General features: G+C 45.5%; 16 protein-coding genes across 49 annotated transcripts; 9 read left to right on the top strand and 7 right to left on the bottom strand.

Annotated features, from left to right (window-relative positions):
• Positions 1-42,074: 42,074 nt before the first annotated feature.
• CPLX2 (complexin 2) lies at positions 42,075-165,553 on the top strand. 4 transcript variants are annotated; one of them, XM_081185000.1, is made up of 5 exons: positions 42,075-42,422; positions 51,728-51,821; positions 149,409-149,519; positions 156,301-156,476; positions 160,372-165,553. In XM_081185000.1, the coding sequence occupies exons 3-5, from the start codon at positions 149,489-149,491 to the stop codon at positions 160,567-160,569; spliced, it is 405 nt and encodes a 134-aa protein (XP_081041126.1). In that variant the 5' UTR covers positions 42,075-42,422; positions 51,728-51,821; positions 149,409-149,488; the 3' UTR covers positions 160,570-165,553. The 4 variants fall into 4 exon arrangements, with proteins under 4 accessions (XP_081041126.1, XP_081041125.1, XP_081041127.1 ...); XM_081184999.1 differs by lacking the exon at positions 51,728-51,821 and having other exon boundaries at positions 149,405-149,519; XM_081185001.1 differs by lacking the exons at positions 42,075-42,422; positions 51,728-51,821 and adding an exon at positions 129,704-129,804 and having other exon boundaries at positions 149,405-149,519.
• Positions 165,554-172,442: 6,889 nt separating this feature from the next.
• On the bottom strand, positions 172,443-178,937 carry THOC3 (THO complex subunit 3). The gene is made up of 6 exons (XM_081184971.1): positions 178,704-178,937; positions 177,759-177,915; positions 176,513-176,717; positions 175,731-175,892; positions 174,220-174,320; positions 172,443-173,237 (listed from the first exon to the last, which is right to left on the bottom strand). The coding sequence occupies exons 1-6, from the start codon at positions 178,884-178,886 to the stop codon at positions 173,074-173,076; spliced, it is 972 nt and encodes a 323-aa protein (XP_081041097.1). The 5' UTR covers positions 178,887-178,937; the 3' UTR covers positions 172,443-173,073.
• Positions 178,938-182,096: 3,159 nt separating this feature from the next.
• On the top strand, positions 182,097-204,346 carry SIMC1 (SUMO interacting motifs containing 1). Of its 9 annotated transcripts, none has more exons than XM_081184933.1 (10): positions 182,097-182,748; positions 191,817-192,563; positions 193,419-193,645; positions 195,937-196,006; positions 197,728-197,876; positions 198,173-198,358; positions 199,777-199,905; positions 202,661-202,820; positions 203,036-203,120; positions 203,910-204,346. In XM_081184933.1, the coding sequence occupies exons 1-10, from the start codon at positions 182,596-182,598 to the stop codon at positions 204,125-204,127; spliced, it is 2,124 nt and encodes a 707-aa protein (XP_081041059.1). In that variant the 5' UTR covers positions 182,097-182,595; the 3' UTR covers positions 204,128-204,346. The 9 variants fall into 9 exon arrangements, with proteins under 9 accessions (XP_081041059.1, XP_081041060.1, XP_081041062.1 ...); XM_081184934.1 differs by lacking the exon at positions 182,097-182,748 and adding an exon at positions 182,787-183,134; XM_081184936.1 differs by lacking the exon at positions 182,097-182,748 and adding an exon at positions 183,194-183,469.
• A 149-nt stretch (positions 204,347-204,495) lies between these two features.
• On the bottom strand, positions 204,496-487,226 carry KIAA1191. 4 transcript variants are annotated; one of them, XM_081184970.1, is made up of 9 exons: positions 487,214-487,226; positions 213,747-213,842; positions 213,402-213,484; positions 211,829-212,019; positions 210,221-210,347; positions 208,500-208,624; positions 207,805-207,911; positions 207,345-207,490; positions 204,496-206,137 (listed from the first exon to the last, which is right to left on the bottom strand). In XM_081184970.1, the coding sequence occupies exons 3-9, from the start codon at positions 213,427-213,429 to the stop codon at positions 205,929-205,931; spliced, it is 933 nt and encodes a 310-aa protein (XP_081041096.1). In that variant the 5' UTR covers positions 213,430-213,484; positions 213,747-213,842; positions 487,214-487,226; the 3' UTR covers positions 204,496-205,928. The 4 variants fall into 4 exon arrangements, with proteins under 4 accessions (XP_081041096.1, XP_081041094.1, XP_081041095.1 ...); XM_081184968.1 differs by lacking the exon at positions 487,214-487,226 and adding an exon at positions 216,376-216,605; XM_081184969.1 differs by lacking the exon at positions 487,214-487,226 and adding an exon at positions 214,584-215,336.
• On the top strand, positions 220,048-226,716 carry ARL10 (ARF like GTPase 10). The gene is made up of 4 exons (XM_081184987.1): positions 220,048-222,403; positions 223,423-223,591; positions 223,872-224,047; positions 225,059-226,716. The coding sequence occupies exons 1-4, from the start codon at positions 222,212-222,214 to the stop codon at positions 225,233-225,235; spliced, it is 714 nt and encodes a 237-aa protein (XP_081041113.1). The 5' UTR covers positions 220,048-222,211; the 3' UTR covers positions 225,236-226,716.
• Positions 227,061-231,761, bottom strand: NOP16 (NOP16 nucleolar protein). The gene is made up of 5 exons (XM_081184997.1): positions 231,555-231,761; positions 230,317-230,431; positions 228,646-228,715; positions 228,086-228,192; positions 227,061-227,738 (listed from the first exon to the last, which is right to left on the bottom strand). The coding sequence occupies exons 1-5, from the start codon at positions 231,659-231,661 to the stop codon at positions 227,595-227,597; spliced, it is 543 nt and encodes a 180-aa protein (XP_081041123.1). The 5' UTR covers positions 231,662-231,761; the 3' UTR covers positions 227,061-227,594.
• On the top strand, positions 231,938-235,028 carry HIGD2A (HIG1 hypoxia inducible domain family member 2A). Its single transcript, XM_081185005.1, has 2 exons — positions 231,938-232,185; positions 234,003-235,028. The coding sequence occupies exons 1-2, from the start codon at positions 232,044-232,046 to the stop codon at positions 234,167-234,169; spliced, it is 309 nt and encodes a 102-aa protein (XP_081041131.1). The 5' UTR covers positions 231,938-232,043; the 3' UTR covers positions 234,170-235,028.
• CLTB (clathrin light chain B) lies at positions 239,102-253,200 on the bottom strand. Of its 2 annotated transcripts, XM_081184988.1 has the most exons (6): positions 252,831-253,200; positions 250,466-250,512; positions 244,683-244,800; positions 243,853-243,964; positions 243,131-243,184; positions 239,102-242,322 (listed from the first exon to the last, which is right to left on the bottom strand). In XM_081184988.1, exons 1-6 carry the CDS (start codon positions 253,012-253,014, stop codon positions 242,151-242,153), a joined length of 687 nt encoding a protein of 228 aa, XP_081041114.1. In that variant the 5' UTR covers positions 253,015-253,200; the 3' UTR covers positions 239,102-242,150. The 2 variants fall into 2 exon arrangements, with proteins under 2 accessions (XP_081041114.1, XP_081041115.1); XM_081184989.1 differs by lacking the exon at positions 243,131-243,184 and having other exon boundaries at positions 252,831-253,195.
• FAF2 (Fas associated factor family member 2) lies at positions 247,011-279,024 on the top strand. 2 transcript variants are annotated; one of them, XM_081184957.1, is made up of 12 exons: positions 247,011-247,123; positions 251,648-251,841; positions 268,832-268,900; positions 269,513-269,647; positions 270,289-270,365; positions 270,886-271,024; positions 271,564-271,649; positions 271,741-271,832; positions 274,082-274,259; positions 275,784-275,955; positions 277,335-277,478; positions 278,241-279,024. In XM_081184957.1, exons 2-12 carry the CDS (start codon positions 251,839-251,841, stop codon positions 278,421-278,423), a joined length of 1,278 nt encoding a protein of 425 aa, XP_081041083.1. In that variant the 5' UTR covers positions 247,011-247,123; positions 251,648-251,838; the 3' UTR covers positions 278,424-279,024. The 2 variants fall into 2 exon arrangements, with proteins under 2 accessions (XP_081041083.1, XP_081041082.1); XM_081184956.1 differs by lacking the exons at positions 247,011-247,123; positions 251,648-251,841 and adding an exon at positions 260,890-261,011.
• Positions 284,544-347,143, bottom strand: RNF44 (ring finger protein 44). Of its 4 annotated transcripts, XR_014005490.1 has the most exons (12): positions 346,006-347,143; positions 303,086-303,267; positions 301,766-301,982; positions 299,234-299,401; positions 298,713-298,886; positions 294,655-294,822; positions 293,962-294,080; positions 293,639-293,726; positions 293,242-293,363; positions 289,673-289,772; positions 287,194-287,363; positions 284,544-285,959 (listed from the first exon to the last, which is right to left on the bottom strand). XR_014005490.1 is itself a non-coding variant. In XM_081184959.1 (11 exons), exons 2-11 carry the CDS (start codon positions 303,190-303,192, stop codon positions 287,301-287,303), a joined length of 1,326 nt encoding a protein of 441 aa, XP_081041085.1. In that variant the 5' UTR covers positions 303,193-303,267; positions 346,006-347,143; the 3' UTR covers positions 284,544-287,300. The 4 variants fall into 4 exon arrangements, 3 of the variants coding, with proteins under 3 accessions (XP_081041085.1, XP_081041086.1, XP_081041087.1); XM_081184959.1 differs by having other exon boundaries at positions 284,544-287,363; XM_081184960.1 differs by lacking the exon at positions 346,006-347,143 and adding an exon at positions 325,842-326,201 and having other exon boundaries at positions 284,544-287,363.
• On the top strand, positions 356,913-389,277 carry CDHR2 (cadherin related family member 2). 5 transcript variants are annotated; one of them, XM_081184924.1, is made up of 32 exons: positions 356,913-356,995; positions 362,548-362,612; positions 363,155-363,223; positions 364,317-364,456; positions 366,888-366,941; positions 367,464-367,553; positions 368,334-368,423; positions 369,152-369,277; positions 372,644-372,787; positions 374,759-374,834; positions 375,681-375,787; positions 375,894-376,127; positions 376,828-376,983; positions 377,485-377,652; positions 377,857-377,918; positions 378,047-378,287; positions 378,560-378,799; positions 379,266-379,335; positions 380,075-380,689; positions 381,740-381,811; positions 382,248-382,297; positions 382,788-382,939; positions 383,424-383,526; positions 383,621-383,709; positions 384,027-384,110; positions 384,552-384,629; positions 385,435-385,495; positions 385,900-386,024; positions 386,715-386,828; positions 387,422-387,496; positions 387,826-387,901; positions 388,763-389,277. In XM_081184924.1, exons 2-32 carry the CDS (start codon positions 362,567-362,569, stop codon positions 388,916-388,918), a joined length of 3,963 nt encoding a protein of 1,320 aa, XP_081041050.1. In that variant the 5' UTR covers positions 356,913-356,995; positions 362,548-362,566; the 3' UTR covers positions 388,919-389,277. The 5 variants fall into 5 exon arrangements, with proteins under 5 accessions (XP_081041050.1, XP_081041048.1, XP_081041047.1 ...); XM_081184922.1 differs by lacking the exon at positions 356,913-356,995 and adding an exon at positions 358,682-358,806 and having other exon boundaries at positions 388,766-389,277; XM_081184921.1 differs by lacking the exon at positions 356,913-356,995 and adding an exon at positions 358,682-358,806.
• Positions 394,384-421,213, bottom strand: GPRIN1 (G protein regulated inducer of neurite outgrowth 1). Its single transcript, XM_081184954.1, has 2 exons — positions 421,078-421,213; positions 394,384-400,209 (listed from the first exon to the last, which is right to left on the bottom strand). Exon 2 carries the CDS (start codon positions 400,156-400,158, stop codon positions 398,395-398,397), a length of 1,764 nt encoding a protein of 587 aa, XP_081041080.1. The 5' UTR covers positions 400,159-400,209; positions 421,078-421,213; the 3' UTR covers positions 394,384-398,394.
• LOC308582126 (uncharacterized protein) lies at positions 450,770-465,896 on the top strand. Of its 7 annotated transcripts, XR_014005499.1 has the most exons (6): positions 450,909-451,101; positions 452,472-452,552; positions 453,872-453,937; positions 456,832-456,894; positions 457,129-457,215; positions 463,378-465,896. XR_014005499.1 is itself a non-coding variant. In XM_081185003.1 (5 exons), exons 1-5 carry the CDS (start codon positions 451,020-451,022, stop codon positions 457,155-457,157), a joined length of 321 nt encoding a protein of 106 aa, XP_081041129.1. In that variant the 5' UTR covers positions 450,909-451,019; the 3' UTR covers positions 457,158-457,516. The 7 variants fall into 7 exon arrangements, 2 of the variants coding, with proteins under 2 accessions (XP_081041129.1, XP_081041130.1); XR_014005501.1 differs by lacking the exons at positions 450,909-451,101; positions 463,378-465,896 and adding an exon at positions 450,770-450,799 and having other exon boundaries at positions 457,129-457,516; XR_014005503.1 differs by lacking the exon at positions 463,378-465,896 and having other exon boundaries at positions 450,909-451,464; positions 457,129-457,516.
• SNCB (synuclein beta) lies at positions 465,330-505,048 on the bottom strand. 3 transcript variants are annotated; one of them, XM_081184992.1, is made up of 6 exons: positions 504,994-505,048; positions 490,158-490,292; positions 471,041-471,079; positions 470,328-470,446; positions 466,839-466,928; positions 465,330-466,118 (listed from the first exon to the last, which is right to left on the bottom strand). In XM_081184992.1, the coding sequence occupies exons 1-6, from the start codon at positions 505,043-505,045 to the stop codon at positions 466,086-466,088; spliced, it is 468 nt and encodes a 155-aa protein (XP_081041118.1). In that variant the 5' UTR covers positions 505,046-505,048; the 3' UTR covers positions 465,330-466,085. The 3 variants fall into 3 exon arrangements, with proteins under 3 accessions (XP_081041118.1, XP_081041119.1, XP_081041120.1); XM_081184993.1 differs by lacking the exon at positions 504,994-505,048 and adding an exon at positions 491,354-491,587; XM_081184994.1 differs by lacking the exon at positions 504,994-505,048 and adding an exon at positions 490,780-490,981.
• On the top strand, positions 491,762-499,542 carry EIF4E1B (eukaryotic translation initiation factor 4E family member 1B). 2 transcript variants are annotated; one of them, XM_081184991.1, is made up of 7 exons: positions 491,762-493,943; positions 495,488-495,576; positions 496,573-496,668; positions 497,160-497,223; positions 497,475-497,588; positions 498,866-499,005; positions 499,366-499,542. In XM_081184991.1, exons 1-7 carry the CDS (start codon positions 493,938-493,940, stop codon positions 499,478-499,480), a joined length of 624 nt encoding a protein of 207 aa, XP_081041117.1. In that variant the 5' UTR covers positions 491,762-493,937; the 3' UTR covers positions 499,481-499,542. The 2 variants fall into 2 exon arrangements, with proteins under 2 accessions (XP_081041117.1, XP_081041116.1); XM_081184990.1 differs by lacking the exons at positions 491,762-493,943; positions 495,488-495,576 and having other exon boundaries at positions 496,310-496,668.
• A 1,556-nt stretch (positions 505,049-506,604) lies between the features above and the next one.
• Positions 506,605-531,547, top strand: TSPAN17 (tetraspanin 17). Of its 2 annotated transcripts, none has more exons than XM_081184985.1 (8): positions 506,605-506,769; positions 518,966-519,016; positions 525,684-525,830; positions 526,955-527,125; positions 528,268-528,393; positions 528,913-528,960; positions 529,318-529,434; positions 529,980-531,547. In XM_081184985.1, exons 1-8 carry the CDS (start codon positions 506,683-506,685, stop codon positions 530,043-530,045), a joined length of 813 nt encoding a protein of 270 aa, XP_081041111.1. In that variant the 5' UTR covers positions 506,605-506,682; the 3' UTR covers positions 530,046-531,547. The 2 variants fall into 2 exon arrangements, with proteins under 2 accessions (XP_081041111.1, XP_081041112.1); XM_081184986.1 differs by having other exon boundaries at positions 506,607-506,718.
• The last annotated feature ends 42,817 nt before the right edge of the window (positions 531,548-574,364 follow it).

The following is a 574,364-nucleotide window of genomic DNA, read 5'->3' as shown; positions in this document are numbered from 1 at the left end:
AGTTCTTCCTCTAGGTCAGCCTTCCACAATCTGATGCCCTCCAGGTGCTTCCATCAGCCCCAGTTGACAAGGCCAATGGCCAGGGATTATGGGTGCTGTAGTCCAAAAAACAAAAGGTTGCGGAAGGCTGCAGGAGCCTGGAATGGTTGTGGGTGGGCAATCATGTTTCACTTTCCCTCTCCCTTTGAAACTTGATTGACTGCTTGGCAGATTTCCTCCCTTTACAGCACCCTGGCTCAGCCTCTGTGGAGACACCCATGAAGGTTTGTAAAAAAGCCAACACAAAATGCTAGCCTGAAGAAAAAAATCTACCAGCCTGCTGGGAGCTGGAGGGGGACTGAATCTTTTTTTGCACGTGCTTTACCCTGACCCTTTGATACTTGAGATATTTTAGGACCCACTGTATTCTTTTGAGCATAATATTTTTAAATGGTTTTTTATATTGTTGCTACCTTCCCTGATGATGGTGGTGATTCTCCCCCAAGTGCTTCTCCCCCGACCCCAACCCACTGAGTTCCAGATATGTGGGGTGGGGAGGGGAAGAAGCCATATGCATCGAGAAGATTGGGGTTGCCATTAAAACGAATGTGCCTGTTGGCAGATGGAAAGAAACAAAGAAGTGCCTCTGTGCTTCAGATCTGGGATGCCGTGTCTCTCTCCTCCTCAACATATTCAGCTATTTTCCCATCCTGTCAGGCTTCTCAGTCAAGCTGTGAATTGTCTAATTTGGAGTACACAATTTGTCCCTAATGTGCAGTTTAACAGCCAGATTTTGTTTTCAGGTGTGTAATTAATTTCTTAACGTGATTACTCTCCTAGGAAACTGTGAACAAACAACTTCTATATTCCTAGCTTAGAGAAAAATACTACAGATGCAGGCCAACAAATAAAAAAATAGAGGAATCCACAAGGACTAGGTGGGGGGAAAGAGGACAATCAACTGCTGAACTGCTCTGATTTTCAACACTTCAGCAAAGGGATCGCCTGAGCCCCAGAGATGCAAAGGTTAAATAGAGCAAAGCCTATAATATGCTACAAATGATACAAATGACTGCAATGCAGGATGAATCACAGAAAAGAAGTTCCATAAGCAGTCTCATATGCAATTATATATATAACACAATGGACTGAATTCCAGCTAAGATCCATTTAGTTCTCATAGAAATTAATGGTGCATGTTATAACTTTCTCATTGATTGCACTGGGACCTAAATTCAGTGAATGGGCGGAGCAACTTGCATCAGGCTGGGGGAGTAGATTGGATGGAGGTATCCCACCATCCAGCACTCCTCGTTAAACCAGCTTCTCCCCCTCTATCAAGCATCATTCAGGCAGTTTGGTCCTCATCCTCCCCCTTCTGCCAACTGAATGAACAGGTGGTCGATGGGCAGTGTGCCTGCTGGCTGTAGCCAATGGAAATCCCTGAAATGGGTCTGTCTAGAGGTGGGGAACGGGCAGGACAGAGCTGGCCCAGGATCCATTGGGTCCTAAAGCAGTCTCATTGGTGTCACATGGTTACATCAGGTCTGGTCCAGGTCCAGTCGCTCCAGGCTATTTCAGCAATCTTGCTGCCCCTCCATCTTCCTCTCTGGTCCCCACATGTGGGAAGGATGTGCATGCAGCAATGGTTCCACTGCTCCTTAAAGTCTAGCCAGTGGGAGGGAGAAGACTTGGACTGCAGCCTTGGGAGTAAGTCTCATTCAGCTCAGTGGGATTTACTTTTGTGTAGACAAGGAGAGGATTGTGCTGTTTAGATTCTGCCTGGTATGTAAAAGAATTGATGGGATTCAGTCTTGTGCTTTTTATTATCTTTCCATGCTAACAAGCATTATAGCTCGCCAGAGGGAATGATCCCCCTTTTCTCTACCATATGCTGTTTAGGGGGGTTTGCACACACACACACCCCAAAAAAAATAAACCCAGAGAGCCAGTTGTGGGAGGTGCAAGGGGAGGTGGAATGCCATTGTGGAGGTCCTTGCCCATGGCTTCCACTGACATAACTCAGTAGTTGTATCCTGCCCAATATAACAACACTGTAGTGACATAAAAAACATCACTTGCTATGAATTTTTAAAAACCCAATCTATTAAGGATTGCAATAGTGTCCAGTTCAAAATACGCTTTGGTCAATTACAATTGACTTGCAATTCAGTTTTCTTGCTTCAGTACCACTTCCAGTATACAGTCAACTGTTTGGCTCTGTGCACTGAAAAGAGATGGAATACCAAGCCACATTTGAAGTTAAATTGCTTATTGTATTGAAGGTGCAGATTTTTAAAATACAGTGGTACCTCGGGTTACATATGCTTCAGGTTACATACACCAGGTTACAGACTCCACTAACCTAGAAATATTACCTCGGGTTAAGAACTTTGCTTCAGGATGAGAACAGAAATCGTGCTCCGGCGGCACGGCGGCAGCGGGAGGCCCCATTAGCTAAAGTGGTACCTCATGTTAAGAACAGTTTCAGGTTAAGAACAGACCTCCAGAACTAATTAAGTTCTCAACCCAAGGTACCACTCCGTGTGTGTGTGTGTGTGTGTGTGTGTGTGTGTGTGTGTGTGTGTGTGTGTGTTTCACAAACACTTAAAGAAAATGAGCATAAAATTTAAGGCACACTGTAATATTTCCACTAATCTGAAATGTGTTGCATCTACCCATATTTCATTCCTTTTATTACTGTATCTGTTGACTTGGAATGCTTCCAGACCAGACGGGGGCGGATTCCCTAATATTATACCAATGCTGTATCTATTCAATAGTAATAGCACATTTTCCAGTCCCCTTGCAAATGGCGCATTTTAAGCTACTGCACACATATTTTCTCTTTCCATCCACAAGTTTCCATCCTCTGTTTCCTCCCCACTCCTGTATACTCACAGTCCAGATGATTCAACAATTAAGGCTCTGTGCATGGATACTTTTGCAAAGTTAAAATTATGCTGATCATCTGTTTGGAAACAGAAGGAAAGGGGTGGATTTAGTCTTACTCCCTTGTCAAGCAGCTGATTTCAAGGCCTTTTTAAATGGCCCTGCACATTGTACAATGATGTTGCTGGACCATTATTGTTGCTCCAGCTGCTCTGAGGGTTATGGAGTGTTTGTATTGCATTTTGTTCAAAGGGCCATTTGTACTTCCCCATGCAGGAACAAACAGAAATAGATCCAGGAAAGAAAACAGACAAGTAGAGTGAAACAGACAAGAACAAAAGGCACTATAGATTGAAGTTGGCAAGGGATGTAAAAGCAGGTAAGCAGGTGGCTAAAACAGAAGAGCAGGATGATGCACTGTCAACAAACACATCAACAATCTCAACTCCACATCAGATGAGGCAGTCACCACCAGAAAAGCCTCTTACTTGCATCTGAACAGATTCCAATGTGACTGCGGCGGAAGTCATAAATATAATGATGATAAATCAGCATTTGGGGGGAAATGGGGAGATTGTGTGTGATGGGGTGGGACATAAAAGCAACAGTTTGGGATGAAGTTCACCTGCATTCTCAGGAACAAATAAGTGAATGAATGGTGTAAGTACTGGCAAAAAGGGACTGGTCTATAAGCATTCAGTGTTGACCAGCTTCATGCTGGAGCCAATTTGGTTGATAATCAAGTTTTCTAAGCTATGCACATTGTATCTGGAACATTTTTGTATATTATTCCAAACTGCCTCCTTCCCAAAGATGCTATTGGGTATTAAGCAGAGGAGACCCTTTTGGTAGTTCTGCCACCCTCAAACATTAGGAGGTGACAGCCCATGAGAAGACATTCTCTTCACCCTGACCTTTGACTATACAGTGGTACCTTGGCTTACTGACGCTTCAGGTTACAGACTCTGCTAACCCAGAAATAGTACCTTGGGTTAAGAACTTTGCTTCAGGATGAGAATGGAAATCATGCTCCGGTGGCAAGGCAGTAGCAGGAGGCCCCATTAGCTAAAGTGGTACCTCATGTTAAGAACAGTTTCAGGTTAAGAACGGACCTCCAGAACTAATTAAGTTCTCAACCCAAGGTACCACTCCGTGTGTGTGTGTGTGTGTGTGTGTGTGTGTGTGTGTGTGTGTGTGTGTGTTAAATTGTTGGGACCCACACAGAGACCTTATGGGGATGGGTGGGTAAGAAATCAAATTCCTTGTCATCATCCCATGAAGGTTGGTGTTAATGAGTGAATTTTCCAAGCTCTATGAACAGAGCAAATGTAGCAGCCTATTGATAGGGTCAATACAAGTTCAAATGGACATTTTGAAGAGTGCTGTAAATTAAGGCACAGTGGGCACTTGCTGCTGTTCAGCACTGCTGATAAATGTGCTCAGACTCAGCTACCAAACCTGCCAAATGAAACACAGAGAGAGTTGGCACTGATTCTGATTCTGTTCCACTTCTTTATTTTCACATCCAGTCCTGTAAGCCCAACACTTGGCAACCAATATGTAAATGACGTTTACTGTGGGGAGGGGGGAGAGAAATGGAAGGGAAACTTGCCACACTCAAAGTGATCTTTCCAGGGCTGATGAGATGAAGCTGTATGGGAAGCAAGATAGAACAGATGACACATGGAGAGTTGATTTGATTTGCGTCCTGGACCAGGATAACATTTTGCCTCTCGTCTGGTCAGCAGATAGTACTAGAGACAATCAGCTCTCCATGGTGCTGTGCAGGCCAATAACAGAGCAAGACATTAAGTAGCCTATCTCTTGTTTCATCCCATTACAGCATTTGCAAAACCAGACCGATTGAAAAGGATTATCTTGGATTCATTGGGGCTTTACTAGATTCCTTTGAAGCCAGCCGATGTGCTCCACTCCCTTTCCAGCTGTCCTAAGAAGACAGCTGTGCTTGGGGAGCAGGGAGCTTATGATCCAGTTATTAAAATACCCAGTCCTAAGCTTTGTGTGGCACCATGCTCCTTTTAAGTGGTGTGTGCGCAACATATGCACTCATTTTACATAATGGCCTAGAATAATATATTTGCGAGGTCGTCTACCCTGCCTTCCCGTGTATCATGCACATATGAGATTCCCTCGCTCAGCATCCCTTTAGCAGCATCTGCTTTAGAATAAAAATATATGTTTAAAAGGGAATTTGGTCTGCATCAAAAAACTAATCATGGCATCAAGTCAAATTTTCCATTTAATTGCTTTCTTTGTTTTCATCAATAAAGTTACTTTGCTAAGTCTTTGGCAGAATTTTTTACAAACCGGCGTTCCAATACCTAATCAATTTGCCTTTTCATTATTCTGATTTTGTCTAAGTAAAGTGAATAAGGTCAGTTCGTAACTCACCATCGTTAAGTCTCCTTTGCAGCCACCTGATCCTCCAGGAAACTCTGCAACCACCTCTGCAACCACGACATCATTCAATCTCTCCCATTGGTAAGCCCTATGTGACTATTTCTCATATCACTCTCTTTTTTTCACATGCTACTTCTTTTCTCAGCCTCCTGTTTTGTCCAGAAGCTGAGCCACTTCCTGTCAGAGACTTCCCCACCAGTACAAAAACTCTTACTGCATGCTTTTTTCTCTCTGTTATTGCCTGTAAAAGATCCCAAATTAATGCAGACAATGCCTGTTATAATCAAAGAAGAGTTGGCTTCAATATACCACAACACTTTTGAAGCTACTTGCATCATGCTCTACTTCAATAACCCTTCATTTCCATTGTGTTTAGGGTTAAATCTTAACATTCACCTTTTGGGGCACCAAGGGCTGCAATACTTTGAGGGTGAATGTCAAAGTGAACATGGCCAAAATGCAGAAGTAGGAATGATGTATATTAAATGACACATGGAGGATCTTAGAGACTCACAATAACCTTTTGGCATCACTGTGCCAAATGACCTATGAGAGCAGTCAGTTTTTTAATTTAAAAAACTGGGGAAATGTTGGGAGCCACCAAAAAAACCTTCTGACATCATGCCATCACAACAGGGGACCCAGCAGAAAATAAATAAATAAATAAAAATGTAGTGACTAGAATTGGACTGGCATGCAAAAAACTTGGGGGGGGGGCCTCCATAAGTCTAGTGGTGGCCTTTCTTCTCTGTTTCCAATGACAGATGAGATATTTGGATAGTGTTCAGAAAATCAGTAGGCTGAAAGGTCACCTTGCATTTGCATACATTGTATGCACCCAACAGTCCAGAGAGTTTTGCTTGCATCAGGTGAGGATGTGACTGTTTTATGTGACTATGCATTGGATATACAGTGGTACCTCGGGTTACAAATTTAATTCATTCCATTCTTAACCCAAAATCGTTCTTAGCCTGAGGCGCGCTTTCGCTAATGGGGCCTCCTGCTGCCGCTGTGCCGCTGACACACGATTTTCGTTCTCATCCTGGGGCAAAGTTCGCAACCCAAGGTACTACTTCCGGGTTGGCGGAGTTTGTAACCCAAAGTGTTTGTAACCCGAAGCGTTTGTTAACCCGAGGTACCACTGTACTGGTGAACCTTCTAGCTAGTCGAATTTTCTGTGCACATTGCTTCATTAACGCAAGGTGTCATTTCAATCTTGTGGTGATGGATTGGATTCTGACTACCTTAGCCATCTCTCTATCCCTCTCCCACTATACCCTTTTCTCTGCCACCATTTGACTTCTTGCCATACAACTAGTGTAGCTGTGCAACATTTCTTTTTAAAAAAAAAAATATTATCATCATCATATTTATTGAGTTTTATTAAAGATACATATCAGAAGAAAGAGTTAACGTAAGGAGTGGTGGACAATGGACTAAACAAAATAGAATAAAAAACAAGATGCATATAGCTAAGGTGGAAAATTCAGGATATAGATGCAAGGATATAGATGTAGAGAAATCTTCCTCAGTGCAACAGGATACAATGTGTAAAAGATCAGTAAAACATTAATCCAGCTCAGCCAATAACCCCTGCCTCCCTCTGCTTTATTATTTATCCATTTTTATTATTTTAATTTATATCCTGCCCTTCACCAAGTTTGTGATCCCAGGGAGAGTTACACGCGCGCGTGCACACACACATACACCTGGATTTGATTAAAACAATAAAACCATGAATCTAAAACAGTTGCACAAACCTGACTTTATTGAAAAAGGCACACACAATTTTGTTGCCTTGGTGTATTTTCTTTTTCATCAAGAGACTTACAAGGGGTGGGGGCAGGGGCAAAAAAAGGAGGAACGTATATTGGTAAAGCATTTTTTTATGATAGGCTGTCCATGTAGCTGGACCAATGGTCTGAATTTCCTATGTTCCAGTGGGAACCTTTGAGACAAATTAGCGTTTGGCTGCTCTTTAAGCAGAAGGGTCATAGCTCAGTCACAGAACAGATGTTTTGCATGGAAAAGGTCCCAGGTTCAATAGCCAGCATTTCCAGATTGGGATGGAAGAGTCTTCTGCCCCAAATCTTCCAGAGCCACTGCTAGTTGGTGTTGATAATAGTGGTCTAGATGGAACAACTAGATGGGACATTGGTAGCGCTGTGGTCTAAACCACTGAGCCTCTTGGGCTTGCCAATCAGAATGTTGGCAGTTTGAATCCCTGTGACAGGGTGAGTTCCTGTTGCTCTCTCCCAGCTCCTGCCAACCTAGCAGTTTGAAAGCATACCAGCGTGAGTAGATAAATAGGTACTGTTGTGGTGGGAAGGTAAACCGTGTTTCCGTGCGCTCTGGCTTCCATCACAGTGTCCCATTGTGCCAGAAGCTGTTTAGCCATGCTGGCTACATGACCTGGAAAGCTGTCTGTGGACAAATGCAGGCTCCCTTGGCCTGAAAGCAAGCAGAGCGCCACAAACCCATTGTTACCTTTGACTGGACTTAGCCATCCAGGGGTCCTTTACCCTTTACCTTTTCCTACTTAGATGGATCAGCTGTGAGTTCTTATGAATAGGGGCAGGAAGGGACACCAAAATCAAAGATGAGGAAACATTTAAACAACAGGGAGGCTTTCTTTTAGTGCTGGAACATGGCATTGCCCTCTGACTTCACTATTAACCACAACTCCTTTGGCTGAGTCATCTTCATTCCCCCTAGGCATGGGAGTAATAAATGCCTATTTATATATGTATACAAGAGTCCTGCATCGGTAACAGTCGAAACCTGACTTCTCACTTATTGCCATATTAATCTTGGGGGTTCCAATGCAAGTTCATAAGGAAAGGCTGAGAATGTCCTCAAGTTGCTGGATCAATCTGTTGGGAATTACCATTTTTATTAAGACTTACCCGTGTCTCTGCCTGCTAGGAATTTGATTAGCTCCCAGAATGAGATTAGGTTAGGGAGCTGGTGGTGTCGACTCCGGAGTAAACATTGGCAGAGTCTGTTTATCTCTCTTTGCAGCCCTCTTGGTTTTGCTTTCACTCCATTCGTTCGCCCCTGCACCACACACACACACACATACACACACACCGTAGTCTGAGGAAGCCCTTCATGGCTTGTTCCTGCTAGCAAGTCTGAAAGTAACATTTTTGCCTGTATCAGCACTTGCTTAACATCACCAGTGGTGCTTGGGGACATAGTGGCAGCTGAAAAGATAGCAAACATAAAAGGAGACCTAAAGCTGTGGTGGGAATGATTTTCTACTTGGATAAACCATGCATACCTTGTCACATGCAATGAGTGTAAGTGCCTATTTTATTGTGCAAACACGGGGAACCCATGCATGGCAGGGCAGATTCTTATGCCATTCTGAAAACTAAGTAAGCAATATGGCTGGGGCACGGCAGAGGGAAACCAATTAAATGGTATATTATGACAGTAGGCAGATAGGGAGAATACATTTTTGTGGCACAGTAGTATCGGCCATGATGTGTCATACACTAGGTGTTGTTAAATTCACAATGGAATAGGCAAATCTTAATGTAAACTGTAATAAAGAAAATTCATAAGATTCTTAAGGCAGCAAATCAAACAAAAGTAAGACAGAGAAAGTGGTGCGTCTTTTTTTAAAATGAGAGATTTAAAGGTCAAAATAGAGAAAACGCTCTAAGTTTGCAGGCTGGGGATTAGAGCAAACGGTGGCTGCCATTGGGACTTGTGGGCCTGGCTTTTTGCATTACAGTGGCTTAAGTTCACCAGACAAATAGGTTACATTTCTTGCAGAATTTCTTTGAGTTCTAGCCCTTTCTTGTCTCTTGGGGAAGCCCTTCCTACAGGCATAGCAGATTTTCTTGGCACAGCAAAGCAAGAAGAGGAAGAGAGCCATTCATCCAATATGCAGCTAATCAGTGTCACTGTTTTCAATCAGCTGTGGGAAATGTAAAAATGAAAATTAAGTATCACTTGTGAAAATGGCTCGTGTGCAACCCTTTTTGGGATCCTACCAAAAAAAAAAAATATGGAACTCTGATTTGCACTTGATGCAAGTTTCATCCCCACCCCACACAAATAGCCAGATCAGGACTCTGGGGAGGGGTAGGAGACTTTAACCCTTTACCTCCCACTATAGTTCCAGTCTGGATCGGTGATCTTGCACCTTCTATTTGCATGGAGGGGGCTCCCTTTGTCTGGCTATGTGGGCTCCTTTGAGACTCACCGGGCAAGCAGAGTGTATCCAGTAAAGACAAATTGATTAGTCAGCAGACAAAAACAGGACCTTGGACAGCTCCAAGGGGGCCCAGCTCTCTGGAGCTCCCAAAACAGTTATAGGAATATTTGCCTCATCAGGGAGCTATAGTAGAGCTCACTGAAGGTCACTGACAAGACCAGGAATGTAGCAGGATTTGACTCCCTGGTGGAACTGGCTGGGTGGTTAAAAGGCTCTCATCCTATTTTGTGGTCAAGTGAATTCCACAATAGTTCAGATCCTGCAAGAGTCTTACCCTCCGAGTCAGAGGGTGGCAATAGGGATGTGTCCTCTGAACTGGAGGGTCCAGAATACAATTGTGATTACTCTTGCCCAGGGAAACAAGCTGCTTATCACATTTGTCTATCAAGAACTTCAAGGTCCCCATTCACTCCAATGACTATTGAACTTTCATGTTTGTCCCTGGGTTGTGTACCTCCAAGTCTGCAAGTGGGAGATGTCTTTATGTGTCCCACTCAATACTCAACCCCTCTTTGCTGCATCAAAACAAAGGAACCTAAACTGAGTCAATTGGTGGTACAGTAAAAGAGGGTTTTATGCGCTACCTTTTTCCTCAGGCTGATGTTGGCTTACAGTATCTTAAAACAGTAAAAAATAACTATGAGACATTGATAAATGACTAAGATAATACCATGCTGACTTCCAGAGGTCTGCAACATCAGCAACACCAGGTCTTTTATAATCAAAACAAAGACATTCAAGCCTGCTTCTCATTTTAGATTTTTATTTTTTTTTAAATCTGGGTACACTATTAACTGGCTACAAAATACACATGCCTCAAATATGTTGGAAACGGTTTGAGCTCATTGAAGTCAATTTCTGCTTCCTGCAGCAAATATGCAATGCCCTTTTCTGATTGCTGTTTTCAGTTACTGGCTGAGAAAATAAATGCTAATGTTTATATTTCAACCAATGATTTTTGCACATATATTTTGTATTCAGGTATCCATTTCCCCAGTTCCAAATCCATGGGAAGCATTGATTCTCTGCAAGACTTCAGTGGTAAGGAGATTCCAGAGTTGGAGAAGAGGGGAAGGGGGTGATAGAGGTGGATGGCAGAGGCTGTTAGCTGCAACTTCTTTGGCGCTATCTGAAAATCTACTCATTTTGACCAAGGCACAGTTGCCTGCAGATCAACGTAAAAGTTAGATGAGAATATTGCGCTCCAGCAGTAAGAAATAGTCTATGGCACACAAGGACTAAAGAGTTTCACAGATGGAGCAAAGACTACCAAGTAATTTCCAGAGACCACAATGCCTCTCCGCCCATCTCTTTTATCATTTTATGCCAAACTAGCTGTCTAAGCTCCAAGGCTGGGCGAGGTGGTGAACTCTCTCACAATTGCAGGAGAAATGGAGCAATTTATCTCTGAAGAGTTGGAAAGAGTTTCACCTGTTGGGAATGCACAATTCATGTCTTTTCACCTCTCCCTCTGCCAGGGAAGATGCAAGATTATTTGCTGGTGTTTTCCAGATGAAAGGAAGTGAAAATCGTTTCCATTAGCTGGGCAGAGTCATGCGAGAGAATCTGCTGAGAGCAAGCTTTGAAATGGAATGCATAACTCAGCTCAGCCAGTCCTCCAGCTCTGCCTCCAAGGAAGTGTCCTCTCTCACACACACACACAGGCAAAAGGAGATCCCGTGAGCAATGATGGGAAAGAATAAAATGGTGAACAGGGAACCACCACAGTCATCAATCCAGGGTTGACACAACAACCATAATAAACAGCATCTGCTCATTTTCTGTCTGTGGTTGTTTTGGATTTTCAGTTTTGAAAAACAAATCACACACACAGACGTACCTTAGATTGCAGTGAAGGTCAGCGCAATTCAGTTGCCTCCTCATATATGCTCACAGACCAAAGTTAGTGCTTTGTTGTGTACAGAAGCTTTGTGGGGGTGAACATGTTGTGCTTTCATGCTAGTGTGGTGTAGTGGTTAAGAGCGGTGGACTAGTAATCTGGGGAACCGGGTTCGCGTCTCCGCTCCTCCACATGCAGCTGCTGGGTGACCTTGGGCTAGTCACACTTCCTTGAAGTCTCTCAGCCTCACTCACCTCACAGAGTGTTTGTTGTGGGAGAGGAAGGAAAAGGAGATTGTTACCGCTTTGAGACTCTTTAGGGTAGTGATAAAGCAGGATATCAAATCCAAACTCTTTCGCTTCTGCATCTTCTTCTTCTTCTTCTAGCAAAGTTAAAATGAAAACCCCAGAAATGTGTGTGTGTTGTCAACAACTTTGCAACTTTTAGAGGAATAGCTATGTTAGTCTGTTGTAGCAAAAACAGCAGTGTCTTGTGTCCCTCCAAAGACCTATTCCCTTCAAAGGTTGTTTGGCCTAGAAGCTTCCATGGACTAGAGCCCACTTTATTGGAAGCGTGATATGCTATCCTCAGTTGATATATTTGTATGCATACCTAGGCATATATAGAGAAAAAGTGTTAACTGTGGGGCCAAACAGCCAAACACAGGGGTTATTCATAATCAGTAGACACCATCATTAATTTATTATTCATTTCAACAGTTTGTATAATATTTAACACAGTAGTTTCCAAGCAGTGCAGAAGATAAATCAGTTAAAATTAACCATAATTTTGAAAGAAAGAAAGAAAGAAAAAACCTTCACATGCTTGCTGAAATAAAAAGGTCTTCACCTAATGCTGGGCACTCAAATTGGAGGGGGCATGTCTGATCTCAGCCAGAAGGAAGTGCCACAGCATTGGGCCCACAATACTGAATGCATGGCCTCTGGTAGATACAAGTTTGCATCCATAGAACCATATACGTTCAGAGTTGGAAGGGACCACAAGGGTCATCAAGTCCTGCAATGCAGGAATCTTTCACCCAACATGAGGATCAAACCCACAACAAAGCCATGGAAGACCACTAACAGTGACTCCCGGAAGATTTCAGTGGCTGAGCAGACAGTAAGGAATATAAGGAAATAAGAAACTTGTAAATGAACACCAAATGAATCTGTCCCAGCCACATATAGGCAATCAATTGGTCACTGTTGTGCTCTCTCGGAGTCTCAGCATTCCCAGCATCTCCTGAGACAAGGAAAACATTCCAGCCACATAGGAGCAGTAGGGCAGAGGACTTGTTCCATGCCAAGCTTTCCTTTCAAGCGTTGTGTAGAGGCTGCAATGCTCATTGTGCCTTAACTACCCAGCTGCTATTACAGCCGCCACAAGCTTTGCCTAATATAAAACACAGTAACACGGCAGCATGGGCATTCACAGTATATCACAAAATAAGCAAGGGGTTGTGCAGAGGGCGGGGGGGGGGTGGAATCTGCTTAGCCACACTGTGAAATATAATGGTTTCTCATATACAAGAACACTTCCCAAATGAATAGACAGCTGTTTCGGTAGCTGCAGGGAAATGCACAGGGAGTTGGTGATTATGGATGTTGCCCTCCGCTTGCCAGTCAGCAGGACCAAGACGATCCTTTATAGCTCCTGCAGCACCCTACAGCTTTTTACATCCATCCCAGGGAAGTTGCCCTGGAGCTGACCTGCCTCGGCTCTGCCTCTGGGTGCTGGCAGCCCATCTGCTCAGCCTCTCCCTCCTTCCCCAGAGAGATGACAGGCAGGCCTGACTGGAGGCAATTACCAGCCAGAGACAGGATGTCACATTTTGGATCTTAGCATCACGGCCCTGCCTCAGGTTATATCTAAAGGAGCTGTGGCCTTGCTCCCAGGGAGACACTTATCTGCTCCTAGACCTGCTCCTCAAGCTTTCAAGGGAATATTTAGTATTCACCAGGCAGTTTTAAGGCTCAAATTTGTGTCTTGTTAAGAAATAATAATAATACATTTCATGAAGCCTAGTATGAAGAGACAGAATTTCTGTGACTAGCTTCCAAATGCCAGCGAAAACCCATTTCTCAGAAGTCTCTCAACCCCCTCACACCTCCCATTTCCCTCACCTCTTTTTAAAAGCCAGACATAGCTGGAAATTATTAGCCAATGCCCTAAACGGACAGAGCAGTCTTCATAAACAATATTTCCCAGAATTCATTGCTCCGTTCCCTTTGCAGTTCCACGCCACAGCCAGGCCTAATTATTTTTCTCATGACTATTGCCAAATATTTAATTCCTGATAGATTAGCTTTTCGCAAATTGGGCAGTGGGTGAAATATCTACATATCCTTCCCGATTCTTGCTGCACTGTGGTGGGAGGGCAGGTTTGGAACCACAAGTTGCAACCCTCCGATTTCCTCAAAGTTGCTGTGGGTTGGAAGGGTGATTCAATACAAACCAAGATATGGATCCTTAATAGCCTAGTTGGCAAATCATTGTGCTATGTCTCCTTTGAGAAAAGAGTGCTGGGTGGCAGACAAAGGGCAATGGACGCGCACGAACCCTCTGGCCATGGGGGTTGCCCTTCTACATGTTTTCATTATTGTTTTCCCTTTTTGCCTCTGGTTTGGGACTTGTGGGCTATGACATTGCCTGGAAAGCTGCTAGCTGTCAAGCCTTACTTTGGTAGTTGTGCAGAAGTTGAGCATTTAAGCAGGTGCAGCTTTCAACCTATTCCTGCATGAGAAGTTACCTGTCTCAAACATCTTGCTCCTTAACAAACAAATATTAAAAGAACAGGAGCCCAGCAGATCTTGTGGAAATAATCCTTGAGGGACATCTTCAGGAGAAGAAAAGCCTAAGGATCAAACCCTACACAAATCTGGAGTGGAGTCCATAAGGCAGTTGGATGGCACCTTGCATTCCTCCTTCCAGCAGCTCCTGCAACCAAGCTGGTGCCAAACATATTGCTCTGCTTTCCTGCACATTCCTGCATTGCAAGGGGTTGGTCTAGATGATCCTCGGGGTTCCTCCCAATTCTATGATCAGGTTTACCAGAATGATGTGGGAAGAAATGAGCTCCAAAATGTGTCCAACATATACTTTTCATGTTTTTCAGCTTCACCCCTAAATGAGAGGAGTTGGAGTGCATGTACAGCAGCCATACAGTTTAAAATGAAGGGTTTCAGAAAGCTTTTTAGTTTCATTTTGCAAGTACAAACCCTCAGGATAGAATTTCTCCATTTTACACCAGAATGTGGAATGCCTTCTTGAATGCCATCTGTTCAGAAGCACCTAGATTAATTGCCTTTAACATACTTTAATCCTTGTTTTATGCTCACCTTCAGGCTGGTTAAGGGTAAAAAAAAGTGTGATCTTTCCCCACAGTCCTTCAAGATATGCATGCTTATTGATCAAGTGATGATTCTTGTAATTGTCACTATGAAATAGAGGGCAAGGGAGTAGTTTTTCACAGATGAATAAATTCAAAGCAAAAAATAAAAAAGGTTCCATCCCAAGTATGTGTCTTGATTTATATGGAGCAGAAATGTTAAAGGTAAAACATAGTAGCCTGAAGTTCTAGTTGCTACTTTGCAGCTAAAACTATTAAGATTTCATTCCTTTCATGTTATGTGGAGCATCTTGTGCCATGGTTTGCTGTCCTTCATCTCCTTCATTTTAAAAATAAAATAAAAAAGCCTTCCTCTTGCAATATTTCCCATGTCTTTAAATGCTAACAAAAATTTTAAAAGGGAAGTGTACCACCCTCATTCTTTTGATTTGCATTTCACCCGCTTTGCAGAGAAGTTAAACTCCACAGGTAACTAACTGCAGCTATGGCATGCTCCAATCTGTAGAATAAATGAAGGTCCTTAGGCTGTCTGTTGTAACTTCCTTATTATCAGGCTCACACAGCTGAAATGGAAATAGGATGATAGCAGGGAGAGGAGAAGCTATCCAGGACTGCAGAAGTAGCTGAAGCTGGCAGCCTGAATACCGCAATGAGGTCTGCAGGCTGGTCTGAGGACTGCAATGAAGCAGGCAGTTATTCCATCACTGTTGTCACCTTGAACCTTGTGGCACACAGCAGTGTCATAGGTGTTATTTGGCATATGAGAAAGGGAAAGTGGGAATAGACTAGGTTATTACATGGCATGACATAAGGCTGCATTGGGGAAAGCATATTGCATGATATGGAATAAGGAAATGGCTTCCATCAAGCAAAATGACGAAAAAACAACAACCATAGAGCTTGGAAAAATAGGAAGGGGACACCAGAGCTTTGCACCCCAACCCTTACAGCCCATCTACATTTTTTAAACATTGGACACACTCAACAGAGTCAGCTGAGCAAATGATATGTCTCTCCAGTAACAGATGCAGAGAATCTAGAAAGCTAGCACTGATGCCAAGCCTTCATCTCTGGGCTTACCAACACACCCTTACAAAGCACTGAAGGGGTGGAAACCAATGAAGTCATCCTGTTAGTGCAAAGACTTCCACCTTCACCGCCTTCCTCTCCTTTTCCTCTCCCTGCACCACCAATCCAAATCTGCTTGTGGCTCCCCAAATGTTGTTGGATTCCATATCTCATCAGCTCAGCCAATGAAGATGGAACAAACTTGTTTTCTCCAGCTCTGGAGGGTAGGACTCAAACCAATGGCTTCAGGTTACACAAGAGGAGATTCTGACTAAACATCAGGAAGAACTTTCTGACAGTAAGAGATGTTAGACAGTGGAACAGACTCCCTTGGGAGGTTGTGGGGTCTCCTTCCTTGGAGGTTTTTAAGCAGAGGATGGATGACCATCTGTCATGGATGCATCAGCTGTGATTCCTGCATTGCAGAGGTTTGGACTAGATGACGCTTGTTGTCCCTTCCAACTCTAAAATTCTTTGATTAGAGGCATCAGACACTGTGGTCCAATAACACCTGGAGGACCACAGGTTCCCCATCCCTGATTTAGAAGATGCTTTTTCAGCTGAGGAGGAGGGGACTGTCTACTAGGCTTGCGGTATAAATAAAAAAAGTAACCGTTTCATGAGTCTCTTTGCCCTGTCTAGCTTTTCTGGGCATTCAGTGATCCTGTCACATCTGTCAGAGGTAATAATGTTTTTAAATTCCCATATAGAGAAGGTTACACTTCACCACAAACCATAGCTGACTCTGGATAATGCTATTAGAGGAGAATTGACATAGAATACATTAGAGTGCCACTTGGCCTATTGTCATTCCCTGCCATGCTCAGGGCTGTTAACCCAAGAAATCAGCAACCAGGTCAGGTGCTTTGTGCTGATTTCTTTCACAATCAACAAAAAGAAAAGTGATATTGGCCTGTTTGTGTACCCCCCCTTTCTTCCTCACTGCCTTTTATTTATGTAATCGCAAAATATCCATCACTGTAATGGGCATGATGTGATTGGAGGAAGGGGCTGGTGGGTGTAAATTATTGGTGTATGTTGTGCTCATAGAAATGCACTGTAAGTGCACCTGGGCCCCCAGCGTCAGGGGAGATGAGGAGGTTTTGCTATCTATAATGTCCCTAATTGCACCCTTTGCCATTTCTTTCCCCTGTTGGAATGAATTGTTACAGTTATTGGAAGAACGTCCTTTGTTAAGGGGGCTATTTGTTCACAGCCCAGGGTGGTTAGCTGGTGTTTTCTCAGTTAAAGGGGTGGGGGGGGGGGAGAGAGAGAGAGAATGTGAGCCACCCCAGCAGCTGCAGAAGATTTCGGCAAAATCATTGAAGAAAGGATAATCTAATAGCACATCCCTCACCTTTCAAGATAGGCACCCCCTTTCTCGAACATTAAATGGTGCATTGCAGAATTCCTGTGGGCTGCTTGACAAATTCCTTCCTTCCTTTGCATGTGGTCAAATAGACTATAGGAGAGAGAGGGTTTTCTTGAAGTTCTGAGCAAGCTGATAAAGACACCTTCCCAAAGAATCCTTTTATCATTCTTCCAACACCCATCCACCTACCATCTTCCTGATATCTCCATGGCCCTGCTTTCCTTTTTCAGGTGCTTCATCTCAATTTTCCATTGACACAACCTTTAATTTGGAAAGAGGTTTTTTTTCTTTTTTGCACACCTCCTGTCAGGGCCTGTGATTATTATAAGCTCATCAGCCTAAAGGGACTGGCTGATTTATCTGCTTTTTCTCTCCTGATAAAGGCCCATAGCAAAAGCTCCCAGCTGCCAAGATAATATTTAAATAGCTTCTTTCATTCACACGGTGTGCTTTTGGAATTTGATGTGTGCGCTCTTCACTCTCTCACCCTGTGTCTCATATATTTCCCTCTAGATGTACAGGGAAAATCCACACATTTCATGTGGTCCTGGCAGCCATCAGAGTAGACATCAGCTTCCTGCTGGGCTCCGCATTCCACTACTAAGAAAAATCCTGTTTTGTATGAGAGGAGAAACGTTCCACACAAATCAATGCGTTTTGGGGTGTTTTGAAGGTGTTCTCCTACCCAGAGGTCATTTTGTGTATCTCCTATTTAAAGATGTTCAACAATTATTAGACAAGTTGCTTAGGGCATCGCATTGTAATGCTCAGCATGCTATGCCTTTTGGCGCAATCTTCTGCATGTTTACTTGGACGTAAGCCTTACTTTCTTCCTTGGGACTTACTCTTGTCCTGGTAAGTAGAATTGTGGCCTCAAGCTGCCAGCAAGTAAAGGAGAAAGAAAAGGGAATGGTTTATGCAGATGGCTGTGTGGCACTACTGCGTATGTGGTGTGGGAGGTGAAGCAGGCCCATCAATATCAGATTCCTGCAATCTTTGCATGAGAAAAAAAGGTTACATACAGAGATGTGCATATGTGCCCCGCACCACATGCCCTGGCAAATGCATGGGAGATGCTTGCTAAGGATCCTACCATTTGAACAGTAGTTCCACAGCAAAGTCTGTGCACAAAGTGTATAAACTTTATAGAATGATGCTTGGCATGGAGACATTGGATAGAGAAAAGTTCTTCTCCCTCTCTTATAGCACTTGAATTCATGGGCATGCAATGAAGCTGAATGTTGGAAGATTCAGGACAGCTAAAAGAAAGTACTTCTTCATGCAGAATTTCTGACTCCCAATAGTTTCTCTCTCTACCCTGAACTATAATGTTTAAATAAAGAAGGGGGAATGATGAGAGGGCAGGGTGGGGAGTTGTATAGAAAGACCATAAAATCCTAGTACTGTACTCAAAACAAATTCCTGGACTCAACTGTATGTTACTTGGTGTGTATAGCTCAGTTGGCTAGAGCTTGGTGCTGATAACACCAAGGTTGCTTGCTCAATCCCCCTATGGCAGTGTTTCCCAACCTTTTTTGGGCAAAGGCACACTTGTTTCATGAAAAAAATCTCGAGGCACACCACCATTACAGCCCCGTGACGTCAGCGCGCAGCGTCACGCCGGGAGGGATGCACGAAAGTGTAAGTTTCAATTTTTTCCCCTCCCCCTTGCCTTCCTTCTGTGCCAACCGCCAAAAAGCCAAAAATCGTGGGACCGCCGGCGGAGGGGGGGAGGGTGAGCGGAGGCAGCGGCGAGCCCGTTCCTCCCCATCCGCCCCATTCCGTGCAAGGAGCGTGAACAGGTGTGAGAAGGGGGTCAAACCTGCGGGTCGGCGCCGGGGAACCTCCAAGCTTTGGGGGTGGGGGGGGCAGTGGCGCAGCATGGGTTGTCAGCACCCGGGGCAAGGCAAGTAATTTGCGCCCCCTAACCCGTGGATTTTAGCACCCGAGTGCGAGCGCGCCCCCCCCATGTTGCACCCGGTGCGGCCGGCACCCTTGGCACCCCCCACGCTACGCCACTGTTCCAACGTTCAGCTTCACTGGATGCCCACGAGTTATATTGTACAGAGAGAGGGATAAAAACTTTCCTCTCTGTCCACTCTCTCCTTGCCATGCCTTAGTTTTGTAGGCTTCTCTCCTGTCGCCTCTTGCTTGCCTTTTCTCTAAACTAAAATAAACCCAATGCTGCCGCCTTTCCTCAGGGCACCGGCTCCATCCCCTTGCTTAGATTCCCTCTACCAAAGCTGAAAGCAGCCTGAAGTTCCTCCTGATCGTGAATGGGAAACAGCTGGCGAAGCCGGCGGCCTGCCAGGGAAGGGATCTCTTCCTAACCTGCTCCACGGAGCCCGTTCCTTGCAAGCGCTCCGTGTCCCTCGGATGGCGAGCGCCTTTGGAAACGCGGAGCAGGCGCTTGCCGGCGAGCAGCCCCCCCCCCCGCCCCTTCCCAAGCTAATCCTTTTAAAACCAAAAGCCCCTTAACCCGCTGGCGAGAGGCTTAGCCGGGCCTCGCCCGCCCACCGGCTTCCTCTCGGAGCTTTTTGGGGAGCGCAGTGCGCGGCGAGGCCCGGCGGCGCGTCGGGGTGTGGAGGCTGCCCGTGCCGGCCAGGCGTCGGTGGCGGCGTCGGCGCTGCTGCAGCGGCTGCTCCTCCTGCAAGCAGTGAGTGGAGCGCAGCCGCAGCGGTGGCGGGGGGCGCGCGCGCGCTAGGGCACAAGGCTGGCGGTGGCTGCGGGGAGCCCGGCGGGGGAAGGAACTTGTCCCTTCCCTCTGGACTCGCGCCCCCCCAGATGTTGCGCCCGGTGCGGCCGGCACCCTTGGCACCCCCCACGCTACGCCACTGTGGGGGGGGAGGAGGCAGCAAAGCGAGGCAGGAAGGAGAGCGCGGCTTGGCTGGGTGAGCTTTGGCAGGGGCAGGGAATGAGAGCCGCGAGGCGGGCGCTGCGGATGGAGGCGCTGCCCGCCGAGCTCGCAGGCAGCCAGGCAGGCAGACGGCAAGAGCCCCGCGCTGGGCGGCCTCTCCTCGCCGTCGCCGCCCCGCCTCTCGCCGCCCAACTCGCCCGCCTCCCTCCAGGCAACATCTCGCGGCACACCAGGCAACATCTCGCGGCACACTAGTGTGCCGCAGAACAGTGGTTGAAAAACACTGCCCTATGGGACAAGTTTCACATTCCAGCATTGCAGGCGGCTGGACTAGATGATCCCCTGGGTCCCTTCCAACTCTACAGTGCTATGAGTCTTTGTCTTTTGCACCTGATTGGTGGACTTCAGATTCTAGTGAAAAACAAAGTTGAACCTGCAAGGCCAACCAGAGTTAGAACTTTTGTTTGGGACTTGAGTGAAGGCTTCTTGTGTGGATCTCGACATGACACTTGCAGTAAACAAGATCCAAGCCAGCCCATTTTTAACTTCTCAATCAGCATAATCCTGGGCATGTCTCCTCAGAAGTACCTCCCATTCTGTTTCATGGGACTTACTCCCAGAGGGCTGGGTACATTTTTGCAACCTAAGAAATGCACCTCCTTCTTTACTTAATGAGGACAAAGTACCTTGGTCCATGTAATCTGCATAAGGTGATTCATGCCACCTCAGTCTGCTAAAAGCATGTGTGCCTGAATCCATTTGTAAAGATTGCAATGAGATCTTAAAGGTAAAGGTAAACGGGACCCCTGACCATTAGGTCCAGTTGTGGCCGACTCTGGGGTTGCAGCGCTCATCTCACTTTACTGGCCGAGGGAGCCGGTGTACAGCTTCCGGGTCATGTAGCCAGCATGACTAAGCCGATTCTGGTGAACCAGAGCAGCACACAGAAACACTGTTTACCTTCCCACCGGAGCGGTACCTATTTATCAACTTGCACTTTGATGTGCTTTCGGACTGCTAGGTTGGCAGGAGCAGGGACCGAGCAACAGGAGCTCACCCCGTTGCGGGGATTCGAACTGCCAACCTTCCAATCGGCAAGCCCTAGGCTCAGTGGTTTAGACCACAGCGCCACCCATATCCCCAGGAGCAAATGCACTGGCAGGCTGCTCAGCTGCTTGCAATTTCTCTTCTAAAGGCTAATGATTCCCATTACGACTCACAATTAGATCAAATCTAAGTGTCTAGACAAGCAAACAACATCTCCATGCTGCTTGACTGATCAGAAATGAGGAGGTAGCACTTGGAATGATCCAGGAAAGCACTCGCCAAACATCTAGCAGGACTTCATCAAAACATAGCTGCTTCCTCTACCCCTGAAACAAGCTGACATAAAAAAGTGCTATGAAATCAAGCTCCAAATATGATTGATCCTCAAGGGTCATTAGTCTGTGGACATCCAGCAGCGAAGACATGCTGATTATCAGAGCAATAATCCTAATTAAAATGGAAATCTTGCATAACTGCTGGTTTTTATTTGCCTGTTAGAATAAAGAGAGCGGAACATTTAATGTTCATAGTCATATACAGACACTAATGAACATTTAAGGTAAGCTAAATGTAAGTTCATATAAGCAGTCCTTTCCAGGGTACTTTACTGTCTCTTGCTGAAATCAGTTGGACTAAAAATCATTTAACTGTGGTTGGATCGTGCCCTTAAGTTTAAGGCAAAGTGGAAAAACGTATTTGCTTATCCACCGTGGCCTTGTACCCATTTCAAAGCATTCTAGGGCCTTGTTGGAAACAGTTCATTAAGTTAATCAGAATAAGGCAGATATGTCTTTGATGCATGATGCTTTTTGTCACTCATGGTGGATATGTTGGTTGCATAAAAGTGGTGGTCTAATATCAGAAGTGCAACCTCTAGAATAACTAACTTTTATGGGCAGAGCAATTCTAAACCACCACCCCAGCCTTCAACTGGGAGTGGGCAAGGAGTTGGGGTATGATTGCACTCTTAGATCCTGTTGCATTCCTTTGACTTTATCCCAAAAATTACCTATGGAGATATACAAGATATTGTGACACATTATCACATCAGCTAGAATCTTGTTTGTAAAATACCAGAGGTTGGCAGAAAACCTAAACATGTCTGAATAGGAAAGCAAAGTCCATGAATGTGCTGTTTTGTCAACATTAATTCGCCGCGCAAAACCAGAGAAGGAAGACTGCGCTGCAGTGTTTTTTAACAGAACTGGCAACTCTCTATTGTTAACTGGAGAGCAAATGTATAATTATCTGTAAATTCTGAACATCTATTTGATTTATTATGACAGTTCAAATGAAATTCCCTGATATATTAGTATTTACGTTCCTAAGATGTGGATTCACTGTTTGGGTGGAACCCAGTGTTGCACCACGTTGAATGTTCCATCTGCACAAACAAATCAGCTTGTCAGACACACACACACACACACTTCTGGGGGTTCTCCTAACCTTCCAAGCCAATTTTGGAGGGTGTGGGGGGCACAGGAGGAGGACGGAGGAAAGCCCTGTTGTGCATGTGGAACCCCTTGCCCAGGGCTTTCATTGGTGGGGTTTGTTAGGCAAATCCTGCCCTTTATGCTTTAGTGTTTTGCATATTTGTAAGACAGAATCATAGAACAGCAGAATCGTAGAGTTGGAAGGGACCCAGAAGGTCATCCAGTCCAACCCCCAGCAATGCAGGAATCTCAACTAAAGCGTCCATGATAAATAAAGTAACACACTATAAATAAAATCCAATGAAATGATTAACTTTGTGAACCTGTATAGAGGAAAAAAAAACAAACATCTTTTAAGAACCGAACAGGTATTAGTGCTCTTGAGATTTGGAGGTGCTGATTATGTAGCCTAATCGCCCCCCCCCCCCCGAGTGAGCCTGAATGACTGCTCCTGCTCATTTCCCTCCACAAAGAAAAATGAAAGGGCCAGTCGCTCCCATTAACAAGGTAAAGACTATGAAGAATGATGATTATGGATTGCCTCTCACAGTTTGTCTGCAACTTACACACACCCCATTGCCAGGACCAATAGAGGTAGAATTTACTGCATGTAAATTCAAAGGACAAAAATCCTCACTGCCCCACCTGAGAGGTCAGCATTAACTCAGCCCTATGGGATGTTGGGTCCTCTGAACCAGGGACATATTTCAGCACTACTTTAAGTTCCATACATTGAAGCCTGTTTGCTAGGGCTGCTGTCTAACCATGAATGGATTTGGAGCTGAGCAGGAAGAGGTGGTTCTACCATCCTGCCTTATCCGCTCCAGTAGCTCCTTCTCCCCCTGCCAATGCGCATCACAAAACCTTTTCCATAATAAATGTACAAAAAGTGCTAACCATTTAGGACAGCATCTTGTCAGCCAGCCAGACACCTCTGGGACTGTTGTTGGCATCTGTCTGCGTCGGGAGACAATGGAGGAGTGCAACTTTGCGGGTGAAGACAAACTGTTGGACGGTTACATCGCCAGCTGTGGCTGTAGAGACTGATATGGGAGAGACGTGTTCTGTTGCAGCTGGGGCAGATGAAGGTGTCTGGTTGTGCTGCTGCAGGTGCACCATGCCATTTCTTTTCTCTGTGCTCCTCCCAGTGGTCATTCCTCCTCTGGTCACTGCTGTGTATACACAGCCTGACTGTCTCCAGGCACTGCGGTCATCTGCAAGGGATTCCCACACAGCGGGGTTGATGTTGCCAGCCTTCTTGTCATGTTTACAGACAAGGCAGAGTTGGTCTGCCAACAATCCTGGTGTCTGAAGCCAGCTCCCTGTAAAGCACATCCTCAGGGGATGCTGTCATCTTCCATTTTATGGACATGGCCAAGCCAGCATAGATGTTGCTGAGAAAGAAGCAAAGGTACAGCCCTTCCTTTGTTATTTATCCCTAGGCATCATATGGTATTCAAGGCACAGTGTCTCTGAAGATAGGGCAGGAATAGGGGGACCTGGTTCTCTCCCAATGGTGTTGGACTACAATGACTATCATCTCTGTCCATTGGCCATAGGGGCTGGGGCTGGAGGGAACTGGAGTCCAGCAACATTTGGAGGGCCCCAGCTTCCCTATCTATCTCTTGACATAGAGGTTTAATTTAACTGTCTTCCATGAATATGTCTAATCTCTCTCTCGTTCTCTCTCTGTCTTTCTCTCTGTGTGCGTCTCACACACACACTGATATTCATACATAACTATGGAAGGAAGTTTCTGCTCCTAGCAATCCAGCCATTCACAGTCATAGGTGCCAACTTGAACAAAATATTGCCCCTCCTCACTTACCTTCTTATACTTCTCCGGTGGTCCCTGCACTTCTGTGAAGCACACCTCTGCTGCATACAACTGGATGCAAGTGTCAGGAGTGCGTGCAGGAGCTGGGCCCTGTGACCTGTAGGGCTTCGCAGAACTGGGGCTTTCCTAAGTTCGTTCTGAAGAGGCAAGGCGCGGCCACACAGGTGAGGCCGGTTGGTAACTCACAGCACCTGGTGGCAAGAGCCGGGAAGGGACATAAGGTCAGCATTTCCCTTTGGCTCTTTGCCACAGCAACACACTTCCTGCCTTGCTGCGTTTGGCTTCTTGACTCCTTGCTTCCTGATCCTCGGACCCTTGGCTCCTGACCCTTGGCTTCCTGATTCCTGGTTTCTGGACTCCCGTTCCTGCTCCCACCCCGCCATCTTGCCCCCGGTCCTGACATCTGCCGCCAGGACTTCAACCGCCCATAAACCAGACCGTGACAGCAAGCCTCCCCTCTGTGGCCCCCATCAGCTTACCTCTCACACCTACCCACCTGCATGCAATATATTTCTGCCTGCTTGCCCGCTCACTTCTCCTACCAGCCTGCCCGAATGCCTCTCCCCACATGCTCAGAAAATTTAGGGTTGCCATATGTCCTCTTTTTCCAGGACATGTCCTCTTTCCCATGGGTAAGTAAAATGAGAGTCGTCGTAGCGATCCATAGTTAAAAGTAAAAGTTGACAAATGTGTCATCTTTTTTGCTCTTCAAAATATGTAAACAGAACTCCAACAGCCCAAACTCCTGTTGCATAAATGTTGGTGCTTGCCTTGTGCAGCAGTGTGCTTATTTGTTTGTTTATTCAATTTATACCCTAGCCTTCTTCCTTAATGAGCCCAAGGCAGCCCACACATTGCTATTATCATTATCACTATTATAATTTTAAATCATTCTAAAAGCAGTTATTCTAAAAACGGTGATCTCAAAGTCGCCAGGAACAATGTATTTCGGCCATCAAATGCCCGGGTAAACAGGAATGGTCCCCCCCAAAAAAAATTCCTGTCCTAAGTTTTATCTGTTAGGCTTTTATAACAATAAAAAGGCCCATTTGGCGAACCATTCCAGTAATCAGAGGATGGGGCAGGAGGAGCTTAACTACTCCAAGGTACAATTCATCCTTCCGATTTAAAGAGAGACAGAGAGAGAAAGAGATGCATATATCTTCAGCTCAGACTTTTCTTCATCACAATAGTGCCTTGGGCTAGGTTTCTACCAAATCTCACTTTTCTAGCCAGTATGGGGATAGTTTAACCATCCTTGAAATTGTTACTCCTGGCTTTGAAGTAGAAATAAGATTTCCCTTTTCCCATTTCCCTTCTGCATAGTTTCCCAGCAAGTCTTTCTTTCTTGTCCACCCAATTTATTCCAGGCAGGCAGCAGCTGACCACAGGAGGTCCAAGATTACAGAAAAACTGGGATCATTAATCAGCTGAGATGCCTGAGCTAAACATGCATCTTAAAGTGCAATATTTCAGGGTAGGAAACTAGCAGTGGGAACTAGCAGGCATTTAGAAGACAGCTGGGACCCCAAAGCTGTAAACGGATGTGGATGAAACCCAACAGTGACCACTCAGGTAATGAGTGGAATTGGCTGGCATGTAGGTTAGAGGCTGGTGTCAGGTGTTGTGCCTCTTCAGTCCTTAGAAACTGTTGAGTACAGTTGAGTTCAGTATTCCCTTACGTGCAAAGTATCCCTGTAATCAATTTAATTAATACTTTGTTCCATCTTCAGTGTTGGTATCAATTTCATACCAAAGCCTGCTATACCAAGCTACTAGAAGGTTTTGAAAGAATTCAGAGGGAACAGATGGCAGCAGGAAAGAGTTACATGGAAGAACTCTGAGCTGTAGTAGCAGGTGGTTCCCTGGACCTTGAAATATTTTAAAAATTGGAAGCTTGTGTCTGTACAGCTTGAGACTGTGGGAACTGTTTTTCTATAGTTGGTCACGGCAGAGGGAACCATTTTTTCTATAGCAGGGTGGTCCAATGCATGGCCCCAGGTCCACATGCGGCCCTCAAGGCCTTTTTTGCAGCCCTTGGCAACATTTGATGCCCCCCACCTACCCCCGCACTTCCTTTCCAAAGGCAGGTAAGTAAGGCACTGGGCTTTGGGAAGGCGATATGAGGCCTCCTTCCCAGATCCTAGTTAGCACTTTCCCAGCTTTGGGGAGGACGTGGGAGGGGTCTGGGACCCTGCCAGAGTCTTGTGCCTTCCCAAAGCCCAGCACCACCCTTAACCAGCTTTGGGAAGGCAGCTCAAGAGCTGGTGGGGTGTCAAATTTTGGCCTCGCTCTCCCCCGCAACTGCACAAGGCCATGTGTGGCCTGCAGGTTCCATGTCAATGTCCTCTTGCAGCCCACTTGGCATGAATAGTCAGACTGCCATACTCTATAGCAGTGGTTCTTAACCTGTGGGTCCCCAGATGTTGTTGGACTACAACTCCCATCATCCCTGAGCTCTGACCTTGCTAGCTAGGGGTGATGGGAGTTGTAGTCCAACAACATCTGGGGACCCACAGGTTGAGAAAGGCTACTCTATAGTATCTTCAAGAGATGAAGCTCTTTTGGATCTCTCTCTTTGATTTAGGGCTTTATTTGTGCACCCTGCACATATCCACACCCACAGCAATTCTTCAATTGGGCTGCTTGGTTTTTCTATCCTTTCCCCCATTGGTTTACTGCTAGAATTGCTGGACATGTTCATGCTGGACCATTGGAGGCTTGGGAGCAGTTCACACATTTGTGACCATTTGATAACTTGCTTGGAGGCTTCAACCCTGGCACTTTACTGCTAGACTTGTTGCTGGACACAGAGAGCCATATCGCTGCAGGGGTCTCGCTCACCCACAGGCGTTTGCTGTTCAATTACTGACGAAGCAACCAGGGCTAGACATCTGTTTTCCTGTGATGTTTGAAAAGTAGAGCACACAGCTCTGAAGCACATCCAGCCAACTGTGCAAACGTGATTGGGTCGAGTGTCCTTTACGTGCCCATATATTCCATTACTCACTGCAAAGGGATGTGGAGCAGCTATTGCTTTGCTTCTCAGCAAGTGGCCAAAGCAAGCAGAAATTATTTAACGTGAAACGGGCTGGAGGGAAGTACACTGTTGATGTGGGAGGACACAAAATGCTAACACGGCCATTCTCTGCTCCCTGGAGTCTGAAGGGAGGGGTTGTAGCTCAGCACTAGATCACACATTTTGCAGGCAGAAGGTCCCTGGTTCAATCCCTGGTACAGTATCTCCTAATATGAACCTAAATGGACTAATGGTCTGCCTCAGTATCATAGAATCATAGAATTGCATAGCTGGAAAGGACCACAAAGGTCATCTAGTCTAACCCTCTGCGATACAGGAATCTTTTGCCCAAGGTGGGACTTGAACTCCCAACCTTGAGATTAAGAATCTCATGCTCTACCAACTGAACTCTGTTTCTAAGTCTGGGCTGGAGTTCCTGCTGCCATTCCTAGGAAGGTGTGATGTGAAGGGCACACACAAACTCATCAGCCCAGAGAGAATCATTCTATGTCAGAATGATGCGAAGGGGCCCTTGGAGAGCCTGAAGTGTTTTTAAAATGCCGGCTTTAATGCGATATGCAAAATAAAAGTCTGTTTATTATAGCCCAGCTATGAGATATTGAAGGCATTGCGTGAGTTATGAAACGGCCAAGCAACATCTCTAAACCCCTGGCGAGCATCATCATTTGTAGTCACAGTGGTGCTATTTAGTGAAGTACTCTTCTGCATTGGTTAATAGCATTATATAAATACATTGTATTTATGTTTTTAATTATGGTAATGAAAACTCTGTTTCATAACAGCAATGGAGGCAAGAATGTGCTCCCTTAAAATTGCAGTCTCTGCACGCTGCCATTTTAGAATGGGTTCTCGTTCTGTTATTTCCACAAAGCACTCAGGGCTTACACCCAATTTGTGTGATACGTGGAAAGGAAGGACTGCAATTAAAATGGACGCCATGATTTTCCAAGCGGGGTGGGCAGGCTCCACCTGGCTTCTTCAACACATAGAACCAGTGAACCACATGCATCCACCCCCCTGCAATGCAGGAATCTCAGCTATGACACCCCAGTCCTCAGTATCAGCAGTTAAGAACTTATATCACACTTTCCATTTAAAAAAAAGTATTGTAGAGGTTCATGTGCAGCAAAATACAACCAAAATATAAGATTAAAACAATAATAAATTACACGAATATAAGCAGGCTCAAAGCAGCAGCTGAAACCGCAAAGGTAGAGGGTCTTAAGCATTCATTAAAAGCACAAGAGAATAGGAAGGAGGATGCTGGGCACCTAGGATATAGCAGAGGATGAGCCAAACTAACCCATCTAGGGGGAAGGTTTCACCATTTGGGCAGAGGTGGAGCTAGCTGCTCCAGCACTCAGACTGGCGCACATGCTGTGCACCCGGGGGCGGGGCAGCGATGTCACACACACCCCTCAGGGATGGCACCTGGTGAGGACCGCACCCACTGCACCCCCCTTCCTCTGCCAGTGCATTTGGGTACTGCCAAAGAAGGGTCCTCTCCCAGTGGTCACTGAGGCATTACCAAAAAAAAAGAGGACACCAACCTGCATAGAGTTTGCAAGTGCTAACTTATATGTATAGAGGTTACTTTTGAAACAATTGCTTTAATTTAAATGGAAGCCTTCTCACTATAGCAGGGAAGATTGTGACCAATTGATCTATGTGCCTGCTCAGTCGGCTGCCCAAGCGCTACTGGTTGTTCTCACTGGACATGGGCAGGACAGCCCTTCAAAAAGAGGACCCCTTCAAACAGAAGATTGTCCTCTGGCAACTCTTGAAATAGAGGACTGTTCTCTGCAAAGTTGGACATGCGGCCACTCTCCCCAGCCTGCCCTCCCACTTAACCTCTAGAGGCAGGAGAAGGACCTCTTAATAAGACCTTGACTGGCAGGAAATTCTGCATGAGGAAAAAGTGGTCCACCAGACTGAGGCCTGAAAGGTCAGATGGAGGAATATAGTGATGGGAGACATTTCTACAAGCAAAGGTAAGAGAACAATAACTTTATTGTTATTTACCTGTGAACTGCAGAGAAGTTACTCCTTCCCATTACCTCCTATAGAGTGTTGTGTTGTGTTGTGTTGTGTTGTGTTGTGTTGTGTTGTGTTGTGTTGTTGTTGCTGCTGTTGTGGTTGTGGTTGTTTAGTCGTGTCCGACTCTTCGTGACCCCATGGACCAGAGCACGCCAGGCACTCCTGTCTTCCATTGCCTCCCGCAGCTTGATCAAACTCATGCTGGTAGCTTTGAGAACACTGTCCAACCATCTCATCCTCTGTCGTCCCCTTCTCCTTGTGCCCTCCATCTTTCCCAGCATCAGGGTCTTTTCCAGAGAGTCTTCTCTTCTCATGAGGTGGCCAAAGTATTGGAGCCTCAGCTTCAGGATCTGTCCTTCCAGTGGAAAGAAAGAAGTCTCCCACTCCTTGAAAGATCCCATCAACAGTGTCCCAGAAAATTTTTATATATCACTTGGAAAGACAGGCAAACTAATGCCAGTGTACTGGAAGAAGCAAAGATCACCAGCGTCAAAGCAATGATTCTTCAACATCAACTTCGTTTCACTGGTCATGTTGTTCGGACCCCTGATTACCGTCTTCCAAAGCAACTACTCTATTCCAAACTTAAAAATGGAAAGTGTAATGCTGGTGGTCAACAAAAGAGGTTTAAAGTCTCTCTTAAGGCAAATCTTTAAAAATGTAGTATAAACACTGACAATTGGGAAACACTGGCCTGCGATCGATCCAATTGGAGAACAGCCTTTACCAAAGGCGTCACGGGCTTTGAAGATGCTCAAAATCAGGACGAAAGGGAGAAACATGCTAAGAGGAAAGCATGCTTGGCAAACCTTCACCATGATCAACTCCCGGAAACCTATGTCCCCATTGTGGAAGGCCGTGTGGATCCAGAACTGGCCTCCACAGTCGCTTATTGACTCACTGTTAAGACCATGTTCATGGAAGACAATCCTACTCAGTTACGAGTGATCGCCAAAGAAGAAGAAGAAAGGAGGAGGAGGAGGGAAGAAGAAGAAGAAATTGCTAAATAATAACTGAAAAGGAAGCACAGTTGTTCTATCTTGCCATGCTAGAAGAGCCGGTCTCCCATTTCTGCACAGCTGTGGTGGAGGGAAGCCGTTTGCAAGAAACTACATTTGCTTTGGGTTCCATATTTATTTATTTAGACTGTTCTCTGGTTCATTCACAGCATGCACGCAGTAATTTATTATTATTATTTAATTGCTGGAATGTTTCATTTTCACAGCAGGGCTGAGCAGAAAGTGGTGAAAGACAACAACAACAGCAACAACAGCAGATGCATTGCAATTCTTTGCAGCATGCCACTGCAGACCCTGAGCATCCAACTGATTTCGCAAGCATTTGAGGGCCAAAACTGGTAGGAGTGGCAAGCAGCGAAGCAGAAGATCAGATACCGCAGTGCCAGTAAGGAATAAGAAGGAAGGAGTGAGTGTTTGGGCTTTGAAGACAGACAGACAAAGACAGATGGACACACATACTTTTTTTATTGCCATATGGAAAGGGACATAAACTCTTTTATCACTATCTGCAGTACAATCAGCTTTTCCTTTCCAATGACTGTGAAAGGATGGGAAATAGTTTCCAAATATACAGCCCTTGCAAGCATCAAGGTTATTTATTTGTATACAAAATCCATATTGCATAGTGCATTATTAGATCACGCTACTGATTTCATTCGGCTGCATTCAGCTGAGGCAACAGGGACCGTAGCAGAACAACCTGCAGTGAAATCAACCTGGGCTTTCTCAGGGCATTTGTCAGAGTAATTGTTCCCCTCGCTGGCAGGTAAATCAGTAACACAACCAGGAAGCAGTGACATTTCATTTGCACACTGAGACTTTTAATAAACAAAACCTGTAGCATTAAAGAAATCAGCATTGCCCAAATCTGTTCCTGATTCAAACACCACGTCTACACCCGGGAAATTTATAAGCAACATTTCTGTTGAATCCTAATATGAAGTCTAGGGCAAAGCTGACTTGGATGGCTTCTAGGATTATGCACTTGTATTCCAGTCTTTGTTGATTTAGCATCAATGAGGGTTGTGTAATGCAAGCACCTGAACTTTCAGCAGTATCACAGCAGATCTGGACAGGCCAACTGTCCCTAATGTATCTCAATTCCTCATTCTGAGTCTACAAATTTCAGCACAGCTCAGGAAAAGAGAATATACTGTACTATACTACAGACCCTCTGGTATTTCCCTCCACCTGCCACATTTGACATCTCCAACTGCCTGAGACTTGAGCTGTCTCATCATCACCATGTCAAACACACTTAAGACTTGTGCTCTGGCCATTTGCTGTAACCATGACAGCAGCTCTCTCTTTTTTTGCCATTGGCCCTCTCTTGTCATACTTGTCCTTGCTCCCAAACTCACTACCAAACCCACTCACCCCGCCTCCCTCTCTCTCATTCCCTAATCCAGCCTTCCCCAATCAAGTACATTTGGACTACAATGCTCATCAGCTGCAGCCACTGCAATGCCAGGCAAAACATCTAGAGGGAGGGCTGCCTCAGATCTGTATGATGCCCCATCTCAAATCCCTCCATAGACTTGGATCTTAAGGTGAGCCAACTTAATGAGGTCTATGGCAGGAAAAATTCCCACCCAAAAAATTCTCTTCCCCCTGAAGCAAAACGTTTCCCCCAAAGAGCCCCTCTGTGTGTGGGGGGGGTGCATTGAATGGTGTGCGATGGGGGTTGCTGCTGGGGCAAAAGGAAATCTTTAGGATCTCAAGAAAAATTAAGGCAGTTCATGGAAGGAAAATTTCCACCTCCTCCTTCTTGATCTCCCCCTGTGCCCATCCCACATTTTTCAGGCAGGCCCCACAACCTTCCAACCTCCAAGAAAGGCCTTTCATGGGGTACAGGTTCAAGCCCCAGGTATGGCCTCCCACTAGATGGGCAACCCCCCCCCCCCAGATGTTGCTGTATTCCAACTCCCATCAGCTTCAGTCAGAATAGGCAGTGGTCAGGAATGGTGGGATCTGTGGTCCAGCAACACCTGCAGGGCACCATGTTGGAAGCTGCATATGTCATAGTATCAGATGTTCACCCCCTTGCTGGGCACCCCCAAGTTGGACATGGCTTCACCTGTTATATGGCTGTGTGTCTAGCTGCTTGCAAAGGCACCAGAACCAGCTGGAACAAGAAAGCTGGCAACTCTGTGGAAGAAGACCTGGAATCACACTGCTGGCTGCTGGTCTCACAATGGACCTTGTTTGTGGTCTGCATGGTGTTGGGAGTGGGGTAACACCATACACCTAGAGCGGAAGTGCTTGTAGACAGCCAGGAGAAAGACAGAGTACAAGGAATAGTCAGAAGCTGTTTAACACATTGCCTCTGGAACCAGAAGCACAATAAATGTTGGGAAGTGAGTGATTGAATGAGACCATATTTAAGATAATCTACAGCAGCCATTAAAATCCAAAGTACCAAATCAAATTAGATACATGCAAGAAAATTGCGCACAAATTCAGTTGTATAATTCTAATTTTCATAAATTGCACAATTTATTCCAATCAAGGACATTGCGGTTGCAATCGCTGTGTGTTTAGTACAAGTTTCTACTACGAAATTATGAGAAGCTGTGCTGGAGGTGCGGGGAACCTTTGGCCCTCCAGATGTTGCTGAGCTCCCATCAGCCCCTACAAGCATGGCCCAGGATGATGGGAGCTGTGATTTAGCAACATCTGGAGGACCAAAGGTTCCCCACACTTGCTATAGGCTAATAGAAATAATCTTTAATGGGCCATTATGTACTCTCTCTATACCGATAGGCTTGCACTGAGCATCACCCAGCAAGTAGCACTGTCTGTTTAATTTTCAAATATATTTTCATGTATTCATATCCCACCCTTTTTCCATCATGGAACTCAAGGCAGGACACATGCAGTTCTCAGAAAGTTTCTCTCCAGACACTAGACAGACTCAGACTTGCTTTGCCATGGGTGTCGCCAGGATTTATTTTAGAGGGGGGCATGCTTTATGTTGGGGCACAGAACTGAGATATCTGTGATGCAATTGGTCAGTTAGTTAAGTATTTCTATTTATTTACTTGATTGGGGAGGGCAGCCTACCCCCAGCTCCTGGCTATGCCCATGTGCTTAGCTTTACCAAGGTGATGGCATGTGATTTTAGACTACACCTAGCTAACAGGTCTAGGGACGCGGGTGGCGCTGTGGGTTAAACCACAGAGCCTAGGACTTGCCGATCAGAAGGTCGGTGGTTCGAATCCCTGCGACGGGGTGAGCTCCCATTGCTCGGTCCCTGCTCCTGCCAACCTAGCAGTTCAAAAGCACGTTAAAGTGCAAGTAGATAAATAGGTACCACTCCAGCGGGAAGGTAAACGGCGTTTCCGTGCGCTGCTCTGGTTCGCCAGAAGCGGCTTAGTGATGCTGGCCACATGACCCAGAAGCTGTACGCCGGCTCCCTCAGCCAATAAAGTGAGATGAGCGCCACAACCCCAGAGTCGGCCACGACTGGACCTAATGGTCAGGGGTCCCTTTACCTTTACTTTAGCTAACAGGTCTAAATAGTCTAATTTCAGAGACTCAGTCATAATACTGAGCTTGACTAGCACAATTATTGCTTTAAAGTACAGAGCAAGAGCAGTGTGCCCTAGTCAGCATTGATATTCTTTCTATGTAAGAGACACTATTCCTCGTGTGAAATAGCCAACAAGTAAGAGAGAGGAGGAGGGAATCCATGAATAATGTTGTGGACAGTCTCGGAAGTTGATAGCAAGTCCAGCAGCATTATGCTCTGGAGACTTTAACTCTGACCAATTTTTTTAAAAAGCAAAAACCAGAGCACCTTGTTGGATGTCTCAAGCCCCTTCACAAAACTACAAGGATCAGACTCAATAAGCAGTGAAATGGGATTAACAGTTAAACCAGTTCAGGGGTACCAACTTGAATAAGATATTGGGTGGCCCAGGTAAGTCCTGCCCTGCATAACTGATCACATGGCCCAATGCCCATCTATGATTGCAGCCACACTCTTCCTAGACACCACAATTATTTACTATATGAGTTTACTTATAAAGCATATTCTGTAGGCAGCATACAAATCACAGTAGACAATAAAAGTAAAATCAAGCAAGCAAAATCCAGCACAACAGAGCCATAATCATACTATATCACAATATGAGTGCAATCTCAGAGAGCTATATAACACACTTCCCAGCTGTTTTATAAACAGATTGAAATTTTTTAAAAATATGAATAATTCAATGCTATTAAAAATGTAACAAACATTAAAAAGCCAGGGAGAATTTTTAAAAAGTATTTGCAAGGCACCAAAAAGAAAGTAAAAGAGGTGCCATAGCTGTTGTGGATGGAAGTGTGAAGCCTATGTCCTTGAAGAGCAGGGTTCAAATTCTCACTTAGCTATGAAGTTAACTGAGTGAACTTAGAGCTGTCACTCTCGCTCAGACTCACCTATCCCACAGGTTTGTTGTGAAGATAAAATGGGGAAGAGGACAATAAAGAACATTACTTTGCAAACTAGCATTTTCATTGAGAAAATAGTGTGGTGCCTTAGAAAATCATAGATTAGCATTGGATTAATAATACGTATTATTTATTTCATTGTACTGATGAATCACTTTCTATTAAACCTCAACAGCAATAAAGATACCAACAATAAAAACATAAATAAAACCAATTTCGATTTTGATACAGACACAGACCGGGAGAGAAGAGAAAATCTCCACTTGAAAGGCTCATTGAAACAGGGATATTGAAACTCAATATGGAGGCCAAATGGCCGAAATATTGGGAAATTCTGAAACAAGATGGAGAGAGAATAAAATTGCAGAGCTTTGAAAAATTGAAAAACAAAGTGCGAGATTGGCTGCATTACTATCAAATAATGGAGGCATACAAATTGGACAAAAAAGTTGGTTTCCAGGTGGAAAAATCAAAATTGGAAACAGAATTGTTAGATCCAAAAACTAAGAATTTGTCAAGAATGTATAACTTGCTGTTGAAATGGAACACTCAGGATGAAACGGTGAAATCAGCTATGATTAAATGGGCACAAGATGTTGGACATAACATAATGATGGCTGACTGGGAACGGTTATGGATCACAGGTATGAAATTTACGGCATGTAATGCCTTAAGAGAAAATTTAATGAAAATGATTTATAGGTGGTACATGACACCAGTTAAGCTTCAAAAAATCTACCATTTGCCCGATAATAAATGTTGGAAATGTAATGAGGCTGAAGGTACATTCTTTCACCTTTGGTGGACGTGCCCAAGGATTAAGGCATTCTGGGAGATGATTTATAATGAAATGAAAAAGGTATTTAAATATACCTTCCTTAAGAAACCAGAGGCCTTTCTCCTGGGCATGGTCGGCCAATTGGTGTTAAAGAAGGATAGAACTTTTTTTATGTATGCAACAACAGCAGCAAGAATACTCATCGCAAAATATTGGAAGACACAAGATTTACCCACCAGGGAAGAATGGCAGATGAAGTTGATGGACTACATGGAATTGGCGGAAATGACTGGCAGAATCCGAGTCCAGGCAGAAGAGTCGGTGGAAGAAGACTGGAAAAAGTTTAAAGACTATTTACAGAAATACTGTAAAATTAATGAATGTTAGAAAAATGATGGAACGAAGTTATATGGCTTTAGTAGAAATGTCATAAGGAATTAAGTATAAATAGATTAATAGAGCATTAAAGGGAAAAATAAGGTTAGAATGTGTTAAGACAATTATAGGATAGAAAACAGAGGATGATGGAAAGGAATTGCTGAAACAATTAATAGAAGTGGAATACAAAAAGGGAGGTGCGAGGAGGTCATGGAAATTAGTGAAAGAAAGATAAGATATTGAAATTGGACTGTGTTTTAAATAGTTTTTGTTTTGTTTTGTTAGTTGTATGTTAGCGTTTTGCAGGGGATTTTTTTTTATTATTATTATTGTATTGTATTATTGTATGCCTTTTCTTTTTTGGTTTTTTGTAGTGTTGTGTTCAATTTGTTGGAAAACTAATAAATATTATTATTAAAAAAAAAGAAGAAACAGGGATGTTCTTCAATAGGCACCAGAAAGATAATAGAGATGGGGTCTGTCTGATATACAACAGGAGGGAGTTCCAAAGGGAATATGCCATCATATGCAGCATGGCCAGATTCTTGCTTTCCATGTTTATAACATCGTCTGCTCCCAGTGTAGGTTCCCATTTTGTTTGTTCAATTTTGACAGCCAACAAATGCTCATTTTTCTTCTGAATTTGTAGTCTTTCTTGATCCCTTGGCAACAAATAACCCTGACAGAACATAGCAGCAGCAGATATTATGTGTAATCTACCAACATGAAATGTCATTGTCCTTCCTAATATCTCTCGGGCAAAGGAAAAAAGCTGTTTTGGTTCCCCGAGTTCAAGTTCACAATGAAATTTGTTACAGGTTTCTTGGCATCTAAAATTGCCCAGGGAGAAGTACTAATGTACTACAGTACTTACATTAGTAAGAAGAAGCAGAAAAGGGCGTGAGGGCTGAGATTCCTAAGCTCAGAATGGATTTTTGCACATCTTGCTTTTGAATATATTGTGTATAGAGAAGTTGTCGTCAGCATATATTCTGTTAGGGACAGATTCTTACCTTGATCTGTGCTTTCCTTTTGGAGTAACCCCACTGATCTCATTGAGTTGACTGAGTGACTAAGGTGTTATCCATCACACAGATATAGGTGAAGGAACATAGCCTTTAATGATCTGAGTTCTGAAACATTTCCTCTTTTTAGGAAAGACTTTCAACTCGAGCCTGCAGAAAGCTACAAAATTTCTAATAAATGTTTTAGGTCACATTTCATTTTCTCTCCTCCCCCACTCCCACCCGCGCAATTTAGAGGCAGCACTCTTTGAAATGAAGGGAAGAGAGCCCTGCCTGCTTGCTGGTAAGCTTTCTAATCATGTTTTAGAGCTGTTTGCAGATATGAAATCTGTTAAGGGGGTGCTCTGCATTAGTTCCAAGTTGGCACATATACCAACCACATCATACATTACTAAAGTAAAGCTTAGATCAATCACAGATTTTACTTTATGGATCAGAAACTGGTCAAACAGGAAGAAGTGCGCTGATGGTGTTTCCTGCTTGGCAGGGGGTTGGACTCGATGGCCCTTGTGGTCTATTCCAACTCTGTGGTTCTAAGTGAAAATGAATAAATGGACAGTTCAATGTCTCACAGTAGATGAAAGTAAGAAGTAAGTCCTTGAGTATCCACACTGGGACCAATGTTATTTAACGTGTTCCTACATTAACCAGGCTCAAGGGTGAGCAGTCAGGTAGCCAAGCTTCAGATCACACAAAACCATTCAACATGGTGAAAACCCCAAACAATGGTGAATTTCTCCAAAGCAGAAGAATGTGCAATAAAACAAAAGACGAAGTTCAGTGTAAGTAAGTGGAACACTATGGACATTAGAGCAAAAATAGTAATACAGTACTACTAAAGATCACAGAGAGCCAGTGTGGTGTGAGAGCCAGTGTGGTGTAGTGGTTAAGAACAGTAGACTCGTAATCTGGTGAACCAGGTTCGCGTCCCTGCTCCTCCACATGCAGCTGCTGGGTGACCTTGGGCTAGTCACACTTCTTTGAAGTCTCTCAGCCCCACTCACCTCACAGAGTGTTTGTTGTGGGAGAGGAGGGGAAAGGAGAATGTTAGCCACTTTGAGACTCCTTCGGGTAGTGATAAAGCGGGATATCAAATCCAAACTCTTCTTCTCCTCTTCTTCTTCTTCATCATAATCCAGGAAGAGATTTTGAGGTTGGAGTGGATATTTCAATGAAAATGTCTACTTATTGTGTGGTGCACTCATAGCTGGAACACTGTGTGCAGGCATGGTCATCACAGGACATCACAGGACAGGAAAAGGTGTAGAAAACAGCAGTCAAAATGATCAAGGTGCTGGAGCAATTCCTTATGAAAAAGTCATTGGTGCCTGTGTAGTTTGGAGGGGAAGATAACTATGGCTGTCCTAGAGCCTTATAAATTTATGCACAGTGTTGAGAAGGTGGAAAAAAAACTGTCCCCCTTCTCCCATAATACCAGAATTTAGGCTCATCCAGTGAAACTGACTAGGAGAAAATTCAAGGCAGACAAAAGTATATATACTTCTTCCCACATTATTTCATTAACATGGAATTTGTTGCCCCAGGATGCAATGGATTACACGGCTTAAAAAGGAGCTTAGATAAATTCTGGGAAGAATGTCAATCAATAGCTAATGCTATGAGCAGTGATAAATAAATGAGATTCACCCAGGTTCAGAGGCAGTACGCTCTCAAATCCCAGTTGCTGGGGTCAACAGCAGCTAAGGGCTTTTGCCTTCATGTCGTGCCTGAGGGCTTCCCAAAGGCACTTGGTTGGCCACTGCAGGAAGCAGAATCCTGGACTTACTTGATAGGCAGAGGGCCTTCTCGGTGGTGGCGCCCGTCCTGTGGAATGCCCTCCCATCAGATGTCAAGGAAATAAACAACTATCTAACTGTTAGAAGACATCTGAAGGCAGCCCCGTTTAGGGAAGTTTTTAATGTTTGAAGTTTTATTTTGTTTTTAGTGTTCTGTTGGGGATATGCCCAGAGTGGCTGGGGAAACCCAGCCAGATGGGCGGGGTATAAATAATAAAATTATTATTAGGCTTTTGGTCTGCTCCTACAGTCTAGTTCTTATACTCTATGGGACCTCCACACAAGCAGTTTACTTTGCATCTGCAGTGCCCCAGGCACTCATTTTCAGCTGCATGACATCGTACTGGCACTGAAGATGTCCTGATCCCCCCCCTCCCACAACATGGATTGTGTAGGTTTCCCCTAAATGTGGGGGGACGCAAGTAAATGGTATAGTCATGAAAACTGGCTGTTTCAAATCCAGCTGGAAGCATAACTATTCAGTGCTTGGAGGTGGTGATTTTCTGAGACCTTATTTGATACTTTTTGGGGTACAGCATACCATCACGGTCCTTCTGCTCCATTTTGGTTCATCACAGCACACCTGGGCCAATCCGTTTCTGGGAGCAGCCACAGCAAGTTGCCTAATTCTTTTCACTTTGAAGCAGCAGCTGCTGAGAGTGGTGCTGCACAGCAGCAACAAGACACATTCGGTCTCCTTGAGAGGGTGAGCATGAAAATTTCAGGAGCAGCTCCACAACAGCCACAGAAATATTGTTTTGAGTGTATTTCTGAAGGCATAACTGCATGGGGGCTCCATCCAGTGTTACCTGTAGCTTTAAAAAAAAATAAAAATCTTAGTAGTGGAGCTGGTCTTCTTCACCACTGTAAAGCCAACCCCACCCATTTCCAATGCTACTGTTTTTAATTATTTTTTATCTGCTCTACTATGGAAAAGAAAAGGCAATTGCAGTTGTTACACACAGTATAGGTGCTGTAGGAGTTATTGTACTGCTCCACTATGCAGCTTCACACATACGCCATAAGCGCTGTGGGAGCTAGAAGTATGAAGGCAGCAGCAACTGTACAATGGTACACTTTCTGTGGGCGTACAATTGCTAATTCCAGCTTTGTTATTAGTGCACATGCTTAGTGAAGTGAAGCAGGTAGTGCATGGGAAACAACAAGAAAAAGAAAGGTGTGAGCCAGGCATAGGGAACAGAGGTGGTTTAGGGTGATGTGACCAGTGGGCACTGCGCTGCAGGGGGCACTGCAACAATGATGTAGAAAAGAGTGTGAGAGGTGGGGGGGGCGCCCTCCCAGGCCAATCCTGGCCCATCAGGCCTCCCCACTTGGCCCATGAAGCTGTTTTTCTCCTGAAATTACACCCACCTGCCCTATACATGGCATCACACCCGACCTTAGGTGTGATGCAGGTGGAGAGGCAGATGCAAAAAGCAGGATTGAACTCCCTACACAGCAGCGGATGCACAAGAAGTTCAATCCTGCCCTTAGTTATATCTTCCCCGCATAAGGGAGGCCACCTATCACCAGATGTCAATGGCAGCTGATTGATAGGCAGGTGGTCCCAACCACCTGTCAAATTTGGCAGGCCAGGTACACTGAGCTAAAAGGTTTCCCCACCCTTGGTCTATGCATAGACAAAATATGCACATTCAGTCATGTAGTGACCACTGATGTGAATGACAGAGGGTCATCCATCTAAGTTCTACTGAAAGTAGACCCACTAAAATTAATGAATGTAAGTTAGTAATGCCTATTCACTTCAGTGGGTCTACTCCAAGGAGGCCTGCCATCTGATATAATCTAGTCCCATCCACAATGTGGGGCTCAAAGCCACGACCCTGAGATTAAGAGTCTCATGAGCTTCGTATGTCTTGTCATGGAAACCCCACTCAAACTGATCATTAACACAGCAAGGAGATACAATTTAGTCATGTGTGAGATCTACCAGAGATCTACTCTGAACACATTTCAGTAATTCAGTTCTGAATGCGCTTTTACAAACCATGAACCTCTGGAATAGGGATACACATCTCAATTGGCTAGGGGAAACCCTGGGCCCTCCAGATGTTGTAAGTACATCTCTCATCAAGCCCAGAAAACATTGGGGCTAATGGGAGCTGTAGGCCAACAACATCAGGAGGGTAAAACCTAAATAAATATCCTCCTTTAATGCTCTCCCCCCCCCCTTTTCAATTTTCTAATCTACTATTCTTCAGGAGGAAGCAGAAACCCATTACAACCAGCCAGAGAAAAACAAAAGCTGGCAGCCTAAGATTTGTCTTGGTTTTTGCTCAAATCCAGCTCCTAATACCTTAGGGCTTGACTTCCCATTTTAACTAATGACCTCATCAAAATTCTGTGAAAAACTTATTTATTATTTATTGTCTCATTTCGCTCCTTAGTCAACCCGACTTTCCCCTCAAGTGACGAGAACCTAGAAGCCGATGACAAACGTCCTCCCCGGACGTGCAAATGAATGGTTGGGGGGGCGGGCTTTGATGTACACGCCCCCCAAAGGCTCGAACAACCTTCATACAGAGAGAAATAAAAGCCAGCCTTTTCGCACGGTCAAAAGCTGTAGGTTTGTTGCAAGAGAAGATGGGGAGTCCCGGTTTAAGATTTTGAGCTCTTCTTGCAAAGAAAACCAAGCGCGGCTGTCGCGTTTTAACTGGAGCATAGAATTGTAGCCAAGGAGCCAACTTCTAGAAGCCGAGGTCCCTTCGCCTCCCCCCCCTAAAATATTTGAGGCTCCCCCCCAAAAGGACATTGCCATTCAAATAGCGTGCGTCGTGTGAACGATTATGCGGGGCGGGGCTTTCCTGCCCCCCACCCAATATTTCATTCAAGTTGGCACCCCTGAATTGTGGAGTTGGAAAGGGTCCCACGGGTCATCTAGTCCAACCCCCTGCAATGCAGGAATCTCCACATAGTATCACAGGATAGCCAAATCACGCGGTCGATTCTCAGGAGGGACAAATAAGTGCCTCTTCCCCACTCCGCCCGCAAATGGGTGGCTCCGCTCTTCTCTCCCCACCGCCTTAAACGTGCTTATCCCCCCCCCAACCCAGCGTTTCCCAATCCTGTCGCTCAACCCCGAGCTTTCCCGGCCCCGAAACGGCTTGTGCGGTGCAGAAGCGCGCCTGTCGCTCTGCCCCGCGCCCTCCCCTTCTATCTGCCTGACACGTCCGCTCGCTCTCCAGGAACGACGTGAGGGAGAGAAAAAGAGAGAAAAGCGCGCCTTCTTCGCCGCCTCGCGGCTCTCCCCCTGCGGCTGCAAGGAAACAATGGACTGGAGCCCGCCGCCGCCGCTACGACCAATGTATAGATAATGTGCGATCCTCCCTGCCGGGCTCGAGGCGGCTATTTTTAGCAACGCCCGCAAGATCCCCCCACCCGGCGCGCTCTTCCCTCCCCTCGCCCAAGCCGGGAGTGGAAGCGCCGCCGTGCAGGGCAAAGGGAGCCGACGAGGCACCGGCTGCTGCTGCTGCTGCGACTCCGCTCCCCGCCCCCTTCCGCGGAGCGACCCGGGCGGCCGGCGCCGCAGGAGCCCTTCCTTCCACACGCTGCGCCAGGCGCCCAGGTGGGTTATGGCTGTTTGTGGTGTTGTCGTCTCGCTCGCCGCCGCCGCTTCTCCCTCAGCCGCCCCGCCGGCGAGGCCCAGCGCCTCTTGCCCAGCAAAGAGCGAGCGAGCGAGGGAAGCGTGCCTCTTTAACCCCCTCGGGGCTGGGCGTGTCCGCGCCGCCGCTGCTGCTTCCCGCTCGCCGGCTCCGAAATGGTGGACGCGCCGAGGCGGGGGAGGAAGGATTGGGACGCAGGTGGAAAGGGCGACTCTCCCAGCCAGGCGGACGCCCACCTCCCCGAGTCCCCCCGGCGGCTTTTCCTGGCTCTGCTTTCCGGCAGTGGCAGGAAAGGGCCTAGCTAGTGTCGCTGAGAGGAGCCACCTCTCTATCTCTCGCTCCCTTCCTTCCCAAACGAGCCAAGCAGCCCCATCTATTCGCGCCTGCGGTGTGTGCACGGGGGAAAGAGCTCCGGGCTGCTTTGCCTTTTATTTCGGCTTCACCAGACACTCCAGCCTCCAGTCATGGAGGCTTCTGCAAAAGCCTCCCATTTCCTCTCGCTTCCCCTCCCAGCTCCTATTAATAGCAGGGGTGCTTTTGTCTTCCCTTTCGCATCCGTTAATTATTCTCATTACTGGGACGGGGTAGGGAGCGGGCAAGGAGAGCTGAAGAAGGGGAAAAGAACAAGAGCGGGCGCGGGGTGGGGAGAGGAGGCAGCCGCTCAATCTCTTCTTATATAGACAGGGTAATAAAGGAGCTTTCTTCAGCCTGGCGGGTGGGTGTGGGGGGAGCGATGTGTGGGGTGCTGTGGGATTCCCCCACGTACAGACACGCACAAGCCCCTCCCTCAGCCCGTGCTACGTTATAGGCGCAGGCCGCGAAGTGGGCCTGCTCTGGTAGAGCCGAGGTCAACAGATAATGCAACTGGGGGGGCCTCTCACCAAAATCTGAATCGATGCCTTCTGCACTCTCACACCCCCAGAATCAAATAGGAAAAAATCTGTAAGGGGGAAATGGGGATTTGAACACAAATAAAGGCCTCTTGAATTTAATGTATAAGCAGATCTGCCCCCAGTCCCTGGAAGGATTTTAAAAAATGTACCAGCTTTGAGGTCTCTACAGAGGCTGGAGTCCTAAAAGGCTTTACCGCATAGATAATGCAACTATATTGTGTCTTGCAGAAGGAATGGCAATTCTGTTTTATTTAGTTTTGGTTATCAGATCTCTGCATTGGCTATCTAAACATGCACTGCAACAGATGGCTCGTAGCTGAACAGGACTGGTGCAGCACCATGCATGGTACCGTGGTGCTTTGTGCTCCAAACCTGGTTGTGTCACACAATGCATCCCTGTGTGGTGTACCTTAATAAATAAATAAAATTATTTTCAGTGTATCTGAAGAAGTGTGCATGCACACGAAAGCTTATACCCAGAACAAATTTAGTTGGTCTCTAAGGCGCTACTGGGACGCAGGTGGTGCTGTGGGTTAAACAGAGCCTAGGACTTGCCGATCAGAAGGTCACAGTTCGAACCCCCGCAACGGGGTGAACTCCCGTTGTTCGGTCTCAGCTCCTGCCAACCTAGCAGTTTGAAAGCACAAATTGCAAGTAGATAAATAGGTATCGCTCCAGCAGGAAGGTAAACGCCGTTTTTGTGTGCTGCTCTGGTTTGCCAGAAGCAGCTTAGTCATGCTGGCCACATGACCCAGAAGCTCTCTGTGGACAAACGCCGGCTCCCTCAGCCAATAAAGCGAGATGAGCGCAGCAACCCCAGAGTTGGTCACGACTGGACCTAATGGTCAGGGGTCCCTTTACCTTTAAGGTGCTACTGGACAATTTTTTAATTTTTTTATTTATTTCGGCTGCGTCAGACTAACAAGGCTACCTACCTGAATCTGGTGTACCTTAAGAGGCACACAGGGCCTGAGCAAAACCACAACCTCAAAAACGTCCCTAGATGTCTCAGATCTCAATAGTGAAATAGCAACTCGTGTGTGTGTGTTTAGTTATATATTTTAAATGTTTTATTCTAAAGCTGTATCTTGGTGTTTTTTGTTATGTGTATGACCTGCTTTATTTATTTATTTATTTTTCTTATGTACATTGTTTTGAGAGATATATTATTATGTTACTAAAAATGTGGGATTTTGTTGTTGTTATTATTAGCAGTAGCAGTTGCCCTGAATGTGAAATCTGTATTTTAAAAATATGTATAGTAGTTTTTGTTGAGAAATGCAAATTGTTTTGATTTCTTGAAATTGCAAGATTGCAATTTGGAGTTTGCACCAACATCATCTTTTGACCATACCCGTATCAAACCATTATTTACAATGGTGTATTTATAAATCAAAGATTAAAATCCTGTTCTTTCTTTGATCAATGACAATAATATGTCATCCAGAGTAATATGGATTACTTTCCCCTTAACCATTCTTCCACCTTCATTAAGGGAAACAGAAGAACAGCAGCAATTTTCTCTTTTCCCCAAAAAATGGTTTGGAAGGTAGGGGTGGTTGGTTCAATCTGTACAGTGATTGCAATAGTTCTCTCTTTGTTTATTCATAACAAATTAAGATGGTTTATTTAGGATTACATAAATCTACTTCATAAAATGCACTAAAAGGTAGGGGGGATGTCTTCTTTTCCCTGATACTTGAACAAAGGCACCTTTAGCCAGGTCAGATGTGGCACTGCTGAGCACTGGGTATCAGATTTGATCTTATGGCAAAGGTCTGAACACCTTTTTCATTTTCAGAGTGTGACAAAGTGCTTACTCCTGGTAGCTGTTGAGGTAGTGGTAACGTGGTATTGTTTAATTGTGGTTTTCATCATGTCACTACGTCTGTTAATGCATTCAGCATTTTCTATATAGGATTGGAGGGAGGGGGAAATCCTATAGTAAGTAGGGGTACAAGAGTGCTAGAATTCTTCCAAGTAGTCTGGATCACTCTATTCTCTGCTATTGTTCAGAAGGATAAAAGCCCCCCATCTCGACCTGGCTTTCTTTACTTGCTTTTTCCAACACTGTGGGCAACACCTGCTTATCCAATGGGATAAGAAGAGAACAACAGAGGGAAGGGGAAGGAAGGGAAAGCCAAGGTTGATGAAGTGAGTAGGGCAAGCACATATTTATGTGGAACAAAAATATTTGGACAGCTGGTAATATTTGGAGTCTTGCCTTATTGTGTCATTTTCCCCAAACCATGTTCCTAAGCTGGCCGTGAACCAGAAATACAGACAAATACAGACATGTGGCAAAAATCTGTGGATATTTTATGGAGCGCATAAATTATGGTGGCAACATGTTGATGCTTTCAGCAGACAACATGATAACTGAATGCACCTGTGGCAGTGAACAAGATGATAAGAGTAGTGAGTTGTCTGTTGTACAGATTATGTGGAGAGCAACCTATTTCAAATACATAAAAGTGTATATGCTCTGTATTAGTGATCTTCAAACTGTGTACCTTCAGTTTATCATTTCATCCTCATTGACTTGACTGCCAAGGATTTGCTGTAAGATGCTTCTACTTTGATTTAGACCAAGATTTAATGTACACAGTCAGTTCTCACAGAGCACCAGCCAAATGCAGTGAACCTCATTTTTGTCCTCTCAGGACTACAACACTTAACACATCTAGTATTCTTCTCTGGCTGTGAGAACTGCAGCTTAAGGTTGGTATCAGAGTCATGTTGCAATTTAGGGAAGCTTTTCCATCTTTACTGATCTTCTCAACTATGATAGGGTGCAATGTTTAATCTATCTGTTAAGATTAATGGATGGAAAACCATTTTAATTAATTAAATCAGTGTCCTCCAATAAACCAGGCAGCATATTTTTAAAATAAAAAAGTTGTTACGGATACAACCAAAGCTTATTAAAACTACAGGTGGCAAGTTATGTCTTGAAGGAGGCATTCCTTTCTTTCACACAAGAGACAATGTTTCTCCTAAAAAGGCTACCTGCTAGAACACATACATCATTAAAACAAAGTATGTGTCTTGTTTCAGAGCTATTGTTTTACCTACTTTCAAATATCTGGGCTAAGATTTCTTTAATCGTGTGCCAGCCCCACTTGCTGAGCTTCCAAAGAACCCCAGCATTTCCTGGAACAAAGTTTTAAAAGCCGGTGTTCCATAGTGAACAACGAAAACCAGCCATGGTTTGTAAGATGGCTCAAAGCTTCTGCTTGGGGAATAAGATTTATGCCTGGAGATGGGGAAGCACACAAAAATTCTGCCAGAAGTCACTCTCCACTAATCGGGTGTTAGGGCAGGGCAGGGCACCTTGTAACCCTCCAAATGTTATTGAATGCCAGCTCACATCAGCTCCAACCAACATGGCCAGTTATGGTCCAACAGCACCTGGGGGCTACATCCCTGTGTTAGAAAGCTTGCATCATCACCCTTGTACCATTTCTGGGATACTGGTAGCACCATTATTTCCTGTTCAGAAGAATCCAGAAGCATCACAAAAGAGAAAACTCTACATATAAAGATGGAGCTTTGAAACTCCTTTGAATGCAGCTGGGGGTTTCTTTCTTCCAACTGCTGTGTGCACCAGCATTAGTATTGAAATCATCCCAGCTAGACATAGCTATTAACACCTTGGAGAGGTAGATGAGAAATTGAGTTCACACCTTAACCCTTCCTAGTGTTTTATTTGGAGCAGTTTGTACTCGAGATAGCTAAACAGGCCCAACAGGATTTTCATAGATTTATTTTTTTTACATGAGAAAAGGAGATCATTATTGCATTGGTTGTGTTACAGTAGCACCTAGAATCCCCTGTGAGATGAGCAGTAAACACACATAGTAAGAAAGAGCCACACATCTTGCCCTGGACAGTCCTGAGAGCAGAATATAAGCAAGGCCAAGATCATTGTTTGGAGAGACACAGCCAGATCAGTGATGGGGGGGGGGGGAATCCAGATTTCTTGGTTCTCCTATCATTACTTTCTGCACTCACTAGCCCATATGTTGTTTGCTTGTTTTAAAAAATATTGACCCATATACAATAAAATCTTCGGACACAATCCAACAGAAAATAAGCATTTTTGCGTAGAGTTGTCTCCGTGAGAAATAAATATGTGTATGCTTACCTTCCTCTGTTGCCTTCAGTGTTACTTGGGCTTTCCTGGGAACAAATCTTACTGAACTCAATAAGACTTGCTTCCGAGTCAATGTGTATAAAATGTCACTATTAACTGCTTCAGATTGGCTGGATCTGTTGTGGGCAGAAGGTAGATTGGGATCTACTCTGGAATATTCAAGCTTTGTGTGTGGAAGAAGGTTGCTATAGGTAGCAGAGAAGGGCTGTACCTGATACTGTGGTTTCTGCTGATTCTTCTTACCTTTTAGTGCAGTGATGGCCAAACTTGGCCCTCTAGCTGTTTTGGGACTACAATTCCCATCATCCCTGACCACTGGTCCTGTTAGCTAGGGATGACGGGAGTTGTAGTCCCAAAACAGCTGGAGGGCCAAGTTTGGCCATCACTGTTTTAGTGCAAGTGAAGTTGTTTGTGGAGAAGCAGATAAGCCTCTTTATCCTGTTTCTCCCTTGAGCTGTCTGTCTACAGGTTCCTGAACCCTCCATGCATCACCTTTCAGAAAAGATGGCTTGTTTGGGGGTGAAAAATGAACTTGCATGAGGAAACCCTGTTAAACCTTATCATAGCACCAGACTAATGTGGTTGCAGAGAAGATCCGGCTTCCTTCTGGCAAGGGTGATTTATATAAACTCCAGTTTTATACTTCGAGTGGTTTAGGTTGTGAAACGCAGTAATCGAATACATAAAATAAGAAGGATCTGGTTCCAGATTAGTCCCACAGTTCACTTTCATTAGGCTTGGAGCTGATTCACACATGCATATGTTGCTGACTTGAGAACTGCAAGATATATGAAGTTATGAGTTGCCAGGTGTGAATGAGGCTTCACATATCATACTCCACAGATGCCGCCATCCAGCACAGTGGTTTTCAGTGGAGCCAGATCAAACATTCAACTGTGAGCTACTTCCATGCATGTGCAGGGTCTTCTGCATGCTCACAACCTGGCCAGAATCAGATAGACATTCCAATTTTAAGAACTGGTGACTCTACATGGGGATCCAGGCATGCATACATTGTAACTAGTGCAATTGCAGCAATTATTCTTTTTTCCTTAGAAGATTCTGTGTTTGACCAGCAGATTTAAATCCCACAATGGATTGTGAAGTTTAGTTGGATTTGGAGTCCCTGCCTGTTTGTGTTTCCATGTAGTTGGTTTGCTGAATCCAGTGCTTGGCATCTGGATAAAATAGCCTCCAAAAATTGTCTTTCAAGGTCAAAACAAAGTACAGGTAGCCAAAATAGTTTCTGACAGTGGCTAAAACTAGGTGCATGAGGGGAAACGTAAAAGGCACTGGGGTCGTTATTGAATGATCCATTTTCTGTCATTTACTCACAGCTTCTGCCAAGGAGAGGAACATCTTGATAATGAGATTGTATTCCCTGACCAACTTGGCTTGACGCCATTACTGGATTGACTCTGTCTATTAAAAAAAATAAATCTAATACACTGTTAAAGCCAGTTTTATTCTTTACTTCCACAACATTCCTAGCAAATAATTCCACAGATTAAACTGTGTGGAAAACTATGATCCTAAAAGATGTAGCAATAAAAAAGATAGTATAGGTACCTTCAGTTCCATAGTCTTGTAGAATCATAAGGCTGAATAGCATGTTAAAGTCTGCTCAACTGAGGCAGGGTGTGATACACATAAATCTTGTCCTTTGGGAACGCATTGTTTTGTTGTTGATGTTTGTAATCTGATGGAGGTGACTTTGGTTTGTGAAAGGTTAGCCAGAATAATTGTGTTAGTGTCTAGGGTCCCACTAAAGTCTCTTTTTTGTATACAACTAACTGATATATAACTAACTAACATGGGTTGCGCTGTGGTCTAAACTACAGAGCCTAGGCCTTGCCAATCAGAAGGTCAGCGGTTCGAATCCCCATGACGGGGTGAGCTCCTTTTGTTCAGTCCCAGCTCCTGCCCACCTAACAGTTCAAAAGCACGTCAAAGTGCATGTAGATCAATAGGTACCGCTCCGGCGGGAAGGTAAAAGGTGTTTCTGTGCGCTGCTCTGGTTCGCCAGAAGCGGCTTTGTCATGCTGGAAACATGACCCAGAAGCTGTCTGCGGACAAACGCCGGCTCCCTCAGCCTATAGAGCAAGATGAGCACTGCAACCCCAGAGTCGTCTGTGACTGGACCTAACAGACAGGGGTACCTTTACCTTTTTAACTGATAATTATAGGACTTACACCAGAGATCAGCAGTTTTGTAACTTCTTCAGTCTGTATGAAATTATTCTCATTTGCCGTATCACCCAGCGAACTTCATGATTGAACCGGTATTTGAACCTCAGTCTTCCGTGTCTAAGCCTACTAACCCACCCTGACTTCCCTGCTGACTTCCTAACCATTACCATATTCCCATAGACAGGCAATTGGCTCATTCTAGGGGCAGAGTTCATCAGTGGGACCAGAAGAGCACACAGGAATTCAGGCAAGAAACAGGACCTTGGAGAGCTCCAAGTGGAGCCTGACAAAGTTTAAGCTGGATACAAACCACCAAGTTCGACAAAGATCTGGAGCTCACTGAAGCCTGATAAATATGAGCACCCAGTTCAGGTGGTGAACTCTCCAGGATCTCAGGCATGGATCTTTCAGTGATCCTTTTAACTGGAGGTACCAAGGATTGCTCCTGGGAGCTTCCATGAGCAAAGCATGTTGTCCACTCCTCCATGAAAACATGGGCTGTGTTTCCCACTGAGGGTTCATAAAACAGGTGCTTGGTCAAGTCTTCTATAAGTTTCAGAGCATTTGTATTATAATGTCCAAATCAGAATGAATATATATATATAGTCTCAAAGCTCCTAAGTTTGTAGCTAAAATAAATTAGAGAAAGTTAATACATTCATGCAAAGGAATAGACTGTAATGGTCAAGAGACACAAGAGCCTCACACTCATACACATTCACAGGGTTCTGCCAGCTTCATCTGTGCTGATCTCTTTCTGGCTAATGGGACCAGTTCTGGTCATCCTAATGGGACTAATTCTGGTCATTCTCTGTCCCTTTTTCTTCCCTGATTTGTGTGCTGTCAGTGCAGACAACACTGATCATCAATTCAGAGGTGGGGGAGATCCTTGCCAGCAACATTATGGGAACAGTCCAGTGTACAACATTTGTCATATGTGAGAACTTAGCAGGACTCTCAGCAGAGATGGAATCTTGCCAGCCAGAATGTTTGTGGGAAAGGAATGGAACCAATGTGAAGTAGCCACTGCTGTCATGAAATACTGGGACAGCCCAGTGTTCACATTGAAGGCAGAATCAATACACATCTGAAAATTCTGAAGATTAAAAAGGGAAATGTGTTTTTTAAAAAACTGATATCTAAAACAAATGTGGAAATGACCATGGAAACTAATTTGGAATCAACTTAGTTTATCTTTCCCTTACCACATAGCACACCTATCTCTGTGACTAATCTGTCAGAGTGGCTAGGACAGGAGTCTAGGGATGATCTACGTGGCAGAAGGAAAGTGGAATGAAGCCCATTTGCAATGGAGGTTGAGTAACTCTTAGGGGGGAAGCATGGAAACCAGAAATAAAAGGCAGAGACAAACACTGGATTGTTACGAGGGGGGCGGGGAGATGGTTTGAGAGAATAAGATACACATGCCTGGAATTTCTGGATTTTTTTCCTGTTAAAACAGGATGGGAGTAGTTTGTATTGGATCAGAGCAGTTGTGCCTGTCCTCCTGGAGGACAAAGAAGCAGCTGATGGGGTGGGGAGCATGTAAACCAGGAAAACAACATGAGGGGAAAGGTCCCAAATATCACCCCCCCCCCTTTCCAGCAACACTGCTCCAGTCAAATTGAAGTTCACCACGACTGCTTTAGAGTCATAATAAATATGTCAGGAGATTAATCATGGATCTCTCACGTGATGTCTCATTTGGCGCTGAATAGATGGCTGAACCAGAGATTCTGGAGAGGGAACCGCATTTGGAGAATAATGAGATGGTGTCCTAAGGGAGTCATTGCTAAGCAGAAGTGCATGTGATGTGCTTTCTAGTCTTCTGTTGTGGCTGTTGCCTCTTATAATGGAAGTTCCGGCTCATCGTGTAAGTTATAAACTGTTGCTGCTGCTATAGTACAGGTGATGGTTCTGCTAGCTAAGATCCACTGAGCTAGGCCAGGAGTAGCACCAAAAGGAAGAGCAGGAGTGCAAGACCAAGCTCTCCTTATCTTGTCCTCTCTTCATCTACATGCCTTTCTAGGGTCTGTGCTGCCTTTGACATGCACTGCCTGACTGAGGAGCCCTGGTTTTAGTTACCTGAAGGAGCACTTGCCTGCAGAACAACATCAAGGTAGGTGCATTTCTCTTCTGGTTCCAAGTTGCTGCTTATATATTTATTTGTTGTATGAATCACCTTTTGCATACATCTCAATGTGATTTACAGGTATACAATAAAAACTCAAAATAGTTTTTTTTAAAAGAGTGCATAAACAACTAAATAAGTGTTTTAAAATTGATACAAAAAGGCCATGTTAATCCTCTGCAATTATGGTTTTTGGTATGGGAGTGAGAGCATTTTCACAGGCTGACTCCATTATAATGTTTCAGTTATTGTCCTTTTTTCACTTTGTAACTTAACTTGTTTTCAAGTTGTTGCCTTGATACTATTCTACTGAATATTAGCACCGTTCAATGAAGATGTCAACCCAGTGTATGGCAGTTGTGGAAAAGATTTCATGTTAGGGGGATCATTGGGAACAGGACTGAAAATGCGACTGCCTATATCATGTGACTGTTATACAAATATGTCCTTGTAAAAATATCAAAACGTAGAGAAATTAAGACGGTGCCTTTTATCAGTTATTCACTTTCTTAGGATAGTGTGTGTAAGTTAGTTGGTTTTCTTCGAAGCCTGATACTGGTGCTTTTTGTGCTGATTTCTAGATAGCTACAGGGAAAATCACTGTCTTTAGTTTGGGGTCTCATAAGTGCTTCCTTTGTCTGACAGGGGAAGAGGAAACTTAAGTGACACCTGGCATTCTTCACACAGCTCCTTTTACCCAACTCCTCCACATAGTGCATTGCATTTCCTTTGCCATAAATATTTATGGGCTGGAGTCACTGTACATGTGCATTTATATATGATATTAAGGATGTGGATAAAGACCAGCTGTGTAAGGATAGGCCAAAGGGACCTATGGTGCTCGTGATAGCATTGAGGCCAAATGCATTACAGATCTCTAGCGGAGAATGGAATTTGGACCCATTTGCAGGAACTGCAAGATGAATAGGGAGAAAAAGGCTCAAACGTTTGAAAAGAAGCTCCCCTTCAGGCTGAGGCCTTCAGGTAGTTCAGAAACTCCCATCTCTGGTGCAGCAAACTACTCAGCTGGGAAGGGTGGTTGTATGGGTATTTAATAATGCATGACACAGAGACTTAGGGCTTTGTTCAGTCTGTACAAATTATAAGAATAATAAGAATAGTAAGAATAGTAAGAATAAGAATAGTCTGCCCTTTAGGGTAGCTAGAACTAGCGAGCAGCATTCCATTCTGTTTCCTTGGAATTATTCACATCTAGTGACCTGTCTGACTAAAACTGGTTTCAGTTTTAAGTAGTTTCCAAGGATGCCAGTTGTCAGAGATGCTGGGAAATGTTGTCCAGTAACACCTAGAGGGCCACATACTCCACATCCCTGATCAATGCTCTCACTTAAGTAGTTGTCTTATTCCAGGCCCATGAGGGATTTCCCCATGGAGTCCAATATTTGTTTTAATGTGACACACATCCCTATGGTAATGCACACTGTGATTTGGGAACCTGCTTTTAGAGCTGTGGTGCCAGTTCTCTAGAATTCTCTTCCATTAGAAATGAAACAAGACCCAACCCTGTTATACTTTCAACATCCACTGAAATCTTTTTTCCCAAGCCCAATTTGTCTACTTTGTTTCTTTGGTTTTAATTATTGCACATTTGTTTCTTCAGCTTTAATACTGTTATATGGTCTGTGTTATGCATCATTTATTTTAGCTTCTATGTACTTTTTATACTGATTTATTTAGTTGTATTATAGTTCTTTTTTCTGTTTTATTGTCAAGTGGAGTTGGGTTGTAGAGGAATAAAATAAACAGCAGCAACTCTCCAGAGCCTTTGGCAGGGGACTTTCTCAGCACAGGCTGCTTCACGTCCTTTTAACTGGAGATGCATTTTTGCATGGCATGCTTTTGTCAGATTTATTTATTTACTTACTTACTTATAATAAGAGTTATATGCCCCTCTGCACGTAGCATACCAAAGTGGCACGTAGCATATGGTGTGAATATTTGTTCCTTCAAAAACTGTATGCAAGACTTAATTGCCATGGCATAGCACATGGGCCCACTTCAATTTATTCTTCCTAGTGAGAGTAGTGAAACCTTAAGATACTGGCCGTTATTTGAAGGTTTCTGCTCAATTGGTTGTCTTAAGTTTGACTATGAGACCAACTAATGTTGCAGTTTTGAACCTGCTTAATACAAACTAATCTTCATACAGTGGTACCTCGGAAGTCGAACAGAAACTGTTCTGGAAGTCTGTTCAACTTCTGAAACATTTGGAAACCAAGGCACGGTTTCTGATTGGCTGCAGGAAGCTCCTGCAGCCAATTGGAAGCTTCGGAAGCCGTGTCGGATGTTGGGGTCCCAAAGAACGTTTGCAAACCAGAACACTCACTTCTGGGTTTGTGGCGTTTGGCAGCCAAAACATTCAAGTTGCAAGGCATTCATCAACCAAGGTACGTTACTTCTGAGTAAATCTGCACTGAGTACAAGTTTGCCCTGTGAGTAGACAGTTAAAATGCTAGATGTACATCTACTAAAGGTAGAATGTTATTTTGACTAAGTTACACAGCCAGATAGCGTATTATTTGCAATATGATCGTAACCATATGGCCTTTGTGGATGGGAAAGTCCTTATAGACAAAGGAACTAGAGCCTGCAGGATCAGGCCTATGGCCCATCCAGCACAGCAGCCTGTTCACACAGTTGCCAATCAGATACCTGTGGGAAACCTGTAAGCAGGATTCAGACAAAGAAGGGTACTCTCCCCTCTTGTGGTTTCTAGAAACTGGTCCTCAGAAGCACCACTGCCTCTAACCATGAAGGCAGAGCAATCACAGCTGGTAGCTGTTGATAGCCCCCACCCCCATGAATTTAATCTAACCCTATATATCAATCAGATTATTTATGGCAGAGCCACTCACATACACATAGACCACCTTTCTTTCAGAAGACAGCTCCAAATTCAATTCCACATTTTAAAAAAAAACCTGACTGAAACAACTCATTTTATTGTATTGATCCTAAGACGTTTGTCAGAGCTGGAGATAATACATGCATCTCATAATGCACGTTCTGTTATTGTGGTATCTCTATATGCCCCAAGTGCATTGTTGATCCTGCACAATACTCCCACAAGGCCCTCATAATACAATATGGTAGGATGTACAATGTACAGTTCTGCTACTTTACATCCCTGTACAGCCTTAAAAGACAGAGATATTTATTTATTTTTGACAGCAAAATTGTTTAAGCTTTCTGAAGTGGAGAGAAAGAAAAGGGAAAGGAACTCTGAGTCACTTCTGATGAGATAACAGTGACAACTGAAGCAAGACACCAGCACAACCCCTGCTCAGTGCAACTTGCCATTTTTCTTTGCACAGAAGAGATGGGATCTTGCATTAGTTTACAGCTCCGACATTACATTACTCAGGCTAAGCAATGTGTGTGCGTGTGCGTGTGCACCGCGTGTTGTGCAGTGGCTCTTATAGCACAGTCCTCAGACATCAGTTGCACTGTATTTGATGAGGCCTATGCATAGGTCAGTTTTCATAGAATTGCTGCAAGCTTATTCACACTCAGTAGGAGTCAGCTCCATGGAACTCTTTAGGTCTTAAAGGTAAAGGGACCGCTGACCATTAGGTCCAGTCGCGGACAACTTTGGGATTGTGGCGCTCATCTCACTTTACTGGCCGAGGGAGCCAGCATACAGCTTCCAGGTCATGTGGCCAGCATGACTAAGCTGCTTCAGGCGAACCAGAGCAGCACACAGAAATGCCATTTACCTTCCCACCGGAGCGGTGCCTATTTATCTACTTGCACTTTGACATGCTTTCAAACTGCTAGGTTGGCAAGAGCAGGGACCAAGCAGCGGGAGCTCACCCCGTCGCGGGGATTCGAACCGCCAACCTTCTGATCGGCAAGCCCTGGGCTCTGTGGTTTAGACCACAGTGCCATCAGTGTCCCACTCTTTAGGTCTTAGGATTGTGCTTTTAATTGTTAAAGTAATAAGGAAGTACTTCTTCTCACCTCACATAGCCAAAATATATGGTGGCCATCAACAGCTTGAGGACAGCTTTAAAGTGACAGTAGACAGATTGGGGGGGGGGGGCTAAAGCTTTCCATAGCTATTTTTTATTATTTCAAATGTATAGCTTTCCCTTCCTCCAGCTCACAATAATAAAATTACATTTTTAAACAACAACAACAAAGCTCTTAACATGTTGCAGACAGCAGTTTAAACCAGAGTGTGAAAACTTTGTAAAAGCCCCAAACCCTGGAAAAATAAAATATTGCTACATTTCCTGAATGCCACTGACTGCCTGGTTTCCCTTGAAAGGGAGGGTCATATCTCAGGTACCGCCACTGAGATGGCATTCTGGTATTTTGAGGTATACCGTATCTGATGTTAGGGGTAATATACAGTCATCATGGTTAGTATTTCTGGCCTGAAATTGGAAACCTGGGATGGGGGGGGGGACTTGTCTCAAGTCGTTGTTCTTCATGCTACCTTCTACTGATAGGGACCACGAGCAAGACCTTCACCCTCAGATACCTCTGCTCTGCTGTGCTTATCTTATTTGTTGAGTTTCTTTCTGAATGGTGGCACTTTGTCTTGGCCCATCTCTACTCTACTGTACTGCTTCTAACTAAAGAGGAACCAATTTCCCATCATGTCCCCAATGCCTAAGTATAGTTTCTCTGGTTCGAACAAGCCTGTGATCTTTTGGAGAGTCACTGGGTGATGAGGATCCCATTGCTGACCATCAGTATCTTAAAAAAGAAGAAAGATTAGACGTACACTCACCTGCTGGAGCTGTAATACAAGAAAACACATAACTGTCAGATACTTTTAAAAAAAATAGAGGATCAAAAATATGGTCATAACGGGGATAGTTGTGGAGCTTCTCACTAGTCAAGTTGAAAGCCATATTCATTAGGGGGCTGTGACAGTTTCACAACCACATGCTGTATGGCAGCTCTAAGGGAAATGGATGTATGCTATCTGTGTGAAGAAGAAACTCATTTTTCCCAGTGACAAAATATTGTTTTGAGTGCTGGGAAAACATATTTGCTCCACAATAAAAAAGCATAGCCTCAAGGGAAGACAAGCGGACAGTATGCTACAAATGAGGAAAAAACCGTTGTTATTTATTTATGTAATGAATGTGCATGGCAGCCCTTGACAGAGCAACAGAAGCGCAATTGACAGATCTCTGCCCTGAGGAGCTTACATTGTAAATTTAGACATGACGGGCAAAGGAGAAGTAGGATGAAGCATGGGTGAGAGAGATGGATATGTACAAATACATCTCAATGTATTTTAGGAATCATTTCAATTGCACACTGGCAAAGTAGCTACTGATTTATTTGCCTAAAATGATAAGGAGCTTGATCATGCTGAGAGACCTATAGAGTGCTAAGGGTTTCTTAGAATGAAATTTCTGTTCTTGAGGGGGGAAAGTGCCTATGGGCAGAAGATTGTTTAGTTAGCATTGTTCAGACCTTCAGAGGAATGCTGAAGTGAAAACCCAAGTAGGAGTGGTTGGTTGAAGAAAGAGCACGCATGTAGTACAGGCAATAGATTGGGAATGGGGAAGCCTCTGATCCTCTAGATGCGTTGAACTACAGCTCCCATCAGTGCAGCCATTACAATCAATAGAAAGGAATTACAGCAGTTGCAGTCCAACAACACTGGAAGGACCAAAGTTTTCCCAACTTAGTGCAGAAAACTGACACCCTCCTTTTTTTTCATTCTTTGCCTGTGAGCAGCTTTTGGAGAAGTCAAAGAAATTTAAATTACTACAGCACCTTAAGGCCATCTTAGGATGCTTCCAAATAACCTGTTTATTGAGCATTCGTTCTGATTTGTTTGTGTGGAGGTTTGGTGACAGTTGCAACAACCAAGTATTATTACCACACTTTCCATTGCCTTTCCCATCACTTTCCTTACCACAAAAAGTCAGTTTTTGGGGGTGGGGGAGAAGGTTTGTTGTGCAAGACCTCACCATCAGCTGTAATTGCACAACCTGAATTTGCCAATATTTGATTTAACCCTACCTGAGAAAAGAAGCAGCCTGGAAGTGTTCCTACTATTGGAAGAGGGACTCATTTGTTTTTAATCTACTGAATAGACTTACCCCATCTTTATTCCCTCACATATGACACTCCCAGGCTGTTCCTGCACGGGGGGGGGGTGGATTCTGCACCTACTCAGCCCCTGTCAGTTGTGCACCAACACAAAATTCACCAAGTTTAAAAATTAAAGAACAGAGACAAATGACTGTGCTTTGCTGGTTTAATATTTAAACATGAAGGCAGTGAGCTTGATTCTGATCTCAGTTGCCTTTGGCACCACCAGCAGCAGCCTTTTGGAAGTGGCACCAGGATCCATCCCCACCCCTAATGTGCCACGCCTGCACAGCTTGCCCTGAGGTTATACTGCAAAAACAGCCCAATACAATTCCTCTTCTGCTGTGTTTCCCAACAGCCTCCATCACTAGCTGGGCCTTGCCCTCGAGGTCTTTAAAAGCACCATTTCACTAAGTGATCTTCCAGAGGTTATTGTTACTTTACACCACTTCTTTTTCTTCTTCCTGTTTTTTTTTTAAAGCAAACTAGAGAATTAGAACAGCAAGATTGAAACCTTTTAGAACTGCAGCCATTATAATGTTCCCACCACATGAGCAATTCATCAGAGAACCAACTTAGCAACGGAGGCCGTGGATTTCCTACCAGTGGAAGTTTTTAATAATAGATCACAGACATTTTTTTAAAAACACACACACACACACACATTGGATATAATTAATCCCATCTTAATGTTCAAGGGGGCTGCCCACTGAGTGACCTTGTAGGATCCTTGCCATCTTATTTATATGTATATTTATGAGTTTTCTGCACATTTAGTAAAGCAGTTTAAAAAAAGAAATAAGGACATGGGAAGCTACTATATACAAGTAAGACTTTTTATCCATTTGGCTCAGCATCGTCTACTCTGCCTGGCAGGTGCTGTCCAGCATCTCAGGTGGAGAAGGGCTTTTCCATTGCCTGTCCCTGCAGACACCAAGGTTGAACCCATAACCCAGTTCTGCCATTGGGCTTTGATTCCTCACTAAAGTTCTTCTTCTTTGAGCATTAAAAAGGGGAATATGGGAGGGAAAGTTTGCACCCAAACATTTTTTGAGGTTCGTTTGTTCCAATCTGGAAATTATTTGCAGGCATGGAAACTACAGTGTGAACATGGGCTGCCCAGCCCTGCCAGGGTTCCACCATTCTTAGTTTCATAAGAGTTGGGAAAGAACTCCAAAGGTCATCCAGTCCAACCCCTGCCAATGCGCAAAGCCCACTTCTGTAGCATTTGCGATAGGTGGCCATCCAGCCTCTCCTTAACAGCTTCCAATGGGGAGCCATCCTATCTAGTCACTTCAGATCAGTGCACGCAAGGGTTTATGATCCAGATGCATAGGTTTTTAAGAGTATGATGAAACACTGCCATCCTTAGGCTGCAGTCCTATGCACACTTACTAGGGAATGTGTCATGAAACACAGTAGGACTGACTACTGAGCACACATGCATTGGTTCAGGATGCCTCTGAACTGCATGAGGTTTTCAGTTTCTGGCAAACCCCATGGTTTTGACAGTTGCCTACTGTGGACAGGACGGATGATAACGGGGAAGGTTTGCCCAAAGAAAGTAGGGTAGCACACAGCACAGGATCTTCACAGGTATCAATGTATGTAGTGCAGATCTTCCTGTGAGTGTGGGTTTGTGGCTTTGCAGCATTGTTCACATATAATGTCTTCTATTTGGCTGCTTTAGACATATTGTTACATTTCATTCTCTTGTTTTGTACTCCTTGGTTTAGGATTATATGCATTTACATTTAATCTAGGATCAAAACAACCCCTTCAAGTTAAGGCGCTTGCAGATTCACCCATGCACCATAAAGCACAGGCACTGAAAATGAGGTGTTTGCCTTGATTTCTGCATCTTGTAAGCAGCAAGCACATTCTGCTGTCTCAAAGAATGTGCTCTCTTTTTTTACTATTTGCATATTTTGCCCAGTAATTCAAATAGTGCAGTAGGCAGCCTCATACAAGGCATGCAGCTGTTGTTTTACCTCTCAGGGATTTGGGGAGGTGGGTGACTAAAGCTGTGACAGAGGGCTCAGCCCTCTTGGCCTGCTGCTTCCCTCCAGGGAAACCCACTCTTTGCTGCTGAATTGGAACAAACATCAATCAAGTTTTCCATGGACTGACATTTGCTCCAATTCCATACTAGTGAGTGGGATTTCCTGGGGGAAGTGGCAGGGCAAATGGAAAAACTCTCAGACCCATGCTTTGTAGGCACAGGACTGCACAAGTGTGGATGAACCCAGAGTACCGTACAACAACCCCGAGGTGCGGGTCATCCTGCTTTGTTAACTCGGGAACCCTGTGGTTATGTGGAAGAGTTGCTGATGCAGTTTTGATGCCGTCCAAAGCAGTCCAAGTGCAGGCATCTTTGCTGCAAAGGTATGATTAAAAAAAACCCCTCCCGGCCACTTCAGATGAAATTAGATGAACACCCACAGACAGTTTTCCATTGTAAGAGATATTGGGGTCACTGATTTTGTCTGTGTGACATGTCTTGGAAGCTGAAGAGACCCCCCCAACATGTATTATATTTACTGCTGCTCAGACCTTTTGACTGATCCTCTCTCCCTAGTTACTTCTGCACATAAACTTGCCCTTCAGGAAGAGGCCGTTCTGGTCCCATCCTTCCTGCTTTCTAGCCCAGTCCAGCATTTAAATGCCAGTAGTAGCAGCTGGAAGAAGGTGTTTGCCCAAGAAAAATGGCCCATGTGCCTCACAGCTGCCACACAGCTTCCAAAGCATCCAGGGACAGGCAGCTATGACTAATGGGCTCCACAGGCATCTGACAGAAACGGTGCCTTCTCCAAACATACCTCAGGCCAGGCTCAAGCTGTGATGTCACTCCAGAAAATCTCTATTAGAGTCAATTATGTTGCTGCCGCTGCTTCCCTTACTCTGCTTCTCTCAGTGTGCCTCTGATGAATCACCTGCTAAGACTGAAACATAGCTGCTGGAAGAATCTTGATCAATGCTCTAATCTGGAATCAAGCTAGCACTTTTGCCAAACCTTCCAGTCTTGAGTGTGTGGCCTCTGTCCACCTGCTTTCTTGGCAACTGGTGAACATCCTCTTTCCCCAGCTTCCCTTTCCTGAGCAAGAATCAGACAAAACAATGTCAAGATTTTGTCAAAAGCAACAGTTTACAAACCACTGTCCGGATGTGAATGGCACTTTGGGAATATGTGCATCAATACTAGGATCCTGGCGTTGAAAGCCAGCTCAGGATGCTGCCATCTGCTGCTGCTCTTTTCCAAAAAAAGAAGTGCTTTGTCCATGCCACACAGGCCTGTTAACAATTTAACAGACAATAAATTACTCTTATTCTTAATAGCAATTGAGAATATTATGTGCCTTCAGTCACATCCACACTAAAAGCTTTCCCCAAAGTATACTGGGAACTTTAGTTTGTTAAGAATGCTGGGAATTGTAGTTCTGTGGTGGGTAAACTGCAATTCCCAGGATTCTTTGCGAGAAGCCGTGTGGTATAAATATGTGCTTTAAACATATCATGTGGATGTGGCTACAAGGGTGGGAATCCAGTGTAGCGCTAAGGCAATCATTCCATCAGTGCAACGATTTCTGCTTGCATAAGGGGATGTTCTCCCCCTCTCCTACCCCTGCAAGCCCCCTAAATCTGTCCTAGGGGTTCCCCCAATCCTCTGGAGCAAAAAGGATACAGGTGGGAGGGGGGAATTCATATTGTTCAAGTGGAAATCCTTGCGCTCATTTGTAGAATACACACCCCAAGTCAAGAAGTTGCAGCCAGCTTTGCATTCTGAGACCCAGTTCACACTTTATCCCAATGAGTTGAAAGAGAAAGTATAAGTGACTTAAAGGTAAAGGGACCCCCTGACCGTTAGGTCCAGTCTCGGACAACTCTGGGGTTGCGGCGCTCATCTCGCTCTACTGGCCGAGGGAGCCGGCGTACAGCTTCCGGGTCATGTGGCCAGCATGACTAAGCCGCTTCTGGTGAACCAGAGCAGCACATGGAAACACCATTTATCTTCCTGCTGAAGCAGCACCTATTTATCTACTTGCACTTTGACGTGCTTTCGAACTGCTAGGTTGGCAGGAGCTGGGACCGAGCGACGGGAGCTCACCCCGTCGTGGGGTTTCAAACCGCCGACCTTCTGATCGACAAGCCCTAGGCTCTCTGGTTTAACCCACCGCGCCACCCACGTCCCCATAAGTGACTTAGGCATCCTCTATACACTCTTCTGAGTTTCTTGTGACTCGTGCGTATTCCCCCTGATTAAACGTTTTACCTCTGACAAACCAGTCATAATGAAATTTTCCCTCCACTGTCTCCCAACTCTGGTGCTTGTTCTACCTTACCCCATCACTCCACCCTATCATTATTCCTTTTATGGCAAGTTTAGAGACTTCTGCTTTTAGTGGGCCCTTGTCTGCAGCATTTTATGATGCCTGGATTGCCAAGACACTAAGAAGGGCTTCAAAGGGTCCTTGCTTCAGCTCATAACATCTTGTACAGATCCCATTTTGCCTTGGACACATCCCAAATCCCTCTGAGACACCTCATTTCATCTTGGGATTTAGGAGTCTTTCAAATCTTGACACACACACATGTCTTTTTCTTTTTTTAGACAGCCATAGCATGAAGTGCACTGCCACAACCTGCAGCGGCAACTTCGTTCTCAAGACTAGCCACTTAAGAGCAGTGGTGTTAAGAAGCTGAAAGGGTACTTTGCCAGGAATACAGTAAACTGCTTATTAACCTGTGCTTGTGGAGCTACACTCTTCCTGCCTAAGATTCTCTTCTCATGGATTTTGTAGAATGGATTGTTTTGCTCTGGGCAGTGCACACTTTAGCAGCTGTCTGTGCTGAACTAGGTATGTTCGCCTGAGCAAACAGGAGCACTGTGAGCAGGTGGTTAAACATTTCTTTGCCACTTTGTAGAATACATTGTTCTTCTTTCTTTGACCAGTTTTACCACATAAACAGACACTATCCATTTCTTTCATTATATATTTTTAAAAGCCTACTTAAAATCAGTTTAAGCAAGAAAATAAGTCCATGAGCAATCAAAGCCCTAGGGTCCAATTGTGCCCATCCGCTAGTGAAACAGACTCATGTAATGGGACTTAGTCTTGCTTTCCTTTCCCCTGCAGCCTCCCACACACACCCCAAATGACTTTAGAAGTTTGACAGGTCCTCTGGAGCAGATTTGGGAGGCAAATGGGGCTGCAGGAGAGACGAGGAAGGGAAAATCTGCTTGCACAATCCTGGAGGTCACCCAGACCATGCTGCATTATGCTACCAAAATGCATGAGATCTGTTTGTTTGTCCCAAGCATGTTGTGCTTTTTTGTGTATTTGCTGCATTTTGAAAACTGCAGTGTTTAAAATAAATTTGCGAAGTTGAGCCCACCTAGTAGATGAAATGCAGATACTTTTCAAAACAAAAGAAAGTACTTTGCATGCAATATGTAATTAGTCCTTGAACTTCATTGCCCTGGTGGCCAGTTCCCAGAGGAATGATCCCATCAAGAGTTGCTTATTTATTGCTTGATATACAGCAACTGTTGCTAATCACCACTAGAAGCACTGATCTCGTTCTACCATAGTAGCTCTTAGATTTTGCTGATGCCTGTCTTCCTCATACTGTATGTCAATGGGATGTGGGTGAGGAAATTCAGTGACATGACATTTCTGTCTTGTCCAAAATAGGAAGGGCATATTGATGCCTAGTGACTGATGGGCAAAAGGCTTGCACACACTTTATGTTTCTTTTTCAGAGAAAGAACTTTACCATATTGTTGAATGTATATGTTATTCTAGAGCAAGGATAGCTGGTTTATTCATTTTTAAGGGTTTTCTCCAAACAGAGGATGAGGGCCCAGATGTGTACCTTCTCCAGCTCATGGCAAGTTGTATTTTGTAGTAAAGTTGATGCCACCTGATAATAGATTCATGGAACAGATGCATTCAAGAATACTATTAAATGCCCATAAATATATATACATATAGCATACATATTTCATAGTCTGTTTCCTTCAACCTTCAAACAATATTCTTTCCCTTCTGTGTAAAAGTATGGGCTCACTTTTCACCATACTTTGATTAAAATTTGGTGGAGCTGTCCCAGTCCAGATGATGATAATAGTAGTAGTAGTAGTAGTAGTAGTAGTAATTTTATTATTTATACCCCACCCAACTTGCTGGGTTTCCCCAGCCACTCTGGGTGGCTCACAGCATATATCAGAACATACTAAAATATCAAACATTAAAAACTTCCTGATACAGGGCTGCCTTCAGATGTCTTCTAAAATTCAGATTGTTTCTAAAATTCAGATTGTTTCTAAAATTCAGATTGCAGAAACCGGGCTCCCTGGTTTACCGAGGAGCTTCGGAAAATGAAGCGGGACCTCAGACGGCTAGAGCGAGTATGGCGGGGTGCCCGTGACGGAGCCTCAAGAACATCTTATAGGGTTTTTATGAAAACCTATGAGATGGCAGTGAAGGCTGCTAAGAAGTCTTACTTCTCGGCCTCCATTGCATCCGCTAGCTCTCGCCCGGCGCAATTATTTAGTATAATTCGGTCTTTAACGTCCCTTGAAGGACAGCCAAATTTAAATAACAATCTGACACACAGCTGTGAGGCATTTGCGAGCTTTTTTGCGGAGAAGGTCCTGTTGCTCCGCCATGACCTCCCTGCCAATTTGGATACAATAAAGGAACTGGAGGCCCCTCGACTGTCCTCGGGTCCAGTATTGGACCACTTTGACCGGATATCTCCAGCCGATGTGGACAGATTCCTCCAAGCTGGAAAGCCCACCACCTGTCCTCTTGACCCGTGCCCGTCATGGCTGATTAGAGCGTGTCCAGACGAGGTGCGGGGCCCCCTGGGGGATATCATCAATTTGTCCCTTGGCACCGGGATATTCCCAGGGGAACTGAAGGAGGCGGTGGTGCGTCCGCTCTTAAAGAAAACATCATTAGATCCCTCAGATCTATCCAATTACCGCCCGGTCTCGAATCTTCCATTCCTGGGTAAGGTGATTGAGAGAGCGGTTGCTGAACAGCTTGGTAGGTTTCTGGATGAAACATCTGCTCTGGACCCATTCCAGTCCGGCTTCCGCGCTGGTCATGGGACCGAGACGGCTCTGGTCGCCCTAACAGATGATCTCCGCAGGCAGCTGGATCGAGGCGGGTCAGGGCTGCTGATTCTTCTAGATCTGTCAGCAGCCTTTGACATGGTCGATCACGAACTCCTGGACCACCGCCTTGCCGACGTGGGGATCCAGGGCACAGTCCTTCAATGGCTGCGCTCGTTTCTCTCTGGTCGGGGACAGAGGGTGGCACTTGGGGGGGAATTGTCATCACGCCACTCCTTGGTGTGTGGAGTGCCTCAGGGTGCAATTCTCTCCCCGATGCTTTTTAACATCTTTATGCGCCCCCTCGCCCAGCTTGTCCGGAGTTTTGGGCTGGGTTGCCATCAGTATGCTGATGACACCCAACTCTATCTGTTGATGGATGGCCATCCTGACTCGGCCCCAGACACACTGACCAGATGTCTGGAAGCTGTGGCTGGATGGTTACGTGGGAGCCGGTTGAAGTTAAATCCTTCGAAGACAGAGGTCCTCTGGCTGGGGCGGGACGATATGGGATCGAGGGGGCAACTCCCATCTCTTGCGGGGGTGCAATTAGTGCCAGCACCGGCCGTTAAGAGTTTGGGTGTAATCTTCGATACCTCCCTTTCTATGGAGTCGCAGATTACAGCTATAACAAAGGCGGCATTTTTTCATCTCCGCCAAGCTAAGCAGTTGGCCCCTTATCTCTCTCGTCCTGACCTAGCCACTGTGATCCATGCGACGGTCACCTCCAGACTGGATTATTGTAACTCGCTCTACGTGGGGCTGCCCTTGAGACTGACCCAGAAACTCCAGCGGGTGCAGAATGCCGCGGCGAGACTCCTTATGGGGTCTTCGCTGCGAGACCACATTCATCCGGTATTATACCAGCTGCACTGGCTCCCGGTGGAGTACAGGATCAGGTTTAAGGTGCTGGTTTTAACCTTTAAAGCCCTATACGGCCTAGGACCCTCGTACCTACGGGACCGCCTCTCCTGGTATGCCCCACAGAGAAACCTACGGTCTGCAAATAATAACATCCTCAAGGTCCCAGGCCTCAGAGAGGTTAGGCTGGCCTCAACTAGAGCCAGGGCCTTCTCGGCTGCAGCTCCAAACTGGTGGAATGCTCTGTCAAAAGAGACTAGGGCCCTGCGGGACCTGACATCTTTCCGCAGGGCCTGCAAGACAGAGTTGTTCCGCCAGGCCTTTGGTCAGGGCGCAGCCTGACTCCCTCCTCTGGCAACCTGCACATAATTCTGCTTAATTGGTTGCCATCAATTTGATTTAATTAATTTTTATAATGAAATATTTTTAGATTGTGTGATTATTTGACTGATTATTTGATTGTTGTTAGCCGCCCTGAGCCCGGCTGTGGCTGGGGAGGGCGGGATATAAATAAAATTTATTATTATTATTATTATTATTATTATTTCCTTGACATCTAATGGGATTGTGTTCCATAGGGAGGGCACTACTACCGAGAAGGCCCTCTGCCTGGTTCCCTGTAACCTCGCTTCTCACAGTGAGGGAACCAGCAGAAGACCCTCAGGGAGGACCTCAGTGTCCGGGCTGAACAATGGGGGAGGAGACGCTCCATCAGGTATACTGGGCCGAGGCTGTTTAGGGCTTTAAAAGTCAGCACCAACAGTGAATTGTGAAACACCATGGGAGGCAGGCTGGAATGAGCGCACAGGCTTCTAGTTGGCCATCCCTGTTGAAAAGTAGGCTGAGATGTTTGTGTTCCAAAATACGTTTTTAGACACAATTCTGAGCATAGACTATGTCAGAATCCTAGCATAGCATTTTAAGCAGAGATTTAGAGGGAGGGATTCTTGCTTCTGCAACTTCTGCTCCAAAGTAACATTGAATTTTGTCATCAATTACACATGATGGGCCAATACTACCCACTCTTTTCTGTAAAACACTCTGAGCTATGCTTAAGGTCATTACAGGATTTCATCTCTGCTATACCATTCTACTAATGCAATTGTTCTTGGGTTCCCACCCACCCCCAGATTGATATCTGATGCAACTCCAATTTGGGAGCAGAAATAGAAGCAATTGAATTTCTTTGTCCCTTATGTCTGTCTCCTCTTATTGTATTGGTTGATCTCAAATATTATAGCTTTGCAGAAGGCAGTTTTCTGTTTGTGCTATTAACAGACAATAAAACGTTAATGAAAAATAGTGAGCAAGGGGAATTTAAGGAACACAATTGCTGGCTCAGCTTTTCTCTTCCTTCAGTGGAAGGCAAGATTGGAGAATGAGGCTGCACTGGTGGGGTTCTAAGGGGGCTACTATTTGCTCAAGTGAAGGTGGGAACTGGAGCTAATTGATTGCTTGTGCCTCCATTAAGCCTTCTGCAGCCCTTGTGAAACACTTGTTTTGAAAAGCATATGAAAAGGCTGGAGTGATCCTTATTACGAATGGAAGTTAATCCAGAATATACAGATTAGTAGAAATGGGGCAGTTTCTATGTTATTCCGTTCCCCCAACTTGACCAATTGTGACTTCTCAAATTCTGTTGAGAGCAAAACTGCTTCCCGTTCACTTCACTTGCCAATAAATTGCTGCTGTTTTGTGGTCCTTTTGCTTCAATCGTCCTGGAAGAATGATGAGATCATATCCAAACAATCTCTCCATGCTATCCTCACAATGGAGGAGCTTGCTTTAGATGACAGCCCAGTAATTAGCATCAGAAAAGCGCCTGTCTTCTTGAGGGTTCTCACCAGGGGAGTTGCTTCCCTCCTGGGGCTCTCTGCCTAGTGGAGTGCTTTGTTGTTCCAAAATAAGTCTCACTATTGATGTGTCATCCATGCGAGTGAGTGCCAGGTGTAAGGCAGGGCATATGCAAATGTTTATTTAAAGATTTGCACACCTGCGCAGGATCTCTCTGGGCCTTTGTGTGGTGTCAGAAAGTGGGGAGGACGGGAGGGGAGTTTGAGCAGTTGTGTATCGCCACAAACATACACTTTGGAAGAAGACTGCCTTTTCTCTGCTTGGGCCATCAGGTGAATGGATGGATCTGCATTGTGCTCAGTTTTTCAGCACAGGTGATATACAGGAGTAGACACATTGTGCTAAACCAAAGCATGAAGGATGTAGCTTCCCCCTCAAACCTTGCTGAAAGGCCCAGGAGACAACCCACACAGACATTTCCATTTGCTACCATATTGGCCCGAATATAAGCCGCACCTTTAAAATTCAAGGGGAAGTGAGACAATACCTGAATATAAGCTGCTCCCTTAAAATCCCGCAGGCACTCACACCCATTCTGTTTTACCATATGTCTGTTTCAGCAGCAATATCATAAAAGCCAGTTTTTGTAAGGTCACGAATTTAAGCCACACTTTAACTTTTCACGGTTGGAATTTGGGGGGAAAGTGAGGCTTATATTCAGGCCAATATGGTATTTATACACAGGTTTGAGGGAGCAGCTCCTTCTCTCTTTCCTGTACTTATTTTGAGCCTATCTCTACCAACTGCATCAATAAACCACTGTACTGTACTATAAAACGACATTATGAAACAGCTATGCTAATGTATTTCAGAGCATGGTTTCAACCTGATATTGCTATGTTACTGGAATAACTGAATGTTCCAACAAATATTTTTAAAAATACACTTGGTACCAGACTAATTTTGATAAGGATATAACAAAGTTGAATCCATGTACTAGAAATTTATTTAATAATTAGTATAAATTTAGGAGATAACTGAGCCCAGTGCTGTCGCCATTAACTGCAATTAATTATAATGAATAAATAAAAGATAAAACATTGTTGGGCACTTTGTCATTATGGAAACATAAATATAACAACTAATACTCACCAAAGACCTGCATTTTCAGATTCCAACAAGAGTTTGGAACTGGAAATGGCAGTATATCTGACAACAAACAATTAGTTTAAATGTGAAATAGAATGTTTATATTTTATTTTTTTATGGTATTTGACAACCGTAAGGCTTATGTATCTTATGTATAACGATACTGATAATACATGTTGGAGATGTAAAACAGCAAATGCAGATATGGCTCACATCTTTTGGTTTTGTCCCAAGATAAGGAACTTTTGGAAAGAGATAGTGAAAAATTGAAATAATCACAGGTCATAGGTTATCATTAGACCCTTTAATTGTACTTTTTGGCTTTGTAAAAGGCTCAGTGCTGCCTCTAGATACAGAAATTGTGGTGCATCTATTAACAGCTGCTCGGATTCGGAAGAAAACAAGAATTCCAACTATAGAGGATTGGATTGAAACTCTGACATGTAGCATATATTGTAAAACTAACTAATACAGTGAGGGTTAGAGAGGGTAGAAGACAGAATAATTTGTTTATAGATAATTGGGAATGTTTCTTACGTACTTCAGCAGCAATATTTAAGAGAAGAAAGCAACCTTTAATGTTATTGGGCTTACTCTAATATGTATTTCAGATTTGTGGGTAGGAGTCCCCTAACAAGTTCCCTCAATGGAAGCCTAGCGCAAGGACTTTTGCTTGTGCAACAGTGCTTTCCCCCCTCCCACTCTTGCACCCCTCAAAATTGGCTTGGAGTGGGTTGGGATAACCCCCAGAACAGTGTGCAGAGGATCATTCCATCTGGCAAGCTATCATCTTAGCTTGATCTTGAATTCCTCCATATGTAATTTTATCATTTTAGAACTTTTATGATGCGTATGGTGTTCAAATAATGAAATTCTATTATTTAAAAAGTGACTTGAAAGACAGCTTGCTCACCTGCTTTCCCACCCACTAAGCATCGCTGCCAGTTCCTGAGATGGTGAGGGGCAGGGGGCTTAGTGCAGTGCAGGCACAGCAACAGAGGAGTTCACTCCTAAAAGAGCTTCCTGTTGAGCCTTGCTTGAGCAAGAGGGTTTTCCTGGTCGTTCTGCAACCCTGACATTTGGCTGCCTCCTTCACCCTGCTTCCTAGTTTGTTCTTCAGTCCTGGTTTTCCTTCATAGTCTCCTGGCTTGTTGTTTGGTTCCCTGTCATTCTTTAGTCCTGACTACCAACATGCCCTATCAACTACCAATTCCGGATTCCCAGCTCCTTGCTCACTTCAGACGGCTGATCACAGCCCAGATCTGACAGAGGGGGAAAGACTAGGACTGAGTTATACTTTGCAGGGGTCCCTCTGCATGTGGCTGCTGTGGCTCTGACAAACTCTGTGAAGCCTCTGGTGTGTGACTTCCCAACCCAAAATGCATGGAACTCAATAAGCTGCTGATGTGGAAAGCAACAGATTCCCTCATAATAAAAATTCTGGTACTGCTTCCATATGATGCTGTGGGGCTGTCAGTCAATTAAAGCTTTCTTAGTCAATTAATTTTCCTGCTTCTAATCACTTAATCATTAAAATTAAGCAACTAAAGATCAGCCTTACTGTGGCTCAGTGCCCGTGACATTTTGGGGATGCTTAATTCAGATAGCATTGCTCCCTCTTCGCTAGTAGAAAAATGGAAAAATACTGGTTCTTTCTCAGAAAATCTTCTTAAATTGCATAAGACACAATCCGCTTCTCTTTTGCATGCCCCAGTAGAAATTACTTAAAAGCAGAGGACCAGAAATATGACTGCCCTTGACAGCTGAGCCAAAATGTTTTGATACCAAGGCGCTCTCTCCCCCATTGGATACAATCCTATGCATGTCTACTCAGAAGTAAGTCCTGTAGTGTTCAGTGAGCCCTACTCCCAGATAACTACACATATCTTGGAGCACCTCTACCAAACCACCACTGAAACAACCAGCTGCGTGTTCCTCTGCAGCTTGTAGTTGGAGAAGTAGGCATGGACCTTTCCCACAGCTCAGTACGACTGAGGGAGGAATTATCTAACCCCCTCTCTAACTCCCTGGTTGGGAAAGAGTGTGGGCTCCCTTATTTATTAGCCTCAGTACGGTGACAATGAAACAACATGGCTTGGTGGGGCATACTGTTATTTTGCATACCCATTGCCTTTAGATGCACAAGAATATAGGAAGCCACCTTATACCGAGGCAGACCATTGGTCCATTAACCTTAGCATTGCCTACACTGACAGGCAGCAGCTCCCCAGGGTTTCTTAAAAGGAACATTTGCAGCTCTACCTTGAGATGCTAGTAATTTATTTATTTAAAAATAACAATACAGGAAGACTGTGAACAACATAAAACCATCAATAAAATCACATCAATAAAAACTAATTGGAATAACAAACCAGCAAATCAAATTAATCATCAACTTAATTGGATTACCCCTTAGGGAAAACCGGGCTGAACAAATGTGTTTTAAGCAGCCACCTAAACACCAGTGCTGTAGGCACCTGCCTGGCATTTACTTGAACAGACCTGGAACCTTCTGCATGGAAATCGGATGCTCTACCACTTCCTTGTGTAGCAAGCATAATTGTGGAAGACACCTCAAGAGTGCAATATAGCTATGCACAGCTTCCATGCTCTTTTCTCATTCCTATTCCAATGCAGTATGCTTAATGTGCTGGATTGGCAGATGCATTTAGACTGTTGGATGCAACTGTCAAAGGAAGCAGGTTCAATTAAAAATCCACATGTTCAATATACGATGGGAACTGCCATGCAAAACCAACTTCTATGGGGGCGACCATTGAATGCAGCACAAATTCCTGCTATGGAAAACCTGCATTGGAATGTACTGTAAAATAACTGGTAGGCTACTCCATTCAATAATATGTCTCGAACCTACTTTGAAATGACCAGTTAGATTATTTTAACCTGTTTATGTGTTTAACATAGATGAGACCCAGTATACTCTAGAAAGGTACAAGTAAACATCAGAGAATCAATACTGGATTTTCTCTATAGTATTGCTTTACTGATTAACAAGTAATTCACATGTCAAGACAAGGAATATGCACTCAACAATACATACATCCATTCATACATCACCCATACTCACCACTCTTTACTCTTCACTGAAGTGATCAGTTTCAGTAAGAGCCATGGGTGGCAGACAACAGCGCTGTCAATGTCTGGCACACAACTTAGGCTGGAGGGCTTTGCCATATATACGCCTTGTTGTTCATCTGTTTTTTGGCATTACACAACTCCTTACTCCTTTTTTTTTTTTTTTTTTTTTGCATCTCACATCCTTGTCCTTGGCATCATCTCACAACTATTATCTCGAAGGTAAAGTGTAGCCCATCTCCATGCCTCCTTGTATGTGCTGTTCTGTACCGTTCCTAGAACACACTGTTTTTGCCCAAACATCATGATGTTTTCCACATTCCATTAGCGCTTATACAGCACAGTTCACTGACAGTTCACTGACAGTCCAAAGACATCGCATCCATTTTGTGGTGTTCTTCAGCCATCTTTAGGCCCATATAAACCATGCCATTCGTTACAACTTTTAAGGCACTTGAAAGCAAGAACAAACAAAAACAGGTGCCTTGCACCTTCGAGTGAAAGCTGGTGTAAAATTCTGAACATCCATCACTGCAGGTTCTTCACAGCGGTGTGAATCCAGCTTAAGGACTTGCTTTGCACATGTACATGCCTTGTGCTTCAGATGAGCTGTCTTTTAAAAAAAATAAGGTGACATCTGTTGATGCACATGTATATAGCCTTCTTCATATTACCAATAAATAAATAAATCACAAACACGCACAAAAAGGCTGCAAATCTGCTTTGGGAGCATCCCGTTCCCACAGTTTCCAGCAAATGATACTCAGAAGGATACTGCCTCTGACCATGGAGGCAGAGCATTATTAAATTATCATTTTTTAAGTGTGTCATTCTCTGCTCCAAGTTTAGTTTTTCCCATATATTTCTCTCTATGTGTCATACACACACACACACACACACCCCATTCGCACAGCTCTTGCCTACATACACTTGAAAGTGTGTACCCATTTGCCCTAAACACCATCAGAAACAATGTCATCCACCAGCTTCCAACTGGCCAAGTGTGTAGGCGTTTTCTGTAGGAGATATATTGATTTCTTGCCAGTCTCAGGACTGAAACAGCAGGCAACACTCACATATAGCCTCTAGGGCTACTTTTTCAAAAATCAGCATCACAGCATTCCCACCATTGCATGCTGCAACCAAACAACATCCAAGGAACTTTTTCCTCTACTTAGCTGTTGCTTTCTCTGCACCGTTCACCTTGTTCTTTGTAACACCCTTCCCAACAGAGCAAGGCAAAGGAGATATTGGGGCTTTCAGCTATTAATGAAGAAGACTTAACTGAGTGCCATTTATCATGAGTGCAGATGTTCAGTCTCTTAGAACATCTGTGATTCATATGAAGAGAGACAGCAACTGGTAACACATTTAGCAGTAGTTGACAAACAGCTCAAGAATAAACAAGAGTAAAGAAATGATGACTGTTCTCAGTTGTTTTTTAATAGAAAGGGTGCATTTAAGCTGATCTAAACGTTAAGGAAGAATTTACAGTATAGAGTCCTTCTGCAACTGTTGTCATTTCAGATTGTAGGTAAAGATAGATCACATTTTTTGAATGCACCCTTCTGTTACATCTCCTCTGGGCCCCATCTGTATTCCACCATGCTCTCTTTACTCCTGTTCCTCTGCTCTGCAAAGCCCTGCATCCCCCACCCCCAATACTGTCATCTCCAGGTTTCTTTATACATGAGAAGCAACTGAAGACCCAGCTCTTCACCCCCACCCCTTTTATGTTACATACTGTTGGGAATTTTAATGCTTCTATGGATACTTTCCTGGAATACATTAACCCACCCCCTGAAGGAAAAGGAAAAGATATATTGGAGGAGACCTTCATTCAGCTTGGCAAGTATAGCTGCTTCTCCCCCAACCATGGTGGTTACTGACCCCAAGGGGGAAAAAGATGTTGCCTGATAGTACTCTTAAAAAATATTCATTTGGCTGTAAGCCTGTCACTCCAAGCACATGCCTTATATCTGCTTTGTCAATATAGGATCTCATCTGTATGCTCAAAGCTACAAACCCCAGACAGCCTTATCAAACAATGCCTTAATTGCCTGCACAAATTCTCAATAGGGAGAACGGGAGGAAGCAAATCAACCACACATGATGACGGATGTTAGTCACAATGCTTAATGCACTGTTGAAAAGCACTCCAAAGATGCAGGGGCGTGGTGAGAATGGTGGCAAGCACAGAACAGAGCTCCCATCAGCTAAAGATCACCTTACTGCGAGGGGGCCACTAGCGGCGCATTGGAAAATGGCCGACAATACCATCTCTCCAGCTCACACGAGGTAATTAAGAGGCTGATATGGGAGTATGCAGCCTCCCTTGTTACCCCCAAGGGAATGGGGAACACTGCCTCGCCTGCGGTTGCCATAAATCACCCCGAGTTTGAAAGAAGGGGGTGAAGGCACAAGGTGCACAGCACTCATGTGGGACGGCTCTCCCAGACGCTGTCTCTGATCGCGCGGCCTGGTTGCAGGAGCTCAAAATAAACAATTAGAGAGAAGCAAATGCACATACTTTGAGTGAAGAACGGGAGTTAAGACTGCTAATTGAAGTGACCTCTGTGAAGTGGAGCGACGGGCTGGATTCAACAATATATTAAGAAGAAGACACATCAAAGGATCGGTATGTCGGAACGGGATGGAATGGGGGGGGCTTTTCTTTTTTTTACCTTATGTGATTACCTAACAATCCTCCCCCCAAGAAGAATCGTTGCAATTACTGATTATAAGCGGGATGATTAAGAACTGTGTGGAAATGAACTACTATTCAAAGACATGGCTTGCGGAATATCTGGAAAGGAATGAAAGGCCTTTGGAATGATGCAGTTATAAAAAGAGACTCGTTAGGGAAGCAGGCCTGGCTGCAAGATTTATGATCGAGGGGGAGGAGACCTTGGTTTGCTATTATATCGGACTGTGAGTTTGACCGGGCAGAACCCCCGAAAAAGATTGATGAGAGAGGGACAGGCCTGCGAGGATTAACGGACAGACTTTAAGAATGTTTTGTACTGAAGTGTTGAAATGCCGTCTGTCTGTCTGAATATGGCTCTTGGAGGAATGGAAAATCCACACAGGACATAATAACATTTGTTTTTAACCCGTTTGTGGAGACTATCAGAGGTCACAAAGAAAGGAATATATGATAACAACAAGAAGATGAGGAAAACAATAAAGAAGATTGGACAGAACTGTGAATATTATTTGGACAGAACTGTGAACATCAAAGCAGCAGCAAGAGAGATGTTTGGATCCCTTTCTGAGCTCGAAGCATGGGTACCCCCAACAAAAATGTAAAAATTTGGCTTTGTAATTTGGAACTAATGTGATTTGATTGGTTTGTTAATAAAAATTATATTTTAAAAAAATCACCTTACTGCAGTCCATTCAGCATCCCATCCGGGGGTTAGGCCTTGTGTTGGTGTCAAGGAAAAATAGGTATATAAAAAGGAGAATTCCCTGGATACCAAGATCCAGGTTTGGGGCAAGTATTCTTTGGGGAGAGAACCCCAGCAGAGATCATGAAACATGCAGCAAAGTAAATATAGGCTGTTAGGCCTTTCAAATATGCCCTTCTAGGTTCCTTCCAAAGCCCCCTTCTTCCCTTAGCTTAGGAAAAGACCACACATGAGCTTCGTGTGCTTTTCCATACAGCAGTCAGAAAACACAAGCAGCGAAATTTGGCTTAGTTACAGTGATGAAAGTTCCCAAATTATTGGCGTAGGAACAAAAGAAAGACTTGTTAGAGCCATGTAGCTAAGCTTCAGCGACCAACATAGCTTCTTCAGTTGAGCTTCTCAGGTAGACTTAAAATGAACAAAGGTCTTGATTATCTTCCTCCTAAGGTGAGGGGGGATGACCCAGCTAGGTCTGGCAGGACAGCTTAGTCTATTGGTGTTAACTCCTTCATGCATTAGACTTAAGCATATTGGTTTTATGAAGCTGGTTATCCCATAAATAGGAACAATATTTGATCAAGGAAAGTCCAGATTAGGGCTGCTCAGTCACAACCCAAAGAGCTCTTTGCTCTCCTTAATTTGCAGCGAAGAGCAGGAATGCAGCTGCAGTTTCTCCCACTGCACTCTTCCTCCAGTCCCATTCCACATGCACATGACCATCCATAGAAATAGCTTTTGCATTGCCTGCTGCTGTGACAATGGGAGATATCAAATGCTGCCGTTTTGCTTGCACGGCAGGCTTCTGTTTGCGCAGTGAAACTTCCCTCTTCTCTCTCAAACAGCTCCCTCTCAAACAGCTCCCTCTCTGTGCACCCTCAAAATCTGGTCCCAGAGATTTGGAGTCCCTCTGGAGCAGATTTTGGTGGTGCACAGAGGAGGAAAGGTAGGGGAAGTCCCATTGTACAAGCAAAACTCCAACTGCAGAGGGTTGAATACAACCCAAGCATTGTAAAACTTCACATGAAAAAGGACAGAAGGCTGTATTTATTAAGCTGCAATAAAAATAAACAATTCTACTAGCTTCAGTTTCTTTTAAGAAAACACACACACAATTTCCTAGATGTTCCTAAACAAGAGTGCTTGGAAATAGCCTTCATGAGAAGGTTTTTGACAGTTTTGGAGCCCGCTACCTCATTCCCCACTGTACAGTGAATACAGAACCTGCAGAATTTCTGCCTCTAAACAAACTAGGAAAATGGCAATTGAAAAAGCACATGGTGTCTGTTCACTGAGCCAAAAATCAATTTTAGGGTGCGATCAGTGGAGTGCCAGTGGCAGATGATCCAGCTCTCAATGACTCATTCCTATCAGCTCAGTGATGCTATTTAGCAGCATTTGCTATATCACACTTTTCAGGCAGCAGAGTGAATGTGCCCACTGAGTGTAAAGGAGGGAATTAACACATGGATGCAACCAGTGGTTTAGTGGAGCATGGACTGGCAGGGACTAAGCACTGCCACTTATTTCACAGCAGGGACAATGATTGGCATTTCCTGGGGTACTATTTGCCCAAGCTCTGCATGCCAAATAAACATTTTTTTATCAGAAGAGTTAAACCTACTAAGCAGGACAGAGGTAGCCTGCATGGCTAAGGGTTAAATTTCTACTTTTGTTTAGAAAAATCCCAAGGTTATTTTCTTAGGACCAACCAAAATGGCTTTTGAGGCTTGGAATTGACCTAAGGGGATGTTGTTAGGAGATGATGCATATGAAGGACCGCAGTGCATTTTCCTGGGGGTCAAACTGCCAGTGGTGCAGTGCTCTTTGGGGCTAGGTTTGGACCTATAATATGTCCATGTGAATCTTTGAAGGCAGCCAGGTTGCTGGTACATCCGTATCTTGGCTCCCCTTGCCTGGGCAAGTTCCACTCTTCTTTCTCTTCTTGTCTCTTGGAGTGACGCTGGATGTTATTCTGGTAGGTTGTGGAAGCCGAGGTCTTTCCCCTCAAGCTCTCCCAGCTCCTGCTGGTCTGATGGTCTTTATTGATTTGCTTGTCCATTCCTATATTATGCATTTGAGATCTTCTGCTAGTCAGACAGCTGCCTATGTTGTTTTGCCAGCCTTTTAGCTCAAAGAGCAGCTCTCTGTTTGCGAATAGGTAAAGCAAGGACCAGAATTTGTCCCAAGCCAGAGGGTCTTGAACATTAAATACAATAGTGGTTTATGTGTATCCACCCATTTGCAGCAGACCAACCAAAATGTCATAAAATATGGAGCAAGCTTTTGAGTCCACCATCACACCAGATGCTAAGCAAAGCAGGAGGGGGGGAGAGAAAAAAGCTGGCTTGATACTGAAGTCATAACATCTGAAATGGTCCAAAATGCATTTTTTGCATCTTAGTATTAAAAGGGGTGTAGCTATGGGAATTGCATTTTACCATTGCACCAGTTAATGTAACTTGAATCAGGAATAATTTAACCAAAAATGCGTGCTAAGTCAACTCAGCACCTGATGCAATTCAATTCATTTGGAGCAACTGGGATCACATCAGGAATATTTTTCGTCCACTAGCAACTTTCCCTTGGCTATGGTCAAAGTTCCACAACCTTTATCTGAGATGGTTTTGTTTTATTAAATACATTTTCATCAAAGAACATGATTGTCTTCTTCCATCAACTCATGAAGCTTTATAATATCCCTCAGTGATATTATAAGTTGACAGAGTTAATGCTTTTCCTTCTCCTTATGCTTGGCTAGCTGATTACTTCTGTGATGGTTCCCTGATTGCTTAACATAGTGTTGGAATCATAGAATTTTAGAGTTGGAAGGGATCCAGAGGGTAATCTAGTCCAACCCCCTGCAATGCAGGAATAGTCCCAGCCCTAACTGGAGAAGCTGGGGATTGAACCTGGGACCTTCTGCATGCAAGGCAGATGTTCTACCACAGAGCTATGGCCCCTTCAGTGAAAGGTTGCTTGTGTGTAATGGATTGCACATTTGTGGAATGTTTTCTGTTGTTTACTCATTTTGCTGTTATGTCTGTCTGGTTACACCAAGCATAAGAGCAAAATAAGACATATGAGCAAATGCTCTGCATTTTTATTGCTTCTTTGCTTTCCCCCCCTTGGTATGGAAACAGAGAATAAACAAGAGAGAAAATCACAAACTCCTTAATAGTAGATTTCCAAAGAGCTGCATATAACAGCATGTTAGCTTCTCATCACTGATGAATACAAATAAATAGGCTAATGGTCAGAGCAATCCTATCGTCTTGCCATACTGGTAGCCAGCTCCTGCCAGTGTATCATCAGAGTAAGGATGCCCTGTGCTCCTTGGGGAAAGGTTGAGAAGAGAATGAAAGCAAAGCAAAAAAAAAACCATTGCCCCCTGGCACAGATGGTTAAGAGTTTCAAGACTTCAATTTGCAATGAGGTTGGCAGAGCTTTGAACACTGCAGGAATACCAACATCCACGGAACAGATCATGTTGTGAAGGGTAGAGCCTGAATCGGATAGACCCTCACCATTGTTTGAGTAAAGGACAGAGAGTAGACTCCACTGTAGCCTGCTTTTGTGATGGAGATTAGGTAAACAAAAGACAGCAAAAGATGAAAGTCAATGATTACTTCACAAGAGAGAGGAGAGGAGGAGAGAGCACATGCATGACTAGGTACTGAGATTAGCTTGCTGTAATGACTCCCTCCTACAGTAAGCAATGTGTGCATACAGAGCACAGAGGTCATTTGAAGAGCAAGGGGGCTGTCACACATTTCATTTTTTAAGCAGCCGAACAAGCCGCAAGGGATCAAGTGGCACAGGCTTCCATTTACTAGTCTTTAGCAACCAAAACAATACTCCATGAAAGGAGCTCAGGATGGCTGTAGGGGAGCAAACAGGAAATGGTTTGCCCCCTAGCTAAATGAACCCTCTTCTCCAGAGTATTGCTTTTCTAAAAAAAAACATGCAATGGGTATTTTAAAAGAAACAACAACCCTGAATATACTTTGCCATTTCTAGTGCCACCTCTAAGAGTAGCATTCAGAAAAATTGCCAGGCTGGGAAGGTAGGCAAGGAGCACAAGTGCCTTGCAAGTCATGTTTCTGTGGCTTGCTTGGAAGTGAAATTGTAATGCTGCACCCTTTATATGGTGGGCAGCATAAGCTTCCTGTTATGGAGATACCCCAGTGACCATATGCTCTTCAGACATATAGTGAAGGTATAAGAAGAGCTACTTCACTTCATAATATACAAAGCTGACTGGAGTCTTAACCCTTTTTGTAGATTTTTAAAATCTGGCAGTGGTTCAGATTCTGAATTTGGGTTTCAGAATTTCAAGCATGATCACATTTCACTTTTGAAATTCCAAGTTGTTGGGGTTTATTTTTTAAAAAAATCTTGCATCTTAACTCTTTTGGATGAGTTTTAAGGGAATGATATTAAGTGGCTACTTGCCAAGTGCAGCATTTTTACACAATTGAAAGAAAGAAGCCTCAAATCCCAAAGTACAAGCAATTGGAAATGTTGGGAGGAGGAATCAAATTATAATATACATTAAAACATTAGCAAGCAATTGTGAATTAGAAGAAGTGGCTTGAGGTGCTGTTCTTCAAATTGGTTTTGACTCTACTTTATGCGCCAGTTAAAAGGAAGGCAATTAATGAAAACTGTTAATGAACTGACAGGCCTTCTCTCTTCTTTGTGAGCATGCTTTTTATCATTCTGTCCCATTGTTCCTCAACTTTTGACACCCCCAATTCCCAGCAGAACAGATGAGACACTGAACTGACATTGCATTGTAGGCTGTGTAAACACCATGGGGAAATGTAAAGAGATTTCCCCACTACCTCCAGCAACTTAAAATAATAATGAATCCTAGTTCTTCTCTAAGTGTCTTTGCCTCTTTGCCATTGGGTTTTGTGCTACAGAGATGCTTTCAAAACCAGTGGTAAATTCCGAAGTGCAGGCATGCCACATGATAGCCTATTGTAGCCTTCTAAGACTATACAGTGGTGCCCCGCAAGACGAATGCCTCGCAAGACGGAAAACTCGCTAGACGAAAGAGTTTTCCGTTTTGGAGGTGCTTTGCAAAACGAATCTCCTATGGGCTTGCTTCGCAAGACAAAAATGTCTTGCGAGTTCCTGCGGGGTTTTTTTCCTTTCCCCCCCTTTTTCTAAGCCGCTTATCCGCTAAGCCGCTAATAGCGCTAATCCGCTAATCCGTCAATGGGCTTGCTTCGCAAGACGAAAAAACCGCTAGACAAAGAGACTCACAGAACAGATTCTTTTCGTCTTGGAGGCACCACTGTACAACAAAAGATGAAGTTTTGACCAATACAGACACTTTGGCTTCAATTGCAAACCAGCCTTTATTCCTTGCTCCCCATCCCCTACTTTACTTAACATCCAGTCCGATGGTGATGATTTATTAAATTTGTATACCGGCCTTTCAAAGATCACAGGGCAGTTCACAACATCAAAATACAAAATGAGGACACAAAATACATAATAAAACAAAAAAGCACAGTGCCTGATGAAGAGTTCCAGCAAACTCAAAACCTTGGTCACTATCTTGTGATATTACCCCCACATAAAACTGCAAGTCCAAAAGACAATTGTCTTGCATATTTTCAAGGAGTTTCCTAAAGTACTCCACATATTCCTTTCTTCAATGTATCCCTGGACACATTTTGAGGGGTAGTACTCAGTTAACATTAGTGCTGGAATATCACTTAACCAATTAAGGTGAGAAAGAGTTGTAATAATAAAAAACATATTTATAAGCTGCACTTTCATATAAAAGACCATAAGTGTTTTTCCTACCTAAGAACAATCTAGGTTCTTACAACCTAAAAACACAGTATCTACAGTGCAAACAATTTTAAAATCTCAAACATATTGGTAAACTGGTTGGCAAAGAATCTCAGGTTTGAAAGGCCTGTCTGAATAATACTGTTCTTAGAAGGAGTCTAAAAAGGAGCAGGGATGGCTCCTGCCAAACCTCTGTTGGCAAAGAGTTTCACAAGTCAGAGCCTGCCATAGTAAAGGTTCATCTCCTGATAAGAGCCAGCTGCACCTCAGAGGCATGTGAGTCCACCAAAAGTGCCCTATCAGAAGACCTTGGTGAATGCGGTGGAGCATAAAGAATAAATGAAGGTACTTTAGGCCCAACTTGTTTGGGGCTTTGTGAATTAACACAAGACTCTTGGACCTGGCCCAATAGCAAACATTTGCTACTGGGCCTGGGTAATTTGCTACACACCTGGTTCCCAGTTAAGAGATTTTACACCTGCCTCAGCCCTAACCATCCACATGTCCAATCTGATGCACAATGAGATAATATGAAAAATGACCCAGCTATTTGCAGAGTAAAAACTTAAGTTGAAAAGACACTGCAGTTTTCTTTAACTTAATTTTCTTCTCTACCATTCTAACTTGCATTAGGCTAACTGGTTGACAAGTCGCCCTCCACTTACAGAAATTGCCTCCCAGGAGAAAGTTGAAAGAGACTTGGACTGCAGCTTGCACTGCATGCAGGGAACCTTTATTGTACATTCCCTGCTCTATCATTTCTGGAAAATGCAAAGATCTGGGCTTGATGTAGCATCCCGAGCTTGTTTGTGCCACTGGAGGCTTCCTTTCCAAATAGCAGCTTCAGGGCTGGGGCTGGCCACATAAGCACCACCAAAAAAGAGGAAATTCATCAGTCAAAAAGGGGGCACGGATTTGCGTAAAATTGGCACATGCTGATTTATATGCATGGAAGCAATTACTATAATTCCAACAGAAATGCAACATAGTGGGGAAGGTGGCCTGTGTGCCTCCTCAGTCTGCTCCCCAGCTACTACCTGTTGATGGGCAACGCCAGGGTCCCCCTCCTGCTATCCCATCTTATAGTTCTCTATCTTCAAACCAGACCTGGAGCTGACAGCCCTTCAAAGAGAGGACTTCTCTACTCACAACCCTTCAAACAGAGAGCTCTTTCAACAGAGCTCTGTTCTGATATCCCTTCAAAGTGAGGACCATGCTCTGTAAAGTAGGACGCACAGGCACTCTTATTCACAGCAGGAATTTTCATTGGGGCTATGGCTGTGAGACACATACTTTCTGCCTACCCATTGCCTGCAGTCCAGACCCACAACTTCTTGCTTACATTTAAAAAAACCAACAACGATGCAGGTCACGTCTAGTTTGACCCTGAGAGCAACAGCTTACATGCCTGCAAAAAGGAGCCACTCCAAAGCCAGTGAGTCTTTCCTGAGCTACCTCCCTCTATGCTCCCTAATCAGTGGCATAAAGGTTTCGCTTAGACGACAGCCCCCCAGAGGCAGGCTGAGGAGATCATCTAGCCGCTGACAGCAGAGATTGTGTTTATTCCGCACTGCCTTTTGCCTGTTTGTTTTGTTTAAGAGGCTGAGTTACGCATTTTAAGCAGGCGTCTCCTCGAAACCCAATTACCTCCAGAAGCCAACCTGATAAAAAGCAGCATAAGTGGCTGTGTGAAAATCTCCTTGTGTAGCAGCCTAGGGGAAACCGACACAACAAAAGCCTCTGAAAATTGAGTTAACCGGCTTTAATCCTTCTGAAAGATGAGGAGCTTTGATAATTATTTTCTGCAGAGGTCGCCAAGGGAGGGAAAGGAGAGGCATAAATAAATACATGCCCTACACTAATGGTTTTGGACTGACCTATAAGGTTGCGAAATCCTCAGGCTTTAATTATTTTCTGCTGTGCACCACCTCCTGCTTCACCCATCTACCCCAGAGGGAAACTGGCTGGAGAGGTTGGCTGTGCTCCCAAAAGACTACATAGTCATGAAGAACACCTGGGGTTTGAGAAGGGGGGGAAAACCCAACCCAGTTGATGAAACCAAGATAGAAGCTGCTGTAAACCAACAGGTCATGAAAGCTATAGAAAAGAGCACAGGAGGATACTGGCACTTTTATCTGAATGCCACAGTGGGCAAGTAGCATCATTTAGTGTTTTATCCAATGGTTCCTTCAAAGATTTGTTTTGCTTTTTAAAAAAAGATGCTGGAAAGCATTTTTTCTGCAATATTTAATTCTCCCATTCAATTTAGTTTGTCATTCTTGAGGGTCTCTTTTTTATTAGCAGTTACCTTTGTGGTACTGTCAGGGCAAGACTCTGGGGAAGATGTCCAGGCCCCGATGAGCAGGAAGAGACCCAAATGCAGTAGGGTTGGCTGACTGACCACATTTTAAAGCAGGTGTAGGTAATGCATATTGCCATTTAAAAGAAGGGAATGTATGACAACCCTGCAGTGTGGTCCAGTGTTATCTAGTCTCTTGATACACTGGGGACTTCTTTTTTAAGAGAAATGATTGTAAGAGGTTTTTAAAGAGGTTGATTGTAGCAGCAACCGGGGGTGGAGTGGTAAGACTAACTGCTTTCCCACCCATGAGGGAGGGAATGGGAGGATGCTTGGGGGTAGGTTGTTGTTGCTGTATAAACTCTTAAACGGGCATAGTCATATCAAAGACTTAAATCCTTTCTGCTCAAAAGAAGAAAGAAAAGGATGGCTGTTTGATCTTGGCTGATCACTTTGCTGTAGCTATTATGAGGCATAAATAAATTACTGCAACAAATGCTCTTAGAATACACTGCTTCCTTTTTAACAATTCAATATTGAAATTACCCAAACATTGGCAACTGAACCTTGGCTGCTTTAAATCTCTTTCTCTCTCTTATCTCACACACATTGCAAACTGAAATACCACACTGGGTTTGCACTGAAGGTAGTACAGGTGACAACCGACGATCACGCACATAGCGCCGAACCCAGAAATGACCCAAACCATCACAAAATATGTCACTAAAAGGGTGGAACAGGGATGGGGCAGGGGCGCTTATACTTGTTCTGTTGATGCCCTCAGGTGCCGGGAACGGAACCCCCAGGCAAAATGGTCGTTGACTGTATTGCCAGTCCAAGATCAATTGCTGAAAGACTTCTAATAGCATAACTAGTTTACAACTCATGAAACTTTAGTTCCTTCCGTGGTTCATAGCTAGTCCCGGGGGAGAGCAAGACTTTTGTGACTTTAATAACTGTGTGGCAGGCAGGAATTCAGCAAGCTAAGCTTTGTCTAGTATGGAAATACAATTATGGGGAAGCTTCACGTGTTGACCTTCTGTCAGCCATAATATCACTTGTGTGTGCCCCTGATTTATTTTCGGGGCCATAAAAGAGACTACAAACTTGCATATGACAGGGGATTCTGAGCACTTTAGAAAAATCTTCAGATCCAGCAGGTCCTCTTCAGTTTAGCTGTGTTGTTTCACTGGGTTTCCAAGGCCCTTGCAATCTCAGTGTAATTGTGGGGACATTTTCCACCCCAGCTTGAGCCCTAGATCTGAAGGGGGGGGCAGTGATATTTGACACTCTTCACACTTCATTTTGGAAGCCTAGTGGGAGGAGGGGGAACAAGACCACCTTCCTTGAGGGCTCTAGCAACCACCAATGTTTAATTGGCCGACCAAAATGTGTTGACTGCTGCTCATTCAGCCACCTCTCTGAATTTTGAAATCTCAGCAGGAATTACCCATATATTTTCAAGAATATCTTCACTCCATAAGGGCTAGAAGCTCACTTTCAAAATAATAAAACTCTGCATCCAATAGCACATTCCATTCTCCCATACATATACACATACCTGACTATTGACTCAATACTGGGGTAAAGGTGAGATCTGCATACCCATATTCCACAATGCAACACAGCTGACAGAGAGTGATGACAAGGCTTTCTGCAAAGAGATGACAAGAAGGTGGAAGAAACTTTAGCGCGGGGCATCCACACGACAGAAAAGGAAAAAGGAGGAGGAGGAGAGGTGAAAGGGCCAACAGCACAGATCTTCTGCTTAGGAAGAGCAAAGGATGAGTGACTCACCCTCCAGATGGCAAGAAACAAAAAAGGGGAAAGCTAAGGTTGGCATGGTGGTTAATTAAACCCAGAGCATGGCAGAGTCAGGTCTGGATTATGACTGCAAGCAGAGCCTCCAGGCTGTAGGAGCAGAGACTAAAGCAGTATACAGCCAAGCAGCATACAAGTCATGCATTCATATTGGATGAAACTATCGAGGCAGCTGAGCCAGAAGGAGTTCAAAGTCAGGATAGCATTGTTGATAATGTTTGCAATTATCTTGGGCAGCTTTGAACTGGCTGCCATATATCAGTGGTAACGTTCCTTGTGAGGGGCTCCCCTCATTTTATTTTATTTTTTAAAAAGTTTTCCTTCCCCTTGACACACTTGCCCCCACCCCCCACCCCAATTTCAACCAATGGCAAACCCTTCCCTTCCTTTTTCACACAACTTGGCTATCTCCCTCAGCTAACCTGTTGCCCTGTAGATGTTGCTGGACTGCTGCTCCCACTCTCCCTGCCCATTGGCTGTGCTGGCTGGGCCTTATGGGAGCAGCATCTGGAGTTGCCGCATGCCCTACCTCACCCCTGCCCTCCCAACACATGCACACACCATTGTGGTGACCTACTATATGGATAGGTTATGATCTGCCTCAACTAGGTGGCACAGACCCAGACTGGTAGTGAGAAAATACAATGTTTGCTAAACTGGACAGTTTCAGAAGAAGTGTGGGAATTGTCTGTGAAAGAAAGCTTTCTAGTTTGTTCCGAAGCCATCCTGGGAAGAAACTATCCAGTTACCAGCAGGCCAAAACAGCCAAATGCAGTAAATGGAGCTTAGAGTAAGGAGGAAGAACTTGGCAATACCTAAGATTTTCTCCCATAGCTGGCAGAGTTCCTTGTCTGCCCCAGCTTTGAACAAGCAGTCCTTTTATCATTAAATCAATTGTGTATTTGTTCCAGGAACACACAGGGCTGTGCTCTAGTATACCTCTGTGTGAAGGGCCAGAGGATGGAGAGATGTCTAATTAGCCATCCTGCAAACATCAATGTGTTCCCCTCAGATTAGGGGGAAGATGATCTATTGTTGCTGGCTCCCCACCCTGGCACAGGGCCTGGGAGTTGTGTAGCCTTTGCCATTAATATCAATTGGATATTTTCACGAAGGCAGAATATAGCACTGGAGTTCCTGTACTATAGATTTTCCCATGTATCCAAAGGCAGATATGTTGCAGTTCAAGCGCTGCCTAAGTTCTGTTAACGGGAATATCCAAAATATGCATCTGGAATCAATTATGCAAGTCAGTCAAGTTAGCTTCAACTCATTTATTCCAACCTTAATGATTCATGGTTTATTGAAGACCTCTGCTTACACTAGAGTAAAGACAGTTTCATGAGCAGAGACTAAACACAAGACGACCTCACTGGTGAGTTTGAGAAAGTCTTTAATATATATATATTGCCTAAACACCAGCTTCTCGTGAGATATCTGTATAATGTGTGTTGAAAAAAAATTTAAAAAAACTCTTTCTACACTCTCCCCTGCAAGCAAATATTTTTGTCTTTGTAATGTTGCCTGTAGTGGGGCATGAATCTGAAATGGATGTCAAAGAGATGGGGCACCAAATATCTAAGACTCCCTTCTAACTGTCTCTACCCTGTCTTGAATTACACTTGGGATACCTATTGGTTCAGTTGAATGGAAGTGGTGTTGCAGGATGTTCATAAACATTCAGACTACTGAGGGAATGAAGCTGTCAACAACAGAAGGTTTACAGTCCACCTGTGATTAGGGGCAGCTGCTGGTTTCTCTGTTTAAAACTTCACACGGCGGAGCTGTGCAAGGGCAGGCTAAAATCTGAAAAGCCTTCTGGGAGAAGGCCTTCTAATGAGAGAAGGGGGACCAAGCTCTGAAGCAGTGTGTCCAAGGGGAAAGGACATAGGAGCAAAGCCAACCTGAGAGCTAAAGGTAAGGGTAGAACAGGGACCTGAGGAAAACGGTTTGAGGCTGAGGGCTAGAGATCTTCCAGATGTAGACTCTGAGAGCGCTCCTGTGCCCTTTAAGAACTGGGCAACTGAGAAATGCTGACACCTCTAGTGTTTTTTGCTCTGTAGCACTGTGATCTGGCAATTGTAAGGGTCAAGAAGCAGTGCAGTAGGGAGCAAAATGTCACATATTGATTTGAACTAACCTGCCAGTTCGTGTGCTTCAGGCTTCTAATATTACAAACCAGCATCTTCCATCCCAAACTACAGCTTAATTGACATTTTGGTATTCTGTAGCTGCTTGGTCTTACTGTAGCACCCAAAGGGCTACACTTATTTGCAACACTTCTAAAATACTCAGCCCAGGGAAATAACAGAGCTAGTTATTTTGGATTTGTGAGCTTGATCCACTTCTAAGAATGTAAGAAGAGACCCGCTGAATCAGACCAAGGGCTCATCTAAGTCCATCAGTTGGTCCTCAAAAGTGGCCAACCAGATGTCCATAGAAAGCCTGCAAGCAAGTCATGAGTGCAATTGCCCTCTCTTGCTCATGATCCCCAGAAACTGGTATTAAAAGGCGTACTGCTTCTGATGCTGGAGACTGTACATAACCATCATGACTAATAGCCATTGATTTTCATCCTCCATGAATTTATCCAATACCTTTTTTCAGCCATTCAAGTTGGTGACCACTACTATATGTAATAAATGCAATGTAATTAAAATGGCATGGGGATTATGATGTCTTTTCCTGCATCTAGTGCATCTGTTGTATGGAAAGTGCATTTTCACAGTAATAAACTGCAGTATGTTGGCACATGGCTATGATACCAGTGATTACCCATGACACATTTGTCTTCACACCATATCCATACCGTTCTGAGATCCTTTGTAAAGCGTGCACACTTTTAAAATGATATAATATTATTATCATCCTCTGTATTTAAAGGTGAGGGCTCCCTGTTGTCTGATTCCTCAAGCAGCTTGATTCCTTAGCGCACACACCTGTAAAAAATAAATACCGTATTTTTTGCACCATAACACTCACTTTTTTCCTCCTAGAAAGTAAGGGGAAATGTCTGTGCGTGTTATGGAGGAAATGCCTACGGGTGGCATGCCTACGGATTTTCCTCCTCTAAAAAGTACGTGCGTGTTATGGTCGGGTGCGTGTTATAGAGCGAAAAATACGGTAAATGCCAGCATAGTTATCCCCTCCCATTTAACATGGCCCATCGTTTTATAATGTAACCTTTTTAATTCCGTTTTGAGCCATGCACTCCCCCTTTCTATCTCTAGAGTACTCGTCTGCTCTGCTTAATTGAGAAAACAGAGCTGTGAGTAAGTGATCCTTCAGCCTCCACATTGCTATTCCCTGTCTGGCAAAATCGTTCCTGCTTCCACCACCCCTCACTCAAGTGACAAGGAGTTGTTTTACAAGGACATGAAGCTAGGCACTTCTGGGTCTGCTCAGTACCTGGGTGGGTGACCAACTGGGAACCACCTGTAAGCTATTTTGGGTACCATAACCAAATAAAGGCGGATGGAAATATAATAAAATAAAAGAACAATATACTGGAATTGGGCTTTTTCTAGTTACTGCTTAGAAATCACTCCCAGTTTATTGGAAAGTCCTTTATTCTCAATCTATCAGGCTACTGCATATCCGGACTTCAACCAGAAATTTACTAAGAGAAGGGTAAATGGGAGGTGTACAGCATTTCTTCTTAACGTATTTTCACAGAAGAAAGCATGCTGGGCTTCAAAAGAAACAATATCCCATCTTGTGACATTCTGCCGAACCTAATTAGAAAATTTGGACAGGGAAATTATTCCATACTGGAGGGCTCTTTGCACACACCATCTGCCATTCAGCTTTCCCTTTGGGAAAGAGAGAGTGTGTGTGTGTGTGTGTGTGTGTGTGTGTGTGTGTGTGTGTGTGTGTGGAGTGGGGGAAGAAGAAGTGTTTCTCAGCAAGCTACTCTGGCTTGGACAAGATCGGTTAATAGGGATGTGAGAGAAAAGTGCGGTGGAAAAGTAGCTGGGACTTTTATGTTGATTCAGTGGCTGCTCACCGCCACCCATCACTGAGCAAAAGGGCTCCCACTGCCCTTGCTAGAGCACAGCAGTGGAAGTGTAGTGTGGTATAGTGGTCAGACTATCAGGCTAGGACTTGGGAGACCGGGCTTCAAATTTCCACTTGGCCATGAAGCACATTGGGTGACCTCGGGCCAGGCACTGCCTTTCAGCCTTAGCTGAAACTTACAGGGTTATTGTGCAGAGTAAATGAGGACAGGGGACAACCATGTTCTCCACCTTGAGCTCCTTTGAGGAAAAAGAGGGGCTATGAATGCCATAAACTATGAGCAAGGACCACTGCTTCATTCAGCACCAAGCAGGAACACAGTGCTTGATATGAACCACTGATGTTGTAACCTGTGCCCATGCTGGGCCTTTCTACCTAGTCAGAAGATGAATAAAAGCCTCATACTGCTTTCCAGTAGGACCATTGCAGTAGCACTCACTCCACTTGTGAGATCCAGCAAGTGGTATTCAGAGGCTGACTGCCTCCAACATTTGAGATAGAGCAAAGCCACCATGCTGCCTGAAACCAATGCATCTTAACCACAACTGTCCAACGAGTTAGAAATGGAAACCGCTTGGGGTAAACCTTGATTTGACATCATCTGCAGCAACCTTTCTCAGGTGAGTATAAGAAATGTCTTTTTGGAGCCTCTTAACAAGGAAGGAACCTGCAGCTTCCTATGTTTGCAGCACTTCCTTGCAAGCAAATCGGCTGGCAGTCAGAGTAGGGAGACCTATTAAGGACTTAATAAAGAACATAATAAGACCCTTAACTGATCTAAGACAAAGAATCCATTTCAGATATGGTGGGGGCCCAGTCACATTTACAGAGCACTTTTTATCCAGTTAGGATTGCAGAGTGGTTTGCAGTACACTAATAAAGCAATAAAAATACTGTCCATAGAACCACTAGCCAATTATCTTTAGCTAAAACCAGGAGCTTAAGGCTCCTCATGCCAACACAGCAAAAACGATACAGATGGCCCAACCAAGCTATCAATATCACCCCAAGGCCTAGGTGAATAGATACACCTTCAGTTGGTGACAAAAATTCAATAACGAAGCTCAATTATGCAGTGCCAGAGCAGCCTTCCCTAGTGTTCTACAGGGTGCTTCAAAGCATCCTCCCACAGAGGATATGCCTCCCCTTTTTAGCCTTAAAGTCATTGCTTCTCAATGTTTCTGCCAAGATAACCTTCTTGTGTGGGAATTCTCCTGCAAAATTGTGTAGCTCTTCAGCCTGTTCTGTGCTACTAAATCCCACACACTCAAAACTTTAAAAATGTATGTATGTAGCCCACCTGTCTTCATGACACTATGTTAATTGGTGTGAAGGACCAGGCATTGGCTGGTGCTAGAACATAAGAACAGGCCTGCTAGATCAGGCAGCTTCTTGTTTCTCAAGGTGGCCAACCTTATGGCTGTAGGAAAGCCACAAGCAAGACGTGAGGGCAGTTGCCCTCCCTACTGTGGTTTCCCAGAGGCTAGTGGTATTCAGAAGCATGCTTTCTGTAATCTGAGATGTTGCAAATAGACACTAGCAGAGATCTGACCTGGCTGTATCGGTACTGCTACTAATAGTGGCACCATCATATGACAGACATAGGGTGACAAATCACCTAATGAGCTGAGGCAATTCCGAGAATGAAAGACTTAAGAAACCAGCTCGGAACAAAAGAGGCATGTGTCAGGCGATGATCGATGGGCTCTTTAATTCCACCCGGCTGTCATACTTATCTGTAATGAATTTCTACTCAGCTGTATTATTTTTAATACAATAGGAAGTGAATACTCCCCTCCCTCCTTGATGATGCTTGGGGAGCTGGGACTTAAAGTGCTTTCAGCTCCACCACAGCCATGTTGGAGAGAAGGTCCCTTGCCCATGTTACCCAGCTACTCAGAAGGAGCATTCAGCTGCTTGACTTTTTCTAACATGTGTCACCTTCTGCCTTTTGCTAAAAAAAGAAAAGAAAAGGCAACCAAAAACATATTGCTGGCCTTTTTTTGAGGGTGTCAGGTACCAACCAAGAATATTAGGTCCATAATTCTCCAACAGCAGAACAAAACTTGCCACAGCTTGAGTGGTAGATCATTAGAACCCATGCACAGTATACATTTTGCAGTGGTGAACATAATAACATAAAAAGAGCCTACTGGATTGGGCCCACCTATCCAGCATCTTGGGCTCACAGGGGCCAATCGGCTGCAAGCAGGACCCAAACATTATAGCACTCACCCCACTAGCAATTTCTAGCAACTGCTATTCAGCGGTGTGCTGATAAGCTCAGGTTTTATACTATCACTTGCCACCCCAGTCTCTGCTGAGTGGTGCAAGATTCTAGGACTCTTGTCATTTAACCAGTTTGTGTCTCCCTTGGGGAATATGAGGCACAGTGGAGGCTGTTGTGTCTTAATGAAATGTGGTTTATTTACACATATTTACACCTGAGTTTGGATGGAGAGAGGGTTCCGATCATCTCAAGAGGGGCTTGCTCCCCACAACAGTGCAGCATTGAATTGAAAGGCTGCCAAAACGCCATTTCTGTGTCTTCTGCAGACAGCATATCTGCCCATAAGCCTATATGGCATCTGGCCCCACCCTTCTTCCCCCAAACCCTTGCTAAAACAGCAACCCAAGCATTGTGCAAAAAAGGGCTCTTTTTCTGTGGTGCTGTCATGCCTCCTGTCACGCTGGCAATCTCCCCTTCCCCACTCTGCTATTGTCTTTTGCTAACTCACACACAGCTGGGGATGGGGCTCTACCCCATTTCTTGTCTGACACTGAATGTCAGGGTAATGACTGCCATCACCTGTTTTGTTCTTTGATGGCACCCCTCTCAGCCAGTCTCCTGAGGAAGTTGGCTTGACTTATTTTTGGGCCTTGCTAAATCAATTGATCAAACTGCACATTTGCAAATTTCAGAAATTATGGGGAGAGCCTGGCACCCAGGAATTTTAGGGGATCCTTGCACCTTGCAAACCCACTTTGCAAACACTACATCAAAATAAAGCTGGTTTCTAGTCCTCGTGGATATCTTGGGGGGGGGGGTTACCTTCTGCTACTGTAGTTAATTGCTATGAAAAAATCATTGTTGTTTTTTAACTGACTAAAGTATAAATATTGAATGCATACAGTCTGCCAACATGCATACTTTAAAGAACATATAATTTTTAGTTACCTTGCTGAGTTACCTTTAGAATTTTGCCAGTGTGGTGGGCCATCTGTTGGTATATGGTTATGCTCTAATGTTGTGTGCAAACTTGATAAAGCAGTCTGAATTTGACCATCTGGAGATTTGGGGCCAGATGGTGCCATGAGAATCTCAATCTTGACATAGCCAGACAAACCTGCAAACTAGGGGTGGGGAACCTCAGACCCAGAGGACCAAATACAGCCCTCCAGTCTTCACTGTCTGGCCCTTGGACCTCTCCCCAGACCACACGCATCAACAGCCCTACTCTGCACACTCCTTGTTTCTGGCTGGCTTGAATGCACCCTTGAATTCTGATCATACCTGCTTCTTGCCTTGATGGAGGACAAAAGGGGTGTGTGAGTATGTGCGAAACTATCCTACTTGTAAAATTTAAGATACTAACTGATGCAAAAGATAGAGGGGGGTTTGCCCTGCCGGACTTAAAACTGTATTATGAATCGGCAGTTTTTTGCTGGCTGAAAGATTGGCTACTTCTTGAGAACATGGATATTTTAGATTTGGAAGGGTTTGACAACAGATTTGGTTGGCATGCATATATATGGTATGACAAGGTAAAAATGCATAAAGGTTTTAAAAACCATATTGTTAGGAAAGCATTGTATAATGTGTGGATGCGTTATAAAGATCTATTGGAAAGTAAAACTCCCAGGTGGTTGTCACCAATGGAAGCCAAGGAAGTGAAAAAAATTAATATGGAGCCTAATAGGCCAAAGTACTGTGATATTTTAGAGCAAGATGGTGAAAAAGTCAAGTTACAGAGCTATGAGAAACTTAAATTTAAAGTACGAGACTGGTTTCACTATCTTCAGATAAACGATGTATTTAAGCAGGACAGGAAAATAGGCTTCCAGATGGAGAGGTCAAAACTAGAAACAGAACTGCTAGAACCCAATACTAAGAATTTGTCGAGAATGTACAACTTGCTGTTGAAATGGAATACACAGGATGAAACGGTGAAATCAGCTATGATTAAATGGGCACAAGACATTGGTCATGAAATTATGTTTGCTGACTGGGAACAGTTATGGACCACCGGTACTAAATTTACGGCATGTAATGCCTTAAGAGAAAACATTATGAAAATGATGTACAGGTGGTACATGACCCCAGTCAAGCTTGCAAAAAATTATCATTTGCCCAATAATAAATGCTGGAAATGTAATGAGACTGAAGGTACCTTTTACCACCTCTGGTGGACCTGCCCGAGGATAAAAGCTTTCTGGGAAATGATCTATAATGAAATTAAGAAGGTCCTTAAATGGACTTTCCCTAAAAAACCTGAGGCTTTTCTCCTGGGCATCGTCGGCCAATTGGTGAGAAGGAAGGATAGGACGTTTTTTATGTATGCTACCACAGCAGCAAGGATTCTTTTAGCAAAGTATTGGAAGACACAAGAACTACCCACGCTGGAAGAATGGCAGATGAAGGTGATTGACTACATGGGACTGGCGGAGATGACCAGCAGAATCCGTGACCAGGGGAAAGAGACAGCGGAAGAAGACTGGAAGAAATTTAAAATATATCTTAGAACTTGTTGTAAAATTCAGGAGTGTTAAAATGTCAAGGAGTAGGGAAATAGAGAACTGCAGCTGTAATTAATAAGTTAAAGAAGAATCTAAAAGAAATTGAATTGAATAATTAGTTAATTGAGGAGTTGCTGAAGAAATATAAAATAAGGATGCAGAAAAGGGGAGGTATGGGGAAGTCCGAGAAGTAAGGTGTATGAAAGGACGGTTATGAAATTATATATGTTTATATGTGTGTATGTCTATGTATTGTATATTGTTTGTGTTTATTTTGTGTTTGGAAAACCAATAAAAATTTATTTAAAAAAAGAAAAGAAACTATCCTACTTGATAACCATGAAATGTGCACCTGTTGCCCTGCCCATTTTTGCTTCTGGTGCCCCCCCCGGCATGTGGCCCCACTGGAGGTTGTGCAGGAGGGAATGTGGCCCTCAGTCCGTAAAAACTGTCATATAGAATAGCCCTCTCTTGACTTGGATGGCAATCTGTTCTTTTGACCGGAGTTGTCATTCTTTCTATTTTGTCAGTGTTTATTATAAACAAATATAAACACCATCCATGTTGAGAACAGTAGAGACTGTTTCCTCAAGAGAAACATCTTCCCATGAACCCAGACTCAGAGTCGAAAGCTTGGACTGTTCCTTCGTCAGTAATCCAATCCAGAGTACATTGGCCCTGCTATCACAACCTTCTCTTTGAAAGCCTGCCCTGGGCCCCTCTGTTCCTACATCTTGACTTGGCTCGCCGGATAATCATGGCTAATGAACATCTTGCAGCTTCTTTCTGCCCTCCTTTTCCCCTCTTGCCCATTTGCCAATCTGTGGCATGGTGGCGCACTTATCTCTCACGCTTCCAAGAGCGGACCTCGTTGCCTTGGCACATGGATCTGGGTACTCTATCCCACTGTGCTGGGTCTCATTCCCAAGCCCTCTGGAAACCATTGGGAATTCATTAACCTGCCTGTACTGCATTTAAAACAGGTAATCCATAAGTAATGATCACAGGAGAAGGTGGGGGAGGCAACCGCAAACTGTGTTTCTTAATCGCAGGATTAAAAACTCCAGCAAATGTTGTGGGGGAGGGGAAGGATGGCTCAGAGAACAGGCTGTGCCCAACTCCCAGCCCTGAACCAGTGAAAGGTTTACCTTTTTTTTTACTTGGCCACATTAAATGTGCATTCCATAGTTGATCCCTTTGTAATGTTTTGTTTTGAAAACTTTTAAGGTGGTATTTTAGTTCCCTGTTAATTATGCTGCTTTGAACCTATGTTTTATATTTGATGTTTGATTCTGGATTGTTTTATTTGATGTTTTAATTTGTTGTAAACTTCTTTGAGGATTTTTTCCTTAAAAATATAAAGTGATAAAGAAATGACATGAAATAATAAGTAGTAGTAGTAGTAGTAAAGAATGCAACTTTCACATTCTTTGTGAGAACTGAGGCTGCTTCCAGTGGGAAAGGACCAGCAGTGGATTTTATTTCAGCATGTGCCTGGATAAAAAAGGATAGCCCAGTGATGTTGCCTGGGGGTATCTCATTCAATGTTTGCAGCTCTGCCATAGCTTCTGTGTTTGATCAAGGGCAGTGCCAAGAGATTTATTAAGCCTGCAGACAGAGTAGGATTCAAAACTTGCCTAGAAGCTCCTATCACAAGACCTCGCACTGCCAAATATGCCAGGTTGGGGGGGGGGGTGCACTGCATACACACACACACACGGTTCATCCTCAATGTTGGCTGGTGTGTAACCTGACATTTGCAAGTAAACAGTGACTGATTTTGTTGCATTCCTGGCAACCCTCAATAAATCTGGACAGGCAAGAAATGTGAACCTAACCTGGTAGCTTGCAGCGGAGTTGTGTTTTTTAAAAGACCGAATCTTTGGCAAGCCACCCTCTTTTGCAAGCCAAAAGAAGGGAGGCACTGGAAAGCAGTCTTTGCCTTTGAAAACAGACCTGCCAGTTCCTCGGCTTTCCATCCTCAGCTTTCCATCTGTAAACCAAAGATAATGGTTCTGCTCTACCTTGCAGCTTCATCTGTAAGCAGATACATTAAAGGGCATGCATTTTTTCAGGCCAATAGTGGAATTTAACTGTCTAACAGCTCAGATGCTTTTAAAAACTCAGTTTGAGACAGAAAATGGTGAACTCCTTGGCCTCAAATCTTGTTTAGCTTTGTTCCTGTCTCCAATGCCGCTACATTTTCCAAGGCAGCTTAGGGAGAAGGCTAAGGGCCAGCTCAGAGGGAAATGCACCCAGCTGTTCTCCAGTCATTTTGTCTTGCTCCCATCCTTGAAGCAGCAGCTGAAAGTTCCATGGGAAGCTGAGCTGATATCTCTCTGATCCTGTCCTGTTTGTAAGGCGTCCCTTGCAGATAAAATACCCTCCATGCAGAACTTACAAGCAAACCTTAATGATTCTTTTCTTCCCAGTCATGTTCGTCTGCTTTCACTGGCATCCCATAATCCATCATTTGGACACTAAAGGCCCGATAGTTCTTGTACACCTCAAGGTCGCATGCCCAACTTTTGGAAGTACAGTGTCACTCTCCACGGCTGCATAATTTCCCCTTTTTCATCCATCCATCCATCCAGCTGTCAGTGCTGCTTGATGGCTGCCTTTTCCTCTTCATTAGTCTTTGGAGGCAGGGACAGTTGGAGATAAGAGATAAGACTGCAGAGATAAGGCATGTGGAGGGCACTGTTCTCTGAGTGCTCCAAGCTTGATATTCCTGTGTGTCCCTCACCTTAACTGCCCCTATCTTAACACCTGAGTCTAGCTTCCCATGCCTTGAGTTTATTATTTGCCTTTCAAGCAAGGAACGGCTAAGGGAGCTGGGCATGTTTAGCCTGGAGAAGAGGAGGTTAAGGGGTGATATGATAGCCGTGTTCAAATATATAAAAGGATGTCACATAGAGGAGGGAGAAAGCTTGTTTTCTGCTGCTCCAGAGAAGCGGACATGGAGCAATGGATCCAAACTACAAGAAAGAAGATTCCACCTAAAGATTAGGAAGAACTTCCTGACAGTAAGAGCTGTTTGACAGTGGAATTTGCTGCCAAGGAGTGTGGTGGAGTCTCCTTCTTTGGAGGTCTTTAAGCAGAGGCTTGACAACCATATGTCAGGAGTGCTCTGATGGTGTTTCCTGCTTGGCAGGGGGTTGGACTCGATAGCCCTTGTGGTCTCTTCCAACTCTATGATTCTATGATTCTAAGCCTGAACCTGACAATGAGCCCTAGTACAACACTGCCAGGGTTCAAACCTCTGCTGTTCTCCCAATGACACCTGGAGATTGGGGGGGGGGGGGACTAGCTGCCAAGAAGACACTGACAAGCAGATGATGATGATGGTTTGTTAAATAAGTATATACCGCCCTGCACCTGAAGATCTCTGGGTGGTTCACAGCAGAATAGATGGCAAATTATCCTGGCAGGAAGAGATTCCTCACTTGCTGCCCTTTTGCTTTCATAGAAACATAGGAAACTGCTTCAGTCAAGGCCATTGGTCCATCTGTTTCAGTCTTGTCTACACTCACTGGCAGCAGCTCTCCAGTCTTTCAGGTAGGAATCTCGCCCAGCCTTACCTGGAGATGCCAGGGATCGAACCAGGGACCTTCTGCATGCAAAGCAGATGCTTTGCCATGGAGCTATGGCCCTTTCCCATTCACAGTCTGCTTATGAAGTCCACTAGGTCCTTTCTCCCCAACCCCCTCCCAGCTGTGTTAAAGCTAAAGCATGAAATTAAAGAGCATTGGGTGCATTTCCTCTTAGCTGACACTGCTCGCTCGCCCTTTCTTTCTTTCTTTCTTTCTTTCTTTCTTTCTTTCTTTCAAAATCCATAAACATCAGCAAGGGACACCACTCACGAAAATGCATGCAAGACGCATAAGGCAGGCCAAATGGAAGCTCTGGGCACCCAGGTGGTGGGCCCCATGATGCTGGTGCACAGTACTTGCACACAGCTTGTGGATTAACCTGCCTGTGTTTAAAGTGGTTGCAGAGAGCTCCCATCCCTTGCTGCCTTTCGCTGTGGGCCCCGGTTCCATGAAGCATCATCTCAGTTTACTCACCAACAGGCTAATCCTCTTACTGACTGGAGGCCAAGCATTTTCAAACAGAGTAGCAAATATACTTGGAGTGTTCCCAACAGCAAACCCCATGGGCTCTTCCTTGGTCAGTCTCTCTCGTTTTTCCTCCCTTCTTGGTACCTTCACAGGCACATCAGAAAATATGTTTCCACAGCTCTCTGCTGCAAACCACCTTTTCAGAGTTATGGAAAACTCTGGACAAGGGAAAGCAAATGTACATTTTCATGTAGAAAGGTGCTGTCTTCAGACATAAGTAAACAATAATAGTTGCCTTTGGGATCTTTCAGAAAGGAAGCGTTATTTCATTCCCACCTCCTCACCAAACCTGTTCATTTTCACTTACAAAAGACAAAAAACAAGGGGGGGTGTGACATTGTCTGCACTAGAAATACATTTTATTTTATTTTTTGTACTTTCTGGTTAGGGGAAACCCAGAAGTTTTTTTATGAATATTCTAACAAGGGGGGGGGGGACTACTTTTTTTTAAAAAGGAGTAACTATATCAAGAGTCATACATGCAACCACCACCCCCAAATTGCATATTGTTTTCAGGCTAGGAACAGGATGCTGTGTGGTGAACAGAAGACTTCACATTGAAATTTACATTTTGTCCTAGTGACCAACCCTACTGCTGAGACAAGGGCTTTTTACTTAATTATTTCACAGCCACCCTGCTAAACGCAGGCTTCTTTGTTGACTCCCACACATAAACGTTTCACTCTCATTCGCACGTATGCACACCCCTCATGAGCATGCAGTTAACTGCTCTTTGCTTATGAGACCTCAACACTTCACTCTTTCACTGCTCTGAAAGCAGCATCACCCATTGGGGAGGTGGTGGAGGGGGAAGAGACTTCAGGCCATATTCAGCTAAAGTTTTGTGTTAGCGGAAGACAACACAAGGATCTCCAAGAAATTCTGTGATAGGAATTTCCCCCATCTCCTACCCTGCCCTAGGCATGCCTCACCCCACCCTCAAATCTGTTCTGGATGGTTGGGGAAAACCCCAGAGCAGATTTAGGAGGTCACAGGGATAGGAGATGGGGGGAGGCTCTGTCATGCAAGGAAAATCCTGTGCTGATGGAGCCTTAGCCTTAGCGCTGAGCTGAACACAACCTTTCACGTGTACAGTTCCATAACTGTATAAATTGCTGGGTATGCACAAAATCGTCAAGGGCTATAAGCTACATGGCAATTCTATGTATACCCAGCAATACATGTTGCATGTTGATTGCAGTAAAAAATACATTCCATGTATGGGTTTTGCAGCATATTAAGCCACACTCACAAGAACCAATTCCTGCCTTTCTGTCGGGCTGCACTTCCCTGCTTGCACACTAGAGGCACTTTCCTGCCGCATCAAACAGAGGCAGCAGCTTTTATTTGAAATAATTAAAGTAGCATTTGTGCCTTTTGTTCTGACAATATTCCATATTTTTAGCCTGTCAGATGTAACCCTCCCGGTTCCCTCAGAGCTTCTCATCCTTTTACACTTTACTCCTGAGTTCTCTCCATCACCTAGTCATGATTCGGTGTGGTATAGTGGCTTGAGTATTAAACTACAGACCAGCAGGTTGTTAGTTTGAGTCTGTAAGGTGTCTGGTACAGGGCTGGTCTTAAAAGAGTGCCCTTGTAAGGATTACGACAAATGCATGGGAGACGATCTGAATGCTCTCATATGCTAAGCATAATGATGGTGATGAAAGTTTTCCCTGACCATTTCTTCTTTGCAAAATTTGGATGAGAACACCTGTCTGTTGCACCTGCCTGCCAGAAATTGTGATTGGAGTGAGAAAAGGAAATCTATAGGACAATCACATCTCATCAGGGATCTAGGCTGACCTTTGGATTTACTGGAATATGACCCTTTTACCTCAATTTTTATTTCTGCACACTGAAGGTAATAATATTGCACGTACTTCACAAAAGGTTGTGGGTGGCTGTGATCTGGTGAGAAGAAAATGACTGGGCTGGTTTACCTTGAATGAATGATAACCATATGCTACTACAAGGAACCACCTTCTGGTTCCTTGGTCCCAGCACAAATGGGAAAAGTAATAGGAGAGTATAGAGTGCCTTCATTGTCCACCTTCCTGTGATGAATTTTGGGGTAGGCAAGAAAAGCTGGAATTCCTTGAATGTTTGACTAGGTTGCCTACTCCCTCCCTCTGCACTTCTACAAATCCCAGACCTTCTGAGCTTCTGTGGTGCCTACTCATTTCCCTGCTGCCAGATCAGTCTCTGAAATTAGCTCAGTACAATTTCCCATTTGCACTTAATGAAGCCAGTGAAAGATGTTTTCCCCCTTGTAAGCCCGGGGCTCCAATAACCAGAATATTAAATAATAAATATTTGCCACTGGCCTTCCCTGAGCAGCCTTAATCTGATTTGAGAGGGTTTCTTTTTTTTAATATCCTGGAGTTAGATTAATTAGGAGGCACTAACCATGTTCCTCTTCTGGGCACTTATTAGATTGGCCATGACCCTTTTTCATTACATCAATGGCTGCACTTCTTTGCTTTAATTTAAGTCAAAGGGAACCAAAGTCATTGATTTCCTATTTACCCTCATATGCCATAATACAATTTTGATAGAATCAGAGACCTTGACTGGGATTTTCTACTGGGGCATCAGCCTCATAAGAGTGATATGGCTTTGGTATCTATTTGAAAAGCTGTCTTTTCCAACAGATAGCTTTTGCAGCATGTCTTAAGAAGCAATATGTAGCCCTTTTGACATGTTACCTAGGTGTACGGGAAGGAGTAGGGGTGTCCTTTTAGCTCTGCTCCAATGTCGGTGCTTTTTAACTATGTGTTGCATGCAGTTTTGTGAGCAGGAAGCCAAGTTTGTGAGCTCCTGCTCACAAGGAGCAGCTCCAAACAATTAGGACACACCCAAATAATCAGTTGCCCTGATAGAGCAAAGTCGTACTGACAAGCAGGAGCTCATGCATTCAGCTTTCTACCCACACAATGGTGCACAAAAATTATTACTACTATTATTGTTATTAAAGTCTCTATCCCACCTTTCCTCCTAAAGAAGACCAGGGTGGCAAATAACAAAAACATGGTTATTAGGGTGGTGGGATGATGTGACAGTGGGGGAGGGATGAAAAGCACAGCCCCGTTCCTTGCTCTGTGCCACAGGTGGGAAATCACTTTGGTCCAGCTGACCAGATACTAAAGTTGCCATTCTTCCCCTCTGCAAGGTCACTTTTGTCTGATAGGCCGGCCCACCCAGCTCTCAGTCTCTAGGTGTAATAGACCAGTGAATCCATGCCCACTGGAGAGCAGTGGAGCTTGTCTATGCTGCATATATGAATAGCATGTCTTTTTGTTATAATATTCCTCCTGGCCACCTGTGGTTGTGCTACCTGAATGGCTTGTGACCATTCATCTGTTCATGGCAGTGATGGGTCTTTCCTGCTCCCCATCTGGAGCATTGGGATAGGTTACAGGGCTGCCTTCCAAGGGGTTTTGCTGCCTGAGGTGGGAAATCCAAAGAGCCATGCCCTCCCAGTCACTAATGAATATGGAGCACCGTCCCCAAGGAGTTCTCCTGTACAGGCTTCATGGAATGGGACCCACACAAGAGTACTTCTTATAACTCATATCAGTGAGGCTTGTGCAATGGAGTTTCCTGGTGGATCTCCATGGGTCAGATATCTCCCTGCACCTGCCACTCTTTATTCTCACCCAACATCTCCCTGAGAGAGCTGCCACACCTTACAGGACCTTACTACCTTATAGTAGGGCCACCTCTGTGATTATCCCCTGGTTCCACATCACGTTTGTGGCAAAGCCAGGAAGTGACCTGGTGGGGAAGACAGGAAAGCCCACAAATTGCATTGCCAAAGCTGTGTGCCCAAAATTCCGTTTTGGGGTGCACAGCGCCTTCCCCAATACCCTCTCAACGATCAAGCTTTCCCAGAAGTTAAAGCTCTCATTCCGTCTCCATTAGCGGCCACCCCGGAAGTCCACTAGAATATATCTCAGAGTTCTAGTTGCTGGGGAGTGACAGCAGGAGATGAGTTGTTGCCTTCAAGCCCTGATTTTTGGTTCCCAGAGACAATTGCTCAGCCACTGTAGAAAGCAGGGCTCATCCTTTATGTTCTTAACCAATCCCCATGTGCAGTCCTTTCAGTGATGATTAGCCTTTTGCCCTCCAGATGTTGTTGGACTATACCTCCCATCATTCTTGACTATTGGCCATGTGGGCCGGGGCTGGAGTGAGTTAGAAGCCAGAAACATCTGGAGAGACACAGGTTAGCCACCCCTGTTTTGCATGTACGGACAAAGACCCCCTATTTTCATTAATGAGTAAGCCTGCCCCATTCAAGAGAACTGTGTGGCATTCTTGCCTTCATCAAGAGTATTGTACTGATTTTCTAAAAAGATTTGCACTATGGAGAACTGGGCATATAATATTTCTGAAGCTGTTTTCCTTAGAGTTGGTAGCCTCATAGAAAATCTGCACAATAACCCTGATTTAAAAACAAAACCTTCAACTTGTCTTTATAGTTAATTATGTGATGTTGGTTGCTAAATAGCTTTTTTACAGAAGCAGATTTTGTGGACCTTGAATCCAAGTCTTCTGGTTCCCAAAAACCTTATCACTCCAGCAGATTCAGGCAGGGCTGGAAGCAAAATAGTCACTCCTTCTCTTCTCGAATTCTTTGTACAAAAAAAAGCCCCATTTCTGAGATGACCACCCTAAAATAAAGTGGTTTTCAAACTATATCATAAAAAGCCATTAGCTGCGTTATTAGGAGATCCATAGACCAGAAATGAGAAATTGAAAGACTGAATCAGCCACTGTAGCTCATCTAGCTCAATCTTTTGTGACAGTCATCAACACTTAAAGAAGCTCTAAAGAAAGTGGGAGGAATATTTCATCTGTGGGGAGGAAATCTCTAAATGTTATTTAAATCAGAAGAAATGAATAATATTGTACTGTTTTCAGGTCAGTTCCATTTTGTTTCCACATTCACCATGGGCTGAATTGGGGAGCTGTGTAAGGAGAAAGCACATGTCCATAATATCTTGATTTTTTAATCCTACCCCAGAGCCCCCACCATTATGCACTGCATCGGAAGCAATGTTTTAAAATTCATAGGGTTAACTAGCCCTCTTGCAAAGCACATTAAGCAGAGGGAAGAGGGAAAGGTGCAGGTCATGCAAACCAGAGAGAAGCTTTAGTGTTTTCAAGGAGTATTTTCAAGGAGTTATAGAAGACCTTCAAATCTGAATTGGCTTTTTAAATGGCGGAATATAAGCAGATGTTTGGTCTTTTTTCCCCTGTATTTTTACTGCATGTACTGCCAGTGTTATGATTTACTATTACAAACCATGAATGAATGAGCAAATGAATAAAACTGTCACACCTTTGTCTATTATAATAATAGATGGTCTTGTCATTCCCCTTATTTGCAAATGCTGTCTTTAGTAGCATCAAAAGGCAGTGAGTTCCACCAGCAATGCCATATCTCAAAAAACTTTTACTTTTGCCAGGCTAGAACTGAGAGCTGTCGGTCCTATTAATCTCTTTGTTGTTGCTCAACATCAGTTTTACTGAATTTATTTATCCACTCATCAATAAATACTCCCTGAATCTCTTACAAACAAAACAGTGCTTGAAAAATGCAATATATCATGATTATTGTGAGATTGTGAGAACAATGCCTCTCCGCCTCCTGCCTCTTCTGCACCATTCATTAGTTTCTTGACTTGTATCATAGTAGCCCATCTTATTTATTTCCTCTGTAAGGGAAGCAATCTCTCTTTTTTCAGCTCCTCTTTATATAAGACTTTCTCTAGGCCCTTAATCATTTTCATCACTTTGCTCTGAGACCCCTCCAGTTTTTCAATATCCGTTTTGAGGTGGCTTACACTGAAAGATATATATGTCCATCTTCACTTACAGTGATGTTCTGATGCACTTGCCTGGTTAAATTTGTGGTTCTTGCACACACAAATAATACACCCCACCTCAAGGGCCCCTGCAATGCAATTTCATTCCAATATGGGGGGAGGGGGGCTGTTGTTAATCCATCTCACTGCTGTTCTTTCAAAGTAGTTTAACCAAGTATATCTCTCCTTTTCTGCTATCTGTGGATTTCTTCTAATAGTCAAGAAAACATCGTTTTCTACTATGTACTTTAACTACAGATACACTTCAACCAGCAAACAGATTGTTCCACTTCTCCTTGTAAGGTTTGTAAATGCTGCAAGACAGCATTTTTAGGGAAGGGGAGGGAGGTGGTAGTGTGTGTGTTTTCAGGTACTGCATGGATTATTTATACTGTATTTACAAGAAGAGGTTTTTCATAAAGGCTGAGGGGTGTGTGTTTTTTTTACTTTTGAAAACACCAATCACTTATTCAGCACCCTGGACAGCACTAGACAGCATTCTCATTGACTTGTAGCTTCTCTCTCTAAACTGCAAGACAGCAGATCTGATGTGATGATAACTTTGATTGAACCATAGGACAGATGTGGGGAAAGTGGGGGGGGGATAGATTTATGTTTCCCTTGCCTCCTGGTTGCCATTCCATTTTCTTACAGATTGTAAAGCAATTGCATCTAACTGCAGGTACCTGCCTGAGCCTGATGAACACTTCAGAAATGTTCTGTCTTTCAAGGCAGCAGTTTGCATTGATTTTTAATTCATTCATATATATATATATATATATATATATATATATATATATATATATGGCATCATTTTTATATAGCTGCCTAATGGCTACAGGCATGTTTGTGATCCAAGCTGTGGTCAGTTGCTATAAACTAGTTGAGGGAGTGTGGCTGTTAATCTTCATGCAGATTGCCCAGTTTGCAGTACCTTCCAAGGCTTGTTGTGCTCGGAACCCCAAATAAAGCAGGTACATTCCAAGGCAAGGCACGATGTGCATTCCAGCAGCATCACACAGACACACAGCAAAGACCTGTAAGTGGTTTTTGTAATGCCCATTTGTTCAAGAGCAGTTTTTCTACTACATGGAGGGGGTGAGGTTTGCCTTTGATTCTCTTAGGATTGCTCCCAAGCCCTCCGTGAATTGCTTTCTAATATTACCTATTCTGCACCCCTCACTTTGTCAGAACCATCTAAGTCTATCAAACAGAGAAGGTTGGGGGCCAGTTCTTGGAACCAGCAGTCTGAAAAACAAATCAGCTTCCAAGGGAGTCTGCCAAAGACAACTCTGGTCTGCAATGGCCCAGCTGGGCTCTGGACTTGTTAAAATTCTGCTATACGAAGAAATCTCCTTGATGCCTTGCTAAGAAAATTGCTAGAGTGTAGCCCTTTGTTTACAGATTGACTGGTATGCCTTACCCTGAGTCAGACCAATACTCTGTCCAGACCAATGACCATGACTGGCAGCAGCTTGCTGGAACTCCAATTATGCCAGATTCTACAGGTTGCCAAGCATATACACTACCAGTGAGTTACAGCTCACCCAACCCTCCTTACTGTCTTCTTTATACAAGGGCCCTGATTCCTTCTCAGGCTTACTTCGTATTAGATCTGTCAAACTCTTACACTGTCAAACTATCCGGAAATCGACAAAGTGTCAAACATTTTTAATAACCCGAAAGCAATCTCAGAAATACTGTGCAAGCTGGCATTTGCAGATCACTCTGGGATTTTAGGCTGCAGCTGCTAATATCTAGGAAAGGTTCTTTCAGCCTTAAATAATGGTTGTGTGTTTCCTCTACCTTTTTTCCCATATTAAATTGGTCAGTGATCCAAAGACAAAAATACAGGTTTTCTCTCACAGATATGCACAAGAATCTCTTCAAGGTTCTACCATCAGCACCAGCATAGTTGGGATCTATGTGCAACTAGAAGAACACCAGAACAGCCTGCTGGATCAGGCCAGTTACCCCAGGATCCTGGGCTAGATGAGTCATTGTGACCAACAAGCAGGATCAGAGCACAACAGCACTCTCCCCTCCAGCAACTGGTATTAGGAACACTGCTGCTTCCGGCTGTGGCTGCTGAGCAGAGCTATCACAGTTAGTATCATTTTTTGAGTTCTGGTGACCAGAACTGTACACAGGAGGTACCAACTTCTGAAGAAGGACCAGTAGGTGATACTCACACCCCTTCATGCTTCCCATGCTGCTATGAACCCCTTAAGAACTCCTTTTGAGACTGATCTGGGTGTGGTTCATCACAAACAATGGAGCTTGCTGGTACAGTCTATGAAGATGCAACTTGGGTGAACAAGCATTATGGTGTGACCAGATTAAAAACTGTCATAAAGCAATTGCTAGGAAGTATTTATAGAGAGGTAGACTGCTCAATTTATCAGTGTGCCTGCTGCAGCTAAGGTAGTCTGGCACTGTGAGCTACCTGCATAGGAGTCTTGCCTGTTATCCCAATGTCAGTCCCTCTGAGACCATTGCCAAATATTACATGTATAAATTTCCCTTTCAGCCTTTTGATCTGACAGTATGATGGGGCTGACTACTGAGATTAACTCTTGCATTGAATTTCACCCCCTCTCTTCTTGCCTATTAGTACAAACACAGCACCATTTTCCTCTATGCTGAGTACTAAAAACTTGGATAAAGGGACGCGGGTGGCACGTCCACAGAGCCTAGGGTTGCCAATCAGAAGGTTAACGGTTTGAATCCCCACGACGGGGTGAGCTCCTGTTGCTCGGTCCCAGCTCCTGCCAACCTAGCAGTTTGAAAGCACGTCAAAGTGCAAGTAGATAAATAGCTACCGCTCTGGCGGGAAGGTAAACGGTGTTTCCATGCGCTGCTCTGGTTCACCAGAAGCGGCTTAGTCATGCTGGCCACATGACCCGGAAGCTGCCTGAGGACAAACGCCGGCTCCCTCGGCCAATAAAGCGAGATGAGCACCACTACCCCAGAGTTGTCCATCACTGGACCTAATGGTCAGGGGTCCCTTTACCTTTTTAAAAACTTGGAATGAAGAGTTTTCAAGAATAGTGCTCTATCAACCAGCCACCTCCTTTCAGCTCATCAGTGTAGTTTGTTCTGCACTATTAACATTTCCTCTCCCACTCACTTCAAGCCTCTTGAGCTGCCTGAGGATGAGACTGTTCCACAGGGAAGTCCAACAGAATCTTAATTGTGTATGTTGTTGTTGTTTATAAAATATACTAAAGCAATCCCTTTAATACCAAAGTTTCCTAAGTCTATTAGAAACTTTAGAATGCTCCAGCAGGCTTAAATATGAACAGGTAGAAGCCCCCAAGGACTCCTTAAGAACTCAGAGCTTAATTTGAAGCCAACAGGCTGTTTGCATTGTGTGGTTGATCCTTCCTGCATCCCTCTAATCTCCTGTGTGACAAGTGCAAATATTTGCCACAGAGAGGTCACAAGCACTTGTGCTGAGTTCAATGTGAGGTTATCCATCCCAAACATTACAAGCCTGATTACATTTCCAAGAGCTATTTGCCGGCACTCAACAACAAAAAAATACCTTGGTATAGCGAAAAGAGTCTAAGAGGGCCTGTGATTGCATTCTAAAAAGGCATAAATAGGAGGAGAAAAGAAATTTTGGTTGAAGATGGTTGTAGAAGGAGTACAAAAAAAGTGGTTGAAGATTAGAAGAAACTTTCCCTGTACATTTTCATTTGGTTTGGTTTGGGGGACACCTTGCTCATCAGTAGCACATGCGAAAAGGATCTAGGAGTCTTAGTAGACCTCAAGCTTAACTGAGTCAGCAGTGTGATGCAGCAGCAAAAAAGGCTAATGCCATTCTAGGCTGCATCAACAGAAGCATATTGTCCAGATCAAGGGAAATAATAGTTCCGCTCTATTATGCCTTGGTCAGACCACACCTGGAATACTGTGTCCAGTTCTGGATACCACAATTTAAGAAGGATATTGACAAGCTGTAACATGTGCAGAGGAGGACAACCAAGATGATCAAGGGTCTGGAAACTAAGCCTTATGAGAAATTGTTGAGGGAATAGGGTATGTTTAGTATTTATAAATTGAGTATTTACAGTATAAATGCATTTGTCCACCAGTCATTTTACTGGAGCGCAAAAAAAGGTGTCAGCTTATTTTCAGTAGCACCTTAGAGACCAACTAAGTTTGTTCTTGGTATAAGCTTTTGTGTGCATGCACACTTATTCAGATATGTGCATGCACACATAAGCTTATACCAAGAACAAACTTAGTTGGTCTCTAAGGTGCTACTTCTGACCAAACTGCGGGAGGCAGTGGAAGACAGGAGTGCCTGGCGTGCTCTGGTCCATGGGGTCACAAAGAGTCAGGCACGACTAAATGACTAAACAACAACAACAACAAGGTGCTACTGGACAATTTTTTTATATATTTCGACTGTGTCAGACCAACACGGCTACCTACCTGAATCTAGAACTTATTTTCAGTGAATAAAGAAGGAGCTGGGCCTATGCAATATCAGGGAAATGAACTGGTTCCACTATCTACCAGTGTCTGTTCGTGTGATAAGTGAAAATGAGCATATTCAGCATGACTTGATCCATATATTTTTAAAAAACATCCTCTGATACTGGGTGATCAGTGAAATGAAAGGAGCACTGTAAAGATATTCGCCCACCCAGACGTATAGGGCATCATGTAAAGATTAGTACCTGTTTAATAAAGATTAACTTTCATGCTGAAGAGTCTAAATGGGCAATTTAAAAAACAGCAAATTACACCATAGTCCTGAAGTCTATAATCTCTCTCTAGGACAATCATGGAAATGAGGATTCACTTGCTTTATTGTTTTGTTCTGGTGCCTCAGTTATCCGGGAGTAATAAAAATAATGATGTTATTATTTATATGCTGCCCATCCGACTGGGTGGCCCCAGACTTTTTCTTCCTTTCTGAAATGTTTCCCCTTTCCTATGGACCATCAAAAGCTAGGGATGCTGTATGGTTTTGACCTTGTACCAAAATCACTTTGAAGTTTTTCTACAATCGAGCATTATATAAATTTTATGTAATAAATAAAATTGTCCCTTGAGCAGGATTGGTGGGAATTGATTGCCCTTTCTAAAACTGGCTAGTGACCCTGGAGATTTTCAGTAAGGAGAAAATTATTTGTGTCTTTGGTTGCCTTCCCTCAAATGTTGGTCTCATTTCTCAGTTCTTCTAGAGCTGTGTGTTCTGCAGGTGCCTTTCAAGTGATTCGTGTTGTTCACTATGCGTAATGTTGGTGGAGTAGTTGATTTGTGGAGTGTCCTGCTTTGGAGCACAAGGTGTAGCTCCCTTCCAGTCCTGCTGCTCTGATTGAAGACCCTACATGAAGAATTGTCAATAGCCACTTCCAGCTAGTCGTATTACATGGGAGGGCCTTAGCAGGTGGAGAGCCCCCAAACTAGTATCAGCAAGCACCAGGAATATGCAACACAGCTTTGGAGACTACAAGCTTTGGCCCAGAGAAGCAAACTTGGTGACCTTCACATAATCTTTGAGTCATCCATAAGTAACTCCATGATACAACTTAAAGAGGCAAAATTATTTCTATTTGTGCATTTTCGCATGAAATAAGCTTTGCCATTTTATATTATGCATGGGTATCTGTGTGTCAGGATCCTGCCCAACTAAGACACCAGGGAGACTTCCTCTGAGGAAGAGATGTAGAAGAGTACACCAGGAGATGTGGGGAGCTGGAAAAGTCCATTGTAATCTTAAGGCAGCTCAAAGTACCTAGTCTCTTGTCTCCCCTGGGCCTCTTGATGCAGTCCTTCGTAGGAATATCCATTTAACTGCCAGGAGGCTTTATTAGCAGGAGTGTTCTTGTCAGAGGCATACCTAGGCTCCCTTGTGCCCTTGGCAATGAGCAGCAACAGCAGCACACACAGACATCCCAATCTCCAGAAAGAAACCTGATGGGGGCATGATGGGAGACACCACAACTATGATTGAGAATGGAGCATGAGAAGCGGAGGGGTGCTGAATTTTGGCGTTGCATTGGGCATCGCTGAAATTTGAGACCCCAAGATCCATCACCAAAATGACTAGTAAAGGAAGCACCTGGCATTGAGGATATAAGTCTCCCAGTCTCTTCCAGGTCTTCACTAGGATATCAATTCCCTATTGAGCACCTATTGAGTCCCCATAGAACTTGCTTGTTCAATGCCTGATCTGTTGTGGGTGCTGGCCATGTACACTTTGTCTTTCTGGAACAATTTTGGCTTAATCAGACTGAATTGTTTCCAGTTTGATTTAAGTGATTTTGTTTTTTTGTTTTTTTTGTTATAATCAGAGTGAGTTGTCTGTGAATTGGTTTTTCAAAATTGTTCATGTCCATGACGTGAGCCCAGTAGGCTTGGAATCTAACACCACTCAGCTTTCCCTCCATGTTGTATAATGCAAGGGAGAACAAACTTCAGGCTTGCAGGATCTCTCTTGTTTTTTATTTAGAATCCTGAGGTCTACCAACTGGAGCCAGGTGCAAAACAGTGTTTCATGGTGTGGGCATAAACTTATACACCTAGAATTGAAGAGCAGGGTGCCTCTGTGCTACAAACCAGGAGTTCATTTCCAGTGCCAGGACTGAGCTTGCCTAAGGAGCTCCACTTCTGCTCTTCCTCCAAACTGTTCTTAATTTAAGCAGCCTGAGAGAGAGAAGCTTTTAGTTGTTGCTGTTGTTAAACAACTTGCTGATCACCAAAAGATCCCATCAACCTTCTCAGAACAAGAGCAGTGGCTGTTCTCCATCCATGTATTCCAGTGCTGTATTTAAATTTGGGCAGTAGGTAGCTGCTGCATAATTTGAACAACTAAGCACATGCTTGTTGAACATGGACTTTCTATGATGCTGTTCAGACTGATGAGAGGAATAAGCCTGTGATAAGAGCTAGGTATTGTTAACCTACAAAGGATATCTGGTGTTAAGACTGTAAAGTGATTTCCATACTTCACCTCCAACAGCAAAGCTTATTCACATTTGACAATGCAGTGTTTTCAGGTCTGTAGGGGAGAGAATCAGTTTGCCCAAACAAGAATGTTGTTTACATAGGACTGTTTTCGTATGCTAGGATGCTGATACAAGAAAGACCCAGACTGAGCTTGGATGGTCAAGAAATGTAGTCAACTGGATTTCTAAGGTAGCCATATCTAGGGCTAGTCTTTGAAGCTGCCCAGTCAAACCCAATAAGCATGATAAGCATGATAAAGAGCCTTTTGTTCTGCTCATTAAATGTTTTTTATTTATAGTTAAATAGGAAGGGTGGTCTAATGAAGAATTTGCAGGCAGAGTTGAATAGCCAGCCACCATCAGAGGGGCTTTGATTCTAGGGACAGCCCAGTTCCATAGGGAATAGCACTGGAGCATTGATCTTCTGTCCCTGAACTCTGTTAATTAATTGGCAGACCCAGGTATAAGTATTGTACTCTCATTAAAACTGATGAAGTATTTCTTTTTTGGCGTCCATTGAAGAGAGAATGGAGAGCCTCATGTTCTAAGCAAGAGACAGGGTGGGATCAAAAGCAAGAGACCCCTCCCTGTTCCTTCACACTGTTTTGAACTGACACATTTTATTCCTTTGATCAATTAGGTTTTAATACCCACTAACCAACTTTGACGAAAGCACAAGGCAGTGGGCCTTGGCTTCCATCTGCAATGGGAATGTAACTCTGAACTTTTGCCAGCCTGTGTCTTACCCTAAGGCTACCTTAATGAGGAACAGAGAGCCCCTACTTTTGGGTTATTCATTGGGGCTTTCATTCTTTTCTCTTGATCTAATGCCAGAAAAGCAAATGAGGCTTATGTCCCAGATTGGTGGATGCTGGATCAGACTAGGAAAGCTTTCCATTCTCACTTGCTGTCACAGCAGATCTGCCTCTCTCAGCTAACAGGGGAACTTGGCACTTAGCCTGCCTCCACCTGCAAGTGTCTTTGGATAGGTTTTGCTTTGTTTCACTCTCTGGGGGACAGATTTCAAGCCAAGTTTCTGACTGCAGACCAAATACATTCCACCCCTGTTGATCTAAATTCTCCTCCTTTGTATCATGCTGGAACTAGGGACAAAAGTGGTCAGACTCTCTGGACCATAGAATAAAATTTGTGCTGTGTTTGCATCGCTGGTGCAGATACCTGGGGAGAAATGGAAAATTACTTAGTGAATTCCCAACCTCCATCTGAGCAGTCTGGGTTGTGGTCATGGAGATGGATGGTAATTTAATGTTTCCTGCATGGCAGAGGGTTCCCTTGGGGTCCCTTCCAATGCTATAATTCTGTGATACTTTCCTACCCAGGAGGGCTTCTGGGCTTTTGGAGACATGACATTGGTTTGCGTACATCACAGCTTGCTCCAAATCTCTAAACTTAAGCCCTATTTAGGGGTTAAAAATAAGCAGCAATAATTATGTGAGGAAAGTGAGGGAAACCACATTTCCATCCTCGCCATTGCACACTCCTCCAGCTCCTCCCCAGCGCTGTTGTGGTCATTCTGCAGTAGGGCAGGCTACTGAATGCTCAGGATTCAAGCTCACAGGGACAGTCTACGTATGTTCAGCTGGGTGCCCTGCTCAACCCATGGGCAGTATTGAGGAGGGGCAGTGCAGGGAGGAATGGTGGGGGGAGCGGGGCCCCACTCTTCTCCCTCATGCAATTATTGCCGCATGTTTTTGAGTGCCCAAATATAGAGCTAAGCTACTTTACACATAACTTCTTTTTTTAAAAAACAGATGCAGTTAAAATATCCTGCAGCTCTACTTTGCATTCTGAAGCACTCGTGCCAGGGGTGACCAACACGGTGTTACCCTCCAGATGCAGAGAGCTACAAGTCCCATCAATCCCAGTCAACATGGCCAGCAATCAAGGATCATTGGGAGCTGTAGTCCACGACATGCAATGAGGGAGAAACATAAGCACAAGCACACTAGCTTCACACACCCCATCACCCTCACAAATTGGAGGGATAACTTTTTACCCTGATCTTCCAGTGTTCTAAATCATACAGGGGGGCGGGGCTACATGAGCACAGCAGGCTCCCCTCTTGTTTTATTAAAAATATTTCTATACCACTAATTCATAAAGAAAATATCAAAGTGGTTCACAACAACTGTACACAAAACCATGCAATGGAAACCATATACAGAAGTTAAAACTGGAAATCAGATAACCATTGTGGGAAGATTTGTCCTTAATTACCTGCAAAAGCCTGGTGGAATAGAAAAGTTTTCAGCAGACATTTGAAAGTCGAGAGAAGAAGCCTGCTGAATTTTATGTGTTTGTATTTTCTCATTTTTGTAGCTTTTTTTGGTTTTTGTATTTTATGTTTAAATTTTGAAGCTTTTGATTGTTTATGAAACTTTAATAAATATTATTATAAAAAAACTACCAGTAGAGGCTGTAAAACATGGACATAGCAGCGTCTGTGTTACAGGCTACTTGTGTACAAGGTCACATGCCAGGGAACTGGATTGTTTGCTGCTTCCTGTCATCTGTGCATGTCACAGCAATCAAGCACTTGTCACTGCATAGTATGGAAAAAGTCAGCTGAGGGGAAAAACAAGCTTTTCACTCTCTTTGGCACTTTTGCTGGAAAAGCTGTTGACAGCTTGAAACTATGTGGACCAGCTCTAAAATACCAGGGCTGGTGTGGAATCACAACTAATGCTCTTGGGTCAGCAGTGGGACCTGGCTCCAGTCCCACAGGTGGCTCATATTAGCTCTCTGGTCTTGGCATCTGCCCATACATTTGTCATGGTGCTGCTGTCAGTGCATTTGAATGGTGATCGGGCCAGATCTGTGCATGAAGCTGAATGAGGTTAAAGGAAGCTGTGAGAACAGCCTTTGTCATCTTGGTTCCCTCTGGATATTTTGGACTGCAACTCCCATCAGCCAGTACCAAAACATCCAGAGGGCACCAAGATGGCAAAGGCTGTTCTCAGAACACAGAGTGATGTTCTTTACTCCAGCTGGAGCAGTAACACTAACCATTTGTGCCACAAGGTTGTTCAGTATTAAAAAGCCCCTATGAGCCTTTCTTTAAAAATATATAGATCTGTATTATTTAACAGGAGCCAACATGCACTTGGTTGCTTGAATGTTTGCCTTCGTGGCACAACAGTCAGGGTTGAGTTCTTTTCCCTGTGCATCATTCAGATCAGTTTCTAGCCTCTGGGCACGGCGAAGCACTGAAAACACAGCCCTTCATCAAATAGCAGTCATTAGCGCTGGGGCACAGAGACTATTTATCAGGCCTTTTAATAATTCCTGGAGCGACCCGCCATCTCTCCCCCCCATTAATCACCATTAGGTTTCTTATAGCCGAGCACAGATTATTGAGAGGTACCAAAGGGCTGGCTGAGCAGTTGGAGGCTAATGGGCTCCGATAATTTGAAGCATTCCTCCTAGTCCCAGCTGCTGGGACAGACCCTGTGCCTTTGGAGATCTATAATATCTGCACGGTCCTCCACTTTTACCCTCCTGCCTCCTTTCACACTGTGTCCTTTTGCCCTTGTCTTTTTATCTCCTCTTTTTTAAAAACAACAGCACCATAACCAGAAGAGAAGTCATATTTCACCAGCCTCAGGAACAGGACTGTTTAATTCAGACAGATTTCCCTGGGAAGCACCTTCCTTTGCAGAGGAGGTGAGCCGCAGGTTCCCATAGTTATCCCCAGTGGCATCACTCATGAACAAAAAACAAAGGACCACGTTCCCCTTCTGTTGGGAATGGCACCTGCTTTATGTTTGTAAAGAGGTGGTTAGAAGCTAGGGGTAGAAGCCAGTTTGCCAAGGTACTTCCAACCTGCAACTAGTGTAAACAAAGCTGGTTCCACCAAGCAATGCTCACACCACTTCTCAAGCCCGTCTTTGTTCCTACAAGGGCTAGAAACTTGATTCCAGGGAAGTGAAACATCAGTATGCTCAGGGCACCTGATTTTCACACCCAGTACCACATTTTACCTGCAGTTGCACAGAATTGTAAAGCACACACAACCCTGACTATATAAAATAAGGGCACCAAAACTGCCTGCAGGATGTTTGGTCAAAAGAATGCAAAATGTTGTCTTTTGAGAAAACCAGGAATGAACTATGGGACGTGGAAGGATAGGAGATTCTAAATCTCCTTCATTCCCACACAAAACGCCTACTTGTCACCACCTAAAGGTGAATGTGCCTTTCTGTCCTGCCTGTCTTCTTGGGCTCAAATTAGATGGGATGGTGGCAGACATGGATCTGTTTCTTTTCCTCCTGTTCACATATCAAGTTTCTTTTTCAGGGAGCACATGAGAGAGAAGTGCTGAAGCTTCCTTCCTCTTACCTCCTTCCCTCCCCTCAAATCATCATTGCTCAAGGCACCAGATTATGTCTAAAAGGCCAGGATGTGAGAAAAGTGCTTTGAGTAAGGGGGGGGGTAAAGCATAAGAGGGAGGAGGAGTCATTGTCTCTCTCCCATATGCTCCTTTCCCTTTTGAAATGAGCCATTGGGTTCCCCGACCACTGACAATATGTGAACGTGTGAATGACGACCCTTCGTTGCATTTAATTTTCCTGCTAGGTTGCAAAACATAACACACTCACTAGGAAGATAAGCAGGGGTGAGGAACCTGTGCTTCTTCAGACGTTGCTGGACTACAAATCCCATCATCCCTTACCATTGGCCAATGCAGTCTAGGGCTGATGGGAGCTGCAGTCCAATGGCATTCGGACAGCCACAGGTTCCCCATCCCTGGAGTAATGTTTTCAAACGGAGAGCCCTAGAGCCCAGCTGACCTGAACTGCAGCTTTGAGTTTCTAGAAGTTGTTGTGGCTTTCCTCCCTCTACTGTCCCTGCTCAGTAGCACAGGAAATAGGCCCTCTGAGATCTCCATGGTGTTTTTACATCATAGACAGTGTGTGAAGTCCTACAGGCCTTAGTTGTGAGTTTTTCAGTGTGGTGGCTTTCTCATGTCAACATGGCTCAGAAGCCTGCCCCAAGTAGAATATCAGCATCAGAAGATGCAGTGCCTCTGTTGGCTGTTCTTGGGGTAATGGAAGGCAATAATCCCCTCCCAAAAAATCCCACGTTGATTAGGCTAGCAGAGAGAGAGATCCCTCTGTGGCTGTGTACATACCAGACCTTCAAAGAATATTCAGAACACATCCCTCCCCCCAAATATTGGGAAGCATTTTTTACCCATCAAAGACCTACAATTCCAAATACTGTTTAAAAAATTCTGTCCCCGGGATCTTTTTTGGTGGTGGGAGGAATCTGCTTTGAATGTGCGTTAAAGGTCTCTTGTGGATGCAGCCACATGTGCCTCTCGGAAAGAACTGAGATGCTTTATTTCCAGAGGGTCTTGCATTTAGCGGTTGCTCTGGGGGGGAGCTCTGGGGATAAATAACTGAAAGAGAAGGTGGCCTTGGCGGGTAGCTGCACCCAGGCTGCCAGGATGGGCTGGCACGCAATTGCCTCATTTCAGCTGCTAATTGTCATCAAGGTGAATCATTAACAGTGGAGAAGAGGACGGGACAGAGCAACCCCATAGAGCTTAGAAGCAGGGAGGAATGGGGGAAATGGAGAAGTCAGGAGCAGAGCAGGCAGTTCAGGTGGAGATAATTCAAGTCTGTTGCCTGGATGTAGCAGATGGAGGTGCCTCGCAGTTCGGCAAGGTGTTTAATGGGCACATTGTGGGCCTAATGAAGCTAGAAGAGAGAGCTAGAAAAGATCCATGAAATGTGTCGCTCTCATTCCCAGCAGGGCAGAGATAGGGAACCTGCAGCCCCCCACATATTGCCAGGCTACAACTCCCATCATCCCTGAGCATTGGCTGTGCTGGCCGGAACTGATGGGAGTTGGAGTCTGACAACATCTGGAAAACCATAGGCTCCTCTTTGCTGCAATACAGTGTACCAATCTCTCTCTCTCTCTCCTCCAATTTCCTCCTTTGCAGTAAGATTCCCTGGCAACTCAGTTTACCCGTACCCATCCTTCAGTTGCACAGCCTTCCTCAATTTTTCATCATTTTAGAACTTGCATATTCCAAATACACAGCTTCTCCTCCCAATCTTGTGTGCTGTTTATCTCCTGCCTTACTAGCTAAATGCACACATTTGCTCACAACGTGCACACATGACACACACGCACACACATACACAGATGGAGACGCGCTGAGAAAAATACAAAGCCCCAGCCTCACAAAGAAGCACAAAGACAGCCTAGCGTACACCTGTAATCCCGCCAAGGCAGGTGGCCTCAAGGAACAAACCAATCGCACAGCCCAGGCCCTTCTCCAGCTGGCTAGCGCTTCCCTCCCTGGTGCAAATCCAATGGTCCCGGCTTTCTCATCTGCTTTGCCTGCTGATTTGAATGAAAACCAGGGATGGAGCATGCCCAGCAACAGAAGGGAGGGGGAATAGAAATAGACTGCTGTTGCAAATGGCAGCTGTGGTGTAGGAAATATTGCACGGGTGCAGGCCCTAGCTGATTCAGAGTTACTGTTGGGGTATTGTACAGGATACAGTGATGTGAAGAGTAAGGGTGTACCTATCTATCCCAGTTAAAACACTTGCATTGGAATGAAGGTACAAGTGCAAGGTGTGAGAGTTCTTTCCCCCCCTTTCAGCTGAACATCCACCATGAAGTCCTGGGACCCCAATTTTACAAAGAAGCAAATGTTTTTCTGCTTACACGAACATATTTATTCAAGTACAAAGAAAGGGAAACTGGCTGTTTTGTCCTAAAAGGGGTCTGAAGTTCCCAGGTAACATTATTCTTTTCATTTCTGGTGGATCCTCCTTGTCATGCTGTCTACATTCACATGTGTGTATCTTGAAATCTGAAACAAATTCAGCTTTGATTTTGCATCACTTGCAACTTAGGCGCCCTGAAACTAATCCGTGCAATATAAATTGTGCCACAAATCTGTTGTGTTTTGGAAGCGCATTGACACGGAACAAGGAAGCTTCACCATCTGCCCCAAAGATGGGGCTTGGCACCTGAAAAGTGTCAGTGGCAATGCTAAAACTGACTTGTCACACACAGCACCAAACCTGATTTAAGCAGTACAGTATGTACCTCATCCATCAGTGAAGATATAGATTCTACCCATCAAATCATATCCTATTATATCATAAGATGTTGCATTGTATAATATCATTTCAAATGATAAAGATATGTACTTAAATATAGTTATGTATAATTCCATCTAAATACTTGTTGAATACATAAAATAATCAAACCCTATGAAACATGCAACATCTTACTCATATGTATCTCAGTCGCTTTACTAAATAATAAAAACTCCAGAGATAAGACAATAGGTTAATAGTGTTTTTAGACTGTTCAGTCACCTAAGTTCAATCTTATGGGAGGTGTTAAGAAGTGAGTCAACCTCTATCTTCATATTTGGGCTGTGGCAGGGTGTGAGCAGAAGATAGATCCCTCAGTATGGGCTATTCCATGTGTGTGTGTGTGTGTGTGTGTAGAGATCTGGTACGTGACAAGATAGGATAGCCTTTGTTGCCTTCTAATTCTGTTAGACTGAGCTTGTCCTTTGAGCATTTATTTTTCCATCATAAAGGCCGCAAGAGTCTAAAGCTTTGTTTTGTAAAGCAGTCCTCAGGGAGTGCTTAAAAAGAGCCTCTTCCACTCTTGGGCTTCCTGAGGCTGCCCAGTAACAGCCTTCCCCTGGCCAGCCTTGCCCCCAAACCTTTGGCGGGGAGAGCAGAGGGGATTAGATTATCAATGAGCCTTGGACAATAGTGTGAAGGGGAAGGAAGCAATTAGCATGAGAGCAGGAGGGAAATATTTGCTACACAAGAGAATAAAAAGGCCTGTAATTTCCCACCCAACATGCAGCAGAAGAGAAAGAACAACAATAATTATCATAAAAAAGCACCCGCCTGGCAGCATTTGCACGACAAAAGGAGCTCATGCTGGGCAGATATCTCCCCCTCCCCCACTGAGCACTGGGATGGGATAGAGGAGGAGAGCCTTGTCAAAGATGGTGCTGAAATTTCTCCTTGGCTTCATTCATTTGGCGCCATGGTTCTGGTTTGAGAGTGATGGTGCCACTAGGGCGTTGCTTGCTAGATGGAGGTGCAAGGAGGCAGAGGGGTAAAGTCTCAAAAGGGAAGGGAAGCAGGGTGAAGAGATGAAAGAGCGTGTTGGTAAATTACCTGGTGTTAGGAGTGAGCAGTGAGGCAGCCACGTTGGCTGGTGAAACCAAATTGTTCAGGTTGGTAAGAACAAAAAGCAATTGCGAGGAGTTCAAAACAAGATCTTCCGAAACTGGGTAAATGGGCATTAAAAGCCAAATGCCATTCAGTGTAAGGAAGTTAAAGTGTACATTGATGCAGAATATCGTAGCTTCACGCATACATGCTCATGGAATCTAAACTGGAGGTGAAAATAGACCTTGGAGTCATAGTGAATAGCTCAATGAAGACATTCAGCCAATGAATGGCATCTGTAAAAAAGGCAAAGTCCATGTTAGGGATCATTAGAAAATAAAACTCTCTTAGTACCATAATGCCATTATACAAATCTATGGTAAGACCACACTTGAAATACTTAGTTCAGTTTTGGTTGCTGTACCTCAGAAAGGTGACAGTAGAGCTATAAAAGGTTCAGAAAAGGGTAAGCAAAATGATCAGGGGGATGGAGCCTATCCCCTATGAGAAAAGATTACACATTTGAATATTTTTAATTTAAAGAAAGGGCAAATAAGGAGGTGGGCATGACAGTGGTGTATAATAAAAATATGCAGGATGTGAAGTAAGTTTTTCTCCCTGTTTCATGCTATTAGAAACCAGATCCATCCAATGAGCACACAAACAACACAAAAATACATACCAACCACAGACACACCTACATATTTCTTATAGAAACCCCTACCATGCACACAGGCCACATGTGCATTTCACACCCACCTCTCACACACCTCTCTGTCTCTCTCTCTCTCTCTCTCTCTCTCTCTCTCACACACACACACACACACACACACACACACACACACACAAATACACATTCATCTCTCCCACATACACCCAAACACAAATGAACTCTGGATAACTGGGAAGAGGGTATATTTAACCCTTAAAGTAAAGCCCTTTGTGGCCAGTTTTCCAATCAACACCCACACAAACATTGTTTGTCCTCTGTAAGAATATATCCTCATGAGACAAACAGCAGTCTGCATGGGAAAATTTTGATTGAGAAAAGCAGAGAGTCAAAAACTCTTTCCCCCACTGATACATTACAGGCTGGGGGGGGGTCAGGAAATCCAATTAAAAATCTCCCAGGGAACATGTCAGTTGGCCCATAGCTGTCTGGCTGTGAAGTTGCAAAATATCCCAGAGTTCAGGGCTGGAATGTGAACAGTAGCACAGCGAGTGATGCATACAGGCAAGACACCCAGTCTGCTCTTGCAAAGGTTGTCAGCCCTGCAAAAACTGGATTTTCCCATTCATAGCAATGAATGTGTTGATGATTGCTGGATTGATTGCTGGTTTAGGTGGGTAGGGCTTTTGTTCTTCTATGTAGTGCTTTCCGTTCTCTTGTTCAAATGGTCTGGCATTGAAATACAGCAAAGGGAACACCTATAGAACCATAGAATTGTAGAGTTGGAAGGGACCCTGATGGTCATCTAGTCCAACACCCTGCTGTGCAGGAATCTCAGCTGAAGCATCCAAGAGAGATGGCCATCCAACCTCTGCTTACAAACCACAAATTAGTGAGAGTCCACCACCTTCCAAGGGATTCCAGAAAGTTCTTCCAGATGTTTAGTTGGAATCTCCTTTCTTGTAACTTGAAGCCATTGGTTCAGGTCCTACCCTCCAGAGTTTCCATTAGAATAGCACATCTACCTATTTCAGTAAAAGCTATCTTTGCTATCAGATTAACTCATCTATCCTTTTGCAGATTTGAAAGCCACCTGAGACTGACTCAGAACTTTGGCATGAGATTAACAGACTGTAGTAGACTGTACTGAACTGTACTGTACTGAAAAGAAAAAGCCACTAAAGGACTAATGCTGGGGGGCATGGGGGGGCGCTTCGCTAAGTTGTGAGTTTAGTTTCTGTTTTTCCCATCCTTGCTTCTGTTTGTAACATGTAATGGCTGATCATCTTAAGTAAAGGGATCTGCTTTAGCCTTACAGCTGGGTCTGCCTGCCTTCCCATAAAACAAAGGGCAACACCCTGCAACACCTTGCTCTGATGCCAGAAGTGAGCATGACTGTGGAGGAAAGGATCTGCCCTGAAAGAGCATGGAGAATTAGCTCTCATCTGCATATGCCTTTTGTTGTAAAAATTAGGACCCGCTCTACCACCACCACCACTCCCTGCTTTCAACTTTGAAATGGGCCAACCACATGAACAACAAACATAATTCTTTATGGGTGACATTGAGCCAGTCACTGCCTCTCAGCCTAACCTACCTCACAGAGTTGTATTGGGGATTAAATGAGGAGGAGGATAACCATGTACACCATCCCAGGATCCTTTGAGAAAAGGTGAGATGTGAATACAATAAATAGATACTAAAATAACTGCCCCGTCATGTCTAGTTTCACCCTAAGAGTATCTGGAATTGTTCCAATTTGGATTCTCCTTGGGGAGGGGTTGAAACTGACACTGCTTTAGTGACTCTGCTTCACAGTGTTGATCTAGAGATGGGTATAAGGGGAATGCAACCCGGTAGATACTCCTGTGGACCTCTCAGTTGGCGTACTGGACATTAATTGTCAATGGATTCTACTGGGATGCCTGTGTGAGTTGTCGGGAATTCAAGGCAGCAATCCATCTGAATTCTAAAGCATTTTGCAGGGTCACCAAGATGCTCACATTTTGCAAAGGCTCAGAAAGTCAGAGGACACTGGTCTCTTGCATAAGCCTGCCTGTCACCAATGAGAGTTACATAACCAGGTGGTTCTCACTTCAGCCCCTTTTCTTTTCAATTGAGGGAGGCTCCCTTTGTACACTGTGACCAAACCCGCATTTTGAAAGTGTTTGGCCAATGGGATGCAAACTTAACATAATCTAATCCTGAGTGGCACAACCCCTCATCCTGTTTCTTCTTGTTGTTGCTTCCTTCCCTGGCCAACTTGCCTCTAACCCATTCCCCAACTCTGCCAGGGTCACATTTCCCTGCACAGCTGCTCCGACAGTGCCTGCTCCTGGGACAGAGGAAGGAGATGGCATTTAAGAGTGTTTTAAAAAATTAAGAGAGAGCCAGAGAGATTTTTTTTGCCAACAGCCCCTAATGTGTCTGGGAAACTGACAGAGCAGGTAATTGCAAGATCATTCCCCCACTTGTCCCTGTGATTAGCTTCTTTCTGTGCTATTTCTGTTCCATTAAGTGTGTGCAAAATGGAACCCCATCTCTGGTCCTCCTCCTTTTTCTCTCCCCCCCCCACTCCAAAGTTTCTCCTATTGCCTCTGAGCACTAACTGTTCTGACACTGATTCGCTAGTTCAGGAAGATTATAGCCTTTGTTAGACTGATGTTTTCTGACAGTTCAGCCTGATAGCCAGAGAGGGAGGTAGTGAAGTGGCAGTAGTACTCTTAGATACTGTGCAGTGCTGAGACCCTTCCCCAGTTTTAACAATCCCCCCTTCACGAGTGCACGTCACCATGAATGCTTCGAGTCTTCAACCATTACCAGCAGGATCAATGCTTTCATTGCCCACTGATTGCTCTACCTACTCAGCCATGCCATAGGCACCTGTCATTAAGCAAAATGCTCCAGCAGCAACGGTATCATTGGCTGAAGGTAGAGAATTGAGATGTTGGCAAGCCTGAGGTTACAGCACTAGCTGATGGAGTCCTTTTTCTCATCTCCCTCTTGCCTGCCCTAGAAAAATAAATATGATCACTAGCTCCTTCTTCTTTATTACAGAGTAGCCTTTTCTCCATATCATAGATTTCTCATACAAAACTGGCTGATAGATGACTAACAAATTATTTGCTGCTGTGGTATGTCTGTGTCTGGGATGTTTGAGAAAACATATTTCACTTCATCTCAGTGGTGTCCCTAACAAGAGCTCAGTTTCCAACCTTTTCCCCATGAACTACTAACATTCCCACTTCGCCATTAATTTTATGCCAAGTCCAGGCAGAGATTCTGTTGTGCTTTTGCTTGTCAAAGGAGCTGGCAAGCTTGAATCATCAAATTGTAGAGTTGGAAGGGATCCCAAAGGTCTTCTAGTCCGATCCCTTTCAATGCAGGAATCACAACTAAAGCATCCATGACAGCTGGCCATCCAACCTCTGCTTAAAAACTGAGCATGAGAGTCCACCACCTTCCATTCCATTGTCGAACAGGTGTTACCACCAGTCAGAAAGTTCTTGCTGGTGTTTAGTCGGAATCTTCTTTCTTGTACCTTGAAGCAATTGGTTAGGGTTCAGCTTGCTCCATCTTCCATGTGACAGCCCTTTAGGTACAGTATTTGAAGACAGCTATCCTATCCCCTCTCAGACTCCTCTTTTCCAGGCTAAATATACCCAACCCCCTCAACTTTTCCTCATAAGGCTTGATTTCCAGTATCTACCCATGCTTGACTCTACAGTGGTACCTCGGGTTACATACGCTTCAGGTTACATACGCTTCAGGTTACAGCCTCCGCTAACCCAGAAATAGTGCTTCAGGTTAAGAACTTTGCTTCAGGATGAAAACAGAAATCGTGCTCCAGCGGCGCAGCGGCAGCAGGAGGCCCCATTAGCTAAAGTGGTGCTTCAGGTTAAGACCAGTTTCAGGTTAAGTACGGACCTCCAGAACGCATTAAGTACTTAACCCAAGGTACCACTGTACTTGCAAATAGGTGCCTTGAAATGCTGCAGTGCCCACTGTCAAGCAGGAACCTTCGCTTGCTGCCTCAAGCATCACATTTCCCCCTTGTTATGTTGTATCCCTTGTCATTCCTCCCCTGGATCTTATGCAAGCATGCTGCACATGTGCAAAGAGCAGTCCAGGAACAAAGAGGAGAGTGATGAGGAGGCAAACTAGGAAGTAGTGAGATGGAAAGTGACAGCATGTACTGATACAGACACATTCTAAGTAGAAGTCTCAGGTAATGATTATGCCAAGGCAGAAGGTTGGAACTGGAAGCCCCTTACATGAAAGAAGAGCAGCCAATTTCCCTGCTGAGAAAAGCAGGGAATGTGATTTGGTTTTGTTTTTTATATCTATACTGAAGGTACTGTGAGTTTCTGGGTAAGAGCTTCCTTGAGCCCTGTGGGGAATAGGTGGGATATAAATTGTATGAATAAATGAGTGGGTGATGAATAGAAGCCAGGATCCAAAGAACCATGAAACAAGTTGCACGAGCCCAAGGGGGCTTTAGACTTGCCTTTTCTTTTAGCAGTAGTCTGCTCTGCTGTATAGAAAACTGCTTTTGAAACTGGAGGGACTTCCAAAGGCAGTTTGTGATATGAGATGAGAGTCACCTGTTCAAACTGTGGAAAAGTCTGAAATTGCACCAGGCTAGCACAAGGCATTGGCATGCGCCTCAGCAGCTCTTTGGATTTGGATCATATCTAAAAGCCAGCTTGAACCAGCAGCTTTTTGCAGAGTCAGAGGGAAAGCCATTTGGGGAGTGGGGAGATAGAAGCCTGCTCCAGTCCTGACCTGCCTTTTAGCACAATCCTCTGTGCTCTTGGGACTACATACAATGCTAGTGAGGAAAGTCAAAGACTCCCAGGTCTATCACTCAATTACGCCCACTCCTGACATTGAGTGAACTGCCTCTTGGGGGCTCGGGAACTGTTTTACTCAACAAAGGATATCATAAAACACAGTAGCATATTGGTATAGAAACTTCCATAGCATACTCTGTTTGCATCAACAATATATACCACAAATGTATATATGTACACATGCATACATGCCTACTACTACATTAATATAGGGCCATCAGTGTGCATGGTACTTTAGATTCACAAAGTGCACTGCAACCACAACAACTACTACGACCACAATGTTATTCATGTAGTACTACAAATTAGTAAGCACTTCATCATAAAGAACTGAAGTTTGTTTCTTGGATTAATCCATCAATTAACTGAGTGTATTTTGATTTGGGTCACAGATGGCGCCTGGGAAAAGCAGATATTGTAAGCAATCTGTGCACATTCCTTGGAATCAGGCAGTGAATTTAAGACTTGTTTCCAAATGGCATATGATGTTGTCTGTGTTCCTCATGTCATGTTAAGATATGGCATTTACAATAGCTTATTAACCATGAATGGCATGCTCTGACCCTTCCAGCATGTACATCCAGCCTGCCTGTGTGGGATAAGATGCCCCAGAGCACCATAGAGCCCTTTCCTCACCCTGTCCCTTCCCAGCTAGCCCTTGGCCAACAACATACCCACCCATTACTCCCACTCAGAGTACCATCCCCACCTCCCATAGGTAGATGCAACAGCTCTGCTTCTCCACAGGTCTTCAGCATGCAGCAATAAGAAGCCTTCCCACTGGAAAATCTGCCATTATCCTTGCCGCTAGGTGCCTACACTCCAAACAGGGACATGGGAGGATATAATGTTTTTCTTTGTACAATACTTCATCTGCCATATGCAGGATTTCCTTCACACAGAGAGGCCATCATAGTGATGGTCATTTTGTCAGTCAAAGTATAAAAACCATATACAGTGGTGCCCCGCAAGACGAATGCCTCGCAAGACGGAAAACCTGCTAGATGAAAGTGTTTTCCGTTTTTGAGCTGCTTTGCAAGACGATTTTCCCTATGGGCTTGCTTTGCAAGACGAAAACATCTTGCGAGTGTTCTGATTTTTTTTCGCTTCCCCCCCCCCTTTCTAAGCCGCTAAGCCGCTAATAGCCTTTTAGCCGCTAATCCGCTAATCCTTTAATAGCCGCTAAGCCGCTAATAGGGTTGCTTCGCAAGACGAAAAAACCGCTAGACGAAGAGACTCGCGGAACGGATTAATTTCATCTTGTGAGGCACCACTGTACAGTCATACCTTGGAAGTCGAACAGAATTCATTCCAGAAGTCCGTTCGACTTCCAAAATGTTCAAAAACCAAATTGTGGCTTCTGATTGGCTGCAGGAATCCCCATCGGATGTTCAGCTTCCAAAAATAGCTAGCAAACCAGGAGCCAAAACATTCGGGAACTAAGCTGTTCAAAAACCAAGGTACGAATAGAGTAGTAATAATAATAATAATTTATTATTTGTACCTCGCCCATCTGGCTGGGTTTCCCCAGCCACTCTTGGTGGCTTCCACAAAGACCAAAAATACACTAATTTGTTATACATTAAAAACTTCTCTGAACAGGGCTGCCTTAAGATGTCTTCTGAATGTCAGGTAGTTGTTTATCTCTTTGACATCTGATGGGAGGGCGTTCCACAAGGCGGGCACCACTACCGAGAAGGCCCTCTGCCTGGTTCCCTGTAGCTTTGCTTCTCACAGTGAGGGAACCGCCAGAAGGCCCTCAGCGCTGGACCTCAGCGTCCGGGCAGAACGATGGGGGTGGAGATGCTCCTTCAGAGTACGTCCATTTCTCACAAATAATGTAAACAGGCACTCACATCATCATGCACTCTCACAAGGACACACCCTGTTACATGGGAAAAAGCAGAGACCTGCATTTACAGATCTTCAGGTCTGCATCCTTGCTCACAAGCTCAAATGATCAGAAATGTACGCGCACACACAAATGCACATAGCTTATCTCAAATAATGCATTGTAGTGATGTGATTGCTGAGTCTGTAAGGTAATCTCCTGGCCTTGGCAAATGCACTCACTGGGTTTTTTATCTGTTGTAGTGAAATGCAAATTAAATGACATGTGGGAACACAGCAGGTCAATGTATAAACATCATTCCCTCTTTATCAACAGATTTGCTTTCTTTGACATTTTAATTCTGTCCACATTTTTTTTAAAAAAGGATCCCCACATTGTCATTAGCTTTACTGATTAGCTCCCAGTGTCTAAGGCAGGGCCATGGATCATTAAAAGCATCTGAAATATGGGCCTTCCAGCAAGTTGTTAGTTCCGCTAGTAAATAAAAATTAAAGCTTGGGAATATCTAGTATAAATCATTGTAAAGTACAGAACAGCCGTATTTCATCACAGTGACTCAGCGGTGTGGCTGTTCAGAGGATGATGGGTTTTAAATATAAAAGGACTAGCATGTATATAACATTTTCTGCGCAGTCAGTTGGGATATAAATTTAGGGAGGGAAGCATAGGGCCAGGGAAGGCAGACCAATAGAGGCTGGTATAAAGGCTGGTTAATTCATGTGTTTTTGTTCGTAAGTTGGATTGTAGCCATGCTCTGTAATAGAAATGTCAAACTCAAATATTAATGGGAAGCTATACAACTTGTCAGAATTATTGAAGGGGATGAACAGAATCATCCTCATCATCCTCATCATATTTTATTTATTTATATTTTGTGCAAACTGAAAATCTTGCTTTAAAACTTTTTGTTTGATGTTGGGGGGAGAGAAAACTAGAATCATGTTATCCAGGATTCTGCTGCTGTGCTTGACGGTGCTTTTGTATTAACATAACTGAATTGATCAATGTAGTTCACTTGGCTCAGCTCATAGACATGAGGAGATGATACTCTATGGATTAATTGTCAGAAAACCAGTGTGGGAGATCCAAAGGTTGCATACCTTTCTTGCCTAATGTAACTTTGATTATTCAAAGTTTGGAAAATAATCTATTGATTGTAAGACACTATTCCAGATGGTCCGTAACGGAACAGCAAGATTTGGGAGTTGATTTATCAGGAATGTTGAGGACAGGGAGTAAGGGCAGTGAGAGAATGTTTCCCATTTAATTGGGCAGGTAAGGCGTATTCTCCACAATTTTGTCATGATGGCACCATGAACACTCCAAAAAGAGTTTTCCATAGTACCACTTTTGCATGAGCAATTAAAGCTGCTTCTTCATTCGGTGGAACGCATCGGTGGCAACCTTTGACAGCAGCCACATGGAAAGAATTACTATAGAAATAAAGGGTTGCTCATTTGATGGGACACTGAGAATAGCCAGACAGAAAGATGTGGCTTATATTCTGTCTCATTGAGCCAAGATCTGCTGATCCTAGGATTTGAAAGCTGTTTTTGTTCAGAGGTTGTAGCATCTCACTTTGTGTTCTGTACAGATAGCAATATGGAATGGATTGCACATGTAATACCATGGGTTCTTTTCTATCCAGACACCTCTGGCAAAGTAAATCTTTGTTTGTGCCTGCTTAACAGTCTAGGGACTTGGAAGTGTTGTTTTAGATCTCACTTTGTGTGTGGAAGTAGACACATATTTATGCTAAGTACGCTGTTGTTGATAAAAGCCACAATTGAAGCTATGGCTCTTGCTGTCTAGGGGTTCCTGGTATGCAGAATGAGCCCATGTCAAGATCTCTATATTGGCCCTTCTAAAATCCAGTATGATTCCGAATTTGGTGACAGTGTGGCATGACGCAGTGAAGCCAATTGCATGCTGTTGCCATTACATGCCTGCACAGCCCCAAACTCCCTAAACCTCAACCTTCTCCCTCCTGTTAGCGCCAGCAATGCATAGTGGAGCCCAACCTATACCACTGCATGTGCTATTGAAGTTGCCTTTGGAGGTGAGGGGGGACATAGCTCAGTGTATACATAAAGCCCCAGGTATCTCTGGCTAGAGCTGGGAGAGACCCCTGTCTGAAACCTTGCAGAGATGCTGTCAGTCAGTGTAGATAATACTGAGCTAGATAGACCAATGGCTTGACTTGGTATGAGATAGTTTTTTATGCTCCTATGCTCATTTTACAGCTGTTATAGAAGACTTCTGTGCATCCCAGTGTGGCCAAACGCCTTGTTAGCCTTTTAGTAAGAGGGAATGAATAACCCCGCAGTAAAGAAAATGGTCTGAAATTACTTACATAGCACTTTCCATGGTGAATGTTCTGCATTTGCCTTCTTATAATAACCCTATTATAATGTGAGCATTTATTACTATTCCAGTTGTACAGATTGGAAACTGAGATTGAAAGATAATGGCATGCCCAAATCCATCCAGTGAACCCTGTTGAACTGGGACTTAATCCAATTTCCTACATTCAAATCCAGCATCAACAGGAACTCATTGGCTTCCCATTTTAAATGTCCAGATAGCACCTTGAATTTAAATGGACGGAATGCACTCTTTCCTGTTTGGAAAGAGTTGTGTCTTGTTTGGTAGGTTTATTTGAATCAAGTGATTCAAGGAGTAGAATACCAACTCTGAATCGTTTCATTTCCTTGGAACCTTCCTCCTTCCTTTCTTTCTGTTTTATCCTAAATGAGATCTTTGTTTTTCTTTAAAATCACTAGCAGGCTTCCTAAATCCAACCAAGTAGCTTGTTTCTCCCCTGCCTCCTTTTTTCTTTCTTTCTCTTTCTTTCCAGGAGTATTTTCCCAATACAAAGCCATTTTTGCACTCAGTGTTTACCGTTTGTAAAGAGACTAGGGTTTACCTTGGTACTTTAGTCGCTGGAACAGTTGAATTCTACCAGCTCTCTACACTGTTATCCAACACCGAAGATAAACTGATGGTCCTTCCCCCATAAGAGGTTCCTGCCAGATCATGATGCCCCCTCCTTTCTTCTCAGCACCTAATTGCTGGACCAGCAGGGGTGAGCAAAGTAACCACCCAGTACGAGGTAGACGCTGTTTTTGCTTCTCGCATCGGAGCGTGATTAATATTAGTCAGCCAGATGGGTGGAGATGACAGGAATAATAAAGTAGCTCATTAGGGGACGATGCTTGGAAGGTCAAGACAGAGCCGCGATGCATTTGTGGTGAGAAGGTTGGGAGGGGTGAATAGGGAGAAGGAGGAAAGCCCTCCTTTGGGTAAACACTGTCGGAGAAGGTAGTGAGGCGGGTGGGGGAGGGGGGAGAGAAATACACGCGTTGGTTCCCAAGCAGAGGAGGCAGAGGAAGGTTCCGCCTGTAGGAACCTGAGCGTGAGCCGACCCACTCTGTCAAGGAGCGCGGGGAGAGACGGGCAGGCGCGTCAGGGTTTGAGAGGAGTGATTCGAGAGGTGCCGTCGTCAGGCTGCGGGAAAGAGACAGGAGGCGGGCTTTGCGCGCAGGACTTGAGAGAGCAGCACCTCTCCGCAGCTGGCCACGGGCTTCTGGAGCGCCGCTGGTGAGTGAGCCCGTCTGGGAGGGACAGGTGGCGTGGTGCTGAAGGGACAGCTCCCCGGGCGCGGAGGGGAAAACGGGATCCCGCAGGGGTTGAGGAGGAACCGCGAAGATCGCGGGTGGTGGTCTTAGGGAATTCGGTGGGTCCTCGGTAGCCGGTGGGGTATTCTTTCTCTAGCCACCTCTATCTGCAGCCGAGAAAAGTAGGGTGGGATCTGTGTGGGCGCAGCAAGGGGCGCTACTCTACTAGGTCTCCCCGTCTGCCTTACATTCAGAAAGGAACTTCGAGCGTGACCCTGTTTAAAAGAAAAGGTTGGCCTAGGGAGCCAGCTGCCCCCTGCCTTCCCCTCAGTCTTCACTGCGTTTTGGGATCTGTTTTTGGGTCTTTCCCCGGAAGCACGCGCTGTGTGAGGCGGGGAGGTTTCGCGGAGGGAGCTGTCCAAGTGCTGATTTGCCCTCTCCGGGCTTCGCCCACGGAGCGGAGGCTTCAGGGACTCGCCGCGGCAGGTGGCGATCTCTGCCCGCTGCCCAGCCCTGAACGTCCGAGCGGAGCCGCGGGCGCCCGCCTGTCTCCTGCTCTGCATGTTAATAACTCGGCAGTGCGGATGACGGTTGGGTAAGGTGGGGTGCGCGGGTAGAAGATTGGGGACAGCCGTGCGTTATTCGCCGCCCAGTCGGAGCGGGAGGGTTGGTACTAGGGAAGGGGGTGAACTTGGGAGTGAGGGGGTGCCATGTGGCGCTAAACCATACGCGAGCTAAGTCACATACACACATGCGTTCTTCCAGAGACGCCCGCGCATGATACAGGAGACCCACCTCAAGGAAATGCGGAGAGAAACCCACAAGTGGGCACACACCCGCCCACGCTACGCCAACTCCCAGGAATCCTCGGAACCCCTCTGCGCCCATCGCCTGCCTCTGGGACTTGACCCACAGGCTGCGTGCGCCTCTGTCTCAGCCCCAGAGGCAGTTTCTAGCCAGCTAGGAGACTAACCCGGACCGAACCAGGACCTTGCCCGCTTTTGCAGCTGAAGCAAATCCGCCGGGGATGATCGCCAGAGCTCCATGGTCTTCTGGCCGATCGCGGTCGCACCTGATTGCGACCAAGTGGTTGGTTCCTCGCTCTCTGCCCTTGCCTGGGAGATCTCTGTTTGCTAGGCAGCCGCACAGCTCCAGCGGTCGAGTGGGCAGGAGGAGCCCTCCTCGCTCTCTGGCTCTGTGTGCGCTCTGTCGCGGCGGGGCTGGGGCTGGGGAGCATCCATCCATGTGTGCTTGAAGGGATGAAAAGCAAAACAAATTTTCTCGTGGCTTCCCTCCCGCTCGCTGGCGCAGGGCACGGTTCGGGGTTGTCAGTGTAGTGTCATTTGGAAACGCGCGAGAGAAGAAGAAGAAGAGGAAGAAGATTTGCTAAGAGCGGGTTAAGTACCCCCTGCTCGGTCTATTAGACAGTCTCCTCTTTTCCCCACTCACCTCTCCGACAGGCTTCCAGAGGGGGACTTTGACCCTTGGCCACTCAAGTTCCACCGGTGGGAACCGAAGCAAGTTAGATTTTTGAGTCATGGTCACTGTGCCAAAGATTTGCGCCTGCCTTCCTTACTGCGCCGGCAACCCAAAGACTCCTGTGGTTGGTGGTCTCCCCGCGCCCTTAACTCGGGCTGGGTCCCTTGCATGTCCTTCCCGAAGCAGCTGGGGTTCCTCTGCTAGCGGTTGGTACAGCCGCAGCTCCGCTCTGCTTTCCCTCTTCGGGATCTTTAGAAACTCAGCGGAGGGCGATAAAGCGTGCAAAGGCAGGGCAAACTCGACGGGCTGCATTCATTCATCCCCTGGGCAAGGAGGGCTGCCGGAGTTCCTGGCTAAATGCACCAGGTGCCAGAACCAACAGTCCCAGAAGGCAGATATGCTAACCAGCAAAGGATTCTCTTTCCACACATAAACATGCACGCACGCAGTTTTTTACACACTGTGTATCTCGGACACACGCAGGCATTACAAACACTTTGCAGAGACTGATCCCTAGGAATCCGCTTAAGCCCAGGTTCCCATTTAGATGCATTCAGGTTAATTGGACTAGGTCGTTTTAATACCAGGGAATTAAAAGTGTGTGGAATGTGTATGTGCACATTCACAGAAGGGCAATTTTCACACACATGACACTTAAATAACCTTTGAGACTTTTCTTTTTTTGAAAAAAATGAAAAAATGATGCAAGCTACACTTATGAAAATGTCCATTAAATCATACATTTGACTCACAATATCAAGCAGAAACATCCCTAGCTATATCTCTCCAGTCTTTCTCACTCTCTCCGGGCTGCTTGTTCCATTTTATTTCGCCTAGTTCTTTCCCCCAGCAGACATAATCCTCTGCATAATTTCCTTGAAAAAAGAAACATCTCACAAATGCACATCTAATGCAGACATAATTCTTCAACCATTTCAGCCCCCCTCTCTTCAACATCAAGATGCCATTGTTCCACACGGTGCACAACAAATGACATCCTATGAACACAGCTGCCATACAACACAGATGTGTTACATTTTGTGTGCATGTAGTCCCATAGAATGCAATGCTGCACATCTCAGTCATGCACATCCTGTTTTCTGTGGCTTCCAATGCGCAGGGACACTCCATGTACCTCCAGTGTCAAAGTCAGTTAATATAACCTGATCTAACACCTAACTCCTTTGCATCATTTTAAATTCTCTCATGCATGCTTCCTCACATGTCCTATGGTGCATAATTTGCAGGAGGTATACAACTGCTGTTTTTATATAATGCTGCATACATCTTTCTCCCACTCACTCTGACATGTCATGCACCACTCTTGGAATATGTGTGATATGCCATTAGCCACTTTTGCTGCTTAACAGTTATCGGGCACCATTTGGCATCTGGGCACTGTGTAGGATCTTTGTGTCACTTGTGAAACTCTGGCTTACCACTCTTAATTTTTGGGGTGTGGGGAGAGGTCCTGAGGATCAAACCTACCTGGAATCTCTACTTTCTAGTCTAGAAGTCCTTCCCCTGTAATTCTGGAGATGAAGAGGGGGCCTGTGGTCACTTAGAGCTGGTTCTGACGTGATAGCAAGTGCTGACACTTACGCTTCAGCTTTTCATGCACCCACATTGGTTTTCTGTGCATGCACTTGTCAGCAGTTGCTGTAACATCAGTTGTGGTTTTGTGTTCTGTTCATGCTCAGAGACCCTCTCTCCTTAATTACATCTTCTAGAGCTTCAGCCCCAGCACTGAATATGGGATTTGGAGCTGAGCCTAGTGAGTCCTTACTTGAACTAAGGATCGTGTCTCTAGCTCCATCTTCCACCTGCCTCAATTCCCCTTCTCTCTCCCTCTCTCTTTTACACACACACACACACACACCATATAACAACAACAACAACAACAATTTATTATTTATATCCCGCCCATCTGGCTGAGTTTCCCCAGCTACTCTGGGCGGCTCCCAATCAAATGTTAAAAAAGTACAGCATTAAATATTAAAAACTTCCCTGAACAGGGCTGCCTTCAGATATAATATAATATAATCATTTATTTGGCGTAGTTTCTGTAATAGTTTCTCTGTTACAGAATCTCCACTCTTAATGCACCACTTACATGCATGTGTGTTTGTATTTCTATATACCACCACCTGGATACATTATTAAATACACATTATGGCTCCATCACACCTGGCCATATGCTTGTCTCCCAAAATGTAAACAAAGCAAGCTTATTTAATATAGTCTCATCCTAGATTACTCATGTGATGCAAGCCACAAACACTAGTCACAGCTTGGCTGGTGACTCTTTCCAAAAGTAGTTGATTGTGTCTTTGTTTCATTTACCATCCTTTAACTTCTGTCTGTAGAGAATCAGGCTGATCACTTCTCATTAGTGGCTGAATTAAGGTGCATAGAGGGAAGATTAAAATTTATTTAAGAATAGCCCTGCCAGATCAGTCCAGTTATCCATCTAGTCCAGCATTCTGTTCTCATGGTGGCCAGCTAGATTTCCATGTGGAGCGCACAAGCAGTACCTGAGCAGAGCAGCACCCTCCCCTCTTATGATTTCCAGCAACTCCTCTGTACTGGGGACAGTAGCACTAGATGGGCAACAGCTGTGGCAGCTGAAATAAGGCAAATTCAAAGGAACCAGTCAGCCGTGGATTAAAGAGCTGAACTTAAAATAATGTGACTAGTCTTCTTTCTAAAAGAGGGAGCCTGCATCCAGGTCCAAGTGGGTCAAGAATTTGTTTTTCCTATTCTGCCCATCCTGTTAAAGAGAAGGACAAGGACGGACTCACTCACTTGCAAGACACTCTCTTACGGAGAGTGCATCTGTTGGTGGTTGGACAGACCTGTCCTTAGAACAAAACAAAAAATAATTCTACAAGGTGGTTTGCCAAATTAACATGTTTTGGTATGGTAGTTGAACATTTGTAGTATAGGCATAGTACTTATTGCCTTTCTCCTTTGTAACTTTTTGCTGAACTTGGTGTTTGGTGCAATGCGGTGGGCCAAACAACCTCACATCTACCTATGCTGAAAATTCAAATCTTTCTGGCTTCTTAAGCTCTCTTCCTAGAGCACTGGGATGAAAGATTCCTTAAGAAGTCTGGGCAGGTGCTGAACCACATTACTGGTGGTTCCTTGGAGATTAAAGATTAGACCCAGACCACTGTGGGGCTGGTTTCCAAATGGAGTCTCTCCTCCCACAACCATTTTGCAACTTGTGCAGTTTGACCAGATGGTGCTTCTCACTCTTATGAGTCCTATTTAGCTGGGCTCAAAGGCTCACAGAATGTCATGAGGTTATAGAATCATGGGATTTTAGAGCTGGAAGGAACCTTGGTGGCTATCTAGTCCAACCCCAAAGTGCAGATTTTCACATCATCCTGGATTTCCAGTTTTTACAAAGGTTAATTTGCACGGCCATTGTGCATGTGGCGGCTGAAAGAAATCCATTTGAGATAGTTCAAAGGTGGGTTGTCCACCCAGGATGAACTGTTCATGCACAGGCATCAGCATTGACACAATTTTATATTGATTTTACACCACACTGAAAGCCACTCTCAATAGCAATCTGTGGCAGAATGTGAAACATACAATCCTGGTGTGATGGTACCTTCGCATTGCATAAAAGCCACAGGCGGGGATCAACGATCACTAGGAATTTTGTGATGGTTTCCACCCATCACCATTTGCCTGATGGTCCTGTGAATTGACCCTAAAGCTACTCCTTCACATGCACCTTCATGCTCTTCCCCTGCCCCCCCCCCCATTTTGGAATTTTAGTGGCCTTAATCCATGTATGCGCAGACACACGCAAAATGAAGCTTAGGAGACAGTGGAGCAATTCTAAACAGAGGAAGGGAATGAGAGAGGGTCTCTTTCTTTACAAATTGTGGGGGAGGAAGAGAGCTTGCTGTGCTTGAGATAATCGGCGTGGGAGAAACTGTGGGTGTGTATGTCTCTATACGTGTCCGTTTTATGTGAGAGAGCCTGAACATATGGCTTTTGGTAGACTCTGTGTGGGTGGGTGAAAGAGAGGGAATTGCATTGTTGGAAAAGAATATATATTTTGAGGCAGAGAATACAATTATTATAAGGAGAGCCTGGTGGCCTGTGCGTGACAGTCAGGATGTGTGTGCATGTGTGTTTGCATGAGAAAGAGAGAAAGGACATATGTGTATGAGAGAGAAAAACTGTGTTTGGGATATAATGTGGACTCCACACTGTTTGATGCAGGTGGTGTGTTTAGAAACTTTTTACATCTGAAGGCTTCTTTGTGCAGGATGCTTTTTGATGTAATTTACCTCCCCGTTGGAAAAACCATAAGGACCTCATCACTTGCAAAATGTGGCACATGTACCTGTTTTGCCACAACTATCTGACCTGGGAAATCGATGACAGCAGTTTCCTCTTTCCATACTTGCAGCAAATTACAGTGGTACCTTGGGTTAAGAACTTAATTCATTCTGGAGGTCTGTACTTAACCTGAAACTGTTCTTAACCTGAAGCACCACGCTAGCTAATGGGGCCTCCCGCTGCCACCACGCCGCCGGAGCACGATTTCTGTTCTCATCCTGAAGCAAAGTTCTTAACCCGAGGTAATATTTCTGGGTTAGCGGAGACTGTAACCTGAAGCGTCTGTAACCTGAAGCGTCTGTAACCTGAAGCGTATGTAACCCGAGGTACCACTGTATTCTAGGTGTGTGTGGTCTTTGAGGGCCTAACCTGATGTGGCTGTTAAACCTATCTTTGCATTCCCAGCAGGCGTGGAGGGAGAATTAAACCCTTTCTTCTCTTTCTCTTAAGGAAAACCTCTCCCCTTAAGCTAGTATTTATCTGAGGGGAAATCCTCCTGCTGACACCAACAAAAGCTTCCTTCCCAAAGCAAATAACAGCTTTGGAGGAAGGGGTTCCCCAAGACTGCAGTAAGCGAGGAAAGTGTTAAAAATTCCACCTGCACCAGCTGTGATCCTGTTAATGATCAACCCCTACCTACCCAACTGGTGCTGTATGCATCTTGTAAGAGACCTGCATGTTAAATACAGATTCACTTAAGTCACATCTAGTTAGTCCAGGGCCAGCACAATACAGTGGTACCTTGGGTTAAGAACTTAATTCGTTCTGGAGGTCCATTCTTAACCTGAAACTGTTCTTAACCTGAGGCACCACTTTAGCTAATGGGACCTCCCGCTGCCACTGCATGATTTCTGTTCTCATCCTGAAGCAAAGTTCTTAACCTGAACTATTTCTGGGTTAGTGGAGTCTGTAACCTGAAGCATCTGTAACCTGAAGCGTCTGTAACCCGAGGTACCACTGTACATTTTGCTACCTGAGATGAAGGAAAAGATGGCACACACCCAACCTAATTTCATAAACTGACTGTTGAATCTTAATTTCAATATCGGCAAAGGATTCTGTCTTCCACCACACCTGAGGGCAGCAGTTATAAGGGTCCAAGTCAGGTCCTGTGGCACACACAACACACAGCTCCGTCCCCCAGAATTAGGGTACAGCCAGGAGGCTTTCTACACTGTCCCCCATTCTAGCATTTGTTGCCTGACACAGTCACCTCACTCTGCCTAATGACAGGACTGGCCCTGAATTTGGCCTGGAGTATGTGACTATTTTCTCAAAACCTTTTTCTGGGAGTCTCTTAACATGGTGTGGGTGGGTGGGTGAGAGAGAGAGAGAGAGAGAGAGAGAGAGAGAGAGAGAGAGAGAGAGATTGTTTGTATATTCAGCAGAGCAATGCAAATAAAGAGCTCAGTGATTCTAACTTCTGAATGTCTTTGCAAGAACCAGAGACAGCCAGAGTATCTTCTTTGTCCAGAGGCCAGAGTAGTTGGCATTATTGTCAGGTCTGCAGAGGGGCTACACTGTCACTGCCCTACACAGGGTTCAAGCTGTTAACTCCACAGATGGGACTCCATATGGCACCTGGTTGGGAGGTTGAGGTTGGGAGGTTGAGTATTTGTTTTGTTGGAAACCTGCACCTTACCATTCCGCTGCAGTGATCTGAGATGTTACTTCTGCTTGTGTCCAAGCAAAGCACTCAGTGCAAGGGGGGAGGTGTTTTTACAATATTTCTTAGCATTGCGCAACCCCCTGATTTTACCATGATGAACAGTCAGTGGACCTCAATTCCCATTCATTCCTGTGTATATGTAACTGTTGCCTTCTCACTCCATTTTGTGTGCATAATGAAGTATCAGCAGGGAAATCTAGTTTGGTTTTGCTGGAGCGATGGCATTCTACCGGGGTGATCTGGGCTCAAATCCCATTAACGTTAGTAGGCTCATCGGATGTCCTTTTGCGAGTTGTTGTCTCTCAGCCTCTATTTCCCAAATGTATAAGAATGTAAGAGGAGCCCTGCTGGATCCTGCCCAGCATCCTGTTCTCACAGTGGTCAACCACAAGCAGGATTTGAACACAAGAGCACTCTTCTCTGCTGCAGTTTCCAACAACTGGTCTTCAGAAGCATTGCTGCCTTTGACCATGGAGGCAGAGTATAGCCATCATGGCTATTAGCCATTGATAGCTTTATCCTCCATGAACTTGTCAACCCTCTTTTAAAGCCATCCAAGTAGATAAAGATACTTGTGATCTACAACAGCATGAAAAATGTGACAAGGATTGTAAAGCACTTTGACATGCAAAGTGATATAGATGGTGGCGGTGAAGAAGAAGACTCTTGCCTTGTAAATCACATCGCAAATGAAATGAGTGCCACCTCTGAAAACTCACAGGGCTTGCTTATTGTCTTCCCCTTACAGGGGTTAATAAGGCTACTTGTATAAAACAGTTTTTGCCTTATAAGGTATCGTGTTTGCCTAGTAATATTTAAGATTGGCAAGCTGGTTTATTTATATCTCTTTGGGGGAAAGTTTTTTTGTATTTTGTTTTAAACAGTTGGGGAGGGCGGTCTACCTTGTTTCTATGAGGAATGTAACCTTGTTTCTCCAGCAATGCCAGACAGTTTGTAATCTAACTAAAGTGCCTGCTTTAAACCCCGTTCAACCCCGTTTCTTTCTGAAAAACTGTTTAGCTGAACCAAACTCATGTTGACTGAGTTTGGGTTAGAGGGGTGGGAGTTGATCTTGGAACGCTTGAACCCTCAGGAAAGTTCTGTACAGCTCACAATCCCATGTTTCCCTTGTCTTGAATACTAGTCCAAAAAATGATAGCCCCTACAAGCCCTGTGTTTTTCCCTTCTAGAATGCAGCATTAATTGCTTTATTGTGAATTTTAATTTGCATTGTTTTCTCTTTTCTGCAAGTTGCAAGATGGAAACGCTGCTGGTTGCAAGGGGAGGGGGATTGTAGCCAGCCAGATGGTCTGTAGGCTAGAAACATGATCAGCCAGTTTTATTCTGCATTGGTGGGCAGTTGTCATGGATGAGCTCATCAGCCTTTTCCAGCTCCAATGGCTGTGATTCCCGTGCTTATTATTATTACTAGCATTTATCTATTACTGGATGGGAATTTTCCAGCAGGCCTCATTTTCCAGGCCTCACTTACCCCAATGCATACTCACACCTCTCGCACCACATGCTTTACAATGGAGAAGATGTTCCACCTTTGAGATCTCCTCCTGCCTCCTTACGTTGGAATTCATTTTTCCATGGAAGGTGATTCCACCCACGTCTAAAGCTGTGGTTGGTTCTAAAAGAAATTCATCTGCAATTGTGCAATTGCAAAAGTTTTTAACCCAGAATAAATAAATGTATACCAGCAGGACTACTCCAAAATGAAGGGTCTGGAGGACTATCACTTAATAAAGGTAAAGGTAAAGGGACCCCTTACAATTAAGTCTGGTCGCAAATGACTCTGGGGTTGCAGCACTCATCTCGCTTTACAGGCCGAGGGAGCCGGCTTTTGTCCGCTTCCACAGACAGTTTTTCCGGGTCATGTGGCCAGCATGACTAAGCCGCTTCTGGTGAAACCAGAGCAGCACATGGAAACGCCATTTACCTTCCCGCCAGAGCGGTACCTATTTATCTACTTGCACTGCGTGCTTTAGAATTGCTAGGTTAGCAGGAGCTGGGACCGAACAACGGGAGCTCACCCCGTTGCAGGGATTCGAACCGCCAACCTTTCGATCAGCAAGCCCAAGCGGCACAGTGGTTTAAGCCACAGTGCCACCTTAATGAAAACTTGTAATTCATGAACAGGGACGCGGACTTAGAAAAAATATTGGGGGGGCCCGGGAAAGCTCATGAATAATAAATAAGCTCATGAATATGCAAATAAAGTGGCTCCGGCCTTAAATAGGGCAAGCCACGCCCCCCCCAGCCAGCCGATTGGCTGGCTGGGACACCTGGCCAGTCGGGATTCCCCTGTTCTCGCGGGATTTCCGGCAGTGCCTCCGATTAGGGCGCGCGGCTGGCTGGCTGGCGAAGGAGCAGGTGAGGAGGAGGCGAGGGACGGCGGCGGCGCTCTGCTGAAAGGGCGCCCGCCCGAGATTATTGGGGGGGCTGAGCCCCCCCAAAAAATTTTTTGAGGGGGCTCGAGCCCCCTCAAGCCCCATGGAGTCGGCGCCTATGTTCATGAAGAGATCTTGCTTCCTCCCATTCCTGGGAGTTGTCACACCCCTCTCAAAAGGAAGAGTTGTAGCTCAGTGGTAATGCAATTGCCTTGCATGCCGAAGGTTCAATCTTTGGTATCCCTGCTTGGGCTGCAGCGACGGAGCATATGCCCACACTGTCTGGAGCGAGCACATGGGGCACACCCCCAAGGGGGTGAAGTGCAGAGGGTGCCCTCCCACGTGCCACAGTTCAGGGTAGGAGAGGGGTGGGGAAGCTGTTGCTCACTCTCCTCCTCTCCGCGGTCAGGTCAGACCTAACTCAGCAGCAGAGCTGCTATGGCCAGGCCGTGGCCAAGGAAAGCAGGTGGCAGCTTTGCCGCTCACTCTCCCCTTGCTCTCCACTACCGGGTCAGACATGACATGGTGGCAGAGCTACTGCAGCCGGCCGCGTGGTGCCTCGCAACCAAGGAGGGTGGGCAGCAGCATTGCCACCGCCTCTTCTGCTCTCTGCCGTCAGGTCAGAAGAGTTGCTGCCGCCAGGTGCCAGGTGTGCCACGGTCGAGGAAGGTGGGCAGCAGCACTGCTGCCCACTCACCTGCTCTTCTCCCCTTGTTCAGGGTGGAGCTGCACAAGTGCTGCAGCCAAGGCACAGCTCCTTCTGACATGGAGCCAGGCTCCAATGAAGGAGCCTGCTGCGGGGGCGCCTGCCTGCGCCCCCTCTCAAAATTGCACGTGGGGCCATGGCACCCACAGCACCCCCCACACACAAACACACACTGTTGGGCTGGAAATGTCCCCAGTCTGAACACCAGGTGAGCAATTGCCATTCATTGTGGGGCTATACCCAGCTAGATGGACCTATGGTCTGCCTTAGTAATGAACAGCATCCTCGGTGTTCCTAAATGAGTTTCACCCTCTTTGATCTGACTGTGCCAAAGCATAGCATCAGAGCTCAAGAGGGGAGAAGTGCCAATGGGCTAGAGGTACAAGCGCTGCTTCTGCAGTGGGCTTTGAGAGCCCTGTGGGGAGGAGCGAACTCAAGTTCTGTGCAAAGCAGAGTAATACCTCTCATCCTGCTTACAAGCTATTTATCTCCCGCGACTGAGGCCACAGCAGTGTTCTCTGCCTTGCCAAAATGAACTTAATTATCAAGAAGCAACAGTGGCTAATTTATGTGAGACGGGACAGGATCAATCGAGTGGGGATGCCACCTGATTAGCTGGCAGAAGCGGGAAACACACACACATGCACAGACGATTCCCAATGAGATCTGGAGAGAGAGGTTCTTATTTTCTGTTTCAGTGGCAAATGCACACAGTTAAAGATACAGATACCTCACCCCAGCACGCCCCAGCAATTATGGGCTTATACAGGTTGGAGTGACTTGTCGACGCAACATCACAGAGATTGGGTAGTTACTGCAGCAACCCACGTCTAGCAGTGTGACAGGCTGAGGAAGATATCCCAACAATCCCATGCTTTTCAAGATTAGGGCAAATGAGCCAGGTTAAGCTCTGCCAAATCAGTTTCTTTCATCATCAGGTTAGTGTTTGTTTATATGGAGCCACACTGGTTTTGGAGTAACATATAACTCTTAATCAAGCTTCCTATCAGTGGCGTAGCGTGGGGGGTGCAGGGGGGACCGGCCGCACCGGGTGCAACATCTGGGGGTTAGGGTTAGGGGGCGCAAATCCACGGGTTAGGGGGTGCAAATTCACGGGTTAGGGGGCGCAAATTACTTGCCTTGTCCCGGGTGCTGACAACCCACGCTACGCCACTGCTTCCTATAACTGGAATAGGAGCTGCTCCAAGCAAATGGATCTACATTGTAGCTCTTATTGTTTAAAGCTGCTGATATGTTTTTTTCTGAGAAAGGACGTGTGCTCCCAAGAGCTGAGTAGCATGCGAATTTTGACTGTCTGTTTGAGCTCTATGTTCCTCCGGAGCAGGGGTAGGCAACCTAAGGCCCATGGGCCGGATGCAGCCCAATCACCTTCTCAATGTGGCCCACAGACAGCCCAGGAATCAGCATGTTTTTACATGAGTAGAATGTGTGCTTTTATTTAAAATGCATCTCTGGGTTATTTGTGGGGCATAGGAATTCGTTCATTTCCACCCAAAAAATATAGTCCAGCCCACCACATGGTCAAAGGAACGGTGGACCAGCCCATGGCTGAAAAAGGTTGCTGACCCCTGCTCTGAAGTCACCACTCCATAGCAGTGTCACTGGAGCAAAGCTGATGGTCTCTGAATCATGTAAGCACAATGACTGCCAAACTTAATCCCACTAGTTTGACCAGTGAGGCATTAAAAATGTGTTGGGTTCAGCTCCTTTGTCTATTAGGAATCAGGGGCTGGTGATGTAGTTATTTAACTATACAGAACTGCTTTGCATCAGAGTCACTGGAGACTAAAGATTAAGATTGGTTGTGTTTAAAGTGCCTATGAATAAGATCCTAATTTGAAATGCATTGGGCTTAAGAAAGTGCACTGCTGCATGCATCTAGAGATTTTTCTCTTCTTTCTCATAGTTATGGATGTGAGCATCAATAAATTGGCTGATAAGCTGTCTCCTACTATACACTAATATATGAAGAGTTATTCAGCGTATAACAAATCCTTAAGCTCTAGTATTCAGCTGCATGGACTTCTGAGTCTCTCACACCTAGAGTTCTGTGATGGTAGGAATGCCACCCCACTCGCTATTACCTTAATCCTCCTAATCGAACTGAACAGGTAAAAAAAATATGATTCTACCTTGCTTGCTTAAAGAAATCTTAGCAGAATGAACTCCCGAGAAGGGAAGGAACTGGATCTCCCTTCATTCCTTTTCAAATTCCATTGTGTATGAATCATTGCCATAATAGCAGGGCATGCTTTGGCTTACAGCCAAAATCCTTGTTCATGTCCCATCAGCTCAAGATGTATTGCATATTGGCAGCTGTTTCCAGGCTGCTCCAACTCATGTCCTCAAAGCTATATTCCTAGAATGAGCTGATCTTTGGCTGGCTTGGCCAGGAGGCAAAGAACGTGCATACTAAAGTAGCCTCACTCAGATAACGCAGTTACACCAGGGTCCCACCTCCTGAGTGTAAAGGCCCAATCAGTGAGTGCTTCTGGGTTCCTTGGAGGAAGGACAACACAAGAGCCCACATGAAACAAAGCCTTATGAGGAACAGTTGGAGGAACTGGGTATGTTTAGCCTGGAAAAGAGGAGACTGAGAGCAGATATGATAGTCATATTCAGATATCTGAAGGGCTGTCACATGGAAGAGGGAGCAAGCTTGTTTTCTCCTGTTCTGGAGAGTAGGACTCAAACCAATGACTTTAAGTTACAGGAAAGGAGATTCTGGAAGTGGAACAGTCTGAGGTTTTTAAGCAGAGGTTAGATAGCCATCTGTCATGAATGCTTTAGCTGAGATTCCTGCATTGCAGGGGATTGGACTAGATGACCCTTGGGGGACCTTCCAACTCTACAAGTTGATGTTTCTGTGATTCTATGGTGCAGTAGGGTGACCCACAGGGTGACCTTGGGCTAGTCATTGTCTCTCAGCCTACGTCACAGGGTTGCTCTGAGGATAAAATGGGAAGGGGAGAACCATGTAGACCACCTTGAGCTTCTTGGAGAAAAGTGACCTCTCAATGTGGTGGTGGTGTAATAAATCAAAGAACGATGGGACAGATGAGGTCTTGTGGGCAATCTAGTCTGGGTCCCTTCTTGACACAGATAATCCAAAGCTAGAGCATCCCCAAGAGATAGCTCCCTTTGCTTGAAGACCTTCATTGAGTAAGAGATCTCTACCCATCCCTCTAGGTCATTGGTTCCATTGTCAAACTGCTCTTACCATCAGCACGTTTTTTCCTAAAGTTCTATCAAACTCTGCCCGTAGAATAAACAAACCCACACAAAACCCACAAAGTGTTGGATCTTTCCTCAATAATCACCAGAGTGGCCATAAAATGTAGAAGTACCAGTCAAGTTTATTGCTGAGGACTAAGTGCACAAGCATTGCCTACTCAGACACTTTCTGGTCTTTTACAAGCATACGCTTTAAGTCTTCCCGGGGGACCGGATTTTGCAACTAAATGTACCTCATTCTCTGGAGAATGTTCCTGATAAATGTTTCCATTGTGAGTTTAATATTCCCGTGGCTCCTAGCTGAAAGATGGTAAGACAAGGACTGAAGAAGTTACTCAGTAGGAATGATGTTGATGGAGATTTAAATGGAGCAGGGTAAGTATGTTCACTGTCAATGGAGATGATTTTGTACCTCAAAGTGGTGACCAGTGACTGGTGGCAGAAGGAACCTTCAAATGATTGGGGAATTAAGCAGGACTTTGTATCAAATGTAGATAGAGATCCTTATCCTGAGAGAAAGAAAGACAGTGACACTGTATACAACTTTAAAGTCTCACATCAAATATAACTGATCCGTAAGAATGACTCTATTATCTGAAAAGAGAGACAATTTATATACTTCTGTAACCCAAGAAAATCTTTAATAAAAAAGATTTTTTAAAAAGAAATTGGATGTAGTTTTAAGATTTGGCAGTGGTGCAGGAATATTGCTATTAGTTTTCAGGTTTCCCCCCAAAAATTTTTTTAAGGCAGAGGCACTACATCTGAGAATTGCATGGGAGCCCCACTATCTGTCTCTTAAGGGAGGCCTGTGCCTTGATTCTCTATGTGTGTGGACAGACTGCAGTGACTCAGTGGTGAGAGGGAAACACTTTGTACATGTTCAGAGATACCTTTCCTCGCATATATAATACTACTTGTGCCTGTTCCTTTAAAGAAGAGGCACGGCCTCAGGTTTGTGTTGGTAGTACTAAATAGGTCCACTTAAGTAAGTCGAATGTAAGTTGTCTGATACAGAGTCAGAGCTCTCATCCCTCCAGCTCAGCATCATCTTCCCTGACTGGCAGTGTCCACCCAGTGTTTCACACTGGAGTGTTTCCCAACCCTTCATAGTAATTCCATGAATTGAACCTGGGACCTTCTGCATGCAGAGCATGTGCTATTGGCCCTACCTCGATGTTTAGCAGGCCCAGCAAGGGTGGGAAGGACTAAAGCTCAGTGGCAGAGTCCATGCTGTGCCCAGGTTGGGCATATTTTGTTGGGCTGAAACCCCAGAAAGCCAGCGCCAATCGGTGTCAATAATACTGAGCTAGATAGGCCAGCGGTCTGACTCAGTATAAGGCAACTGCCTGTGTTCCTTTGTACTTACAGCACTGGCGAGAATGAATATGCCAAGAGCTGTAATCCTATGCTATTATTACTTTGGAGTAATTCCATGGTACTTATTTCCAAGTAAGCATACATATGATTTAGGATTAGTCTTTGGCCAGTACACTTATCTGGAAGCCGACTCCTGCTGCAGCCACTTCCAGTTGTACACATCAGGCTGGAGGGGGGGGATGTTACAAAACACACTGGTATAGAAGACTTTTTCACATTACAACATGCACAAGTCCTCGTATATGAGTATGGGGCGTTGTTTAACCTCACCTTTGATCTCATAAATAGGTTAGTAAAGAGGGGGAAGCAGAAATTGGAGGCTCCTGATCTGTGACACAAGCTCAGTTACTGCCTTTCCAGGCTGCACTCCCTGCTAACTTGCATCCTATAGTTCCTCTTGCATCAAGCAGAATCCTCAGATTATGCACACAGCAGGAGTCTTCTGCAAACTGTGAAGCATCTTAAACTTGGCTACAGAAGTACAGCGAGCAGCTCGCTGGTGTTGCTGTTCAACCTTTTGGGGTTTTGTTTTTAAGGAATCTGGCTTTTAAGTGAAAGTAAAGGGAAACGTGCAAAGGAACAAAGAGGTTAGTGTATTGTCATCTGCCTGCGTCTGTAGTAAAAATACATTAAAATTGCCTCCCTTCAGCTAGTAAATTTACATCTGCAGCTATTTTAAAAGACTACTATGTAGGCGGGATATTTCCAATGGCATGTGCAACTATATTAGGAACCACATGAGACTAAGCCATCTAGCAATACAAAGTGTTTTAGCAGTTTAACCCAGGATGTAATTCTTGTCGGTTTTCAGTAGAAGGGTGGACAGGTATCTACACAAGATGCTTTAGGTTTAGGATATCCTGCTAGGTGAGCTAGGTGACCTAAGGGTAAATTACAAAACTCCCCATCCCATTCAGGTCTATGAAAGCAAATTAGAATTTGGCCATTGACTCAAGTGGGAAGTGGATTCTTTCCAGCTCTAGAGTCAGTCAATATTCAACTCTGCCAGAGGCTAACTCCTAAAACAGGAGATTTCAGAGCCCACATGTATCTGAGTGCCACATCAATTGACCAGGAGTCCTTTCCCTTGATTCCAGATGTGTGTGGGTTCATTGAGGTTGCTCAGTGGTGAAAAAGAGACACACACTCTGCACATGTTTAAATGCAGAGTCTTGCAGGCATTTTCCTATGTGAGATTCTGGAACTGAAGACAGATCTGGAGATGAATTTTGTTTCCCATTAAGACGGGGATGGGGGACCTATGGCCCTCCAGATGCTATTAAACTCCAGTACCCATCAGCTCTAGCCAGCATAGCCTATAGTTGTGGGGAGGGGAGGTGTAGTCCAGCAAGGGTCACAAGCTTCCGACCCTTGGATTAAGCCCCAAATATAAGCTTCTGTGTGGAGGTTTTGGATTTAAGAGACATCTGTATCAACTCAGAACTACTAATGCACAGTTAATTAACTCGACCTGAGTTTTGGCTCAGTCAGAACATCCTTTGAGTCCTCAATACTCGATGACTAATGACATGAACTGCTTCCACTGAAAACGTGCCACTAAGAGGTGGCAGGAAATCCTTGCCTGTGGTGTTAGGTTTACGATGACTGATTTCTACAAACCTGCATGTTGTCACTTGATGCTGCAGCTGCTGAGTGAAAGGCACACAGGCACAAACCAGCCCTTAAATTTGTTCTGCCCCAGAAGCAGAAGCATGGGAAGGTGTACCTGCTTTACTTCTGCACTCATGTCTATGGTCTAAACCACTCTTGGGCTTGCTGATCGGAAGGTTGGTGGTTCAAATCCGCGCGTTAGGGTGAGCTCCCTTTGCTCTGCCCCAGCTTCTGCCAGCCTAGCAGTTTGAAAGCATACCAGTGCAAGGAGATAAATAGGTACCACTGTGGTGGGAAGGTAAACAGCATTTTTGTACACTCTGGCTTCCGTCAGGCTGTCCCGTTGTGCCAGAAGCAGTTTAGTCATTCTAGCCACATGATCCAGAAAGCTGTCTGTGGACAAACGCCAGCTTCCTCGACCTGAAGCGAGATGAGCGCCGCACCCCACAGTGGCCTTTGACTGGACTTTACCATTTACCATGCTGAAATGCAGCTATGGTGCTTCCTATTAGAGAGAAGGGCATGCTCATTATATTTTTGTTTGCAGCTATGGAACTGGCCCAAACAAAAGCCAGTTGCAGCATATTCCTGTACAGTTCTGTTTAGAAGTGCACCCCACTGAACTGAGTTGGGCTTACTCCTGGGAAAGTGAGCACAGGCCTGCTCTCTTGGGCAGGGTGCACATTGCTCCCCACCCCCTGCATTTTATATACTTTGCTTGCCTGTTTCAAATGTTGTGCATTTTCTGTTTCTTCTCCTGGAACTATAAGCACCAGTTTTTATTTCTCCTAAAACTTGGCTGAATTTGCACAACTGTGCCCATTAAATAAATTAGGTGCAGTGCACTGGGAAAAGTGTGCTCCAAAGCAGGGGAGGGGGCGGTATCTTAAGATTGGGTTATGAAATATCTGCGTTCTATAAGCATGAAGCCACTGACTTAAACCAAGTCTTAGGAGGAACGTTGGAGGAAGATGGAGCAAGCTTGTTTTCTCCTGTTCCTGGGGGTAGGACCTGAACCAGTGGCTTCAAGGTACAAGAAAGGGGTTTCCGACTAAACATCAGGAAGAACTTTCTGACAGCAAGAGCTGTTGAACAGTGGAACAGACACCCACAAGACATGATGGACTCTCCTTCCTTGGACATTTTTAAGCGGAGGTTGGATGGCCACCTGCCATGAATGCTTAGTTGAGTTTCCAGCATTGCAGGGGGCTGGACTAGATGGTCCCCCAGGTCCCTTCCCACCTTAACTCAGTTCTATGGTTCTGTGACAGAGTTGTGGCCACTGGCTTAGTTGCCTTTGCATAGGATTAAATGAATCCACAGAGGACAGCGCTGCTCAGTGGCTGCAGTAGCCCCATATCTAAGAATTGGACTTGCTAATTTTACACTGTCAATTCAGATGCTAGTAGATTCAGGACCCCAGAGTCAGGTGAGATCAAAGAAAAGTACTTCTTCACACAATGCACAATCTGGGCAATTAATTGATTAATTTAACTCACACAATACACAATTGGCATTCACTACCACTAGATATAGTGACAGCACATGACTGATATAGCTCTAAAATGGGGTTCATTAGATACTTCTGTGGAGAGTGGATCTATCAGTGGCTTTTAACCCTAACAGATAAATGGCAGTATGTAGCTGAATGCCAGGTTTGGAATTCGGGGGCAAGTGTGACGAATGTGATTGCTGTCATGCCCTGCTTGATCACCTCTGTGGGAAAGGGGGTTGCTTGGCTAGATGGATGCTTGGTCTTACCACAAAGTGCTTTTCTTGTGTATTCTGATGCCATTTTCCCTCTACACAGACAGCACTTCAAAGCCGCTTACAACTAACAATAACGGGAAACAGAGGACAATATTATCAAAGGTATACATTGAAATTGCAAAAGGTCTATGCAATCCCATGTTTATTTACCTCTGATTCTGTTTAGAAGTATCTCTGATTGTTGAATTTGGAGAACTTGCATCCAATCAAGCTATCTCAATCAGGTTCTTCTTTCAGTTTCTGGCTGGTCACTGTTGGTGACAGAAGGCTGGACTAGATGGATCTTTGGCCTAAGTGATGTTCTTAATATTTCAGTTTTAGTTTTATGGCTTCAGTGTTATATATAATATAGAAAAGCAGAATTTTAAAAATTCTTTAAAATGTCATAAAAACAAGGATAAAATCTGGCATGGGTTTTGTGTCTCTGAACTGATGTGTATTACACACACACACACACACACACACAATTAATATATGTTTCGTGTTCTGCATTGGGCTAACTCTTCCTCCATATGCAAAGTGGGGAGACAGATAAGTCCATTGCCTGGCTGGGATTGTTTTACTCAGTCATACTCACCTGATTTCTCCCCTTTCCTTTCCAGGTAGCACCTGACCCAAAGATTCCCACTAGCAACACTGAATGAGAATTCCACCATTGCCTAGAGCTCACTAATTCAGTTGGCAATATGGATTTCGTGATGAAGCAGGCCCTAGGGGGTAAGTCTTCCCTTCCTACTCTCAGCATCCATTCTAAGCCCCATTCCATTATGCTCTTGCTACTGGACCTCTAGCTTGAGACAGATTATTTGGGAAGGGTGAATGTGGTTTACAGGAGAGCTCACTTCTCAATGTGTTTACATATACTCAAACCAGTTTTGCCTCTGCTAAACAGGGTTTTTCAGGTCTCTGCCCAGAAGGAAATAGGACCTTTCAAGGTCCCTTCCGATTCTAGCATTCTGTCTATGATTCTGTATCCTGTGCTGATAAGCAATGCTCAACTATGGTTGCTAAGTTATGCTAAACACTTTAGGTGTGCTGAGAGTGCATGGATGACTCTAAAGGCCCCCTTTAGCCCCACAATCCTTGCTGTGTAGACACCAGAATCTGTTTGTGTACAGATTGTTCTGTTTGGGTAGTGATCAATCAGAGCTTTATGTAGAAGGAGCAGCAAATGTTCTCATTTTGTGCATTCCCAAATATTTACTGAGCTCTTCTTACCAAGAAACTTTGCTAAGGAGTTTTAATCTTAATAAGCAGTGCTTATTAAGATAAGGCACTTGTGGGGAGATTGGCCGGCTGAGCATGCAGGCTAAAAATCTTATTACCCACTGCTCACTTCCTCCCTGTCAAGCACAGGGAGCCATTCCCTCCTGGACAGTCAACCAGGCAGGCAGCTGTGCACAGTGTTTCTCCGCTTGCTACTCCCTTTGCTGCAACCTGTCCTCTCATTGCTCACCTCTGCTGTCAGAGCACATCAAATCTCACTCCACCTCCATTGTATTCCTTTCTGCAAAAAAAAAAAGAGAGAGAGAAGGAAGAGTGACAGGTGTCCCACCAGGGAAGGAAAACATTCTCTCAGCTCACAACCCAAATACCTGTCACCTTTCACTCACTGACTTTCTCGTTGGGCCTGTTTCCTCTGTCTTCCACCATTGCCTAGCTCATTAGACCAGGTTCTGGCTCCCAGGAGGTGCAAACCAGAAACTCACGGGTAGACCAGCAAAGCTCTCTTCTCCAGTACATCCTGACTAGAGGGAAATGCAACCAGATCCTTAAAAGGTAGAAACTGCAACAAAATATCACAGCATGGAATGCTTCTGCTCTGGTTTCTGGCCACACTGTCCCATTCCACACACACACACACAGAGAGAGAGAGAGAGAGAGAGAGAGAGAGAGAGAGAGAGAGAGAGAGAGAGAGAGAGTGTTTTCCTCCACACCCAGCCCAAACCCGAACAGTACATCAGCATTCTGTGCCCACTGACATGCTCAGTCCTCACTGGGCTTAGAAATTCTTTCTAATTTCTCCCCTATCTGTTTTCTTTGTACTTCTGCAAATATTGTAGTATCTCCAAGTCTGCTGACATCTCCTTCTTGTGCATGAATTGTGCTTTGGCTGCATAAAGAGCCCTACTTAGAGTATGTTATATACATATAGATACAAATATATGTGTATATATGTGTGTGTGTGTGTGTGTGTATGATTATTCTGAGTGTATCTTTGGGAGCCCCATTTTTTATCCAGAGCAGCTTCACTGCAGCTCCAGGGAGTGCAGCATCACCTTTTCTGTCATTTCTGCAAATCATAAGGATTGTAAACATTTTTTTAAAATGGCAAACCTCGGCTTTTGGATCAGAGGCTTCAGGCAGCATAAGAAATAAGATGCGCATTACTAACTCCACTCACAGGCCGTAAGTAGTGACAGTGTCCAGTTCATCTCCTTCTCCATCATTCTAAATGTGTGGAACTTGGTTGCGGCTCCTCAGAAGTAACAGGCACTCTGCACTTGCTCAAAGGCACTCTCACCAGTTCTGACAGTTTTACATAAAGTGGTATGAGAGCTACACCCTAGAAAAACTCTGTATCAGTGCCCTTCCTGGGGTGGGCAGCTTACTTTGGCAGTTTGTCATCTCAATTATCACCCTCTCTGGAGCTTTGCTGTGCTTGAATCTTTGCTGTGATCCTTCGCTCCTTCTGAGGAACGTAGAGAGATGCCTTCTGCTGAGTTAGACCAAAGGTCCACCCAGCTACAGTGGCTGACATTGGGTCTCTGGGGTTTCAGGCCAGGGGCATTCCCAGCCCTTCCTGGAGATGGTGGGCATTGAACCTGGAGACCCCCTGCATGCAAAGCAGATGCTCTGCCACTTAGCTATGGCCCTAGCCATTCTGGGTCCTGAATGACAGAGCCAGCATCAGAGGTTGGCATGGTCAAGCACTGGCACTCAGAAGGACCAATATCCACCACAGCCACTCCCATTGAAGCTTTGGGTGGCATTCCTGCTGATCCCACCAGTGCATTGGGGACCCCACTTTTTGCTGCTACCCTTTGCTATTGTCACTCAGCTCCCCCCTGGATAGATCCTCAGCTGGTGACAACAATGCTTTGGAGTGGGAGTCAAACTGGTGCTCAGCTCTGGTGCACAGTGGCCAACGACCATCCTTGATGGCTCAAAATGCAGCACTCATTGTTGACATCAAACACTGCATCTCAAGCAACCTAAGATATCGGGCAGCTGGCACAGATCAAGCAAGGATAAGCCCTGCTTCCTCTACCATACATGGCTGCCACATCTAAGCCCAGGGGAAAGGAAGGGAGTAACTGGCAGTGGTGGCACCTGCTGCAGCAGCAAGAGGCAAGGAATTCCCAATGGGGACAGCAGCCATCAGCAGCCTTATGCCAATGGCCCACAAAAGACTGGCACTGGCCCTGCTGAATGACAAACTGGATCTAGTAGAGAGCCTAGCCTGACACTCCTCCAGGCACGTCCGATAACGGAACTGCTTTTATTTTTCTTGTCCGTGCCTTTGCAGCCAACAGGACACAGTGCCAGCCCCATTGGTTTCCCATTTGTATTTTAAAGGAAGGTTAGGAAAAATGCCTGCCTGTTGTAGATCATGCCTTCACCTCCTGGCTACAAGTGATCAAGACACAACAACCTGCTTATACCCAGAGCACTCAAACAGGGCCATTGCCATGTGCAGGTTCCCTCCCTTCCCCGAGCAGCTACTACTGCTTCTGGCTGTGCGAAGGGCTTAGCTGGTTTGGGCAAAGTGGAAATGAGTCACAGAAGTAAAGAAGGAGGGAGATGGAGCTCAGGAAGATGAAAGACCCTGAAGTCTCCTGGGGGCCTGGGGAGCCAAGGCTGGTTTGTAACTCTAAATTGCTGACAAACAGCAATGGGAAATGTTGCTGCCTAGCTCTTAGCTGAGCTGCTCAGCGTCGCACAGCACATGCCAAGCCTCACAGCTCCATTGCACAGATGTGCGAAGGCTTGGGGAAGAGGGAGCAGCTCCACCCCATGGTGGAGAATGCTCACAGCATCTGATTCAGAAGACGCGTGCTATGGACCTGCTACTTCAGGAAGGGCTTGTAAGGAAAGCTGGGACTGGTAAATCCACAGCCAACATCTATTCAGGAACAACTGGTTCACAAAGCTGTCCAAATGCCCTGCTTAATCTGCATCAAAAGCTTTCTGGCTCTGTCCTTAGGAGCCAAAATATAGCTGGTTCTGTCATTAAGGAGGGAGAAAGGAGGACAACCTTAGGTGGTGGATTTTCGGCACCATTTCTCAGTATGTATCTTTTTCTCACAGAGAAAAACACTAATTTATTAACTGAAAATTGGGACTGCCATGTGAACTGCTGCTCCACAAAATGCACCACAAGAATTGGTTGGCTAGTGTCCATGGCATAACTGGTGACAAGAGACACACTCTAGCCACGGGCATCGGGAGGAATTTTTCAGGGAGGGTGGGAGGGTGGGGGCTGCAAATACTCCAAATAAACAAACGAAGGCTACTTTCTCACAACACAAATGAGGAAAATATTTCTTTTACATTTTGCCTCATATCACAGGTTATGCAAATGCCAGAAAGGTACTTACAGAAAAGAAAAGAAACCTTTTTATTGAATTTTTTACAGTAGATGAAAGTAAAAAGGAAAAAAAAGAGAAAAGGAAAGGAAAGGAAAAGAGGGGGGAAAGAAACAAAAGAAAACAGAGGATAATGACAATAATTAAATAACATAAGAATGTAATTAGAGTTACAAAACTAATATATATGTAAATATATATGTATATATGTGTAAATATACCACAAAAGAGAAACCTGTGAATCTGGGGATCATGGTTTATTGGGAGGGAGCACTGCCCCGCCCCCGAAACACCCAAAACTTTAGCCTGTACCACTTTGTAATTTTACAGAAAGTTAATTTATTGTTTATTCAGTGCTTAGCAGCTGAATGTCCCCAGTGTGTCATTTCAGGAGGAGTGTTTATGTAGCTTTTGAAAACTGGGGATGGAGGATGGAGAGAGAGTGAGAGAGAGAGAGAGAGAGAGAGAGAGAGAGAGAGAGAGAGAGAGAAGGAAAACATTAAACAAGGTATCCTTCTCTGTATAGCAGCTAACAGACCCATAATATTTGGTACTCCCTTTATTTTCACTCCCTCTTTCTAGTACTGGAGTGCATAGCTTCCGTTTTTAAAACTCAAAGTTGCCAATGGGTGCACATAATGCCTTTGCTACAATCATTCCTGCAGCAAGGGTGATCCCTTCCTGTGTTCCACCTCCATAGCACTAACTTACAGTTAAGGGAGAAGAAAGATCTGGGATTCATCCTCTGTCTGAGAGGACCCTTAGTACAAGTTAGTTACATTTGAGCTCCCTCTAGAGATCTGTCAAGGAAATGTGCTAGTAGCTGTTCAATTAGCTAACATACAAGTCTCTGGCAGAGTGAAAGGCCTGCTCCTGACATTTTCTTTTAGAAGGCCACCTCCTTAAGATAAATGTAAACATCGGTCTTATATCCACATTCTTGTTGCACCCCTGAAAAAAAGCCCTTTAAATACTGCGTTAAAGCAATGCCCAGCTTATTTCAGCTGCCACTCAATCATCAGATTTCACATTGTCCTGAGGTAGTACAGGCAGCAGCCAAAAATTAAACAAGAGGGAGCTATTAATTGCTGGATCTATGCTACTCTGTCTTCCCTGTTACTATCAGACATCAGCAAAGGTCTTGTCTGGGAGCTGCATAGAGCAGTTTAGAACTTGCTCCCTGCAGGCTTTGCCACCTGATTCAGACTAAATCTTGCTGTAACCCAGCATGGAGTGGGTCATTGGTCCTATAGGGCCACCATCCCCAAATAGCTAGATTTTTGACCTTCTGCTGTCAGCCAGTGAGAATCATACTGGGCATGGGGCCCTTGCTATGCTGAGGCATTTCATCTGGGATAGAGAACTGTCAAATTTCTGGCCCTAAGATCATCCAACAGATTTTAGCTACTTGCCAAAGCAGATGGAGAGGCTGGTGGATGCTTTGCATTGCCCAAGGAACTCCATCCATCAATCCATCCTCCCATTCCCTTCAAAAGGTGTAGTCAGAACTCCCAGGAAGAGACGGCTTATCTTTCCTTAACCTTTTTGCCTCTTCCCAGTCTTCTATTCCTGCATTTAAATTCCTGGTTTCTAAAAAGAGGGATCAAAGACAAAACAGACCATGAAATATATGGCTGAACTTGGACATGGAGCGGGGGGGGGGTGTCATAGCGACAAGTGGACTGCAGCCGCTGGAAAGTGCTGCACACCTTCTCTCTGATGACTAGAGGGTAGGGTGAGAATTGGTGCAAACAACATTTGTGGCCATCAAGAGTTAAAGGGATGCTTTAAAACCACAGCGTATCATGTCCTGGTCCAAGCTGGAGCCCACAGGGTTGACCTGGCCATGCACAACAAGGATCCAAGAGAGGTGGCAAGTAGGACCATGGACAGCTCACTGCAGCAGGTGATGGCAGTGATGGTAGCAAGTCAAGCCAAACCACACCACAGCTTGGACACTTTGTTTCTGCAATTGTTTGGAGCCAGCTGTCAACTTAAGGGCCAAGCTGCATGTGAGGCATACTAAGCACATCACCTGGAAGCACACCAGAGTTTTTAAAAAATAAATTAGTGAGAGGGATTTTCATCAGGACTGTAGCATGTGGGGATGGTAGGTTTAACCCTTTCCCACCCAGTCATGAACCTGATGAAAAGTATCCTCACTCCCATCCTACAACAGTCTTTGACAGGGCAATTGCTTCAGAAGCTCTGTCCTTTAACCTAGTCTACCCATTCTCTGAAAGTGGGGAGGGGTCTGGGTCTCTGGCTATGGCATATCAAGAGTTAAGTTGGAAGCGATTTAGGACAAGGGTATGCTTGAGTGCTCACGCTACATTGGCTCTTGAGCTGTACTTACATTGCTGGAGTGAAACAAATGCATGGTATTTACCAGAATCCCAGAACCACGCTGGTAACATTTGGATGAGCAGAAGAGGTGGATCTCGGGGGAAGTCTCTACATTAGCTGCTTTAGACACCCCAGAACTGCGGGGATTATGTAGGAGTTTCCCATATGATCTGCTATTCCCAACTGTTCTCAGCTGATCACAGGAAGCCCTGTGCCTGCAGAAAAATGAGTCCGGTAATCCTCATTGGACACCAGGGAACGAAGTCTGGATTCCCAGGTGCATTCTGCCTATGATAGGCTCTCCTGAACATCATCTGAGATTGAGGGCAGTGGGGTGACCTGAAATTGTTAACTCCACACCCAGAGATGGCACACCCAGCTCAGTTCCTATGAACTCATGCTGACCCTGAGTATGCAATAGTTTATTCTAATTTCAGTTTTTGAGGTTTGGGTGAGTGGGGAAGAGCCCACACTGCATGAGAGCATGGCTGTATGAGGAATAATAGCTGAAAAGGAACAAGCTGTGCTCAGGAGTCACTGTGGTTTCCTAACATCACTTGCAGGGGCCACCAAGGACATGGGTAAAATGCTGGGAGGTGAAGAGGAGAAAGACCCCGATGCCCAGAAAAAGGAAGAAGAGCGACAAGAAGCCCTGCGGCAGCAAGAGGAAGAGCGCAAGGCAAAGCATGCCCGCATGGAGGCGGAACGGGAAAAGGTCCGACAGCAAATCCGTGATAAGGTGCGTAACACACACACACTAGCTAGAAGGGAAAGGCCATGTTACATATGCATGTATGTATGTATGTATGTATGTATGTATGTATTTACAGCATTTATACCCCACCCTTTAGCCAAAAAAAAGACTCTCAGGGCAGCTTACAAACATCTACTCTTAAGACAGCCCCTGCCCTTGGGTTCATGATCTAAAAAGAGATATTACATGGGAGGGGGGAGTAAAAAGCAAGCGCAGTCACAAGTGCTTCAAGTTACAGCCTATGTCCATGACACTTCTGGTAGAAGTGGCTCACCATGTGACTCACTACCACACTAGCTTCCAGTGGGTTAACATGACTAAGGGTTATTTATGCAACCCCAAGAATCTTGCCCCAGTGGCATCCTCCCCTTCCCGCTTACTGAGCCAGTCACTGGAGATGGAGAGGCAGTCTTCAGTGTGCTGCCGTCTTCTTCCTTCAGCAAAATGGCCTTTGGTCACCTCTGATCTCCAAATTGATTACCCAGATGCTTTGGGGGAAAGAGGTTCCTTACGACTGACAGCTAGTGCTCATCCAGCAGCTGAAGCACTGCCTCAACCTCTCCTGCTACCCACCCACTGCCTCACTAGCTCAGTGTGCATCCATTCTTGCCTTCACAGTGTTGCTGATATTTTCTAGAAAGGCTTTGGGTTTCTCCCTCCTGATCCCTATGGTGATCCCAAGACCCTGCGCCTGCAGAAGTAACAGCCTGTTAAGCAGAGATCACTTTAGCTCAGGCACAGGCCTCAAAGACTGCCATTCCCTCCGGGACATCACACCCCTGCACACTGATGAATGATTATGCTCTCATCTGCTCTCGCTGTTTATGCTGCAGAGGAGAATCATTCATGAGTCTATGGCGTGTGGTCCCAGGGGGAAGAGCAGCCTTCAAATTCAGCAAAGAACCACTGCGGCCTGCCCTATACTCTGCATGTCTGCTTTGCCCCTTCTGTCCATCCCTCTCTTCCCACCTCCTATCAGCTGTTACTGGGATCCCTTTTATTTGACATGTGGCAAGGGGGAGAGAAAGGGTCATTGGAGGACTATCATCTATCCTTTGATTGGTGACCAATATGTATCAGGCATATGGACTGAAGATGTCCAGGACACAAAGATGTCCAGGATACATCAACTGTGTGTCAACGGACTGATTCAGGTCATCAAAGTAGTTCTTGATGATTGGCATGTTGGAAGGACTCAACTCCTAATTTCGTTGTGAGCCCAGACCCCAAACCAGAAGGATGAGCAGAGGGATAGCTCAGTAGGTAGAGCATGAGACTCTTAATCTGAGGGTCGTAGGTTTGAGCCCCACGTTGGGAGAAAGATTCCTGCACTGCAAGGGGTTGGACTGGATAACTCTTGTGGTTCCTTCTACAGGTCTGTGACTCATCACTGCCTGGCAAATCCTTTCCCTGTCCTCTAGGGACTAGCTCACACTGCATTTGATTACTACTATATACTGGATAGCTGGACAACTGAAAATGTGAACAGACTCCATTTAAAAGCATTGTGTGTGAGATGATAGAAATATAGGCCTGTGCTGGATCATGCTGACATACCAGTTATTATTTGATGCATTGCATGCTCACATAGGGACAGACACACATGTGTAAAGTAGACCCTAGGAGCATGTATTTGCTGCAAGACTTTTATCTCCACGTCTGGTCTGTCTGTATGTCCACCTTCTTTTCCTGAGCTGCACAAGCAGGAAGAGCATCACTAGAAAGCTGAACTGGAAGGGAACATAATCATCTACATTGGCAGAAAGTCTGAACTTTGATTTGTGGGGAAAGGTGCGCAATGGTCCACCATAATTCTGTTTCGAACAAAAGCATTGAGAACAAAAGTCTCTTGGGGCAGATCCTCTCTCTGTGCCACTCAGAGAGAACCAGCATTGGGAGGATTTATCAGCCAGGGTGCATCCTGCACCTCACTGCTGAGAAGCTTTAAATGTTCCTGTTGAGCCCTGAGCGATTCCACTGGGAAAGCAAGTGTCAAATTTCAGCACAGACACAGTATTCCGCCAAGAGCAAATCAGCCAGGCCAAAGAAAGCAGCTAAAGAGAGGTGAATGGTGGGAGGAGGATAACAGGGGCATCAAGAGGACAGAAACATTGTATGTGGGGAAATTGCTGTGAATGCAAAGCGACAGGAGGCCGGGGGAGAGTGAAAAAATAGAGTCAGTAGGCAGAGAAGGAATTTCGTGCAAGGTTGGAGGGAAGGATGGAGGGAAAGCATTCCAGAGCCTCCTTGTTCAGTGGCAGTGTACCTCTGCATACCAGCTGCTAGGGCTAGACAACCAACAGGAATAAGTGGTTGTCTTCCAGGTGCGCCAGCTTCCGCCCAGCATTGGGGGCAGGGCAGCATGTGCGTGTGATGTCACACCCATGGTGTGTGTGATGTCACATGGTGGGAGGAGACCCAATGGGGCCCAGCGCACCCTCCAAAAGACATGACAGAGCCTACTCCCAGCCATGGGAGGGCCCAACTGAGCCCGTCACAGCCACAGGAGGGCTTTTCTTATCCTGACTCCCCCATTATTCAGTTTAATTGGATTTTCCCAGGTACCAGTATAATGAGAAAAGGAGGCAAGCTTCTCTCCATCCACTTTCTCAAGAGCATGCATAACTTTATGCACCTTTCTTATGCCCTCTCCCCCCCCCCTTTGCACACTTTTCCTCTGAGCTAAAAGGCTCTAGACATATGATCCATGCTGCAAGATTAACATCAGCGCTGGGAGCCAGGTGGGTGGATTCTGGGCGTCTGGCAGAAAGGAACCTTTCCAAAGATGTCTCTCCCCAGTCCTTATCTCTCTCTGTCAATCACTGCCCAGTTCCTGGCTCTCACTGTCCTCACATTATTAGTGGGGGCGGTGTGGGTCTCCCTTTATCACCCACATTGTAAGTGGATGTATTAGGGGGCTGGTGCTCACTATCTGCAATCTTCAATATCCTTCTGCCGAGGCAGATAGCGCAGCAGCCGGTGCTGCCTCTGCCCAGCCCATAATATCTTGCTAGCAGGGGCAGATGGGAACAGAAGATTCCAGCCTTGTGCAAATGAACACACAGAGCAAGGCTTTTTCCGCAGCTTATTTTTCCATTTGGCACCTGGCCCTGCTCACCACAGGCAAGTGGCCCTCAGAAGGCTACCTCAAAGGAAGTTTGGCCCCAGGGCTGGAAAAGGGTTCTTCAGCTCTGCCATAACATGTTTCCAATTCCTTGGTAGTGTCTGTTGCTCTAGGTAGGAGCAGCCACTTGCATCCTTGCCTCTCCTGTTGTTGTTGTTGTTGTTGTTGTTGTTGTCATCAATTTCTATACCACTTCATATTTTAAAGGAAAAAATCTCAAAGTGGTTTGCAACACATTAACACATCACATAAAGCAACCCAGAATCAAACATTGCTGAAGAAAGTCAACTATAAAGTATAAATTCAAAGCAACAGAATTAACAGCAAACTAAAATGTTACCTTACAGGCTGGGGGGAAAAACCACATTACTAATGGAAGTCAAATATAAAATGCACAGTTAAAACAGCGTATTTGCCAAGAGGATGCTAAAGCTTGTCATTCAGCCATATCCTCATGGAGCCGAGGCAGCAACAAGAGACTGGCTTGAAATGCAGCATAGGAAGTCTCACGGGAACATTTGTGGGTGCCGCAATGGACCCGCCAATGCAGCTGCATGCAGGTTCACTCAGAAGTAAGTCCCAGTGATGTCAAAGGGACTTAACTCCCTACTGAGCGTACTCAGAAATCAGCCTGCAAAAATAAGGGCAAAATCATTCTTTTTAAAGGTATGCTTTGCACTTTGCATGGTGTAAACCCAAACTGCGTCAAGCGCCTGCATGCCTGTCTCTGACTTCTTGTGGGTGTCTCCCGTGCAGTACGGCTTGAAGAAGAAGGAGGAGAAAGAGGCGGAGGAGAAGGCAGCGCTGGAGCAGCCGTGCGAGGGAAGCCTGACGCGCCCCAAGAAAGCCATCCCAGCAGGCTGCGGGGACGACGAAGACGAGGACGAGGAGAGCATCCTCGACACGGTGCTCAAGTACCTGCCGGGCCCACTGCAGGACATGTTCAAGAAGTAGCCCTGCCCCACCAGCCCCCTGCCCTGCGCTGCCCACCGTCCCTGGCACTGCCAACTCAGAGCTTGGGTTGAGGGAGGGTGGTCCCAGTGGGGCGGGGGGGATTTTCATTTATTTTTTTACTTCATTTGATTCCTTTTTCTTTTGTTCCAAGGGAAGACCCCAAACGTGTCCTTGTGCCACGGGGCCCCTGCCGAGCCACCGCACTGCCCCACCCCACCCCTTTCCCCCCAGGAAGAAGCACACCAGGCACAGGGCATGCTCCCCCCTCGCTGCACCTCTTGCTACCCATCAGACCAAAAACCACTCTCACCTGCTCTGCTCCCTGGAGCTGCAGGCTGGGCCACTGCCGGGAGCCTGCCTCCCCCTTTCTGATCCCTGCTCCCTGCCCCGTGGCAGAGCTGGAGTTCTGTTGTGCCAAAGTGCCAGCTGGCTACATGGGGAAACGACCCCCTCTCCCCCACCCCACACAAAAAAAAACTGGGCACAGGGTGAGGAACTTGGACCAAATTCACTAATGCAACCTCATGGGGGCCCTGGGGAGGGGGCTTGGGCTCTGCCCCCCCCCCATGCACATTCCTGAACCCCCCCCCCATGTTGACTGCCAGGGAGGGACTGGGTGCCCATTTCCCTTCACACCTTGGGGCAAAGCCAGCCCTGCACATTCCATCTCTTGACTAAGAGAGCAACCAAGAGGAGCACCCCCTGCCCTCATCCTCGCACCCAAGGGCTGCTGGGTTGTTTCTCACATGCTTGGGGGAAAGGAGGAGCTTGTTTCTGGAAGGAATCAAACTCACACACCCCCAAACACTAATGCGGAGAGACTTCCCTGCACCAAGAATTATGTGTGTGGGAGGCAGGGGAGAAAGCTGTCCCTGCTACGACGACTTCCATTTCAAGCATGCACATTCAGACACACCTTCCACAGCCCCACTACAGCCGGCCAAGGGCCAAGATTAAGCATCAGATCTTCCTTGCAGGATGACCTTTGGTCTTGGGTTCCGAGACCTGTTGGCTCCTCATGGGTGTGGCGGACAAGAGGTTGGGAGGTGGCACTGTCACCCTCGCTGTCTCGCCCATCTTTTTCTGATCCAGTTCATCCTTTGTCATTTGAGCTGCGGGGGGTGAACTGGGGCAGCTACAGGCTGCAGAGTACGAGGACCAGGGCCACCCTCTTTCTGCCATTTTGCTCTCCAAAGTGGAGGGTTTAGACTGAGTCTTGATTTGGGGAGCAGGGGGCTGAAGTGGATCAAGGGCGCTTGCAGGCAGGGGCTTATTGTTGTGAATGGGTCGTTTAGATGTTGTAAACGGGTCAGTGGCAAGAGGTTTACCAGGGTTTTCCCCAGAAAGGGTAAATCTGGGATAAATAAAGGGGAGGAAACACAGACAGGCATTTGCCTACGTGAGGACCACCCATTCCATAATAAACACCCACTTCGGAGCATCCAAACTCAAAGAAAGGGGAATAGGGTCAGATGCACCCAGCAGCACATGGAGGATGGAATAAGAGCTCCTTTTTCCAGCCTGGGAATAGCCAGCTGCATTTGTGTTGCTGGAGAACCTGAGGGTCATCATCGTCACCTTCTTTGAAGGGAGCTGATGCAGGGACCCTGGGACAGAACTGCCAGCGTGTGTGGCTCACCCCTGGCTGGAAGAGCAGTCTCGTGGAATGAGGAGCCTCAATTCATCTCTTAGGCTAGGATTGGGAGCCCATTGCTGTGGCTATCTTGGTCCCCCAGGATCCTGCTACAGGCCCCTGCAGATGCAAAAATGGTGCACAGAGCAGCACAGACACAAATCTTGCCTGCACTACTCTTGCTTCCATGACCTAAACATCTCTTTCCTCCTCATGCTGCCCCAGTTTTTCTCCTTAACTGAGAAATGCCAAGGACCGCCACCCCCACCCCCATATACACACTGATTTCTGGGCGGGGGTCGAGGTACTGTATGGTCTGTGGGAGAATCTTCTGCTCTTCCACCTCTGCAGCCCCCATCCTGCCCATGGGTGTGGCGATCTCCAAATCCCCCAACCCGCAAAAGAAAAACACCCAGTGACTCTCCTTTGCTGTGCTATTGTTGCATTCACTCCCTGCCTGCTAACCCCATCCGTTCTCCAGAGCCACAAGATTAAGCAAAAAGCAGTGAGTGGGGGACAAGGAAGGGCAGTTTGGGAGTGGGGGGAGACGTCTCCCTGCTGTTGGTTGGCACCCTGCCAAACACCACCAGACCTTGGCCACTGCTGAAAACAAAGGCAAGGGCCCAGCCTTCCTTGGGGAAGTCCTGTGGTTCTCATTCTTCTGTATATTTGTTTGGGAAGGAAGGTCCCAATTGTTCCCCCACCCCAAGATTCCCCGGTGCCCCTGGGGGGCTTTTGCTTTTTGGTTGGGGTTGAGTTTGAATCTGAAAGAAATCTCCCTCCATTGAGTGTCCTTCCTTCCTTCCTTCCTTCCTTCCTTCCTTCCTTCCTTCCTTCCTTCCCTCCCTAATAGTTAAAGCCATATCAGTTAGACTGCAATACTATCAACACTAAAAACTCTGCGGGCTGCGCTCTCTCATCTTGTACAAAGGAGCGTCCCTGGGGGGGGGGCCTCCCCCCCTTGCCCGCTTGTCTGTGTCTCCGGCCACCCACCATGTGGCCCATGCGTGTCTTTTTTGCATTGGTGTCTCTGTAACAGGGTAATTCACCCCAACGCCTGCCATCTGTCTTATTGTCTCTGCTAGTCACTCACAAGATGGTCACTGTACGGCTCCATGGAGCTCAGGACTTGGGGGTGGGGGGCAGAGGAGCTTTGGGCAGGGCAGAGTAGAGAGGGCCAGGGTGGGGGTGGCAAAGGGGAAGCAGCCCATTCAGCACCTTATTTGCTCACAAGCCGTTTTTGCCATGGCCGACCATTGTGTGTGCAATCACCTCCTACCAGACACAGAGCATGACTGTGGTGTGCAAGGACTGGCCAGCGGAAATTCAGGGTGCTCCCTGCTGGCTGCTGGCAGGTGAGCTCTGTGGCGAGGTGGCACTGCTTTGTCCTGGGCTCTCACACGTCCACTGTCTGCTGCTGGACCCTGCTGGCTGAATGCTGAAAACTGCAATAAGTCCACTTCTCACATGGGGCAAAGGGCTGATGCTGAAGCCAGCTTCCTGCCTTTGGGGTGGTGTTGCTGATGCTCTCGGTTTACTTTGTTTTTTTAATGCTACAGCCACATGTTGGTGGCCCGATCCCACACAGTGGGCTTTGACAGCCCTGGGTCCCACTGACCACAAGGCTTCTGCTGGCCTCTGTGGACCTATTCTGGGCAAGACCTAAAGGTAAAAAAAGATAAGACTCAAGGGGTATCAGAGAGACCTGGGATGGCAGCACCCACAGCAACAGAGAATGATTAAACCTGGCTTCGCCGTGTGGGAATCTCAGTGCTGCCATCGTGGGACTCTTCTCCAGTTACCTTTGCAATGCAGGAACACCAGCTATTTCCTGCTCCACCAAAGGAACATCAGAAACCACAGGAGACATGCTCATGCTTCAGCTCCTTCCCAAACACCCCACAACAAGCAGAGGCAACGCTGGTTGGGAGAGGAGCCATTGTATGGGCTTTTCCTATATCATGTCCTTGGGCTTCTGATGTTGTCTTTGCGGCACTGGAAGGCACTACACTGCAGCAGTTCCCAGGCCACCACCAAGGTAGCCTGGAGGAAACCCCTTGCCTAGTGCTTCGTCATTACCACTTTTAGTAAATTGAGAAGAAGCTGCTTCTAATCTGATGGTGTATATGCACTTCAGTGTGTGTATGCACATAAGAGGGGGGGGGGAGAAAAGTTGTAGCATATACACCAGTATGTTTAAGCCAGCCTCCTTCCACCATCCCATGTATAAGGCAAATAAATCTGGCTACTTCCGAGATCCCTTAACTCCCTTTTTCTCCTACATGTTTTAAGGTTCAGAATCACACATATGAGTGTCTGTTTACATTAGTGCATGCCTGACTCTGTGTGTGTGTGTGTGTGTGTGTGTGTGTGTGTGTGTGTGTGTGAGAGAGAGAGAGAGAGAGAGAGAGAGAGAGAGAGAGAGAGAGATGGATGGTTGGTTGGTTGGTTGGAAGGAATGCTCACTATTCATTTATGATGTGGTGCATATCTCTGTGTGCGCGTGGATGCATGAGAATGTAAGCAAAGCCAGTGGTGTATATGTGAATGTGCCAGCACTTGTCGCGAGGGCGGATGTGTGTGCGTTGGCACAAACCCAGGGGGCGTGCTGGAGTCTCCAGTGTGTCGGTGCCAACGTGTTGCAAGTGTGCAACCCATTTGTTTACAGATTGCTTCCAGAGCAGGATATCCCTCAGGGGCTCCGCATGGGCACAGAAGAACTGATCCCAGTCCCCTCCGGGACCCAGTCAAGAGCATTGCCGGAGGGGCCCTGCATCCTCCCCGCCGTGCATGCATTCCCCTTTGTCTGCTTGCCTGTCACTGCTCTGTATTGGGAGGCGGCAGGCAGCCCTACTGCCTTGTGCACTAATCTGCCGGAATGTGTAAACCATCCTGTCTTGCTTGTGCCATCTCTGCTTTCTAGGGTCATTGTGTCTACCTGGCTAGTCCTTGTCCCATCTGCACCTGAGAAGGACATCGAACACAGCGATGGGGTTAAGTGTGCTGAAGGGGTTCCCCAATGGAAAGATATGGGGCAAGCCAAGCACCCTGCGGGCCCTTCAGGTTAAAGCTGCTGGGGGACGTCCGTCTCCCGCCAGAGAGATGAACACCTTTGGCTACGGGGTGCACCACTTCTGAGCCATTGCCCTCGCACCCCGCCAGCCTTTCCATTTAACCTGGAGGAGCAAGTGGGGAGCGGGTGACACCCCTTTCCCTGCCTGGGTGGGGTGGAGGACACAGGTAGAAGGGGACAGCAAAGAGTCAAAGAGGCTCCATCCAGCCACCCTATGGTGACCATCCTGCTCTTACTAGTCTTTGAAGAAATAATAAAATAAAGAAATTTGTACATTGCCCTGTGTCAAGCGTCTCTCTGGCTGCACGTTTGGGAGGAGGGATTGCAGCAGTAGCGGCAGTTATAGAGAAGAGAATTGAGGTTGACACAGGAGCAACACTTTGTGGAAGAGTTGTGGGACTACCTCTGGTGCTCAGATTGCAAGGCAGACCCTGGAGACCCTTTTGCAGCAGCTCCCTTCCCTACAGCTTTTAGACAGCTAAAGTGGGAGCGTGTTTTGTCTAAAACTGGGAGGGAGGGTCTGGGGAATTGGATTGGATCCCTCCCTCCCCATTCCCCCATTAATTCAAGTGTTGCCCCTCTTTGCAGAGAGACTAGCTACAGAAAAGGAGTAAGAATTTTGATAGGATGAAACACTTTGCTAAGTTTGCTGTAGGCCCGGGCTAGAAAGCCAGTTCCCGCCCCCCTACACACACACACACACCCGATGTTGCTAGACTACAAGTCCCATCATTCCTAACCATTGGGCGGGCATGCTGGCTGAGGGTTATGGAACTGGAGACTCTCACACACTGGAGAGCTGCAGATTAGCCACCTCTGCTGGGGGTTCAAATAAGGGTCCCTGCAGAAAAATAATTCATGTGCAGGGTTCACAATTACCTCCCTTCCCCCTGCACACACCTCCAGAACACTGCAAAGTGGGAGATGAGAGGGGCTGGTTCTTTCTGGCAAGCAAAAATGCTTGCTCTGACAGAATGCTCTCCCAGGTTTCGGGAAAGTGTACTTAACATGCTTCCTCCCACTCCAGCCTCTGCTCATTCATTAGGACAGAGATAACCCACTTCTGGAGTGGTGAGGAACCTGTTTGACCTAAAACTGTTCAAGAGATGGTTAATTAAAAGTGTCGATACAGTGGTACCTCGGGTTAAGTACTTCATTCGTTCCGGAGGTCCGTACTTAACCTGAAACTGTTCTTAACCTGAAGCACCACTTCAGCTAATGGGGCCTCCTGCTGCCGCCATGCCGCCGGAGCCTGATTTCTGTTCTTATCCTGAAGCAAAGTTCTTAACCTGAAGCACTATTTCTGGGTTAGCGGAGTGTGTAACCTGAAGCGTATGTAACCCGAGGTACCACTGTACTTCCTTCCTTATATTAATCTCAGTGCTGAAGAACTACTGCATACTCTCTTAAATCTCTCCTTCAGGCCCCAAGGAAAGATGGAGGCAGGGGGAGAGTTTTAGTCATTGCTGGTGCCAGCTTCCTTCAACAAATGTGACAGTGATTCACAGCCTCCCTCTCTTGTTCTCTTCCCCTAGGAAGGGGCAGAGCTAGAGAGAATAATCTCACAGGACTACCAGGTGCTAGCTAGCTAGCCCAACGTTATTTCTGTTCATTGATCGCACGTCAGGTGGGAGTGGCAGCCATGCTCTTATTTTAAATACTATGACCTGCCCCCAGCACTTGGATCAGAATGACAATGCACTCTCTGTACTAGTAAGCAAAGAGTTTTTAAAGCCAGCATTACTGGCAACTGCAGGATATTTGTGCCAGACAGAGAGAGCTAGGAACAAGCTGCTCTCGTTCTTTGGGCCAGATCCCTGCTGGGCACTACAGTGCTTGCCATATGGTAATGACTGGCAGTAAGTGCAACCCTTCTTCGGGAAGGAGCCAACACCCGGGGAGCTCAGGAGCTGCCTGGCTTGGATACAGGCTTGCTGTTTGCTGCCGGGTGACCTTGGGCAAGTTGCTGCCTCCCTACAAACTTCACTTCTCCGCCTGAAAATCAGGGTAAAAGTTATCACAGCCACCAGCGAGTATACACAGTAAGGCTAAGATGACTTGGGGTCTTGTGAGGTCAGTTTACAGTTGATCATTCGGTGCATGCAGTAACATAAAGCAAGCTCAGAAGATGAAGGTCTACCAAATGTAAGTGCTGCTGCAATCCTTCATGGTTCTGTTCACTCTTATCAGGACATGGTCCCAGATATATGTATCTATCAGGCACTGTCACAACAACCTGCGGTCACTGACTAATTCATCCAGCATGTGGATGACAGTTCCAGGACTATGCACAGGCCTTGTCATAACATCTCACAGGCCGCTTTGAAGGCTGTTCCTTTCCCTTTTTAACATTTAAACAGGCTCTGCCCTTGCAGTTTACAAGGCCTGTGAGTTCTAGCTGTCCAGATAAGCTAGATTTTTGTGAGCAAGCTACCATTCTTCTATATCCCAAGGCACTTTCCACACCACCCTCTGGAAATTAAGAGTCCACCTTAATTTCCCTATTGAAAAATCTGTTATAGAATATTGATTCTTAACCATTTATAAGTATGTTCCCATGTGACTTACAGGGGAATCTCCAAATCCCTATCAACATGCAGAACAATATGTTGTGGCAATGTGGTCTATGTTCATATCAACAATTGCTTAAGCTCAGTAAAAACATGCCTGAATTCCTACATCAATTGAAAGATTTAAAAGGGTATAAGGCTCCTGTCTGAAGAGGACAAAATATGCTTACTCTGGCCTAAACCATTTATTTCCATTAACACGACCAAACAGCACACTCCTTGCATGCAGAAGATTTCAGGCTCCAAGTAAAGCATCTTTGCCAGTTAAAGGGCTGGCAAAGACCTCTGTGTGAAATGTTGGACAGCTGCTGCCAGTCAGAGAAAAGAATACTAGGCTAGATGGACCTGTGGTCTCACTCAGCATAAGGCGTGCTTCCTATGTTCGTAAGTCAAAAGTGGGGAGCCTGTAGCCCTCCAGATATTGATTCCAACTCCAATCAGCCCCAACTGGCCTGACCAATACGGTCAGTTGTAGTCTAATTCCTCCCCAGATGCTGCTGAACTCCCATCAACCCAAGCTAGCATGGCCAATGGACAAGGATGATGGGAGCTGTAGTCCAGCAACACCTGGGGGTAGCACAGGTTCATTAAAGGGGCCTCCATTCTGAAAGTGCTGCTGTTGGTGAGCACAAAGCAAATAAGGGAACGCAGAATCTCTTCCCTGAGTGATATCCTTTGAGAAGAATGGTGCTCTTGTGCATTAAGAAGGCTGACTAATGCAGAGGTTTGCCCTCATGAATAATGCCTACAGGAGAACCTAGGAGTCCCATCTGTCTTGACCCACCTGAACACAGCAGAAGAAAAGCTGCACAGAAGGAGAGGGAGGCAGAAACACTGGGCGCCTAAGCTTGGCAGGAAGCGCCCTTAGCCTTGTGTTTACTTGCAAGTTCCCCAGGGGCAGCACTATGGGCTGGGGGGAGACAATGGGAGCTGATTGCTGCAAGGACTAAGGCAGCAGAACCAGAGAGGATAATAGCAGCTCTTTGGTCTGGAGGGCTCAGCCCTGCTTGGAATAGAATTAAGTAATGGCTATGATTAGTGCCATGGAGAGGAATGGAAGACTGGTCGCCTGCTGAGAATCCCGGCAGGCTTCTGGACAGAGCTGGAACTGTAGCAGCCCAGGGCATCTCTACATCGCAACCCGGTCTGTCTCCAGCTTGCCATCCCCCTGCTGCCTCTCCTGTGCCATAACAATGTCATCAGGGATTTTTTTAAGACTAGAGGAATTCATAGAGGGGAAGTTTATCAATAACAATTAGCTACAGTAATAAAATTGAACCTCCAGAGTTAGGGGCAGTGTACCTCTCAGCTTGTAAACTTCCCAAAGCATCTGGCTAACCACTGTTGGGGACAGAATGTACTGGACTAGATTTAGCCTTTCGCAGGTGGCGCTGTGGGTTAAACCACAGAGCCTAGGACTTGCCGATAAGAAGGTCGGCGGTTCGAATCCCCGTGACGGGGTGAGATCCTGTTAGAATCATAGAATCATAGAGTTGGAATAGACCACAAGGGCCATCGAGTCCAACCCCCTGCCAAGCAGGAAACACCATCAGAGCACTCCTGACATATGGTTGTCAAGCCTCTGCTTAAAGACCTCCAAAGTAGGAGACTCCACCACACTCCTTGGCAGCAAATTCCACTGTCAAACAGCTCTTACTGTCAGGAAGTTCTTCCTAATGTTTAGGTGGAATCTTCTTTCTTGTAGTTTGGATCCATTGCTCCGTGTCCGCTTCTCTGGAGCAGCAGAAAACAACCTTTCTCCCTCCTCTATATGACATCCTTTTATATATTTGAACATGGCTATCATATCACCCCTTAACCTCTTCTCCAGGCTAAACATGCCCAGATCCCTTAGCCGTTCCTCATAAGGCATCGTTTCCAGGCCTTGACCATTTTGGTTGCCCACCTCTGGACACGTTCCAGTTTGTCAGTGTCCTTCTTGAACTGTGGTGCCCAGAACTGGACACAGTACTCCAGGTGAGGTCTGACCAGAGCAGAATACAGTGGCACTATTACTTCCCTTGATCTAGATGCTATACTCCTATTGATGCAGCCCAGAATTGCATTGGCTTTTTTAGCTGCCGCGTCACACTGTTGGCTCATGTCAAGTTTGTGGTCAACCAAGACTCCTAGATCCTTTTCACATGTACTGCTCTCAAGCCAGGTGTCACCCATCTTGTATTTGTGCCTCTCATTTTTTTTTTGCCCAAGTGCAATACTTTACATTTCTCCCTGTTAAAGTTCATCTTGTTTGTTTTGGCCCAGTTCTCTAATCTGTCAAGGTCGTTTTGAAGCGTGATCCTGTCCTCTGGGGTGTTAGCCACCCCTCCCAGTTTGGTGTCATCTGCAAATTTGATCAGGATGCCCTTGAGTCCATCATCCAAGTCGTTGTTAAAGATGTTGAATAAGACCGGGCCCAAGACAGAACCCTGTGGCACCCCACTAGTCACTCTTCTCTAGGATGAAGAGGAACCACTGATGAGCACCCTTTGGGTTCGGTCAGTCAGCCAGTTACAAATCCACTGAGTGGTAGCATAGTCAAGACCGCATTTTACCAGCTTCTTTACAAGAATATCATGGGACACCTTGTCGAATGCCTTGCTGAAATCAAGGTAGGCTACATCCACTGCGTTCCCTTCATCTACCAGGCTTGTAATTCTGTCAAAAAACGAGATCAGGTTAGTCTGACATGCTCCTGCCAACCTAGTAGTTTGAAAGCACGTCAAACTGCAAGTAAATAGGTACTGCTCCGGTGGGAAGGTAAACGGCGTTTCTGTGCGCTGCTCTGGTTCGCCAGAAGCAGCTTAGTCATGCTGGCCACATGACCCAAAAGCTGTATGCCAGCTCCCTCGGCCAATAAAGCGAGATGAGCGCCGCAACCCCAGAGTCGGTCACGACTGGACCCAATGGTCAGGAGTCCCTTTACCTTTACCTTTAGCATAGTAGGGCTCTTCTCATATTCTTGTTGCTACATCCCCACTGATTGCAGCAATCCTTGAGAAATCAGCTAATTGAGGAAGTTCATCCATTAGCCATTACCAGCAGCCCTGCTCACCCTCAATTCTCCTTTTCCCCTGGGCTCATTCTAAGAACTGACAGTCAATAGCCAAGAGCCTTGTCTAATCAAATATGTCTGCAGCAATTGACTGCAAAGTGCATCCCATGCGAGCTTATCATTATTCATAATTTTTATGTGGGCTTATGTATGATACTAGATGCCTAGCATCTACACAACCAGCCACTCCTGGCATTTAGCCTCCAAATTTTTCAATTTTCTTTGCCTAAAATGTGCCAGTTTCATAGGTATCATCAGTGCGATTCTAGTCCACTGTTAAAATTTGAGGTCCTTCAAATGTTGCTGAACTACAAGTCCCATCATCTCCAATCACTTGCCACGCTGGCTATGAATGATGGGAGGTGGAGTCTAATGACATCAGGACAACAGGTTCCCCAACACAGCTCTGAATCTCTCTGAATTGTCCAATCTGTGCCTACCAACCTGGTTTGTCAAGACTAATATTGATCCATGGCATTTTTAGAGTCACTAGTAGAGCTTAACCTGTGTGAAACTCTACACTCCATGCAAATCAACTAAGTATTTTAGTGCCCCCATGAACAGGGTGTCTGGTGGATTCCCCCATTCCCTGCAGAGATCTGTCTTCCTTTCAGAAAAATGGCTGGGTACCAGACTGTGCCAGTAGAGCTTCCTGCAGGCTACAGCATTAGCGTCTACATAATTCATGGACTCCAGCCGTTTGATCTCAGCTTTGAAGAGGCTCCAAACAAATCTTACTAATGTAGCAGCTGACCTGTCAGGGAACAATTGGTGCAAAATGGAGAATGGGCTTTAATTGGCTGAGCGTTGGGATTGCCAGAATCACTTCTTCTACTACTAAAGGGTCAAACTGCCCTCCAGTGGAAATAATATGCCAACACAGGCATCATGAAGCTTGGCTCCAGAAAGGACTGCAAATTTGCTGATTAAAAAATGTACAGTACTACTAAAAAGGAATGAATCTGTTATGTTTTGATCTAGGTTCCAGTGTTTCAATCTGAAAATACTCGACTATCCTCATCATCATTAATAGGATGTTTATGTTCATTTATTTAAAATACTTATATGCTGCCCTTCTTCAAAAATAATTTGAAGGCAATGTTCAATATAAAATAAAAGTACAGGCAACAACCAATTAATGAGAGTCCAAACGAAGTGTCACTGTGCATGAATGCACAGCACCAAACCCAGGAGTGACCCGAAAACATCACTAAGCACGTCCTTAAAGGGGTGGAAGAAAGCCTTAACTGGGAAGAATGGTGTTGAAGCACCAGCAGCTAGGGTGACACTGGCAGGAAACCTGAAGGATTAGACCAAATATCATTCTACTTCAGCATCCCAATTTATAGCAGCCAACCAAATGCTTCCAGGAAGCCCCATGCAAAACAAAAACATCACTAAGTTTGCCTTTTCTTTGCGCCTTCCAGTTTCATTATGCTGTTCCTCAGAGAAAACAGTGGCACAGAGGGGTATTCTTGGAATTGCATTATTTGTACATCCTGGTAGTTCAATATATTGGCTTTTTTAAAACTACAACACAGACAGGTTTTATGTTTTTATTTACTGAAACAAATTATCCAAAATACAAGAACAGGTTCAAACAAAAAATAACCCTATTCCCGATCCCTTCTCCTTTCATTACCCTAAGGTGCAAAAGGAATGAAAGACACACACACACACAAAACCTCCAAAGGAGGCAAGACGCGCACTCCTCCAAAGGAAAAGGAGGATTCGAAATGTGACAACAGAAAACCTGCATACAGTATTCCCCAATCTTTCCATTTTTAAGGGAGACACAAGTCATGACAATGGCACAGTCACATGGATTTAGAGGGACTGCCTGCTACATCCTGAGAAACTAGAGGGCAGGGATTGTTTTCCTAACTGAACACACAGCAACAAGACACTCAAATCCACTGGCAGCTGTAGCTTCCTCTTTGCAATAAAAAACAATTAACAGCCTAGAAATTGGAGAATTTAGTCAGCCAGTCAGCCTCTGTACCTTTTAGAATGGTTGGGCATTTTACAAAAACTTCAAAAAGCAAGCTTTCTAGGCATGGGAATGTCAAACCATGGTGCTGCTCCTGCTCAAAAATTGGAAACAGAGAAGCAATGCATATGTGGGCTTGACTAGGAATACCAGGTTACAAATACAGTCCCCAGGAGGCTTCTCTTATGAGTCATTGGGAAGACCAAAGAGCTTCACGGTTCCAGCTTCTCTGCTGCTATCATATTTGCCATCTTTGTCATCGCAGGCGAAGGCCAACAGGGGCCGCTTTGGATGCCAAGCCACAGTGAACGTTGAAGACTCGCACTGCACTTCCCACAGCTTCTCACCTGAAGTATAAAGACAGAATTAACCCAGGAACCAAGACAAATGCAGCTGGAACACTCTTGTTCTTGGCTCGCCTCTGTAGAAGAATGCAGTTTAATGAGTTCCATCGAAGAAGAATTTCACACTGCAATCTTTTTACATAAAATTACAAGTGCAATTCAAAGCCAAAAGCTCTCAACCAGCAAGAATAGAGGAGGGGTTTGTAAAATACTGGTGGTTCATAAAATTACAGGGACTGTTGCTTTGAGAACAAGAGGAGCTTAGGCTAAGCATGGGGCACTTTCTTCATAGGCACATGACGTCATGGGCCCTCTTCCAAGGGACGTGTGCTAGCAGTAGCCGCGATCAAAAACAAAAACGGGCATGGCTAAGAGTTAGCAAAAATGAAGCACTTGTGTTTCCACACTCACTCTTCTCCCAGTACCCTAGCAATTCTTTTTTCCAGCCTAAGTGATTACGACTCATAAGGTCGGCTTCTTTCGAGCCAAATTGCAGAACAGGGTTAATTTTGGATGGGGGTGGGCGTCACAGCATACGGGAAGCAAAGGCTTATCCCTTCAACCCTCCCCCCACAAATGCCCCTGTGCAGCTAGTAAACTTGAAAGAAGATTTTTGGAGCCTATAAGAGACTATTTTCAATCCTAATTGCTGAAGGGACTGGATGTCGGGAGGTGAGAACAAATGGGAAGGCCCCGTGGGCTGTCAGGTTCCCCACCTCTGGCTGGGACAATATCCTCCCACTCCTGCATGTTCTGCCTGGATTCCCCCACACCAGATATGCATAGCTTTGCCAAGTTTTTAGGTCTAGGAATGGACCAAAAGAAATTTAGGGAACCTCCAGTAGACGACAGGAAAAGTATAACACACATTGATAGTGAAAGCTTATTCAAAACCAACATGATCTTCATCTGAGCTCATTCCCTAGTACATGTTTTTAGAATTGCTTTGCCTTTCTTGGCAGACAGTGAGAAGAAGAGCACTGACCTGTTTCTACCTCAGCAATGTCAATGAAGTGATCTTCAGAGGCTGAAGCCAACATCTTCCCATCATGGCTGAAACTCAGTGTCCTCACAGGCCAGTCGAGCCTGAAATATAGGAGCAAATGGAATAAGGGGCGAGAAGACAGATACCAGTCAGATGCCTCTTGGAAGCATGAAAATAGCACCCAAAGCCAAGAACTCTCCCCTCTTTATTTCTTCCTAGCAACAGGGAGAAAAATACTGCCACTGGGTATGGCAATTCTATTTAGTCACCATCATGCTGTTGATAAAGCAATCCTCCATTAATTTGTCTAATCCCCTTTTAATGCTAAGCCAGATGCCATAATATCTTGCAATAACAAATGTTGTACATTAATTACTACACTAACACACATACATATATACATATACATAGCTACACATTGTATTTTCTCTGACTTTTCTGCCAACAGATTGTGTTAGCCAGAGTTAAAGTATTAGGAAAGGCATAAAATTTTCTCCTCTTTTCTCAGGCCACACCACTTATTTTAAGTTACATATAAAATAATAAATATTATTGCTCTTGAACATGTCCTCCTTGATCTTTTTTGTTCACCATATTCCATATGTGGCTGCACATCTAGCAGTTATGATATGAGCCATTTAATATTCAACTGCTTTCCTAATAATCCTCCAAGCTTGCTTTCCCCACTGTCACTCAGGTTGGATAGAAAATCACGATTTTTAAATGGGTGGGAAATTGATTTCTACACACAATGTAAAAATCAAAATACTATATGGGTTGTATCCAACTTAATCACAACATGAACATAACAACTTCCAGAAGTACAACAGATAAAAAGACTGAGTTAAAGGCTGCTTTACTAAATAAAAAAAAATGAGCCATGGTGAAATTCTGACTTTTAAAGTTAAGCTTTAAAATCACACATTGACAATGCTATCCATGTACCCACCCAACTACTAGAACTTTGCAGTAAGTTCAGTACTCGAATTATTAGATTATTTATTAAATTATCATTACTAAACAGAGAGAAAGACAGTATCTCTACAAGCCATTGCTTATATAAATTTCAGTAGACTGCATTCATGTGGCTTCCTTAGTATCCTTGCCCAAAAAAAAGATTTGAACAAAAATCTGTCTCTTATATCCACAAAGACGTTATGAACTGCAGAAGCAAAGTTTTTGGATTATGCTCATAGGTTGTATAAAAGCTCACTTAGTTTGAGCAGGAAACTTAAATCTTAGTGATTTAAATTACCTTGATATAAATCAGTCTGCCCTGCCAAGGCAGCAAATTGAATTGACATTTTCATAGATCAGTCATGGCCTCCTCCCGCTCAATTTTTTCCAAGAGCAACAGCCCATTCAGAGCACTTCAGTGTACAAGTGGTTAAGAATTATTTATCCAGTCTACATACCTGGCTGCAGGAGTGCAAAATAAGGTATGGTACAGACATTTTGACAACCCCTAGGGTCAAAAAAGGTCATTAAGTTCACAGATCAAGATAACTCACCTAGAAAAGCATCGCACGCATACAAGCTCATCCACATCCCAGAGGCTAACCAATGCATCAGCACTTCCTGTAGCGAAATACTTGCCCGTTGGGTCAAATTTGATACAGATGCAGTTTGAAGGATGGGCATTAATTGACTGGATGAGCTTCAGCTCTGGATAGCTGTAGAAAGTTAAAGAAATGAAGTTGGAGTGAGGTTGGGGAGAAAACAGCCCTTTTACTAGCTATGTAATATCTAGAAATGTCTTCTTACTGGCCACAAAATGGAAGCTAAAACCTGCTTGTATAGTAGAGGCAACAAAAGTTGCCCACTCTAGGGAGGCTTTGTGGCAGTTGTAAGTCACTGAATAGTAATAGGAATAACACATTTTTTTGTATTCCACTTACAGAGCTCCCCGCAGGAATATGAGATCCTTTAAGACGTATTCAAAAGACAGATTTAGATGTCCAATTTAGAGGGAATGACAGATATAGAGGGAAGGAACAAAACAATTTCTGTTACATTGACTGGAATGTGGGGATAAAGCCGTAGGTCTGTACCAACGAAACAAAGGTATAAGCTGGGACACATGGTGGCACCAGGGAAGAGTTCATATTTATTGTGCCTCTGTGATGGGAAACCTCTGGTTCTTAGGCCTAAGTAGGTCCATGAGGCAGTTTTCCCTTGTACACCCACCTGGGTGTACACCCCACAAGTATTTTTCCCCACCCACAACCCATACAAAAGTCAAGACAGCCAACTCACTTGCTGCCCTTCCCAGTAAAGGCCATGGTGAGGGTACCTGAGGATGTTGATGCAACCGTTGCCATTGGTGAGGAAAAACATGTTGTTGTCATTGTTCCATGAGATCTCATTCACCTCAAACTTGAACTGTTCCTCAGCTTTGGACCGATATGTTTTAGCATCAATGAAGGTGACCACATCATCCTTGTTCCCTACTGCAATAGTCTGTCCGTCGGGGCTCCAACAAATGTTAATATTCTCCCCTGTAAAAGTGAGGAAAGGGAAATTGAACCTACTGAATTCCTTTCTGGGGCAGGAGTTCAGTCAACACACAAAGTCCTGCATTTTTAAGCCAAGAACTTCTAACATAATCACGTATACCCAGCCCTATAAAATGCAGCTTATCTACCTATACTCTCTTCACCAGAGATATGGTGCCTGTGGCCCTCCAATTACGGTTGGTCTCTAACTGCCATGGTTAAAGCCATGGTTTTCCCAGTAGTGATGTATGGAAGTGAGAGCTGGACCATAAAGAAGGCTGATCACTGAAGAATTGATGCTTTTGAATTATGGTGCTGGAGGAGACTCTTGAGAGTCCCATGGACTGCAAGAAGATCAAACGCATCCATTCTTAAGGAAATCAGCCCTGAGTGGTCACTGGAAGGACAGATCGTGAAGCTGAGGCTCCAATACTTTGGCCACCTCATGAGAAGAGAAGACTCCCTGGAAAAGACCCTGATGTTGAGAAAGATTGAGGGCACAAGGAGAAGGGGACGACAGAGGACAAGATGGTTGGACAGTGTTCTCGAAGCCACAAACATGAGTCTGACCAAACTGCGGGAGGCAGTGGAAGACAGGAGTGCCTGGCGTGCTCTGGTCCATGGGGTCACGAAGAGTCGGACACGACTAAACGACTAAACAACAACAACCAACTGCCAGTCCCACGCAGCTCAAGACAGCTGCATTATAAACACCATTAAGAATCTCGTTCCCCGCTCAACCCTCTAGATGGTTTCTAGTGGTACTGATAAAATGGTATCTATAAGTTATACCTTCAATCAATGCTTTTGAAATACAGTCATAGTACAAGTTAATTTCAATCTCAGCCCCTTCTTGAGCAACAAAAATAGAAAAAGAAGAATGGTTCATGTGGCCTAGGTTGCCAGTGGAGATTGACTGCCTCTCAGGACCATCTTGCTCAGGTTCTTGTACATGCCCCCCATTAAACGCAGTAAACCCTTGCAAAATACAAAACAAAAGCACATAGGACAGCTTTGTTTTCAGTGAATATTAGTGATACCTACCCTTGGTATTCACGGAGGCAATACATTTAGTAGTGCGGACATCCCATATACGGATGGTTTTGTCTCCAGACGCAGTGACAAATAAGTCCGGGTTGCTGGGGTGCCAGCACAACTGATCCACGCTGTCTCCATGGCCACGGTAATTATTCTCCTTCACCTATGGAAAACAGTAAAGTTCTAAACTAGTAATCCACACACACACATCCCTCAAAAGGGAAATGTTATGACTACCCTTTGAATTACCATGCATCTCACAAGCAGCCTAACTAGACTTAATAATCATTCTAAGCACACTATCATCCAAGCCTAAGTGCTCAGTTTTCGGGTCAAACCTCTTTTAGGAATAAGAACTCCAGAAAGACCTGCAGGATCAGACCAATGGCCCATCTAGTTCAGCATCCTGCTTTCAAAGTGGCCAACCATATTAGAAGCCCAAAAGTAGGTCCTTGTGGTTTCCAGCAACTAGTATTCAGAAACATGCTGTCTCCAAACATGGAAAAAGCATGTTAAGTTATCCAATCCTCACTTAAGTCATCCATGCTTGCAGCTACCACGGTTACTGGGGGCAGATTCCATGGATTAACTATGTGATGTGAAGGAGCACTTTCTTCTGTCCTAAATCCTCTCCCATTCCGTTTCAGTGGATCCCCACGACTTCCAGTGTTGTTATGAGAGATGGTACCGACTTTCTCCATGCCACGCAGTTTTTTATACACTCCTTTCATTGACACCTCTAAACCGAAAAGCCCTAAATGCGGCGACTTCTCCTCACGGATCCCAGAGATCCATATGCCGGGGAGCGAAGTCACCACTGCCAGGCGCCCAAGTGAGCAGGATTCACGCCACCCCCGGCTGCGGCAACTGGTCTCTCTGCTCCTCCTATTCCCCTGCCTGAAATATTCCCCCGCTCCTCCTATTTCCCCGCCTGGCGCACCCAGCACTGACCAGCCGGTCCTTGTCGAGCACGAAGACGCTGGCGGTCTTGTCGAAGGAGCCGGAAGCGAGGCGGCGGCCGCAGCAGCTCCAGGCCACCGAGTGGACCTTGGCCACGTGCGCGGGGAACTCGCGGATGCGCGTGTTGGCCCGGAACAGCTCCTGCATGGACTGCACGTACGGGGAGAGCGCCATGGCAACCGGGCCCAACCGAAGCGGGCGGAGCTTTCGGCGGCGGCGGAGTGCCCTTCCGGGTAACAAAGGTAGAGCTTCCGCCGCGTTATGAGCCCTGTTCTGCAAGAGATGCGCACGGAGGAAACTCCGCCCGCGGGGGGGGGGGCGTGCATTCAGTACGCAGGCGCGGCGGGGCTGAAATTTAAATAAATGAAACGGACATGAATGGGAAAAAATCCCTTTCGCTTTGACGGAAATATTTTCGGGGCAAGACTCAACCCTCACTGACTGCTGGGACAGGATGGTGAAGATAGATAAGATTAGATAGAGTGCTTTTTTTCTTCAAAAAATGTTTAGCGGTACCCTTATTTTCCTACTCATTGAAATACTGCCCCTCAATGAGGCCAAACTTAAGAGTCACAAAATGTTTAGGGGTATGCGTATCCCTACGTCCCCCCCAGAAAAAAGCACTGGATAGATAGGAAGAAAGAAAATAGTTGCTGGGTGTGCAAAGGGAAAAGCCGAGAATCTAACTGGCAAGTTTGATTTTTAAATTTTCTAAATAAGTGTTTTGTAGGAGAAGCATCTTATGTGCGCCTCTTCTCCATCCAAGCGATGCTGCCCCACTGGTAGAATAGGAGACATTGCTTCTCCCCCAAGATGGTATGATTTGCGGCGAGAGTGAGACCGTAATTGGGTTAGTTGTTGGAAGGATCTGGGGGAAAGAGAAGCGCGTACATGGCCAGATAAAGAAAATAATAATAATAATAATAATAATAATAATAATAATAATAATAATAATAATAATAATAATAATAATTTATTATTTATACCCCGCCCATCTGGCTGGGTTTCCCCAGCCACTCTGGGCGGCTTCCAAAAGAATATTAAAATACTATGATACATCAAACATTAAAAGCTTCCCTAAACAGGGCTGCCTTCAGATGTCTTCTAAAAGTCTGGTAGTTGTTGTTCTCTTTGACATCTGGTGGGAGGGCGTTCCACAGGGAGGGCGCCACTACCGAGAAGGCCCTCTGCCTGGTTCCCTGTAACTTGGCTTCTCGCAGTGAGGGAACCGCCAGAAGGCCCTCGGTGCTGGACCTCAGTGTCTGGGTAGAACGATGGAGGTGGAGACGCTCCTTCAGGTATACTGGACCGAGGCCGTTTAGGGCTTTAAAGGTCAGCACCAACACTTTGAATTGTGCTCGGAAACGTACTGGGAGCCAATGTAGGTCTTTCAAGACCGGTGTTATATGGTCTCGGCGGCCGTTCCCAGTCACCAGTCTGGCTGCTGCATTCTGGATTAGTTGTAGTTTCCGGGTCACCTTCAAAGGTAGCCCCACGTAGAGCGCATTGCAGTAGTCCAAGCGGGAGATAACCAGAGCATGCACCACTCTGGCGAGGCAGTCCACGGGCAGATAGGGTCTCAGCCTACGTACCAGATGGAGCTGGTACACAGCTGCCCTGGACACGGATTTAACCTGTGCCTCCATGGACAGCTGTGAGTCCAAAATGACTCCCAGGCTGCGCACCTGGTCCTTCAGGGGCACGGTTACCCCATTGAGGACCAGGGAATCCCCCACACCTGCCCGCCTCCTGTCCCCCAGAAACAGTACTTCTGTCTTGTCAGGATTCAGTCTCAATCTGTTTGCCGCCATCCATCCTCCAACCGCCTCCAGACACTCACACAGGACTGTCACCGCCTTCACTGGTTCTGATTTGAAAGAAAGGTAGAGCTGGGTATCATCTGCATACTGATGAACACCCAGCCCAAACCCCCTGATGATCTCTCCCAGCGGCTGCATGTAGATGTTGAAAAGCATGGGGGAGAGGACAGAACCCTGAGGCACCCCACAAGTGAGAGCCCAGGGGTCTGAACACTCATCCCCCCACCACCACTTTCTGAACACGGCCCAGGAGGAAGGAGCGGAACCACTGTATGACAGTGCCCCCAGCTCCCAGCCCCTGAAGACGGTCCAGAAGGATGTTATGGTCAGTGGTATCAAACGCCGCTGAGAGATCCAGCAGAACAAAGATTTCTGTCGCTGAGAGATCCAGCAGAACAGAGATCAAGCAAAAAAGATTTGCTGAGCTTATCTCTTAACAACCACTATCTACAGCTGGGTTCTGTGTTTACTGGGGAAATATAGTACAGTTCTTTTGGACTTGGCTTTCAAGCACAGATTAAGTTTGCAATCTAGGGTTTATGTCTGATAGCTGCACTCTGTCAGAAAGTAAATTTGAATTGAATTTTAGAAATAAGGCTTCATCAGTTGTATCAATTTCAGAATATGAAAACAAACTTGGAAAATACTCTGTTGCTGCATAGGTCTTTTGTTTCTGTTTTCTTTGAAGTTTTCTTTGTTTCTGTACTTGTAATTTAAAAAGTCAGAAATAATAGCGGGGAGATTTCCCATTTCCTTTGACCTTGCAGAGAAATATTTCAGGTCATTTTGGGAGAGAGAAAATGGTTTCAGGACTTTTCTGTGGGTTTCAGACATGTGGCTTACATATTTGTATGTGTTTGCTTGGTACATTTATCAACATCTATTTTATATATATATAACCTTATTCTTATAACACAGCATTCACCCTTAGATCTCAGGGCAGATTACAACATAAAAGCACATTGTTAAACAATGTTTGAAACAACTCGCAATCACAGAAATAAGTTGGATTCTAAAAGCATACATAACAAGTTGTCAAAACTGTTGAATAGTTGCACAGCCCTTTAGCCAAGGACCACCCAAAGCTATCATATGTCACATATGTCCCTGTTTAGGGAAGTTTTTTAATGTTTGATGTCTTATTATGTTTTTAATATTCTGTTGGGAGCCATCCAGAGTGCCTGGGGAAACAAGTGGGTGGGTATAAATAAATGATGATGATGATGATGATGACAGAAAGAGGTGGTCTCCAACAGAGTATGTGGCTTGTATCCTGTTTGCCAAGATTAATGTAAGGCTGATTGCCTTATTTTGGTGGGTCTGGACATGTTATATACCTTGGTTCCTCAATCTGCTATTTACAAATTTGCACCTGTTGTTGCTCATGAGAATGCTCCATTGACAGTATGCTCAGTTTAACAGATACTTGACAGACTGGTATTGCAGGGAGGGGTAAGCCCCTACATTCTAAGCAGCTTATAGCATGGGGGGGGGGTAGTACACTCAATGGTCACCTCTCTGGTATCAGCTTCTAAGAAGCATTTCTGCTTAACAATAACCTACAGTCCACTATCAGTACCTAGGAGGACAGCAAGAAGAGCCTGTGCCTGGTTAGGAATGCAGAGAAGCTGCCAAGTTTCTTCCAGCTAGCTGGAAGGTGAAAGGCACAGCACAGCACACCTATGCTCACATCATCCATCACTCTGCTTACACAGAACACTTTTCAGATACCCGAGAGCTATAACTCAGGAGTGCCATACCTGTGTGTTTTAATTCAGGGGCGTCACGATTCTGAATCGATCACATCACGTACACAGCTGACTTCAGCCTGCTAAGTGCTGAGTCTGCAGAAACACCATCCCGTAGCTAAACTGCAAGATGTATCCTTGATTATTTAGGCCGCAAGATGTAGCTACAGTTGCAACTGCAAGGCCAATTATTCCTAGCTTGGCCTGAACTGGAGGGAAGCGTCGGTGAATAACTGTCCTGAAGCCAAATACAAGAACCTGACTCAAGAATGCCTTGATCACACACTTTCCTAGCCATGAGTGACACAGAGGATCATGTGTTTGTGTGTTTGCTACAAGCGCGTAGCTGCTTTGTGCTTGCTTTGTCTGCGCCCGATTCCTTTGGGAGTGATCCAGGCCGGGACTCTGGACCGCAGCCACAACAAACTCTTCTTTCCCCCTTTCCACCTGCTGAGAAATACAACCAAGGTCGTTAACCCCCTGATGTAGATTTGTGAAGCAAACAGCGGCGGCGAGGAACTCCCTGGGGCTTCGTTAAGCCCCGCCCTCCCGATTCGGAGTTCTCAACGTCAGCGAGTCGCGGAAAGGAAAATAATAATATCGGGGTCGGTCGGATCCCAGCGGAAGCGGCCAGCCCGGCTTGGCCCTATAAAGCAGCGGAGCTGGGCTCAGCCTCGCCCTTTCCGCTTTGCCACGCCCCTCGACGGGCGGGCCTGAGCAGAAGGGGCTCGATGGCCGAGGTTCTTGTCACTGAGTCGAGTTCCGATGGGGAAAGCGGCTATGATTGGTCTCCCCGCCGGCGCCTGGGCGAAAAGAGGAAGCGGAGATGGCGGCGGCCGCCCGCCGAGCCGCCGGTGAGTTGCGCCGCGAACATGGGGGATGCTGTTTTCTGGTCCCGAGGCTTGGACTTGGCGGCCGCTGCCGGCGTCTCTCCTCCTTTCTGCCTTGGGGACTCCGAGTCATTTCTCCTCTCCTTGCCCATTCACTTCTCCCCACGCGCTCCTGTAGGCAGTGGCGGGGTGCCGGGAGGCAGGCGCCGTCGGCTGAGCACACGCAGGCTTGTTCGTACGCGCCCGGGTCGCCAAACGCAGGAGAATATTGTGCTGGCTGGGAACTAAATTTGTAGGGCGCGCAGATAAAGTCGGCGTTTCCAGAGGGCATGACTGACGCCCGAAGCTGCAGCCTTCGGGTAAACATGCTTTTGGTAAAAACTATCCCATAAAGAGGAGCGCCTCTTCCTTTTAACGTAACGCAAACAAGTGTGCCTGAATGCATTTTGGTGAGGTTTGGAGAACAGGAGTTGGTAAAGCCAGCTTTGTTATCCGTGCGATCCTGACAAATAACTCACTGCACGCGACCCTGCAGTGCTCCCTATTGCAGAAATTCCTTGTCTCGCTCCTAAATCCCATCACCGTGGTGCTGGAGCTTGATCAAGATGTTGCTGGTATGACCTTGCTCTGCCCACTTTGCCATGAGCCGATCTGTTTCAAGAGGATACCCATAAGGAAAAACAGAAGCGCAGGAAGCTGCCTCACACCAGGGCAGATCAGCTGTTCTCAGCTCTGACAACCGGATCCTTTGAACTGGGGATTCCAGGGATCAAATGCTTTGCCACTAAACTGTGGTGCCTCCCAAACTCCAACTGAGTAGCAGTTGTCATTTAAAACAATGGAAATGGAAGTTGAATGCTAAAAAGGGAATCTGTGTGTGGCCAGCTAAATGGAGGGAAAAGGTCCTGTACTGCAGAAAGCTATAAACAAGGCCATGAGTCTCTCCTGACATCATGGGCAGTGCTGTAAAGCAGAGATATGTGGCATAGTAAAAGAATGGAGAATGAAATTGGGATAACTGGGAAGACGTGGAGCAATCAAATGAAGTTTGCTATGGCTAATGGAGAGGATGAACGTCCAAAGAAGAAATGGTAGCCGCCAGAGTAGAGCAGTAGCTCCTGTAACACAGTGCAGAGTGAACAATAATGGGATGTGCAGAGGTGAAACAGAATGAAATTCCACACTTGTTGAATAACTGACTACATAGTATGACATCATAATGTCAGTTACAAGTGACAGTTGCCCATGTTCTAGTAACTTCTGGGCTAAACTATTATTATGTGTTGCATGTGACTTTTGAAAAACATTAAAGAAGCATCATTGGTTTTGAGCACCACAACTGGGTTATTAATGGGGCTGATGGCTGCTATCACATCGCCCCACTACTAAAAGGTTCTCGCTAGTTGCCAGTTTGCTTCTGGGTTCAGTTCAGGTGCTGGTGTTGACCTTCAAAGTACTAAACAACTTCGGTTCGAAAGGGCTATTCTCTCCCACATGAGCCTGCCTGCCAATCAAATTCTGTTTTGATGGTCCTTAACTAGTAGCCCCTGCCTTCTCAGTGTAGGAGGATAGCTACTGGCAAGAGGGTCTTTTTGCTGGTGGCTCCCAAATTGTGAAACTCCCTTTCCAGACCTATTAGCCTGGCACATTACATTATTTGGTGTGTGTTTTAGATTCTGGGTGAAATCCACCCTGGGTGCATGTGGGTTTAGTAGAGCTTAGGGATGCGAGTGGCGCTGGGATGCGGGTGGCGCTGTGGGTTAAACCACAGAGCCTAGGACTTGCCGATCAGAAGGTCGGTGGTTCGAATCCCCGCAACGGGGTGAGCTTCCATTGCTCGGTCCCTTCTCCTGCCAACCTAGCAGTTCAAAAGCACGTCATAGTGCAAGTAGATAAATAGGTACCGCTCTGGCAGGAAGGTAAACGGCGTTTCCGTGCGCTGTTCTGGTTTGCCAGAAGCAGCTTAGTCATGCTGGCCACATGACCCGGAAGCTGTACACTGGCTCCCTCGGCCAATAAAGTGAGATGAGCGCCACAACCCCAGAGTCGATCATGACTGGACCTAATGGTCAGGGGTCCCTTTACCTTTTCCTTTAAACCACTTGATTTATCTTCTGGGTTTTATGTTTTAATCCAGCCTTGTGAATAATTTCCCTCAACCCACATTACTATCTTGCAGTATTCTTTACTAGCTTATTGGGGGCTATCAAAGAAGAGGCAAAAGCTGTATTTCTGTGGAGAAGGGAGGAACCCTCCTCTAACAGCCCTTTTGCTTTTTATGCTAGGCACAGAGGAGGGACCAAGATTCTCATCTCCTTTGCCAACTCACTCTCTCCTCTGCATGGGACTCCATTCACTAACCTGCATGCAGTTTGTGTTCATCTATGACAGGGTTGGGGAAACTCAGGGCCAGGTGTTGAAAGTGGCCTCCAGGAGTCTCTGTCTGACTCTTGGAATTTTGCCTAAGCCGCCACTCATTGGCCTTGGTTTGTACTGTACTCGGTTTGTACTTGGTTTGTTTTGTCTGATTGGAAATGTGTCCTTGAACTCCAGTAGTGCCTCTTGCTGGTTTGGTTTAAGGATAAGAGAGTATGTGGATGGGTGTAGAAACTAGCCCAAGGTATAAAAATAAAATTTACATTTGTTGATTACTTCAGTCTCTGATCTTGCCCACTGCTGTGGGATATATGGCCCTTGGAAGGTTGCCTAGAAGGGAATGCATCAAATTGCTTTGTGCAACATTTCCCAAATGCTAGACAACTAGCTGGTTGTCGGGGAACTTGGCTGCACAAAGTTGGCCTGCAGACTAGTGGATCCTCACCCCTGATTTATAGTAACCCATGATCCCTGACCATTGGTGATGCGTGCTGGGACTTGTAGCTCACCAACATCTGGAGTGTCAAACGTTCCCCACAGCTGTCATATGGTATCAAGGCACTTGGATCTGTGTCAGCTATGAGAAGCCTGGGATTGCCCTGCTTTATGTCACAAATTGGCAACCCACCTCAGTCCTCTTGCAGCTTGTGACGCTGTTCCTAGCATGGAGCTAAAGCCACTGGATATGACAAACCAGCTACCATGTCATAACCCTGCACATGACCTTGTTAGGGTGACTGGCTGGCCACCTGATTCTTATGCCTTTCCCTTTCAGGATCTCTTCCCTTTCTGAATGCTGCTGAATAAAGGCTTTACCTTTGTCACATATGTTGTTTATTGTTTGGCGATCTCATTTCCCACACCCTACTAGGATCTGGCGCCATGTGAGTTCAGGAAGGGACTACAAAGGCAGGGGAGGGTCCAAGGAGCTTGATGGCTCAGGGGCAGCACATCCTCCTGCCCTGTTCGCTAAATCCCTGGAACTGTGAAGGAGCATTATTCTTAGGGTATGCCAATGAGATGGGTGCTGCTGCCAAGATGTGCAAGATAATTGTTCAGGCATGTGCACTGAGTCCTTCTAGGATGCCAGCTGGCAGGGCCAGCCTATCTGGTGAGATGGAAGGTGTGGATTGGTCACAAGCGTTGGTTGGGAAATAAGGTGGAGCAAAAGGACTGGTTGGTCCCTGCAGTGCTTCTGTGGATTGGCCCTGTGTGCCTGACTGTGGACAACATTCCCCCCCAATCCTGGATTCAAATTAAGGATCTCCGGTATGTAAAACGTGAGTTGTTTGAGTTCACCTCACACCGGTTGCAGGTCAGGACTATTTTGTGTCCATTCCTTATAACTGCATCCCACAATGGAGGGCACACTTCAGGCTACTATAGTTGTCTGCTTTCTGCTGTGACTCCTTGTCTTCTACACTAGACAACTGTTACTTCTTTCCCACTGTGCTGCCTTTCATTGCTGCATTTGCTGATTCTACACAAACTCAAGATGTGACCGCAGTTGCTCTCTCTCAAGTTGTTATTCCCAGCAACAGGTATATGGAAGCATATTGCCTCTAGCAGTGGAAATTGAACGTAGCTGCCATGATTAGCTGGCAGTTGATTTTTTTTTTTAAGGATTATGAACTCTGGATAATGGCCTGTAGGAGCTTTTATGTTTAGCTCAGTAATTTTCAAGTGACAGGGGCTGGTAGTGACTGGTAGTGTGTCGTTTACAAATAAAGGCTTATTTATGGTATTCATGAACTCTGGCAGGAGGTGGTCTCAGCCCAGTTCCTGAGAGCCTGTGCTTCACATTATGCTACTTTTATTTGATTTTAAAGTAGTCAGTGAAAGTTGCATCAGCCTTTTCCTTGAAACACACGGGACATATCGAGGCCAGAGCTACTTTGAGAATTGCTTTATGCCCCTAATTTTGGTGCAGTTAGAAAATGGGGAAAATGAATAAGGGCAAGTTGTTGAGTTGAGGGAACTTCGAAATCAGAGCAGGAATGAGTCACTCTGTATCTCAGACTCAGAAACAACAAAAGAATTGCACTCAGACCACAATGGTTCCTTGAGGTCTGGTCACTGGTGCGGGGCTTCACTTCCTCCTAGTAGGCCAAGGCCTGAAACGTTCACTAGGGGGGGTGGCAGTGGGTATTGGCAAAAAGGGAAATAAATAGGCCTGTGTAAAATGCTGTGTGTTGTGACTGTTTTAATCTTGCTAAAGATAATAAGATCTGCACAAATTTGCAGTTTGTTGGTTATAAAAGGAAAGAGAGGTTATTTCCTCTCAGGCATGTTGTGGTTAAGCAGAAGAGTGAGCGGCAGTTTGAACATCTCCCTCTGCCACATGTTTCCTCTTGCGTCCCCTACAAAAAGCTACTAGAAGCTTTGAGAGGTATCAGTGACAACCCAGGTAAGGAAATTGCACCCTGTGAGGGACTCTAATGCAGGTTATAAATACAGTGGTACCCCGCAAGACGAACGCCTTGCAAGACGGAAAACCCGCTAAAGGGTTTTCCGTTTTGGAGGCGCTTCGCAAAACGAATTTCCCTATGGGCTTGCTTCGCAAGACGAAAGCCCATAGGGAAATCTCTGGGACAGCGGGGAAGCGCAGCGCATTTAGAAGCGCTCGGGGAAAGCAGCGCACTTCGCTGCTTTCCCCAGAGTGCTTTTAAATGCGGGCGGCTGGGAGGGAATCCCTTGGCCCCCCGCCAGACTTCCCGAAGCTCTTTTGAAGTCCGGCGGGGGTCCAAGGGATTCCCTCACCGCCGCCCGCCTTTAGAAGCGCTCGGGGAAAGCAGCATGCTTCGCTACTTTGCCCAGAGTGCTTTTAAATGCAGGCGGCGGTGAGGGAATCCCTTGGCCCCCCGCCGGACTTCCCGAAGCTCTTTTGAAGTCCGGCGGGGGTCCAAGGGATTCCTTCCCAGCCGCCCGCGTTTAAAAGCACTCCGGGGAAAGCAGCAAAGCACGCCGCGCTTTGTTGCTTTCCCCGGAGTGCTTTTAAATGCGGGCAGCTGGGAGGGAATCCCTTGGCCCCCCGCCAGACTTCCCGAAGCTCTTTTGAAGTCCGGCGGGGGGCCAAGGGATTCCCTCACCGCCGCCCGCCTTTAGAAGCGCTCGGGGGAACACCTGCCCCAGCCGCCCCGCTTCGGAACGCTGCTCCGAAGCAGGGCGGCGGGGCGGGAACACCTGCCCCAGCCGCCCCGCTTCGGAACGCTGCTCCAAAGCGGGGCGGGGGGGCGGGAACACCTTCTGAAGGCAGGCGGGGGGGGCGAAAGTCTTTGTCCCCCCTGCCTGCCTTCCCAGGGGCTTTTAAATCGCCCCGGACAGCGGAGTAGTCCTCCGCTGTCCCAGGGCGATTTTAAAATGCCGCCCGCCAGCATTTTAATATCGCCCGGACAGCGGAGAAGTCCTCCGCTGTCCCGGGGTTTTTTAAAATGCTGGGGGTGGGAAGAAAAGCCCTTGTCCCCCCCCCCAGCCTTCAGAAGAGGTCCGGGGACAGACTGTCCCCGGACCTGGTCTGAAGGCGGTTTCCCTAGGAACGCATTAATTGATTTTCAATGCATTCCTATGGGAAACCGTGCATCGCAAGACGAAAAACTCGCAAGACGAAGAGACTTGCGGAACGAATTAATTTCGTCTTGCGAGGCACCACTGTATTGTCAAATAAATAATAAAGGAGTTGATCAAAGAAAAGTTAGGCCCTCTTGTCTCTCCTGAATCCTTGTTGTTTCCGCCTGGTAAGTGCCATATTTTTCCATGTATAAGACGCTCCCTATTTTGGGGGACTCCAAATTAAGAAAACACCCCTTGGCACTACCCATGTATAAGATGAGCCCCAATTTTAAACCCAATTTTTTGGTTAAAAAAGCCTAGTCTTATACACAGAAAAATACAGTATCTTGCAAGGGTGCAGGAGCAGCTTTTAGCCGTCTCGTTTGTAACTTTTAAAGAAATGTTGAATACTTCTTAGCTGACTTGAGGAGTATGGGTTGTAAACAGTGCTAGTCCTCCTTAAAAGTAGATGCATTGAAGCTAATGGACATAAGTTTGGTTTATAATTTCAATGGGTCTTCTCTGAGCAGGACCAGAATTGGTTACAACCCCATGTTTTTATGCAATTAGGGAGGCCTCCAGCCAAACTGGAATTCTGTTGGCCATTTAATTCTGATGCTACTTTCAAATATCCAGAGGTTCCCGCAGGGAGAATTGAAATGGTAAAAGGAATGGCAGTTAGGCACTTCCTTTTAGGTTTCAAAACTTGTTTGTAGGAAGGTCATTTGAGCTAGGGCCCTTTATTCAGAACTGTTTCATCTCCAAATGATGTTTCTTGCTCATGCTAAGCAGCGATATCTTATTCACTTCTGCCATAATTTTAAACGTTCAACCTCAGTGCCATATTTAGGGATCCAATATGAGAGTCACATTGTCACTTCCTGAATCATAAATTTCATACAATAAGTCATTTTACTGATTTGTCTGGTACAGGGTTTGTGTGTGTGTATGTGCTAAGCATAATTTTCTTTTGAGGTGCCTCACCTGTGACTATTTTTCTCCTCTCTGCGTCCCCTCTGGAATGTTTGTCAAAGAATGCTCCAAATAGGCTTTCAATATATAAAATCTACTTGCTATATCTTGAACAGGAACGTAGAGGAAGGACTGTTTCTCAGTGGTAGGGTGCACACATAGCATGCGAAAGATGCCAGGTTCAGTCCTTGTCATCTACAGGTAGGGTTGGGAGAGACTAGCCATCAATCCTCTCCCCAGCATTTGCCCTTTGCTGCTTCCAGCCTTCTCTCAAGCAAGGATATGGGAGCCATCTGTATGGCATCTAGGCTGGTGAGAGGACTTCTCCCCTCTGAACTACATTTGAGTAAGGCTCCTTGGAATGCAGGAAGACCACAACTTTATTGTCAGTTAACTCTTGTTTTGTATTTATGTACTGAAACCTAGACTGAGTCTGGAGGGTTTTTTTTAATAATATTGAATTTATTCTGTGTTTGTTAGATTATTGATTTTTGTCATTTTTGAATTTAATGACGTGCTCTGTATTTTGTATATTTGCATTTTAATGTTTTGAATGTTTGAATGTTTGTGGAAAAGTAGCATATAAGTAAACTCAAACAATCGATATAGCAGAGCTAAAAACCTGTTTCAGAGCCTTCTTGCAAGAATTCATATCCTTTGCCTCTCTGTGTTGCTATTACTTTATATTTCTTGTGCCACAGAGGATTGCATGCATAATCTCCACTGTCTTTCCACCCCCACTCCTGGGGCCTGCTATCCTGACTTCTCATAACAGATTCAAGTGGGTATGTACTACCCTGTCCTTGCTGGCTTAATGTGTCCCACCTGGGACAGCTTCAGCCAGCAATTGAGTGCATCACCATTCAGAGTAATAACTCTCGCATCATCAGGCTGACTAAGTTTTGAAGTGATCACCAACAGTAGTCATAATCCAGAGTGGTAGCATTAGGCAAACAGGACAGCAGTACATCTCTCTATCCCAGTGCACAAGGCTCCCTTTACTCCCGTTTGTCACGTTTATATGAACATTTGATTTTGCCACTTGATAAGGAAATGTATGGGTGTCTAGATGCATTAATTAGAGAAAAAGTTTTGCTTTGAGCACCTGTGGGTAGTTCAGTTGGCTAGAGCATGGTGCAGATAACGCCAAGGTCACAGGTCTGATTCCTTTACAGGACAGAAGCATGATAAGCAGGAGATTACACACCACTGGCATTCTTTTTCGCCTATGTAAATTCCCTCTGAGGTTTTTTTACTTTAATACTATCAAAATACAAAACCCATGCATTTCAGGCATGAGCTTTGTATGATTTAGTACTGGAAAAAGGTGGCCAGAACAGACCGAGAAGGGTTGCAAAGAGCTAACTGCTGCTGTTTCTGTCATGGGATGAATTATGCAACTATGTGATTAAACTTCTTGCCATGGGTTAGTTGAGGTACATGGTCCTTGGGAAACAAATACAATAAATAAATACTAACAGCTGACACCCATGTCTGTGGGGTGGGAGAGAGAGTTGTGCACCACCAACTAATAATCTAAGTCAGCAAAGTCCATCCAAAGCCAGAAGATCTTGCTGCAGTTCCACAAATATATATTCAGGCTTTATCATGGATCATTTTCTCCATTTACCCCATCATCTAATATTGGCATAGGATAAATGCTATTGATTGGTCGGGGGGGGGGGGGGTTCTACAATTTCCAGGGTGTGCCCCCAAGCCATTTAGGATTTATAATTTTAGTCAAAGCTGTGTCATGCAGTGATGTAAATCTTTTTCTTTCTCTCACCCCCACCCCTTCTCTCCTTGTAGGAGATCATTGATCTCACTGGGGATGACATCACAGTAATTGATCTGACGGGGACTGAGGATGACATGATCAGCCCTCTTCATGATAGTTACAGTGCCATTCAGGACCTGAAGCACTCTACTCCAGTCAGCGTGCACTCGGTGTGCTGTCCGAAAATCCTCACTAAAAGCGCTGAGAACAAAGTTGATGCGCCAATCAGCATGTGGGACAGAGACTGTGAGCTGCCTTCCCCCAAAGAAGATGCTATAAAGAAGCAGCCCATATTTCAATGTAGCAGCTGCCCCATCATCCCCAGCTACGGTGGGGACTCGGAAAACAGCAGCCACACCACTTACAACAGTGATCTGGGCTCCTTAGGAAGCCCCCAGGTGGGGTCTGATGTTTTCTCCTTCTCTTCAACCCCCAGCAGCAGTGAATGTCAAGCCCCCTTGGACTGTGTGGAAGAGGGTCCTGGTGCTGGTCCGTCTGTGGAAGAGCCCAGCCCCCAGCATTCCCCACTACATCAGAGACATTCCCCAAGCCCCATCCCCTCCTGTTCTCCAATGAGCACATCTCCACCTCTAGCAGAAGCTAATCAGCATTTTCTAGAGGCAAATAACCCAGCACCCAATGCTGTAAAATCAGATGTTTGGGCACCAATGAAGCAGATCGACCACAAGGTCTGGTTGAAAACATTGCAGTATTTCCAGGGAGTTCCTGTACATTGCCCCTTTTTCCAAAATGTGGTGCAGGAAAAAGTTGCTGAACAGGTAATTGATGGAAGAGACTAGTGCTTCAGTAGTCTGAATAAAAAGAGATGGAAAGAACCAGGCTGTACAAGAAAGAGCAGGAATGAGGTCGTGCAGGCTGAAATGTCCAACATCAACCAAGGCTCTAGTATGTTTAACTTGATTGTGGGTCTCGCAGCACTGCACAGATTTGACAGCTTCACAAAAAAGCATGTGTGAAAGAGAAACTCTCTAAAAGTGCAATCCTATGCATGCCTACTCAGGAATAAGCTGCACTGAACTCAATGGGGCTTACTACTTAAGTAGATATTTGCTGTAAAAGAAGGAGGCCATTTTTATTTTACATGTTTAAATATCTGAGAAGGATTCTCCCTCAGTTGGCAAAGACAGTTGAACAGAAATACCTTATTAGGGGGAAAAACTTGTTATGTGTTTATGTTCAAACAAATTCAAATCTTCATTCAGAAATTATTTTTATTGGAATATTTACTTGTATTTTAATTTGTAACTACTCAATATCATACTTTCCCAAATATTATTTAAATTGTAAGCAGTTTTCACTGCCTTTTAACATACTAATTTTAGGATGCCTGAAGTCCTGTGCAAATACATGCATGTGCGTCCTAAATAGTCACCTGAGAAAAGTTAATTATAAATTTGATCTAAGATTGGACTAGTATTGTATCCATTTCAGCTGCCCAGTTTGCCTTTCATTGCATTCATATGTTAAGTTACCAATTTTATGAAATGGGGCATTTTGGAAAATTTTCTGTAGAAGAAAATAGCAATAGAAAACTTCCTGCAGAATCTTTTTCAATCCCTCTTCACTTGTGCTCAGGAATGTTATGCAATGTTTATGTTTCACTGTATCCACAGAAGAAGAAGCCTATCCCATCCCGGAAACTAAGCATGGCGTTCAGCACTATCGAGGAGAAATTCTTCGAGGGAACCTTGGACTTCCTTATGGATTATGTAACCTCCCAACACTACCCGCCAAAGGAGATCACATCGTGTGTGATCAGGCAGATTCTCTTGAGCTCAGATCAAGATGTGCAACAAGAGACACAGAAATATGCTTATAAGTTGTTGATGAAAATCCAGTCGTATGTAACCCGTGAATTACTATTCTTTTATTTTGTGTTGATTTGCAAAGGACCATGATCCTTTCTTTCTAAGCTTTGTGGTTGTATTGTAAATTCTGCCATAGTTTTGTGTGTAAGTGATTGCTTAAGGAAACAGATAAATAGCTGCACTTGCAGAAACATACTCTTCTCTTTTAATGGTTTGAGCTTTTCATTTCTGTGAGGCCTACTCTTTATTAATTATGAACGTTGATCATGCACCCTTCACTGAAAGGTGTCCCAGGGAAGAAGATATATTTAATTATTTAAATAAATATTTAAATAAAAAATGAGCAATGTAGAGACTAAACAAAATAAAACAACATCAATAAAATTCACAATAAGATCATAGGCAGCTGTCATGGAAAAGCTATTTGATTAAGTGATCAAATTTATATTACAATGGAACAACTGTATGTAATAGCGGCTTATTCATACATTCAGAACATGCACCCCAACTGCATTTTGTGTGTTTAGTCGTTTAGTCGTGTCCGACTCTTCGTGACCCCATGGACCAGAACACGCCAGGCACTTCTGTCCTCCACTGCCTCCCGCAGTTTGATCAAACTCATGCTGGTAGCTTCAAGAACACCATCCAACCATCTCATTCTCTGTCGTCCCCTTCTCCTTGTGCCCTCAATCTTTCCCAACATCAGGGTCTTTTCCAGGGAGTCTTCTCTTCTCATGAGGTGGCCAAAGTATTGGAGCCTCAGCTTCACGATCTGTCCTTCCAGTGAGCGCTCAGGGCTGATTTCGGCGATCAGCCTTCTTTATGGTCCAGCTCTCACTTCCATACATCACTACTGGGAAAACCATGGCTTTTACTATATGGACCTTTGTTGGCAAGGTGATGTCTCTGCTTTTTAAGATGTTGTCTAGGTTTGCCATCGCCTTTCTCCCAAGGAGCAGGCGTCTTTTAATTTCGTGACTGCTGTCACCATCTGCACTGATCATGGAGCCCAAGAAGGTAAAATCTCTCACTGCCTCCATTTCTTCCCCTTCTATTTGCCAGGAGGTGATGGGCCCAGTGGCCATGATCTTCGTTTTTTTGATGTTGAGCTTCAGACCATATTTTGCGCTCTCCTCTTTCACCCTCATTAAAAGGTTCTTTAATTCCTCTTCACTTTCTGCCATCAAGGTTGTGTCATCTGCATATCTGAGGTTGTTGATATTTCTTCCGGCAATCTTAATTCCGGCTTGGGATTCATCCAGCCCAGCCTTTCGCATGATGAATTCTGCATATAAGTTAAATAAGCAGGGAGACAATATACAGCCTTGCCGTACTCCTTTCCCAATTTGGAACCAATCAGTTGTTCCATATCCAGTTCTAACTGTAGCTTCTTGTCCCACATAGAGATTTCTCAGGAGACAGATGAGGTGATCAGGCACTCCCATTTCTTTAAGAACTTGCCATAGTTTGCTGTGGTCAACACAGTCAAAGGCTTTTGCATAGTCAATGAAGCAGAAGTAGATGTCTTTCTGGAACTCTCTAGCTTTCTCCATAATCCAGCGCATGTTTGCAATTTGGTCTCTGGTTCCTCTGCCTCTTCTAAATCCAGCTTGCACTTCTGGGAGTTCTCGGTCCACATACTGCTTGAGCCTTCCTTGTAGAATTTTAAGCATAACCTTGCTAGCGTGTGAAATGAGTGCAATTGTGCGGTAGTTGGAGCATTCTTTGGCACTGCCTTTCTTTGGGATTGGGATGTAGACTGATCTTCTCCAATCCTCTGGCCACTGCTGAGTTTTCCATTTTATCATTGGTTAAATAATTGCTACAAGTCCCCATTCAAAGGCAGTAAGTACAATATCAAGAATGCACAACTGGGAGAGTGGTCGCCTTGCTCTAGTGAAATACAGTTTGCACCTTTTAAAATAAACAAATAACCAGAAGGTTCACAAAAGAGCAGGGTACTGCTGCAAAGGAAGATCTGATACTTTTTAAATGTTGTTTCAAAAAGCCTAAATGCCCTCTTCTACAGTATTTGTAAACGTTAGTGACTTAAACAGTTGGACCATAGCATGAGCTTTAATAACAGGAGCCATCACTAGTAATGGTCCAAGCAATATCCTGCAGGTGTTTATGACACTTCCAGGGCAGGATACAACTAATGAGTCCTATCATCAGTTGGTCATATTAACAATTGCCACTCTTCACAAAATACCACCAAGGAACCAATAGACTGGATGCTTTGAAATGTGTCTTTGATTTGCTATTGCCAGGAATGTTTGTGACAAAGATTTGATGGTATAACAGGCCTACTTCTTCATTTTAGACTTCATCCAGCAAGGGCTGACACTGTGGTATGGGACTGGCTGCTACTGCGAGTGGTAATAGAAGAGCAGGTATGTTGATTACATCTCACTGTGTGGGATGGGTGGTTTTTAAGAAACTATCATTCTGCCAGCCTTTGCTTTGCAACTAAGAGAAGGGTTCCCATGCCAGACCCTGTACTAACAAACTGGTCTTGAAGTAAGCCTGATTGGCAGGGACTGCTTTGCATTTGCTGCAGAAAAAGAGGAAGGAAAGTTACCTGGCTGAACATCTTAGTCACTGTCAATAAATCAAGGCTTGCCAAAGGACATTTTGTGGTCTCTTTGATTTCGGAAAGACAGGAAAGAGAACCAACCTCAAGTGGCCGAAGAAATTGTAATGCACTTTTTTAAAAAAGTAAATGCCCAGTGCATTTCAGCCAGAAGAGGCAGAATGATTTGGTTCTCTGCCCCTGCATTCTGTGCTAGGTTCTTCTAACCACCCCCAGAGTTAACTGGGGAGGGGGGGCACATAGGGAGGAGGGAGGAAACTTGTGCATTCTTCACAGCCCACAGGCTATGCAACTACTGTTGATTATATGCTCTTCCTGCCAGGCTGGGTTGGTTTGTTTGTGTTTGTTTGTTTGTTTGTTTGTTTGTTTGTTGCTGTTCTTACTGTTCCCAAAACCTGGCATTCCGTGGTCCATGCCATGTATGATTTATCACTACTGAACTGTTGTTGTTTTGGCTACATCCCAAGTGCTTACACAAAACTGGCATGGACCACTCCTCTACATGATTGTTACTGAATGAGGCACTTTATTTTTAGAGCAGGGCCAGGGAACCTGTGGCCCTCAGATGTTGTGGGACTCCCAACTCCATCTGCCATTCCTGGCATGGCCAATGGTCAGAGATGATAGGAGTTGAATTCCAGCAACGTTTGGAAGGCCGCAAATTCCCCTTTCCTGAGCAAGGGCCATTAATGCTATTATTTTTGTCTCCACTCACACGTAGATCTGCTTTATATATTTGGGGCAAGTGCTTCAAATTCCTTTGTGCCTCAGTCTTGCCAACATCTAGCTGTATCTACATCTTTCAGGGCCAAACCCCACATGACGTTAGTCACATATTCAAACAGTTACTCTGATATTTAAACAAGTGTGATTAATCTTGTGGCTTTCTTTTGGAGAGAAAGCAGCTATGAGGCCTCCAGATAAGAGGGTGATTTTAGAAAACCAACATGGACCCATAAATCTTGATCAAGTAGGTGTTTTGAGACCGGGGCCCCATAGCTGGCTTTTTCCCAAAAGCAGCCAAGTTTTAAGCACGCTTGTTCAAACACAGGACCAGCATCATGTGTAAGCTGACCCTCATAGATATATCCATTTTGGCCTAGCTACAATCAGGACTGTTTGTATTCCAAAATCCCATGAAATGACAGAAATCAACATACTGAAAATCTCCACTTTTGTTGTTCTCCTTTAAAATGAAAACATCTTACCTGTATGTTGGTGACGGTTGCTTGAGTTTATATAGGCCACAGCAGATACTAACAGAAGAGATCTACAGGGTTAAGCCTGGAGAGGAATGAACTTCCCCAGCTACCATGCACACTTGGCTGGTCACGAGACTCTCATAGGGTGGGGTTATGACTACGTTTCTTGTCTTATTCATGTGTAAACATTGCCTATAATTTGCATAATAGCACATGCCTGGCAGTTTCAGCCCAGGTTTTTAGGTTTGTAAGCTCATCATACAGAGGAGTGAGGGCTTATTATAAATAATTCCGTGTTTAATTTTTCTGGTACCCTTAGGAAGGAAAGTTTCCTGGGCGACTCCTCTTCTTGCAGTATGTGATCCAGACCTTGGAGGATGACTTCCAGAGGATGGCCAGAACAGGCACTCTGCACAAATCCATTGCCAAAGCAGTGCTTTCCTGTGACCATTGCTTCGACAATGTCAAGTAATTATCACTTTAATCTAGAGAGGCTTCCTGTGTGCCAAGCAACTAGGGCTTGAGAAATTTCACTTGTCACATGTTCTCTGCTACATGTGCCCTTTGGCCACTGCTGATTTTAAGAGGCTGCACGTGTGAGACCCAACCTAAAGCACTACAAATACTAGTGACTCCTCACTAGGCTATAGCCCATAAATATATGTGGGTGACATGCAAGACCACTTGCCACAGACAAGCACCTGAGGTCATGGCAAGAGGACACACAAGCACATCCTTCACTAATACTCTTGTTTCTGTTGCAGGGAAGTGATTGAATGGCTAGTAGCTGCAGTTATGGGTATACGGGTTACGCAGTACAGAAGACACGTGCAGAAAACCATTCCTTCACTAGAAACCTCCAGAGCCGTAAGCAGCAGCTCTGTGCCAGAATTGCACTTAAACCAGACTGCACAAACTGATGACGTCATTCAACAATTTCAGTCCCAAACGTAAGTAGGGGAATGTACATTTTTGTGTCTTTTGCACTTTACATTGTAGAGAGGGGTTTCCTCCTTGAGATACTTTAAAGCAAAAATCCTACCTATTCAGGTGGTTATCTAGATTTCTTTCCCAATTTAGGATGACCTACCCCAGAAACAGGGAACCTGTGGCTTTCCATGTTGTTGGACTCCCAACTCCAATTGGCCAGTGACCAAGGAGGATGGGAAATGTAGTTCAACAATATTTGGAGGCCCACAAGTACCCCATCCTTGGCTCTGGTGAACTAGGGAAGGCCTGATTTTCTTGTAGGTTTAGTTCATTTGGTTTCAATGATGATGATGCACTGATAGTGGTGGGTGTCTGTCTATCTCAGTAAGCCTGGGATCTGAGCCTGATGAGCATCTTCCTGTCTTCAGTAGATATCAGCAGTTTCTCATTTTTTAAATCTTGTTAACCATATTTGCACATCAGTTTCTAATGTTGTGAGTGTCCTCTATTTCAGAGGCTTCTACTCTGCAGCCTCTTATAGTTGTTTTAACTGCGAGTCTTTTAGTTCTTATGCTCTTACAGTTCTTTTAACTGCGTGTTTTGGTTTTTAGTTCTTATCTGTTTTAATTATCAGTTTTTATCCATCCATTATCCGTGTTTAATCTTGTATTTTATTCAGATGTTTTATCCTATGCTTGTTTCTTTGTCCTTATTTGCTCTAACAATTATCTGTTAAAAAAAATCCTGCTATTTTATTTATATGTTTTTTTATCCTGGTCTGTGACCATAATAAAGTTAATTCATTCAGCAGAAAAAAAGATACAAGTCCGCTCTTGGACTGGACCTCTCTACCATTACTAATGTTTACACTGTAGAAAAGATGTGCATAACCTTTGGCCCTCCAGCTGTAGTTAAACTACAACTTCTACCATTCTGGGCCATTGGTCATGATGTCTGGGGAGTTCTAGTTCAGCAACTGCTGGAGGGCCAAGGGTTCCCTGCACCTGCTGTGGAATTTTTCATTTGGCTGGGACTCCATGCAGTTGTGGGAACATACTTCATGGAGGCCAGTAATGTTGCGACACATCATGTGACTTAACCAACCCCCATAGGAAGCAGATTCAAGCATTTCTATGGCTGTGTGGATTATCAGCAGAACAGAAGCAATTTGGAAAGAAGCTGCACCATTGAGAAAATGGCTTGAAACAGGCCTCGAGTTCATTAGCTTGCTACTCAAATACCCATTAAGTATCATCAACAAGTTCTGAATGTTTCAGCTCTGTCTCATGTGAGGCTGTACATCAGAATTTTCATCTTCCCTGATATGGTAGCTATGTTCTGATGGTTCTCTGTTGGTTTGGGAGCAAGACGTTTGAGACACTACAGTGGGGTAGTGTTGAGGTGATTAACACTTTCGTTTCCTGTTTCTCTGCCTTAGGGAGGTGGCATTCCTACAGAGGATGCTTTCTATAGCAATAGAAGTGGACAAGTCTCCAAACTGCAGCACCAGTAAAATTGTAGATAATGTGTTTTATTCATGGCTGAATATTCCCAAGCGGTGCCACAGGTAAGGGGTGTGTGGGTGTGGGTGTAAAAAATCCTTCCGTCCTTCCCTGTGCCCAACTGCCCTCATGCCCCCAGACCTACTCATTATATACCTGGATGTTCAACTGTTTCTGGGCAAAGAGCAAATATTTGATGAGACTGTGTCTAATCTTGGGAGGACTAAAGGTCCTATGCAGATCTAGAGAGCCAGCAAAAGTATTTCGTTGATATGTTTAACCAGCCTTCCCATCTGTTCTGAACAGAGAGGCAATGAGCTGCTTTCTATCAGCAAATGCAGCAGTGGTAGACACGGGTGCCTTTTTCCTGTTGATGGGTTGCCGAGTGGGAGCATGCCCACCAGCATTTTGTGGTGTGCCTTTCAGTTCCTTTAGATATGGCAGCATTTTGTGACTGGCATCCACAGAACTTCTGCAAGATTCCCAATATGCCCACTGGCCTGAAAAGGTTTATACAAGATGATGGACAAGTTGATTTGGCTTGGGTTAAGCAGTATCACAGACAAGATGTGAGGGCCTGGTGGGCCTAATTAGCCTGTGGGCAGGACATTCCCCATCACAGCCACCAAATATGCCTGCAGGGTCATACCAAAGATCCATCTAGTCCAGTATGCCTCTTCCAACAGCAGCCAACTAGATACTTCTGAGAACCTTCCTGAAGGCATTAACCCTCTCCCACTGTTGCTCCCTTGCAGTTGGTACAGTAGTATACTGCTTCTTGAATGTAGAAGCTCCATATAGTCATTATGACTGATAGTTGCTGGTAGTTGTCTGCTCCACTAAGTTACCTTAATCATTTCAACATAAATCTTGGTTAACATTCATTACTACATCTTTTGACAGTGAATTCCATATAATCATAATAAATTTATTATTTATACCCTGCCCATCTGGCTGGGCTTCCCCAGCCACTCTGTGCGGCTTCCAACAAAATATTAAAATACAGTAATGCATCAAACATTAAAAGCTTCCCTAAACAGGGCTGCCTGTATGAAATTAAGTTTTCATATAATGTATACTTTTCTTTTGGCTGGCATGAACCCATTGCCAATCAATTATTTCTTTATTAGATGCCAAGTTCTAGTATAATGTAAGCAGGGAAAGAACTTCACTATGTACTTTTTTCTATTCCATGCTTAACTTCATAAACCTACATGAAGCCTTCAGTAGTCTCAAAGTGTAGTTTAGAAAACATAAAAGGACAGAATCAGAGGAAATGTACGTCCACTGCCAGAGGTGTGCCTGGTGGGAGAAGCTGTGAGCGAGGACATCCCACCCAGTCGGCTATTGACTTCAGGTGGCCTTACACCCAAGCAAGGAAGTTTAGGATTGCAGTCTTAATTTGTGAATGTTATTCCAATGTTGTTAATGCCAAATTCTAAGTAGCAAAAAAAATAAAAATTAAAAATGGCTATGTTTTCTTGGATATCACTAAAATGAAATGGGTGTTACTTCAAAGTAAGCTTGTTTTAGGTTTTCTACTTTTAGTGTAGAAAACAAAGAAAATTCACTCTCTGCTGATTGCTTATCATCACCTATTAACAGCCTAATTAAAGCAACATCTTATAAAATAATTCCAGAGCTGTATTTATAGAAATATCCTTCACCAACCTGGTTTCCTCCATATGTAGTAGACTTCAAACTAGACTTCAACACCCATCAAAGACCTTTGGCTATACTGGCTTGGGCTGGTGGGAATTTGTAGTCCGAAAACATGGTTGTACCATTTTGGGAAAGCCTGCTGCAGAGCATGGTTAGGTTTTCTTTGAACAAATTAGTTCTGTATCAATCATTAATCTATTTGTACTCAGTACAGCAGGGTGAAATGAAGCAGTTAAGCTTCAGTTATAGCATTTACCCACTTCTCATTACCCACTATTCATGCAGTAAACATCTTCAGCAGGATAGCAGGCCTTGCTGACCACTGAGTGCACACATTCAGATAGGGTTCAGTGTGCATGGAAACAGCTACCATGTTTCCTGTGTCTATAGCAAACTGTGGGCCCTGAGACTTCCATTTTTCTTGGATGAGTTTGTTAGCCTCAGAATGCAGAAATGCTATGCCACAAATGCCCTCTTCATCCTTGCCTGCCATGGTTATTTACAGCCTGCCAACACAAATTGTAAGAATGGGTTTAGCTTACTTTTCATTGCTACTTTGAAAGAGTGGGGCCTGTTCCAGATGGGATGGTGCTTTGGGAACAGTTCTGGACTCAACTCCCCCCTCCCCCATTTCCCCAAGTGTGGCTTGGCCTGTTAAATTGGTACCAGGTCAGTGAAGCCTCATTACTCAGGTTGAATGGGCTATGCTGCTTGGCAGTATGTTTCTCGAGCTAGTTCAGGGCATTGACATATGAAGCCCAAAATGATCTGTATCACACACAAGCTTTGGAATGCCTGCTCCCATTTGAGCCTATGCAATTTTAAAGCAGCTGAGGAAATTCCATTTCAGGTTCCATCTTATCTTAGTGGTCAGGTTGGCCCACACAGGCTTTCTCTCTGCTGCTCCAGAGCTATGGCATGCACTTCCATGGGAGATAAATTTAGTATGTCCCCTTCCAATGTTCTACAAGCCGGTGATAATACCTCTGTTCCAATATGCTTTTGATAGGTGTACAACTGTTTGACAGTTGATTCATTTTGCTTTTCCTTGGTTTTATTTAGATTAGTAAAAATGGGAACCTCATATTGGGCAACAGGTGGTATAGAAAATTGTGTAAAACAGGGACAAGTTATCGTTCCATTGTTGTCTCCTCACAGGGAAGCCTTCCTAAGCAGTATGGAATGCCACCTCTTGCGCTGCAAAGTGTTAGAGCTAGTTTTCTACCACAGCTGCAGAGAAGCCCCTGATCTGCGCCCCTTATCCTTGAAAAAGATTCTGCATTTTCTGAAACACTGTTCTCTGCAGCTGACATACCAGGTACGGCAGAGTTCCTTTCCATCATTTATCCCGAGAACTAGTTAGTGTTCATCATTCCCTCCTGTTTTTATGTATTCTTTAATAATAGTCCAGTTTCATTCCAAACTGGGTTTACCTCTTTAAGAGACATGGATCTACCTCTTGCATTCAGAACGGTTATTAATGTATAGAATCGTTCTAAAAACCAAAGTAACTTAAAACCTATCTGTTCACAGGACAATGAAGCAACATGGCAGAGGTGGGATGAGATGCTTCACCAACTGACTTTATTGTTGCTGAGCTACCACAGAGTAGTCCTAGGTGAGCAGCTTGTTTACAGCTCATTAGCTTGTCTCCATAGTAGCACTATATCTTGATCAGGTTATGGAAGTGTCAGCTAGCAAATTACTTGGGCCATTTCGTAGTCTTGCTCACTCATTAAGTCATGTACACATAGAGGGGTGGTATGTTTAACCCAAAAAAAAAACCCCTCAGTTGATAGAATTGCCTGGTGGAAATCTATTACCATATATACTTGAGTATAAACCAACTTTTTCAGCACATTTTTTATGCTGGAAAAGCCCCCCTCAGCTTATACTCAAGTGAGGGTCCGTCGGTGGCAGCGGAACGAGCAACCTGAAAGCAGCCCTTTTGGGTTGCTTGTTCTTCCTCCGGCGCTGCCGCCACCAGCCTCTGCCTCTCAGCAGCACCCTAGGTAGGCGGGGGGGCGGCGGAGAGAGAAGCCCCATCTGCCGTGTGTGCATGCACACGCACACACTCTGGCCCATCAAGAGGTTTGTGGTGTGCTGAACCAGCTTAAACTCGAGTCAATAAGTTTTCCCAGTTTTTTTGTGGTAAAATTAGGTGCTTCGGCTTATATTAGAGTATATATGGTAGGTATCATCTGTCTATGGGTCCTTAAAATCGCCAAATATTAGCATTTTTCAACATGTTTCCTGCAAACACAACACTAGGATAGAATTTGACAGGGAGGGGGAGACTCCAGTTTTGCCTGCAGATGCATTTATCAGGTAAAAATGTAACGGGTCCCTATCCCACTGTTAAGTACAACCCTTACGGTCAAGTGTTTCCTACTTTTCTTTTTTATAGGGCACTTAAGAAGCTCTGTGTGTGAACGAGTAAACTTGATTATCAAGGCTGCCAGACCCAAACTACAGATCAGTGATCTTGTTGAAAGAGATTCTGTAGAGTGTGACATTGAAGATTTCCAGAATATTCTCTCTCTGACTCTGGGGCAGCCACTTCCCCAACCCATAAAGGAAAAGACTGAGCTACTCCAAGAGTTGCTTCTTGTTGCTATGAACTAAAACAGGAAATATTGGAGAGCTGAAATATAGACTTCAAGTATGAACAGCTGAGCACTGAATTTTCAGATATGATTTTTAACAGTAACATTAAACCCCCATTTTGTATTCATCGGTGGACAAGAGAAGGTTGTACAACTTGATCTTCGATTTCTGTTGTCATGCAGATCTGTTAGTCTTTTTGAGTTTCATATAGTTTTTATAATAAATTATTTTATTAAGAGGTGTGAGAATTTTGCATTTATAGGGACATGAACACTGGAAATTGTTTATTCAGTAGTATCGAAGGGCTTACTCCCTGATATGTAGATTGCAGTCTTAGTGATGTGTGACAGATTCTGCCATTGCAGTGATGACCACATCCCTAACAGTCATTCTCTAAGGTTTTTTTTATTATTGTGCAGAGATGTTAAGCACAGAGACATGAACACAAAATATCACAAAATAAATTAACACTAAACAAAAAGCTGGATCACTGTTTGCACACAGCAATGGTGATGACTAATAGGGCAGAAAAAGCTACAGTGGTATTGAAGCACAAGTCCTAATGTCATCAATGTAAGTAAAGGAATAAGATGAAGCTGAGTGAGACACCACTAAGTCACTCAGCTGCAGAACTGCCAACAATCTGTAGAAACAACACAGTTCAGAAAGGGGACAGATCCCATTTAGGACATAAAAAAGATTAGTGAGGACTTCTCAGTAAACATGCTGTTAAACAAAAGACCTTTTTATCTGCATAATGGATGTTCCAAGATTGCCATCTCATCACTATAAAGCCAACCAGTGACTTGCGAGTTTAGGACAAGGACAGTACCTGCCCCCTATGTCTTCAAGCAATCACAGAACACATCATCTTCCACTGTCTGATTGCTCAAATAGAAATTAGCAACAATTTATGCAAATACTTGTGTTCACATCTAAGGTGAGACGCTAGGTTAAAATCTTCCCTGTGCTTTAATGACTTATTTTCCTCTTCCTCCCTAAGAAATATATAAATAAGCATAACCACTGTCCCTTTAACTTTATAGCTATTATCTCACATCCTTTCCCCTGAAAGTGCTACTAATAATTCCCAAATGAATCCCCAGGAAAACAGCTACAAATCCCTTTGTTACCTCTAGGAATGAAGAAACTTTTCCATTCTACTGTGGCTCCAGCTTCATGGTATGCAGAACCCATTTGATGCAAAGGGCTTCACAAAGAGTATCATTTCATAGTACAGTTCTAGAATTAGTACTGATATTTTTTTCATGTTGAAACGTTTAGGTCCCTAAGACATGAATCTCTTACATGTAGAAATAGCTAAGCAGGGAGTCTTCAACTTTCAAGCATGGTGCTAAATTTCTCCAATATTCTTACCAGAACATTAGACTTCAGTTGATGCTAGATTCCCTCAAACGGTTCAAAGAAGATACTAGAAAGTTATACATTGTCCTTCAGTAATCTTGCACGAATAAGTAGATGTCTACACAAACAGCAGCCCAAATATTCAAGCCAAAAAGGTCCGATAAGTTGATAGTTTCCCTTTATAAAACTTAGGTATTCAGAGAAGCACAGAACTGCATGTCAGAACACTGTTGGCAAGATGGTTATTATTTTGGTGCTGCATAAGAGACCTTTGGAAGGAAAAAAAGAGCAAGAAATTCAGAAAGTTGCCCAAATCTTGTTTCACCACTGTCTGTAACTCTGACCTAGAAGAGACCTTCCTATGTCAACTGTATGTGTGCAATATGAAAGACACCCTAGGACAATATAGTCCATCAGATTTCAAGATCATCCTGCCTTTTAAGTGGAGGTGTTTCTAGAACCCAGTAGGAGTAAGCACATTCATGTCCCGGGGTCTGAGGTTATGAGAACGTGGGGACCGCTTCTTTTCATCCATAGCTGGAATGTCCATCTTGGGAGGCTTGAAAGTTGCAGGGTCCTCTGCCATCCTGGTGGCCTGGGCACGCATTAGTTCCATTGGGGTTGGTTTCTGGGCACCCTTATAGGCCTGGACGGTAAAGCCCCCTGAGAGAAGAGGAGGATACAAAAGAGATAAGAGAAAGGCAAAAGCAGCAAACCATTACGCACATCTGTGCAGATGTACAGCACAATCAAGACTTGTGTAAGCAATTGCCATTTCATCAAATTCTAAGCACTAACCTGGTGTGCTCTGGTCCATGGGGTCACGAAGAGTCAGACACGACTAAACAACAAGCACTAACCACCATGTGGCATGTGGCAGTTCTCTTTGTCAACAAAAGATATTTGTGTATTCCTATAGTGACAGTCATATGTGGAAGCTATACCTAAAACTGCAACTCAAGTATCCCTTGTGATAAGCTTTTTGCACATAATCTATGGCAACTTTGCCTTGAACAGAATTTTATTGTCACTGGAAGATTCAGGAATAGTTCTGGCAAATCAGCATTAAAGGAGCAATGCAGATGGTTAAAGAGTCAGGATAATATTCACTACATTTTTTCTTAAAAGAAATAAGTAGGCAGTGCATCTTTGCTTATTGAGAAAGTACGGAACAGACATTCCTCTATCAAATATGACTGAAGGCAAAACAAAACACTAGTAGTTAACAGTTAGTAAAACCACATTAACTACAAATTTAGGATTAACGCTGCTGTTACAAAAGCACAATAATGTGCGGGGGGGGGGGTACAAGACTGAATCCAAAGTTTGATTTTCCGACCTTTGAATGCAGCATTCAAGTTCTATGCCATAGACTGCAGAAAGCTGTGGACACACATTTTACTATATGCCACACCTTGATATATGCACTCTCTTCTGTAGTCCCAATTCCAATTGACAATGAATTTTTCCCATTTACTTTTAAGTCTCTTCATAATTTTAACTCTTTGTTAGACCAGGGCTCAACTAATACATCAGCTGACTACCATCAGCAGAATTCCTGCACTTGTGCTATGGGGGTTTCCCTCCTCTCCCCATACACCCCAAAATTGGCTCTGGGGGGCATCAGAAGAAGCCCTGGAATAGTATGCAAGGGGAGGAGAGGGGGGATTGTTCTTTCTGGCAAGCCAAAATGCTTGCCTTGACAAAACAATTACCACAGTGTGATGTTTAATTTCTCCTTTAGTCTTTAAAGCCAAAGCTTGCTACTTCGGTCTTTTGTAAAATGAACACATATTTTTGAAGACTGTATTTTTGGAAGAACACATATTTTTGAAGACATAAAGACTGTTTTCTTAAAATGTTGCTATACCTGAATCAGTGTGTTTTTGAAGAGCTCTGGGTCCAAAGAAGCTCCATTTTTCAGACGGTACTTTATCGCCATCCCCACCACCGGAATCCATGGCAGCAAGCTCAGGACCCGTGATGGATGCGGAGGACCCCTGACTAAACCAACCCCTGAAGAGAACAAATCAATTAAGAACTGAAACCGGATAGGCAGACCATGGTAGTATCTGACTACCACAAACATTTAATCCCAACTGAACAATTCTCACTCCACATAGGTTTACATCAAAAGATAAATCCAGGAGAAAATTATGTGAGCCACATTACCTACCCACAACAGAAAGACTGGGTATCTTTAAAAATGCAGCAAAAAAGCATTGGACAGATTCCACAAACAGGATTTGCAAAACCCAAAAGGAAACTAGGATTCCTATTAATTTAGACACATAGTTAAGTGCCCTTTGTTTTCCTCTTGGGAAATGTACCTGTATGTGCGCTTGGGAGAGGAATGGGGAGTGCTGCTTGGAGTGGACTGGGCGGAAGAGGCCTGTTTATCTTCTTTTGCCATCTCTCCACTTTGCATCTTTAGGTTCTGTTAGAAAGGGTAAAGATGTACAGTTGGAAGCTTTCCAATTCTAGCAAGTGAACAGCGAGCAGCCACAGTTTAATTTTGTTTATTTCATTGGTAAAGCTTAATAAAAGTATGATGCAGCATATTAATGAGACTTGCATGCAAGACTGTATGGAGACATTTCTGCCTTGATTACAGCTACCTCTCAGACATACCATCTTTCAAGTCATCACCCTCTATTACTGAACTTTGTATTCCGCTTCAAAGGCATAGCACCCATTTCCCAGTAATAATAAATTCTATATGTTCAGTCTCAGAAAGTTAGGCTTTTGGTGCAGGGAAATAAATAATTTACATAAATTACTTTCACTGCCAATGCCTCACTGGTACTGATCAAGAACTCAATAAATTATATTTAACTGGCACTAGATTCAAGCTCTCTTAACACAAACTCTGAAACAGGATGCAAACCGGAAAAATCCCTGATTCTATTGTGCCAATGGCACCTATTAGCAAACTTTCCACACTTAGTCCTGAAAAGTAGTAATTTACAACCAATACCAATTTAAGGAATTCACTACTAAAGCACAGTGAGACCCAACACCTTACATGGAGTGACTCAGCCACACGATGGTATTTAGTCTCCTCTGCAGTGAGGCCTTTGTGGGGAGTGTATCCGGCATCTCTCAACCCTGCCTGCTGCTCAAAGCGTTGAATGCTCTCCTGAGTTTGTTCTAGAACGGACAACATGACACATTCATACAAGCCACAAGCACTACGGCCTGCAACAAATTTCTAAAAGCCAATATCCTATAGCCTTTATAGTTATTAGAAATGATAAAGCACGGAGGGAGAGATTTCTTTAAGCCATCTATTATAAAGCGCCAGAGCAACACACAGCACAGTTAAAAAATGTTCTGGAACTTTCATCATTCCAGCAGATTGGAAGGGGAGGACAGGACTAAAGTTAAAAAGAGAGACCAGTATAGTAAAACAATCTAGGATTGCTTTGTTTGTTTATTAAATTTGTATACAGCCCTTCACCCAAAGATCACAAGGTGGAGAATATAAATAGTCCCCTTCCCACAAACACATTTAAAAGGCCATAGATTGTTTAATCAGCTAAAGGCCTGGTTATACAGAAATGTTTTCCTTTGCCCTGAGCTCTTCCTACAAGTGAGCTCACTGTATTTTTTGGGTTCCAGAACCAGACTTTCTAAACCAGGGATGGGGGACATGTGGCCCTGCAGGTGCTGTTAGATATTGTTACTGTCTATTGGCCATATTGGCTAGCTGGTGGAAGCAGTAGCACATTATCTTGAGTCACAGGTAGGTTCCTCATCCCTGTTCTAAACCTTTACGGCGACAGCTTTTGTTATGTTCTCATGAATGCAGCATAAAAATTCATACATAATCAGAAGCTGGGCCCCAAAAAGAAGCCACCAGGGTTTAGGAGGAACACCTTCAGAATGCCTTCCTCCAATCTACTGTTATTCAGAGCAGAAACCTCAACCCTGTCCTTTAGTAGCTTTTTTAAAGAAAAATTATGCAATAGTAACGGCTATCTTTAAATATTAATAAAATATGTTTCCAGGAATTATTTCTTAAACATAAAAGGAAGTTTCCTTCATTGCTTTACTGTAAGAAAGTAATATACCTGAACTAGACTTCCATTCTGCTGTGATCACTAGACTTCCAAAACAGAAAAACTACAAGAGACTCAAAATGGTGAAATATATATGCCACATCCAAAGCATGCTGATTCAAGCATATTGTCTATGTGCCAGTTATCTGCCCATTAGTAGGAGGAGGAAATATACCATTAGCAACCTAATGAAGTTGTTTAATTCACTGTAAATTCAATGGAAGTGTGTATTTAGTTTTACCAAAAGATTTAACAGCTACAATTAAACATAAGTGCCAACAAATTATCTTCCACAGCCATTCATTTTAATACACTGACTGGACAAATGGAATGAGTTTGCCAAGCTAACAAGTAAGAGCTGGCAGTACAGTCCCACTACCACAAAACACATAATGAAGTGCTGCAGGACTTAAGAAGAATTAAATTTCCATGCTGTTTCCCTTAGGTTACATGCTAGCATTTAGGTACTAAAGAGGATCAGAATATGGAGGTAGAGCATCAAATTCATTCTTACAGCATTTTGTTTGACCCTTTCCATTAGGGGATCCAATCTCTTTGAAGGCCTTTCTGAATGGACTATATCACAGAGAATTAAAATAACCCACATGGTAATGAGAAATAAACCATATTGCAAAATTTTATCTCCAGGGTAACTTGCCTACTAGAGGAACACAAGAGCTCTTACTTGTAATGAGAGAATTCATGATGATGTGGGTGGCCTTGGCCTTCACTACAGGAACCTTGTTCACAGTCTCAGTGGAAGATGAGGGGGTAATGGCAGATGGATGCATGCTAGTCTCCCCTTCCTCATCCTGTGCAGAGGAAGCCAGGGACAGTTTGAGGAGAAAGGGGCAAAATTACCTTAGGAGAACCTCACACACTACTCCTGATCCTCAAGGGAAGGAGTCCTGGAATCTTACTTGAACTGTACAGATTGAACATGGTGCTCTTGCCATTTTCCCACCCTCTCATCTATAACATTTTAATTCTGTATAGTATTTAGAAATCTTTGGTCTTGCATCCAGCAGATAATCAAAATATCATTATATGAAGCTAGAGATCACTCCTATTTTCACCAAAAACCAGGTCCGCTGTAGTCCATGAAAACAGGTGAAAATATTCTCTCCTGCATAGAAGATAACTCCAAACCCCAAGTCTAGTTCTCCTCATAAGATAACAACTATGGCTTTCTGGTTATTCCCTGCTTTTGAAAAGTAAATCCAGGATCACAATCTGTTACTTGCCACCCACCCACAGCCATTTAACCCTAGTAAAAATCTATAGTTGTTGTTTTTTTTTAAATCATACCAGCTCTTCGTTGTGACACTTACACTCTTTTTGTCAGACATTTCACCAGTTCTGACCAGTTACAGCCATTGTAATGAAAATGAGTGTTTCTCCCTCAATAATTGTTGCTATAAAAAGTATCAGAAGAGCATTTGTATTATTGGCATCTGCTTGACTCGAGAGAAATGGAGTGTGGCTCTGGAGCGAAGCCAAGCTGCTGTTAATAGCACTGAAGTGACCTCTCAGGGGTGCAAGCCTGGGCAATGTGTATGGAGGTCCTTGGCTGCCCAGTCAACAAGACCCTACTCTCAGCCTTGCTGAAGTGGTCCAAAGGAAAGCAGAGCAATACGTTTGCTACCAGCTTGGCTTCAGGAGTTGCCAGGAGGCGGCGTACAAGGTGCCAACCAACCATCTTAGGGACTATGTTCTGGTTTTGTGTGGGATTTACCCCTTAGCTTTTTCTTCCCTGAAGATATCCTGCAAGGCAGCAGAGGTTTAGGATCAGGGTTTTCCTTCTCCTAGGTGGATGAGCCCCACCTGCCCCTCACTTCCCTCTACAGCACGTGCAGAAACTGTCTTCTTGACACTTGGACCCACTATGGGTCTTGTCCGCTCAATCTGCCAGAGCCTGTATTCACATGCAGGGGAAGTCCCTATCTCAACGAGGGTTTCAGACCACTCAGCTACCCTCACCTGGTTTAGCCGGCCAGTCAAAGCTGTCTCCTGGGGTGTGGCTGATAACTTCTAGGAGCCACAGGTGAGAGCTGAGTGCTGCGTGGGAACCAAAGGTGGACAAAGTACCCCAGAAGGAGCACACTACATCTCCCACCAGAGGTACTACACCTCCCCTAACACCCCATACACCCAGAAGAGCAAAGCAATGCAAATTTGATGCCCCTCAGCACAGTTAATTTCAGTGGTTGATTTACGTCTTCAGTGGGACATTAAAAGTGGTATTTACTGGACACCTCATACCACCTCTATAGCCACTCTAGAGACTGCATACCTTGGAAATATTTTCATATTTGCGTTCTGGGACGACTGGCTGTTTCCACAGGATATTGGTGGACATATTTGGAGGAGGAGGGGTCATTGGTGCTGTATCCTCAAGGGCATCATCATAACTGAATGTCCGACGGTTCATTCCAATGGGTTGGGACATCTTTCCTAGAAAGCCTCCAGAACCATGCTCAATAGCTAAGGACAGAGATGAAAATTTCACAGTAGGCTGCACTTTTAGAATGTCAACTTTATACAAGCAAGTAGTACAGATCACATTAGCACTTATTTCATTAAGATGATCTTCCAGCATCAGTATCACAGGATTTTAGAACATTGTGATGTAACTAACTTTCTTTCAGGCCCAAGGCCACATCACCGTATTCCAACTCCGTCAGGGCAACATGCCACAGGTAGGCATGGCCACCTTATAGCAGGCAAGCAAGAGCACCTGTGCACAAGCCACCACATGCATACCAGGGAACACACACACAAAAGCAAGCAAGGTGAAAAATGAAATTGACAATAGCTGTGAGGGTAGTTTCAACCTCTCTGCCCAGTACTATGAGGATGAAATTCCATTAATGTACTATGTCCCCCTCAATCTCAAGGCAGCACCACACTGGGTCAGGGAATTGGGGGCTACTGGAGAAGACTTAGTGGACTGGATGAAGCCCATTGGCCACTGGTTCACCACTACTGATCAAAACAATGCACTTGATCCATTTCAACCAATAATTAGAGAGCCAAAGGTGCTACTAGAGCTAGAAATTCTTAGGTCAAGGCTCCTAGAAACACTGTTACTCAAAAAAGTCTACTGCCTATTAATTTAGGCACTTATCTAGTCCAGAATTACTAAAACCCAAGCCCTGGCACTAAAGCATTTATTCAGAATCTTTTCCCACATGAGACACCTAGGATCAGGAAGGTAATCGACTTTTCATTAAAAGATGTTCAAACAGAATAACCCCAGAAAACACAACCTAAAAAAAAAACAGGCTAGAAAATGTTTGGGTACTTAGGATGGTCATTCGATTTCATAGGGATCTGAAGAATTTTCCATCCCTGCCGAGATGACTTCCCAAACTAATGGCAAACAGCCTTTTCACTCATAATCAGGTAAATAGGCACACTAATCATCGGATTTCAATAAATTCACTCAATAGCAAATTAAAAGTCAAGTAATGGTAGCATGAAATACATAATCCTGAAGGCAATCTGAAAAACTACTTCCAGGAACAGATGGAAGAATTCATCTCAGGGGAGAACTCCATCAATTTAGTAATTAATTCATCATCATCTAGTTAGCAGTTGTTGGTCATTAGCAGGGAAGAAAACTGACAACTGCAACCATAAGATGCTAGGTCACCAACAGATGTATTGTTGAAGCGCAATTACAATTCTCTCTAGAGCAGAGTCAGATCTTTATGTGTGTCTGCATTTAGTGTGGTACAGCTAGACCTTCATAAAGACAACACAAATAGACTTGGGAGATTTGAATAAAGCGCCTGATGATATTTGTTACAATTACCACTAGACACTTTTACACCCGACACATTTACTTAGATAATGAGTTTTACCAGGAGCATCTGTTCGTCTTGAAGCCATGATTGCAAGTCCAGGTGTTTCACTATATGGAAATCCAGAACAGTATTGCTGTTACCTAATAAAAACAGAGGGTACTTTCATCTGCAAAAGTTACACCATAGCAAAGGATCCTGGTTTATAATAAAACTAGAGTATGTCAATGAAGCTCCACATATTTTACTTTGCTTATAAAGCTAGCAAGATGTCTAACATTTATTTTGATGATTTAAATAATGAAGCAATGAAAAGGTATTATGACCTAACTCATTTTAAATTAATCAGCCTGCGTATCATTGTAATCAAAGTTTTTATAAGGAAAAAAAACTAATAGAGCTTACCACAACTTATGATGAGAGAAAGATGTCAAAAAAGGACCATTCTGTTGCTGATGCTGAAACTAGCAAACCATCCTCACGAGCTTCCATGCAGACAGACTGACAAAAATTCAGAAGCAATAAATCTTTACTAAAGTAAGACAGTCTACAATTGCAGTAAAATTGTATTCATAATAACCTAATTCAATACTGACAGAAAGCCACTTCAACCTTCATAAAGGAGAAAATAGTGCACAACGCTCAAATGCCTCATCTACCTGTTAACCATTAGGTTGGTGGTTTGAGCCCACCCAGAGACAGCTGTGAGCGGAATTTCTGTATTGCAGGGAGTTGAACTAGATCAGGGACATCCAGGTAGACCGTGATCTACCGGTAGATCACTGAATGTCTTGAGGTAGATCACTGGCTCCCCTCAAAGAAGCTCAACAACTTTGGCTTCCCTTAAAAAAGCTCAACAGTTTAGCCCTGCACCTCCACAAAACGGTGCTTTCCTCCTCCCTAAAAAAAAAAAAAAAAAGCTCAACAACTTTGACCTGAATCTCTTAAAAAACGGGCCTCCTCCGTATAAAAGCTCAACAACTTTGACCTGAACCCCAAAAAAGGGGGCAGATCACTGCCAGTTTTTAACTCTGAGTAGATCGCAGTCTCTTGGGAGTTGGCCACCCCTGGACTAGATGATCCTTCCAACTCTACAATTGTATGTGGGAATTCTCTAACATTTGAAGTGGTCTCAACTAGACGCTATGTACATCAACCACACCAAAGAAACCTTCACTCAGTTGGACTGCCAAGTACTTGCAAAAATATAAAATATAAATATGAAGTTATAAATTAGCATACTTGGACTGCAGTAGTAAATAAATTAAGTCCAGTCAAAGTTGACTATGGGGTGCTGCGCTCATCTCACTTCAAGCTGAGGGAGACGGTATTTGTTCACAGACAGCTTTCCGGGTCATGTGACCAGCACAACTAAACTGCTTCTGGAACAACAGAATACCCTGACGGAAGCCAGAGCACATGGAAATGCTGTTTACCTTCCCACTGAAGTGGTACCCATCTATCTACTTGCACTAGCATGATTTCAAACAATGGGATTCAAACTGTGGACCTTCCTACTGCAGTGGCAACACCACAGGGTCAAAGAACACTCCACATCTCAATCAACATCTATGTAATCTACAATGGCACCTGGTTTCAAGGTAATGGGAAGTTTTCCAGCACAATATAAAGCAATCAACAGTGGTAGTTTACCTTTGAATTAATACAATACAATGGTCTCAAAAGGCATTCTGGTGATTTACCCAGACAATCAAAGGTAAGCATCAAATAACTCAGGAGAGGTAGGTATTTCCATGAGGGAAATGCAGACTTGCCATAGATACAGCCTCCATAGCAGTAATGTTATCAGAGTGGGTGAGATATAAATAAGATGCCACAATGTAATTTACATTAATTTTTCTAACCATCATCTGTTGGCCAGTTCTAAGCATTTTACTCTTCTTCCAACTGCAGAAACTGCTGACCTGGAAAGCAGCCATACAAACACCCACTAGCTCATGCCAGCATATTCTCCCATATGGTTGCAATTAACAGAAGGCAGATGCTGTAAATGCAGCTTCAAGAGGCACCAAGTCCAAATGGCCCCTTAAGTCTTGTCCAGCAAAATTGCTACTTCTTGCAGCCAAGGAAGTGGTTTAAATCCAAGTGAGCCTATTCTCTTCCTCCTCCAATGAGAGAGGATGAAAGGGCTAGCGGCATTGGCTACTTTTAACATACTAACTGCATACAACATCTAACGGTTGAGGCACTTTACACATTCTGAATCACTTTGAACAACCATCAACATGCAAGGAAAATAAGTTTTGCTGTAGGCTCAAAAGGTTTAGTCCACTAACAATCATTCCCTAAGCAAGTGTGTAAGGGAGGGAGGCACACCACCGACAAGTGTAGGCAACAGGTCCGTCTCATAGCTTAGGCTACAACCCTATACTCGCTTTCCAGGGAGTAAGCCCTTTTGAACTCAATGTTGAGGAAAGTTTTTAATGTTTGACGTTTTATCGTGTTTCTAATATTCTGTTGGGAGCCGCCCAAAGTGGCTGGGGAAACCCAGCCAGATGGGCGGGGTATAAACAATAAATTAGTATTAGTATTTAGCTTGCTTCCGAGTAGACATGCATAGTTAGGCTGAACACAGACAGGGAAAGGCGAGGCGTTAGTTTACAAAACGAATGCAGTGAGATTAAAAGCGCGTTTAATATATTTTTGCATGTTTACTCGAGAGCAAGTCTCACGGAGCCTGCAATAGGCCTTGCTCCCAAGTAAGTGTTTTTAGGATGGCACCCTAAGAAAAAGAGGCGGTTGCCTCAGATTTCACCACAAGCAGCATCTTCCGTCCCCGTCCCGCCCTGTCCCGGGGGGGGGAGAGTTCAGGTATCTTCCAAGCAGATGTCTGGGAAGGTGTCGCGCAAAATAAATTCCGCCGGAGCCTTTCATCCCCGAGCCCAGCCTCCTCCTGATGGTCTGCGGCGGTTCCGCGACCGGCCTATCCCGCCCACTACGCGCCGTAAACAACAAGGCCGCGCTCGGCTGCTTTGCCTGCCTGCCTGCCCTCCCGCCCGCCTCTTTCCCTTACCTCCTCCTCTTCCTGGGCCGCCCGCAGCCCCCGGACTGGGTCCCCCCGGTACTAACAGGCCCGCTGCGCCCACGAGTCGGACGAGAGCAGGAGGCGGAGGAGGCCGCCCGCGAGCAGGCGCCGGTCAACGAGATCCGGAGGCGCCATGGCGCAGCCCGAGCCGGGAGGAAGAGCTCAAGCCAGACCAACCCACATCAGCAGCGACGCGGCTGACGACATGCAACTTAAAGGACGCCGGCGGAGGGAGCGCAATATATAAGCTTAACGATCTCGCGAGAGTTCAAGCTCGCGGCGTTTGAGAGGCGAATGCTGAGGGAACTTAGCCGTTGGTATTCAGAAGTGTACGGGCTCCGGCAACGGAGACGGGCAGAGCGCAGGGGTGCTGCAGGCATTGATATGCAGTGGCCTTGTTCTCTATGAATCTTTCTAATCCTCTTTTAAAGACGTCCACGTCGGTTGTCATCAGTGCCTGCTGTGGGAGCGAGTTCCATAGTTTGTGCTGCTGTGTGAAGAAAAAGTACATTCTTTTGTCCTGAATCTTCCAACATTCAGCTACATTGTATGTCCACGAGTTCTAGTGTTACTAGAGATGGAGAAAAATGGCTCGTTTTATCCATGCATAATTGTATATCTTTCTAGTGCTTTTTTCTAAAAAGAAAATGTTTAGGGGAACTCTCATTTTCCTACTCATATTGCAATACTGCCCCTCAATGAGGCCAAACTTAAATGTCTGGGGTATGTGTACCCCTGTGTCCCCCCAGAAAAAGGCACTGTATCTTTCTATCATGTCACCTCTAAAAAGCCCCAAATGCAGCAGCCTTTTCTCATAAGGGTATTGCTCCATCCCTCGGATCATTGTGGTTCCACCTTTCTGAAACCTTTCCAGCTCGAAAATAACCTTTTTAAGGTGAGGCAATCAGAGCTGTACACAGTGTTCCAGGGGCAGTTGCACCATAGATTTGTACTTGTATCGGCAGTTTTATTTTCAATTCCTTTCCTAATTATCCCTACCATGATATTTTCTTTTTTCTTTTCTTTTTTTTCACTGCTGCCACACACTGTGTCAGCTTCTTCATTGAGTTGTTCACTCTTTCCTGGTTAGTCATCACCAGTTCTGACTCCATAAGTGTATAGGTTAAATAGGATTTGGGGCCCCAGCATGCATGAGTTCACACTTATTTACATTGAATTGCCCTTGCCATTTTACCACCCATTCACACAGTTTGAAGATGTCCTTTGGAAGCTTTTTGCAATCCTTTGTTTTAATGACTGAACAACTGAGTATCATCAGCAAACTTGTCCACCTCACTGCTCACACCTAACTCTAGATCTTTTAAAAAAAAAAGTTAAAAAGCACAAGTCCCAATACTGATCCTTGGGGGACTCCACTTTCTACATCCCTCCATCAAGACAACTATCTATTTACTCCTAGTTTCTGCATTCTGTTATGTAATCAATTCCTAATCAATAATACGTGTCCTGTATCTGCTTACTAAGCAGTCAAAAGCTTTGTGAATATCCAAGCACACTGTGTCAACTGGATCACCTCTGTCTATATGGTTGTTGACACTCTCAAATAACTAATACAGTGGTACCTCAGGTTAAGTACTTAATTCGTTCTGGACGTCCATTCTTAACCTGAAACTGTTCTTAACCTGAAGCACCACTTTAGCTAATGGTGCCTCCTGCTGCGCTGCCAGAGCACGATTTCTGTTCTCATCCTGAAGTAAAGTTCTTAATCCGAAGTACTATTTCTGGGTTAGTGGAGTCTGTAACCTGAAGTGTATGTAACCTGAAGCGTATGTAACCCAAGGTACCACTGTAGGTTAATAAAACAGGCCTTACTCTTGCAGAACTCATGCTGACTCTGCTTCAGCACAGCTTGTTCTAGATGACCGGTCATGGTGTTCCGTTGCACTAAACGTGGTTTAGTCATGCTGGCCACATGATCCGGAAAGCTGTCTGTGGACAAACGCCGACTCCCTCGGCCTGAAAGCGAGATGAGTGCCGCAACCCCATAGTCGCCTTTGACTAGACTTAACCACCCAGGGGTCCTTTACCTTTTTTACCTATATGATTGGTTGTTTTATCTTGAACAATACCTCCCACCAGTTTCCCCAAGGCAGACGTTAAGCCAACCAGCCTGTAATTTCCACAGTGCTATTGAGGAATCTGCCCCTTTGGGGATTTCTGGCTTGCTAATTTGATGCTTTCTTTAACAACCAGAGCAACACCAACTCCAGTATGTCTTCCCTGTTCTTCCTATAGTATTTATATCTAGATATAATCATGTCCTGCTGGTTCTCTCCTTTCCACCAGGCTAGTCATGCTTGGAAGGCCTGTTATGAAACGATGGGAATTGTGATTTTGTGCTCTAGTTTTGCGTAACGTTGCTGAATTGCCAGTGTATTCCTGTAATACAGAAGCAATTTAGTTACAAATCAAATGACAGACCTTGAAGCCACATTTCAAGGCTGTAATTTGCCCCCACCCCAAAGTCCCTGACACATGCACACCCACACACCTCTTTGCAGCAAATGAAAGTTTGGTGAGATGTGGAGGGGGCAACTTTTGCCAAGCCCTGGTATGCATGTGTACTTAAAGGCAGGGGAGGGGGGAACTGTCCAGAACAATTATATAACTTCAATAAGTTATGCCTTTCTTCTTGTTTTCCTCTTCCCTCCCCATTACGTTTTCCTTTTGTATGTTGTCTGTTAGTTTGTGAGCTTGAAGGCAAGGGGCCGGTTTGTCTTTTAATCTCTGTACAGCACAAAGAAAAAAGTAGGAACTTTAGAAGTAACGTTGTTGTTTTTAGAAGAAGAGTGAAACTGGAACCTTGCAAACATTTGTGTAGGGCTCACAAGGATTTCATATGAAGGTACTAATATTCAACCTGTATTCCAAAGCATACTGCCTTTGACAGTGGAGGTAGAACATGTTCAGGGTTAGTAGCCTCTATCTATCAAACCTTTTTTTGAAAATACAAATTAAAAGTAAAACAAAACAGATGCAAAAGGTGAGTACTAATTTAACAAGTTTAAGACAATTCAGTAACTATGCATACTAACAATCTTAACTCTTTCTCATTTAGATTTTCTTTAAAGGGTTTCAGGATAAAGAGAAAATAACTCAGAAGGTCCATAGTCTAGAGCAGTGTTTCCCAAACGTTTTTGGGCAACGGCACACCTGCTTACCGGAAAAAAATCTCGCGGCACACCACCATTAAAGCCCCGCCCCATGACGTCAGCGCGCAGCGTCACGCCGGGAGGGACGCACAAAAGTGAACGTTTTTTCCCTCCCCCTTGCCGGGGTGGGAGGAGGCAGCAGAGCGAGGGCAGCTGAGGCGGCGGCGGCAGCTGAGGCGGCGGCGGCTGCGATAGCGGGCGGAGGAGGAGCCGTCGCCGGGAGTTGCTGCTGCTGCTGTTGCTGCTGCTGCCCGGACATGCCGGCCTCCTCCTCCTCCGCTGTCTCGCGCTCCTCCCTTTTGCGCGCGCTGCCCCGCCGCTCGGCACCACCACCGCGGAGCCGCCCCGGCTCGACGCGGATCCTCGCCGCCGCCGCCTCTCGCCGCCGCCTCTCGCCCGCCTCCCTCCCACGGCACACCAGCCGGTGTCTCACGGCACACTAGTGTGCCGCGGAACACCGGTTGGGAAACACTGGTCTAGAGTACATGAGCCAGGGGAGAGGGCAACAGCCACTTTCCATTGAGCTTTAGCACTTATAGCTGCAGAGAAGCCCTTGAAAGCAGGGTTGGGTTGCATCCGAATAACCCCATACAGAAAACAAAGGAAACTGCACACATATTGCAGTATTGTTTTGTGACCTTTGGGGAAGTCAGAATTTACTGAGTGTCCTGAATCATCAAAGGATTGTTGTTAGGCAAGGTATCTGCTTGACACTGCAGTTCCAGCAAATAATGCTGTTGCTTTTATTTTTTAATGCAAATATGTCAGAGAAGAGAGATGGAAATAATTCTGAAAATGGCAGTTTATTCCTCCCACATAAATGGTGCTTTTCTTCCGCAATGGGCTGGATAGTTATTCAGTACCATGACTCCTTTATTAAATATACCTTTAGGAATCATGACACACTTCTCAGAGGCTGCTCAGAGTTTAATAAAAAACACTAATAATAATGCAGTGTTACAATGGAATGAAGAGAGGGGTCTGAGATCAAGTCCCTATCCTGGCTGTTGTGGGCAGGAGCTGTTTCTCTTTTATTCTCTCTTCTCTCTTCCCCTCAAGACAATATGGTTCCTCAGAAATCCCCCCCAATTCTTTTTCATCTTTTAATTTTTGTCTTTTGTTATCATTGTTCTCTTTGTTTTATGTACATTTTAAAATGAAATAATAATATAAAACATTTACAAAAAAAGAAAGTTCCCCCCTTCAGATGTTTTCCCTCCCCTTCAATATTTATTTATCTACAATACCAGTCCAGTTATGTGCTGTCTTTCAATATCAAACCCTCCCAAGGTGGTTTACAAAAGTTAACTAGCTTCATATACATAGCAGGAACACGGGGCTTCCAGATAAGAATCATCAGTCTACCTGCTCCCTGGACCCCTATGTGATATTACTTTTACCCATTCCTATGATCCACTTGCCCTGAGAATTGATACTTCTTTCGGGCAGGAGTCCTAGACTGTGGCATGTCTTTAAGTACAGTTAAAAAATCACACCTGCCCAGCTTTATCCAACTTGCCTCTGAATACTGATTGCTGGAAACCGCAGGAGGGGAGAATGCTCTTGTGTTCAGGTCCTGTGTGCCAGGCATCTGTTTGGCCACTGTGAGAACAGGATGCCGCCAACATGATTTTCATGGCAGTGCCTCAGAGGCAGACCAGTTCCAATCTGCATTTTGCTTGGGCATGGACAAACCCTCAGACCATTTGGTCCATCTAGGTTAGTACTGTCTACACTGACCAGAGGCAGCTCTTCAGGGTTTCAGGCAAGCTTCTTCTCCCTTTGCTCTACCTGGAGATGCCAAAGATGAAACCCAGGACATTCTGCATGCAAAATGTCCTGTCATCTTGGTATGAGGCATGAGCAAGGTTGGTCTGAGACATTTTGGCCTCTGGGGTGAACCACAAAATGGCACCTCCCCACCAGGGAAGAAAAGGTGAGTGAAGTTATACCGCAAGAACAAGGTGGAATTAAAGCTCTACATCCAGATCTGCTGCCCCTGTGGATCCTGCCACTAGAGGCAATTGCCTCACCGTGCCTCATGGGTGGGCCAGCCCTGGACATGGGTAGGGGGACTTGTGGCCCTACAGATGTCATTGGACCCCAGCTCCCATTACTGTATTCCCAGGCAGCATGACCAGCGGTCAGGTATAACGGCAGTCTCAATCCAGCAATAGTGAGAATTCGGCCTTGGTGTAAGGCAATATTACGCTCAGCAATGCATTTTCTCTTTCTCTGTCACCCACCGCCCGCTCCCGGGGAATCTTACTAGGTGGAGAGACAGAGCAAGTCCCCTTTAAGGCCGAGAGTGACGTCAGCCGGACTCCGTCCGCAGTTTGCTGGGGCTGATGCTGCCACCGGCCGGGAAATTCTCTGGCTGCTTAGACTGAGTCAGCAGCGCGCGCGCACGCACAGAGGCTGTTGTTGGTCAGCTGAGCGCATCTGCTGTGGATCGCTGCACTTGCTAGTACACAAGCCTCTTCAACCCAGGTTGCTAACTTGCGAAATAAGGAAGCATACGGATTTAAGGCAAGCCCAGGAGGCTGCAGGGGACTTTTCTGTGCGGGTTCATTGGGAGTGAGGCGCTGCTGGTGTTGTTGCAGTTGCCTCTCCGCCTGATTGGAAGTTGTTTCAGTCCGGTTCCTTCGCCAATGGCTCCTGCTGGCGCCATCAGGCACCTGAGCCTGGCGCTGGGCGCAGCGGTGGCCGCCCTGGGCTCCCTCCTTTTCATCGCCTGGAAGATCTACTTCCGAGACGTCAACGACAGCTGCATCGGCTGGAGGGGGCGCTGGGAGCAGCAGCTGGAAGCGGAACTGGGGCGCAACGCACCCGGAGGCGAGGAGGTAAGATGGGTGGAGGCTGGCAGCGCCCTATACTCAAGGCCAGTGCTACTCTGTCAGCCTCCCCCGGGACAATTGCAGCTCAGTTGCTAAAAGGAAGGAATATGTTTGGATCCATCCACATCAGTCCTTTGTCTTAGGGGAACAGGTCAGATGTGGCAGATGGGGTCGTGATTTCAGGAAAGGTCCTAGAACAGAAAATTCAACAGTCCTGTCCATAAGCACTTGGAAAAGGATGCCGTGATTCCTAAGACCCCGCATGAGTTTCTCAAAAACAGGTCATGCCAGAAGAATTTCATTTCATTTTTCATAGAGGATAGAGGTACAAGCTTGGTGGATCAGGGGAATGCTGCGGAAATAGTGCTTCAGACTTTGACAAAGCCCCCCTCCCCCTATTCTTGCAAGGAAGCTGGTAAAATGTGGACTAGATGGAGTAATTGTTGGGTGGATTTGTAGATGGTTAGCTGACTCAACTCAAAGAGTACTCGTTAATGGTTCTTTGTCATCCTGGAAAAAAGTGATAAATGGGGGACCGACTGCAGGGATCTGTCCTGGGCCAATGGTCTTTATAAACAACTTGGATGAAGGATTTGAGGGGATGCTCATCAAATTTGCTGTTGACATCAAACTGGGAGAGGTAGCTAGTGCTTTAGAAGACAGAATCAGGATCAAGTATATTGTTTTTGGATGCTTAATCTAAGAACTTTTGCTCCATAGGTTACATAGGTTTGTGTATAGTACACAAAATAGCTTGATCTTCAATTTGGCTGGTATCTTCCTTGTTTGGATGCTTAATCTAAGAACATTTGTTGCAACTGCATCTAACAGTGCAAGGCTATCCATCTCTTTCATCTCTAAGTGACCTTCCCCGACAGCCTAACAATAACAGCTTTACACACAACCCAAACATGATGTCTGGTTTTGCAGACTTGGCAAATAGCCACAGGTGAGGCTGCCAGTCATGAAAGGCCCTCCTGCAGCTGTTCTACTGCTGTGCCTCGAAGCTTTTCTTCTCTTTTCAGCCACCTTCCTGTGAGTATCAGGTTTTGGTCCTTGGTTTGGATGGGGCTGGAAAAAGCAGCATTATCCACTATATCTGCAGCACAGAAGCCAAGATGCACATAGCACCCACTCAGGGCTTCAACTCAGCACAACTACAGGCCAATGGGCTCCAGATGGACCTCCTGGAAGGTAAGTCCTACCATAGCCTCCTGGAAGCAAGGCAGTCTGGGACAGTGGGAGAACTTTGTAAGTGGCCTTGTATCATTGCTGTGAGAGAAATGTGCAAGGAATTCTCTGTGCCATTGCATCACAAATACTTTTGGGGGGAGGGTTTTACTAGAAGCTCTATGTGCCTAAAACAGAACTGAGTGTTCCATGCACCTCTTTTCTTTGGCAGTGGATGGGTGCCGAAAACATCCCATATACTCAATATGTATGGTTTTTATTTTTGGTCCTTTTTGTGTCTCAGTTGGTGGCAGCCAGAATCTACGTTCGTACTGGAACCACTACCTCAGCAAAGCCCATGTCCTAGTGTTTGTAGTGGACTCTGCAGACGGCCTGCGCCTCCACACTGCCCGACAGGAGCTCCATGGCCTGCTAGCAGAGGACCCTCAGTTGCCTCTGATAGTTCTCGCTAACAAACAGGTGGGCCTCTTCTTTCACCTGGGACTATCTACAGAAGCCTTTCTCAACCTAGGGCCCACAGATGTTCTTGGACTACAACTCCCATCATCCCTGACCACTGGCCATTCTGGTTAGAAATGATGGGAGTTGTAGTCCAACAACTTCTGGGAATCCAAAGTTGAGAAAGACTGAGTCTAGACTAGAGCAAGGCAGAGGAACATTTTACCAGATGGAGCAGGACACCATTCCTGATAGGGATGACTCCTCCTGCTGGAGACAAGTAGGATCCTCAGCTTGCAACACCATCTCTAGAGGGGAGGAGTCATTCCATCTCTCCAGACCTGCCTGCCGCAAGGGAAAGTTGGGTCTTTGTGTCTCTCTCTGTGTGCTTGAGTGGAGTGGGGCCAGAGGCAAAACTGGCCATGTTAACGGATATATAGTAAGCAATGCAGAAGTTATCTTTTGTATAGTAGGCCACACAAAGGTTAGCAGTGTTTATGTTTACACACACATCTCTCCATCCTCCAGCCAGGCAAGCAAGAGGTGTTATCACAGTCCAATGATAACATTCTAGCCAGGCAAATGCACACAAGGAAGGTGCAGAGCAGGGCTGGTGAGAGATGTGTCCTGGGGAAGAGTTCCAAGGGCCAGATGGAGATGCCCGGAGGGCCACCTTCAGCCTAGTTCCTCACCACTGATCTGGAGATGGAACCCTGGACGTGCAGAGATGGAAGGGACCCCCAAGAGCCATCTAGTCCAACCCCCTGCAATGTAGATCTTGTCTGTGCGCTTGACATCTTCTGTATATCATTTGCTTGTACTGACATGACTAAGTATATTGGATAGCTTATGGTGTCGTCATCAGCATTTAATGTCAAGTATAACTGTCTCCTTCCCAGCTCTCCTTTTCACACGGATCCTTGTCTGAGAACGAGTGAAAGTAGATTTAAAGGTGTGCTTAAACACAGTTCTCTTAAGGACGGGTGGGGAAGGGGTGTCATTTGTTCAACCTGTGATCTGTATCCACCCTAGGACAAGAGTGATGCGCGGAGTGTGGCAGAATTGCACGAAGAGCTGGCATTGAACACCCTGAAACGTCAAAGGGAATTCTTTCTCCTGCCCACAAGTGCTACTGATGCTGGCCTGACCACCACAAACAGTGTTCTCCACCTGAAGAACCTGCTGCTCAAACTCCTGGCTCAGGTCTGAAGGTTCTTCAACATCTCCAGGATATTCAAGCCAGATGGAGCCAACTGTGCCATCATTCCTCTTAGCTTCTTGAGATCTTATCCTCAGAGATACAGGCTTTCCAGGTCCTCAAAAGAATTTTTTAGGTGTTTACTAAACCCCCTTCTGGAAAGAAGCCTTACCGTCAATATAACCATTGAGACCTTGGCTAAAACAGGGGCAAAATATACTGACCATGGTGATAATACAGTAGTCTTGGGGGTGGCTGCTGGCATCGGCTGCTGAAAGTCCTAGGGAATGGCACTGTCAATACTTGCACTAAGAACTATCACTTTGTCTTGCAAGACTCGACACAGCAGGTCTATAGGAAAAGTCTGCCCTGCGCAGGCTGGAATACCTCATCCCTCACTGCCCTTTTGGGAAGCTGGGGATTGACTGTGCCCCTATGAAATACTATTAAAGCCTCACTGCAATTAGTGGGGAACAGGATGTACCGTCTCAAACTGCCATGAGGGCTAGTCTGAGAGTGGGTGTTAAAGGGGCATCTCAGCAGAGCATGTGCAAGCAGCTATTCTGTTGAGGTGTCCCTGATGGCTGTTAGGGCTTTAAATGCTACTTATTAGTGCAATAAAATCTATCATACCTGATAAGCAACTTGATGGCTTAACTGATCCCTCTCCAATATACTAGATGCCCTTGAATTACAGCCACTTCCTTAGCCTAAGCATGTTGGACCAATTGTGCTTCTGAGGCACTAGCTCCTTGCTCCAAGTGTCCTTGCTCAACTTCCAAAGTCAAGTTAGCCCCCAGTGAATTACTACCCTTAATCTCTTTCTGAAGAAAGAAAGAGTTGTGAATTTCAGTGAAAGGCTGCAGAAGGAACTGGGAAATTTGAGGTACCTAATATGAATTGCTGTGCCCAGGGCTAATGAAGCTGCAAATCCCTTTCTCAGTTTGGTGCTATGTTTGATCTCAAGTCACCTGGCTCAGGACTCATTCCTATATAATCCATATTCCTCCTCAACTGGAAACTATACAGTCAGATAGTGGTGGCTGGGACATGCCAAGGGCCGGCCTCAGAGTTTGGGCTGCCCGTGATGTGGAAGAAGTTGGTCTCAGACAAAATGCCAATCTTACCTCTAGAGAAAGGAATAGTTTTACATGTTCAGCCAGGCAGTCCTGCAGAGGGACCTTGTGTTTACAAGCAGAGTTAACCCAACCCTTGTGTGCTCTTTCTCAAACAGTACACATGCCAACTCCCTGTTCCCTTTCCTCATAGCCGGAAAACAGCAGTACTGCCTGAGCTTGGGCTACACTCCTTTTGCAAAACCTGATCACCTCTCCTGTCCCATCAAAGATTATGGGAAGCTTTGTTTGTGCCTGTGGCTCCTAGCCCTAAGTTCCTCTTGCCTGTATGAAATGGATAATTGGTGACCAACTGTTTACACTATGGGCCTCCCCCCCCCCCACTGTATCAAATAAACCTTGAGTGGTTTGTCTCAGCTGTAAGGGATATGGTTGTGTTTTCTATGCAACTAGAGATATCACAAGGCCAGCAGCGTCATGTGTTATTGCTGTTAAGAAAGGCAGAACTCAAGGAGTGTTAAGGCCACTGCCAATACATGTACATAATTACAGTTAAGGGGTCTCTCTCTCTCTCTCTCTCTCTCTCTCTCTCTCTCTCTCTCTCTCTCTGTGTGTGTGTGTGTGTGTATTTTCATAGGAGCCTTCCCAAGGTCAGCTTTCCTTTGTACTTGTATAATGTCATCTCACGGGTGGACCTGCTGATACATACAAATAGGACTTAAAATATTACAGCTGCAAAAAGTCAAGAAACTGAGACACCTTTCCATAGTAAGAGACCAATTTTTCAAAGAAACTTCTTCTTTTTTTTAAATAAAGGGAAATATTTTACTCTTCATAAAAGAATGCTTGAAAACATACTGACTTTTGATTACATTGGTTTACCGCAACTTTTTGTTTCCATAGCTGGATGATGTACCAAAATTTCCTTAGAACAGTCTTCCCCACCTATTCTCCAGGTGGTTTGGCAAAGCTGCTTGTCACTCACAGCGCAAGAATAGGGAACATCCTTTGGCTGTGCTTTGTTACTGACTCGGGGCTTGGGAAAGAAGTTTATTTCAATTAGGATCTATCCCAAAGCTAAGATGGTGCAAGCAGAATGCAGCAAGGGCTCTCCAACAATTAGAGGTCAGACAAAGTCCCATCTACATAAACACCTTCCCATCTTCTCTCTTCAAAGGACACAATGATAGATAATCCAACATTTCAGTCCCTGACCAGAAGTCACTTGAGGGCAAAGTAGCATCTGAATTAATATAGGTGCAGCTGCTTCTGCCCATTTCTTTGGTGAGTAAAATCATTGCTGTTCCATCTTCTCTGGCTGCAGAGAGGCAACAAAGGTCTGGTATTCCTCAGGGTAGAAGCGTTTATATACATTGATTTTCCTCTTTATTTGCTTTGGTGTATCCTGGTAATAGTTCTTCTCATCACGTGCCATAGCCTAGGAGGCGAAGAGTAAAGTTGTAATGAGCTACCTCAGCCTTAAGGAGGCCTCCCACACCCAGAAAGCAAGCAGTAAACTGTACACCAAGAGTCAACAAGTAGCTGTGCACAAAGCAAATGGAAAATTACAACCACAGGAGTGCAGTCAGAAAATGTAGGCTGAGTTCAGCTCAGGGTACAGGAAAGCACTATGGATGAAAAGAGGAAGCAAACAGGGAATTGAGTGTGCTCAGCAGTTTTTGTATTTTAAAAAACAGAGAAACCAGGAAATACTGAAAATTGGACATTCTAATGGTAGCAGCTTCAACCATTCACTGTGGAGCTTCTAGAACAAAGAGTGCCTACCTTGTAGTTTTCACCATGGCTCCGGATCATGTGCTGGACATAGTCAATAAGATCTCGGGAGAGCGTCTCTGACTTCTTCTCTGGAAGGCTGGCCTCAGATTCCAACTCTTTAAGTGTTAAAAAGAAAAGGTAGTGAAGACGAGGGAAGTGTTTTGGCACCCTCTGTGGCCTTTTTCAAGCAGAATAAATACAGCTAGATTCAACTAGTAGGATCACTGAGGTCACCCAGGTTTCCTCTTGCAAACCAGCAGTTCGCCATGCGATGTGATCCTTTTGTGGCCGGCCAGCCTTTGGGGTCTAACAGAGGATGGGAGCAGGGGGTTGGTTCAGACAGAAGTGGCCTCCAAGATATAAAAACCACACACAACAGCAAAAGACTATGCATGATATCACCAGTGTTTCCCTGACAACGAGAGCTGATACACTCCAGAATACTGCACTTAATTTGAATAGGATAAATGGTTGCTCTCATGATTTAGAGTTACAACAGTTCAGGTAAAAGGTTTCACTATGAGACATCAGGCCAACATATTCATTGCCAATATGAAGCTATTACCAACCATTTAGTACATATGGCTTCCGCACAGTTTTCACATTTGCTTCTTGTCCATCCACTTCCATTTTCAGCATCTGCATTTTAAAAGACATGGTAGATCATGTTATATACAAATACATTTATTATGCATTGCTTTGTATGCTCTAAAATGCTACCTAACTCTATAAATTCCTTAGCTGGCATGTTTTCATCTTTCCTTAAGGACTTAAAAGGATTCCCAACCACCCCATTTGTTTTCCTAATTTCATCATTCTCATTAATATTAACTGGAGAAGATAAAAGCACCCGAATAACAAAGTTTCACTAGATTTGTCTTTCACAAAAGGGCAAATGCGATAACACTTAAGGCAAACATGATGCAATGGTACTTCACCAATGCAGTCATTTCAGACTACTAGGTAACTCAAATTTTGGTAGCATCCCTAGAATAAGTTATCATTAGGAAAGTCATTCTGCAGTACTGTCACAAACCCACACAATTTATGCACCAAGGAACGTTGGGATCATAGAATCTTAGAGTTGGAAGGTACCTGAGGATCATCTAGCCCAACCCCCTGCAATGCAGAAATCTCAGCTAAAGCATCCATGACAGATGGCCATCCAATCTCTGCTTAAAAACCTCCAAGGAAAGAGAGTGCACCACCTCTCGTGGGGTGTCAAATATATCCCTCGTCAAGGGCGCCACAGAAAGATGGAGATTTTTACTAGATCAGCAGAAATACCATGGAAACATCCCAAGGTTTGGAATTCACCAAACTCTCCATCTGACCATTTGTGCTTCTGACCATCATCATCACCATCATTTTATTTGTATGCCACCTTTCCATAGCTGAAACTGTGCTCAAGGCGGCTTACAACATGCCAAGATTTACATAATTACCGACATAACAAAAGTCATAAACAATAAATAAAACACATCAAAAGATGCAAAACCAAATGGAAAACAATTTCCACATAAATCATAAAATCTAAAACTAAAAATACAACATCAATAACAATTTAAAATGACATAGATAAAAAATATCTATGCAGCACCCATTGGTGGTTTCAAAGGACTTCTAATGATACAACCTCTGTGGTGTAGTGGTTAGAGTATCAGCCTAGGACCTGGGAGACCAGGGTTCAAACCCCCACCTGGCCACAAAGCTCACTGGGTAACCTTGGGTCAATCGCCACCTCACAGCCTAACTTCCTCATACGGTTGTTGTGTGGATTAAATGAGGAGGAGGAGAACCATATGTGCCACCTTGAGCTCACTGGAGAAGAAGGCAAGATATAAATGCAACAAGCAAGCAAACAAACAAACTTTTTTGCCCTTGGTTTCCCTGACTCAGAAAGTTTTGTATCATTTTGACCGTTGTATCTAGTATGAAGGGTGAAGTGGGAAAGCGTAAATGAGTTTGAAATACTACCTTTTTACGTTCTCACAAACAGGTTTGAAATAACATTTTAGCAACTGCTTTCATGCATACCTTGTGTCTAGCCAAACACCACATGAGACCTTGTGTCTTAGATATAGCATTTCCTTACTCAGAAATTTCCCCAGCTATTTCTGCAGCTGCCACTTTGTACATATTGTCTTGCTAGGACTGCATCCATCACCTATAAACTGGTAGATAACCCAGTTTTGGCTGAATTCCCAACCTGGAAACTTTACCTACATATCACTACTCACCTGTTGCATTGTTTTCGGAATAGGTATAGCCTTGTTTGGATCAACAGCCAGGCCCATTTCTGCAAGGTTCTGCTTTACAGTTTTGGTCCTATCCCAGGCATGTCGGATTTGGGTACTGGACAGAGATGGGGGTTGAGAGGAGGAAAGAATCATACATTAATATTATGCATTCTTGAAGGGGTTCTTCCCCCTCTGATAAGAATGGCCACACAACTAACTAATATTAGCCACATTTGTCTACTCTAGACAGTTCTGCCTGATTTCATTAATTTTAAAAGCCTGTTTGTTTTCCTGGAATGCCTGCAGTCTTTCAACACATGGAAAGTAGGTAGAATGCTGCTACATTTAAGGTGTCTACTACCGCATGGTTCCACAGGAGTACTTTTAATTCTGATTTACTGATAGGTCTAGCTTGGGAAGGGTCTTTGAACTATGGTACCATTAACTTTGCCCAGTGGCAATTCAGTACGGTACTTGATCTGGTGTAATCAATACCCTCCAGAATTGCTCCCAAGCATTACGAATGACAGAAAAACATTCTGTCTTCCATGGGCAGGATATGTAGAAAACACCATACAGCATTTATTTATTTGTACTGTATTTCGTTGGTTGGTTGGTTTATATTCCACCTTTCTTCCCTCTTGGTGTTCAAGATTCACAGGATTCTCAGGTGGTCACCCATCCTGATGCTGATGAGACCTGCTTAGCTTCAGCCAAACAGATGCATCATGTACCCTTAGGCTATGCCCTGCATGGCACTGTAGAAGGGATTACAGAACAGCCTTTCTCGCCAGTAACGGCAAAAATGAAACAAATGGAGGGTTGTACTTTTATCAACTTTAACTTCGGTGACTGGCTAAGGCTGAAAAAAAAGGTGGCAGTGCAGAAGCCAGCAGGTTCTGCTGTGCTCCTAGAGATGGCCAGTTCCTGCATTGAAGGGGTTGGACCAGATAACCCTTGGAGTCCCTTCCAATTCTACAATTCTATTTTTCTTCCTTTGGCATCCGGCTCTGCAGGGCCTCCGAGAGGGCACAACATTTTGTGGTTCACCTCAGGTGCCAAAATGCCTTGGGCCGGTCCTGGGTGAGTGAGCCCTGACTGAGATCCGACATGCCCCATTCCCACCCGGCTAAGACGCGAAGGTTGGTCGGCCAGAGGAGCCCCGCTCCTCCCTCCCTCTCTCTCTGCCGCCCTCTCTCCCCTAAGCCTCCACTTCACCCCAATTCCCGGCCACTCACCATTTTATACGGGGCGCCGCGCGCTTGCGGAAAGCCCTGTTCTGCTTCTTTCGGTCGACATTATAGTTGTACTTTTGCCGCCGGCTCTTCCCTTTAGCTTTCGGCATCGCGGCGACTCGGCGGAATATCGGCTGCAACAATCCAGCCGCACGCGGCTTCTAATACAGGTAGAAGAAGCCCGAGCCTCTGGGAGCGTCGCCCCGATGCCCGATGGGAAACGTAGTTCTGCGGTCTCGGTAGACTGGGTTGCTTTCCTGTAGGAGAGGGGAGTCAGGCGGACTACAACTCCCAGCAACACGGCGGGCGGCGGCGGGGAAGTACACGTGCTCGTATTGCAGTTCCGGCCCATCCGAGAGCGCTGTTGGGCTACAGTGGGCACCGCGCGCCGCCTCGTTTGTACGGTAGCCGAAGAGGGTCAAAGCATAATTTAGCGCGAAGCAGCCTGTCCGTCTTTCCCGTGGTGTGGCCTCCTCCGGCGCCTGTTCGGCCATGGCTCAGAGCGCGCCGCCGCCCTTCGACCCCAACAACCCGCCCTTCATCGAGGGCTTCACGCCAACCGCCTACCACCCGGAGGAGGGGTTCGGGGACAAGTTCCGGCGCAAGACCCGCGAGAATCCGCTCGTGCCCATCGGTGAGAGGGAGGCCAGGGACCCTGGTTCAACAGGGAGAGCTTTCTCCTTGCAGGTCAAACGGGGTCGCCCGGGCTTGGTGGGGCGCCGTCTGCTGCAGACCAGGCCCCGCCAATTATGTCTTGGGTCAGCACCGGTCAAAGAAAAAAAGGGGTCAAATACAGAAAGAGGGAAAGCAAAAGATGAGCAGGAGTTCCTGAGGATAGGAAGCTGATGGGAGTAAGGCTGCCTTGCTTCTCTCCTGCAGCCCAGTGTGGCTTTGACACCGGCCAGACTTGACACACGGAAATGTCTTCTGCGAAACTTTCCTTGGCAGGGAGAGGGGTGGGGTAATCTCCACCAATCTCCAATGTTCTCCACCCTGGTGTTGGGGGTATTCATCTAGGCCCAGAGACAGGGTGACAATTGGGAGTTGAAAAGGGAAAGATGGTGAACTTGATTAAAGGGTTTGGATCTCTTGCTTGGTCATGAAGCTCCTTGGGTGACCTTGGGCCAGTCACTGTCTTCTCTCAGCCCAATCTACCTCACAGGGTTGTTTTGGTTAAATGAGGAGGGGAGAACATTGTACGCCGCCTTGAACTCCTTGGAGGAAAAAGGTGGGCTATGAATGCAGTAAATAAACAAATAAAAAAGAATAAGAGTTGTGGCACAATTTTATTTCATGGAGTAGAACTCACTTCATCAGATGCATGGTGTGTGATCCTTGTACCTGACAACGGAGGATCACCTTTTTTGTTAGAGCTTTCCAAACTTTTCTAGTTGGTGACACACTTTTTGGACATATGTCATTTTGTGGCACAGTAATTCAGTTTTGGTTCATTTCGTGACACAGTAATTGAGTTTTACTAGCAAACCCTTTCCTGCCCCAGGAGGAGCAAGGGGAGCATTCATGCAACATCTACACACTACAGCTGACACACTAATGTGTTGCAACACACAGTTTGGAAAGCTCTGCTCTCTGTGTCTGATGAAGTAGACTGCAGTAGCACACAAACAATTGTTTTAATGTGTTATTTTTTAAGAGGCCACAAAGCTATGAACAGTAATCTAGATTTTGGGTTGTGTGGATTATGTTGAGGTGGGAGCTGTTGGAGGAGAAAACAAACAATGCAGCTACATAAGAACATGAATCATTCCTAAAATATAACTATAAATGAGCCTTTTACATATGTACTTTAAGGATGTATACAAACTCAATGAGAGGTGTGAGCCTGCAGTTTCATATGCTTTTGCTCTCATTTTGAAAAGATATCTATCCATGTTCTACAAATAAAAAATATATTTTTATACTATACTACACTACACTGAAATGTTTAAATGTTTCTTTGATTGTCCTTGAATCTTCCCACCGCATTTGCCATCCTCTCCTGCCACACCAGTGTGGTGCGCCATATCCTTTGAGAACTATTGACCTAGAGGAAGGAATTGTGTTTAGTCAAGTGATTCTCAAACTGAAATTGTATTAAAACCTCTGTGTTAGGTGTATTCCTCACTCAGGTGAGCAGAGTAGTGAAGTTCCGTGCAGCATTGATTCCCACCCACACTTGCCCAGGGATATGTGGTCAGATATTTCCTCTTTGGGAAACAGTCTCCAAGAGAAGAAGGGCTTCCTCTTCCTAATATTTTCCATTTGTAGAATTCTTTACTATCTTTGTCTTGAGGCTGGGGTTTTCCCCTGTGTGGTTATTCACTATTTTACCAAGGAGGAAGTGAGATTGACAGAAAATGTTTAGACTTACACCTCTTTGATGAAAACCTGACTTTCAGTTCACGAGGAAACATGGTCACATTTCCTTCTTTCTCTTGTCCTGCCCTTTAGGATGCCTTGGCACAGCAGGAGTTTTGGCCTATGGACTCATCTGCTTCAAGAAGGGAAATACCCTTCAGTCCCAGAGGATGATGCGGGCACGTGTTCTAGCCCAGGGCTTCACCGTCGCAGCCATATTGGTGGGTGTGGTGGTTGCGTCAATGAAACCAAAGAAGTGAACCTGCTACTGTTGTGCAGCCACGTGTGGCTATCCAGTATCATACTGAGTCTTTCTGCAATGGAGAGGGTGCTTTCCCCACCTTGTGTGGTGATATTTTGTAGTGACCATCAGGTGCCAGATGGTTCCGTTAAATATATATATACTGTCACACACATACATAAAGCAGTGTTCACTTATTCAAGTAATTAAACCTTGACACTGGTATATAAGGATTTTTCTGCACTGATATTATTATGACAGGCAGCGAGCGTTTTGCACATGTTCAATTGACTCCCCAAGCGTCACTCTTGGAAATGACCATCCAAGTAGGACCAGAACCACTGCAAAGTGGTGCCACCCACCCTTGAGTCAGACAACCGCTCCAGAAGGATACCATTGTTGATTGTATTGAAAGCCACTGAGAGGTTGAGGAGAATTAACATGGGCACATTTCTCCTGTCTCTCTCCCAACAATTAGGGCAAGGCCACCCCCAAAGAAGATGTTATGAGGGTGGCCCTTGCCCTTGCCTCCCCACAAAGTGGTACCACCATTGGCCCACGTCTTTATGTAGCCCTTACTCCCCTGCTAGAATGAGCCCAGGTGGGTTTTTAATCAGTCAGCCAGCAGATAGTGGAGTGTTGCAAGCTTCCTGTCTCCGCTAAAGGTGCAAAAAGGCCAGTTTCTTCAAGAGGAGGCAGCATTCCAGCAGCTGTGGAGGAGGACCAGATAAACAGCTCACCTCCTCCATTGATGGGCTCTGGCTGCTGCTACCTCCAAGAACAAAGTGTCCGTTCTCTCTTATATAGCCTTGTCATAAAGCTGGTTTGGCTGACAAGGCCAATCAATATATTGGAGTAAAAGTTATTAGTAAAGCTAATTGGAACAAGTGTCTTTATTACCTTGGGGGCACTTTTGTGCTTCAAAACACTTCAGAAATTGCTCACATTTATCACAAGGTCTGAGGGCTGGAAGGGATGAGCAAAACCTTTGAATGAGAGGGAAATTTACTTCTACTTGTGGTCACTCTATCTGAAATATTCACATTCGAGAGTGGAGTAGATTACGCCTCTTTGAACCGAAACAAAATTGTAAGCTTATTCTTTGCTCTCTTCTCCTTGCCAGCTGTTGGTATCTACATGCGCTGCTCTTGCACATGCTGGTTGTTTTATTACTGGTGCCAGCTTCTAGCCAACTGCTCTCAGTTCCTCTTGCATTCAGTGTCCTGCTCCCACCCAACACACACACAAGTTCTTACTTATGTGTAAGAAAAGTATCTTTATCCAGGTAATAGCAGAGGCGTAGCAGCAGACATAGAGCTCAAGAGTCATGATTCAGGAACAAGGCAAGACATTCAGAACTGGACACAAGTGATGTAAATGCCCCCAACAAGTTTCCAAGACTTGGTCACCAAGCTTTTAAAGGCAGGGCATGGTACACTCACTCGTGAGACTTGCTTGCCTTGCATGCATGTCCAGATTCCAAATGTGTACTCCGTTGGGGAGAGGGGAGTCTGCTCCCATCTGCAAAGATGGCACCTGCTTCTAGGCAACAAGACACCACCTTCCTGTTCAGTTGCTGCCACCCCCTATTCTGCCTCCACTAAGGCTATCTGCTCTGCAGGAAGCTGGGTGGGGGGAGCTCTGAAGTAACTGACATTGGGGTGAAAAGGTGAGGTTTTCCAACCCAGATTCCCACCACTGAGCTTCCACCCACCCCAGTTTCTTCTTCCTCCTCCTATATCAGGGCCTGCTAATCAAAACTCAGTCCCAACATTCAGGCTGATGACTTGAAAAGCCTGGGTATGGAAATGGATACATGACTTGGGCTGCAACAATCTACCCCCTTACCCTGGAGTAAGCCCCACTGAATTCAGTGGAACTTATTTTTGGGTAGATCTGTATAGAACTCTTGCTTATGGTTTATGTTGCACAGCTTGTGACTAAGAAAAGGATGTAAACATGGCTGATGCAAATTGCTGGAAGATGGGTTATGTAAATAAAGCAATTGGGCATCTTGGGACACATGAAGTTTTGAAGACACATGAAGTGGAGTGAGTGGAAAAACTTTATTTCCAAAGCATTATTTCATAACAATGAGTTAAGTATAGTGATGGCTGTCCACTGAATGCATTTCATTTGCTTTGATATAACCATTAGTAATCTGACTTATAAGACAAGCCATGTTAGGCAGATTCTTGGCAGCTTGCTCTGCTGAATAAGGCTGTTGATATATTATTAAGCTATTACAGGATTAACTATTTTTTTTCAGAAAAACCTCTTTGATTGTCCATTTATTGCACTGTAGAATCAAGTTTGTTTACATTTTCTGACTGGCAATTAAATGTAAGATTGAGGAAATCTGGTATGCAGAAGGAAGAGGTTTAGCCTAGTTGCCAGATCTGCTGAGGACAAATTATTCTATGAACAAATTCTTCATGCCAGTCGCTAAGGAAAAACAGATGCCACTAAAATAGTTTGTAATGGGGCACTTTGCATTCAAGAGCTATATGGCCCAAATCATATAGAAGATTCACTTCATTAGATGGGAAGTTTGATACTGGATGAAGAGACATCAGAGAAGAATATGCAGAATGTTATTCTCAGATTTTTGGGAGTAATTGGCGGCAACCTCTATTTTGTGTTGTATAAGCTCAGCAAATTGAATAGGTGCTGTGGAAATACAAGGGAAGCAAATAAGTTTTCAACAAAGAGACCTTCATAGAAAAGCTTTCCATTATTCTTTCTGCAACTACACCCAATATTTTGTTACTTGTTCTCAGTTTGTCATCACCCAAAGTAATAGTGCCAGCATGATTCTTTTACAGCTCAATCTGTTTTGAGAACTGGTCTTATAGGACCTGGATTCTGTGGCAGCTGTTTCCTATACACTGGATTGAATTTTTAAAATTCAATTTGAAGCTATCAATACCCATTGAAGTTACGACTCTCAGTAGAGCACTGTGTTTGTTTCCTCAGAAGTGCTGCTAAATACACAGTGGCCTACAGCAAGGGTAGGGAACCTGTCATCCACACACCATTGGACTACAATTCAACCTCATGATGGGTTGATGGGAGTTATAGTCCAGCAGACATCTGAAGGTTCACAGAGTATCTTTCAATTCCCTACCAACAGAGATGGGGAACTTGTTGCCCCTCTGATGTTGGACTTTCAACTTCTTTAGCCCCAGTCAACATGGCCAGGAATGATGGGAATTGTAGTCCATCAACATCTAAAGGGCCACAGGTTCCTCATCTAATGGTACCTACTGGTATGTAATGCTATATAAGATTGTATTGTGAGGTGTTAATGGCCAGCTGTAAATTCTAGTCTTGTGTAGATAAATAAGAAGATAGTGACATAGCCAAAGCAGTTCCTGAGTCTAGAGGCATGAGCAACCAGAACAAAGTCAAAGAATTTGCCACCAAGTAACAACGCTGTATGCCCCTCTCTCCCTTCTAGTTATGTTTGTATATTAATAACTCCAAATTCTTTCACTGAAGCTGTTCTTTATTTTGGCTTTACTATTTGCAGCCACAAAATAAGAACTCTGCAGTAAACGATTGCAACTACAGTGGGCCTTTAAATGTTTAGCCTTAGCCCTGTTCCTCCTAGCTCCTCTGTCACAATGGCTGCTTGGACATTAAGGATTTTAGATTCTCCAGAGGACTGGGCTTCTCCTGAATTAGCAGAAAGGCAGAGGTATCAGAACTGTTAGCTTTTCCAACAAAATTTCAGGGTGCAGAGGTCAGAAGCAAGATGTCTGGGCAGAGTTGTCTTACAGATTCATCCCGCCCCACCAGCAGTAATTCATTCTTATCTTTTTAACACACTAAGTGATGTTTAAAAATGAGAATTACTCCAACTTTATGATAGAGAGAGAGATGCTCAGTGCCTTACAGAAGGAAATGTAGAACATGACTTATTTAAGCCCAAAATATGCTTGGCTTATGTTGACAGGCAAACATTAAATGCAGTCTGTTGCTTTGCTGACTGTCAATGCAGAGTGCATAAGTTCAGTTTTATTTGCCAGTGGGGAAAGAAGAGGCATTTCCAAGAACACTTAAGACTATCTACAACAGACTTGCTTGTAGTTAGCTGCTTTCTTAAAGTGCATTACAATTCTTTATAGTGAAGTGCGTGGATATAATTCTGTCTCAGACAAATGTACAGGCAAGCAACTTTTCATCAAGGTAACAGAACGTACCTGCCTGAAAAGATGAGTTAAAAGCTAATAAGCTTGAACCACCTTCTATTTCATAAAATTGGGGGTAATCAGAGTGTGCTAAAGAAGTGGATTTTCCCTTCTTGTTTCAGAGAACGTTTAAAATGAAAAAAGGAATTCAAATCTGCGTCTGTGAACATAGGAAAACTATGGCTCATTTGAAAACATTCTGTATTTACTGCTTAAGAAAAGTTTGCCCCACAAATACCTTATAAACCAAGGCTAGAACTTTTTAATATAATACGGAGTAAGATAGATCTATTATTAAGTGTGCCTCCCAAACATTGCTGACATAATTTCTTTCATAAGCTTCTTTTGTGGAACTTGTCTAAGGAAGCAACACCATGAATGCTTACCTAAGAGTAATTGCCACTGGAGACAGTGGAACTTCCAACTAACCATGCCTAGAATCAGTCTCTATGTGTCTAAAAACTCCCAGTGCTGCTTCAGAGAAAGGTATTCAAAATGGTCATCCCCTCCTATAACAGAGGATTGCAAGGCTTCAGCCTAGGACAGAGTTGGGGAACCTGTGGCCTTCAAACTGGCCAATAATTAGCCCCAACTAGCATGGCTGGTGTTCTGGTAGTCTGGTAGGTCTTGTAGTTCAACAACAACTCAGAGGATCACATGCTCCCCAACTTTGGCCTAGGATATTAATTGCCCCAAATATTCTCCTCCCCCATTATTTCAAAGAAGCATGGAAAGAAAGATTCTGTGACTCCTTAAACTGTGAATGGAGTAGTGGCAGTTTATTGATAATAGTTGGTTTAACAAAGTCACAGATTGTAATGTTGGGGGGCAGAGCAGCTGCAGGCAAAGCTCCCGCCTCCCCCAAGTGCCCCCCAGCTTACTGCTGCCACCACTTGGGGTGCCAGACATAGTAGTAGTGAAATTCTGGGCTGACTGGGTGATTCCAAGCAGGGGCTGCTTCTTGCTACTGGACTCCGGTGCAGATATCCATCCCGGGGTACAAAGCAAACAGCTTGGTTTCCAGAGGATATGGTGAGGAGTGGTCAGACCACCAATGCTCCCAAGCTGTCTCCTCTATGCTGTGAAGTTCTCTGTAGCTGATGGTGGAAGAGGGAGCTGCCATCAGTCTGGGATCTGTCACTCGTCTCTAGCTCTTCAGATAAACTTGAATGTGGATTGTTCCAGAGGAAACATCCCTAAAACGAACCCTTGTAAAAAGATAGTTTTCTCTGCGCTTCTCTTAGCTAGCAATAACAGCCCCCAAACAGAGAGTTGTAATGCAGTTGTCACAAACTTTATATTGCAAATCAACGCGTCTTTGGCCAATAGGGCATGTTGGACAAAGACTGGGCAGGCTTTTTGAGCTGCATATACTGCAAGGCTCCCTCGATCCTGCAAGGTTGTTGTACTGCATAGGGTTTGTTTCCAAAGCTGTTGGGCTCCTGATTAGAGAAAAGCAAGAACCTTATTAAACATTTTACCTAAAAGAGCTGCCTTTCCCCATAGGAACACATCCTTTTTTCTGTAAGCTGTCAAGTCCCAGACCAACCCACTTTTTAACACTGTAAACTGTTTTCCCTGCACGACGCTTATCACATCATTTTTGAAGAGCAAGGTGCTGATGCGACAGTCCACATGTGGAAAATTCAAATGTTGTCAAAAGCTCCTTGAAAGAACTTTCCTGGGATAGGAACTTCCATTTCCTCTGTCGATCTTTTTTTTATACACATGCTTCACTGTTCAAAAATGATACGGTGAGCTTAGCGCACGAGGACCTTAACACATTAAATAATATACGTGGACATAAGCAAATCACAAAAGCAGCTCCCTGCAAAGCCAACCCAAGTAAGGAGGTGAACCCTGATAATCTATGTATTCTGTGCTTACAGCTGTTTCTGTGGTCTTGGAAACTTTGCCAACAATGCACAACCAGCCCAGATCCCCCTCCCCCAAATGGCCATATATTCCTGAGACTCCAAAATACGCACTTGCAGCCACATGTGGCCATTGTGCTTTTCTGCTATTAGGTTCACATTCACTCAAGGTGAAGAATCTTCATTAGAGGAGCCAAGCAGCCCCTCACAGCAGAACATACACCCAATGGGAAAATGAGCGATCTGTCGGCTCCTCTCCTGGTACAAAGGAAGAGATGGCAGGAGCCTAAGATACAGGCCAGCAGTATGGAAAGGGACAAATACTACAGAATCATCACTTACTCTTCACACAGCACTGGGAGAGTGGACTGGTTTCAGTGTAATTTCAGCTCCAAGTTTGTTACCTGGGCTGGGGAAACCTAATGGCAGCAAGGTCATCAGCTGCACCATAAGGTGTCCAGCAAATCTCTGAATCTTTATAGAGGGAAATCAGCCTTCAAATCAAACGTGTAGACTGAAATCCTACACCCACTTACTTAGCAGTAAACCTCATTGAACTCCATGGGACTTACTTCTGAACAGACATGATTGTGCTGGTGAAGTGTTTTAAAACTGCAATCCTGTGCATATATATATATGGAAGAAAGCCCTGTTGGATATACCGTGGCACTTTGTTCCAAGCTGCACAGGAATGCATTCTCAAGTACTGTACAGTATTTGATTTGGGGGTGTTGACTTACTATGGGTGGCGGCAGTAAGAGAATGGACCTTGGCTTGCTTAGAAGCCCCAAAGGCATAGACAGCTCCTAGTGGGAGATGAGTACAGAATTGCTCTGCTTTCATCTACCTTCCCTTTGAAGCACACAAACTGAAAGAAGCAATCTCTCCGAGAAAAATCCAGTTAACCCCATATCACGTCCCTGTGCTTAGTGTTGCCTTTGCAAATACAGAATAATATGCCTTGAGGGGCACACGTGTGCATGTAAATGAGAGAGGTGGGGAATGAGAATATGAAGGAAGTGCTCAGGATTTTTTCTTATATTCTTCCCCTTCTACCTCACCTAAGCCAAAACAGGCTTTTGATTCAGGAATAACTAACTGGTGGTGGGGAGAAACAGCATTCCTCTCAGTGGAAGCAAGTCTTAGCACAATGGCTTGTTGTCGTTTCCCCCTGCAGCTCTTTCATGACTTCAAACAGATCTTAAGTTCAGCCCCTCCATTACAATTTCAGCACACCAAGTCTTTAGGTCAGTTTCCCTCATTGCCCTCTCTCCCTTTTGCACATCCCTCCCCAGGGCTTGCAGACACCCTCCTCTTTCTCTGCCAAGCCTGCCAGGCACCAGCTCGGAAGCACGACTAAGCTCCAACACTCTACCTACTCTCGGGGGTCACCGCTCACTCTCGCTGGGGGTAAGCAGCAACAAGAGAGGAGCCCCTAACTTGGGGGAACCTACATGCAGCCCTGGGCTCCAATTGAGTGGTGCCTCCCGGGTCTGGTACAAAGTATTGGGAAAGTGAACTGTGTTTTGCCTACCCTACCGGCCAAGTCTGATGAGATAAACAGGGGCCAGGGAACCCTGTGAATGCCCCAGACGCTAAAACAGGGAGTGACCTTTCTCGAAGGCAGCAGGTGTGTGAACCAAGGAGGGCAGCTGCCCAAGGAACCACGCAGTTAATAAATATGTGGAAAAAGATACCAATGCACCCTTTAAGCAAAGTAAAACCAAGGGGGAGGGGTACAGGCAACCACTCGGCCCGAGTGACGCAAACGCACGGAGGAGAGAGGAAGGGGCAGGGGTGGGATGCTTTTGGTGTCCCCTACTGGTGGCCATCTAAGCCTGTTGTTGTGCAGCAGCGAAATCCGCTGGCCAAAGAGCAACTCGGCATCCTCACCCCGGCCCCCGGCCCAGCCCCCAGCCCCTTTCCAGCTTGGCTAGCGGGCCAGGGGTGTCTGTTTGAGAGAGATCAGCACAGAGCGCATGCGCGACACATCCTTGGACTGCTTGCTGCTCTTGGGGTTGAAGTCACAGAGTTGGGCCACTTTCTCCCATTCGGTGCCGGGCATCTCTTCCTTGGACTCCTTCATGAAGGCTTCCTCCGAGGCCCTGGAGAAGGAGGCAAGCGAGCAAAGGGTCAGGCTCAGGAAAAAAAGCAGGCAAGCACCTCCTTATCTACGGTACTATGCCAGTCAGGTAGCCAAGAGGAATTGCTTGGTTAACTGGAGACTGAAAATAGATTGCCTTTCACATCAAAAGAAGATTAAAGGGCACTGCCACTTACTTATCAGGAAAGAACAATTAACAATAAAGGAACGGCCTTAAGTGGCAGAGAAACACAAAGCACAATTAGTAATGGAAACGCTTTCCTCACGTGTCATGTTTGTTATAGCTGCTATAATGTCTCGTTGCTTTAATTATTTGTAAGTTATTTCGGAATATGTATTTCTAAGTCGCTTTGAGTTCACCTCTGTGAACTCAAACAAATTAATATTATTTGTTTCCTTTTCTGCAATAAAAAGTTCTCAAAAGAAAAGAAACGGCACATAAAGATCAGTCAAAACCCTCTTGGGATAGGAATGGCTCTGAGTACAACAATATCAAAGAAGCACTAGACTTTCTAAAGGAAACTGGGGGAAACTATTCAGTCAAATGGCTGCACTCACGCTCTGAATATATGCCTGGAAACTCTCTGTATAAAAGGAAAGAACCAATGCAGCATTAGCCTATCCTGAAACATTTGCAGAAGCCCCTTCTTCACTTGTAAAATGTCTGGCAACAAAGAGACCCTCAAATGCACACCTGAGCTCTTGTGTAACTAGCAAACTTAAGCTTATGGAATAGAGCCCAACAGCCACATACAGGAGATCCATTTAGGAAAGGACCCAAAGGAGAAAAGAGCAATAGAGAGACGTACACGTAGCCAATCACATCGGCATCCGGCTGCTGGTAAAAGGCTTTGTCAGCAATCCTACGGTGTGACCCAGAGACAGAAGAAAGCAGCACAGCAGAGAGGCAGCAAAGAGTTAAAGAGAGAAACGTGGGTTAGAATCAGACAAAGCAGGAGAATACGCATGGGGAAGCTCCCATGGGATGGTTAGAGATTCGTTAGTCAAACGCTTAGAAGTGACAGAAGGCAGCCCCCTTATGGAGATGAAATATTTGGCATGGTCCATAACCCCACAAAAACAGAGACAGCAGCTTCTAGGAAGCAGCAAGCCCAAATCTCAGATTGACTACAAAGGAAACCCATCCAGGATGTTTGCAGTAACTAGTCTGACAACGCCTTGAAGTCATGCAGCAGATAATGTGGAAAGGCTCGCCTGCGTGTTGCAGATCTGAATGCAAGAGTGACCAGTCTTGCTGCCTGATGAGGCACTCTCACCAGAATCCATTATTTGGCCCGTATAAATTTATTGCACAGCTGTGATGGTGTGGCCTGGTAGAAATATGGTTCAGGGTTTTTATCTCCAAGCTCCCTAACCCAGCCTGCCCCCAGGGATGTGTGGGAGCCAAAAGAGCGAGGTCCCTTTTCTCAGGCTGCATTATGCCCAGGGGCAGCTCTGATACGTTGGCAGGTGCCAGGGGTGAAGTGAGCTATTATTGGCAGGGGCTAAAAGCTGTCCCTCCCAGCCGTACCTGTTGTTGGCCCGGTTCCTCTCCATCTGCTCATTTTGCCGCAAGTTCCACTCTTCCAAGTCCTTCTTGGCCTTTTCACGCCATTCCTGCTCTAACACCTTAGAGGTCACATCTGAAAGGAGAAGGACACATAACTGATGGGCAGAAGGACAGTGACAGAGAGAAGTTGCAGCTGCAGCCCAGCACCTCACAAAGCTGGCTCTGAGGAGATGCTGAGAATAAAACCTAGGACCTTCTCCATGCTAAGCAGATGCCGCACCAGTGAGCTGCTGTCCTTTTGCCACAGCCCTTGGAAGGAAGCTGAGGCAGGGAGCTGCTGACTGTAATGATATGGAAGAGCCCCTTCACAAGATATAGCCCAAGTGCTGCTCTAAGCAGTCGCAAAACACAGATAACAAGGGCAAAGAAGTGGGCACACAGGCAGTGGACTAAGTGGAAATGAGGGAGGAGCGTAAGCACTGGGAGACAAATCAGTGTACACCCAACTAGTCAGGCTCTGTGTTATGAAGGAGGCCTACTGGTTCTGTATATCTAGCTGAAGGCCCATGAAAATAGCTCTCCTGAGGTGAAGCTTGTGGCTAAAATTCTGTCTAGAACCCCTAATGTATATGTCTTTTCCTACTGCCTTCTCACTATATATGGATGTTTTAGGTTCCATTGCCATCTTCTTAATTATTCTATGTTTCCCAACTTCCTCAGCCCCAGCCACATCTACGTCCCTATTATCCTAGTGGCTTTTCATCCCCCCCAACCCTCTACAGCCCGAAGATGAAGTTAGAAGTACAAAACAGACATTTGTACAGTTTATATTTGCTCCTTCTCATTCCTACCCAACTCCTGCAGTCTCTTTTTCTGCTCCTCTCGCCATTTGCGGATGCTCTCAGGCTCCTGCGTCAGCCGGTCAGCTCTAGCAATGGCTGCATAGGCATCTGTGGGCCCATTGGATTCCTTTAAGCAAAAACAACAGTTCGTGAGATCCAGGCTCTCTTTATTCATAAAAGCATTTATGTATCACTGTATCATAAAATATATCAAAGCAGTTTGCAATAATATCTATGTAAAATAAAACACATACAATATAAATAAATAATAATAATATTATTTTTTACTTATACCCCGCCCATCTGGCTGGGTTTCCACAGCCACACTGGGCAGCTCCCAACAGAATATTAAAAACAATACAAAACATCAAACATTAAAAACTTCCCTAAACAGGGCTGCCTTCAGATGTCTTCTAAAAGTCAGATAGTTGTTTATTTCCTTGACATCTGATGGGAGGGCGTTCCGCAGGGCAGGCAGCACTACCAAGAAGGCCCTTTGCCTGGTTCCCTGTAACCTCACTTCCCACGGTGAGGGAACCGCCAGAAGGCCCTCGGAACTGGACCTCAGTGTCCAGGCTGCACGATGGGGGTGGAGACGCTCCTTCAGGTATACTGGGCTGTCAGAGTCCATCAACTAACTGTTATGGAAATATGCATTCTGAATTGCCTGCATAAGCTAGGCAGAATAGAAAAGTTTTCAGTAAGCATTTAAAAGTTGAAACAAAAGGTGCCTGCTCTATTGGCAGAGTATTCCACAGGACCGGGCCACCAACACTAAAGGCTCTATTTTGATGTGGATTTGACATCCAATGAGCTTTGGCAACTCACCCAAAACCACAGTTCCGGGTTCCTTCAACCCACAGCCAAGACAACCTCTGTTGGGGAAGCTGTGGAGTAGTAGGTTGGGCATCCCTAACCTGTCTCGTTGTCCCAACACCAGATGCAGGCCCCCAAGAGAGAGGAGTTTCCCAGTGGTAGGAAGTGAACTCCTCTCCCATACCCACCCATAGTCTCAGTCAACCACAAATCTACGTGGAATAAGAAGCAGCATGAAAAGTCTTGCACCAAATTATGGTGAAGTCCTAATCCTAGTTCTCCAGCAGATATAAACAACCTTTTCCGAAGGTCCATTCTGTGAACAAGGTGGAAAAGAATGGAAACTGTGAAGAAGGTTCAAGAGTCCTAGCACAACTGCCTGAAAATTATGGTACTATTTATTTATTCATTCATTTATTTCATTTACAAATTGTTTCCCATGAGGTATCCCAAAGTGATTTACACATATATAAAACATAAAAAGAAGGTAAAGGACCCCTGACAGTTAAGTCCAGTCGTGAATGACTCTGGGGTTGTGGCGCTCATCTCACTTTACTGGCCAAGGGAGCCGACGTTTGTCCGCAGACAGTTTTTCCAGGTCATGTGGCCAGCATGACTAAGCTGCTACAGGTGAAACCAGAGCAGTGCACGGAAACGCCGTTTACCTTCCCACCAGAGCGGTACCTATTTATCTACTTGCACTTTCACGTGCTTTTGACCTGGTAGGTTGGCCGGAGCTGGGACCGAACAACGGGAGCTCACCCCATAGTGGATATTTGAACCGCCGACCTTCTGACCAGCAAGCCCTAGGCTCAGTGGTTTAGACCACAGCGCCACATTATTTATATATATATATATATATATATATATATATATATATATATATATATAAAATAAAAGCCTTTAAAAGTGATCATATATATAAAAAGAGCTTAGAACAACAGCACAGGCCTAAAATCAGTTCAATTCCAAGAGAGATACCAACTGGGGTAAAGATTTCAGAAGGCTTGTTGAAAGATAATAGAGAAGGTGACCGACATGCAACGGGAGGGACTTTCGAAGGGTAGGTGCTGCACACTAAAGGCCCAATTCCAACACCATGCGGAATGAACCGCCTGGTAGGATGGTTTTTGCAGTGATCAGTTGGGTATGTAGGGGGTGAGACAACATTTTAGGTATCCTAGACCCAAGCTGCATAGGGTTTTCTGCATCAGTACGTACCAGCACCTTGAACCTAGTCTGGTATAAGCTTATAGGAACAGGTCCTTCTGAAAGCTACACTCCTATGCTGCCCAATAGAAACCCTTCATCAGCCATGTACCTGCCCAGCCTTATCCAATGTGCTATTCGCTGCCAACGTGATTTTCATGTCTGTGTAACAGGCAAGCACCTACAGTTCTAAGGAGGAACGGCTGCAAGTTGTTCCTCTGTGATGTCATCCCTCTGATGTCACAGTCGGTCTTGAGAAGGTTAGTGCCTTCTTGAGGAGATCTTTCTCTGATCCTAGCCAGGCACTTGTTTCAATCGGCTCTAAAACCACCTTGACGCCACCCAGGGCCATTGTCATGGCAATTACTACAGCCTCAAGCTGAAATCATGCAGGAAGTGCTAGAAGTGGTCACCTTTATTTAAAGGCTAGTAATCATAGTAATTAAATAAGCCAGCTGCAGGCATTTGAGAAGGCCCACAGTATCGCTTCCATTTACATACAACATTTTATTGGTCCACAGCCAGACTCCTTGCAGTTGATTATGTACTGGCTCTCAGTGAAGCAGCTCTCCCACCTAGCCTTTCCATCTCATTCCAAACATCAGAATCAATTGAAGCATTTATTTGAATTTTAGATTCCATTTCAAAAAGAAAGCAAATTTATATGACCAAATTTATACAAATCAAGTAATAAAATTGTTTCTGGACCGGGCCACTGAAGGTGAGGAGGGAGGAGAATGAGATTTCCCTCAACAGAGTCTTGCCCCATGCAAAAAGCTAGTGTGTCACGGAGAAAGGTTCAAGTCTAGTATCCCCCTCACCTCTCTCAATGGTTCAGTCCAGGAACAGTATCACTATGGTTAGGAACTGTACCCTGAAAAGAGTTTTTCCGTGATATAAAAAGATAAATGGGACTGGGTGGCAGGTGGAGGCTGAATCTAGTGAGACTGCAGATCACGCCCAGGCAGAAGTCCCCACCCCCTATATCAGGGATGTGGGTGACCTGTGGCCTTATGGGTGTACTTCGACTCCAACTCCCTCAGCTTCAGCCACCATGGCCAAAACAGTGAAGGGATAGGAACTCAGCCAATTCAGGAAAAGGCTGAGGCCTTTTCCACAGATGCCACAAGATTCTTCTTCATTTTTGCACCAACAGACTAACACAGCTAGCTCTCTGGAACCTGAAGATAGCTATTCAGTAGTCAAGCTATGCAAGCAGGGACAGGACTGGCTGAAAGCTGAAAGAATCCCACTATAAGAGGGAACGGCTGACCTTACCATTAGGCAACGTGAGGTAGCTGCCTGATTTTGAGTGTCATGAAAAGGCAACAAGCTGTCGGCTATTTTATTATGATTGCATTTTTACTGTTAGCACTTGTGCCAGAGTAACTTGTGCAGCCTTACCATTCTGTGGGATGGAGTGCTCTTTCCTACTCTGGGCTGCCCCTGAATTTCCACAGAATGTGCTTTCCCCTTAAGTTTCATGGGGCACTACAGAATTAGCCTATCTAATTCTCCCGGTTTGTTTGCCATTCCTTCTTGCAACGTCTGTTGTTGCAACAAAGCTGCAGTGCAGGAATAATTTGATAATGGGGTAGAATTGGCCACACCTGGTCTCTTGTAAGAGGGAGTGAGGTAAAGACAAGGAATGTGTCACTAGAGAGAAATGTGATACATGGCTAGTAGCCACAGGAAGGGAAACATTAAAGTCAGATGAGGTGGGGTGTGGCAAAAAGGCTGCACTCGCATCTAGTCCTCAAGGAAGTTTTTATCTGCCACCCGGCAGCCTACAACATAGAAACCAACTCCTAGAGGCTGAGGAGTCTGTGCCTCCCCCAATTAAATATTTGAGCCACCACCCAAGTTGATGGGCATTGCCATTCAACTGGTGTGTGTGCACCTTGTGATGGATTGTGCTGGGCAGGGATTACCTCCCCCCCCCCCAATATTTTATTCAAGATGGCACCCCTGGCCAACAGGTTGTTGCCTAGAGTTTTGGTTTGCACCAAATCAGCTCTATATTGGGGGCATCACTTTCTTCTTACTTCTCCTGTAACAACAAGAGGACTCCACACTTTCCCCTCAATTCCTAGGCTCTTGAAGGGAAATTATTCCAGCCCCAAAAGTGGTGTCCCTCGTGGAATGTGCAAATGAACACATCCACACCTCCAGCCTGACGAAACTGACCAAGACTGCCTTAAAAGTCTGGCTGGACTATTTCCCAAAGAGTAAACATGCTTTGACAGATGTGCATGTAAGCATTATTCAGATGTTAGCACTGTCACTCCAATATAATTCCACAAGTATTTCCCAGCATGCCTCAAACTTTCTCTACAACCTTGAGTTTGCTATTTTGGCTGGCTCTCTGGCTATATGAAAGCTTAGGGTCCACAAACTGTTATCTTGTTTGTTATGTCTGGAAGCAAGTAAGAGAAGGTAATGCCATAGCTCACGGGGGAGCATCTGCTCTGCATACAAAAGACCCCAGGTTCAATTCCCAGCTTCTCTAGGTAGGGGGGAATTCCTTGCCTGAAACTCTGGATAGCTTCTGGCAGGTCCTTGTAGACAACACTGGGCTAGGTGAGCCAATGGTCATACTGTATAAGGCAACGTCCTATGTTCCTGAAGATAGGTGGGTTGCTTTTCCAGAATCAAAAGTCAGATTCCAAGGGGGTTCAAGTTGGAGAGCGAAAGGCGGCTGCAATTAAGCAGAAAGCTCTCTCAGCTTCACAACTATTGCTGCTTGTCGTGTAGAGCAAGGCTATTGGATTACCCTCCACCCGCACCCGAATCCGCTAATCTAATTAAGTCTACCCATCTCCAATGGGATTACGCTGCTATACAGCAAGTCGATACCACAACAAGGAGGGAGTGAAGCGCTCCACAACAGCCGCTGCCTCTCCATCTACCCGAGCAGACCAGGCTTGTTCCTACGTCATGGTGTGGGATGGCATCCGAAAGGGCAGCGCGTGTTGAATTCCTCCTTGGCAGCTTGTAAGTGCTTGCCCACACACAGCATTGTAAGAGCGCTAAGCAACTGGAGGCTAATGTCAGCAGAAACAGGAGGCTAAAAGGCCCGTGTGGAGGGAGAAGGTGCGCTTACAGCGCACCATCTGACTAGAACGCAAAAGACAGCACAAAACTATTATTTCAGCCGTCGTATCAGTAGCAATCACAGCAGCACAACATAGGAACCATGTGTGCCCTCCAGATAACCAGTTTTCAAGACCAAAACAAAACAAAATCCAACCAACCCACAGACAGACAACGAAAGCCTCTGACTTCTAGGACTTTGGTCCATTTGGCTCAGTGTTGTCTACACTGACTGGCAGCAATTCTCCAGGATAGCAGGACCGGGGACATTCCCAGCCCGAGTTGGAGAAGCTGCACATTGAGCAAGGGGCCTTCAGCATGCAAAGAAAGCCAGGTCCTCTACCATTGAGCTGTGGCTCTTCCCCATCTAGATCCACATCCCTGCTATGTGTGATGCCCATAAGCAGCTGCAAGGGTTGAATTATTCTAGGGGAAGAGAATGTTATAGCCAATCTCAACTGGAAACAGAAGGACTGGTGGCTAGTATTCCAGATCACCCACAAACCTGTCCCCTTTTCTTTGAGAAAACTGCAAAGAAGCCAATAGTATCAGATGAGATGCCTTAAAGAACCTGCTCTGAACTCTGGGGGGTCTTGTAATTCCTGCTGGGCATCTACTACACAGGCTACATTCACTGGCCCCATAGACCACAAGTTTCTCTCAGAGGATCTCACCTGAAAGAGGTCTCCGTTCACGGTGGCCCCATTGCTGTCAAAATCAGCTGCAGAAGAAAAAAATAAAAACATGTTAGTAGCCATTTGTGCCACTTAGGCTAATGGAAGCTGTAGCCAAAAACATCTGGAAGGCAGCAGGTTGGGGAAAGGCTGGTGGAATGGGTTATATTATGGGACCAGCTGTCTGCCTCATGGTTTGAGTGGGTTACAAAAGTGGGAGGTCTGTGTCAGACAGGTAAACACAGCAATGTGTGGAAGCTGGAAGACAGAGAGAAAATACAGAGTCTCAGAATCTGGGGACAGAAAGTGCAGGAATCTGGAATGCTCACCCCTATATTCCAGCACCCCAAAATAAGTTCTAAGTAGCCAAGCCAATGGTTGTGGTTGCTGTTAGAGTCTTTGGTGCAACCTTCTCAGTAAAAGCCAGTCCATCAATTTGCGCCTCATTTTCATTAATCTCTAAGACCTTGGATAAGGACCTGGTAACTGTGGCACCTGTGAGCAACTGCTGAGATCAGAAGTTCTGCAGTTATTAGAAGCCAGAAGCCCCCTTTCCTCAGCACTGCAAGCAAATCTGATAGCAGGAGATGATAGGAATTTACTTCGAAATAAGTCCCCACTGAGTTAAATGGGACATTGTAATTTTTGCACTGAGGGTAAGGCACAGTGGGATGTTACTAAGAAAAGCTGGTTAGATGAGGGTGCAAATTATGGGCATGGATTTCTGTAAGCTAGAATTTAATTCATCAGATGCATGAACTGGTGTGGGGAAATAGTGGGAATATAGGAAAGAGTGGGCGGATGTACAATGGAAGAAACAAAATTAAGTTAACAAATCAGCAGCCTGATCCCATACATGTTTACTTAGAGGTCAACGGAAATATATACAGTCCTTGAGATCAGCCAGTCCACAAGAAGAAGGGGGCTGACTCCAGATACTTAATGGGCTGCAAAGAAGCGGGTGATCCCTTGTCAACTGTTTAAACAGGTCCTGAGACTCTAGGCCGCATGCTTGGAAAGGCCAAATGGGGACAGTGTGTTTTCAGTTCACAAGGCCTTTGAAAACAGTAACTATGGCTAAAGAGTGTAACTTTCTTCCTTGGGAAGAAGATCGATTCAGGGCTCCTGACTAAGCAGAGCCAAGAATGGACTTGTCTTTTTCACTTGTTCTGTTTTCAACAGCAGCATGACATGCAGAAATTAAGAAGCTTTTTTGGCAATGAGATCCAGCAGTGGAAAATCCCCACAACCCAGGCTGATGGCAAAGGCACAGGAGCAGGCCAGCTGAAAAAGTTGACAACCCTCAGCAGAGCTAAGGCAAAGGAGGAGAGTAAGCCAAAGGACAAAGGGGCAGCATTCCTTGTGCTTTTCCCATGGTAAGAGAACCTATTCCTTCCTTTCCTTACGCCACTTCCTTGTAGATGCCCTTGCTTTTCCTTGGCACCATGCACACACCCTGAATATTTGGCTACACCCAGGAAGCCTGGATCTGGTCTGGCAACATTTGTAAGGACTCCTCCCAAAGTCGGCCTTGAGATTCAGGAGGACTGTCTCCTAAGAATGGTCCCTTCCTTCTATACCATCTCTCCCCAGCCTAGCACTTGGGCCTAATACTTGCCTGCCTCATCCCAGCCAAGCTAGTGAGAGCTCTCTCTGTGGGTCACACTGGGGTTGTTCTGCCTTGGGCCAACTGTTCACACCTGGCCAAAAGATGCTAACTATTCAAAGATCCTAGGTGTAGAAGGGGGCGTCTGCATCAGCAGCTGGTTGGCCCAGATGGTGTTTGAGACCTCTCCCAACTCTGATTCCCTTCCTGTGGCTGCAGAGGTTGTCCTGAAGAGTAAAAGGCCTCTGTTTCCTATGAGTCCCAAATCCAAAGCACACCTGCTTCCTGACCTAAAGGGCTGAGCTAGAAAAAAGGAGGACAGTGCTCTACCAAAGACTGCACCAAAAGCAGGCAAAGTTATAATTTGTAGCAGAGGCAAAGACATCTCTGCCAGGATGCTGATGGCCAAGGCCTTGGGGATGGCGGACAGGGAGTACCACTTCCTCTTCTCCCACCCCAAGGAGAGGCAGGGGAACCTCAGAGGCTCCCTCCAAGCCAGCCTTCTGTCCACCGCTTCATCTTCATACCCAGGCCGAGGAGGAATGCACAGAAACACGGGGAGCTGCCCCAGCACCGAGTCCGGCAACTGGTCCATCTAGCAGCGGTACTGGCAGCAGGGTCGAACCCGTGACCTTCTGCATGCCAAGCAGGTGTCCCGCGGCGCCTCCCCCGCCCGCACCCCCGAGAAGCCCGGCTCGCCCGCCGCATCTCGGCGCAGGCCCGCGCGCCGCTTCTTTGCCCTTCGCCGCTCCGGCTCACCCGGCGCCTCGGCTGCCTCCTGGCTGCCTCCCGCGGCCCCGTCGGCGGTGCTGAAGCCCTCGTCGTTCTCGATGCCTGCGATCTCGCTCTCTTGCTGAGCCAGGAAAGCGGCGGCCGGGTCCTCTTCGGCGGCCTCGGCTGCTCCGCTCTCCGACGAGGAGAAGAAACCGAAATCATCAGCCATGTTGCCTCCCCCACTCGGCCAGCTGCGCCTCCTGACCCTTTCCTTCCTCGAGGACAACGGGCAGGCGACCCGACCTGCGCCGACGGCGCTCCTTGGCTGCAAAGGTAGGCGCAGAGAACCGCCAAGCGACGAGGAAGCCCGGGCTCAGCTGTCACTGCGGCGGCGGCGGCGGCGTCGGGCGGCGGCGGGAGGAGCCTCGCCGCGAGAGGACGGGCGAAGGGAGGTGACCTCACCAGCCAGGCTGCCGAGGAGCCCCGGAGCCGCGAGGGGGAAGCACTGCGGCGCCTCCTGCTCGCCATCGGGCTGGCCCGACGGAACCGCCGCCGTCGAAAATCAGAGCAGTTCCGCCCAGGGAGAGTTTTGCCAGCAACCGTGACGGCGGCAAAAGATGGCATCTTAAGGCCGCCGGACTTATTTTTGGCTAGTCACCTTTAGCAGCCCTTCTGGAAATTCCAAAATCCAGACAGTAACGGCAATTAGGCCAAAAATTGATTTGATTAGGCAAAATGGCACAAAATAGCTTTGGGCTTGCAAAGTTCTCCAGAGCTCTTCATCGGGCTATGAAGTGAAACGAAAAGGAAAAGATGACTGATGGTGAAAGCCAAGGAATCTGCAGCTGGGCTGCAGGCTCAAGCTGGACTGTTAGCTAGGGAAGGTAGCAGACATTCCAGTGAAGCTCGGTTGGGTGTCTTGCAGGTTTTGCTGTACACCAAAGGTTGGTTAGGAGGAGGAAGAGACAAAAAGTAGTTGACACACACACAGAGAGAGATGGGAATATAAAGGCCAGCTGTCACTCAGACCTGTCTACATCCTTCAGTGAAACCAGGAATAAAGAGGAACTTGGCAGTTTGTGCCGTGTTATGAGTTTGCAGGTGCCAGATCTCTCTAATCTCCAGATCCAGTAAATGTTAGAATTTAATCAAGGGTTGGGGTGTTAAGGTGAGTAGGAGGCACTTCTAATTGCTGGATTCAGCAAGTGTTAATAGTTAATCAAGCCGGGTTAACCTCCTTAAGGAAATAAAGGATTAAAGGGCTTGTGCTAGACAGCAAATGGATAGGGTACCATTACTCAACAGACAAAGCCAGAGTTTAGAGTAGAGAGGTTAGGAAAGATGTGACTTAGAAGGGAAGCAGCAATCTGGAGAGAGAAGGAGAGCAATGTTAGAAACTAATGTTTGCTTTCTGTTTGAATCCAAGACTGCAGCTATGGGAACAACATGATCCTCTTGGGGTGTTGATACTGTGAGCCCCTAAATTGTAGGCCCAGGTTGTACATATGTATATATAAACCATAGAATCATAGAATCATAGAATCATAGAGTTGGAAGAGACCACAAGGGCCATCGAGTCCAACCCCCTGCCAAGCAGGAAACACCATCAGAGCACTCCTGACATATGGTTGTCAAGCCTCTGCTTAAAGACCTCCAAAGTAGGAGACTCCACCACACTCCTTGGCAGCAAATTCCACTGCTGAACAGCTTTTACTGTCAGGAAGTTCTTCCTAATGTTTAGGTGGAATCTTCTTTCTTGTAGTTTGGATCCATTGCTCCGTGTCCGCTTCTCTGGAGCAGCAGAAAACAACCTTTCTCCCTCCTCTATGTGACATCCTTTTATATATTTGAACATGGCTATCATATCACCCCTTAACCTCCTCTTCTCCAGGCTAAACATGCCCAGCTCCCTTAGCCGTTCCTCATAAGGCATCGTTTCCAGGCCTTTGACCATTTTGGTTGCCCTCCTCTGGACACGTTCCAGTTTGTCAGTGTCCTTCTTGAATTGTGGTGCCCAGAACTGGACACAGTACTCCAGGTGAGGTCTGACCAGAGCAGAATACAGTGGCACTATTACTTCCCTTGATCTAGATGCTATACTCCTATTGATGAGGCCCAGAATTGCATTGGCTTTTTTAGCTGCCGCGTCACACTGTTGGCTCATGTCAAGTTTGTGGTCAACCAAGACTCCTAGATCCTTTTCACATGTACTGCTCTCAATCCAGGTGTCACCCATCTTGTATTTGTGCCTCTCATTTTTTTTGCCCAAGTGCAATACTTTACATTTCTCCCTGTTAAAATTCATCTTGTTTGTTTTGGCCCAGTTTTCTAATCTATCAAGGTCGTTTTGAAGTGTGATCCTGTCCTCTGGGGTGTTAGCCACCCCTCCCAGTTTGGTGTCATCTGCAAATTTGATCAGGATGCCCTTGAGTCCATATAAACCATATATCCTAAAGACGCCACGGTGTCTGCTGTGCCTAACTTGCAAAAGGAAACACAAACTCTGGGTAAGTGCCTGAAATCTCGCACCGCTCAGATATTGGGGTGTCACGCAACAATATTAACAAAGCCAGAGATTCATTCTAGTGATGTGCTAGGAAGAAACAAACCCGAACTCCCAATTGTGAGCTTTTAATGCCATGTTGGGCTTCACTGTATAAATTAATTTAATTAAAAATAGTTATAATCCACCTTCACCTAAAGGTCTCGGGGTAGAAATATACTTGGTCCAAACCCAAGAGTTAAATAGCATTAAACAAAATGCAGAATTTAGATACAGTTAAAACCACCAGCAGCATTCAAATATGCAATACACCCCACTCCTCCCTGAAAAAGAGCAAAGAGATGTGACTGTTAGGATATTTCCGTTCCACCTTAAAAGGGAGCAGGCTTTGTGAGTCACAGAGCCTGCGCATTTCCTGTTCACAGGATGTTTATGTTTTCTGTTGCTTTCGTTTTTCTCTCTGTGTCTGGAGACACTGAAGCAGGCAGTCATGTTTTTTTGTTCTGATCAACGCTGAATAAAACTTCTAAATAATGCTCTCCTGAGTGCGACTTTTGCTGTGCATTATCTGCTGATAGAGTGTGCATGAGCTCTGGAATGTGGCAAGCTATTTCTGGAAACTCATGTCGCTAATTGCTGATACTGTATCTACGGGAGATCGATGGATCGTCCGGCAGCCAGCTTGGGGGCCATGATGGACTTTGTCTCCCTGGCAGTATCCCAACAGTGATTTCACCTGCTGATGAAGCGACACTGATGTTATGGCAAGCCGTATCTCGGGGAGGTCATTCCAAAGGTGATGAGCCACTGCAAGAAAAGCCCAGTCTCTGGGCTATTTGGATGAGAAGCAGCCTGCAGAGGCCAATGTATAAGGCAAAGACAATATCCTTCAAAGCATCCATCTCACAGTCTTATTTCAACTCAGTGAACTTTGCACTAGTCTATCTTATTTGTTCATTTCATTTCTATACCACCAGGGCATTGTACACAAAAATCCAATAAAATTGCATCCCATAAAACATTAAAATCAAAGGCCATAAAATCATGCCCTCACATCATGAACCACTGTTGTAGGTGGGACCACGACCAGGACTTCCCTTGGTGATCTGAAAGCTCAGTCCAGCAGATATTTGGAGAGGCGTTACATTGAGAACTTGGTTCCCAGGATGTCCAGGGCTTCAGTTACCAGTATGAACTCCTAAATTGGGTTCAGAAGCTCAATAAGGATCAGTGAAATAGGATCCCCTTTCATAACACCACTCAAAACCCAAGCAACTGGATTCTGCACCAGCTGCAGTTACCAGACCATCTTCAAGGGCATCCCTATGCATTTATACCCCACCTTTCCTCCAAGGAGCTCAAAGTAGTGCACATTGTTCTTCTCCCTCTCCATTTGAACCTCAAGGTCACCCAGCAAGCTTCATGGGGTTTCGAACCCTTGTCACCCAGGTCCTAGTCCAACCCTCTAACCACTACACCACATGGGTGTGATTTGATTAAAAACATTCATGGTGCTCTTTTCTTCCAAACTGTCCTTGCCTTTGCACTTCACTGCTCAATCAAGGAGGAGAGCAAAGGCAGGTAGCCGTTCTGTAGCCACTGTGATTGTTGCATTAAGGATGAGAGCAGAGGAATGGAGCCACTGGATAAAAATTGGCTCAGCCAGTGGTTTCCATGTGGGGACATTCCAGCCCAGTGAACTTCACTGCTGCTTATCATCAAGAGTTTAGTGGCAGAAAAACTCAGATATTTGCCTGCCATCCCTCTCCACAAGTCACCTGGCGTGTTAGCATGTAATGTCATGTTTTCTGCAAAGTAGGGAACTGAAAAGGCCTTTTTCTGAGCTTGTTTATTATTTTTGTAAGCAAATGTTGGAATTATATAGATCAGCTTATCAGTGTACATAAATTGTGATGTACAGGACATATATTGATTTCCCTATGCTTAGTTAGTGAAACCCTCCACAATTGCATCTATAGAGAATCCCACATGCATGGTGTTATTTCTCTGCAGTGTTGGATTGCAACTCAGGCACTGGTGCTCAGTAATGATATGCTTTCACAAGCCTTAGTATGCATTCCACATCACGGCTCTGAAAGGCATAGCTGGCTACAGGCAAGATTAAATGACAATTGTATGTTACTGACCTCTAGTGGTGGCCTATTTTGTGACACATAAATGTTATTAGTGGCAATATACTGTAGGATTTTGTTTATAACAGGGCCTCTGGAATATCACCGGGCCTCATCTGCTGCCATCTTTCAAGGAACTCTCTAGGTAGTTAATTACTACTAAAGATTAGCTTGTTTTTTTTTTAAAAAATGCAGTCAGTCATGTAATTATCAATTCACGTGCTGGACAGCTGGTGAATGGCACTCTTTGATGCCAACGCACCATATGTTATGTGTTATATACACATAATACATTTAAAGAAAATTCCCCTACCCCAAGAATCCAGGGAACTGTAGTTTGTTAAGGTGCTGAGAACTGTAGCTCTGTGAAAGGTAAACTATAGTTCCCATGATTCTTTTTTTGGGGGGGGGAATGTGCTTTAAATGTAAGCAATCAACATCTGGACAAATTTTCATTAGTTCACAAACCATAAAAATCACTGCATCATCATCATGATAATGACGATAATAATGATCTAAATTAAAAATACTAGAATGTGAAAGGATACTTCCTAAGCTATAAGAAAATAGAAGTTACAATTTCCAAAATTAGTTGGCCACCAGGCTTCATGGAAATGGCTTTCAATTGGTTTGCCCACTATGAGCCTCTGATTCTCCTATCACTAATATAGGTGCATTTATTTATTTATTGTCTTCTGCCAAATGTTGGCTGGCACAACAGACGTAACTATGATTTAGTTTAGATTCTTGCATTGCAGGGGGTTACACTAGATGACTCCCAGGGTCCCTTCCGGCTCTACAAGTCTATGATTTTATGAGCTACTCCAAGATCACCTTGACTTGCTTATCAAGATGACTGTCTGGCTTCAGATAAATAAAGGGTACTGATACCAATGGAAGCTTTCTTCCCAATTCAAATAGTAGCTTCAGAGGAGCATGTTTTGTCAATAACATGGCAGGGGAGGAATGGGTTAAAACTTCCCTCTGTATCTGCTGTGATTCAGGTCATTATCACCCTACCCCACACCACTGCTTTTTAAAAAATGTGCACATTACTTGCAAAGATGCATTTAACATCACAAGTCATTTGACCTTAATAGACCAGGAGTGCATAGCTTTAAAATTTCCTAATCTGACTTTTACATTTCTTTTTAACTCAGGAGAACCGCACTGCTACATTAATCATATGAAAATGGTGATTTGAAAGAAAAAGAAAATACGAGCCAGCCCCAATCAAGGTTGTAAAAATTATATATTCAGTACAACGTTCATAAACCTTAGTTATCACAAAAACCCTACCATTTTTTAGGCAATGCAAGCAATACAAACATGAAATGCAATGCATGTTAAGTACTTTGTCACATTTTAAATTTAGTATTTCCTTCTAACTTTTTTCCTCTGCATGACCTCTTCTCTCTCTCCTCTCCCTTTTCTCTGTTCAGTTTGTTGTTGTTCTGTTTGCTGCTGCTGTTCAGCTTCTGTCTGCTTTCCCCTTTCTGCTGAATTCAACATCAACAGAACACAAAGCTTTCACTCTCTCAGAAACTGACAGCAAGAGTGGCCAGGTGGTCTATGCAAGGGAGCCAGTGGGCTGCAAGAGGCATCTGATAATCTGGTGCCAACTCACCCACATGTGCCACTGAATCCAAGGAGAGGAGGAATAATGCAGATATATAGTAGTGCAGCCATCTGTGCCCCTTGGCCAAACTTTAATATTCCCACAAAGAAATGATAAACACTTGCAAATAAAGGGCATTTGGAATTCTGCCCGGGGGGTGGGGCTACAGTTCAAACTCCTGAGCTCACCTTTCATAACCAGAACTTTAGAAGCTACCCCAAACAGACAGGTAAAATATTGCAGACACTCCAAGTTTCCCTATTTTCCAGGGCCGTCCCTGATTTAGAGAAGCCATCCCAGTTTCTGATTTAATCCTGGAATGTCCCGCTTTTCCTTAGGATGTCCCTATTTTCACTGGAGAAAATGTTGGAGGGTATGGAGTTATCCAACCCCTGAGCCATCTGAAGGCTATTCTGTATAGGGAAGGGGTTTTTAATGTTTAATTATGTTTTTTATATATTTTGGAAGTCGTCCAGAGTGGCTGGGGCAACCCAGTAAGATGTGTAGGGTATAAATAGTAAAATTATCATTATCGAATGGGACGTTCCTATTTTTATTGGAGAAATGTTGGAGAGTATGATATTGCTCATATCACAACATATGGTTGCAATAGCAAATACTTAGGTCCAAGTTTGTTTAAGGAACTTGGAACTAAGGCAAATCATTGAAAGGTGAGTCTTTTCATTCTGAGTAGCAGAAATGGATGAGTGTGTGTGCACCATAGGCATAGTGCTGTATCCAATAGTGGCACTGTGTCAGTGGAAAAAGACTTCCACTAATACAGCAGGATTTTCCCTTCATCTTCCCCCTCTACAGCAGCTCATACACCCTCAGTGCTGCACCAGTGGGGTTCCACAGGCACAATAGAACTTTCATTACCTCTTCTCCCCCCCCCCCACTTCATGTTGCATGATTTCCCTTGCAAAACGTATCTGATACGGATGCAATGCGCTGTCACCGCACTAAATGCAAATACCCCTTCGCTCACTGGCAAACAACCACGTGGCTCTTCTGCATCCAGGGTGTAAAATGGAGATTCCAAATTAAACCGGAAGCTAGATGCGGGCGCGTGCAAATGTGACACATGGGTGTGATTACAGACTTGTAGAAATTGGCTTGCGCGCACGTCCAGCTTCCGAGTTTAGTCTGAAATCCATTTTTATGTCTGTGTTCCACCTGGGACGTGATTTTAAACCCCCCCGTCCCCTTTAGCGTAAAGATTCTAAAGCCCAAGCGCAATGTGTCTGTATCGCACAAGGCTCGTGCATGCATTGCATGATTTGGGCTGGGGGGGGGAGCAATTTAAGAAGATTGACCATTTGCTGCTGCTGCTGCAACCTGAGGGGCGTTTGGTACGGGGTTTTCTTTTGGGGGGTGTGTGGGGCTGTGAATCCAAACCAGCCTCGTAGCCCCACTTTTATAAACTGCGGTACCAGCAGCGTGCTACATTGCAAGACTGTTGCCAGCTGCTGTTTCCCAACCACATCCCTCCATGCCGCAGCAGGGTAACAGGGAGCATACTTCTAGAATACTTTGAAACTAACACACACACACATTTCAGACGAAATTATAAAGAGAATAAGTTCCTGTCCTCGCTGCTGCCTTTATTGCTGGGTGAGGAGGCTGCTGAAAGTTAGATTTCTCCAAAGTTTGGCAACTATTAACTTTTGTCTCAGAGGAAACAAAACAACAAAAAAAGCCAACGAACCACGCAGCACCAAGAAGGACCGGGAAATTCTGCATTACAACTCCCGCCTCCACAATCTCCGTGAGCTTCCACTAGCTACTCTAGACCCCTCTTTTTATTTTATTGTTTGCGGCGGCGGCGCGCGCAGAACGCGGTCGGAAGTTTCGAATTGTCACGTCACTTCCGCGGAGTGACGCAACTGCGGGTCAGAGGCAGCAGCAAAATGGCGGCTCCGGAGGAGCGGGAGCTGTCGGCGGAACAGACCGAGAAGCTGCTCCAGTTCCAGGTGCTGGACGCGGGCGCGGCCGGTGGAGGGGGGCGCGGCGGGCTGAGCCAGGCCGGCCGCCTGGGCGGGAGTTCCCGGCGCGCCGGGCGGCCAAGAGGAGCGGGCGGCGCCGGGGATTGGGGGGCGGAGGAGAGCAGGCTGGCCGGCCTGAGGTTTCTGCTGGGCGGGCGGCGGCGGTGGGGCCAGAGAGCGGGGCGCGGAGGGGGCGCTCGGCGGAAGCGGCCACGGCCTCGGCCTGACCATCGGTGGCCTGATGGCTGCCAGCCTAGGGAGGCCGCCGCCTGGACCTGCCTCCCACCCCCTGCAACGCGGGTATGGCCGTGGGGTGGGAACCATCAACGTATAGTCCGTGGGGTCGGCCTGCGAGCAGTTAAGCTTGCTTCGCTGTTTTGTGCTCTTCCGCATCGTACCATTTAAATAAATAATCACCGGCAAATATTATGCGTTGTGATGTTAAGAGCAACAAACAGGAAATGAGTCAGTACACCTGTATAGGGGAGGGACATCCCGGTTGCTAAGCTGATTATTAAAAAGGACCTTCCCTCCCCCCCCCCGCTTTTTTATTTTTAAAGGTTTCTCTACTGAGAGGCGAGGAGAATCCCAATTAAAAGCTCCTATAGCGCCCAGTCGAGCATATTTTCTTGGAAATAAATTCCACCGAGTCCAGTGGTCTCCACTGCCAAATATGAGTGCATAAGATTCTGCCCTGTCTTAAGAACAGTGAGCAATAGTTGCAATTCTTTGTAATTTTTTAAAAAAGAGATTGTTTCCTCCCTCTTCCTGCACTTTAGTATTCCATAGAGAGCCCTAAACTGTCTTGCACCACTTGGCATAAACAATTGAGAGAGTATATTTTGGACTTTCCTAAAAGTAGAAAGCACTATGTTGGGGATTCATTCCCATGATGGCTTATAACTTAAACTGTGGTATTTCTTCACACAAGTGGCCTGTTTAGCCAGGGTTGAATGCTTTGATTGCCATTTTGCTCTTTTTAAGTCATGGGCAAGACTGCCTCCCGCACCTTTCAGTTTCTATTAACATTATAACCTTCCATACATGACTGTAGTGGAGAATGCTAGTACTGCTCTGACATTTTTAGCATGGTTGCAACTTTTAATTCTCTCACTGCTGACAGAAGTGGTTCCAGTAAGAATTATTGACGGTGAGTTGAGCATTTTATAAAAAATCCACACACTGTTGTAGGGGAGCTGGATGGAGATGGGGCTGAGGAAGAACAGCAACTACTCTGTCTCCCCTCCCCCAAAGCTCCAATTTTCTCTTGTTATACCTATATTTGACATTTCTTTGTCAGGGGTCTTAGTCAATTCTTGTCTTCTGGAGGAGGGTTGGTTTTTTTGTCTTTGCCTTTTGGGAGAGCACATTGGGGTGAAAGCACTCCCTTTATTGTTTTGAATAATCACAATATATTAACAATTAAATCAAAATGTAATGTTCACTATTTCTTAAATGTACTAACTGCAAGGCTAAAGTACCTATCCCACACACAGCAGTACTCTTCAAACACCCCTCATTCTTCCAAGTTTCCAATCCTTCTTTTCTCTTTGCTTCTAAAGCTGCTAAATTACCTTGGTTGTACTACTTTGAAGAGATTATTTGGTTTAAGCCATATTCGGGCATTTGATAAATGCCACATTCTTTGCAGTGTGTGTTTGTTGCATTTTGAAATGCCAGTTGGTAGGTGGCGGCACTTAGAGCCATAGTTGCCTTTGACTGGACTTAATGGTCCAGGTGTCCTTTACCTCACCTTATCTTTACCTTACCATTGATGTGAGGCAGACACCACTGTACTTCACTTTTCTGAGCAAAAAAAGTGAGGCAGTTTGGGGTGGAGGGATATAGTACTGGGCCAGTGGCTCTTGTGGCTCTGTTCTTGTTTGTCTGAAATAAAGAGATGGAGGGAGAACTGAAAATATTGCTATTATATTACCACTCACTCGGCCCAGAAAAAAATGATACTATGACATTATAATAGGAAATGTATAATAGGCAAGTAGGTGCAGTTTGTTCAGCTGCTCACCTAGAACAAATGCTGAGCAGGTGACTGTACTGCTGATCTGGTGTATATTGAAACTATCTACATACATTTGAAATGATGGGAATTTCGAAAATATATGGTTTTGTTAAGACTTCTTTTAGAAACATAAATTGGCTGTAATGGGGAGAAGAGAGTGACCATATATGCATTTAGTCTAAAGTAATGTATTTCCAGACCTTCCTTCAAAAATATTTTACAACAGGCATGGTGAACCTTGAGCCCAGGAGATAAATGTGGCCTCTCTATCTGACTTCTAGGCCTGCCTAGGCCATACTACACACTGGCTCTGCTCCCTCCTCAAGTGCTTTTGTCTGGCTAGAATGTGTCCTAAGAATGTCTCTTGGTTGCCCAGATGGAGTTGTGTAGAAACTTCAGGTTTTTTACTTGGCTGGAATGTAGCTTGTTGTACAAAGATAAGATTCACATCTGCTGCCCTGCAGACGTTTGTTCTGGGCCTTGCCCATCACTGTCATGCAACCTCTGGAAAGCTGCCCCTGAGGGAGTGTGGCCCTTGGGCTGAGAAGATTCTGCACCCTGTATTACAGAGTCTGCATATCACTGTTATAAGGCTCAGTTTCATGCATAGGTACAGTGTTCCAGATAAATGGAATTTTATTTTCTTTGTACATCCTATGTAGATGCTATTCTTGTCTCTGTGTATTTCCCTCATTATTTAGAATGGAAGTGGCCAGCTCTGAACCAAACAAGTGTCGGATGGTGACTTGAAAAATATGTAAAACAATACTTAATTAGCTACTATTAAAGTAGAAATTTGGGGAGAACGCTGAGAGGTTTATTTTTTCTTGAATTTTATTTGAATTAAAGGGCTGACAACATTTTCTGTCAAGTCCGGTGTCGCACGATGTGGGTGGAGAGAATGAGGCCCACATCTGTGCCTTTCAAAGTGAAAGTACAGACTGGGTCAGCTGTTGGCTAGTCTGATCTGTACCTTCAAAGGTATCCTTCAGTCAGGAGACTGTCCAGCACTGGATTGCCTCCTACCTATGGAGGTGTTGATTGGACTGGCTGACAGCTAGCCATGTATGTATGGTCTGTAGGTTCACCACAAAATTAAAGGATTTGGTGCCCATGGTAATAAGTGCTCTTATTAATAACTGAGAATTAAAACTTGGAACTTTATTGATAATACCATTGTATATCCCATCTGTAACTTAAAGTGAACCTGCAGCTGGTATCCAGAAAAACAACTTCCTTAAATTAACTGAGAAACTTTACCAAATTGTATCTGTCATCTATATCATGTTCAGTCTTTGATTGCTGCACTTGTACAAGAACAAATTCTTAGCCTGGCAAAGGCTTTTGTTCTGTTAGAGTCAGGTGCTCCTCACCTTGGAAACATAATTCTCTGGAATTTGGCAATAGTTTGGGAGTTAACAGCAGAGCTAGTTACAGGCTTCTTGGGAATGTTTCACTTGTATGACATAGAGCAAAACCAGACGTGATGTTAAATGTATGAATGCATTTAGCATGTGTAAGTTTTTACTAAATACCAGTTGCAAGCCTGGTCAGGTTTGGGTCCATGGCATATGGGGAAGGTAGGGGAAGACGGACTTGTGGGATTTTCTGTCTCTAATGCTAAAATAACTTGACTGATCTTTGCTTTGCACTGAACCACGTTGGATCAGGTAGTTCAGTGCCACTAGCTGCTTTGTGTCTACTGTGGGTCCACTCTCCTTTCTGCTTGGCTCATTGTGTCTGTCTAAGCACCTTCTGAATTGCACCTCAAAGCAGTAAATACTCTTGTATTAGAAATATACATACAAAGGTATTTATTCATCGTCTTTATTAGTAAAATCATTTGTTGGACATTTAACCAGAAAAACCCATCAGAATGAATGGTACAGTTGACCACAAGGGGCATATTCTACTGCGATGTTAAACATTTTCATTTACTGCAAAACAAAAATGAACAAAAAGCATTATTTCAGGCAATTAAAATGCCTTTTTCTCTGTCCTTTGAAAATAGCTGGTGATATGCCAGTTATTTTCCATTGTTTCTGTAAAGGGGGTCCTGCTGTATGTATGCAAGAGGCCCTTCAAGTCACCGGTGGATAGGCGAAATTGACGACTGAAATCTCAGATGAGAATGCACCCATCAGATTTAGTGATCTGATCTTATAGCCATCTTTAAGCCATGGAATATATTTGCAGGAGTTAGCTAATACAGAATTGTTTCGGATTGCATCTTTACAAACAGTAGTGTGGGAAATGTTCCAGTGCTTCATAAATGTTGTGCAGTTCCATGGTTATAACACTGAAGAGGGCTTCTGGTTCCACTCTGCCTTAATAGAGGCAGCCCCCATGACAGTGGGAGATCATAGGCAAAGGAAAAACAAGGATGATTGAAGGTAAATCATCCTTGCAAATTCCCCCCAGAATTTGTCTGGGTACCTGGCTCTCACTCTGGCATGGAATGTGGGAGGTGCAAAAGCACTTTGTCTGCTGGAAACCCTCCAATGCCGCCATTAAGAAGCAGAGGTTCTCCTGTTAATTAGAGCTTAATTGGTCTAAAGTACAGGCTCATGCTAGAAGAGATGAGATCACAAACTGCAGAACAAACCAACTGCAAGGACTTTAAGGTTTGAATTTGAGATAAGACTTCATCTGATGCAAAAGACGGTGGGTGGGGAGCCTACGGTTTCTTTATTTAAAGTTTTCTTCTCTACAGTTACGATTCAGCAACCTTCCCCTGAATGTTGGTTCAAATTATATTTGTACAAGTGATGATGGAAGAAATTGGATTATAAATGTGGTATATAACATCAATCAAATGGAACTGTGTGTAAAAAAAAAAAAGGAAAGGGGGAGGGAAGCTCTATTTTGCAACAAGTTTACAATGGAAACTTAGAGCTGACTCTTCCCCATCCTTTATTATCTACGAAGTGAACTGAATAATGCTAAGAGGACTTGGAATTTAATTTAATTGGAAGGATAACTGGCCATATATCTTCAGCTGGAAGAAAGGATGAAAGGCGTTTGTGAGCTGCCAAGGAACTGATAAGGTTCTTTATTGAGTCATCTGCAGTTTGACAGACCTCTCTTCTTCCTAGGCTGAGAGGAAAAATGGTGAAAACAGTTTATTTACTGGGACAGAGCAACTTTTGCAGCTGTTGTTAAAGTTCTCAGTGCAAAACAACGAAGCATGGGACAGAGCGATGGAGAAATTTCTGGAACAACAATGGCATATCAGCTCCACCCTAGGCATGATGCATTACAGCAACAAGTGGGGTGGGGGGGGGAGACATAACATCTTACAAGGACAAGAAGAAATGCTACAGACAGAATAATTGCCACACACGGGAAGAACAAGGATATAGTTTGAGTTCCTCACTTGAAGCTTTATAAATCATTTAATGTGTCAAAACGAATAGAAGTTACAGTGGTGCCCCGCAAGACGAAATTAATTCGTTCCGCAAGTTTTGTCGTCTAACGAATTTTTCGTCTTGCGAATCACGAAATCCCATAGGAATGCATTGAAAATCAATTAATGCGTTCCTATGGTCAAAAAAAGTCCAAACAAAGCCAAATTTGGTACAACAACAGTTTATTAACTGCTCTTTAAAGTCACACATACTGTAAAGAGCAGTTCAAAAATTGAAGGGAAAATAAATTAACTTTATAAACAAAACATGTCTTCGTTTTTAGACAAAGGAAACAAAGCCGCGAGACGTTTTCGTCTTGCGAAGCAAGCCCATAGGGAAATTTCGTCTTGTGAGGCAAATCGAAAACGGAAAAAGCTTTCGTCTAGCGAGTTTTTTGTCTTGCGAGGCATTCGTCTTGCGAGGTACCACTGTACTAATATTGCAGTTGTTGTATAAGGGATGATGATGATGATGATGATGATGATTATTATTATTATTATTATTACCGGAATGTAATTGAAACTAGTTGGACTTTAGAACGCAGAATTAAAGAAAATCATCAAATCTAGTATGCAGGGGGCCACTTTAAATAAATTATATAATTCTGTATTTGCATGATTGGTATTAATAATTGTATTATAAATTGGTATTGTTATAATGAGGCTATTATTGGACTGTAATTTAAAACTAATAAAAATAGTATTTTAAAAAAAAACACTGAAGAGAACAGCATTAGCAGTTAGTTTTGTGCCTGTTTTTCATTCTGACCTTGAGTAAAGTAGTTACAGATAACTGTGAAAAATGTTATACACACAAACACATTAGTACAAACGCTGAGATTCCCAGAATGCCAAATTTGGCAGAAGATATACCAGGTTTGACACTTGCATGGCAATCCAGTAGACATGGAAACATGTAGGCTGTTGTCCCCATCTGTTGTAATGGTGGCTCTGAGGAAGAAAGCTTACAAGACACGACAACTGCATTATGTTACACCTATAGGGAGAAAAGGGGGTTTTAAAGAGGGATTCTTGCTAAATTGTATATAGTTTGAAATGCCCAACCCCCCTATTGAGACCTGTATGAAAACACTGTTGTGTAGAGTTTGTTTTGTCACATAAAGCTGCTACAGTCCTTTATATACTTTTGAACAGAGAAAATTCTGGCATCCAATTTTACTGCATATTGCAGCAGTTCTAGCTGTATGAGAGTGCAAATGAGCTTTTGAACTTCGTAGATTGGTAAGCAGCAGTACCATTTTAAGCACACTGAAAAGGTCAACTGTCAGTCTAGAAATGTGAAGAAGCAGTAGGTACACATGCCCATTCAGGAATATGTTTCAGAAAGGCATTTAAATTAGTTGATTTTTTAGGGAAGGAGCATTGTAAATCCTGTTCCGAGGCTTATTTGTGAGACTTGTTCTGTCAGTGTTGTGAGAGGAAGAATTACGCTCTTCTAAGTATTATGCTGCTAACTAGGAATGTTATAAGGAATTATCTCTGAAGAACTAATTAGGCAATAATTCACTGCTTTGCAGAGCAAAGCTTGTTACTTCACATGTCCAGCACAATTGAAGGTTGAGCAAAGATGAAACAAGACCAGGAATACCAGCCTAACTAGCCGAGTGGAATGCTACAGCCTGAGGGCTTCTGTTGAATTATTTCTGTGTGCCTGCATGCATTCTGTTAGTGCAGTGTGGCATTACATATAGTGGCAATATATCCTTGGTTGAAAGCATACCTACTGTTATTCTGACGATAAATGTAGGAACTCACGTCTGCAAAGAGCAGATTGGAGATGAATCACAATTTGGACAGAGAATGCTAATAAATTAAAAGCTCAAAATAAACTAGAAAAAGAAGTGCTAATGAAAAGAAGTAAAGTGTTTAATCACAGTGCTGTAACTCTAGTCGGACTGTTCTTTAGAAATAAGAGAGCTCAGAGAGGTGAAGGCAAAATCAGAATAATTTTATTCTATTGATTGATTGCACTTATATCCCACCTTTATCTCCAATGAGTTCGAAGTGGTGTACATGGCTCTTGCCTCCGTTATTTAATCCCCGCAACAACCCGATGAGGTAGTTTAGGCTGAGAGGCAGTGACTAGCTCAGGGTCACCCAATGAGCTTTGTGGCAGAGCCGGAATTTGAATCCTGGTTTCTCAGGTTCTAGTGTGACCAGCTGTCTTGTGGAAAGAGAATCTCAAGACTCACAAAGTTTGATGTTTGCTCCTTTTGTGAGGCAGTTTGTTTACAAATGCCTTGTTGAATTCTGATTTCCGAATGGAAGTGGCTTAAATGAGAAACAAAATAAAATTTGATTCAAGGACTGTATTGTTTATTGTTTTGACTTAAGTTCTTCCACCCCATTTCTTGCCCCCAGGACCTGACTGGCATAGAGTCCATGGACCAGTGCCGTCATACACTGGAACAACACAACTGGAACATAGAGGTACTGTCTCACTTGGGGCTTGCTTGCTTGTTGCACTTGTTGCTTACCAACAGTAGATGGTATCCAGTGCTTTTTCTCCTCTGACAAAAGGCTCTTTGATCCAATATGCTTCTGTGGCACTTCCCACTATCCCTCTGAAGCAGGGGTGTGGGTGGTTGGGGAAGGTGGATATACAAAAGTTCCTTCCCCATTCAACTAATGGAAGCCTCTGGTCCAGTACTTCAGTCAGGCCAAAGTCAGAGCCACCCCTGAAAAGACCCCTTCTTTTGTTACCATCCTCTGCACCACCCTTGCAGAGGGCACACAAAGACTTTGGATGAACAATGGGGATCCAGATTCTGCACACACAAAAATCGAATTCTGCAGCCTCTACTGATATTGATTATATAAAATTAGCATTTTCCCTAATTTGAATAAATCCGTATTTTTATTTTTTGCTCTGTGGAATTCTGATGACCAGGGGATGATGCAAAGAGCTCAGCAAAGCTGTATTCCTGACTACAGTATTAGATATCTTAGTCATCCTTTTATTTTTTGTCTATATACTTTCTAAAAGAATTTTTTGTGCGATAGATAAAATATGCTAAGCAGTCCTTGTTACTCCCTCCATAGGCAGCTGTTCAGGACCGATTGAATGAGCAAGAGGGTGTCCCAAGTGTCTTCAATCCACCACCTTCTAGACCGCTACAGGTCAACACTGCTGACCACAGGATCTACAGCTATGTTGTTTCAAGGCCGCAACCAAGGGCAAGTTCTATAACTGAGATTAGCTTAACTAGGGAAGCATGTGTTCTCTGTGGTCAGTTCTATGAAACAATAAAGCACCTACAGTGTTACCTCTGGATGCAAATGGGATCCGTTCCAGAGCCTTGTTCACATCCTGAGCAGAACGCGATTCGCCGCTTCTGTGCATGAGTGTGACGTCATTTTGAGTGTCTGCGCATGCGCAAACGGCGAAACCCAGAAGTAACCCATTCCGTTACTTCCGGGTCGCGGCGGAACGCAACCTGAAAACGCTCAACCTGAAGCGTCTTTAACCCGAGGTATGACTGTACAAGGAAAATACTTTCCTGCAGGTTTTCTTGGTAATGGAGAGCACAGATGTTACCTTGAATGGGGACCTATTTTCTATAAGAGGCTGTGTGGTTACTTTTGTTGTCCTGTTGTAAAAACAAAAAGCAGAACAGCAAAGGAAGATGATACTTAAAAGCCAAACATTTGGTAATTATTTCAGACCAAGGTAAAGTTCGCAAACTGGAACACTACTTCTGGTTTTGTGGAGTTCATAAACCGAATAGTTCATAAACAGAGCTGTTTGTAAACCAGGGTACCACTGTACTTCAAAGGAATGGCGTGATAAGGACCTAACTTTCTCTTTGTCATTTCAGGGCTTGTTAGGTTGGGGTTACTATTTGATAATGCTTCCATTCCGATTTACATATTACACATTACTTGATATATTTAGGTAAGTGCACACCTGTTTATGTTTGCATATTGAGTTTATTGAGTTTGCATGTTGAGTTTATTGCTTTATTCTGAAGTTTGCCGCTACTCCTTAGTTAAGGTAATATTCTATGGCAGATGTGGGCAGGAGACTAGATACTGGTTTACTTGTAGATTAGTGGCCAATTTCTGAAGGCCCACTTTGTAGTTCTCAGGCATTGATTAGGTCATTTATTTGTTTCTAGTCATTAGATGATTGCAAAACAAAGTTTAGCAATATAAAATAAAGACAAGTTAGCACTGGAAATCTTGCAAACTTGCTGGGCTATGGAAATCTTGGTATAGTCTAACAATGTTTACTTGGAATATCACAATTTTGGCATGGTTGGTTTTTGTTAAGAAATCTTTAATATGGGTTTTGTGTTGTAAATACAGGTGACAGAAACATAAATAAACAAATGTAAAACTGAAATATCCCACTCGTGTTCTGAAGGTGCTAGAATAACCAGTAGCTGATATTTCAATTTTATACTCTTTCCTAGGTTTGCTTTGCGTTTCATACGCCCTGATCCTCGTAGTCGGGTCACTGACCCTGTTGGTGATATTGTTTCATTTATTCATATGTTTGAAGAAAAATTTGGAAGAATACATCCTGTTTTCTACCAGGGAACATACAGTCAGGTTGGTACAAGAGGATGTCACGAGAGTTACGTGGTGTTGTCCTGTCTTGAAGTGGAGATTCTTGGAAGAGTAATCTTGAGTTATCCCTTGAGGCAAAATGTTGCAGACATAGATTGTAGGTAATATAAAATAGTAACCCGAGATATTTAATTGGAAGTTACGTTTTGTTAACTGTTACCTATGTTACAATGTATTGGAAATGGAATCACTCTGCTAATACAGTAACTTCAGTTTTTCAATGCGTGGTTCTAGTAGTGCTAATAATTAGAGCAGTCTGCCTTGGGTGAAGAGCATATCAAAGACTCACTACTTTGTCTAGCACAGCACAGCTGAAGAAGGAAAGCAAGAGCACAGCCACAGAGCTCCTTATCCAATGAGGAAGGTTTGCTGTGCATGATTTGGCAAAAAAATTAGCACAGTTATAGTCTTTGTGTACATGCTATGATCTGATGACCTGGCACTACTTTTGTCACTTGGGCACAGTGCCAAATTGTCCAGATTTCATCTCTCTAAAACATCCTTATGTTTCTTCTCTCAAGGCACTGAATGATGCAAAGAGGGAGCTACGCTTCCTCCTTGTTTACCTTCATGGTGATGACCATCAAGACACTGATGAATTCTGTCGGTAGGTTACTTCAGATTTTTTTTATTATAAATGGTGGTGTGAGTTCTGGGTGCGATTTCACGTGAGTTAATCTTGTATCCTCTCCAAACAGCAACACCCTTTGTGCACCTGAAGTGATCGCCCTCATAAATACAAGGATGCTTTTCTGGGCTTGTTCCACAAATAAACCAGAAGGATATAGAGGTACGTGTTTTGATTACAACTCTGCCTTAATGTAACATTTTATAAACACTTGCAGCCCAGTCCTAAGCATGTTTACTTAAGAGTTACGGCCCACTCTAATCAGTGGTGCTTCCTCTAGAGTAAGTATGCATTGGATTGCAGCCTTGAACTGCAATCTTACATGATGAAAAGAAATGCTTTTGAACTGGTGGGATATAGTCAAACAAATGTGTTTAGGATCAGGTTGTCAAAATAAGCTGTTGTGTCTGTTTGGTATTTTATTCTGCCCCGTTTTACTATATGGGAAACAAACCATCTACATGAAACAGCTAGGAGGGATTTGCGGATGCCAGTCATCAATATGCTGGAGCCACCCAACTCTACAATGCTCACATGTGAGTTGCATGTCACTCACATGTTGAAACAGGAGCAGGGCCACATTGTTGGATCTGCCCCCAAAGTTGCATTCCTAGACTATCAACATCTTCAGTGTCTGTACAGAGAGTGGAGGAGGAGCCCTTGCGTTATAAAAGATGGAAGTGCTGTTGCTTATTAGGAAATGAGTGTTGATTATGGAATAGAAATACAGCCAGTCTGAGGCACTCCCATTGAAGAATTGGATTTGTGGCCTGGGTGTGGTGCTGGATGCTCAGGTGGCAGTTGTGGCCAGGAATGCTTTAAGTGGATTAGCCTGATGTTGCAGCTATGCTTGTTTTGGAGAAGGCTGATCTGGCTACTTCACACACAGGATTTAATCATAGGGAGTTTGGATTACTCCAGCATACTTCACTTGGAGCTGCCTTTGCTGAGTGCTGAGAAACAACAGCAGAATGCTTTAGTGCATAGTGTTAACTGAGGCAAGTGACTAAAACCATGGAGCTCCACTGCGTTGGCTGCTAGTTTGTTTTCAAGTCCATTTCAAAGTGCTGGTTGCTACTTTTAAAAGTCATGTGGATCTTTCCTGGTCACTTGAATCTGGGTTAGCCTTGCTCTGTGTACCTATACTGACTGAAGTATTGCTGGTTGAAAGGGACACAGGGCTTTCTTTGTCAGGCCACCCAGACTCTGGAAATCCCTGTCTTGGGCGACTTGTATGACACTTTTGATGATAGTACAACATTGATAATAACCATAATGTTTTGTAGAATGTTTTGAATTATAACTGAATTGTTTCCCTTCTAAAACGCTGATGTTTTGATTATTTTTGTACTGATTTTAATTATTCCATTATATATTCCTGCATTGCAGGGAGCTCTGGTTGGCAGCACCCATGTGAAACCAGTACTAGTGGGGCTTGCATTTGGCATCAAATTTAAAAGGTGCAGATACAAGCTCCACATGCCAAGCAACCAGAAATGCATTTTAAGCCTCAGGATTCTTCCTTTGCACCCCACATCTGCTTCCCGGTGCCATATATATGTAATTGGGTATGGGACAGGTGGGCATGCCTTGAAGAAAATGGCCTCATATGCCAAATTAGGACCCCTACTAGCCCCGATTGGGCCTGTAAGCTGGAGGTTCCCTGCTGCTGTTACATTAACTTTGTGTCTTAGTTTAATGAGAAACTGGACAGGTAACATGCCATAGTGTGTGGAGGTTCATGGGCGGAAAACTGTTGAATTCTAATTATTCAGTCTGATTTCCCCAATTTCTCATTGGGATGACTCCCTCCTCCCTGCTTGTGAATGCGTTTTCATTTACTAAAGTCAGAACTATTGAGACCATTGCCTTAAGGTTCTGAAGGCTGCCCTGAATTATGATCACTTTCTATGATATTTTCTCTAGTGCCTCCTTCCTGAATTTTGAAAAGGGGTTTCCTTTTGTCTGGTGACCATTAAAAACATAGGTTTTCTGTGAAGGTTGTGTATATGCCTTTGATACCAGATCTCCAGTGTGAATTTGCTGTTGGACTAGAACCCCAAATGTCGAGAACTGAAGGCCACTTCCTCTTAAAAGTGTAGAAGAACTGTAGAAGCTGAAAGTTGGAATAGTCTTCATGTTGCATTAGGGAGAGGACTACAGCTCAGTGGCAGAGCACATGATTTCCCTCTGGAAGGTCCCAAATTGAATCCCTGATGCCTGGAGATACAAAGATCTATGATAGCAGGGCTTAGAAAGACAATTTACAAAACCATAGAATGTCACTTCCAGAGTAGACAATAGTGGGCTAGATAAATAGTATGATGGAGTTTAATGCAGCTTCATCTCTTTGTAAATGCCCTATATGGTAAGATTGCAAATGCTGACCATATTGTATGCATTTGTCTTAGTGTCACAAGCTTTGCGTGAGAACACCTACCCATTCCTGGCAATGATCATGCTGAAAGATCGTAGAATGACCGTAGTTGGGAGGTTAGAAGGACTCATCCAACCTGATGACCTCATTAACCAGCTGACATTCATCATGGATGCCAACCAGACATACTTGGTATCTGAGCGCCTGGAAAGGTACTAGGTCAAAAACAAGAGATGCCATCTCCACTCTCCACCTTACAGTACTTAATTAAATCTGTGATTACCTTTTCTGTGGGAAAACTACCAACTGCTCAACCTGACTTAATTATCTGGGCATAGAGTAAAAGAGAAGAAAAATATATATCCTGTAAATTGTAGCTATCTGTTTAATTATATGACTCGTGTTCATATATGTTGCTGGCAGATTGCTAATGTAGGCTCTAACAGATTGAGATAGATTGCAGGCTTTCAGCAATAGTGTGTTAGTGTTGGAATGGGAAGAGATAGCCTCTAGTTCTTAACTCTAGTTGGCATACTGCTGATTTCTGACACCAGGTTGCTTTGTCACTAAGAAGAAGTGGACTGCTGATGCTGTTCACAGGGAGAGAAGGCTGTCTTCTTAGAGATACTAGCCGTGGGGTATTTTTTCCAGATTCTTGCTTGCGTCTCAAAGCACCTTAAGATTCAAACATCGTAGGTCAGCATGGGCAAGGGCCCAGTAGAGGTCCACAAGTAGAGGCGCTTGCTGCTCTTTGCTGCTGCCACCTACTTACTCCACTGAGCCAGCAAATGGAACAGGAGGAGCATAAGCTGTTTGATGGAGAGGGCAAGCAGGAAACTGGTAGAAGCTGCTGCTGCTGCTACTACTTGGTACAGTGGTGCCTCGCAAGACGAAATTAATTCGTTCCGCAAGTTTTTCCTTCTTGCGAGTTTTTCGTCTTGCGAAGCACGGTTTCCCATAGGAATGCATTGAAAATCAATTAATGCGTTCCTATGGAAACCGCTTGCCAGGCTGGCGGTGCGGAGAAGGGCTTTTCTCCCCACCGCAAGCCTTCAGGACAGGTACGGGAACAGAGGGGAAGGGGTGCAGCGCTTCTCCTCTGTTCCCAGGGCTTGCGGTGGGAGGAGGGTTTTTCCTCCCCACCGCCAACATTCAGAACAGCATTCTGAATGTTGGCGGTGGGAAGGAAAACCCTCCTCCCACCCCAAGTCTTCAGGACAGCCATCCGAAGGCTGGCGCGGGGAGAAGGGCTTTTCTCCCCACCGCCAGCCTTTGGAGGAGCCTTCCGAAGGCTGGCGTGGGGAGAAGGGCTTTCCGCCCCACCGCCAGCCTTCGGAGGAGGTCCGAGGACAGTGGGGAAGAAGCGCTGCGCTTCCCCGCTGTCCCGGAGATTTCCCTATGGGCTTTCGTCTTGCGAAGGAAGCCCATAGGGAAATTCGTTTTGCAAAGCGCCTCCAAAACGGAAAACCCTTTCGTCTAGCGGGTTTTCCGTCTTGCGAGGCGTTCGTCTTGCGGGGCACCACTGTATCAAGAAGGAAAAGGAGCAGCAGCAGCAGCTGCTGTTCCCACATGCGAATAAGAAAAGGCTGCAATGCCTAGTCGTAATGCAGAACCACTGGGACAACCCTCCTAGTTAGAAATACATCTTTCCCCTAGTAAAAATCTGAAATTTCTTCAGGTGTTGTTGTAGCAGTTCTTGTCAGGTTGGCACTAATACATTTCCCCTTTTATCTTAGAGAAGAGAGAAACCAAACTCAGGTCCTTAGACAACAACAAGATGAGGCATACCTGGCTTCATTACGGGCTGATCAGGAGAAAGACCGCAAGAAAAAGGAAGAGCGGGAAAAGAAGAAGAGGAAGGAGGAGGAGGTGCAGCAGCAGAAGCTAGCAGAGGAGAGACGGCGGCGGGTGAGAATTGAATGTGTCAATAGCAGTGAATCACAGGTCTCAGGTGCAATTTTCATAAGAAGAATAGATGCCTCAGCTATGAATGCAGGTGGGAATGACTGGCTCTTGTAGACAGCCTTATATTACTGCAAATTTAGTACTGGCACTTTGGAAATGGGAGCAGTTACTAGTTTGTGCAGGACCACTCCTAGTTGGTTAGCCTGCATTTCATAGTACAGTATGAGCCAGGATTCAGATCCTGTAAATTAATCCATTAAAATTCTGATCAGCGAACAGTAGTTTATTTTAGAGAATTCAGATCATGTCACACATAATGTTTCTCTCTCCCCCCGCCCCATTAATACAGTTTATTTATACAGTGGTACCTCAAGTTACAAATGCTTCAGGTTACAAACTCCGCTAACCTGGAAGAGTTACCTCGAGTTGAGGACTTTGCCCCAGGATGAGAACAGAAATCTTGTTCCAGTGGCACAACGGCAGCAAGAGGCCCCATTAGCGAAAGCACACCTCTACTTAAGAACAGTTTCAGGTTAAGAACGGACCTCCAGAACAAATTAAGTTTGTAACTAGAAGTACCACTGTATTTATTTACAAGTAGCACGGTTACTTGCAGAATAAAGCAACAATGTTTAGTTGCCAGATCCATTTACTAGTTTCCATTCTCTTGATGGTTATAATTCAGATCACTTTTTCGTGTGCCTGCATTAGAGTATGAGATTTCAAGTAAGTCTCCCTCTTCTAGAAGTTTCCCATTAACACATATTGTTCTATTTGAAAGATAAATTATTTTAGAATACGTGCAAAAACAAATGTTTTAATAGGAATAAACTTTGTGTAGAGTTATCAGTTGAAGCTCATTACAGGCACCATTGGGTGGGAGGATGCCCTATATTCGTATTTTCATAATAGGCTTTCCATCATCCCAGGATGCAGTTCTTCACAATTCCCTTCCTTTGGACCAAGGCACCAGAAACAAGTGTACATACTACACATTCTGCTGGAAGACTGATAAAGCTTTGGGTATAGCCTAGTTAGTCCCAACAGAGAGCATCACTCAGCAAGAGTTCAAATGAGTAGTGATTTCTTGAGTGAACTTTTTGACTCCAAATGAATGCCCTAACTGGCTGGGTTAGGCCTACTGATGAACGCTCCACACCTTCCCGCAAACCTTATAAAGGCTCTTGCTGGAATTCTACATACTGGAATATGACTTGGCAATCTAATTTTGAGGCCCATTTGAGATGAGGCGACAGTAACTATTGATATGCTTAGTTCCATTGACTGCTGCTGTGCTGATCTAGTGGCTACAGCTTTATTTGGATTTTGTCTTACTTTTGGAGCTGCTGCCATTTATTCATATTTCCATTTTATCCCTGAAGACTCTGCAGGAGGAGAAGGAACGGAAATCGGAATGCCTACCACCAGAGCCGCATCCTGATGACCCAGAAAGTGTCAAGATCGTCTTCAAAATGCCCAATGACTCCAGGGTGGAGAGGCGATTCCATTTTACACAGTCTTTAGCAGTAAGGATGGGGCAAAATTTTGTGGCTGAGAATTATTTGAGAAGCAGAAATTGAGCTCTGAATCTGCTTTAGCAGCTGGCGATTCATACAGATAAAGGGGAGACCCAGTATGCAGAAGTGGAGGAATGGTGGAGCTGAGCAATGCAGTAATATCCTTACCATTTTTGCAAAGCCTCTTATCTTAACCAATGGTCTACCCTTAAAGAAATACACCCTGGGTGACTCACTTTGCTTTCTAACTTATTAGGGATTCTAATCTGGATCTCCCACATGGAGACTAGGCTCTCTCTCTCTCTGTTGCATCATGCAGGCCCTTAGGAAGGAGTGGGTTGAACCCAGTGTGTCCCTTCCATGAATATAAGGACTCCTTCAATTCACGCAAGACACTGAGATCCAGTGGAGGCTCCCGCTGGAGGAAAGAGGGTGGAGATATTTCTAGTTACCCCTTCCCCCTATAGGCTCCAGCACCTCCCACACTGTTTATCTCCTCCACATTTCCTTCAGCATGAGTGTTCCATGAAAAGTTCTGCTCTTGGGAACAGTGGATATATGAGGAAACTTACTGCTCAAGTAAGATTTTATACAAATTAGGTACATTGTGATTGCATGGAGGCCCCTCTAAGATGATCATGAAAAAATGGCCATCTTACTGGTTATTCTTTCCATAAACACAGAAGAGTGTTGCAGTGTGAGGATCTGCTTTCTGCTCTCAGTTGCAAGGCATTCGGTCATTTGGTGAATAACTGTCTACTACCCCCTTAGGTGATCCATGACTTCCTATTCTCTTTGAAAGAGAGCCCGGAGAAGTTCCAGATTGAGGCCAACTTCCCTCGCCGTGTCCTGCCCTGCCTTCCGACAGAGGAGTGGCCCAACCCACCCACGCTGCAAGAAGCTGGACTCAGCCACACGGAAGTTCTCTTTGTGCAGGACCTCACGGACGATTGACATTTTCCCAAAATACAGAGATGGAAAGAGAAATTCCTACTATAATACAATATTTTTTTTAAAAGACTGCTGCGTACACATGAGGGATCAGAGACTCTGTGGCCTGGGCCAGCCACGCCGTATGTCTGCACTGGCGGGAGAAACTGCACACTCACGCACACGCAACCCCTTTTACATCCAGAGGGCCGATGGGAGGGGCCACGGTTTGCCCTCCCGAGAGAGGGGGAGAAACGGCAGCTCTTGGTAAATATTGCTTTTATTGGAAATAATATACCCCAACATTCTGACATTAGAACACCCGACGTTTTGCTGCTTGTGACAGCTAAAGGACACCGTACCTGTGGGCCAGGTTGTCTTCTGCCCAGGTGGGGGAGGGACGGGCAGAGGGTCTTTTTTTCCCTTCCAGCTTCTCACTCTGTATAAATCTCTTAAATATTTCTTTTGCTTTGTAATGACCAAAGGAGAACGGGGGTAACAGTGGTTTTTGGTTTATTTTGTTTTATAAGGAGCTGGTTGACATTCTTAACCACAGGGGTTCTTCTCCAGGGTTGTTAGCCTGCGTAGTGTAATAAACTCTGCCTCTAGTGTGCCTGTGCTAACACCTCTGACTGTCAAGTGTCTTACTGGCCCAGATGATGGCCTGACCTAACCTGTGCGCATACAGCTTTAGTAGCGAAATTCCCTTGGGTCATGTTTCAGCAGCAATCGGGACTCGATACTGCCTTCCGCACAGCATCTTAGGCTTGCCTTGGCTCACTCTGGAGGAGTGTGTGTGACTGTGCCAGTGAGGGATATGTCTCTTGCAATAGCCACATGAGGTAACTGCAGCAGCGAAGGGAAGGCAGACAGAAAAGTTGAGCTAACTTAAAGGACTGCAGACATTTTTGTTGAGCCAAGGTTGTCATTTTGTCAGTGTTAATGGGGATGGTATCTGCCTGCCTTAAGGACACTGCAAGTGTTAAACGATGAGTTGTGTGTTGCAGCTAGAACCCACAGAGCTCTGAAAGGCAGCCTGCAGATTTTACAGATGCAGGCCTCTCTTAATATCTGCAGCTGTTGCCTGTATTAAGGCAGATTCAGTCTTGTTGCCCCTTAGTGCAATGGGATGTTCATGAGGTCAGGAAAGCTGCCTTCTGAAGTCTTTCCAGCTAACAGGGAGTCTCTCAGTTGTGTAATTTTCTTAGGCGTATGGAAGTTGAGAGCACAGACTTGCTCATGGAACTCGCTGGGCTCTTTTCTGTTTCCTTGTGATGGAGGAGCCTCCACTTGCTACTGTATATACTGCAGAAAATATTGCCTCCTGCGAATGAGCATCATTTGGAATCCGAGCTGGACTCATGAAATACAGTATTACTCTTATTTGCCAGACTTAGCTTCCCTTCTCTTTTTTTGACTGGGTCAGAAGCAGAAGAATACTAATTTTTCTGTCCTCCTTACTATATGAATCAAGAAAACTGAGTTAAGTAAGGATTATAAAAGGGAGATGAAAAGAACACAGTCTTTCTGTGGGAATACAGGTTCAAGGTGAACCTTGTGTGTGCTCTGTTCTTACACATATTTTTCCATAGGTATTGGTTCATCTGATGGTATTCCCTGCCTAAAGAATTCTCGCTACTCCCAAAAATTCAGATAATTTCTCAGCTATTGGCTTTATGCCTTAAAGTGGTTAGCATGTAAAATTCTTTGCTAGGACAGACTGAAGCATAGCCCTGGCCCTCTTCTCTAGAGCATCTGAATGCCTTTTGGGCCTTTATCATAAAGAGAAAGCACAGCAGTGAGTGTGGATTGATGCCATTTTCCGCAGAAAGCAAAAACTTCAGAATACTTTCACACCCCATAATAAATGATGTGCATAACTTACCCCAACCCCTACGTTATTTGTGAATCTTGCAGTTGCTCAATTCATATTAAACATGCTGCATTGCATAACTTAATACTAATTACTTATCTAATTAGCAAAATTAGAGCATGAGCAAATATGATTTGGGGGAAAGGCAAATCATCTGCCAGATGTTCTAGTGGGCACTAGTGTTAAAAGATGTGGTTTGCACTGAAAATTTACAGCTTTTACACTAGTATTGCTTTTTGCCAAACTAGAACAAGTTAATACTGCTAAAGTGAATGCAGGATGTAAAGGTTAGGTAGGTTCATTTTGGTTTGACCACTTGCTATTTTCTAATAGAAAGCTTCCAGCCCACACACACTCTAAGCAAGGGAAGAAAATCAAGTCACAGTTCAGTAAAGACTCTTGCGATACAAGAGTTTTTTGAATGTGCAAATATGGGTGATCCAACAAGCATCGTATCACATAAGCAAGTGTGACACCGTGTAGGTGGGCAGGAGATGCAAATCCTACTGAGCTGGCAGTGATCTTGGGAGTTAGAGTGAATGGCTCAATCAAAAATTGACCCAGTGGACAGCAAATGCAAGACCTGCCACTGATAGTGCATCTGATTTACAATGCAGCAGGTAGGGTTGGGAAAGACTCTGGCCCAGAGGGTTGCTTCCAATCAGTGTAGACAATTATGACTTGGTGTAAGGCTGCTTTTTGTGTTCCCTAAAACAGACCTATGCTATATTCTGCCTTCATGGTCAGTATTCCATGGTATACCAATTGCTGGGAATCTCAGTTGAGTCTGCTGGCGTCAGGCCAATGCCCCATCTAGCCTTATATCCTGCTCTTACAGTGGCCAATCAGATGTCTGTGGAGAAACCCATGAGCAGGACGAGAGCACACTCCCAGCCTGCAGTTTCCAGTCAAAAGCATTACTGCCTCTGTCCATGGTGGGAGAACATCGCCATTGTTGCAAGTAGCCCTTGATAGCTTAATCCATAATTTGTCTAAACCTTTCTTTAAAGCCACCCCAAGTTGCTGGCCATCCCTGCCTCCTGTGGGAGTGAGTTCCAGAGTTTTAACTGTGCAGAAACCCTTCCTTTTATCTGTCCTGAATCTTCCAATATTCAGCTTCATTGGTTGTCCACAAGTTCTAGTGTTACGAACAATGGAGAAAAAACATTTTCTCTAGCCACCACCTCCAGTTATTTGGGGTTTGAGTGAAACATGGAGAGTCCTTAATGTAGCATGTTTAGCTTTAAAAACAAAACTGAATAGTAGATCAACTGGTTGCACTCTGTTTCCCACAATGGCTAAGCAGACGTCTCCATAAAGTCTACAAGGAGACATATGCTCTGAATCTGGAGGTCTCCAAAAGCAGTAATCACTACTTAACCACTGGTAGACCTCTCTGTGAATTTGTCCAAACATCAGTCATGCTTTTTTTAAAAAAACAACAACACAAGTGCTAACCATGATATTTAACAAACCACTGACACACTGAAAGCAAATCTGCAAACTACCATGGGCATTGGAAAACGCTTACTTTGTTTGCTGAGAGCAAGTTGCTCCAGGTATCACTGGTGGCAGAGTAGACAGTATATTTTTAAAATGCTAACATTCCACTTCTTAGCTTGGGCTTGGTTCCTTGTGTCATGGAGCTGCAGCAGATAGGAACCACAACCCACACATCATAGATGCTGCATTAGTTGAAAGCAAGGGGTGACACTACCCACATCAATCACCGAGAAGCTGGTGGGAATGCTAAACATGCTGCAACTTAAAAAGGTTGTGCCATTGTTCCATAACCAAAATTAAGATGGATGCTGAAGTTAATGTTTCAGGGGCACAGTAACTTCCCTGAAGCTGGCGAGGGAAAATTCATATGCCTTCATAGCACATTCACTTTTTTATATTTTACTGTGGCACTGATAAGAGCATAAAGCAAATTAACGCAGATTTTCTTTACAGCATTTTATCATTGTGACGACTTTTTGAAGAGAATGTGAGCTGGGGTCTAGGCCATGGCTCTTTTGGATGTGGGAAACTGCATTTCAAACCATTGCTCCATTCTACGAAGTCTCCCATCCTAACTCAGTTCAAAAGCTGGGGGTGAGGATGCCATTCGTAGCTCCTTGGAGGAGGGTCAGGATACCTCTAATACTACTATTAGAAGACAAACAACCACCACCACCTTCCTGAGAGCACTGCCTCCACCAAGAGAAGAGACTGGCCTGCCCTCGTTGGTATACATCATACATTTATTAGTGAATATCCCTCTCAAAATCAGCCACAACATTAAAAAAAATAATGATTGCACTACTTGGTCAAGCAGAACTAGCAACTTTCATTTTAAAAAAAGTACAAATCTGTTAAAAATTTCAATCAGTATAATACACATATATATAATACAACATACTAGTTATGTTAAATGCTACAAACCAATATGATTCCAATGGAATGGAAAAAAAACAAACACTTTTTTAGAGATTTAAGAACCTTTTTTCTTCTCTATATATTAGCCTTTTTTCAAATACATACATGGGAAAAATGAGGTAACTGTAAAATGTGCAAGTAACAGAGCAAAAAAAAATTATATATATATATTTATAATATATATATAATATATATATATATAAACTTTCTAACACAGAACAAATGCCCTGGTGCCCTACAGGGAGGCTCCTCTCCTTGTAGGGTGAAGCTGAGCTATCCCTCTGGAGGGCACGGGACTGGTAAAAAAGAACAGTAAACAGTCCACTATCCCACCACAGGAAATCATTGGTAAACAGTGGCATCTACAGCGCAATCAGCAATCACAAACATCCTAAATAAATGTTTTAGTAATTTTTTTGTTGTTTTTTGTTTTAAAATGATAATTTTTAGCTGCTCATTGGAATAAATTCTGCAGCACACGAGCTTGTGAGCTTTCGAGTCGCCACCAGAAGAACCGTAAGGCTTTTCTACCCTCCCCAACCCCAAGTCATCTTTCTGGGGGGCGCGGGGGGGGGGACCAGAGATAGCAGGGGGGGAGGAGAAGAGAGCGTTTTTAAAACAGATGGGCACCGGCACTATTCTGATTGGCTATAAATATAGAAACACCTGTGGTTTTTATATACAGTAAAGACCTTTGGTTATTTGTGTCACGTGAAATAAGTTGTTATTGTTTTTCCTTCTTTAAAAAAGCTGTGAAACGAGGAGAAAGGCTGGGGCTAGGGGGGGGAAAGCGGAGGAGGTGGGTCTGACACAAGGCACTGGCTTGACATGTGAGGGAGAGGGGAGAACTGAGTGGTCACAGAAGGACAGGTACTCAAAAGGGGCTGCTGGTGTCTGTGCAGTTTTATATGGCAAGTGGCCCATTCCTTTGTGTGTGCGCACGCAGGCGCATGGGCCGAGACCTGGCTTAGATGTCCAACTGTGGCTATTCTAACCCTCTGGAAAAGTGGGCTGAGAAGGAAGAGATTTAAATTATTTGACCTGATCCAAATGACTTCGCCGTTTTAACCTGCATTATCAGCCAAAGTGCAAAGAAGGGGCTGAGCCAGGTGGGGACTTAAAAAACATTCAATTCATCAGAAATCCAGGTGATTAAAAAGAAAGCTCCGGCCTGCCCAGAGCTCAACAGGTTCCTAACGGACTGGTCTACCTGCAGGCTAGTTGCTCCTGCCAAAACAAGAGATTGCTACCCAGCTGTAGTTAAGCAGAACATGCACCTTGCTACATCCTGTCTGTGTGGCTCGGCGTCTTTCTGCAGGACTTTGAAGATCATCCCTGGACTGGTAACGGAATAAAAGGTCCACGAGACAAAACAAAAGCAGGTTCCCAGGTCCCCAACCTCCTAGCTCCCCAGAGGACTTCCTGAATTCAAGTGGCGCAAGAACTCCAGCATCTGGGGTGGGGGTGGGGTGGGGGGAGAGATTAGCTGTAAGCACCAATGGCAAAAGGCCTGGTGGCCCCAGCTACACCTAAAAAGACTTTCCCCTGCTTCAGAGGTAAGTATTGCTGAGAGCCAGTGGGCTCAGGAAAACAACAACAACGCAGACAGCTAGACTGCTCCTGCCCACTGTTTTAAGAGAGGCTACTTCCCCTCTCCAGCCACCATCTGAGCTCGGAGCACCCCACAGAAAAGAGCCAGGTTGGAAGAATCTAGCTTTCCTTCACAAACGCTGCTCCAAGGTTGGCCCAGACCAATCTGAATAATGGGCCCATGGTTTGTTCCACCCGCTCCGCTCATGAGTGCCCCTCCGGCATTTGTGTGGCTGGGAGAATGGGATTTTGTTTGGGGGGGGGGTGTTAGTTTTGTGGGAAGAGGCTCCAGTTTATGTATAAAGGCCCTGGGATGCTGGATGAGCAGGAAAAGCATGGCCCGCTCTCATCTGCTGCCATCCATTCCAAAAGGGGGTTGGGTACATGCCAGACCTCAGCTGGCAATTAAAGGCAGCAGGAATCAATGAATCCAGCTGGGGAGAAGATGGAGAATATGCAGGGGGAAAAGAGAGCTCCACCTTGTGGACGGTGGAGGAAGTTGAATTCTGATGGAGCCACACTGCCAGACACATCCCACTAGCTGATACAGGGACAAGGTTCATGTGCCGGGAAAAGATGCAGAGAGGAAAGGGGGCGATGGCACAGCAAGGAGCATGTCAGCGGGTGCAACTTCACCCACCTCTGCAGCACCATGAAAGAGAAGATGCACCTAACGAAACCCTCTCCTTTCTGAGGCCGCTACTAACCGCTCCCCCCACCGCCTGCCAACACTGACCCTTGCAAGCCTACCTCGAGGTTCAGTCCTGTGTGTGCCCCCCCTCCCACAGCTGCCTCCTCCTGGCCCAACCAGGTTTCAAACCCATCTCTAATCTGGAGGGGGTGGGGAAGGGGAGGGAGAAATGCCCTGAAAAGCGTTGACGGTCCTTGTGAGGCGTTGCGGACATGTGCAGTACAGTGCATGGCAGTAATCAGCTGAGCACAAAGAACTCCCTCTTTAACCCCCCCACCCCATCACCCCCACAGCTGGCTAGAGAGTTAGCCAATACCAAGTTCCAAGCTGGTCATAACATGCATGCATAATTTGTGAACATTTACATTAGGTTTCATCGTCCTCTCCGAGTCCTTCTTGCCAGGCATCCGAACACAAACCAACTACATGGCGAGGGCTTCTCTCTCTCTCTCTCTCTCTCTCTCGGCTCCATGGTATAATCATGCAAAACAACTTTTATTTTTTTTAAGATATATTTTTTTAAACGATCACAGGTTTCTGTAACAGGGTGGCAGGTCGGTTGCTTTCTTGCTTCAAACCAGCAGGTGCTTTTTTTTTTAGGTAGGATTAGTGTGTGTGTGCACGCACGCACGCAACACACGCACACACGTGTACAGAGAGACAGGAAGGCACACAACTCGCATGTATGCTCGTCATGGCGAAACAGCCCACCCCACCCCACGGTGCCTGACCCAGAGCACAAGCATCAGGCCATGCAGGGGGGAAAACAACACTCCGTTGGGGGTGGCAGTAGGAGGGCCAAACTTCACTTGGGGTCCCCGGAAGGGGGGGGGAAGGGGGAAGGAGGAGAGAGAAATGGTCGAGCGAGTGGAAAAGGGAATGGAAACGTCTGCCTGGTCCTACGCAGAAAGGAAAGAAAGCTGATGCAGCAGTGCATCTTGGAGGGAGGAGCGGTTTTCGCCAGATGGGCTTTTCTCCATGATAGCTAGTGCAAGGGTAGACAACAACAAGATTAATAAATAATTCCCCATCTGCTCGCTGCCCAGGATCCTACTGCAGAGAGCTTCGCAGCGGCCCCGGCAGCTTTCAGGGGCTTAGCCTGGGGTCAGCACAGAAAAGCGGGCAGGATTTACAGTGGGACTAAAGGCTTCTGCTTCAGTCGGCTGAGCATCTCCCTCTTCCCTGCAGAAGGAAAACAGGGAGAGAGGGAGGCAGAGAAACACACGTGCCCTCCCCTGAGATATGGGGGAAACAGTGGCACAAACCTGATTTGTATTTTTAGGAAAGGGGGGGCTGGATTTCATGGAGATGGGTGCTGAGAAAGAAAGGGGACCCCAAGGAAAACAACTGAGCTGCAGAAGGGAAGAGAAGTAATTGTCAGCTCTAGCTAGAGAACATTATTCTGAAGACGGGCCTTGCAAAGAGAGCCTCCACCTTACAGATGTATGAAGCAGAGCCAGCTGCTTCACCACGAGGATTCTCACTCACTCAACTCACGCTTTCCTCCACGTCTTCTGAGGGGGAAATGGGTCTCCACACGCCCCTCTACAATGAGAAGGGGAGCTGAGTGGGATGGGATATTGCTGGGCCTTGCGCAGGCCTGTTTTGCTCCACCATCACCACCCTGCTACGGAGCCCTGAATGCCGCCCAGCATCCCTGGCATGTAGGAAGGGCAAGATGGTGTGTGTGTGTGTGTGTGTGTGTGTGTAAGGAAAAGCCAGAAGAGGCAGCCCTGGGCCATGATTTGTGTGTGGGCAACCTCAAATGGTTCCGGGAAGGCTTTGGGCCGCCCCTCATCAGTGCTGCAACCAACCACTTCCACTGCCTGCCACGCGACAACACTGTGCTTTGGGGGGCAAGTGGTTGGGGGGTGGGACTGAAGCAGGCACTTCCTCCCCCGTCTTTGAGCTGCTCGGCTTCTGAAGGCCCCGATCTGGTGGCGCCAGAAGTGGGGGTGGGTGGGAGGGGGACTAAAAATACCTGGGTCAGACAGCCACAACAAAACCAAAACAAGGAAAGGAGAACCAAAATGAAAGGAATGCAAGAACACCTGGAGAGTAAAATGGCGCAAGGATGGAGTCTCTTTGGAGTGCGGAGCACATGGGGAGGCCTCCCCCTAGCGAAGCGTGACACCGCGGAGCTGGCTCTGCCACCAGGCCCAGTCCATGCCACGGAGGGGTAAGGGTAGGGGGGTGTCATACATTGCTTATATTCTCACCACATCCCAGGAGAGTCCCCAGAGGCTTAAGCATACAGGCTGGGCCAAGCCCCTGGGCCAAGGTCCGTATCCTGGAGTGAATTTGTGCAGCAGTGCGTTGACGAGCCTCACTCAGCCTCCCGGTGCACTTCTGAGGCGTCTGCCCGGCAGATTGGGCATGTGCGGTTTGCCTGCAATGACCAATGGCAGGATCAGGAAAGAGGGACGTGGCTTTAAGGTCAACCACACCCACTAGGAAACGTTTCTGCTTAAACAATCAGCAGCAGCAGCAGCAGCCTGTATCCACTTATCTGTTGCTCGTTGTAGGTTTGGCACTCTCTCCTAAACTAATGAACAACTAATGTTCAAGGTGAACAGCTAATGAATGAAGGAATGGACTTCTCAAGGTATCAAGCGGCACTGGACAAGGACAAGAAACTGGGCTCTATCTCGGGCACAGGTGGGGAACCATTTTGGGCCCCACGAACCACATGCCTTCATGAGCAACCTTCCAAGGGCCACATGCCAGCCGTGGGCCAGGCACAAGTGGCCAGAGAAACAGATGCAATTCTCACCTTTGTACAGCAGGCTACATTCTGGCCTCCCAAAACTCAGGTATTCCTACACAGATCTCTCCATCCAGGATGACAAGAGGCATTATCCTAATGCAAGGATGCATTCCAACCAGGCAAAAAGCACCTGCGCAGCAGGGCTGGCGAGAGAGGGCGTGGTCAAAGGGGGAATCATGAGGGCTGGTTGGCTGAATTTGGCCCCACAAATCTGAGGTTCCCCACCCCTGATCTAGGGGAACAAGGTAGTTAAGAGCAAACCTCCTCTTCCAGAAGCCCTCCAGTCCAAACCTTTCCTTCTGACATAATTTCCTTTGGATCAGAAGCTAGGTAAAAAGCAGGCGGCTGACGGCAGGAATAAACAGGAAGGTTTCAAAACAGAGACAAGATATGGAGTGCTCCTAGGATTTGCACTGAGACCAATGTTACTTAATTTGTTCATGAATAATCTGGATTCAGCTGAGAAATAAAGTGGCCAAGTTTGTGCTTGACAACAGATTATTTAAGATGGTGGAAGCCCATAAACTCCCAATAAAATTATGAATGAGATTCAATATAAGTAAAGTCAAGTAATGGCGGTGGTATGGCCACATTTGGAATACTATACACCACTTTGGTCACTCATTCTCAAAAAGGGTCTCATAGGGCTGCAAAAGGTGAGAAGTTAACAAGTGAAATTTACAGAATTGCGCAGCCACAAGATGTGGCAGTGGCCCACGTGACTTCAAGAGGGCACAGGACAAAATTAATGGGAAATAAGTATATCAATGGCTAATTACGTGTGATGGTTCAACAGAATCTCTAGGCGTGCCTCTGAATACTAAGGGAAAGAAAAAGAAATAAGGCACTTTCTTTTGCACCCCATTTGAGGGCTTTCTAGGGCTATCCGGCAGACCACTGCTGGAAACAGAATGCTAAACTCAAAGGACCCACTGTCTGATCCACTAGACCTTTTCTTAAGTTTAAGGCCCTGCATACCTGAAGGAGCGCCTTCACCCCCATCATTCAGCCTGGACACCAAGGTCCAGCTCTGAGGGCCTTCTGACAGCTCCCTCACGATGAGAAGTGAAGTTACAGAGAACCAGGCAGAGGGACTTCTCGGAAGTGGCACCCACCCTCTGGAATATCCTCCCATCAGAAGTCAAGGAGATAACTATATAACTTTCAGAAGACTTCTGAAGGCAGCACTGTATCAGGAGGTTTTAAGTGTCTGATGCTTCATTATGTTTTTATATGAGTTTGGAAGCCGCTCAGATGCGTGGGGTATTAATAATAAAATTATTATTATTATTATTATTATTATTATTATTATTATTATTATTATTATTATTGATCTTTCCCACTCCCATATTTAAATTAGGATTCTGAGTCACCTTACAAGTGCACAAAAATCATTGAACAGTCATTGCATTTGTACATAATAAAAGCCAGAGTCTCTACTTAAAGGATTTGCCTGCAATTTACCCACAATGTTGAATGAAGATTAGAGGCAGTGGTTGAATCCCAGATTTCACTCCTGCTGAAAGAAGGGGGCGGAGGTGACTTTTTCCAAGTCACTCTTCCCCCTGCATGCCCTCCAGAAAAACTGCTCCAGAGGGGTGTGAAACTCCTTCAGAACAGCAGGGGAGACTTCCATGGCCAGGAAGAACCCTGTCGCTCCTGCAAAGTCTCATCCCGCACCAAGCCGCCTTCCCCTTCACGGTGCAGTTGCAATCAACAGCCAGTAGAGAGCGCTGTCAAAGCTGATTCCAAAGCTCTGGGTCTCTTAGATCGCTTGCACAAAGGCCCATTCCCCCCTGTATGCCCGCCCCCCACTTGATGATTATGCACTTCCGAATATGCTCCTTGCCGATTAAGCCGCAGCATCCCGGACAGAATAATCTTTTAATGCAATGGTTCCCCAGTGATAGAGCAAGAGCAGCAGATGTTACCTTTAACCATTTGTCGATGCACTTAGCGTGGAACTCGTGGTTGCAGGGCAGAACTCGCAGCAGCTGCCTGACTTCGAAGTCGCTGAAGCACACAACACACCTGGGGAAGGGAGGGAGAAGGACCCAGTCAGTGCAGTGTCAGAAGAATGACAAAGGAGCAGCACACCAGTCCACGGTCTTCAAGCACCGCATGGTCCAGTTTCCCCACAGGGGCAAGATTATCTGCAGGCCCATAGGAAGCTGCCTCATGCTGAGTCAGATCTACAGTGATGGGCAGATGCTGTCCAGGGTTTCAGGCAGGATTCTCTCCCAGACCCACCTGGAGATGCTGAGGACCCACGACCGTCTGTCTAGGAAGCAGAGGCTCTGCCACTGAGCTTCAGACCTCCCAGTCTTTGGGAGTAGTGTCTCCCACTGTTTCCAGCAGAATCTTATTTAGGTGCCCAATACATACTTCCAGGTGACACTGCATGATCATGCTAGGAAAAGGATTTCAGCGCTCAACTCGATTGTACATATCAGTAAGGGTTGTTGCCTTCCCCTGACAATTCACAGATCTGCTCGGGTACAATCTGAACTCACTCCTCAAGAAGCCCTTCTATTCCTAAAGGTGGGCAGATGTACTGCCCCTTCAAAAGCAGACAAAAAAACACACCAAAAAACACCAATGACTGGGTGAGAGTTCAGTTCCTCCTCACCTTCAGCTGCATATTATTATGAGTAGTAGTATACCGCCCTTCGAGTTCCAGAAAAACATCTACTTCTGCTTCACTGACTATGCAAAAGCCTTTGACTGTGTCGACCACAGCAAACTATGGCAAGTTCTGAAAGAAATGGGAGTGCCTGATCACCTCATCCTGAGAAATCTCTATGTGGGACAAGAAGCTACAGTTAGAACTGGATATGGAACAACTGATTGGTTCAAAATTGGGAAAGGAGTACAACAAGGCTGTATATTGTCTCCCTGCTTATTTAACTTATATGCAGAATTCATCATGCGAAAGGCTGGACTCGATGAATCCCAAACCAGAATTAAGATTGCCGGAAGAAATATCAACAACCTCAGATATGCTGATGACACAACCTTGATGGCAGAAAGTGAGGAGGAATTAGAGAACCTTTTAATGAGGGTGAAAGAGGAGAGCGCAAAATATGGTCTGAAGCTCAACATCAAAAAAATGAAGATCATGGCCACTGGGCCCATTACCTCCTGGCAAACAGAAGGGGAAGAAATGGAGGCAGTGAGAGATTTTACTTGCTTGGGTTCCATGATCACTGCAGATGGTGAAAGCAGCCACGAAATTAAAAGACGCCTGCTTCTTGGGAGAAAGGCGATGACAAACCTAGACAGCATCTTAAAAAGTAGAGACATCACCTTGCCAACAAAGGTCCGTATAGTTAAAGCCATGGTCTTCCCAGTAGTGATGTATGGAAGTGAGAGCTGAACCATAAAGAAGGCTGACCGCCAAAGAATTGATGCTTTTGAATTATGGTGCTGGAGGAGACTCTTGAGAGTCCCATGGACTGCAAGAAGATCAAACGTATCCATTCTTAAGGAAATCAGCCCTGAGTGCTCACTGGAAGGACAGATCGTGAAGCTGAGGCTCCAATACTTTGGCTACCTCATGAGAAGACTCCCTGGAAAAGACCCTGATGCTGGGAAAGATGGAGGGAACAAGGAGAAGGGGACGACAGAGGACGAGATGGTTGGATAGTGTCTTCGAAGCTACCAGCATGAGTTTGACCAAACTGCAGGAGGCAGTGGAAGACAGGAGTGCCTGGTGTGCTCTGGTCCATGGGGTCACGAAGAGTCGGACATGACTAAATGACTAAACAACAACAACATACCACCCTTCATCCAAATACCCCAACAGAAAAAAACAAAATGCATAATAAAATAAAAACAAACCAATAACCTTCCTTCTACAAACACATGTAAAATGTCATAGAACAGCCAAACGCTTGGTTGAAGAGAAACATTTTCACCCGGCACGTAAAGATGTTTAATGAAGGCACCAAGAGAGCCACCCTGGGGAGAGAATTCCACAAACAGGGAGCCACTGCAGAAAAGGCCTGTTCTTGTGTTGCCACCCTCTGGGCCTCTTGTGGGGGAAGCACATGAGAAAGGGCCTCAGATTATGATTGCAGAGTCTGGAGCAGTTCATATGGGTAGAAGTGGTTCTTGAAATACTGTGGTTCTGAGCCATGTAAGGCTATATAGGTCAGAACCAGCACTTTGAATTGGGAAACTAATTGGCAGCCAGTACTGTTGGGCCAGGATCGGTGTAATATGCTCAAACTGTCCTGCCCCAATGAGCAACCACAATCAGTGCAGATTTTGGCCAAGACCTCCCCACCCCCATGCTTTGAGCAGGGGTTGGGGTTTTTGAATAGTTTTTCCCACTCTCAGGCATTTCTCATGGTTATTCATTTAAATATTTAATTGGTCCCCTTTTTTATTAAACCCACCAATCTATTATTTTTTCATACTTCAAAGACCACTCTGAATGAAAGGGGCCTTTGATTAGCAGAAGGTCAAAGCAATACTTGCAAATCAGGATTGTATATATTCTTCTTCTCTTGTGTTTTTAAATTGTTTTAAGTTGTTTTGATTCAGTGGTTTTGATATGGTAACTTTCTAAATATGATTTATAACTGACTGAGGTGTTTTATTAGCTGTAATTCTTTTTTTAATGCATATTGTGAGCGGCCCTGGGTCCTGCGCTATGAGAAAGGTGGGATATAATGAAATAAAAAGAACAGATAGGAAGGTCACAAGGACCAGTCAATCAGCCCTCTGCACAGCTCGCTTGCCCTGGAAACAGGAAGAACCAGTTGCTCATGAGTTGGATTCAGTTTGGAGGTCTGTACGTATATCAAGAAAGAAAAGAAAGAAAAAAGGGTGAGTGCAACCCCCTCCCCACAACACATTTTAAGGTTAAATAATAATTAAAAGGGGCAAGCGTAGATCAACAACAGGCGTACAACTCAAGTTATTTATTTCTCGCTTCACTGTATGTTCCATAGGAGAGTCAACATGGATTATTTTATTTATCAATGTGACATCCCACTAAGTCATACACAGAGCAGCCCAACGGAAATCAATGGGCTGATTCTTCCAGTGGACTTCTTCCACTTCTTCCAGTGGATCCACTCATACTATGACTTAGTCGGGTATCACCCTAGAGTTGTTTATATTCCACCCTTTCACTGCAGTTGCATTGCTCAGAGAGACTTACAATCGTATGCAAAATGATGCTGAAGGAAACTCTTTCCCCAACTGCTAGGAAAGGGACAACTAAAGATTGGGTCCCTGCAATATGAGCAGGAGACAGGCAGAATTCCCTGCTGCCACTCACATAAAGTGGCAATGACCACCTGTGTTCTAAATCCTGTGTATCTAGTACTAGTTACACCACCATCATCATCCCCCCTCTCTCTCTCTTTCACTCACACACTCACAAACAGAAACCCTCATGCCTGCTATCCCAATTCCTTCCAAATTCAGCTGTGCTGCCTTCTATTCCCCATCTAGGACTCCACTGGAGGCCCTTTCTCCCAACACTTACAAGGTTTGCTCCGACTGATGGCTTTCTGGGTTGAAGCGGTAGGATGGAAGGTGTTCGATGTCTGCTTTGGTGAGTCCCCGGGGTTTGGCCTCTCCTAGCCTCTCGGCCAGGTTCAGTAATGCCTAGTGGAAGATTTAAAAAAAGAACATACATACACAGCTGATCAGCTTCCTTCTGGGCTCCAATCAGGCTTCCTCCTACACCCTGAAACCCATTCTTTCAACAGTACGTTCACCACAGGACGGTTCCTTCTCCTAGCACTGCTGCCACTTGACCCCATCACACGGCAAACCCTACCATCTTCCTGTTCCACCATGCACTGAGGGTACCACTAACCAGCTGCTCTAGAGCCTTCCTGCCATGCCGATGCCCCCTAGGGAGAGGGAGGCCAACCCACCTCATAGTTTTCCATCTCCACATCATCCACATCCAAGTCCAAACTTATTGTAGGCCCCACAGCTGTCGGTGACACAGGAAGCATTGATCTAAAGTTCAAAGGCAGAGGGGAGTAGTCAACAGGAGCAGAAAAGCGTGTAGGCACAGAAACCAACCTTGCGTTTTGAATGAGTACATGGGTAGGAAAAGGAGGCAAGTCCATATTCCCACCAAGGGGTCACGCTGAAAGAAAGGCAAGGCCCTCAGCCCTAGACCCCAGCAGCAAAGAGGAGGTTTCTTCCTCAAGCAGCACTTCCTCCCTCTGTTTGATCAATGGATACTCACAGGAAGTATGGCAGGAAGCTTGGGTAGTATGGAGGCGGCGGTGGGGGCGGAGGCGGCAGTGGCTGCTGCAATCTGTATCGCTGGGTGTTCAGTCGCCGGGGCATCATGTGTGGATATGGCTGTTGGAAACACCGGGAGGTGAGTCAGTTTGATGCATACTGAGATGGTGCTGACTAATCCCTAGGCAGTATATCCCCCATACCAAACAGGACACAAATAAAAATCTGCAGCTAGGAAAACAGAAACATTCTGCACCAAGAAAGGATGAATTCTGCAGCATGAAACATTATCAATTGCTGCAGATCTTCAAAGCCGCCTTATACAGGTTGTCTGTATCCCCACGGAACAACGGCACATACTTGCACAAGTATTTCTTACACGAGTGGGGGAGTTAAGAGCTGCAAATGCAAAAGGAGAGCTCCCAAACTGTGAAGAGTCATCCTTTCGTGAAATGGCATCTACCCACCCACCGAGGCTACTGAAAAGGGCTAGCCAACTCTGGAGAAAGACCCTGAGCCCTGGTCACTCGTTTTGCACCTCACAGTGTACAAAGGGTCCTCAGATGGTCAGCCCTGCTGAAGCACAGAGTTCCATTATTCCTGAGCAAACGAAGGACCGTCTTTAAAGAGGCCCTTTCCCCCTCAGGGGGGTCCAGTGCTTGAGGCCTCATTGCTATGATCCCAGAACACTCACCACGCCAAAGGGCAGTTCCTGGTGCAGTGGGTCATGGGTGTGTGGAAGGTAATGTAGTGGCACGGAGGGAGACAGTGCAGGAGTATGGTGGGAAGGAGAATAGGAGAAGCCTCCGATAGAGTGCTGTTCACCCCGGAGCTCCACCTCATTGTCTATCCTCTGCAGTGGCTGTGGAGAAAGCAGACAATATACAGGGCTAACTAGAAATGCTGCCATTCTTACTCAGGATAGTACAGAACAGGGTGGTCCAAGGTGCAGCCCTCAAGGCCTTTTTGGCAGCCCTCAGCAACACAAGAACCGCCTCCCCTGCCCTTGCACTGCCTTCCCAAAGCTGGGTAAGCGAGGCGCTAAGGAGGTGGGAGGGCTCTAGGACCTTGCCAGAGCCCCACACTTCCTTCCCAAAGGCAGAGCAAGGGTGGGGGTGGGGAGAAGCATCCTATTTTTGCCTTGTTCCCCCCACGCAACAAGATTTTGTCCAGCATTCTGTATCTTGAATTCAAGTCCTGGAAGACCTGCTCCCTGTCCTGCAGGCCTTTTCCCACCGGGCCTAGGCAGGTGGAGCCCTGATGGACTCCAGCTACAAAAAGCTGAGGTTACAGAACAATCTTAGGCTGCAGTGTTGTTTGAGAGGGTTTGTTGCACATTAATTGATGTTAATGTTCTGTAACTTCATTTTGGATCTTATGATTTATGTGACCATTGTTCCAATTTTTGATGTCGTGTTTATTGTTTATTACTATTTATCTATGTCTGCAGCTATGTAATTTTTTGTATGTTGTAAGCCACCTTAAGCATGATTAACTTTGGAAAGGTATCATACAAATAAAATGACTGATTGATTGATTGATTGATTGATTGAATGGACACTGGGAGAAAGTCCACAGCTCAGTGGCTATGCTTTCAAGAGCCCAGTGTGGCCCCCTAGCATCTCCAGGGAGTGTTGGGGAAAGAGGCCCTTCTGGAACCTGAGAAAGCTGCTGGCAGTGAGTGTGTAGACAACACTGGGCTACAAGGACTGAGGGCAGCATCCTATTGTAATTTTAAGATGACTACTGCCCCATCCAAAACCCCACATCAAATCCTTTTGTACTGTACACTAGACACACTCAAACCACTAAGCCCGACTGTTACTGCCACAGACCCTCTTTCATAACGATGCCTGCTCTTTTAGACCAATACTAAATCCTTGGCGCGGGTGGCGCTGTGGGTAAAAGCCTCAGCGCCTAGGGCTTGCCGATCGAAAGGTCGGCGGTTCGAATCCCCGCGGCGGGGTGCGCTCCCGTTGCTCGGTCCCAGCGCCTGCCAACCTAGCAGTTCGAAAGCACCCCCGGGTGCAAGTAGGTAAATAGGGACCGCTTACTGGCGGGAAGGTAAATGGCGTTTCCGTGTGCTGCGCTGGCTCGCCAGATGCAGCTTTGTCACGCTGGCCACATGACCCGGAAGTGTCTCCGGACAGCGCTGGCCCCCGGCCTCTTGAGTGAGATGGGCGCACAACCCCAGAGTCTGTCAAGACTGGCCCGTACGGGCAGGGGTACCTTTACCTTCACCTTAAATCCTTGGCACTGTTCCCTCTGGCAGCAAGTTGCTAATGCTGACTACAGTACATGAAAAAGCATAGTGCATAGTGCACAGAGTCCCATACTCCTCCTAACTAGTAGCATCGCTGGGAACTGTTGCTCCAAATCTGTCATCTCCATTTCATTTAGTCACCCTCCTTTCCTTGCTTCCTCTTCAAAGAGAAGACGCTGAAGGATGGAACCCAAATTATACAGGCAGAAAATATAGGAAGGGTACAGAAGTCACCCAGGGCGGGAGTGTGTGCGTAACAGTGTAGCCTGTAAAAATCTATCCCAACACATGTAGGGTTCATTTAAGTTTGTATGGATTCATCTGATCTGCATTAAATCTGCCAAACATATCAGAAGGCCAGACAGGTAACAGACCTCAAGCTTCCAATGCCCTGAAGACGTTCTGGCTAGCCCTGCTCAGCTCAGGGTTCACTGGTTAGTTCTGGGGGTTGCTGCCTCAACTTCAGTTACCCACTTAAAAAATAGGAAGATTAACAGCCAGCCTCACAGGATTCATTGTGTTGCATGTTGGGAGGATGGAATTGTGATGTAAGGCATTCTGGACACTGAACAGTTTATAGCAATGTATTATTTCAATCATATATCACCTTGAGCATTCTTATTAAAAATAGAAATGCAAATCATAAATACTGCAAGAAAAATGTGCATGTTAATATTTTTATTTTTATTTATTGAATTCATATACTGCCCTATAACTGGAGGTCTCACAGAATAAAATCAAAATATAAAACCACAAAATACATAATCAAAATAAAAACAACCCAATATCCTCCTCAAAAAACAAAACAAAAAACCCCTCACATTTAAAAAGCGCATAGAATGTCAATCAACTCAACCAAAGGGCTGGTTAAAAAGGAACGATTTTGCTTGGTTCCTAAAGGTGTATAATGAAGGCGCCAGGTGAACTTCTCTGGGGAGAGCATTCCACAGATGGGGAGCCACTGCAGAGAAGGACCTCTCAAGGAGGAGGCACACAAAGAAGGGCCTCAGAAGATGATCTCAGGGTCCAGGTAGAAAGAGGCGGTCCTTGAGATACTGCGATTCTGAGCCGTTTAAGGCTTTATAGGTCAAAACCAGCACTTTGAATTGGACCTGGAAACTAATTGGTAGCCAGTGCAGTCGGACCAGGATCGGTTTAATATGCTCAAACCATCTTGCTCCAGTGAGCAACCTGGCCACTGAATTCTGCACTAGCTGAAGTTTCCAAACCGTCTTCAGAGGCAGCCTTACGTATAGCACATTGCAGTAATCTAACCTTGAGGTTACCAGAGCATAGACAACAGTAGTTAGGCTATCCCTGTCCAGATAGGGGCGTAGCTGAGACACCAGCCGAAGCTGATGGAAGGCACTCTGGGCCACTGAGGCCACCTGAGCCTCGAGCGACAGCAAAGGATCCAGGGTTACGCCCAAGATATGAACCTGCCCCTTCAGGGGCAGCATAACCCCATCAAGAGCAGGCAACCACCCAGCCATCTGGTTGCAGTGCCAAGGTCCAATCAGCTCCAGGTGATCAGTGGCAGCAAGGGACCGCTCCTTACCCCAACTCTTTATGCAGAACCCCCTCCTTGTTCCACCTAGTCACAACAGATGTGGCATACGGATGGAACTGCTGCCACAGAGGCACTAAGTACCGTCACTCCACGCTGTCCTACATGGTACATACTGAGCAAGGTAACTTCATGCCTGCTGATGTGTGCAGCCCAGGCTTGGCTTTGCAGCTAGCCTGAGCCAGACAGGATTCTAGGCAACTGACTGTGATACATTGGATACAGTGAAAAGGAGACCTGTCCATCATACAGACAACCTACCTTCAGTGTTTAAAATTAGCCAGGGACATTTTAAACCTGGCTTCCAGCCATTTACAACCAAGTACAATCAACATGAGTTTCAGGAAGCAAAATGCTTTTTCTGTGTAGCCTGAGCAGGAGCAGACACCATTAAGAAAAGGCGGTCGGCATAGGCCAATATGTATATGGACTGTCCCTGGATCAAGGGATTTTTCTTCTTTAAGTTCTCAAAGCTCTTAACCTAACTCAAGGTTGTCATCTGAACTAGTCAGATGTTTAACTGCTAATCAATTACAGCCAGCCCATTGTTTGTGGGGCGAAAGACGACTTTGGAGCTGTCTTGCCCCAAAATGGCAACCAGATGTTCTGTTTTGGCAAATGAAACCTTGGTTTAAGGAGCCATTTGGCACCTAGCTTATATATGTGAGTTTCTAGCATTGCCTACCTACCTCTGATGACCACTGGAAACCAGGTACAGTTCTCTCTTGTTACAACGGCAAGAGACCTCCTTTGAAGACTGAAACCCAAGTCTTCAACTGTACGCTACGCTGGAGAACTGAGATCGCACCAGCTTTGATATCCCTCAGAAGAACAGAGCTGAGAGCATGGAGTGGGGATAGGACCCAGACATCCCTCCCTTCCCTCCGCCAAGCCCACCCGCCTGCCACCCCAAACAACTTACCATGCGAGGGTGCTGGGGTTGGAGTGGGACAAACTGGCTGAGGGGAGCCATGTGTGGAGGCTGGTGTGGCGGCACAGGCGGTGGAGGGTGCAGGATGTAATGGTCGCTGGAAATGAGCGGCGGGAACGTTTGGTAGGAGACAGGGAGCTGCTGCATGGCACAGGCCTGGATCAGCTATAAGAAGGGAGGGAGGGAGGGAAGGGAAGAGAGTCACCACTGAGAGTCACCATGAGAAGGCTACAACCAACTTGAAAGGCAGCTGATGTCGGTCTGGCTATAGAACAGGGTGCGGAGAATCTCATGAGCAGCAGGCTATATCCTCTCCTCTAAGATCGGCAGGAAACCTACGGGCCTTAAGCAGAATGTCAATATATCCCAGCCTCTTTTTATAGGTAAAAAAACCAGCCCGGCTGATCAGGTATCAAACCCAAACAGAGAAGTGGTGCAATACCCCCCTCATGGCAAATCAGAGAACAAGACATTTAACCTTCACTGCTCTCTCCCCATACCAAGAGACTCACGGGGGGTGGGAGGCAGCAGAGTGGGTAGTGCTGTCCGCTGAACATCACTGAGCATGCTGGGAGCTGCTGCGCACTGCAACCTGGGATGTGCTGGCCGGTGTGAATGGGGAAGCCTTGTGTGGTTACTGTGGTCACCGTGTAGGAGAGAGGGATGGCTCCCTGATGCACCTGGAGGAAAGAGAGCAGCAGCGGCAGAATCAAAAGTCACACCTCCTCACATGGGGATGTTCAATCTGCCTTAGATAACTCCTCGCCTGCCACTGCCACCACCAAAGAGCCCACGGCTAAAGTATGCCGAAGAAAGATGCAAGATTCAGATAACCACAAAGTAGAAATTGATGAAATACAATTCATAAGATTAGTGTTCCAAATCTACAGCAAACCCACAACTTATGCACATTTAACTTGTGCACATTCAGCTCCACACACATGGCAAAAAAATAAAATAAAAATTGAAATGGAGGCAGAGTTGTGAGAAAAATGGCTTTGACAATCCCACCCACCATTTAACCCAATGTATTTTAACCATATGCAATTTTGGCTTTAGGCGTGATCGCTGTAACATAACCCCCACAGAAGTTGTGGGCTTACTGTACAAGCATGTCCAAGAATTTAAGAGTTGGGATGACACGCTCTCTGAAAGAACACTTCCCAGGCTGCTATGTGTAAGTTCTGGAGATCAAGGATGAGTTATATAGTACTCAGCTTCCTCTAGGAACCAGCATTGCAGCTGACAGACACTTGCAGCTTCTCCCTTGAAGAAGCGTTCCCATTATGGCTCTCAGGGCGTGAGGGCAAAACTTTCTGTAGGTCACAGAATTAATATTTGAACCTATGACTAGCTCATTTCATCTCCTACTGGGAAGCTGCAGGACTCTGTACAATATATGAATTTCTAAAGCTCTGCATTCAAACTGACTCTCGGTGAAAATTTCCTGAGGTGAATCTAGTGACCCAACTACCCATCAAGCGTCTGGAATCCTCCTGGGCTTCTTTTAAGAAATAGTTAGATCTTGAACGCTTGTCCACATACTTTCAATTGTATTTCATCAATTACTATTTTGTGCCTTGAAAAATATACATTCTGTTTACGACTTATCCTAAGTGGTTTACTTCTCCTGGTTCCAAGTCCCTCATTTTGGGATATGCGACATGCACAGAAAACTGGCATTTTTGAGCCTCTGGTCTCCCAAAAGGTTGTGCGAGCTCCCAAACTGAGACATAACCCTCACAGTTAGTTTATTGCCTTTGATGAAACGATATCCTGAGTTTTATTTTCATTTTATTTTGCAGATGGTTAGCAATGCAATTTTATTTTATTTTTATATTGCACAGTGCAATGTGGAGAAGGATTTGTTATTTGAAAATGAATTGGGTTCAGTCTGTGCACCTGAAGGCCTCCTTCCTTCTTTCACTAGAAGATGTGTCATCACGTTGTTCCACCAGCCGAAAAGGGTCCCAAGTTGAGGTGTTCAATCCTTAGCCCACCTATTTTGCTTGTGATGGGTGGTTTTCAGATATATGTTAGATATACAGTGGTACCTCAGGTTACATACGCTTCAGGCTACAGACTCCGCTAACCCAGAAATAGTACCTCGGGTTAAGAACTTTGCTTCAGGATGAGAACAGAAATCGTGCTCTGGCGGTGCGGCAGCAGTGGGAGGCCCCATTAGCTAAAGTGGTGCTTCAGGTTAAGAAAAGTTTCAGGTTAAGGACGGACCTCTGGAACGAATTAAGTACTTAACCCGAGGTACCACTGTAGAAAGAATGGAAGGGAGAACAGTACTATTGTGTCCCCCCTACCCGGCAAATGGCCTGTAAAAAGTCTTCCACAGCCATTGAAGTTTCGTTTTGTGGGAAGTCTGCAGGAATCCCACTGCAGGGACTTGCACTCCGTATTTGCTAGACACACCAGTCCAACCTATTTTGGATCTTACAGCCAAAAGCAGCACATGGTACAAAATCAAATTTCAATATGACAGAACATTCATGTCCTTGGGTTTGGTTGCTTTGTCAGTCAGGAAACGGAAGTTCTGGTGGAGAGCAACATGGAGAGCAGGAGTAGCTAAGCTGTAGCCCTCCAAACTCTCATCAGTCCCAGCCAGCATTGGCCAAGGTTGATGGGAGCTGTAGGCCACCAACACATGGGAGGCCACAGGTGAGGTACCCGGATGCAGAAAGATGTTGTTTCTCTGTGCTCAGGCTAGCAAGGAAGGTGCCAGCTTTTTGCTGAATACGGGTTGGGAGTGGGCACCCGCTGCCAGGCACTCTACTGGCCTGGATACAGCTGTGCCAATCTCCACTGACAAAAACGGAGTATATCCAACACACAATTGCCTTCCACTTCAGTGGCGGAAAAGTGAAGGGAGCAGATGTGCTTGCCCTGACCAGGTCTGCTGGTCCTGGTCAGCTTGGGATCTCGGCAAATCCCAGCCACAGTTTCTCCATTGGTGGGACAAGATTCCAGCCCTTGGAATCCGCAGAGTTTTGAGCCATCTACCCCCCCAACCCCTCCCCAGGCATCATCCTTACCTGCTCATGGAGATCCACCATGAATGGATGCTGGTGGGGTGGGTGTGCAGCCGGGTGAAGCATTCGTGGTGGCGTATTGGCCAGAACGTACGCCGGGTGCTCATCTACAGGGGTGTGTGGCTGCTGGAAAAAAGCCGGGTGCAAGTAGTTCTCATCCTGGGCTAGGAGAGTTTGCAGAGGTCGCTCGCGTCGGCCCCAGTGGTGCCGGGAAGAAGGGCTGTGGAGCCAGTTGTGGGGAGAGAAATATAGAGGGGTGACCCCAGGGGCCAGCCAATTATCTGCACTGAGCTCTCAGCTAGAAATTCACCCATTTTATTGTATGTGTTTTGTTTTGTTTTAACAGCAGGGCTAGGCCAGAACAGCAACACAAGGGAGCAACTGTTGGTGCAGCAAAAAAACTAGGACACAAGTTCAGTCATAACACTGAATACAGAGACATAACATGGAACAAAGCCTTGAGTGGGTTCCTTTGAGCGGAAAGCTAAGAGATAAGATAGAATCTAAATATATATTATTTTATTATCATTGCTGCATTCTTTCCAGGACTCTGGTTTGACCAAACCCTTCAGCATACAAAGTGAATCTGTTCTTCCCGGTATCTCAGGCAGGGCTGGGAAACCTGTGGTCCTCCGGATAATGTCCAGAGTAGCTGAGCCTGATGGGAGTTGGAGATCAGCAATATCGGGGGAGACAGGAATAGGTTAAGGTGTCACATCTCAAAGAGCCTCCCAAACATGGCAGGTTCCCAGCATCTGGAGCAAAGCTAGCTTAGTATAAGGCAAGTAAATTAATCCTAAAATCATTAAAACACAGGCTTGCTTTGGAGGCCTTTCAACTGATGGTTCAATACCTTTCTGCTGGTAATCCTGGTCACCCAGTCTTTCCTTCTGCACCTGCATCTTGGATGTGCATTGCAACACAGATGGCTACCTGGACTCTGGATGAGAGCAAAGCTTTAAGTTTGCTCAGGCAGTATCTGGATTAATTTTGTTCAGATACCTACACAAACACCTTGCATGTAAACAAGCTGTGCGTGTCAACGGGATAACACCAGATGGACAGTGCAAGGTTTTCTTCTCATTTAACTTCATATGAGAGGAAGATGGGAGCTGGCGGGTAAAGCAAATATGCTCCAGAAAATGTTGGCTTACATTAATATGGATTGCACTTTTGCTTTCAGAATTGCATAGGGAACCTTTTGGAAATTAGAGGGGACCACTTTCACTATCCGCTTACATACAGGGAGACTCCGGCTTTTCCAGCGCTTGCCCTAAAAAACCTCCAGGTGATCTGCACAGTGAAAGAGAGGAAGAGTCGTACCTTCTCCTGAGGTGTGTTGGGCTGTCACAGCTTCCCCCTGAGAATCGTCGCTGGTCAAAGGGGACAGAAGGAGGCCGCCTATTCACTGCCAGTTCCCATGGTCGCATTGGGGACGTTGGCAAGGCAGGAGGGGGTGCTGGATCTCAGACTCCAAACACGACAGCACCCCGGTTCTTTGGGATCTGTAGAAAGTGGAGAAACAGCCAGTGAGCCGGAGCTTGGAGGCAAGGAGAGGTGTCAAGCGGTTTCAGTTCATGACAACAGTCATGCCATGATCAGTCGTGCCAACGCTAGGAGGCTACAGCACATCGGGAAGTGGTGGGGAAAATGCTCCATGCGTTCAGCCACAGACCAGGCCTCTTCCCTAATTACATCTCCTCCCACAATGCACATGAGGTGCTCTCCCCAAATGTCTACTTCCTCTGCTCAGACCCCTTCCACCAGCCTTTCCCTTCCTCTACCTGTATCTCTCCATGTATCGTATTCTACCCCTGCCTCCCTTAATCCCCACCATAGCTCTGTGAAGCAGGCTAGGCTGAGACACACTGACCAGTGAGCTTTGTGGCTGAGTGGGCATATGGCGGATTTGGCTTTTGGCTTTGAAGCACCAAGTTCAAATGCTCTCACCACTACACCACACGGGGACATGCCTCTTCCAGGAGCGAATGTTTTGTGAATCGGACGTTGACTGAGAGGCATGCAAATGTATGGCATGTTTTGAGGGGGAAGAGTTAATATGGAGAAGTGTTGCTCCCCCCCCCCATGAGCACAGGCCACTATTGCCAACCAAGTGCCAATCTATGCCTGTCTAATGGCGGAAGCAATCTCAGAAAACCACACGGCTCACAGCCGAGCCTGTTCCCAAAGGTGGGAAGAGGGGGCAAGACAGAGCAGAGCTCAAAGGCTCTGATGACAGAGCGGTGTGCGCATAAAGTAGCTGTGATAAAAGACCAACACCCCCCCCCATGGGAACTGCTCCTCGGCACAAGCTTTGTACTTTCCTGCCCCCATCTCATCAACGGCATCAATTTCATCACCATTAGCGGAAAGGCTGCACGTCCTATTAAGCACACAGCTGGCAAATGACCCAAACAGAGCAAGGAGATGCCCCCAACTGCAATGCTTCTGCAAACAGATGACTTTGTAACAAATCCCCGGAATTAAAACACAGCTGTGGCGCTTTTCTACAGGGTCCAGGCCTTGGCATGGGTGGACAGCGTAACACCAAGGTGTCTTGAGCACTGAGCACCACGGGCTGTGTGAGCAGCCCCAAGTCTCTTCAGAGAAAGAAATGTCGCTGGGCAGAGTTCTGTTCCCTTACAGTATCCTTGTTATTTTATTCATTCCCATGGAACACACCATGAGCAGCCAGAACTACGGACAGCGGGGAACCAAGCCTGTTTTGCAGAAGCCACTGGCAGGCTGGATGTGGGCAAACAAGGTGAAACACAGCCAGGACAAGGAAGCCTAGTGGTCCTGGGGCTTGATCTGGACAGGGCTGAACTCCCCTTTAAAAATCAGCTTCACTGTTTGAGAGTGCTCCAGGCCTCAGCTTCGATCCTGGATGGTCCATGTAGTGGCTCTGGCCATAAGTGATTCTGCTCCACTTCAGCAGATGCCAGACCTGTCCAAAGTTAAGCATACACTAGTAGTACCCATTAATATTGGATTGCTGGCACACACTTTTACGCGGGGCTGCCTTTGAAGACCACTAAAAATAATAAAATTCTACTAGAATGCTGCCGAAGGAATTTTGAGCAGTATCAGGTTTTAGGGTCACATTACTAACAGCCTGGTACAATTTCATTCTGTGCCATCAGGTAGGGACAAACACACTCCAAAAGTATGGGGTGTGTGGAAGTCAGTTAGTCTCCCACAACTCCTTATTCCAGGTATTCCTTAAATGTGGGTGTTGCAGGACACGCACTCCTTAATTTAGGGAGCAATCTATGCTTTAATTTTTATGGCTTTTGGGAGCAATTCTACCCCTAACTGGAATGACCAAGAAGGCAAAAAAACAAAAACAAAAACCAACAACCCCAAAACACTCACTCCAGGAATAAAAGTAAACTCAAAACTGATGTTCAATGTTTTTGATATTTAACTCAGAACCTATTCTGTCCATTTTGTGGGGGAAATAACAGATGAAAAGACTGTGGGCAACATCTAAGTAAGTAGATGTGCTAGCCCAAGTATTTCCACTTGTGCCATGGAAAGTCTCCCTCTCTTCTCTACACGTTTCCCTAAATATGTTATGGGGCTTCCACTAACCCTGCGATAGATTTGAAGAGGGCACAGGGGTGGGAGAAGTTCTGTTGCACATGTGGGAATCCTTGCACGAGTGCAGGCATAGGCAAACTCGGCCCTCCAGATGTTTTGGGACTACAACTCCCATCATCCCTAGCTAACAGGTCCAGGGGTCAGGGATGATGGGAGTTGTGGTCCCAAAGCATCTGGAGGGCCGAGTTTGCCTATGCCTGCACTAGCAGATCTATTTAGTTGGATATTGCTCAATATGTTGTCTATTTTCATGTAATGGACAAATCACTCCCTTCCCCTAACAGTACCACAAATGGTAGCAGGGGTCAACAGTACCCCAAAGGCATGGAGAGGACGAAATTTGCCAGAAAACCCCCCACAGATGACACTGACTGAACCCATACAACTGCAAACAGGCCTGAGAAGTGAGCTAAAGTGGCACAGTGGTCACAGAGTTTTGGACAAGGACTGGGGAGATCCAAGTCGGCCTCCCCTTCCTCTCACTGGGTGTCCTTAAGCCAGCCACAATCTCTCAACCTAACCTACCTCACAAGGTTGTTTGCAAAGATAAAAGGGAAGAACCATACATGCTGCCTGAAGCTCCTTGGAGAGATGGGATGCAATTAAAATAAGCATCAACAAAACACTAGGATTAGGAAGTCACACAGGGCAGCAATTTGAAAAACAGCAACAGGGTTACCCTAGTCTAAGCTTCAGGAGAAAGTCCCTTTGCCAAATACACACACACACGTATATAGACTCAAACCCAGCTACAAGGTAGGCAAGGTGAAGAAAAACGTATGGCAAAATGATTGATGGCAGACACCGGCTCCCAGCATTGTGGAGGCAGTGGACTGGACTGTTCCCCTAACACTGAATGAAGCCGCCATATTAACCAGGAAGGCAGGTTATAGTAGTCTTATCAGAAAAAATCTAGTTTGATTTGACTCTACAGCATGGGTGCAGTCGTTCTGATCCCATACTTCCACAGGAAACAAAAGGTAAAAAGCCTTGTCCCACCCCACCCCCACAAGCCTGCCACATCTTCGCAGACCTTCTCCCAGCTGAGCAACGTAGTGCCACTGCATCCCTCAGAGTCATTTCTGATCAGCATATGGAGCAAGTCGGTGCCCTCAATCTTTCAGTGCTGCTGTCAGTGCCCTCAATCTTCCAGTGTCCCCTAATCTTCGGCAATTTGAGCTCAGCAACCTCATCATCTCCTTAATGAGTGCAGGCATGGCCCCAGCCAGGTCCCGAAATTCAGAGCTCCGTGCCCATACCGGGGGTCACCACACTCATTTGCTGAATATATACATACATATATATGCATACACTGAACTGTACTTTCCTTCCAGCCCTGATTGCCATAGAAACCTCCACGCCCAAGGTTTACCAAGCATATGGATGTTATAAAAAGCAAGCTCTTCCAATGGGTCTGCAGCCCCAAACCCCCTGCTGATCATCTCCCTATGATGCTTGCTAATCAACTTTATTTGCAAACACACACCTAAGAGTCAGACGAAAATGAAAACATTTCTCAAGTGTCCCTGGTCATGGCTTCACATGGCCACAGTTTTTATTTGCCTAGCAAAAACAACCTTCATAGGAGGGTGAGGGACGGTGGAGGGAAGTCACAAGGGTGTTTTAATGTTTGTAACCTAGGATGGTAGTGTCTATGTGTGTGTAAATAAAATTTTCTAATTAAAAGGGGGGGAGGGGTTCATCATTTTCTTAATGTTTCTTCACTATTAACCCCTTTTCTTGGCCAGAAAAACTCCTACAGTGGTGCCTCGCAAGACGAAATTAATTCGTTCCGCGAGTTTTTTCGTCTAGCGAATTTTTCGTCTTGCGAAGCACGGTGTCGGAAAAGTTTTGGGAAAGCTTCAAAAATACCAAAAACCTCAAAAAAGGCTACCACACCGCGTTCTATGAGTTGCTCCTCGAAGTCAAGTCGCAACTGTATTAACGGTGTTAAGAAAAAGGAAACAAACTTGCAAGACGTTTTCGTCTTGCAAAGCAAGCCCATAGGGAAAATCGTCTTGCAAAGCAGCTCAAAAACGGAAAACCCTTTCGTCTAGCGAGTTTTTCGTCTTGCAAGGCATTCGTCTTGTGGGGCACCACTGTACTGCCTACTGCATGGATGGAGGATGGGGGGAGACAGAAGAGAGGGCCAGCCCTGTTCAGTGATAAATACGGACAACTTGTTAAACACTGGGTTTTATTGTTTAATAAACTAATGCTAAGTGAGTGTTGGCTGGGCACATTGCAGGCTCCCAAAGTGCATTTGAATTTGTGTGAATCGTGTATTTGTATTTTCCCCCTGGCTCTTTTTGTTCAAAAATGTCTCCCAAACACTGTAATCCTATATTTACCTTGGCAGTGACTAAGTTTATGGTCCAACTTCTTTAACCCTGGTCTTGCAGCTTTCAGAATATGCCCACTGGTGGAAAATCTTTCCCTGTTGAGGGCATTATTCTCTCAGGGGCTCATCTGCCGTTAGTGGGTAAGGTTCAAGTGAGTGGGGCACCCTTTCCCCCTCCTTGCCAGTCACACTGAGTTAGGCCAAGGGGAAAGGCACATGAGGCTACAAAAGAGTTTAGTGCGCTAGTTCCTGTTTTCAATATACCATATGGACTACCACTAGATACAAATGCTCTGGTTTTGTTTAGATGGCAAAGGGAAGTAGAAATATATTAATGTTCATTAACTTGTACCACTTGTTTTGAATTTCTGTATTTGAGTTTGTCTGTGCTATATATTAATAAAAACCCCGGTGAAAAAAACTGTGGCCCTGAGGTCATAGATTCCCCACCTCACCCATCTAAATCAGTTAGCTGCAAATTGCTTTTCAGACCACAACACATGCAGTGGTAAAGCTATTTTCTTTATTTTCTTCTTATGGAACTCTTACCAGTGTTGATGCTAGAATCTTCCTGCTTCTTTAATGAACTGATGAATTGATTTTATAATGAATTGTCTGCGGTGTCTCTCCCTGAGACGTGTTTTGAGGAATTATTGTTTTGGGGTTATGCACGGTTTATTATTATTATTAATTATTATTATTAGAAGAAGAAGAGTTTGGATTTGATATCCCGCCTTTCACTCCCTTTAAGGAGTCTCAAAGCGGCTAACATTCTCCTTTCCCTTCCTCCCCCGCAACAAACACTCTGTGAGGTGAGTGGGGCTGAGAGACTTCAAGGAAGCGTGACTGGCCCAAGGTCACCCAGCAGCTGCATGTGGAGGAGCGGAGACGCGAACCCGGTTCCCCAGATTACAAGTCCACCGCTCTTAACCACTACACCACACTGGCTCTCTCTCTCTTATTATTATTATTATTATTATTATTATTATTATTATTATTATTATTATTATTTATTTCTGATTGAAGTGTATTGTATTTTTATGTGCTGTAACCTGTGCTGGGATCTTCTTGCGAAGGACATCTTAAGAAATTTAACAAACTAATAGCAGCAGCAACAACAACAACATCATCATCATAATATTGCCACTCTTCAGTCCATGATTCTGAAGGGAGCATCACAGGAAGTGTTTATAAAAGATAAATGAGGTCGTATAGGCAAGATTTACAGTGCAATGCTGTAGACTGAATAACAAATCTGTCACATACTTGAGGTTGTGTGTGGACCTCCAGTTCGGCCACTATTATGTTGGCAGCAAAGTGCCTTGACCACATTCTCCAACGGGCATTCCATGACTGAAGGCCATCCCCAGTTTCTTTCTACATGCAAAATCTGAACTGTCTTACAAAAAGTCCAGGCTGTTTGTCCATTGACTCCAATATGGTCTACTCTAACTGGCCATGGTTTTCTAAGGTCTCCAAGCAGAGGGAGGTGTCTCCCATCACTAGTTACCTGATCGTTTTAACTAGAGGTGCCAGGGACCGAACACCCACGGATATTCCATGCAAAGCATGGGCTCCACCACCAAACTATGGCCCCATACTCCTGGGCTCTGCTTTCTGCCTAGCTGATCAGGTGGCGAAGAGTACCTATAGCCAGCTGAGGTTGGTGTGCCAGCCATGCCCACTGCTGAGGGAAGACCTGACCACAGAAAGAGATTATTTATTAAAATAATTCATATATACTAGTTAATGCAGTAGCTTCTAAGCAGTGTGCAATGGGAGACATCATATATCACACACTTAACTAAGTTCAGAGAAAATTCACTTAAAATGTCTGCATATTTTAATGTAAGTCTTCACATGCCTTCATTAGATTCAGGTTGGATTACCGCAACGCATCCTACATGGGGCTACCTTTAAAAAGTCTCTGGAAACCCCAGCTGGTCCAGAATGCACCTGCAAGGATGTCAGTGGGTGCTCAGGTAGCTCAGTTGGTTTGGGTGTGGTGCTGACAATGCCAAGGTTGCAGGTTTGATCCCCAAAAGGGACAGCTGCATATTCTTGCATTGCCGCAGGTTGGACCAAATGATCCTCGAGGTCCCTTCCAATGCTGTGATTCTATGAGCTATCCTGTTCTATGTCCATGGCATCATTTACACGGCTGCACTCCTTAGCAATACGCTTCTAGGCATAATTCAAAGTGTTGGTGATTACCTTTAAAGCTCTAAATGCTTAGGTCTTAGGAACTCCTCTTTCCATATCATTCTGCCCGTTCCCTTTTCTGTGTCCCACCTAGGCTGGACACAGGGATGAGAGGAGAGGCCCTCTTTGTGGCTGCACTTAAGATTATGGAACAAACACTTTGCCCGGTGAAGCATGGATGGCCCACTCCCTTGCTCCCCGCCCCCTCTTAAAATAACTTCTTAATGTTGCTATTTAGTAATATAAAAAGGAAATGATGAATTTTAAAAAGCCACAATGAGGAGCAGATAGCATGTAATGCAACAGAAGTACTGAAAGTAGCCTGAGCATGGCATGCAAATGGTGTGAGGGTAATCCCAAGCAATCATTTCAGAAGGACAGATGAATTTGTATTGGTGTATTTGAGAGACACAAATGTTCTGCACAGGGATAGATCTAAGCTAAGCCAATCAAACTTGGTTCCCATTAGTTCCCTTGCTGTTTTTCCTCAGTTACGTAAGACAGTTTTGCTCTGCCAGGTCTTTGTTGTGTGTGGCAGATAATACAACGACTGTTCCCGTCTCCTTGATTTATTCTTTTTTAATATTGCTTTTATTAAACAGCAATTTCAAATGTTGTAAACTGCCGAGCGGAACATTTGCACCAGAAGAAGAGGACATTAAATATCTAACTTGATCCCCCCCAATCACAGGGATTTGAGAGTGCACAAGAGGAAGTATGTCCTAGTGCATAAGTGCTGGCATAAAGCAAGGGCAGCCAAAGTTGTGCCACCCAGATGTTGCTGGACTAAAACTCCCAGCATCCCCAGCCAACATAGCCAATGGTCATAGATGATGGATGCACAACATTGGAGGGCACCATGTTAGCAATATATGTATTAAGACAAAGACACTGCCCCAAAATAACAAAAATAATAATCACAAGAATAATTCTGCTTCCTTTATTTTACATCTGTAAAAAGTGGAATGGCATAAACCTCCTATGTGTTACAGAGCACTTGGTTTATAGATTTAAAAAAGCAATCTGCACATATTATAAGGAAAAGACAGCCCCCACCTCTCTCAAACAACGAGGATCATCTGCATCTTGTTGAAAAATCTCATGCCAACAGCCTTTAGCATAGCATCCCTATATATTAATCATACATACATCTCACTAATTATGCAAGGCTATGTGAGCATCACCATCTGCCCCAACAACAATGCCCACATGAGAAGCATGATTCACCCCCAGAGGCTCACACCACAGGGGACAGAGCTACTCACAGATCTCACTCAAGAATGATTTTCAAAGCCTTCAAGAGATAGCAGCAGAAATCACCATCATCCTCTCTGGAAAAAAGAGGTAGTCTACAATTGCCTACCAGTTGCTGTTGGACTGCAGCTCCCACCAGTCCCAACCAACATGGTTGTGTCAAGGATGATGGGAGCTGGAATCCAACAACATATGGAGGGTAGCGTATTGGCCAACCCAGCAGTCAGGAGGATGGCAAGTCTCTAGAAGAACACTTGTTCCTTAGAATAAGCTGAAGGTGCTACTGCCCATCTAGCTTCAGAGAGAAGGACCTCTCCTTGACATTTGTTGAAGGAAAAAACAGGAATGCAGGAGACAGTTGGCTCAGCAGAGACACCCAGCAGAGACAACCCATCCCGCAAGCAAATAGCTCCTTAAACCCTCCTTTTGGATATCTCTTGTAGACTACAATATAGCTTCCTGGATCATGCATGATTAGTTTTGAAGGTTTCTGGCACCACAGGTCCTCTACCCACTGTAGTTAGACTGCTGCTGAAATCAGTCACAACATGCCAAGCTACACCCTTCCACAAGCAAATGGGGTTATTACAGTGTAGGAAGCATGGTGTATAAATTCAGAAAAATAAATATATGACATTTCACCAGAGAACAGGGTCTGGGAACCTTTTTCAGACATAAGGTTGCATTCCTTTGTTTGTGACCTTCTGGGGGCCCAGAATGTTTGTGGCGTGGGAAACAAAGGCAAAAGCAAGCAGAGCAATGGAGACAGCTATTACCGTATTTTTCGCTCTATAAGATGCACCAGACCACAAGACGCACCTAGTTTTCAGAGGAGGAAAACAAGAAAAAAAATATTCTGAATCTCAGAAGCCAGAACAGCAAGAGGGATAGCTGCACAGCCTGCATTCGCTCCATAAGATGCACACACATTTCCCCTTACTTTTTAGGAGGGAAAAAGTGAGTCTTATAGAGCAAAAAATACGGTAACTTTTGTGCACATCCAGCCACGCAAAAGTCTACACCACACCTCTTTATCTTCCGTCCAGGCAAGCAAGTGGCCTCATCACAGCTGCTCAGGAACACATTCCAGCCAGGCAAAAGCCCTCAAGGAGAGTGCAGAATCGGGCAGAGGAGAGGGTGAGGCCTTGGGAGTCTCTCAAGGGCCAAAGAGAAAGGCTTGGAGGCTGCACCTGCCACCCCCCCCCCGGCCTGAGGCTCCCCACCTCTACCATAAACACATCCATGAATTTCCACCTCTCTCTCCCATTTCTCCCACATATGAACATCCATGTCCATTGCTCACTACCTTCTGCAGGATATGAAGAGTTCCCTAAAGGAGCTCCCCTCATAACACTACTGGTCTCTCAAAGCCAAGTTATATTTGCAGCCCCCACTACAACACACACACACAGAGAAATGGCAACCAGGGCAGGCATTCTTTTACACACGCTTCTGAAGAAGTGTCCATGCACACGAAAACTCATACCAATAACTAACTTAGTTGGTCTCTAAGGTGCTACTGGAAATATTTTTATTATTATTTTGTTTTGTTTTGTTTTGACTATGGCAGACCAACACGGCTACCTACCTGTAACTAGAACTATGGAAGGTACCACATTGAGCCACATGAAATGGAAGTCATAGAATCATAGAATCATAGAGTTGGAAGAGACCACAAGGGCCATCGAGTCCAACCCCCTGCCAAGCAGGAAACCCCATCAGAGCACTCCTGACATATAGTTGTCAAGCCTCTGCTTAAAGACCTCCAAAGTAGGAGACTCCACCACACTCCTTGGCAGCAAATTCCACTGTCGAACAGCTCTTACTGTCAGGAAGTTCTTCCTAATGTTTAGGTGGAATCTTCTTTCTTGTAGTTTGGATCCATTGCTCCATGTCCGCTTCTCTGGAGCAGCAGAAAACAACCTTTCTCCCTCCTCTATGTGACATCCTTTTATATATTTGAACATGGCTATCATATCACCCCTTAACCTCCTCTTCTCCAGGCTAAACATGCCCAGCTCCCTTAGTCGTTCCTCATAAGGCATCGTTTCCAGGCCTTTGACCATTTTGGTTGCCCTCCTCTGGACACGTTCCAGTTTGTCAGTGTCCTTCTTGAATTGTGGTGCCCAGAACTGGACACAGTACTCTAGGTGAGGTCTGACCAGAGCAGAATACAGTGGCACTATTACTTCCCTTGATCTAGATGCTATACTCCTATTGATGCAGCCCAGAATTGCATTGGCTTTTTTAGCTGCCGCGTCACACTGTTGGCTCATGTCAAGTTTATGGTCAACCAAGACTCCTAGATCCTTTTCACATGTACTGCTCTCAAGCCAGGTGTCACCCATCTTGTATTTGTGCCTCTCATTTTTTTTGCCCAAGTGCAATACTTTACATTTCTCCCTGTTAAAATTCATCTTGTTTGTTTTGGCCCAGTTCTCTAATCTGTCAAGGTCGTTTTGAAGTGTGATCCTGTCCTCTGGGGTGTTAGCCACCCCTCCCAATTTGGTGTCATCTGCAAATTTGATCAGGATGCCCTTGAGTCCATCATCCAAGTCGTTGATAAAGATGTTGAATAAGACCAGGCCCAAGACAGAACCCTGTGGCACCCCACTAGTCACTCTTCTCCAGGATGAAGAGGAACCATTGATGAGAACCCTTTGGGTTCGGTCAGTCAGCCAGTCCATCAACCTCACTAAGAAACTTGCACAGGTACAGACTGACATCTTCTTTCTGACTAAATGCAAGAACCTGAACATTATACCTAAGGGTCTTAGAATTAAGAACCCTCTACAATCTACTTATTCTACATAACTGAAGAAGTGTGCATGCACACAAAAGCTCATATCAATAACTAACTTAGTTGGTCTCTAAGGTGCTACTGGAAGGATTATTTTATTTATTTTATTTTGTTTTGATACACACACACACACACACACACACACACCCTACCTCTGACTCAGGTGCCCCAACTTCGTAAAACTATGGATCTGTTATTCTATTACTGATCAATTAGAACCCAATCTTACCTCTGTTGGTTAAGAACATAAGACGATCCCTTTTGGATGAGGTCAAACACCCATCTAGTCCAACATTCTGTTCTCCCAGTGGCCAACCAGATGTCTATGGAAGTCCTCAAGCAAAGACTGTGCAACAGTGCTCTCCCCACCTGCAGCTAGTATTCAGAGGAAGGTGCTCTTCTACAATAATTATTCTGCTGCTGGCAACTGGGGACAGGGTCTCTAACAGGCAGCAGAAAGCTTGGAATGCCCCTCTTAACGCCCACCTCTTGTGGATCATTTTTTTCATACCCCTAATGCTTAGGACAGTTATCTCGTACCAACTGCTATGTCTGCACTGCATTACAAAAACAAGACAATACTCAAGTGTTGCAGCAAGCTCAGGCCAACATCTCATACATGCCAGTGGAAAAACAAAGGTACCAACCTTTTCAGTACCTGCCTGGAACAGATTACAGTATTATAGCTGAGAGTTTGTGATATTAAAGGTCCCACATGAATACTCTGTAACAACGCACTAAACTCAAGGAGGCCAATGCAGTTATAATAGAATTGGGGGAAATGATTTTAAATGACCATTTGTCTGAAAGACAGAGGCTATAAAAGTTTGCCCAGTTATCCAACCTAGACCTTCTGGTTCAGCTGGAACACACAAGCAAGACAAGCAGCATATGGAGATGATGGCCTGTCTTGCTGATCAGCGTTGTCCTAGCCATCTGTCTGCAGCCACCTGTTGTCTTCTTGACTTATTGAATAAGAACATGCTTGGGGGGGGGGGAGCATCCTACACAGATCTGTGCTGTCTCTAGGACAGCAGGACAGCAGTCAACAACCACAGGGATGAACAATCAGAGAAAGAAATATTTATTTGCTAAAAACAAACAAACCAACCCTGAGATCACAATCCTGCTGTTAACAAGGGAGCTGCAAAGTGAAGAGAACTTCACATAAATGCCCTTGCAACACCACAATACAGTTAGTCATCACACTGTACTGTCAAAGGTAAACAGCTCCAATGTTGGGGCAGTGATAGGAAGTGCAGCAGCTGCAACATGCATGGCCATGTGCAGCTCACAAACTGTTGTAGAAAAATCATGGGAGCAACAACAGCAGCAGTTATGTGCCCTTTTCATACTTGCAGGGCAAATTCCACATTACGTTGAAAACTTGAGCATCAACTTAAAGTTTTCATACAACCCTGCAAATTTTCTGGCTTTGGATCCAATCAACCACAGTACCTTTCCAGACCAGCTTTTTGGAATGGAAACTGAGGCACATGTTGGCCATGTTCAGATAATAAGCCAAGATACAATTGCGCCTTTTGCCAACGCATACACTTTGCCACATGAGCAAACCAAGCAGAAGTCTTCAATCAACCATGCTTTCTTCTTTCCTCCAAATTGGGAAATGATGGTTGTTCACTAAGAAATAAGCCAGGATATTAAAACATGATTTGAAGGTGCCTTAATATCTTAGCTTCTTCTGAAGCTGGCAACCAGTTTACCAGTCTGGGTGAAACAAAAAAACTATGAGTGGAATTCAACATAGGGCTAAGTGGGGTATATACAAAGGGAATGAAGACCACTCACAGTGGGATTCTTCCCCCTTCTCTTCCTTCCTGTGACCCCTAAACCTGTTATGGTTTCCCCGGTCTTTGAGATCTGATTTTTCTTTGGGGGGGGGGGAATCCCACTGCTTAGTTGAATGTCACTCTCTGTTTAAATAGAGGTTTCCTGGTTTACCTGTAGAGGGTTTATGCTTGAGCAAAAGACCTTTTCATACCTCAGGCTAATAATGCCAGTGACCAATTATTGTCTAAAAGTAGTCAGAATTATACTTCTTTTGAAGCAACCACACTACTACCTTGTTTCTAGATGCAATTCAAGGCACTGGTTTTGCCTCCAAAGCCCCAAATGGTTTGGGTCCTGGTTACCACAGGGAGTGCCTCTTCTTACTTTTTGCCTTCCCAAAATTTGGGATCACCCAATGGGTCATATAGACAAATACTACTTTGTATGGAAACAAGGTATTTTTCTGCACTCTCCATCCCAATGTCCATGCCTCCCACTCTGACAATCTCCATGCCGTTCTACTTTGTTATGCCTTTAATACTTCTTTGCCTTCCTCTTAATAAAAATTAATTTCAAGATGACTTACAAATTAGAAATGCATTCAACACCCAACCAAAAACAATTCCCTCAGAGAATTAAGCTTGTTCTTGCTGCACTGCGTTTCTTTTAGTTTTTGTATCATTTCTGGTTTCTTTTCAATCGGCAATTTAATAGTTTTATCAGTTGGTTTTATTCATTTAAGTAAGATTTACAGAATGCTTCATCAAAAAAAATATCCAAGCGGTTTACATAAAATAACATTAAATGTTTATTTTAAAAGCAGGTAAAAGTCACAGATTTTTTTTTTTAAGCATGCATAATAAAGTTACATGTCTGGGCAGGCTTACTGAAACAATTAATTTTTGGGGCAGTCTACTAAAATACAACAGTGAGGGCATATCTATATTCAATACATCTTTGTACATTATATTTGTATACAATATATGTAATGTATTTGCAGAGAAAATACTTAAATGTATATTGTACACCACTTTGGGAACATGAGTTGAAAAGGTCTCTTCAAAATTATTTAAATAAATTGAACAAAAATGCCTCATTTCCATTCCTGGCTTGTGCTGGACAATCCTGTACATATGAGGCTGTCCTGTACCAAGTCAGACCTTTGGTCCATCAATTTCAGTATGGTCCACACCACGGATGAGGAACCTCAGGCCTGAGGGGCCAAATGCAGTTCCGTAGGCCTCTCTACATGGTCCGGGCCACATGCCTCACAGGACCTACTTCGTACCCTGCGTGTTTCTGCTTGGTTGAAGTCCTGGAATTTTGATGATGACACTTGCTTGACTAGATGGGAGACAAGGAGGGAGTGTGAATGTGTTCAGAAGCTAGCCTACTGTACAAAGGTGCATTTGGCACCTTCATCATACAGCTTCCTGTGAATGCTGAAGATGCATGGTTTTTACTCTGACTTTTCACACTTCAGGTGTGTATTTCTAGGGCCCACCTTATTTATGGTTTAAAAATATATTTTTTAATATTGTGTTTTAATGCTGTGAACTGCCCTGGGACCTTAGGCTGAAGGGCAGGTTATTATTAATAATAATAATATTTTATTATTAAATATAATAATAATAATAATAATAATAATAATAATAATAATAATAATAATAATTTACATCCAATACTCTGCCCAGTTTTGTCTCTAGCTCCACCCAACACTGGAATGTGGCCCTCAGAAGATTGTGTGTCCCTTAGACTAAAAGGTTTAACAGTCTTACAATGTTTCAGGCAGGGTTCTCTACCTTCTACATGGGAAGCAGATGTTGTACCACTGAGCTCCAGCCCTTCTCCCGTCTATTCAGCACCAAGTCCTCCCGAGTTACATTGGACTTACTCCCAAATAAGTGCTATAGGACAGGGGTCAGCAACCTTTTTCAGCCGTGGACTGTTCCACCGTCCCTCAGACCATGTGGTGGGCCGGACTATATTTTGAAAAATAAAATAAAAATGAATGAACTATGCCCCACAAATAACCCAGAGATGCATTTTAAATAAAAGGACACATTCTACTCATGTAATAACATGCTGATTCCCGGACCATCCGCTGGCTGGATTGAGAAGGTGATTGGGCCGCATCCGGCCCCTGGGCCTTAGGTTGCCTACCCCTGCTATAGGATCACAATTTGCATCTCCCTACTATGGTCCATGAGACTCATGGCAACAGAGAACTGAATTATTTCCCCTCTGTGCAGGGTTCAAAATTAGCAGGGAGCCAAGTGCATTTTGCGCCTGACTGATACTCAAGGATTACTGAAACGTATTTGCTTTGAGGCCTCAAAGTATATGTTAAGGATAGACAACATGTTAAGGAGATTAACAATAAAGAGTAGAGTGTTTTTAAAACTGAAGTATGGTACCAATATTTTTATTGTAAATACCAAATTAAACATGTATTAACAATTTCTGCTAAGAATGTGATATTAACAATGTGCCACTTATGTGTATTGCGTATTTACTCAAGCTTATCAAAACAATAAATAAAAAGTGTTGCTGACCCCCCCCCCCCAGTGGTGACTAGACATTCTGTTTTGGCACCCACAACCCAGGTCCCAGGAGTCATTCTAGCTTTTCTATCCCAGTTTCTAACACTGCCTCTGTGACTTCAGCCCCAACAATGCCAATCTGTGGTATGAAGTGCTGTACTGTAAAGTGAAATATCCCACTAGGGTCTGCGACATTCAATTCTAATAGCTGGTTAACTCCGCTTGATAGTTATTTTCCTCTTCTGAGCTCTGATACACCCACAACTGAGTCATTTCACAGAATTCAGAGATGGTCTTAGACATTTTTGCATTTTGTGGGGTGGATGGTGGGGGAGAAAATGGCCTGAAAATGCTCTTTTGCTGATTGAAACAACTGTTCCCACATTCCTTTAAGTGCAAAAGCCATAGTAGAAAGCAAATACCAACTTGCTTAGCCCAGTACATCTGAGGTAGGATTGATCATCACATTATTTCAAGACTAACATGGACACCAAAAGTGGTGCAGAATGGATCTCTTTGTTAACTGTCCCTGTCTATTATTTGCCTTTGCTTGCAACTGTTTGCACCTTTTATTCCTCATTCCAGTTTTTCCAGATTCAATCACTATTTCTCACTCTGTCTTAAATTACAGGCTTGGACATCTAGAACGGAAAGCAATTTTTACAGAAGAGAAACTTCTGCTGTTGCTTGGGAGAAGCCAGTTGAAACCATTCAAAATTTAAAAGGAGGCCCTTTGAAAATGCATCTGATGTGCTTCATGCATCTCTCTTGAAAGTGAAACATATCACACACACCCTGCATTTTCTGCCTTACACTTCTGAGGCCTCCAGTTCCACTTGCTTCAGTGGTGCAATACAATAACCTGGGGTCAGCTCTACGGTGCTGTGTGTGCTTTCCAGAAAACTTTGAATTGGGAAATTAGGATAATTTACTCAGGGTAGTTTTCAGTTTGTGTTCTAAGGTAAACATGCTTATTATACCCGCATTTAGCAAATTGGAATTGCCGTGCTTGTCTAACATTTATTTGCAACTCACATCCATTCATGCTTATGAATGAACTTATTAAATGGAAAATTTTCTGCAAAAATTTAGTGGTACCGCGAGTTACATATGCTTCAGGTTACAGACGCTTCAGGTTACAGACTCCACTAACCCAGAAATACAGTGATACCTCAGGTTAAGTACTTAATCTGTTCTGCAGGTCTGTTCTTAACCTGAAACTGCTCTTAACCTGAAGCACCCCTTTAGCTAATGGGGCCTCCTGCTGCGCCGCCAGAGCATGATTTCTGTTCTCATCCTGAAGCAAAGTTCTTAACCCGAGGTACTATTTCTGGGTTAGCGGAGTCTGTAACCTGAAGCTTATGACAAGGTGCCCCATGATATTCTTGTAAAGAAGCTGGTAAAATGCGGTCTTGACTATGCTACCACTCAGTGGATTTGTAACTGGCTAACTGACCGAACCCAAAGGGTGCTCATCAATGGTTCCTCTTCATCCTGGAGAAGAGTGACTAGTGGGGTGCCACAGGGTTCTGTCTTGGGCCCAGTCTTATTCAACATCTTTATCAACGACTTGGATGATGGACTCAAGGGCATCCTGATCAAATTTGCAGATGACACCAAACTGGGAGGGGTGGCTAACACCCCAGAGGACAGGATCACACTTCAAAACGACCTTGACAAATTAGAAAACTGGGCCAAAACAAACAAGATGAATTTTAACAGGGAGAAATGTAAAGTATTGCACTTGGGCAAAAAAAATGAGAGGCACAAATACAAGATGGGTGACACCTGGCTTGAGAGCAGTACATGTGAAAAGGATCTAGGAGTCTTGGTTGACCACAAACTTGACATGAGCCAACACTGTGACGCGGCAGCTAAAAAAGCCAATGCAATTCTGGGCCTCATCAATAGGAGTATAGCATCTAGATCAAGGGAAGTAATAGTGCCACTGTATTCTGCTCTGGTCAGACCTCACCTGGAGTACTGTGTCCAGTTCTGGGCACCACAATTCAAAAAGGACACTGACAAACTGGAACGTGTCCAGAGGAGGGCAACCAAAATGGTCAAAGGCCTGGAAACGATGCCTTATGAGGAACGGCTAAGGGAGCTGGGCATGTTTAGCCTGGAGAAGAGGAGGTTAAGGGGTGATATGATAGCCATGTTCAAATATATAAAAGGATGTCACATAGAGGAGGGAGAAAGGTTGTTTTCTGCTGCTCCAGAGAAGCGGACACGGAGCAATGGAGCCAAACTACAAGAAAGAAGATTCCACCTAAACATTAGGAAGAACTTCCTGACAGTAAGAGCTGTTCGACAGTGGAATTTGCTGCCAAGGAGTGTGGTGGAGTCTCCTACTTTGGAGGTCTTTAAGCAGAGGCTTGACAACCATATGTCAGGAGTGCTCTGATGGTGTTTCCTGCTTGGCAGGGGGTTGGACTCGATGGCCCTTGTGGTCTCTTCCAACTCTATGATTCTATGATTCTATGTAACCTGAGGTACCACTGTAGTACCTCGGGTTAAGAACTTTGCTTCAGGATGAGAACAGAAATCGTGCAGCGGTGGCGCAGCGGCAGCAGGAAGCCCTTCAGGTTAAGAACAGTTTCAGGTGAAGACCTCCGGAACGAATTAAGTACTTAACCCGAGGTACCACTATATTAAGCAATGGAAAATGTTCTAGAACGTTTTTACACCATATCACTGGCTCTACAAATTGCATTTACAGCCTCAACATATCGGTTTGCACGCATCCAAACACACGTTTGTCTTCCATGTAATCAAAATATTCATTTCTTCCATGTTCATATTTGATTCCATGTGCAAAGGCGGGCTTGCATGTACAGCAATTTTATAAAAAAGTCAACAATGGTTATTGTCCACAACTATTTTTTATAGTCTGAGTGTCCAGACAGCATTTGCAATCTATCAACATCCTGAAACAAAAAACAACCAATTATCTTTGATTTTGCAAAAACCTTCCTACCTAAGAGGCTCTTACTTTCCACAGGCAAGCAAGCAAGTGGCTATTTGCAAGCTTAGTTTATATCGGTCGCTATCCAGACAGGCTATCGTGACTCAGAAAAAAACGCCATTTTAACAAAAATACTATTATCAACCCATGATGAAACTGCTGCCTGCATTTTTGCTTGAATGACATGAAGACTTTGTTTAATGCAAATCAAGAACTAAAATTCTAGAGCCTGGAAAGGCAAATTTCCCTGACTTCAAAACAAACAGAATCAATTGTCCAAATAATACATTCCACGCAAATGTTATTGGATTATCCAGTTTAATACATCAAACGGCAACTCCATTTAGTATCAGCGGAAAGGGTAACAGGATGAGACATTGTCATACTCAACCGTAACTGCAAATAGCACAACAGAGAAAAAACAGAAACTTCCTTCCAGTTCTAATGTACAGGTGAGGAGACAGCAGGAGAAAAGGCTATTTATGACAGGGATTCTTAGAGAACTCTGTAGGGTGGAAAAGTTGCCCACCATGACATGCCACTTTTATTTCCACCAAAAAGCTGTCCATCAAGTGCATCTCCCAGACACACTCAAAGTCTTTTAACAAATATCAGTCTTCAATTTTATAAACATCTCTCAGTACTCACAAGGAATAGATAAAGGACCTCTGGACAGTTAAGTCCACTCAAAATTGACTATGGGGTGCGGCACTCACCTTTGCTTTTCAGGCCGAGGGAGCTGGTGTTTATCCGCAGACAGCTTTGACTAAACCACTTCTGGGTGACGAGTGCCAGAGTGCACAGAAACACCATTTACCTTCCTGCTGCAGCAGTACCTATTTATCTACTTGCACTGGTATGTTTTCGAACTGCTAGGCTGGCAGGAGCTGAGACAAAGCAACAGGAGCTCACCCCGTCATGCAGATCCGAACTGCTAACCTTACGATCAGCAAGCCCAGGAGGCTCAGCGCTTTAGACCACAGTGCCACATGAGTCCCTAAACACAGGGAGTAAAACTGTTTCAATGCTGGGGAAAATCTGCCACTAGAAAAAAACAACAACAAAAAACCCAAGAAAAAGACGTAGTGAGGCCCTGCAGTCCCATGGCAGCAGATAACCAGTGTTTTTCTCTTTGCTGCAAGTGAGGGTTGACAACAGGAATTCTATAGACATTGCTGCCTGTAGCTGCTTTGGGGATTGGAATCCACTACCAGCATAAGGAGGCTTCTTTCAACGACACACTGAGCAGCAAGGGTGTGAAGAGTGGCAATGAGACACACTAACAGAGGTTGCTGTGCAGTTTTTTGTCCCTTTGCTCTGAGGAGGGGCAGAAAAGGGGGCAAAAACGGCAATTCTGGTATTGCCCCCCCCCCAAAGGCACATCTAGAGTTTAAGGTCACTCTTTTCTACCATATCCAGTGGTCCCTCTGTGGCTGACTCATGGAGAATCCCATTGGTTTGAGACTGATCAACAGAACGAGAAGCAAGGAGGCAGCACTTTTATCACCACAACCATCCACTCTTCTGCTTCTCCCAATAGCACATCAGAAGCCATCTTTAATGGTTCTCCTCCGCCAAACAATCTGCCAATTCATCTAAACACTCCTTGGCTGGCCATTGCCATAAAAGCTTCCCACTATTCAAATGGAGTTAAATGACATAATAAGAACAAGATTTGCACTGATCAGCATTGACCACAAAAGCATGGTCAACACTAAGTCAACTAGTGAGATTCTTCACAATAATGTCATGGGGCAACTATATACAATATTGAGTGGAGCACAGAAACTTCAGGAGGCTTCCTGAGTTGGAAGCGAGATGACTAAGGATTCTGCCTCGCTTTGTCTATACTTCCAAAGGGACCAAGTTAACTTAAATTAAATACTTTTCTTCTAACACATTAATTGTGCATTTTCTCCACCATGTTACTACTCATCTAGCAATGATGTTCTCCGGCTCCAGACAACCAGTTCCCTTCACTGTAACCTCTCTGAATGTAGCACATTCCTCACATGCTTTTATATCACCAATAGTGAACACTTATAATATCCCTATGCCTAAGGGTATGGCTATTCATGCCCAGAACAGAAAATCTGCTTTGTATGATGTGTCGTTTAAAAAAATGTTACTGGACCTCATGATTGCAGATACACTTCTAGATATGCCAATAAATTTTCAACAGATGTTAATAACAACTTATGAAAGGAATTCAGCCACTCTATTCCTTGCACAATTCAATGCCTCCCTGGCACATGTCACTTGTGCTTCACCAGCCTACATCTTACTCCTAACAAAACAAAAATCCAAAGTAGAAAAAAAGCATTTAAAATAGTTATTATGTAAGTTGATGCATGCAAAATCCTGCACATTTATATCATATCTTCTAACAAACAGGTTTGAGCTGGGCAGAATTTGGGCCTCCTTAGTTTGGCTCCCCCTCCAAAAAAAATCCAAGTCCTAACTTTGGCTTCTCAGCTCTCTCTCTCCTTCCGTCTCACATCACAATGCAAACAGATTCTTCCATGATGAACCAAGGCTCTTCGCTTCTGCCACCTGCAGAAACCTCCCACTTTAATCTGATCTACTTCCAAAAGTTAGCCAAAAATGTCTTTGCTTCCTGAGTATGTTTTCTATGCCCACTTCTGCTTTCAACACACTCCTTTTCTTTGTAGAACAGATGGGGGTGGAAAGAGCTACAGTGGTTATAGTGTATTGACCAGGGTCTAGGAGAGCTGGTCTCAAATTCCCACTTATCAGTGAAGCTCATGGGCGACCTTGGGCCAGTCACTTTCTCTATGTATAACCTACTTCACAGGGTGGTTGAGAGGATAAGCATGAAATGCCATTTCAGTGCTCACGGGCAACAGCAGACACAACAAGCTTTGGGGGCACTATTCTGAGTGGGAATTGAGAGAGGTCCCTAAGCTCCCTTCTTATCTAAGAAGCAAAATTGTGAAAGGAACAAATACACACTGAAATAAGGCCTAACAAAACTGCCCTATCATTGCACACACCACCAGCGGGGACTGTGGCAGCAATACTCCTTTAAACACTCACAAGTAAGGAAGCCATGGGACAGGACTCCTTAAAAAGAAAAATACAAGAAAAGGAGAAAACCCAACCCTTTACTATGCACATGAGATAAACGGGAACATCATCAGAAAGCCAGTTCGAGTTTTAACTACTGCCCTCAAAGTACTAGGAAGCGTATTCAGGCAAGCCTAGAATTAATAGTTCCTGCTTCTTTTGCACCACTGCTCACTTTCATTCTCCACTTCACCTTCAGGAACTTGTTCTTAGAACACAGACACCGGATCATCATTATCAGACACAATGGGGATCCAGAACAAACGGGCCACTTTTCCGTTTGAAATATTGTCATTTCCCCAGACAGCTGCCAACTCCTGTTCAGAACACATTCAGCACTTTAATTACCGCACTGCTATTACTGGGCTTACTCCAGACCGCTGGACAGAACACAGGCGAGGCAATGCAGTTTATTTTAATCCGCGGGTATTGTACATTTTCCTCTCTCCTCTGTACCCTCCACCCCTTGCTTTGCTCTGCCTTTTGCAAAAACACACCCACTTACCCACCCAAAATCATTTTAATGTGCTTTGGCCTTTGTAATTCTTGGTATCGAGACCCCAAAGGGAACAATTCCCCTCCCGCTTGGAGGACCTAACAATTGGGAATCGATCCGTTTGTGCCAAGGTTGGGGATCTGTAACTTTAAGAGCAGCGAGATCACAGGCCATGTGCTCCGTGCGAAACAAAAGCAATAACAAAGAGAGCGGAGGAAGCCTCGTCCTCCGGCCTGCCCCAGCCAAAACGGAAAAACAACGGGAAGGACAAGCAAGAGGAGCGAGGGAGAGGAGCACACACAAAGCCCCAATCCTACCCCCTGGTAGCAGATCCCAAGAAGGAGCCCCCCCCCCCCCGCAAGTCCCGCAGAAAGAAATCAACCTCCTCGCCGCTATCAGACAAAGGCATCAACAACATCGGAAAGGAGCAGCACGTGTCACTGAAGCAGGAGAGGCTGCCCTCCTCCTCCCCGCCTCAGCTGAACTCCCAGCAAGCCAGCACCCCTTACCTCGGAGTCACAATCGCCTCTTCTTTAGCCAGGAGGAAAAAAGACAGAGGAAACCGGGCCTTTGAGGGGGTGAGCGGGCGTAAGGGCTATTTCGCTATGAGGAACAAGGAAGGTGCCGCTCACCTTCTGCAAGGAAGGGGAGAGGACGACCTTAGTTGCATCCCCCCTCCCCCGTCGCTGCAGGTGCAACACACCATCAAAGGCGAGGAAATGCCCCGGGCTGTGTTGGTGTTGGAGGGAAGCCGCAGTTTGCAATACTGGCCCACCCATGCCTCCCCACCCCCCGGAATTGCCGAGCAGCACCCGGACTGGCTTTTTATTTATTGAGTGTGGCTTAAGAGGACTTGTTCCTCCGAAGCTTTGCAGCTCAACTGTCCAAGCTGCACGACCACCACCCCCTTCTTCTCTTTCTCTCCTCCCACCCCATGCACCGCCAGCTTGCGGCTGAATGCATGCAATCACACCCCTCCGCCCCCGGGACCTACCTGCTCGGCTGGCCGCTCGGGGTGCAAATGCACCTAAATCACACACACCCCTCTTCTTCTTTTTTGTCTGTTCGTGGGCGCCTGCTCTGGGCTCTGGGCCCGCGCCCCCTCCCCCGCCGCCGCGGCTGTTTCCGGTCGCTTCTTTTGTTTTCTTCTACGCTCGGGGCGAGCGGCGACCCTCCCTGAGCTCCCAGCTGAGCCGGGCGAGGTAGGAAGAGGGTGCCCCTGGCCCCAGGGTCTCTGGCCCTTTAAGAACCGCCCGCGCCGCCAGGGTGTAACAAACGGCGCATTTTATTCACAACATTCGGAGCTGGGAAAGAAGAGAGAGGGAAGAAGAGCGCGCACGCGCGCCGGCCTCCAGCAAGCCGAGGGCGGGAGCGCGGGCCCGGGTTACGGACACGTGACCAGGCGCGCCGCCGCGCCTCCCTCCCCAGCCACGGGCCATCTTTGCGCAGCCGCGCTGCTGTCGCCGGAATCAGCTGCACGCGGCAGCAGCGGGACTTGCAGCTTGAAGAGGAGGTGTTAGGATGGAGCCATGGCAACTGGGGACGGAGCCTGGAACACGTTTGGGATACGGTGTGCCCAAGGTGGGGGCGTGGGCCAGGGAGAGCAGAGCAAGGAAATTCACGGTGCAACTTTGTAATAAAGAAAGGAAAGGTGGTGGGACAGGGGTGGACTTTGGTAATATGGCGAGGAACTGTGGCCCACAAAAGTTTACACCACGATAAATTTCCTAGTCTTCTAAGATGCCACAAGACTGTTATACTTCCATAAGAGGCACAGTGCTCACTATCAACCACGCACTAGAGCAGCAACCTCTAAAGATCGCAGCTCCTAGGGAATCATTGCATTGACACTCTGCTACCTCGTCTCCCTTGAAGCAGAAAAGCAACAGCGGCAACAAGGTAAGGTGTTACAACTCGGGTAGTCTCAGAAAGAGGAGGAGAACCAGGAGGGATCAGTTGCATAAACAGTGCATGCAGCCATCAGATTGCTTTCTGGTATAATGTTCCTCTGAGCAAGTGTAGTAAGCCTCCGTCACAAAAGAGATGCTAGTTATCCTTGCAGGCCAGAAAGCATTATTTCCCAGTGGCCCAAGTACTTTTTTTGTTAGCAGCAAGAACCCATTCTTACCTAGGCTTGGTTGGTACCCTTTGGGCTTTGTCCCCAACCCCCAGCCAATTGCTTATACCTCATGGGCTGAGCCAGCCCCAATCTACACAACAACACAATACATGTCTGGGGACAAGAGGGTGCACTCCAGCATTAGAGCTGAAACAATTCTCAGAGGGGTAGTCATGTTAGTTTGCTGCAGCAAAAGCAGCAAATATTTTTATGGCTCCATAAAGACTTCTAAGAAAATGTCATGGCATAACAATTTGTGAGCTGAAATTGACATATTATGCATAAAGTGTAATCCTCAGTTGCAGGTATATGCCCACATGCTTGTAAGGAGGAAGAATTAAGCAGCGGGGTCAGGAGGAGATGAAATGTGGAATTCAACAGTGGAATTTGCTGCCAAGGAGTGTGGTGGAGTCTCCTTCTTTGGAGGTCTTTAAGCAGAGGCTTGACAACCATATGTCAGGAGTGCTCTGATGGTGTTTCCTGCTTGGCAGGGGGTTGGACTCGATGGCCCTTGTGGTCTCTTCCAACTCTATGATTCTAAATGCAAGAAATATTGATAGTGGTACTTCAATCAGAACAAGGGTTGATGCAAAATAAGCACAGTGCTGTTAAAAGAGATGTGATATGTGGTGAAAAAAATCATATTGACAGTGCTGATACACTACATGGGTACACTACACAGTGGGTGACATCCAGCAGTTGTTACACCTAAGAGTAGGTCTGCTGATTGATGAGTACTACTTAGATATCACCCAGTGATTGTTGCCTACAAGCACCCCAGCAGGATGCTCCTCTTTTGCATGAGAAATAGTAGAAAGGAGCACCCCAGATTTTATTTGCTGTTGAAAGGAAAGCAACCACTTTGCAAGCATACTTGGTAGGCAGCACACATATTTGCATACTTGAGAGTAAGCTCACTAACTTCGCTTATTTTTCAGTAAACACATGGGATTTGGCTTAATAAAATTTGAGCAGAGGGTGTGTTTTTTAAAGCCCTCTTATTTGAGAAATCAGATTTACAAGGGTGACTTGACAGTGCTTTTCATTTGCTCTTAGTATTACACCCACTTCTCTAGGGCTGTAGAACTAACATATATGAGGCAGGAGAAAAGTTGAAAAGGTTGGTGAAGGGTGGCAAAACAGCATTAGGTTACTTTAAACGGGGGGGGGGGGGAGCAACAACCAATGGAACTTCTAGACATGTAATGCAAATATGTGACAATATACATACAGTGGTACTTCTGGTTACGTACTTAATTCGTTCCGGAGGTCCGTTCTTAACCTGAAACCGTTCTTAACCTGAGGTACCACTTTAGCTAATGGGGCCTCCCACTGTCACCGCTGCACGATTTCTGTTCTCATCCTGGGGCAAAGTTGTTATCCTGAGGTACTACTTCTGGGTTAGCAGAGTCTGTAACCCAAAGTGTGTATCCCGAGGTGTTTGTAACCCAAGGTACCACTGTATCTGCATGGCATGCACGTACAGGGTAGCAAATACACATTTGCTGCCACATTGTACAAAGCAGCTCCAAGATAGGATGCTTGCATTCTTGACACTAGCATTATTCATCACATTCTGGGACAACTTGAATATTTACTAAGGTGTTCAAGGAGACTGAACACTAAGAAACTATGCACAGCATTGCAAGCCTAGTCCCTACTGGTTACTTTTAAGAACAAGCCGAACAGCTTACGAAACATCAATCAATATGGTATGATCTCACTTTGCAAGCCAATCTAATGGTGCAAGTTTTCTGCAGTGAGAAATCCTACATAATTATATATTGAAAAACTTTGTACAGCAGAAAGCTTGTTGCTGTTGTAAGGGTCCCCCAAATCAAGAACAAAAATAAGTGATGTGTTTTATGTATTATACACTTTCCTATGGTCAGAAGATGGAAAACCATGTTTTGCATTGAGCAAATATGTTAATATGAGAACATAAGAAATTATAAAGTGCTCAGGGTAAAAAGGCTTTTAAAAAGCTGTATGTTGGTATAAAATGGTTAGTGTCAGGATAAAACATAACTGTGATACATTGGGTGCTATTCCACTATGTTTTACTTGGAGTAGAGCTATTGAAATTAATGAACTTAACTTATTCATGTTCGTTCATTTTAATGGGTGTACTCTGAACAAAAACCCATTATATTATACTAGACGCACAATAGGCCTGCAATCTCCTCTCTCTCTCTCTCTCTCTCTCTCTCTCTCTCTCTCTCTCACACACACACACACACACACACACACACACAATCACTGCATGTATTTTGGAAGTCACGCTGGTCAGCATTGAGTACTTCTGCCAAGTTACCTCTATGGCTTTTTTATAATGGTGCATCTCATGGAGAAACCAGTCACAATGTTAAATGTGTGTAGATCTGCTTTTAATTACAGTGGTACCTCGGGTTAAGTACTTAATTCGTTCCGGGGGTCCGTTCTTAACCTGAAACTGTTCTTAACCTGAAGCACCACTTTAGCTAATGGGGCCTCCCGCTGCCGCTGGAGCACAATTTCTGTTCTTATCCTGAAGCAAAGTTCTTAACCTGAAGCACTATTTCTGGGTTAGCGGAGTCTGTAACCTGAAGCGTATGTAACCTGAAGCGTATGTAACCCGAGGTACCACTGTATTTGTAGAGCGGTCACAGGGTGGGGATGTCCATCAGGACTGGGACTGCAATGCAAGGATGGGAAAGTCTTTAACTCTCCCCCCCCATCAGGTGCCACTGAAACTCATCCCATTATACAGTGAGGAAGATACCCATGAGAAAGCTCACACCTAGGGCCAAGAGCAGCTTCAGGGTCTCAGCCCTGGGAGATGAAGTGTTTAGCTCTCCTCCTTGTACCTCACAGTCTTCCAGCTCTGATCAGAGCCATTTACCTAATATTAAAAGGACAAAAACCAGGCACATTAAATGCTGCCACATATCCAGTGTAATGCCTAGCTTGGCCCTCAAAATTTTCCACCCAGCAATAGAGCATTCTGACTTACTTAACAAGTAGCAGTTTGAACTCGTTTTTGAAAAGTTCCTAACCCTACCACATCTTTTTATGTAACTGTGCGAAGGGGCCCAAGAAGGAAGAAGCCAGACGACAAGAGGTCATGGATGTGTTTCAGAGTTTGTGGTAATTTCCCCCTCATTAATTTCCTCTTAATTAAATGTGAATGCTGGTATGCAGCAAGATTTATAAGCGTAGAGGAGTTTTCAGTGTTCTTTTAGCATTTTCAAATAAACAAGTATGATCTGGTAAAATATGCCTTGGGCCATTCATGTGTACATCATTTCTTGCCTGTCTGGGAACCCTCCCCACTTTTATCCCCAAATTTACTGAGGGAATGTGGGGGAGAGGGGTGAAAAGAAAGCCTGTGGTAAGGACCATAGCCACCATTAGCCAGGGTGAGACAGCCCAACTCAGGCAGAATATTTGGGAGTTATAACAAAAGGGGGGGGCAGCAAATTGTCAATTCCTCTGGTTCGCAGCCAACAAAACTGTCCCATTCACACAAGGACATCCTGCAAATGGAACTTGGTTGGCTACAGCTCTTAATTTACTGCATTTTTATCACCATGAGGCATGCCGTTTGGGATTTTCTGCCTCAGGTATCAAAATGTCTTGGGCTGACTCCAGCTGTGTCAGGCAGCCACCAGCACTGCTGCTTCTAGTACAGACGGTCTAGCAACCTCCCACTATTCAAACAGCAGGCTGTAAACAATTTAAGCTTGCCCTCACTAATCCCCTTCTGCTGCCCAGGAGCCAGAGTCTTTGCCACCGCCTCCTCATTTTTTCAAAGCAAGGCTAAGTCTATGCCACAAGTACCAAAGGGCAGCGACAGTGTTGGGTTTTAAAGCCAACAGGGCTGGGGGACCATATTCAGCTCAAGGGGTGCATTCCCTTGCGTGGATAAGACCAGGGACAACAGCAGACAGAACAGTGGAAGCAGTGCCTTTGTACAGTAGGCGACCCTGCAGCCACATAAGAACCAGAAGTCTCTATACATACTTCAGTCTTTCATACAGGCAAGCAAGAGGGATCAAGAGTTCAAGGACACATTCCAACCAGGCAAAAGCATTCAAGAAGGATGTAGAGCAGGGCTGGAGAAGGGTATGGGGTGGGGGCAGAGAGAGATCCCTGGAGGGCCACATTCAGTCCCTGTGCCTGAGCTTCCCCATGCCTTCCTTTAGAATAAACTAGACACACATCCATATGAATTCTCTCTTTGTTGCAGGAGCAATGCTGCCATCAGAATCTGTAAAAATAGGAGGAAGGGGGGGGGGTTTGCCTTTGAGAAAACAAATGTGGCGCTGAGGTGTCTTAGCAACTAAGACATTCATTTTGTTCAACCAAAAAGGATTCTTCTTAGCAAAACAAGAAGGGAAGTCAAATCTAAGAAACGTACACCTAGTTGTTACAGAGGTGGTCAACTTCAGACAGCAGGTTGGAGCTTACATGGGTCAATTGGCTATTGGGGTCTGGGAAGCTCCCTGCATATGGAAAATTTGGTATCGGGAAGATGTCTCTCTCATCTAGGCAGCTCACAACTAGAAGTCTGAAATGGTACATACCAGACAGGTCTAGCACCTCTGTGAGAAATACAACAGTGCTGTAAGCAGGGTTGAAGCAGAATCTTAGGCATATATCCTACATACTCTACTTCCATTGTGTGCACTGAAGACAACCAGGAATCTCCAAAAGGGGTGTTGCCCCCCCTTAAAACTGCCATACAATATGATCAAATTTCCCCCCATGACCATTAAGAAATATGGAGAGGACGAGAGATCTCCCACAATCTCTATTTTTATCCTTGCTGCACTCCCCATAGGATGAATAGGCAAGATCTGTTAGCGGAGGGAGTTATTTAAATGTTATGCAATTGAGTGACTTCAAAAATTCAACAAAACATAGAAGCCGCAGTTGTCTCCCAACAGGAAAGATAACTGAAAATGCAAGATATACTTTTAAAAAGGGCGATTAATGTATTACTTTGCATGATTTGGAGAAGAGGAAGAGAAAGAAGACTTAGGAACATATTAGATGTCAGCTTCTGTCAGCTTCTTAAGAACAACCTAATTTCACTAGAACATGTAGACAGCATGTACCCTTCTACTTTGTGAGCTTTGGAAGAAGACAACCACTACTACTTAAAATGTATATAGCACTTTTCATAAGAATTTAAACTGTTTCACATCATTGTATTAATACTTGGAGCAGCTGGGTGAAAAAGGCCAGCGTTACTGCCCATATCTTACTAATGCAAGCCTTGGCTAAGGAAAGTGGCTTGCATCCTACACACAAGAAGATGCACGGAGATACTTAAACAAAAAAAAATTAATGCAGTAAGTTCCTGGTTATAATAGCTAATTAACATCATGAGCATTTCATCTCCAACACCACTCATGTGGTCTGTTGGTTTTGTAGAAAGTATTTCCATTTGTCTGATATGTTTTGATAACCACAACAGTGAATGGCTTGTGAGGAGAGTTCCCGCAGATTTGCTTTGTTTTATTTTTAGAAATGTTCTCCAAGAACATACACTGATAACAAGGAAACAGGTGGCCACATTCCACATAAAATGGGCTCAACTATGAATATAGTTCATAGTTCAGGCTTGGCACTAAACCATGATGTAACATTAAAACTCTCTCTTCCTTCAGTAGGGTCACAAAGGGTTCAGAAGCCTGTTTCAAACCAGAATTTGGATTTAGGTCCAAATCTTGAACTATGGTCAATCTTAACTGCTGTCAGTTGGAAAAAGCCTGCTTCTTAAACTATGGATTGACATTGGCTAAGGTAAGAGCATGGATAGGCAAACTAAGGCCCGGGAGCCGGATCCAGCCCAATCGCCTTCTAAATCAGGTCCGTGGACAGTCCAGGAATCAGCGTGTTTTTACATGAGTAGAATGTGTCATTTTATTTCAAATGCATCTCTGGGTTATTTGTGGGGCACAGGAATTTGTTCATTTCCCCCCCCCCCACCCAATATAGTCTGGCCCACCACATGGTCTGAGGGACAGTGGACCGGCCCCCTGCTGAAAAAGTTTGCTGACCCCCGGGTAAGATTAACCAACTTTGCCATGTTAAGATGACACTGCAAGCTCTGGAGAATCTAAATGGGAAGTACAAGTTTCTGAACTTGTCCTCATGGCAAAAGGAAGAGTATGCAAGTCCAAAGCTTGCCTAGACTCAGTGTCACCGCTTGCTGAGGATTCTCCTGAAGACCTTTGTTATGCCAACAGGCTCATGCAGCTGTTTACATTTTTTTCAGTAGCCAGTCATTTTAATGCCCATTTTACAGCGTTTCCCACTGTGTTTTATTGTACACCACCATGATATTTTGTATGTGTTGGCAGTATATAAATACTTTTGAAAATATAAATAAATACTAGGGACAGCAATGTTAACAGCACACCATGCAGCAAAAGTGGGTACCATGGATTTTTACCTAAATAACAATAATTACAGAGATATGGCCCGTTCCCTCTGAGCAACTTGAAAAAGATTGTCCCTAAAAGCTAGCGCTTAACTACAGAAGGGGTGAGACCCACTTGACGCTCACTACTGTCAGACCTAAGCAAGGTTGTCACCTGGCCAGTTTGAGACCTCGAGTCAGAGTATGGAAAGAATTGCAATGCTAGGGGCAGTACCTGCCATAGATGGAGGTGATACCAAGGTGTATGAACTACAGAAGTAACAACATTGAGACTATTTCTAAATATGTAAATGCCAGTACATAAGGACATGAGAAAATGCTTCAGAACCAACAGCCAGCTCACAAAGCTATTCATAGGAAAAGCTTTCAGTCATTATCATCTGTGAAGGAGCTGTAACACCTTCGTTTTTTGCAGACACCTTTTCACCTATCACAAAAAAGAACCAAACTCACTTTTGTACCCCAATATGCTTAAACATGACTGTTAAACAGACTTATTATTTCATTCATGCTATTGTACAAAAGTGTATTCTAAGTAGCTTACAAAACAAAGACTGATATATCTAGATTAAATACAAAAGCCTGAAAAACACTAAAGTACAAAATCAGCTATTAACAACTAAGGCATTAAATAACAAAAGACAGACAGCAAACTTCAGATAGTCTGGATCCTGGTGATGTGATAACTGGGCAAAATGCACATTTTGGATGGGGTCTTGCTCTTTCCTGAAAGAGCAGGTTTCTGGGTGCTCCCAAATCCACCTTTTCTTCTAGAGGTCAAGCTGACCTCAGTAACTAGGAGTGCCTTTTATCACCTTTGATTGATAAAACAGCTATGGCCATTTCTGGACCATGGCAGCCTAGCACTGTCATCCATGCACTGATAACCTCCTGGCTGGATTACTGCAATGCACTGTGTGTGGGGCAGCCTTTGAGGTTGGTCCAGAAGCTGCAGCTGGTACAAAATGCAGCAGCTTGACTGTTCACAAGAGGTTGTCACCATATTACCCAACTCTTGAAAGATTTGCACAGGCTGCTAATTAGCTTCTGGGTCAAGTTCAAGGTGTTGGTTTTGATGTACAAAGCCCTACACAGCCTAGGACCAAGATACCTGAAAGATCATCTCACCACTTGTGTGCCCAATAGATCACTGCGCTCTGCAAGCAGGAGCCTCCTGCAGATACCATCTTATCAAGAGGTCCATTCTGCATAATATAGGATTATTATGCCTTTCGTTTTGTGGCACCTTCCCTTTGGACTTCCCTCCCCTTGAGGAATATGATACAATAACAATCTCTGTTGCCTTTTTCTAGTGCCTACTGAAGACCTTCCTCTTGCAACAAATCTTTTAAACCAAGATCTTCCCCAGTCTTCATCTGTACTGGAATAGTTTGGATTCCTTTGGGAGAATGGTTGGGATATAACAACATAAATAAATAAAATAACCCCAGAAAATTGCATACAGCAATCGGTTTACAAAGCTAGAGTACATACTCAGCCTCTCTTAACAAAAAACACAACTAGTCTACACACAGCAATGGGAACTCTCCTTATGTCCTTTTATGCCACATTCATGTTTTTTGGGCTCATCACAGTATCGGTGTGGTTTAAACTTGGTCCCAAATTCAGTACTATTTGTGTCCGCAGAAGTTTTGGGGTGATCATACTGCTTAGTTTCCAATTGGAAAGCTTCCTGCTGAATTCCTATAATTTTTCATACCACAGATGTTTCAGGGTTGGGTGGCTTTTTGGGGGTGGAGAGTGGTTATCCACCCTCTCTCTATAGCAGTATAGCTCAATAAGTGTTCCCCTTCCAGATGCCAATAATGTGTAACATTAGGGAAACATCACAGAATAAAGTTGAACAATGTATGGACAGTCTAGTATAAACCTACAGTTAAAGCACTATTGTTGCACAATACGCCCTCAAAAAAACCACCAAACCCAGAGTGCCAGACAAGCAGATTTTTCTTAAGAGGATAAGAAGTGCCTTGCTAGATCAAATCAAGGTCTACCTAGACTAGCATTCTTTGCAAGCATCCTGGCAATCAGGCACTAGCTGATCCACCAAAGGAAACCAGATCCATCTTCCATGCCAATCAAAGAATTGTAGAGTTGGAAGGGACCCTAAGGATCATCGAGTCCAGGCATGGCCAAACTTGGCACTCCAGATATTTTGGGATTACAACTCCCATCATCCCTAGCTAACAGGACCAGTGGTCAGGGATGATGAGAATTGTAGTCCCAGAACATCTGGAGAGCCAAGTTTGGCCATGCCTGATCTAGTCTAACCCCCTGCAATGCATTCTCTGACCAACTGAGCTATCCAGCATCCTAATATATCTCAGTTTTCAGGAATCCACTGTTAACGAACTGAGCAGACTCCCCTCTTCCCATAGCAATTATACAAACACTCTGTAAAGCAAGAATATGCATCTCAGTTTCCTCAGACGCTAGAAACAGAAGTCACTCGGTTCCTACTTTCCCTGAACACAACCTCCTTAGGAGACCATCTGCTGCTGCAGACATGTGCCACTTCCCATGACCCAGGTATAAGGCCAGTTCAGCAAAAGGATTAGACTGCTTGGATTCCATCAGCATTTCTTAAGAATTCTCTGATCTAACATGGATTGTATTTAAGCTCTGAGTTCACAGAGGAAATGTTCAGCCAAATCTCTCCCTTACTTCGGCAAGAAAACAATTTATACCAGAACCTCTCCATGGTCAAAAATATTTTATAGGTCCTAATTAAATGCAGGTGGTGTTTTTGCCCTCAAACATGGAGGTCTCCTCCTCCTGTTCCTATGTGTCATGCAAGTCAACATTTATCCAATGCATTTTATTGCTTGATAATAAACAAACAAACAAATAATAATAATCATTTATTATTTATACCCCACCCATCTGGCTGGGCTTCCCCAGGCACTCTGGGCAGCTTCCAACAAAATATTAAAAGACAGTAATCCATCAAACATTAAAAGCTTTCCTAAACAGGGCTGCCTTCAGATGTCTTCTAAAAGTCTGGTAGTTGTTGTTCTCTTTGACATCTGGTGGGAGGGCGTTGCACAGGGTGGGTGCCACTACCAAGAAGGCCCTCTGCCTGGTTCCCTGTAACCTGGCTTCTGGCAGTGAGGGAACCGCCAGAAGGCCCTCGGCGCTGGACCTCAGTGTCCGGGTAGAACAATGGGGGTGGAGACGCTCCTTCAGGTATACTGGACCAAGGCCATTTAGGGCTTTAAATGTCTTTGAATTGTGCTTGGAAATGCTTGAAGACTTAGCAAGTCACTACATAGTGTGGGGACTATAAAAGGAAAACCAATCCTCGGGTTTTACATTAGAAGGACCTTCCAATAAATAACCTAGATGCTTTGTGGCAAGCAGAGTCCTTAAAGGAATACAGAAGAGGTACCCCAAGTTGGGCTGCATAAATTTTGTGCAGGCACAGGGAAACCTATGTGATACAGAGCACAAAATTCCAGCTTTTTAAAAAATAGGTAAGTCAAAAGACAAACCTTGGGGACGGCAAGGATAGATTTGAAAAGGAGGTGGGAAAACCTAGCGTAAGAACAATTGAGAAGTTGATTGCTAGTTCCCTGTTCAAAACACATCTTAATCAGTAAATGTAACAAGCAACGAAAGTTTATATGCCCCTGAACCCTATTATCATGTATCCCCATGACTGGGAGACTAAGCTCTTCAAGACTGACAGTGATTTGCTCCAATCAAAAATGTTCTTGCACAACTTGCATTAATTGTGTGATGACTACAGATGACAATTACAAATAAGGAAGTGAGGGGAGGGGGTCCCATAAGCATTGGGTAGCTTCAAAGCATTCTCCTGGAGGTTTGGGTAAGTTCTAACTTGACATTTCTGCATGCCACTTCAGTCTCCCATGAACAGGAGAAATGGGACAAATTAAACAAAATATAATGTAAATGCGCTCAATATTATTTTCCTTATGCAGCTTGCAGGGTTTGGGCCTTTTCTACATGAAATCTGGGAAACCTTGCCACATAATTATTATTTTTTTAAGTGCACACAGCCTTCACATTTAAAAAGGAGAAAAGTGTAAACATTTATCCTGGAACTCTTGCAGTTCACTAGTTTAATAGAGGATCCTGCCTATGCCAAGTAGTTCTTATTCCAGCAAAGCAGTGGGATGTATCAGAATAACTAAGGAAATAAGAAAACTGCCTTTCATTAGTCAAGGCCCAGTGCAAACAGGGTGGCATCTGCTGATGTTATCTGCCAAGCACATGGGCTCACGGTAGCCAGCATATCTCAACAGCAACCATCCACGTTTCTAGGCTTCTTTAACCATCCCACACTCATCGCTCTTCCAACGGGTTCATAAAATGGGGCTAATCGAATCTCTCTTAAAAACTCCCTTCCACTTAATACCAAGAAATCCACCGTCTCATCCTGCACTGCACCCTCCTCTCTCGTTAGCAAGGCTTTGGGCTTTACTGCCCAATCAATTCCCTGCAGTGGGGCAGCATCTGTCACAGGCAAAGGGAACAAGGCAGCCTCAGGGAGCAAGCATTGCCCCTGCACTAGCCTCAGATCCTCCTCCCCTCCCCTGCTCTTGTTTGTTATTACACGTTGCCTGAAAATGGGAGCCATAAACCATGTCGTTCAGCAGCAGCTGCTGAAGGGAGCGTCACTTCTACCGCCGTTTTTTACAAGCCAGATTTAGTGCCCAATGAAAGGGGAGACTGTGCCATTTATCTTTTTATCAGACTTCAGCATTAAAGGGGTGGGGAATACCAAAGCAACAAGCTCCACCACCACCACCTCCTCGGCTAACCCCCTCCCCAGATCAGCCACTGACAGCCTAATGCCCGCCAGACGTTATGGACTACAGCCATGCTGGCTGGGGCTAACGCAAGTTGGGATTCCAAAACATTTAGAGAGCACCAGTTTGGCAAATGCTGTAATTGATGAATGATGAATGGGGTCATAAGCTATACATGGAATGGTGCATGGGGGTGAACCGTGAATCCAGACACTTCCTCCAATTGCATCCGGAATATTTAAATGTGAACTCTAAATATGCCACACCCCATCACTTTTCTATAGGTGGCTGGAGGGGTCATATGAGTATGGTCTGCTCACATGAACTCAAGTTCATATGGCAAGGTTTGTGCACAGTGGAGTGGGTATATAAGCCAAAGGCTCACTCCCCTCCAAGCCCCATCTCATGTATAAGTTACCGTATTTTTCGCTCTATAAGACACACATCAGACTATAAGACGCACCTAGTTTTTGGAGGAGGAAAACAAGAGGAAAAAAATTCTGAATCTCAGAAGCCAGAACAACAAGAGGGATCACTGCTTTCGCTGTGCAGCGATCCCTCTTGTTGTTCTGGCTTATGGGATAGCTGCGCAGCCTGCATTTGCTCCATAAGACGCGCACACATTTCCGCTTACTTTTTAGGAGGAGAAAAAGTGAGTCTTATAGAGCAATAAATACGGCATAGCCAGGCCATCTGTAACCCAACGCCAACATGGACTATCAATACAGTTGCTCAGAAGCTACAATACTAGTCTGCTCTTCTCATAGGAACAGTGGGATACAAATGTAGCAAATAAATTAAGTTTAACCAGCCTTCCCAGACCTGGTGTCCTTCAGATATTTTGTACTACAGCTCCCATAATCCTGGACCACTGGCCACAGGTGACTGAGGCTGATGAGACTTGTAGCCCAAAACTAAAGAGCACCAGGTGGGAAAAGACTGATCTACCTAATAGCGTAATATATTAAGGCTCTTTCTCCCACATCCTTTGTAGTCAGACACCTAGCAGCAAGGGGCTTCTCCAAACACTTGTATTATTAGCCCTCACTCCCGTTGAGAAAGCACTTTCCTTTGACAAGTGCATATACCACACCTTCGCCCAGGTAATTTAAATAAGGCCAGAGCACAAAGGCTATTGTTGGCTACCTTCACATGCTCCCAAACTGCTGGAAAGCCAAACCTGGAGGGGCACAGCAAATGCAGCTAAGGAACAAACTGTGCCTGACTATTGGGAAAGAAGGGACAATAAAGTTGACATCATGGTACACAGCAACTAGCACTAGATGGGAGGATAGGAAGGGAAGAAGGGAGTGCAGCGTAGGGGACAGTTTTCCTGGCACTTAAACTCACTGACACAGCATTGCTGTGGGCATGCAAATAAGGCTTAGGAGAGCTAGGCCCATGGGGACTGGGTGCACATCCTGTACAGGATGTGATGTGTACATGCTGTACTGGCACATGCCAAATGAAGGGGAGAAACTCAAGATGAATGCACACTCACCTGCCAGTTCAAACCAGCCTTCTAGACAGGCAGAGAAAATACTGAGTGCATTTGCACAGACTATCTGAAATATTGACCACCTTGCAGAGTGCTGACATGACAAGTGTGCTAGCTTCTTTCCATATTGTGCCACATTTGTTGTGCATGACAAAGTTCAGAAGGGACGTGGTCTCTCTCGGGACAGAAGAGGATGAAGAAGCTATGGTCCCTCCAGAGATTGTTGGACTCCCATCAGCCTCAGCCCGAATGGTCAGTGGCCAAGGATTATGGACCTGGAGTCCAACAACCTCAGGAGAATCAAAGGTTGACCATCCCTGTGCCATAACCACTAAGCACTCTCCACAGCCAGCATTGTGGGTAGAGGCTGAGGGTGGCATACAAGGGGCCCATATGGCTGCCAACACTGAAAGGATGCAGTCTATCATGAAAACAACAAAAGCCACAGCTGTGCTGTTAAGAAGGAGCATTTCTGAAATATCCCTATCAAGCCGGTGCAACAGGAGGCTCAGCTCTGTTTGGCATTTCCTCCAAGAGGTCTCCTGTTAGGCTGTGCAGTAAAGTTCTCACAGCTCTTTCCATTCACTGCCTCTCCCATCAGGACTGGCAACAGAGATGAGAATTGCAGGCAATTCTATCAGGTGTCTCCTGGGAACTACGGTAAGCAACCTACTATCTTGAACCAGGCTGAAGCAAATCATTCCCCATTCAGTTACCGTGCCAGCAGTCACCCCACAGTTGTTCTAAATCATGCCTGGATTTTCCCTGTCCATTCCACAACCTCTCCGGCAAAATTGAACTTCATATCTGTTTCTTCCAACAAAGGCTTCCTTAAGGCTTTCCACAACTTCGGAAGACTGGTAGACACATATACACTTTTAAAGACCAACAACTTTATTGTGGTATAAACTTCTGTGGGCTGCAGTCCACTTCATTCAATGCATAAAGTTTTCTTTTTAAGGAGACAGAAAAATAAGAATTACTTCTTAAGCTAAAAACCAGGAGCAAACCATAACAGAAGGTCCAGATTCCGACTTTGATGGGCGGCATCCTGAAATCAAGCGGCCAAAGATGACATATAATAAAGCTCAGGGAGAGGCAGTGGGTGCTATTTGTATTTTAGCTTCTGCTATGAACCCAGGCTTATTATTTTAATTGTGATGTGCCTAATTACCCACATAGCACTACAAAGCCACCAGAACCCAGAACACTCACCCTCTGACAAAGTGCAGAGCTGCAGCTGCTTTTCCTATTTTGCTTGACTGGCAGTGGGGTCAGATGACAAAACATTTCTTCCTAAGTTCTCTGTTACAGTAGTGTAAAGCACATTTGCACTAAGGTACTTGAGAGCAAAGCATAAATCTATTCCTCATCTCCACCTAGAGAGCCATAAAGGTATTGCTTGCCAACGGTCAGTACATTCTGGGATGGATCTAGGGCCATGGCCAATCATTTGCTCCACGATATGGGGGTAACCGGCTGGTTTGTTACCCCATGGCAATGAACAGTGGCAGCACATTGCTCTCATGTCATTTGATTGCTAGTCAGGAAAAAGCAGCATCTCTGTTGAGCAAAGGCAATTGCCAAGTTGCCGTGGGGCAACAGATTCCCACTGTGTTATGCAATAGAGCAATAGGGCTAGCCTTAGAAGGGGATGAATTCCTCAGGTAAGGTCCCCATACTTTGTGGGCGTTACCTTAGCCTGGTATGTTGTGAGTGGGAAAGAATTCAGAACGTGGTGGGTGTTGTGGGAGGGAGGTAGAATGCCATACAGACAGGTACAAAATATGAGCTGCTCTATGGTAAGGATTTTCCCAGTAGTGATGTATGGAAGTGAGAGCTGGACCATAAAGAAGGCTGATCGCCGAAGAATTGATGCTTTTGAATTATGGTGCTGGAGGAGACTCTTGAGAGTCCCATGGACTGCAAGAAGATAAAACCTTCCATTCTTAAGGAAATCGGCCCTGAGTGCTCACTGGAAGGACAGATCCTGAAGCTGAGACTCCAATACTTTGGCCACCTCATGAGAAGAGAAGACTCCCTGGAAAAGACCCTGATGTTGGGATAGATGGAGGGCACAAGGAGAAGGGGACAACAGAGGATGAGATGGTTGGATAGTGTTCTCAAAGCTACCAGCATGAGTTTGACCAAACTGTGGGAGGCAGTGGAAGATAGGAGTGCCTGGTGTGCTCTGGTCCATGGGGTCACGAAGAGTCGGACACGACTAAACAACAACAACATGGTACAGATGGAAGGGCCATCAATCAACAGATGCCAACAGATACACCAAGCAACTCCTGGTCCACGTTCCAGGCCATAACTTGACTGCTCATGTATTTTCACGGAAATAAATGTAGAATTAGTACTTCAAACAACAGATTCTACATCATGTATATCCCTGAAGAGTTATGATATAGGACTTGCTAATATAAACCAGGTATTGTTAGACTACCACTTGTCTCAGCCTCAGGCAGCATGACCTATATAATCAGGGATGGTGGGAGTTACAAGCCCCATTCTTGATCTAAACAAACAACAATAGGCTCAAGATAGGAAACCTTTTAGCACTTTCTTATGATCTGTATCTTTAGTATCAAAGGGTGGATAAGAGGGGGAGGAAAGGACTGAGTGTAGGCATTTGACATTTTCTTGATGCTGACAAAACTTCTTGCAATGCACTTAGCTAAATCTAGAACAGTTTGTGTGGTACTGTTTGTGTGGAAAGTCTGTTTGCTGGCCTACCTTCTGCACTGTGTGTGGTCACTTAGGAAATTTATAAGATCAAGCAAGCCCCAAAATATAGACTTGGCCTTTTGTATGTGCAAGTAAGACCAAAGTCATTATTATGTCAAGACCTCTCTATCACACAGCTAGTTTTCAAGGCAGGATTTTTTAATACACATGATTCAGAGCTGCCCTCTATGCAGTCATTTCATCTAAGAGTTGCTTATTTTTAAAAGAATTTTTTTTCAAAATATTTGTTCAAGCATCAAAAGCATCTTATTTACAGATCACTTCCTAGCCAAAATTCTTGAAACTGTTGATAACATGCTACCATGTCAAACCACAATCATTAAAGAGTAAAATCCAACAAAAGAGATATGATTATTATTATTATTTTCCTTTAGAAGTGCAACAACTGATACTAACTCAGGATGAGACCCAGCCAGGCAAACATTCTCTGGAAAAAATATTATTGTTGTTGTTGCATGTTTTGCATAGTACTATGCCAGCTCTATAGCAGTATTTTGCTGTTCAACTTGTTTTATTTATTTAAAAGTTTATATATCCTGCCTCTTTTTCTAAACAAAGCGAACACGCAGCAACAACCAGAATGGCTAGCAAACATAAAACAATGAAAGCACTCAACAACCATCACAGTGGCCCACAAACCCAATTTGCCAAACCCCCCAAAAGTCTTGATAGAAAAGGCTGGTTTTCACTAATGTCAAAAGCACAGCCATTAATAAGCCAGACATTCCCCATCCCTACAGAAGACATTGCCCAACAAAGGTGCCACAACAGGTTAAGACACTACCAAACTAAAGGAGGGTGTTTATTTGGGGGGTGAAAGCCACACATTTATCTAAGCATGTGAGGAGATGCACACAGGAAAAGCCAATCCTTAACATTTTTGGGGGAAAGCACAAATCAAAACCAATTTACTTCTCTTTTGTAGATTTACCTATGTGCTCACTTTGTCACTGAGATATATGAAGTGGAATAAGACTAAGTGAGCTCTGACCCACAAAAGACTTGCGTCACAATAAGTTTGTTAGTCTTTATGATGTCTCAGGAGTCTCTGTTCATTTTGCTGCAATGGATTAACCCAGCTACTCCTCTGCAAATTCTCGTAAAATATGGCAAGGACTCACTGCTGCCAAATGATGCACAACCGAACAACAGAGAAATATTGAACAAACCACTTTACTGTCACGAGGGGAATTTCAACCAGTATGCCTTTGGCTTTTCCACAGCATGCTCAACTTTCTATCTAGTACAGGGATGGGGAACCTGCAGCCCTCCAGGTGTTGCTGGACTACAGTTTCCTGACCATTGGTCCCTGATGGCGGGACTGGTGGGAGCTGCAGTCCAACAACATATGGAGGGGCACAGATTAGCCACCCAATTCTAGGATGCCCAGTCCTCCATTAGTATCTTGCCACTAGTCTTCTTGTGTCATATCAAAACTTACACAGTTCTACTATTCCCATTTTTATCTCTTCCATATTTTCTCAGAGCCTGACACAAGTCACCGTACGAGGTGGGGGGTGGGGAACAAAGTACAGAATTGGAATTGGGGATCCTCTTTCCTAAAACACAGCAATGATAACCGTCTTTGTAATTGCAACGTATGATTCTGTGCCAACCAACTCCTTGGTGATTTATTCATGGGGGGGGGGGGCCTGCAATTGCTAGTCACATTCTGCTCCTTTTTTTTTTTCATGCATGCATGCATGCACAGTTTATTTTTTTAAAAAGCCACAGAGAGCAGTGCTATATATATTCGAAAAATAATAACAAGAACATCAAATGAGAGATTTTGGTACAGCCTCCTGATTATGCACCTGAGCTGCTCTGTACCATTTTCCTGTTACATTGGCTTCAGTATAGGAGTGAAGAGCTGAGATACTTATTTAAGGATAGGACTTTGCCAAAGCCATTACTGCTGCTTTCACTGGGAGAAATAGTGGGTTAAAGAGCCCAGCACCTGGTATACTAGTGAATCAGTGAGCAAGGCCAATGTTGCTGACCCTTCAGCCCTTGCTCAGTTGAAAATATGGCCCCCATTAAAAAAAACAAAACAGTTGCCAACCAGGAATCTATAAAATACAACAGCAACCACCTTGAACTACAAATCCCATCATGCAACAGCTCTCGCTCTTTGCCAGAAGAATAGAATACAGTATGAGATTCTGTTAACTTGTGCCTTCATGTTAAGAAGAAAAGCTACATCTTATATGATGCAGTACAGAAGGAAGGCATTTGCACGTTTGCCAGTATCCAAGAGGAAAAGGGGGTGGGGAGGCAGAGCCAAACGTTTCTCAAAGTCCAGAAGAGACTTCATTGCATCAGTTCATTAGTGTTAACATAGACAAAGGTACCAAATGCGCACAGCCCTGACCTCATAAGTCACTCTAACAGCGTATAAATAAATGAAAGACGTGTCTGTAAGGGAGTCCTTGCCTGCGGTGTTTTACAATCTACTACACACACATACAGGGTGGTGGTGTACAAAAACTTTACTGGCACCGATTCCCACCCCCTGCCCAACCCCAGTAGTCACGCCAAGAGTTCACACTTACTGAAAAGCCTTCTAAGTGATCCCAATGAGATCTGCAGCCAGGAGCCAAGCAATGCATTGCGTTAAATCGGTAAAATGGGTGGTGGTGGGAATTTCACAGTGGCGGTCCATGCCACGCCCAACACAACAGGCCCCTTGAGTGCGCTTGACATTACTGGGTCGCCCAACACCATATCCAGGCGCGACTAATCGCCCCTCCTCCGTCGCCCAAATGACCAAGGTAGGTCTCCGCCGCCACTCTAGGCCCCGGCGCAACTCCAGGCGGTCCCTACGCCCTCCCTAAACACAACAGCCCTTCCGCTAGGCAGCCACGACGTTCCCGCTGCTCCCCCGGCCTAGACGCTGCAACAAGCAACAGCCTCTCCTGCAGCCAGGGGATCTGCAAAGGACATCTCCAGGGATCCTAAGTAATCGGCCAATGCATGCGTTCGGAGGGGGGTGGAGGTGGAAAGGGAAGGCGACGACACAGCCCCATAATTCTCTCGCTGTATGTCCCGATCCGTCCCCCCAGAACAAAGGAGCCTGCTGCCGCTCCGGCTCCCTAGCAGCCTACGCTGCACAATACTCAAGCGCCAGAGGCAAGCCGCCCCGGGAATGAGAGAACGCCCTCCTCTCTTCGCCCCCCCAACAAGCCCCCGCGGAAAGGCACTGCTCCCTACATCACCCCTGCAAGCGGGACCCGCCCTTCAGGCCCCGATCGCCGGGGTAAGAGCGCCCGGGGCTCCCGATCCGGTTCTGCCTACGGCTCGGCTCTCCCGCTTCCACACCCCCGGTTACAAGAAGAGAGAGAGCGCGCGTTCACACGCACACACCGGCTCCGTCCATTCAGCCGCTCCCCGGTGCAAGCGGCTCCTGCAGTTACCTCCGCTTCCTCCCGCAGCCTCCGCCTCCCAGCTGCCTCATCCCCGGCCAGCCGCCTGCCTCTCCCGGCGAGGATTGCGAAAGAAGCCCGCGAATCACCGCCGGCCTTGCAGGTGCAGAGCGCCCGCCCCGCTTGACCGCCCGCTTACCTGACGGCACCCGAGCCTCCTCTCCCCCGCCGCCGGCTCAGCCACCTCGCATAGCCGGGCGCTGGGAGCCCCGCGGGCTCAGTCCTCCTCCTCGGAGGTCCCGGCTCGGGCCCGTCCTCACGGATCCGCCTCCTGCTCGCCACCGCGCGCCTCGGCTTCCCAGCCCCTTCCCCCCAGACAGCTCCCCCGATGGAACCGGCCGCTGTGCTCAGCTCGTCGAAGAGGAGGAGGAGGAGGAGGAGAAGAAGCGGCAGCGAGGGCAGCAGCAGCAGCAGCAGCCTCCCCCTCCCGAGGAAGTGGGCTCGTCCGCAGCGGTCTCCATCTGCACCTACGGGCAAGGGAGAGGGAGAGAAGCTCGGGTAGAAGACCGTATTGCTCCTAAAAGCCTCGGTCCCTCGGCGCCTCCGGAGGGCTTCCGACGGCTGCGCCCGTAATGAGCCAAAAGCACGCGCCTCTCGATCTGCGGGAGTGGAGGGATTGCTCACTGGGCACCGGCGGGAATGCTATGGAACGCGCCGGAAAAGGAGACGGCCGTGGAGAGCAGGAGAAGTCTCGAAAGCGCCGGCGGGCGGGAGAGAGCGCCTTTCAAGGCCGCTTCGCTCTGCTCTCTCGCGGGCAGGCTCGTGCAATTGCTCTCGGTGAAATGGGCCTGAGAAAGGCGCCATAGCCCTCGCCTCTCCGTTTAGGGTTCTTCCAGGACGGACTGTCCCGCTTAGGCGTTTAAGGGGAGCGTTCCCAGCAGCCATTTACCGGGCTCAAATGCAGCCATTAATAACACACCACCGCCTGCTTGCTGGTGCGCTAGGTATTAAAGGCACAAAAAAGCGGGGGGCGGAGAGAAGTACATTGAAAAGTTGGCTGCCCTGCCCTCAGCGGGGCAGAATTCAAGGGGTTCCTCCTGGCTAATTGTGAAAAACCTCTGAGGAGAACCTCCTCTGCAGCTGCCCACCCGCCCAATTCCAGGCCTTTGGGACTTGGTGACTTCGGCTGTGGGAGTGACTTCTGCCCCCCCCCCCCCGTTTCCTCATTGGAACCTCCAAATAAGCGAATGGAATAATACATAGACGGGCTATGTGATGTGTGAATGTGCATGCACAAGATTCCCTTTTACCTTTTTTCGAAAGGAGTTGCCCAATGAGGATTTCACCTCATTAGTCTTTGGTTTTATTTTATTTTTTTATAAATATTTATTAAAGTTTTCACAGTATTACATAATGAAAAAGAAAAAAGAAAAAGTACAAAATAAAAAACAGTTAAAAATAATTCCATCTTTTCGTCACTTATCTTTCATTTACTTGTTTCCCGGACCTCCTCATACCTCCCTTTTTTGTATTCCAGTTCAATTTATTAGTTCAGCAATTCCTTTCCCTCCTTATTATCCTGCTCTTTAATCTTAATATATTGTAGCATTAAATTTTTACCTATTAAAAATCCAATTTTTCCATATTATTTTATACCATTACAGCTAGAAACCACTTAACTTCAATCAAACATCATTCTAACATTCATTAATTTTGCAGTATTTCTGTAAATAGTCTTTAAATTTCTTCCAATCTTCTTCCACCGACTCTTCTCCCTGGTCTCAGATTCTGCCAGTCATTTCCGCCAATTCCATGTAGTCCATCATTTTCATCTGCCATTCTTCCAGAGTGGGTAAGTCTTGTGTCTTCCAATACTTTGCAATAAGTATTCTTGCTGCTGTTGTAGCATACATAAAGAAAGTTCTGTCCTTCTTTAACACCGATTGGCTGACTATGCCCAGGAGAAAGGCCTCTGGTTTCTTCAAGAAGGTATATTTAAATACCTTTTTCAATTCATTATATATCATCTCCCAGAAAGCCTTAATCCTTGGGCACGTCCACCAAAGGTGAAAGAATGTACCTTCAGTTTCTTTACATTTCCAACATTTGTTATCGGGCAAATGGTAGATTTTTGCAAGCTTGACTGGGGTTATGTACCACCTGTATATCATTTTCATAATATTCTCTCTTAAGGCATTGCATGCCGTAAATTTCATACCTGTGGTCCATAACTGTTCCCAGTCAGCCATCATTATGTTATGTCCAACGTCTTGTGCCCATTTAATCAGATTTCACCGTTTCATCCTGAGTATTCCATTTCAACAGCAAGTTATACATCTTTGACAAAGTCTTAGCTTTGGGTTCTAACAATTCTGTTTCTAATTTTGATTTTTCCACCTGGAAGCCGATTTTCTTATCCAAATTGTATGCCTCCATTATCTGATAATGAAGCCAATCACGCACTTTGTTTTTTAGTTTTTAAAAACTCTGCAATTTCAATCTATCTCCATCTTGTTCCAAAATTTCCCAATATTTCGGCCATTTGACCTCCATATTGAGCTTTTTCAGAGCTTTCGCTTCGAATGGTGACAGCCACCTTGGGGTTTTATTTTCCAATAAGTCCTTGTATCTTATCCAAACATTAAACAATGCTTTCCTGACAATATGGTTTTTAAATGCTTTATGCGCTTCATCATTTTCATATATTGCACTTGATATAATTTTATTTCTCTCAAAATCTCTTGAGACTTTGGTTTTGCTCTCAATTTTTTTCCATTTTCCTTTATTTTCTCCAAAATTTTATCCTTCTCATTTTGGATTCTCTTCTTTAATGCATTCTGTTGTATCAGGAACCCTCTCATAACCGCTTTACTTGCGTCCCAGATTACTCTTTTTTCCACATTGGTGTTCATATTTATCTCAAAATAGTCTCTCAAGGTTTTTTGGGCCTTCTTAAGGACTTCTTCATATCCGAATAAGGTGTCATTCATCCTCCATCTAAAGGAGCCAGTTGGTATTAGTTTCATTTCCATCTTAACAGCATTATGGTCGGAGCAGGTTTTTGGGCAGATTTCCACTTTTCTTGTCTTTGGTGCCATTCCTCTAGTTACCCATATTTGGTCAATTCTTGTCCATGTCATATTGGCTTCAGAAAAGAAGGTTCCTTCTTTAGCCATGGGGTTCTTTGTTCTCCAAATATCAACTAAGTCCAAGTTGTCTGTCATCTCAAAGAAAGTTTTCAGTAGTCTACCATCCTTAGTGACTACCTGTCTTTGTGCCTTGTCCATATGTGTAGATACCACTCCATTCATGTCTCCCATCAAAATCACATTATAATCCAGATAGTCCATCAGGGTCTCATGCAACTTTTAAAAAAAATCAGATTTCCCCTCATTTGGTGCATAAATTCCTACTATCAAAATTTTTTCTCCTTGTATTTGAATTTCAATTGCCACAAATCTTCCTTGGTCAACTTTAAAGATAAATTTCGGTAATAATCTGTCCTTTGCATAAATCACAACCCCTCTTTTTTTAACCTTGTCCGGTGAAATGAACTCCTGACCAAGTCTTTTATTAATCAATAGTTTCCTGTGTAACCTTGTTATATGTGTTTCTTGTAAACAAATCAAGTCCAATTGTTCCTTTTTTAATAAATGAAACACAGATCTCCTTTTCTGAGGGGAGTTCAAACCATTACAATTCCAACTTAATAGTTGCAGAGCCATGATGTAGTTACTTTACTTCTCCTCCAACTGCACCCAGTGCCTGTTCCTGTTCTGTCGGTGGTATCACCTTCTTCAGGTGGTCTTTTAGTTCCGGAGGTAAATCTGGTACAGTTTCACTTACAAGTGCTCTTAGCTCTCCTGTAACTTTATTCTGCAGGTCTTCTCCGTAGTCTCTCCAAAATTTATCTTTGTCGTCTTCTGATCTTATTTTTATCTTCTTCCCTTTATAACTGAAGGATAGGCCTTGGGGGAATTCCCACCCAAAAATGATTCCGTTGCTTCTCAACAGGGCAACCAAATCTCTATAATTGGACCTAAGGTCCAAAAGATGTTTCGGAATATCCTTAAATATTTCCACTTTTGACTGATGTATTTCCAAGGTCTTCTGGAAGTGCAGACTCAAGATTTTGTCTCTCTCCTCTTTTGTTTGGAGGGTGATCAAACAGTCTCTCACCCTGTTCTTCCTCCCTCCTTTTCCAAGCCTGAAAGCACTCACTATCTTGAAACTATCCTTCCCCAAATCTGGGTTCCAAAAGTCTGCAAATTCCTGTGTAAGAAATTCAATCAAATTGTCTTTCTCCAATTCAGGTACGGCCCTGACCCTTAAATTCGCTTGTTTCTCCTTCAACTCAATCATAGACAGTATTGACTTGTGGTCTTCAAGTTGTTTGTGCAACGGTGGTATCTTCTCTTCTACAACAGTGGCTGTAGCAGTTGCAATTTCCTTAGCCTCTTTGGCTGTCTTTCGTGTCAAGGTGGATTCCTGCAGTAATTTCTGGATAGTTTCTGTATTGGTATTTACCTTCTGTCCCAAATTATTAATACTTGTGGTATTTTGATCAATTTTGCCCGATGCCTCGGCTACTTGTTTACTTATTCTTTCCAAAGATTCATTTATTTTTCCTAGTGCCCGAGCCAGGGCATCGTCAGCTGCCATACCTTTGGATTTAGGTTGTGCCGATGAGGTTACTGTTGGTAAACCAGAAGGGCCAGGTGTTGAAGCCCTTCTTTGCAGCCCACTGTCTGTGCGAAATACTCTGCCAGACCTTGCTGCTTGTAACAAATCTATCTTCACTTTCCCATCTGCCATAACCCTCAAGATATAGCCCAAGGTCAATCTCACAATCAGAATCAGAGTTGTTTTGAAGTGGAAAATCCCCTTAGCCCAGCTGCAGTTGTAACAGTTTCAAACTTCCTCTAGGGGGACACAGTAACAATCAAGAATGTCTTAAAGTAATTAACTTCTCCCTTTCACCCCCCAGTTCACCAAAAAGACAACAGTTTCTATCTCATTTATATCCTGTTACTTTAAAACCAGAAGAAGCCTGTCAGCAATATTGTATCTTAGTTGTAGTTGTATCTCAGATGCAGAGTTAACTGTCAAAGAGAACTTTCAAAAGCAGCGCAATTCTCAATACGGCTTTCTTACTGTCACTGGGAACCGTTCCAGGGTTTTAAGCGGTGGATTTTAGCTCCTCTTCCTCTTTTTTTGCAGGGAAATAACGTTCCAATCTTCTCTCCCCTCCTCCCCTGCTTTTAAGGGGGAAAATCACTATTTTGATGCTCAAAATTATTATCCTTTTCCAACGTCTTTTAAAGCTTCTGCTTTCAAGTTCATTGCTTTATTCCATTTACAAGAACGGAAGGCAGACTTCCTGTTTATGCCTCTCCGCTTCGGTGCCAAATTATTCATAAAATTTGTAAAGTTCCTTTAATTCCGAAGTTAGCCTACTCATGGATCGTTGTTTTACAGCCAAATTGTCCCAGGAAAAAGGCAGCGCTCTCCGGTAACAGCTGCGCGGCTTCGCTCCACGGAAGAAGCAGACGACTCACAGCACCGCACCACTTCCCCGCTCCGCTTCGGAGCCCGTTGCCGGGCTCCTTTGCCAATTGGGGGGGCGCAAACGGTGCCCCGCCGAGTCCCACGGTCACAGGCTTCACCCGCCTGTGATTTTTGAAGGGTCCCCGCTGCGCCGTAGCGGTAAAGACCCGATTTCCGTAGAGCCGGTTCCCTCCAAGTCAGAGGGAATCCACCATTACCGATGGCGCCACCCCGGAAGTCCTTAGTCTTTGGTTTTAGGCCCTTAAAGTTGAAAGCGTCTGTGAGTCTGAGCATGGCGGCCTTCTGAAGAGGGAATTTCTCTGTTTATATACAATGTGATTAAGTGGCCTGCTACTAGCATGAGGTAGATGTTTGTCCCCCTCAGCTAGGGCAATGGTGGGGAGGGGGAGAACTGTTTGCAAGTATCTCACGATGAAACCCTGATTGCATGCCCTAGTGGCTGTCTCTAGCCTATTTAAACATTTCAGCTGCATGTTTGGGCCACCTTTGTTGAGGGAGATTGTCATAGGATCATAGAATTGTAGAGTTGGAAGAGATCACAAGTGGGGCTTGAACCCACAACCCTGAGATTAAGAGTCCCATGCTCTACTGGGACAACTATCCTGGAGTGTTAAAATGTCATATGAATAATAAAAAAATTGGCTTCCAGGTGGAAAAATCTAAATTGGAAACAGAACTGTTAGAACCTAAAGTTAAGATCTTGTCAAAAATGTATAACTTGCTGCTGAAATGGAATACTCAGGATGAAACGGTTAAATCGGTCATGATTAAATGGGCACAAGATGTTGGACATAATATTATGTTTGCTGACTGGGAACAGTTGTGGACCACCGGAATGAAATTTACGGCATGTAATGCCTTAAGAGAAAATATTATGAAAATGATATATAGGTGGTACATGACCCCAGTCAAGCTCGCAAAAATCTATTATTTGCCCGATAATAAATGTTGGAAATGTAAAGAAACTGAAGGTACATTCTTTCACCTTAGGTGGACGTGCCCAAGGATTAAGGCTTTCTGGGAGATGATCTATAATGAACTGAAAAAGGTATTTAAATATACCTTCCTGAAGAAACCAGAGGCCTTTCTCCTGGGCATGGTCGGCCAATTGGTGTTAAAGAAGGATAGAACTTTTTTTATGTACGCTACAACAGCAGCAAGAATACTGATCACAAAGTACTGGAAGACACAAGACCTACCTACTTTGGAAGAATGGCAGATGAAGCTGATTGACTGTATGGGGCTGGCAGAAATGACTGGCAGAATCCATGACCAGGGAGAAGAGTCGACAGAAGAAGACTGGGAAAAATTTAAGGACTATCTACAAAAATATTGTAAAATTAAGGAATGTTGAATGATGCTGGATCGAAATTAAGTGGTTTCAAGCTGTAACTATGACAAAATGATTTTCTTTTTGTAAATAAGAATTTAAAGCCATAATAATTTAAGATGTTGAGATAAGGATTTGCTGTATAAACAATTTAAACTGGGTATACAAGAAGGGGAGGTATGAGGAGGTCGGGAAAATAAGCTACAAGAAAATAAGCTGTGAAATTTATGTGTTTTTAATATTTTTATGTTTGTTTTTTCTTTTTTGTTTGTATAAAATTGGAAACTTTAATAAATATCTTATAAAAAAAAGTCATATGAATAAATTCATACAACAATATAGAGAGCTTGTTTACTGTGGGGTTATTAATATTAGTATTATATATTCCCCTTTTGAGTTAGAAGCCATGTGCTTTCTGACAAGGATAAAGATACAGCTGATGCCTCAAAGAAGCCACTCTGAGCGGTTCGCCCAATACAATGAGCTGCCCAGCGCACATGCTATCCACTGCCACCGTGTGCCCATGAGGGGACATTGCAGCAGTTTTCCATCCCCAAGCAGAGGTTGCTTTGATCAGGGGTGAGCCTACTAGGAAGATCAGAACAAGATCAGAAGCTCTCATTGGTCAAGGAGTGAATAACGGGGCCAGTGTGGTCTGTCATATCAGATATCTTGTGTCACAACAGAGTAGCGCCAGGTAAAAATAATACAAGCTAGTTCCAGAAAGTTACATTGAGTTAAACAGTTACAAATACCCAAATAGTTACATTCCTAAACAGTACTACAGTACTTTAATTTCCTAAACAGTACTACTTTAATTAATGTGGAAGCAAGCCCCACTTAAATAAATGGGATTTACTTTTGAGAATACATTTATTTAATACCTACTTTCTTTCCTATTTCTTACCTACCCTTCAGCATAAGATCACAGGGTGTGTTACTACCATATCACCTTAAAATACAATGAAATAGTTCAAAGCAAACCAAATAATGTACATCAGACAACAGCAGTGGTTCCACAAAAATCACAAACATCTTAACTATCCAAGACACACTTGCTGTTCGTGTCTGTCATTCCTTTATTGCTGAAAGACAATTTGATGCAATTGCAGAGAGGCATGCCAAATCAAACATTTGGCATGAATTGATTGATCCTGAGTGATTTTAATACTGATTTTATTGTTATTTTACTCTTTGTAAATTGCTCTGGGAATTGTTTGACTGAAGGCTTGTATCTAAATGTAACAATGGTATGTATGTATGTATGTATGTATGTATGGGCAGGTATTTCAAATCAGACACCAGGGAAGGGCTACATGGGTGAGTGGCAGAGCATGCAGGTAGTCTTGGGTTCATTTCCTGCCATCTCCAATTAAAGGGACTTTATTTAGGTGACAGACTGAGAAAGACCTCTGCTGGAGATCATGATTACTGCTGCTTAGTAAATCACAGAGTCCAAAAGTGCAGAGCAGCTTCAACATGTACAGAGGATACTTGTCCTTTTAGATGGGAGTGAAAATACTCTGCAACTAAAGGGCAGAAATCCCGCAAGTATGAAAACGACCACATGGCAGGAGTTCAGCAGGAAGCTCTTGAGGTTCCAGTGGAGAATTTCTTGTGACCATGACAGATTTCCCTTTGCAATTGAGAACATAAAGCATAGCTGTATCACAGTCGAGATATAACAATGCCGATGTACATAACAGCATAAAACGTATCTCTGCCACACACATGCACATGCATAAACATTGGTGGCAAAACAGGGGTGATACAGACATGCTGCTGATTACCTTACCACTAACCGCTTATGGTCAGCTCTGCTCATCCTGAAGTTGTTGCTGCCTCAGGCTGTGCACAAGAGATAGGAAGAGGAGGAGAAAGGGGATGTGCATAGGATGTACATGCCCTGTCTAGTTTTGATAAGGAAAGGAATGTAGGGGAAGCTGCTCGCAAAAACTGATGTCCACAGATACATAATGGCTTTAAGGAGGGTGGAGAATAGTTACTGAAACAAGCAAAGTGGTATCTTTTGCTTAAAAAGTAATCCAAAGGCGCAGCAGCACAAAGCCTCCAAATGTCTTCCATATCTATCTGACTGCAGTTTTGCCTCTGGCATATTTGAGCATCCTCTGGAAGCTCCAGCTTTCACTTGCCCATTCTCCTATATCAGACCACTGAATCAGTCACTGACCCTTCTGTCCAGCCAGCAGATCCTGTGCTGAATCTCTAGGTGACAGTGCAACCCAAGCAAAAGTACATCACCCCTTATTGAGTTGAGGATTAATTCTAGGTAAGCATGCCTTGGACTGCAACCTTAGAATAGGTGCATTTGGCTTTGCTGAAAAAAACTGAAAACTATCAATAAGGTCCTTCATGTACATAAATGACTTTGTCACCTTACAGATAGGTAGCCGTGTTGGTCTGCCATAGTCAAAATAAAAAATTCCTTCCAGTAGCACCTTAAAGACCAACTAAGTTAGTTCTTGGTATGAGCTTTCGTGTGCATGAACACTTCTTCAGATACACTGAAACAGAAGTTGCCAGACCCTTCTATATAGTGAGAAGGTGGGGAGGGGTATTACTCAGAAGGGTGGTGGGAATGGGAGATTGGCAGATAGCTGATCTAGGCTCATCTCAGCTATCTGCCAATCTCCCATTCCCACCACCCTTCTGAGTAATACCCCTCCCCACCTTCTCACTATATAGAAGGGTCTGGCAACTTCTGTTTCAGTGTATCTGAAGAAGTGTGCATGTACATGAAAGCTCATACCAAGAACTAACTTAGTTGGTCTTTAAGGTGCTACTGGAAGGAATTTTTTATTTTGACTTTGTCACCTTAGTTCAGGGATGGGGAGCCCCTGGTCCTGCAGATGTTGTTAGGCTGCACTCCAACATCCCACACCACTGGTTATGCTCACAGGGCTGCTACCACTCAAAGATGGATGTCACAAAATTCCACCATGTGGTTTCTACAACTTCTCCACCCAAAGAGACCTCCATGATACAAGTCATGCCCAGGGTCAGCCAAAAATAGAAGATTGAAGGTCATCAGTCTAATGTCAGTACCTTTTCACTTTTCAGGTGTACATTGTTTGAGAGAACTAGAGACAGCAGTAAGGTGAGTGTGGGAATTCAGAACAAAATTAGACTGCAAATTCAGACAATGTAATGCTTTGTATTCTAAATGTGTACGTTTTGGCACATGGAAGGTCTCTGGGTCAGTACTCAGGAATTACTATTATGAGCTGACTTTCTAAGTCATGCACCCCCAAACTCGGCTCTCCAGATGTTTTGGGAATACAATTCCCATCATCCCTGACCACTAGTTATGTTAGCTAGGGATGATGGGAGTTGTAGTCCCAAAACATCTGGAGGGCTGAGTTTGGGGGTGCCATTTCTAAATTAAAAAAAACACCGCATTCTCCAGAACCAGAAATTATATTTCTAAAGACATACAAAAATTCTAAAGTGAGGTAGAAGTAATTGAAACATACATTTGCTGCTTTCTGAGACATTTGTTTTCAAGGTAATGAAACAACAACAGTTGATTATTTATCATTTAGTTAAGATAAATCAGGTTTTGTTTTTGTAAGAAATCATTCTATCTTGCATTCCTATTTTTGTTACTATATTTAATCCCTGGAATTTTAGTACAGTTTTTATATCTAGTAACATTGTTAAAATCTAAATTTGACTTGATTGGTCTGGTTTTTTGTTTCATTTTTAAAAAGTAAGTAATATGCTTGGATCCTGCAGACTGAGAACTGGGAATGCTCTCTGCACCTAGAAAGCAGGAAGCTGTGAGTGGCCAAAGGCCCGCTTGCACCAGCAGTGAGCCTCATCGCCTGTCTCTTTGCCCTCCCCCACCACTGCTAAGGATGCCCCTGCTGTGTCCTTGCTGGTCACAGCAACAGGAGTGACAGTACATTCACTAGCCCAAATAACACATCATCAGGCTGACACGCTTTCCTTCACTTCCTCCACCCTAACCCATCTTCTGCTTGAATGGAGATCGCACAATCCTCATTTGTTCCTGTAAGTAGGTCATGGGGGAGGCTGCAGCCACTCTCTCCTGCCTATGAACACACAGATGCCGGGACCCTGTCTGGTGAATCTTCTTGCTTGTCAGTTTCTTTCAGGCTGAAGTCAAAGGCATAGACCAGCAGCACCAGGAAAGGGGGTTCATCTGCCCTGCCAGAGCGCAGGCATCCCTGGCCCTATGCAGGGCTCCCAAATGCAAAACCTGAGTGTGGAAGGGACCATGAGGCAGGATCAAGCTCAGGAGCCTGGGGTAAGATGGTAGCTTTCTCCCTTGCCTGTCCCATGGGTAGAGCTGTCGTCTTGATCTGCCTTGAACAGCTCCACAGCAGGTAGAAATCCAGCTGTTTCACCACATTCAAAAGCAAACATCAGGGAAGCTGGGGCTGTTGAATTTCTGCCTGATAGGCAGCTATGGAAAGGGAGAGGAGCCCAACCAGGAAATCAAACCCAACCAAGATGGTAGTCCTAGCACTGGTGACAGCAGCACTCGCATCCTTCAGAAGTACCACAGATGCGTGTTTAAAAGAGCATACTGAGCCTGCAACTTTTTCTTACATCCTCTGCATGGGAAGGTCTTATGTGGTGAAGGGAAGGAGAGGGGCTCAAAGGTGGGCTGGTGACTCGGGGAAAGAGGGGTCTCTCCAGGAAGTCCCACCTCACAAGTTGGTGCTTTCATAGGTCACCTATAAATGCAAGGTTGCTGGGATGCCGTATGGTAAAAAGTGATCAGAAAAGCAGCTCACCTCCTCTCTGTGGTCCACCCCACCCTTGGCCCTTCATTTCAGCAGCACGATAGATTAATACATCTCCCTCAAGTGATTCTGCCCCCCGCCCAGTAGATCTCTCTACGTCCACTCTGTAGTGTGGCCTGGATGTCACACAGCAGCCAACAAAACAGATACTCCAGCTGCTACTGAGTCATCATCATGCATAGGCAGTGGCTGGGCCATATAAAGTAGTCTGGACCAGAACCTCATACAGAAGTGGCAAGAACGGAAAAGCAGGCTTGTGTTTGTTTATTAATTTAAGGCAGTGGTGGGGAATAAGGTGCCCTCTAGAGGTTGTTGGATGCCAACTCCCAACAGCACCAGCCAGCATAGCTAATGGGAGCAGAATTACAAGAACTGTAGTCCCAACAGCAACTGGAGGGCCACAGATGTCCTCACCCTAATTTTATGTACAGTGGTACCTCTGGTTACATACTTACTTTCTTCCGGAGGTCCGTTCTTAACCTGAAACTGTTCTTAACCTGAGACACCACTTTAGCTAATGGGGCCTCCTGCTGCTGCTGCGCTGCCGCCACACGATTTCTGTTCTCATCCTGAAGCAAAGTTCTTAACCTGAAGCACTATTTCTGGGTTAGCGGAGTCTGTAACCTGAAGCGTATGTAACCCGAGGTACCACTGTAGTTATAAACAGTATTCCAGGCAGATCTCACAAAGTAAGTTTATAAAAGGTTATTACAAGCACTGAGAGACAATTTGTTTAGAATAATCTGTAGGCACTTCTTCTCCACTCCCCTTAGCAGTGGTGTCCAAACTTTTTTCAAAGAGGGCCAGACTTGATGGAGTGAAGGGCCGTGGGGACCGACCAAAGGGCCAACCAAAGTTGTTGAGCTTCTTTTAGGATTGAAGTTATTGAGGGTTTTTTTGGGATTTTACCCTAGGAAATAAACTGCCACAGGATTAGGCCCCTGAAACGGACTTTGGACATGCCTGCCTTAGAGTAAGGTGTTGGGAATGAGACCCCTCAGGGTGAGAAGCTGTCAGTCATGTTGGATGTGGCCTGTGGCTGGGATATTTCCTTTCCAGAACACCCAGGAAGAATGACATCATGGACACCTTCTTGGGGGGAGGGGGGACTGACGTCCAAGCCTCAAGCAATATAGATGATTTGTGACGTTGAGATACCAGAAAGTTGGGCTGAACGCCTAATCCACTAATTTCAGTTAATGATTGATCAGCTAATTTGCAGCAGGAGCCAAAGTCTGAGCGAAGTACTCAGATCTCTGTCGCCTGCAGCAGAATTGAGCCGCTTTCTTATGGTCCTCCAGGAAACAAGGTAAGGGGAGGGGGCTGTTATGTGTAGCGTTGGTTGCCCATCAGTGCTGTGACCAGGGGAATTACAATGACATTAGGGAATTCTGCAGCACCATGTGCAAACATCCCTGGTCCACTGGAGAATGAGTGCTCTGCATAGATCAGCAGGTGCCAGGCCCTGTGAGCAGCTGTGGGGCCTGGAAAAGCCTTCTGCGTTAACAGGATGGGGTAACAATGAAAGCCAGAACTGAGGGTGAAAGGGCTGGATCATGGATTCCTGCAGGCACCAGTGTAGACCGAAGGGCTGTTCATTTAGGCCACCCTAGAATGATGGCAAACAGTATATGGCTGCCCAAGCCTATATTTTGTAATGGCATCTTCTGTTTAAAGCAGATTCATAAGCTGTCAGTTTCCATCAGTTGTGCTAAAATAGGGCTTTCTATGGCCTTTCAAGGGACGCGGGTGGCGCTGTGGGTTAAACCACTGAACCTAGGGCTTGCCGATCAGAAGGTCAACAGTTCGAATCCCCGTGACGGGATGAGCTCCTGTTGCTCGGTCCCTGCTCCTGCCAACCTAGCAGTTCAAAAGCACGTCAAAGTGCAAGTAGATAAATAGGTACTGCTCCGGCGGGAAGGTAAACGGCATTTCCGTGCACTGCTCTGGTTCACCAGAAGTGGCTTAGTCATGCTGCCCACATGACCCGGAAGCTGTACGCCGGATCCCTCGGCCAGTAAAGCGAGATGAGCGCCGCAACCCCAGAGTCAGCCACGACTGGACCTAATGGTCAGGGGTCCCTTTACCTTTACCTTTATGGCCTTTCAAACTGTGTGTGTCGGCATTGTTGTTTGTTACTAGGTTATGCATTTTTGTGTTTTTATATTGTAAACTGCCCTGTAATCCTTGGATGATGGGCAGTATAGAAATTTAATAAATAATAACAAGAAGAAGAGCTTGCAGCTGAGCAGGCAGGGAAGATTTTGTAAATTGGAAGAGATTGAGGAGTTTTCTTCTTCTTTCGGTGTCATGATGGAGCCATGTAGCACCTTGGAAAGCTCTATCTGAGCTCCTTGGGTGACATCTATCCCATACATTTATGCAACTTTAACACGGTCTGCCTGGTCACAACCTGTGGTGGTTATTGCGTGAGTAAGGTAAAGGTAAAGGTACCCCTGCCCGTACGGGCCAGTCGTGTCCGACTCTAGGGTTGTGCACCCATCTCACTTAAGAGGCCGGGGGCCAGCGCTGTCCGGAGACACTTCTGGGTCACGTGGCCAGCGTGCCGAAGCTGCTCTGGCGAGCCAGCACCAGCGCAGCACACGGAAACACAGTTTACCTTCCCGCTATAAAGCGGTACCTATTTATCTACTTGCACTTAGGGGTGCTTTCAAACTGCTAGGTGGGCAGGAGCTGGGACCCAAAGATTGGAGGTCACCCCGCTGCGGGGATTCGAACTGCCAACCATGCGATCGGAAAGCCCTAGGCGCTGAGGTTTTACCCACAGCGCCACCCGCGTCCCGATTGTGTGAGTACTCCTTCAAAAATCCAAATATACCACCATGCCCCACAAGTTTGACATCACTACCCTACCATGTGTGTACATTGAGGTTTGCTTAGTCCACTTGCATACTTTTTTTAATACTTGGGATCCTTGGGGTCTTTAAACTTAAAGAACATAATTTCTTAAGCACATTTAAATGTCAGCATAGCAGCTTGTAGCTTTATGAATGCTGGAATTATTGTTGTTGTTGTTGTTATTGTTTTGTGAGGATTATTTGGATGAACTTGAGCTAAACATTGAACTGAAGTGAACCAGGTGGGTTCATTTTTGTAAAGGGATGAACTGGAACAAGTTCCTTTTTTGACAAGGCGAACTTGAAGTAGAACTAGTTACCATACTTTTTAAAACGGACATTCCAAGCTCTGCCTAAAACTTTATGGGAGATGGTGAGACCAGTGTGTGTCTCCATAAATTTTTGTGCGCAAAGCATTTTGGTGACATGTGGTGCATATTTTGGAGGTTTTGGAAAGATGAGGTAGATTTACAGGGGTGCATAGAAATTCCACTCTCTAGCAAGTTCAGCATATCTCCCACTGCACAGTCAGTAAAGGAACTAGATTCCCGCAAGGCTCACAGGTTGGCAGCCCCATCCCTGTGGTGGAAGGATGTAATGTTTGACAGTCAAAGGGCCATCCATACAAAGTTATGAATACAGTTCCTGTAATGGGTTCATGGTAGGTCAGAGTCCAAGCCTAGCTAGGAAAGAAAAATAGTGCCTTTATCTGGTCCCTAATCCAAAGAGCTTATAGGTGGGGCAATATTGTGGTTCAAAGTATGGTCTAAGATGAGGAACCTGTGGCCATCTATATATTGTCAGATTACAATTCCCATCATCCCTGACCATGGGCCATGCTTGCTGGGGCTGGTTTAAGGGAAGAGATGATAGATAGACTGACAGACAGATTTAATTCTATCAAAGTTAATGGGTCTCTATAGACCCATTATTCTTAATGGAGATATAGTCCCATCTGCACTATACATGTAAAGCAGCATCATAACACTTTAAATAGTTATGGCTTCCCCCAGTTCCCAGAATGTTTAGCAATCAATCCATCTTCACAGGGAACTCTGGGAATTGAAGCTCTGTAAGGGGAATAGGGGTCTCCTAACAACACTCCGTACCCTTAAGGAACTACACTTCCCAGGGTTCTTTGCGGGAAGCCATGACTGTTTAAAAGTGGTATGGTACTGCTTTAAATGTCTAGTGCAGATGGGGTCATAAGGAGATGTGCAGCTCACAGTGTTCCCAGTCACTAAGAAATACCTTAACTTCCAGCTTCCACTGTTTGATCCAGTGAGTACAAAGCCATCTGGCACATTTAAGCATTCTATTAACATTTCATTGTATCAAATACAGTCACTGAGTATTGAACCGGCACACTATGCTTCACCACACCCTGGGGTCTCTGTACTTAGTCCAGCAATACATGGGCCCTCTCCTCAGCTTGCATGACACACAGCGTCCGTCATCAGTTTGGCTTGGTTATGCCATGTGATTTGATAAGAGGAGAAACTGTGTTCCTGGGATAATCATAGACCTCCTCACTTGTTTATGAGTTACTAAGATAACAAGAGATAGCAGGTTTCTGTTGCCACTTCCTGGATCTGTTGCACTTTCTCGATCAATGCCACCTGCAGAACCAAGTCATTTATGGCACCCAAGAGGCCTAAATAAGCCTATAAAATGTGGTCAGTGAGGAAGTCCAGAGTATGAACAGTATTCTATTTGTATCCTCCCAGGCATGTTTTCCTCCCTGATGCGTGTTTGCAGTATGCACAGCACCATGTTTTCCAAGGGAAACCAAGCTCAACAGGCTTGTGGGACCATGCAGGCCACTAGGAACTGCTTGTGCATAGTTCAGTTAAGAAACTCACTGCCCCAAGAGGTAGTGATGACCACCAACTTGGATGGTTTTAAAAGACAGACAAATTCATGCAGTGTAAGGACATCAGTGGTTACTAGCCATCATGGCTATGTTCTACCTCAACTCACGGAGGGTGTCTGTTTCTGAAGACCAGTTGCTGGGAATCACAGGTGAGGAGAGCATCATTGCTTTCAGACTTTCCACAGGCATCTGGTGAACCACTATTGGGCTAGATGGACCTTTGCCCTCATCCAAGAAGGCTCTTCTTATGTTCAGTGATTGGGGAGAAAGAAAGCATATCATTACCAACAATTGATCCTTCCCTATGCTGTATTTACAGGTCTGTTTGCCCTAGCAGGATGCTTTGGCTATCATGGGCGATACTCTCCATGTTTCTGGCAGTGGGTAAGATTTTCCATGTTGAGGGTTATCCATCTGCTACAAAGGCTTCCCTGCTCTCTGTGTGGAAATGGTGTGGTCTTGTGCCTAGTCATCAGGCCTCCCAACTTGGTGGTGGGTGGGATGACTTCCTCAGAAGGCTAGGGCTGCACTCTTCAGTGCTGCAGCTTAAAACCAGTGGCATTTACATACAAATTCATAGGACTGGGTTGTAGAGGTCTAGAACGGCACCTGTTTTGTTTACTGCTCCTTAGTATTTGGGGGTGGAGATTCAGCTAGGTGGTACATTTTCCTAAGTCTTACTAGTTGGGATTGGAGCATAGCTACATGGGCTTCCTCTATTAAAGGAAATCTTTCCCAACACTGAGTTAATTGGAAACCCATACTGTTAGTTTTTATGTACCGTAGTGTGGAGAAAGTCAACAACAACAACAATGGCAGGAGATACTCCACAGAGATTGGGATGGGAACATGGAAAGAGAAGACTGCGGAGGCTGTCTTTGGCTCCATGAAAAATGTTAATGCCCAGCCAACTGTTTTCCTTACAGCATCAGGGAACACAGCACCACGCTTCGAGATGAACAGAACCTTCTCCTTGCCAGAGGACACACCTATAGGTGAGTAAAGGGAAGAATGCTCACCTGTAATGCAGGAAGTAAAGGGAAATGATAACACTTGTGAGAATGGTGGAAAGAGAAGTCCTTGGGTTTCCCTTTGTCTTACCTGCTCCTTGGCTTGGATGGGACGATGAGAGATGGATCCTTGGATCCTTTTTACTGGGGAAGCTATCAGGTTTGGCGCTTGGAAGTAGTCCTGGTTCTACTACTGTCACTAGAGGCACATGGGGCCTCCATAGCAAAGAGTGCTTTTTACCAGCTTAGGTTGGTAACCTAGCTGCACCCCTTGGTGGATATAGATAACCTGGCATTACCAATCTATGCTCTGCTGATCTCCCTCTTGGACTGAAGCAATGTGTTATATATACCCTTAGAAATGGTCTGGAAAGCCCAGCTAGTATAGAACATGGTAGTGAGGTTGCTAATGTAGCCTGACTCAGAGGTGCTGATTTCAACTAATAAAAGCATTACATGGTTTGCGACCTCAGTACCTGAAGGAACACATCTTCCCATATGAGTCTACCTGGGCTTGAAGATCCTCTATGGAGGGACTAGATGTTTGCTGCCTTTTCTTTGCTGGTAGTTTAACATGGTTCATTGGGGTTATTATCCTCTGAATGGGGATCCTGTGATTATTTGGTCTGTTTAAAGTGGGACTTCATTCTTGGTTTCTGCTTTGTGATGCTGATCACACGAAGCCAGATGGGTGGGGTATAAATAAATAAATAAATAAATAAATAAATAAATAGTTATTGTTGTTATTATTATTATTATTATTATTATTATTATTGCCCATGGCATTGTCTGTTTTTGTTTCGATTGCAAATTTTCTAGAGGTGTCCTGCGTTAGGTGACACAAAATTTCAATAATAACAAATAATTCAAATATGCAGGTCAACGGATAGGAAGGGAAGAGGAGTGAAGGAAGCTAGAAAACATTCTGTTACTGGTTCTCCTTTGAAAGGTGTGTTCCTACAGGGATGACGGTTCAGAAAAAAGAGGTGGTTGTTGTAATGATGTCATTCTGACCTGGGTGGTCTAGCAAATCCTCCTGCTATCTCTCTCTACTTCTGGTACTCCTTTCTCATTGCAGGTGCCTTTGTTTTAAGGCTGGTGGCTGTGGATGATGAAGGGGATGTTTTGACCTATAGCATAAGCGGCAACGACGCCCACTACTTCAATCTTGACAGTAGATCAGGCAATGTGACGTTGAAGCAAAGAGTGAATTATGAGGTAAGAATGGGGCCAAGCAAATGAAGGAATTCAACAGGGAGAGACAGAGCAAGCAGGGGAAGCCAGTGAATTTCCCCCCATCTGAACATTTTGCAAATGAGCTCTTGTAAAGGTTGTATAGGTGTCAGTTGATTGTTGTTTACTGGAAGAAGGGCATTAACATATATCACTGATTCTGGCCTGAACAAACTGGATGCTGATTTTGTTTCCATGCACAATTCGGAGTCCTGACTTTGACCCTTAAAGCTTTATATGGCTGAGGAGGACCAGTATACCTAAAAGACCACCTTTCCCCATATGACTCTGTCTTGACAGTGTTTCAACACCAGCCAAATACTTATTTTTTTTCATGGGCATTTGGGCAGCACAAATGCTCTGATACTGTATTGTTAAATTTGTTTTTTTGATACGAAGTTAGTTAGTTAGTTAGTTAGTTAGTTGGAAATTGGGAGCTCTTTTAGTGGGAAGTGATTCATCAGTTTAATAAACCTTAACCTTAACCTTCCTGTAGACCAGCGAAACTGTTTGTTGTACAACAACTGCTGCTTATTTTTCTACTGCTTTTATCAGGCATAGGCAAACTTGGTCCTCCAGATGCTTTGGGACTACAACTCCCAACATCCCTAGCTAACAGGACCAGCGGTCAGGGATGATGGGAATTGTAGTCTCAAAACACCTGGAGGGCTGAGTTTGCCTATGTCTGACTTATATGTCCCAGCAGTTTCCCCTCCCCTCCTGTACGAATGCTATGACACTTTCTGTAACCTCCCAGCAGGTCTGATTGGGCAGAAAAAGAGGTAATAGGGAAGGTATCCCATCAAGCATGGATTTGGGGATAAGACAGATAGATACTGACATGCATGTATGAGTGTTTAATATGACCATACCCAGAGTATAAGGCAAGGCCTCTTCAGCTGTTTCACCATTAGGAAAGCACCTGTATCGTCCACGGAACTAAATTGCCTTTAACATTGTCTGCTGAAGATATTCACCAAGCTAACATTCAAAAAAAGAGATGGGAAAGAAGGAGAGGGTAGCAGGAAGACTGGTGCTAGCAGAATCCTGTTGAGGAATGCTGATATTGTGTCAAGTGAATGTGGAATAAATGGACGTATGCAGTACATTTACACTGATATTTCCAAGACCAAAGAGCAGCCATATTTCCTGAATGCAAGTCATTTTTTTTGTAAGAGCAGACCTACAAGAACAAAAGCTTGTGTTGTACTTTGAGTTCAGGCAGTTGTTGCTCTGGTATAAGCAATGCATATATAACTAATTATTATAATTATTTAAATATTCTGATTTTGGTACTTCCTTGCAGACTAGACTCTGCAGGAATTTTGTGGATGTCACCCATTTTGCTTTTACTCACTACCACCTGGGCTCAAATCTACATGTTAAATTAAATCTTTGCTGTAATCTGAAATGTAACCAAGGTGAGATATTCTCAAGAACACCTGGCCCATGAGCTTACCAGCTATATCTCAAAATAGAAGCTACCTTCCTTCCTACAAATGACATTATGGTTTTACCTTGGTTTTAGATTTCAGCGAGCAGAGATATTTTGTTTGTTCTCCAGCTACCAGTAAACAAAATGCCTTAATAATTTATTTAACCCCTGAGAACCAACTGAATCTTGTCAAAATACAACAGTGATTTTAATATCTGCTTAAGTAATCTTCACCTACAACTTTCAAAATCTTCTCTTCTTCTTCCCCTGACTAACTTTCCCCCATGGTTTAACATTATCCATTTTGTAATGGAATATTCAGGCACACTAGCCAAAACCCATATAGTATATAGTATATTTGTGTTTATGTGAGTATTTGTGCATTAGGGGTATGTGTCAGATTTGGATGAGTTATGAATCAATCATGGGGTAAAATGAGGCACCTCAGAAGGGATTTTGGTCTTGCATGGGCAAAGTGGAGTCTGTACGAGGTTGCACAAGTCAAAGCGGGGACCCCTGAAGTGCTCTGTGATGCCTTGGTGATTCAGCTGATCAATATTTGCTAAAAGTGAAACTATGTCTCTAAGCTTACCATTAGCCAACTTGGTTCCCCTCCAGATGTTTCAGGTCAGAACTCCCATCAGCTCCAGCAAGCATGGCAAGTATCCAGGAATGATAGGAGTTGTTGTCCAAAACATCTGAAGCGCACCATGTTGGGACCTTCTCTAAATGGGGTGAACAAATTTCAGCATGGAGAGAGAGCAGAGGGAGCACTCCACTGTGATGGGCAGGTCAAGCTTGCAATTAATGGCAGTGATTTTATTCACCAGGTGGACCCCTTGCTTCAAGAATTCCCTGCCTCTTTCAGGCATGTAAGAAAGGAGGCATTCTGACTCTGGGGAAAAGTATATTAATAGGAAAGGTGGTGTTGTCATCATGCCTCTTTTCCAATGTGCTTCTGCTTTGCATTTTCCCTTCCAGGACATACAAATTATGTTTCTGGATGCCCAAGTGACGGATGGGAAAAGTGTGCCGGTAAGTGAAGAAACATGCCGGGGAAAGATAACACTGGTTCTAAACAAGGAGCAGAGATCCATCAGGGGAGACTGCCTGTGGAATGGGATATGGAAGGTGGCTGCTGTCCCAGTTCTTAGGTGGTGGTGGTGGTGGTGAGGAGGAACAACCGCTGGACTAAACTGGGACTCACCAAGCAGCTTTCACTAAAGCAATGTCTGCTGAGGTCTCATGTGCCTACTTACAAATGTAGGGAAAGCTCAGCACAACCCTGTGTCAGGTGACCAGAAGCAAAGGGGAACAGGCCTCTTGTACCTTCAATAGTTGTGTAGAAGAGATGAGCTTGTCTCCATGATGAGCGGTCCCTGATGAAGCTGCCTCTTCTACCCTACTATAGAAGGCTCAGGAGTCCCAGTCCTTCTTTGCATCTGGTAACCTTTTCCCTAAAGCTCAGGTTTCCTCCATCCTTGTATGGAGTTCTTGGGGGCTGAAGCCCCCCTACCTTGTCTCTTCACATTACTGTCTTTTTTCTTCCTTCAACAGGTTGAAATGGGAATCACAATCATTGTAGAAGACCGGAACAACAATAAGCCAATATTCCAGAATGAACCCTATTTTACTGATGTCCCAGAGGTACCCTTGGCCACCTGAGCTCATGCCCAGACTTCTTTTCTTTGTGGTCCATGGCATTCCACAGCTGGCGGAAGACAGTGGAAGCAATGCAAATATCCCATCCATTTTATAATTTAAGGAACCTGTCCTATCTGGGTGGATTTGCAGGGCAGCCCTCTCTGTGGTCATAAGGACAATTCACAAAATGGCTCACTGCAACTGCATGCACCTAGTGGCACTTCGGAAACTACTTGGGAGGAGCAACTTCCCACCCAGTGTGGTTAATTTCAGCTGACCACAATCGTACTATTACCGCTTCCTAGGCCAGCATGCATGTACCAAACTAAGGGATCTGTATTTGTTTGGGTTATCTCTGTTTTAAGCAAGTGGGGTTCCAGGAACTTCCAGGAACTGAAGTGCCAATAACTCATCTGATGGAAACGTCCACAGCAAAGGAGTTAAACTAAGGGATAAGGCAGAGGCGTTTGCTTTCCCCAATATTTAGGCTTGATCAGATTCCTCTGTGAATCAAAGCCACAGTGTTCTAGCTCCTGCATAATGTTTGGTACTTTCACTAGTTCCTTCATCAAGTAGACTACAAGCAAACAAACTACTGAAGGTACCCAGTCTTGCCAGTAGTGTCAATAGTATTGTGTGACCAACTGAGACACCTCTCTGGTCAGGACAACCTAAGAATCGGGGAACCACTGCAATTTGTGTCTGTGTGGAAACAGGAGCCACAATCCTAGTACACAAGCACCAATTTATCTAAACAGATTGGTCTGATGCTCTCTCTTTCAGAATACAGCAATTGGCTCCTCAATCTACACAGTCTTAGCTGTGGACATGGACAGTGGAAACGCTGGACGGGTATCCTATTCAATTGAGGAAGTGAGTGTCACATTGTAAATACAGATGTAAGGTAAAGGAACTGCTTTACAAAGAATGAGCTGCCCCAGTGCTTTCTAGTCAGCCTAACAACAACATCTCCCCAGAGGCTCAGACAGAAATATTTTTCGCAGCCAGTTGCCTGAGATCAGTTGAAACCTGAGATTTTATACATGTAGATACACTTACCTCATTTCTCTGTCCTGCTTGTCCTCTCTGGTAAGCATCTGGTTGGCAACTGTGGGGAACAGGATGCTGGATTTGTACAGGTCTATAATCTGACGCAGCAGGACTCTCCTTATGTAATGGCTAAATGACAACTAAACATGTCGATTCCAGGGAAGGAGTCCTCCTTTCTAAGCAGGGTGAGGTATCCCACCTCAGGCAGGAGATTTAGGCTGCCATTAGAAGGCATCAAGTTTAAAATTTATTGAGGTTCCTCCTACATTTTTACCATCCCTGGTGAGAACCATTTGGATGGTCTTCCTTGTGCCTTCTGCTGAGTGTTCTTCCAACCACTCTGAGGATTTTTGTGTGTGTTGAAGTTGTGGGGTGTAAATGTACCAAATAAATAAATAAAACCGTCACCACCTGATCTTTAACACCTGCAGGGATTTGCCACGAGGGGGAGGGTCCTGTGGGGGAGGGTCTGCTGTTTTGCTCTGGGAAAAGCTCCCCCCTTTTTTGTTCTCTCACACCTCACATTTTTATACCACATGCGCCGTACACAGGTCAACCCAAACGATGCAGAGAATCACGACCTCTTCTACATCCACTACAATGGCACGGTGTTCCTGAATGGTTCATTGAGCTACAATAACAAGAGCACTTTCTACCGAATCAAGATCTTTGCCAGGGTGAGGCTCAGATTGTGACATATTGGGAAGAAAAAGGGAGGAGTGGGGAGGGCAAACATCACCTTCTCTCTGTGGAGCATTTATCAGAAAAAGAGAAAGGCAGCTAGATACCATGGGCAGAGCAGCCAGGCCCTACCATTAGGCAGAATGAGGTGGCTGCCTCAGGTGGCAGATGCTAGTAGGTGATGAGTGGCAACAAAGTGTTGGAGGTTTGTGGAGGACACAGAGCCATCACCAGCGCTGAAGTAAGGAAGGTTCAGCTGGCAGTCCAGTGGGCAGGTTGTGGGATGCTGGTGGTGGCAGGAATCTTGTCCTTCACCTCAGGCAGAATCATAGAATCATAGAATCATAGAATCATAGAATCATAGAGTTGGAAGAGACCACAAGGGCCATCGAGTCCAACCCCCTGCCAAGCAGGAAACACCATCAGAGCACTCCTGACATATGGTTGTCAAGCCTCTGCTTAAAGACCTCCAAAGTAGGAGACTCCACCACACTCCTTGGCAGCAAATTCCACTGTCGAACAGCTCTTACTGTCAGGAAGTTCTTCCTAATGTTTAGGTGGAATCTTCTTTCTTGTAGTTTGGATCCATTGCTCCGTGTTCGCTTCTCTGGAGCAGCAGAAAACAACCTTTCTCCCTCCTCTATGTGACATCCTTTTATATATTTGAACATGGCTATCATATCACCCCTTAACCTCCTCTTCTCCAGGCTAAACATGCCCAGCTCCCTTAGCCGTTCCTCATAAGGCATCGTTTCCAGGCCTTTGACCATTTTGGTTGCCCTCCTCTGGACACGTTCCAGTTTGTCAGTGTCCTTCTTGAATTGTGGTGCCCAGAACTGGACACAGTACTCCAGGTGTGGTCTGACCAGAGCAGAATACAGTGGCACTATTACTTCCCTTGATCTAGATGCTATACTCCTATTGATGCAGCCCAGAATTGCATTGGCTTTTTTAGCTGCCGCGTCACACTGTTGGCTCATGTCAAGTTTGTGGTCAACCAAGACTCCTAGATCCTTTTCACATGTACTGCTCTCAAGCCAGGTGTCACCCATCTTGTATTTGTGCCTCTCATTTTTTTTGCCCAAGTGCAATACTTTACATTTCTCCCTGTTAAAATTCATTTTGTTTGTTTTTGCCCAGTTCTCTAATCTGTCAAGGTCGTTTTGAAGTGTGATCCTGTCCTCTGGGGTGTTAGCCACCCCTCCCAGTTTGGTGTCATCTGCAAATTTGATCAGGATGCCCTTGAGTCCATCATCCAAGTCGTTGATAAAGATGTTAAATAAGACCGGGCCCAAGACAGAACCCTGTGGCACCCCACTAGTCACTCTTCTCCAGGATGAAGAGGAACCATTGATGAGCACCCTTTGGGTTCGGTCAGTCAGCCAGTTACAAATCCACTGAGTGGTAGCAGAGTCAAGACCGCATTTTACCAGCTTCTTTACAAGAATATCATGGGGCACCTTGTCAAATGCCTTACTGAAATCAAGGTAGGCTATATCCACTGAGTTCCCTTCATCTACCAGGCTTGTAATTCTGTCAAAAAATGAGATCAGGTTAGTCTGACATGACTTATTTTTCAGAAATCCATGCTGACTATTGGTGATCACAGCATTCCTTTCTAGGTGCTCACAGACTGTTTGCTTAATGATCTGCTCCAGAATCTTCCCTGCTATTGATGTCAGACTGACTGGGCGGTAATTATTTGGGTCCTCTCTTTTCCCCTTTTTGAAAATAGGGACAACATTTGCCCTCCTCCAGTCTGCCGGGACTTCGCCTGTTCTCCAGGATTTCTCGAAGATGACTGCCAGTGGTTCTGAGATCACATCTGCCAGTTCTTTTAATACTCTTGGATGCAGTTCATCTGGCCCTGGAGACTTGAATACATCTAAACTAGCCAAATATTCTTGTACTGCCTCCTTAGTTATTCTGGGCTGTGTTTCCTTTGCTGAATCATTTGCTCCAAATTCTTCAGGTCGGGCATTGTTTTCTTTATCGGAGAAGACTGAGGCAAAGAAGGCATTGAGGAGTTCAGCCCTTTCTGTGTCCCCTGTTTGCATTTCACCATCTTCTCCTCTGAGTGACCCCACTGTTTCTTTGTTCTTCCTTTTGCTACGAACATACCCATAAAAGCCTTTTTTGTTGCTTTTAACCTCTCTAGCAAGCCTGAGTTCATTCTGTGCTTTAGCTTTTCTGACTTTGTGTCTACACGTGCTGGCTATTTGTTTGAATTCCTCTTTGGTGGTTTCCCCCCTTTTCCATTTTTTGTACACATCCTTTTTTAATCTTAATTCAGTTAAAAGTTCTTTAGATAGCCACCCTGGCTTCTTTAGGCACCTTCCATGTTTCCGTCTCATTGGTATTGCCTGACGTTGTGCTTTTACTATCTCCCTCTTAACAAACTCCCAGCCATCATGAACTCCCTTTCCTTTTAGTATTGCTGTCCATGGGATCTCACCCAGCACTTCCCTAAGTTTTATGAAGTCGGCTTTCTTAAAGTCAAGAAATTGAGTCCTAGTATGCTTGGCTGCTCCTTTCCGCTGTATAAAAAAAAAGAAAAAGTGACAGGCCAGTCTTGGCCAATTTATATTTGTGGAGGCCCCATTAGCTGCTGGTTTTCAAGGCTTTGGGGATATGATTCCCCCTTTGAAAGCATACTTGGAGCCAATTCTTTTGTCATTCCAGTGCCAAGTAAAGGCTTACCTGTGGGTCAAGGCATTTTTTGTATGTTAGTGCAGTTCCAGCTTTTCAGATGCATGTGAAAAACATATCTTTTTGGTCTGGTACTCCCCATTTGTTAATGCTTGGTAATATTGTGCAGTATTTTGATATTTTTAGATGGTGATATTTGCATATACATTGTCTATCTTTGTCATAACTCCATAACTCCAGCAGTCCTACTCTGAGTAAAACTCAATTGAAACCCACCCAACGATTTGGCTAAAATTGGGAGGTGCTTTTCTGTTATTTCTTTCATAATCTAAGCACCAGTTGATCCAAAACCAGATTTTCAAGCAATGAAGAAAGATTGCTAAGCTGTGAACAAACACTTCTGCATCAGCATGTGCTTTCCTCAGTATCTTCCATCCTCTTCCTTTGGTTGCTCTTCTTTTAAGATGCATTAGAAGACTTGGATATTTGTAGTACTGGTAGCAGTAGAAACAATTACATTTAAAGAAGTTGGAAGCAAATAAGAGTGTCTACCAGACAAGGGTGTTGTTTCTTTACTGTGCAATGAGCAGGAAGGGTTTACTAGGGACAAAACAGTATGTATTGCTGCAGAGAAGGGATACATTTTGGGTAGGTAGAGAGAACAGAGTTTAAGTGATCATTCTATCTGTGTGTCTCTCCCTCTCCTTCTCTAGGATAATGGGGGATTATTGCATGGCCAGTTCATCTATCAGAACAACACAGCCTATCTGTCTGTGACAGTTGTTGATGTGGCTGACCTGGACCCTGTATTCCTGGGAGCACCATACTCAGGCTCCGTACCAGAGAACTGCCCACTGGTAAGGGATGTCTTCAGCTTTCTAGTGTCCTCCTGACCCTCAAGTGATAAAATCCTGCAGCTTCTGACATGGCTCTCTTTTGACATGAAAAAATTGGAGCCTTTTGGAGTTTCCCATCAAATTGTACCTTGTTGCATCTGTCTGTCTGTCTGTCTGTCTGTCTGTCTGTCTGTCTGTCTGTCTGTCTGTGTCGGTCTAGGACAAGCATATGAGTGTGGTAAATATGTGGGATTAACCTTAGCACTTCAAGGGGAAACCGTGTCCTTCATGGCAGCAGTTCTCAACAAAGCAGCTTTGAAACTTGGCCAGAGCAAGAAAGAAAGGAACATGGCATCAACTGTGGAGTGAACACAGGTCACTTTTGCAACTCACTCAGGGATCAGAGTAAGGCAGCTGGGCAGCCCCAATGGCCGATACTTCTGCGCCTCTCCCAGCTTTGGAGGGCAGAGCAGTGTGTGTGTGTCCCCCAGAGGCTGCCCTGCACCCTTTTCAGCCAGCCTGCTACATTCAGGTGCAATGGCGGGTGCTGCTGCATGACCAGTGTTGAAGCTGAGTTGAAATGCCACTCTAGTTGGCTTCTGTCCATAGAACTGGGTGGAAGTTGTGGTGGTGGCATCTTGTCCTTTGCTTTAGCCAGGCATAGGCAAACTCAGCCCTCCAGATGTTTTGGGACTACAACTCCCATCATCCCTGACCACTGGTCCTGTTAGCTAGTGATGATGGGCGTTGTAGTCCCAAAACATCTGGAGGGCCGAGTTTGCCTATGCCTGCTTTAGGCAAATGCCTTTAAGGGGACCTTGAGTTATTTTGGGGTCGTGAGTTGCCAAGCACTTGAAGTTGGCAAGCAGGAACTTCATACCCATCTAACATGTCTCTGATGAAAATAGGGACGTCCCATTCCATAATGATCGTTTTACTATTTATACCCCACACATCTTACTGGGTTGCCCCAGCCACTCTGAGCAGCTTCCAACACATATAAAAACATAATCAATCATTCAACATTAAAAAAAACCTTCGCTATCTGGGATTGCCTTCAGACAACTCGGTGGTTGGATAACTCCATACCCTCCAACATTTCTCCAATGAAAATAAGGACATCCTAAGGAAATACAGCACGGGACATTCCGAGATCAAATCAGAAAACGGAACGGCTTCTCTAAATCAGAGAATAGGGACACTTGGGGAGTCTGGAACTTAGGAACACAGGAAGCTGCCTTATATTGAGTCAGACCCACTGGCCCATCTAGCTCAGTATTGTCTGCACTGACTGGCAGCAGCTCTCCAGGTTTTCAGACATATTGGTCTCTCTCAGCCTTACCTAGAGATACATAGATAGATACATAGATAGATAGATAGATAGATAGATAGATAGATAGATGATAGATAGATGATAGATATATTTTTAAAACTCTGTTTATATGCTGCTGTAATATAAAGATATAGCACAGCAGTTTACAGCAATATAAAAACATAAAATTAAGCAATAAAGTAATAAAAAGTTAAAAGCAAGTTAAAAGCAAATATAAATTTGAAACAAACATCAATAGACCATTATGGGGAATGTACTCATAACTGCCTACATAGGCCTAGTGGAGCAGAAAAATTTCCAGCAAGTGTTTAAAAGTTGGCACAGAAGGTGCCTGCTGAATCTCTTTTGCCAGGGTTTTCACCAGGATGATGAAATGAAAGGCTCAGTTTCTTGTCAAAGGAGCCTCCCCAACCCATCGAATGACCAAAGATGCTCCTGCAGATAATCTCAGCAATCACTCTGGAATACAAGGGTGCAGGCTATCCCTGAGGGACCCTGTACCCAAGTAGTTGAGATGTTGAGGACTGAATGTGGGGCCTTCGGCTTGCAAGGTAGATGCTCTGCCACTGAGCTACGGACCTCAAGGCCTGTCCTTTCCCTATTCACTGGGGGCTGGTACAAAGCAGGCCTAGCACTCACTGGCCATTTCCTCATCCTAGGGCACATCAGTGGTGAAGGTGCAGGCCATTGACCAGGACAAGAATGTGAATGACATCATCGATTACAGCATCATCAGTGAGTGATGGAAGGGTGGATCAGGGCACAATGGGCCATGAAGTGTGCAGACGGTACTTAGAGTTCCTGAGATCCTGTATCTCTCTTTGTGTGTAGGTGGTTTATGAAATGCCGGGCGGTGCTGAGGAGGTGATTGACAGGGTACCAACAATGAGGGAGGGAAAGGCCAAAGAACAAATGGGCTGACAGCTCGTAGCAAATGGTGAAAGGTCTGCACAGCAGTTTAGATGTTCTTTCTGTTCCAGTGGATCACTCAAGCTCTTCCCACTGAGACTGACAGTATAAGCAGCCATAATGAGCTACCATGGGCTGGTAGCTACATCCATGGTACCACAACCCATCAGGTTGTGTTGGTGATTTAAAGTTGTAAGGTAAAGGTGAAGGATCCCTGACAGTTAAGTCCAGTTGCGAACGACTCTGGGGTTGAAGTGCTCATCTCGCTTTATTGGCCGAGGGAGCCGATGTTTGTACGCAGACACTTTTTCTGGGTCATGTGGCTGGCATGACTAAGCAGCTTCTGGCGAAACCAGAGCAGTGCATGGAAACGCCATTTACCTTCCCGCCGGAGCGGTACCTATTTATCTCCTTGCACTTTGACATGCTTTTGAACTGCTAGGTGGGCAGGAGCTGGGACCGAACAACGGGAGCTCCCCCCATTGCGGGGATTCGAACCACCGGCCTTCCAATTGGCAAGCCCAAGGCTCAGTGGTTTACACCACAGTGCCACCCCCATCCCGATTTAAAGTTGTGTCTATGTAGAAAACAGCGTGACTGGGGCTCCACTCCAGTGTGGTTGATGACATGTGTCCCTACTCCTACCCCACCATTCTTTTCCCTCTGCCCTAGCTGCCACTAGCTTGTTCACGATCAACAATGCCACAGGAGTCATTACTGTGAGTGGCCACCTGGACCGAGAGGGCATTCCAGGTGAAGAGGTGCAGCTCCAGGTTGTGGTGAGTAGCAGGCAGTTGTGGGAAGTGGTAGATCTCTCTGCCCTCCCCCCCCCTGCCCCCGTCCAAGGCCTCAGTTTCTCTCTCTCTCTCTTGCTTCATTTCTCAGGCTCGGGAACGAAACCTCAACATTTACCAGCAGGTGGCGCAAGTGAACACCACTGTGACCATCCAGGTCACTGACATAAATGACAACAAGCCTCAGTTCTATCTGTGCGAGGACTACGCAACCTGTGACTTCACAGGCCCTCCAGAAGGTGACTTTTCCGGTGAGATTGAGGAACACGCTTCTTCCAGAACACCTGTGGCTGGCCTCAACATTGTGGCCTATGATCCTGACAAGGTGAGCAGGAGAGGAGAGTCTATGAGGCTTCGTGTGGGTGGGATTCAAAGCTCAAAGGACAAGGAGATACCAGGGATGATTGATGCCAGTGCTATCCTGGGATGCTGCTCCCCTTTTCGCCTATAACTATCATGTTAGCGTTGGGCCATTCATACCATGCAGTGGGAAGGTGGCTCCTTATGATTTTTGACAAGCATCTGCATCGCTATAGAAGGAAAACAGGTGAAGATGGAGTATAACTCAAAACATAAGCCAAAGGTCAATCTAAAATGTCTCATCCCATATTGTAAGATGCTAAAAGTATATTCAGTAGTGTGCCACAGTCGGTCCAAGACCATTTGTAATGTTCTTCAATATGAAATTTATATAGAGAATATACTATGTCAACAACTGTAGTATTTTAGCTACTGGAAAATTCAAGGGTAGGTGGTCCGAACACAGTTCTGTAGCTGCTATCTCCTATTTCTAGTCTAGGGCAAAAGACTGTATTATACCATTGTATGTGCCTCCGTGTGTGTATGTGTGTAGCATACGTGTAGTCAGTATGTGCATTTGTGTGTGGTCTGTGTGGGTGCATGAGAGTGTGAGTGGGGGTGGGGGGGGATGACGGATGGTTACTTTTGCTTTGGCCATGCTGAGCACTGGGAGGCTGGCTACTCCTGTTTGATTATCCAAGCTCTCTGACTTCTTCCCTACACAGGGCTCCAATGGCACCTTCCAGCTGTCCCTGCGGGGTCCAGATGCGTTTGCATTTTCAGTCTCACCCCGGAAAATCGTGAATGAAGGCACCGTTCAGGTCCTTGTAAGCAATTCAAGTCTTGTGGACTACGAAAAGACACCTACTATGACTGTGGAGGTGAGTGAAACAAGGGCCAGGGAGAGTCCCATTCCCTTCCTGCCAAGAACTGGGATCTTAACTCAGCCGTTTGTTCGCTAAAAGTAACTGAATCTCCTTCTAGGCCATTTCAGTGTAGAAGACCTAAGTGAGGATTATGATCAGACACCCCAGAAGGTAGCTTTAAAAGGACTTCATTCTGCTATCTGCTCAGAGCCTGAAGCCGTCAGGCTGTGTGGGAACTGTGTAGTTAGCACTGTGTGACTGACCATCTTCTTGTAGAATCAAAGCATCCCCACCAGCTCTGGATTCTCATCAAGTATGAGCATCCTATTATACCTGGCTGGCTGCCAAGGAAATAGGCCCATGATGTAGGCAGCCTTTGAAGACCAGAAGACCTTGTTTAGTTCCTTCCCACAAAAGGCGGCAGCATGGAGTTTAGTAAGAGTCACTCTGAAGCCACTTCTGTCCCCATGACCATGCTTGGGCTGAGGTTTACTTGGCTCCTTCTAATCCTGGCAGATTGTAGCAAATGACACTGGAAGGGACACCGATTGCTGCTCCTTTGCCATGGTCACCATCAATCTCACGGATATCAATGACCACAGACCTGAGTTCAACCAGAGCGAGTACAAACTTTACGTACTGGAGGAGAGTCCACCTGGCACCGTTGTCTCCTCTAACATCACGGTAAGCGAGTTCCGCAGCTGCCTTGGGACCAGGAGGTGAGGGCAGAGAACTCTCTGTCTGTGTCATCAGAAGGACCTATTCTCTGTGATGTGGCCAGGTGCTTCATAGCCATGTTGAGAAGCAGGTATCTTGGGCTCCCTCCACATCCCCAATGGGGAAGTCAATTAAAAATAACAGTCAATTTGATCCTTTTGCTTTCTGCAGGCTACTGATCCAGACAGTGGAAAGTATGGAGAGATCACCTACTATCTGCTTCCTCAGAGCATGTATGTACATGGGATTGCTAGAGAAACAGGGGGAGGAACAAGGAGAGCATTGTGGTGTAGGCCTACTTTTGCTGGGAGAAAACTAGAATATCTCAAAACTAAGGATGTGTCTTTTATCTGTTATGCAGCCATTCCACGTTCACAGTGAATGCAACAAGCGGGGCAGTGCTAGTGGAGAATGGCTCTAATCTGGATTGGGGAAAGCGTGCTGTCTATTATGCCACCTTGCAGGCAGTGGATGGGGGCGGTCTGTCTGGATCCACACAGTTGGAGATCACAGTAGTTGACATCAACAACAACCCTCCAGTTGTGGTGGGCTCCTACAATGTCTTTGTCACGGAGGGCCAAGAAACCCGTGTCCAGATCCAGGTAATTTCAAGGCAACATTTCCTCCTTTATTGGACCTGAGCATTGGGCCTCTTTCCAAATGAGGCTGCTGTGCACTTTAAAGAAGTAGCCCTGGCATGATTTACTCATGGGACAACAAGTAATTACTTACTCCTAGTACATGCACCTGAAAGTTTATGTGGCAGGAGACACCTTCACACTTAGGGCTCACCCACACTTCCCATTTGGCCGAAGCAAGCAGGTTCTTACTTCTTCTCATTGTTGGCTGAAAATTCCCTCAACTCACTTCCCAGGCCACCGACCAGGACGATCCAGAGACCAATAATAGCCGCTTGCAGTTTGAGATTGTGCCTGGCGAATTCAGCAGCAACTTCACTCTCGACCCGAACACAGGAGTGCTGAGCAGTGAAGGGCCCTTGGACCGAGAAGCCATCCCTGCAGAGCTGGAGGGCAAGATGGTGGTGACAGTCCTTGCGCATGACTTGGGCATCCCTCAGTTGAACGACACAGTGAACGTCACCTTCATCGTGGAGGTAATGGTGCACCCTGTCAGGGCTCTGGAAAAAGGAGACTAATGCATAAAGAGGCACCTTAGGCCCTGCTCAGAGTGTCTGTAGGTGATGGAAACAGGCACCCTAAGAGTGTGTGTTTTGTGGCAGATGGCTAACCCATGGTATTGGGGTCTCAGAAACTGTGTCATCCCTGCTCTGTCATTGCTGCGAGGATGCCCTCTATTATCTCGAGTACAGATGAAGCTGCCTTAGACTGAATCAAATTATTGGTCCATTGAGCTCTGTGTGGTCTACACTGACTGGCAGCAGCTCTCCAGGGATTCAAGCAGGGTTCTCTCTCTCAACACTCCTTGGAGATGCCGGGGAATTGAACCTGAGACCTTCTGCATGCAAGGCAGATAATCTACCACTGAGCTATAGCCCTTCCCCTAAGTGGATGCTTGGATGTGGAATTGCCCCATTACCAGTTTCCCCCTTTTCTCTTTAGGACATAAATGACAACGCACCCAGATTCAACAGCTCCTTTTATGAATTTTCCGTTCCAGAGGGCTTGAAAGGTACGGTGAGCCAGTGATCTTTAGTCCAGAGTGGAAAGGAACTAGGATTAACCTGGGACAACAATATGATGCAACAAGAGAGTCTGGCAACAGGGGCAGACCTTGGGGTCTCAAATTTCAGTAGCCCCCAATGCAATGCCAAAATTTGGTGCCCTCCCTTCCATTCTACATCATAGTTGTGGTGCCCCCTGAGGCACTCCGAGGCTTTGCACTCTGCACTCAGTGCGCCCGAACATGTCGCTCTCCCCTGAATCTGTCTCTGTTGACAAAAATAGTATGCACAACAAATAGGGGGACCCAACTTATATCTAAATAATACCTGCATTGTACTAATAGGTTTTCGACCATATACGAAAACATTATCTGTTTTGGCAAGCAGTCTTTTTCAAGTTCTTACAGATAAATGCTAACTTCTGGTTCCTTTGGCAGAGTGGTATTTGCTTAGGAAATTATAAATTATCATTTATCTGTAGAAATTTGAAAAACCAACCAACCCCTACTTGCTAAAACAGATGTTTTACCAGTGATCTGTAGTATTTATTGCATTGATTAGCAGTGGGGAACAGGAAGATGTGGCAAGGCATTAAACAGGAAGCATATAATGGCTTTTCCTAGTTAGGAGGTGTTGCTTTTCATGAGCATTATAAGTGTAGAGGTTGCATTGCTTTTTAAGATCTGTGGGGCTGTGGCAATGTGGTGAAAATGTTGTTATTCTTTCTAACTAACCTTCCATCTCCAGGTGTCTTTGTGGGGAGTGTGGAGGCTACCGATGCTGATCAAACAGTGATAAACAACCGTATCTCATTCTACATTGTAAGCAGTGCAGGTTCAAATAACTTTATGGTGCGTTCAAATCGCCTTGGCTCTGGCTGGTACCAGGGGATCTTGAATCTGGACTCCGATGTTGCTCTTGACTATGATCGACTCCAGCAGAAGTTCTTCAATCTGACTGTGCAGGCGGAAAATTCAGACTTTGGGGGGACCGTGGAAGCTGTCACCGCTGTGGTGAGGGTGAACGTGCTGGATGTCAACGACGAGTCCCCAACCATTGAGCCATCTCCACCACGAGACATTGAAGTTTTGGAGAACGTCACCCTGCATGAGTTAGTTGTCACGCTAAATGCCACCGACATGGACACCAACCACTCACTGGTATTCCAGGAGTTAGCTGTAGCCTGCTTCAGTCATTCAGTCAATGTGGGCAACGTGTGCCGGGAGTGGTTCCTTCTGGAGCCCAATGGCTCAATTTTTGTGAATAGTTCGGAGATAGACTATGAGGCCTGTGACCTGGTGGAGCTCACATTGCGTGTTAAGGATGAGTTCACTGAGAAGGGAGACCCCTTCAGTGGAAATGGTAAGACATTAGGATGAAGACTTGGTTCTGCATCCCCTCCGAATCTTGAGCTTTACAGCTTCCTTCCTTTTCTCCATCAGTCCTACTTTCTCTTTGTGGCTAGGATGTAGCATTAGGTCCTAGCTGGAGATGCTTCAGGGAGCCATGCTTGTTGGGTAATGGAAATACTATATGCTCCAGTCCCAGCCTCCCCTCAGAGGCAGTGTGCATTGTATATAGAAAAGCTCCTGAAGGAAATGAGTCAGTGGAATAGAAAGTTGGTACCTGGGCAAACTTTCCAGAGTCTCATCTACCTTGTTGCACAGTTGACTTTAAAAAACATGTTGTCATTGCATGAGGAAACAGCTAAGTGTGATGGTGGCACAATAACTCAACCTGTGTTCTGCTGGGGTTTTTTAAATAAAGCACAGGGTCCTAGATTGGGGAGATTATGGAGAGGGAGGGACTGAATTTCCACCACCTGCACTTCTCCTCCCAATCCCAAATAATCTTTTATCTGCAGCCATTTTTCTCCCAGCAGGGGTTACTCGTGGTTCAGGAGGCCCACTGGGAGAAATATGGCTACAGAGAACCTGTTTTAGAGGGGAAAGCATGGGTGAAAGGATCCCATTCACATTTTCTGTCCCCGCAAGCTATCTCTTTAAGTATCTGCCCTGATCCCCATTCTTTTAGATGGATTTAGTGACAAAGTGGTTGAACACTAGGTTCTGTCAATGAAACGACTTAATTGCCATAAGCTTATTTTCTTATCTCTGTGGTTCTGCTGCTATTGCATCTACTTTGGATCTACTTTGTGGGAGGAATGTCATCGCTAATCTGGTCCCAGCATCTTCACAGCTGGAGGTTCCTTAGCACTGTAGAATGGTGGCAACATAACAGTGAACTAATTTAGTAAGCTATGTGAATGGGCTGTTTGTTGAAGGACTTGAGAGACAAACCTTGATAGGTGATGTAGTATTGTGTTCCTCACTGGGAGCAGGGTGGAGTCTGCAGAGCCACTTCAGTCAGTAACTAGTGCCTCCTCTGTTGTGCCTTTTCTTCTTCCTGCAGAGACCCTGAGAATCTTAATCACTGATGTGAATGACAACCCACCAGTGTTTGAAGAAAGCACCACCACCTTTGGTGAGAGCAATATATGCAAGAGAAATGTGCTGCTACTGCCCCCTAATGGATAGATGGGTAGATGGTGGTGTATGAGAGACTGCATCAAAGATTCTCCTCCAGCTTTGTCCTCTTTTGATAGAAATTCCTCTTGCCTGCTCTTTGGGGCTGAAATAATTGGAGTCCCCCCTTTAATGAATTAAAAGCAATCGTAGCTCTCAGAAAGCTCCTCCTTCCATGGGAAGGGTATCCTTTCCTCCTCCAGTAGTGTCAAATAACCCATCTTCCCCTGTCAATTGTTAAGGGAGGAGCAGCTGGTTGCCTTCCTGTCTAACATTAGCCAGGACAAAGGAGGCTGGAGCTAGAAGTGAGAGCAAGCTCTTAGAAAAGACCTCTGTCCAGCATGCCCTGCTCTTTGGCACCCATTCTTTGATCTGTATCTGGTGTTTTGTTGCAGTGATAATCCCAGAAGTCTCTTCTGTGAACCTGCAGGTGGCTGTGGTCAAGGTGAGAGAATGCAATGTTGGGGCACATGTGTGTATGGGTGTGTACTCATTTGGGTACACAGTGCTATGTATACTGTGGTCTGTATTTGCCTGAGCTTGAGTCTGGACTAAGGATTCTGAGCTCCTGTGTTCCGATTCAATACATTATGTCCAATCACAGAACATTTCAGGATTTGGGCCTCTGCCATTGGCCCTTGAACTCTGACTCGTAATTCGCAGCTTGAAAGTTTAGACAGCCAGTCATGTTGGGAGTGGGAGTGGCCCAGGGTTTCAGGAATGTATATAAGCAGTTGCTTTGCACCTGTTTCCCAGTTAGGTAGTTCAATAAAGGTTCTTGCTGTTATCACTGTGTCTTGCCTCGTGGGAACCTACCTACACTTCACACAGCTCCTTCCTTGTGGTGGGAACTGGCTCCTAGTTCCCACAGGCTATGTGATGTGGGGTAGTTCAAAGAAGCAGCAACAATAATGTCCTCCTCCTCCTCCTTCCAGGCTAAAGACGCTGATTCGGGTGTGAACAGAGTGATTTCATTTGCCATCTCCAGGGTACTTTTCATCCCAGACAATGGACCTGAGCAGATCCGTGAAAATCTTTTCAAAGTGGAGACAACAGCAGAGAAGGACCTCTACATTGGGAGCATCCAGTAATTGATGGGGTTTTGTTGTCTGGGAGCTTTGTGGAGACCACAAGGGTTGCCACTGTATTGACAGGGAGAGGAAATCCAGGAAGAATGGAAGCCAAGAGGAAAGTGTAGCATTGCCAGTCATTTGATCTTGGAGGAATTCTGATAATAGCTTGAGCATGACCAATGCAGCTATACTCCTGGCATCCTATCCAGAAAGAGAGTGTTGCTTCTCAGCACAGACAGTGATAGCAAAATAGGTAGCTTAAATGTTAACACTAGCTTCTCACTTTCTCCTGTTCGGGGTCTAATACTTCACTATAAATTCCAGTTTAGTACATGTTTTATCTGGTCTCCCTGTGATCTGTCCCCAAGCTTGGAGCAGTGTCCTAAGGGCCACATGCACAGACAGGGCATTGTGGAACTAGGGGCTGGTCTGTCCCTGTACAGACTCTGGGATCAGGAACTCTCAGTCCCTGTGATATCAATTTCTCTGTTTCTGCAGAGTTGCCAGCAGCCTTGACAGTTCATTGAAGGGTCAGTATCGGGTGACAGTGGAAGCCAAGGACCACGGGAACCCTCCACTGTATTCCTCAGTATCACTGGACGTAAGACAGCTTTCTGATCTACCCAGATTCCTTTCGCAATGCAGACATTCACCATGACTTTCTTCTGAGAACATTTGCCTCTCTCTTTCTCCAGATCTACACCGTTGATCAGAGCTACCGTGTCCGGCTGGTGTTTGATTCCTCCTTGCAGGACGTGCAGTCTAATTCGGGTGAAATCAATGTGTATGGCATTTTTCCCTTCCCTTCAGTGGGTTGATCCAGGGACATATCTATTGTATTGCAATTTGAATTCCATGGAAAATACAACATAAGAAAGGAAAGAAGCACTGCAAATATAATTAAAAACTGAGGGCTTTGTGTTCACTAACAATTCCTATTCCGCTAATGTTTTCATATCTAAAGCCGGATTCTGAAACTTACTGGCACCAATACTATCTCATGCCCCAGGGTGCAGGGCAAGCCATGCACCACAGAGGAGCCGACCCCTGAACATGAAGTTAGAGACACTTAGAGACACTCATTTTCTGTGCTTCTTCCAGGGCTCTGAGTATAGCTACCCAAGCAACTGTCTATGTAGCAAACATCAAGTCCATCGAGGATTCCGGGAGCTCCAGATCTGACAGGTGACTGGGACAGAACAAGATGAAAGGAAATGAGTGAAGCTAAAGGGAAGACAGTAGTGCCTGAGAAGCATGAACAAAGGGGGAAGTACTTGTGATGCTTGCATCTATGGCTGGTCACAGGCATAGGAAGTATGCTGGTAGGAAGTATGTTTGAATGTCTGTAGAGTAAATGGAGAGGGGTAAAGAATATTTGCGGATTCATGTCCTCCTTGAGGTTCAAAGCACTGAGATTGCATGTAACCAGTGTGACATGATGCTGTTGACTCTGTAGTGCTGATTCATCAGGGGTTGGCTGTGTTTGCAAAGCCAGTCAGGTTACCCAATAATTCCCTGGGGGTTGGCTCTTTGATCAGTAAAAGGTCTAGGAAGGTGCTTCTGGCAATACCCCTTCCCCATCCCCATACATGTCCATCTTACACATCACCATCTCAACTCCTCTAGGGCTGTGGTGAAGACAGCAATGGAGGCCTATTTCGTCTATAGCAATGGCACAGCTCTGATGCCCGGAGAAGTACGCATGTAAGTGATGCATCACAGTGGAGATGGGCTGGGCTGGGCTGAGAAGCCCAGGCAAAGGTCAGTGTGGCCTTCCCCAACCTGATGCTCTCCAGATTAAAGCATTGTAGTCTAAAACATATCCCATCATCCCTGACCATTGGCCAGACTAGCTGGGGCTGATGGGAGTTGAAGTCCAAAATATCTGGAGAGTGCCAGGTTAGGGAAGGCTGAGCTCAAGAGCATGGGTAGGAGGAAAGGGGGGAGCATCAGAAAGGGGAAATGTGTATCTGCTCTGGCAGAAGTTTGCATGGCAAGGAAGTGTTTGAATTATGAGGGGAAAGGTAAGGATGGCTGATCCCCTCTGACTTAAACCCAGTTTGAATGAAATCATAGCCCTCCCCAGGTCTTCTAAAACCAGTAGTTAAGAGGCCAGGCTCCCTCTTCCCCCCACTCCCAGTAATTTGAATCGTGGGGAAAGTTTCCCCTTGGGATGTAGTGATGGCCACCAATTTGGATGGCTTTAAAGAAGCACTAGCCAAATTCATGGAGGTTAAGGCTATCAGTGGCTACTAGCCACTCCAATGGCTGTGTTCCATCTCCACTGTCAGATGCAACAGACCTCTTTATACCAGTTGCTAGGAATCCCAAGTGGGCAGGAGAGTCCTGTTGAACTCATTGTCATTCTCCTCCTTGTGGGTTTCTTATGAGCATCTGGTTGACCCCTGTGAGAACAGGATGGTGGACTAAATGGGCCTTTGGCCTGATCCAGCAGGGCTTCTTATATCCCAAGGAACACTTCATGGACACCTTTCTGTCTTCTTTCCAGACTCATCCAGAGAAACCCTGGGGAACTCTCTCGGTTGCTCAAGCTTGGCCTATCCATCATTGTGAGTGCACATTTCCTGCTCATACTCCCAAACACTGAGGAGCAACTCTAGGGTCTCTTTGAAGTAAGGCGGCAGTGGTGGGATTTGTCAAAGCTCAAACAGGAGAGCTCTGTCGGAATGGGTGCATCGGAGGCTTGGTGTGTGCCCCTGGCAAGACAGCAAGCTCTACCTTGCCAGGGCAAGTGAGATGGCCATGGGAGAGATTGTGTGGCTGGAGCCAATGCTGGTGGAGAAACGGGCACCCTGGCAGAATGGCATGCTGGAAACCAATCTTGCACCACAGCTGGGACTGGCATAGAGAGAGGCTGTGTGCACTGAGGCTGTAACCAGGGCATAACTGAAACATTATGTTGTAGACATGGGTGCTTGCTGAGCCAGTGTAGTGATACTCTTGTGTATCCCAGGGCCCTGTGGAGGTGACGCAGTCCAACAAGGAGAATGAGCTGTTCGCTGTCATTGCAGGGCTGGCTGTGGCTGCACTTGTTATCCTCATCGTCATGATCCTGATAATCATAGGCATGAGGAAAAGGTACAAAAGTGCCCTTCCCCTTATTATGGCAGGTATACGAATGTACTTGCTGCAGCTGGTTCGACGCTGCCTCTATTTGTTTCTGCACACTCAACAAAAAAGGGGCTGGTGTATTATTAAGGGCTTTTTTGTGGGGGGTGGACAGGGTTGTTGCTGTTACTGCTGTTTTTTTGTCTATTTCATGTTATGATTTGTGTGGAAATGGTTTGCTGTTTGATTGATGTGTTTGTTATGTAATTACGTATGTATTTTTTCATGTTGTAAGCCACTCGAGCATGGTTTTAACTGTGGAAAGGCAGCATACAAATGAAATTCTAAATGTATGTACACATGCTGCACTGCATCAGCACCTTCCCAAAAGCCAGCATAGCCTGCATCCCTCACGTGGTTCCACCATTCTGCTATTCCGCATGCTTGGTTTTGTGGCATTCTCATGGTAGGGCAGCATGTTCCCTGCCCTGACCAATAGCCATGATGGCTAAGTACTACTTGCAGAGGGAGAGTACCTCTGAATACTAGCTGCTGGAGATCATGTGTGGTGGGAGTGTTGGCCATGCCCTACCTGAGGGCTTCCCATGGGCATCTGGTTGCCTATGGTGGGAACAGGATGCTGGGCTCAATAGGCCTTTGGTCTTCTCCAGCAGGGCTCTTCTTAGGTTGTTCACTCTTCTTTCTCATTTCTTTTTGCAGTTATGTGAGGAAGCTGAGGGCCTTAAAAGCCCTGAAGGTGGCTTCAAAGTTCTCACCTGGTGACGTGGTACAGGGGCCTGCTATCCCTGGGACCAACAAATACAACACAGAAGGGTATGCTTTTGGGGCGGGGCAAGGTTTGCTCTAGTAAAAGGGGTGTATCCTGGATTGACCCGTGGAGGGGCAAAATCAGGAAGAAACGTAAGCGTGTGCCTGCCTCCTAGTAGACCTCATGCCCTTTAGTTATTCAAATTTGTGTTGTTAAACTCCATGTGCTGAACTGGTCCTGTACTGAATTTGCAATGACAGAAGTATGTCCAGAATCTCCAGACAAATTCAGAAAAGGATTGATCTGTGGCTATACAGTGGAGAGGATTGGATTTGATGCCCAGGGGGATATCCATATTTTTAGCCAATTACTAGTGAATTTCCTTCTTAGAAATGTCAAACTCTGCTGTACATGGGTAAGCAAAATTAAGGCGGAAGCTGCTAGTAGCCTTGACTATAGGTGATACACATTTTGTGCAACACCACAAGGCTGTTGCTGCACTGTGTGCATCACACTGATAATTGTTATCAATTATGCATTGCATGTGATTTTGTTGCCTGTCTGGCACTCTGTGCTGTCTAGTCAGCTGAATGATAAGATTGTGGTGGGCTGAATTTGTAGCGATTAAGAAACTCACCACTGGACTATTCTTCCTCAGGGCTAACCCCGTGCTTGGTTTCTCCTTGTACCCCTCCCTGGACCTGGAGGAAAACGCCAGCTCTGAAGTGGCCAGGTATGCCTACGAATCCTGTCTTTCAGTCTCAACTCCTGTGTATGAACCAGGTCAAGATTGAATGAATGAAACTGACTTGCCCTTCAAAGCCCCTCTTTCATGCATTGCCCCAAAGGTCACATTTGCCATGGGGCTGCTGCCAAAGAACTGAGTTGGCCACACACCCATTGTAATGTTTAGAATGACTAGCCACGTAAGGCAGGGCCACCACTTTGCGAGCCCTTTCCCCTCACTTCACATCCCTGGCTCCCGCTGGTGGGGGCATGGAGACTGGCGGCTAGGGGTGACAAAGAGCTCCCTAATCAGCCCATGCTGCTTTCTCTTTACAGCCTGAACTCCCTTGATGAGAACATGGTTGATGCTCCAGAAGTTGCTCCAGAGGTTGCTCCAGCCGCTTACAAAAGGGTGAGGACCCTCAAACCTGTCACTCCCCACAGGACATTCTCCCAGCCAAAGCATGTTCCTGACATTTGATGATGACGATGACATACCTTTCAACTTTTTCCGATGCAAAACCAGGATGCTCGTCTTCCGGGGCACGCTCCCGGGTGTGTCATGTGACACATGCCCCTAAAAAGTGCCTCCCTTGTTTCATTTTTCCTTCTCTTTTGAAGAGCCCTGGACTGTTAATCCAAATGCCAGGTAGTGGCCCTTTATGACCACCATCAGGCCACACACCCTGTAGATGACCCAGTGTGACTTTGTCACAAGGCACATTCCAGTCAGGTAACCTATTACTGGTGAACCAGCCATATGTATGTCTTCAAGTTCAGCGAGGCTCTCACGGGGCGTCTCATCTTGCAGCACCACTGTTAGCAGGCCTCACAGGGGCCTTCCCAATCCACTGGGATGGGCAGTAAGAGGTATCGTGCAGGTATTCCGTGTACAGCCACGGAAAGTGCCTTCTGCACTACACTTCAAGGGTTTGCTGCAATGTGCCCGGCTCTCTTCAAGTGTAATGACAGGCCTGGAAAGACCCACTACTATGCTGTAGTAGCCTAGCTGCAACGGAGCTAAGATCTAAGGTATGTCAGCAGACACACACCCCAGGCTACCTCTTCAAAGTGGATCTGTTCTCTTAGACCTGATATTCAGCTTTCACATGCAGAGGTTCAGGTTCCTGCACCACAGGAAATGACTGCTTATGTGGTCAACGCTGCAGTTCTTGGAGTGACAATCCACCCAATAATCCAAGGACACAATGGCAAATAGGACTTTACAACATAGATGGATCATATTCTAATCTCATACTCTCTTTCATCCCAGCAGGACAAAGCAGATGCTGTACACCAGGAAAATGGCCAGAATGAGCCACTGAAAGCTGCCTTAGAAAGCCACAAGAAAGACAAACCAGAGCAACCGGGACACACCAAGCAGTCTTTTGCCTTCGACAACACCTCTTTGGACACCAGTGATCTCTGATCACACTCTGCTTCCTCCTGGCAGAGGAAGAGACACTTATGAGCAGGACTTGTATAGCAACATTGGCTGGGAGACATTGCGTCAGCAACTGTGAAGAAACTCACTGGGAATCCTTTTTAATCCATGATTTATGATTGTCTGCAAGCCTGCATCCTAGGCAGAAATGAGCCTGGCCCAAACTAGAGAGATCACACTGAACAACAAGAAAGTGGAAGAGGTGGTAAGTGCCTACCATGCTAGGCAACACCAGTAGTTTCATGTGTTCAAAAGGTACGATGCAAAATGGCTTGTGGGTTCATTTTTTTAAAAAAACAATCAAGCAGTGTATAAATTTCATGAAATAAATAACATAATAAAAATTCCACCTCTCACTGGAAACAGGGCAGGGAGGGAATGGGGATTTAGAGTATTAGGTTGTATCCAACCGAACCTAGCACTAAGAGACAGTTTGTCAGCACAAGGATTTCTGCTTGCACACTGGGGTGTCCCCCCTCCCTGTGCATCCCCTAAATATGTTCACTCAACACTCTGGATAAGGTTTGGGAAGGGTGCAGGGTATGGGAGAAGGGGGCAAGTTTTGTTGCACAAGTGGAGATGCATGTACTGAATATCACCCAAAGCTGCTAATCTCTGGGCATAGAACCTGTGCTGTGCAGTGCTACCACTATCCCTGCTAAGGTGATGTATCTTACCTTGTTTTCCAAGAAATCATGATAGACTGGTGGCCAGGTAGCACATTCAGCTTCCCATGTATCACCAGTGACAAAATAACAAGCCACTGTCCTGATTCAGCTCCTTGTATCCCGGACTCACCTTTTCTTTTACTGGGATAATAATCCAAGCTTGAGTATTCCTCTGGAAAAGTGTATTGTGGGGTTCTAAGGATAGGGCCTATATAATCCTAGCTGTAACAGCTAAAGCCCTTCCTGATCACCAACTAACTTGCAGCTGCTTCGCAGGTTATTTGCAGTGCCTTTGATATGTGGTTGGGTTTGTGGAGAAGCAAATGGGGGGAAACATTGGAGCAAGATCCAGGATCTGCCTAAGGCGGGGGTCGGCAACCTGCGGCTCCAGAGCCGCATGTGGCTCTTTAAAGCCTTTGCTGCGGCTCCGGGGCGGAGGCGCGAGGGAAGGAGGCGAGGGGCGGGGGCGAGGGGAGGGTGCGAGGGGAGGAGGCGAGGGGCGGGGGCGAGGGGAGGGCGCGAGGGAAGGAGGCGAGGGGAGGGGGCGAGGGGAGGGCGCGAGGGAAGGAGGCGAGGGGCGGGGGAGGGCGCGAGGGGAGGGCGCGAGGGGAGGAGGCGGAGGAGTTAGTTGCCTGAAGCCACTGTTCAAAACTGGTCACTGTTTTGAAGGGGAGTGAAGAACACACACTCAAAAAAAGGTAACTTGTTAATTTAATGTTTATTATGTTTACTGATTTGTGCTTTGTGACTGTTTGAGGTGGGGTTTTTTTCTTGGGAGGCTGGGCGGCGCGAAGAGAGGGAGGCTTGTGGTAGCGTCGGGGCTTGTCTCTAGCAAAGTAAGTCCTCGCTATTTGGTCACATGCGCAGCATTCTCCTTGTTGGGGTTTAGGTGGCTTTGGAGCTCCAACACTTGCTTTGCCGGCTGCTTTCAAAAGCGTCGGAATCAGCTGTGCTGTTGCTGGGTAACCGGATCGTCCCAGCAGCCATCTTATTTGCCCATGTGGTCTTCTGAGGCGGCCGCCATCTTACTATAGGAAATTCCACGTGGGGGTTAGTTGCCTGAAGCCCCTTTTTAGTTGCCTGAAGCCCCTTTTTAAACTTAAGCAGGGGAAAGTTTGGTGAATAGCTAACACTTTCCTTGGGGAACGTTATGCAACAGCTTATTGCTGGTCTTTGTCGTCCCGCCTTTGTAAGCAGGCTGCATTGAAAGGGGGCATATACACTGGTCACTGTTTTGAAGGGGAGTGAAGAACACACACTCAAAAAAAGGTAACTTGTTAATTTAATGTTTATTTCTATGAGGAGGAGTAATTCTGAGGGGTCAAACAAAGAAATAATAAAAAGTGTCAAAAAAGGTATTTTTATAATGACGAATGCCTCATTATTATATATTATTTACATCAGGCACTGATTATGATTTATGGTACACTGGGGCCCTGATTAATTTTCTATGGCATTTTGGGGCATTGGTTATTGGGCATAGCAAGTTGCGGTCGCGTGGAATTTGTGCTTTGTGACCGTTTGAAGTGGGTTTTTTTTCTTGGGAGGCTGGGCGGCGTGAAGAGAGGGATTATTTTTATAATGACGAGGATGACATTGGGCCCTCATTATTAATTATTATTTACATCAGGCACTGATTATGATTTATGGTTTACTGGGGCCCTGGTTAATTTTCTTTGGCATTTTGTGGCATTGATTATGCAGTCGCGGTCGCGTGGAATTCCACGTGGAGTTAGTTGCCTGAAGCCCCTTTTTAGTTGCTTGAAGCCCCTTTTTAAACTTAAGCAGGGGAAAGTTTGGTGAAAGTTTGGTGAAAGTTTGGTGAATTGCTGCCAAGGAGTGTGGTGGAGTCTCCTTCTTTGGAGGTCTTTAAGCAGAGGCTTGACAACCATATCTCAGGAGTGCTCTGATGGTGTTTCCTGCTTGGCAGGGGGTTGGACTCGATGGCCCTTGTGGTCTCTTCCACATATGTATGTGAGCAGGTCTTCTCCAACATGAACTATATTAAAAACAAACACCGATCACGCCTCACAGATGACAGCTTGCAAGCCTGTGTGAAAATGAAGGTGACGTCTTACAGCCCTGATGTGCAGACACTGAGCACTGAGGTTCAGGAGCAAAAGTCCCATTAACCTGGTTACCTGGTTGTAAATTAAATATTTTAATCAGCTATTAATTTGTCCTTTTTTCTTGAGATTGACGGCTGACTGCACGATCCTGTATATATAGCATTAAGGCCAGAAACAATATATGCGGTGTTATATTTGTTTTAAATGTTGCAATGTTTTTGTGGCTCCCAGTTGTTGTTGTTTTTTTGGAAACGGGTCCAAGTGGCTCTTTTTGTCTTAAAGGTTGCAGACCCCTGGCCTAAGGTATCACCTCTTCACGACTGTAAGGAAGATGCTAGGTTAGGAGAAAAGTATATTGCCCAGTCAAATGGCAAACATATTAATGATTGCAAAACTAGAAGTGTGCCTCTTCTCTGCTTTTTGCTTGACGGGCATTGTGAGTCTGTTTGGTTAACAGATAAACCCTTTCCCCTACCCCTCAGCCCATAGTCAGTGCTTTCTGAAGTAGGCTTTGAATTGGTTTACCATTTGCATGGCTGTGTGAAGCATGTGTGCCTTCCCAATATATATTCAGCAAATGAGGGAGCGTTTCCCTCACAGTCTGGAATTATTATACAGTGGTGCCTCGCAATACGAAATTAATTCGTTCCGCAAATCTCTTCGTCTTGCGGTTTTTTCGTCTTGCGATGCACGGTTTCCCATAGGAATGCATTGAAAATCAATTAATGCGTTCCTAGGGAAACCGCCTTCAGACCTGAAGGCTGGGGGGGGGACACAAGGGCTTTTCTTCCCACCCCCAGCATTTTAAAAAACCCCGGGACAGCGGAGGACTTCTCCGCTGTCCGGGCGATCTTAAAATGCTGGCGGGCGGCATTTTAAAATCGCCCCGGACAGCGGAGGACTTCTCCGCTGTCCGGGGCGATTTAAAAGCCCCTGGGAAGGCAGGCAGGGGGGACAAAGACTTTTGCCCCCCGCCAGCCTTCAGAAGAGGTCCTGGACCTCTTCTGAAGGCGGGCGGGGGGCGAAAGTCTTTGCTCCCCCCCGCCTGCCTTCAAAAGGTTTCCCCGCGGCGGCGGGAGGTGTCCCCTGCCCCCCGCCCGGCTTCGGAGCACCGGGAGAAGCGATCTCCCCGCAGCCCCTTGCTGCAAAAGACGTCCGGGGGAAGCGGGAAGCGAAGCGCTTCGCTTCCCACTGCCCCCGAACCTCTTCTGAAGCAAGGGGCTTCAGGGAGATCGCTATCTCCCCCCAGCCCCTTGCTTCAGAAGAGGTTCGGGGGCAGTGGGAAGCGAAGCGCTTCGCTTCCCGCTTCCCCCGGACGTCTTTTGCAGCAAGGGGCTGCAGGGAGATCGCTATCTCCCTGCAGCCCCTTGCTTCAGAAGAGGTTCGGGGGCAGTGGGAAGCGAAGCGCTTCGCTTCCCGCTTCCCCCGGACGTCTTTTGCAGCAAGGGGCTGCAGGGAGATCGCAATCTCCCCCCAGCCCCTTGCTTCAGAAGAGGTTCGGGGGCAGCGGGAAGCGAAGCGCTTCGCTTCCCGCTTCCCCCGGACGTCTTTTGCAGCAAGGGGCTGCAGGGAGATCGCTATCTCCCCCCAGCCCCTTGCTTCAGAAGAGGTTCGGGGGCAGCGGGAAGCGAAGCGCTTCGCTTCCCGCTTCCCCCGGACGTCTTTTGCAGCAAGGGGCTACAGGGAGATCGCTATCTCCCCCCAGCCCCTTGCTTCAGAAGAGGTTCGGGGGCAGTGGGAAGCGAAGCGCTTCGCTTCCCGCTTCCCCCGGACGTCTTTTGCAGCAAGGGGCTGCAGGGAGATCGCTATCTCCCTGCAGCCCCTTGCTTCAGAAGAGGTTCGGGGGCAGTGGGAAGCGAAGCGCTTCGCTTCCCGCTTCCCCCGGACGTCTTTTGCAGCAAGGGGCTGCAGGGAGATCGCAATCTCCCCCCAGCCCCTTGCTTCAGAAGAGGTTCGGGGGCAGCGGGAAGCGAAGCGCTTCGCTTCCCGCTTCCCCCGGACGTCTTTTGCAGCAAGGGGCTGCAGGGAGATCGCTATCTCCCCCCAGCCCCTTGCTTCAGAAGAGGTTCGGGGGCAGCGGGAAGCGAAGCGCTTCGCTTCCCGCTTCCCCCGGACGTCTTTTGCAGCAAGGGGCTGCAGGGAGATCGCTATCTCCCCCCAGCCCCTTGCTTCAGAAGAGGTCCGGGGGCAGCGGGAAGCGAAGCGCTTCGCTTCCCCGCTTCCCCCGGACGTCTTTTGCAGCAAGGGGCTGCAGGGAGATCGCTATCTCCCCCCAGCCCCTTGCTTCAAAAGAGAAGACCCGCTGTCCCCGGGGCAAGCTTCGTTTTGCGAAGCAAGCCCATAGGGAAATTCGTCTTGCGAGGCAACTCGAAAATGAAAAAACCTTTCGTTTTGCGAGTTTTTCGTCTCGCGAGGCGTTCGTCTTGCGGGGTACCACTGTAGTGGGAAACCGTAGTAAGATGCTGAAGCTGCTCAAACAAACAGCATCCAGATGAACAGGTGAATGAATGAATGCGTTCTAAGATATGCAAAAGTGTACAAAGCCATGGTCTCTGAGCTTTTATCACCATCTGCTGTCAGCTGCCAGGACACAAGCATTTTCTTCAGCTGTGCCAACAGACTTACACCCACTTAAAGACACTGTTGAAGGCAATGCTTTTGAGGCAGCTATTCAGGGAACTGATTTTAGTTACTATGAAAGAGCAGCAAAATGTTATTTATTAAAACTTTACTTTTACTCCCATAGACAGACAGACACTTGTAGGGTTTTCTGCCTCAGGTGCCAAAATTACTTGGCTGGCTTTGGTCATTATGCACCTTGATGGGAAGAGGGCGCCACCCCAGGCAGCAAAAAGGCTTGAACTGTCCCTGATAAAAGAGCCAGCAAGCCTGAATAGGGGGAGGACCACAGATCTCAGCCCCTTTTACAAGCCGCCAAGATATAGCTTTGTGAAAGCCCATCCATGTAGCACTGCAGTGTAGTTCCCCACCCCCCACCCCCCAGTAGAGCGAACCTGTTCTGAGCTGGCAACAGACTGTGAAGAAAACAATCCTTCTCCCCTCCAAAGCCCTTGACAAACACAAATAAAGCCCTCTTGGGCAGGGGGCATATTGAGGTGGTTGCTTTTTTTTTTTTTTTTTTTGGAGAAAAAATTTATTATCCAACAGCCAGTTTTACAAGTTTGTACCCTAAACAAATAAAGAAAGGGAGGGGGATAGAAACCAAAAGGCAAAGTTACTGTCAACAACTCATCATTGCTTGGTACTATAGATCCATATGGCACGTGAACACCATACTGAGAACAGCACACAAGGCAGGGCGTAGGAATGGGAAGGGTCCTCGGCAGTTCTGTGAATGGCCCCAGTAACCTGGGCTGGGGGTGGTACTGTCTACATGCTCAGCATCCTACATCCCAGGGATGCTGCCAGCAGTTGGATGCAGGTTTGGGTGCAGATGCCTGCACCTTGTGGCCTGACATGTCTCAGATGGGATGCCTCTTCCCAGCTCCTCACTTGCATGGTTCTAGATGTGCCTCTTGCAGCATAGCACTGCAGAGTTGGCCAAGTCCCTCTTAAGAAGAATGCTGGTGCCAGAAACTCAAGTTTCTCTGTGTGTAGACCTACTAGCATGCCAGATCCACAAGGCACCTAAACTCTTACAGGGCTTGGCTCCCATGTCCTGCAACTGGAAGGCTACTTGTGAGCACTGGGCACTGTAGAAACCCCTCTGTGGTCAGTTCCTGTACATGTCTACTTATTCCCAAAGGGGAATTGCAATAGACTGATTCAGAGCTAGGTTTGGGCAGGCAGAGCTCTTGCTAATACAATGACAGTATTGGACCAGTTCTTCCCCCTGTTCCATTCGTGGAAGTGCCTTGAACTGAATTTGGCACGAATGCTTGTGTCGGCCAAGTGAACCAGCACATCGATACCACTCATTGGAACCTGGTTGAGGTGGAGATTGTACAGTACACTCGAGAGAGAGAGAACAGCCGGAAGTCGTACCTCTTCTTGCAGACAGCAGACAAGTACACTCTGTCTCTTCTCCATCTGTATTGGTACACACAGGTCCTTTTAAAGAGCCAACAGTGTGGTTCTTTGTTTGTGGAGAAAAGTTCTCTCTCCCAAGATCTGCACATGATACCGCTGGCTTGTGCTGCCTAGGGGCAATCCAGATTTAAGGCAAGTCCTTCCCAGCTGAATGGGATGGCATTAGAAGGAAAAGCCCCGCAGCCACCAGCTCCACCAGAACTTTCTAGCATGCTGGTCAGCTTCACCATGTTGGCCAATCTGCATTGCAAGAGCAGAATGCTAAACCTGTGTGCGTCCAGCTGGCTTTGGACCTCATCTCCCATCAGGCCCATCCATCAAAGCCAGTGGTCTAGGATGATGGGACATAGTCTAACAACACCTGGAAGGAAGCAGGGCCCTCATCCCAGATCTAAGAGAGCACTGAGGAACAGCAAGATTCTTCAGGCCTAGATCCTCTCTTCACAGTGTTGCAGTTAGGATGCTGAATGTTGTTACAACTAAAAGGACATAAATTCTGCCCCTCTGTGGGGAAAAAGCCCCAAACTTCCTAGCACCTGCATTTATAGTAGGACTGCTTTTTGTTTTTTTAAGTGGGGTTGTTCCTTGAGGAGGAAATTTGGCTGAAAACTCCCATCCTGCTTGCCTTAGATGCACACTGGGAAAAGCTGAACCCAAATGTCCTCCTTCTGGGCAATGGTTAAAGACACAGAAGCCCAGCCAGATAAAAAAAAACTTCGGAAACTATAATTCACAGAGAGGTGAGGAGACTTGTAAACAGAAATCAACACGAAATCTTCTGGCAAAATCAGGGTAGTACTACAAACAACAGAGGTGCTCTCCAACTCTATCAAAAGTGAGTGTGGGTGTCAGTTTTTGGCACTACATTTCACAACTGAAAACATCCTTGAAGGAGGTGTACCTAGTGCAGCTACTCTGGAGGAAGGAGCTCCCCTCCAAAAAACAAATCTTGGTTTCCACCATGTAAGTGTCCCCTGCTCTCTTTTTACACAGTGTCAAATAATCTCTCATCTATGCCTTCACAGATTTCATTTCTTAGGGGTGAAAGCCACAAAACCCCAAATCCCAATGCATAAAATATTGTTGGGAGGGGGCGGGGAATGGGGGAGGCAGGAAAAGGAAATCAGCATCTTCAAGACACCTTCAGAGAAACAAGAACCTGATTTAGAGTAAACACAACAGAGTAAAGAGTGTTTTGTAAAAGCCCCCATATTCCAACACATATGAATAAAATACCCCACCCCACCCCAGATCTCTTGAAAAAGTCAGGAACATAAAAATTAGCCATGTTTCTGATGGCAACAGGCCTCTTTGCTCCCGGGGGGCAGGGGAATAGCATTGACAGGAAAAGAGGCTATGACACGCACGCTCACATGCACACAAGCCAGAGCACGCATCGAGCCACACTCTCGCACACAAGACGCGGGACCTTCCAAATTATTAGTTTCTCAGGCAAGTTGGTCGGGTGGCGGCATCAGCCTGTAATGCAAGATGCCACCACTGGGACTCAGCAGGACCCTCTAGCAAAGGGAATGGAGGGATCTGAGGGACCTGCCTTGAACAGACTTGCAGGGCTGCAGGCAAAGGTCGAGAGTGCAATTAAGAAGAGATTAAATATTTCATCCAAATTCTCTCCTGCACTAGGATGAGCCTGGTTACTCTTATTGCACTTTTCTCCCAGCCCCTGCTTTCTCTTGAAATGGTCCTTTAGAATAGGGAAGGCAGTCTGGTGCTGGACTCAAAAGTCAGTGGACTCTCTCCTGTCAGGGATTATTTAGCTTTGATTCCTGCAACTGGGGGGAGGTTGGACTAGATGCCCCTCAGGGGTCCCTTCCAACTCTACAAGTCTATGATTCTATAATGCCCCAAACTCGTTATATTCTGTGCAATGTAAATGATCAATCTCCACAGCAAGAACACTCAAGTTCTGTGGGCACCATAAAATTATGCAACTGAACAATATTAGGCGAACTTGCTTATTTTGTTTAAAGTTGTTCAATTGGATGGCTTTCTCAAGACCTGACACATGATTATTCAGCCAAAATCACCTTTAGAATGCTACCATGCTGCTACCCCTAAGTTAAAACATATACTGTACTTCTAGAAATAATTGTGAAGATTTCAGACTGTGTCTTAACCTATTGGCACTGGGAGGGGGGAATCCCAATCTATGCACATGTTCTCTAAAAGCTGTGATCTGGCAGCCCCTAATACTAATCCATTCTAGACCCAAGATAGGATACTGCTAGTACAGTGATCTCCACAAACGCTACACCAAACTTTCCTAAACATGGGTCTCCAAAATGTCTGAGAGCCGTCTCCAGTCTGTACCAAACAGACAAGTTGCTGAGAGCCCTGCATATAATCATCTGAGCTTGGCACTGTGAAGACTACATATCCCAGGATGCAAAGCGGCACTGCCAAGCGTGCGTGGCAGTGTAAGCGCTGCTGGCTGAGACATGTCAAGTGCTTCAGAACTGGGCAAGGTGCTATTTGCTTGTAATATATAGGGTTTGGCCTGCATTTCCAGGAGACATCAGGGGTGTTGAGTGCCGTAACCCTGGGGACTCGAGAGATTCAAAAGGGACCGTCCCACACATTGCCTGAGAAACTATGTAACATTTGCACGTTCCAACTGCTATAAGAAAACCCTAGAGTTGGCCTGGGCCCCCCTTCACTCCACAGTGGGTCCTCCTCGGGAGCAGCAGCGGGGCCGCCGCACATTCTGCAGGAGTGCCCTGAAGACGCTGGGCTGCCTCTTGACCTCCCCCTTGGGGGGAGCCCCCTTGATGGAGCTGGCACGGGTGCTCTGAGGTGTCATCACCATTTGCCGGCCATGCTCTTCAATCTGCTTCTCCAGGTGCTTCTGGATGGCCATGCCCAGCACCTCCACCTCCATGGAGGCGCCATACACTTCCCAGGTCATGCCCTTCTCGTCCCAGCTGACCTCCCGCACCGGCTCGGGTGCCTCCTCCTGGGCCCCTTTCACGTGCACCTCAGGGTAGGACGCTTGGGGAGATTTGGTCACGGGAGTCATGGGCCCCGTGGCCACGGACCTGGTCTCCACAGGGATGGACACCTGCATCTCTGCATCTCTCTTGGCTGGCTTCTGCTCCGGACCAGGGCTCTTCAGAGAGGAGGCCCCCAAGCCCCTTGTGTGGAAAGTGAAAGCCGAGGAGCCGTCGGGCGGGTTGATGGGGCTAACGGCCACCGACACCAAAGACACGCGATTGTCAACTTGAGTCCCAGCGTCATGCTGGGGGGGCGTGACCTCAAGTGAGCAGGTTTGGGTGAGAAGTTCCACAGACCTCTTCTCGACATCTGTTGTGCGCTCCTCACTCACAGCCACACTGGTAATTTCTGGTGTTTGTTGTTCCTGAGCTTGGTTTTGACCCTTGGACTCAGAGGGTGTCACTTCTCTGAGCCCTTCCGCCTCCTTGGTGGCTTCACCTGGGGTTGTTTGTGACTCACCTGATGTGCCCTTGGCTTCATGAGGAACGGCAGCCACAGGGTTTCCTGGCACTCTACTGGAGTTCGCAGCTGTGTTAGCCTCCGGAGCAGGGAACCTCACTTCCCTGCTATGGTGACCCAACTGGTCTGTTTCTGTCGCTGGTCTGCTTGACTTCCCTGATGTGGCTTCAGCTGCCAAGGGGTCTTGAGTAAACTCCTTGGGAGCTTCTGATGCGAGGGGACCTCTGTGTCCTTCACTCAAGTGGCCCGCTGCTTCACAGACATCACTGCTGAAGTGTGATATATCTCCCTTGGAGGCACCTAGCTGTCCTTGGCTTGTGTTTTTCAGGTACATGGGAAGTGCAGGACCCCCCTCGGAATGTGCTGTTCCTGCTTGGATGCTCTCAGCCTCAGCGGTTTTTTTGGTTGGTTCAAGAAATGCCACATGTTTCAGGGAAGCTGGTGCACTGGAAGGGTCCTTGTTGGTTGCCTTTAGGCAGGGCTCTGCCGGGAGATGCGTACCGACATCTCCAGGAACAGCTTTACTTTCCAGAGGGTTGCAGGTATTGGAGACGCTACTGGGAAGATCCCTGCAGCTTGAGCCCTGCTTGCTGTTGTGCCGCAAGTCATGATGGGCTGCCCGTTCCCCGTCCTCTTCCAAGGTGGTTCCTCCAGCCGTTGCATCTTTCAGAACCACGGTACCTGTGTCAGTGACTAGTTCCATGGAAGGCTTTGTGGCTACAGCTGGCGCCTTCTCCTTCTGGTCTGGGTTGTCCACCATGGTGTCGTCTTGGCTGCCGTCTTTGGTGCCAAGGTCATTCACACAGCAGTTCCTCATGGTGAGATCTCCTCCGTCACATCGGGTGTGTTGGAGACAGCTGTCTTTCTCCTGACTGCAAGGTAAGCTGCTGCCGGGCTGGGGAGCATCTTCTGGAACTGCATCTTGCTTCAACAACTGCAACGCCTCTGGCTGCTTAGCACTGCCCATCTCGAGACGAAACTTCTGCCATGCTATTCCATGCACCTCTCTTGGAGGACTCTAAAAGGGGAGATAAAAAGGGGTGGGGGGGGACACAGTAAAGTTATGCCTATGCTGGAAACTCACTCAAACACACCATCAACTCCAAGCTATTCATGTTTGGAGCCTTCTGTGTCTAAGGTGCCCTGGTATACTCTAGGTGTATCTGGCACATGTGTGGGCTTAAGACACAAGCATAGGATCTGGTAGCTGAAAAAGAATTTGGCATCCTGAAGATTCTCAGAAGGGTGTTGGGGGTGTTTTTAAAAAGCAAGTTTCTAGTCTTCATATCTGCAGAGAAAGAGCTTGGAAAACAGGCAGGTATTTCCTTGGGAGGGTTTGGGAACCAGGAAGGTGTTTTTTTCCTCAGATTAGGATATGGAGCAACAGGGCACTTTCAGAAAACCCATTTATTGAGCGTCTATTCTGATTTGTTTGCAGGGAGGTGATCTGCTATTTCAAGAGCATGCTCTCCATTTTGGGTGGGGTTGTTACCAAGCACCATCCTACACTTTCCAGTACATTCCCACCACTTTTCTTACTGCCAAAACTTTTGAGGGAAGCAAATTTGTTGTGCCAGACTTCCCAATCAACTGGAAATGGGCAACCTGACTTTTTTGGTGAGTGATTTAATCCCACCTGAGAGCACAATAATCTTGGAAGCGCCCTTAGTGTTGTGGATCTGGGCCCATCTCCCACGGCTACTGCTCCTTGTCCACAGACTTCCAATTCTCCACAACCCTTTACCCCTCGATCCCTTCTTATTTTTCTTCCTCCCTTCCCTGCCACCTTTGTGCTATATCCAGGTAGTGCACAGTTTACTTGGTCAATTCATTATATACTCCTTTGAATAATAGCTGAACTACTTCTACAACTTCTGAGATTTTTAGGGTGGAGGTGCATCAAATAACAAAGAGAAGGCTCATTTTTGCCCTGTGTTCTCTAATGTGTCGCCTCTTGAATGTAAGGCCTCATCAGCACTGAACGTTTAAAGAAGTGTCATTTCACTTTAAACAGTTGTGGCTTCCCCCAAAGAATCCTGGGAACTATAGTTTGTTAAATATGGTGAGAGTTGTTAGAGGTGACTTCCATTCCCCGCACAAAACTACAGTTCTCAGAATGGTTTAACAATCAGTCCCTCTTCCTGGGTAACTCAGGGTTTTGTAGTCATGTTCATTCATTTCAGTGAGTCTGCTCTGAGTAAAATGTAGTTCAATACCACCCTAAGCACTTCATAGTTGGGAGCCCCCCCCCCCGGATGGGTTCAACCCCCTGCAATGCAGGAATATGCAGGTGACCCATATGGGGATCGAACCTGCATCCTTGGTGTTATCAGCACCATGCCCTAATCAACTGAGCTAACATACACTATTTCATCCACTAAGGTAGATCCGTACTGTTATCCTCATTTTACAGGTCGGAAGCTGAAGCTAAGAGAACATTAGTTCCCCTAAGGTCATATACTAAATACATGGCAGAGGCAGGATTTTGACTAGTGGTTTCCTCATTCACAACTCAGCCTTGTAGCCACATTACAACATTAGTCCCTAGACTGCAGCCACCTTTGCCTAAATGGTACAGGAAGTATCCATCACATATGGGCAATCATATATTCAAAGGGTAGCAGCTGATTCATTCAGCTAATTGGGTGGGAGATTTGGTGGAGGAAGTTAAGAGATTTGAAAGCTGCTCAGCCATGTCACAATTCAAGGAACTTGATTCCACATCCCCAACAAAAAAATAGCCTTATAAGTGAATGAACAAGATCAGGTCTATAGTCATTCCAGTGACACAAGCAAATTGCATGCCTCTAACTAAACTGCCAGCTGCTGTGATAATCTCCTGCAACATTTGCACACACAGGCTGGCCACATGATTTGTGCGCATATATTCTGGCACTGAAGCCTGCAGAGATTCCATGGCGACAACGGAGAAGAGACATTTGGTTTGGAGGTGGTATGTTAACAGCAAGCAAATAGTAGAAATCCCATTGTAACCACATATAATCAACTGCCGGCACCCACCCATTAGAGGATGCTGCAAACTCTATGGGAATACTTTTGAGATTGCTTAGAGCCTTGGCCATGGCAACTGCAGGAGTAAAACAGCCTGAAAATATAATATAAACAAAGACATTATAACTTCAATTACACACCTCCCCAAAAAGAACGGAAAGGAAGAAAACAGAATTTATAAAAATTGTAGCGGAAGGTTCAACCTCAGCTCTCCAGCAGTGGGACTAGCAAGGCAGCTCAAGACCACGTGCCACCTGAGATGACTTTCTTTGGCACCTTCTCTCCTTCTCAGGTGCACTCTCATCCCTATGGTTGTTCCTGATGCCAAAGCAGCAGCAGTGCCACGGCAGGTTGAAAGTAGATCTGCCAGCTGGGCTCATTATGTACCATCTGCATGGCTGGTGTGTGAAAATGTCAGCATGTGAAGGCGAAGTGAGGGGGAGGGTAGGTATGAATATAGGTGGCCATACAGAATCCTGACATATATGGGTGGGTCCCAACTACCTACTGATGGAATTAGAGTACAGGGAGTGGAATCGAATCTGGAGATGGAGCCTGCCTAATTTCATTTGGGCCAGGAATGGGGAACTTGCAGCCCCCAATATATTGTTGGACTTGACTCCCATCATGTTAAGGAAAATGAAAAAATTCTCCATGCATCAGCAGAAATTGTACCCCACCCCATGCAGCTACAGGCATCTTGTGACTATCTTGTATGCGTTGCTGGGCAAACTAGCATGTAGCACCAGGTAGATAAGGGCTCAAGTTAAAGGGGAGTACAGGAAAATCTGCTGGAGAAGTGGAGACTGTTGAAAGAATCCTGTGAAAATGTGAAAGATTTTGAGAAGAGCCCATCTGAGGAAAGTGGGTCAACCTGCAAGACTTCTGGACTCAGAGAATTCGGGCAGTTGCAGGACTTTGTTAGCAACTGGACTTTGCACTTGCTGTGTGGACCTCTGTCTCATGAAGGACTTCATAAGCTGGAACTCTCTCTGGGCTCAGAGAGTGAAGACTTCTTGTAGCAACTATGTGTTTACATAGCTCCTGTGGTGAGCCCAACCGCTCAACTGAACTTCCATGGTGCATATACAACACCCGACACACCATGCCTGACCACTGGCCATGCTGGCTAGTGATGGTGGGAGTTGAGAGCCCAGCAACTTCTGGAGAGCCACAGGTCCTCCATTCCTGGTTTAAGCAGAAGATACTGTTTGGTTGGCCAGCTGCCTTTTATTTTTGCCAGCCTAGAAGCTCATACTACCCACTAGTGACAGGTCTACCACTGGCCTTTCTACGGCCAGCAAAAAAGAAAACAGTGCATACCAAAAATGCAGATAGACTTCAAACAACACTGAGTCTGAAGCAACTACTGAGCCATTGTTGTGAAGTCTAGCCCTACTCATTCTCTCCCTTCATCATGCTACATTCATATAATAAAGGAAAGCACATGATCATTGGCTGTAATCAAGAAGGTATGGAGTAAGAATAAACATCAAAATTCCACACCAAGGCAGCCTAAATTCTCCAGAAACATTTTTGCACAATTCTCCACAAAGAGATGCTCAGTTCTGCAACTGCATAAATTATATAAATTCCAACACATCCTCAAGCTTCGCTCTGTAGTCTCAAGAACTAGGAACTTGCTTTAAAAAAATGAAGCATGAGATTCTTAGGTCATTGGTTTCTGTGCCCAACTTCAAATTCCGTAATTGCATAATCACAGAACACACACAGTCTTGTCTATGCAGGTGGAATATGTATTGTGTTGGTAGTAGCTAAACCTTTATAACAGAATCCAAACTGATTATTGTTTTGCCTTATAACATGCTGAGACTAAGAGCCCATGCACTCCCATTCTGACTCCATTTTAAATGGTTCCATATGGAGCTTGTCGCCATGTGGGGAGATATTTGTATGCTGCCATTCAGAATACTTTTCACAAAAAATGGCAAAACCTAAGAGATCTGCCTGACTCTCAGTGGAAAGTTCCCTGTTTCATAACTATCTACACATTACTTGCAAAGCAGGAAAGACTTAGGGGAGGGATGTAGCAGAGAAACAGTTGATGGAGAAAGGATTAAAAACCTCCCCTTTTCTGCAGCTTCTCTGCTCTCATTTTTTCTTCCCCACCCCCCAAGGCAGAGTTCAGTCTTCAAAATAGTGCTGCGTCTGGCTCAGTTAACATATAGCTTAGTCCCATCAGAGAACATTGGCAAAACCAGGGCCTTTTTTTTCCAGCCAGAACTTGACAAAACTCCGTTCCAGCGCCTCTCAGGTGGGGGTCACTGCTATTATAAGAGAACAAAGGAGGTGTTCATGGTGTGTTCCAGCACCTTTTTTTCTAGAAAAATAGCACTGGGCAAAACAATTTCCTAGCTGCTTGGTTTTAAGATGGAATGGGTTCTTGGAAGAGGAAAGGGTTTTCAAGAAATCCAATTGGCAGGCACATTACCTACAGCCAAGTGTCTTCTACACACATAGGACAGACCATGGGTAGGCAAACTAAGGCCCGGGGGCCGGATATGGCCCAATTGCCTTCTAAATCTGGCAGCGGACGGTCCGGGAATCAGTGTGTTTTTACATGAGTAGAATGCTTTTATTTAAAATGCATCTCTGGGTTATTTGTGGGGCATAGGAATTCGTTAATTTTTTCTTCTTCTTCAAAATATAGTCTGGCCCACCATAAGGTCTAAGGGACAGTGGACCGGCCACCTGCTGAAAAGGTTTGCTGACCCCTGGGATAGACAATCAAAGCAGGCAGACTCTCATACCCACAGCCCTGTGCTGATGAGACACAACACAGCTCTCCACCCCAAACACATATTCCACTTAAAGCAGTGTTTGCCTAGGAGTTCCACTGGGCAACCTTTCTTGCTTTCCTGCTGATCCGGCAGTTATCCACAGCTGAAAGGCTCGTCTTCAGCTCAGTGAGTAAGCCTGCCTCTCTTATCACTTTATTAACTGTGGCACTCCTTCCCTGTACACTCCAGCAAGCGCTATTCCCCAGGGTAGGGTGTCTGTAAGTCGGGAGAGGCACCTCATTCATCACTGCTTTGTCACACATGAGCTTCTTCTCTACAGCCCCACTCCAAGGGAGCCACGTACTTGAATTTGAATCCAAGAAGCTCTAGGAGAGATTCTTGGGCTACTTACGTTTTTCCATGGGAGGATATCATCCACAGGGACCACTACATTCAGTTGCAGAACCATGTGAGTTAAGCACTTAGGCACAACAAGTTCTCCTATGTTTTATCTGCACGCATTCCTCCAAGCAATAAAAGAAATGCGTCAAGATCTGCCTCAGCTGTCGTCAACCTGGTGCCCTCCAGCTGTTTTGGACAACAATTCCATCAGCTGTGCAGACTATGCCTGATGGGAGTTGTAGTCCAAAACTGCTGGAAGACACCAGGTTAGGAAAGGATGATCCACCTTATATTCCAGTTAATGGTGGCGAATGCTCAAAGTTATGCTTCCATGTATCCAGAAACTTGTATTCGGAGTACTAGAGAGTATTCAAGTCTTATATGTCCCCACACCTGTGAATACAATACAAACATATTTCTCCTCCTACTTTTTTATTTTATTTATTTAATAAAATTTATATACTGCTTGACTGTAAAAAACCTCAAAGCAGTTTACAAGACCCCCCCCACTAAAATCAAGAAAAAATTATACCCCTACTTACAACATACAAAAGCTGAAATACTAAAACAGATTAAAGTTACCTCAGCTTTCTAAACACCTGGGTAGGTTTGTCTAAACAAGAATGTTTTTAGCAGGCACTGAAAAGAGTACAGCGAAAACGCCTGCTTGATCTCAACAGGCAGGGAGTCCCAAAGTGTAGATGCTTCCACACTAAATGATCGAGCTCTTAAAAATACGGAGAGGGTATCACGTGGCACCTATAGTAGTGCTAATTCCTCTGATCGAAGCGGTTGACCTTTTCTGCCAAAGTTTTTAGGATAAGCAAGTCTATCAATATTTATACCAGGTTTGGGGAACCCTTGGACCTCCATATGTTGCTGAGCTACAACTTCCAGCAGTCCCGGCAATCGTGGCCAATGGCCAGGGATGATGGGATTTGTAGTTCAGCCACATCTGGAAGACCAAAGGTTCCTCAAACTTAATCTAAAACTTCTCCCACTAGTGGACATGTTATGAACCCTCCCTTCATCTCTCTGTGCATTAGTTATTTCCCTTCCATCCACATTTATTATGGGCAAAGGATAGGACTGGCATGCACTCTGCAAAAAATTATTATTATTTGGTGCCACTTTCTAGAAATAAGCACTAAGCCTTTGGACATCTCCTTTTCTGGCAGACCTATCTTCTTGGCTCCAGTAGTCTCTCTAGAGTTGGATATAACCCAAATACATGCAAACACAACTCAAGTACATGCAATTGCAAACCAAGTGGACATCCTTGCCTAAGAAAAATAGAGGCAGAGGCTCCAGTCCATCTACAGAGACTGCCAGAGTAAGAGCAAAGGTCTGCCAATAAATGAAGCTCTCCAAAGGCATATTGCTACACTGGAACAGAATTACATTTTCAATTGCACTTAGAAAATACGGTTGAGAGGGGAGTTGCCAAAATATAAATGTGTGCTTCATCTGCATATTCATTTGCAAATTGTAGATGCTTGCATATATTTGCTTAGTCAAGTAATGTCTTCTGCTGATCATAAGGACAAGGAGCTATGTGGGATAATGAAAGCCCACTGGGAATACCAATGATCCGCTGGGAATACCCACTGGGAATACCAATGATCCACTTTCTGGCTTTTCCAATTTTACCAGGTGTTGCCCATGCACTTTCAAGTCTATCTTTGCAGCAGTGAGGACCATAAACTTACTTTAGGAAGGAAGAAAGGAAGATTGATTTTCAGGAATTTTGTAACCAGTACCATATTCCAATCACATGGAATAAGGTAAGGGTAAAGGTAAAAGACTCCTGGATGGTTAAGTCCAGTCAAAGGTGACTATGGGGTTGCAGCGCTCATCTCGCTTTCAGACCGAGGGAGCCGGTGTTTGTCCACAGACAGCTTTCTGGGTCATGTGGCCAGCATGACTAAACCACTTCTGGTGCAACAGAACACCGTGACAGAAACCAGAGCCCACGGAAACACCTTTTACCTTCCTGCCACAGCAGTAACTATTTATCTACTTGCACTGGTATGTTTTCAAACTGCTAGGTTGGCAGAAGCTAGGATAGAACAATGGGAGATCACTCCATTGTGCAGATTCGAACCACCGACCTTCTGATCGGCAGCCCTGAATATAGTAGTACTGGAAGGGAAATTGTGAGACTGAGGCCACATTTAAACCACACACTTAAAGCATTATGGTACACACACACACACACACACAACCACGGTATATACATACATTTCTTTGTGTGCTGCTTCTCCACAGATACCATTTGAAGCAGCCACGGCTCCCCTCTCAATAATTCTAGGAACTGTAGTTTTTTAAGGGTGCTGAGAGTTATTAGGAGACCCCTATTCTCCGCTGAGTAACAATTCTCAGAATGGTTTAATGGACAATCCCTCTTCACAGGGAACTCTGCGAACTGTAGCTCTGGGAGAGGAATAGGGGTCTCCTAACACTGCTCAACCCCTTTAACAAGCCACACTTCCCAGGATTAAAATATATGGGATCATAGTGTTTTAAATGTACTGTATGGTGTAAATGTGGCCTGAGCGAAAACATGCCAGCACACACCTAGATTTTCCTTCAGACATGGCAAGAGTGAGACAGTGGTTTTTGGCTTCCCCTTGCAAAAAGGAGAACCTGCTTGTTATCTTCTGGTTGTCTTTTACTTTCTCTAACAACACACCTTTCCACAAGCAGTGATGCCACAGGTATGTGCAGATGTGCTTAATTTGCATAAGTGGATTTCCCTGCCATGTAAACAAAGCAAAATGTAGGCACCAATCCTAGACTTGGAAACAAAGGTTGTGTACAAACATGCATAATTTGAGCTACAACCTTGCTGTGTTTTGTTTAATTAAACCATCCTCCCTGGTGAATTGAGCTCGTGAGGAAAGAGGTTCCAGGAGTTTGCCGCAGGAGACAGCTGGGCAGAGGGCTAAAAGGCTGACACTTGTCACGGAACAAACCCAGCTCTTCTATCCCCTTCCTAGACTAGTTTTCCAGCTTTTTAATTAAAATGGATAACACCTTTAAAACTAATTAATTAATAGGAAGAATTATGCCTTTTTAATTGAACAAATGAAGATTTCTTTTGGGGAGGGGGAGCTGGACTGCCACCCTGGAAGATGGGAAATGATAATAGATTCATAGAGTTGTAGAGCTGGAAGGAACCCTAAGGGCCATCTAGTCCAACCCCCTGAAATGTAGGAATCGCAAGATGACGACAAAAATAGCATTTGAACTGCTGTTACATTTACAGTTTTCATTTATTAAATTTCTATACCGCCCTTCATCTGAGGATTGCAGGGCAGTTTACAATATAAAAGCACAAATGTACATAACTGAGTAGCAAACAACACAATATTTACAAAGCTGTCCTAGAGATCCACCAGGAAAAAAAAATTAAAACTTTGGATTTTACGCTGGCAGCGTTGTGAGGTACAAGGAACGACGAACATACTAGCATATGTGGTGGGAAGTAATTATATACAGGAATCAGATTTTAATGGAGACTGGTATTATTATTATTATTATTATTATTATTATTATTATTATTATTATTATTATTATTATTATTGGCAAACAGGTCACCTTGGAGGCCAAACTACATCTCTTATCCAGTTTTGATGGTGCCAGTGCTCATCTTATTTCTCAGCAATTAATTCTATATCTGTTGGCTGCCGCTTGTCTCTCAAGTGTGGAAGGACGCATCTTGTGATTTTATGGATTTGGATTTTGTGTGTCAGCAATCTGGAAGTCATTGACATGGCAGAGTGGGAAAAATCATTCCCTGTTAATAAGGAGATTCCCTATTGGCAATAAACTTTCGAAAATCTGGGGATATGGAGTTTCAAAGGACACTGGCACCATATAAGAGTGTTCCAGGAAGATTCCATCCACGGTTTGCAAGGCTCTCATAAAGATCACCTGCAGTGCCTCAGGCTTGACGTTTGGAAATAAGTCACTTCTGGAAAAGTTTTTGGCCTCACTTCCAGTTAGCAAGCCATTGCAGAAGTTTACAATGAAGTCATTCTCATTGGATCTTAGAAAGGCAGCTATCCATGTAAACTAGTCACTGTGGGGTGGGTGTGTTTATTTGGGGGAGGGGGTATGCCAGCTGCGCTTGCTGGCTGCCTCCACTCGACCAAAAGGGGCCTGTCGTACAAAGAGAAGCCTCTTCTTCAGCAGTTGTCCTGCGTTGCAGGGGTTGGACTAAATCACCCTTGGGGTCCCTTCCAGCTCTAAAAATCCACAGTTCTATGAGTAATAACAACAAATCCTGTTTCTAAGCTACACCCAAACAGTTAAGTGGCTTCTCAGAAGAACAACTACTTCACTGTAATGTGATCTTCCATGCGCAGGCTGAGTAAGTGTGGGTCAACGGCTTTGCCTTCAGGGCTACAATCTGGGAGTCATAACAGATAAGAGGCCTTCATGAAGGAGAGTAAAAGAGTTGGTGCCTATGTGTGTGTGTGTGTGTGTGTGTGTGTGCGCGCGCACACCCACACCCACACCCACACACAGAGAGAGAAGTTTAACTACATTTGGGGGTGGGGAACAATTAATCAGTTAATTTAAAGATAGCAGAGATACACAGAGTGGCAGGTGGGGGTGAGGATGGGGAAAGCTGAAGATATTACATCCCACTCTCTTTTGGTCAATGGCTTTGTAGAAATGCTGTTCTCCAGTGGTACCACTAAGCAAGTAGGCTGCCCCTAAAAGGTGGGCCTGCCAATGGATTGTGGAGTAAAAAGACTTCAGACAGTCCTGGATCTAAAAAACAAAGCCCAGTGCACGTAAACATTCACCTTCTTAAAAGAACTATTTCCCCTCCTCCCTCTAGTCACATGGTAAGTGGAAGCTGAATCCATGCAGTGCGTATGCCTTCACCCTCGGGGGGGGGGGGTTGTAGCTAAGGAACTCAGCTGGAGCTTTTCACCGCATTTCATTATATTTCCCAGGTCTGCAATCTTGCAGCAACTAGATGCTGCCACAAATCCCCCGTGAAGAGCCATCAGGCAATCTATGCTCAGGCAGGCGAGGGAGGGTCATTGGCTTTGCAAGCACCGTTTGGTAAGCCTTTGATTGAGGAGTCAGAATCTGGCCCACGGATGCCCTTGCCTAAGACAATGTGGCTGTTTCTACAAAAGCAGGCCGAGGCTCCAACTCATCTGCAGCAGGGGTGGGCAGACTTCAGATTAGTTGGATCTACACTGTGGTTTTTACTAGAATCCCAAGATCTACCAACCAGAGCCAAAAGCACACAGATAAAATGAAAGAGCTGGGTGCCTCTGAGCACATTTTGAGCATAGGAATTTGTTTTGAAAACCAGAACTGAACAGAACTCATAGTCAAAGAATCATAGAATTGGAAGGCACCCTGGGGATCACCCAACCCTCTGCAACGCAGGAATACGCAGCTGTCCCATACGGGGATCAAACCTGCAACCTTGGCACTATCAGCACTGTGCTCTAACCTACTGAGCTATCCAAGGCATTTTACATCAAAGTCCTGGACTTTGAAGAAGCGCAAACTCAGGGTGAAAAGGAGAAACGGGCTATGGGGAAGGCACATTCGGCAAACCCTCACCATGATCAGCTTCCACCCGGAAACGTACGTCCCCATTGTTGAAGGACGTGTGGATCCAGAACTGGCCTCCACAGTCACTTACAGGCTCACTGTTAAGACTGTGCTCATGGAAGACAATCTTACTCGGCTACGAGTGATAGCCGAAGAAGACATCAAAGTCCACTCCTAATTAGCTTTCTTCACTTCAGCAGCCTAATTTAGGCTTTTAATTGATAAACAAATAAGAGTCACAAATTCTTGGTTCTACTGAAAATCACCCAGTAAATCCCAGTCTGCCTTCTGCCCACCTCAGATCTAGAGAGATCGCTAGGGCAAAGACACAGATGACAGATCTATCAGCAAGGGAGCTGTCCAAAGGAATAGTGCTGATTGCTAGACCAAAAAATGGTTTGCTGTCAGATGAGAAAGATGCTGTAGCTCAGGAAGGCGTACAAGAGGATGGGGAAATCAGCAGCAGTGCCACAGTCATCATGGCAATGCATTCTGGGACCCACATGGAATAACAGTAAAGTCCATTCTGTGGGCTTTTCTTGGCAGTGGTTGTGGCTGAGAAAGATCAGTGCATTTAGGCAACAGCGTCAACAAATGTAACAAAATACACTGGAACTGAAATTCATGAATGTAAATTAATATAGTACATAAAAAGAGGTGGAGGGAAATCACAGGTGGTGTGCTTTCAGTTTTTCTGAAGTACTAATAACCCATTCCACAATTAATTTAGATCTTTGGATTGGGTGGCAAAGGGGTGAGTGAGGAATGGGAATTAGGATTTGTAAGCACTTATTGCATCTGGTTTGCAAAACAAGCTTAGTTCCAAGTATACATATATAAAATGCCAGGTGTGTGCAGAATGTTCCTAGTTTGCATTATATAGTCAGATGGCAGAATCTATTTTGGGAGGGGGAAGAAGATTATGTACAGCAGGTATCTTCAACTTTTTCAGACCCAGGATCCACTTTTAACGCAAACATGTATTTGAGGACCCATATCTTAATCTTTTACCAAATATTTGTATAGTGGTAGTACTTCTGTTGCCACTCACATTGGATCAGGTCGCAACCCTCTAGTGGGTCTCACCCTACCAGTTGAAAACTAGTGCAGTATGGGATTCTTAGTGCAGAATTGCAGAAGCTCTAACATCTCTCACACAAATAAGTGCAACTCATTGTGGCAGGGCAGGATCTCCCATCAAATCAGGCCAGCTTCTATTACATCTGAGCAGTGACATGTTCTGCCATGTGTTCCCCCTCAGTGCCCATCCATGTTTGAATAATCTGTCTCTTCCAAGAACCAGGCAGCTGCCTGTCCATCTCAATCACCTTCTCTCATTCCACACAATGGCACCAAATTCTGCTTGAACTTCTACATTGTTTTGGCTCCAACACCACAGGGGTTACAGGTTTCCCATTGTCAATGAAATTCAAATCCTACCATTGCTAAGCACAAAAGAGAACTGCAATAGGGCAGCCTTGTAAGTAAGCCCACAAAAGTTGCTAGCCTGTGGGGTTGGGGTTGTTCCCTACTAGTATGGAAATGCAGTGTACTGGCCTCTTAGTAAGCTGGTAAAAGTTTGTCTTCCACCAAGTGGAATGGAAGAGAAAGGATGGACCTGAGAGACTGCATGGAAACCAAGTAGATTGGCAAAGAGATCCATTCATGCTAGACCAGCCTGTTTACTCTCCTGCAAGGATTTCCTTGTTGCTTAGGGCAGGGGGACTAGATGACCCACAGGATCCCTTCCAATCCTACAATTCTATGCTTCTATTATTACTACTTTATTATTATTTATTCAACTTATCAGTCATTTGCCACATAAGGAATCTCCAAGCAATTTACAAAATTTTAAAAGCATAAATGTTGATGGTGGTGCCAAGCAGACCTAACTGAAGAGAGCATGAGTGTGGAGCCACCACTGAAAAGTCCCTCTCCCTTGTTGCTCCCTTGGCTACCAGGCAAGTAGTTGAATACAAAGCTGGAATAGGCAGCTGTGAAAACTTCAGATCATGGCCAGATAGCAATATAGGCAAGTGGGCAGTAAACTGGAGTCCAGAATAATTATACCACTTTTCAATTATTTTTAATTATGCCTCCCTCAGCTACATAAGCTATGTATCAACGGCTGGCACCTTAGCAGTCATAACTCTGCCTTGATCTTAGAAGCCAGCTTTCAGTTGAATAGTAGTAAGCTGGCATCTTCAAGGAGCCTGCAATTCTGTCCTCAAAACACCCCCCAGCAACAAATCCTCCCAATTCTGGGATAGGAATAAAGCATGCCTCACGAGCACTTGCTCACAAAGCTGTTTAATTTGATGCAAAATTTGATGGGAAGGTTTTTGTGTGCATGCCCTGAGGAACTGTGTGAATGCTGTGCTTTAAAGAAATGGGGTGGGGTGGCTGAAACTCATTGGTGCTCATAAGCAAATGTGGTTGATGGGAAGGAAACCTGTCTCAAAAAGTAGACATGAAGAAAGAGGGAAGAAAACTTGCTAAGTCAAGCAGAGGGGCGGAAGTAGAATCCCACATGCCAGGGCTGGCCCTATCATTAGCCAGAAGAAGACAGTTGCTTTAGGCAGCAGATTCTGGGGAGCAGCATTCCCCACCCAGCCCTTCCAAGCCCACCAATACCCCTCTGTTGGGAGGACAGGGCTATGTGTGCCCCACAGCCTGTCTCGCATCCCTCTAAACTAGTCAATTTCCCTTTGTTGTGGTTGGGCTTGCTATCCCCTTGCCAGTGTTGGTTTCTGTAGATGGAATCAGTGGGCACGGTTTTCTCCTTTGCCTCAAGCAGCTAAATGTTTTGAGCTGGCCCTGCCAAAGGCTCACTGAAAGTGCTATCCAATCCCTTTTGTTTTGGCCTCTTAGCCTTTAACATAGCTTTGTAAATTAGCCTATAAAGGACACTTGCTGACAGATTTTTTTCTACCAGTCCCCAAAGAGACTAATAGCCTGCTGCAGAGAATTCCTGGTGGCCTTTGCCTACCAGACAACTTGTTAAATGTGTTGCTCTTCTAACTCTAGCTGCCAATCATTCCATCAAAATTCTACCTAGCACTTCTTGACAAGACACAGGTACATGTGGGATGGTAAAGCTGTGCCACCTCTGGATGTTGCTGGACTCCAACTCCCATCAGCCCCAGCCAACAGGGCCAATTATCAAGGATGATGGGATTTGTAGTCCAACAAATATCTGAGGAGCCATGGATTTCCCATCCCTGCTTTAGAGCAAAACAAAATGTGCAAGCAATCACATATGTATTTTAAGTAAACAGCAAGTGCAGCAGTGTTTATCTGGATCAAGACATCATCAGTAGGGCAAAGATTTAAAGCACTTAACACAGCTCCACACACCTGAGTCCTAATATTTGTATTTTTATGTTGTGAACCGCTCAGTGATCTTTGGATGAAGGACAGGATACAAATAAAACAAATAAAATAAAATAAGGATAGCCCTCAACCTTCTACTTACTCTAAAACAACAGCAACAACCAAACCATTAACACCCTTTGTGTCCAGTTTTAGGTATAGTCCTTTTCTCCTGCTGTCTCTGGGCACTTTATACACTATTCCAATGTAGCCAAAATGTGACTCAAAGATATTTACTTGAGGAATCCATGGAAATGCCATTGGAAGACTTCAGATCATACAATGTGTGTGAATGTGTGAGGGGGAGGTCTTCAGGCATATCCATTATCTCTAAAATGCTATCTTCCAGGGTCTAGATCCATGAGCTATGCCAACCAGGTGGTGATGGAGAAAAATGTTTGATGCCCATATAGGGGAAGATAACAGTCTTTAAAAAGACTGTGTATAAATGTCAAAAAGGATAAGCAATTGTGCACGCTGTACGTTATTTTTGCACACCTGGATGTATGTGTGTCTTTGGGTATAACACATTAATCACTTGGCAGTGTTTACAAAACAATGACAAAGATCCCTCAGCTCTTCCAGAATGCCTAATCAGTGATTCTCAGCCTTTACTGCAAGAGAGGCTGATGACTGTAGATTATTAGTATGGGGTGTTAGAGGAGGGGTAGCATCTCTGGTAGGGGACAAGTTGTGCTCCTTCTGGGGTAGTTTGTCCACCTTTGGTCCCTACCCTGCACTCAGCTCTCACCTGTGGCTCCTAGAAGCTGTCAGAATGTGACAGCGGCCACACCCTGGGAATGGCTTTGACTGGCTGGCTAAACCAGGTAAGGGTAGTTGACAGGTCTCAATCTCCCAGTTTGGTTAGAGACTTCCCCTGCCTGCAAAGACAGGCTCTGGCAGATTGTGCAGAAGAGACCAATAGTGGGTTCAATGGTCACGAAGGTAGTTATGCATGGGCTGTAAAGGGAAGTGAGGGGTAGATGGGACTCATCGATCTAGGAGAAGGAAAACTCTGACACTAAACCTCCATTGCCTTGAGGGATATCTTTGGGAGAAGAAAAGGCTAAGGAGGAAACACTACACAAATGCGGAGTGGAGTCCCTAGGATGGTTGGATGGTGCCTTGTACATCTCCTTCTGGCAACTCCTACAGCCAAGCTGGAGCCAAACGTATTGCTCTGCTTTCCTGTGGACCACATCAGCGAGGCCAAGATGGGGGTCTTGTCATCTGGGCAGCCCAGGCCCTCCATACACACTGACCAGGCTTGTACCTTGAAGAGGTTGCCCTGGTACTGTTAATGAAGTGCACTCCATTATCTCTTGAGACAGATAGATGCCAACAGCAACAACTTATACATCCCAGAGACCAAGCAGCATTAGAAGGCCAGGGTACCACATAGGAGTTTCTTAAGGTTTATCTGCCTGTGCTGACGAAAGACAAAAGTGAGGAGGCACACTGCTATCTCTGAACAGAAGGGATCAGCAGTGCTTCTAAATGTGGCCCACGCTTTCACGGTGTGAAAGACACACACACACACACACACACACACACACACACACACACACACACACCACTCTGCATAATCTCACTGTAACACATCAACCTTGCTTCTGACAGTGCTGCACAGTTGCTGGCTCCCCTTTGCTTTGAACATGAATTCAACTACCTAAACGCACCCTTCTTTTCCATGCCCTAGACCTCTTGTTCTCAACCACATGTTTCCCTGTTCCTTATATCATAAGCATTTCTAGGATGCGGGCTGGCAATGAATTATTATTATTATTATTGTCATTGCTAGTGACCTGTTAACCAAAGGTCTCCAGGCAACTTACACATTAAAAACATAATACTATATAAACAGAATGAACAACCCCCATAATAGGTACAAGAAACTTGGCAGTACACTAGTAACAAAACAAGATCATCTCGGTCTACCAAATGCCGGGGGGGGGGATGTAAGTCTTTACCTGGTGCTGGAAAGATGTCAACGAAGGTGCAAGGTGAACCTCACTAGGAAGTGATGGGGAGCCACAACAGAAAAGGCCCTCTCCTTTGTCACCAGCCTCCGAGCCTGAAGAAAGGCCTCAGAAGAAGAGGATTTGTGTAGGTTCATATCAGGAGAGGAATTCCAGAAGATTCTCCCCTTTCTAGAACTATGGTATAATTAAGTGCACCATGGTGGGGGGAAAGGTTTTGCTCCTGCCCTATCCTCTAGGGCTTATACCTACACCATACCTGCCTGCCTGCTGCCTCTCTCAGATAAGAGAGTGTGTGGAGAGAGACAGTTATTGTTGTAACTGTGCAGGGTTTTCAAGTCTGTTGCTGATGGAGGGGGATGCAAGGAAAGGCCATACCAAATAGGAGACAAGACGTACCTGCTTTGCCTGCTTAACTTGGCATGTTTGCTACACATACACATTTCATGCAATTGCCACATCAGGAATGGGGAACCTACAGTCCTCTAGTTGTTGCTGAACAACAACTTCCATCATCCCTGATCATAGGCCATGCTGGCTGGGCCAGATGGGATTTGGAGTCCCACATCATCTGGAGAGCTACAGGACTGCCTGGGTCTCAATCAATATTTATTCCAGTTAATCTTTGGAGCCAAAGAATCATCACTTGCCCCGAGTTCCACTGCCAGGTTTCTACTGATGTATTTGGGCAAAAACAAGTTGCTCACATTCATGCTCAGACAAACCTGTGAGCAAGAGAACCATTTCACACTCAAGAGTGTTGGGAAAGCAAAGCTACAACTGGGCAAGTAAAGCTACTGCTTACATTTTAGCACAAACAGAAAAGCATTCAATGCAGCATTTACAAGGAAGCTGCATTTTTAATAGGCCCTAAATGCTACCCAGCTGTGTACATCCCTGAGCTGCAATTGTGGTCCCTGCTTCCTTAAGCAGAATGCCATTCTGGTCGGGTCCTGTGGAAAGCAATTGCTGAAGCCTCACACTGTCTTTGTATAGTTGGCTTTGTCAGGATAAAATGTCTGAGGCAGCCTGTAGAGAAAAGGCTTTGATATGGTTGGCTGAAAATTAGTTTCTTCCATCTTGCAAAACATTTGAGCAATGACATCAGTGATAAAAGTCCTTTGCTTAACAATGGAGACAAGGGAATCATCACACGGCTTCCAGAAAGTATAGTAAAAAATGTCACTTTTAAAATCCTTCAAGAAAATTCACAAACATGCTCAAAAATGCCTTCTAGGCCCCATAACCTTTTAGATACAGTACTTAAGTTTTGAACATGTCTTTCTTCTTTCAGAGATGCAATGTACAGTAGTGATCTACAGCAGGCTTGTGAACAACTTGGTCACCTATGATGAATGCAGAATTGCTCCCAGATGACCAGAAAGTTTTACAAAAGCAATTTCTGTTTCTCTTTCCTTTTAGGTGGCAACTAACTAGCCCGGCTATGCATGCGCAAGTGGGTTTGTAGCTTTTGTGAATCTATTTTCAAAGCTGAACTACAATTAAATTGCTCATGGAGTACTATAACTCAGTCCAATAAATAAAAATAATAAGCCAATCCAAAGAGTTTGCAGCATTTCCCCATCCTCAGATATATTCACCCACTACTCTCAGCATCAGTCAAACAGAAAGCTGCAAATAATTCCCATTCGGAGGTATGCAAGAGGAAGCAGCAACATTCCTGTCATTTAACCAATGCATAAGGTAAATACACACTTCCTGCACAAATCCTGTGTGAGCAGATATCATCCACCCAGGTAACAGTTTCAATAAGGAAAATGTGTTATTTATGAACAGAAGCTACGTGCAGGGCTTAGATCCTGTAACCTGATTGCACTGAACAGGCATAGTCCATGCTGCAACCTTTTGTTGTAAATCCTGCTTGTGTAAATAAATAATAAAAAAGTAAGGGTCTCTGAGCACAGGCACATTTTCCTTACATAAACGTGAGTAGCTAGAACCAACACATATGGACTCCTAGTATAAGATCTGGCATTATGGCCGGTTTGAGCTGCACCATCTCTTATATGAGAAATCAAGCTCTGCTATGGCCAAGTTCCCCTCTAAACAGATGCTGCTTTTGAATGTACAAAAGTTAGCAAAGCAGCTGAGCTTAGCTGCCTAAGCACCTACTTAGTTCCAGAGTTCAGAGTCTGTAAAACTGTTTCCAGGCATTAGCTGCAGTCACTCCCCAATCCATATCCCAGCTGTTAAATGGCACATCTGCAATATCTTCCCTACAGCAATCTGAGCTGCATAGCATCGCCATGGTAAGGCTGGGATCGCACCAGGAGCAGAAGTGAATTCAAAAACTTATTTTTAACTAGCTCTTTTTTTCTGCCTTGGCTTTATTTCCTATGATTAAGGCTCATTTCATTTCTTTCTCCACCAAGCTAGAGGCAGCAATGCAAGGGCTCCACAAAATCTCCAGGTTAGTTCCCTCCCGTCTGTGGGTAGGAAAAACAGGGCTGGCAGAAAGGCCTTTCTTACTGCGCTAAGCTGGGCAGTGCAAGGGCAACCTGAAAGCTGGCCCTGGAAATCTGTGGCACATCAACGTGCCTGAGGACCCAGGCCAGGACTGACATCAGCAGCAGAACTTGAATGCTGCTTCCAAAGTGCTGCTGCCCCTGGGAGCTGCCTGTACTGTGGTCAAGCTAGCAATCTTTATGATAGGTGTGGGGAACCTTTGGCCTCCAGACATTGAGGTATATGAAGGGGCCAAAATTTCTTCACACCTCTGTTATGGAAAATCACATCAGCCAGAAGAAGGCACATTTAAGCCCCTGGTTCAAATCTTGTTCCTTCCATGAACTTACTAGGCAGTCTTTGGCAAGCCATGAAGAAGCCATCCTATACTTTGTTGCCCCTTTGGTCCACTTAGCTCAGTATTGCCTATACTAGGGTGGGGACCCTTTTAGACCCTGAGGAGCACACTTCCTTGGGGCCAACAATCTGAGGGTCACATGCCAGTGGTGGGCGGGACCACAGGCAAAAGTGAGCAGGTCTATGGATGTGACTCTTACTTTCGTATAAAAGGCTATATTTCAATCACACAAAAGTCAGATGGTACTACACACACACACACACACACACACACACACACACACACACGTCCATCCAGGCAAGGAAGAGGCGTTTTCACAGTTCAAAGAGGGCATGGAACATGGTCAATGAAGGATGATCTAATGAAAGTCTTGAGGGCCAGAGAAAGGCCTGGAGGGTCGCATTCAGACCCAGGGCTTGCAATCCCCCATGCCTGGTCTACATACTTACTGGCAGCAGCACTCTGGGGTTTCAGGAAGGAGTTCTCTAGCCATACCTAGAGATCGTGGGATTGAATGTGGGACCCTTTGCAGGCAAAACATGTGCTCTGCCAGTGAGCTATGGCACATTCTTACCCCCACCTCCTCGTCTATGAAGGGAAAGGCAATGCGATGTAGTGGTTAGTGTGTTGGACGAGAACCTGGGAGATCACGGTTCAAATCCCCACTCTGCCGTGAAGCTCACTTGGGCCAGTAACTGCCTCTCAGCCTAACCTACCTCACAGGGTTGTTGTGGGGGTTAAATGAGGAGGGGTGAACCATGTGTGCTGCTTTAAGCTCCTTGGAGAAAAAGGTGGGATATAAACATATTAAACAAACACACACACCCTGTTGTTCTAAAGATTACTTAGTTAATATCTCTACGCCACTTCAAACACTCTAAGAGCCCTTTAAAATGTGAAGGGTTTACTATGAGCCTAAACTGGGAGTGGATTCCTTGCATCCACATTTAATATGCAACTCATCCCTCCCACTACAAACCCAAAGGTCAGTGGCCTCCAACTTAAATGCACAGCCAGTAAAAGCAAAGTCAGGCAAATGGGAGTTCAGTGAAGCGAAAGAGCTGAGAGTCAACGAAATCCCTGCCTAGAGAATGCTTGGATCCAGAGTTGAGAAGCGAGAGAATCCCTAATAATCTGCAGCCCCAGGAGGGCAGACAGGGACTTTCTAGCTGGCTGGAGAGAGAAGATCTTGCCATAATGGCTTGTGTGCGGTAGGAAAGCAACCATGATTCACTGGGGAAGGGGAAGGCGGGCGGGCGGGGGGTGGGAGGCGGTTGTCAGCAGAGACCAGTCGCCTCGGAAACCGAACTGGCGCTGTGGCTGCAAACTGATGAATGGATCCCGCGCCATGGAGGTGGGCAAAACTACGCTGGCCCTGATCGCACGGGAAAATGCACATCTTCACAACCCACCAGCAGGGGGCGGGCACGGGCACACGCTCCATCCGCGCGCACATACACAAGCATACACATAAACAGAGAGAGCGCATGCATGCACACAAACAGGCAAAGAACACTAACGCGGCTCCCTGCCCACACGCCTGCTTAACCGCGGCGGCGTGCGCGGAAAACACACACACACACACACACACACACACACACACACACCATGGCCAAATGCGCGCGCACCTACCCGAGACAACAACACGCTTTACCTAGTACGCGTGGTCGCACACAATGAGGAGAGCGGGGTGTGGGGGGAAAGACCCGCGAAACACTGGGGTCAAATTTCATCTTTCATAACGGCACACACGTGGAGAAGGCAGGCTGCTCGGAGGATGCCTTCGAGCAGCTTTCCTGGGGACGGCGAGCGCGTTCGCACAAGCGCGCAGGGCACCTCCTCCTCTCCCGCTTGCAGCGCACGAGGAGACCCAGCGCGCACGACTCCCGCACCGCGCGCAAATGCAAGGCGACTTCACCCGGGATCTTCATCCCATAATCAGGAGGCGATGCCCACCCTCTGATCACCTGTAGGAGTGAGCGGCTGGAGCGGCGACTCACGTCTGCCCGCCGCCCCCTGCCCCCGGTTAGGTTGAGGTGGCGCCGGAGCAACCTCCGAACAAAGGCAGCTCGGGCTCGCCCGGGCACGTGCTCCGCCAGCGCCGCTTCCTCCCCGGCGGGCAGAGCGCTCTAGACGCTCCCGAGGGTGAAAGGCGCCCCCATCTGGGACCCTAGCGGAGGGAATCTCTCCCTCCTCCTGGAGTCTGGCTCGGGCCTGGGCTCCGGCCTCGCGCTCCACAGCGCTCCCCAAGCCGCGAGGGGTGCGTGCGGTTACCTGCTGGAGTCATGCGCTGCCCCGGGGTGCGGGAAAGGCGCCGTGGCTCGCCCTGCGCGGCTGCTCCGGGCGCTGCTGGCGATGAGAAAGTGCCGCTCGGAGCATGCGTGTGGGAGCCAGCCAGGCATCTGATGTCGGGGAGGGAGGGAGCGGGAGGAAGGCTGCCTGCCTGCCTGCCTAGGCACTTGGAGAGAGAGAGAGAGAGAGAGAGAGAGAGAGAGAGAGAGAGAGAGAGAGAGAGAGAGAGAGAGAGCAGCGCTCCCAGCAACGGGGGAGGAGAGTCTGGGCTCTGTCAGGGATGCAGCTCTTCAGGAACCTGCACAGGAGCGGGGGGTGGGGGTGGGTGGGAGAGAGTGGATCTCTTGCCTGAGCTGCGATTCTCGTGGCAATGCCATAGCAGGGCGGGTAGACTGGCCACAGATTGCCCTTGCTCTTGGTCCCGCCGCGAAAATACACAAAATGACTCTTCTTCTACACAGAGAGGGGCAGTCTCGTTAGTTTGTTGCAATAACAAGGGTCTACTGGCCGGGCACCTTCGAGAACGCTACGGCTGAGCTCCGATACACGTCCACCCAAAAATGTGCCAGTTTCGAGCGAAGCTTGCTCCCCAGGAAAGTGTTTCTAGCAGAGATTGGGTCCTTGTGGCCCTCCAGATACTGTGGGACTCCAACTCTTGTCGCCCCTAATCACTGGCCATGGGTGGGGCTGATGGCAGTTGGAGTTCAACTACATCTGGAGAGCAACAGGTCCTCGTCCCTGCTTTGCAACACAGTAGATGGTGCAAGTGCCAGGGCGCAGTAGCACTTACTTCCAAGTAGATGTGCACAGGATTGCCAAAAACGTGGCTGCCAACATCAAGACAGCGTTTTCTCTTCTCTACTCTCTCTTTTGCTTACCATCCAGCCTGATGTTCTTTGAGCTCAAGGCTTGCTCACTATTCTGGTTTTAATACCAACACGGTTTCTTTCGGGGGTTTTCTGTAAATCGGTTCGTATTTGGCAATTCCCCCATTCTTCTGTTCCATCCGTATCTCTTTGCCTTGGCTGTTAAGCCTGTTACCCTTCCAAGCTTATACTTCTATGTTCTATATAGTGTCATAGAATAATAGAATTGTAAAGTTGGAAGGGACACCGAGGGTCATCTAGTCCAACCCCCTGCAATGCAGGAATGACTGTTACTATGTGAAAAATGACCCAACAGCTACAGGTAGCAAGGAAATTCTATTCCTGTTTGTAATTTAATCATTTCTGAAAGCCTGGTCCTCACAACAATAAGATATATATGCAGCTGATACTGGAAGCAGTTAAATGCCACTTGTGTGCTACTACAAAGTCACTTAAGAGTAGTTGTGCCAGCTTCCCAATTCTACTCAGATCACACTTTTAAATATATATATTACTCTTTTAATCTGCTGACGGTCCATAAACAGACACTAAAAGGTGCTGTAGTAGAATATATTTCTATTCAGTACAAGTGGGTAAGTGGTATCTAAACCATAAAACTTAAAACGACAAAAATCTCTACCTGTTTCTGCTAACTAATCTAACAAATAAATCTCACTTTCAACCCCATTCTGCCACAAAAAGACCGCCTTTCTATTTTCAAATCTTGATTATCCCACAGAGTCAGGTTAGCATGACCATACGAGTCAAAGTGTAAAAAATAAAATTTCCACCCTTCCAAATCAGTAGCTGAAGAAGTCAATGAAATTGTGGGGCACTGTTAAAAGGGATCAGAACCTTGCCAAAGTTACACACCTTGTTTGTGTTCTTACCGTTGTTGTTAAAGAATTAGAACAGGGACACACAACATGGTGCCCTCCAGATGTTGTTGGACTCAAACTCCCATCAGCTCTAGCCAAAATGGTCTTTCATTAGAAGTAACAGAAGCTGGGTTCCAGCAAAATCTGGAGGGCATCACACTGGTGAGTCCCCCCTGAATTAAGAGGAATAATTCCACACTGGAATGTTATACTAGGAGAGCAGACAAGTTTTTAAACATGATTAAAAACAGTATTGGTAAAAAAAATCATATAATAGTATGGGGGGCATAAAGTCTATCACTTGTCCATTGTGTGACCACGTACCATACAGTGCTAAATACACCATTTAGACGAGAAAGCGGAAAAGATTGCATTTCCGCAGTAACAAAAGTCATAGTTTGAGTGATATGACAACGATATATTTTGCAGTAGAAACATTTGGGTCAAACAACAGTGCAATTATTGCACAAAAACCATCTGGAAAGTTTTGGGTCAACCATAGATGGCTAGGGGAAATGGTGTTTGATTTTGCATCAGAGTCAGTAAAGTTGATTATGGACCACACATTCCTTCCAGCATCCTCTCCACAAGACCTCTCAATTCCCCACCCCTCTCCTGGAAAGTGAGCATTATGAAAAGCCAAGAAGCACCCTTCAACATCTGCAAGAAAGGCACAAATGAACTTCATCATCATCACTCTCCTCTTTCAACAGTGACCCGTTCCCTCTCTCCACTCCCTATATGCAACAAAACTGCCATCCTCTGCCCTGCCTTGATTACTAATATTGTCTGGGGGAAGGAGGGGGAAAGATGAAAACCCACAAAGTGCAAATCCACCCACACCCTGAATCTACAATTGATGCCACCCACTCTGCCAACTCCATCAGAGAAGCCAACATGTGCTGCAGCCAGAAAAAAAGACAAGAGCCTAGATTCTCTGAGAGGGGGAGGAAGGTGAAGCACCCACTGCATGTTCGCCCCCTCCCATTTGCTTCATGCCCCCTTTTCTGCACTAAACGAAAAGGGCATCTTTCTGGAGGATTTGTAGATGGGGTGATGGGAGGGGGAGAGAAATGTGTGGAAGGCTGAATATTGAAGCTACCTGAGACAGAGCGGTTGGAAAGGAAAGCACTCCACACAGAGAGCATAGAAGCTCTGTTGCCGCTGCTTCCCAGCTCAGGCTTTGTCTAACAGCATCCTACGCACTCACTCTCGGCAGTGACGAGGAAACCACTTATACTCATCAGCGGCAGGTTCTGCTCCTCTTCCCACCCTGCTACACCCTCCCCCCAGGTCCTGAAGGACTCTCTCCACCTCCTCGTTCTAGCTCAGACTTCAGCAGCTCAGCATTGCACAGTGCTTTGGTTGGTAGCAGGGTCACTTCAGCTTCAAAATAACAAGACAGCAGATTCAGGACCATCTACTGTGTAGAGCCACCTTACCCAATCCAGTGCCTTCCAGGTGTTTTGGACTACAGCTCCCTATTGGGACTTCATAAAAAGGAAAGTTTAGAACTGTGACTATAATACACACGGCACGCTCTGTTGCAACACACTGGTGCACATGCACTTGCCTTGCATGTGCCTATGTGTTTTCTTGCTCAATAGCATGACATTTAGCAAATTTACACAGAGCAGGAGAATATCCCCAGGACTGGCAATCTGACTACACTAATGCAGAAGAATGCTACGTTTCCTTCATGTTAGAAATACTGGTGAATACTCTGTGGGGAGCAGCAGTGGTGTCTGCAGGGGGTATCTTTGGCAGGAGAAAGAGAAATGGATATCCTTGATTATGGCCTGGGGCTCTAGAGGAGCTTGGACTACTCAGTTTACTTTTCACATGGTTATCAGTTGTTTTGAATCACCAAAGATAATGCAACTTTGGCAAGACTTGAATTTTTTAAACTGCCGAAATGTTCTTTTTGAACTGCCCACTTTCTCCTAAACTGCCCATTTGGGTCTGCCTGCCCACTGTTTCTCTTTAAAGCCCTGATTCTCCATTTGCCATATTGGAGAATGTTCTAATCCTTCTCTTCTGTAAGCAATAGCCAAGATCTACCCAGAAGCAGAAACTGTCTTGATGTGTACGGAACTGTACTAAAAGATAACTCCCATCCCTAAGCGGCTTGGGCACAGGGCTCCATGGAGTCTACGGTTACGCAATCACAGATAATTCATAGATGACTTCTTGCCTGAGGCGAAAGCATGAGATGGAAAGGCAGTGCAGCTGTGAACATTAAACCTGTTTTTAAAAACCATTTAAAGCATGTAGTGTAAACACACTTGTCAAAGAACTGAAGCCAATTCCAAGCAAATAGCCATTTCCTCCTACTGAAAAGAGGCCACCACCTGTCCCCTTGCACCAGGATACCATGGGAATTGAAGGTCTACATATGGATTTTGGTATTCAATTTCCAGGAATGGTTCAGATTAATCAGGGAGACTGTCACTGACCCAGGGTGTCAATGCTCATGCTGCTCAGCTTTGCTTTGGAGTAGGACTGATAGTGGAACAGTTTTAAGGCTGTCCTTTCCCCTGTCTGTTTCTCCTTCCATTGAGGTGGAATCTCAATCATGCTTCTTGGCTGTTGCTTTTTAGTTTTGGGAGGCCATAGCCCAGTGGCAGAGCAGGCCCCAGGTTCAATTCCTGTATCCTCAAGGTAGGGCTGGGAAAGACCTCAGTGTGAAACCTTAGAGAGCTACTACCAGTCAGCGTAGACAATACTGAGCCAGAAGGACCAATGGTGTCTTAGTATAAGTTAGCTCCCTGTCTTAATATTAGAGCATGTGGATTTCCTTAACCAGACTGAGGCAGATGCTGGGGGAAACACGTGAACGTAAGAACATCTCCGCTACATCAGTCCAAAGACCTATCTAGCCCAGTAACCTGCTTCCCCCACTGGGGCAAACCAGCAGAGCAAGAGGGCACTAGCACAACCCCTTTGATGCAGCTCAGCAACTAGCATTCAGGGTTATGTTGCCTCTGACACTGGTGGCTCCATATAACCGTTGTGAATAATTCTAAAGCTAGCAGTTAACTGATGAATGTGGAATGTTACGTAACCAAAGCAGCACCATTTACACACATGTGGAGGTACCAGCACGATTAGGGTAACACCATGTTTTACAGTAGTTGAGAAAGAGGAAAGAAAAATTAACACCCCCCTCCCAAATCCCAGCTAGTCAGGACTGAGCATGTTTATTTGGAACAGAAAGGTAAGTGTGTATGAGAGAAAAAGTGCACACATGCACACATGCACACACACACGCACGAGCATGCACGCACACACACACACACAGAGGAGGGCTGGTGGGGTGGGTAGGTGATGGCAGACAGCATGGCTGAGAGTAGTGGTGTGTACGGCAGTGTAGAATTGCAGTCGCCCTCCTGACACCAGCAACACGGTTTGCCTGACTGTGACTAGGGTGGGTCATTGGTTAAGGTTGGGGCCATGCGCGTGCACTGGGCAGGAGCACCAGATTGGCAGTCCCACCTGATGTACATGCATGGCCCCAACAGACCTATGGGGTATGCCATCATACCCTAGACCCATCCACATAAGCAGCAGTGATGCTGGTGTCAGAAGGTTGTTTCAGCAGGAGCAGTTCACATTGCAACATTTTGTTGCAGGTCAAGTTGTCTCTTACATCTCTGTACATTCCAGGGGTGGGGTGGGGATGTCCATTATCAGATTTGTTTCCTCATGCTGGACTCCATTTCACTGTGCATGTGCTGTAAGCTGCACATGTGTAATGGCTGCCTGAGCCATACACACCTCAGTTTAACCACTGCTTCTGTTTTCTAATCAGATGGAACCTCATTTGAGGGAAAGCACATCAAACAGGAGCATTTCACGAGAAGCTACAAGACCCAGATGTATTGTGGCTAACATCATGTGTACTCAGCCTCAAACAATAGTGGTGCATGTTGGAGCCAGACTAAGAGGCAGTGTGTACACAGCACTAGTTTCTATTGGTTCTAAAAGAAAGGGGTTTCACTTAGCAATTTAAAGAAAATAGGCTGATTAGAGGCTTGTGGAGCAAAATTAGACTATGGGAATGTAATCTAGGCTCCCTTAAAATAGATTAAAGTGAAATATTTCAACTGTAATAATCTGTAGCTGATCACCACTAACAGGTAGGCAAGCCCCTGGGAGACCAGAGGTGAGTCTTTTCAAATTCCTTTTAGGATTTGCAGGACAAAATACAGGAATCATGATTAAAATAATGTCATAATGATTAAGACTACCTCTGAAGGAAACAGAATGTACAGGTATACAACTAAAGGACTTACTACATTCTTGTACATACTCTACATTGTCTAAAGAAGGTAATAAATATTTTTCAAAGGCCAAAAACAAAATTCTTGAATAAAGTGAAAATACCAGCTAGCAGCCCATTTTGTCTCATTCTGGAAATCTGTGCCTGCTTCTAATATCACACCACAGATTTCCATGGTGAGTTGAGTTGTCAGACAAGCAAAAGACGCTAGATGGGTTATTTTTAATCCATGTTCTTTTAAAATATAAACAGGGACTTAATATAAACATGTAGATTTCAGTTGCACATAGAGGTGATCAAACCATGATGCCTGGTGATGTGGCTGCCATGGATTTCAGGAGTCATTAAGCAAGGGGCTGTCCATCTTCTTGAGCCCATGGGGACACTTGCTGACAAGAGACACTGTGATGGCTAGCATGCAGGCATTGCAACAATGCACACATCTCAGCCTCCCCCCTCATGTTCTCATTCCCCCTGCCCCTTGCCAGCAATGAGGCTTGAAAAAAGCATTCCATTTGCTGCAGAAGGCTTCATTCAAGCCAAACTTCAGTGGGGGAATGGGGGGATGGTTGGGACCCCATGGGCATCTGGGAAGGCCTCTGTGAGCAACACAATGGCAACCCCTGCTTTGAGTCTTAGGGGGCAGCAGATCTGTTGGGGGCAGGAGAGATCTTTGAGGAGGATGATAACACTCTATGTTGCTTCCATTTTGTTTCAACGAGATGGGTTGTGCTCCATGTTAGTTATAGGAAAGGAGGGTTTGTCTTTTGGATTTTCTGCCCCAAAATGCCTTGGGTCAGTCTGGGTCACCCTATTTCCTCATAGTTCAAAGTCATATTTAAACATGCAGTGAGACAATATAGCTTGATGATTATGCAGCTTCTCTGTTGGAGATGGGCTCGAGTGATTAATAAGTCAATAGGGGTTATTCTGAATGTTAAGAGTCCACTTACTGGTCAAGGATAGCTATTACAGCATATGGAAACCCTCTTATCACAAGGTCCTTTGATGCAATGGAGATATTATACTTCAAAGAAAGGAAATGAGCTTAGATCCTAGTGTGCTTGAAATGGACAACGGGAACAAAAGACTGAAACAAAACAAAAGACTGAAACCTTTTTGAACCTGTTCATTTAAGATGCAAGAATACCTTTGCAGTACAGTTAACACAGGTATAGATCTTAATGATACCATCACTGAAAATCTTTTACCAGCACAGTTCCCAAGCCACTACTCTTATTTCCTATTCTACAATTCTTTCTAGAAAACAAAGAATAAAAAGCCCCGACATTTTTGGTGGTGTTATCCCTGCCTTGAAACATAACACTTTGCTGCAGGACAAGGAATGCGATCTAGTATGTTAATACTGTATTTATGCGAATGTAATGCGTCATCAAATCCAATCCTCACCTCAATTTTCAAAAGCTTGATGCCAAAAAACTATTTGCTGATGAATGTAAATGCACCATCATATCTAATGCGCACCCTAATTTTCGCGACTTAATTTGGCCAAAAAAGGTATGCACTACATTTGAGTAAATACGCTATTTGTATACACACAGAGAGATTGGTTTGCTTCTGCTTGCCCAAATAAACGTCATTGTCCATCATGTACATGTAAATAAGGAGGGCTATTCCTACATTTCAGGGTGTCCGTTTACAGGGCTGGTGTCATTATTTATAAAACTATGCTTTTAAATTATAATGTGTGATACAGACATGGCATGGGTGCTCTATTTCTCTGAGATACTGTAGCAGTAACCCAGGTCAAGCATCTGAGTTTGAGTCAGCATGCCCCAGACTGTTGATGGTGCCAAAACAGGGTAGATGAATTATAGGCTTTTCAGAGTAACTTGCATCAAGTACAGAGCACTGTACTTTGGGAGAGCGGTCCACGAAGCCATATTATGCTGGTAAATGGTGAAATGTAAATGGCGATACCAGAACTTCTCCCCCTTGATCTTCCGAGTCCTCCATGCAACTACTACTGATATACTTGTCATCACTGGGCTGTTATTTATAAAAATACAGAAACCATCTTTGCTCTGGTTTTTTGACATCTGTGATGTGCGTTCTTTAGATCCCACCCCATTCCTATGATTATGATACGTCTTAACAGTTTTTAACGCTGTTTAAAACTGCTTCAGATGTTTATTCTCCACACAGAGCTACAATTCCCAGAGTTCCCTGGGAAGATGAATTGCCTGTTAAACCCCTCTGGGAACTGAAGTTCTGTAGTGGGAATATGGGTCTCCTAACAACTCTCAGGGGATGCGGGTGGCGCTGTGGGTTAAAACACAGAGCCTAGGACTTGCCGATCAGAAGGTCGGTGGTTCAAATCCCCACGATGGGGTGAGCTCCCATTGCTCAGTCCCTGCTCCTGCCAACCTAGCAGTTTGAAAGCACGTCAAAGTGCAAGTAGATAAATAGGCACCGCTCTGGCGGGAAGGTAAACGGCATTTCCGTGCGCTGCTCTGGTTCGCCAGAAGTGGCTTAGTCATGCTGGCCACATGACCCAGAAGCTGTACGCCAGCTCCCTCAGCCAATAAAGCGAGATGAGCACCGAAACCCCAGAGTTGGCCACAACTGGACCTAATGGTCAGGGGTCCCTTTACTTTTCCAACTCTCAGTACCCTTAACTACAGTTCCCAGGATTCATTGGGGGAAGCCATGGCTGTTTAAAGTGGCATCATAGTGCTTTAAATGTATGGCACAGCTATGGTCCTGGTTTCATCTATCCGCAGCCTCTAATACTTCTGCCTGAGGCAGGTCACTTCTCTCAGTTTCATAGCAGCTGTTACCATTGGCTACAGAATACTTGTGGTGTTACAAAAGTGTTGATGAGAAGGAAAAAACAGGTATAAAATGAGAATACCCTGTCGGGGGCAACAGCAGAGATTTAAAATCAGAGAATATGCAGCAAAGTATAGTGTGGAAATATAGGCTGTTAGATCTTTAGAATATGCCCTTGTGAGTTCCTTCCAAAGTTTCCGTCTTCCTCTAGCATAGAAAAAGACCACACATTTGGTAAGTTAAAAATTGTTTGCTTACAAACTCTCCAAAGGTCAGATTCATGTGTTTTTCCATACAACATTCAGAAAAAGTTTGGTGGGCAGTAAAACCTTGCTTAGTTACAGTGGTGAAAGTTCCTAAATTATGGTGGGGAAGGGGGGGTTTCTTGCTTTGTGGTTGGGTTTTTTTTTGTTCTTGTTTTTATTATGTATTTTGTCTTTCTATCTTGTATTTTTATGTTGTGAACTGCCCTGAGATCTACAGATGGACGGAAGTATACAAATTTAATAAATAATAAATAATAACTATTGGTATAGGAACCCAAGAGGGTCTTGTTAGAACTATGTGGTCTGAGCTGCAGCAACCAGCTCAAACTTCCTCACATGTTGAGCATCACAGGTAGATAGTAGTAGAACAAAGGCTTGATTACCTAGTCCCTCTCAAGGTGAGCTAAGCTTGGCAGGACAGCTTACTCTATGGTTTTAACACTTTCATGCATTACTTAGACCTAAGCATGTTGGTTATATGAGACTGGTTATCCCACAAGAAGCACATGACAGATGACTGGATATAAAGGTGGGCTTTTTCCTCTTCCCCAACATAGGCAGCAACTCTAATATTCAGCATTGCCCAGTCTTTTTTCACTTAGACGAAGGACGCTGGCAGGTAGACAGAGGTGATCTCCTGGCTGTGGGATGCTATGGAGCACCCATAAGGCAAGTTGAGTGGGATTATGACTTGACGGTGGCTTATCTTCACAGCCTGAAGCTGGCTGATATCTAGTGCTCTAGTCATGTGCTCTAAATGTTTGTTGAATGTGCATTAAATGCATAGAATTTATTATTCTATGGTGTGGATCTGCTCTTGGTCTTTGCTGAACAGAGTCCTAGTTCCTTCCTAATATCTCTATATCGCTGGATCCTCTTTGGTTTCAACTTCCGAGCCTGATGTTGCTCTCCTGGAGCCCAAGGCAAAAATGCTACGGACCCCAATTAATCAGTGTGAATAGAAACCCATCCAAACCCTGTAGAATCCAAGGAACCCATCACTACATTTGCCCAGTATGAGCAATAGCAGAAAAGCCCTTAGGGGGAGGACTGTAGCTCAGTGGTAGAGCATCTCCCTAGAATGCAGAAGGTCCCAAGTTCAACTCCCAGCTTCTCCAGCAGGGGTTGGGAGAGATTCCTGCTTGAAACCTTGGAGAGTTACTGCCAGTAAGTGTAAACGACGTTGAGCTAGATGGACCAATAGCCTGACTCAGTTTAAGGCAGCATCCTATGTTCCTAAATAAAGTCACCTTGGCTAGTCTGGAATGTGCACTAGTCTAATAGCATGAATGTTAGATCTTCCGGCCATATTATTCTGCTTACTGTCACTCTCTCTGGGTAGGGAAAACAAAGGAAGGATGCAAGGAAAGGGAACAGGACCCTCAGTACATAAAGGGAGCAAATTAGTGGCTGTATCCTGGCATTTGAAAGAGGCTAGTGTTGGGTGGGTGCCCTATAATTTGCCTGATGCCACCTGTGCTTTGTGCTGTGACTCACACATGAATCACTCTCCAGTTGCTAATTCACACATCAAAATCACTGTTCCTTTCTGCTGGGTGGGTGGAAGAGAAGAGGCCAGGGTGCGTAGGAAGGGGCCTAACCAGGATGCCCTTTCCCTGGGGAAGAGGAGCGAAAGGGATTCATGCACTGTGTCCTTATGACAAATTAAAACAACGGTGGCATGGCAATTCATCACCTCTCTTCACACAGCACTGCTTTGCCCAATAACTCTTCTGTCCCTCTGTTATTGTGAAGAATGACAACACTGGGGTTTATCTTTAAGCCAAGGCTAAAGCTTAAAAATGGCTCTTGCCCCTTCAGTTGGGTTTGTAATGCAAACACAAAATCTACATCAGCTAAAATGCTTGCTCACATTACTAACATCCACTAGAATGATGTCCGGAGAATAATATCCCGTAACTCCCCACAAGCATTATTCCACAATCTATTGCTGTACCCTGTGGAGCTCCCCACCTCCAATTGATCTACCCTTTCTGATTTTCACCATAGAGAGTTCATGAGTTGCACATCTTAGAGTCTCCTCTAAGGAGACATGCATATTCCACCCTTGGAGAGCTGCCTTGCATGCCTGACACATGTACAGGGGAGATACACACATTCTTTCTTTGCACAAGACCCAGAAGCACAAGCACTGGCTTCATGAGACTCAAGTGTTCTATGACCACATTTTAGAAGTCTTGTCCTGTTCAATCTACTATAAGCCTGCTATACAGAGTCACAGCTGTTGCTCCATCCAATTTTGGTTCTGGCCCCGCCCTCCACTGACTTGTGGCCTCAGGAAGGAAAAAACTTTCCATGAAACCTGGGAGAACCATTGATGAAATTGATTCCAGTCCAAGAAACCTTATGCCATAAATTTGTTAGCCTTAAATGTGCCATGGGACTCTTTGTTGTTATTGCAAGTCAGCACTAAGCTTCTGGGGCCAGTTGGATCTATGAGCATCTATGATGTTCAAAAATCACCTTGTTTATGGTCTTCTACTTTCAAAGCCAATTGGAGGACATTCCTGCCTTTGCTGGAGTGGGTACAGTACCGTGCCTGGTTCACTACGAGTGCTGCTAGAAATAAATATGAAGCATGAATAAATTCATAGCTCTGCTGGACACTATCACATCACTGTGTTTTCAAGTGACTCTTGTAGACAGGGAAAAAAGATCACAATGAGCTCAGTTTGGTTCACTCACTGAAGGCAAACAGGAGGATTCCTAGGGGAAAGTGATGAGTCTGGTTCACTCATTGAAGGCAAAAAGGATTCCTAGGGGGAAGTGATGCGCCTGCTCAGGAGGAAGAGCTTGTCTATTTCTCAGGAGCTTGCTTGTTTTGAAGAGCAAACTTCCTATTCCATGGTATCATCATGCTCTGTCCCTAGACAAGTATTTCTCCCTCCAACCCTGTTATGTATTCAGTGGTCTGTGTTTGCCCAAGCTTGAGTCTGGACTAAGGTTTCTGAGCTCCTTTGTTCTGATTTGATACATGTTGTCCAATCACAGAACATTTCAGGATTTTGGCCTCTGCCACTGGCCTGTGATTTGCAGTTTGCAAGTGTAGACAGCCAATCACGTTGGGAGTGGGAGTGGCCCAGGCTTTCAGAAATGTATATAAGTAGTTGCTTTGCCTCTGCTTCCCAGTTATGTAGTTCAATAACGGTTCTTGCCGTTATCACTGTGTCTTGCCTCGTGGGAACCCACCTACACTTCAACCCCCACCCCAAACATCATTAATTTCAGCAATGGGTGTGTTGAATCAGTTCAAAAAGTGAGACAGGTGGCTGATTAAAAATAAGTTGATTCAAGTCAGGAAGAAATATTCTCCAGGGCACCTAATGGTATATCCACACTACAAGACTTCACACACTACAAGACTTACACATAGGATTTGTAGCTTGCTGAAGTGCAGAGACTTCTCTTAGAGGTGCTTAGCCCTGATAACAGAACTACAATTCCTATGTTCTTTGGGGAGAAAGGGAATGACCATTATATTACAGGCTTAAAACTGAGTTAAACACATCTCTTTTCTTTGGTTTCTCTTGTAGTGTACAATGTCAATCGTTTCATTGACGTATATAACTATATTTAGTATATTAAAATGTCTGCACTTTTCTTCCTTTTTCCTTTGGCAGCCTATGGACCCAGCAGGGAGAAGTGAGTTGCTTGCAACCAAATATTGTATTGGAAGAAGGTAGCAAAACAAACAAAATATGCCAAAGATCTATACTATAGCATTAGGTTTCTGTACAGTATTAGGTTTGTAAGAAATGATGTAAGTTTACAAACAACTCCCTATACAGTGGTACCTCGGGTTACATACGCTTCAGGTTACATACGCTTCAGGTTACACACTCCGCAAACCCAGAAATAGTGCTTCAGGTTAAGAACTTTGCTTCAGGATAAGAACAGAAATCGGGCTCTGGCGGTGCGGTAGCAGCAGGAGGCCCCATTAGCTAAAGTGGTGCTTCAGGTTAAGAACAGTTTCAGGTTAAGAACGGACCTCCGGAATGAATTAAGTACTTAACCTGAGGTACCACTGTATAATCAGGGTAGGATCTTGCTCCAGATTGTCTACCTTAGGCAGGCTGCAGAGCCTTCTCTGCAGTGGTACATCCTTTCCTTTTGAAGCCTGTGCAACTAGTTCCCTTCTGTCTTAAAAGTAAATAAAGCCAAACCTTTATTACTACTTTAACGAGAAAGGAGCAAGTGACCAGACATCTGAATTATAGCCTGCTGTTGGTTTCCTTGTTCTGCAGCTGTTTTTCCCCCCTCTCCCCCCTCTCCATATTCTATTGGCATTTTATCATTTTGCAAGTTGCCTCAAGGGCCCTCTGAGTTGAAAGGTGGGATAAAAACGGAAGCAAAACAATTGCCATCATTTCCAGTGAGTCTGGGATCCTGCAATAATAACAGGTTGGGAAGACTAGGGCGAAGGTTGAGAGTAATGTTTTCTCAGCATGGAGGAAGAAAATAAGCTATCCCTAGGACGCAAAAGACGGAATAGGAGATGTAAAGCATGGCTGCAGCTGGCCACAGTGCACTTCACCGAGAGTTGGTGATTGCCGCCAAGGACATGCCTAGCTTGAGTGAATCATGAGCCCAGAGAAGTACCAATATCTCCTGACTGGGTGTTCTGTCACCCTGTCTTCCACAATCATCCCCTTTCCCCACCCACACTCCCCTTTCTATCTAGAATTGTATGGTGGGTCTATATGAAGAAGGGAGGGGGGGGAGGCACAATGCTTCTAGTGCTGGCTGAATGGCCTCAGCCAATTGGCATCTGCGGTGCACCTGGTTGCTAGGCAACACAGAGGATGCAGAGAAAGAAAATGCTCCTTCCAGTAAACAGTGAGGTAGGAACAAGGGAGGGGGAGGGGGAGAGAGAGAGACCTAAAAATAGGGAAGGAATAAAAATAAAGTTGATTAAAGCACCAGGATAGTGGGGTATCTACAGGATAAGGTGGGCTGGGGGAGACAAAGAATCCTAGTTTGCAGGACCGATGTGTGTGTGAATACTAATGTGCTGGGCTCTCTATCTCTCAACATAATAAGCAGCCCAACAGCTTTCACAGGACTGGATGTGTTCTATTTCATTTTTTATCCAACACACTATGACATTGAAGCCACCACCCTGGATTTCTGTGTATATGAGCATGCTGATTTCATCATATATTTGTGTGCATAAAGGTTTGGATTTTGGGTGTGAGCATGCTATATTCTTTGGATTGGTATTTCACCAAAGAGGGTGGTTTATTGCACTAAACAATAGTTTCCAATAGTTTCTATCCATCTTCCAAACCACTGAGCTGTGTCAGTCGACACCACTAGCCAAAGTACTTTCCTCTCCTCTGGCACATCATAGATTTTCTAATCCACCATGCCAAACTTGCTCCCAGCTTAGCCCTTGCCCTGAGAATTCTCACTCCAACCCCAGTTATCTCTCACCTTATTACAATCACCTCTCATCTTCCTGTTTCCTAACCCAGGCTTACAAATAGCTATCACATTGGTTGCCTATGATAAGCATTGTTTCACAAGCAACCAGGCAACAGAAACTGGTGACAAACTGGAATAAAGTCTTATGGTACTTTTATCACAAATGACTAATGTAGTGAAGTATGTGTGGGCTGGTGTTCTAGTAAGCGCCCCTCCAAAGTGGTGTTTTTTTGTGGGTGCATTCTGTAGCATGTTGTTGACATTAGTGGTGGATTTATATGCAAGCTGGATGCTTCCCCAATGTTACGACATTATTGCTGTATGAAGGGGCACACTTAGGTGAGCGGACAGGTGAGTAGTGAGTGCACAGAGGAAGAGGTGGGGGCGGCCAAAATATCCTGGGTTGGCCCTGGATTTTGCTTTTTAGTTGAGAGCAACAGAAGAGCACATAGAGTTCACCTCATTTTATCAGCCACGACCGGTGATGGTATCTTACTATCGTAAACCGCCTCAAACCCAGACTGTCATTCCCACCACTCCTGACCCCCCTTCCCTTTTACCTTGTTTTCTTCCTTGTCTAAATCTAGCTCTACGGCTCTGAAAGAGCTTCATATATACTTTCAAAAGAAAGCAACAGGTGCCTTGAGCCCACAATCACCATGACAACTGTGTGTTACACAAGAAAGATGTGAAATTATAAAGTGCCATATACCTCCTGGAGCTGCGAATAGCATCAGGAGATAGATAGACTGGGTTCTGGATAGAGCTCCCAGTCCATGACCTTAACTATCCCTTGCACATGTGTGCATGTGCAAGCATGCATATGCGGTGGTGGTAGCGAAGGAGAACATTGGTATTTGGAGGGAACCTCCTCAATTAAACTATGTAACATTATTCCTCTCTTTTTGGAGCAGGTAACAAACTGCCTTGATTTATTTGTAAAAACATATATCCCTTGAGAATTAGTTGGCCTTGAATCACACAAAGTGTATGTTTTTCTATATGAGTGGTCCCCATGTTCAAGAAACGGGTCAATTGCCTGCCTGATACAGAACTGCACTCCCCCTGAAGGAGCAGGTATGCAGCCTGGGGGTGCTTCTGGATCCTGCTTTGATACTGGAGGCCCAGGTAGCCACCCTGGCTTAAAGCACCTTCTAACAGCTGTGCTTAGTTATACAGGGGTCAGCAAACTCTTTCAGCAGGGGGCCGGTCCACTGTCCCTCAGACCTTGTGGGGGGCCGGACTATATTTTTTTTGGGGGGGGGGGAAATGAATGAATTCCCATGCCCCACAAATAACCCAGAGATGCATTTTAAATAAAAGCACACATTCTACTCATGTAAAAACACCAGGCAGGCCCTACACATAACCCAGAGGTGCATTTTAAATAAAAGGACATATTCTACTCATGTAAAAACACGCTGATTCCTGGACCATCCGCATGCTGGATTTAGAAGGCGATTGGGCCGGATCCAGCCCCCAGGCCTTAGTTTGCCTACCCATGGCTTAGTACAACATCAACAACTATTCCTGGACCAGAAGAGCTTGACCACAGTAGTCTAGGTAGTGGTGACTTCAAGACTGGATTACAGCATTGTACTCTATGTGGGGCTTCCCTTATGCTTGATGCAAAAATTGCAGCTATTGCAGAATGTTGCAGCATAGCTACTGACTGGAGTGAGACACTGTCAGCATGTAACACCTCTGCTCGGAGATCTGTATGGGTTGTCGATTTATTACCAGTCAAAGTTCAAGGTGTTGCTATTGGTATATAAAGCCCCTAACAGTTGGGGGCAGTTTACTTGGGAAATCTCTACCCCATATGCACCCACTCAACTGCTTCAATCTATGGAGCTGACACTTTTATAGATGCCACATAATACTTGCTCCACACTTTAAAGAAATTGGTCTGTTAGTGTGGCAGCTGCTACACTTTGGAACTTGTTGCCTACTGACATCAGGCGGGAGCCTTCACTGTACTCTTTTCAGCACCAGCTTAAAATGTTTGTGCTTAGCCAAGCCTATCCAGACACATAGATGTTGATGTCTTTTAATCTTTTTTGTCTACTATTTATTTTAGTTATCTTTTAAATGTTTTTAATTATGTGTTTTTAACTGGTTTTTATTGGTACTTTTAGTATTTCTTGTAAACTACGGTACTCAAAATTTTTATTACAATCAAGTAGTCTAAAATTTTGTTAAATAAAATAAAATATACAGTTCTGTACAGAATCACATACAGGACATGCACAAAGCTGTCTACAGTGGAGCCTCGCAAGACGAAATTAATCCGTTCCGCGAGTCTCTTCGTCTAGCGGTTTTTTCGTCTTGCGAAGCAACCCTATTAGCGGTTTAGCGGCTATTAAAGGCTTAGCGGCTATTAAAGGCTTAGTGGATTAGCGGCTAAAAGGCTATTAGCGGCTTAGCAGCTTAGAAAAAGGGGGGGGGGAGCAAAAAAAAATTGGAACACTCGCAAGACGTTTTCGTCTTGCAAAGCAAGCCCATAGGGAAAATCGTCTTGCGAAGCAGCTCAAAAACGGAAAACCCTTTCGTCTAGCGGGTTTCCCGTCTTGTGAGGCATTCGTCTTGCGAGGTACCACTGTACTTGCTTTTTCACAAGTGGCAAACAGCTCCCAGGTTGAGCACTTGTGTGGCAAAACTCAAAAAAGCAAGAAAGCTCAAATTGGCTGCCTCCATTTGAGGCTGCCTGTGTAATCCTCTTGACTTCTCTTTTGCCTTAAGGGCTAGCAGCCTGACATGGCAACCACATCTTATGGTTCCTGGCAGATGGTGACAGAGAATCACTCTGAGGACACAGATGTCAATGGCACCTGTCACTTTGCCTAGACCACTGGGGTCAGGAAAGGCAGCTGGGTCACACAATATCAGATGAAGTGGTAAAATTGGTCCCGGACTGTTAACAATTCCGACTACATGGGAAGGGACTTCCTATATGAATGCTTCCCCATGAAAAAGGTTCCCTGCATACACCAAACTATGGTATATACATCCCTTGTGAAAGAGTTAGCAAATATGAAATTACGTTGTAACTTTCCCATGATATCCTGTTGCCTCCATACAGGTAGTTTTATATATGACCCCTCACTTGCAGTCTGGTACAGTCCAAGGTTGTTTCCACATCAGAGTGCTTTAGTGTCCCTGAGGCATTGCTTTACAGTTAATTAGCTGGATGTGAAATTAAAGCAGAGGTTCCACGCAGAACTTACTATGTCTTTACATTATCCTGCAAAGCATTTCCCTGTGATCAATATGTTTATTCACAAGAAAATCCCACTTAGCAAAGGTCCTTTCCTGCATTAATGAGGAATATCCCACCTGTTTTGGGGTTTTTGTTGTTGAGCTCAGCTATAGAATTCATGATGAAATGCCCCTTGTTACTCCTTTTGGGCTGGTCCGATCAGGTTCCAACAACACAGCATGCAGAATTACTGGGTTTGATGCATTCACCCCCACTTTGCATTTTTAAAACAGTAAAATAGCCTTGGCTGAAGCAAACCCCTTCAGCCTTGTTAATAATCTTGTTGTTTCTGTATATAGGTCTTCATTCCTCAGTTACATGAGGAAAAACAGCTTTAACTAAAGGTGGGATCCCCCCCCCCCCGGTTGAGGCAGCATGGGGCCTTGTACCAACAGCTGGTCCATCCTCCTTTCCCGGCTAAAAGAAGTAAGATTGGCAGGATAACAATAGGAGAAAGGGATGAGTAAGATGTTACTGATTGCCTTGGAAACGCATGCTCCCAGTCCCTGTGCCAGAGAAGGCTGGCAGCTCAAGAGGAATTGTATTCATCCCCCACCCCCTAGCCTCCCTTCTCCCTTGTACTGGAAGAAGCATGGAAACATATGCCCCCCCACACGCCAACATTCTTCATTTATAGACATATGCCAGAGATCACACATAGTGCAACAGTTACACAGATTTTGCACACATGTCTTGCTCCAATTTACCCACAACTGCTGGGTTGTCAACCCTAACAATTCAAACATATGAGTGGGGACCCCCTGCTGAAAAGCTGAAATAATTGAATGATGAAAAAACTATTAGGATATCTTCTGAGAGGGGTTTGTGTGTTCGTGTTCTGGGTCTACAGTGAACGCTGTGCAAAGTTTGCTAGGTTTCTTTTTTTAAAAAATATCTTATTAGGATTTCAAAATGGGAGGCTTCAAAAGCATATTTCAAAACCATAAATCCACAAATGCAGTTCAGCCTGGATTCAACATAACTTCCAACTTTTACACACCATTCAAAGTACCCATACCCTAAGGCCCTGTTTTAGCAATGTGAGCAGGGCACTTGTCAATCTATTTTTGAATCCCCCACCCCACCCCAATGAATAAATGGGTGGGAAATTTCCTGCGCCAGGTCTGGAGCTGGTATAAATTGTGTTATTGACAGGACATGTGGCTGTAGATTTAAGGGGTTTAAAACACAGCAGAAGTGTGGTACACCCTCAGCTATCCATTTCCCTCCCATAGGTCCCTCCCATTTCAGCTATTTTGGCAGTGCACCTAAGGTGTTCTCCTGCAACATCTATCACGGTGGTGGTGTACCTGATGTTCTACCAAATCCAGGTCCCATTTTAACTCCTGAGGCAGAACACAAATGTGCTACCTCCTGTCCCCTCAAACCCTGCCCCCTACTACACCACCCACTCCACCCTTTCAATCACCATGTCCCCCCTCACAGAAACTTGGCAAAAAGAGGGTATTTCCACAAGGCCTTGGTGCTTGTTTTCTCTGCCCAGGGATGGGAAAGACACCACCACCTACTGGAACACCCACTGCTATCACCAAACCTTGGGGGGGGGGGAGAAGCTTAAAACTGCATATATTACCCACGCAAATTTCAAACATTCATTCAGATTGGCCAAAAGGAAAGTAACTGGTCATGTCAAACTTCCTTGCTACAAAATCTGCAGTAAAATGCTCTACCCCTCCCTCCTTTAACGACCAAAGGCACAAGGTAGAAATCTGCAGTTACAACAGATGTGGGGGAAACCCTTGGAAAGGAAAGGTGAGAAGCAAACAGAATAGACTTGGCAAGCCTGGAGTGACCTGCGGGACACACATCCGAAACTTGATTTGCTTAGCTGGCGTTGCATGGTGTTAGCACTGAGCATTCTCTCCTGTAGAAAGGCACAGAGATGCCTGAAGCTATGCTCCCCCACTCCACCCCCTTCTTTCACACATGGCTGCCTGCTTTATCTGCAAGAGTGCTCTGCCAATTCCTGCAGGCAGCCGAGCAGAAAGGCCAAGCTCCAAAGCAGATGTGGTGCTGACAGATGAAAAGCAAAGTCTTGACTTCAGGAAGAAGGGGTGGGCTGGACCAAGGAAGAAGGGTTTTACACACAGACACATACCCGTACCCAACTCCAGCTGCATAAATACCGCACATCTTTTTTGTGCACCAATGCAAATGGGGAGGCAAAGATTAAGGAAGCCCTGCTACTGAGAGTATAATTATCTCTATTTCACACCCCATAGTCTCTCCCCATCTCCATTGATTTGACTATTAACAAATCTGCTCTCTAAGTCACTTGCCGCTAGGAATACTCTTGAGCTGTTGGGGTTTGGAAAAGTGATCCACTGAAAGGTCCATAGGCTAACAAGGCCCTTCTGGGGGTGGGGAAGTGGCATTTTGCTCCCTCAGCAAACAAGGTAGGTTCAGCTCTGTGCACCCTCTAGGCTGCAGTTGCAGCCTGAGTAAACTAGCCAAGACCACAGCCTGAACTGACTTCAGAGCTGATGGGGTGGGGAGGGCATACCTCAGGCTCAGATAAAGCCCTCACATCCAAGCCAAGTTCCTCAAGTCTGAAGAACTCATCTCATGGAGTAGCCACTCCTTCCAGCGGCCACCCCTTCCAGAAGCTGAGCACAAGCCTGTTTTTGACGACATCTTCCGCCTCAGGCCCTTTTGAACCTTGGTTGCTAGAGCACAACTGGACACAGACACACCCCAAACTGAGGCTGTCTCAGAGCGAGACCCAGGCTTGACAGGGGCCTGCTCTAAATTACACATGCACACACAAGATGGCTGGGGGTGGGGGTGGGGAGAGAGGAGCAGTACATTTTAAGGTCATTTGTTGTGGTTGCTTTGTATACAACATAATAAGCAGATGTATAGGTACTTCTGAAAAGTATTTTCTCTACTCGTGAAGTTGTGACTGCTTTCAAGCCATTCTGACAAGGAGCTCCCGAAGTCCCTGAAGTGACATTTCTCAGAAAGCAAGCACCACACAGAGCGCCTGGAGATCTCTTCTGCATCCCTATGGAATACAAAATATTCTGGCAACGTGTAAGCAAACACATCGGCCAGACCACATCATTAATTCCCTCCTGATCCCCTTTGAGACACCTCTCACTTCAGTTTCTTGGAGAACAGCTGCCCCAAAGGATTAACAGCACATCTTAAGGCTGGAACATGCAGATATATTGAGAAGTAGTTTACACTTACTTTTTAAACACATTCTTCCTCAATTAAAACTTATTTACTCAGAAGGCTGAACAGAAAACATTTCCACTTAAGAAGAGGCCTGCTAGATCACATCCAAGCCCATCTAGTCCAGCATCCTGTTCTCAGAGGAGCCATCCAGATGTTTGTGGGAAACCCAAAAGCAGAACACAAACACAGCTGGTATTCAAAGGCATACCTAACCATTCTGGCTAGTAGTCATTGTTAGCTTTATCCGCCATGAATTTGTCAATTCTCTTTTAAAGCCATCTAAATTGGTGGTTAGCACTGCATCACATGGCAGCAAATTCCATGTGCTGTGTAAAGAAGTACTTATTTTTGTCTTTCTTGACTCTTCCAACGTTGAGCTTCAATAGATGACCACAGTTCTTGTATTATGGTGGGGGCATATCCCTATCCACTTTCCCCGTACCATGTAGGCCACATCTCTGTTCTACTATCCTGTTTCCCCCCTAAACTAGGTGTAGGGAGACCTAGAGTCTCTGAAAACGTTAATCTCTGTGATGTGTTGGTACAATTTATACCCATTAAGGACACATTCCAAAATGCTTGTATCTGGCCATGGGGGGGTGGGATTAGGTTTGGGACAAAACAGCAAGGAACAAGTTTTGAGAGAGAGGAAGGTCATGGAATTTGCAGAACCATTTTCGTAACTCTGTAGCTCCCTTAAAATTATTAAACCCATATTTGGGGGAATTTGGCCTGGTGCAATCTTTTCATATTGTACAAATATTTAACAATGTTCATAAACATTTAAAGCTGGATCACACTATAAAATGGTCATGTAACTTCCTCCAAAGTAGCAATGGATAGATACAAGACCTTGGACTACATGGATAATTAGTTTGACATAAGTACTACTGTTATAATTAGGAGATTCTGACTACCTTGTTGGTCATGCTTGACCATCTAGATAATTAGGAACTAAAGGTCAGAAAAGCAATACTTCCCCCTTCGTTGGCAACAGATCTGACCCGAGACCTATGTTGTCACCCAGTACTAATATGCTCTGCATTGGCATTAGTCAGGCAAACAAATGTATCCGACTTTTACTACTCCTACTACATTTATTATTACCACTACTATATTTTCATAAGCTTCCTAGAATTGTATTCACTAACATGCATAAACCCAATCAAAACTCTCTCTCCCGCCCGCCCTCCCTCTCCACTAGCTATCCTCTTTCATAAGATGTGGGAACTATAATACAATAAATATCTATAACTACCTTTTAAAATATATAAAAATGAGTATTTATTGAACAGATCCTGCTACACAGTTGAGTGACTGCAACAGAAAATGAAATGCTGCAGCGTAAAAAAAGAGAATCACCTGCTTGAGGTTCATCAGGAGAATGGTGAAACATTTTTGAACGATCTGAAAGTTACCAAGGGGATCTAAAAAATTTAAATGCCCTAAAAATGGCTTGCCTCTTAACAACAGATCTGATGTGGATACATTCGTAATGGCCTTTTCAGTTTCTACTTGGGTTGCATAGTAGCCAGTTGCTCTTTGACTTCCTGAGTTCCCTTATCCCACAGATTGCAAGCTACAGCTGCTTGCAAAACACTGCTAGAATGACAAGTGGTGGCAACCAAGAGGCTATGAATGATGAAGTCATTGTTAAGAATAGAATGCCTTGCAGCATGGCTGCATTGTCTAAGTGACAAAGCTTGCACTAATACTGCTGAGAGCTGCTCATCCATCATGGAGTCTGTGGACATTATCTCACACTATAAACTCTACTTTCAGATGCAAAAAAAAGATGTTCTTGTGAGTCTATTCAAAAACATAGACTCTGCCAATAGCTGGTATAGTGCATGCATGCTGAATAAATACAATGAGAAACTGGTTGAGTGCCTGATTTTGAAATCATGTACATGGAATTTAAGCCAATTAAGCTATTATGTGAATGTAAAAGAATGTTCACATTAAACCATAATTTCAAAAGAGGAAACTGCAGCTGTATCTTCTAGATTTTCCTCCAGAATGTTTTCTGATGGGGAAAACATCTAGCTTTTTTCAGAGTGAGAAACATTATAAAAATTGAAGATTCTCACACCTTGCAAAATGAGAACCTCCACATTCCTCTGCAATCATCATAATAGAAAGGTGAGTTGGTTAACATTAATATGTTCACTATGACAAAGGCACAGACTGATTCAAGATTTCCAGTGACTTAAATAGATCTGAGTCAATACCTTCTGTTTCCTGTATACTGTAAAACCAACAACAACAGGTAGAAGGGTGAGGGAAAGGCGAGAAACTGAACAAAATAGCCCCTTTGAGTTTCATCAAGATCTGCCCCAGGAATCTCAGCGCATGCCCCAATACCACCAGGTGTTTGGGGATTCCATCATTGTAGCTTAGATCAGCAGGTGATCAGGCCTTTAATGTGATAAACTTGTTGGTGTAGAGCTTATTTCTCTTATTAAAAGTAATTTTTATTCACAAAATTAACAAAAGAAAAAAGAGGGAAGAGAAAAAAATAAAGACAGTAAAATAAAAATAAAAATAGTATAGTAGCAAAAAAAAAAAAGTTCACAATCTGAATTTACTTCTGTAGATCTCCATGTTTTGTCTTTTCCTGTCACTTCTTGGTTTCCCCTTAACGCAGCCCCCAATTTAAGAACAGGTCTAATATTATTTTATTGTACTACATTGTATTAAGTACTCTAAAGTACTGTTTGGACTGTGTGTATGTTTTACACACACACACACACACACACACACACAAACAAACGTGGGTGACACTGGATTTGGGTGGGATACCCTAGACAGCATCTCAAAAAGCAGAGACACCACCTTGCCAACAAAGGTCCGTATAGTTAAAGCTATGGTTTTCCCAGTAGTGATGTATGGAAGTGAGAGCTGGACCATAAAGAAGGCTGATCCCCAAAGAATTGATGCTTTTAAATTATGGTGCTGGAGGAGACTCTTGAGAGTCCCATGGACTGCAAGAAGATCAAACGTATCCATTCTTAAGGAAATCAGCCCTGACTGCTCACTGGAAGGACAGATCATGAAGCTGAGACTCCAATACTTTGGCCACCTCATGAGAAGAGAAGACTCCCTGGAAAAGACCCTGATGTTGGGAAAGATGGAGGGCACAAGAAGAAGGGGATGACAGAGGACCAGATGGTTGGATAGTGTTCTCGAAGCTACCAGCATGAGTTTGATCAAACTGCGGGAGGCAGTGGAAGACAGGAGTGCCTGGCGTGCTCTGGTTCATGGGGTCATGAAGAGCTGGACATGACTAAACGACCAAACAACATCAACAACACCTGCCTGGATTAGGGACGCAGGTGGCACTGTGGGTTAAACCACAGAGCCTAGGACTTGCCGATCAGAAGGTCGGTGGTTTGAATCCCCACGACGGGGTGAGCTCCCATTGCTCAGTCCCTGCTCCTGCCCACCTAGCAGTTCGAAAGCACGTCAAAGTGCAAGTAGATAAATAGGTACCGCTCCGGTGGGAAGGTAAATGGCGTTTCCGTGCACTGCTCTAGTTCGCCAGAAGTGGCTTAGTCATGCTGGCCACATGACCCAAAAGCTGTACACTAGCTCCCTCGGCCAATAAAGCAAGATGAATGCCGCAACCCCAGAGTCGGTCACGACTGGACCTAATGGTCAGGGGTCCCCTTTATCTTTACCCGCCTGGATTAAAATTCCAGTAAATTAAAATTCTAGTAAATTAACTAGGAGGATTTGAACCAGGCATTATCTCCCAGTCTAATCTCCCTTGAAGGGTTGTTGTGAGGATGAACTAATTGATTCAATGGCTTGGAGAAATGCAAATATGCTAATAAAGTGAATAATGGGAAATAATTTCCATAGGCTGAATGGTGTTTTTTTCCCTTTGTCCAAGAAAGAAATCCTATTGTTTTGCATTGAGCCCAATATTCAGCACTTAGTATTCCTAAAAGAAAGGAAGCATATAGTTTCTTGTTCTGACATCATTGCTCTTGTCATGTGGACTATGCACACTGTGCTCAGTCCACAATTCCATCTAGCTAGGGATCAGCATGACCCACAACAAGCACTATGCAGACAGCACCATGCAGACAAGCCCTTGGAGTACTCATGGTGAGAACCAGGAAAATGAGCAAACCGTGGGATTTAGTACAGACAGTCGTTGTCATGCCAACTTTTGATTTACACAGAACAATTAACCAGGCACATGCAAAAGTTGCTCAATCTCACAGAAATCTAACCAGGCACAATGCAAAAGTTACTCAATCTCACAGAAAGAAAGCCCAGAGAGAAATTTTATAAATATTTTAGCAAATATCATTACAAAGTGGACTATCAAAATACATCAGAATTCTAAGATCCACATTCTCTATTCAATGTAAAATATATTAACTAACACCTGGTTAACATGTTGCATCATATGTAAGGAGAAAGCTACATAATTATTTCTTCAATGAAAAGGGATTTCAAATTTCATTATTGTATCCTGCATATCTTAGAATTAATACACTTTCCATTATGACTTTTGGATAATTCTGTGTAACTAAAAAGCTTGAACATTTAATGCCAATATACAATATCACCTTACCATGTTTGTTCGTCTAACATGCACAACATCATCTTCTTGTTTCTCTTAACATCCATTGTTTATTATTATAAAACCAAGCAGCCTGAAATAATTATTTTTACACTAGATTCTAGAGGGTTAACCCTTCTTCCCCCAGACAAGCCCCCCCCCAGCTTAGAATAAAAGCTTCTAATGGTGCCCATAGGTTTATAGGGAGAGGGAGATCCTATTTGCTGGGGGGGGGGGGTGCCAAGGTGTAAACTAGAGCCAGCTCAAGGGCCAGAAGTCTTCCCTACATCCTTGCTCTAGAACCTTTCAATATTTGCTTCTCTACAAATCACACCTTTTCTTCCAAATAAACATTAGAATTAGATGAACTGATGTGCAACCCAATCCTATGAATATTTATCTTGACATAAATCCTATTTAATTCAACAGAATTATCTCTCCATGTAAGAGTACATAATATCAAAACCTTAGAATCTAATGCTTAGATATTAAACTCAATAACCTAAAAAACCCTAACAATCAGTAATAGTGGAAATTCAAGGAAGAGGGAGGGTCGTCCCCCCAGGCTCCTAAAGGCTAGTACGTATTAACAGGAGAATAGCAATAGTTAAATAAATAAAAAACCTCTCCAGCAAGTGTGATTAATTTCTTTGGGTTTAATATTCAGGGCTATAAAATATGCATCACCTACCCATCAGTGTTTGAGATTTGTCAGGTGAATGCCTCATTAAGCTGCCATGGGAAGATGTGCTCTCAACTAGTGAGCTTAAATATTTTTGACAAATCTTAAAAAACAAAATGAAGCCATTTTATTTATTTTTAAATGTTTTATGATCAACTTAGCATCAAGGAGAGGTGTGCAAGCTGACAGTTCTGAAGAATGAAAGATTCCCAATTATCACATTATGCTATCACTGCAGAGTAGGGCAAGCTACTGCAAGCACTTACATGTCACGATGCCTTCCCAAAGGAGCTCTATATACTGATCTCAGCAGAATGTATAGTGTGTTCTGTCTCAGATATTTGACTAGGAAACTGCCAGTTGCATCAGTACATATCCATTGACCCTCCATCCATGTCTGCTAGAACGATAAAAGAGAATACTGTAACTAGTAAATGCTGTTCATCGTTTAACCAAAACCTATGATAAAATGGCTGGCTTTTACAGAATGTATGTTTATATAGGCATTGTGCCTGCCTCCCTAAAGAGAAGGAAACCACATATACACTCTGGGTGCTCCAGATAGGCTTCCAGCAACAGAAACTTTGCATTCAGCAACCTTCTGAACCCAAGGAAACTGATTCAGTGGCTCTACACTGGAAAACCAGTTTTTGTGTACAAACTGTTCTCAGTAGATCAGATAGATGTCTCAGAAATTTATGTGAGTGACTGACTTGTCAAACGTAATTTAACCAACAAATATGCCCATGGATAATTTCATTAAGGGAGTTTAGCGTAGACAGTTGGATATTACTGAATCTTGGTTAATCTAGCATCTTGATCATGGGCAGGGAGCCCTTTCCAACTCGAGGCCGCATTCACTTCGGGGCAATCATCTCATCCAGGAGCCACACACAAAGAATAGGCTTGGACTTGGTCAAAGGCAAAACTGTGCAGAGCAGTAGGTGCAAAGGTCATCTTAGTAAAGCAGGCTAGTTTCTACAAGCTCCCACACCCCACTCAGTCCTCCATCCAGGTAAGCAAGAAACATTATGACAATTCAAGGACACATTCCAGCCAAGGAAAGACACTCAAGAAGGGCGCCAGAGCCAGTGAGTGTTGTGGCCTAGGGAAATATAAAAAGCCAAGAGGGCCACATTTAGCCCCAAGGCCTGAGGGTCTCCACTGCTGAGCCAGGGGAAGTAATGGAAAACGTTTTTATTGATTTCTGTCAGTTGTGGATGCGGAATGCTGCACCAATAGCAAGTAAGCAAATAAACAAAATAGTTAACAATCCTGCTTCTGGAACATGAGTGAATTCAGGAACATTCATCCTAAAAACTGCCCTCCCACTTTCCAGTCTGTACAACGCTGAATTAAGAATGGAATAAGCAAAGGAAACTGTTGAGGGTCCCAGATCTTTCAAAGCCTCACACCCCAAAGCCTGTTTTCATAAGTAGAGCTACTAGCTCTCATGGTTATATAGCAAACAGCATGGAAATGGGAGGACTTTGCATACTTACTCTCCTTCACCCGCTCGGTGAATGCAATCTCTGCCACTGCACCCCGAATTGCATTTAAATCTAGTTAATTGATACCGCCTCCCCACCCACTTCAATTACACCCCTCAACAGAATTTCAACACCTTCTTCCACAAACTGTCCATAAGACCCACCCAATTCACGGCTCCCTCGTTTTCTTCTCCAATGGCCACGCTTTCCTCTCCCCGCCTTCTTTCCCCACTGGGCAAAATTCCTATCCAACGGGAAACCAATATGTTAGAATCCCGCCCTTTTAAATCCTCTTTCTAATGGCTAGGGTAGGCCGTGGTCGCCTGTCCTTTCCCCCCAGTTTAGGGCGCTGGTCCCTCGCGCCGGTTGGTGGATACCACGTCGGCTCCTGACTCCCCCTGCTCGGAATGCGGTGGTTGTTAAGGAGTGTTAAGGTTTTGCCTTGGGAAAAACCTTGGGAAAAGGTTTTGCCTTGGTGCTAAAGAAGGACAGAACTTTTTTTATGTACGCTACAACAGCAGCAAGAATACTCATTGCAAAGTATTGGAAGACACAAGATTTACCCACTCTGGAAGAATGGCAGATGAAGGTGATCGACTACATGGAATTGGCAGAAATGACTGGCAGAATCTGAGACCAGGTAGAAGAGTTGGTGAAAGAAGACTGGAAGAAATTTAAATACTATTTACAGAAATATTGTAAAATTAATGAATGTTAGAAGGATGTTGGATAGAAACTAAGGGGTTTCCAGCTGTAATGCTTTAGGAGATACGAAAAAAAGGTTTACAAATGGGTAAAAGCTTAATGGTAAGGATTTGCTGAACTAACAAATTGAAGTGGAATACAAAGAAGGGAGGTATGAGGAGGTCTGGGGAAATAAGCGTAAGGAAGATATGTTATGGAAAATTATCTGTTTTTTAACTGTTTTTATGTTGTATTTCGTATTTTGTTTCTTTTTATTTTTTATTTTCATTGTTATATTTTAAAAACTTTAATAAATATCTTTTGGGGGGGGAAAAAGGGAAGCGGCCTCCGTGGGGTAGACCACTTGCAGTACCAGCCCCAAGAGGCTTCTGACAAGGCTCCAGGGGCACCAGGCCGTGTTTCCATGGCGACCGCGAGAAGCCGCCGCCGCCGCCGCCTGCGGGAAAGCACTCGTGTTGCGCAGGTGGAAGGAAGAACGCCGCTAGGGCGCGCGGGGCAGAGAGCCCAGCTTGGGCATGGTCGAGATATTCCGCTGGTGAAGCGGCTCCACAGCTCCAAAGACTAGAATTGGCGGGAGCAGCGGATTCACGGGATCCTCACGGCCATCCGGAGCTGTCAGTGTTTGTAAAAAGCAAAAAAAAGAAGGAAAGGGTTCTGACCTCCCTTTGTCTCCTCAGCCTGGTCCTCGGACCTTTGTCGGCACAAAAGAGTCCACGAGAAAAGTCCTTGCAGAGTTTTATTCTTAAAAGTCCTTGTGCAAAACACGACTGAATAACTATACACACCAGCACCAACCAACCCAAACACCAGCCACAGCCCAAACTAACATTTCTCACTTATATATACAACTTGGTTCAGACCGCTGAGTCATGCTGACCCAGCTTTATTCGCATTAAAGAAACAGCGGCCATTTTAGCCGTGACAGGAGCTGCGGACTCCGGCCACGTCCTGGAGGTGGTCTTCCCTTTCCGCAGGGATTGGGGCAACTGGGAAGTGATCCAGGCCTGCCGGGCCCAGCACAGCCAGAACCGCTTGCCCTGCAAGGGGAGGGGGAGCCTTTCCTCTGTTGGCAAGGGTTTCAGAAGCAAACCTTCCCAAACGAAGCTAGCGGCATATGAAAAGATCCTTGTGAAATCCCAAACGCGATTATTAGGAGTGAACCTCACTGACCACCATGCAACTTAATTCGGAATGCAGATGCATCAGATTGCAGAGTAACTGTGGCGTGAGTTCTAGCCCCACACTTCAGCAGATAAGTGAAGTGGCTCCCTTCAGTTATCCTGTACAGTATCTGATAAAGGAGGACTTTAGACCACAAAAGTATATGCTGCAACAAATGTGTTTGTCTTTAAGGAGTCACAAGACTATGTGTGTGTGTGTGTGTGTGTGTGTTTGCTGTAACTGACTTGCGTTTGTTACAAGCAAAGGAAAAGGTCTGGCAGACATGTTACCATCAGGCAAAACAGCCAACCAGCCACGAAAGGGTGGAACTGCAAAAACATGAGAGGATTGATCAAGCACCTGGCAGGCTACAGGACTGGTGAACTGCATTTGTCTTTGCTTTTGCCGCTTATGGCAACAGCTCGACAAGATTCCTATCCTGCAATGAATGTGAATAAGTATGGTTCCAAGAGTAGAACTCCTTTGAACTGTGGTGCACATCCTGCTTCTTTTCTCTTACTTGGTTAATACTACCATCTAGCTCACTATAGAGGCACTACTGTCAGTTGGGCTGTGCTTCCTAGTCTGTGGTCCTTAGCACTGTCTTAGTTTTTTACACCCATCAATCCTAGAAATTGCTCTTTTATAATCCAATCACAAAGTGATGGGTTGTTTTAGAAAGAAGGACTTGACATAAGCTGACATCTGCTTTGAAACTAGCATTATAAAAACACTTCTGATTTTGGGAAGCCATGGGAACGGACCCCAGAGGTGGGGAGACAGAAATTTTGGATAAAATTGTAATATATGTAATAATGTCTGTCTTACCAGTCCTACACACCAAATGATTACAAATATACCCAGTGTTAGAGATTAGCTTTTAAACCACTACACCATAATATACATGAACTTACCTTTGTTGCATGCTGACAAATAGCAGGTGCGTGTATGAAAATAGTAGGGAGGAATGTGTCCTTTGACACCTTTTTAAAAAGTCCAATCTCCCTGTCTCCCACCCCCCTTTTCATTAGATTATTCATCAATTAATCAGATCCCCCCCATTAATCCTCAGTGTCCTACAAAGAGGGGAGCAGGATCAAATAAGGTCATCATTCCAAGGTGACTTTAGAAAAATTAACTGCTGCTAATTATTTTATTTTGTATTGCGATGACATGTGGCTGGAACAAAGTATCTCCAACTAACTCAGAAGTTGTAATGGCCTGAGCTGCCTTATATTAATCTGATGACATCCTTCCAAACTAATTATGCCAAAACTACAGTCTCTTTTTTATAGATAGGAATTCAGTGCCCACCATGAGCAGAAAATTGTACATTTTTATATGTACTGCTCAGAGCCCTTGGAACTGGAGTAGGTGGGGAGGACAGTCAATACAAATACATTGATACATTTCTGTTGTACATTCACTGACTACGTGCCTGTTTGTTTCTCTTATCTTTCTCCAGGGATTCATTACAGCAGTGCCGTTACTGTTGATGAAGTAAAGGCCTTGGCTGCTTTGATGACATACAAATGTGCTGTAGTGGGTAAGTTTGCACCAAATGTGAAAAATACTAGGATGGGCACAACAGGCTAGGAGGTGGCACTACTCTAATACCGTATGGATGAGATACGCAGAAGAGTTAATGCATATCTCAGAAAAACCAGTATGGTGTAGTGGTTAAGAGCAGTAGTCTCATAATCTGGTGAACCGGGTTCGCTTCCCCGCTCCTCCACATGCAGCTGCTGGGTGACTTTGGGCCAGACACACTTCTCTGAAGTCTCTCAGCCTCACTCACCTCACAGAGTGTTTGTTGTGGGGGAGGAAGGGAAAGGAGATTGTTAGCCGCTTTGAGACTCCTTCGGGTAGTGATAAAGCGGGATATCAAATCCAAAAACAGTATGCAGTGCTTCTCAGACACTTTGAATTGGGACCCCTCTACAACATATATATATTATATTTCATATTTAATGGCAGTATAAATACGCAATGTGTATTTGAATAGAATTTACATATATTTTGGGAAGAAGAGAAGAAGCCTATCTCCAAAAGGGTTCATATAACTGTAATAGTGTGCTGTCAGCCCAGTGAAAGAAAGTTATTTCTTGTATGACACACCGTGGAATATGCTGGGACCAACAGTTTTAGAAGCATTGTATTATGTACTTAAAGTACACAATAGAAGTGTCTTTGTTGGCATTTCTTGAATTGATGGAGTGGAGATAATGAAAACAGGACAGAATGAAATGGGCAGAAGATTGGAATGTTGGAGGAAATTACCTCTGGCTTCTATCTTTTGCTTTTCCCTGTTACACATTTTATTAAGTTTGTAGCCCACATGAGCATAAGAAGCTGCCTTATTCCAAGTCAGACTATTTTCCCAGTTCGCTGAATACTATCTGCTCTTAACTGGCAGAGCTCCCTAGGTGTCAGACAGAGGTCTTTCCCATCTGTACCCAAGGAAAATAAAGTCCCAGGAACAAATATTCATGTCAACTTTGTCCCCATATCTATCTGAGCAATACCATCCTGGAGCCAACAATATCAGCCATACAATCAATGACTTATTCACATGCATGTGTTCTAACATAATATACACTGGCATCTGCCAACAATGCCTTTTTGCCATCTACATAAGTCGAACAGGTCTGTCTCAAGGCAAGAGGATAAAGGGACACAAATTGAATGTTAAGAATGGTAACTGGTATCCAATGTGAAGTCAGCAAAATCCTGGGAATCATTATAAAAGTTATTCAGGGCGTGTGCCTGGTTCGGTAACTTCATTAGACCTCTGACAAAGTGAGTTGTGGCCCATGAAAGCTTTTGTAACCAATTACTATATTTGTACTGTGTTTTTCTTCCAAGGAACTCAGGGCGGGATTCACTATTCCCCCACCCACCCACGTTTTACACTCGCAACAACTCAATGTGGTAGGTTAGGCTGAAATACAGCAGGTAGCCAAGAGTCAGACTGTGTGCTTTATAGCTGGCTGAAGAGGGGATTTGAACCTAGATCAATACGTGATTGCTATTCTGTGTCTTGGGTGCTATAGCATTCTTGTTTATGCTGCAACAGAATAACATAGCTACCCCTCTGGACTCCACAAAATCATTTGTTGTTGTTGTTTGTGGCATCATTAAGTGAATAATACCAACATTTTGTTTGGTGGGACTCTTGGATACCAGCTTTTCATCAGAATGTGTATCCTGCTAACACATTTGTTTGTGCAGGTTTAGGAGATGGCAGCCTGCCAGTTTCCCTTCAATCCTGGAGAAATACATTTGTCCCCTAAGCAATCCTTCCCTCAGGTTAAAAAACTTGGCTAGCTGTTCATGTACCAGGAACCATGTCTAAGTCACCTCTATTGAATTAAGTTTGCTGAGCAATCCCCCAAGGAATACTTTGCTTACTCTAATTAACTTGCCAAGAAAATTAAACTAAGAGGGGAAGCCCTCTGGTCCTCGGGGAATGTTGTCTTTGTGAATTGTTTTTCCTTCCCCAATAAATCAAGTTTAAATTTTCCTCGAAGAAATCAGCTGAGGCAGCTGAGGCAGGAGCTGAACTCTGAGCTCCAAGGGGAAGAACTCAGCTACTGTGTATGCATTCTGTATTCATCTTTCTCCTATTTATTCTTGGCAGTTAACCTGGAACGGGTTGTGCTGTCAATTTGGCTGTTGTCTTGACTGTAGCTCTCATCCTAAGGGAAGACTCTTACCAAAGTTGTCATGCTTGGTTCTCGGTGCTGCTGTGGATTTTTCCTTGGAAAAGTTCGTTCAAGCAACGGATACTTTGATGAAGGCAGGGGCAGACTTTGATAATCTTTTGCAAGATGGTGCCCTGTGCGAGGCCAAAATTTAGTTCCCCCAAATGAATCTTCTCAAACTTACACCCCCTTGGCTCAATGCCTGTGGGGGGCGGGGGGAACCATCCACACTGCCCTAAATCCAGTGCTGGTGAATAGAAAGTTAAAATGTTAGATGATACAAGTGGTTTAGATATGGGCCCTTCTGTAAACATTAATAGCAGAAAGGAAACACTGTCTACTTATGGGACAAAGGACAAGCCTTTCTCAGCAATTCAAAACTTATCATTTTAAGACATTGGTTCAGTGGAAGGTTAATCACTTTTTTCCTACTGTTAGGCATCCCTAAAACTCCTACCTTGGATGTCAGGCTAGACAAACTGAAGTGTGTTTCTCATTCCACAACCATGGCACTATAGTTGAATTTTGAAAAGCTTAGAAGCTTGAAAGCAGCATCCTCAAAGTGCCTTGCAATATCCTCATCTTGGCTACTATTGAGAAACAACTTGCAATGGAGAATGCTCCTCGTTTGACCAGACTGATGTGCTTATATGTATTTATTAAGCATGCAGCAAGTGTATGTCAATATTCTGACTAGGTAGTAGCTGACTGAGCAAATCCACTCTTTTTATATTGGGTGAGCTTCCTAACAGAAGCAGCTCACTGGGTGGGGCAGATCAGCTGTACTAGCTTCCTGTCAGATAGGTCCTTGCTGCTCACCTGGAAGGAGGCGGTGAGGTAGTAGAGAGGTTGGCATGATGCAAATGCGCCAGCAGAAGCACTGAATTGGCTCTGCTAGTATGTTTGCACAATGCAGCTCTGCAATTTCTCCCCTTTCCCTCCTGTGACCAACAGTGATCTGCTGGGAAGCTAGTTTACCAAGCAAGCCACTTCTGTTCCCTAATGCACAAAGCTGGCAAAAGGAGAAAAATTGTAGTGTGTTCAGGTTTGCAAGCAACCAGTTTTCCCTGTATGAAAATATCCCTAGCAACGAATCACAAGTGATTTATTCTGGAGGCTCTTGAAGCAATCTAATCAAGAGCTGCAAGAACTAGAACTGGAAATGCATGGATCTTTCTGTTAGAGATGCAATAAGTAACACGATGGGACTCTTCAGTTCTGGGACAGAGTCAAGCAGGAACATGTAGAACAGCTTTTATTTTTTACTTACTTTTTTCCTCATCTCAGCATTGTCTGCAACATTATGACAATAACAGTGAGTAAAAGATTAGGCTCTGCCCGATCCGTGTGCGGAGAGAAATTACAGAGTCTGAAAATCCGGTTATGGGTTGCTAAACACTTTGAGTTCTTATCTGTGCTGCAGAACATATGTGACAGCAGATTACAGCTAATGAAAATGTGGCCCCATAATCATAGGAGATACAGTAGTACCTCGGGTTAAGAACTTAATTCGTTCCGGAGGTCCGTTCTTAACCTGAAACTGTTCTTAACCTGAGGTACCACTTTAGCTAATGGGGCCTCCTGGTACCGCAGCACCACCGCCACGCAATTTCTGTTCTCATCCTGAAGCAAAGTTCTTAACCCGAGGTACTATTTCTGGGTTAATGGAGTCTGTAACCTGAAGCGTCTATAACCTGAAGTACCACTGTATGTGGGCCCTGCAAGGTCTCCCCTGTTTGATACAATCTTGGAATTTTGATGGGGATGTGTGTGTTGGGCATACTATTCTCCATGACATTCCTCCTCCATTTAAAATATGTAGTTCAGTGCAGTCTTCTGTATATAAATTTCACCTAGTCCTTAGAGCAGTGGTTCTCAAACTCCCCCGCCCAAACCATTTCCAAATTGCTGGGCATCTTGGCTTAATGATTTTTCTACCTCTTTTAGCATTTTTAATTTGCCGTGCTAGACACTGTATGGTTTTCAATTTTATTTTTACTGCTGATTTTATTACTTAGATATTGTATTGCAATTACAATAAAATAAAATAAAATACAATTCAAGAAATAAAAGCAATACAAATACAACTAAAAACCATACAGTGTTTTTTTCTTCTTATAGGGTGCCTCAGAGAAAGGAATTGTACACTCAGGATTAGCTTTCACCATGGAATGTTCAGCCAAGGTAGGTGTCTATTCACTCAATATTTTTCTCTTTTCACTATTTTCACAGGACAAGCCATCACTATCCTACAGATACCTCTCTAATATCCTCCTCTATGCTTCTATAACATTAATTATAATATCATCAGAATAGTGCTCATTGGCATTAATTCCTTGTAACCCACCATTTTCTAAGTTTTGGCTTAGGATAAGGGTACCGGGACATGCTAATTTCTATTTATGTTTTATCTTCTAGAAAATCATGGGTGCAGCCACAAGGTATAACCTACACTTGGACTGTTGCCTGTTACTGCACCGTTGAAAAAGTATTTTAAGGTTTACAGTGAGTCAAGTTTCACTTCTTGAGACTACCATTCTATTGACCCTCTGTCTGTTGCCTGAAGAGGAAAAAGTGTGTGTTACCTTTGAGAAGTTAGAACATCACAGTGAGTGAGGAGACCTGAGGTGTCGCTGTGAATTTCTGGAAGCTTTCCCTTCTGTTTACATCTTACTCCTCCCTTTCCTGTTCCCAATTTCCTTGATATTTATTTGGAGAGCTGTTCTTTTTTAGACCTGTAGATGGTGCCAGCCGTTTGGAGAAGCTGTTGATTTACTGAATTATACACTGTAGCTGTTCAAATTAACCATCTGTTAGAGTTTAATGTCTTATTCTTTTATTTCATGTGGCTTGCCTTTACCACATGCTTGGAATGCCCTGATCTCCTTGTTTCAGGGTTATGTCCATATTGTAGCTAGCTCAATATTTGGTCCTAAACATTTAATTGCTTCTTGGACTGTGGTAATGGTGCTTTTCCGTCTGTTCAGTGGCCTCTCCTGCAGATGAGAACCATCTTTGCAAGTGAATCTACTTTATTTCTTCCTGCCATAAAGGAGAGATCCTGAGTTTGTGCACATATTTTATTGCAGGCTTGTCCTAGCAAGCATTCTCTGCACTATACTCCCCATATACATACTTTATTTAAATGCCACAATAGAAAATCCACACTAATGTTTTCTGTTCTCTCTTGGTTTGCACCCTAGTTGTGGTGTACCCTTCATTTTCATTCCTAGTACCTGAATCTCTTTTTTCCACAGCTATACTAAAGGCTTGCTGTTGCCTGAGTCACAGCATTTTCTCAGAATATGTTAGTAAATCTCCACATACTCTTGCTTGATACAAGATACTGAGCCTACCTTCCTGTTGTCAGAATCTCAATTAGAACAATCAAGTTACTGTTCCTCACCCACTTCCAGCAGAGCTCCAGAATCAGTCACACCTTTGGTTTCAGCCTGTGTCCATCCTGATAGCTGGCCAGAGGACATCTTACTGCATTTTTTGTCTTAACGGCATTTGAAGGGTTGGAGAGCTCTTAGTACAGGTTGTATGTGTTGGTGCCCAAAGCTCTGGATAAGAAAAGAAGATCTTAGTCTTGGCTATATGAGCATCAGTACACTTGTGTGGCTGTAGGGTCTTTAACGGCATATTCTTTACTGGTGAGGCTGCTTGCTCAAAAGGATTGAATTTGTTGCCAGTATGCTTGCAAGGCTGAGTGAATAGGTGCCAATGAAGTGTTTGTCCAGAAACAACATCACACATGTGTAGTCTAGTCAGCCTGCTGAAGTTACTATTGTTTGTACAATGATATCCAGTCAGTTTGCCTGTTGGCTGAAGGCTGCTTCTCATATTGCAGTAGGCTTAGGACACAGCAAAAGCCAGAGGCAGCTATGGCACCCTGTAACTGTGATTCAGGGAAGATGAATGACAAGAAAGAGGAACCTGCTGCTCCTAGACAATGGGGATTGGATATTTGGGAAAGATTCACATTGTAACTGTGATATATTGTCTTTTGGTTTACCAGTGATGTGAAGATTATTGGCCCTATGGAACAGTTCAGCCTTTTTAAAAAACCTGCTTTGAAAGAATGGTGTCCTAGTATTGCTGTTCTAACAAATTTATTGGCTGGAATTTTAACTCACTACTTGCTAATTACTTATGGTGTTTCTGTTCGTCCAGGTTGTTGGTTCAAGTTTAACTTTGTTTTATACTGGATGGGCACGTCTCATCATCACAGTTGTAAATGGTGACTGATAGGAATGCCACATATGCCATAGTTAATGTCAAATTTGGGGCGTATCGCTTTGAGCTTTACTGTACTGGACAGCTCCTCCTCTCTCCCAGCTGGCACATAGTTTTTCTGTACATTGTCACCTGCAGTTATCCAGCTTCAGCCTTACACACTGGATTGAAGAGCTGTTGTTTGTGGCAGATTAGCAATATCATATGCTCACTAGAGAGTGGGGGAGGTTATTTTTGAACCATGGAGCTAGTCTTGTGAATGTTTTAGCATCTATGTTATGATTGCAGATTACCACGATTTGGACAGGCTTGATTCCCCCCCCCATATGGACTTAGGTTGGACTGGGCTGTGATTGGATGTATTGAATAATTCTGAAAACACTGGGATGCCCATAAAAATTCCATTGTGAGATAACTACAAGAATTCACTTCACTGTGGAGGAAAATGTTTGCATATGAATCCTTACTTCTGTACATCTATCCCCAGGTCTTTACTGAATCCTTTCCAATATATCTGCAATCTCTTTGGAACGTGAACATAAGATTGAGTGGCTAGTGGAGACCTTAGTATCAGTTTACTTCATGATTTTACTGAAATGAAGCATTGCTAATCTGAATTTCAGCAGATTTGTCTGGCTGATCACAAGCCTTGTCACGTTTTAGCAGCTTGGGGCCTATTTAATTGGTAGCAGGTGTGCCAGGTTCTGCTGCTTGCTGAAAAGGTTTGCGCTTGTCTGCTGCGTTTCTTATGGTAAAGCTGGAGGAAGGATCCTTTCCAGCAGATTCAGTGAATACATCACTGGAAAACAACCAGTGCTTCTGGTGACGTGCACCCTCCATACAACTTGGAGTGTTGGGAAGAAGTGTTGTTTGCTGTCGCCCTGAGCTTAACTGCTCAGTCATGCTGCAGAAATCGCCCCAGAAAGACATTGCAGTCAGCATGGCAAATGGCTTAGTGCAGGAGGAGGCACTGTTGACTGCCTCACTGCTGCTGGTTTGTGTGCTGGGAATGTACCACACTGGCTGATAAGAAGTTTTTGGCTAATGTGCCAGAACTGGAATCTGAATCCAGAGATGTTCCCTGCATGATTTGGACTAAGAACAGCTTTCATGGACTGGAGTCTCTTCATCTTGCTTAGGAACAATACTTTCTAGGATTATTCTCAGCTACCAGGCAACTGTATTAATCGTTTTGGATATTGATATGCATAGTGATGTGATATATATTTATTTATACAGCAGCATCACTGGTAGGATGCTTTAAGAGTAATGATCACAAGAGACCTGGAAATAATATTCCAAGAAATGAATGTATAGAATTTCCATTGTTTGAAGTCTTCAAATGAAATATGAATCAATCTATTAATCTTAGGGATGTTTGCAAACCATCACTTTATTCACCTAGTCCCTGTAAAAACATTGGTTAGCTCTTTATGTATGTTTGCATTCTCTCTAATATAGTTCCTTGTTCAAACACCTTCACATTAGCCTTAGAAATCCAGAATTGCTTTTTGAGATGGACTCTGCATATAACCATAGTGAGGCTATACAGTGTGCCTTTTTCCAGCCAAAAAGCGTAGTAGGAAAGCAGACTTGGTAGACTCAACCCTCTTCCCACAATAAACTAATACCGGCTTCATTAGTTCAGACTTTCCTCCTTTGCTTGTGACCTTGCTTTCCAATCTGGGCAGCTTGGCTCTGGTTGCTCTCCAACAGGGATTGCTTTTCTACTAATAGAAGCAAAGTATCAGGCCACTTTCAGTCTGATAGATCAGGCTGTCGTTGCAGATGTCAAATTAGTTAATGCCACTTGAACCTAAACTTTCTTTGGGCTCAGTTACAGATAGGTAGCCGTGTTGGTCTGCCATAGTCAAAATAAAAAAATTCCTTCCTGTAGCACCTTAAAGACCAACTAAGTTAGTTCTTGGTATAAGCTTTCGTGTGCATGCACACTTCTTCAGATACACTGAAACAGAAGTTGCCAGATCCTTCTATATAGTGAGAAGGTGGGGAGGGGTATTACTCAGAAGGGTGGTGGGAATGGGAGATTGGCAGATAGCTGAGATGAGCCTGTTGACGACTCTTAACAGCTGTAATAGGTCTTACAGGAAAAGGCAAGGGGTGAGAAGGTGAGAAATGGCTTAGTCATGTATAATGAGATAAGAATCCAATGTCTTTGTTCAAACCAGGTCTCTCCATGGTTTTAAGTTTGGTAATGAGTTGCAATTCAGCAGTTTCTCTTTCCAGTCTATTTCTGAAATTCCTTTGTAGTAAAACAGCTCTCTATATTGGACCTTCAGCTCTCTATATTGGACAAACAGGCCAAACCTTACGCCAAAGAATAAACGGACATAAATCTGACATCAAGAATCACAAAACAGAGAAACCAGTAGGAGAACACTTCAATCTCCCAGGACATTATATACAAGATCTCAAAGTAGCTGTTTTACTACAAAGGAATTTCAGAAATAGACTGGAAAGAGAAGCTGCTGAATTGCAACTCATTACCAAACTTAAAACAATGGAGAGACCTGGTCTGAACAGAGACATTGGATTCTTATCTCATTATACATGACTAAGCCATTTCTCACCTTCTCACCCCTTGCCTTTTCCTGTAAGACCTATTACAGTCGTTAAGAGTCGTCAACAGGCTCATCTCAGCTATCTGCCAATCTCCCATTCCCACCACCCTTCTGAGTAATACCCCTCCCCACCTTCTCACTATATAGAAGGATCTGGCAACTTCTGTTTCAGTGTATCTGAAGAAGTGTGCACGCACACGAAAGCTTATACCAAGAACTAACTTAGTTGGTCTTTAAGGTGCTACAGGAAGGAATTTTTTATTTTTCTTTGGGCTGAAGAAGAAAGCAAACCCTTTCTTCCCTCCAAGTAGACTTCTTTCTAGCAGTGTCCCATCCCAGTTGCCTGTAGAATGGAAAAGGGGAAGCCACTAGTGTCAGAATAGGCAAGATATGAGGTAGCTTCTCGGCTGTGCATTATGTTTGTCTGAATTTCTGCACTTCTGTGTGCTGGCCGTTCAGTGCACAGGGAGCCAGACTTATATGTAAGTTTGTGCATTCTGTAAAAGTTCTTAATAACTGTGGATTTTCACTGTGCTTGAAGTCATCCATTGGCATGCTAGCAGTGTGCAGTATTAACATGTATTTGTATCTTAGAGCAATTTACAAATATACTCTATCAAGGCCACGAACTTACTGCCTGTTAGTTAAGAACTCTGCTAATGCTCTTCCTCTTTTCGTGGTACAATGAAATTGTACAGGTACTCTTCTCTGCTGCTTTTTATCCAAGGGTGTTTTTTCTGAACACCTATAGGGCTCAGAAAAAAACCCCAGATCGCATAAATGGACCTCTGTGGCAATGTATCTGGCAGTGACCGTAACATTTTGTTAACATGCTCATTTTCGGCACTACTTGCAGTGTGCATTTTTTGCTGAATAGCTGCAAGCTTGTCTAGACACTGTGCTTGTTACAAGGATTGGCATTCCCACAGCAACTTTCCCACTCTTATCGTTTAAATTAGAACAACTCACAGCAGGAGTCACCACCCTTCACATTGTGAGTTTTCCTACCCTGTGATCTACATCAATGGCCTTCGCTGTGGGCACCAATTTTTTACAATTCTCAGAATGTAGTATTTTTGCTTCATTCCTCTTCCCATACTACATATTATGACCATTGTTAGCAAATCACTAATAAATGGAAAAATATAGATATTATCTGCACAGATACTGAATGAATAAGGAAATTATATTTCTGGTCTCTTAGGAGTATTTTATTCAGTGTTTTATCTGATGGTCTTAGAGAAAGACCTTAGGTTAGGGGTTGAGTTATGCAGATAAACTGACTTCATTTGAAAAAATGCATAAACTGCAGTAGTTCTAAGTGTGAAATTACGCATTTGGAAATAATGTTTACTGGGGACATCACCCAGCTAGCTTGATATTAAATTTCTTTTATGTATGCATGTGTCCCACCACTATGACCTTGGTGTATGTGTATCAGACAAATTTGTGGGTGCTTTACTGAAAACCACAGTTAATAGCTATGTACTGTTACACAGCACATTAAGCCAATAATCAACATAGCATGTACTAAGTAAAGCCAGGCCTCATTAACCAACTTGAGTGTTTGAAAGCTCTGAAAAAATGTGGACTGCTATATGTGCAGGCACTGGTAAAATCAAAATAAGAGGTTGGAACATGGGCCATGGTGGAAGAGACTTAGACATGTTTATCCAGAAGACCTTTGCTATTGATAAGGGGCATAGCGTTAGGTTGGTTCTAATATTTGTGTGTGTTATTTAAAAGGATTTTAATATATATGGCTAGAGATTTGTGCAATCTCTAATAGACCAAAACAATGCAAAAATTGTCTGCCTCCAGAAGCCTTTTCTAACATTTATTGTAGCAATAATACCAGTGTTGGCTGGGCAGCTTAGCAGAGATTAACCATCACAGAAGAGAGCCCATACTTGAAAAGGATGCATCCAACAAAACTGTGTTATATTAAACATCTTTCAATTTTCAGAAGCACAGAATTTATTCCCTCTGTTGCAGCCTGCCTGAACAACAGCTTTTGAGTGGGCATTTCACTTTCCCCAAATGTACAGAGAGGTACATTGAATACCTTACTCAGCAAGAGTTGTACGTCCTGTCTTCCCTCATCTGCTACATGGACAGCACTGCACTTGAACATGTAGTAATTAGTGCCTGAAACACTCTCAGCAGCTGCCTTAGTGTTAGGTTCACTAGATGTAAAGACTGAAAAGGTTCCTGTATCTTTTTAAGTACTGATGTGTAAGAGAGCAAATTTTGGCAGGTGCAGCTTAAGCTAAGAGCCTTGCAGGTGCAGCGCCTGAGGCAAATCACTGTGTAGGCTCCCCTTCTGCTTTCATTTCCCAGTATCTCTGACACTCCTGCTCTTCATGGTGCTGGTGCTGGTGCAGTGACCTCTCCAGATGTACATTTTGCTGCTGCTGTAGCGATGGCAGCGAGTTCGTCTTCTTCCACCTCCTACCTCCCAGTGTTGCTCTTGGGAGGTGACAGTCCTGGTCTAGGCAGTAGAACTGCTGGCACCAGGCCTGGGGAGGTTGTCCTGGCCTTGAGACAGCTCTCCCTGGTGCATCAGACTAAAGGTTTATCTATCCAGTATCCTGCAACCTTCAGTGACCAAGTAGACCCCTTGTGGGAACCTACAAGTAGTACACAAAGGCAATAACCCTCTCCCATAGCGGGCGGCACTATGGGTTAAACCACAGAGCCTAGGGCTTGCTGATCAGAAGGTTTGTGGTTCGAATCCCCGTGACGGGGTGAGCTCCCGTTGTTCAGTCCCTGCTCCTGCCAACCTAGCAGTTCGCTCCAGTGGGAAGGTAAATGGCATTTCTGTGTGCTGCTCTGGTTCGCCAGAAGTGGCTTAGTCATGCTGGCCACATGGCCCAGAAGCTGTACGCCAGCTCCCTCGACCAGTAAAGCGAGATGAACGCCACAACCCCAGTGTTGTCCGTGACTAGACCTAATGGTCAGGGGTCCCTTTACCTTTTTATAGTTATTTCCTAACAACTGCTAATTCAAAGGCGTACACTTTCTGCAACTGGAGGTCACCATGTCTTATAGCCATTGATAAGACTTGTCCTCCACAAATCCCCATTCAAAGCTATAAAGCTAGTAGCCATCTCATCCTGTAGTAGCATATTTCATAAATTAACTATGCACTGTGTGAAGAAGCACATCCTTTCCCCATCCTAAAACTTTGTTGGGTGATCCTGGGTTCTAATGTTAGGAGAGGGAGAAAGTTTGGTCCATTTTCTCCAAACTTTGCATAATTTGATAAATGTTGATCTCGCCTTACTTGCTTTTTTAAAAATAAAAAACCCTCCAAGCTCCAAATGTAGCCTTTCCTTATAGGAGTTCCAGCCCCAGTTATTTCTGTTATGCTTTTCTGCCTGTTTTCTCACTTCACAATATCTTTTTTGAAATGTGTTGGCCCAAACTGTACACAGTTTTCTAAGGGTGGCCACATCATGGATATCTATAAAAGCCTTTATAATACTATCAGTTTTATTTTTGATCTCTTTCCAAGGTTGTATTTGCTGAAATGCCCGTTTCATTTTAAATATTAAAAGCAACCTTGTTGTCCTTTGCATCTGGGTACCTATACTTGAGCCTCCACTGGTGTTGAATCGGTTTTTACTTTTTCCTTGCTAGAAGCGATGCCTCTCCCTACTCCTATGATATATTTATTTCACTGTTTCAGAGTGGCTGCAGGAGACCTGGTCTATAAAAGCCACCCCTGGTTGCAGCACACAGCAAGGCAACTGCTTTCCTCTTGACTTGTGAACAATGTGGAGGCAGACAAGAAGGTACAGACAAGAGTTGGCTTTATTCATGGACACAGGGGCAGCTGTGTCACTGGCAGTTGCCCCAGGATTGCACACACAGCGACAGTGGGAGGTATATATCCATGCCACAGTCACAACACAGAGCGCTGGGGGCAGGAGAGGGAGGGTATTCCTTTTGTTTGGGATACACAGACACAACTTCTGAACCATCAAAATCAGGGAGTCTCTGTTACAAGGCCAGGGGCGGGGGCTCAGGAAAGGGACAGATCACAAAGGCGTAAACAATCCATTCAGAGATATAAAAAAAAGTTCCACCAATGGTAATGAAGCGGAGTTGGCGTGATTCACGTGCAAGCAAATGTACAGCAGGCCCAATGCAGGGTCCTGGCCGAGGTGATGGAATGCTCTGCTTAAAAACGGAGAAGATACAACATGCTTCTTACTGACACAAGGAAGCCTGGCCTTACTGCACTGGGAGGGAGACAGGGCAGTAAGGCTGGGCTCGCAAATGTGCGCGCACACAAACCGCTGCAGCCAGGGTTTGCCTTCAGAATTCTTCTCTTAATGCTAAAGACCATGATACATAAAACACAGATCCCGATGAGGTCCCTTGGAGCAGAACTGGAGGAAGAACTCATGACAGGATGGGGTGTTGGGGCTCCTCTCCATCGCCATCTGCATCAAGGCCTTCCTTTGGAGAGGTGGAGGAGGGATGGGAGGGGGAGGGTCATTATTGTTATTGTGCTGCTGGTGGAAGTGTCGGGAACAGGGGTAGCCATTATGCTTCCGGCTCGTATTCCTGATATTCCTCCTGAAAAGAATAAATGTCATGAAGTGAAACGAGGATGTGAGTCAGAACAACCCAGCACTGGAGGTGACCCCACATGGATAAGCTTACCTGAGATACAGGCCCTGGGCTTACTCCTATATTGCCCTTGCTAAGCTCCTGTTAGGTTGGCTGTGCCAGTTGCATTAACTACCATACGTGATAGCTGTCCCCAAGCTGGGCCCTAACCAGCTCAAACATACAGCCTTTCCCCCATTCTGTTCAGTTACATTTATCTGCACAGATTAGACCAGTAAGCGCTCCTGTGAATGCAGCTACTCTTCTCTCTTGCATGACCATACAACCAGTTTGCTTCCTCAAATTTCCAATGAAGCCTCCCAGTACACAAGACCAGTAGTCCATCAAAGCTCAATATTGTCTACATTGACTTTCAGGTCTCTCCAGGGTTGCAGGCAGGAGTCTCTCCCCACCCTACCTAGAGATTCCAGGATTGAACCTGAGACTTTGCATGCAAAATGTTGTGTGTATACTATAGTATTTCCCCTTTCCTCACCACCTGCTTGCTTGTGACCTCTTAATGTAGATCACGCCCATCCTGCATCCTTAATGTAGATCACACCCATCAGTTGTTAGGACGTGTGCAGGTCTGTTTCACAGGGGGCTGGTGGGAGGCCAAGATACTTTATTTCCCAGCATTCCCCCCGCCCCATTTGTTCATCAGGTTGCCTTAATTTTTCCACTCACCTGCGGGGGTTCTTCGTAGTTCTCACCCTCAGGTTCCAACAGTGGCTCTATCAGTGGCTCCTCCACAGCTTCCTGACCAACCTCCTCAGGCTGTGGAAGGAATAACATCTTATTAAGCACTGACAGTGTCCTTCCCACGTGTCTCTTCTGAAAGCCCAGCAGAGTCAAAATCAGCAGGCTGCAGATGCTGAGGGAGTTCTACTGTAAGATGTGAGGACCTTTTACAGTAATATTTTAGAAAGCTTTTATTAAGAACAAAAAAGAGCAAGTACTTGGTAGCACTGAGCATTCCTGACACTATGGAAAGGAAAGGTAAGTAAGCCCAGCGGCCCCTAACAACCCTAGTTAATCAGTTGAATACTAATATAATTAGTATATTAGGTGAAGAGGAGTCAAGGGCTGGAGTCCACCTCTGCAGTGAAAGGGCCCTAATATCTAGTCCTATGGTCACATAGCTTTTTGCCTTTGGATAGGCACCTGGAGGGAGAGTGCAGATGAGGACAGGGTTTAGCCCAAGGGCTGCCAGTTGTTGCTACCTACCCTTTAGCTTTTCTGACACTCATTCTCTGTTGCAAGTGTTTTTACAGCTGCAGGGAGGCAGGCATTATTTTCTGCAAAGTCCCAGGCAGGTTTATAGGCAGCAGTCCCCAAGATGTTTTTTTCTAACAATTAAGTACTCAGGAGCTTTCTTGGAATACCTCTCTGGATTCTCAGGTCTTGTTCTTGCAGGTTTGGCCAGCTGCCTTCAAGACTCACCACCCTGGAGGAATAACTGCCATCATGTTCTGTATTAAAGTAGTCCCATTCTTATAGGCTCCTCTCTCCTCGAACTTTGGGGATTAGAATCTCTTCTACTGTAGGAGGACAGGTAGTACAGGAATAGGTCCTTCTGGGGCTGGGAAGACCATCTCCACTTTTCCTTTGGGGAGGAGGAAGGTCCTCTCTTTTCAACCCCCAGGTGACTTCCTGTCTTCATCACAGGCAGACTCCAGCATTTTATGAGAGCCAAGCAGCAGCCGCCACCCATTATGGCAAGTCAAGCATTGGGGGAGTGGAACAGAGAGACCTCTCATAGCTTGTCTTGTTCTGATTCGTAGCTTTGCTGCATTGGCAGGGATAATTTGTCCCCTTACAGCACACTTTGCCTCTTTCCTGCATGACTAACGTCAGTGGGAGTTTGAAGTCTGGACCACTTCCATAGAGTGCCAGATAAGAGGAAGAGATTCAGTGCCGCTGTCTATGCTCACTTCCCTCCTAGGCTTTCAAACAAAATGCCATACAGCTCCTCGCTGCAGGAAATATGGTCATGGCAGATCTGCACAGGGACGCCTTGGTGGGAAAACCCCCACAAGTGTTGCCCCAATGGGACAGGGTGGGAGAGCACTCAGGCAATCAGTGTCGTCTTCTCCAAGGAAGACCAGAGGGCATCAAGAGTCAAAACACTCCCCTACCCCACTGCAGTGAAGGGAGATAATATCCACCCTCACTTTGAAATTTCTTTGGATTAAAGCCACCTTTGGCCACGGCCTCACCCAAGCATGCTGTAATATTCCCAGAGCAAAGAACAGAGCCTCAAGCAATACATTCCCCACAGGGCTAGAGGGAGATATGCCATGCATAGCAGCTGCAGAGGTTATCACAGCCACGGGTGTCACAATACATCTCACTTCCTCACACTCCAACAAAATGGACACTGTAGGTCCAGGAGATGCTACTGCTCTTATTCAGAATCCTTGTTTATTTGTATGCTGGTTTCCCACAAAATCGTGCCCACAAAAAGTGGCTCACAATGTATTGAGTGCTCAATAAGTATAACGATTCAAATAACACTTTAGAAGCAATTAGAAATAATCATAAGTAAATACAAAAAGTAAATATATGAACACAAACTAACTTAATTTAACAGCTTCAGGGTTTCCCAAACTTGGGTCTCCAGCTGTTTTTTGGACTACAACTCCCATCAGCCCTATATAGCAGGGCCAATGATCAGGCACAAAGGGAGTTATAGTCTACAACCTCTGGAGTGCCACAGGATCCCCATTCCTGCCCTATGGAATGATTTGGAGATTCACCCCACACGTAAGAGGAAAGTTGGTGTGTTATTACTGCATATTTTTATCAATAAATTCATTTTTACTTAAGTCTGTAGTCTGCCCTTCGGAGGCCCAAATTCAATCTGTTGCTGCCTCTGTGGGCTTGCTTGTTCTAATTTAGAGTTGTCATTAGAAATGTTGCCTTGGTTTGAAGTGTCTGGGGGTTGAGGGGAGGGGTCCCTCCTCCCCTAAACATTAAAATTGGAGAATTGCCTTCTTGACCCTGGAGGGGGGGCAATCCCCACACTTATGAAGAACAGAAATTGTCACTGGTAAGTATAGAATGTCCATTTTAGTTCCATGCCCAGAACCTAACTTCAGATATGTAGTCCGGCTGACCAAAAATGGCAGGTCAGGTGGCCTGTATTACACATGTTTAGATGTCTGGGTGAAGCCTTAATATATGCTCGATTATTCTATTTCCCCAGTTCAGTTGCGAGAGTGGCTGGTAGATCTACAACCTTCCGTTTGAGGAAGGGCTGAGCTGTGATTGGCCCTGCACAGTGCTTCTCATCAAGGGACAGGAGCTGTTCAGTGGGGAGAAGGGGGGACGCTGCACAGCTCCCTTCCCCCATGCTGAGTAGAACAGAGTGCCTGCTCCTGCCTGGCTGCGCTGGCCTCATTTCTTCTTCAGCTGTTGCTATTTTAAGCTAAGCTGGAAGCAAACGGCTCAGCTCGTTGTGGCAGCTCGGCTGCAAGATTCGAGAGCCCTTCCTCAGATCGACCAGCCCTGCAGCTGCCAGACCGTTTCAGTGCAGGCTGCCCGCCCACCCACCTACTGTGAGAAACACACTCATTCTCAAACGTGCACGTAGGCAGGCTTCGAAGCACATGCCGGCACAAACGTACATGTTCGCACACAACATGAAGCACATCGATGCACATGGAAGTGAGATGCCGACATAAATGTACGCAAACATCCCTCTGGAATGTGCAGTTGTCACTGGCCTGGAGACTTACACTGTGCCCATGTGGGCATTCATTGCATGTTGTTATGTAGCACACAGTACACATACTCTCATGCAAGGGCATTTGTTCTTCTGCCCGTGCATGCCTGTATCTGTCCACACTGCTTATGTACCCTCAGTCTGAGAGGTGCCAGGACGATGGGCATCCTGGACATGTTCATGTCACTGTCGCACAAGTTTGTTGCCTTTCCATCTTCTGCTGCTCAACCAATTGTGCTTATCTTCTGTCAAGAGCAGGATACAGCTAAACTCCATACCATGCCCAAGATTCTGTTTTGTGGGATCTTGCACCAATCCCAAATGCCCATCGTATCTACTGATAGTCCCAGTAGGCTCCAAGGATCAGCTGCCTTTCTATGGGAGACTTTTATATGGCCACGGGCTACGGGCTTTTTCTCAAGGTCACTTGTAGAGTGTGGGATGCTCACCTTCAGGTCAGTGGGGAAATCTTCCTTCTTGACCAGGCCTGTGGCAGCTGCGATATTGCCAGCCCCCGAGAAGACGGCTCCACCCAGCTGAGATGCCTGCTCCTTCGTCTTCTCAGCAACTGAAAGCCAGAAGAGAGTGACCAACATATTGAGGCCATGCAGTTAGCTCCTTATTCTAGATTTACAGTTTGTGGCCTTTTGCATCCTGAATGAGGGGCAAAGGATCTTATCATCTGGAAGGGAGTCTAGCAGGGGTCTGGTGAGTGAAGGCTGCTGTAGCAGACGTATGAACTGTATCTCTCTCCTCTGCTATCTATGTACATGTTTCACAAGGCCAAGAAATAATCCTTCTTTGACCATAGGGTCCTCCCCCCCCCCCTTTTGGGCCCTCACCCGGCATCACAGTTTCTTCTCCACCAATGCGCGTAAAGCTCATTCCTTTACCTGCCCTAGTACTTTGCAAGTTCAAGTTCACCAAGGCTTCCAGGTTTGTATGCCTGCTTCTCCAGAAAGCTGGGGTCAGGTATCTTAGCCAATCCCCACAGCTGGCTCTGCAGACGCGTGAGAAGCAGCTGGAAGGCTTTGTCCTGGGCCCAGTTACATAAGAGGTTTTAATGACAGCGCTTGTCCTGTTAGCCTGTGATCGCTTTAGCACAGCCGCCCACTCAGTGACCAGGCAAAGCATGGGAAAGGAGAACACAAGCAGCCAATACCTGAGGCCACACCTGCAACACCTTCCCGAGTTTTGCTTCCTAAAAAGAGAAAGAGAAAGGATGCATAGTTCAAAAACGTGTGAGAAGAGCAATGTCACCTGAGAAAATGTGCAGTGCAATAAATAGCCACACAAGATAAGGAGAAGCAAACAAAGCTTAGCCAATGCCCTTCAGACCCAGCCCACATTTCCTCGGCATCCCAGCCACAGACTCTTCTCAGAGAAATAATCTTCCTGCAGAATAAAAAAATTGTGAGAAGGAACACTTCCAAATATAGTTAATCTTTCATGCATATATTGGATATGGTCAATCCTATTCAAGTTGCCTTCTTCAGAACAAGGGAGGAAATTTAGGAGATCAACTCTTTAGGAAGCGGGCAGCATTTCAGACTTTGTGCCTATGTCTCAGAAACATCTGCTTCTGACCAATCTTCAGGTTCTCTGCCAGGAATGCGGCCTTCATATTTTGGGTCTTCAACTCCCATCATCCATAAGCAACTGGCTGGGGTTCATGGCAGTGGGGTGCAATAACATCTAGAGAGCCACAGTTTCTCCATCCCTGTATGTTTTACCTCAGCAGGCTTTGCAAAATACTTGAGAAAAATCCTGAAGAGCCTGCTCTTTGTGCACATATTACTCACACACATTTTATGTGAATTACGACTCCATACTGACCTCCCCCCCCCCCATTGTTCTTTTTTCCTGGTGGTATTACAGTGTTATGTTAGGGTAGGAGTAGCCCATAGTGCTCGCCATATGTTGGGACTACAACTCCCATCATGCCTGGCCATTGGCTATGCTGGCTGGGGTTGATGGAAGTTGTAGTCCAGCAACATCTAGAGGACCACAGGCTACCTGCTCCTGACCTAAGTGCTCACTCAAAGGAAGGCCCCACTAGTACTTCAGCTGACCAAAAGCAAAGATCCTGGGTCTTTAATATTTGAGGAGGGGGAAATGAGGCTGATATAACTTGCCATATAAGGACACAATATGTTCCACATACTGAAATTCTTTTTGAAGGATAGAGGAACACAACTCTCAAAAGGAGAGGAGCTCACTTGATTTGGATCCCTCTGATCCTTGTTCATTGTTCTGAAACTTAATCCCCACCTCTTTGACACCTGCTTTTGGCCCTCTTGGAGAGACAGCCACCTCCCCATCTCCCAGAACTCGATAAGCCAACCATACTGAGACCAGACAGTCACCCAAATGACTCCATGCCACAAAGAAGAAAGGTTATGGTAATAGAATGTAGTAATAGAATGTAGGAAAAAGCCAGAAAGAAGTGAATGCCCATATTTAAAATAATTCTATACTGCCTCTCCTGCTCTTGGGCTGGTTCACAACATGGTGGCAGGAAACACAGCCTTTTGTGGGGTATGTAATGAAGAGAAAGGAAAGAGTGATCAAATCGTATCTGTGCAATTATGCCCTTATTGTCATGGCCTTATAGTTTGGAAAGGTAAACATGTGAGGTAGGTAAGGCTGAGAAATAACGACTGGCCCAACATCACTCTTGGGTTTCTATGTGCAAGGGTACTTCAAAAGCCCATGTGTCTATGCCCTTGGTCCTTCTCTTCCTTCACACAAAATAGACACAACCACTGGATTGTTTCATTCACGTATTTATTAGGAGCAAGGTGTGCCATCACATTCCGATTCCCCACTGAATACAATCCAGCAGTTCCCTGCTGGGGCACTGATTAGGTGTCATCTGAGGCCTCTCCCTGTGGCCTGCTCCTTCTCTAGTTCCTCTCTAGCACCTTCTTCCTGCTGGGCTTGGCTGGACCCTCACGCCCCTTACCTTCCTCCTCAGTTATAAGGAACCGCCCTGAGATCTATGGATGAAGGGCAGTTTACAAATTCAATAAACAACAACAATAACTCTGAACCCTCACTGTCCACACCTCTGTCTCTCCCAGCTGTTCCTTATCAGGCCTCACTGCAAGGCAGAAAAATGGCATGGCTTGTCTAGCTGCCGGCTTGCCTCTCAGCTACTCTCCACCAGCAAGCCCTACTGACCACCAGGGCCCCCACCCTGCATCTATGCAAGAAGGAAGGAGCAAGGCAGTCCCAGTCACGGAATGAGCTTCATGACTCCAGCAGTGATTGAAATCTGGATCTTTCAGTCCAACACTCTTAACTACTGCACCACCTATGACCACAAAGTCAGGTTGCAATCCTGAATCCATTGACTGAGACTTAGTATAAGAGCAGCCCTGCGGTGGCCAACTAGATGCCTACAAGCAAGACATGACTTTTACTGGTGATAACCAGCAGCTAGCAATCAGAGACATACTGCCTCCAAGACTGGAAGCAATGCAGACATCATGGCTAGGGGTAGCCATTGTGTGGAACGTGTGACTTGAACTCTTCCCCCAGCACTTGCTTTTCTGCTTCCAGCTCCCAACCCACCTCCATTTCTAAACATTTCTGGAACCCCAAAGTGAAGGGTTGGGAATATTTCAAGGCAAGTGGTGTCCAGGTTAAGCACTCCCTTCCAGCCTTCCCCACTCCAAATCACAAGTAGCTCTCAGGGTTTGAATGGACATGAATGGTTACAACAAGCAATTTGTTCCTTAGGGCCTCCAGATGACACTCCGCCGCCACACACCATACATCATTGAAGTACACTCCAATGATACTTGACCTTTGGTCTTGCTGGCTGGGGCTGATGGGAACTGGAGGTCATAAACTTCTGGGGGGCTACAGGTCCCCCATCCTTTAGACTGATGTTCCTAGGGCTTGGTCCTGTAGTCAGACAAACTTGAGAGCTAGCCAAGAGACAGTGTCTCAGAAGGGAGGCAGGGGGCTGTGAAATACTGTAGAGTGATGTGAGAGAACAGTAGGCAGCAGCTGTGGGGAGGGAAAAGTCCCCAATTCTAAACTTGCTGAGCTATAAAAAGCTGTCTAGCACACCCTGACACTGCACACACATGGTGCGGTGTTAATAAAAGAAGATAAACCTCATTAACAAAACACAAGGCAGGCAGCTGATCAGCTCCCGAAATGTTGCATCGCTCACAAGGTTCTAGGCAAGAAGCTACAACTGGGGAGACTGGGTTTTAAGTTGAACTGTCCATGCCAAGTGCACAGATCTGACATCACAGCTGACTCAGAGGCACCAAGACAAGATCCAAATAAAATGAGGCAGGTTATCTCAAAAAACATGGATGGTGGCAGCTGCCTATCATTACCATGCAAGATGCCAATAGCAGGGAAATGTGACAGGCAGAATAAAGCAGGAGTTGTTGGCAAGAGTCATACTCATTATGAGGTCTGCAACGAATACTGAAAGGTGGAGCTGCTTATCCCTTGACAGAAGGAACCCTGTGTACCAAATTTATTGGCCTTAAACTCATCTGACATAATGTAAAAGGCCCCCTAGTGGTGAAATCTGGCTTATTCCCAGGACTTCATGACTGAAATTGCTACCCCTCTGGACTTTTAAAAAAAATGTTTCTGTACACAATAAATGCACAAATCTTACACAATTGTTGCAGAGAACCTAGGTGTGTCTTTCTTCAAGGCAGCACTTGTGTTGAATGTATATTGCCCAGTTCCAACCTACAAACGACAACATTTTCTCACTGAGAAGATAGCCTGACTGGTAGGCAAGCAGCAATGATGGTTGTGAATGATGTGGGTGCTATGTAGGTTATGAATGTCACAGGCATTCATTGGCTAATGCATGTGACATCACTAGGAATGATTGATGCAACTCCTCCTTTCTCCCCACATCTTTTTTAAACTCTAAGGAATCAACTGAGGATGCATGATGCAGCCACCTGCTGAAACACCAAGCTGTTCTTAGTCTGGTCAGTGCCTGGATGGGATTTTAAATTCTTCCTTGGAGGCAGAGTCTCTACCAATGAAGTGTGTGGGTCTGCATGCACCCATTAAAATTTTTAAAAAATAACATCGTCAAATCCAACAAGATTCCACTGCCTTTTTAAAAATGGAAGTTTATTACTGGAAGATTGTGTATTCTACCTCAAGGCAGAATAGTGTCTTGCCAATGCTAGCAATAAGTATAGCACTAACAGAAAAGCAGCAATTCTGCTTTTTTTTTGGATAAGCCTTTACCTGTAAATTGCAGCTTGATGCTGAGGAGAATGTGAAAGAGAATACCCTATAACTTTCTGCAGTGTAAATCTTTTGCGAGGGGTGATGATCTTCCACTGACTTCTTGTGGCGGGGTATTCCACAGGTAGAAACAACTATACTGTACTAGCTCAGCTCTTCAGTGTTGTGAGCCACCTCTTACATTCCAAGTATCCAAAAGAGCAAAATGGAACCTGCTTTATCACATATACATAGATAAGCCTGAACTTCCTAGCTATCAGATCTTAACAAAGGCCAGATGAAAGTCCAGATATCACAGGGTTCTGCTAGGTTTTCAATTCATGAGGTGCTATCAAAATCAAAGCTACAGTTACGTCAGTTTCTGTGCTGTGAGATAATAAAGAAAAGCTACACAGTAATAAATCTTCATTCCCACATTCCAACCAAAGAGGAATGATTGAACAAACTATGTGAATATTTGGAATTAGCAAAGTTAACTTATTTAATAAGACAAAAATCAAAAAGTATAATACAGAAACAATGGAAATGTTTAAATGATAATTTATGTAGACAAGGATCAAATACAAGGGGTTGGTTGTGTTTAGAGTAGACTTGTGAGAGATCTAGATAATTTATTGAATTGATCATCTATGTGGGATTCTATGGGAGAAAAAAATACGGAATAACAGATATACTGTAACTTTGTTTAAAATGTTTATAGGAAGTGCAGTGTAAGCGGTGGAAGACAATCAATGAAATTTTATTATTATTTACTTATTGAAATAGATGTAGAATAAACTTGGAAGAAACTTCCTATTTTCTTCTTTTTTCTTTTTCTAATTTTCTCTTCCTTTTTATAGATTTATTCCTTCTTTCTTTCCTTTTATCTTTCTTCTATATTTTTCTTTTTCATTAATAACATTATTGAGAACTTTGTACATATGTTATGTAATTGTAATATTTTGTTTTGATTTTGTAATAACTATGCTAAATTAATAAAATGTTTTTTTTAAAAAACAATCTACATGTGAGGTGAGTGGCTGAGCTTGCCCAAATCCTAAGGACTCCACGTCTATCTTCTGGCTGTGCTGTGAATTAGCAGCTTGCATGCACGGTACAGTCATGAGGGTGAGCTTATGCAAAGATGCATGCCTATGAAACAATGTGACTTGCAGTGCCATTTGACACAGGCAGGTTTCACCATTAAGTGCTGTGCGGGGCATCCAATGGCAACCCTGGGGACAGGCCTTGTGTATGGGGTACAGTGGTATTTGTAGATGAGCCTTCCTCTGTGAAGGGAAACTGCTCTTGGAATACAACTATCACATCAACATCTACCTGAATCTGCAGTGACTCATGCAGGAGGCCATTTTAAGTGTAACTCTCAAGGCTTGGCTGAATATGCAAAGAACGTGCTATGATAATTTACAGAAACCGTAGCAGGAGGTGTGTTGTGGCTTGAGCCACGTCTGGAAAGCTCTGCCTGCTCCAAAACCTAGATTTATGGAGGCAAACTGTTGAGTTCTATAACAGAAGGCAAGATAAAAATAAAATAAAAAAGCGGTCAAGTGAATTCAACCTGTACACATTCGAAGGCACTCCGCTTTATTAAAGTTTCACATATGCCAAGGCTGAGGCCTTGTACTAAAAGAAAGCTCAGCCCCCAAAGTATATCACTGCATCTCCATGGAGCTTATATTCCCCCACTCCAACTACACTGCTTTTCATGGATTCTCCAAAAACCTTCAGGCAGGGGCAGACAGAAGCTCTCCCAACTCTACAATTCTATACCCAACATTGTTTTAGTGCTCCTGGTTACACCACCCCCTTGTGGAGCATCCTGAAGCAGCAGCAGGTGGGATCAACTTACCTTGCTAGCCCTTAACTCTGCTCCCCCTGAGCCAGCCCTGTTATGCACCAGGTAAAGCTATCTGCTTCAGGCAACAAAATGGGCAAGTGGGGAGCTGGATGAAGGCAGGAACAGGTGCCTGAGTGGTGCAATAAAACCTTTTAAAATGCTGAACCACCAGGGAGCAAAAACGACTTTGGTCGACACACTGTGCTTTTCACATTGCCTTCTTCCAGGGAAGGGGGGCATTAATCATGCCCCCCTTCCTCCAGCAGTGCTTTCATTGGCCATATTTGTCTGGCCAGCAATCCTTTCCAAGCACTGCTGCATCCAGCATTTCTCCCTGAGGTTCCTCTGCCTCTCTGGAGCATGTGCTAGCAGAATCCATGCTTAAATATATGAGGCCACTGCATCTCCTCCTCTGCAAGCTTCCCTGCTCATGCCTGGGGGCTTTGTTCAAAATAAAGATGTGTGCCTTGCCCTTGCAAGCCCATATGTGCAGGCAAATATAGCCTTCCAGGTCCTGGAAATGCAGCTAACACCACAGCACCCAGCCCTCCCAGCAGGGAATCCCATAATCAGCCATGGGAGAGGGGTGCAAAGCATCAGAGAGTGTGGTCTGTGACGGCTGGAGGCCGCTGTCAGAGCAGTCACAGTAAGTCATCTCTTAGGCAGCGTAATCTGCTATGATCTGATCTCCCTTAACGGGTCCAATGGGGACATGCTGGGGTCAGGTGTGCATAGCACCTAAAGTATCCCAGACAGTCCTGGGCAGTTGGGGAGGGAGGGCTCCAGCATGCCAGAGGCTCCCGTCCACTACCAATACCTCCTTCCAGCAGTATAATTGGCACAAGGGCTGTTTTACTCCCTTGGAAGCTTTCCAGCAATTGTCCTGCAGATGCTAAATCCCTCCTTGGCAAAGAGCATTATCATGCTGACGGCCAAGAAAGAGGTTAGGCCACAGCCAAAGATTTCACACCCTGCAATTGAGGTGACCTGAGCTCTTGTAAACAACCTCCATTCCAAAATGGATACTTTGTGGGCATCTGTCCCTTGAGGTCAAATTTACACCTCCAAAGCTTCACCAATTTCAGCAAGTATTTTTTTCCCTATGGCAAACCTGCCTGAAGGGAGATGCACGGTTCAGAACAGCAGGGATCAGGCATCAACACCAGCACAGCATTCTAGCCCCTCTTGTCCAGTTCTCCTTGATCCTGGGAAGAGTGGGTCAGGAGAAACTGATGGCTAAATTGGAGCTGAAATTAAATCTTCCTTTGCATTTAACATGCAGGTTTTTAAAAATGTGGAAGTGGTATCAGATTGTGGGGCAGGGAGAAAATGTGATCAGAGTAGAGTGAAGGGCAAATATAGCTCTTTTCTGCTCCTGCTGCAGTTCTGAGGACCTCCGCTCCCATCTCCCTAAAGATGGCATTTGATGGTGGGGGGATCTCCCATTAGCAAAAGTGAGAAGCAAATACACACTTAACATCAAGTATAATTTGGGCTCCAGGCATGCCCATAAAAGACCTAAAAATCCCTCATCAACCATGCATTTACTGGATGGCTAATAATCTGCAGAATGAGGTATTGATAGCAAAATTCAGCATCCTAAGAATCTCTGTTTTCTCTCCCGACTTTCTTTTAAATAAGTAAGCATGTTTCTAGACCTTATGGTTGTAAAGATAGGCTTGAACTTGTATGGGTAATTCTCAGAAGTCAGAGTTGTTACTGTATAAAAAGCCCAGCGTTCAGGGTGTGAGGCTTCAGTGCCCTACATAGCTCCTTACAACTCCCCATGGTGGGCAGAGCAGCTGAATAAATTGTGCATAATTAAGGGAGGGGGGGAAACTGCTAATCTGCGTGAGTTATACAGGTTGCAGAATTCTACTCTTCTTACTGCAAAATCTGGGGGTCCCTTTGCATAGGATTTTCTCTCAAAGCACGCCAAGCCTTGGGTGAGAGACTGTGTCACCATTCACACTGTAAAATGGAGATATTAATGACCTACCTCACCACCACCAGAACACTGAGACAAGAGACAAGGGCAGTGAAGAATAACAGTGTTTCACAAAAGCCTTCAGGCAGGCGGCTTATGAACATACAAAGCAGCCTATATCGATGCAGAACACTGGATCTTCTAACCTAACACCATCTACTCAACTGATAACAGGCTTTTGATGCACGTCAAAAGACTGAACCTTGGGTCTTCACTTTCAAAGCATGACCACTGCCACTGAGCACCTCTGCATCCACATAGCTGTGAGATGAGACCCTTGGGAGGCAATTCCAATGCAGCATGCAGGCAAGACCTAACAGTGCAGCCTCCCTCTTAGGACATGATCTCCCAGTTCAACAGAAACACTTGCCAGTTTCCAAAGTCTGTAGGGGAAAGACAGTGAAGCACTTTGCAGACTAAGGGTTGTATCCAACTAAGCTCTCCACAGAGGAAACCCACTGGAATTAATAGACCTAAGTTAGTCATGTCCATTATCAGAATATGATGAACACGGGATAGAACCCTAAAAATTAGAAATCCATTCCTCACACTTAGGGACAGTGGCGGACCTACATTTTTGCGGCCCTGAAGCCTGAACTCTTATGGGGGCCCCTTTGCAACTAGCAACAATGTCTGGGTAACCAGTGTTACCTTCCCTAATGGGGTTGTTCCATGATAGATCACCACACCTTTACAACATCTGTGCTACTGACTCTCAAACTATGGGATTGTTGAACAATACACAGCCAAAAATAAATAAATAAAATTGAGTTGTGCGACTCAAATTGGGATTACTAGACCCAAAAATTTTAAGCAATGTGTACTAAATTCACTTCTGGGGGCCCTCTGGTAATAGCTTAAGATTCATTAGTTTCACAGTGGATTCTGCCCCTACTTAGGGCCTGGGACTGAAGTGGTGGCTTGCTGCTACTCCTTTGTGCTCTTGCTCTGATTTCTGTAGCACATCTAGCAGGGGGTGGAAAGGGAGTAACTTGGGAATTCCCTGCAGATGCCACTCCTGCCTTTTTCTACTGTGCCCTCCTGGCACAACTGGAGAAGCCAACTGGCCTCCAAGCACTTCCTCCCTCCCTTCTTCCACTTCCCAGACCACATGGTCAGTGTTGCTGCCCAGCATCTTCTGGGATCACTCTTTTTATTATTTACAAGCACTGGTTCATAAGGGTAACCGAGTCATTACAAAAAACCAGCTTCAAGGGACTTGGACTTGCTTCCTTAGGACATTCCAATTAAGAAAGTAGCACCATGCCATATCGATAAAGTGCACAATCCAATGATTAAGTGCGCCGAAACCAGAGATGTCTGCATTAAGATCCCAGAGGGATCGCCTGCAGGCCCAGCGGTCTTCAATATGCTTTTTTAATCAGCAATCTGGAGAAAGGTCTTAAAATCCCTGCCAATAAAGCATGCCCAAGAAACAAAATGGCTAGAGTGGTAATTAATGGGAAGGACCGGGCGCTTCCAGCTCTCTGAATTGCTTGCTATGCTGGGCCCGTTCCAAGAAACATGTTGCTGCAGCCAGATGCAAGGTCATCCCTCTAGGAACAATGAATGCAGGGCATACCTAGGGAATGGGAGACTGCCTGGAAAGCAGAAGCTCTCCCTATTAAACACCCTGCAGTACATGGCATCTGCCCCTTATTTCCCTCTGACATTCCCTGCTTGTGAGAATTACCCTCCCACCAGTCAAGAATGCTTTACATGGGTTGGTTAGGATTATGAGAAGCTGCCTTATGCTGAATCAGACCCAATGGCCCATCCTGGTCAGGACTGTCTTAACACTGCCTGGTAGCTGATCTCCAGAGTTTCGAGCAGGAGACATCCCCAGCCTTGCTTGGAGATGTCAGAGAGTGACCATGCAAGTCGGATGCTCTGCCCCTGAGCTGCAGCCCTATCCCAAATAGTTGCACTAGTTAAACCTTAAGCCTGCTAACCAACATTTTCTTCAGACAACCTTCAATATCAAAAGCTTGCAAAATGGTGTTTTACCTCTCTGTTCCATTACCCTGATTGCATGCAGCAATAATGAAGATAATTAATTACTGGCTTGTGGACTGGTTGGGTTTTCTACTGTGGAACAAGGCTAGATTCTCCTGTCAACCAGATTCTTTAGCCAAATAGAATTCTGTGCATTTGAAACAGTGATAATAGAAGGAAATGAGTGGAACCTGCAACAAAATGTTGCAGCATGGACTGTTCTTGTTCACTCTTCAGTTAGTTAAGTCTTTCCCCATGCTGCTCCATTCTGTTCCCCCAATTAGTCAGCATTCTGTGGCCACTGCGTGTGCTTAGGTGCTAGAAAAGGGTATGGGTTTTTTTTTACTTCTCCAAATCTTAAGGTTCTCCCAACATACTGATACAACCCTTTTGCATGTGGGAGGTGACAATTTGGCTACATAAGCCACAGAAATCACAGCCCGGTCTTATTCAACATCTTTATCAACGACTTGGATGATGGACTCAAGGGCATCCTGATCAAATTTGCAGATGACACCAAACTGGGAGGGGTGGCTAACACCCCAGAGGACAGGATCACACTTCAAAACGACCTTGACAGGTTAGAGAACTGGGCCAAAACAAACAAGATGAATTTTAACAGGGAGAAATGTAAAGTATTGCACTTGGGCAAAAAAAATGAGAGCCACAAATACAAGATGGGTGACACCTGGCTTGAGAGCAGTACATGTGAAAAGGATCTAGGAGTCTTGGTTGACCACAAACTTGACATGAGCCAACAGTGTGACGCGGCAGCTAAAAAAGCCAATGCAATTCTGGGCTGCATCAATAGGAGTATAGCATCTAGATCAAGGGAAGTAATAGTGCCACTGTATTCTGCTCTGGTCAGACCTCACCTGGAGTACTGTGTCCAGTTCTGGGCACCACAGTTCAAGAAGGACACTGACAAACTGGAACGTGTCCAGAGGAGGGCAACCAAAATGGTCAAAGGCCTGGAAACGATGCCTTATGAGGAACGGCTAAGGGAGCTGGGCATGTTTAGCCTGGAGAAGAGGAGGTTAAGGGGTGATATGATAGCCATGTTCAAATATATAAAAGGATGTCACATAGAGGAGGGAGAAAGGTTGTTTTCTGCTGCTCCAGAGAAGCGGACACGGAGCAATGGATCCAAACTACAAGAAAGAAGATTCCACCTAAGCATTAGGAAGAACTTCCTGACAGTAAGAGCTGTTCGACAGTGGAATTTGCTGCCAAGGAGTGTGGTGGAGTCTCCTTCTTTGGAGGTCTTTAAGCAGAGGCTTGACAACCATATGTCAGGAGTGCTCTGATGGTGTTTCCTGCTTGGCAGGGGGTTGGACTCGATGGCCCTTGTGGTCTCTTCCAACTCTATGATTCTATGATTCTATGATATCAAAAACAGAATAATGGACAGCCTGATCCTATGCAGAAAATTGGACAGGATCTCATCTAGTCCAACTCATCTAGTCCAACCCCCTCCCAAGAAACGCTCTGCTACGGCATCCCCAATAGGTACCCAGCTTCTGCTTAAAAACCTCTAACAAAGGAGAGTCCGCTGCCTTCTTCCTAATCCTTTTTCTTGTCATTTGAACCCATTGCTCATCAAATATTTGAAGGTGGCTATCACATTACCTCTTCTCCAGGCTAAAAATTAAACATTTATCACCTCTTCACCAGGCTAAACATACCAAACACCCTGGAAATAAACTCATTGGTACTTACTGGAAATAAGTACTAGTGCATTACACTGTACAGGACTTACTTTCAGGTAGGTGAACACGAGATTGACACATTACTTACTCCTGTGAGGATCCAGGCTAAGGGTGGAATTCAACGTAGCGCTATGGAGATTGCTCTGTCTGTGCAAAGCGTTTCAGCTTTCCTGATGGAATGACCTCTTCTCTCTTCCCCCTGCATGCAGACCCGGGGGTTCTCCTCAGCCCCCAGATCTGATTGGGGACATGTGGGGCATGGGAAGGAGAAAAGGGGAAAGCCTCATTGTGCTAGTAGGACTCATGCCAGCTCTTGTGAGCACAACTATTAAGTTGACTCCAGCCCTAAGTCCTGATAGCCACAATCTTTACATAAGGCTATTCTTTTTTGGCAACGTTCTTCCATATGCACACTAGCACACTTCACATATGGAAGTGTGAAGGTTATATCTGGCCATTTTACCTGGTGTGCTAATTCTGTACATGCAGGGAGGTTTGTTTTGTTTTTTGTTTTTAAATATGGGGGAGCATTCAGAAATATGGCCCCACAGGCCCACTCACAATAAAAAATGGTCCCACTTCATTCTAAGTTCATTCATATAATCATTCAGGAATTATTAAAATATTGACATCCTGGCCTTCTAGAGTAAATATATCTTTCAGTGCGGTTTACAACATCTCTCAGCACAATTTCATAAAGCAATATGAAATAAATTATTGAAAAAGACACAGGATCAACATATATGTGCTTCATAAAAGCCTGCCAAAATTAAAATATCTTCAGTAACTGGTGAAAAACAGTAGGGGAGGTGGCCAACATCTCTTCATAGCTCAGTCAGTAGAACATGAGACTCTTAATCTCAGGGTTGTGGATTTGAGCCCCACATTGGGCAAAAGATTCCTGAATTGCAAGGAGCTGGACCAGATGACCCTCATGGTCCCTTCCAATTCTATGATTCTATGATATGGGTGCAACCACTAAGAAGGTTATTCCTTATTCCGCTCAGTTGTGCCTCCACCTTAGGCAGGAGACACAGAGAATGACCTCCCCTTTCTGATTATGGGGGACAGACAGGAATGAGATGGGAGGTGATGCCTAAGGTATCCTAGACTTTCGGGCTTTAAAAGGTAATCATTAGCACAAAATAGTTGGTAATGGGCAAAATACCCTTAGATTAGTGTAATAAATGTTGCAAAGTTGGACCCTGACCTTCCCTATTTCATTCCTTCCCACACAACCATCTTTTCCACGGAGATCTGTGCACATCATTACATGTGTGCAGCAATGACAGTAGCTCCTATTCTTCCTCTCTATACCTGTAGCCTTCTTCTGCCACCTTGGGGCCTCACACCAAAAGGCCCTGCCTCTTTTCTTCAGGGCAGCTGTGGCTACAACAGCACATCTTAGCAGAAAAGGGAGAGAGAGTTCCATCTGCCTCAAATATTTTCTCTCTCTTGGATTGCCAGTAGTACATGTGAAAAGGATCTAGGTGTCTCAGTAGACTACAAACTTAACATGAGTCAACAGTGTGATGCAGCAGCAAAAAAAGCTGGTGCTCTTCTAGGCTACATCAGCAGAAGTATAGTACCCTGGTCAAAGGAAATAATAGTCCTGCTCTACTCTGTCTTGGTCAGACCACACTTGGAGTACTGTGTCCAGTTCTGGGAATCACAATTTAAGAAGGATACTGACAAGCTGGAACGTGTGCAGAAGAGGGTGACCAAGATGATCAAGGATCTGGAAACCATGTCTTATGAGGAACGGTTGAGGGAATTGAATACCATATTTTTCGCTCTATAGGACGCACTTTTTCCCCTTCAAAAATGAAGGGGAAATGTGTGTGCGTCCTATGGAGCGGAGACGCCATAGCCCCGCGACCCTCTCCCGGCTGGAGAGGTGACGCGCGGCTATGGCAGGAACCTCTACAGCCCCGTGTCACCTCTCCAGCTGGGAGAGTGAGCGCGCGGGGCTAAAGCAGCCCCCCGCGACCCTCTCCCAGCTGGAGAGGTGACACGCGGCTATGGCAGGAGCCTCTATAGCCGCGCGTCACCTCTCCAGCCGGGAGAGCACGCGCGGGGCTAAAGAAGCCATAGCCCCGCGACCCTCTCCCGGCTGGAGAGGTGACGCGCAGCTATGGCAGGAGCCTCTCCGCTGTCCCTTTCCGCTGCTCCCTGACCTGCTCTTTGGGGCTGGTGGTGGGCTTCCCCCCGCCAGCCCCAAAGAGCAGGTCGAAAGGAACCTGAAGCCTAGGGAGCGAGAGGGGTCAGTGCACACTGACCCCTCTCGCTCTCCAGGCTTCCAAGGTAGCCGCCTGAACGCACCTTAAACGGCACCTTGTTTTAGAGCGGGAAAACAAGAGGGGGAAAGTTCTCCCCTCTCTGTGCAGCGCCTCCTGCCGCTTCACTGAAGGGGCACTGGGCAGAGAGGGGGAAAATTTTTTCCCTTGTTCTCCCCCCTCTAAAACAAAGTGCGTTCTATTGTCCGGTGCGTCCTATGGTGCGAAAAATACGGTATGTTTAGCCAGGTAAAGAGGAAACTGAGAGGAGAGATGATAGCCATCTTCAGATATATCAAGGGCTGTCACATGGAAAATGGAGTAAGCTTGTTTTCTCCGGCTCCATAAGCTAGAACCCAAACCAATGACTACAAGTTACAAGAAAGGAGATTCTGACTAAACATCAGGAAGAACCTTCTGATGGTATGAGCTGTTGAACACTGGAACCGACTCCTACAAGAAGTGGTGGACTCTCCTTCCTTGGAGGTTTTTAAGCAGAGGTTGGATGGCCATCTGTCATGTATGATCTAGTTGAGATTTCTTCATTGAAGTGGGTTGGACCAGATGACCCTCAGGGTCCCTTCCAACTCTACAATTCTATGATTCTATTAATTTCAGGTTTTTCTCCATGTCACCATGCAACCATTAGGCTGCCCCACCATTTGATAACATGGGGTGAGGAAACTGTAGGATATATACTTAGGGTCAGTGGGGGTTGAAGTCAAACAACATATGGGGGGCCACAAGTTCCTCATCCCTGAACTGGATTATTACGGCTGGCTACTGTGAACCCAAGATCCACAAGTTTATAACAGCAGCAGGAGAGGCAGACTGCTTGGGTACTCTCTATGTAGTTCTTCAATAGAGATAAGATTCCATATTTGTGCACTATTTTTTGTAATTTAGATACCCTCCTGCCGATTTTCTCTTCCCTTATTTTTATGGTGTTGCTGTATTTTATTATATATTTTAATTACTATCATTATATATAACTCTTTCACTTTTGATATTGTATAGAATTTTTACACTGTATAGATATTATCTATGAATATTTGTGTTCTATGTTATAAACTACACGGCAGTCTTCTGAAAAGGGTTTTACTCAGAGTAGACCCATTAAAATTAATGAACATGACTGAATTTAGCTCCATTCATTTCAATAGCTCCACTCTGAGTAACTGTTGCATACCACCCGCAGATTCAGTGCTCTCCTAGCACCACCAAAGCATTTGGTACTTTCAAACAACCAGTTTGTTGAGAACTCATCCAGGTTTGTTTGCAGGGAAGTTAAGTGACAGTGGCTATTTAATGAGCATTCATTCTTGCTTGCTTGTGAGGTGTGATGACACTGCATCAAAGCAAGGCTTACCCCCACACTTCCAGTGCATTTTCCTGTCACTTTCCTTCTCACCAAAAAAGGCTGTGGAGTTGTTGCTGGGGTTCTTTCACGTGGGTTTGTTTGTACAACACCTCCCAATCAGCTATAATGTCATATCCCGTATTTGCGGTATGAGATTGAATCCCACTCAAGACCTTCTGCATGCAAAGCAGACGCTCTAGCGCTGAGCCACGGCCCCTCCCTAATGAAGGAGGTTTGGGCATCCATTGTTCACTTAACATGTCAGCCCCAACCTTTAACCTCCAATAAACATCTCCCCATCCTTACAACTCCTATCCTCTTCCCCAGGCCTTTTCTATATGTTCTTTCTTCTATTGTTAAAAGGGGAAGAAATTTTATATCCATGCATGCAACTATGGGTGGGATTCAATCAAGTTACCATGTGCATGCAATGAAGCCTGCTCAAGCAATGGGACTTCCCGTCCCCCGTCACTGTGAACCACTTTAATCTGGTCTGGAGGATTAGGGGAACTTGTGGCATGCCATTCCACAGCCCCTAATATTTTTATTTAAAGACATAAGCAGAGATACACAGAAAATGAAGCAAAGAAAGACTGGGTGATACAGGCAGCAAAGTCTGAAGCAGGAAGATCTTTTGGAATACAACTCCCATTAACCACAAGGTAACAAATGCTATCTAAGGCTGATGGGAGTTGTAGTCTGAGGCAGGGACGTCTTACCCAGAGACTAGAGGCGCAGGGCGCCAAGTTATGGAGGGCGCCAGGGAAGAGGCGGAGGTTGGACACGGCACCTCCCAGCATCAGCTTGCCAACCTCGCCCGCCTCCGCCATGCCACACCGAAGCAGTGCCACGCCCGCAGCCTCCATCTGCCATGGCCACCGTGGCACGAAGCATCCAGATGAGCCAGGAGGGACTGCGTCCAGCCTCCGCCTCTTCCCCGCCGGAGGAGCCACCCTCCAGCCGCTGTCCACTTCCTCCAGCCCCGTCGTCCTCCCTAAAAAAAGGTTGACAACTCAGGGAAACGGGGGCAGGGGGTGCCGGAGGGAGCTATGCACCCCGGCACCGGATATGCTTAAGACGGCCCTGGTCTGAGGACATCTGGTGGGCCTATACAGTACTGTAATATCTGCCCACAACAATATTCAAGGAAGGGTGGGTTCCTAAGTTTTCTGCTGTGAAGAGCCTGTCCAGACTGACATATAAACAACATGATGTGATGTGGACAATGCCATCACAATGTATATAATTTCCCCCATAAAAGTTTGGACCTCCCTAGTGGACAGAAGTCTTACCCTCATCTCACTTTCTCACTCTTGCTCTGTCCCTTATCAGAATCTCTCCTTTTTTCTCCCAAAAGCAAATTTGTGCCATTGCACCTGTGCACTTAAATCTCTTGCCTGTTTTTCAGCAATAGCTTAATATTTCCTTCTTCCCATTTCCTCTCGTTCGACTACCCTTCCTGATCTACTCTTCCTGATCTCACCCAGGATTTCTGTTGCTACCTTTATTTTTTGGGGGGTGGGAGGTGGAATGCATCAAATGAATTACAGTGGATGCCTGCAATTGTACACATTCACATTCACATTTTATTTTAACTGAACCTACAATTCTAGGAGGAAGAAACTCATATGTACAAGAGGACTGCCCACAATGAAGACCAGCACAGTGAGGGACAAAGTGAAATAAAAGTGACAGCTGACAAAAGTGTCAGTGAGAAGATGGTAGATGAAGTCCTGGAAGGAGAAGCACTCTGGATATGCATCTCATTGTCCTGGCTAGAGGGAGTGGTATGACAGAAGAAGATCTGACTTGCCCATGCTGATTGGGGCCGTTTTGCTGATGAATCTGTAAGAGGCAAGGTAGGTCCTGAATGCAGAGCAGGCATTTATGAATATTCATCCATCTGGCTCTCATGCAGAGCCAGACACAAAAGCAGCAGACAGAGAGCCATCCCCATGCCTTTTCCCTACCATGTTGCCCAATAAACTGCAGTGGTACACCCCACTTGTGCCCTGGCAGAAGGTTCCCCGGAAACACCAGCCTCATGGTTGGGCTGGCATCTCAACACATCTCATCCAGAACCTAAGCAAGCCTTAAATTATTGGGGGCAGGGAGAGGAAAGAAGGACCATAAATGCATTTCACTATTCTGAGGTCCTTCTGCTTTAGCCACATTATGGCCCCTCTATTACATCCGAAGGAGAGAAGCTAAGAAGATTGTCCTCCTCTGTTCCCTGAAATACAGATTGCTGCATTGGGGTGTCTATATCTATGGGCAGCAGCTTTCGTGTTAAAAGAAATTGCCTAGGGCAACACTGAGCCAAAGGCTTGGGCCTCATCGTTCTATATGCAGGAGCAGGCAGAAATAAATTAACATTTATTTATTTTATTGGACCAACCCGTTAAAAAAGATAAGGAAGACTTCCTAGCTCACAATCTTCATTAGGCCATGCTACATCATAATGTCCATCTAAGGTACACTTGTTTTGCATCCTGGGAAACTAGAAAGCTTGCACGCCCATTTAAAACTACTACAGTGGTACTTAATTCGTTCCGTAGGTCCGTACTTAACCTGAAACTGTTATTAACCTGAAGCACCACTTTAGCTAATGGGGCCTCCTGTTGCCGCCACACCGCCAGAGTACAATTTCTGTTCTCATCCTGAAGCAAAGTTCTTAACCTGAAGCACTATTTCTGGGTTAGCAGAGTGTGTAACCTGAAGCATATGTAACCTGAAGCGTATGTAACCCGAGGTACCACTGTATTTCATTTATTTTGCATCCAGCTTGCGCCTTGTGCCTGCTTTTTCACATGAGACCAAGAAGGCCAGGAACTTGAGAAGGAACAAAACAGAATTAAGGAATAACCATGCAGTGTTGGGTCTCGTAGAGTTCCAATCAGCAGCCAGTCCATCAGGCTACAGGAGAGGGAGAGATGGGACTACAGGGCTTCTGCATTGGCTCTAAGAGACCAGCTTCAACAGGTCACTCCCTTAACTGTCATCTTATCAGCAGATGTTCCATCAGGCTATAAGAGAGAAAGCAATGTTTCCTCCATTGGCTTCTCTTCTCCAAATATTTCCATCCCAGCTAGTCACTACAAAAACTCTGAAACTTAGATCTAGTACCTGAGGTGGTTCCCCCTCCCTTCTCCCTACGCATTCCTTTTCCTTTTGTGTCATGTCTTCTAAAATTGTGAGCTTGCAGGCAGGTACTGTTTTGTCACTATTTATAAACCACTCTGGGACGCTTTTTGGCTGAAAAGCTGGATAAAACTAATTATTATTATCAGCATCATCCTATGGGTATTCCTAGTTGTGTCATAGACCCCATATGCCACTATGGGCATGCCATTCATTCTGTATGCCTTGGTTAGAAGAGGATTATGGTTCAGGTCTACCTGCTAGCAGTGCTTTAAATACAGTAAACGTGAGATTCTTGGATCACCCAAGAACTGTGCAGATATCTGAAAAACAAACAGAACCCCACAGGTATGCCTAAGAAGGTGATACCTTTTGCACGTTGAGGGACTTATGACATCAGAACCCCAGGGGATGGTGGTGCTCAGGAAGGAGGATGCAGAGCATTGCTTTGCAGATACTGCCCCACAGCATCAGACTCCAGTTTTTTAGGTTGCCGTCACCCTGTAAATTGTGTCCCTTCACCATTGAGGGGAAGAGGGAGAAATCAAACTGGGGAAGGGATGCCAATTTGCCAGCTTTGAAGGCCTGGCCAGAATGATACAGAAACCCAAGCAACGGGAACCATCTCTCCTCCTTCCCTCCCTCCCTCTAGCAGATTTGTTTCCTCCTGCGAAAGGCGGGCACAGCTAGCAGGGCAGCTCTGCAGCTTTGCCTGCAGCAGCCTTACCGACATAGAGCACGCCTTCCTTGGTCTTCTCCGCTGCCACCGCTACCCCTTCCTTAGTCTTCTCTGCTGCAGCAACGACCCCTTCCTTTGCCTTGGACAAGCCCTTCATAAACGCATCCATCCCGGCACTGAGCTCTGTGTGGGGGAGACAAGAGACCAGGCAAGATGGCTTCAGCAGAGGGCTCTGCTGCTTCCAAGGAAGGGGAATGGTTACATGGACTGCTGGGGAGAAGGACCTGGAGGGATATGGGCTTTGGAGAGAGATGGAGGAAATCGGGTATGGTTCCGAGGAGGGACCTCCCTAGGCTGGAGCCACAGCGTTCCCAACAGCAAAGCATGAGGGCTGCCCCCTAACTCAACAGCCTCAGGCTGTATCTTACTGCAGCCACAACATCTTAGCTTGCTGTTGAAACAGGCAGGAGATTTCCACTGCCCAGCGGGCTCTCCCAAGGTGGAAGGCTGGGGGAGCAGGTGCAGAGCCCAGCTCGGTGCCATGGCAAAAGCAACCTTCTGCCCCAGATTCAACAAGTCTGATGACAGCTGTTAGTGCTGCAAAGGCCGCCGTCACCCTCCATCCTCCTCCTCGGCTGCTGCCATGACCATCCCCATCCTCCCGGCCTACCTCGCCTGCTCTAATGGCTGCAGCTGCTCCCTTCCTGGGCATTTTAACGCGGGGGTGGAAAGCGCCGCTCCTCTTCAGCCCCGTTCCTCAAAAGCATCCGCTCCCGCATCCCCCGAGAGACAGGAAGAGGGAAGAGAGGCTGGGATTTAGCCAGGATTAAAGCCGTCAAAACACGGATGACTCCGTGTCCTTGAAACCGGGGAGGGGAAGGGAAGGGTGAGGACAGGAGACGCTGCTGCGCTCTCCTTTTCTGCCAATTATTTGGGGTGGGGATTTTATGGGGTGTGGTGTTCCTATCCAGGAATATAAGCCATCTCTTTTCTCCATCAGTATTCCAATTCCCGTGGGGGGGGGCACGCTTGCGGAGATGGTGTGGGGGTATATATCCCACCCCCCCTCCCGAAAAGAGAGATAGTGGCACCGTCGCCCTGCGCACTGATGGAGGGGGGAATTCACCTCCAGGCCAAACCTTATGCCACCGCCCGCCGCCCCCAATCCGATCTCCAGAGGATGCCTCCGATCTCCAAAGGGGCGAGCGAGTCGAGCGAGAGGAGCGCGCCCAGGCGCTGCTCACCTGCGATCGGCGATAGCGCTGGACTCGGGTGCGTCTCCGCTAAGGGGGTTCAGATCATTCCGGGCCAGAGCGAGCGAGCCGGCTGGGCAGGGTCAGTGGAGCAGGCGGCGAGGTGCAGCGGGGCAGTCAGGGCAGCTCTGCCATGGAGCAGCTCGGCGGGGAGGAAGAGGAGGAGGTGGAGAAGAGGAGAGCCGAGGAGACGCCGGCGCCTTCGCCCTGCTGCTGCCGCTGCCGCCGCTGAATATTGCAATGAGCCGCTGCGCGCCCTATACCCGCTCGGCGAGGGGATTTCATCATAGCGCGCAACTCGCGCTCCCCGCCCCTCGGCCCTGCCCGGATGCAGCGGCGGGAGCCCTGGCGCGGAGAGACCGCCGGCCCGCTGACCTGGGGCGGGGCATCCGATAAGAAGGCGCCAAAGGAGCCTACCTGCCCCGACACATAGGAGGAGCTGTGGAGCCTGCCGCGTGGCTGATGGCGGCGGTGATTTGGGGAGGTGGGGAGCAGAGAGGGCTGGCAGGTACAGAGAGAGAGCGAGAGAGGCACGTAGTCAGTGGCTCACAGCTAAGAAGGCAGAAGGATGCAGAATCGCAGACCACGGATGATGCCACTTTTCTGGGTTGCCACACAAGATGCGATGTGCCCTTGCTTAGATCGTGGCTTTTGGAAGGGATTTGATACATGGAGTAAGGGCAGCATTAGGCACTAGTTCACAGGGAGCGTGATAGGGAAAACGGTAGTGGGAGGGCTGTTGCCCCCCTCCCGCAGTGTTTGGACAAAACATATTAGTTATGTATTTATTCCTTAAAGACTAAAATATTCGCCCAATCAAGTGAAAGAGCAAAAGAACAAAGCAAGATTGAGGACTCAGGAACAATGTAGTACATAGGACAGACTGAGAAGAGAAAGTGATAAGGCACTACCTGTTACCACCTTAATTCCCAGCTAAAGCCACTGCATGTTATCATCAATGAATTACAGCCCATCCTGGATAAGGACACTTTCTTCTCTCAGATGACAACATCAGGGGTTCATTCACCTGCTCATCTAATGTGACTTATGCCATCACCTGCCAATAACTCTACCTAGGACAAACAGGTCTATGCACCTAATTAAAGGGGCACAAATCTGACATCAGGAAGGACACTACCCTGATTTCAGTCTCTTTAGACGCTTGGTACTAACCTAAGTAATCATCCTTGAATAAAAAACTTCAAAGGGAGGTCACTGAATTACAGTTTACCAAGAAGTTAAATTCTATTCCCTCTAGCCTGAATTGAACCATAATCCCACTACAGGTGCTTTAATCCCACTACAAGTGTTCATTAGTTTACCAGTGCCAAGATCTTTGTGTTACCATCAAGACTGATTTATGAACGGTCATTGTAAATAATTTTATGTGCATGTAAGCTTTAACATGCTTATCATTATGTGTATGTATGTGCGTGTATGGGCTCCCTTCCCACTCTGTGATGCCACTCTATATAATGTATGTATGCATTTAATTTCTCTAAGGCATTATTGCTTATATCCTGCTCACTTGTCTTTCTGCTAAGCTAAAAAATCCCCAAACATTGCAACCCTTCATCATAGGGAAGTTGCTCCAGCCCTTTGATGATTTTGGTTGTCCTTTTCTGCAACTTTCCCAGCTCTACAGTACCCTTTTTGTGGTGTGGTTGTATCAGAGCTATAGACAGAATTCCAAGGTTACTGCACAGATCTAAGTCGTACTATAGATTTGCTAAAGATCTCTCCCCCACCCTCCACCCACACACCAAAAAACCCTGAGGGCAACACTAACGAAACCTAGAATGGCACACTTGGAAAATTATCTCCTCTTACAAGCTAAGATTTTAAAGGCCTGATTAGTAAGGTGGAGCCAAGCCAAGCGCACCTGGTTGCAATCTTCAGCAACAGTTGTCCCTTACATTACACAGGCTTTGGAACCACCTATTTCAAAGCAGCCTTGGTTACCTATTGGAGGCTGAGCTTTTCACGATACCTTAGTTCCATGGAGACAATATCTCTGATGGCCCTATATTGTTTGCCTTTTAATTTTGACATGAACACAGTGATCTTGTACTGGGATGGGAAACCTGTGGCCACCAGTTGTGGTGCTCTAACTCCTGTCCAACATGGCCAATGAACAAGGATGATGAAGTTATAGTCCAGCAACATCTGGAGGACAAAAGGTTCCCCACCTCTGATCTAGTGTCTTGAACGCAGTGACTTTTAAGTGACCCCATTGGCCTAAATCAAGGATAGGAAAGTCCTCCAGTTGTTGCTGGACTAAAACTCCCGCTATCCCCAACCTTTGGTCATGCTGACTTGGGATGATGGGAACTGGCCTCCAGCAACATCCAGAGGGCCATGGGTTTCTATTGTGTTCCAGCCGAAAAAGAGGGACAGGGGTTACAGTTTCTACAATGGCAGCATTTGAAGGAATGACCAAAAAAAAAAGGCCTGGCTCTTTAACAAAACCATTTTCTAGGTTAAAGGCGGTGCTCAAAGGTGCTTTCTATATAAAAAGGAAGCCTGGAGAGGTAGGCTCAGTTATTTTCTTGGAAAGGTGGTGGCCGTAGCACTAATGATGGTGAGTAGTAGTTTTCTTTCTGCTGAGGTCTTTTTCTTCTTTCTCCCTAGGGTATAACCCTGCAACTGTGAGGCTGTTGTGTTCCTGAAATATAGTTCTACCTCCAAAGCTCCTTGTTTAGCTTTCAGGGACCTTATTGCTCTTGAAGGGTAGGAAAAGCTAGGCTGGATGTAGCCAAGTGTTTGTTCTGTATGTTGAACATCTTGTCTGATGCAAATTCTGCAGTTCTGTGCATGCTTATGTCACAAGGGTATATTGAATTCAATGAACCTGACTTCTCTGAGCAAGTGTGCACAGTACTGAGCTTTATGCTGGGATGTGTTCCAGAGTGTCTATTCCCAGTAGAGTGACCACTTTACTTTGGTATTGTGGTGAGTCCCTGCTATAAAAGTTGTAGGAGGCCCAGCCATGGCTTGCAGGGCTGCTTCGTGCAGGGCTCCTGTACCTTTAGCAGTAGTCTGAGATGCTCTTCCCATAATGCATTGCATGTTGGGGGGGAAAGGGAGTGTCTCCTACAGAATTTCTGCTTGTCATGCAGCTATTAAAGGTACACAGTCCCTGCCAGGAAAAAAAGTGGGGAGTTGTCAATCCTTGGTCTGCCATGTATTGATCTTGGAGACTCTAGTCCCTGGAGAGCCTAAATGTGTCTGCTTATGTATGCAATTTTCACATGGTTGCTCGAGGACACTGCAAGTATGGCCAAGACTGGCCTGGCTTTAATGCACTTGGCTGTGAAAAAGCTAGGCAATAATTTGCCTAGTTCTCTTAAGGACCCAAAAGCTTTTTTTGGTTGCTCTACTTGGCTTGGCAAGGTCTTCCTCCTTCAAGTTCTTCTTCTAAATGTAATGCTGTATAGCATTCTTTCTTTGCCCTGAGAGAGGGCTGTGTGAAACCAATGTGGACAGGAAGCTTTGGAGCTGGCAGGGGTGCCCATTTCACCATCACTGCCATCTAGAGTGCGGTAAAGGGTAGAAAATAACATCAGCAGCACTTGATCTCTCTGATCCCGTTTATCAGGCAGCAAACAAGTGCCCTTTTGAATGCTCTGTCCTGTACCCTAGAGCAGGCTGGAGGAGGAGGAGGCAGCTGGTGGCCTGTCCTTTTGTGTGTAGGGTTTTGATCCCTTTGCCCCAGGTACTGTCAACTATTTCCTGGGTCCTAGGGAAGCTGGCTATGTTCCTCCTTGAAGCCAGAATAAAGCTGGGAGCAGCTCCTCTTTCTCCTGTGAAGCGTTTTTTCCTGAAAGCTGTGTAAGAATACACTCACTTTCTGAATTCTTGGCAAAACACAGACAATATATGTAACATGAATTTCCTCTATAGAAGCGTGTTTCAGATGAAAAAAATAATAATTTCCCAGATTTTATTGCTGTCCTGGGAGAGATCAAGAGCTCAAACAAAACACATAGCTGCCCCAACTTATCTGGCTTTGCTGTTTGTCCAGCCAGTTGTAGCCTATATAGGGGACCCCATGCCTGGGGGTGAATGTGTACAAGGAGCTTGTAGTGCCTGTTGTAATGAATTGTCCACTTTTCCAAACGTCAGGCAAGTCCTCAGGAGGAGCAGTGGATGCGCAAGGCCAAGAGAGAAGAGGGGGCTGTGGAATGCTTCAGCAAGCACCCCCTGCAGAACAGGTAAGTACATCGGGCCAATGGCCCATCTGGTCCAGCATCTTGCTCTTACGGTGGTCAACCAGATGCCTGTAGGAAGCCTGCAAGCTGGGCATGAGCACCACAGCACTCGACCTACCTGCGATTCCCAGCAATTGGTAATCAGAGGCAGAATGCTAGCAGAACGCCAAAATGCTTGGATCTCCCAGTGTGCCCAGATCTCCCCTCCAGTGCAATGATGTTAATGCTCACTTTCTCCCTGCTTGTTGATGGCTGCTAACCAAGAAGATCCTGGCAAGGTGCATCCAAATGTGGCCAAGGGAGCTGTGCTATGATACAGCAGATACTCATTGCCAAGAAATCCTTGCTATTTTTGGTTTCAAGGAACACTTCCGATGCTACTGTGTGCTTCCATAAATCACTGTTAAACATGAAAAATCATTTACTTTCACCGTTCTTGCTTCCTCCTTTTCAAAGGAGGGAGGAGTGGGGAATGCTCTTAAAGAGTCCTCCTGGATCAGATGAAAGGCCCATCTAGCTCAGAATCACCTCTTATGGCAGCAAATCCTATGTATTTGCTGTTATTCCATTCTTCTGTCCTGAATTTCCTACCATTCATCTCTTGAAACCACTCCTATTTTATATTCCCTTGCCCCTTCACTGGGAGAAGGAGAGAGAACCTGCATCTGTGTCTCTGGAGAAGTTCAAGAAAATATTCGTTTTACTAATTTATATACTGCTGTTCATACAAAAATAAATAAATCAGAATGGTTTACAAAACCACATTGTTTATCAGCACAACCCACACCCCACCTTAAGGTTGCCTTATTACAGTGGGTCTAATCAAATGTGAAATGAGAAGAGTGTGACACAGCACCTTCCACTCCAAACAGGCAGCATTCAAGCACAACACATGTGGCAAGATGTGCTGGGTGCTTTGTGTGTACATAGAGCCTCATGCAGGGGAGTGTTGATGTTCATAGCTAGTGGCTTAATTTTGCCTTCCATTCATCTCCATAGGTGGGCCCTTTGGTTCTTCAAAAATGACAAGAGTAAGACCTGGCAGGATAACTTGCGGCTTATCACCAAATTTGACACCGTGGAAGACTTCTGGGCGTGAGTGCATTCCAGTCCTTCCTCTGACAGCTAGAAACATTGGAACAGCCTTGCCAGAAGAAGGAAGGCCATTGTGGGATTGAACCAACAGTGGGGAATATTGTGGCCCTCTGGATGTTGCTGGACTCCTCACTTGCATCAGACCCAGCTGGCATGGTCAGGGATGATGGGAGCTGGGTTCTCCAGTCCATTCACTTTTGAAAACCATGTACTTGTATCTGCAGGCTACACAAGTCCTAAGCAGCACTTGAAAGTTAAAAGTGGTTGAGAGAGATGTGTGCTACAGGGAGCTCCGAATGAACCATAGTTTCCTGTGGTATTTGCCTGGATTTAGTGGAAACTTCTCTCAAGGCAGTTTCCAGGGTGGGCCACCTGCTTTGAGACTATTCACGCAAGATACCTTGCATCAACATCAGGAGCCATAGGTTCCTTACACAAGTCCACCCATTCTGCTCTCCTGACATATCTGTCTTCTCTCCTTGAGACTGCAGGCTGTATAGCAACATCCAACTGGCCAGCAAGTTGACATCAGGCTGCGACTATTCCCTTTTCAAGGTAAGTCCTGCTGGTTATTCCTGGTCTGTTCCTGGTCTGTTAACGCTGCGTGCCTCCTATAGGGAGGCGAAACAGGCTCTCAAGTGGTAGTCTTGGGGTCTCTTGTTGTATGGGCTTTCCCACACACCACAGGGCTATACGTGGCTTGCTGTGGATCTAAGTGCATTGTGGTGGACTAAGAAAGCCTTGCAACTTCATCGAGGGGTGTGTGTGTAAGAGCTGTATATACTGAGATCCTGCATTTCCTCTAGGATGGCATTGAACCGATGTGGGAAGATAACAGGAATAAGCGTGGTGGGCGTTGGCTTATCACATTGTCCAAGCAGCAGCGGCATGCAGAGCTTGACCGTTTCTGGCTGGAGACTGTAAGTAGGCAGAACGATGTGTGGGTGCTTCTCCTTTATGAAATGTGGAATTTGCCCTGCTTTCTGGCCATGTTTCTGGGTTGGGCATCAGTGGCGGAGCTTCATGCACCAGCACCGGGTGCGGAGAGCAGGCGGGGGCGGGGCTGGCGCTTGTCCTGGGGGCGTGGTGTGCCTCCTGCAGGGGTGTGGTGCACGTTCTGGGGGCAGGGTGTGCAGCCTGTGGGGGCGGGGCGCCCAGCGTGGGCGGCAGCAACAATGGCACCCTGGGGATCGTGCTGCTGGGGGCGGTGCACTCCTCCCCCCACTCCTCTTCCTCTGCCAGTGCTGGGCATACAGTACTTCCCATTCTCTCTTGGGCAGGTGGAAGCTGCTCCCCAAAGTGACCCTCCTTTGTTAGTTCCCCTTCTCAGCCCAAGGTCTTTGCCCGCCTGCTGCTCTCCAGGTATTTTGGACTACCAACCCCCATCACCAGTTCTGCTGGCTGGGGCTGATGGGATTGGTAGCAGTGTTAGAAACTGAGATATGAAATCTAGGAGCTAAATGGCACCTTAAACCTAGGTTATGGGCACAACAACTGAATATCTAGGCACTTTTTTTGTTTAATAACAAGAATACAAAGCTGAAAATGAATGAACTGCAGCTAAAATATTATGTCGTTTTTCACATGGCCTTAGCCCTTCCCCTGTCCACCACTCTAATATTCTTAAGAGGGTCTCTTCTCCAGTCTGCAGAGAGTAGCTGGAGGTGGGGAGGCAGAAAAAGGTCTTCCTTTTCTTCCATTCTTCAGTTTTAATCTGAAATCTTAGGCACAGTACTATGGCCAGAGATCAGAAACCGCTTGCGCTAATGAAATTCCCTGTCGCAAAATGCGCCTAGAACAATGGGAGTTTTGAACACTGATTGGTAGTCCAAAGCATATGGAGAATGTCAGGTTGGTGAAGGCTGGCTTACTGTGTTCAGGCAACTTGCACCACATGGCGGCATGAGATGAAGGGGAAGAGGAAAGGATGCTTGGCATTTATCTACTCAGATGGACTTTCCTATCTACACAACACACACACACTCATCCCCAATCCCTCTGATGCCTGCTGGATTTCTGAGCTGAGCCAGCTATTTTGATCTTCCCCGAATAGTGTAGCTCTTTTGTTTGGGCAGGAAAACAGCTTAAAGACCCTTATGAGGCAAGAAATATCCCCACTGTATTTAACCATGGTACATCAAGCAGTAGCTTGCATCTGGTTCCCTGTTTGCTTCATGGGTTTTCCTTTTCTGTGTAGCTGCTGTGCCTGATTGGAGAGATGTTTGATGACTACAGCGAAGATGTCTGTGGGGCCGTCATCAACATCCGTGCTAAGGGGGACAAGATCGCAATCTGGACCCAGGAGGCAGAGAACCGGGATGGCGTAACACATATCGGGTAGCTGACAGACAGTTCCCTTTGTTGAGATGTGTGTGTGAAATGCTAAGCAACACACAGGAGGGCTAATGCCAACCACCTTATGTAAGGCAGAGCGTGTTTGTATAATTAAACACCAACAGGATTACTAAAGTTTGTGTGTGTGTGTGTGTGTGTGTGTGTGTGTTATAAGAGTTTGAAGCCTTTATGCATGAAGAATGCCAGCTATACCATGCAATGAATTTGTAGGTGTCTATAGCAGCCTATGGAAAGGACTCTTTGGTGGAAATGGATATGTGCGTACACACTACAGAAGAGAGATGAGCTAAGATAGGCAGCTGTCTTGAGTACAACTTAATTATTAATTTTTTTCTCTTTCAGGCGTGTTTACAAGGAACGCCTGGGCCTGTCTTCCAAAGTGGTGATTGGTTATCAGGCTCATGCAGACACTGCCACCAAGAGTGGCTCCCTCATGAAGAACAAGTTTGTGGTGTGAAGCCACTACAATAGGCCCTTGAAGTTGGCAGGATCTCTGGGGAAGCAGGATGGATGAGTATATCATGGCATAATACTCCCATGGATTTTGTTGGCTCTCAACATTATTAAAGAATTGAGGCTAAACAGGTTGTATTCTTTTGGTCCTGAGTTGGAACTTTGGAGGAAACCACCCACTCTTGAGAGTCAACATCCATCTTCTAAGTTTTGTTTCCCTTCCTCTGCGCTGAGAGGATTTGCCTGGAACTGAACTTCGTTACTAAGTGTGCCATTTGCACACAAGTCTGTTGTTCTTACATGCACCCCTGACACATGGTTGGGATCTTTTTTGACACTGAGATAGAGGCATGTCTGAAAACCTGAAGATTTTTAGAGCCAAAAAATACCAATCACGAATTCTCTCCCCCCACCCCCAGTAGTTAGAGCCTTCCTAGCCTTTCAGGTTTCTGAATAAAACAAATGGATTTCTTGGATCACCCAGGTTTTGATGGAAGGAAGGCTGACTTCTGCTGCCCCCATAAGGAGAAACGTAGAAAGAGTGGCCTACCCATGCTCAGTTATTTCATATGAGCAACTATGCATTTGCTAAATGCAGGAAGACTCAGAGTCAGTTCTAGTATAAATACTTGTATTGCGGTAGTTTTTAGGTGGATATAGTCCGCAGCATGGGCATAGCCAGGATTTTTGTGGAGGGGGCAGGACCAACGTGATTGGTCAGTAAAGTATTTCTATTGTTTTACTGCCCCCTGTCCCCCCTCACTATGCCCAGGGTCTGCAGTAGAGGCTGGTCTGTTAAGGCAGATGCAGCACTGCCCCTCCAGCCTCAGTCTGCCCTTAGCGAGTCACTTCCCTGCTTGCTTCCTTACAAACCAGTCTAGGGGGTAGCAGTGCATGCCAATTCCTTCCTCCTTAGACTCAGTGCTGTCCTTTATTAAACTCAGCAGGAAGGAGATGGGGGCAAAATTAGCTGACTGTCTGTCATTGACTCTGGTTCCACCTGCTGTTGCTTTCCCCTCCTGACCCAATGGTCAACAACCACCACTGATCTTGATGGAGTCTAATCTGCTGCTGCCAGACTTCAGCCACCAGTCCTTTAGACCTCCCTGCAGCCTGGTGCTAACGGGCTGGCCTCTGCTGCAAGCAGGAGCTGCTGAATTAAAAGGATTGCAGGGCCTGCTTCCTGTTCTGAAGCAGCTTGTATGACTCTTAAGGAGGTAGCAGAGCTGACTTGAAAGTCAATGAGGTTGCTTCCTGGGATTAGCCTCTGTAATAAGAGATGATATCAGGCTTGCTCTTGCAACTCAGATCTGCGGCTACCACAGCACTATCCCATTCATGGCAACTGACAAAGTGAGCAGCAGGATGTCTGGTCATAACAACTACGGTAGCTCTGGATGGTTCTCTTCAGTGAAAATACCAAGAGCCCAAGTACTTCAACAAAACTATGATGCCTTTGTGTGTTTGATGAGGGGCACTGGGTAACTGTGATATAGGAGGCCCCTTGTTGGGTGTTGTTACTGAGCAATGAGTGTCAATGCAAGAGCAGCTTTATCTTCTGCAGAGGCAGCCTTTGTTAATCCTCTGAATATAGAGGTGTGTGAGTAAGGACAGTGGAGGCTGGTGCATTTGGGTGAATGGGTCAATGTCCCACCAACCTTTATCTAACTCCTTTTCCTTATTCTGATTTGCAGTCAGTGCATAGAGGGCCACTCTGTGTGTTACAAAGCTATTATTGCTCAATAGGCATCATAGCAAGTTATAAAATATACTTTAACTGAGTGCTTTTGCCTTAATTGTTGGCCACCCAAATTCTGTATGAATTATCAATTAAAAAACACCACCACACATGATCCATAGGCAGCAGGAGTTTGTTGGGTTTATTAGGTTGGATCTAGGCAGGCATGCTTTGAGTGGATCTACTGAGACCAGTGGAAGTTGTAAAGGTACCCCTGCCCGTACGGGCCAGTCTTGCCAGACTCTAGGGTTGTGTGCCCATCTCACTCAAGAGGCCGGGGGCCAGCGCTGTCCGAAGACACTTCCGGGTCACGTGGCCAGCATGACATCGCTGCTCTGGCGAACCAGAGCCGCACACGGAAACACCGTTTACCTTCCCGCTTGTAAGCGGTCCCTATTTATCTACTTGCACCCGGGGGTGCTTTCGAACTGCTAGGTTGGCAGGCGCTGGGACCGAACGACGGGAGCGCACCCCGCCGCAGGGCTTCGAACCGCCGACCTTTCGATCGGCAAGCCCTAGGCGCTGAGGCTTTTACCCACAGCGCCACCTGCGTCCCTGGAAGTTGAGTTGGTAATTATTTGTGTCCTGTTGACTTCAATGGGTTTACTCAGAGAATGACTAAGCCTGAATCCAACCCATAAAAAAATACAAGAAGTTGCTTAAAAGGTTCAGTGATGGCTCCAGGTGCATTATTCCTCATAAAAAGGAATGTCTCTAAGATGCATCTACAAACAAATCATGTTTTTGCTTCAAAATTACTGCTTTGCTCATGCACAAATTTAATTGAGTAAAACCTACACAACCAATCAACTAATGCTTCTCTAAGTTGGCCCATGCTAAGGTCGACAACAACTGAATGTTATCACAGTACATAAAGAAATTGGGAGAGGCAGCAAAAGCATGTATTATGGGCAACTTCAGTTACCAGCAGGCTTAAATGTCAATTCAGGTCATGACATGGATACAATTTCTAGATTCAAAAGGAGATTGTGCTTTGTCACAGTTAATTATAGAAGCAGCAAAAGGAGACGGAATTTGATTCAACTAACAATGGATTCCTGCATGTCAACTCAGAAATGAGCCCCATTTGGTTCAATGGGTCTTACTCTCTCAGGTAAGTGTGATAGGATTTGCACATTGTGGCGGGCAAAACATGGTACACAAGATTTGTGCTAACACACACAAAGAGAGAGAAAAATAAAAGCTGTGCTGTGTTTCTGAAAACAGAGCACACTTATATTTAGTGTTGTGAGAGAATTTATCCAATAAGAGGATTATGTAATAAGGGATGAAATGATACAGTTAGTGTCACATTCTTTAGGCAGCAAAGCAACAGCATAATAGAGCCTGAACACTTAGGCTAATCAAATAGAAATCTGCCAACAGGCAAGCTAAGTAGAATTTGGAAGACCAAATTGGTGGTAATAAAGTAACAAAATAAAAACCCTTTCAGTTAAGGAGGAAGAAGCTGGCCAGAGCTGTTAGATGACAAACATGTAAAAGGGATTGCTCAAAACAGAAAGATTGGAATAGCAGCCCCTGGTTTTTAGCTTCAGCTAGGGAACTGGGTCTGTATACAGTATTTGCATCTTATCCTTTTTCTGCTGACCCCTCTCCTTCTTCAAAGACAAGGGTGTAACTTGCTGGATTTTGAAACAGGACATTGTAATATGACTGTACGCTCTTTAAGGACAGCTGCGGAAAGAGCACAGAGAGTTCTTCAAATAACTAACCAAAAGAAGAAAATCAAAACCAAGGGAATCACTAAACAGGAGGGGGTTGGTTTTGAGGGCCAAGACAAAAACCCTAAATGAGGCGCTTCTGAACCGGAGGCCTTGAGCTTCTCAAGCAGCCTTGCAATTTGCCATGGGAGAATGTGTGAGTGCAAATGGTAGCAGCCTCCATACCAGAACGCTTCGTGTTTAGGACAGAGCCTGGTCTTGGAGATTCTGTATGTTTGGCTTTCTCATCTGTTCCCTAGTATATATTTTTTAAAAGTCAGCACATTTTTAACACTGCAGGCAATGGAACAGCTACGCACACATTCAGACCCTGTGCCTCAGTTGTGAGTTAAATGCAAGGTTCAACAATGTCTGTTAAAACATAAATGGAGGTAGCTTTGTTTCATGTCAAAGTGCCAGGTATTATTCAATGACAGACGAGAAGGATCTGGGTGAGTCCAGCTGTGAAGTTCTGAGGCTGGGCTTCTACTCCCAGTCCTTTTTTAAGAGAAGCAAATGTAAATGAAAAATAAACTTAATCTAGTATGTGGATACAGAGAAGTACTTAAAACGACTACTATCTCAGGTAGTGTCTGGCCACATTGGTAAATGTGCAATGGATATGTGTCCCAGGGAAAAGCCTTATGCCTCTGCTCCCCCATTACAAAATTACGCATTTTTGCATGCTTGAAAAATCCTATCACTGGAACAGAAGTGCTAACTAGACTAAGGGTGTTTGAATTTCATGCAACAAGTAGCTAACATTTATTAAGATTGATTGCATATTTTATCATCTAGACAGGAGAATGCTGAGTGATTCCAGCAGAACTTCAATAGCTTTCACTTTATCATCAACCTGAGCCTTGATCAGTCCATGCAAAAGGTTGACTTTTTGGACACTGCAGTGTAATTTCCTAGTAGACATATAAGCACCACCTTATATTGATCACGATACATACCTGCATGTTTTCAGCTTTCACCCAGAGCAAAATCCACTATATACAGTCAAGGCCTATGATACAATTGTATCTGTTCAGATGCACAAGATTCTATTTTTTAAATCAGGTGTCCCTCTAACTATGATCCCCACCCAATGAAGAGGTAAATCAGAACAACAAGGGCAGACATAGGAATAACTTAATATAAAACCCAGAAGAGAAAATGCCAGGACACCAGTTCTTATCTCTGACAGTTCTTAGCTGAAACCACTCAAATGTATAATTGATGATCTGCAGCCCATTCTAGAAAATGACACTCCTCTCACAGGCCTGAGGTGGGAAGCCTGTACTTGCTTATATGCAGTGTTAGAAACTAAGATATGAAAGCTAGGAGCTAAATGGCACCTTAAACCTAGGTTATGGGCGCAACAACAGGATGTCTAGACACACTTTTTAAAATAACAATAATACAAAGCTGAAAATGAATGAACTGTTGCTAAAATATTATGTTCATTTTTCACATGGTCTAGTCCTTCCCCTGCCCACCCCCTAGTAGTCTTATGAAGGTCTCATCCATTCTTAAGAGAGTACTGGAAGTGAGGATATAGAAAAGGGTCCTATTTCCTTCCATTCTGCAGTTTTAATCTGAAATCTTAGGCTCAGTACTGTGCCCAGAGCTAAGGAACTCCTCGTGCTAATGAAATTCCCTGTCACAAAATGCACCGAGAACAATGGGAATTTCAAACACTGTTTATATACAGTCCCCTGCAGAGGAGTCAAGTCTTAGGGGCTGTGGGGGCTTCAGCCCCCACAATAAAATATTTGAGGGGACCAGGCCCCCACAAAGTTGATGGACATTTACATTCAAATGGTGTGTGTGCACTGCATCATGTGATTGATTATGCAGGGTGGGGCTTACCTGAGCCTCCACAATATTTTATTCAAGTTGGCACCCCGGTCCCCTGATTTAAAAGAGCTACTTGCCAGCAACAACAGGCCATGTGACATATGAACACAGGGACCAACTCTTGTAGCAGACCCAGATGCTAATTCTGTCCCCATGTGTTTACTCTGGCAACACCATTAGAGCAGGTAATAATGTAATCGGGGGTTTATTTACCTGTTCCTGTTCTTATGTTACAATTGCCATTGCCAGCAATGTTCTTCTGCATTCTACAGAGGGCAAGCAGGTCCGTCTCTGTGCAAAAGAACAGATGGGAAGAAATCTAACATCACAAATGTCAACATTTAAAAAATAAATAAGTGGTGGACCAACATTTCAGCATTCCAGGACACTCTCTGTAAGTGACTCTTAGAATGGCCATCCTGGAGCAAAGAAACTTCAAAAGGAGAATGAAACATGAAGCTGCTGAAACGCAATACAGCAAGTTGTTCAGTGCTATCACTTGTGGACTGAACCGAGACAAAGGATTCTTAACACAATTTTTGTGCTAATTGGCTTACCAATGCGACAATGCATGTGTTATCAACAACACAATTGTGACCAGAAAGTAAATAAGAAGAAAAAGGAAATAGGTTATGTGGAAAGGGGAGCTGCTGAAAAGGAACATACCAACCACTGACAACACAGCGCTGCACTGCGCCTGCCACCTTGGTTTGGACAATTTTGAAGTTGATAGTACAGTGGATTTAAAATGTGGTGGGGTTTTTTTTGCATTTTCTGGTTGGTGAAAGAACAACTTTACTGAACCAAGCGAGCAGAATGCCACTTGGACGAGGAAGATGTCATATAAAGGTAAAGGTACCCCTGACCATTAGGTTCAGTCACGGACAACTCTGGGGTTGCGGCACTCATCTTGCTCTATAGGCCGAGGGAGCTGGTGTTTGTCCGCAGACAGTTTTTCCAGGTCATGTGGCCAGCATGGCAAACCAGAGCAGCGCACGGAAATGCCGTTTACCTTCCCGCCAGAGCAGTACCTATTTAACTACTTGCACTTGACGTGCTTTTGAACTGCTAGGTTGGCAGGAGCAGGGACTGAGCAACGGGAACTTACCCCGTCGTGAGGATTCGAACCGCTGACCTTCCAATCGGCAAGCCACCCGTGTCCCACTTAGATGTCATGTAGATGTCATATAGATGACACTAAATCAGCTGACGTACACGTAGATTCAAAGCTACATTAAAGGCTTTAATTTAAAGCCAGGGGTGGGCAAGCCTGTATTCTTACCTCATGTGCTGCAGCAGTGTCGAGCGTCCTTTTACAGTAAATGGCGCATAGTATCTGAGGCCAGCCAAGTTATTGTACCTGAGGAGGGAAATCCCACAAGCGCCTTTCTCTCCTTCCTGGCACTAGAGGTGCAGCAACAATAAATTTAATAACCCATAATTTGCTGCCCTTCCTTCCATGACACCCCAAATCAGCTTGCGTGAGGGACTGCCGCCTCTCTATGCCCAAGGGCAGGGCCAGCCTTGTTACTCAGGTAATGTGTGTGAAAAGTGTGGAGCACTTATACCGCGCTACGTTAAGTATTCATTACCAAAAAAAACCCCCAACAACCCAGGTCATGCGAGTCTAGCTTCCTGCTCCCTCCAAGTCAGGTGTGTGTGTGTGTATGTCCGCCTGCCTGTCTCTTTCTCTGTCTCTGTCGGCCAGTTCTGCATGCGCGCGCACAAGCAGCAGACTACCCGCCGCTCCCGGAGCCTGGCTCTGCAAGCGACAGCGGCCTCTCCTTTCCTCTAGGGGGCGGGCTAGACGGGGCGGAGCGGCGGCGGAGCTGCTGGGCCGCTGGCTGGCGGGCGGCATGGGGCTGTGAGCCGGCCGGGCAGCGCCCAGGCCCCGCGCCCGCCATGCCAGGCAAAGCCCAGCACTTCCAAGGTCCCCAGGTCAGCTGCTGCACCAAGTACCTGCTCTTCGCCTCCAATGTGCTCTTCTGGGTGGGTGAGCGAGCGGGCGCGCGCGCGCGGGAGGCGGCCCGCCTCGAGGCGTCGGGGGCGCGGTGGGGAGGGGGCTTGCGCCGCCCGCTTCCCGCGGGGGTGCCGAACTAGGAGTGGGGCGTGGGGAGAGACGGATGGGTCTCCCCTTATTTTCGGCTCCAAGGTCCGGGCCTGGCTTGGGGGTCGCTGGCCTGCCGGGTAGCAGAGGGGGCTCTCCCTCTCCCCTCACCCTCCTTGCGGCGGAAATAATGGAGAGCCGTCTCTCATTTTAAGGGTGCTCCGGTGGAGAGTCTGCAAGAAACTGAGCTTGGGGTGGGGTGGGGAAGGTTCCTTTCCCTGGGACGAAGACGCTTCCAGCTAGGATGGTCATTATACCTGGTTTGGTACATGAATGTGCGAAGCTAGACTGTGATCCGTGTAATCCGGTATTGTCTGAGGGGCAGCATTATACACTTCGGGCAGAGCAGCGGTTTCCCCCACCGCTTACTACCTGAGCTTTTTGTATGCAGAGTATGTGCTCTTCCCAGATTCTTCCTGCTGGTAATGCTCAGCTATATTTATTGCCAATAGAGTGTCATTCCCTTGCCCCCACACAAAAAAAGTTATTCTCTGGCTCAGGAGGTTGAAAGAAATTCTGCGCATGTGTGAACAGTGTGCAGCAAACCAGGTGCCCAAAGTCAGCTGCTTTGAAGGCACGTGCGCCAATGTTCTTTAACTACTTACTGTTGGTGAAACTCCTGCTGAGGGCTTCTTGCATTGGTTGGTTGCCCCCAGGGGCGCCGACTTATAAAAAATATTGGGGGAGCCCGTGAAAGCTCATGAATAATAAATAAGCTCATGAATATGCAGATAAAGTGGCGCCGCTTCCTCGTGAGCGAATAGGGGAGAGCGTGCTGCGCCTATTAATCAGCTCCGAAGGAAATTGGGTGGAGCTTTTGCTCGGGAGGGAGGGCAGGAGGCATGCAGCCCGACCCTGTGCATTTTGGGCTGGGGGAGGGGCGACGGTGGCGCTCTGCTGGAGGGGCACCCGAGATTATTGGGGGGGCAGAGCCCCCCCAAACGAATTTTTGAGGGGGCTCGGGCCCCCTCAGGCCCCATGGAGTCGGCGCCTATGGTTGCCCCTCATCCAGCTTAACCCCCCCTTTCTTGTTCTCAGGTGTGTTTGTTGGGAAGGGTAGTTGCCTTTGCAAGCTGCCATCCTACAAAACTACAGTTCCCAGGGAGCAATAGGATGATCTGAGTGCACCCAGTGCCATCAGGTCACACATGCCACCATTGTGAGCTTGACTAGGAAAGAACTTGCATGTAATGCCTTGGTTCTCTTCCATGAGCGGAAAGGCATCTTCCAGTCAAAGAAGGGCTCTTTATGTCATGATGGCCAACGTGGATGGCTTTAAAACAGAAGCAGACAAGTTCAGAGAGAATAAGACTGTCGATAGTAACTACTCAGAACCGCAGTTGGGGAAGAGTTTTGTTGGGCTCAGATGGGCTTCCCGTAAGGATTTGCACAGCCACTGTAAGAACAAGATGCTGGACTTGATAGGCCATTGGTCTGGTTCAGCAGAGCTCCAAATCTGATGAGCTTTTCCTAAGCGTTCTCTGAGAAATCTTGTAAATACCGTGGCCATTTGAGACAAGGGGAACTTAGCCACCACTGCTTTCAGCCTCCACTGTTCTTGCGTGCTTCACCACCCTCGGCAAAGGAAGTTGTGCTATGGGAAGTTGTGTCCATCTGCCTGTTTGGTTGTATCATATACTTGTGGTTTACCAGTTGCAGCACTGAGAATCCCTGCATCTGTTTGTTTGTGGCTTTTGCCATTGACTGACATAACCCTCAGAAGGCATTGTGGTAAAGATGGGAGTGGCCTGCGATACTAGACACCAGACTTGCCCTCTGACTCATTTACCACAATATTGTGCTAACAAGTGCATTTTTCTATATAAGACAGTGTTGTGGGTTTAGCTATGGTCCTGTGTGTCTGATTATGACAATACCTATGTATGCTTGTTGTAAAATTGTTCTTAACAGGGGAAATAGGCCCAGAGGGGAAGCCATTTTGCAGCAAGACTGTTGTTTTTACAGGGAAGTTATCCCAAATCCCTGATACACATCATGGTGCCGCAAGCAAGTTACTCCTTTGGAAATGCAAAAGAACTTTGCTTCCAGCTATAATCTACAATGAGACTTGGGTATGCTTCAAAAGTTTCAAAACTCTTACACAGAAAATGCTTCCATGCAGGAGACGTTGCGAAACCATCCCCAGAATGCGTAAGCTGCATATACATCATACTGAAGAGCTGCATATGTGCATATTCACATGTAATGGTCTACCCCATGTGTAGGCAAACTAAGGCCCGGAGGCTGGATCTGGCTCAATCACCTTCTCAATCCGGCCTGTGGACAGTCCAGGAATCAGCGTGTTTTTACATTAGTAGAATGTGTGCTTTTATTTAAAATGCATCTCTGGGTTATTTGTGGGGCATAGGAATTCGTTCATTCCCTCCCCCCCCAAAAAAAAATAGTCTGGCCCCCCACAAGGTCTGAGGGACAGTGGACTGGTCCCCTACTGAAAATGTTTACTGACCCCTGGTCTACCCATAGATTGCATTGCCTTCTGCTTTGCCCACAAGACAGCTTTCCATGTTGTCACATTTGAAGCTGGCTTGTTTTGACCTGCTGTGATTGTTCCAACCTCTACCAGTCACGTTTGGGAGTGAAAATAAACACAGTGTTAGTAAGTATGCCTACAGTTTCCAGGGAAGCTGGGATTAGCTAGAGTTGCTTCCCTTAACATATTGCCTGCCCTGATGGGCATTGGACTCCTGCACTTCCTGTACAGTGAATGTTGCTGTTTGTGAAATATTTATTTATTTTAAAATGTCTCTGGAATAGTACTCTCTGGGCAAGGCCACACGATGCAATTCAAGATGAAAACCTGCATAAATAATAAAATCACAAAAGCAACTATTAAGTCAAGATCATAGGGTGGAGAAAGATGTGAACCCAAGATTTCTCCAGATTAAAAATTCCTTCAAGCTTATCTGAAGGGAAAATGGTATTGTCGTGACACGTTTTCTGAAAACCAGTAAGAAGGATGACAGATAAACCTCTTGGGGCGGGGAGTTCTACACTTGGGGTGGGGAACCTTTCGGCCTCCAGGTATTGCTGAACTACAGTTCTCAGCAGCCCTAGCAAGCACAGCCAGTGGTCAGGGATGATAGAAGTTGTGGTCCAGCAACATTTGGATGGCCACAAATTCCGCATTACTGATCTAGATCTTGCAGGTGGCTAGAGCTACCTCAGGTGGCTGGGGGCATTCACAACTGAGTCTCCTTGGATGATCTATATGTGCAAGGTGGTAGGAAGCATTCCTTCAGATAAGAACATCTGGTTCATGCAACAGCCGGGACTTGTTTCAACCTGTTGAAGGATGAGGGTGAGTCATCTCTGATATTTTGATAAGGCAGACAACCTGACAGAGTGATCCAGAAATGGGCTGTGCAAAGGTACAGATGCTGTTGTTTAGAAATAAGTTTCCTTGGGTTTTGTGAGTGCTTTGCTTATCCAGAGTTTACTTAAATCCTGGTGTGTTTGTTGTTGTTGTTGTTGTTTAGTCGTTTAGTCGTGTCCGACTCTTCGTGACCCCATGGACCAGAGCACGCCAGGCACTTCTGTCCTCCACTGCCTCCCGCAGTTTGATCAAACTCATGCTGGTAGCTTCAAGAACACCATCCAACCATCTCATTCTCTGTCGTCCCCTTCTCCTTGTGCCCTCCATCTTTCCCAACATCAGGGTCTTTTCCAGGGAGTCTTCTCTTCTCATGAGGTGGCCAAAGTATTGGAGCCTCAGCTTCACGATCTGTCCTTCCAGTGAGCGCTCAGGGCTGATTTCCTTCAGAATGGAGAGGTTTGATCTTCTTGCAGTCCATGGGACTCTCAAGAGTCTCCTCCAGCACCATAATTCAAAAGCATCAATTCTTCGGCGATCAGCCTTCTTTATGGTCCAGCTCTCACTTCCATACATCACTACTGGGAAAACCATGGCTTTTACTATACGGACCTTTGTTGGCAAGGTGATGTCTCTGCTTTTTAAGATGTTGTCTAGGTTTGCCATCGCCTTTCTCCCAAGGAGCAGGCGTCTTTTAATTTCGTGACTGCTGTCACCATCTGCACTGATCATGGAGCCCAAGAAAGTAAAATCTCTCACTGCCTCCATTTCTTCCCCTTCTATTTGCAAGGAGGTGATGGGCCCAGTGGCCATGATCTTCGTTTTTTTGATGTTGAGCTTCAGACCATATTTTGCGCTCTCCTCTTTCACCCTCATTAAAAGGTTCTTTAATTCCTCTTCACTTTCTGCCATCAAGGTTGTGTCATCTGCATATCTGAGGTTGTTGATATTTCTTCCGGCAATCTTAATTCCGGCTTGGGATTCATCCAGCCCAGCCTTTCGCATGATGAGTTCTGCATATAAGTTAAATAAGCAGGGAGACAATATACAGCCTTGCCGTACTCCTTTCCCAATTTGGAACCAATCAGTTGTTCCATATCCAGTTCTAACTGTAGCTTCTTGTCCCACATAGAGATTTCTCAGGAGACAGATGAGGTGATCAGGCACTCCCATTTCTTTAAGAACTTGCCATAGTTTGCTGTGGTCAACACAGTCAAAGGCTTTTGCATAGTCAATGAAGCAGAAGTAGATGTCTTTCTGGAACTCTCTAGCTTTCTCCATAATCCAGCGCATGTTTGCAATTTGGTCTCTGGTTCCTCTGCCTCTTCTAAATCCAGCTTGCACTTCTGGGAGTTCTCGGTCCACATACTGCTTGAGCCTTCCTTGTAGAATTTTAAGCATAACCTTGCTAGCGTGTGAAATGAGTGCAATTGTGCGGTAGTTGGAGCATTCTTTGGCACTGCCTTTCTTTGGGATTGGGATGTAGACTGATCTTCTCCAATCCTCTGGCCACTGCTGAGTTTTCCAAACTTGCTGGCATATTGAGTGTAGCACCTTAACAGCATCATCTTTTAAAATTTTAAACAGTTCAGCTGGAATACCATCACTTCCACTGGCCTTGTTATTTGCAGTGCTTTCTAAGGCCCATTTGACTTCACTCTCCAGGATGTCTGGCTCAAGGTCAGCAACCACACTACCTGGGGTGTACGAGACATCCATATCTTTCTGGTATAATTCCTCTGTGTATTCTTGCCACCTCTTCTTGATGTCTTCTGCTTCAGTTAGGTCTTTACCACTTTTGTCCTTTATTATGGTAATCTTTGTACGAAATGTTCCTTTCATATTTCCGATTTTCTTGAACAGATCTCTGGTTCTTCCCATTCTGTTGCTTTCCTCTATTTCTTTGCATTGCTCGTTTAAGAAGGCCTTCTTGTCTCTCCTTGCTATTCTTTGGAAATCTGCATTCAATTTCTTGTATCTTTCATTATCTCCCTCGCATTTTGCTTGCCTTCTCTCCCCCGCTATTTGTAAGGCCTCGTTGGACAGCCACTTTGCTTTCTTGCATTTCTTTTTCATTGGGATGGTTTTAGTTGCTGCCTCCTGTATAATGTTGCGAGCCTCCACCCATAGTTCTTCAGGCACTCTGTCCAGCAAATCTAAATCCTTAAACCTGTTCCTCACTTCCACTGTGTATTCATAAGGGATTTGGTTTAGATTGTATCTAACAAACCTGTAAGTTTGCCAGATACTGAGTTGGGCTGCTGTTCCATCTAGCCCAGTGCAGTACTATCTACTGTGACTGGCAATGGCTCTCCAAGGGTGAAGAGAAGTATTTCCCAGCCTTGGTACCTGAGATCCTTTCACCTGTAGAAGCCACGGATTGACTTACTGTTTACAAAGCATGCACTCAGCCACTGAGTTATGCTTTCTTTTCAGGTGTCCTCCAGATGACTTGTTTATTGAGCATTCATCCTGATTTGCTTGCACAAAGCTTATGCAGAGGTTAGATCATACCTTGTTTTTACGGGGCGGTTATACAACAAGGAACATTCATCTTGATTTGCTTGTGGGTTGTTTACATGTCTTCCTGTGCTTCATTCATCCCTTACATTTCGGTGCATTTTCCTGCCAACCAACCACAAAGTCCCATTTTTTTAATTTCCAAAGTGGATTTGCTCTGCAAGGGACAGCAGCCTTTTAATCCACTTTAATGGCACAAACCCAAAGTTCCAGTATGCACCTGAATCTCTTTCACAGAATAGTAACCATTTGGAAGCCACGTCAGTTAATTCACTTTCTTTTAGTTAATTGACTTTTCTGTTCTTGGCCCCTTCCATTTTGAACTGTGGGTTTTGCAGGTCATTGTGTACCATGGCCAATTCCAGCTCTCTCCCGCCATTTCCATGTTTCTGGACTATGACTGCCTGTATACAACAAGGTTAGCCAACAGAGTGCTTTTAAATGTTTTGGATTGCAATTTCCATCAGCCCCAGCCAGCATGACCAATGGCCAGGAGTAATGATAGATGTAATTTAAAAGCATCTGGATGGCATCATGTTGGCTAGCCCTGTTGTATACAAACAGTTCTTTTCCAGAGACAGTGTGGTAGCTTGTATTGTCCACGGTACACAATGACCTCCAAAACACATGGAGACTAGCTGAAGAGGGGAAAATGCAGCACAGGACACTCTCAACTTACTTCCAGAAATAGTGTGTAAAGCCAAAATTGAGTTCAATGTCACGTGGGATTGCTAAAGTATTTTTTCCTGGATGCCCTCTCCCTTTCTATGTTTTATTTTTGCCAAGCACGTAAAGCTGAATGGACACATGCTAAAGGCACATAAGCTGCGAGTTACCAGTACTTTTACGTTACCTTCTGTGTGTACACAACCCTAATCAGTGTCCCCTCTAGGTAGGCTGATGTCTTAACTATATCTCCATTATACACTACTAGAATTTTGGTGCTGGCTGCTGCATTTTGGGGGCACACAACAAAATGCCTGGCAAAGTTCCAAATGCAATAGCCCCTGGTCCTGAAAACTTTTCTTGGCTTTTCATGAAGTCAGATCAAGGAGTACTCACGCTGGGTCGAAACAGAGAGCCAAATACTTCAGTGGAAGTTTTCTTTGAGTTCCCAGCTGAAGTGCTTATTTTGCATTAGGAGATTGTGGGGTGTGTGTAAGCAGCGGGTGTGTGGGTTGGGACTGAGAGCTTTTATTGGCATGACAGGACCTCCCAGCTGTGTATTATGCAAGTTTGATTTGTGTTGCTTCCAGAACTTTGATCTTTTTCTCTAGGAAGGGTTTACTTGTCTATCACTATACCTTGTTTGATCTGTCTCCCACCCCTTTTCCTTCTTCTCTCCAGAAGAAAAAGCATAAAAAAACCAGAGAGGGAGGGGAAATCACCATAAATGAGACACAAAGAGGATCACCTGGGTATGAGTATTGCATCAGCAAAAATGGTTCAATAGAGAGGGTTGGCATGGGAGAATCAGATTCACTCCATACATCAGTTAATGCAGGATTTGGGGAAATTGTATTTCCTCAGACCTTTTTGTCTGCATTAGCTTGCCTGATGGAATTGAGAGATAAAGGTAACTAAAGATGAATGCTTATCCTTTCAGAGTCCTAGTTTATTTGAAACATTTTTGCTCCCCTCTTTAGCCAAAGAGGCTCCCCAAGTGGCTTACAAAAAACTGTGGTAAGACATTTGCTTGCCTCAGACTTTAAATCTAAAAGGCAAAACACACAAAGAAAAAGGGATGGGGAGGGAGGAGGCTTGGGCACCAGTTCTTAAAGTTATTGTTCTTATAACACAGTTATTTAGTTCTATTTGTGTAGATTTTAGCTGTCTAAGAGAGCAACTGCTCTCTGGAAAAAACTCTTTTCCTTCCCCGCCACCAATCAAATCTGGCAGCTAAGCAGGTAACACACAGTTCATCCAAGTTTAGCTGTCGGAACTCAGTGGCAGCTGAAATCTGCATTGAGGGCAGGACTTGATGGAGTTGCCCTCCCTTGCTCATGTAATGGTGATGAAAGAAGCCATACTTCATTGTATTATTACCTAGTCCTAGTGGGTGGCAAATTGATCTTCTGAACAGGATTTGTTGCTGGCATCAATCTTTGCTTTGGAGATCTTTAAGCTATAGCATCCATCATCTTAGGTCAGAAGGTGGTAGAAATAGCAAGATTGAAGTGTCCAGGTTGACATTGAGGGATAAGGTTGTCCAGGATTGTAGGGTGAACCATAAGCAGCACCCTGGAAGGCCTTGTGGCTACAGGCCAGGATGCTATTTTTTAACAAGCTAAAGTCACCATTACAGTCGTACCTTGGGTTGTCCAACAGAATCCATTCCAGAAGTCCATTCGACTTCTAAAATGTTCGCAAACCAAAGCACGGCTTCCGATTGGCTGATTGGCCCCAGAAAAATGCCAACAGCCAAAACAAACGTTTGGCTTCCAAAGAACATTCACAAACCGGAACACTTACTTCTGGGTTTGCGGCGTTCGGGAGCCAAAATGTCCGTGTTCCAAGGCATTTGACAACCAAGGTACGACTGTATTGGCTTTTGTGTAGTCAGTAGTGTATTTCCATGAGTCCCAAAGTAGTGACAAATTAGCACTACCAAACCAGGGCAAAGTTTTTACAACGGTGACTTGATTTTCGAAAGTCACTTTGTAATGCTTTCACTGTGCCAAAAATGTGCCAGGAATTGGGCCTTAGCCGAGATGGATCTGAATAGCCCTAGCTTTGCCCAAACTCTGCTTGTCTTTGTCTGAGGCATGCAAAATCATTGAGAGACTTTGGCAGGCCAGATATGAGGCTGGCTTTAGGCAGAGGGCTGGTTCGGATGTAACGATCACAGCTTAATAAACCATGATTTATTAAGCCAGAAGAGTTCTCTGCTTCCTCCTCCTTTAGTTCACAGGCTACACTTATCCTGTCCTGATTTGTTTAAGATTTAAACATTGAGCCACAGGATACGATCCTAGTTGTTGTGATTAAACCACAGTTTCCCTGTTCACATGCAACAGGAAACTGCAGTTTAAACAAAGCATGATAAAAAGGTGAAGTCCTCATGCAGGGTTGGTGGGCTCAGGCATGATGCCTGTTCTTGGCTTAACACACCTTGTTTTATTAAGCCAAAATCTTTCCGTCTGAATGGGCACAATGTTAAACAGTACTCTGTGTACTGATGTTGCTTCTTTTGCATATCATCACCTCCATGTTGGAGCATCCCCGGAGCTCCGGAGCCCCTTGTCTCCCATCACATAAATTTCCTTTGTGGCACCTACATGCAGCTCCCCACAGACAGTGGGGTAAGCATGCAGCAATTGCCCTAGGAAAGAGGCAGGGCCTTATTAGTGGGCAAGGGGAGAGCTCTGACCAATGCTGCTGCTGTTTCAGGAACGTTCCAACTCCTACCACGGGAACAGAGCAGCCATTGTCTGCATTGTGCCAGGCTTTGACTTGCTCCAGACGCTGTGTCTCCAGCCTTCTGTTTTCCAAGACTGGCAAGCCAGGACCCATATCGGGGGTGGGGGTGGGGAGTGGCCTGTTAGTGTCAGTGGGACTGGAAAAGAGTGGCAATTCAGTGCGTTCTATCCTGCAGTGGTGTAAAGCTGGCCTTGTAAGATCTGTCTCAGAAAGAGAAGTTGATCCCCTTTATTAAGAGTCTTGATTAGGTGTTGGCTCCAAGGGTGCAGGGCTGGGAGATATTCTACATCAGGGGTGGGAAACCCTTCTCAGCCTCTCATGCACAAAGCATCAGTGGGAGATCCCAGAAGCAAACATTGGCAGAGCAGATCATGTACATCTTACCTTTATTTGGCTAGACTAGTTTCTACAGGCATTCTACATGCCCCATCTCTATCCTCCATCCTGACAAACAAGAGGATTTATCAGAGTTCAGGGACACATTCCAGCCAGGCAGAAACCCTCAGGGTGTGAAGTAGGCCCAGTGAGGGGGGTGGGCTGAGGTGAGGGAAAGCCAGATAGAGAGACCTAGAAGGCAGCATTCAACCCCGAGCCCTGAGGTTCCCCATCGCTGGCCTAGATGTCTCATTCAGAGTGGGCCTCCTCTTAGCTGGAGAGCTGGTGGTCTTGGGATCTAAACAGCTCCATGCCTTTGATTGAGGCACACAGGAAGTAGCTGCTGCTCCATAACAAATTCACGGAGGAGAAGGCTATCAATGGCTACTAGCCACAAGGGCTATATTCTGCCCCCTCTGTCAGAGGCAGTAGGCCTCTAAATACTACTTGCTGGAGCACAGTAGTGGGAAGAGGGCTGTTGCCTTTATGTCCTGCTTATGAGATTCCTGAATTTGATTGAGGTCAAAGATGATGGACAGATGGCATTTCGTCTCATCCAGAAGGCCTGTTCTTAATTGTGTGAATTTTGTGCCCTCCAATTGCTCCTACTTAATAGGTACAGCAATTGCTTTCTTGCTGCGTGTTCTGAATGGGTACCTAATGCTGTAATATATCCATCAGACATCCGGATCCAAGGATATAACAGTGGACGCAGTTTAGATTTGTAAAACTGTACATCCTGCGCTCCATGTTTGGAAGTTGCATTTCAGAAATACGCAAGGAAGCATGTGGTGCCCCTGTCTTCCTCTGTTACATTCTGAAGTTTGGGAAATCAAAAAGTCATTTTGTGAAAAGGATCTTTAAAAAACAAAACAAAAACGGAGGATGTTTTGAGTTGAGCTTCTCTCACTCAAAGTTCCAGTTTGCTAGTCATGACCTCCATACCTCTTCTCCTTTGTGCCTGACTCACCCTCCCCTGTCTCAAGATGTGGCAGTGAGCTGAAAGGAAACCTAATTCCTTACCCCAAACCACAAATCAACTGCTGTCCTAAACACCCATTAGGGAGTAAATCCCTCTGGACAAAGTGAGGTCTACTTTAGAATAAAGATCCATAGGGTTGTGTTGTCAATTATGCAATGGAAATAAAAATGCTGAGTGTGTGTGTGAGAGGGAATATGAAATGTTTCCACTTTCAAAATTTAGGTTTTCAGAATTTTTCCCCAGGCAGGATATAGGCCTATCTGATTGCTAGGTTCTGGGACTCAGATCAGAAGAGGATACACACTGTTTTGGTCCTGCTGATCCTCTAACCAAAGTCCACTGAAAGGCACTATCATTCCTAGGGATGGATTCAGTTAAGTTCATGCACCCGTAGGAAGGAGCCAGCACAACAGAGTCCTGCTAGTGCAACGGGACTTCCTCCTTGCACTTCCACCCCACCCGCCATTGGCTCTGGAGAACCACCAGAACAGCACAAAGCGGGAGGAGAGGGGGAGTCGTTCTGTCGGGCAAGCTGAGATGCTTGCGCTGATGGAACAATTAGAAGAGCACAACGCTGAATTCTTCCCTCAGTCTCAATCATGCTGCCATGCCTGGGAAATGCCATGCATTGCTAATGAGTTGCAGGTGGCTGCAGTGCTTAGAAGTGGGCATGCATTGGGGAGTAGGTGCTGGAGAGACTGGAGGTCCCGTTGGGATGGAGTGCAGTTCCTTGGCAACATCTTCACCTAGCCTGGTCCTCACTGATCCCCTGCATCTAGGGGAACTTGAACATACCTTGTTAGGTCTTAACTGACTCTAAAAGCTTCAAGCCATGTGGAAGATGATAGAAGATGAATACTTCTTTATGTTATTTCTCAGCAGTTCGTGCAGCACATGGGAGATTGCTGTGTGTTTTGCATGGAAGGCAAATGGTGAAGTGGATCCTGGTAGACTTATTACCCACTGCCTTGCGTGACATCTTTAGGAGAAGAAAAGGCTAAGGAGTAAACCCTACACAAATCCAGAATGGGGTCCCTAAAGTGGTTGGATGGCTCCATGTACACCTCTTTCCGGCAACTCCTGCAGCCAAGCTGGTACCAAACGCATTGCTCTGCTTTTCTTTGGACTGCATCAGCGAGGCCAAGAGGGGGGGTCTTGTCATCTGGGCAGTCCAGGACCTCCATACACACTGCCCAAGGGAGGCCACTTCAGTGCTGCTAATGCAGCAGGAAGCAGCCATTATGAGTTACTGGTCTCTGCAGCCGCAGCAGGCACTGTAATTCTCCAGTGGTTTGGCTTCACCCCCAGAGGTGCACTCCATTGTCTCTCGAGACAGATGGATGCCAACAATGCAACAGATTTGGTGCAAAGATTCCTGTAATGTGTGCTAGGGTGTGCTCCTCCTGCTTGCTGTGTTCTCCGTAACACTGTGCTCTTTCCTCTTTTTCAGTTGCTGGGGGCTGCCTTCCTGGCCATTGGTCTGTGGGCCTGGGCAGAAAAGGTAAGTGTGGCTGCTGCCTTGGACCATAGTAATGACGAATTTTCTGGCTGGTGCTTTTTAATGTTCTCACTGGCGTTCAGGATTATAGATGGCTCTAGTGCTCTTAGCCGTGGCGTTAGGTTCCTGAAACGAACATGCCTGTAAACTAACCCAGGTTCTGGAAGTAAGTAGCTTATCCCCTCTGACTAGGTGAAAAGGACAAGTGATTGACAGGCCTCTGCCTCTGAGCACTTTGTGGCACATAGCTGAGCTGTGCTGCCAGCTCTTAACAAGTGAGCTGAGGTAACCAATCATTTTCTTCTAGCCGGCAAGGATACTCTAGTTCACCAGTGAGCGATGTTCATTAGAAACACCAAGGAAGGGATTCAACATTGCAACTTCTCTGATGCTTCTGTCAGCACAAGCATTTGTGGTTGCTGGGTGAAATTATCGCCCGTCTCTTCCATGCAGTGTTCTGGGGACCCTGACCCTCCAGAGTGGATCTGGGGGAGGTGAAGGGGGGGAGAGAGAAACCCCATTGCACTCTTGTAAGCCCTTGCTCTGACTTCTGCTAGCATGCCAGGCTAGTTGGATCCAGGCCCCAGATCCTCTATGTCAGTTTATTAAGGACCCAGTGTTGGACTGAAAATACAGACTTGTGCAATGATCTTAAAACACACTTCTGGATGTAAGTTTCATAGGATCATAGAACTGTAGAGTTGGAAGGTATTTCTAGGATCATCTAGTTCAACTCCCTACAATGCAGGAATCTTTCTCCTAACATGGGGCTTGAATCCTGTTTTCCAGGTAAAGTGGGTGGTATTCAGCCACGTTTTACTAAAAGTAGGCCCACTGAAATTAATGAACATGACTAAGTTGTGCCTATAAATTTCAGGAGTTTGACTGAGTAAAACTTAGTTGAGTACCATCCAGTGGGAGGAATTCCCCATAGAGCTATGGCAGCCATTCTGCAGGGTCTCTCAACACCCCCTTGAGCCTTTTTTGGGGGGGTAGGGGGGTAGGGGTAAAGCCCCAAAGCACTAGAAGGAGCGCTTGTGCTGGCTTCCACTAACGAGACTTGTTAGTTGAATCCTGCCCAGTATCTTTGTGGTGCCAGCTTATACATCAAATTGAATTTCCAAGTTTCAAGTCCTTATTAGGTATACAGCAGGACTATGTGCAAACTGAGGACTTCAATACCAGGTGACAGGTTGTGTGTTTGAAATGAGTTGTCTGTCAGAGTTTATGACCACAGACGGGCCTTTCATATGACATGACATCGTCTCAAATACGGTGCTTTTCAGTTGAATTGGCTCAGGCTGCCCACTGTTGAAAAATCAAGGGATGTGCTTGCATGTGTTTACTAGTCCTTTGTGAAGGTAATCGATTTAGGGTACACTGCAGTAATGCCTACTTCCATTCTGAACCCTGATCCCTTGTGTTACAAGCTGTTTTACACACGTACAGCAGAGCTCCCACTCCAAAACATCACTTTTATTGTACTTGGCTCAGCAGGATAACTCTCCTGGGATTTACAGCAAATCTCTTCCTCTCCCCAGAGTCACTGCACATTTATACTGAGAGCCTCGTTTTCTTCCCACCTCCCCTTCTAACCCCAGTAAATCATCCTAAACAGAATGTGTGGTGTCCTATCAATAAAGAAGAAATATTGAGTCCTGTGACTTGTGAATTTCAGGTCCTAATGCTCAAAGAAGGATGCTGCTGTTACTTGCAGTGCTGGGAAAGGGTTGTGGGTAGCGGATTCTGTATCCCAGTGGTGGCTGACCTTTTTTCTTTTTGGTTCAATGGCCACATTTACCCTTGGCCAATCCAGTGGTGGAGGTGACCAGAACAGGGTTGGCCACTCCTTCTTGCACGCACACTTTCACATGCACACTCACATGCAGGAGACTGAGAGGCACACAGTGTCCCTCCTTAGCTGATCCAGACAGCAGCTGAAGAGGAGGGTTTACTGCCCTGTACTGTGTCCTCTTCAATTCCCCACCCCCCTTTTTTTTTACTTCTGCCACCCAAATTGGCCACATCAGCACCTTGAGCTGGGGGTTAGCTGCTTCTCCTGTATCCCAAAGATGTAGGGTGAGGTTAGAGCGAAATAATAATAATAATAATAATAATAATAATAATAATAATAATAATAAATTTTATTTATATCCCACCCTCCCCAGCCGAAGCCGGGCTCAGGGCGGCTAACAACAATAAAACAGTACAAAAGCACAGCATAAACAACATTCTAAAATCATTCATTATAAAATTAATTAATTCAAGCCACTGGCAACCATTGGGCCAGAGCTCCGCGAAGATTGCCGAGGGAGGGAGTCAGGCTGTGCCCTTGCCAAAGGCCTGGTGGAACAGCTCTGTCTTGCAGGCCCTGCGGAAAGATGTCAAGTCCCACAGGGCCCTGGTCTCTTGTGACAGAGTGTTCCACCAGATCGGAGCCACAGCCGAAAAGCCCTGCCTCTAGTTGAGGCCAGCCTAACTTCTCTGTGGCCTGGGACCTTCAAGATGTTTTTATTTGAAGACCATAAGTTTCTCTGTGGGGCATACCAGGAGAGGTGGTCCCGTAGGTACGAGGGTCCTAGGCTGTATAGGGCTTTAAAGGTTAAAACCAGCACCTTAAACCTGATCCTGTACTCCACCGGGAGCCAGTGCAGCTGGTATAGCACCGGGTGAATGTGATCTCACAGCGAAGACCTCGTAAGGAGTCTCGCTGCAGCATTCTGCACCCGCTGGAGTTTCTGGGTCAGTCTCAAGGGCAGCCCCACGTAGAGCGAGTTACAATAATCCAGTCTGGAGGTGACCGTCGCGTGGATCACAGTGGCTAGGTCAGGGCGAGAGAGGTAAGGAGCCAACTGCTTAGCTTGGCGGAGATGGAAAAATGCCACCTTTGTTATAGCTGCAATCTGCGCATCCATAGAAAGGGAGGTGTCGAAGATTACACCCAAACTCTTAACGGACGGTGCTGGCACTAATTGCACTCCACACACCAAGGAGTGGCGCGATGACAATTCCCCCCCCCAAGCGCCACCCTCTGTCCCCGATCAGAGAGAAATGAGCACAGCCATTGAAGGACTGTGCCCTGGATCCCCACGTCGGCAAGGCAGTGGTCCAGAAGTTCGTGATAGACCATGTCGAAAGCTGCTGACAGATCTAGAAGAATCAGCAGCCCCAACCCGCCTCGATCCAGCTGTCTACGAAGATCATCTGTTAGGGCAACCAGAGCCGTCTTGGTCCCATGACCAGCGTGGAAGCCAGACTGGAATGGATCCAGAGCCGATGTTTCATCCAGAAACCCACCAAGCTGTTCAGCAACCGCTCTCTCAATCACCTTACCCAGGAACGGAAGATTCGAAACCGGGCGGTAATTGGATAGATCTAAAGGATCTAATGATGTTTTCTTTAAGAGCGGGCGCACCACTGCTTCCTGGGAATGTCCCCGTGCCAAGGGACAAATTGATGATATCCCCCAGGAGGGCCCGCACCTCGTCTGGACACACTCTAATCAGCCAAGATGGGCACGGGTCGAGAGGACAGGTGGTGGGCTTTCCAGCTCGGAGGAGTCTGTCCACATCCGCTGGGGATATCCGGTCAAAGTGGTCCAATACTGGACCCGAGGACAGTCGAGGGGCCTCCAGTTCCTTTATTGTATCCAAATTGGCAGGGAGGTCATGGCGGAGCAACAAGACCTTCTCCGCAAAAAAGCTCACAAATGCCTCACAGCTGTGTGTCAAATTGTTATTTAAATTTGGCTGTCCCTCAAGGGACGTTAAAGACCTGATTATACTAAATAATTGCGCTGGGCGAGAGCTAGCGGATGCAATGGAGGCCGAGAAGTAAGACTTCTTAGCGGCCTTCACTGCCATCTCATAGGTTTTCATAAAAACCCTATAAGATGTTCTTGAGGCTCCGTCACGGGCACCCCGCCATACTCGCTCTAGCCGTCTGAGGTCCTGCTTCATTTTCCGAAGCTCCTCGGTAAACCAGGGAGCCCGGTTTCTGCGGGGTCGCAGAGGGCGCTTAGGTGCGATCTCATCGATGGCTGCCAGGAGCTGGATATTCCAGCCCTCAACAAGCTCAGTCAATGAGTCGCCAGGGGGAGCAAGGTCCCGCAAGGCTTGGCGGAATCTATCAGGGTCCATCAGCCTCTGCGGGCGAGCCCAAATCGGCTCGCCACCAAAGCAGGGTGGGGGTGGAAAGTCAATCCTGGCTTTCAGAGCATAGTGATCAGACCATGGCACCTTCATCGAAGGAGACATGATCACATCTATACCTACGCCAAAGATCAAATCCAGCGTGTGGCCTGCTTGATGTGTGGGGCCCGAAACAAACTGGGAGAGCCCTAGTGTCGCCATGGAAGACACCAGGTCCAGAGCCTGTGAGGAGGGAGTGGCATCAGCATGGATGTTAAAGTCCCCCAATACCAATAGGTTAGGGAACTCCAAGGCCCAGCCGGCCACCGCCTCCAATAGGCCTGACAGGGTGGCTGCTGGTGCGCTAGGTGGCCGGTACACCAGCCAGACAGCCAAGCTCTCCTCGGAGCCCCACACTAGGCCAACACATTCAATGCCGGGGATCGATGGCGATGGTAGAGCCCTGAAAGGACAATCTTCCCGAATTAATAATGCCACCCCTCCCCCCCGGCCCACAGTCCGCGACTGGTGGAGGACAGAGAAACCCGGGGGCACCATCTCTCGTAAGGTAACAGTTACCCCTTCGCGCACCCAGGTCTCCGTCACACAAGCCAGGTCGACCCCCTGCGAGGTAAAGAAATCTCGCAGGGTGGCGGTTTTATTGCCTATAGACCTGGCATTGCACAGCACCAGTGACGGAGGTGAGTAATCCTTGCTCATCCTACCCTCGTCCCTCGGGATGGGGCGCAGATTGGAAGGGGTACGAGCGTATCCATATCTCGATCCCCTTCGCCTATAACATCTGCCCCCACCGCCATACCTCCCTCGCCCCTCCACGGTAGCAATCCTAGGCCTCATAGTAGCCTCCATTGATGGCAATTAATGTTACAGTGATGCCCCGCAAGACAAATGCCTCGCAAGACGGAAAACTCGCTAGACGAAAGAGTTTTCCGTTTTGGAGGTGCTTCGCAAAACAAATCTCCTATGGGCTTGCTTCGCAAGACGAAAATGTCTTACGAGTTCCTGCGGGTTTTTTCCCCTTCCCCCCTTTTTCTAAGCCGCTAAGCCGCTTATCAGCTGATCCGATAAGCCGCTAAAAGCCGCTAATAGCACTAATCCGCTAATCCGTCAATGGGCTTGCTTCGCAAGACGAAAAAACCGCTAGACGAAGAGAATCACAGAATGGATTCTTTTCGTCTTGCGAGGCACCACTGCATTCTTTCGCAGCCTAAAACAATAAAACCTTAAAACAATAAAAACAAAAAACAAAAACAACCCAGAAAACAATAAAACAATACAAATAAAAACTGCAAAAATTACAAATTCATCAAAATCTAACAAATTCCCAAGCCCACCCAAACATCCATCCCACCCCCATATATAAAAAATCTAAAGGGAAAGGAAAATATTAAAATAAAAAAGCATCAAGAGGTTGGAATCACCCAGCACCCTTTGAGCCTAGTTTAGACATAATTAGTAAACCATGGTTTGTTGTTACATCTAAGCAGGGACTCATGTCTCTTGTATCCAGTGGTTTTTGGGAAGCGCTAGCTTCTCTGAATCTAATTAATGGAAATGAGAATGTAAAAATTCGTTTGATGCATCAAACCCAAGGGTCCATCTAGCCCTGTAGCATCCTATTTCCTTCCAGCAGTGGCCAGGCAGGTGCTTCTGGGAGCTCCCCAGCCTTCAGCTGTTGTCCTTAGCACCTGCTGTTCTGAGGTATGCTGCTGCTGTTCATGGAGGCTCCATTTGTCTATAAGAACTAATATCCAACACTACGCTTATCTCCCATGAATCTGTCTAATCGTTTTAATGCTGTCTCAGCGAGTCGTTGCCACACACCCTAACCCTGTTGCTGTACCTAGCCTGCACGGTAGCTTCCATATAAGCCACAGGAGTAGCAGTGTTGGTGCATTACCACTAATATTACTATAAATTGCAATAAAACTCCTATTCCGTGTGTGTCCATGGTGATGCGCTCCCTTGGAAACAGACTCCTGTCTTCCCCTGCTCTGCTCTTGGAACATGGCAAGACAAGGGATGTTCTCCTTTCTGCTACCTGCTCCTCCATCTTCTCAAAGAGTATTTAACTCTTCAGAGCAGGTACCACACCTCCCTTTCCCAACCTGGTGCCCTCTGCAGCCGTGAAGGCTGGGGGTTCTGGGAGCTGGAGTCTGAAAACATCCTGAGTTCACTGCATTGGGGAAGGCTGTGTTACATGATTCACAAAAGTGGGCTTAAATCAGCCACTTCTGCTTTGAAGAAAAAGCAGCCAGTTCCTTCCTGAGATTAGTCTCTCTCCCCACTCCTTCTGTTTGACCCCAAAGGGGCAGTTTACTGCGCACAGCTCATATTTTTTTAAAGCCTCGATAACATAACAGGTAGTTTGACCTTCACTCTGTTACGGTTATTACTGCTAGTAGTTAACCAGTGAGTCATTTGCTGTAATAACTGTTGTGATTTACATGATCGTAGCATTAAAAGTGTTACACATCAGTGCTGTGAACTTGGGAGTCATCCATCCCTTCTCCCCGCAGGGCGTGCTTTCCAACCTGTCGTCCATCACAGACCTGGGTGGCTTTGACCCTGTCTGGCTCTTCCTTGTGGTCGGAGGGGTGATGTTCGTCCTGGGGTTTGCTGGCTGCATTGGAGCCTTGAGGGAAAACACTTTCCTGCTCAAATTTGTAAGTCTTTGGGTCTTCCTGCTTTCCCATTCTGGGTGGTGGGAGCTGAATAATGTGAGCTGGGCGCCTCTTGCTCAGATCTCAGCTTGGCAAAATGCAGCGCATCAATACCTAGGAGTGGGCTCCTTTCTGTCTCAGCCTCCTTGGGCCTTAGGAACTAATGCTGGAGCCTGGAGGGAGGCTGAGTGCAGGCATTGCTGCACAAGGAGGGCCAACTGCAATCAAGGGTTTCCCTAGATAGTACAAGGAAGATCCCAGGGCAAGCTGGGGAAGGAACACTGGATCTACTACTTGGAATGGAAGGACTGAGCAGGGAGCCAACATTTTTTGGGTGGGCTATGGAGGTTAGAATGAGAAGTACGCATGGGAATGAAACTGGAGTACATGCACTCTGTTCCTAGTGCTTCTGCATTTTAACCTCTGTTACCTTTCTTTGGGGGAAATATCGTAATAACACCTTGATTTCCTTCTACTTCAGAAGTTTCAGAGGAAGTGGGAAGCACTAGTATTGAGTATTAGCACAGCATTTTTAGGTTTTTGATATCTTAAAGGTCAAGGTAAAGGGACCCCTGACCATTAGGTCCAGTCGTGGCTGACTCTGGGGTTGCGGTGCTCTTTTCGCTTTCTTGGCCGAGGGAGCCAGCGTATAGCTTCCGAGTCATGTGGCCAGCATGACTAAGCTGCTTCTGGTGAATCAGAGCAGTGCACGGAAACACCATTTACCTTTCCGCTGGAGCGGTACCTATTTATCTACTTGTGCTTTGACATGCTTTTGAACTGCTAGGTGGGCAGGAGCAGAGACTGAGCAACGGGAGCTCACCCCGTCGCAGGGATTTGAACCGCCAGCCTCCTGATCGGCAAGTCCTAGGCTCTGTTTAACCCACAGCACCACCCGTGTCCCTTTTGATATCTTAGTGTGATTTAAGAGACACTTACTGTCTTTCTTACTCTTCTGTATTTATCATCTGCCTTAACAAACAAGTTCTCGGGGCAGCTTACTTCCCCTGTGAGATGTGACTATCTGATAAATGTGAGGGCGATCCTTATCCTGCAGCCATGTGCTGCCTGGACATCCCCAGGATTCCCCTGCCTTACTCTCTGACCTCTCTCTGCTTTGCCCTCAGTTCTCTGTGTTCCTGGGGCTCATTTTTTTCCTGGAGCTGACGGCTGGTGTCCTGGCCTTCATCTTCAAGGACTGGATCAAAGATCAGCTCAATTTCTTCATCAACAATAACGTCAAGGCCTACCGCGATGACATCGACCTGCAGAACCTCATAGACTTTGCTCAGGAATATGTGAGTTGTACGATTGCCCTGAGCAATCTGTTTGTTCTGGGGCTGGTGGAGTGTGAGGCGCCGTGGTATAGAAAGACCCTGCTTGTGCACATGATAGTTTGGGAAGCCATTCTGGCCACCTGTGGAGATTCCAGTGCTGCTGGTTGGCCTGTTCTTTCTCCCCAAAGTTGTATTTTCTGCAGTCAGAAAAGAGATGGAAGAAACAGGGAAAATGAAGGAGAACCGTGATGTGATGACAGTGTTAACATAGATACCTATGACAAGCGAGTGAGCAATGCATGGTGTTTCCAGATTAATAGGTACCCAGTGTAAAAGCATCCTCTGCACTCCGTGGGATTAGAGTGGTAATGGTTACTAAGCGCACACCAGAGCTGACGCTGCCATCTGGTGGCAGCTGATGAAGCTGCAGGGTTGCAGAAATGCTTCCAGCAGCCTGTATCCTAAAGTGACAGGGACTCTGTGCTGTCTTCTGTGAAAGGCCTCATCTTATATAGCCAGGGTTGGAAACCTCCTGCCCGTGGGCCTAATGAGATCAGCTGGGTCTCCCAATTTGGTCTGCTACACTATTTTGCCCAAGTGAAGCCTAGGTTCCCTCACCTGACCTCGTGTACAGAGCATGTAAAGACGCAGCTGGGCCCAAGGAGGTTTGCAAGCGCTGCAAAGCCCTGTGCACAATGCTACGTTCAGACTTATAAAGTGCAGTGCACAGACCTGTGCAAGCCCTGCCGATCAGCTGATCGTAAACATGGGCAAAAGCAGGTCACATGACACCATTGGGCTATCAGATGATTGGCAGGTGGACAGTCCTATCCACCTTTCAAATTTAGGCTGCTGGGATGCGGAAGATAAGGATTCAGCCCATGGGTCAGATCCATTTCCCCACTCCTGCTGTGTAATATTTTGCCTTCCTTCTTTGTGACCACATCTGTCCATTTTGTCCATTTTTGTACCTTACCCAATCTAGTTGTTGATGGACTCCCAACTCCCATCGACCCCAGCCAGCATGGCAAAGTAGTCAAGAATGGCTGTAGCTGTAGTTCAAAACATATGGAGGGCACCCATTTGAGGAAGGCAGCATTGGTGTTTTTGTGGGTAATTGGTTGCTGGACACTTACGCTGGTTAAAACTGTCTCCCTGTACAGTGGTCTTGCTGTGGGGCTCATGGCCCTAATGACTGGAACCTCAACATTTATTTCAACTGCACTGACTCCAACCCCAGCAGGGAGCGCTGCGGGGTGCCCTTCTCCTGCTGTGTCAAGGACCCTGCGGTAAGGAGCTAAAAGGGGTGGTGAATAGGCCTTAAACCTCAGGAACAAGGGTGAATTCTTTGCTGCTCATTCGCTTCAGACCTATGGAGAGCACGCTTAAGCTGAGACATTAATAGAGCAATTGCTCAAGTGTATGAATCATTGCCTAGTGGCAGAGATGAGGAACCTGTGACCTTCAAGATGTTGTTGGACTCCCATCAGTCCCCACTTTTGGCCATGCTAGCTGGGGCTGATGGGAGCTGGAGTCCAAGAACATTTGCACCTAGTGTACATAGGAGGCCAGGTTAAAAATACAATGATATGGACGGGCACAACTTTCTGTTTCATGAGCTATATTGGGTTAGGTTGGGGGGTAGATGGCAGAACCAAGGGCTGCAGCTGAGGTATTTGGGAAGGTGTGTCATGCAAAGCCAAGTGTTGGAGAGATTTAGGGGGCAAAGTAGTGAGACCTTTCTCGGGGAAGTGGTTAAAGAGCTTCCCAGTATGGTTTGATTAGCTTTGGGTCTGTTGTTTCCGCAGGAGGATGTTCTCAACACGCAGTGTGGCTATGATGTCCGCCTTAAACTGGTGAGATCTGGGTTGGTATGTCTGGGCCCTGGGTGGGAGGAGGCAGGCAGATGTGCTTCCTAGAAGGCACATCATGGGACCAGGCGCAACTGGCAACGGAACAAGTTAGCATTCTGGGTTAAGGGCAGAAATAATAAAGCAAGGGGTGGGCCTGTGCATGTTCTAAATGGGGGACTGCAGACTGCAGGTGTGGGACCAAGTGGACTAGTGGCCACAGAGCAAATATTATTTTTGCCACTGGGCACAGAGGATTGTAGCATTTCGGCTGAAGCGGTTCCCTCGTCTCTGGGCAGAAGACGGTTCTATGCATCCCTCCTTCCAGAGCTGTTCACCCGCTTGCCTTTGCCTTCTCTGCAGGAGCTGGAGCAGCAGAGCTTCATCCATACCAAAGGATGTGCTGGCCAGTTTGAGAAATGGCTCCAGGACAATCTCATTGTGGTAGCTGGGACTTTTGTGGGCGTTGCGCTGCTCCAGGTATATAAGCTGCTGCTGCTGCTGTGAAGCTGAGGTGGTGGTTGTTTTTGCAGGATAAAGTGCCTCTGAACTCCATATTGTAAAGCAATAACCCGCAAAAAAGGCATCCCAAACCCAAGCCCACCCAAGCCTTGTTCAGATACTTAAACTCACATGTTCTCTAGTGTGCAAAGGGGCAGGGCAGGCAGGGTTGCGCTTGTTAGCCCTGCCCTCTCTGTCACATCCCCATTGCCAGCCCCTTCATCTTCCACACATTGGAAGGCAAACGTCTGCAATGGGGATCCTGCACTCACTCCACCTCGAACTGCCTTTTCTCTCTTCTGTGCCTGCCTCTCATTCTATTTGCCATTGTACTGCAAAGGTAAAACTGGCCAAGACCTCCCCCTCGCCCCTGTGAGTGGCAGTAATAATACTGAGTTGAGAGCTGTGAAAAGATGGAATCAATATCCTTCCTGATGGTCCCAGCTTTGTATAGTGCTTGTGTGCATGCCTACAAGTGCTTCTCGTCCTCTTTAATGTGCACCATCCTCAACCTTGTATTTCAGATCTTTGGTATCTGCATGGCACAGAACCTCGTAAGCGACATCAACGCCGTGAAAGCCAACTGGTGACAGCAGAGCAAGGACTGTGTCGCCTTCCCCAGGCCCACAGCGCCCTCCGCAGGACTGAAGCCGCAATCCTAGCCACAGCCACAGGATGCCGCTGTGCCATTAACCAGCTGTTTTTGTGTGGGTAGCCAGCGCTACCGGTATTAATGGCTCCCCGGCGCCCTTCCATATCGTCCTCTTCCTGGTTGGGGTGCACATGGCATATGAGCTGCGGGTGGCCAATGTAAATAGTATTTATTATAGGACATTCTGGACAGGACTCCTTCCACCGCTACCCTCACTGCAATATTTGTGGAGCCAGGCAGCCTGTTGCACCTGCAGGCCAGAGACTCTGAAGGCCAAATGACACAGGGAGCTCTGGGGCTGATTGGTGCCACAGGAACCCCAGGCGGATAAGGCACAGCCCCTCCGGCTTCTTGTTGGGAAGCTGGTTGGAACCACCGTCTTCTTTCTGCTGCCTGGTGCAGCCCTGACATTTGTACCCTCCCTTAAGCCTCTACTTCCAGGAGGGGAAGTATGTGGCTCATCTGACATTGTTGGACTCCAGCTCCCATCAGCCCTAGGGGGTGGGCAAGGGATGATGGAAGTTGTAGTCCAGCAACAGTAGGAGTGCCATGGGATCCTCGTCCCTGCTGTACTTGAATTTTCTGTGCTCCCCTCTCTCTCTCCATCTGCTCAGGTCTCCTCTATGTCGGGGGATTGGATTAGGAGGACACGAGGTTATGTACCCTGCTCTCCCCCCCCCCCATGCAAACCAATATGACTCTTGGCTTATGTGGGTCACACTGTTGGTCTCTGCCCTCTCTCTCTCTCTTAGGATCAGAATCCAGCCCAAAGTATTAAGCATAGGACAAGACCCGCTGCTGCATCCCCTTTCCCATCACAACTCAGCCCTGCCTGCTTTGTTTTCCAAAGGGTTTTCAGAGGCCCTCTTTCGACAGCTATGGACACACAGGCAAAGCTGGACATGGGTTCAGCTGCTTCCCCCAAGAGAGAGAGCCAATCTGTACAAAAGCTGCGTTGGGATTAAAACACTGGAACACAGCTAACACCTGCTCTGGCACAAAGAGTAAGACTCCCTTGTGAGAGAGCGAAACTACATGTTTCTTTATCTCCAGGCTTACCTGGATTCACTTGTGTAAGAAATATGCAAACCTTTGTATGCAATTCCATCTCCTTTCCTATATTTGTCTGTGGGACCCACAGGGAGCACTCCTGGCTAAGCTGAACAAAGTTTTGGCCTTGCCTGCACCTCGTGCTCTGTCCACCCCATAAGCCCTGCAGGACCCCCACCCCCAGTGCTTCTTTGGGGGCCCGCTGGTGGCACTTCTGGGAGGGCACATGTTCGGGAAGGTGCATTTTGTTCTGCGCTTGGATTTGTTGTCATTTTCTTGCTCTCTTTCGGTTGGCATTCTTCCCTAATCCCCCTGGACTCTGCTGCTAACAGGACTGATCCGACCGTCTGGGATTTTGCTGTACCCAATAATAAAGCAACCCCTACCAAACTATTGTTATGCTCTTTTTACTCTAACCCCCCCCCCCAAAAACAGGATGGTCTTTGTGCTTAAGCAGTGATTTCTCTGCTGTTTTTAGGAGCATACAAAGCTGCCTTATACTGAACCAGACCTTTGATCCATCTAGCTCAGTATAGTCTACATCAGTTTCCCAAACTTGGGTCTCTGGCTGTTTTTGGACTACAGTTCCCATCATCCCTGACCACTGAGTCCTGCTAGCTAGGGATGATGGGGGTTGTAGTTCCAAAACAGCCCAAGGCCCAAGTTTGGGAAACTCTGGTCTACATTGACTGGCAGTGGATCCCCAGGGTTTCAGGCAGGATCCACTCCCAGCCCTATCTGGAGATGCCGGGGATCGAACCCGCGAAAGCAGATGCCCCACCACTGAGTTGTGGCCCGGTTTGTCGTGCTCTTGGCAAGGTTTCCCTGCTGTGTGAAGTGGGTGGCAGTGTCTCCTTGTCTTCCTCTCTACAGAAGACCTGGTGCCTTTTCAGTTGCAGTGTCAGCTTCTCTCCACATGGGGGTGCTCCTGGCTAGCTTTCCTCCAACAATTCCAAACACCACATAGCTCTTGTGCTTATTGCTTGCGGCATAGGCAAATGTATGCTTTATGCAGAAGTGGGGTAGGGGGGAGATGAGGGAGGTGCTGGTGGAAGCCTGATGCTCAGGCGGTTGCTGCCTACTAGGGGTTTCCTGGTTACTGTCACCTTTGGCAGTGACAGTGGAACAGAAGGTTAGCAACGCTAAGAGAGAATTTGCAGAACTCGGTTAAAACAAGGGTGAAGCACTAAAACTGCTAGCACATTCGCAAAGCTAAACTGGTTTCAAATTGGATGGGGGGCCATGTGTTGAGATTCCTGCATTGCAGGGGGTTGGGCTACATGACCCTCACGGTCCCTTCCGACTCTACAGTTCTGAGAGTCTATGTATGCATAATTATGTACTTCTCAGTAGCATTCCCCCCCAACCTCGCACCCAGCCCTCTGAAAAAAGGGAAAAAGCTATTATGAAGCTGTCAGCGTTTATGAAAAGGAAAACTAACTACTGCATATGCAAAAGCTACAACCTATCCATCTTAATCTAGGGGGAAAGGATAACTTGCTAAGCAGATTTACTTTCAACTCAGAAAGTCTACGGCATGCTTGACTGTTTCAACACTTCTAAGGCATAGTAATACAAATATGCTTCTAGTCAAACTACAGGCTGCCATGTCAGATCACATCCGACTGCTCTTTCTACTTAGGATTTCTCACTCCATTCATTTGCATCTTGCTGCTTTTTCCAGTTTATTCTTTCTGCACTTGGTTATTTATGCTCTTTTCAGGTGAACTCTTACTCATTCCCTTATCTCCTTCAGCCCTGCTGCCAGTTGTACTCGGTTTTGCAATGCGGGATTGTCATCTGCAGTTATTTGGTGGCCCAAATAGGCAGGGGATTAAAATAAATTAATAAACCCGCTTCTGCTGATGAACTGTTTTGGGGGGTGCATCTTTGTTTGGTACAGACTCTTCCTTCTCAGTAATGTTTTTCTACATGCATGTCTTTATCAACCACCCACCCATTTTTTTAAAGCCGCCTGTAGTAGCTCACATTGTGCAGCACTCACTTTATACTGTGGCATCTGCAGTTGTTCTTTATATCTGAAAAGTTTTAAACTGTAGATTGGTTTGGTTGTCCTCTGTCCTATCTGCTGCTGCCCTATCTCATTCTGCTTAAAGGAGAATAGTGTGCAGTGACAACTTGTATATTAGTCCATAGACATGAGAGAAGTATAAATAATTATATATACGTACGTGTGTGTGTGTGTGTGTGTGTGTGTGTGTGTGTACTGTATAGAGAGAGAGAGAGAGAGAGAGAGGAAAAATATATTCTCATTTGGGCTGCCAAGTAATAGCAGATGACAATTGCATGCTCCTGCTTTTACAGTCAATGTTGTAAGCCACCCAGAGATCTTTTTAGTTGTCAGATGGCCTATTATTTTATCTGCATAAACTAATACAAACCCCAGCAGGCTGCAAGCATATTTTAAGGCAACCTTCCCTAATCTGGTGTCTTTTCAGATGTTTTGGACTCAGGGCCATCTTAAGCATATCCAGTGCCGTGGTGCAAAGATCCCTCTGGTGCCCGCCCCCCCCCCCCATTTTCCAGAGTTGTCGGCTTGTCGACCTTTTCCCAAGCCTCTGCGGGGATCGCTCTCCTCCCACGGAGGTTTGGGAAGGAAGCTGCAGCCCACCAGCCATATAGTTGGCGTGGCGCAGCTTCCATCCTAAGCCTCTGCAGGGGTCGCTCTCCTCCCATGGAGGCTTGGGAGGCAAGCTGCACGCCCGCCAGCCATATAGTTGACAGGGCACAGCTGGCGGGCGTGCAGGGAAAGGGGAGGCTGCCGGCAATGCCCGCAGCTCCCCCACTCTCTGGGGCGCCCCTGAGAGGCCAGCGCCCTGGCGCAACACGCCAGTAAGCCCAATAGGAAAGACGGTTCTGTTTGGACTACATCTCCCATAAGCCTCAGCCAGCATGGGGGACAGCTGACTTAAAGAAATAATACAAAGCGTAGTTGAAAATTAAATTCTAGAGCGATGGCTGTGTTAGTCTGTGGCAGCACCAGAGTCTCGTGGCACCTTAAAGACAAAAGCTGCTATCCTGCCCTGTTTCCCAAGGGAAAGTGCTGCTGAACTCAATGGGGCTTGCTTTTGAGTATGTAGAGCCTGCTATTGTAGGTGGGAATTAACTTCATTAGATGCCTTATCCTTTTATACATCCAGGTGTATATCAGAAAAAGCGCACTTATAATGAAATGTGAAATATATGGTAATAATTCACGTAAAGCTTTAAAATATGCAAAATAAGCATTCACCTTTCACAACAGCAGTAATTGATGGGACATTGTCAAGTATGTAATGGGTAGTTTGCTATCGATAATTCTGAGCTCAGAAAGCAACCTTCACCTCCCCCACCCCTCCAAAAATCTGAAGCCACCCAAGTTGCAAAATATAAATGGAGCAGAGAAAAAAGCAGGGAGGATGAAAAATGGTTTGATAAAGACCACACATGACACACACTAAGGAAGCATCTCTAATTTATAAATCTGATATAGTCATTGTCCACAGCGAAATACAGCATCTTCATGACTCTATCCTGTACCAGGAAAGAGAGAAGATAAGCACATCAGGTGAAAGTTGGTGTTTGGAAGAAGTCCCCTGATACAAAGGAAAAATCAACCAGGAATTAATCCACAAACAATTTAAACTGAGCTCAAGTTCCTTCAGCGTCTCCAGAACTGTCAATAGATTTGGGGGAGGTGGGGAGGGAATGGTCTTTTAAATAAATATTTGTGTTAATCCAGTTGAAGAATGGAATTCAATAAAAGTTGAATACACTCCACTAATGCAATATAGTGGAGTGTGTACAGCTGGTTATATGTTGGTAACAATCTGTCATAGGCAGCAGTCATCTGGACTGTTTCTGGTCCATCTTGGGAAGGGCCTTTGCTCTGCTTTTCATGCAGAAGCTCCCGGGTTCAAGCCCCAAGATTTCTTGGTAGGGCTGGGAGAGACTCCTGCCTGAAATCCACTGCCTCTATGTTGACAATACTGGGATGGATGAATCAATGGTCTGACTCAGTATAAGGCAGCTCCTTGTATTCCTAACCACATGTAGGAAGAATAAACTATGACGAGTTAAACTAATATATCACGCCAAGTAAACATGCTTTCAGATAAACACTGTTTTAGACAAGGCTTAATTAAGCCTATCTGCTTAAATGATGACACGTACATGCTGAGGAAATACAGGCAGGATTGTGAGATACAAAATTGGGATGCTGGAATAATGTAGCAGGTTACCTTGGGTTACTCCACTCCCAGTTTTAGGATTCTGGGGCCCATCTACACTATAAATGTCTCTTGGTTTTGTACCAGCCTGAACTTTCATGGCTTCTGGCAAGGAACCTTAGCTGTTGCATACCTGCAACTCAGGATAACACTGCGTGGTAGTCGCTATGTGTGTCTAATGAAAGAATCATGCATACTGGTGGCCCCTTTCCATTTCTGGAAGACAGTGCTTTTCAGATAGTGTGATGAAATCAATATAATTGTGTTCCAATAAATCCAAGCGGACTCATTCTACACCATGGCTGTAAGACAATTCTTTTACACACATGCTTTCTCCCTGATTTCCCAGCCATATGCATGTGTGTGTGTGTGTGCATGCACTAATCATTAGCATTTCAAAGTGGTGTATGTAAAAATAAACCATACGAAGAATAAAATAATAAAAAGTCATTATCAAACCAAAAACCACTTTAAAAAGCCCACTGCAACAAGAAAGTCTTTGTAATTCCCCTTCCTTTTGCTGCATTGTAAATGGTACTTGCAGAGTATAAAAGTATCTTGTGATGCAGCAAAAGGAGGATGGGACGCTTTTGGAAGTGGGGGTCCACTGCACACATGCACCCCTGTAGAAGTGCTAGGTTCATTCCCTGGCAACTCCATGGATCTTAAGCTGAAAGACGGAAGAACTGAGCCTGTGCCTCCAGAAAGCTGTGGCCAGTTGTGGGTGACTGTTTTGGGCCTGAGTCCATGGCAGCTCCTGGTACCCCCTGGTCCTCTGGCCCACACATCTCTTGAGTCAAAAGTCCAAGCGTTTGGAACCAAAGCATTGAAAACAAACACATCTGCTTAGTCTAAGCTGATTTTTCTACAGACAGATTTAGAAGAGAAGATCAGCTGGGTTTTGTGGATATATATATATATATATATGAAGGTGATTTCATCTGCACCAAATGATTTTGCTCTCTCTGTGATGAGGCAAATGATGTTGGCTCCTGCTGCTCAGCTACTGCTCTGAGCTGTTTTCTTCCTCTTCTCACATGGCCGGTGCTTCTGAACTTAGGGCTGCTGCAATTTAAGAGCCTGGGGACTCCCATGAGTCACTCATATGTCTCAAAAGATGTGCAGTGTTTTATTAAAAGAAGTAATGCACGTGACTGACTCCCGACCGTAAGCTCCTAGGCTCCAGGAACTCCCTTTTACCAAGGAAAATCCAGATTTTGTGTTTCTGGCAAATCCTTTTTCTGCCTGTGCAAAGATGGTGGTGAGCTATGGGGTGGGTAGTGGGTGGGGAGGGCTTCTTACAATCTTGCTAATAGGAATGCTTTTTTTCCCAGATTCCTGCTTGCCAGAAATTCTGAAGGGCAGATTAATCTTGTCTCTAGTGCACATGCAAGCAAATGCACACACATATTCACTTTGCACCTAGCAGGAGGTAACATTTATTTTGAACTGCTGATAACATGATGGGACAGGTTACCCCTGCATATACCTTTAACTAAAAGAAGAACTGTTTGTTTAAATCAAGATGGGCTATTTGCAAAACAAAAGAATGCAATATAAGCATTGCTCTCCAGATGTTGGTCTACAGCTCCTATCATTCCTAACCTTTGGTCATGGAATGGGCTGTTTGGAGTCCAACAGCACATTGAGGGCCCCAGCCCCCCCCCCAACCCTACAGTACTCAATGGGATGAGATCAGGAAGGCAGTGTGTTGTGGGTACCCCATTTTCATATTTGAAATGCTGGAGGAAATAATAATAATAATAATAATAATAATAATAATAATAATAATAATAAAAAAAATACAGTGGTACCTCGAGTTACATACGCTTCAGGTTACATAGGCTTCAGGTTACAGACTCTGCTAACCCAGAAATATTACCTCGGGTTAAGAACTTTGCTTCAGGATGAGAACAGAAATTGTGCTCTGGCGGCGCAGCGGCAGCGGTAAGCCCCATTAGCTAAAGTGGTGCTTCAGGTTAAGAACAGTTTCAGACCTCTGGAACAGACCTCCGGAACGAATTAAATACTTAACCCGAGGTACCACTGTATTATTATCCCACCCATCTGGCTGGGTTTCCAGCCACTCTGGGCGGCTTACAGGATATATAAAGTATAGAAAAGAAAAAGAAACAGCCTAGAACAGCTAGAAAAGCTAACCAATATACTGAAACTGACACAGGGAGAAATAGAAGACTTCACACTGCTATGGCTCCCCTTTATCACACATAGCATACAATTCAATATGGCTAACTCTACCCAACAACACCCACCCACACACCCCACCTCACACATGCACAACAAAGCCCACTGCAGCCCACTAAGGAATCAGCCACACGCTAGGCCACCCCAACCTCTCTCACCACCAAGGAAACATGATAAGTGAATAGAAAGAGAACCTACCCAAGTGATGCTGACACAAAAACCCTACGCATACAGAATATACCGTATTTTTTGCACCATAACACTCACTTTTTTCCTCCTAGAAAGTAAGGGGAAATGTCTGTGCGTGTTATGGAGCGAATGCCTATGGGTGGCGGGGGGGGGGGAGATCTGCTGCAGTCGTGAGCAGAGGATCCATGGTTCCCCTTCCTTCCCTCCTCCGTGGCTCCCTTTGAAACAGCAAAGCGGGAGAAGAGCCGCTGAGTGGGGAGGAGAGAGGGACAGAGAGCCTGCTTGCTTTAAAGGAGCAAAGTGGGAGAGGAGAGGAGCCTTCTCCCCTTATACCCCTCTTCTTCATTATTAGCAGCATCCTTCTCCACACACCCCATGCGTGCTCCTTGTCCCTTGAATGCTTTTCCTTCCCTCCCCACTTAAAACGTGGTTACAAAGCACGGATCCACATGGATCCTCAGGATTTTTGCACTGGGTCACCCCAAATTCACCATCAGATCACATAGCATGTCCATGGCTACATCTTGCACCAAAAAAATCACGCAGCCACTGTTGCCTGGGACCGCAGTGGTGCAAAAACGTGGTTACAAAGCATGGATCCACATGGATCCTCAGGATTTTTGCATTGGGCTACTCCAAACTCACTGTCAGATCACATGTCTGTGGCCACAGCATGAACCACAAAAATCATACACCCACTGTTTCGTTTAGAATATTTTTTTCCCTTGTTTTCCTCCTCTAAAAACTACATGCGTGTTATGGTCGGGTGCGTGTTATAGAGCGAAAAATACGGTAAGCTTTGCCACCCCACCCTCTCTCCAGTCCCCCCCCTTTCTCCCCAACCTATATTGCATAGAACACCAACGTCTCACAACAAATATAACTGATCTGTGGAAAACACAACCTGAATAAAAAGACAATGCTTGTGTTTTGTAAACAAGCAAAATCTTTAATAAATAAAACATAGAAAAACGTCAATATATCCAGCCCTGCTGTTTCTGAAGCATAATACTTCACGGGTCTCCTTGTATGGTGGTGAGATGACGGGCTATCTCACAGAAGGTGGAGCAGCCCTGGTCTCTGTAACTCAAGGGTGGCAGGAATAGAACTAAAGGGAAGAAATGGTAAGGGGCCAGACTTTGACAAATGCTAGGAGAAATGTCCTCTAATGGAAAGGGCTGCGCCACAGTAGGCTCTCCTGTGCTCAAGGCATTTAAGCAGAGACTGGATGCTGGAGTCAGCATCCTACACCGCAGGTCCTTTACTGAGCAGGGGTTGAACTGGATGACCTCTAAGGTCCCTCCCAATCCCGTGATCATAAGCCTGCAGGCAAGGTCCATAGACTACAGTTCTGTTTGGTACTGTGCCTAGATCGTTTGGCTGTTAAGAAACAATAATGATTATTATTGTTATTCTGTGTTTCCAACAGCACGCTGCTTTGCCTGTCCCATCTTTTCAGCGTGGGAGGGACTAACCGGGTGTCACCTGGAGCACTGAATTTTTAAGATAAGGAGCAACCCATTCTCCCCCTCCCACAAGACGGATGGCGGGGAGCAGAAGCTGCATGGTGCCGCTAGCTGTTCAAATGCAATTGTGTGGTGTGCGCTAAAGGGGCTGTGAGGCAGAGATAGGCTCAGGTGTCTTGGTGCCCAGAGCTGAACATCCAAAATGGCGTCCAATAAATTTAAAACAAAAGATATGGCGAGCGGTGATCCTTCATGAGAAACCTTCCAGGGTCCAAAGGCCAGGTGTGAGTGAGACCAGAGGCAAAAGTGAGCGGGGAAACAAGTGTGACTCTTACTTTTGAATCACGTAAGTGAAATGTCCCTACACATCCCATCTCTCTGTCCTCCATCCAGGCAAGAGGCATCCTCACAGTTCAAGAACACATGGAAATGAGCTTGAGGAGGATGCAGAACAGGGCCACCCTCCCTGGGAAGAGTCCCAGCAGAAGTGGCTTTAGGGCACTGCAACAGACTCGGCTGCCCTGGGCACCGCGCTGCAGGAGGCAGCACAACAACACCACTGTAGAACAACACGTGAGAGGCGGGGGACATGCCAGATTTTAGTGTCACACAGCAAGCCGCTAAAGTTTGAGAGCCCAAAGTCCGTCACTGGTCCCGAGGGCCAGGAAGAAAGACATGAAGGTCCAACTTCAGGCCCTGGACCTGAAGTTCCCCCCTCCCAGTCAAAAATAAAACAAACTACATAATTGGCACTTTGCTCTCCTTCATTGTACTCCCAATGGTCTATCCTCAGGCCTCCTTGCCCTGCCCAGCAGTAGGTCAAACCTGTTGTGAAGAGACTGCTCTGAGGCTTCCAGCTGCCCATTGAACCCTGGAGGTTCTCCTTCCTCAGGTGGCTGAGCAGAGAGGCTTGGGTGGGATTGGCCCTCAGATCAGAGACTCCAGGGACTGGTGACCCCATGGCATAGGCGCCGACTCCATGGGGCTTGAGGGGGCTCGAGCCCCCTCAAAAAAATTTTTTGGGGGGCTCAGCCCCCCCAATAATCTCGGGCGGGCGCCCTTCCAGCAGAGCGCCGCTGCCGTCCCCTGCCTCCTCCCAACCTGCTCCTTCGCCAGCCAGCCAGCCGCGCGCCCTAATCGGAGAGCCCCGGCCAAGGCACTGCCGGAAATCCCGCGAGAACAGGGGAATCCCGACTGGCCACACCTCCCAGCCAGCCAATCGGCTGGCTGGGGGGGCGTGGCTTGCCCTATTTAGGGCCGGAGCCACTTTATTTGCATATTCATGAGCTTATTTATTATTCATGAGCTTTCCCGGGGCCCCCCAATATTTTTTCTAAGTCCGCGTCCCTGCCCCATGGAGTTACAGAGGTCAGGTGCTGAACTGGAGTCCCGGTCCTGAGCTGTACAGCTCATTCCCACAAGTGTATTCAGAAGGGGAACTCTTTACTTCGTGCCATGACTGGGTTTATGGTGTCCTGCTAAATCTAAAGTGTGATCCGTGCAATGTGACTGTGTCTCATGGCAACAGCTTTTAACCACCCTTTTTATAGATCTGAACCTTCACTTAACGTTCCTTACCATTTCAAAGACTGCAATTATTTTCATAATCTCTGTTCTGTTTGCCACACGGCATTTGTTGTCTTGGAACCTGAAAAGTGAGGGGTTTCAGAACTGGGATCCGGAATCCTGCAGCAATTCTGAAATGTTTTATCTTCTCTGTCTAACAAGCCTCTTCACTTCTCTGGCTTTAAATGTCCACAGAAAGTATATTGAAAGGGAGGGACTATCAGCCACGCCCATGCTTTTTTGTTTTTATTTAAAGGCAATGTCATCCTAGGAAGATATTGATATGTTGCTTAGGCAGAGATTCATCTGGACTGAATTTCCTAGCTCTATCAGATGCAGATGGAGAAATTGCCCAGTAAGAAATATGCAACAAAGCATGACGAAAACTGGACTGGGGCATCTCTGTTTAATATAGACACAATTTACATGCGCATATAGTTAAAAGGTAATGGAGGTAGAGCACTCTACATTTACAGTGCAATTCTATACGTCTCTGTTCTGAAGTAAGCCTTATTCAGAGGACACCCATTGAAATTAAAAGACCTAAGTTAGTAATTGAATCATAGAACTATGGAGCTGGAAGGGACCACAAGGGTCATCTGGTTCAACCCACTGCAATATCCATTGATTTCAATGTGTCTACTCTGTCTATGTCTAACATTGGATGCAACACATAGAGTTCAAAGAGAGTTACTCCCAGGTAAGTATGTATAGGGCTGCAGCCTTAGGGATGCTACAGTTCTGAACCTCACGGTACATCAGAAGTTTGAACCTTTGCTACTACTTTTGGCCTATCAAACACTAGTGGCTGCTGTTGGATTCACAACTGAATTCACAGCCAAAAGAATGTTCTGAGAATATTTGCCATCAAAATCCACAAAGGGGAATGTTGGGAATTGTGTGGGTCAATTTTGTACCACTCCTAAAATATCCCAACACTCAATTTAAAACCAAAATAAATACTGTGGAATAGAATGGCTCTACGGTAGACATTTTGTTCAAGAGTGTAAAATGATTTAAACTTGAAAAGTGGGGGGTTTAAAAGTACTGAAACCTCACAGAGGCTCACGGTGGCTCCAATAAAAGGGAGGAGAACAGCTTAAATCACAAGCAACACCCCACTCCAAATATTTGAATGTTCCCACTGATAATGCAGTGGTATAGCATCGACCTTGTGTAAGTCCCAGGTCCAATCCCTTTTGTCCCCAGTTAGGGCAGAGAACAGCTGCTACCAGCCAGAGTAAACGATACTGAGCTAGATGGACCAACAGTCTGACTGAATGTACGGCAACTTCCTATGTGCCTCTAATAAGACACTGTTGCCTAACCACTCCAAGGATGCTTCCTTGAGACTGGCTGGGCTGAATAGGACGATAATCCCAAACTCAGCAATCTACCTGCGCCCTGCAGCCAAGTAACTGCAGAGCCACACTGTGTTATCGGTGGACGCAGCAGCCAGCCCTACAGCTTCTCCAACAAAATAATAATCCAGCACCTGAGGAACTGTTGCTGTTATAATTTGTGACTGCCAAATTGGTTTCCTCTTTGGCAAGCCAACTACCAGCCATGTCTTCACACTACACATGCTCATTAGCAAACATGTAAGTAAATAAACAACAAAGAAGGGAAACATATCTGCTTGTTCCGCTGTCAAAAAAGGAAAGGGAAAGCCTTTTGGTTTCCACCTGATGCCCAGGTTTGAATGCTAAATTGCTGCAACTTAGAGCAATTGCTGTGAACACCTACAGAGAGATCATGGAAGGCAGCATGCAAACAAATGGGCAAAGGGTTTATTTAAACTTGGAAGAATAAAGCAGGGCTTCTTTTCCCAAAGGAATTCATCCTATCCCTTGGAGACCAGCCCACCCTCCTCCTGTACCTTTAACAGTTGGGTAGAAGAGGGTATTTGCCAAATATTTACAAAACTACCTTCTTCTATGCAGCTATTAAAAGGCACAGAGGTATCCTGTGACTCTTGTTTTCTCTCTAGCCCAGCATACACAGAGCGAAACCTATTTTGAGAAGCTAAACTTTGGCTACAGTGCCGTGCATGCTTATGCAGGAAATGGCCTACTGAATTTAGCACAATTTACTTCTAATCAATTTACTTCTAAGCAAGCACAGTCCTGCTTAAGGGCTTCTCATGATTCCTGCTTGCAGGATGGCCACTGAGAGGCCAGGGTGAAGGATTCGATGGGGCTTTGAACCCATCCAGCAGGGCTCTTCTTATGTATACAACTGGGCTGTCAATCTGCATTTCTGGCTGCTGGAAGATCTTGCTCTGTCTCTTCCAAAAGCTAGACATCTTTGCAGAGGGATAATTGCCAATCACTTCCAGATTCCTGATAGCTGATTTGCCCTGCCAAGTGCTGGACTACCTGAAATGGGGGGGAAAATCTCCTTTAGAACAGAAACCTGGCCTTCATTAGCTGGAATCAGAAGAATGGTTACCTCTGTGATTTTCCAAGCAATGGAAAGGGCATACAGGGCACTCCAGTGATCGTGCTGCTGGCAGAGAGAACTAGGGCACACAGCCAGAGGCAAACGAGGCCAGAACTACTTACTGTTACCTTTAATAGTTATGCAGAACAGTGGTGTGCTTAGGACATTTTAGATTCTGGACTAAAGGGTCTTCCAGGAGTGGGGGCTCTTTAGATCAGGAGTGTAGCTCAGGATCTACTAGCAGACCTCTGGGAGATCTGGAGCAGGTCAGCAAGGGTTGTTTAACAGCAGCAGCAGCAGCAACAAAACAGACACTTTTCGCAGCTGGTGAGGTGACGAGAGCTAAGCAGGGTTGGACTTTTATGTAAAAGGACTGTGAGCTCAGTTCGGTTCAGACACTGAAAACAAGTATCTAAGCTCAGAGGCAACCTGGTCTATAACTGCACATCTTTTGTACCTGGCTCTGGTTGGAAGTTTCCAGTGAAAAGCAAAGTAATGCGTCTTACCGGGTAATTGTGTATTAATTCTAAAGTGCTCTGTCAGCCTGAGTGGGCCATGGACATCAAATCCTGCCCTGATAGTACCATTGATGCAGAAGAGGGGCTTTCAGTAGAAACACAGGGAGGCCCTAGTATTTGTCCTTTTAGGCCTGAATTGTCTGCTCTGAGTGGATGTGAATGTCCTGGGCCTCAATCAGGGAAACTTTTTCACCACCTGCTTCCTGAGCAATTACCGTATTTTTTGCACCATAACACTCACTTTTATCCTCCTAGAAAGTAAGGGGAAATGTCTGTGCGTGTTATGGAGCAAGTGCCTATGGGTGGCGGGGGGATCTGCTGCAGTCGTGAGCAGAGGATCCATGGTTCCCCTTCCTTCCCTCCTCCGTGGCTTGCTTTGAAACAGCAAAGCGGGAGAAGAGCCGCTGAGTGGGGAGGAGAGAGGGACAGAGAGCCTGCTTGCTTTAAAGGAGCAAAGCGGGAGAGGAGAGGAGCCGCTTACACGAGTGTAAGCGGCTCCTGTCCGGTTGGCTCCTTTAAAGCAGGCAGGCTCTCTGTCCCTCTCTCCTCCCCACTCAGCTCGCTAAATAGCATTATTAGCAGCATCCTTCTCCACACACCCCATGCGTGCTCCTTGTCCCTTGAGTGCTTTTCCTTCCCTCCCCACTTAAAACTTGGTTACAAAGCACGGATCCACATGGATCCTCAGGATTTTTGCACTGGGTCACCCCAAATTCACCATCAGATTACATAGCATGTCCATGGCTACATCTTGCACCAAAAAAATCACGCACCCACTGTTGCCTGGGGTCGCAGTGGTGCAAAAACGTGGTTACAAAGCATGGATCCACATGGATCCTCAGGATTTTTGCATTGGGCTACTCCAAACTCACTGTCAGATCACATGTCTGTGGCCACAGCATGAACCACAAAAATCATACATCCACTGTTTCATTTAGAATATTTTTTTTCTTGTTTTCCTCCTCTAAAAACTATGTGCGTGTTATGGTCTGGTGCGTGTTATAGAGCGAAAAATACAGTAACTGGAGATGTCAAGGGTTGAGATGCCAGGATCTGCAGCCTCTTATATATGATCCGAGCCCAATCCAACCCCAAAACACACACACAAAACAAGCTGCCACTGTCAGGATCCCTTCTCCTACAAAACTAATAAAAGCACAGGAACTCGGACTTCTTTTCTCCTCCCGCCACATCCCAGCAACTCAGGTTATTTCAGTAGCATTTCAGCTGCTAATGCTCTTGCCACACTTAAATCTAGGCACATAAGCACAAAGCTCAGTTAAACTTTAGACACTAAACATAATAATAACTTTGGGAGAGAAAAAAACTAATATAAATTCCCTCCTACATCATGTACTATCACTGTTTGGCTAAGCGCCCTCCTCCCACCAGCAACAGCAATGGAAAATAAGAAATCAAATATAAAAGATGTTCCAGTGAATGGACCTAAAAGAGAGAGAGAGCAAAGTATGAGCTGCTGAGAAAAGCAAATCGAGAAAGAAAGCTAAAGGTTCCTCAGCAGCAATTATATTTAGAGTTCACTTGTCATAGTGACATGTGGAAAACTAAGCCAGACCCTCACCATAAGGGCGATCGGTAGCAGACCACACAACAATAAGGGATTCTTGAAGTTATGTAACAAAGACTCAGCAGAGAGACAACCAGCTTGTTTCAAAAGCTTTGCTTGCTCCAGTGCTGGTCACCTGCCCATGACTTATGTTACCGTTGCTTAACTATTTCAGGTGTGGATGCTGCTGTCAGCGAGGAAGCCCAGCTTGTGCCACTGCCTCAGATTCATGCATGGAGAAGCCTAGCGACTGGTTCTTCCCGCAAACGTCTCATTCCATGGAAGGAAAAAGTGACCACTAGGGGGCAAACATGCTCTAACCTTGAGTGTCCCATCTCCTCCCCACCCCCGCTCCTCCAGCACCAGTACGGCCCATGCTGGGAGAAGTCCTATTCTTTGGCACAAGGGTTCATTTGCTAGAGAACTCAGACACACCAAACATGAGGGCCAGGACCCCCTTTCATTATACTGTATGTATATATGGTGCCTCACTTGCATCTTGCCTGCAAATATCCTTTTTGGCACCGTCCCCAAATAAATGCCTGTGTGCTTTCTCTCTCTCCCTCTCACTGTTATCAATGAACACTGCTTTCTCTCATTATTACTGCGATGTGTCACACAACTCAGAGTTATTGTCTCACCTGAAAACATGACATTACCGAGGAGCATTACCAGAAAGAATGTGGGATATTAATGGCTGTCAGCAGGAGCAGCCAACCTGCTGCCTTCCGGATGCTGCTAGACTACAGCTCCCATCAGCCCCATGGCCATGTTGTCCAACAACATGAGAGTCAGTGTGGCATAGTGGTTAGAGCAGGTATGGGCAAACTTGGCCCTCCAGATGTTTTGGGACTACAACTCCCAACATCCCTAGCTAACAGGACCAGTGGTCAGGGATGATGGGAGTTGTAGTCCCAAAACATCTGGAGGGCCGAGTTTGCCTATGCCTGGGTTAGAGTGTTGGACTGGGACCTGGGAGACCCTTGGGCAGGGACGAAACTAGGCATTATTTCACCCAGGTTAAAGACTCAGACTCAGGCTGGGAGTCTCAATGGAACCCCTCTGGAGGCTTCACCTGGGAGAAAAAAAACACACCTGGTTAGCCTTGCTGCAGCTACAGCTCTGCCATGGGTCTCTTTCTCTCTGCCTAACCTACCTCACAGGGTTGTTGTGAGGATAAAATGGAGAGGGGAGAAACTTGTGTGATACCTTGGATGAAAGGTGAGGTATAAATATGGTAAACAAACAAACATTGAGAGGGCACCCCAATGGCTACCTCTGGCCTATAGAATTGTTTTCCATGGGCCCCTGCAGGACAAACTGCCTCAACTTGGCATATCCTATGGCATTATTATTACTATTATTCAAATTTGTTAATTGCTTTATCTTGCCCAGGGCAACCAAAACAGCTTACAACCAAACATAACAGATAACCCTGCAGCGCCCCCCCCCCCGAGATACATTAAAGCCAAGAGGGAAAAGAACTATATTAAAAACATTCCAGCCACATCTAAAAGGTCATAGGTAGTTAAATGCCGAAGGTTTGGTTATAAAGGAAAGTTTTTGCCTGACACCTAAAGAGATGTACAGTGGGATCTCGGGTTAAGTACTTAATTTGTTCTGGAGGTCCGTTCTTAACCTGAAACTGTTCTTAACCTGAAGCACCACTTTAGCTAATGGGGCCTCCTGCTGCCGCCAAAGCACGATTTCTGTTCTCATCCCGAAGCAAAGTTCTTAACCCGGGGTACTATTTCTGGGTTAGCGGAGTCTGTAACTTGAAGCGTATGTAACCTGAAGCGTATGTAACCTGAAGCGTATGTAACCTGAGGTACCACTGTAATGAAGGTGTCAAGCACGCCTACTTGGGGAGAGCATTCTACAAGCGGGGGGGGGGGGGCACGACAGCAAAGGCCAATTCCCATGTTGCCACTCTTTGGACATCGACACAAGGAAGGGCATCAGATGATGATCGCAGGGTCTGGGTCAGTTTATATGGGGAGAAGTGGTCCATGACGTATTGTGGTTCTGAGCTGCTTACAGCTTTATAGGTGAAAACCAGCACTTTGAAGAGGGCTCATAAACTAATTGGCAACCAGTGCAGTCGGGCTTGGATTGGCATTATATGCTCAAACCATCTTGCCCTGGTAAGCAACCTGGCTGCCAAATTCTGCACGAACCGAGCTGGGCATGCCCCCCAATCTCCAACAATATGTCTGCCTTAAATGTGGTCCGTGCAGTCAAGCCTAAGCAGGACAGTCACTAGTTAATTTCGAAAAAGAGAGGTGTTGAGGCTTAGGGCTGGCTGGAAGCTGCACTGTCTGTCTTGGAAGCCTGAGTCCTCAATTCCAGAGATATCAAATTGTGAGCTCTGCTCTCTGGTTGCTAGGGAAATGCACTTGGGGCCTACTCACAGGGACTGTCCTTTATTATTATTATTTCTTTACATGCACCAGGCACTGAAAATAGGTTTTAGAACTGATTCCTGATTACACAAGTTAAAACCTACTCTTTATCCTCAACACACACACAACCCTCCCTCTCTTCAGTAGGGACAAGGGAGTCAGGAGGTCAGGAATTAAGTGCTCCCCACAAAGTGAACACTGGAAGCCAGATTGCTGGCAAACAAAGAGGTTCTCCAAGGCAAGTTAAAGACCTTCAGGTAGACAAGAGATATTATTTCCTGCCCGCCCCCAACAAAATGTCCCTAGACTAACATCAGCCCACAATACCCCCTTTCCTTCCTCCCTTGCAATGCTCCTGTCCTCATAACAGCAGCATGGCAGGGTAGAAATTCAACAGGTGCAGTCCCCTCCTAGGAGTGAGCATGGACAATAAAAACCATAGAAAATCAATAGATTAGACCCAGCAAAACAGCAGCAAAACATATTGATTTTCTACAGTTTTTAATGCTTTTCTGATTTTATATTGTGCTTTACAATTTTTATAAGTCGCTCAGAGACTCTTCATATAGCAAGCGACTAATAAATTAATAAGAACAACAACAACAACAACAAAATTAACACATTTCCTTCCGGACTCCATCTCCCTACTACACACTGCGGAAGGCCCCTAGGTGCCCACAGGGAAGCGCCGTAGCTCAATGGTAGAGCATCAGTCTTACATGAATATGGTCCCTGATTCAATCCCAGGCTGGAAGAGAATGCTGCCTGAAACCCTGGACAGCAGCTGCCAGTCAATGTAGACGATATTGAGCGAGATGGACCAGTGGGCTGACTCATGATAAGGCAGCTTCCCGTGTTACACTGTACAGGGCAGGGGCAGTGAGCCTGTGGTCCAGTCGGCACAGCCAATAGTCAGGCGTGGTGTAAGATGAAGGACCCAAGCAGAGACAGCGCGGAGGAGCCTGAGGGGAAATGTCCGCCATCTTTGGAGAGGGAGAATCAGAGTAGTACGCTCTGAGGGGTTTGCCCTAAAGAGAGAGCAGCCGCGCAGTCCTTTTCTGCAAACGGCCTACAAAACCTTTGCCCGGGTCCACAGAGCAAAGCGAGGAGGGAGACTTGCTGAGTTGAAGGCGGCAGGCTAAATGCTGGCAAACAGGATTGTCTTCTGTCATCCATGGCTTCTCCCCCACACACCCTCAGCCCATTCGCTATGCCAGCTCCTTCACACTGACCCCGATGAGTGAGGCTGGCGCTGTCAGAGTTAATTTGCTGCTGGCCCCTCTCAGATGTGCTAAGGAGTCCCCCCCCTCCCTCCCAGCCCTTTTCGCTTTGCTTGTCATTTCTGTGTCCCAGCAGTGAGGCCTTTAAGGCTCAGCCTCCATTTCAGGCTGTTTCGGCAAACGCCTGTGCATGAGGAATTCTTTGGCCGTAACCAGTCTGTTTCTTGGGAGGCCAGAGAGGGAAGGACTGTTGATGGAATTCCCATGGGAGAAAGGGCAGAGGCCAAAGGAATCGGTTCCCTGAAGGAGGACAACTGCTCCACGCCAAAACAGGAGACAAAAGGGCGAGGGTAAGTAATAATAAGAAGTTCTGTCAGGCACAAAGCAAAGCTCGCTGGCTGAAACACGACATTCAAAACACAGGATGCCTGGGCCTCCTTTGGAGCAAACTAAGAACATATTCATCTGCTGAGAGGCTTCCCACAGTTCTTCCTACGCCATCCATCTCACGTTACTGCCACTCTTGCCTCACAGACCCCACCTCACACCAGTCCAAGCAGCAGTTCCCGCCCAACGTGACTGCATGAATAGGATGCAGAAATGCAAAGAAAAGCCGCCCCCTCCCCACAAATTGCACAAAGTCAATGGGACCCTTAGACAGTACAAGAGGGAATCAGGATAACTGATAGAAAGAACAGTGCAATAGACCCTGCTCCTCAATTGTCCCAATAGAATTGGGCTGTGTGTTTTTGGGGGCCGCCATCTCAGCACCCAAAAAGTGCTTTTGGGGTAGCCACAATCTTGTGCAGATCTTGTGACTCGCTCAGGAGTGCAGCTCCAGAAGATGTGTGGCCTGGAGGGAACGAAATATATGACAACAAAAGCACATAAAACCGCTTATGAAATAGACACATGTTATAACGTATGCAAAATAGACTCAAATCATAGCTTAAAAAACTAAATAGACTGACCCAACATGATGGCAGTGGAGTGCATGCGTGCTCGCTCGCTCTCTGCCTAAAATCGGGCGGGGGAGGGCTGTGACCCTCCAGCTGCTGCCATCATCCCTCACTATTGGCTGTGCCTGATGGGAGTTGTAGTCCAGCAACACCTGGAGGTCCATAGTTCCCTGTTGCTAACCTAAAACAAAGCATATTTTCTTTTGTGAATGGGCTTTTTTATAGCCTTTGTAGTAATAATAATTAAAAAATGGTGTGTGCTGATAGTGGCTGAATGAACTTCTGCTGGGAGGAATTATCTCTCCATTTGAAGTGGGGGGCAGCTGGGGGAATAGCAGGACTACTGTTAAATTATTTTTAATAGTTGCAGAGAAGAGGGGATTTCAGCTGTTGTCAGGTAAGCAAAGAATACAAGCTGAAATTCCCTTTCCCTGCCCTCCTCCTCACCTGGCCACCCCTGATTCAGAGGCCCCAGAATTTGTTTTTCTGCCTCTGGCACTTTGTGAGGGGACAGCCTTTGTCCTTGGCTGGCAAGCCTTCCCCCACCCGCCCTGCCTGTAACTATAGTGAGTGAGACTGATTGGATTGTTACTGGGGCAACACCTTCACCTGTTTCCATTACTACAGGTGGAGGCTGTGTGCTGAAGCACTGCCTGCTGTGGCCCATCTGGAGGCATTTGGGTTCTCTTGTTTGTGCCTGGAGAAACCAAGTCTTTGATCATCTATATTGTCCTTGGCTTATGCGTGCATTTGGAAATTGCTTGGAATGTCCTCATAGGTGTATTGGAACTCACATGGTTTTGTTATGTGTGATTACTGAGGGGTATTTAATAATAATAAAAAATTGCATTGTGTGGGTTGAATGTTGAAAGGTGGTCTAATTGTATTGTGACCTGGATTAGCTTGTTTTGTTTAAGGAGACAATTTGCATGTGGTGGTTGGTGCTCCTTGTGGCTGCTGGGGCAGCAGGCAGGCTAGTTAAAAATAGGTGGATCCAGCTATAACAATAGGCAGAGCACTGCTACAAGAAAGAAGGATTTATTAAACTAAATACTACTACTACTACTACTACTACTACTACTACTACTACTACTACTACTACTAATAATAATAATTAATCCCCTAGTTAAACTATAGAATTGCTACCACAAGAAGTAGCGATGGCCATCGATGTGGATGGCTTTCAAAAGGTGACTGGACTAATTCAAGGATTGGCGCTGTGGGTTAAAACAGAGCCTAGGACTTGCCGATCAGAAGGTCGGCGGTTCGAATCCCCTTGCCAGGGTGAGCTCCTGTTGCTTGGTCCCTGCTCCTGCCAACCTAGCAGTTCGAAAGCACGTCAAAGTGCAAGTAGATAAATAGTTACCCCTCTGGTGGGAAGGTAAATGGCGTTTCCGTGCACTGCTCTGGTTCACCAGAAGCGGGTAGTCATGCTGGCCATATGACCCAGGAGCTACACCGGCTCCCTCGGCCAGTAACGTGAGATGAGCGCTGCAACCCCGGAGTCGGTCACGACTGAACCTAATGGTCAGGGGTCCCTTTACCTTTAAGGCTATCAATGGCTGCTGCTCATAATGGCTGTGTTCTGCTTCCATTGCTGGAGGCAGTGTGCCTCTAGATTCCAGCTGCTGGGAATTCGAAGTGGCGAAAAGTGATATTGCATTAAGGTCCTGCTTTCAGGCTTCCCAAAGGCATCTGGCTGGCCAGTGAGAGAATAGGATGCTGGACTAGAGGGGCCATAGCTGTCAATGTTTTCCCTTTTTTTAAGGGAAAACCCCTAATTCCGAATAGGATTCCTCGCAAGAAAAGGGAAAAGTTGACAGCTATGAGATGGGCTGATGGCCTGATCCAGCAGGCTAGGCTTACGTTTTTACAATGGAGCCAGTGTTCAGGCTGCAATCCAATTATACTGGTCCCAGTAAATATCCCAGAAACATTCTGCTGACGCTTTGTTTGACAGTAACTGGAATAATTTAATCAAATTTATTGTATGGCAGGGACCTGACTTGATGGTTGGTCAATCCTTAATTAATTTCCCGAATGCTAAAAAAGCAAAATCAAGTGAGCGCTGCAACAGAAACAATATTAATTATCCATGGGGTTTCCCCTTTAAATTAATTGACTATTTTATCCAGGAGTGAGATATTAATGAGAGGAAGAATGCCTTTTTTAAAAAAAGAAAAGAATTAATGTGTCAAAAGAGTGCCCAAAAGTAGATCTGATTTTAACTAATGTTGTTATTCTTTTCTTTTAGCTGTCCTGAATCTTTCAACATTTAGTGATAAGAGAGAGGGAGAAAAACTTTTCTCTATCCACATTTCCCAAAATGTGTGTGTGTGTGGAATATGCCAAAAGTAGCATATTGCTGTAGAGAAGGGAATAGTCAGGCGAGCGCTTTCAGATACGTGTTTGGCACAGCAACTTCCAGGAAATTTGCTGAACATGTGTTTCAGCTGTGTGCACCATCTGACTATTTGCAAGTGACAAAGGAACATCTTCAAGGCCTTCCTTGCACACATTCTTAAGAATGCATTTTGACAAAAGTAACTTGAAGAAGCGCCTTTTTCAGGCCAGTTCCAATGCTAGAGCCATCGGCCTTGTTAGCCTTTAGAAATCCTTCCATGTGAAAAACTCCAGTCATTGCATGGAGAATATTCATTCCTGCGCAAGGAGTGTGCAACAGGAGATATTCCAGGGAAATTTGATGTGGGGAACAGTGCTCAAGTATGACCATGTAAGGCATGTTGTGTCGTGTGGCATTGTGGGCAGTGTCCTCCCAGTAGCGATGCTGTTTGTACAGCCCAGTAGTGCTCAACCCTGCATGGTCTGGGAAATTAATAACTGAAGGTATTGTGGGAAATGGGGCAATTTAGGGCTTATGGGAAGGGCACTAGGACCACTCAGGGCTGACTCCAGTAACATAGGAAATCTGCCTTCTACCTATTCTATCTAGTATCGCCAGCACTGACTGCCAGCCGTTCAGCAAAGTTTTGAGCAGAAGTCTTTACAGGGTTGGGTGGCCTTGGCTAAGTGCAGTCTAGTGGATTGCTTCCTCTGTTGGGCTGTCACACCAGCTGCAAGCTTACTTGGTGGCAGCAATTAATGGATGTCTGGGAAGCTGCAATTGCAAATTTCCCATAACACACCAGGGCATTTGGGCAACTTTTTAAAATGGTGGGAACAACCCCACGGTAGGTGTCAGTGCTGTTGGGCCCTACTGGGACACTGACATCCCTAGCAGCTGCCTGAAGGCCTGCGGCCACAGAAGACATGGCAACATGCACATCCATGTGCTCCTTCCTCTTCTTTTATCAGAGACTAAGAGAATGTAGCTCAAGGAACTCCACTGTGGCTTCTCTCACTTACCCTTTGTGCTAGAATGCTTGTGCAACAGCCATTAAGGCAGCAACCATTTACACCTCCTCCAAAGCCATTAATACTTCATTAACACCACCCGTTTCTGTGGCTTCCTTCAAAGTGCATTAGAGTTTATTGAACAAATTTGAAGTACATTGTCTGGTTACTTTTTTTTAACTGTCAGCAGGTGCAGCTGCTGCTTTTTAGTTCACTCTGCTGTAAGGAATTTGTTGGTTAAAGAAAAGCAATGCTGGCACTTTTTCCTTCTAAAGTTGTAGAGAAATAGCAGAGGAGAGGAGGAGAGGCTGAGACGTTGCTCCATTGTGCCATATGGGCCTAACGGCGGATGTTCTCATGCTTAGTACGGGCACCCCAGCACCCTCTCCTATAGTTACTGATATCCCTATATTCCATAAACGTGTCTATTTTTTTATTTTTAAAAATACTGTTATTTTTCAACAATTCCTACTTCTAGAGGCAAAGGTCCATGAGCACAAAATACATTACTGACTTAAAATCTGTGGCATGTTGGCATAGCCAAATGCCCTCTGGTTCTACCTTTACGACATCTAAGAATACTGAGCAACATAAGAGGCTGCCTTATAGCAGGTCTGTACTGGCCTATCTAGCTCAGAATTGTCTGCTTGGTCTGGCAGTGTCTCTCTAGGGCTTCAGACAGCGGCCTTTTCCAGCACTACCTACGGATGCTGGGGGTGGACCCAGAGGCCTTCTGCACATGCTCTGCCCGTGAGCTGAGGCTCTCGCCATTTCAAAACTTGTCTTGATTTACGGAATACGCAAGGGCGTGGCATGGGTGGCGACGAGAGTGCATAGTGTGCAAGTTAGCATAGTGTGCAACTAAATAGGTGTGGATGTGATGTTGCACAGTTGTGATTGAAAGGCAAAGCGGTATGTGTGGGTCATATAAGAGAGAGAGATAGAAAGCAAGCATGACTAGGTATGTGATTTGGGGTGGCACGGAACAGTGCTTGCTTAAGAACGTTTGTGAGATTTCTGTGTATATAAATGTGGCATCCCCCACCCCCCAATCCCAAGGAATGGTTTCTTTCATTGTGCTCTACTCCTAACGTATTCCAACATAATGGGATGCTATCCTCACCTTGCTTAACACTAGAAATGGATGGCATGGCCAGGGCGCTTTTTCATTGCCTGTTCCAACCATATTTCAATTAAAGGCTCAGTTGAGTTAGATGTTAAGTCATCGTACTTAACTGCATTGCTTAAGTGTCCGCAGTATCTTTGAGGATGGGGAGAGTTCATAAAACTTAGAGCTGCTGGTAGCCTTTTCACCCTGTTGTCCCAAGGACCCAACAGAATGACTTTCCCCCAGTCCTGAGAAATCAGATAGAGGTTGTGCCCTACTCAGAGCAGTCAGACCTCCTTTTCTGATTTGCCTTGTGGTTTTGGGCATTCTGCCACATGTCCTCCAACGTACCACTCATCATAGGCACAGGTCTGTAACAGAAACCAAACTTGGAAAGGTAAGTTCCAACCAAGCCTGCATTATACTGGGACAGGGGAGGCTGGAGGATGAACTGCTGACTTGGCACTTCAAGGGGTTAAAAGTGGTCTTGAGCTGGGGCTCAGAGTTGGTGGGAAAGCAATGAGTTCTGCAGCTCAAGGTTACCTTGGTATGCAGGCATGGACCAGTGCTGACATGAGCACTAAGTGCTTGTTTGTTTTGCCTTATTATAATTCATATAAAGTCATAGGCAGGGATTTCAAGTGAGTGGGAACATAACAGCCACTACCTGCTCCACCAGTTTCATAGCCATGTTTTTGAGGGAAGACCACGTGGCTACAGAGAGCCCAACTTTTTTTTTTCTTGAAGAGGCTAGTGTAGGTGAGTAGACACTTTGATTAAATTCCACCACACACACCCTAGGGTTGAAAGACGTGAGTTTAGCTAGCAGATATCCCCTGTAATTTGAGGGCACTTCCATAATTCCATTAAACTACTTGCATTAGGAAGAATAGGAGCAAAGGAAGCTGTCTTACACCACAACAGAACATTGATCGGTTAATATAGAGAGCTCAGTATTGTTGACACTGTGTGGCTGCAGATTTTAGAGTTTCAGGCAGTGGCTCTCAAAGCAACTCCGTCAAAGTCATAAGAACATAAGAAGAGCCCTCTGGATCAGGCCAGTGGCCCATCCAGCATAGCATCCTGTTCTCACAGTGGCCAACTGGATGCTTGCAGAAAGCTCACAGAAACAGGACCTGAACACAACAGCACCCCCCTCACTTGTAGTTCCTAGGAACTGACATTCAGAGGCTTACTAGTCAATTCTGCCTGGAGATCCCAAGGGTTTAACCTGAGACCTTCTGCGTACCCATTGAGCTAAGACCCTTTCCATTATGGAACTGGGGTCTGTAATGCCCCTTGATGCAGGAATGAGTGAGAACTGGGGCAACAGGGGGCGGGGAGGGAGAAAACCTGTGGTGGTCCCAACCCTCCATGATATCCTTAAGAAGCACAGCACTTGAATACTGAATTCCTTCACCTTCTCCATAGTTGCTGCACTTCCAGTATATTACACCAGTCAAGAGCATCCACATAAGACCTCAAGTTCATGTACCTAAAACTATAAACCTTTCTTCCATTATGGAACCCAGAGCAGCATGTATGCGGTTCCAGCTGGTCTCTCCCATCCAGGCATTGACCAAACCCAGGGCTGCTTAGCTTCAGCAAGGCAGTGGCCTCGTGCGCATTGTAAGGCATCAGCTCCTCCCATGGGGGATAACATTTGTTCTGTAGCAAGCCAAAGAGTATGTACATGCACACCCTCCAATCCACACACCAGGAGGCCCATACAACTGAAGCCTATTCCCATTGTGTTGTGATATCTTTGCCTGCTGGTCCCCAAGGCATGCGGGTGCACAGCAAGCGAGTCGCTTTCAAGCGTTTCAGCCATTCCCACCACACATTGAGCATTTGACTTTAGTACGTTGTAAATGGTTTTTACATCTGTGCTTTATAGAATCACTAAGTGGGAACACTTACTGGCACTGAGGCACCACCGGCTAAAGTGGTGCCACGGTCCTAGGGGTGTAAACGTGACCTTTGCAGCACACCTCCCTCTGTGGAAATGGAGCTCTTTAGGAACCCAGTAACTGCAGTGATATTGCTGGACTCTGCTTACGTAGAAGGGCCAAGGGATGCTGGATGCTACTGAGTAGGTCAGGGCAAGATGTCCTATTTTGCCTGCCCTGGGCGCTCAGTGGCATTCATTTGAGATGCATGAGCTCTGCTCCGTGGAAGCATTCCAGACCTGGGCATGAAAGCTGTTGCTGAACAGGCAAGATTATCCAGCTGCAGTTCCAGGCTCAATCTGTTTTGGCCACTGCAGTGCTATGGTGCTTCTTCTAGTCTCTCCCCCCCCAACCTGTTCTCAGCCAACAAAGCCAGGGTGTCTTACGCCAGCCTGTTCCCCACATGCTCCACCATGAACTGCAGGATGCAGTGGGTTGGAAGGTCCCATTACAATGCAGTTCATCAAAATGCAGCTGCCAGGCAGGGTCCCACAGGCCACTGAACATCATCTGCCACAGTCTCTGGCTGGCCTGCGCTTGGGTGGGTGGGGAGACTCCGAACTAATGTTTCTGACTTGCTCGTCCCCATAAATTTCCCAGCCTGTTTCTGGGGAATAGAAAGTGCTGAGCATGAATGCAGCAGCCCATCCATCTCAGAGCCAACTCCTTGCCTAGCATGGCACAGGGAAGTGGATTGTAGGGAGGGAGATGAAGGGAAGGGAGCAGAGCAAGGAAAGGAAAGGCATCCACATTCAGGTTTATGCCAAGGCCTGGACATTGGGTCCCCTGCAGAGCTCTTTATGGAATAGAAGCCCACAAAGCGGGGGCGACAGGATGCTACAAAGCTCCAGCAAAACATTTTTCTCCATTTTCATTTCTGTGTGAAGATTTGCATGCAACGTCGTTTGCGTTTGAGGCACTGGACACAACCGCCTGTTTTTACACTGTGAGTTCCTCACACTGCAGCGTGTCTTGGGGAGACTGCAGTCTGCTGTGGCTGTGGGTGTGGCTGGCTACGCATGTTGAGCATAGAGACCCTGCACAAAGGAGGCCTTGAAGAAAGGAGAGTCAAGGGATGGACACGGCACTCTTACCTCTTTGGTCCTTGGACTAAAGGGTTGGTAGGCACAGTGAAGGCAGGTCCAATTGGCTAAATGGGGCACTGTCCCACCAGCCTCAGCCTTCCCTCAGCCAGCCCCCACCTGCCTGCCTTCTTACTTACAACCAGTCCAGGGGGTAGCCAGCTCCATCCTCTTGTTTGTCTCAGTGTTGCCATTGTAGAACTCAGCTGGGGAGAAATCTGGAATGGGTTGGCTCTCTCTTTCATTGGCTCTGGCTCTGGCTCCACCTCTTGTCTGTCTCCTTGCTTTCCACCCTACCCATCCCATTGGGCACCGGACGCTACTAGAAGTGGGATGCTAGTGCCATTTCTAGACCATTGGCCATAAAGTTCTGCAATGGCTTCTGCTACAGCCAGGACCATTTGCTCCTTGAGACTTCCATGCAGCATGCAGGACACACACACACACACACACCCCAATCCGCCTATCTGCCTTCCCCCACGCCACCCTGCAGGCTCAGATGGTATGGAGTCCTACATTGTTACCGTAGGCTTGCCTGGAGTTGGTCAAGTCCTGCTGCCGCACAAGCTGCAGAGATTCAGTCTTGTCAATAACAATAATAATGAAGATCTTCTTCTAATGAAAGAACGAAGCAGATGGTGTCGCGTGTGGCTAGCCTGGCACAGGAAGTCAGTGGTGCGGGTGGGCGCTTTGCGCGGCAGGCAATGTGCCGAGACCAGACCACGCTGCACCTACTGGGAAGGGAGTTATTGGCATCTTGAAGAAGAAGAACAGGCAGCAAATGGTGGGGAGGGGGGCACCCCCCCTTGCTGGAGTTGTCCTTCCCTGTTCTGGCATCAGAGGACACAAACCTGGTTGGGCTTTGCAGAGTTCTTCCAATGAGGATTGTGTGGGCACAACAGCCCTAGCCCCAAGCAGAAGTGAATGGGAAATGGGTACCACTGAACAGAATCTGGGCAGTGCAGGGGGCCGAGCAACAGGAGCCCCCAGCACAAGTGAGCAATAGGTCTCAGCGGCTACAGACATGGCTATAGCAGGAGCCAGATCAGCCTCTCACAGCAGCCCTTTGAGGGGTGTGGGCAGAGCTAGCCTGTCAAAATGGTAAGACTGGGATTGTGGCTACAATGAATAGAGCCCTGCCACTGTCCGTGGTGCTGAAGTGACAGGCTCTGCCCCAAGAAGCTTACAAATTGATAGTTTGGCTGCAGCAGAGAAATCAGAGAGCGTGGGGAGGCAAAGATAACAAGAAATTGACGTCATGAAGTGCAGTTGTATGTATTTATGTTTATTGCTGTGTGCTGTACCTGCACACAACACCAACACACACACACACACACACACACACACTCCACAGGGTGGGAGTGAGGTGCCTTGTGAGAGGAATTTGAAGGAAAAGAGAAAAGGGGAGGGAAGGGAAGTGATGTTGTCACCCAGGCTCTTTTTGGTACATTATTCCTTAAGGACGGAGCACCCTCTGCAATGAGTTGGGGGTTCAGCAGATTCCCACCTGAATGCAAATATGGGCTGGCAATAATGTGCGTGCATGCCTTTCGATATCTCACAGCAGCAGTCAGCGCAGGGCCATTTTGCCAGCCCTGTCAAGCGGCTGCTGTCAGCATCCACGCTGAAAGGACTGGTCAGTCGTCAGCATTAAGCTAAGGTGTAGGACTGCACAGGCGAGACTGACAAGAATTTGAAGGGTCTTTTCTCAGTAATCCCGACCAGGTGGTCTGTAGCCAGTGCTTGGCTGACCGCTCCAGCCATTGCCTTTCCTTCTCCTCCTCGCCCCCGCCCTGATGGGGGTCACCTTGGTTGGTTGCCGGCAGCCAGTGAGAAGCTGGCTCATGGCCAAGACTGGGAATGCTTCTCTGGCCTCCCCCCACCCTCCGTTGCTGCCTTCTTACTTGCCTGTTCATTAGGAACACTGCCAGTGCACCCTCCCACTGCCTTATCCCTGGCTGCATGCTCTTTCTTGCTGCTTGTGATTGATGGGTGGAAGACCTGCAGAAAGGACACCCCCAACCCCCCACCCTGCATAGCTCTGTGAGAATCACACACACAGTGAGGAAAGGCACACTGTTTGTGGACTGGGCTTCAGCCTGGCATCATTCTGGGTCATGCAGCTGATGGCATGGCATGCTCTGTGCATGGGACCAGGCTGGGGATTTGATGGTGCAGTGGTGGCTGAGCATGAGGTTATAGCAGGGGTGTTGGGAAAGGGCATATGGAACACAGCAACGGGTTTAGCGGCAAAACCATAGCAACTGGTGACTACTAACAGCAGTGGCTCTGCACAGGACCAGGGTGGAAAGGAGTGTGGCCCTTTGTTATTTGAGCAGTATTGGGACTGTCTGATATCTATGCTGCTTATGTACATGCCTGGGCTTGGCTTCACCCCAGAGGCACACTCCATTGTCTCTTGAGACAAATGGGCGCCAACAATACATGCGTGCAGTGCTTTTTTTCTTTAAAAAAAATATGTTTGGGGGTACTCTCATTTTGACTCAAGAAAATCACCATTTTATAGTTCAAATTGGGAAAATAAATACAGTAAATGGACAAAAGTACAAAGATTCACAAAGATTCACAGGAAGAAAGCACTGCATACATGTAGGCATAAATGGAAGGGTGCTGCACTCCAGGTTTCAGATTGACCCTGCCCTTCTTGTTGAGCACTTCTTGCGTGAGACATATTACTTTGCAAAGCTAGAACAAGAGGTTGGTGTGCCATGGCTCAATGGCACAGTGCATGAACACAGCACACATAATATGCCCCAGGTTCAGAATCTGGCAAGTCCAGTCAAACGACTGGGCTGTAGAAGCCCTCTGTCAGACACCTTGGAAAGCTGCTTCCAGTCCCTTCCCCAAGCTGGTGCCTTCAAGAAGTTTGGGACTACAAGGCCCATCAGCCCCAGCCCAGCATGGCCAGTGGCCTGGGGCGAAGAGAGTTGCAGTCCAACAGCATCCGGAGGGCACCAGTTTGAAGAAGGTTGCTATAGATGGTGTTGGCCGAGACAGGCCAAAGAAATTCCTTGTTCCCTGCCAGGTACGAAAGAGGTGCGGCAGGTGCAGCTTTTAATACTGCAGGAGGGAAGAGCGCTGCAGAAGTTGTCCTCCTTTTGGAGCCAGCATGGGCATTGTCAGTCGGGTGTGCTGTGATCCTGGAGATGATCTGGAGAAGCAGCCAGCTTAGTGTGAAAAGATGAAAGACAAACATTTGGATGTAGCTTAATCTTTCTGAGCGGAGGTCTGTGCTAGGTCTGCTGCTCCTCCAGTCCTAGTCCCCAGTCTCAGCAGCATGAGGCATACGCACCTGGTCTGGGAGGGCCGTGCAAGGCTGCTGCAGCTATGCTTCATGCTAAACCCTTTGGCAGCTGCAATGCTGTAGAAAGCTTTGGTACAGTTAAGCGCTCTGGATACCTGCTCCCCCTCCAGAGGGAGGGAGCAGTACCAGCCTCTCCTGCCCGCCCAGTTACTGACATCTCCCCGCTTGTCTTGCCCCTTCCTATGGCCATGCAGCTTCCCCAACCTAGGCTGGCATGCATGAGCAGCTGGTTGATTTTGCCTGTGCCAAATCGATGGCTAAGCTGCGGCAATCGTTTACAAACATCTATTGACAAAATATGAGCAAATCCATTAAAGCAGCGTCTCTGTAACAAGCGCCCACCTGATAATTTGATTCTCCCCTCCCTTCTCCCCAAAGCTGGAGTGACACAATCAATCCTGCCGTTTGCAGGCTGCCTCATTACAGCTAAGCCCAGTTTTGCTCTAGCCCCTGATGGCTCCAATCAACACACTCAGCGAGGGAGCTGGTACTGGCCTAAAGAAGGCCACATGCCAACAGGAACCCTCTCGCTGGCTGGTTTATCCAGAGGCACGAAATCTGACTACCAAAACCTGTGTATAAAACCAGTGTGCAGTTGTACACATGGATATATCAGAGTGCATGCATGCATGCGCACCCCACACCTGTGCTCCAAAGAGGCACTCCATGTGGACATAACAACCCTAATCAAAGGTGCATGGGGGGCAGTAAAGTTCAATTAAAGCTCCACCTCGGTTTGTAGGCCACTATGCTTGGACTACTTCTGACCCAGGTGCTGTGCCTGTGAGAAAGAGACTGCCATTATCATGCTAATCCCTGGCTTGGCGACTGCAATGACCCAACTTCCCCATACTTTCTAGAACTAGGAGAGAAATTCTATAAAATCTTCAGAACCTGTGAAGCCATCTATAACTAGTGTTACCTATTGTCTAGTTGAAAGATTTACACCGATGTTATTGTCACGTTGTGGGAAGGAGACTCTGTTCCAAATTGAAGAGTTCTGTATAATTAGTTGTTGCAATTAGTTGATGTTTATCAAATAGACATGTCTGGCAAAGGAACTTTGCCTCCTCGCTGCCCCCTCTGCTGCCCTCCCCTCCTCATCAACTGGTTATTTGTAGTCGTTAGCGGTTGTTATCAAGCAGTAAGAGCCTCTTTTAATTAATGAAATACCTAATCTCTTTTCTTGATCTGCATGCCTCCATCTGACCCAGCTTCCTAGGTGTGGCAGCCCATTTGGGGGCTTCCAGGAGGGCAGTCAGGTATTTGGAATATTTCTGAAAAATAATACCTAGACTGTTCAGAGGGCTTGATGTATAGTGTCACTGCAATCCTTACAGTTGTAAGGTAAGTCAGTGTCAATGAGTATGGCAGGGCTGAGAAGAGAAGAAGAGTTTGGATTTGATATCCTGCTTTATCACTACCCTAAGGAGTCTCAAAGCGGCTAACATTCTCCTTTCCCTTCCTCCCCCACAACAAACACTCTGTGAGGCGAGTGAGGCTGAGAGACTTCAAGGAAGTGTGACTGGCCCAAGGTCACCCAGCAGCTGTATGCGGAGGAGCGGAGACGCGAACCCGGTTCCCCAGATAACGAGACTACCACTCTTAACCACTACACCACACTGGCTCTCAGGAACTTTTTTGGCCCAATGGGTCAGATCTTTACTTCCACCCACTGCATGGGCCATGCTGACTGGTTGAGGGTCCTGCTCCTGTCTCTCTCCACCTAGGGCAGGGCCTGACAGCATACAAAAGGACTGCTGCTGCCCAGTTGAGAGTACTGTTTACATTCTTTTAAACTGCTTTTTATTGTGTTTTTCAGTTTTTAAAAAACATTAATTGTTTTTAAATGTTTTTATGTTTTTTGGGGGGGTGTTATTTGGCTATTTCTGTTTACATTTAGGTTCTGTATTTTGTGTTCTTATATTGTAATTTTATCTTGTTAACCACCCTACGATCTGTGGGTATAGGGCAGTATATAAATTTAAATAATAATAATAATAATAATAATAATAATAATAATAATAATAATATAACAACAGCAACAGCAGCAGCAGCAACTTTGAAGGGTGGGCAGGATCACCCACCTGTCAGTCATTTGACATCATAATGACACCATGTGACTGACAGGTGGGTTGCCCCACCCACCGATCAAAGTTGGCCTGAGGGAGTGGAGGGAGATAGCCATAAAGCAGGACTGAGCTCGCCATGCATCAGCTGATGTGTGGGAAGTTTGGTCCTGCTTGCTGCAGGATTTGGGTGTGCCAGCAAGCTCTTTGGAAGTCATCTAGTCCAGCCCCCTGCTCAATGCAAGAATCTTGCGCATCCAGCATCCCTGAGAGAGAGAGCTGCCCAGCCTCTGCTTAATTACCTCTAGCAAATAAGAGATCCCACCCCACCCCCCAAGGCAGAGGCAACCAGAAACTTCTGCCTGTTTGACAGCTGCTGGAGCATAGAGGCAATGTTGCTCATTTCCCTTAGTAAACATGTTCTTAAACAAACAAGACGCAGCACCCAGTGTGAATCTCAATGTGCTCCCTCTTTTTGTTTCTGGCCACCTGAACGACTTGATGATTGCTGCTCTGATGCGTGATGCAAGACTAGCATTAATGAATGACACCTTCTATAAATAAAGTTAACCCAGAGGCTTCTAAAAAGCTAGTTTGTGTGTGTGCATGCATGCGCAGTAATGGTTTCTGGAACTTCTGAATTGAAAAAAAGGGTGGTGGGTGCCCCTTTGAAGGACCATCTCTTGTCAGGCCAAGAAACACAAAAGTTCAAAGTTAGCCATTACTGAAGCTCTGGGTTTGGGGATGTGAATGGTTGGGGTGGGGGGAAAGAATCTGCGTATGCCTTCAGGGGGTGGCTGTTTCCACCTGCCCCTTGCCCCACCTTCATAAGGGAGCTGCTGCTGGAGGAACTGTGAGGGGGCTTCCTGACCTCTTGCGTCTAAAAGTTGGGTGGAGGTTGCTTGGCACTCATGCCACCAGCTTTGGCTCCGCTTTGGAATGTGGATCTTCTGAACTGGCCCATAGATAAGCTTGATGCTTGCTTACATTTTCTTGTATATATTAACTGTTCCTTATTCCACTGCCTCCCTTTCATGGTACTGATATTATAATAGTTATTTGTGTACTATGATTATTGTATTTGGCTGTTCATTTTCTCTGAGCCCATGCGCGCACAAATGCTATTTGCAGACCATGCGGCATATAAATAATCTGACTTCTGTGATCAAGAGATGCGCTGAATCTGCTAAGGGCTGGCTGAGTGCACTGGTTTCAGGTGTCTTTTTGCCTCCTGCGTTGTTCCCAGTCCCCCCTCCCCACCCACCCCTCTTTGGCCGCGGAAAGGAAAAGGGACAGAGATAGCACTAAGCCCTAGGCACCTGCTCTGGCATTTTGAAATGTTAAGATTTGCTTGTGAATGCCATGTTACACACCGTCTCTGGTATGTTATTGAAAGATGTCCTTTAAGACCCACTGAAGTAGGCAGGCATTGCCTTGTAATTACAGGGTTTATTCTAGCATGCTGGAGTAGAGAAAGACACTGCTCTGTTATTGTATGGCTGCTTCGGGGATAGCAGCTGCTATATTACTCTAGGTCTCTTCAGGGAAATGGATGTTGCCCTCTTTCAATAGGGCTTGCTCCAAAGTGCTGGAGTAGGCAGGGCTCCATTATTGTTTGTGCTGCAGGTGAAGGGGCGGGTGGGGGTGATAATCTGTAATTATACGCACGATCAGGGAGGGGTAGTGCCTGGCGATGCCTTCTCTTTGCAGTCTGCTCCGGTGACAGCTACTGGAGGGGATGGAGGAGTAGAGGGCTTGCATGCTCTGCTATCATACAATAGCTTTTCGAGTGGGCAGCACTACGACCAGCATTACTACTGCTAAGTGGGCAAATGGATGTGTTTGTGTGGAGTGGATGGAAGGAACAGGGTGTAGGAGGAAGAGGATGGGAAAATAGAGCTGGAGTGATAGTTGGAATGGAGAGAGTGGTCAGCAAGGAGAGTGGGGCAAGGAGAAGTCTGGACAGGAAGTGACTGGGAGTCGCTGCAGCTGCTATAGCATCTTCCCAACCAGACTGCCAGTTTGTAACTCATCAATACTAGATGGGCCAATGGTCTGACTCAGAATAAGGCCACTTCCCGTGTTCGTATGCCGCTGTGCCTTCCTGCTCCCTGCCTGCTTGACCTGCATCTTTGCACATAGGCTGATATTGAAAAACACCATCCAAGTCTCTGGAGCTCTTTCCTCCAGCAGAAACAAAAAACACCTGCCACCCTGCAGCCTCTTACAGAAATGCAGGACTCCCCCTGGCATAGGAACATAGAACACTGCACAGGGAAGGGCCATAGCTCAGTGGCAGTGCATCTGCTTGGCATGCAGAAAGTCGCATGTCCAATCCCTGGCATCTCCAGGTAGGGCTGGGAATGTCTCCCTCCTCCTCCTCCTCCTCCTAATTCTATTATTTGCACACTGCCCATCTGACTGGGTTGCCCCAGCCATTCTGGGCAGCTTCCAACATATATAAAAACACAATAAAGCTTCAGCCATTAAAAACTCCCCTGAACAGGCCTGCCTTCAGGTGTCTTCTAAAACAGTGTTTCCCAACCTTTTTTGGGCAAAGGCACACTTGTTTGATGAAAAAAATCTCGAGGCACACCACCATTACAGCCCCGTGACATCAGCGTGCAGCGTCACACCGGGAGGGACGCACGAAAGTGTAAGTTTCAATTTTTTTCCCTCCCCCTTGCCGGGGAACCTCCAAGCTTTGGGGGGGGGGAGGAGGCAGCAAAGCGAGGCAGGAAGGAGAGCGCGGCTTGGCTGGGTGAGCTTTGGCAGGGGCAGGGAATGAGAGCCGCGAGGCGGGCGCTGCGGACGGAGGCGCTGCCCGCCGAGCTCGCAGGCAGCCAGGCAGGCAGACGGCTAGAGCCCCGCGCTGGGCGGCCTCTCCTCGCCGCCGCCGCCCCGCCTCTCGCCGCCCGACTCGCCCGCCTCCCTCCAGGCAACATCTCGCGGCACACCAGGCAACATCTCGCGGCACACTAGTGTGCCGCGGAACAGTGGTTGGGAAACACTGTTCTAAAAGATAGTTGTTTATCTCCTTGACATCTGATGGGAGGGCATTCCACAGAGTGGGTGCTACTACTGAAAAGGCCCTCTGTCTGGTCCCCTGTAACTTCACTTCTCACAGTGAGGGAACCGCCACAATGCCCTTGGAGCTTGACTTCAGTGTGCAGGCTAGACAATGGAGGTGGAGACGCTCCTTCAGGTTTACAGGGCCGAAGCTGTTTAGGGCCTTAAAGGTCAGCACCAACACCAGGAATTGTGCTAAAAAAGGTAGCTTAAAGCACTACCTTGGAGAGCTCCTGCTGTCCCGGCCCAGCAATACTCAGCTGGATGTCCTCAGAAGAAGACAGCTTCCTAGGGTCCAATAGTGCTGCCTTGCACAAGCCCATGTAGCCCAATATTGTTAACAGCAGCACCGCCAGTCTTTTGAGCAGCAGCCCTTCCCCAGTCCTTCTTGGAGATGCCAGGGAATTGAACCCAAGACCTCTTGCACGCAAAGCCCTAGCTCTGCCCCTGAGTTTTGATCCTTCCTCCTCATCCCATGACGAGCCACGAGCTGCCACCCCTGCCAAACTGATGGGCACAGCCAACGGAAGCAAGGAAGGGGCTGAAGGCTGCTCTGCAAACATTGTACTTTGTTGGGTACTTAATAGCTCTGGATGGATGATGCTGGCTGCCTGGCAAGCAGGCTGCCTCCCTCCCCCCTCCACCCCATCTGGGACAGAACAGGTGGCAAGGCACACACAGAGCAGAGGAGGGGAGGGGAACGGGGCTGCAGCGCTGACGACTGTGCAGTGGTACCCATTCATCAGCCAAGCTATTTATAGGCAATATAACTCCACATGTGCTACCTGGCCCAGCACGGCAGCTGCAACAGAGAAGCAGCCATGAGAACGGGGAGAGCAGGGAGCTGAGCAAAGCTCGCAGCCACCTCTCCCCCCTCCTTCTCCTGTGGCTTTCCACTATGCAGAACAATGAGTTGAAACCTCTTATTGCTCTCCTGCCTCTTGTTTCCTGCATTTGCTTCTAAGGAAATAAGGAGACTGGGCTTATCTGTGTGCTCCATGAAAGTCTTCAGCTGAAGGGATTCCTTTTGGTGGCATTATCGGCATCACCAGAGCTACCGCACAGTTGCATGTTGAGTTGGAGTCTTAGAGGGCTCTCTGGCCCTTGCCAGCAGGTTCCATGTAGGCGAGAAGGACAGAGCATGGCTTTGCATGCTCCCAGTTCAGTCCCCAGCAATTTGAGGGGTTGCCTGGAACCCTGGAGAGCTGCTGCTAGTCAGAGCAGACAACGCTCAGCTGGGTGGAGCAATGGTCTGACTCGGTATAAGGCAGCTTCCCCTGTTCCTGGCTGTAGGATTTATGAGCTTTCCCTTCTGCCCAGGTTTCTCTCAAATCCTTTAGTAATGCCAGTTACATGTAGGGAGGGAGCAATATTGCTGATTCGGTTTAATGTGCTGAATTTTTAAATTGCTCATTGCCTAGCCAGGCAGAACTGTGCATGTTGCAACACAAGGCTCCCACCCGAAACGGCATCCCTGTGCCAAGTCCTTGGCCCTCTTCCTGAAACATTTGGCCACATGTACCCATGCAGTGATGTCATCATGCTGTGCATTCCCACACTTCACTGGCTGACTTATTGACCTTTAAAGTTGTTTTTCCCCCCCAACCCCCTTTAAAAAGGAATTCCTTCCCTGAACCCAGCTGCAAAGAATAAACCCCAGACAGGACAGTTTGAATGTGGCACCGGAAAGGTTTTTCATTTTCACCATAGAGGGAAATGACAGTTCTGGGGGTATCCTAAGTACACCATATGCAAAACTTGGTAGTTGATTCCCTTCTGCTAAATATATTTATTTATGAACTTATAAGCTGCATTTTCATAAAAGATAATAACAGCAGCAAGGCAGAGTACAACATATAAACACAAAATCAACAGCAATATCCATAAAAATGTCATTAAAAACATCAATAGATACTGGCTGGACTAAAAAGAAAATTCATGTTGCAAAGGCCTGTCCAAACAAGAATCTGAAAGATGGGAGTGATAGTTCCTACTGAAGTTCTACTAGCAGGGAGTTCCACAGGGCAGGGCCTGCCAACCAGATCTCAGGGGCATTGGGAACCACCAGAAGTGCCCCATCAGAGCATCGCAGTGATCAAGGTGGAGCATAAAGAATTTTGGGCCTGAGTAGTTTAGGGCTTTGTACTTTGAACCTGACCTGGTAGCAAACTGGCAACCAATGCAGCTCTTTCAGCAATGAGGTAACATGTTGCCAGTAATCTGCTCCTATGAGTGGTCTGGCTGCTGCAACATGAAGCTTGAAGAGCAGCCCCACAGAAAACATGTTGCAAGAAACAAGCCCCGAGGAAATAGATGACACCTTGCCTCAAAACTCCTAATGACCTCTCCCAAGGGCTTCATACCACTGAATACCACTGGGGACAAAATGGTGCCTTGAGACGGTCTCTGGACACAACCCTGCAGGTAGGATTGGAGCCATGCAGCATGGGGCCATCAACACCCATCCTGCAGAGTCAATCCAGAAGGTATCAAAAGTCGATGAGAGATCAAGCAGGGTTGCACCCTCCATCCTTCTATCTATAAAGGTCATCCATCAGGGCAACCAAGGCTGATTCAGTCCCGAACCCAGACTGGAATGGATCCAGATAGACAGTCTCATCCAGGAATGTCTGTGCTTGTTCCACCACAACCCTCTCAATCACCTTCCCCAGAAACTGGCCAGTGTTTCAACTGGCCAATAGCTGCTCCAGTTCATTGGGTCCAGGGCTAGTTTTTTCCTGTAGTGGTTGCACAACTGTCTCCTTTAAAGTGGCAAGCCCTCCCACCCCACTAATGCAAGACATATTTACTGCTCCCTGGACCCACCTGATCAACCCCCCTCCTGGCTCAATTTCACCTGTCATAATGGGCAGGGATCAAGAGGGCATTTAGTTGGACATGTCCCTGCGAGCACCCAGTCCATATCCTCAGGCCCCATAAACAGAAATGGTTCCCACAGCCACAAAGGCATAGCACTGGAGTGTGGCCAGAACAGTAGCATCTAAATTGCTGTGGAGTCGAGTGACTCAATCCTCAAATTAACCACAAGCCTTTTTTTAAAAAAAGCAACAACGAGACACTATAAAATGGGGATCTGGGAACCAGGGTGAGTGTGCACCTGTGGCTCTGCTGCAGGCGCTTCCTCTGCTCCCCCCCCCCGCCCATCCCACCCACAATGCAAATACAACATCTCCCCCCAACTCCACAAACACACATTTTCTCGGTTCCCTCCAGGATAGCACTCTGTTCGGTCACTGCAGATGATGCCGCTGGAGCTGTCAATAAAAGAGGCACATCCCTGCAAACGGCACAATTGTCTGCGACGTTAATTAACTTCGGAGCCAGTCCTTCGTCTCCAGAGATACAGGTGAAGAGCTGGGATTTAGGTCACCCGTGAGATGAGTTTGGTGGCCTCTGCTGCTTTTTCTTTTTCAGATGTGGCTGTTAGAGGGTTTTCCCCTAGAATTTAACATCGCAAGGCATCCTGATGCAGGATCATAGTCAGTGGTAGGCTCTTCACTGGCACCAGAATAAGCACAGAAAAGGTGTGTGCGTACACACACACACAGGGTTCAAGAAGCAAGGGCAGCCCTTGATGTGGCAAGAGGAACATCAGAACTAGGGCAGCCATGGCCCATAGGTGCTGAGCCACTAGTGGAAGGTGTCAGCAGTGCAGCCCTGCAAGGGGAGAGAGCCTGAGGGTTAAGGGGGGGGGAGTGTTGGCACTGAGCTCAAGATGAAGCAGCTTAGCTCTAGGTGCTCTCACACTAGAAGAGATAAAAAATTATGAGCAGGGCTGCCACCTGCATTTGAAAAATACACCATTGGTACTGGGCACAGAAGTCAGGACCCAAAGAAGCTCAGCTTTTTATTTTTTAAAAAAGCCAGTTTCTGGTACTGAAGGCTGTGAAATTAGGCTGGAAAGCCTAATGACATTTCAGAAGGGGGAGAGGAACATTTCCAGAAACCAGAGAACAGGACCTCAGTCTCTCTACAGCCCCTTGTCCTTCCCCCGTGATGTGCAGAAGCAGAATCAATGTTACAAAACGCCTGCAGATTGGCTTAACTTGCGTCATTTATTGAAGTCCCAGAACTCACATTTTTTCCCCGCACCTTTTTTTTTAACGTTCAAAATATGCAAAGCCCAGGAGTGAGGGAATCAGAAAGGAGAAGAAAAATGACCCAACGGGGTGAATATTGAGCATAGCACCAGAATCTGCCTGTTGGTCACTGGCTGAAATGAGCACCTGGGGGAAGCCACGTCTGGGCAGCTGAAGAGAAGAGGGCAGGAAAGGGCTGGGGGTGGTCACTGGGGGTGCAAGCGTGTGATCCTAGCAGGGGTGCTGGAAGAGGCACAGCAAGCCGGGATTGATGTGCTGAAGCAGAGCCGTTTCTGTATGTTTGGAGATGGCAAGACTGGAATAGTAAAAAGTGCTGCATTGAGAAGTGCATTGGCAAAGCTGCTTTAGGGAGGGGCTGGAGTGTGACAAGGTGTAGCAGCAGGTCATGGCGCAGATGGAGCCGTGTGTGGGCTGCAGCTGCCAGGGTCCTGCCCTCAGGAATGTTCAGCCTCCTGCCCTCCTGGCCGCTTTTGCTTGGAGATGGGGGCCTTCTCAAAAGCGGCATCTTTCTCCATCTCTTCCCCACTCCTAGCCTTTCTCTTTTGCATACCACCCTGTTATCAATAGGGTTGCCCTCAGAAGGCGCCAGGCAGCGAGTGCCACTTTGTGTTTGTCAAAAAATAAAGCTTCTGCACAGTGCAGAGGAAAGCAGTTAAGGCTTCTGGAGAGCCAGGAGGGGGATAGTTGAGGTAGCTACTTCTGATGAAGGAGGCACCAAATGCTCTAGGTGTTGTTGGACTACAACTCCCATTAGTGCCAGGCAGCATGGCCAGTTGCTGAGGATGATGGGAGTCGTAGTCCCGTGACACCTGTGGGAGGGTCCCTTGTCCCTGCTGTAGAGGATACTGCCCTCCATCGATCTCAAAACTGACTGAGCCAGTGACTCCTGAATCCTTCCTCAAAGCATGCTGCCCATGCACTCACCAAGTTATTTAGGCCTCTTTAAAGGGTGCCTTTAAAGGGAGAGCCATCACAAGGCAATTTACATAAAATGCGTGGCACAATGTAAATAATCACAAAATGCTATATTGCATTACAGTAAAGCAACCACTTCAAACAGCAGTAAAAACCAACAACAAGCTTGCAAAATACTGCTGTAGATCAGCTAAAAATGCTTAAAAACCATTTCAAAGCAGCAGCGTTCTGAAACATTTAAGAGAAAGCAACTTGAAAGAAACAGGTTTTTAAAACTTTTTTTAAAGTCTGTATTGATAAGGCCATATGTACATTGATTGAGAGGGAGGGCTCCACAAATGTTGGGCCACCACTGAAAAGCACCTGTCTCTAGAGCTTGCCAAGCTTATTGATCTGATGGGCAGGCTTACAAGCAGGACCTCTGAACTTGATCTTCAAGCACAGGTAGGTTCATACATGTGAAGGTGACCCTTTAAGTAAATTGGCCTTACAGCACTTTGAACCAGTCAGGAAATGCATTGGCAATCACAAACCAGCCAGCCTCATTCCTTTCTCTTGTATGAGAAACTCACAGTAAGGGAACCGCCAGAAGGTTCTCAGAGCTAGACCTGTGTCTGGGCTGAATGATGGGGATGGAGACGCTCCTTCAGGTATACTGGGCTGAGGCCATTTAGGGCTTTAAAGGTCAGCACCAATACTTTGAATTGTGCTTGGAAACGTACTGGGAGCCAGCGAAAATCTCTTAGGATCAGTGTTATATGGTCCTGGCAGCCACTCCCAGTCACCAGCCACATTCTGGATTTAATTGTAGTCACCTTCAAAGGTAGGCCCACAGAGAGTGCAGATAGCCAGAGCATGTACCACTCTGGCGAGATGGTGTGTGGGCAGGCAGAGTCTCAGCCAGAGTACCAAATGGAGATGGTAGGCAGCTGCCCTAAACTTCCTGACAGTACAAGCTATTCAACATCAGAGCAGACCTGCTTTGGAAGATGGATTCTCTTTTGCTAGGTTTTCAAGCAGCGGGGCTGGGCGGCCACCTATCATCAGGGATGCTATAATAGTGGATCTCCCGCATCAGCCGGCAGAGTGAGACGGGACTTTGTAGTCTCTCTCAAGAGCAAGATTAGAGAGAATGTCGGAAGGGGAAAGCCAGCAGGATTGAAATGTGCCAGGTGAGCACTACATATCAGGAAAGCACCAAGACTCCAAAGTGAATAGATCCAAGTGGGGAGAGATGGAGGGCAGCAGACCCAACAAGTTCTCCTAGTAGGCACTGAGCCACTTATTGTGCCTGGGAGCTGTCTGTCATGGCAACAGCAGTTTCCCTGCTAAGCCCACCCCCTCTTTCGTACGCACAGCCCACCACTTCAAAATCGAGATCATCACCCTTGATGGGCACTTGCCTTGCCTCACTGTTAGGGGAGTGAAGCAAGCTGCACTCTGCCCTGGGATGTGTACTTTTCCTGATGTTCATTTGAACTCAGAGCCTCTGGGTCCTCCTCAGATTTCCTGAGTGATTCAAGCCAGCTTTGTTAATCACTTTGCATTCAAGTTTAAGTGGGGTAGTATGCCATGTTCCCATGGCAACCTCCCCAAGCCATATGAGAGATGAGGAGCTGAGTGGTTTTGCAGAGAGTGTGTGAGAGAGAATTATGCCAAGCCTGCAACAAGGAAGTCTAGGGAGAGTGTGGGGAGGGCCAGGACAGAAGCATAACACTCTGTACAAAGGTTGGGAACAGAATGTGCAGGAACTTCAATTTCTTCTGTTCACATCTGGCATCTACACGGAGAGGGAGGGAGGAAAGAGCCTGCAATCCGAAACAGGAGTGGAGTACTGGGCAAAGTAGGTAACAGAGGAGAACATGCGGGTCCCATATCAGGACCATGGACAGTGCATTGCATGACCCAGAGAGAAGAGTCTTTGGTGACCACTCCTGGCTGAGTAAGAATGTCTTCCATGAACATGGTTTTAAGTGACTGTGGAAGCCAATTCTGGACCCTCATGTCCTTCCACAGTGGGGACACAGGTTTCCAGGCAGGAGTTGATCACGGTGAGGGTTTGTCAAACATGCCTTCCTAAGCTTGTTTCTCCTCTCCACTGAATGATTTCAGCCAGTTTACAGGGCTGTGAGTTTTAGGGGCAGTGTTTGCAGGCAGATGAAAAATTCAAAGCAATTTGCCATGCAGAGGTGGTAGGTTTGAAGGATGCCCTCCCTGAAATACTTAAGCAGAGCAATGATACAGAAGTTGGAATGAGCTCGGGGAGTCAAGCCTGTGGTCAAAGACTCTTCCTGGCTCACTTCATTTTCACCCATGGGGAAAAAAAGAGGCAAGATTGCGTTCTCCAGTTGATGAGAGTACAGTGTACAGTTCCATGGAGAAACACAATGGCTTGTGAGTGACCAGAAAGCGATAGCAAGAGTTATGGGTTGAACCCCCGAAATTCCTTCTTTCTATTGACAGGGTTTGTTATCCAAGGCTAACAACCCTGGGAGAGTAAATCTAAGATAGCAAGCTCTATATCTTTGTAGAGTAAACAAGCCCCTCCCAAGTCAATTCTTTCTCTTTGCAAGCCCTCATGAAAACAATTGTGTGTGTGTGTGTGTGTGCGCGCACACACACACGCACACACAGAGGGAGAGAGAGAGAAAAATTCCACAGGGATCATAGACAGTACCCCTGGCATGGATATATTATCAAGCTGAATTACTGGGATCACTTTGTGTGTATGTGTATATTTATTTCTAACCTTCCCACATCTACATGCCAGACAACTCACACACAATATTTCAGATATATATTGTTTTTATTTTTTAAACATTATAATGTATAAACATTTACCTCCTGTTAGAACCCTGTTCAGTTCCTAAACGCCTTCCTAAAAAGACATCCATGTTGTGCTCTTGCTGTGGCCAATCTAACCTCACACACTGGGGGTAACTCAAAGCAGGGCGCCCAAACTAGAACTTCATTAGTGGTGAGTGGATAAACAGGGGGAGACGATAACTCTGGGGTTTGCAGAATTTTGACACCAAAACCATAGCATGCAGATTTGGGCCTGGAAACTAACCAGCAGCCAGTGCAGTTGCCACAAAACTAGTTGCATATGCTCCCTGTTCTCAAGAGGATGGGCCTCTGCTCACTTTTCCATGCCAGCTTCAGCCTGTGTGGCATTCAAAAGCCAAGTGGCAGCCCTCCTGCCATAGCATCCCACCTGTGTGGAACTCTCAAATTGCTGCATCATCCATACACGACATCCGCGTCTTCCTTTTCCACTTTTCTTCCTTGTATGCAGGCCCCAAGTCTCCAATCCTTGGCTCAGCATTAGGTATGGCAAATCGCCATTTCCCTTAAGAAGGTAGGAGATTTATCCAAAGGACATTTCCCAGCTTGCGACCGTGAATCCATCAGCTGCCTTCGCTGGCCCACTCAATCTTTCATAACTCCCAGTT

This window comes from Podarcis bocagei (genome assembly GCF_964188305.1).
Source record: "Podarcis bocagei genome assembly, chromosome: 2".
In the NCBI taxonomy this organism is placed as follows: domain Eukaryota; kingdom Metazoa; phylum Chordata; class Lepidosauria; order Squamata; family Lacertidae; genus Podarcis; species Podarcis bocagei.
Note: the sequence above shows the minus strand (reverse complement) of the source record. Positions and strands in the feature narration are given on the sequence as shown.

Coding starts and splice junctions, on each gene's coding strand:
- CPLX2 (XM_081184999.1), top strand. CDS start 149,489: ATGGATTTCGTGATGAAGCAGGCCCTAGGGG. Junction 149,520..156,300: donor GATGAAGCAGGCCCTAGGGG/GTAAGTCTTCCC, acceptor CATCACTTGCAG/GGGCCACCAAGGACATGGGT. Junction 156,477..160,371: donor GACAGCAAATCCGTGATAAG/GTGCGTAACACA, acceptor TCTCCCGTGCAG/TACGGCTTGAAGAAGAAGGA.
- THOC3 (XM_081184971.1), bottom strand. CDS start 178,886: ATGGCGCTCTCCCCGTACGTGCAGTCCATGCAGGAGCTGTTCCGGGCC. Junction 177,916..178,703: donor TGCTCGACAAGGACCGGCTG/GTCAGTGCTGGG, acceptor TGTTTTCCATAG/GTGAAGGAGAATAATTACCG. Junction 176,718..177,758: donor TGCCTCCGTGAATACCAAGG/GTAGGTATCACT, acceptor TCACTTTTACAG/GGGAGAATATTAACATTTGT.
- SIMC1 (XM_081184933.1), top strand. CDS start 182,596: ATGTGTTTGTGTGTTTGCTACAAGCGCGTAGCTGCTTTGTGCTTGCTT. Junction 193,646..195,936: donor TTGTTGATGAAAATCCAGTC/GTATGTAACCCG, acceptor TCTTCATTTTAG/ACTTCATCCAGCAAGGGCTG. Junction 203,121..203,909: donor CTACCACAGAGTAGTCCTAG/GTGAGCAGCTTG, acceptor TCTTTTTTATAG/GGCACTTAAGAAGCTCTGTG.
- KIAA1191 (XM_081184967.1), bottom strand. CDS start 212,134: ATGCTGGAAGATCATCTTAATGAAATAAGTGCTAATGTGATCTGTACT. Junction 208,625..210,220: donor CATGAATTCTCTCATTACAA/GTAAGAGCTCTT, acceptor TGTCCGTTCTAG/AACAAACTCAGGAGAGCATT. Junction 206,138..207,344: donor TCAAAAACACACTGATTCAG/GTATAGCAACAT, acceptor CTCTTCTCTCAG/GGGGCTTTACCGTCCAGGCC.
- ARL10 (XM_081184987.1), top strand. CDS start 222,212: ATGGCTCCTGCTGGCGCCATCAGGCACCTGAGCCTGGCGCTGGGCGCA. Junction 223,592..223,871: donor CCAGATGGACCTCCTGGAAG/GTAAGTCCTACC, acceptor TTTGTGTCTCAG/TTGGTGGCAGCCAGAATCTA. Junction 224,048..225,058: donor TAGTTCTCGCTAACAAACAG/GTGGGCCTCTTC, acceptor TATCCACCCTAG/GACAAGAGTGATGCGCGGAG.
- NOP16 (XM_081184997.1), bottom strand. CDS start 231,661: ATGCCGAAAGCTAAAGGGAAGAGCCGGCGGCAAAAGTACAACTATAAT. Junction 228,716..230,316: donor TTCCGAAAACAATGCAACAG/GTGAGTAGTGAT, acceptor TTTAAAATGCAG/ATGCTGAAAATGGAAGTGGA. Junction 228,193..228,645: donor GAAGCCATATGTACTAAATG/GTTGGTAATAGC, acceptor TAACACTTAAAG/AGTTGGAATCTGAGGCCAGC.
- HIGD2A (XM_081185005.1), top strand. CDS start 232,044: ATGGCTCAGAGCGCGCCGCCGCCCTTCGACCCCAACAACCCGCCCTTC. Junction 232,186..234,002: donor GAATCCGCTCGTGCCCATCG/GTGAGAGGGAGG, acceptor CCTGCCCTTTAG/GATGCCTTGGCACAGCAGGA.
- CLTB (XM_081184988.1), bottom strand. CDS start 253,014: ATGGCTGATGATTTCGGTTTCTTCTCCTCGTCGGAGAGCGGAGCAGCC. Junction 250,513..252,830: donor GGAGGCAGCCGAGGCGCCGG/GTGAGCCGGAGC, acceptor TTTCTTCTGCAG/CTGATTTTGACAGCAATGGG. Junction 243,185..243,852: donor AGGAACCGGGCCAACAACAG/GTACGGCTGGGA, acceptor GTCACACCGTAG/GATTGCTGACAAAGCCTTTT.
- FAF2 (XM_081184956.1), top strand. CDS start 260,949: ATGGCGGCTCCGGAGGAGCGGGAGCTGTCGGCGGAACAGACCGAGAAG. Junction 270,366..270,885: donor ACATTACTTGATATATTTAG/GTAAGTGCACAC, acceptor ACTCTTTCCTAG/GTTTGCTTTGCGTTTCATAC. Junction 271,650..271,740: donor GACACTGATGAATTCTGTCG/GTAGGTTACTTC, acceptor CTCTCCAAACAG/CAACACCCTTTGTGCACCTG.
- RNF44 (XM_081184959.1), bottom strand. CDS start 303,192: ATGCGACCATGGGAACTGGCAGTGAATAGGCGGCCTCCTTCTGTCCCC. Junction 301,983..303,085: donor CCAACACACCTCAGGAGAAG/GTACGACTCTTC, acceptor CTGGCTCCACAG/CCCTTCTTCCCGGCACCACT. Junction 294,081..294,654: donor AGGAACTGCCCTTTGGCGTG/GTGAGTGTTCTG, acceptor TGTTTCCAACAG/CCATATCCACACATGATGCC.
- CDHR2 (XM_081184921.1), top strand. CDS start 358,697: ATGATTGATCAGCTAATTTGCAGCAGGAGCCAAAGTCTGAGCGAAGTA. Junction 368,424..369,151: donor TATCCTATTCAATTGAGGAA/GTGAGTGTCACA, acceptor CGCCGTACACAG/GTCAACCCAAACGATGCAGA. Junction 377,919..378,046: donor TATCTGCTTCCTCAGAGCAT/GTATGTACATGG, acceptor TCTGTTATGCAG/CCATTCCACGTTCACAGTGA.
- GPRIN1 (XM_081184954.1), bottom strand. CDS start 400,158: ATGGGCAGTGCTAAGCAGCCAGAGGCGTTGCAGTTGTTGAAGCAAGAT.
- LOC308582126 (XM_081185003.1), top strand. CDS start 451,020: ATGCAACTTAATTCGGAATGCAGATGCATCAGATTGCAGAGTAACTGT. Junction 452,553..453,871: donor ATACAAATGTGCTGTAGTGG/GTAAGTTTGCAC, acceptor TTTTCTTCCAAG/GAACTCAGGGCGGGATTCAC. Junction 456,895..457,128: donor CCATGGAATGTTCAGCCAAG/GTAGGTGTCTAT, acceptor TTTATCTTCTAG/AAAATCATGGGTGCAGCCAC.
- EIF4E1B (XM_081184990.1), top strand. CDS start 496,466: ATGTGGCAAGATGTGCTGGGTGCTTTGTGTGTACATAGAGCCTCATGC. Junction 496,669..497,159: donor ACCGTGGAAGACTTCTGGGC/GTGAGTGCATTC, acceptor TTGAGACTGCAG/GCTGTATAGCAACATCCAAC. Junction 497,224..497,474: donor GCGACTATTCCCTTTTCAAG/GTAAGTCCTGCT, acceptor CATTTCCTCTAG/GATGGCATTGAACCGATGTG.
- SNCB (XM_081184992.1), bottom strand. CDS start 505,045: ATGCAGAAGAACATTGCTGGCAATGGCAATTGTAACATAAGAACAGGA. Junction 470,447..471,040: donor TGTTGCAGGTGTGGCCTCAG/GTATTGGCTGCT, acceptor TCTGGCTTTCAG/TTGCTGAGAAGACGAAGGAG. Junction 466,929..470,327: donor ATTTCCCCACTGACCTGAAG/GTGAGCATCCCA, acceptor TTCCTTCCACAG/CCTGAGGAGGTTGGTCAGGA.
- TSPAN17 (XM_081184985.1), top strand. CDS start 506,683: ATGCCAGGCAAAGCCCAGCACTTCCAAGGTCCCCAGGTCAGCTGCTGC. Junction 506,770..518,965: donor CCTCCAATGTGCTCTTCTGG/GTGGGTGAGCGA, acceptor CCTCTTTTTCAG/TTGCTGGGGGCTGCCTTCCT. Junction 528,394..528,912: donor GCTGTGTCAAGGACCCTGCG/GTAAGGAGCTAA, acceptor TTGTTTCCGCAG/GAGGATGTTCTCAACACGCA.